Raw genomic sequence first — 436,093 nt, forward strand, 5'->3', positions numbered from 1 at the left:
CACCCCAAATCCCATCACCCACAGCACCCCAAATCCCATCACCCACAGCACCCCGAATCCCATCACCCACAGCACCATAAATCCCACGGCACCCCAAATCCCACAGCACCCCAAATCCCACAGCACCCCAAATCCCATCACCCACAGCACCCTAAATCCGATAGCACTTCAAACCCTGGATCATCCATTGCACCCCAAATCCCACAGTGCCCTAATCCCATCAATTCCAGCACCTCAAATCCCTCAGCAGCCCTGTCCCCATGATCCTGCAGCACCCCAAATCCTGCCTCTTCCATAGCACCCCAAGTCCCACAGCACCCCCAATCTCTGCAGCACCCACAGCACCCCAATCCCTTCACCTCTAGCGCCACAAACCCCCCAGCACCCCAAAACACCTCAAATCCCACAGCACTCCAAATCTGCACCCCTGTTCCCATAATCCCTCTGCAGCCACATCCCCAAATACCCACAGAGCCCCAAAGCCCCAAGATCCACAGCACCCCAAATCTGCCAATAGGCCCAGCACCCCATTCCGTGATCCCACTGAACCCCAAATCCCCCAGGATCTGCAGCACCCCAAATCCTGCAAGCACCCCTATTCCATGATCCCACTGAACCCCAAATCCCCCGGGATCTGCAGCACCCCAAATCCTGCAGCACCCACCTCTTGATGATCCCATATCCCCCAGTACCCCCAAATCTTCATTACCCCAGCACCCCAAATCGTGCAGCACCCCCATTCCATTATGCCAATGAAATTCAAATCCCCTAGGACCTGCTGCACCCCAAATTCTGCAGCATTCACCTCTTGATGATCCCATTGCACCCCACATCCCCCAGTACCCCCAAATCTTCGTTACCCCAGCACCCCAAATCGTGCAGCACCCCCATCCCCAGGATCCCAGTGCACTCCACATCTCCCAGCACCCCAAATCCTGCAAGCACCCCCATTCCATGATCCCATTGAAATTCAAATCCCCCAGGATCTGCAGCACCCCAAATCCTGCAAGCACCCCCATTCCATTATCCCAGTGAAATTCAAATCCCCTAGGACCTTCTGCACCCCAAATCCTGCAGCACTCACCTCTTGATGATCCCATATCCCCCAGTACCCCCAAATCTTCATTACCCCAGCACCCCAAATCCTCACCCCCCAAAACGGACAAGTCAGGCCACCCATGATCTTTTTCATAGAAAATCATTGATTTTAACAAAAAACCACCTTTTTACCCCACCCACCCCCCAAACCCTTCCCAAGAGGGGTTCAGGTGGGGGTGTCCCCCGTGTCCCCGGGGGTGACCCCGGCGGTCACTTGGTCGCGCCGCCAGAGCTCCTCCACCAGGGCGTCCAGGACGGGGCCGACCCGGGCCAGCCCCGCGGCGCCCCCGGCCCGCAGCACCCGCAGCCCCTGCGAGCCCTCGAAGGCCCGAACGTCCCCCTCGGTCACGGCCGTGTGCGGGGCCAGGTCGAATCTGGTGTGGGGAGGGGACACAGGGTCAAGGGAAACAGCAACGCCCCGGAAAATCCCCCGAGAAACACCTGAGGTTCAAGGGGAGTGTGGAACTCATCGGTGTAACCAGGTGGGAGTGTTCTCTGCCTGCCCAGGGACTGAGTGGTTTGGGATCTGGGGGTGCAAAGCTGACTGGGGGGGACACAGGGTCAGAAGAGACCCAGGAAATCCCCCCAAAACCCCCTGAAAATAAGTGGGGGTTGTGACCCCAACCCCTCCTCAAACCCTCTAAAAAATCAATGGGAGTTGAGGACTCATTGGTGTAATGAGAGTTGCATGTTCTCAGTGTTGAGTGAAATCAAACACTGAAATCTGGTTTGAAATCTGGGAGTGCAAACCTGACTGGGGGGACACAGGGTCAAGGAGACATCAACACCCTGAAAAATCCCCCCAAAACCACCTATAGAGAAATGGGGATTGTGAATCCATTGGTGCAATGAAGTGTTGCAGGTTCTCGGCCTGCTGAGATAACAAGTGCTGAGAAATCTGGGGTGCAAACCTGAATGGTGGGGGACACAGGGTCAGAAGAGACCCAGGAAATCCCCCCAAAACCCCCTGAAAATAAGTGGGGGTTGTGACCCAAAGAAACTCCCTAAAAAGTCAATGGGAGTTGAGGGCACATAGGTGTAATGAGAGTTGCATGTTCTCAGCCTAACAAGGTATTGAGTGGTTTGGAATCTGGGGGTGCAATCTTGACTGAGAGGGGGATATAGGGTTAAGGGAGACACTAACATCCTGAAAAATCTCCTTTAGGGTGGCAAAACCCCCTAAAAATTAGCAGGAGCCGTGAACCCATTGGTGTAACCATTCTCAGCAAGCTGAGCTACCAAATGCTGAGAAATCTGGGGGTGTGAACCCATTTTCGGGCAGGGGGGGCCAAGGAAGACCTAAAAAACCCCCAAAACCTGAAAATCAGCAAGAGTCAGGAATCCATTGGTGTGCCGTTCTCAGCCCCTGCCACGCCAAGCACTGAGAGCCCCAGGGGTGCAATCCCCCCGCCATGGGGTGACCTTTGGGGACCCCCCAAAAGGATACTTGGTGCCCACGACCACCCTGACGAGGTGACGGTCCCCGGGGCCCAGCATGCGGCCCATGAGCGCCGGCAGCTCCTCGAAGGACGCGCGATCCGTGAAGGAGAACAGGAACAGGGCGGCGTCCGCCTCCTCCTTACAGGCCTACAGGGCACGGGGACACCGCTCACCGCGGGGTCCCGGCGGTGTCCCCCGCCCCAAAACCGTCCCCAGCCCCAAAATGCATCCCCCGCTCACGGGCAGCAGGTGCTCGAACTTCCTGAGCGCTCCGTCCCCGCAGTCCCAGAGGTGCAGCTGGAACAGGACAGGGCGGCCGCTGCCGCGGGGCTTGGCCGGCCAGAACAGCGTGGTGGCTTCGATGCCTGCGGGGACAGCGGGACTGTCACCGCCGGGCCATACACAGGGTCTTGTGGTGGCCGGGGTGGCCTCGAACCCTGCGGGGACAGCGGGACTGTCAGCCCCGGGACACCCCTGGGTTATACACAGGGTCTCATGGTGGCCGGGGAGGCCTCTATGCCTGCGGGGACAGTGGGACTGTCACCCCGACTCTACCCAGGGTCTTGTGGAAGCCAGGGTGGCCTCGAACCCTGCGGGGACAGCGGGACTGTCACCTCCGGGTCCCCCCCCGGCCGTACCCAGGGTCTCGTGGTGGCCTCGATGGCTGCGGGGACAGTGGGACTGTCACCCCCGGACCCCCCCATCCGTACCTAGGGTCTCGTGGTGGCCGGGGTGGCCTCAATCCCTACGGGGACAGTGGGACTGTCACCCCCAGGACACCCCGGGCTGTACCCAGGGTCTCGTTGCGGCCTCGATGCCTGCGGGGACAGCGGGACTGTCACCCCCGGGACACCCTGGGCCGCACCCAGGGTCTCGTTGTGGCCTCGATGCCTGCGGGGACTGTCACCCCCGGACCCCCCCGCCGTACCCAGGGTCTCGTTGTGGCCTCGATGCCTGCGGGGATTGTCACCCCCGGGTCCCCCCCAGCCGTACCCAGGGTCTCGTGGTGGGTGGGGGGCACGAGGGTCCCCCCCAGCCAGGCCACCAGCGCTGTCTTGCCGACGCCGCTCCTGCCCGCCAGGAAGAGTTTGTAGGTGACCGTGGGCACCGCCAGCGCGGGCGGCAGCGCCGGGCGCTCCAGCAGACCTGGGGAGGGGCTCGGGGTCAGGCTGGGGGGGCTCAGAGCCCGGCTGGGGGGCGCAGGGGGGGCACGCACCGAACACTCTCCGCTGGTTCTTGTGCACGATGGAGTCCAGGTAGGGGCGGCCGGCGGGGGACAGGAGCCAGCCCGGCTCCAGCGCCCAGTCCTGCTCTGCCATGGGCCCCCAAACCTGGGGGACGGCGAAGAGCCCCCCTTCCCCCATGGGGTCACTGCATGTGCAGCTTTGGGGGCTCCTTCTGACCCCACCCCAAGGTCCAGGCACCCTTCCCAGGGCCCCTAAATCCTCCATCGGGCCCCTAAAACACCCCCCGTGTCCCAGCATCCTCCCCAAAACCACCCACGGGGTCCCTGACACTCCTCTGTGAGGTGCCTGCTCCCCTTCCATGGGGTCTGTGCCCTCCCTATGGAGTCCCTGACCCCTCTCTGGGGTCCTTGCACCCCCTACAGGGTCCCACCGCCTTCCCATGGCTTCCCTGCCCCTCTCCGGTTCCTGTGCCCCACTCTGGGGTCCCTGCACCCCTCAGTGTCCCACCATCCCCCCAGGGTGTCCCTCACAGCCTCACAACCCCACACAGAGTCCCTGCTTCCCTCAGTGTCCCTCCATCCTCCGAGAGTGTCCCTCACAGACCCATTCTGGGGTCCTTGTCCCCCTCAGTGTCCCTCACACCCCACACGGGGTCCCCGTCCCTCTCAGTGTCCCTCCACCCTCCCAAGGTGTCCCTCACATCCCACACGGGGTCCCTGCACTCCCCGAGGGGTTCCTGCCACCCCCGCGGGTCTGTGCTGCCCCCAGCTGATCCCGTGCCCCCACAGCATTTAGGAGGGAGGGGACCCAGCCCCTGTCCCCTCCCCGGACCCGCTGCCCCCCAAATTCCCCCCATCCTTGTCCCCCACACCAATTTTCCCGTGCGGTCCCTTTAAGACGCGGCGCCGCCGCTCACCTGAGGCAGCTTCCGCCTCGTCGTGACGTCACGAAAACAGGCGGGGCGCTACAGAGACCACGCCCAGGCACAGCTGCGCGTGCGCGGTGAGTTGGGGGCACACGTGGAGTGACCCCGGCCCTGCGGATTTTGGGGGGTCCCCATCCCCACTCACTGACACCGGAATGATTTGGGGGGTTCCCATCCCAGATTACTGACACTGCAAAGATTTGGGGCTCCCCCTCCCAAGTTACTGACACCGGAATGATTTGGGGGTCCTCATTCCAAGTTACTGACACTGCAATGATTTGGGGGTCCCCATCCCCAGTTGTCAGCACTGCTGGGATTTGGGGTTCCCAACTGCCAGGGTTTCCAGGCTTTAGATCTCTCCCTCATCCCTAATCACTGACACTTGAAGCTTTGGGTTCCAGCATCTCCCCCCACTGGCAGGACTTGGGGTCCCAATTTCCAGCCCCAGCAGGTTCTAGGATCCCCATCCCCATTTCCCATCTCCAACAGGTTGTGGGATCCCCAGTTCCCAACACTGGCAGGATTTGGGGTCCTTATCACCAATTTCCAGCCCAAACTGGCTCTGGGGTCCCATTTTCCAGAGCTGGGAGGCTTTGACATCCCTGGTTACCATCTCCAGCAGTTTTGGGATCCCCATTCCCAGTTTCCATCCCTAACAGGGTTTGGAAACTGGGAATTCCAATTCCAGTTCCCCATTCCCAGTGCGGACAGCCTTTGGGTCCCCGTCCCTAATTCCCAACCCTGGCAGGACCTGGGATCCACAATTTCCAGCACAGGCAGGACATGGGTTCCCCAGTTCCCAGCCCTGACAGGTTTTGGGGTCCCATCCTAAACTTCCATCCCAAACAAGGTTTGGGATCCCTGAATTCCCAGCTCCAACAGGCTCTGGGATCCCCAGTTTCCAACCTCAACAGGCTTTGGGGTCCCCATCCCCGATTTCTGGCTCCAAGAAACTTCCCAAATTCTCTGTGTCCCCCTTTGCCTCCCTCCACTCCTCCAACATTCCCTGTACAAATATTTCCCTTCTCCTACACAAAGACCCCAAATCCCCCCTTTCACCCCCAAACTTATGGCAGCACAGCAAGAACCCCTCCAAGTCACTCCCACCCCTCCCCAAAAGGACCAACCATCCGTTTCTTTTCCTTTTTATTTGTTAAACCACTAAAAATTCGTTGGGAAGGGGGGGAGGGACCCCCATGAACCCCCCCAAAATGTACACAAGATTTTAAATATCACCGGAATCGCTTCCCATTGCTGCTCTCGGCCCGGGAGTGATGGGGGATACACCTGAGTCGCGGTGGGTGGGGGGACACCTCGCTCACAGCACCAGCAGCTCCCGTGGGACTCGGGGACAGGGACCCAAATTTGGGGTGAATCTCTCTGAAGGGCACAGAACATGCATCTCCTGACGGGGAACCCCGGGAGGGGAACCCTGGGAGTGGGGCAGGATGGAAAGTGGGAGAGCAGCCCTGGAGGGATGCTCTGCAGGGAGAAGGACATCAAGGTGCCATCCATCCCCGGCTTTGACTCTTTTTTTTGGGGATGGATGACAAAAAACATGCAAAGGGGACGTGGGGATCGATGGCGAAGCCTCGACCGCCTTCCCCGCGGCCATCGCGTGGAGAAGGAAAATTCCAAAATTCCACAGCTCACCCGAGGTGCTCCTGAGGTCTGGGGATTTTTTGAGAGGAGGGAAAATTGTATTTCGCTTTCCCAAATCGTTCTGGGATGAATGGGAGAGGTGGGATTTGATGAGGGGTTTATTTACAGAGGTGGAAAACGCCGCGGGTGAAGCAAATCCCTCCCCGTCCCCACGCGGCTGGGATGGGATTTAAGGCTCCGACCGGCAGAAAGCTCAGTGGGGATGGAGAAGAAAAATTTTGGGAAGAAGGGACCACGTCATGGCGCTGCCGGCTTGGGGAGGGCTCCCTGGTTTGAGGGTGCTGGAGGTTGTTGACCAAAACCTGGCAGAATCCGCCCCGTTTCCCCCCCTTGGAGGGGACAGGGAAGGAGGGCTTGTCCCAGAAGGACGCACAGGTTCAATCCCTTCGGATTTGGATTTAATCTTTGCGGAAGGAGGCACGTGCAAAGATGAGGTGAAGTTACTGCATCGAGGCTGCCCTCACATTTACCAGGATCTGTCCTTTTCCCTGGAAAACCCACCCTGCTCCCGGGTTCCAAGGGGCTGCTTCGGCCTTGAACGGGTTTGGGCCGTTCAATGAAATGAAACCTTAAAGTCTAGAAGGGAATTGGCAGCCAAATATCTCTGTTTTGGGGGAATAACAGGATTTTCAGAGTATTTCTGCTGGTCAGAGGGGATCAGGGCTGATTCCCAAGCCTGATCCAGCAGGGCAGGGAGAGGAGGGATGCTAACAATCAAGATTTTTGGCATTTTGACACAAAAAAAATGTCCTTTCCTCCTTCTTTTGGTCCTGCCTGGAGGACAGAGATGAGAGTGGCAGGTGAGAGGCAAAATAAAAAGGCATCATGTTTGTGTCGAGCAAAGGTTGGCAGCACTGGGAGGTTCCCAGAGGGATATTGCTGGGATATTGTTTTCCTGACGGAGTTGAGCATGGAATTAATCAAGCTGACAGCCTCCTGCCTGCTGCAATTTAGGTTATTCCTATAAAACCACTTCTACTCACAACCCACGAGGAATTTCGGAGAGACTGAGACTCACAAACACTTAAGAGAATAAACCCAGGAAGATCCTGGCTGCAGCAGAGGAATTCCCTGGCTGCTCTCCCCGAATCCTCGGGTCCTTCCCCGCCTGTAAACACGACTGGGGTCTTACTGGGAACTGCCGGGGCAGTGCTGGAGCATTTGCTTGGACTTTTATTGATTTCCTGCTCCCTAATTCACAGTTTGAACGCCTGCGTGTCGGGAAGGGGCTGGGGAAGGAGGAGGAGCCGCAGGGATGGAAGGACGGGCGGCGGGCGGCGGCCGCATTATCTCTTTGCTCGCACAAAGTACAAGGCATTTGTTTTGGGGTAATATTTGACGTTTTGTTTCTTGTCCATCAGGCCACCGAATATGATCAGCTCCCCTCGGCCTTGCACCACCGTGTGTAAACTGGTCTCGGGCGGCCCCACCACGGAGCTGCTGTTGAACACTTTCCACTTGACTCGTCCCTGCTCCTTGGTGTCCTTAATGTCCAGCACGTACATCTGCATGGGCTTGCAGTTCATGCTCTGGTACAGCGGCTTGCCCACGTTCAGCGACTGCGGCGGGTGGTGCCCGAGGCGCCGGGCGATGGGGGGCAGCGAGTGCCCCTCGCCCTGGGTGCTGCTGGGCCGCACGGAGCCCGGCTCGGCGCCCGGTGAGCCCGGGGACGAGGCCAGGGGAGGGCTGAGCGCGGCCGAGGCCGAGGTGGCTTTGGAGGAGAGGGCTTTGACGGCCTCGAGGCTGCGGCGGAGCGCGCCGGGGGACACGGCCCCGGGCAGGGCGGCGTGGGGCGGCGTGTGGATGCCGTTGGTGTGCTCCGGGGGGTTCCGCGTGCCCGCTGTCCTGCCCTCCGCGCCGTCCAGCTGGCACAGGAGGGACGTGGGCTTCTGCTCCCAGCCCAGCTCCACGGAGGCCAGGCGCAGATCCCTCTGCTCCGGCAGCGAGCCCCGGCGCGGCGCCAGGGCCGGCCCCACCTTGAGGTCGAATCCCTCGGCGGCCGAGGGGGTGCTGGGGGACAGGGCCTGCACGGGGCTGTCCAGGGAGGCCCCGCCGGGCGGCGCCGCTCCGGGTGACACCGTGCCGCCGTTGAGCACCGGGGAACTGTCCCCTCTGGCCGGGGACAGACTGCCCTCCCGCGAGCCCGACGGCGTCTGCCTGCGGGGACGGAGGGTGCCCCAGCGGCCGTTGACGCAGGGAGCCTCGTCCGTGTTCCTGACGGGGGACTGGGAGCGGAATTCCCGCGTCTCGGGCACCAGGGCGGGCGGCGTGGCGCTGATGGGGGACGGGCGGGAGTTGAGGCTGGGGCTCAGCGGGGCTCTCCCGCTGGGAGCTTGGCTGAAGACCACGACGCACTGCCCCACCTGTGGGACAGCAGGGAACAGACATCAGGAGGAGCCTTGGTGCTGGGGAGAAGAGGTTACGGAGCATTTTGGGCAGGGAATAAAGAGGGAGGGGTGTGTGTGAGGGAGCAGGGACCCCCTGTGTTCGTACCCTGCAGGCAGGATGGCACCACAGCTCCGGGGCTCCGTGATCCTCGTTCTCCACCTTGAGCGGCTGCCACGTCCAGGGGTTGGCCTGCATGTGCAGCAACCAGGCGTCTTTGAACAGCTGGGGAGGGAAGGGTCACACATTCAGGAGTCTGGGCTGGAATTCAGGAGTCTAGGCTGAGATTCAGAAGCCCAGGCTGAGTTTTAGGAACCCAGGCTGAGTTTTAGGAACCCAGGTTGAGTTTTAGGATCCCAGGCTGAGATTCAGGATCCCAGGCTGAGATTCAGGAGCCCAGGCTGAGATTCAGAAGCCCAGGTTGAGATTCAGGAGCCCAGGTTGAGTTTTAGGATCCCACGCTGATATTTAGGAGCCCAGGCTGAGATTCAGGAGCCCAGGCTGAGCTTTAGGATCCCAGGTTGAGTTTTAGGATCCCAGGCTGATATTTAGGATCCCAGGCTGAGATTCAGGATCCCAGGTTGAGATTCAGAAGCCCAGGCTGAGATTCAGGAGCCCTGGCTGAGATTCAGAAGCCCAGGTTGAGATTCAGGAGCCCTGGCTGAGATTCAGAAGCCCTGGCTGAGTTTTAGGAGCCCAGGCTGAGTTTTAGGAGCCCAGGCTGAGTTTTAGCCCAGTTTGCTGCTGGGCTCAGCCCATCAGGGCCATGGTGGGAGTGGTGCTTTGCTGCTGCAGACAGAAGATGCTGACCTAGAGCAGGAGCTAATCACCCATGAGTGACTACACCCCGCTATGGCCATGGATAAATCCCTTCATTGCCATCTGCTATCCCAGTACAAAGTCAGGGCTCATCCTGACGAGCCTCAGTGAACCCAGGGAGCTGCTCAGAGAGCGCCTGGGGTGATTTTTATTAATTAAAGCAGCTCCAGCAACAGCTGAACAGCTTCTCTGGAAAATCTACCAGGTGGGTGCCCAGACTTGAGGAATAAAATGCCACCAACATGCAGAGTCCCCCCATCCCAAATGCAGCCCCAGGTGCCAGGGGGATGGTGATGTCCCTGCTCTCCAGGTACTCACTGCATTGGGACCCCCGCAGCCTCCCAGAATCAAAATGGTCTCGTTGTCTATCACGATCTGCAGGGGACAAAAGAGAGTTTCAGCCCGGGAAGGATTTTTGGCCAGGCCTCCAAGGGCAGACAGAGGCAGGTTCTCACTTCATGGGCGTTGCTGGGGTCTGTGTGCCCCAGGATGAGGAATGGAGCTGGTTTTGCCTGGGACAGAGCAGGATGCAGGGCTCATCCCACCCCTCGTCCCAAACCAGTTCCTCTCTCCAAGGACAGCAATCACCCTTCCCAAAGCTCCAGGGCCCCGACACCCCTGTGCAAAGGAGGGGAGGGTGGAAGGATTGTTTGGGAGGGCAGGTGTGGCAGCAGTGTCTGATCAGTGCTGCTGCTGGGTGAGGGATCCCCGTGGGCTCCATTCCCAAGGCATGGAAGGCAAATTCCAGCATGAGCCATCCGAGCCCTGCTGGGACCAGCCCCACTCTGGGGATCACTGAGCATCCCAGATGGGGACAGCTGCCTCAGGCCAGGTGACAGCCACAGCCATGAGCTCCCTGCCCCAGCAGGTGCTGCTGGAGCTGTGCTTGGAGCAGGAGCAATCCCACGATCAGGAGAGAGGAGCAATCACAAGGGCCTGGAGCCAAACTAGGCTGTGCTGCCTCTCCAGTGATCCCCATGAATGGATCCCCATGGGCTTCATTCCCAGGGCATGGAAGGCACATTCCAGCACGAGCCATCCGAGCCCTGCTGGGACCAGTCCCACTCTGGGGATCACTGAGCATCCCAGATGGGGACAGCTGCCTCAGGCCAGGTGACAGCCATGAGCTCCCTGCCCCAGCAGGTGCTGCTGGAGCTGAGCTTGGAGCAGGAGCAATCCCGAGTCAATTCCAGGACTGGAAGAGCAGAGCAGTCACAAGGGCCTGGAGCCAAACCAGGCTGTGCTGCCTCTCCACTGATCTGAGGTGCCACATAGGGGCACGAGTGGGATAGAGCAGGGATGTGTTCATTACAGCTCTGAGTCACTGGGGGAGAGGGCCTGGCGGGCAAGGGCCCCACAGATAACCAGGGAGAGAATGAATGAATGAATGAATGAATGAATGAATGAATGAATGAATGAATGAATGAATGGATGAATGAATGAATGAATGAAGCCATGGAGGGGGAACGAGGCTGTGCCTGCTTCCCTCTGGCTCAGCTCACCTGGGACTGGCCCCCGCGCGGGTGAGGGCTGGGCCCTGAGATGCTGGGCTTGGACCAAGCCCACTGCTCCAGATCCAGCACCCACACGTCGTTGCTCCTGCAGGGATGAGACAACACGGGCTGAGGATACAACCAGGGATGTGGAACTCAGGTTCAGGGTTTTATGGCAGAATTGGGATTTTTGCAGGTTGGTGCTTGGGATTTGCTGTGAGAGGTGAAGGGTGTGCTAAGGCAGCAGGCAGACCCCAAAATCCTGCAGGAAATTCCTCATGAGTGATCCCAAGACCATCTTAACCCCCTCATGGCTCACATGGGTTACTGTCAGCCACCCTGCCCCCAAACTTACATCTGTCGGGATCCAAGGGAGCCCCCAAAAACGATCATTTTGTCCTCGATGACACAGGAGGAGTGTCCTGCCATGGGAGGGGGGCCGTGGGTCGTCATGATGCAGTTCCACCTGGGAACAGAGGCAAGAACACATGCCCCAGTGAAGGAAAATGTTGGATGAAAGGCCAAACAAAAAATCCCAAAGGCCTGCAAAGTCCTCAAGAACATGTAATGGAGGAAAACCACAGGGAAAACCTCCAAATATCCAAATAGCAACTCAACTAATTAGAAATCCCAATGTGCTAAACATTTTTAAGGCATGACCAAGTCTCATGGCCAACTTGGGAACATCTCCCCTTCCAATTAAGTTTGCCTCAAATTCTTTCCAAGAGAATTGGAAATCTTAATTACAGAGTTGTAATGACACTGCCCAAAGTGCTCTGGATAATTGATACTTTGGAGGATGAAAAGTTCTCAGCACAAGAGGAGCAGGAACCTTCTCTTTGATACAGCATTTCCCTTCTCACACACACCATCAGTGAGAAAGCTGAGTCTAAAATCAGCCAAATGATGTTTAAAGGGAAAAGGAAAATTCCTGCCAGCTCCATGGACACTGCTGGATGCTCCAGTCCCGGAGCTGTAAAGGCAGAGGTTGAAATGATGCAGAAATCTGATTTATCACATCTCCCCGAGGGAGCTGAGTTTTGGATCATCACTGAAAACAAGACCTCCAGCACTTCAGGCTTATCTCAGAAACACCTCAGTGCTCCCAGCCAAAGTGATAAGGCACTTAAAACACCCAGGCTTCCCACCTGGATGGGGATGCTCAGGAAGCCTGGAATATTTAGGTACAAGTCCAGAACCATATGGAAGCAACAGCACCCACGAGCTGCTTGGCAGCACCCTGTCCTCAGCTCTGCTGTGCTTGTGTGGCTTTTTTTTGTTTCAAAAGAGCATTAGAGACACACCTGGGAAACCAGGACCACGCACAGCTTCCCAGGCATTCCTCCAGCTGCATTCCAGAGCCATTTCTCCAGGATCAAAGCCTGCTCTTACCAGTTTTTGGAGGGGGAGTACGTGTGGATCTCATCGAAGAACCTCTCAGGCTGGTGCAGGGGGTAAGGGCTCGGCCTGGTCCACCCCCCAAAAAGCACCAACAAGTCCTTGTAGACCACCAGCGTGGCCCCAGCCTTGGGAGAGGGGTAGGAACCTGGCAGGGAGGGAGGAGAAGTTAGGAAAACCATGTTTGAACACAAGCCCCTAACTCTGCATCATTTCTTCAGTGCCACAACGTGGAGACTCCACCTTTCTGAAAAAATGAAAATAACAGAAAAGAAAAAAAAAGAAAGAAAAAAAGGCAAAATTAGAGCTGGGAGCCTGGGAAGAAAACTCCTGCCAATTTGTGTCATGGTAATTAGTAGGAGCCTGAAAGCACATCTCAAACACAGCAAAACATCTGTCACTCACTGGCAGGAAATTGCCGGTTTTCCAGCGATCCCTCCAAATTATTGCTTTAGCACCGAATAAAAGCAATAATTACCTCCAAATACCTCCTAAGTCTCTCCCTGAGGAGGGAGGGAGAAGGGAGACAATTCCAAGGCACCCCGAGTGGCTTGTGCAGATGTGTGGGGTGCACACAAGTGGCAGAACCCCAGATTTGAGAGGAAGCCCTGAACTGTGAATGAAGTCATTCCTAAAGTCTGCAGGATGCAGTGCTGCTCTAAAAATCGTGGAAAACCTTTTTGTGCTGCCTGTTTGAGGTTCAAAGGGCTCTGCAGGGACCAGGGGCCCCCTGAGCAGGACCTGCACAAGGACAAGGTGACCTCTTGGGCTTGGTGCTGTTGGGATTTGCTGTGCTCAGATGGTTCCATGGATCCTGAGGGCTTTCCTGAGCTCACCTCTCACCTACTGCTGCTCCTGTGGCCCCTGGCCACCACATCCCTGAGAAGCTGTGCCTGCTCAATCCCTGGAAGTGTCCAAGGCCAGGCTGGATGGGACTTGGAGCAACCTGGTCCACTAGAAAGTGTCCCTGTCCATGGCAGAGGGTGGAATGGGATGAGCTTTAAGGTCCCTTCCAACCCAAACCATTCTGGGATTCTGTGATTCCTGTGGAAGATGTCCCTGTCCATGGAAGGAGGGTGGAATGAGATGAGCTTTAAGCTCCTCCCAACCCAAACCACTCTGGGATTTTATGGTTCTTAACCCGCTCAGAGCAGGAGCAGCTTCAGTGCAAGAAACCTGTTGGCAAGAGCAACTATCAAAGGATTCGATTCCTTTGAATTTATGTTGGGAAATCAGAAACTGCAAAAGCCCAGTCCCTGCCTGGCCCTGGAGCCAGAGCTGCTGTGTCTGTGTCAGCAGCCTGCTGATGTGTGAGGTGCTGAGCTGCTTCCCAGAACAGCTAAAGCCTCTGCAGGGCCTGACTCTGAGCATCCTCCTTCCCATGGTGGTCACCAGCACCTGGCACATTGCTCCAGCTCCACAGCCACCCTGGCAGTTCATCCCCAGCCTAGAACATTGCTCCAGCTCCACAGCCAGCCCTGGCAGTTCATCCCCAGCCTAGAACATTGCTCCAGCTCCACAGCCAGCCCTGGCAGTTCATCCCCAGCCCAGCACTGCCCCAGCTCCACAGCCACCCTGGCAGTCCATCCTGGCATCCCCAGCCCAGCCCCACAGCTCCAAGCCCATGAGCAGAGCAGCTCAAGGGCACGGCTCACACGTGGCCACCTCTCTGAACCAGCCCATGCTCCCACCTGGCCCCCGTCCCCTCCCCTGTCCCAGCAGGACTCAGAGACACAATTTTAGCAGGGAATGACACCCAGAACAGACTATTTTTAAAAGAAACCAGAGCAGCTATTTTAGGATGTTGCAGCTGAGGGAAGCAATTCTGTTGCGATGGGTTCCAGGTGCTGCGAGGGAAGAGCAGAAAGCAGCCCCTGGTCTGATGCAGAGATGGCCACGGTGTCCCTGAGCCCTTCCCTAGGGACAGAGAGTTCTGCTGCCCTCAGCCTCATGGAGATGAGGGAAAAATGGGAATAAAGCTCTGCAGAAGCATTTAATGCAAGGTAATGCGTGGCCAGAGCTGTAGCAAGGTCTCTGTGAGGACGAGATGCCAGTGAGGGTCACATTTGGTTACTCCTTGTTTTCCTGGCTCATTCCATGTGTGCAATTCATTAACCCACACCAGCAGGTTTCCAGCCTAAATAATTCCCTGGCAGTGCAGAAAGTTTTTCTCCTAAGCCTGGCACCACAATAAAACATTTGTACCAGAACTTGTGAATCCCAGCCGGGTGATATCGCCAGGGATGCCACAAGGTGTTGGGGTTAAATTGGGCTATTTTTAAACCAAAAGGGGCAGCTGGAGTCATTCCAGGATGGAAAATCATTGGCACCTTGCTCAGAAAGGTCTGGGATGGAGCAGTGAGGAAAGTCACCCTCCCACTGCTGTAACCTGAAGGTCAACCCCGGCCTGAGCCAAGGAGACAATTCCCAAGTGAGTCAGTGCCGTGCAAACAGCCCAGGGCAGAGGCCAGCCCCGGTTTTTCAGGAAGCTTTGCTGTTATTGGACATTGTACGGATGTAAATGAGCTGAGTTTCATTCTGCAATGCAGGAAAACTCTGCATTTTACAAGCCAAAGAAGTGCTGGCCTCTCAAAGCCTCTTCCAACAGCAAAACTGGGGTATCTGTGGATGCTCTCCACAAATGAGATGCACCACAAGCATCTCCAGGATCTTGTGCTGGAGCAGGAATGTGTGGAAATCTGGAGAATGAATGCTGTTTATCCCTAAAGCAGGGGAGAGCTGCTGGGTCCTCAGGAAGGGCAGGAACATCCCGAGGGAGCTGCTGGAAGGGGAAGGCAGCGGCGCTCTGTGAGCTCAGGCCTCAGGCATGCGGAGCAGCCCCGGCCAGAGGGACATCAAAGGGACCGAGGACCTGCTCAAAGTCCAGCCCTCTGAGGATGTGGGAGGTGGGAGTGGCCCTTCAAAGACTCCAAGGAACACAGGGGATTCTCTGGGATAGCACACGGGCTGAGGAGCCATCAGAACTTCATTAATGAACTGCACTGGGACCCACCAGTCACAGTGGGGAACTGCTGTGATCCTGAGCTCCCCTCCCCAGGAACACCACCCAGGCCAAAATACAGGTTATCCCTCCATAACACCATCCAGGTTAGTCCTCTATAACATCATCCAGGTTATTCCTCCATAACACCATCCAGCCCAACATCCAGGTTATCCTTCCCTAACACCACCCAGCCCAAAATACAGGTTTTCCTTCCATAGCACCATCCAGGTTATCCCTCCACAACACCATTCAGCCCAACAATCAGGTTATCCTTCCATACCATCACCCAGCCCAAACATCCAGGTTATCCCTCTACAACACCACCCAGGTTATCCCTCCATAACACCATCCAGCCCAAAATCCAGGCTATTCCTCCATAACATCATCCAGGTTATTCCTCCATAACACCATCCAGGTTATCATTCCACAACATTACCCAGCCCAACATCCAGGTTATTCCTCCATAACATCATCCAGGTTATCCCTGCATGACACCATCCAGCCCTCCCAACATCCAGGTTATCCCTCCATAACACCATGCAGGTCTATCCTTCCATAACATCATCCAGGTTATCCCTCCATAACACCATGCAGGTCTATCCTTCCATAACATCATCCAGGTTATCCCTCCATAACACCATCCAGCCCAAACATCCAGGTTATCCCTCCATAACACCATCCAGCCCATCAACCAGGTTATCCCTCCATAACACCACCCAGCCCAAACATCCAGGTTATCCCTCCATAACACCACCCAGCCCAAACATCCAGGTTATTCCTCCATAACACCATCCAGGTTATCAGCCCCTAACACCATCCAGGTTATTCTTCCATAACATCATCCAGGTTATCCCTCCATAACACCATCCAGCACAATATTCAGGTTATCCCTCCACATCACCATCTAGGTTGTCCCTCCATAACACCATCCAGATTACCCCTCCATAACACCATCCAGATTACCCCTCCATAACACCAGCCAGCCCAAAATCCAGGCTATCCCTCCATAACACCAGCCCAAGATCCAGGTTATCCTTGCTGGGGATAAAGGCTGGAGCAGGCTGAGGGTGCAGCACAGCTCACTCCTAAGCACAGCAGGCTCCATCCCTGCACAGCTGACGCTGTTCTTTCAGCTGGGATGAGGAGCTAAAAGCTGGGCTGAGCTATTTTTTTCCCAGCTGATGGATTTTCCTGGCTCGCAAAGCCAAAAAACCAACCAACCAAAGATCTCTGGCTTCCAGAGATGTTTGGAAAAGAAATGCCAGCCTCTGATTGCTCCCGACACGAGCTCTGGGTGTTTTATCTGTGTTGGATCTGTCCTTATAAGCAGTTTTTCAAGCCCAGTTATCCAGCCCTCTAAAGCCACCGGAGCCGCACACGCGGAGATTAACGGGAACAAAGGAAAAGCCTGGCTTGAAGGGCACGTGGGACACAGAGTGCCAGACCAGCCCTTTACCTCTGGAAGGACAGCCCTGAGAGACTCCAAAAACCAGCTGGAGTGGGGAACAGCAATGCTCACCCCGTGGTTATCTGCTGGGATTGCCCAGGTGGAAGGACGGGCTCAGGTCCATCGATGGGGTTTGGGGAACGTTCCACAGGAGGGGCTGGAGCAGGTCTGCACTGACCCAGGGGGCAGAGAACACATGAAAGAGTTGTGCCAAGGGGATTGGTACTGAGGAGCTTTAATTCTGGAGAAGGATGGGATGGGAGCTGCAGCCAGGAGCTGTTTTTGCTGGATCTGGTGAATCCTACAAGGAGCTGACGTTGTGGCTGATCAGGTTTCCATGGAACACCTGGATAACCAAAGCCATGTGTCCCATGTCAAAGCTGGGAAATTAAAGGGAGCTGCTCCAGCACCCTGTGGATTTCAAGGTGCAAAGGAATTCAAGCTCCCAGGTTCAAAAGCCACCTGCAATCTGCACTCCAGAGGTACAGGGAACCATCCCTGGGAAGGGCTTGGTGCTGTCCTTTTTACAGGAATCCTGGAATGGTTTGGGTTGGAAGGGACCTTAAAGCTCATCCCATGGGCAGGGACACTTTCCACTATTCCAGGGTGCTCCCAGCCCTGTCCAGCCTGGCCTTGGACACTTCTTCCCAAGGCAGGATGGTGGTGCCTGTTTTGCACTCTGAGTTGTCCCAAACTAGATCCAGCCCTGCCCACCATGAGTTTTGTGTCTCCATGCTCAGGCAGCAGCAGAGCCACATCCAGAGGCTGGTTTTTAGTCTGGCCAGACCTGGATTTTCAAATCCCAGTTTCCAGCCTGGAACTCTCATCCACCCCACCTGAGGGATGGCCCTGACTACATCCCATCCCACAGAGTTCCATCCCAAACCTGTACGATAGTGTGAAATCCCCAAAGCTTTCCCCTTCAACCGGAAGCAAAACCAGAGAAGGAAAAAACAATAAATCCCTCTGCTTCCCAGGCCAGCAGGGATTTTTCCACAGCAGTCAGCAGATTCCCTGCCAGGTTTCCCAAAGGGAAGAGGAAAAGCTGGTGAGCAGCAGTCCAGAGGCCAGAAGAGAATGAGCATCCCAGCAATCCCAGCACTAGCACTGGATTTGGGAGATGCCAGAGGAGCACTCCCATGGGAAGAGCAGACATCCCTGCTGCACACCCACTCATTCCCAAAGTCAAACCCAACACTGAGCACTCAGCTCAGCTGCCTCTGATCCAGCATTTGACATTCACCTGTTTTTAATTCCAAAACAGAGCACTGGGATTATGAACATGTTCTAGACTAGTTCTGACCAGGCCTGCCTAAACCGTAGAGCCTCTAAAAGCCACAGAAGTATCATCTTCTCTTACCAAAACCACAGGCAATTTAGTGTTCCCTTCCAGAAAAACCCCAAATTCCATGCTGGGAAGCAGACAGGAATTCAGCCTTGCAGGAGTCTTAAGGAAAAACCAAACAAATCTCTGCTGATTTGCCTCCTCAGCAGAGAGACAAAACCTCTGCAGACACAAATAACCTCTTGGGAAGGAACTGAGGGAATATCCTGAGTTTATCTGCAACCTCTTGGGAAGGAACTGGGGGAATATCCTGAGTTTATCTGCAATTTTGAGGGGCAGATCAGCGACCCCCTGATGCTGACATGCAGACAGAATTCTCAGTGTGGGATTTCCACCCTGCAGAGACTCAGGACTGTGGTACAAGCCCAGTCAAACCCCGGCATGGAAGCCAAGTTTGGTTTTTTTGCAATCTCTGGGAGGTGCAGGCAGAGGCCCCGGGGAGGATCAGTCACCTCCACGCTGTTGCAAGGTGCCTGTGGGTATTTTTTTAACCCCGGCACTCCGAGGTGCTGCCGCTCTGATAAATCCACGAACAAGGAGAGGCAGTGCCCTCTGAACCCCGTGCAACTGGATTTACTGAGTCACTCTGTGCTAATGCCTGGCAAAAATGTCCTCATGCAGCATTGAGCAAACAATGGCGAGATAACCGCGCCAGAACGCCGCGGGCTCGGCCTCTTATCTCCCAACAGCCCCGGACGGGATCGCCGCAATTCCTGCCGCAATTCCTGCAGCTGCACTGCGGGAGAGGCTTTACTGGGATACACCCTGCCCCTCTCCCAGGCAGCAGTGCCCCGAGGTGCTGGGAGCTCTGAGGAGTGAGGTCACCCTCAGCAACCATCCCTTGGGAAAGGCAGATTTGGGAAAGGCAGCCATCCTTTGGGAAAGGCAACTGTCCTTTGGGAAAGGCAGATTTGGGAAAGGCAGCCATCCTTTGGGAAAGGCAGCAGTCCTTTGGGAGAGGCAGATTTGAGAAAGGCAGATTTGGGAAAGGCAACTGTCCTTTGGGAAAGGCAACTGTCCTTTGGGAAAGGAGGATTTGGGAAAGGTGGATTTGGGAAAGGTGGATTTGGGAAAGGCAGCCATCCTTTGGGAGAGGAGGATTTGGGAAAGGAAACCTTCCTTTGGGAAAGGCAGATTTGGGAAAGGCCTTTGTCCTTTGAGAAAAGTGGATTTGGGAAAGGCAGCTGTCCTTTGGAAAAGGAGGATTTGGGAAAGGCAGCCATCCTTTGGGAAAGGCAGATTTGGGAAAGGCAGCCATCCTTTGGGAAAGGCAGATTTGGCCGCGCACGGGAGCTGCTCTTGCAAAAGCCTCTGTTCCCTCTCCCCGTGGGTGGAATCCCCAGCATCCACCTCGCCCTGCTTCCACGCTGGTGGTTTTGTTCCCCCTGAAGTGAGGCTGCCCCGCAGACTCCTCCGGTGATTTCACAGCCTGACACCTCCCCAGATCAGCCCCTGTGCAACTGAAGAGCTCAGCACTCCCAGAAAGGGCTGAGCAGCTCCTGCAGCTCATGTTCCTGGAGCTGGGGCTCCCCAGCCCCAGGAGGGGGTTCCTGCAGGGCAGGGGGAGGTCGGGGTGGGACATGGGGCCGTGTCCAGCCCTGCTGAGCTCCGCACTTTCCGCTCCCGGCTCGTTTCCCGCAGCGCGAGGGAGGCGCCCCAGCCTCGGAGAATCCCAAAATGACTGGTGTTCCAGGAAATGGCTGCTGTGTAATTTGGTGAGGTTACAGCTACCACGGGGCTCCAAACCTCAACTATCCTCTAAAGAGCACCCTGTAGGCACAGCCAGAGGATTACAGGATGATTTGGGATGGAAGGGAGCTTAAAGCTCGTCCCATTCCACCCCCTGCCATAGGCAGGGACACCTTCCACTGGACCAGGTTGCTCTAAGCCCTGTCCAGCCTGGCCTTGGACATTTTTTGGGACTGGGAATCCACAACCCTTTTGGATGCAGTCAGAGGCAGGAAGTGCAAAAAGCCTGGGAAGAGCCAGGGCTTTGCTGCTCCCAGTATTTGCTATAAGGACAACAGTTATTCACTGAAACCCCAGCATCTTCCCAGCACAGCAAAGGAAATTCAGTGCACCTCTTTGCACTCCCCTCCTCCCTTGCTGTCTCCCCCTTCACTCCCGTTTTCAACCCATTGGTTCCTAAACTTTGCTCCCTCCATGCCAGGGAAGCATTTTTCTCCTTCATTCCAGTAATTCCAGCCCTGAACACCAAACTCCCTGAATATTTCATGGCAGGAACCAAAATCCACCTTTGGACAGCAGTCAAGCAGGAATGAGGTCTCTGCTGTTCCAGGTGCCTGCCCCATTCTCCGTGAGTTTTACAGCAGATGCTTTGGGGAAAGATTAAAATCAGACACAGAGCACCGGGATGCCGAGAGACTTGGAGAAGTGTGGATTACACTGCCCCGGGAATGCTGCCTGCCCAATCCCGAGGATTACACACCTAATCCTGGTGGACTGAGTCCTCAAGGCAAAGGCTGGGCTGCCTCGGAAGGAGCTCTTGCCGATAGATGTCAGCACAGCCTGCCCGAATTTCCCGGCAGGATCCTTCCCTCCCAGCTGACAGCACAGCCGTGGGATAGCGGGGTTTATCCCGCTGACCCCACAAGGGACAGGGAGGGACCTGCCCCGGAGGCAAGGCCTGTCAGAGACCCAGGAAAGCGGAATAACTGGGTGTGAAACCATCAGGGAATTTGTGTCCAGGGAAACCGTCACCCCTGGGTGCCTCCCACGCCTCGGGAAGGAGGGATCGGCTCCCTCTGAGGTGCAACACATTCATGAGATGTGAGACATCACCAGTGTCAACAACCCCGTGTGTGGCTCCGGGGTTTTGAGCCTTTTTCCTGAAAAGGAAATAAACTGGAGATGCTTTGTCTGAGCCACAGTTTGCAAATTCCTCGTCTCTAACCAAACTCGGACAAGCGAGAAATTAAATTCTCTGCAGGGCTGGCAAATCAAACGTCAGGAAAAAGGGGAAAAAATGCTGATAGAAAAATAAACTCTTGGAAAATCCAGCCTAACTTCTGCCTAGGTTAAAGGGATGACAGTCCTGCACTTTGGGATCATTAAAACACAAATTGTTCTCCTAGTGCTGGCTTTCCAAGGTGGAGGAGGGAGTACCAGGTACTAGTAGTAGTAGTAGTAGGAGGAGGAGGAGGAGTAGTACCTGGTACTACTACTAGGAGGGATTCCTGCTCAATCCTGGAAATGTCCAAGGCCAGGCTGGACAAGGCTTGAAGCACCCTGGGATAGCAGAAGGTGTCCTTGACAGTAGAACGAGGTGAGAGCCCAAATTTGTACTGAAGGAAAAGAGAAGCCATAGGAACTGAGGGAAGAGGGAATCCAGATCCCCACTCCAGCACCCCCTTCCCTTCGAGCTGCTCCTCTCGGAGCCTGCTCAGCCCTTCCCTCTGCTCCCTCCCCACAGGACTCTGCCACGTCAGGCTGAGCTGTCCGGGCAGGGCAGGAGGGCATCCTCGGGCTGAGGGATCATTCCCTGAGGGAGAGCCACAGCCAGACGCTGCCTCCCTGCCCTGCTGACCCGACAGCCCAGCCCTGCTCTGAGGAGCCCATTTCCCACAGCAGGGAAAGCTTTCCCCCACGGATAAAACCCGGCTGAACTTCCAAGTCCTGCGGTGCATGGAGAGCAGGGAACGGGAGAAGTGCTTTGGGCTGCTGGGGTAAAACCCCTGTGCCAGCCCCGACTGAGCCAGCCCTGCTCCTGGGCACATTCCCACCTCCATGAGGACGTTCCCACCTCCCTGGGCACATTCCCGCCTCCCTGGGCACATTCCCACCTCCATGAGGACATTCCCACCTCCCTGGGCACATTCCCGCCTCCCTGGGCACATTCCCACCTCCCTGGGCACATTCCCGCCTCCATGAGGACATTCCCACCTCCCTGGGCACACTCCCGCCTCCCTGGGCCGGTAATCCATGGCTCCTTCACAGCCATTCCCGGCTGCCTCGGGCACCGCATTCCTGGAGGCCCAGGCTCACCTCAGTGGAATTGCTGAGCTGCCTCTGCCCCCTCCCCGTGCCTCGGTGACCTTGGCGGATACCGGGAGCGCTGGAAAAGCCGTGGGAACGCGGCATTGATAAGGATAAGGCGCTGCCAGCTGGAGGGAGGGGCAGGATGCAGCCAGGTAGGGTCGGGGGAAGGGAGGGAGGAATGTGAGAATCCCACATTTCAGATGTGGGATTTGGGAGCGGGAGGCACAGTGATGTTTTTCTCTGGTGGTGATGGGTGATCCTCACCCATTCCTCATCCCACTGACCGGGTGCTGCACACAACTTTTACGGAAAATCTTTTCTTTAGGATTTTTCTTCCTGAGAAGCTGAGAGGCCTCAAGAACAAAATATAAACGTTGATTATCTGCTGCTGTGGAATGCAACAAGTGGATCTGTGACTGGTCTCACAGAGTTGTTTCTAGTTAATGGCCAATCACAGTAGGCTGGCTCAGACTCTCTGTCCGAGACAGAAGCCTTTGTTTTCATTCTTTTCTATTCTTAGCCAGCCTTCTAATGAAACCTTTTCTTCTATTCTTTTAGCATAGTTTTAATGTAATATATATAGTAAAACAATAAATCAAGCCTTCTGAAACATGGAGTCAACATTCTCATCTCTTCCCTCATCCAAGAACCCCTGTGAACACCATCACAGCCGGGCTCTCCAAGCCTTGGTTTGCAGGGAGCAGATCCCAGACAGGGAGGGATCCCAGGCAGGGATCTTTTGGCTTTTCCTGCCTGGTTCAGGGATGGCCCCTGTGGGATCAATCCCTGCAAACAGCTCACCACAAGCTCAGTTTGCAGCTGTGGGATCAATCCCTGCTCACCACTCGCTCAGTTTGCCCGTGGGTTTTGTACCTGCGGTCCCTGGGACTGCTCCGTGCCAGGCACGGCAGGGTGGCCATCCAAGGATGGATGCCACTGGAATGTGGTTTGCATCCAGACAACAAAAATCTTGCAGAGGTTAAACACAGCCAGCAATGGCACGAGCTGGAGGAGGACAGAGCCTGGCAAATCAAGGGTGGGGAGGTGTGTGCTGTAAACCTAAACCATGGATTAATCTCCTGGAAACCCAAATAGGTGGCAGCTGACACAGAAAAAAAAAAACCACCAACAAAACCCTTCACTTGATTTGGGTTGATTTTTCATCTCTTGCCTTTGAGATATTTCATATTGAACGCCACAAATTCCATTAGAGACATTCTGCAAAACCAGCCAGGCAAAGAGAGGAGCAAATGAACATCAGATGGATCCAGGGGCTGGGAACAGCCCTGCTCCCACCCCAGAGCTGCCAGTCCACCCTCTGCAAGGGCAGGAATGAAGCCCAAACTCTACATTCAGGGATGCTGCTGGAGAGTTTGTTTGTCAAAGGCTTGGCAGGAGTGGTCACTCACCTCCTTGTAAAAGTGGGAGTCCAAAAAAGCAGGAAAACAATCAATATGTTTAAACTGGAGAAAGCAATTCCAAGCAATCTGTGCTGGGACAGCCTCTGCCCCAAAGGGCAGGGGACAGAGCTTGGAAAGTCCTGGTTCTGCTCCAGAAGGGCAGAAATGAGGGGTGGGATGAGGAAGAAATGAGGGGTGGGATGAGGAAGAAATGAGGGGTGTGATCAGGAGGAAGCTGGGTGTATGAAAAGGAAGAAATCAGGGGCAGAATAAGGAAGCTGCAGGCTCACAGGATTAAAGCTGAGCTTCCAAAAGTGCCAAATCACTCTGAGTTTGAGGTCTCCAAGAGCCTTTGGGGGGTGGTGGGAAAGCCATGGATTTTTGGAGGATAACACAAAATGTTTCAGCTCTGCAGAGGCAGGAATGGGCCCTACTGCCACCAAACCCAAAGGGCAATGAGGAGAAAACCACCCAGATGAGGAAAAGAGCTGGAAAAAGCTTTTCTCTCTTCCAGGCTCACCCAGACTGCTCAGAGCGCGAGGGATTTCCATCCAGCCCATTAACCTGCTCCACTTTGGAGGCTCAGGCACTCAGCCATAATTAGAGAGGTTGTTCCTGCCAGGAATCAGCTCCTGGATGCCCCAGGCTCCTGGGAGGCCAACAGGGACACATGGCTGGGGGGGCTCAAGGTGATCCTGAGCCTTTTATAAAACTGAGCTTTGCCCTCAGTCACACGGGGAGTTCAGAGGCCGGGGGGACACCAAGGGTGCTCTGCAGACAGAGCAGGTCAGGTGAGGATTTTGGGGGTTTTAATGCCCAAAGCAAGGCAGGGATCCCCTGTGAGGGAAGTGACTGCAAGGGGAACAGAGCTGCAGTTTGGGGTGAGGGCAGAGCACCTCAGTCACTGCTCTGCAGGAAAAGGAATCCCAGAATCCTTGAGGTTGGAAAAGCCCCCAGGACCATCGAGTCCAACCTGTGCCCAATGCTCTCCTTGTCCCCAGCCCAGTGAGTGCCACCTCCAGGACTTCTTTGGACACATCCAGGGATGGGCACTCCAACCCTCCCTGGGCAGTTCCAAGGCCTGAGCACCATTTCCATGCAGAAATTCCTCCTGGTGTCCACCCTGAGCTCCCCTGGCCCAGCCTGAGGCCATTCCCTCTGCTGCTGTCCCTGTTCCCTGGAGCACAGCCCGACCCCCTCAGCCGTCCCCTCCTGTCAGGAGCTGTGCAGAGCCACAAGGGCTCCCCTGAGCCTCCCTTTCTCCAGGATGAGCCCCTTTTCTGCTCCCTCAGCTGCCCCTGGGGCTCCAGCCCCTTTTCCAGCTATGTTCCCCTCCCTGGACATGCTCCAGCCCTTCCAGAACTGAGGGGTCCAGGACTGGACACAGCTGATGACCCTGAACTGAACGAGCTGCACAATCTGCACTCACAGAGGGTTTAAATCCACACATGAGGAGCTCCCTGCTATTCCCACACCTCTGATTATTCCTCACATTCCCCCAAGCCCTTGGTCAGCCCTGCTCCTGTCCCAGTGGGATTCATTCCTCGAGTGCCAGTGTGGCTCTGGTTTGTGGCTGTGCCCAGCTGGAACCTGTGAGATCCTGTGGGATCCTGTGAGATCCTATGGGATCCTGTGGGACCCTGTGGGATCCAGCACCACCCCCCTCCTCGGGAAGCCCACTCAGTCCTTCCCTGCATCTCCTTCAGCTCCACAAAGCTCCCAGAGCTGAGGAGATCCCAGCTGAGGAATTCAGCACCGTGAAACTCCAGCGACTGTTTGGGAAATTGTTTTGAAAACTCGCTGCTGTTTTCTAGAAGGGGCAGATGAAAACAAGGCTGGGCTTCTTAGCTCGGGGCAAGGGTTTTGAACAGCTTTGTCAAGGCCAAACCTCTCTGCTCCGGGAGCGACGGGGAGGTTTCTCCACCAGGACCACATCTGACACCAGGAGTCTCTGCCGAGCCTCTCCTGCCTCCTTCGGGCTGTTGCTTTTGTTGACACAACACCATCAAAGGCACCTTCCCCTCAGTCACAAAGGGAAACTGATCCTCCCACTCCCGGCACGGCATGCAGGGGGCTGGGGCAGAGCTGAGCCGCTGGCAGAGGGGTTTTTTTGGGTTTTACTGCGTCCTGCTAAGGCCACCCAGGAGGTTTAGGCACAAACTCCAGGCTGGAGCAGGAGGGAGATCAGCCATGGACTGACACTGAGGGCAGAGGGGATCAAAGCCTCAAGGAGGAGCTCTGCCTCCAAGCCTGGTTTGATCCCCAAATCCTCAGGAAGATGAGAAACTTTCCAATCTCCCCAGGGACAGGAAGAGCAGGAGAGAGGGAGAGAGGTCCTGGGGAGGTGCCCGTGCTGGGGCAGGGTGGCCCAGGGCAGCAGCAGGAGCAGGAGCAGGAGCAGGAGCAGGAGCAGGAGCAGGAGCAGCAGCAGCAGCAGCAGCAGCAGCAGCAGGAGCCTCCTCCCAGAACCTCGGGGCTCCTGAACCCCTGTGGGATCAGAGAGGGATATCCCGGCCTGGCTGAGGGAAACACACAGGGACAGGAGGTACAGGGCCCTCCAGCCCTCCTGCCTGCCCAGGTGGCAGCATTGGGGGATGATAAAACACACCCCAGAGGAGGATGTGCATGTCCTACAGCAATGCCTCTCCTTGCAAAGCCCTGATCATTCCAGCACCATTTCTGGCTTTGTAAACACAACAGGCTCAGTTTTAAAGGGAAAAGCTTCTCCCCTCTGTGCCACGAGCCCCTGGGAGAGCAGAGCTCCTGGCCTTTCCTCCCTAATCCAAAAAGGCTTTTTCTGGTGTGGTTCTGAGGACTCTGAGGAACTGGAACCAAGGAGCCCAGGAGGGACAAAGCCTCCTCAGGTCAGGATTTTGGGGGTTTTAATGCCCAAAGCAAGGCAGGGATCCCCTGTGAGGGAAGTGACTGCGAGAGGAACAGAGCTGCAGTTTGGGGTGAGGGCAGAGCACCTCAGTCACTGCTCTGCAGGAAAAGGAATCCAAGAATTCCTTGAGGTGGGAAAAGCCCCCAGGACCATTGAGTGGACACAGCCTGGAGCAGCCCAGCAGGAGCTGCCTGGGGACACATTCCCCATTCTGCCTGTGAGGTGTCCCTGCAGGATGTGGACAGGAGGCTCAGGTGGTGCCAAAGCACCTGGGGCCCTCTGGGAGCCTCCAGCAGCTTCTCCTGCACAGGGAGGGTGGGAGCTCACCAGACCTGCATGGGAGCAGCACAAACCCTCCCTGCCAGCAGGGCAGCAGATCCAGGGATGGATCCAGGCATCAGCAAAGGCCTCAGCACAACCCCCTGCAGCTGCCATTGCATGAAGCTGTGGACTCATGGAATGCTCTGGGTTGGAAGGGCCCTTAAGCCCATCCAGTACCAGCCCCACCATGGGCAGGGACACCTCCCACTGTCCCAGAGTGCTCCAAGCCCTGCCCAGCCTGGCCTTGGACACTTCCAATCCGTGCCAGGGCCTCATCCCCCTCACAGGGAACAATTCCTTCCCAATGTCCCATCTGACCCTGCCCTCTGGCATTCCAGGCCCTTGTCCAAAGTCCATCTCCAGCATTCTTGGAGCCCCTCCAGGTACTGAATGTCCTGCAACTCTCAGTTTCAAATGGGGTTTGGTTTCTTTCCTGGCTGTTCAGCCCATTTTTGGGGAGCACCAGGGACTCTCAGCACTGAAACCAGCGTGCTCCACCAGCTGGACTCTCAGGAGTGGAGCTGGATAAACAGATTCCAGCATAAACCACCCCCAGCCCTCCACCAGGATGCCCTGAGCACAGATGGACCCAAATTCCAACAACTGCCCAGGCTAACTGTGCAAGTGAGGGCAAGAAAAGCACCCCCAACATGGGAAAAGCCCCTGTCTGCCAGGGACCACCTACCCTGGGACAGCACTGCAGCACATCCCACACGTGGGGCTGCAAATTATCCTGCTCCAACAGATCCTGCGTGGGATGGGAAGGGTGGGAGCAGCTCCACAATGGCCAGGAGAGCTCCAGGGAGAAGAGCTGGGAGGCACCTTCCCAAAACAGAGATCCTGCTGCCTGCCACCCTCCCTTCCAGAGCTTCCAAGCCCACCAAAAGCTCTCCACAAGAGCCAGGCACCAACTCTCTTGTGCTGCTCCAGCCCCATCCGTCACACGTCAAAGCCATTGTTTCGGATCTAAGCAAAAAAATACTTTGAAACCTCAAAAATTAGGGTTTTTTGAAGTAATTATCTCCCTCCTCCGTCTCTGAGACGAAAGAAACCCAAGCCAATTATTTCTTTGAAGGCTAAATATTTACTCCCAGATGAAGCAGCTTGGGCTGGAGGGGAATTATCCAGCTCTGATGTCATCTCATGCCTGGGAGCCAGAAAACCCGGATGAAAACAGGTAGGAACAAACAGCAACAACAACAACAACAACAAAAGGGTGTCTTCTCCTGGAAAAGCCTCTCAGGAAGGGATGGAGGTGTGCCCAAGACATTGTGCTCCCATTCCCTGCCCAGGGCTCCTTAGAGGAGATGCTGAATGAGGGCACACGTGGAGTGTGAGGGAACCTCTCTGAGCAAGCCCTGGCCTTGGGGAAGAGCCAGAGTCTCATCCCAGAGCTCTGGAGTCTGTGGGGCAGGTGTGGGAACTCCTCCACAGCAATTAGCCTGCACACACAATGAGTGGTGATCAATCAATGTCAACTCTTCGGTTTTTCTTTTAAAAAGCCCTCTCCTGCCTTATTTACATCGCAGCATTTCAAAGCTCTGCCCCCTCCAGGCTCTCCTTTCCCAGGCAGGCAGTGCCACCCCCAGCTGGGGGCACCCAAAGGAAGAGTTGGAGCTGTGGGATCCCACCGGGGCTGACTCATCCCTTTGGAAAAGCAGGAACCAGAGCGCTCCCCGAGCCCGGCCTCCAGTTTCAGCTGATCCCATCTCAGCCATGACAGCGTGCAGGAACAGCTCCTCGGGGGATCTTCCCTTCCCTTCCCTTCCCGTGGGACCTGGCCCCGCCACGCATTCCCACAGAGCCACAACATTCCCACAGAGCCACAGAGCCACAGAACCACAGAGCCACAGAGCCACAACATTCACACAGAGCCACAGAACCACAGAGCCACAGAGCCACAGAGCCACAACATTCCCACAGAGCCGCAACATTCCCACAGAGCCACACAGCCACGCACTCCCACAGAGCCACAACATTCCCACAGAGCCACAACATTCCCACAGAGCCACAGAGCCACAACATTCCCACAGAGCCGCTCTTGGGGAGCACCACCACAGGCTCAGGGCTCTGGGATGGGCTCTGTGGGGCACTGGGGACAGGACAGGGCAGGGTGTCGCAAACATCTTTTCATTAAAAATCCTCTCCTTAAGGTTTTTTCCTCCTGAGAAGCTGAGAGGCTTCAGGAATAAAATGTAAATAATGATTATCTGCTGCTGTGGAATGCAACAGGTGCATCTGTGATTGGTCTCATGTGGTTGTTTCTAATTAATGGCCAATCACAGTCAGCTGGCTTGGACAGAGAGTGAGGCAGCTGCCTTTGTTATCATTCATTCCTTTCTATTCTTAGCTTAGCCAGCCTTCTGAGATGAACCTTTCCCTTCTATTATTTTTAGTATAGTTATAATGTAATATATATAATAAAATAATAAATCAAGCCTTCTGAACATGGAGTCAACATTCTCGTCTCTTCCCTCACCTGAAAACCCCTGTGAACACTGTCACAGAATGGATGGGCTCCATGGGGCACAGGGGACAGGGCAGGGATGGCTCTGTGGGCACTGGGGACAGGGCAGAGCTCCCCGGGCTGCAGGAATCCACAGCCTGGGGCAAAGAGCTCAGCAGAGCCCAGGAGCTGTGTGTGCATCCTCCCCTCTGCAGCCCCAGCAGGCCAGGAGCTCCTTTGGAGGACTGGGGTTTGTTTTCTCCTCTTTTAAATCCACAACACCCCAATTCTCCCCTGTGGGAATCCCACAGGGGCTGTGGGACACAAAACCAGAACTCCAAGGAAGTGTGGGTGGATGTCCAAGCACCAAGGGAGGTGTTCACAGCTGGAAATTCCCAGGTGACACCAGCACTTGGGATGTGTCCCCAGTCCCTCTCCAGCTCTCCTGGAGCCCCTCAGGCACTGCAAGGGGCTCTGAGGTCACCTTGGATCCTTCTCTTCTGCAGGTGAACGCCCCCAGCTTTCCCATCTCTCTATATCCATCTCCACCTCTTGTCTCCTTATCCCCTGCATTTTGGAGGACTTCAAGTGCTCCAGACTTTAAACAATATCTGAGCAGCCCACAATACTTGGGGCACATGAATTCTGTGCCCAACAAGGAATGCTGCTGGATGCTGAGCTCCTTTTCTCTTTCCTCCTGCCAAAACAGCTGCTCCAACACTGATTTCTTTCCCTGCCCCAAGAGCTTCCCCCAATTCTTCTGCTTTCCTCAAAGTTATTTTAGTGGAATTCAGAAATTAAAAGGGAAAAAAACCCAAACTGTTGTGGGTGACATTTCCAGCACAAAAAAAAAAAAAAAACAGTGTGGGAAATAATCTGTGGTGTTTTCCTGCCCTCTGAGGGTGCCTGGACAGCAGGAAGGAACCTGCTTTCCCACGCTCTCCCACCTGCACGGGCTTGTCTGCTCCACCCCCCAAAATACCTGCAGTGGGAGCCACTGCAATGAGCAAAGAAAATCTCAGCTCTGGGACAGTGATCTCAGCTTTGGGACAGTGACTCTCACCATGGAATCACGGAATGGGACCTCAAACACACCCAGTGCCATGGGCAGGGACACCTTTGCTATCTCAGGGTGCTCCAGCCTGGTCTTGGACTCTCCCAGGGATCCAGGGGCAGCCACAGCTGCTCTGGGCACCTGTGCCAGGGCTGCCCACCCTCACAGGAACAATTCCTAATTCCCAATATCCCATCTGACCCTGCCCTCTGGCAGTGGGAGCCATTCCCTGTGTCCCTTGTCCCCAGTCCCTCTCCAGCTCTCCTGGAGCCCCTTCAGGCCCTGCAAGGGCTCTGAGCTCTCTCTGGAGCTGCTCCTCTCCAGGCTGAACAATCCCAATTTCTCAGATTCCTCCAGGCTGAACAATCATCACATCACATCACATCACATCACATCACATCACATCACATCACATCACATCACATCCTTCTCAGCCTACTGCAGCATGAACAATCCCAACTCAGCCTTCCCTAAATGAACAATAAATGAACAATCCCAACTCAGCCTTCTCCAAATGAACAATTTCAACTCTCTCAGCCCTCCTCAGGCTGAACAATCCCAACTCAGCCTTCCCCAGGCTGAACAATCTTGATTTTCTCAGCCTCATCACCTCAGGCTCTGGTGGCTGCAGGGAACATCCCTCACCCTGCATGACAGAGACCAGCTGCTCCCCTGAAACCCCCCAAGGCGGTGCTGAGGACTCAGACTGTGCCCCAAACCCCACATTTCTCCAGGATGCAGCCCAAACCCGGTGGGATGAGGCTCAGACACGCCCAGAACCATGGAACCCGAGCCCTGGGAGGAGGGAGGGGGGAGCTGCAGGGCTCACCTGAGGCCAGGGGCCGGATCCACTCCTTGCTGTTGAGGTCCAGTCTCCAGAGGTCGTTGAAGGCGGCGTTGCAGCTGCTCTGGGTGCAGCCCCCGAACACGTACATGGACTGGTTGGGGTCGTAGTAACACGCACCTGCAATGGAGCACAGCCCTGTCACTGCTGATCTGTGTGCCCCACAGCCCTGGCACTGCTGATCTGTGTGCCCCACAGCCCTGGCACTGCTGTCCCCACAGCCCTGGCACTGCCCTGTGCCCCACAGCCCTGGCACTGCTCATCTGTGTGACCCACAGCCCTGGCACTGCTGTGTCACCCACAGCTCTGGCAGTGCTGTCCCCACAGCCCTGGTACTGCTGTCCCCATAGCCCCTGTCCCTGCCCTGTGTCCCACAGCCCTGTCACTGCTGTCCCCACAGCCCTGTCACTGCTGATCTGTGTGACCCACAGCCCTGTCACTGCCCTGTGCCCCACAGTCCTGTCACTGCTGTCCTCACAGCCCTGTCATTGCCCTGTGTCCCACAGCCCCATCACTGCTGTCCCCACAGCCCTGTCACTGCTGATCTGTGTGACCAAAGATCCTGTCACTGCCCTGTGCCCCACAGCACTGCCACTGCTATCCCCACAGCTGTTATCACTGCTGTCCCCACAGCTCTGGCACTGCCCTGTGTCCCACAGCCCTGTCATTGCTGTGTTACCCACAGCCCTGGCACTGCCCTGTGCCCCACAGCACTGCCACTGCTATCCCCACAGCTGTTATCACTGCTGTCCCCACAGCTCTGGCACTGCCCTGTGTCCCACAGCCCTGTCCCTGCCCCGTGTCCCCCCCCAGCTCAGGCCTTTCCTCCCTGCAGAACAGCAGCCAGCCTGCCCCAGCTCCCCAGAACCACAGGGCATCCCCGAGCAGGGTGAAGCTCCAGCAAGAACCTTCCCAAGAGGATTATCCCTCGGGCAGAGCTGCTCCTCAAAGTGAAGAGAAAACTGCCTTAGAGGCCTGGAATTAATGAGCTTAGCTGTGATTAAAGCACTGAGCTCACTGACCTGCCCTGAGCTGGATCACAGAGCTCACAGACCCCTCTGCACCCAGCCCTGGGCTCTGTTCTCTTGTCAGGATTTCACCCCATCTCATTTAGAGCCCCACTAAAACCCAGGATCATCCAGGGGCATTCCCTCTTTAGTTTTAGGGTTTCTTTGGGTGGAAAACACTGAATGGATTTAGTTGGGTTTTTTTTATGTCCCAACAAAATTCAGAGTTTCAGCACTGCAGAAGTGGCTTATCTTTGGAAAGGAATCAGTGATTCTGGTGTTTGAAGGCACTGATGCTCAGGGAGAGCAGAGTTCTGGCTCTGAGCCCCCTGTGGGAAAGGATGAGGCAGCCAGATGGGGAACAGGGAGGGAACACCACGTTTGACATCCCCTCAGAGACACCCAAGAGCTCTTGGCCCCAAAACAAATCCCGTGGAAGTGTCTGTAGCACCCAGGTACCTCTGGCCAGAGGGAACTGAAACACGGATTAGGGAGGGTTTGCTCAGCTTGTCTGCCTTGGAGGCTGGGCAGAATTCTGGGTTTCCCATAAAATTCCATGTGGGATAACCCCCCCACAGCAAAATCGCTGAGATTGTGCTGTCCTACTTCTTTTTAGAGTCACTTTAGGCAGCTGAAGGTAAGGAAGGCTGAGCAGCTTGAGGGGAAAAAATAGGGAAAATCAGGAAAAAGCAAGCACAGTGAAAAGCTGAAGTTTATTCCAGCCTGTGAGAATTCCACATGAGATTGTTGGGGCTGCTCTGGACTCTGATGATTCTTGTGGATCCAGCTCAGGATATTAGATATAAACTATCTATAAACATATAATGGAATACATGATATGTTTATACATAGTTTATATCAGGTGTAGAATAAATCAGAGAGAAATTGTGCATGCCCCTGATGGTTTTAGGGTTTTTTTTTGGGTGGAAAACACAGAATGGATTTAGTTGGGGTTTTTTTATGTCCCAGCAAAATTCAGTGACTCCTGGAGATTCAGCACTGCAGAACTGGCTTATCTTTGGAAAGGAATCAGTGATTCTGATGTTTGAAGACACTGATGCTCAGGGAGAGCAGAGCTCTGGCTCTGAGCACACTCCTGACTGCCCTGCCCTGAGCAATGAACCAAAGGAGATTTCCAACAGGAGTGGCTGATAGCCAGAGCAGAGCTGACTGGGGAGGGAAACCAGATGGAAAGCACATTCCCTTCACCATCATCGAAGAACATTGACTTCTGAACCTCAGAGAACATGAAATAAATTCACCCATCCCAGTTCAAGGGTTGTATTTCCCACTGGAGAGACTGGAAGGAGCTGGCTGGGCTGTAAATCCTATTCCCACATGGTTCTTGGGTTGGAGGGTGACAGCCCTTGGTGTCGGACACCGTCAGGGACCCAGGGGCAGCCAGAGCTTACAGGGAACAATTCCTGCCCAGTATCCCATCCATCCCTGCCCTCTGGCAGTAGGAGCCATTCCCTGTGTCCTGTCCCTCCATCCCTTGTCCCCAGTCCCTCTCCAGCTCTCCTGGATCCCCTTCAGGCCTTGGAAAGGGCTCTGAGCTCTTCCTGGAGCCTTCTCCAGGTGAACACCCCCAGCTTTCCCATCTCCTCCTATCTCCATCTCCACCTCTATCACCTCCCTCCCTCAAATGCCATTGTCCTGCCCCTTGCAGCGCAGAGCCTGAGCAGCCAAAAACCCGGGGCTATTGAGCAAGGCTGGGTACTGGGAGGAGCTGCAGCCCTGCTCCAGGAGCAGCCCATCCTGTAAAACAAACATTCCAGCTCTCACCGCTCCCGTGGGTTCGTCAAACCCACAAATTGCTGTAATTACTCATCCCCGTGGTGCCACCAACCCCAGGCTCCTTGGAAACAAAAACAATAAATCAATGCTTAAAATTAGTCACTCCTCCAGCAGAGGATCGATATCCCTGGCACAAGGCTCGGCATTCCTCTGCTGCTTTTCCGTTTCTGCATTCCTGAGCCTTCTGACATCTCTTTCCGACTGCGGGCAGTGATTTCACCCCGTGACTCATCGCCCTGCTATGACCTCGCAGGTTCATACATAAAACAGCTCGGTGACTCCTGTGAACATCACCCAAAAATCCCCAAACACGGAGGATTCCTGACCCTGAACACTCAGCATTATTGATGTTTCACATCCTGCAGTTCTGGAAAGGTGACAGCCCGTCCACAGTTTGTTCTCAGCGGTGTGATCCCCGCCAGGCTGAGCCTTCCATTCATTATTCCTTATCAAGCACTTCTGCCATTCCTCCCTTCAGGACTCAGAGCAGACAGGTTGACCTCCAGCTGCTTAGAATTCTCCTCCTTGTCCGTTTGTGCTCCCTTTGAGAACTTCTGGGACAGTTCTAACAATTCCTGGAAGCGACAGCGAGCCCCAGCCAGGGCTTTGATGGCAGCACTGACTCGTGCCTGGGCGGTGACGTCTTCCCACAAAAACCAGCAAACCACTCATCCCTCTAGAAGGGCTCTGTGACTCCTGCCTGCTCCCTCCTCACTTCCCAAACTCCTGTTCCCTCCACCTCAGCTCACTGTCATCCCGTGAGATTTTAGGTGACAGTTCATGGTTTGCCTTTAGGAACTGACGATTTGTAGCTCGGCTTTAAGGCTGGGCAGCGAACGCTGCTGCAGGGAAAGCAGAGGCTGCAGATCTGGGCAGCTGCTCACAAACCAATCCGTTTAAGTCAGCAAACAAGTTAATCCAGATTAGCTTTGTGCCCACAAAGTGCATTACTAACGCTGCCGTGGCCACCGGGGCCGGGCAGAGCCGGGGCACTGTCACCGAGCGAGGCTAATACGGATTACACGCTCCGAGGGCAGGGGATTTAGGGAGACAACTCACTTTGCAGCCAGGAAGCCCGTGGCAGGCAGCAGGATAAAGCAAAGAGCACACAGCGCTCTTTGGGGCAGCTCTGAGCCTTTTCCGGGCAATTTCTAGCTGGCCTGAGCACTCAGCAGCGGCAAAACCGCTGCTAAAATTGAAGGGAAATACACGCAAGTGTGAAGTCGTTAATAAGCACTTCAGTAAGGTTGCTAAAAATGAGCTGTGAACTGCGGAGCCTTTTCATCTTCCAGGAAGGCCAGGGTATCTGGGCAGAGCACAATGACTTCACCAGAGCTCCCCGCAGCGTCTCCCGGACTTGTCTTGGCAGGAGGCAGCACAGCGGCTGCCTCATCAATTATTGCTTGGGAAGATGAAAATGTGCTGCCTGCTGCTCTTGGAATGGCAGGGCTTGCACCGTGTTTATCTTGCCTCAGAAAAATGCAATTTGCTTCCTGGAAGAGCTGTCCCCCAGAGGGCTCAGACTCTGTGCTGAAGTCACAGGATGGAATTTTTGTTGTGTTTTTTTTTTTTTTTTGCTGGAGCTGAGGCAGCTCAATGCTGCTGCACTCCAAAGAACAGGGATTATTTCAGTATCTTCCCCTCTGTGGCATTGTGTTTAGGGATCTTTTCTCTTCCTGTTCTCTTCCAGAATCTTGGAAGCAGGGGAAGAATTCACCCAAACATTGAGTGGTGCTGTTGACTGAATTGCTCCCTTTTGTCAGCAAATCCACCTGCAGCTCTGCTCAGTTTGAGCCCAGCACATTGAGAATTCCCAGTTTTCCTCACAGACGTAGAGGACCTGTACCAGCAGCTGCTGCACATCCCTGAGTGCTGCTCTTCCCAAAACCCACTGGCTTTGATGGCAATGACTCCAGCCCAGGGGCTGAGGAGGACACAAAGGTCAGGCCCAGATCCTGGGGACAGCTCCGGGTCCTCAGCACAAGGACCCTGAGGGGCTGGAGTGTGTACAGAGATGGGAATAGAGCTGGGGAAGGGGCTGGAGCACCAGGAGAGGCTGAGGGAGTTGGGAAGGGGCTCAGCCTGGAGGCTCAGGGGGGCCCTTGTGGCTCTGCACAGCTCCTGACAGGGGGGGACAGCCCAGAGGTCGGGCTGTGCTCCAGGGAACAGGGACAGGACAAGGGCAGCAGCCCTTGCTGTGCCAGGGGAGATTTAGGTTGGATATTGTGAAAATCCCTTCATGGAAAGGGGGTCAGGCACTGGCACAGACTGCCCAGGGCAGTGCTGGAGTCACCATCCCTGGGTGTGGCACTTGGGGACACATTTCAGTCAAGGGCTGACCCTGTGATCTGGGAGAGTTTTCCAGCCTGGGGAGCTGCAGAATGATCCCTGCACAACCAGAAAGCCACAGTCCCATCCCCCTTCCACTCCATCAACACCTCCCAGGATCAATGAGCCTGCCAGGACCAGCAGCTCCCAAATCCCTGCTCTTGTGGTGAGCACTGGCACAACCATGGGCTGAACACTGCGGAGATGGGCACGTGTGGCACTGCCAGCCCCCAGGGAGGCAGCTCCCGTCGAGATTCCAGGGGATGGCACTGCCAGCCTCTGAGAGAAGCAGTTCCCAGGGGGACTCCAGGGGATGGCACTGCCAGGTCCCAAGGGAGGCGGCTCTAATGGGGACTCCAGGACATGGTACTGCCCATTGGGATTCCAGAGGATGGCACTGCCAGCCTCTGAGAGAAGCAGCCCCCATTGGGATTCCAGGGCATGGCACTGCCCATGGGGACCCCAGGGGGTGGCATTGCCAGGTCCCAACGGAGGCAGCTCCTATAGGGATTCCAGGGGATGGCATTGCTCATTGGGATTTCAGAGGATGGCACTGCCAGTCCCTGATGGGAGCAGAATTGCAGGGGATGACACTGCCAGGTCCCAACGGAGGAAGCTCCCAGTGGGACTCCAGGGGATGGCACTGCCTGTGGGGACTCCAGAGATGGCACTGCCTGTGGGGACTCCAGAGATGGCACTGCCAGCCCTCAGGGAAGCAGTCCCATGCAGGGAGGCACTGCCAGGGCACTGCAGGATACTCACTGTGTGAGAAGCGCTGGGTGATGGGGGTGCCAGGGTAGGGGTAAGTGCGGCTCTCCCACTGGATGTTCCCTTCCTGCACTGCCTTGATAAAGCCGTGGTAGCACTGATGGGCCACACCTGGGGAGAGAACAACACTGTCAGCAAAGCTGGGAACTGCTGGGGGAGATGGAACAGGAAAGCCTTATAAATATGATTGCCTGGCAGAAGATTTTGAGAACATAGAAACTATAAGTGAGATTGAAATGAAAGCAAGCTTTGAGCTACCTCAGTTACTGAACAACAGGAAAATAATGGTGTGGCCAGCTGAAGGTGATCCCCTTTTGATGGAACAACACCCTCTGCTTGCAGACAGTTCCAAGGGTCAGAGCAGACCCTACAGCTTGGCAGAAGGGGCCCAAAGAGGAGTTTTTAGGGTTTAAAATGCAACACAGTATGGCAATGTAATGATTCTTATAGGCTGTATGTAAATGCTATAGGATTTGTATGTTGTACTAGATTGGTTCGTGAGAATCAGAATATTCAACACAGAAGAAGATTTATTGTATTGTAACGGGAACCTCGCTCTCTTACCCTCTTACTCTCTCACCCTCTCATCCTCTCTCCCCCTCTCTCCTCTCCTGCTCCAGTTGTGCCTGGCAGCTCCCAGCAGATCCCTGCACTTGGCCCTTTGCAATAAACCCCAAGTTCCACAACCTGGCTGCAGAGATCTCTCATGTCCATCTGTCCCGACCATCCTCCTCCCGATGCTCCTACAGGGAACAAACTGTGCCTGCATGGTGACAGCAGCTGCAAAGCCCCGTGTTTGGGTTAGAACCACGCTGGGAATGTGGGGATTAAAGGAATAAAGACAAGGGAACTCTGCAAATGTGGAAGTCAGCAGCGTGCACCGGCCGGGTCACGACATCCCGGCAGCTCCAGTCGGGAAGCAGAGCCCTTGGAAAGGAAGGAAGCACTGGGGTGCTGTGGGGAGCTTGTGCTCAGCCCTCTGTGCTGCACCCTGTTCCCTCAGCACACCCCAAGGGGCAGCTCCCTTCTCTTGAGGAGCCTCAGTGCAATAATCAACTTGTGAGAGTGTGAATGCAGCTACTGGCCAGGGATCTGAAAGGAACTGGAGTGATAAAAATCAGCAGGGATGCTCCAAGGCTGCCACTAATTCTGGAATGGGCCAGAGGCTGCTCCATGAGGAGACAAAAGGGTCTGGAGAAGGTTTCTGGCAGCAGCAGCAGCTCAGCAGACACTTGGTGGCACCTGCACTGAGGATGCCACAACCTGCCAAGAGTTTTTCCCCAAGCCCTGTGCCAGGAACACCCCCAGCAAGAAATCCCACTCCGGGATACAAAGCAGGAAGGGGTTTTTAAGATAAAATATAAAGCCTGGGGTCCTTGAGGAGCTGATCCCTGAGAGTCACATGGGAAAGGCAATGTGAGCTCCAGGAGTGCACAGCAGATGTATCCTGGCAAACAGGAAAAATGAACCAGGAGAACATGAATCAATTGTTTACCTCAAGTGACCTCCCTGGGCACAGCTCACAGGTGGTGGCTCCAGAGCTTTCCTTGGCTGGAACTGCCCCAGAAGGGCCCAGCTGCCCTGCACCACCCGTCCCTGAGAGGTGACACAGCCCAAAGCCAGGCTGTGCTCACCCCTGGGCTCCAGGGATGTTTCCCACATCCCTCTGGGGTGACTCCCAGCTGTTTGTCCATCCCAGCTGCATCCCTTGCAGGCCATCCAGGAAACAGCCAAGCAGCCACTGGGAGCTGCAGCACTTGGGAAAGGCCCTTCCCCAGGGCTGGAGGCAGCTGCTGCCTCAAAAGGATGCACAAAAAAAGGGGATTTTGGGCCATGGGCCCTGCTGGGGTAGCTGTGGTTTTTAACCTCCGGCCTGTTCAGCTCTGGGCAGAGTGGGAAATGCCTGGGATCTTTCAGATGAGGAGAAATCCATAAATGAGCCATCACCTCACAATCTGCTAAGGGCATTCCTCACCTGACACCCACTCCTGTTTTCCAGAAGGAGCATGTTCCCCTTGTGCAGCAACCTGTTCCATTTCCTAGGACTGAACTGCTCTCCTCTGAAACTCCTTGCTTTTAAATGAAGCTCATGATTAAAGTGTGCACCCAAACACAATGGTACCAGAAATCACCCAGTGTATTAAAATAAAATGAAGCAGAAGGTTCTGCTTGTACCTTGTCCAAATTTTTCCTCCTTATTTGCTGTATCATACTTTTCCAGCATTAAAATACCCCCCAAGGCTCTGGAATGAGTGTGCAGAGGCAAAGGAAGGATCTGTGTCTCTGGGCTACTCTTCCAGGAAGCTGGAACATGCACATCTCTACTCATGCAGATTTTATGCTGCACTTATCTCCAGCAGAGCTGTAAGAAGCAGAGCCAGGGCTGTTGGAAGCAGCAGCTTTGGGAATGTTAATTACTGAGCAAGAGGCAAATGAAGTGCAATTAAAACCCCATCAGCCATGGGACACTGGCAGGGGCTCTGGGGAGGAGGCTGCAATCCAAGATCACCAGTGCAGCACTGGGAGCACTCAAAGGCAGCAGAGGAGCTGCTCTGTCCTGGGGCTTGGGCTTTGGTTTAGTTTGGGCTGGAAGGGACCTCAAAGCTAATCCAGCTCCAACCCCTGCTAAGGTGGGACCTTCCACTATAGCAGGGCACTCCAAGCCATGTCCAGTCTGGCCTTGGACACTTCCAGGATGGGAATTCATGGCCTTTCTGGGTTTTCTACACTGAGGGGCTCAATTCTGCACAGCTCCAGACCCGCTTTGAGCAAAGCCAGGGACCCCATGGCTGCTAGGGCTTCTCTGGGGTTTCACAGAAGTCAGATTTCAGAGTTTGAGGATAAAACAAAAGGAAAAGGTAAAAGAGAGCTGGGTTCCAAACCCCACAATCAGAGAAACTGCTGCCATCACTTGTACCTTTGATCAGTCGATACCACTGTTTGCAGACAAGGGCGGCGGTTTTGTGCTCCTGGTAGGGAGAGAGGAAGGACAGGATGTATTCCAAAACCTCTTCTGGCAGCTCCAGCATCGATCTGGAGCTGGGCCTGGGCTCCTCCACCTCCAGCTCGGCGTGGGGCTCTTCCTCCTGCTCCATCGTCCCTTCCACGGCGGCCTCCTCTGCATCCACGGCCATGAACCCGTCATCGTCACTGTCCGAGGAGCTGGCCATGGCATCCCACGTCACAGCTGCCAAAAGGGACAACAGGGAGGTCACAGGGAGCACCAGGAACAGTCATGGTCACTGTCCGAGGAGCTGGCCATGGCATCCCACGTCACAGCTGCCAAAAGGGACAACAGGGAGGTCACACGTGTCAGAACTCAGTCCATCCCTCCAGGTGTCCAGAGTTTCCAAGGACCCCGTCAGGGGGCTCAGAGACCCTCATGCTGCCCAGAACACCTGGAGATTTGATTGTGACCCCTGGAGCAAGTTGCCAGCTTTGTATGAGGACCTGAAAGTCACAGAGGTTCAAATAGTATAACAATAAAACGATCACAGGGTGAAAATGTAGATTTTAGGATTTTTGGTATGGGGGTTATGGGGACAAGATGGAGGAATCTGGGCATGTCCAGCCTTTCTTCTTCTCTTGCTCTCCATTTTCTGCAGTGATGTTGGCACTTTGGGATTGGTTTAGAGTAGAAGTGCACTGTCTAACATAGGTGATGGGTATTGGGAATTAAGTAAATATGTTATATGTAGGTTGTAGTATAAAAGGACAACACAGCAGATCTCAGCTGGGCAGAAAGAAAATTTTATAGATAAGAATTAATAAACAACCTCAAGACCGAAAAGTGAAGAGTCCAGACTCGTTCTTCTATTGCATGGGTTGAAACAGAGACAGAAACAGAGACACCCTGCACATCTGGGGGCAGCAATTAACAATCAAAACCTGAGAACACAGAGCACCAGGAGCACACTGAGAGCTGTGTGCCACACCAGAGGGCTGTGCCACAGCAGTCATCGAGTGCAGGACGTGGTTTTGCAGTTTTGCAGCAGCTGAGGGTTTAGGAGGGGCTTTCCCAGGTCACTCCATCCCTCCCCACCCTGCTGCTGCCTGTAGTGGGGAGCAGAGAGCCACAGCCAAACCCTGGAGCTGCTGCTCCCTCGTTGGGCAGGAGGAGACATCGAGGAGACGTCGCCCTGCCCTGCCCTGCCCTGCCCTGCCCAGCTGGGATGGGGAAAGGATCCCTGGGGAACCTCACCCGAGCTGAGACAGGATCACAGGACATTTACAGTCCCTGTGGAACCTGTTCTGCCAGCCAGGCTGTTTTACCCCAAACAACATCTTGGGGGGGGGGGGGGGGGGGGAAATGCCCTGCCTCCTTTTCAGCACCCTTTTCCCTTTATTTGTGAAATACCTGCACACAGCCCTGGCTGGCAGGAGGTGAGGAAAGCAAATCCCCCCAGGATTTATTGCTGATGGAAGGCTGGGAGAGCAGAGTTGTATCTCCAGCTATTCCCAACATCCCCAGCGTAAGGTGACACCTCGATGACAGAAAAGTATCATGAAATAAATCCACCTTAACGAGTGGCTGTGTCCAGTTTGGGCAGCTGGCCCTGTGTGAGGTTAAATCCATGCAAATCCAGACAAACAGCCTGTCCTGAGCACAGCAGCAGCACTTTTCCCTTCCAAGGTGGCTGAGTGGAGACCAAGGGAGCAGCAGCTCCCTCATTGCTCCTGGATCCTTAACCCAAACCACAGTAACAGCTCCTGGGGATGATATGGGGCTTTCTTTTCCAGAAATTCCCTTTTTATCCTTTCCTAGCACAAGGGAAGGACCCAAACCAGGGCAAGCTCCCCATTCTTTGGGTTCCTCCCAAGTCCACAAGGCAGAGGCTGCCCAGTCTTCCCCCAGCCCTGGACTGACCAGGATTATTGGAGACAAATCCACACAGTCCATAGGAGAAACCCAACCTGCAGCAGGCCAGGAAGCAAACCAAGACAGCTTTTCCCTAACATCCTCCAATATAAGAATATTATAATTTTTTTTTCCAAATCCTAACTATCCCAGAAAATCTGGCTGGAAGGAATTGAAGTTATTGATGTCAGGGTTTAACTTGGGTTACCTAGCAGGATAAATACCCTGATACAGAAACACCCTGATACAGAAATACCCTGGTAACAAACCCCATGTTACACCACATCACCTTGGGACATTGACTGATTTATAAACGAGGTTTATTTCTCAGGAATAACCTGAGCTGCTGTTATAATCCAGGGTTTTCCCATGCCGTGGGAATGGCAGGTGGTGGAGACACAGAGTGGGAAAGCTTTCCATGGCAACCAATTCATGCCATGAAATTCATGTCATGAAAGTGACAGGCGACAGCACCAGTCCCCAGCACTGTCAGGTTCCCCGAGGAAGCAGCTTTGGGAAATGCACAGGGCTGTCAATCTGTGGGAGGAACCACAGCAGAACCCAGCACGTTTCCCATGTCAGAAATCCCTGCTGGAGTCACTGTTGTGTAGGGGAGGCTTGTGCTGGTGTTCACAGGGGTTCTTGGATTGGGGAAGGGATGAGGATCTGACTCCACGTTTCAGAAGGCTTGATTTATTGTTTTATTATATATATTACATTAAAATTATACTAAAAGAATAGAAGACAGGATTTCATCAGAAGGCTGGCTAAGAATAGAATAGGAAAGAATGATAACAAAGGCTTGTGGCTCGGACAGAGAGCCCGAGCTAGCTGACAGTGATTGGCCATTAATTACAAACAAACTAACACGAGCCAATCCCAGATGCACCTGTTGCATTCCACAGCAGCAGATAACCATTGTTTACATTTTGTTCCTGAGGCCTCTCAGCTTCTCAGGAGAAAAAATCCTAAGGAAAGGATTTTTCATAAAAGTTGTCTGTGACAGAGGCTGGAACCCAAAATCTGTGACAGGGGCGCTGCTGCTGCTGCTGCTAGGAGCCTGCCTCACACAGAACAGGCACGAGCTCCCAGGGACTGAGGGAAAGGAAAAGTGGAGTTGTGCTAAAAAATATGAAAGAATGGAGGGTTGGGCCTTTTCCAAGCAAAGGCATCTGTAGCTGGGAAGTGCCTGTGCTGGTTTCCATCCTGACACAGCATGCCAGTGCTCCAGGCTGGAATGGGATTGTGCTCCTGCCCAGGATGGGGCTGTGCCCAGGATGGGGCTGTGCCCCTGCCCAGGATGGGGCTGTGCTCCTTCCCAGGATGGGGATGTGCTCCTTTCCAGGATGGGGCTGTGCTCCTGCCCAGGATGGGGCTGTGCTCCTTTCCAGGATGGGGCTGTGCCCCTGCCCAGGATGGGGCTGTGCTCCTGCTCAGGATGGGGCTGTGCCCCTGCCCAGGATGGGGCTGTGCCCCTGCCCAGGATGGGGCTGTGCTCCTGCTCAGGATGGGGCTGTGCCCCTGCCCAGGATGGGGCTGTGCCCAGGATGGGGCTGTGCCCCTGCCCAGGATGGGGCTGTGCCCAGGATGGGGCTGTGCCCCTGCCCAGGATGGGGCTGTGCTCCAGGCTGGGATTGAGCCATGCTCCATGCTTCAGGCTGGAATGGGGCTGTGCTCCTGCCCAGGATACAGAAGGACAGGAGGGTCTGTCCCTCCCTCCCAGCCTGGGATCACAGAGCAGCTCCCCAGGAGTCAGAGGTTTCACATCCTCAAGCCCTGCCAGAACCCTGAGCAGGAGTTTTTACTTCTGGCCCGGGGACAGTGGTGATGGACCAGGGGGCTGTCAGGACCTTGTGTGATCCCAACAACTTCTATTTGTGCTCTAAATAATGTCCAAATGCTGCTGGAGAGGGTAATGGGAAATGCAGGAATGCACACCCACCAGAAAGAGGTGTTTTCCAGCTAGTAAATCCCAATTTGGATCCTCTGGAGCAGGCTCAGGAATAACCCAACACAGCAGGCTGATCCCAGGCACAAAACACCAAAAATCATCTTTAGAACAGTAGGAGGAGCCCCAAATAGCATATCTGAGGATGGAGAAGCTCCACTGAGTTTTGTCTGCTCTTCCCTAGCCACTTGATAATATTATAAATATTCCAAAGCATCTCCTTTGGTAAATCCTTGTTTCCTAAATGTTTGAACAGAAGGAATAACCATCCTCAGAGTTTTCACACCCACGCCGTGTTCTTTTTTTGGAAGAAAACAAGGCCAGCAATAAACCCAGCTCCCAAAAGGCAGCTCACTGTCAAAATAACCCTCCAAGCTTGACCTCCCATGGATGTGGATTTTGTTTGCAAGGGCGGGCTGGGAATAACCAACCCTGGAATGTAAAGCAAAGCCCTGTCCTAAAACCCTGCTCCAATACAGAAAAAGGAAAAAGAACCCAGGCAGTTGGCAAGAATGAGCTAAAGCATCCCAGCAGCTCCTGCTGCCAGTTATTCAGCAGATCCATGAGGGAAAGTCCCACACCTGGAGTTTTACTGGTTATTCCAGAAGCAGAACTGAGTGTTCCTGCATTTTTGGGTGATGCAAGAGGAGCTCTCTCCCTCATCCTCCCTCTCCAGGTGCTCTCTGCTTGCACCACAATGGCTCCACTTTGTACCTGGGCTAAAATGAATCTCTGAGCACTCAAAAAGCTGCAACCAAGAGATTTAAGCAGTTGTGTCTCATCCCAAAGTGGCTGCAACCCAATTAACTCCAGGATCGGATTGAGCCCTGAAAACACTGACACACCCCCTAAACACTCCATGATATTCTGCACCCCAGAGCCCTGCTGGTCCCACAGAAATGCCTGTCTATCCCAGCACTGGGAAGGATTTTGGGGTGCTCAGGGATCAGCCTGGACTGGAGCAAGGAGGAGTGGCAGCTGCTCCAGGAAGCGCTGGAAGGGCAGCGGGAGCGCGGCGCCGATGGAATCTCCCTGCCCTTTCCTGAGAGCTGCCAAAACATTCCATAATCCTTTTCCTCCTTCCAGAGCACTTCCATTTCCCCTCTCTCCCCTCCTGAAATTAGTTAAGAACCTGCTGTTTATTCCTGAAGTAATTATCTGGAACAAACAGCTGAGGAATATTCAAATAAATATATATTAATTATATAAAAAATAACCCCACGGGGTTGAAGCACTGCTCCAAAGCTGCTCCTGCAAATCCCCTCCTGCTCCAAGGAGCTTTTCCTACCTGCAGGGCCCTCTCCTGGTCCCAAAGCTCAGGCCTGGGTGGCACTGGTGGCTCTCTCCTGAGCTGCCTCCTCCTCTCCACAACTGCTTCAGGAAGTGCTTGAACCTGCAGGGTTTTTGACCTGCCCTTTTCCCTCCTCTTTTTATGGATTTGATGGAAAAAAAGCCTCCAAGGGCAAGCTGTTGAATGGCAATGAGAGGCTGAGCACTGATCCTGACTCACTGCAGACACTGGGAATGCTCATTTTCACCAGGAACACAGGGAATGCTCCCTCCAAGGAGGAGCTGCTGCTCCCACCAGGAAGAAAAGGAAAAAGGGAAGGGAAGAAAAAAGGGAAAAGAAGGGGAAAAGGGAAGGGAAAGGGGAAAAGGGAAAAGGAAAGGAAAGGAAAGGAAAGGAAAGGAAAGGAAAGGAAAGGAAAGGAAAGGAAAGGAAAGGAAAGGAAAGGAAAGGAAAGGAAAGGAAAGGGGAAAGGAAAGGGGAAAGGAAAGGGGAAAGGAAAGGGGAAAGGAAAGGGGAAAGGAAAGGGGAAAGGAAAGGGGAAAGGAAAGGGGAAAGGAAAGGGGAAAGGAAAGGGGAAAGGAAAGGGGAAAGGAAAGGGGAAAGGAAAGGGGAAAGGAAAGGGGAAAGGAAAGGGGAAAGGAAAGGGGAAAGGAAAGGGGAAAGGAAAGGGGAAAGGAAAGGGGAAAGGAAAGGGAAAGGAAAGGGGAAAGGAAAGGGGAAAGGAAAGGGGAAAGGAAAGGGGAAAGGAAAGGGGAAAGGAAAGGGGAAAGGAAAGGGGAAAGGAAAGGGGAAAGGAAAGGGGAAAGGAAAGGGGAAAGGAAAGGGGAAAGGAAAGGGGAAAGGAAAGGGGAAAGGAAAGGGGAAAGGAAAGGGGAAAGGAAAAAGGAAAGGAAAAAGGAAAAAGGAAAGGATTGGATTCCAGGTGTGTGAGAGGACCCAGTCCAGCTGGCCCAGGGCTGGGGCTGCCAGGAGAGAGGGATTTCATTATTTCATTATTTCATTATTTCATTGTACCTGGCAATCAGGAGCCCTGGTGGTAATTTGGGGGTGGAAGGCAGCAGCTGTCTCCAACCTGCTCCAGACTCTTCCTCATACTTTGGAATGGCTTTTTCTGTGTGCCAGCATCTCCAGGGGACACTCTGGGGACAGCCACACTTCTGGCTGATTGTCTGCCCCAGTTCAAATAAAAATCCTCTTCCAGCAGACAGAAATGGTTCATTTTTCCTTTTAAAAAAAAATCTTGTATCTATGGGAAGGATTCTTTCCACATTTTCAGTATTTTTGTGTTTGTCTCCCCAGCTGTGCCATCAAGGACTTCACTGCAGCTTTCCCTGATCCTGGTTTTGCTCTAAAATAAGCCCTGAGAGCTTTTCTGGGGTGAAAAGAGGAAAATCCAGCATTATTTCCAAGGAGAAGAATGATGTTTTATAAGAGCAGCAGCACAGGGAGTGACAGGTCTGTGGGAACCACGGGATTCAGGACTGGGATAAATACCATGAAATAAAACATTTCCAGTCCTCCCCAACCTGCAGCAGCTGCAACTGATCCTTTTGGAAATCAACTGCTGGGCAAGCTCAACAATGAGGGAAAAAGGCAGATTTTAGTCCAAAAAAAAAGAAAATACAGCCTCTGGGAAGCTGTGGGATGAGCAACATCCTGTGTGTGCAGAGTGAGACCTCGGGAACACTGGCACCATGGATGTTCCTTATCCCTGCAAAACAGGCAGCTCCAAGGGCTCTTTTCCCTTTTTTTTCCCAACACAAAATTGTTTTTCTTTCACACAAGTCACCCAGGAAAAGAAAGGATTCCTAAATTCCATCCTGCAAGGTTGAAAATTCCACCATTTCCTCCCTGTGATGGTTTTGCCTGTTAGAACTGGGGGTTCAGGGACTTCAGGAAAAAAATCCAAATTAAATCATTTTTACTGCTGCCCATTGTCCTGCACCTGCGCCACTGCAGGTGAATTTTGGTTGGTATTTCTGTAATAAAAAGGCACCAAGATCTCAGGAATTCCTCCCAGCTGATCCTTGGCTATTCCAGATTCCTGCTTGTTTTATTCCCAGGTTTCAGTTCAAAAATAAGCAGCAGTGTGACATTACACAGCAGGATTTATTGCACAAACAGCACAGCAACCTACAAACAAATCCTGCTGAATCTGTTTTCCCACAAAATGAACGCACTGAAACCCAGAATGAAAATGTGGGGTGGTTATCCTGGATTTATTGGAGGAATACAAACCTGGGAGCTGAGGTTTGAGGGACTTTTTGGTGTGGGGTTCACAGGAAAAGGGGAAGCAGAGTTTAATGACACCACACTTGAGGTGTATATAGGGAAATAATAATAATAATAATAATAATAATAATAATAATAATAATAATAATAATAATAATAATAATAATAATAATAATAATAATAATAGGCTCCAAAGTGTAATAAAATCTTAATATGAAATATGAAGTAATATGCAGGAAATTTATAATGAAAGCACAAGGAAAACACTTCAACTGACCCAAAATCCAGCCTGGTTTTGCTCACATGAAAAACAAGTCTGAAAACAATTCCTAGGAGTTCTGTATTTGCCTTTCCACACCAAAAAAAAAGACAATCCTTAAATATCCCTGCAGAAAGCCATGAAAAATCCAAAATCTCCACCATGCACCAACCCTTCCACTTGTTATGGATGCATGGATTCGGATAATTTCCATGTTTTTGGACAATATTATTACCCTTGAAAGGGTTGGATTTGTTTCAAACCTGCCAAAATCTCCCTGGCATCACAAGAGGAGCTGCTCGGGTGCAATAACCGGCTGCTCCCTTTTCCTGAAATCCCCTAAACTGAGCAGGAAATGAGGAGGATTTGGGGCTCACACACTCCCTCTGCCGGCCCCCGCCAAGCCCTAAATTCCAATTATCACCTCAGCTTTTCCAGCAAACAAATCCTGCTCCATCTGCAAACTGAACTCCCTGCAAGCCCCAAAACCCGGGATAACCCCTCAGCAAGCAAACAGAAACATTTGAGGCTGGAAAATTGAGATTTTTCCACGGAAAAGGGCAGCTGCTCCTCCTGGTGCAATATGTGCTGTAGGAGGATGAACTTTACAGGATAAAAACATTTATTTAAAACTGCTCAGGATGATTTACTGGCAAGAATTCCTGATCAGGAATGCTGAGCAAAGCCACACTGGGAGATCCTGGGAATTGTTGTCACAGGAGCTCTTGGGAAGCTGTGGAGAATTGTCTGAGGACAGCCTGTGACAATGTCACAGCATTCCCTGAGTCCTACAAGCCCTGACACCTCCCAAAGTCACCAAAACTGGTTCATCTGCACAAATGAAGGGAATTTAGAATGGAACCACGAGGAAAACTCAGCCACTGACCTAAATCCAGCCCAATTCTGCTCACCTGAAAAAAAAAAAACCTCCTGCAAGTTCTGGGTTTCCATCCAGGAAATGCCCAGTTCCAGCTGCCCAGGCAGAATAACCAAATGAAAAACGTGGGGATATCTCAGGAAAGGGTTTGCTAACAAAACACCCAAACATCCTGGATGCCTTCATTCTTCATTCCTGATTTTCTGACTGGCTGCTTCAGGGGTTTGTGGGATTATTTTATTCAAGTCCATTCTCTGCAGAGCAGCAGTGGGGGATGCCCATGGAAGGCATTGTCCCCATTGTCCTGCAGGAAAGGTGAGTGCTGGAGCTCCCTTGGCTGGGAGAGCCCTGGAGTTCATCCACCTGCAGCTCCTGGAGCCCCCAGGCAGCTGGGGAACAGGAAAATGGCATTTCCTACCCTGCCCTGCTCAGGATGGGGGTGTCAGGCCTCCTCCTCCTCTGTCTCTGGGGTTTGGAGCTCTCCTGCCTTTGCTGAGGATGCTCCCAGTCCCTTTCCAGTCTCAGGGAACTTGGGGGCACTGAGGATTGTGGAATCATGGAATGGTTTGGGTTGGGAGGGACCTTAAAGCTCATCCACCTTCCACTGTGCCAGGCTGCTCCAAGCCCTGCCCAGCCTGGCCTTGGGCACTGCCAGGGATCCAGGGGCAGCCAGAGCTGCTCTGGGCACCTGTGCCAGGGCTGCCCACCCTCACAGGGAAGGATTTATCCCAATATCCCACCTGAACCTACTGGATCCCAGAGCAGGATCCTTGAGGCCTTCCTGCTCCTGCTGAGGCAGGCAGAGGGGGCAGCAGGATCAGGAATCAGTGAGAGGGAAAGCAAAGTCAGCTTTGATTCCAAAAATCCAACGAGGGCTGGACACAAAACCTCCTTCAGAAACCACCAGCACTTCCAGAAGCTGGGAACAACCAGGATTCACCTCAGTGCTGTGCACAGAACCCAGGAAATCTCTGGTGGGACAACCAGGCAGGGTTGTGGGGTCCAACACATCAGGTTGGATGTTTTGTGGTGGGAACGAAGGATGGAGTTTCAGGAAAATGAAGCCAAGCACAGCCAGGGCAAGGGCAGGGCTCTCTCCTGCCGTGGGTGCTCATGCTCCAGCCTCTGGCTCTCCATCATGACATGGTCATGGCAGCACTCACACACCCACCACAGAACCATGGAATTGGTAAGGCTGGAAAAACCCTACAGGATCACTGAGTCCATGGTTCCCCCAGCACTACCATGTCCACACTAAACAATGTCCCCACTAAACCCTGTCCCCAAGTGCCACATCCTGGGACCAGCCAGGGGCCATTGCCCTCTTGCCCACCTGGGCACACCTGGCTCCTGCCCAGCCCCGGGCAGTGGCAAAGGAGGAGTTGAGGGGTGTAACAATTTTATTTTTGCAATAAACCAAGTTATTCTTCAGCCCAGATTCACCAAACACAACCTTCCTCTCCCTACAGAACACACAAGTCACGAACAGCCCTCAGACCCAAAGCAAAGCTGAGCTCAAGGCTGCTGACTTTCAAGCCATAAAAAGAGAAAGATACACTGTAAAAAAAAACCCATTTTATTGCAGCCTGGCTGGCCAAGGTTTGATTGGCATCGATGCCCAGGGCTTTCAGACACACTGCTGACTGGGCAGTGGGGCTGATGCAATGTTCCTGTTAGCAAGCAGGACACCAGGACACCACCACCACCTCCACATGGGCATCACCAGGGATGAGCACCCCAAACTGCCCTCTTGGGACACAGCAGTGTCACACACCCCCAAATGCTGCTTTTGGGGTGCCCCCTGGCTGTGTCTCACACCAAAGCTGTCTGTGCTTCCCTTCATGCCCAGCCCTGCCATTCCCCTTTGATGGAGGCTTCCAAGCAGGGATGAACCATCCTGAGCAGTGCCCAGGAGCAGGGCTGGATCACACCAGGGCTTTAAAGGAGGTTTAAAGGCAGATCTGTTTGCTAAACACTCAAAACAATAACGAAGGTATTTGGTATTTTCCCTCTCTCAGGTGGAACAAAAGGAGTTTCCAGCACAGACAGACACCAGGTCTGACCACAGAGACACAACCTGAAACGATGCCTCCAACATTCCAGCCGTCCACATTCCACAGCTAACCCAAAATTGCAGGTAAAGAACAAAAGCCACAAGAGGTTGGGGTTAACAGAGCCTCTGCAGCAGGGGATTGAGGGAGCAGAGGTTTGCAGAGCTCAGAGGGCTGTGCAGGCAGCTGGGAACAGAGGGAGCTGCCAGAAACACGGGAAGGGACTTTTAACCAGGACAAGGGGAATGGCTTCCACTGAGAGAGAGGAGGTTCACATGGGATATGGGATAAATCCTTCCCAGGCCCTGGCACAGGTGCCCAGAGCAGCTGTGGCTGCCCCTGGATCCCTGGCAGTGCCCAAGGCCAGGCTGGGCAGGGCTGGGAGCAGCCTGGGACAGGGAAGGTGTCCCTGCCATGGCAGGGGTGGCACTGGGTGGGCTTTAAGGTCCCTCCCACCCAAACCATTCCAGGATTCTTTGCTGCCCTAATCAAACCCTAAAAAGGTGATGGGAAGTGTGATATCCCTGAAAAGCAAACATCATGGAGGTGCTGGAATTCATTCAAACATCATGGTGTGCAGTCCAAAGGTGCTGGAATTCATGACTGGGCTGTTTTAGCAGAAATGTGAATTAGGGAGGGCAGACACCCACCAGGCTCTGCAATTGCAGCCTATGGAGCCCTCACTGTGCTGTGCAATGGGGATGGAGAGAAGAACCTCCAAGCCTAAAGGGCCATGGTGAGATGTTGGTGTAGGCAAAGAGCAGTGCTGGGAAAAAAAAAAAGGCTGGGGAATAGGAAACACGACAGGACTGACCTTGAGGCATCCCAGGGAGCCAGGGTGAGCCTGGTGCTCTGCAGCATCCCTGGGATTCCCTGGCACTGGAGCTGGGACTGCTCTCCTGGAGCTCCCCTCCTGCCAGACTGCACAGAGCCAGGGAATGTCCTGAGCTGGAAGGGGCTCACAGGGACCAAACCCAACCCCTGGCCCTGCACAGACACCCCAACAATCCCAGCCTGTCCTGGAGCTCTGGCAGGGCTGGGACCATTCCCTGGGCAGCCTGGGCAGTGCCAGCACCCTCTGGGGAAGAGCCTTTGCTGATCTCCAACCCAAACCCCCCTGGGCCAGCCCCAGCCCTTCCCTGGGTGCTGTCCCTGCTCACAGAGCTGTGCCTCCACATCTCCCCCCAAACCAGCACCTCAGAGGGGAAAATCCCAACCAGCTCCCAGCAAACAGCAGGCAATGAGCAACAGAGATTGCCTGAAACCTCTGAGGGGTGAAGCAGATGGGAAGGGATGGATCTGAGGTGCAGAGCAGCCCCAGGGTGGTGGCAGTGCCACCCTGTTATTACAGAAATGGAAGGATTGCTCTGCATGCCCTTGGAGCCCTGGCTTGCAAGGAGGGAGAAATGGGATTAAATGCAGAGGGAACCTCAGCACAGAGAGGTGTGAGGGGCTGGGAACTGCACCGGCCAAGCACAGCTGAGCCAGGACTAGAAAATACAACCCAGGGATTGCATTTGGAACAGACTCCATGAGTCTGAACCACCCAATGGGCTGGAGGAGGATTTGCTGCACTTTCCACAGATTTGAGCAGAATAAATAAGAACATTTGTTCTTGTTTTGAACAGGATTTTCTTATTGCTCAGCTAATGGGAAAGGCAATGCATGGGGAAGCAGAAGCACTGGATATTGAGGAAAGCAGGAGCCATCCTCCCACCCTTTGTGCCACGCCTCAAGCCTGGCTGTTTAGGGAGGCTTAAACATCAAATACTAAGAAAGAGACAACAAAAAATGCAGTCAGATCCACATTATGTTAATCAGCAAACAAAAATTCAGCGAAATTGTGCAAATTTCAAGTTCACTGCTACCATTCAACGACAAAATGAACTCCCCAAGGTGTCACTTTGTCACCACAACAATCACCATTAACCAGCACCACGGGGCAAATCCCTGATCATCACATAGTGTGGAACCCTGGGATCTCAAAGCATCACAGCATCCCCTGTGCCCCTCCTGAGACCCAAGGTGTCTGCAAAAACCCCAAATGTGGGAGCTTTCAGGAATTCCCAGCAGCTGCTGGGACTGGGAGAGGAAACACCCGGCCCAAGAGCAGCTCTGGGAAGAGCAGCACGGATTAAAGGTGGCAGGAATTCCACAGGGCTGCTGCTTCAGAGGGAGCTGCACCTGAAGGGCTCTCACATCTGGAAGGGCTCTCACATCTGGAAGGGCTCTCTCCTTCCAGGTGTTTTGGGCAGCTGGAAAAGGTTCTGGTGTGCATTCAGCCCCAAGGACAATAAAAGGCAGCGATTCCCAGGGCCAGCCCCTTCCCTGGCAGCTCAGCGTGAGGATAACGGCACCCAAAGGGTCCATGAGTCTCTTTTAAAGCACAAATAAATCACACTGCAGCCCCTCCAGAGAGACACAAACCCAGCTGGAATGATTAATGCGTGTCCCAGATTCCCTGATCTGAGAAGTCTGGGGATGGACAGCTCTTCCCACAGCCACCCTGACTTCACAGAGAGATCCTGACATTTCTGAGCTGCTTTTCATGCAGAAAACCCCAAATCACTCCTGAAATCAGAGATCTTTCTACCCAGAAAATCCTAAATCACTCCTCAAATCAGAGATCTTTTTACCCAGAAAACCTCAAACCAAGGATCTTTTTACCCAGAAAAACCCAAATCACTCCTCAAACCCGAGATCTTTTTACCCAGAAACCCTCAAATCACTCCTCAAACCAGAGATGATCTTCTGCCCACTGAAACCTGATGGGAGTCAAAATCAGGGAATGGTTCAGGTTAGAAAGGACCTTAAAGCTCATCCCATTCCAGGGACACCTTCTAGATTTGCTCCAAGCCCCATCCAACCTGGCCTGGAAAGGGAAGCTCCAAATAAATAAAAGCAGCTCTGCCTACTTACCTTAAGCCTCCAAACCCCCAAATGATGATAAAACTGGCACAGGTACAAGACAAAATGAGGCAGGGAAATGCTTCCAAAGGAGTCTGGAACCCAGGAGAGATGCAGTGCATTGGAATTGCCAATTGCTGGTGCCTCCACGTTTCCCATGGGGGGGAAAATGAGGATTCTCACTCACGGATGTTGCAGTGGGAGTTCAGCAAGCAAAGATAAATATTTAAAGATTGCCATAGAAATGGGGGAGAGAACACAGTCCAGAGCAGCTCCTGAAACAGCAAATTCCTGCCAGGAAGAGCCCTGATTGCTGCAGGTTGCTCGACACGAGCCACGTTTTTCACGTGGATGTGTCACCCCTGCTTTGCTTTGATCCAGCCAGGCAGGCGAGTTCAAAAGGAATTCTGACCTGGATTTCCCAACCCCATCACAAGCTGAGCTGGCTGTTCCTGGCAGCACAGCCTGGATGCTGCTGGGGACAGCCCAGAAATGTTCTCAGGAGGGAGCCCCTACCTGGAGAAACAGCCCTAGAGCACACCAGCACTTCCCAGAGGCCTCTTCCCAGCTTTTCTCTGGATTTGGGCCAAACCCGAGCCTGCCTCCAGCTCCAACACCTTTCCTAAGCCCTCACAGCCGTCTCCCGGTGATGCTGCCTTTCCCGAGTCAGAGCCTGAAGCTTTCCCACCTCCAGCCTTAGGAAAATCCTGACTGGATGTTTTCCAACCAAGCTGCCCTGTCGGAACACACAGGGAAGAATCACTTCCCTTGGAGGCGCAGCTCTGTTTACACAGAGAGTGGGAAGCCTTTTCCAGCAGCCCTCGCTCACATCCTGTGGAAGGGGCTGGGATGGAAGCGGGCTGTGCCCAAAGCCAGCACCTCCTGCAGCCCTGGGAACAGAACTCCATGGAGCTGGGAATGCACTGCCAGAGCTGGGAATGCATGGTCAGAGCATCACCAAACTGGGAATGCACTGCCAGAGCTGGGAATGCATGGTCAGAGCATCACCAAACTGGGAATGCACTGCCAGAGCTGGGAATGCATGGTCAGAGCATCACCGAACTGGGAATGCACTGCCAGAGCATCCCTGAACTGGGAATCCACAGCCAGAGCAGCCCTGAACTGGGAATGCACAGCCAGAGCTGGGAATGCATAGTCAGAGCATCACCAAATTGGAAATCCACAGCCACACCATCCCCAAACTGGAAATCCACAGCTAGACCATCTCCAAACTGGAAATCCACAGCCATACCATCCCCAAACTGGGAATGCACAGCCAGAGCATCCCCTAACTGGAAATGCACAGCCAGACCATCCCCAAAGTGGGAATCCACAGCCACACCATCCCCAAACTGGAAATCCACAGCCACACCATCCCTGAACTGGGAATCCACAGCCACACCATCCCTGAAGTGGGAATCCACAGCCACACCATCCCTGAGCTCCCACTCCAAACCTGGCACTCCTGGCAGATGTGCAGACTCCACACACTCCATTTCCTGGGATTAAGGACAGGACCAGGAGCACATCCCAGCCCTCCTGGGCAGCAAACAGCTCTGCAGAAGGTGCCTGATGCAGTGGCTGCAATCCCCAGTCCCAGGTCACCCCGTTCAGCAGTGGGAACAAACCAACCCCACCTTCATTCCAAGCCCAGGCAGGGCAGGAGCACGTGTCCTGCAGGTGAGCTTCCCTCAGGGCTGCTCCCACAAACACATGCAGGAAAAACGGAGTCCAGGGAATAAAGGCTGGAGTAAACTCCAATTAAAATTAAAAATTGTACACTCTGCCTGTAAAAACCCACGAGAGAAAATGGTCAAACTGTCTGGAGTCTTTCTGAACCCAACAGCGTCACCTGCCAACCTGGAAAAGCAATGCTGGAGCTGCCTGGGTGGAGTCACCTGCCAGGGAACACTCTGGGGAGCACAGCAGGAAAAAACCCACACACACAAACATCCCTGCCATGCCAAAACAACCACGGGATGTGGCTGTGCCACGGCCCCACACACAGCTCTGGGACAGCAGCATGGAACAACAGCAGACAGGCACCACAGAACAGCATGGAACAGCACAGGGCAGGCACCACGGAACAGTAGGGAACAGCACAGGGCAGGCACCACAGAACAGCATGGAACAGCACAGGACAGGCACCACAGAACAGCATGGAACAACACAGGGCAGGCACCACGGAACAGTAGGGAACAACAGCAGACAGGCACCACAGAACAGCATGGAACAGCACAGGGCAGGCACCACAGAACAGCATGGAACAACACAGGGCAGGCACCTCCCTGCCCTACACAGCTTCAGGAGAGCAGTACCCAGTCCAACCCCATGGAACAACACAACACAGTCACCACCCTGCCCTGGAAAAGCATCCAGGCTGGATAAGGCTTGGAGACACCTGGCAGAGGGGAAGGTGCCCCTGCCTTAGCAGGGATGGTCTGCAAGGCCCTTCCAACCCAAACCCTTCTAGGTTCCATGAACAGCAGGAATTCTGCCCAAGGTTTTGCTCTCTTCTCTGCTTGTGACACCAAGGGAACACCAAGCCCAGGGGGGACAAAACCTAAGGTGAAAATCCTCATTTTCAGCCTTTCTCTGGCATCAGCACGAGGAAAAGGAAGGAGAGACGGTGGTGGGAACACGCAGGGCTGTGGGAATGAAGAAAGCTCCCAGTCTGGCATTGCTCTCCAGACAGACTGCGAGGTTATGTCGCGATATAAAGCACTTTGTCAGGACACCGCGGCACCGCCCCGGGAGGCTCCGCTCCCCAAGGACAGGTGGGGAAAGGCCCCTTCCCACCCCGCAATTGCCCGCAATTGCCGTCCCTCCCAGCCGCGGGGAACAGCTCCAGCTGCTGACCCCAGCCGGCTCCCAGGCGTGATTAAAGCCAGCCGAGCACAAACGACATTCCCGGGGTTATCTCCCATCCCCGACCCCCCTTTTTTGTTCCTCTCCGAGCACTCCCCGGAGTTCGGGTCATTGACAGCGAGACACCCCGGCCTCAGTGAGAGGGAAAGGCGGCTGGAGCAGCCGGGAGAGGCTGGGCACGATGAGATAATGCATCGCTCCTGCCGAGCCCTGCAGCGCTGCCCAGCCCAGCCCAGCCCCGCCGCGACAACAACACCAACCCCAATCAATCCCAGCCACGCTCCCAAAGCCCCGAGCGGAGACCACGGGGAGAGACACCCCAAAGGACACCCAAAGCGCCGGGCTGGGCACCTCGGCTGCCCCCACACCGCGATCCCGATCCCAAACCGGGGCACCGACACACGGCGAGGGGAGAGGCGGCTCCGCGCCCAGAGCGAGCGGGGACCGAGCCCCACCTTTGTTTTCACACCGACCCAAGGCGAGCCGAGGTTTTGGGGACACCCCCAGCCGTGTCTGCCCTTAAAGAGCTGCTGATCCCCCCCTAAAAACCATACTTGCCCCCCAAAAAAGCTGTTTCCTTCCAGAGCCATGTTCTCCCCCTAAAAACTGTATTTACCCTAAAAAATGCCATTTCCCCCCATCGCCAGCACTGCCAGCCTGTGCCTTGGCACTGCCCAGTGCCAGCACTGAATTTTGGGGAAACAGGGATTTTAGGGGCAAAAAAGGGGCTTGTCTTCTCTTTTATTTTCTTCTTTTTTTTTTGGGGGGGGGTGGGAGTATGGCTTTTCTGGGGGAAGGATGGAGATTGGGGGGCAAACATGGCTTTAAGGAGGCAAACATGGCATTGAAAGGAAGACATGGCTTTTCGGGAGGAAAATAAAGATCTTAGGAGAGAAACCTGTCTTTTTGGGGAAAACACGAGGTTTTCTAGGGAATCGTGGCTTTTAGGGAGAACATATAGCTTTCCTGGGGAAACGCGAGGTTTTTGGGGGAGTGTCTTTTTTGGGGGAAGCATGTATTTTAGGGGAGGAAACATATGGCATATTGGGGAACAAACACTGCTTTCGGGGGGGGAAGCTTGGCTTTTTGGGAAGGAAACACGGCTTTCAGGGGCAACACGGCTTTTTCAGGGGGCAACACTCGTTTTTTAGGGGCAACACGGCTTTTTTAGGGGAAGCTTTGCTCTCTCCCCGGCCGGAGGGAGTCCCCAGGGCCGCCTTCCCCTCGCACCCCGGAGCTGGGAAGGGGCTTCCCCCTCCCAGAAGGGGCTACACCCACCCCGTGGGCTCTGCCCTCCGCAGCGACCCACAAAACGCTGTGAGGGGCTGCCACAGGGGCTCCCCTCACCCTCCACCCTCCAATGTGGCCCCCTCCACACCAGGCCTGTCCCGCCCCGAGGGGCCCGTCCCGCCGGCCCTCTCCCCAGGGAAGGGTCCCGCCCGGGGAAGCCGCACCGCGGGGCCGCTCTCACCTGCCGCCGGGCCGGGCCGAGCCGGGCCGGGCCCTCAGGGCTGTGAGCGGCGGGGCCGCTGCGTCGCCCCGGTGACGGCTCCGACCGGCGCCGCCATCTTCCCTCCCCGCCCTCCCGCCGCTGCCCCGGCCGCGCCGGCCGCGCACTGCGCAGGCGCGGGACCGCCTCACTGTGATCACGTGATGATGGGGCGGGCATGGGGGTGGTGTCATGGGGCCGCCATGATGGGAAGGTCAAGTCTTCTCTTCGCGGCGCAGCGCGGGGGCCGCCATGTTTGGATGGTCCCGCCGCCATGTTGGGCCGGTCCCAGCGCCATGTTAGGCGAGGCGGGCGGGCGAGGCCGCCATGTTGGGGAGGTCGGCGCTAAGGCGGAGGTGCCAGGGAGGGTCCCGTTCCTTGTCCCCCTCGCTCCCGGTTTCCCTCCCTCATGCACAGCCCCGGGAGGCGCAGCCGGGGCATGGGACCCCGCTCTGCCCGCAGGGGCGGCCCTGAGCGCCTGCTGCAGCCCCGCCATGTCCCGGTGTACCCCTCAGGGACCCGGAGCGTCTGAGGGCTCGGCAGGGAGGCGGGATGTGAGCTGTGCCCGCAGGGCTGTGGTGCCCCTGTTCCCATGGAGGTGAGGAAGGGAGGGAGCGGAGCCCATTCCATGGGGGATCAGCCCTGTGTGGAGCTGTTTCACCATCAGATCCCGCTGGCTGTTGTGTGGGGACATTATTCTCTGGGGAAAAGGTGATCACTGCCACGATCACAGACTGCCAGGCTGTCTGTCCCACAGAGCCGCATCCCGCACGGAGGAGCCGGCTCAGCATCCCGGGTCCACACCGTGCCAGAGAGCGGGCTCCAGGAGCCTCATGGAGAGCCAGGATCCACGGCCAGGAGCCCTGGGATGGTCCCGGGCTGGGATAATCCGGGAGGAGCCATGAAATGTCCCAAGTGCCTCATGCAGAGCAGGGATAACACAGGATGAGCCGTGTCCCAGATGCTCTGTGGGATAACCCGGGAGGAGCCATGGGATGTCCCAGGTGCCATGTGCAGGGCTGGGACGACCCGGGACGAACCATGGAATGTCCCAGCAGCCATGTGAGGGGCTGGGATAGCCTGGAAGGAGCCATGGGATGTCCCAAGTGCTCTGTGCAGGGCTGGGATAACCCAGGAGGAGCTGTGGGATGTGTCCCAGGTGCTCTGTGGGATTACCCGAGAGGGGCCCTGGGATGTCCCAGGTCTTCTGTGCCAGGCTGGGATAACCTGGGAGAAGCCATGGAATGTCCCAGGGCTGGGATAGCCCAGGATGAGCCATAGGATGTGTCCCAGCTGCTCTGTGCAGGACTAGGATAGCCCAGGATGAGCCATAGGATGTGTCCCAGCTGCTCTGTGCAGGACTAGGATAGCCCAGGATGAGCCATAGGATGTGTCCCATGTGGCCTGTGCAGGGCTGGGATAACCCAGGATGAGCCATGGAATGTCCCAGGGCTGGGATAACCCAGGAGCAGCCATGGGATGTGTCCCAGGTGCCCTCTGCAGGACTGGGATAACCCAGGGACACACCTGGGGTTTGTCCCCCAGCAGGTGAGCTCCCCTGGGTGTCACACCACCATCACTGCCTCATTCCCAACGGATCCCGCCCGGTTTTTTGGGATGCTCGGGGTCAGACATGGCTGGGACGGGGATTTTTTACAGCAGGGTGGGAGGAAACGTCTCAGGGAACGCTGCTGGAATGCTGGAAAGGATGGAGCCAACCATGCCAGGCTCTGGCTGCTGGAAAAATCAGCTCCTGCTGCTTCTGGAAAAGTCCCAGAAGATGGGCAGGAACAGCCCCAGGCTGCTGCAGCTTCTCCAGGGGAAACACCAAATCCCACCCTAAGGAGCTGAAATCCAAGGATTTAATGCCCATGGAGCACTGCACAACCCCCAGACCCCCTCCAGCAGTTCCACCTTGGATAAACAGCCCCCCAAAATCCACCTGCGGGGCGGTCCGGAGGTTTCCTGCCCAAATTTTGGGCTTGGCAGAGAAGAGGGAGGCTCAGACTCAAGGACAGACCACAAGGATTGGGATTTGGTTTAGCTGGAGGATTATTGGGATGTTTTTAGGAGTCCCGTCGCCATCTGCCGGCAAAATCTGGCTCTTGGGTGGGAATCTGGGGAAAAGTTCAGGATTTAAGGGCAGGTTCTCCAACTCCCTGTGTGAAAATCGTGGGGTTTTTTTTAGGGTGCTGAAAGGCCAGTTAATTTTTGAGCGAGGAAAAGGAAACGCAAATCCCACCCCAAAAACCTTTGTGTGGCTCAGAGCTCAAAGGAGAAGGTTGGAGTGGGGAATATTTTGGATATAAATGAGAAATGTTTAAGAAATTATGGGGACTTGGGGGAATTTTGGATGTTTCTGAAGGCTGGAGCTGATCCTTGTGCTCCATAAGAGCAGATTTAGGCTTAAATGAAGAGGCACGAATTGGATGGAAGGACACACGGACACCTGGATGTCTGCAGGAGGGACCAGAGGCTGGATTGGTAGCTGAAATAGCCTAAATTTGGGGAGAGATTTATCCAAAATCCCAAAATTAGAGGAAAACGCCTCAAAATTAAGAAAAACCGCCCTAAAACTAAGAGAAGAGACTCAAAAATTTAAGGGAAAACAAAACTATAGAAAAACAAACAAACAAACAAAAAAAAAAAGCCCTGAAATTAAGAGAAAGCACACCAAAATCAAGGAAAAACACCTCAAAAATTAAGGGAAAACCCCTCAAAATTGTGGGAAGCACACCAAAATCAAGGAAAAAACACCTCAAAATTAAGGGAAAACTCCTCAAAATTGTGGGAAAACACACCAAAATTGAGGGAAAGCTTCTCAAAATTAAGGGAAAACTCCTAAAATTGTGGACAGCACACCAAAATCAAGGAAAAACACCTCAAAATTAAGGGCAAACGCTTCAAAATTGTGGACAGCACACCAAAATCAAGGAAAAAACACCTCAAAATTAAGGGAAAACTCCTCAAAGTTGTGGGAAAACACACCAAAATTGAGGGAAAGCTTCTCAAAATTAAGGGAAAACTCCTAAAATTGTGGACAGCACACCAAAATCAAGGAAAAACACCTCAAAATTAAGAGAAAACTCCTCAAAGTTGTGGGAAAACACACCAAAATTGAGGGAAAGCTTCTCAAAATTAAGGGAAAACTCCTAAAATTGAGGAAAGCACACCAAAATCAGAGAAAAACACCTCAAAATTGTGGGAAAGCACATCAAAATCAAGGAAAAACACCTCAAAATTAAGGGAAAACCCCTCAAAATTGTAGGAAAGCACACCAAAATCAAATAAAACCACCTCAAAATTAAGGGAAAATTCCACAAAATTGTGGAATGCACACCCAAAATCAAGGAAAAATACCTCAAAATTATGATAAACCCCTCAAAATTGTGGGAAGCACACCAAAAGCAAGGAAAAACACCTCAAAATTAGGAAAAATTCAAAATTGTGGGAAAACACACCAAAATTGAGGGAAATCTTCTCAAAATTAAGGGGAAACTCAAAATTGTGGGAAAGCACAGCAAAATCGAGGAAAAACACCTCAAAATTAAGGGAAAACTCCTCAAAATTGTCGGAAAACACACTAAAATTAAGCGAAAATGTCTCACAGGGAAAGCACGCCCAAAGTGAGGGAAAACACCTCAAAATTGTGAGAAAACACACCAAAATTAAGGGAAAATATTTCAAAGGGAAAGCACGCCCAAACTAAGAGAAAACTCCTCAAAATTTAAGGAAAACACAAAAAGAAACACCTCAAAATTAAAGGAAATCGCCTCACACCCTCGCCCTGGGCCGGGTCCTCCCGGCCGCCAGGGGGCGCTGTGGTGCCGCTCCCCGCAGCCGCTTCCCGCCCTTTCCGCGCGCTGCGTGTGCGTTGCCGGGCGCGGGCCGGCGGGCGGCGCGCGCATGCGCGGGCGCGCGGGCCCGGCGGCGGACGGGAATTAAAATGGAAGATGAGGAGGTCGCGGAGAGCTGGGAGGAGGCGGCCGACAGCGGGGTGAGGGCGGCGGCGCGGGCCGGCGCGGCGGGCCCGGGGCGCCGGGGGAGCGCGGGCGGGCGGCGCGGCGTTGCTTGAGGAAGCGGCGGGACGCGTCCGGCGGCGCGGCGGCCCCGCGGCGCTGCTAGGCCTCTTAAAGAGACCGCGGCCTCGCTCGGCGCGGGGGGCTGCGGGTCGCCCCCAGCCCCGCTGCTCGCCGGTTCTTCAGTCCCGCTTCAGGCCCCTCCTCGGAGCGGCTCCCTGCCTGTCCTCCGGCCCCCCGTGTGCTCCTCGCTGTCCCAACCCCCTGGGCGCGGCGGGGCTGCGGCCGCGGGGGCTCGGCGGGATCGCGGCCCAGCCCCGCGGGAGCTCCGCTGGCCGGGGAGGGGGAGCAGGAGGGGCCAAAATGTGCGAGCCCTGCATGGCCGTGACCCTGGCGGGCTCTGCGGGCAGCGAAGGCCTTTTCCTCTGATCGGAACGTGCTCCGTCACTCGGGCAGAACGGGGAGAGTCCCCGCCCGGCCCCTGGGGCTCGGCCCCGCTTCAGCGGCGGCTCCGGGGCTGGATGGGCACGGTGTGTGTGTGTGTCACGCCCGGGGACCCCGAGCGCTGTGAGGGCTGTGCCTGCAGATCGGCGCTGCCTCAGCAGCCGTGTGGGCGGGCGCGCTGCGGGTGCTCGCAGCGAGGGGAAACTCCGCAGGGCAAACTCTGCTTGTGGCGGATCAGAGGGCAGAGAAACCTCCGGACGGGGCTCGGCGAGCAGCCTGGACGCCACTGTGGGCAAGGGATTGGGTTACACCTGGCCGGAGCCAGGGGAGCAAAATAGAGCCTGTAATTGAATGCCCGAGAGGGGCCGGTGCCAGGCTGGCAGCGCTGCTCGCCCACCCCTCGTGCCCGGCTCGGAGATAATTCCAGCGCTCCATGAAGGGACACGGCTGCAGCCTCGGGAGCCCATGACTGTGGCCTTGAGTAATGGTTTAAAATGGTCCTGATGCTCCAGTCCTGCCGTGGAGCGTCCTCCCAGTTTGTCCTTCCTGCTGGTACCTCCCAGGTGCTTTTCCTTCGAAGGAGAAATCCCGGTCACTTGTCCTTTCTCACACCCATTTCCAGTCCACACTGCTGGGAATTTATGCTCGTAACCTCAGGGGTGCTTGTGCTGGTGAGCAGGGAGAGCAGGGAGGTTCCCTGGGGAATCACACAATCCTTGGGGTAGGAAAAGCTCTCCAGGACCATCGAGTCCTCCATGTGCCCAGTCCCCACCTTGTCCCCAGTCCAGAGCTCTGAGTGCCACCTCCAGGCTTTCCTTAGATACCTCCAGGAATGGGAGCCCCAAACCTCCCTGGGCAGCCCCTGCCAAGGCCTGAGCACCATTTCCATGCAGAAATTCCTCCTGGTGTCCACCCTGAGCCTCCCCTGGCCCAGCCTGAGGCCATTCCCTCTGCTGCTGTCCCTGTTCCCTGGTGCACAGCCCGACCCCTGGTCTGTCCCCTCCTGTCAGGAGCTGTGCAGAGCCACAAGGGCCCCCCTGAGCCTCCTTTGCTCCAGGCTCAGCCCCTTTCCAGCTCCCTCAGCTGCTCCTGTAGGGCTGGCAGGAGGAGCAGCTGCTGTTGCAGTTGTTGATGCCTGTGGAGCAGTTGGAGGGGGGTGGGATGTGAGCTGCCTGTGCAGGCTGGTAATGGGGCAGGAGCTGCCCTGGGGGTCAGGAAGGGGATCTCACTCTGTGCCTGGCAGGAAGGAGCCCTGGAGCTGCTGGTGGTGCCTGCAGGAAGTGGATGCTGACAGGATGGAGCACAGGAGAGCCCAACCTCCCCTTGTCCCGTGGTTCTTGTGGTGCTGATGGATGCTGCTGCAGCTGGGGACGTTCAGGTGTCCCAAAGTCACAGGCACAGGTGGGCACAGAGCAGCCAGGGCAGGAGCAGGCTCTGCTGTGGCACCAGCAGCAACTGCAGCTCCTCCTGAGGGGCAGCTCTGATCCCTGCCTGTGAGCAGGGACAGAACCAGGGAAGGGCTGGAGCTGGGCCAGGGGGGTTTGGGTTTTTGGGTTGGAGATCAGCAAAGGCTCTTCCCCAGAGGGTGCTGGCACTGCCCAGGCTGCCCAGGGAATGGTCCCAGCCCTGCCAGAGCTCCAGGACAGGCTGGGATTGTTGGGGTGTCTGTGCAGGGCCAAGGGTTGGATTTGATCCCTGTGGGTCCCTTCCAGCTCAGGACACTCCATGGTTCTGTGATTTTCTTCCATCCAAGGCAATCCCAGCATACAGGAGCAGGGCTTGGCAGTGCTGTTGGTGCTCAGGAGGCTGCAGCAGAGCAGAGACACCAGGGAGCAGCTCAAACACATCCTGCTGTGACAGCGCCAGGACACAGGGAAAGGGCAGGGTTAGCTGGGATACTGGGAATTAGGAATTGTCCCCTGGCAGGGTGGACAGCCCTGGCACAGGTGCCCAGAGCAGCTGTGGATCCCTGGCAGTGCCCAAGGCCAGGCTGGACATTGGGGACAGTGGGAGGTGTCCCTGCCATGGCAGGGCTGCCACTGCAGCAGCTTTAAGGTCCCTCCCAACCCAAACCATTCTGGGATTCTGTGATGCTGGCACTTCCCACTGTTGGGAGCCTGAGTTATTTAATTTTTTAGACCCTTCAAGACATGAGGGAACAGTAGAGATACACCAGGAGATGCATGGTGGGTTTTATCGATGCATTATCTGTGTCCTAGCATGTAATTTTTTAATATTCCACACACAGGGTGTTCCTTGGGAAAGCAAATACATCACATTTTCAGTTCTGGGGGTGTTTGTTTGTAGCTTTTGGTGAGGCTGAGAACTTCTGCTCAAGGCCTTGAGGAAGGTTTGTCAGCAAGAGGCAGTTCTGGGCTGAGCAGAGATCCCAGGGTCTCCTAATTAAAATTCACCTCATTTCTCTCTTGCAGCTCCCCCCAAATCAGGCACCAGGAAAATCTCATTAGGTTGAATAAAACCCCTAAAAATCCAACCCAGCTTGGTTTGGTCGCTCAGGGAGCTGTGAAACAAATCCTGGTGGTTGGTTGTGTGTTCAAGGTGGCCTCTCTTGCTCTTGTGCCATCAGAGCTGCCCCAGACACGGAGCAGCTCCTTGGGAATGTGCCACCCCCGAGTGACCATGACAGTGTCCCCTGTCCCAGGGCCACAGGGTGCAGCAGAGCTCCGTGGGGCCTCTGGGTCATTGTCACCTCCCTGTGTCCAATTAGAGCCCTGGAATGTCTGTGGAATGGGGAGTTACAGCTGGAAACCAGGCTGTGAGTAACCTCTGAGTTAGGAGTGAGGCTGGGAAGGGTTTCAAAGGGCCAGTCTGGGTCAGAAAACACTAATGAGCCTTAATTCCTGGTTTGTTTTTGTGTGGTGTTGTGTGGCCTGGCTGGCAAACACAAATGAGAGGTCAGTTGGTGACACTCAGGCCTGTTTACCTGGCTAAAGCAATAATTAAATGTTAGGTGGAAGCTGGGCTCCAGAACATGGTCATGGGTGATCCTCAGCTTGGAACTGGTGCTTGGCAGAGAGATTCATTGGTTATTTCTTTACCAGGTAGAATTGGAGTGTGTCAGAGTCTTAATCATTGATTCCAGGTCAGGATCTCTTTCAGCTTCATCCCGAGGGAGGGGACAGCTCTGTGAGCAGGGACAGCACCCAGGGAAGGGCTGGGGCTGGCCCAGGGGGGTTTGGGTTGGAGATCAGCAAAGGCTCTTCCCCAGAGGGTGCTGGCACTGCCCAGGCTGCCCAGGGAATGGTCCCAGCCCTGCCAGAGCTCCAGGACAGGCTGGGATTGTTGGGGTGTCTGTGCAGGGCCAAGGGCTGGATTTGATCCCTGTGTGTCCCTTCCAGCTCAGGACATTCCCTGGTTCCCTGCAGGTCAAACATTCCTCTGGCAATCCAAAACAGGTTAAAATCCCATGGAATTACTCTCCTTGTGTGCCTTTTTCCCCTGGAGTTTGCAGACTGAGCTCCAGCTGCTCCCTTCAGCCCCTGCAGTGTCCCCACTGCTCCCAGCCGTGTCCCCAAGAGAGGAGAACCTGCCCCATGTCCTGTGATCGGCCATTCCAGGAGGATGGAGCAGACAGAGGCTGGGAATGCACTTTGGCCTGGCCTGGGACTGTCCCCAGCTGGTGTCACAGCACTCAGGGAGGACAGGGCACCCGAGGTGGCAGAATGTCTCCTGTCTGTCACACGTGAGGGTGGCATTGGTGCCACCTGCCAGGCTCTGGGTCACTGGATCTGGAGGTGTCAGCTGCTGTCACTTGGAGGTGCTCAATGGGGTTGGAGTCCAGCAGAGGCAGAAGGGAGACACTCTGGAGTGTGACACTGTGACCTCCCTCTGCTAATGAGTGCTGTGGGCAGGGCCACACTAACGAGGCTGGGGTGTGCAGGGCTGTGGCCGTGAGGAAAACTGGGTTTTGGGGTCAGGGCTGTGAGGGAATCCCAGAAACCCTTAAAGCTCATCCCATTCCATGTCCTGCCATGGCAGGGACACCTTCCACTGCCCCAGGGTGCTCCAAGCCCCAATGTCCAGCCTGGCTTTGGGCACTGCCAGGGATCCAGAGCTGCTCTGGGCACCCTGTGCCAGGGCCTGCCCACCCTCACAGGGGGCAATTCCTAATTCCCAATATCCCATCCAGCCCTGCCCTGAGGCAGTGGAAGCCATTCCCTGTGTCCTGTCCCTCCATCCTTGTCCCCAGTCCCTCTGCAGCTCTCCTGGAGCCCCTTCAGGCCCTGCAAAGGCTCTGAGCTCTGCCTGGAGCTTCTCCTCTCCAGCTGAGCATTCCCAGCTCTCCCAGCAGAGCTGCTCCACCCCCCTGATCCCCCTGGAGCCTCCAGCAGCTCCAGCTCCTCCCTGTGCTGGGGCAGCTCTGCAGGTGCTGAGGGTCTCACCTGAGGGGCAGAGGGGCAGAATCTCCCCTCCCCTGCTGCCATGAACCCTGGATGGATTTGGACTTCCCACACCAAAAAGATGTGGGGCAAAGTTTCACCAAATGTTTGCTTTAGGTGCTGTAACAGATCCAAAAAGTCTTGAAACTGGGAATGGAAATTTCTGTTTCTGCTGCTGGGTGTTGCTTGGGCAGGTGGAGGTTTTTGGTAAGAAATGGGAGGTTTGGAGGTTGGGAATGATCAGGGGGAAGTGAGGTTGGTTTGGGGATACTGCAGCAAGGGAGAAGGAGCTGCTGCCCCACTGAGTTCTTCCCCCAGCCCTAAAAATCCGTGCTGGGAATGTCAGACTTGTTCCCAAAAATGCTCCATGTCCCCAGTGCCTGGTGCTGAGGAGCAGGATCTGCCATGGAGACACAAACACCTGGGGCTGAGCCTGGCAGGGTGACTGGGAGGAATAATTAATGCAGCAGCTGATCCCCAGTAGCCTCAGGAGCTGGAGTGTTGCAGTAATTATTAGATTAATTTCTCTTTGGAGCAGAGAAATAGGTGGGTAAGGAGGAGATCAGGGGCTGCCCAGCTCTGCTCTTTCCTGAGGGTGTTTTGTTCCAGGTTTGGGTCTCCATCAACAGCTCTGGTGACCTCAGATCTTAAAACTTGCTTTTATTTCCTAAAGAAAGGAACATCAGCCAGGCTTTGGAGTTTGTCAGGAATTGCCAGAGCATGCAGTGGTGCTGTGAGGAGCAGACCCAGCTGTGGTTTTGGGAGGATCCAGCTCCAGCTGAAATTCACTTGTTCTTGGGTCTGACATTCCACATTATTGGGGTGAGAGGGGTAGAAGGTTGTGCTGGGAGTAGATACAGCAGAGAATGTGGTTAATGGTTTTCCAGAGCTTTGGAAAATGTTACCAGAGATCCAGGAGAGCAGCAGGACCGCTGCCCTGTGCTCTGGTAGGGATCTCCCCAGGGTTTCTGCAGAGGAGTTTTGGATGAAGAGGGGGAAATACCACCTGGTGTAAGTGATTTACACCAAGTCTCTGCTTTCCTCACACCTTCAGTGGAGCTCACTCACTCACCTTGGGGTGAAAGGCAGCCAGGGGTTATCCTGTAATTCCTGCCTGGATCAGCCAGGCTGGGAGCTGCTGTTTGCTGTGTTTGGAGAGTCCCTGCTGGCAGGGATGGGGACAATGCCCTGTGTGTGCCCAGGGCCCTGCAGTTATTCCCAAATGTGTATTCCCAAAAGGTTTCTTGCCAGCAGAGTGGCTGGCTTGGCTTCCCAATATTCTGGATTTGCCTGGGAATGTGCCTCCATCCCCTGCAGAATGCATTCCTGGGGTGCTGAGGGTCCCCAGCTCACCAGCAGCACCCCCAAGGTGTCAGCTTAATGCCTGGGTGGCTCTTTGGCATGCCAGGCCATAGGAATGTGGGATCTGAGCAGCAGATTCATGTCCTGGGGTCCATGTCTGCATTCCAAGGGGGGTTATGGATCCTCTTGGCTGTTTTCCTCAGGGTGGGGGTAGGAAGGGTGCCTGTGGTGGGGCTCAGCTCAGCTTCCATGACGTCCTTGTCCACAAATGCAGCCTAAATGTCAGAGAACAGGATCTTCTTTGGGCTGTTTGTTTGGGTCCTGTTTGGCATCCACAAATAATAGCCCTAAAAATAGGCTGCTGAGATTCCTGGCTAATCTTTGGGGAGGGGGTTTTGCACGGGGATGTGAGGCAGGCTGGGAATGTCCTGTGGTTTTTGGTGATGCAGAGAAGTTTGTGTGGGAAGGGGGAGCTGGAGGAGCCCCTCAGGTGAAGGACACCTGGGGTTTGTCCCCAGTGACCTGTGCAGGTCCTCAGATGCCACATCCAGCTGCCTCTGCAGACAGCTCATGCCTGTGGTGCTTGTAGTGCCTCTGGCACTTGCCCTCAGAGTCAGCTCCTAATTTTATCTCCTTCCCCACATGGTGACAGCCAGCGTGACACAGCAGAGCAGAGGGGGTGACATCAGCACACGGATGGATCCGTGCAGAGCAGCAGCAGGGATTTGATTTTAATTAAAAATGAGCAGTGCCAAGGTGATTCTGCTTTTAAAGTGGTGCAGTGATCCCAGTCACAAGCTGTGAGGCTGCTCAGGGCTGGGGCTGTGTCTGCACGTGGTGTTCAAACACTCCATTCCTCCAATTCCAAACATCCCAGCAATGAGCACTGAGCTGCCTGGAAAATGCAGAGTCAGTGCCTGTGTTTAGAAGAAAACACAATTTGTGACACACCAAGAGGTATGTGAGGTGGGGAGGGAGTGCTCCTCACTCACCTCACTGCAGCTGAGGTGGGGAGCTGCTTTTGCCCATCTATTTAAACACAAAAGGAGATTTTTCCTACCAAAATTTCAGTGGGGGCAGCTGGAATCCCCTCAGCAGTGCCAGGAATTCTGTGGATCCTGCAGAGGTTGGGGTGGCAGGGAGGGGTTTGTGTGTGATTGGTGTCAAGGGTTGGTTTTTGTTATTCTGCCAAGGTCCCTACGTGTGGAGGGAGCCTCGTGTTCTGCAGGGAGCACAGTGCTCCCATCAGCTGCTGAGGCTGGAATTTAGGGGATTTATTTGATATTTTACTGCTCCTGGCTTTGCTCCTTGTGCCAGCCTGGTGTGGGCACAGGCCCAGGGCAGGGCCAGGCCCCTGTGCTGTGCCCTCGTGGAAAGAAGGACCTGGAGGGGCTGGAGCATGTCCAGGGAAGGGAATGGAGCCTCAGGAGAGGCTGAGGGAGCTGGGAAGGGGCTCAGCCTGGAGCAAAGGAGGCTCAGGGGGCCCTTGTGGCTCTGCACAGCTCCTGACAGGAGGGGACAGCCCAGGGGTCGGGCTGTGCTCCAGGGAACAGGGACAGGAGGAGAGAGAACGGCCTCAGGCTGGGCCAGGGGAGCTCAGGGTGGGCATCAGGAGGAATTTCTGCATGGAGAGGGTGCTCAGGCCTTGGAACTGCCCAGGGAGGGTTGGAGTGCCCATCCCTGGAGGTGGCACTTGCCAGGCTGGGGACAGGGTGGGCTCAGTGATCCAAGGTCTTTCCCAGCCTCCCTGACCCCGTGTGATCCCTGGTGAGGAGCTCCCCAAGCACAGAGCTCTGGTTTATGGTCCAGCACCACGAGCTTGCTCCCTGACCACTGGTGGGTTTGGGGATTTGGAGACAAAGGCACCAAGAATTTTGCTGGAAGTGACCTGCTCCAGAGTGGGAAAAGCGAAACAGGCTGTGAAGGAGTTGGGATGGTTTTGAAGGATTCGTTGGGTAAGTTTTGGTGTCGAGCAGAGCAAAGAGCTTCATTTTCCTGTGCCAGGGGAGGCTGCAGGCTGTGGCTGGATGTGGGGCTGTCTGGCAGCGCTGGGGCTCGGTGACAGTGCCATGAATCACCTGTTCTCAGTGCTGAGGTGGAGGTGACACCCTGCAATTGCAGCATCTCCCAGTCAGACCATGGCTGCAGCCCTGGGGCTCAGCTCAGAGCCCCCAGCAGTGCAGGAACAGCCCCAGGAGAGCAGAGGTGTAGGAACAGCCCCAGGGCTCAACTCAGAGCCCCCAGTGCTTCAGGAGCAGCCCCAGGAGCAGCAGCAGTGCAGGAACAGGCTCAGAGCTCAGCTCAGAGCCAGCAGAAGTGCAGGAACAGCCCCAGGGCTCAGCTCAGAGCCTCCAGTGCTTCAGGAACAGCCCTGAGCTCAGCTCAGAGCCCCCAGCAATGCAGCAATGTGACTTTTGCCAGGCCACCTCTCCTCTGCTAGAAAGGAGGTGGTTCAGAGCAGAACAGAGCATTCCCCAGGGCTGCCATGTGGCTTGTGTCACCTCTGTGCCCACAGTCCCAGTCAGCTGAGGGCTCAGCAGCCTTGTTTCTACTCAGTGTGGAATGGTTTGAGAAGCTCCTGAAGTGTGTTTCCCCCCTTTCCACCCTGTTTTCCTGTTGTCTCTCTCCCGTGTGCTGAAGTATTTAATGGGGATATTCCAGGAGGGCCTGGAGGCTGAAAATCTGGTTTTAAGACCACAATGTCATCACCTGGGCTGGCTGAGTGAGGAGCCAACCCCTTCCCCTCATTTGGCTTCTGCTGTTTGCCACCAGCTGCCCCACAGCATCTCCATCCTCAGCAGGATATGCACTGCTCTCAGAGGGCAGGAGGCAGCTCTCACACATTCCCTCCCTCCTGTGCAGCAAAAAATGGGATTTTCCTCCCTCCCAGTCCCCTTGAAGAGGAAGGAAGCTGCCTGCAGGTGTTGGCCCTCCCCAGGAGGCTCTGCCTTGTGAAGCTCTGCCTGGTTTTGTTACCTCCCAGGACAGGCTTGGGTGAGGAAACTCAACCTCCCACCCACCTTTTATCTTCCTGAAATGATTTATTCCATTCTAGGTGGAGGTGTATGACCAACAGCCAACTCTGTGGATTGGCATCTTGTAGTGACTTGTGCTCCTTCCCTGCTCACAGGGGCAGGGAATTTCAGTCCAAACCCATTCCCTTCCCGAGCTGTGCCCGCTGTGGTTCCTGCAGGCAGCAGGGGGAAGCAGCCAGGCCTCAAAGCAGAGCAGCTGCCTCCTGCCACAAATTTGGAATTTCCTTCTGTAGTGCCAGATATCAGCTGGCTAAACTGGGACACTCTCAGGTAGTTTCTCTCCTTATTTGATGATCAAATCAAACACAAAAAGCTGTTTCAGAGCCTCTTTTAACGGAGCTGTCATGAGGACCTAAAAATTGCGAGGATCTAAAAATACCGGTGGGGTTGGGGCAGGTCACCTGCAGGGGGGTTGAAACCTGGCTTCCTTCTCCTCCTCAGCCGAGTTTTCTCTGTAATTGCTCTGGTTGCAACACCTGGGCAGCCTGGCAGGGGTGGCTGCCAGCCTGGGCAGGGCTGACGCGCTCAGACCCGGCTCTGTGGGTGATGAACACGTCTCTGTGCCCATGGGTGACTCGGTGGTGACTGCAGCCCAGGGAGGTGTGGGGCAGGGCAGGGCCTTCTCCTGGCAGGAACGTGGCCCTGCTGGCCAGCCCTGCCCCTGGCCTGGGCTCGGGGCTCAGCTTCCCGGGATCGCCCTGTGTCACACACATCTTTGCATGAAAATCATTTCCTTAGGATTTTTCCTCCTGAGAAGCTGAGAGGCCTCAGGAACAAAACGTATACAATGGTTATCTGCTGCTGTGGAATGCAACAGGTGCATCTGTGATTGGTCTCATGTGCTTGTTTCTAATTAATGGCCAATCACAGTCAGCTGGCTCGGACTCTCTGTCCCAGCCAAAAACCTTTGTTATCATTCCTTTCTATTATTAGCTTAGCCAGCCTTATGAGATGAAATTTTTCCTTCTATTCTTTTAGTATAGTTTTAATATAATATATATAATAAAATAATAAATCAAGCCTTCTGAAACATGGAGTCAGATCCTCGTCTCTTCCCTCATCCTCAGACCCCTGTGAACACCACCACAGCCCTGGCTGTGGCCACTGCTGCTCCAATGCCCAGCAGGTTTGGCCTGATCCCTGCCTGGATCCAGGAGTACCTTGCTGTGGAATTGCTGTGGAATCCGTGGGGTTTTACCCTCACAGGTGGTTTTTTGCCAGCTGAGGTGGTTAAAATGAGTGATGAGCACTCGGCACCTGTCGCTGACATCTTTATATGAAAATCCTCTCCTTAGGATTTTTCCTCCTGAGAAGCTGAGACGCCTCAGGAACAAAATGTAAACAATGATTATCTGCTGCTGTGGAATGCAACAGGTGCATCTGGGATTGGTCTCATGTGCTTGTTTCTAATTAATGGCCAATCACAGTCAGCTGGCTTGGACTCTCTGAGCCACAAACCTTTGTTATCATTCTTTTCTATTCTTAGCCAGCCTTCTGATGAGAACTTTTTCTTCTATTCTTTTAGTATAGTTTTAATGTAATATATATATCATAAAATAATAAATCAAGCCTTCTGAAATATGGAGTCAGATCTTTGTCTCTTCCCTCACCTGAACACCCCTGTGAACACGGTCACAGACGCCAGATCCATGGCCTGCTGTGGGTGTGCTGCTGGCTACAGCAAAATACTCCTGGTGGTTTTGCTTTTCTCATGGCTTATCCATGATGGCTTTACTTTTCTCTGCCTCTTGATTCCCAAATCATCCTTAGATGGAGCCACACACTCCCTCCCCCCTTTAGAGATCGGTGTTTGGAACACTGTAATTACATGTGTGCCCAAACAGGCTCAAACTCTGACCTCCAAACTGAGATTGGTCTTCATTTTATTAAAAACTTTGTGGTTTTACTTTTCTCTCCTTCTTTTCTAGGAAATAGACAGACGGTTGGAAAAGAAGCTGAAGATCACACAGAAGGAAAGGTAAAATCCTGATTTCCCTGAGGTGTTGTTGGACAGCTGAGGGCCTGCGGGGTGGGGAAACAGCTTCAGACTGAGCAGGGAGCGCTGGGATGGGGTTGAGAATCAGTGAGTCCCTGTCTCTGTGCCACTAGGTGGCCCTTGGGAGCCGCGGGAGAAAGCTGAGAGTGCTCTGATTTCAGAGCTTTCAGAGCCGGCTCCTCCAGACTGGATGAAGCTCCAGCTTGGGGGAAGCCAAGTGAGAAAGAGGGGAAGAAATGGCTGAGTCGGGTAATGCCGGCTCCTGGCTCTGGACTGACTCACTGTGTCTTGCATCAGGCACAATTTCTTTTCCTGCTTCCTTTGGGCCTGGGCAGGGCTGTGTTATTTTCTCCTACCAGAAACTTTTTTAATCGTTGCTGACAAGTCCTTTGTTGTTGGGTTTTTTCCCCTTTGATTATTAGAGAGTCATGGGATTTATCTTCTGGGAGTTCCATGCAGAAAAGGGACTGTGAAACATTCAGATGGTGAGCTGGGGCTGAGGCTGGCTCTGAGGAGTGAAATGGCAGGGTTGGAGTGACCGGCTGGGTGTCCTGGTGAGAGGGGCCCTAGAAATCCTTGCAGGGAGTGAAATCAAGGTGCTTACACCAATGTCTTCAACTAGAAATAGTGAAGTGTCGCAGACATCTTTTATGAAAAATCCTTTCCTTAGGATTTTTCTTCCTGAGAAGCTGAGAGGCCTCAGGAACAAAATGTTGGTTACATTTGTGATAACAAAACAATGGTTATCTGCTGCTGTGGAATGCAACAGGTGCATCTGTGATTGGCCCATGTTGGTTATTTCTAATTAATGGCCAATCACAGTCAGCTGGCTCAGACAGCAAGTCCAAGCCACAAACCTTTGTTATCATTCCTTTCTATTCTTAGCCAGCCTTCTGAGGAAATCCTTTAATCTATTCTTTTAGTATAGTTTTAATATAATATATATAATAAAATAATAAATCAAGCCTTCTGAAACATGGAGTCAGATCCTCGTCTCTTCCCTCATCCTCAGACCCCTGTGACCACTGTCACAGTAAAGCTCTGCTGAGGGAACAGTCTCTGTTCCCGTTCCTTCAGCACAGTTTAATTGTGACGGTGTCACAGGGGTTTGCAGGTGAGGGAAGAGACGAGAATGTTGACTCCATGTTTCAGAAGGCTTGATTTATTATTTTATGATATATATTACAATAAAACTATACTAAAAATAATAGAAGGAAAAGTTTAATCTCAGAAGGCTGGCTAAGCAAAGAATAGAAAGGAATCTTTGTGGCTCGGACAGAGAGTCCAAGCTAACTGGGCTGTGATTGGCCATTAATTAGAAACAACCACACGAGACCAATCACAGATGCACCTGTTGCATTCCACAGCAGCAGATAACCATTATTTACATTTTGTTCCTGAGGCGTCTCAGCTTCTCAGGAAGAAAAATCCTAAGAAAGGATTTTTAATGAAAAGACACTGCGACATTTAATGGTGTCACACACAGCAGAGACTGATTTTCCATCTCTTTCCGAGCTATCCACTGCTCCTCTTTAGAGTTACTACTATAACGAGGCCTTTAATTATTGCAGGCTGCTCTTAATCACAGGAAGGCCATTCAGACACGAGGAATTCACACACTGAGCTGTCACTCTGTTTTTTTAAGATTTTTTAAGCTTTTTAATGTTGACATTTTTGTAGTGAACTTTCTCTGTAAATAACTCATTGTTTTGCGTTCTTTTATAGAAGAAGAGAAAGTTGATAAACTGTTGGTTTGACCGGTGTCATTGGAGAGGTGGCACTGTCACCCTCCAGTCCACTGTCGCTCTTAGAAAACTATAAATGTTAGAGTCAGAAAATAAAGTCTCTAGAGCAGCGGTGTGCGCTTGTGTTTTTTCATGTCCTATAGCAACACCAGGCAGCAAACCCCCGTGGCAAACACTCACCAACCCCTTGTTTTCCTTCCCAAACAGCAGAAAGTCCAAATCTCCTCCCAAAGTGCCGATCGTGATCCAGGACGACAGCCTTCCCGCGGGGCCGCCGCCGCAGATCCGCATCCTGAAGCGGCCCACGAGCAACGGCGTGCTGAGCAGCGCGCACCCCGCCAGCCGCCCCGCCTTCCCCGTCAAATCGCTGGCACAGCGCGAGGCCGAGTACGCCGAGGCCAGGAAACGCATCCTGGGCAGCGCCAGCCCCGAGGAGGAGCAGGAGAAACCCATCCTGGACAGGTGGGAGCAGCTCTGTGTGGCTGGGGAGTTGCTGCCTGGTGTTAGTGGGGGTGCAGCCAGGCTGGCACAGAGAGGGGAGGGCTCTGCTAGAGCCTCAGCTAGGTGGCAGTGAGGGAAGGGCCTGGTAAGGTCATAAACCATGGAATTATTGAGGTTGGAAGAGCCTTCCAGGATCAGAGTCCAGCCATTGACTGGCACTGCTGTGTTCCCCATTAAACATGTCCCTGTGCCACGTCCATTTGCCTTCAGAACACTTCCAGGGATCCAGGGGCAGCCACACCTGTGCCAGGGAGGAATTCTTCCCAATATCCAATCCATCCCTGCCCTCTGGCAGTGGGAATCTGTTCCCCCAGGCTCTCATCCAGAGTCCCTCCATCTTTGCTGTTGGCCCCTTCAGGCACTGGAAGGCCACAGTCAGGTCACCCCAGAGGTTCTCTGTTCTAGGCTGAGCAATCCCAATTCCCCCAGCCTTTCCTCACAGCAGAGCTGCTCCATCCCTCTGATCACCTTGGCAGGCTCCTTTGGGCTTGTTCCACGTCCTTCCTGTCCTGGGGACCCCAGAGCCCCTGACAGCGTCCGGTGGTGCAGGGGTTTCCCCGAGGCACTCAGAATTCCACACCTCATTCAGAATTCCACACCTCCTTTGGATGTCCCTGCCCCGGTGTCCCTGCAGGACCCAGCGGTGTCTCCACAGGCTCAGTTGTGTCCCCACAGGCTCAGCTCTGTTCTCTCTGTCCCTGCAGGCTCAGCTGTCCCCCTCTGTCTCCGCAGGCTCGGTTCTGTCCCTGCAGGCCCCAGCTGTGTCTCTGCAAGCTCAGCTCTGTTCCCTCTGTCCCCACAGGCTCAGTTATGTCCCTGCAGACCCCAGCGGTGTCCCTGCAGGCTCAGCTGTCCCCCTCTGTCCCCACAGGCTCAGTTGTGTCCCCATAGGCTCAGCTCTGTCTCCCTCTGTCCCCACAGGCTCAGCTCTGTTCCCCCTGTCCCCGCAGACCCCAGCAGTGTTCCTGCAGGTTCAGCTGTGTTCCTTCTGTCCCTGCAGGCTCAGTTGTGTCCCCATGGGCTCAGCTCTGTTCCCTCTGTCCCCGCAGGCTCAGTTGTGTCCCTGCAGGCCCAGCTGTCCCCCTGTGATCCCGCAGGCTCAGTTGTGTCCCCCTCTGTTCCCGCAGGCTCAGTTGTGTCCCCACAGGCCCAGCTGTCCCCTCTGTCCCTGCAGGCCCCAGCAGTGCCCCAGAGGCTCAGTTGTGTCCCACAGGCTCAGCTGTCCCCTCTGTCCCCACAGACTCAGTTGTGTCCCCCTCTGTCCCTGCAGGCTCTAGCAGTACCCCACAGGCTTAGCTGTCCCCTCTGTGTCCGAAGGCTCAGTTGTGTCCCCACAGGCTCAGTTGTGTCCCCACAGGCTCAGTTGTGTCCCCACAGGCTCAGTTGTGTTCCCTCTGTCCCTGCAGGCCCCAGCTATGTCCCCACAGGCTCAGTTGTGTTCCCTCTGTCCCTGCAGGCCCCAGCTATGTCCCCACAGGCTCAGTTGTGTTCCCTCTGTCCCTGCAGGCCCCAGCTATGTCCCCACAGGCTCAGTTGTGTCCCCTCTGTCCCTGCAGGCCGCCGCGGATCTCGCAGCCCGAGGACAGCCGGCAGCCCAACAATGTGATCCGGCAGCCGCTGGGCCCCGATGGCTCGCAGGGCTTCAAGCAGCGCAGATAGAGGCGGAGGCGCCGTTCCGCCGGCACGGACACACGGACCCGGGCCTGGGGACCTCCCGGGGTGATTTGCACTGTGACCCTTTTGCTCTGCCCACTGTGACCTTCAGCCCCACGCACTGTGACCTCCCCTCTCCACCCACTGTGAGCGGCCGTGGCGGCAGGGCTGTCCCCCCGTGCGGCCGGGGGACACGAGGGGCCGTGCCGCGCTCGGCCGGGCGCAGGGAGTCGTGCGTGTCCCACTCGGGTCGGAGCGAGCGCCAGCAATAACGTTTGTTGTACTCCAAACCTGGCATTTAAGGAAAAGAAAAAAAAAAAAACAAAAACAAAACAAAAAAAAAGATGGGAAGCCTCCCCAGCCGCGCATGTTGTCCTCATCACTTCCAGAACGAGTTCTGTTTCCGAGGATTTTAGGTTCTTTTATTTGGTTTTCTGTTTGTTTTCTGTATCTTGGATCGGCGGAGTGTGTGGGAAGGGTTTGAGCCGTTTGTTTGAGTCCAGAGAGGTAGCTGAGTGTTCCAAAGGGAATTCCAATGGATTTCCATGAATGTGATGGCTTGGGGATGACAAGCTCATGTTTCTCCTTCTCCATTTCCACTGCCATGGAAGCGAACTCCTGGATACCCCCAGGTACCTCGGAGTCGGACCCAGTTCACATCCTGCTCCTGTTAAAGCTTGGCTCCGATTCCCTGCTGGCTTTGAGGAGAAGCTTAAAACACCTCCTTTATGGGTTCTTTTGTGTTTGGGGAGAAGGGAATGCAGAGTGACCCCGTGCAAATGCCTGCTGTCCGGCCATGGAGGGCCGGGCAGTGAAGAATTAGGGAGATGTGAGGAGGAGGAGGAGAGGCTCCGGCGCCGCTGTGGCTCTGACGTCGGGCAGTGGGATATCCCGGCAGCGCAGGGACGGTACGAGCTCTCCTGGAATGGCAGACCTGGGAACCAGACCAGCCTTGGGGAAAGCCTGGATGATCCCCACATCTCCCTGGAGGCCGCAAAGCTTCAGGGAAGGGATCGTCCTGCTCCGGCTCCCGGGAAGAGGATGGGGAGGCTGCTGCTCCCCAGGAACGGAGATGTTCCCCCGTGGGTGAAGCTGAGGATCACTCGATATCAAGGGATTGGATGAACACTAAATGCTCTTCCTGGAGGGCCAGGACCTGGAGACCTGGGTGGTTCCTGATGGATCCTGCATCCAGGTGCTGCCTTCAGCAGGTTCGAGGGGGAACGAGCCAATCTTGACGTGCACGAAAAGCCCTGTGTGGAAATGAGGCTGAAATCCCACAGAAACGGGAAAATAGAAACTACCTGTGTATCCAACCCCCGGAACCTCCTCACAGCTGGTTCCGGGTGGGGCGGGATTCCCCCGGGATTCCCCCTGGGATCCTGGGGACTTTTGGGGGATCTCACTCATCCCCTGAGCCTGGGGGCCGGGATGAGCTCCGGGAGGGAGCGGGAGGGAGAAGGCCGTCAGCAATAACTGTAGTCACTGCGCCTTTCCTTAATTATTCCTAAAAATAGCATAGAATAGCCAAAAACCTCCCAAATCCGCCGGATTTCTGGTGCCTCATCGCTGCCTCCTTCGTGGCCGGCACCGAGATCCCAGCTCCGGCACCGAAATCCCCTTTTCCAGCACTGAAATCTCCTTGTCCGGCGCCAGGACTCGGTGCCCAGGACACGTCCCGCCCGCGGGCAGGGCTCGGCGGCGTTCCTGTGGGAAGCGCCTTCATCCCCAGGAGGGGGAGGATGGACGCGGTACCCGCGTGTTTCTGCTCCCCCCAGAAAACAAAAAACAAAAAAACGTGCGCCGGAAAGAAAACGTTTTATAAATTGTATTTTAAATAAATGTCTTTAAACTTTTCACGGCTTTATGGCTCCCTCCTTTTGTCCTCGTGTCTGCCAGGGGCAGCTTTTAGGTGGCAGGTGTGTAAAAATCCACCAGGAAGGTGAAATCTGGGAGCCTTTGCCCATAATTTCCACCCAAAACCAGAGGATTTTACCCCGTTTTTAGGATGGTTGGGAGGAGTGGTCCAAGGAGGGTGGAAAGGGAAGATGTGAATCCCAAGTGTGGATGTGAGTGCTGTCTCTCCCTGGAGGAGAAAAGCAAATCAGTTAATTCAACTCATTTAATCGAATGTGATTATTTTGTTGCTCTGTGCTGGGTTCCCCCTGGGTGTTGTGCTCCATAATGTCCAGAGAAGGTGCTGGAACTTCCTGGGGTGAGGAATCCGGGAGCCCTGGCAGCTCCCACAGCCCTCGGCTCCCTTGGAATTCTGATGATTTTTATCTACTTACAATAGAAATAATGCAAACATATAATATTAATATAATATTAACATTTTAATAGACTATAGAAATATTAATAAATTAATTAATATAGAAGAAACATAATTATATGTAATATACAACCCAGTATCTAATACATATATTTAACATCGTATCTATCTTAGAGAACCTACAATGCTATAATACATAGTATATAACGCTGTAATATAAATCAATGGAAATAGTAGACTCCACTATCTGATTTATAAGATTTATAAAATGACCTGATTTATAAAAGCAGTGAAACCTGTGGGTTTCGTGGCTCGGGGCCCAGAGCCAGTACCAGTTTCCGCAGCGAACTGGGACCAGTTTCCGCAACGCCCCGCACCGGGTCCTCCCGCCCGCTAGGGGGCGCCGCGGGTGCGGAAGCGCCTCTCTCCGCCGGGCCCCGCCCCGTCCTGGGCGGCCTGAGGCACCCCCGGGGTACTACCGAGGTACCATCGAGGCGGCGGGGCCGCAATGGCGGCCGAGGCAGAGGAGGAGTACGAGTCGGTGCTGTGCGTGAAGCCGGCGGTGCTCGTGTACCGGGTGCCGCCGCGGGCGTCCAACCGCGGCTACAGGTGGGGCCCGCGCCCGCCCGCGGGGTGTCAGCGCTTCCTGGCGTGGGGGGGCTCCCCCTCTCCCCGCGGGTTTTGTGGGGTCCCCTCCTCGTGAGGTGTGCGGGGCTTGTGGCTCCCAGAGGTGTTCGGGGTCTCTCCCTCCCTGTGGGGCAGCAATAACTGCTCCTCATGGGGTATCTCAGCCCTTCGGTGAGAAAGCTCAGCCCCCGTGGGTTCCCTCAGGTGGTGTCTGTGCCCTCATCCCACCCCGTGGGCTGTCTCCATCCCCCCCGTGTGTTTTGGGGTTCCCACCCCATCAGTGACCCCCAGCCCAAGGCCGTCCTGCCACAGCCGCCTGTCCCTAACAAAACTTCGGCTCTGGAAACTCCGCGGAAAGGGAACCGAAACCTCCCGCGCAGCTCTTGCCTGCTCCCCGCCCAAACGCAGCAGCTGTTTTGGGGTGAAACGAGCCATTTTGTGACAAACTGTCCCCACCCTGGCCCTGTCAGCAGGCAGAGGAGCTCCGTGGGTGCCCCGGGGCAGCACAGGGACTGTGGGTGACACGGAGGCTGTGGCAGGCGCGGGGGCTGTGGGTGGCACGGGGGCTGTGGGTGGCACAGGGGCTATGGCGGCACAGAGGCTGTGTGCAAGCATGGGGGCTGTGGGGTACAGGGGCTGTGGGAGCACGGGGGCTGTGGGCTATACAGGGGCTGTGGTCAGGCACGGGGGCTGTGGGTGGCACAGGAGCGGCACAGAGGCTGTGTGCAAGCATGGGGGCTGTGGGCGGCACGGGGGCTGTGGGCTATACAGGGGCTGTGGTCAGGTACAGGGGCCGTGGGCGGCACTGGGGCTGTGGGTGGCACAGGGGCAGCACGGGGGCTGTGTGCAAGCATGGGGGCTGTGGGGGCACAGGGGCTGTGGGCTATACAGGGGCTGTGGTCAGGCACTGGGGCTGTGGGTGGCACAGGGGCAGCACGGTGGCTGTGGGCGGTACGGGGGCTGTGAGTGATACAGGGGATGTGGGTGGCACGGGGGCTGTGGGTGGCACAGGGACTGTGGGTGGCACGGGGGATGTGAATGGCACGGGGGCTGTGGGTGGCACAGGGACTGTGGGCGGCACAGGGGCTGTGGGTGGCACGGGGGATGTGGGTGGCACGGGGGCTGTGGGTGGCACGGGGGATGTGGGTGGCACGGGGGCTGTGGGTGGCACAGGGGCTATGGTGGCACGGGGGCTGTGGGCAGCACCGGGCTCAGGCTCCCTCCTGCTCCCCAGGGCCGCCGAGTGGCAGCTGGACCAGCCCGCCTGGAGCGGCCGCCTGCGGATCACGGCCAAGGGCAGCACGGCCTTCATCAAGCTGGAGGACAAGAGCTCGGGTGAGGGGGATCGCGGGGCTCCGGGCGAGCGGCGCTGCGGGCTGGGCCCGGCGTTACCCGGCCCCTTGCTGTGTTCCAGGAGAGCTCTTTGCCCAGGCTCCTGTGGAGCAGTTCCCCGGCATCGCTGTGGAGGGCGTGACGGACTCCAGCCGATACTTTGTCATCCGCATTGAAGATGGGAACGGTGCGTCCCGCACAGCCGCGGACCCCGCAGAGCCCTCGCTGCTGCTGTTCGGGAGGGATTCCTGCTTCCCATGGCCGAGTGTTCCCTGCACGGGAGCAGAGGGAGGAGCTGCCTCCCTGCCACGGCTCTGACCTTGGCCCGGAACAAAAACTCTTGGGTTTGGCTGCTCAGCGTTGGCAGGAGGATGCAGGAACACCCCCCTGCTGCCAGTTAATTAAAAAGCTGTTTGTACTGTGCAGCCAACGAGGTCAAACACCTGGAGAAGGGAGGGCTCTGGGCTGACCTAATTGTGGCCTTCCAGTCCCTAAAGGGGCTCCAGGAGAGCTGGAGAGGGAGTAGGGACAAGGGGTGGAGGGACAGGACACAGGTAATGGCTCCCACTGCCAGAGGGCAGGGCTGGATGGGGTGTTGGGAATTAGGAATTGTTCCTGTGAGGGTGGGCAGGCCCTGGCACAGGGTGCCCAGAGCAGCTGTGGCTCCCTGGTGTAGAAAACGGATTTTTTTACCCTGGCAGTGTCCAGGGTTAGAAGGGGCTTGGAGCTACCTGGGATAGTGGAAGGTGTCCCTGGCCGTGGAATGGAATGGGATTTACTGTCCTTCCAACCCAAACCATTCTGGGATTCTGTGATCCCCAGTCCCGTGGCTCAGTCTCCAGTGTCCCAGCTCCCTCTGGAGGCAGCGCCAGGCACGGGGCTGTGCAGGATGGGGTATCCCATCCATCCCCATTTCCATTCCCATCCCATCCCATCCCATCCCATCCCATCCCATCCCATCCCATCCCATCCATCCCCATTCCCATCCCATCCCATCCCATCCCCATTTCCATTCCCATCCCCATTTCCATTCCCATCCCCATTTCCATTCCCATCCCATCCCATCCCCATTTCCATCCCCATTTCCATCCCCATTTCCATCCCCATTTCCATTCCCATCCCATCCCATCCCATCCCATCCCATCCCATCCCATCCCATCCCATCCCATCCCATCCCATCCCATCCCATCCCAATCTCCTCTCCCTGCCCAGGCCGCCGGGCGTTCATCGGGGTTGGCTTTGTGGACCGAGGGGATGCCTTTGACTTCAACGTGGCTCTCCAGGACCACTTCAAGTGAGTTTGTGCCTCTCCCTGTGTCCTCTCAGCTCTGTTTTTGGCAGGTCTCCTCCAGGAGAGGTGGAGAAGTGGGAGCTGGGCTGGGCAGCTGTGGTGGGAAGAGGAGGGAGCTCACAGCTCTTCCTCTCTCCAGGATTTCCCAGCTTGTATCAGCAGCCTCCCAAACTGGGCATCCAAATTCCCACTCCAGCTTCCCCAATTTAATTCTTCTGCTTCCTATATCAGCTGTAAGGGGCTGCCCTGAGGGGCTGCTCCAGCTGCTGGGGATGGTGGAATTTGGAATTTTGGGGTTTTGGGGTTTTGGGGTTTTGGGGAGGGATGGATGGATGTGGTGCTGTCTGAGGGATCCGTGGGGCTCTGGCAGGTGCTGCTGGGAATCATCCCCTGGGTGCTCCCTCAGGTGAGGTCCCAGCTCACACCTTTGCAGAGCTGCTGCCCCAGAGGGATGGTCCTGAGCAGGATTTATTTGTCTGGGGGAGCCTGGGGCAGGCTGTGTCTCCTTTTCCATGGATTTAATTCCCACAGGTGGGTGAGGCAGCAGAGCGAGCTGGCCCGGCAGGCCCAGGACCTGGAGCAGGGACCCAAACTGGATCTGGGCTTCAAGGAGGGACAAACCATCAAGCTCAACATTGCTGTGAGGGCCTTTCTTTCCCAGCTGATTCCAGCTTTTCCTTTGGGTGCCACGAGGAAGCAGCAGCTCCTCCCTGAAAACCCCAGGCATGGGCTGAGGGCAGAACCCATGGGGATAACATTGCCTGCAGGGGTTGTGGTGCAATCAATTCCTGCTGCCAAAACCAGGCCTGGGGGATCTGGAGAGAAATCCACCCCTGCTGTGACCCTTTGGATGCACCAGCTGTGGGACATCGCAGCAGTGCAGGATTTTATTCCCAAATTAAAACAATTTGGCTTCCAGGGTTTTCACGCTCTGGCTCTGGATTTAAAGGCAATCCCACCCAAACTTCCTGCTCTCCTTTCAGAACATGAAGAAAAAAGAAGGAGGGACAGGGAGCACCAGGCCACGTCCTGCAGTGCCTGGGAGTCTGAGCTTGCTCCCACCACCCCCTGGAGGAAAATCCAGCTCTGGGGAGCGCCCAGCCCCGCTCCCCACGCCTGCCCAGCTCCCAGGAACCCCCATCACAGGTCTGTGCTCACCCTGAGCTCCTCAGGGGCTGCTGCGTCCATCAAAGGGGGGAGGCTGGCAGTGAGAGTGGGAAATCACTCCTGCTGTTGTTTCCTCTCTTCCTGACTTCCTGACAGACTCCCTGTTGTCCTGGCCTCAGCCCACTGCTGCTCCTGCTGCTGATGTCTGGGGAGACTTTGCCAAAGCTTCAGGGTGAGCAGGAGAGGGATTTGGGGGGGATGTGGATGCCTGAAAACCGCCTGGTTTTGCTGGAAAACCCCACTGGGGTGGGGGCACTGCTCCATCCAGTCCCAGCTTTGGGATTCAGAGGTGGCTCTGCCTCTGTGCTGCCAATTCCCTGAGTTTGGGTCCATCGACACTTCTTGCTCTGCTGCTCCAGGAGAGTTTTGGGGTGCTCCTGGATGACCCATTTGCAGCTCAGTTTCCTCCCTGGATGCCTTTACCCTCTCTAAACACCATTTTCCCCCTGTTTTTCCCTCTCTATAGGTCAGCTTCCAGCCAGGCTCAGGGGAACACTGGCTGGGTTCAGTTCTGATCCCACCTTGACCCACCTTTCCCCATGTGGGTGCTGGGATCCTCAGGATTCTATGGGACCAAAGAAGCAGCCTCAGGACACCTCACTCCTGCCCTTACACCCACCCAGTGCCAGAATGCTGCAATAAGTGCTGGGAAGAAACAGCCACGTGCCTTAAACACTCCACACCAGGATCCTGGGAGACTTTGGAGGCTTCTCCTGTGGGAAAAACCATTAGGTCCCTCCCTCTCCTTGATAAGGAGGGAGAGCTCAGGGATTCCTCTGCCTTTTGCTCGTGCTTTTGGGCTGGATCAATCCTTCCCTGGGCAAGGAGCATCCTCCTGGATCCACTGAAACCTTTCCCTGCCAGGATGCCAAGCACCACCTGGATTTTTTTCTGAGCACTTAACTGGGATGTGGGGAGCCTGATCCTGGTGTTTCCAAGCTGAAATTCCTAATTTCTTACTCTGGGAAGTTTGTTTTTATCCTCCTCTATTTTGAAGACACGATTTTTTACTCATTTCCATGGACATTTTATTAAGGACAGAATGGAGCCAAGCTCTTGGACAGAGCTGGGGCTGAGATCCCTCTTGAAACAAATAAATATTTTCTTACCTATTTATATTAAGGCTTTTCTGAGTACGAAATCCCACTTATTTTTATCCAACTCTTTGGATTCTCTTTTCCATTTCCAACTGGATAAAGGGCATTCTGCTTTCAGAGCTTTCCCCTGGGCCTGGCAGCGACCCCAGGTGAGAATGTAACGCTTCTGAGTGAACAATAAAACGGTTTTGATGCCAGACTGGAACTTTTTTCTTCCCCTGGGCGGGCTCGGAGCAGCCAGGATGAGCTTTTGTGATTCCCATTCCTTGCCGGTGCCGAGGGAATGGGATTGGACACGGAGCACAACAGAACCTGTTGCTTAGCAGTGGTTTCTGTTGGGAAGGACACCGGCAGGGGAAGGTAAGAGAGGAAATGAGGGGAAAAGGAGGGGTTTTGGGACACAACTGCTGGGGGGTGCAACTGGAGGCAGCTCCCGCCGGGCTGGAGGCATCCGAGACGCGGTAAATCCTCAATCCCATCGGCCTGCTCCCCGTCCCGGGTAATCTCCGGCTCTCCGGGGCACAAAGGGCACTTTCCCTGCCGGGGGGCGAGCGAGCCCCTCCTGCCCGGAGCGTGCTTTGGGACCGCATCCATCCCTTGCTTCAGGGGCGGGGACGCCTCCAGCCCCCGTGCTGGGGGATTTGGGGGATTTATGCCCACTTTTCCCTACCAGGGTGGGAACAGAAAGCCTTTAATTACGCGGGGGATAATTAAAGCTCCGGCGGGCGGGATGATCCGGGGTCCCGGCGCCATCCCCGCATCCCGGGGGTGTTAAAGCCGCTTCACCCCTTGGCAACCCCGGCTCGCTCCACCCCGGAGCTTTTCCTGCCGGAGCCAACTGCGGGCTTAAGGAGCTTAAGGAGCGCGGGGCTCAAGGCCGGGAGAGCGGCTCGGTCCCGGTAAGGACCGCCCCACGGCCCGGGCACGGCCTCGCCGGGGGCTGGCACTGGGCTCTGTCCCCTTCCTTTTCCTCCTCCTGCTCCGCCCGGAGCCTCGGGGTGCGTTTGCCGGCAGAGCCGCGGGGTTGCTGGGGGAGGATGGGGCCGAGCCGCTGCCGGGACCTCCAGGAAGAGGAGGGTCCCCGCTCCCGCCGTCACACGGGGAGGGGACGCGGATTTCGGGCTGATCCCGACCCCGCATCCGCTTCCCGCGGGCGGGCACCGAGCCCGAACCGCCCCAAATCCCGGGAAAAGGGGCCGGGGGACGAGGAGGCCGCGGCCAGGGGGTGCCCGGGGCTCGGGAGATGCTCCCGGGGCTGAGGTGGGGCCAGCGGGTCCTCCTCGGTGCGGGGAGAGTGGGATGGGGACCGGGAATGGGATGGGGAATGTCGGGAATGGGATTGGGATCGGGGTCGGGAATGGGACCGGGAATGGGATCGGGAGCGGGATCGGGGTCGGGAATGGGATGGGGAATGTCCGGAACGGGATTGGGATCGGGAATGGGATAGGGACCGGGAAGGGGATCGGGATCGGGGTCGGGAATGGGATGGGGAATGGGTTTGGGATCGGGAATAGGAATGGGACCGGGAAGGGGATCGGGGTCGGGAATGGGATGGGGACCGGGAATGGGAATGGGATCGGGGTCGGAATGGGGTCGGGAATGGCGCTGGGGCAGCGGGTTTGCGAGGGGAAAGGGGTTTTTGATGGGAAAATCGCGGATCGGGGCTGCTCCGTGATCCCAGCAGAGAATCAGGGGCGGGTCTGTGGCCGCGAATGGGAAAGTGCCGCGGTTTGGGATCTTAAATGAGAATTTACGGTGGTTTGGGGATGGCGAATGCGATTTTATGGCGGTTTGGGGATCACAAATGTGAATTTACAGCGGTTCGGGGATCACAGCTGTGAATCTGCAGCAGGGTTTGGGATCACAAACACAAATTTTTAGTGATTTTTGTGGTTGCAACTGTAAATCTGCAGCAGTTTTGTTGTTGTAACTGTAAATCTGCAGCAGTTTTGGGATCACAAATAGGAATTCACAATAGTTTTGGGATCACAAATGCAAGTTTGTGCCAGTTTTATTGTTGCAGCTATCAATCGGCGGCTGTTTTGGGATCACAAACATGAATTTGCAGAGGTTTTGGCATTAGAAATCCAAATTTTGTGTCAGTTTTGTGATTGCAGTTACAAATCTGCAGCATTTTTATGATTGTAATTGGAAATCTGCAGCAGTTCTGGAATCAAAATTTAATTTACAGCAGTTTTGGGATGACAAACATGAATTTACAGCAGTTTTGGGATCATAGACATGAATTTACAGCAGTTTTGGAATCAAAATGCAAATTTGTGGCAGTTTTATGACTGCAGCTGTAAATCTGCAGGGGTTTTGTGATCACAAACACAGATTTGCAGCAGTTTGGGGATCATAGCTGCAAATCTGCAGCAGTTTTGCTCTTGCATCTATAAACCTGCCATGATTTTGTGATCCCAAACACACATTTACAGAGGTTTTATGTCCCAGCTGCAAAATGAGGTGGGTTTGGATCACAGCTGTTGATCTGCAGCACTTTGTGATCCCAAACTCCAGATTTTGGCCATTTTGTGGTTGCAGCTGCAAATCTCTGGCAGTTTTGTGATTGTGAATGTGGATCTGAACATCCTTGCAGTCACAACTGCAAACTTCCCGTGGGCTTTTGACCACAACTGTGCATTTCCAGCAGCTCTTCCCTCACAAACAGCATTCCTTGGAAGGTCTGAGTGTGGGAGGTGGCATTTCCAGCCAGGCCGGGGGGCAGAACCCTCCCCATGGGCTGGAGATTCACATTGAGGGTGGTGGGATTTTGGTGGAAATCCCCCTGTTTGTGCCTGGTTATTAAAACCAAAGCAAATATCAGGGAAGGATCCCAAGGCAGGTTGTTGTTCCTATCCCTGAGGGTCCTTTATCCAAATGCTGCAGCTCGTGGTGGCAAAGGATGCCCTGGCTGTGTCCTGGGCTAGATCCCATCCCAGATCACATCCCGGATCCCAGATCCCATCCTGGATCCCAGATCCCATCCTGCCTCTCTCCATCCCATCCCACAGGGGCCATGGCCTCGCTGCTGTCCCTGCAGGAGGAGAACAGGATCCTGCAGCAGGAGCTGTCCCGTGTTGAGGACCTGCTGGCCCAGAGCCGGGCTGAGCGTGATGAGCTGGCCATCAAATACAACGCCCTCAGTGAGCGGGTGAGCCCCCAAAATCCCCCTTTTTAACCCCAAAATCGAGAGCTGGCCATCAAGTACAATGCCCTCAGTGAGCGGGTGAGCTCCCAAAATTCCCCTTTTTAACCCCAAAATCCAGAGCTGGTTATAAAATACAACACCCTCAGCCAGCCCCCCCAAGTCGCCCTTTTTAACCCCCAAAATGCAGAACTGGTTATAAAATACAATGCCCTGAGCCAGCCCCCACAAATCCCCCTTTTCAGCCTCAAAAAATCCAGAGCTGGCCATCAAGTACAATGCCCTCAACAAGTGGGTGAGCCCCCCCAAATCCCCCTTTTTAACCCCAAAATCGAGAGCTGGCCATAAAATACAATGCCCTCAGACAGCTCTCCCAAATCTCTCTTTTTAACCCCAAAACTCAGCTGGCCATCAAGTACACCACCCTCAGTGAGCGGGTGAGCCCCCAAAATTCCCCTTTTTAACCCCAAAATCCAGAGCTGGTTATAAAATACAGCACCCTCAGCCAGCCCCCCCAAATCCCCCTTTTTAACCCCAAAATTCAGAGCTGGCCATGAAGTACAACACCCTCAGCCAGCCCCCACAAATCCCCAATTTTAACCCCAAAACTCAGCTGGCCATAAAGTACAGCACCCTCAGTAAGCGGGTGAGCTCCCCCAAATCTCTCTTTTTAACCCCAAAATCCACAGTTTGCCATCAAGTACAATGCCCTCAGTGAGTGGGTGAGCCCCCCAAATCCCCTTTTTTTTTTTTAACCCCAAAATCCACAGCTGGCCATCAAGTACAATGCCCTCAGTGAGAAGGTGAGCCCCCCAAATCCCCCTTTTTAACCCCAAAACTCAGAGCTGGCCATCAAGTGCAACACTCTCAGCCAGCCCTCCCAAATCCCCCTTTTTAGCCCCAAAATCCACAGCTGGCCATCAAGTACAGCACCCTCCCAAATCCCCTCTTCAGCCCCAAACTCTGGGCAGTGCCAGCTCCAGCTCTGGCATTCCCTGTGTGGGGCAGGGGAGCTGTGGTGTCCCCGTGGTGGGAATTGCCCAGACCAGTCCTGGCTTGCCAGGGCTTGTCCATCCCTGTTTTGTTTGTCCTGCTGGATTTTGGGAAGGAACTCCCCCTTCTCTGTGGGGATCCTTCAGTTTTCCAGCACTTTCCCCTGGCAACCAGGAATTCCAAAGGGTTTTGGCCCTCACAGTGCTGAGTGTGCCCCAAACTGGTGGATACTGGAGGAATCCCTCAGTTTGTGCCTCAATATTCAAAATAAAAGCAAAATTCAGGAAAATACCCCTGGGCAAGTTTCCACTCCTGTACCCAAGGATGTTTTATCCACTCTGTGCCAAGTGGGAAGGGGCTTTGCTGACCCCATAGTCTGGGGTTTGAATTATCCTTAAAAACACCCCCAAAATTTCCCATTCATCCCCTCCCTGTGCATGGAGAAATGGGAAAATGTGGGAATTGGGGCCCCTGGGTGGCTGGGATTTGCCATGGAACCCCTGGGGGATGCCCAGGGGTGTGGAGGTGCCAGCCTGGGCTGAGGGATGCTCAGGGGTGTGAGGATGCCAGCCTGGGCCAGAGAATGCCCAGGGGTGTGGTTGGGGGTGCCAGTTTGGGCTGGGGGATGCTCAGAGGTGTGGGGGTGCCAGCGGATGCCCAGGCATGCGAGTGGATGCCCAGGGGTGTGAGGATGCCAGCCTGGGCCAGAGAATGCCCCGGGTTGTGGTTGGGGGTGCCAGCCTGGGCTGGGGGATGCCCAGGGGTGTGGGGATGCCAGGCTGGGATAGAGGATGCCCAGGAGTGTAGGTGGAGGTGCCAGTCTGGGCTGGGAGATGCTCAGGGGTGTGGAGGTGCCAGCTTGGGATGCCCAGGGATGTGGAGGTGCCAGCCTGGGCTGGAGGATGTCCAGGGCTGTGGATGGGGGTGCCAGCCTGCCCTGGGAGATGCTCAATGGTGTGGAGGTGCCAGCCTGGGATGCCAGGGATGTGGAGGTGCCAGCCTGGGCTGGAGGATGCCCAGGGCTGTGGATGGGGGTGCCAGCCTGGGCTGGGGAGGTGCTCAGGGCTGTGGATGGAGGTGCCACTGGATGCTCAGGGGTGTGAATGGGGGTGCCAGCCTGGGCTGGGGGATGCCCAGGGCTGTGGGTGGAGGTGCCAGCCAGGACTGGGGGATGCTCAGAGATGTGGGGATGCCAGTGGATGCCCAGGGGTGTGAAGGTGCCAGCCTGGGCCAGGGAATGCCCAGGGGTGTAGATGGGGGTGCCAGTGGATACTCAGGGGTGTGAGGGTGCCAGCCTGGGCTGGGGGATGCCCAGGGATGCCAGCCTGGTCTCCCCTGGTCCCAGCTGGAGCAGAGCCTGCGGCTGGAGCCCGAGGACGTGGCCGAGAGCCGGAGCCTGGCCCAGCACAACATCGAGCTGCGCCGGCTGCTGGAGGAGGAGCAGGCTGCCTACAAGAGGAAGCTCCAGGCCTACCAGGAGGGCCAGCAGCGCCAGGCCCAGCTGGTGCAGAAGCTCCAAGCCAAGGTAAATCCATCCCCAAGGGGGTACTGGGATAATTTGGGGACAGCCCACCATGGGTGTCACCCCCTGTCCCTCCTGCAGGTGTTGCAGTACAAGAAGAAATGCGGGGAAGTGGAGCAGCAGCTGCTGGAGAAGGCGACGGAGCTGGAGCAGGAGAGGATGACGGTGAGGGAGGCTTTGGGGGTGCCCTGCCCCAAATGCCAAATCGGGGTGATGGCCAGCGGGGGGGTGTTCCCACAGATCCAGCTGGATGCCAGCGGCTCCCAGCCCGAGGAGGAGAGCAGCAACGAGCTGGAGAACGCCCTGATCCGGCTGGAGGAGGAGCAGCAGAGGTGGGTGGGATCCTGGGGGATGTGAGGATTCCTGGGGGATGCTGAGCTCGGTGATTCTCTGGGATCCCAGGAGCAGCAGAGGTGGGTGGGAATGTTGGGATTCCCAGGGGATTCTGGCCCTGGTGATTCCTTGGGATTCCAGGAGCACCAGAGGTGGGCAGGATCCCAGGGAATTTAGGGATTCTCAGGGGATTCTGATCCCGGTGATCCCCGATCCCAGGAGCACCAGAGGTGGGCAGGATCCCAAGGGGAATGTGAGGGTTCCCAGGGGATTCTGACCTCCATGATCCCCAATTCTAGGAGCAGCAGAGGTGGGTGGGAGTGTGAGGATTCCCAGGGGGTTCTGACCCTGGTGATTCCTTGAGATCCCAGGAGCAGCAGAGGTGGGCGAGACCTGGGGAATTGTGATGTTTCCCAGGGGATGCTGAGCTCGGTGACCCCTGATCCAGGAGCAGCAGGGGTTGGTGGGAATGTGAGGATTCCCAGGGGGTTCTGACCCTGGTAATCCCTTGGGATCCCAGGAGCAGCACAGGTGGGTGGGATCCTGGGGGGAAAGTGAGGGTTCCCAGGGGATTCTGACACCGGTGATCCCCAACCCCAGGAGCAGCAGAGGTGGGTGGGAATGTGGGGATTTCTGGGGAATGCTGAGCTCGGTGATCCCCTGGGATCCAAGGAACAGCAGAGGTGGGTGGGAGTGTGAGGATTCCCAGGGGATTCTGACACTGGTGATCCCCAATCCCAGGAGCAGCAGGGATGGGTGGGATCCCAAGGGGAATGTGAGGATTCCTGGGGGATGCTGACCCCGATGAACCCCGATCCAGGAGCAGCAGCCTGGTGCAGGTGAACTCGATGCTGCGGGAGCAGCTGGAACAGGCCAACGTGGCCAACGCGGCGCTGAGCGAGGACATCAGGAAGCTCACGGCGGACTGGGCACGGGCCAGGGACGAGCTGGAGCAGCGGGAGGCGGAGTGGAGGCGGGAGGAGGAGGTGAGAGACACCCGGGAGGGGATACGGGACACCAGGGAGCAGCAGCAGGGGATGAGAGGTGTGAGGCAGGGGGATGAGGGGATGTGGGATCATGGAGAGGGGATGTGGGGTCGTGGGGGATGCTGCAAAGAGCAGAGTTTGGGGAGTATGGGGGGGACGTGATGGGAAGAGGATGCAGGGCAGAGGGATGTGTTGGAGCATCAGGGGGTAGCATGGTTGGGATGAACGGAGATGGGAGATCTCTGCAGCCAGGTCTGGAACTTGGGGTTTATTGCAAAGGGCCAAGTGCAGGGCCCTGCTGGGAGCTGCCAGACACAGCTGGAGCAGGCTGAGAGAAGAGAGGGGGAGAGAGGATGAGAGGGTGAGAGAGTAAAAAGGGTAAGAGAGTGATGTTCCCATTACAATACAATAAATCTTCTTCTGTGTTGAATATTCTAATTCTCACTAACCAATCTAGTACAACATACAAATCCTACAGCATTTACATACGGCCTATAAGAATCATTGCATTACCACACTGTGTTACATTTTAAACCCTAAAAACTCCTCTTTGGGCCCCTTCTGCCAAGCTGCAGGGTCTGCTCTGACCCTTGGGCCTGTCTGCAGGCAGAGGGTGTTGTTCCATCAAAAGGGGATCACCTTCAGCTGGCCACACCATTGTTTTCCTGTTGTTCAGTAACTAAGGGATCTCAAAGCTTGCTTTCATTTCAATCTCACTTATAGTTTCCATATTCTCAAAATCTTTTGCCAGACAATCATATTTATAAGGCTTTCCTGTTTCATCTTCCCCAACAGGATGTGGGGTCACTGAGGAGGGATGCAGGGCCAGGGAGATGTTCTGTGGGGAAGGATTGGGATGGGAAATGGAGATGAGGCGGGTGGATGTGTCAGGGACAATGTGAGGGATGTGGGGCCATGGGTGATGTTCCATGGGGAAGGATTTGGGATGGGAATGGAGATGAGGCAGGTGGGTGTGTCAGGGACAATGTGGGGCCATGGGGGATGTCCCATGGGGAAGGATTTGGGGATGTGACACGGATGGGAAAGGGAGATGAGGCAGGGGGATGCAGGGACAGTTACACAGGACCCTGGCAGGAATGTGGGGCCGTGGGGGATGTTGCATGGAGAAGAATTTGGGGGTTTGGGGGATGTGATAGGAAGGGGATGTGAGGCAGGGACGTGTCACCCCCCACACCCCTGTCCATGCCCACAAGAATTGGGGTGGCGCTGTGGAGGACTGTGGGGCTGATTGGTGTGGCCAGGAGGGATATTTGTGAATTTGGTGACCGTGGTGGATCCCCGATCTCGCTCCACCTCCCCCAGTCCTTCAACACCTACTTCAGCAACGAGCACAGCCGGCTCCTGACGCTCTGGCGGCAGCTGGTGGCCTTCAGGCGCCACTTCGGGGACATGAAAGCCACCACCGAGAGGTCAGCGGGGCCCGGGGCGGGATCCCTCCCTCCGGGGGTCCCTGGGGGTCCCACCCTGCGCCTCGTGCCCGCACAGGGACCTGTCGGAGCTGGGCCACGAGGTGTCGCGGACGGGCCGTGCCGCCCACGCCGCCTGCCTGCACCTGGCCGCCAACCTGCGGCTGGCCGAGAGCCAGGCGGGCGCCGCCCGGGAGCGGCAGGAGCTGCGCCTGGAGCAGCTGCAGGAGCAGCTGGAGGCGCGGGCACGGGACGCGGAGCTGGAGAAAAACACCCTGGCAGCCAGGTATGGGGATGGGGGCACTGGCTGGGTGAGGGGAGGGGTGGAAGTGTAGGGGATGTGGTACGGGATGGAGAGAGAGTGAGTCAGAGGGATGGGAGGCAGAAGGACCAGGAGGGATGCAGGAGCATCGGGAGGGGTGCAGGGGCACCAGGAGGAGTGCAGGAGGATCAAGAGGGGGTGCAGGGGCACCAGGAGGGGATGCAGGAGCACCAGGAGGGGTGCAGGACTGCCAGGAGGGGCGCAGGAGGGACGCAGGAGGACCAGAAAGGATGCAGGAGGACCAGGAGGGGTGCAGGAACACCAGGAGGGGATGCAGGACTACCAGGAGGGATGCAGGACTGCCAGGAGGAGTGCAGGGGCACTAGGAGGGGTGAAGAAGCACAGGAGGATGTTCCATAGGGAAGATTTTGGGGATGTGGCATGGGACGGGAAGGGAATATGGGTCAGAGGGATGGGATGCAGGAGCACCAGAGGGTGCAGGAGCATCAGGAGGGGTATGGGGGCACCAGGGGATGCAGGAGCACCAGGATGGGGAGGATTCACCCCCATGGGGCCATAGGGGATGTTTCGTGGGGAAGGTTTTGAGGCTGAGGCAGGGATGTTGGATGCTGGATGTTGGATGCTGGATGCTGGATGCTGGATGTTGGATGTTGGATGTTGGATGATGGAAGTTGCATGCTGGATGCTGGATGCTGGATGTTGGATGCTGGATGTTGGATGTTGGATGTTGGATGTTGGATGTTGGATGCTGGATGCTGGATGTTGGATGCTGGATGTTGGATGCTGGATGTTGGATGCTGGATGCTGGATGTTGGATGTTGGATGCTGGATGCTGGATGCTGGATGCTGGATGTTGGATGCTGGAAGTTGCATGCTGGATGCTGGATGCTGGCTGTGTCCTGGCCAGGCTGGCGGAGCTGACAGCGGCCCTGGAGCGGTGCCGGAGCGAGGATGAGGAGAAGGAGAGGGCAGTGGAAGCGCTGACCCTGCAGCTGCGGGAGCTGGTGGGTGCAGGTGTGGGGTTTGGGGATGCAGATCCGTCATTCCCGGCCTGATCCCACCCCGGGGCTCACAGGAGGCCGCGCGCGCCCGGGAGCCGACGCCGGAGCAGGTGCAGGCTCTGCGCTCTGAGCTGGAGCTGCTGCGCCGGACGCTGCACGAGATCACCCAGGTGCTGGGACACCCCGGGCCACCCGCAGCCTGGAGGGGCCTCTCCCTGCCTCAGTGTCCCCTGCCTTCCTCAGTATCCTTTCCCTGCCTTCCTCAGTGTCCCCTCCCTGCCTTCGTGTCCCCTCCTTGCATCAGTGTCCCCTCCTTGTGTCAGTGTCCCCTCTCTGTCTCAGTGTCCCCTTCCTTGATTCATTTTTGTGTTTCCTTATTCAGTTTCCCCTCTCCCTGATTCAGTTTTCCCCTCCCTGCCTTAGTTTCTCTTTCCCCCTTATTTGATTTCCCATTTCTCACCTCAGTTTTTCCTTCCCTGGACTCCATCTCCCCTTCCCCCTTCACTGACTTAATTCCCTTCCCTGCCTCACTTTCCCCTGGATTTTCCCGGGAGCAGGCGGTGCTGGCAGATGACCCCGAGTCCCCCGTGCCTGCCGTGTCCCTCCCGTGTCCCCCCGTGTCCCCTCCGTGTCCCGCCGTGTCCCCTCTCCGCAGCCTCTCTGCCAGCGCTGCTGCTGCTGCCGTCCACGCGGCCCTGAGCCGGCGCCAGCTCCAGCTGCAGGTGAGCTGGGAGGAGGAGGAGGATGGGATGGGATGGGATGGGATGGGATGGGATGGGATGGGATGGGATGGGATGGGATGGGATGGGATGGGATGGGGATGGGGATGGGGATGGGGATGGGAAGGACGGGGACAAGGATGGGATGTGATCAAGGCTGGCCCCCAGGAGGCCCGGAGCCAGGCGGAGGCGGGCCGGGAGGCGGCCGGGAGCCTGCGGCGGGAGCTGGGGGTGCTGGAGCAGCGGCTGGAGCAGCTGGGAGCCGAGGCCGGGAGCTGCCGGCGGGCGCAGGAGGAGGCGCAGCGAGAGGGGCTTCAGCTGCGGGCCCAGGCCGAGGGGCTGCGCAGGTACCGCCCCTCTGTCCTGTGTGTGTGGCTGTGTGTCCATGTGTGTCCGTGTGTCCATCCCTGAATGTCCATCTGTCCCTGTGCATCCATGTGTCCCTGTGCCCGTGTGCCTGTGTGCCTGTGTCCGTGCGCCCATGTGTCCATGCGTCCATGTACCCTTGTGCCCATATGTCCATGTGTCTGTGTGTCCATGTGTCCGTGTGTCCATGTCTGTGTGTCCGCAGGGAGCTGTGCCCATGCGTCCATGTCTGTGTGTCCGTGTCCGTGTGTCCGCAGGGAGCTGTGCCCGTGTGTCCATGTGCCCGTATGTCCATGTCCGTGTGTCCATGTCCGTGTGTCCGTGTCTGTGTGTCCGCAGGGAGCTGTGCCCGTGTGTCCATGTGCCCGTATGTCCATGTCCGTGTGTCCGTGTGTCCGCAGGGAGCTGTGCCCGTGTGTCCATGTGCCCGTATGTCCATGTCCGTGTGTCCATGTCCGTGTGTCCGTGTGTCCGCAGGGAGCTGTGCCGCGCGGAGGCGGCGCTGGCGGAGGAGCAGCAGCGTGCGGGGGCCCTGCAGCAGGAGCGGGAGCAGCTGCGGCGCCGCAGCGAGAGCCTGCAGGACGGCCGGGACCAGGCTGCCCGCGACGCCCAGGCTGCCCACGAGCAGCTGCAGCACAGGTGGGCACGGGTGGGTGGGCACAGGTGGGCACGGGTGGGCACGGGGCATGGGTGGGCGCAGGTGGGCACAGGAGGGATCAGGTGGGGACTGAGGTGTGTGCGGGGCCAGGGTGGGTACAGGATTTGCGGGGGCTACAAGAGGGTTCAGATGAGCACAGGTGGCTCTGGGGGCACACAAGGGCACGGGGCACAGGTGGGCACAGGTGGGCATGGGGCACAGGATGGCACAGGAAGCACAGGTGGGCATGGGCAGGTGCAGGTGGGGACCCAGGTGGGTGTGGGGTCTGGGTAGGTAGAGGGTATATGGGGGGTACAAGAGGGTTCAGATGAGCACAGTCGGTTGTAGGTGGGCACAGGTGGCTGTAGGTGGGCACAGGTGGGTGTAGGTGGGCTCAGGTGCATACAGGTGCACATAGGCAGGTGCTGGGGGGTATAGCACCCTCAAGACCTACCTATGGTGGATGCAGGTGGGTACAGGTGGGCACAGATGAGTGTACAGGGATCACAGGTGGGTGCACACGGGACACTGGCAGGCACAGTTGGGCACAGGTGGGCACAGGTAGGTGTACAGGGGACACGGGTGGGTGTGCAGGGGGGTACAGGAGGGTTCAGGGGAGCACAGGTGGGTGCACAGGGGACACAGGCGGGCAGAGGTGGGTGCACAGGCGGGCACAGGTGGGCACAGGCAGTGTGTGCTGTCCCCGCACAGCCAGCAGCAGGTGCAGGAGCTGGAGGCGCAGCGGGCGCGGGCGCAGCGGGAGCTGCTGGAGGCGCGGGAGGAGCTGAGCCGGGCGCTGCTGGAGGCGGAGCTGGCCCGGGGCGAGCAGGAGGCGCTGGAGGAGGCCCTGGGCAAGGTGGGCACCAGGACCCGCCCCACAGCGGGGCCGGGCATGGGTACAGGTGCATCCCATGGGTACAGGTGCACTCCCCCAAGAGTGCCAGGCCTGCCCTGGGTGCAGCCCCGTGCCCCAGCTGCCCCCATGGCCTGGTTCCACAGGTGTCCCCACATACCCCAGGTGTCCCCAAGTGCCCCCTATGCCCCAGGTGCTCCCCAAGCTCCGGGTGCCCTCCATGTTCCCCATGCCCCAGGTGCTCCCCAAGCTAGATGAGCCCCAGATGTGCCCCCATGCCCCAGGTACTCCGAAGCCCCAGGTGCCCCCCCGTGCTCCCAGGTACTCCCCAAGCCCCAGGGTGCCCCTCATGCCCCCCCTGCCCCAGGTACTCCCCGAGCCCCAGGTGTCCCCCATGCCCCAGGTGCTACCCAAGCCCCAGGTGCCCCCCATGTACCCAGGTGCTCCCCTAGCCCCAGGTGCCACCCCTGTCCCCTGTGCTCCCCCTGCCCCCTGTCCCCATCCGGCCGTGCCCCCGGTGCCAGCCGGTGCCCGCTCGCAGGCTCAGGGCAGCTGCGGGGAGCTGGCGGAGGCCCGGCGGGCGGCGGAGGCCGAGGAGTCGCGGCTGCGGGACGCGCTGGCCAAGACCAGCGAGCTGGCGGCCGGGCTGGCCCGGGACAAGGCGGAGCTGGGCCGGCGGCTGGAGCGGCTGGAGCAGGAGCGGGAGCGGGGCCGGCTGCGCAGCCGGGAGCTGTGCCGGGAGCTGGCGCTGCTGCGGGCGCGGCTGGAGAGCGGCCCCCGGCCCGGCAGCGAGCGGCGCGACCCGGAGCGGCCACTGCGGGACCCCCGGGACGACGGGCGGGGGCTGCGGGAGGAGCTGCGGGAGCTGCGCGGGCTCCACGAGCGGCTGCGCCACAGCCTGGGCCAGGTGGGCACGGCGAGGGCAACTGGGAGGGTGGGAAGGGTGCCAAGGGTGGGTGCTGGGGCAACCGGGAGCGGTGGGGAGGGTGCCAAGGGTAACTGGGAGGGGTGGGAAGGCGGCATGGGAGCGCTGAGAGGGTGTCAGGGGTAAATGGGAGAGTGCCAGGGACAACTGGAAGAGGCGGGGAGAGTGTCTGGGGTAACTGGGAGCGATGGGGAGGGTGTCATGGGTAACTGGGAGGGGTGGGAAAGGGGCATGGGGCTACTGGGAACATGTCAGGGGTGAATGGGAGAGTGCCAGGGACAACTGGGACAGGTGGGGAGAGTGTCTGGGGTAACTGGGAGGGGTGGGGAGGTGCCAAGGGTGGGTGCTGGAGCAACTGGAAGCAGTGGGGAGGGTGCCACGGGTAACTGGGAGGGGGATGCGATGACTGGTGTCCCTGAGGTGTCCCCGGTGTGCCGCAGGCGGTGCAGGAGCAGAGCGCGGCGGGCGAGGCTCTGGCGCGGGCGCGGGCGGAGCAGGAGCGGCTCCGGGCGGAGCAGGAGCGGCTGGGCCGGACGCAGGCGGCGCTGGCCCAGGACGGGGCCGGGCTGGCCGTGCAGATCGCGGCTGCCCAGCGCCAGGAGCGGCACCGCCACCGCGAGGCCGCCGGGCTCAGGTGGGGCTGGCTCGGGGGGTGCCGGGCTCAGGGGGTGCTGGGGCGGGTCCAGCCCCGTGCCCAGCCCCGTGCCCAGCCCCGTGCCCGGTGTCCCGCAGGTCAGAGAAGGAGGGGCTGGAGAACGCCGTGTTCCAGCTGCAGCAGGAGCTGGCCCAGCTCCAGGCCCGCAATCAGCAGCTGGAGGCCCAAGGCCGGACACTGGCCCAGGCCAAGGAGGCGCTGGAGGGTGAGGGGTCCCGGCCACCCGTGTGTCCCATCGGCCTGGCCATGGCCAGCTCCCACCCATCCATCCCCGTCTTCATCCTCATGCCATCCATCCCCATTTTCATCTTCAACCCATCCATCCCCATCTTCACCATCCATACCCATCCACAGTATCTGTTATACACATCTTCATCCTTGTCCATCTCCATCTTCACCGTCCATCTCCATCCATCATCCCCATCCTCATCCCTGTCCATCCCCATCCTCATCCTCAGCTCCATCCCCTTTTCCCCATTGACAGGGGGTGTCTCCATGACTTGGGAGTGTCCCCACTGATGGGGGGGATGTCCTCATGATAGGGTATCCTCATGACAGGGTGTCCCCACTGACTGGGGTTGTCTCCAGTGACTGGTGGGTCCCCATTAGCTCTGGGGTGTCCCATGACTGGGGGTGTCCCCATAACTTGGGGTGTCCCATGGTGCGGTGTCCCCATGACTGGGATGTGCCCATGACTGAGGCTGTCCCCATCACTGAGGGGTGTCCCTGTGACTGAGGCTGTCCCCATGACTGGGGCTGTCCCCATCACTGAGGGCTGTCCCTGTGACCGAGGCTGTCCCCATGGCTGTGCTGTCCCCATGACTCCGCTGTCCCCATCACTGTCCCCATGACTGAGACTGTCCCCATCGCTAAAGGGTGTCCCTGTGACCAAGGCTGTCCCCGTGACTGCACTGTCCCCATCACTGAGTGGTGTCCCCATTACTGAGGGTGTCCCCATCACTGAGGGGTGTCCCCATGACCGCGCTGTCCCCGTGTCCCCCAGCGGAGCTGGGCGTGGCGCGGCGGGAGCGGGCGCAGGAGCTGCGGGAGCGGCGCCAGGCGGTGGCGGTGGCCGAGGCGGCCGCGGTGGCAGCGGCGCTGCAGAGTGCCCGCGATGCCCACCGGGAGCAGCTGGAGCAGCTCCAGCGGGAGAAGGTGCGCACGGGGCGGGGGGACACGAGGGTTTGGGCTGCGGGAGGGATTGGGGGCACGGCGCTGGGATTTTGGGGTGTTGTGGTGGAGAGTTTTAAGGTGTGATGGAGTTTTTTTGGGTGTGATGGTGATTTTGGGGGTTTTAAGGGTGATTGTTGGGCAACGATGTTGGTCATTGGGGTGAAATGTTGGGTTTTGGGATAAAATGTGTTTTGGGGTGCAGAGCTGATTTTTGATGCACGTGCTGACTGTCGAGGGCCCAGTGGTTATTTTTGGGGTGAAATGTTGTGTTTTGGGGCTCAATGGTGATTATGGGGTGAAATACAGATTTTTGGGGGTCTGAGCTGATTTTTGATGCATGTGCTGATTGTTGAGGGCACAATGGTGATTTCTGGGGGACAACCTTGATTTCTGACATTCCCACTGATTGTTGGGGCATGACGCTCAGGGTGCAGGATTGTTTGGGTTTGCTGGTGATTTTTAGGGTCCGCTGGTGATTCTTGGGGCTCACTGGTGATTTTTGGGGCTCACTGATGATTTTGGGGCTGGCAGGAGGAGCTGGAGGCCGAGCGGGGCCGGCTGGTGCAGGAGCACGAGGAGCTGGTGGCCGATCTGGCGGCGGCGCGGCAGCAGCGCCAGAGCGAAAAGCAGCAGGTGGTGGCCCGGATGTCCCCCTGTCCCTGTGCCACCCCGATGTCCCCCAGCCCTGTGTCACTTCCCTGATGTCCCCAGGCTCTGGCGCTGCAGGAGGAGGAGCGGGTGGCCCTGGCAGGGACGTTGGCAGGGCTCCAGCAGAGCCTGGATGAGGCCACGGCCGAGCTGGAGCAGCGGCGGCGAGAGGTCACAGGCCACCAGGAGAAGGAGCAGGTGGGTTTGGGGGGCTCCCAGAATGCCCCCAGGGTGGCACAGAGCCCTCACTTCCACCCCCATGCCCAGGTGTCTCCCCTCTTTGTGACCCCTATTGCCCAAAGTGTCCCCTGCTCTTGCAGCCATCCGTGCCTGGGTGTCCCCTTGTCACCCCGCAATTCCTGGGCATCCCCCACTGCAGCCCCTCCTGTCTGAATATCCCCTGTGGCCTCCCCATTGCATCCCCCCATTCCTGGGTACCCCCCCATTGCACCCCCCAGCTTGAGGCTCACCCCCACATTGCAAAACCCCCCACAGTGTCCCCTTTTCTTGCAGCCCCCCAGCTTCACCCCCCATCTCCTGCAGGAATGGGGCTCAGCTGTGGTACCTGAGCCCCCTCACCCCATCCCTGCACTATCCCTACTGCCCCCCTCTCTCTGGGACCCCATCCCCACTGTCCCCCCTTTTCCAGCACCTATTCCATTGCCCTCCCTCTTTCTGGGGCCCATCCCCATTGCACCCCTTCTCTCTGGGACCCCATCCCCACTGTCCCCCCCTTTCCAGGACCCATTCCATTGCCCTCCCCCTTCCCTGGGACCCCATCCTCATTGTTTCCCTCTCTTTCTGGGACCCATCCCCATTACCTCACCTCTCTCCGGGACTCCAACCTCACTGTTCCTCCTCTCTCTGTGCCCCATCCCCATTACCTCCCTGAGCCTGGGACCCCATCCCCATTGTTGCCCCCTCTCTGGGAGCCCATCCCCACTGCCCCACTCTCTCCACGACCCCATCCCAACTGTCTTGTCTCCAGGACCCCAACTCCACTGTTCCTTCTCTTTCTGCAGCCCAACCCCATTACCCCCCCGTGTCCAGGACCCCATCCCCATTGCCCCCCCTCTCTGGGACCCCATCCCCACTGTTCCCCCCCCACCCCTTTCCAGAACCCATTCCATTGTCCTCCCCCCTCCCTGGGACCCCATCCTCATTGTCCCTCCCTCTTTCTGGGACCCCATCCCCACTGTCCCTCCTCTCTCTGCGCCCCATCCCCATTCCCCCCTCCCTGTCCAGGACCCCATCCCCATTGTCCCCTCTCTCCGGGACCCCCGAAAGGAGGGAGGGGGGTATCAGGATGCCCCCGTTCCCCCCAGGCCTTGGCAGCGGAGCTGCGCTCGCTGCGGTTGCGGGCGGAGGAGGCGGCGCTGAGCCACGAGCGGGAGGCGAGGGCGCTCCGGGACCAGGCGGCAGCGGCGGCCAAGCAGCGGGACAGCGCCCTGCGGGAGGTGAGCCGCACCCCAAAACCCTTTCCTGCTCCCCTGAAATCTCCCTGGAGTTCCCTGCCCTCCAAAAACCCTTCCTGCTCCCCTGAAACCTCCAAATCCAGGAGTTCCCCGCCCCCCAAAAACCCTTCCTGCCCCCCTGAAACCCCCAAATCCAGGAGTTCCCTGCCCCCCAAAAACCCTTCCTGCTCCCCTGAAACCCCCAAATCCTGGAGTTCCCCGCACCCCAAAAACCCTTCCTGCCCCCCTGAAACCCCCAAATCCAGGAGTTCCCTGCCCCCCAGAAACCCTTCCTGCCTCCCTGAAACCCCCAAATCCTGGAGTTCCCAGCCCCCCAAAAACCCCTCCTGCACTCCTGAACCCCCCAAATCCCTGGAGTTCCCCGATCCCAAAAACCTCTTCCTGCCCCCCTGGAACCCCCAAATCCCTGGAGTTCCCCGATCCCAAAAACCCTTCCTGCCCCGCTGAAAACCCCAAATCCCTGGAGTTCCCCAACCCCCAAAAACCCCTTCCCACCCTCTGAAACTCCCAAATCCTGGAGTTCCCCAACCCCCAAAACCCTTTCCCGCCCCCCTGAAAACCCCAAATCCCTGGAGTTCCCCAACCCCCAAAACCCTTTCCCGCCCCCCTGAAAACTCCAAATCCCTGGAGTTCCCCGATCCCAAAAACCCCTTCCCGCCCCCATGAAAACCCCAAATCCCTGGAGTTCCCCGATCCCAAAAACCTCTTCCTGCCCCCCTGGAACCCCCAAATCCCTAGATTCCCCTGCCCCCCAAAAACCCCTTCCCACCCTCTGAAACTCCCAAATCCTGGAGTTCCCCAACCCCCAAAACCCTTTCCCGCCCCCCTGAAAACCCCAAATCCCTGGAGTTCCCCAACCCCCAAAACCCTTTCCCGCCCCCCTGAAAACCCCAAATCCCAGGAGTTCCCCGATCCCAAAAACCCCTTCCCACCCCCTGGAACCCCCAAATCCCTGGAGTTCCCCGATCCCAAAAACCTCTTCCTGCCCCCCTGGAACCCCCAAATCCCTAGATTCCCCTGCCCCCCAAAAACCCCTTCCCACCCTCTGAAACTCCCAAATCCTGGAGTTCCCCAACCCCCAAAACCCTTTCCCGCCCCCCTGAAAACCCCAAATCCCTGGAGTTCCCCAACCCCCAAAACCCTTTCCCGCCCCCTGAAAACCCCAAATCCCTGGAGTTCCCCGATCCCAAAAACCCTTTCCCGCCCCCCTGAAAACTCCAAATCCCTGGAGTTCCCCGATCCCAAAAACCCCTTCCCGCCCCCATGAAAACCCCAAATCCCTGGAGTTCCCCGATCCCAAAAACCTCTTCCTGCCCCCCTGGAACCCCCAAATCCCTAGATTCCCCTGCCCCCCAAAAACCCCTTCCCACCCTCTGAAACTCCCAAATCCTGGAGTTCCCCAACCCCCAAAACCCTTTCCCGCCCCCCTGAAAACCCCAAATCCCTGGAGTTCCCCAACCCCCAAAACCCTTTCCCGCCCCCCTGAAAACCCCAAATCCCAGGAGTTCCCCGATCCCAAAAACCCTTTCCCGCCCCCCTGAAAACCCCAAATCCCAGGAGTTCCCCAATCCCAAAAACCCCTTCCCACCCCCTGGAACCCCCAAATCCCTGGAGTTCCCCGATCCCAAAAACCTCTTCCTGCCCCCCTGGAACCCCCAAATCCCTAGATTCCCCTGCCCCCCAAAAACCCCTTCCCACCCTCTGAAACTCCCAAATCCTGGAGTTCCCCAATCCCCAAAACCCCTTCCCGCCCCCATGAAATCCCCAAATCCTGGAGTTCCCCACCCCCCAAAACCCCCTCCTGCACTCCTGGAACCCCCAAATCCCTAGATTCCCCTGCCCCCCAAAAACCCCTTCCCGCCCCCCTGAACCCCCAAATCCTGGATTCCCGCTCGGGGCAGGCGGAGGAGGCGCGGGCGCAGCTGCGGGCCGGGGCCGAGGCGCGGGCGGCGGCGCGGCGGGAGCTGCTGGAGGCGCAGCGAGAGGCCCGGGACAGCCGCGAGGGCCGCGACACCGAGCGGCGGCGGGCGCAGGAGGCGCGGCGGGCGCTGGGCGATGCCGCCCGGGAGAAGGAGGCGCTGCAGCGCTCCAACGAGGAGCTGCGGGCGGCCCTGCGGCGCGCCGAGGGAGAGCGCATCAGGTGGGGAACCGGGGTGGCCTCGCCGGGGGGTGCAGGGCTTTGGAGGGGCTGACTGGGGCTGGGGGATGCTCAGGGTAAGGGAATGTCCAAGCTGGGAGATGCAGGGGTTGGAGCGACGGGTGGGACAAGGAGCTGCTCGAACTGGGAGATGCAGGAGTTGGGAGATGCTTGGGATTAGGGAAGCACAAGTTGGGTGATGCTCAGGATGAGGGGAAGCACAGATTGGAAGATGCAGGAGTCGGAATGATGGGTGGGACAAGGGGCTGCGCAAATTGGGAGATGCAGGAGTTGGGAGATGCTCGGGATGAGGAAAAGCACGAGTGGGGAGATGCAGGAGTTGGGAGATGCTTGGGATGAGGGAAGCACAGATTGGGAGATGCAGGAGTTGGTGGATGCTCATGATGAGGGAAAGCAGGAGTTGGAAGATGCTTGGGATGAGGAAAAGCAGGAGTTGGGAGATGCAGGAGTTGGGAGATGATTGGCATGAAGGAAAACAGGAGTTGAGTGATGCTCAGGATGAGGGGAAGCACAGATTTGGAAATGCAAGAGTTGGGAGATGCAGGAGTCGGGAGATGCTTAGGATGAGGAAAAGCAGGAGTGGGGAGATGCAGAAGTTGGGAGATGCTTGGGATGAGGGAAAACAGGAGTTGGGAGATGCCCGGGATGAGGGGAAGCACAGATTGGAGATGCAGGAGTTGGGAGATGCAGGAGTTGAGTGATGCTCAGGATGAGCACAGATTGGGAGATGTGGGATGCAGGAGTTGGGTGATGCAGGAGTTGGGACATGCTGGGGGTGAGGAAAAGCAGGAATTGGAAGTTACAGGGCTGATCCCCACCGTGGAGGGCGATGCCTGGGGTAGGGGCAGTGTTGGGACGCTCAGGTTGGGATGGGGCGGTGCTCCAGCTCAGGAGGACGCTCAGGACAAGATGATGGCAATTTGGGGCTGGGGGACACCCGGGATGGGCACAGCTGGGGCACAGCTGGTGCTGGGGCCGTGCTGCCCCCCCGGGCACTGCCAGCCCCCGCTGCCCGCAGCCTGAAGCGCTCCGGGGAGGACAAGGAGCAGCGCGTGGCGCTGCTGGAGGCGGCGCGGGCGGCGGCCGAGCGGGAGGTGTCGGAGCTGCGGGCGGCGCTGCGGGGGCTGGAGCACGCCCGCCTGGAGAGCCGCCGGGAGCTGCAGGAGCTGCGCCGCCAGGTCAGGGACGGCGACACGGACACGGGGGGTGGCACTGAGCCCCGGGGTGTCCCCGAACCGCTGGTGGCCTCGCGGGCAGGTGAAGGAGCTGGACAGCGAGAACAGCCGGCGGGGCCGGGAGCTGGGGGAGCTGCAGGCGCGGGTGGCGCTGGAGGAGCAGCGGGAGCAGCGCAGCCGCCGCGAGGCCTCGGGGCTCCGGCAGAAGGTGGCCGAGAGCGAGGCCGGCACCGAGGCTGCCAGGAAGGAGGTGAGGCCGCCCCGAAGGTCCTCAAGAACCCGCTGTGGGTGTCCCACATCCCTGAGTGTGCCTGTGCCCCCGTAGCTGGCTGTCCTGTGGGTCTGGAGGTGTCCCTGTCGCCTCAGGCCATAGCTGGGTGCCTGTTGTCCCCAATCATTGCCATCACTGTGGTATCCTATGTCCCTGGAGTTCCCATTGCCCCACTGCTCCATCCCCTGCATCCCTGGGTGTTCCCTGTGACCCCATTGCTCCATTCCCTGCATCCCTGGGTGTCCCCATCACCCCACTGCTCCATGCCCTGCATCCTTGGAGTTCCCATTGCCCCATTGCTCCATCCCTTGGATCCCTGGGTGTCCCCATCACCCCATTGCTCCATCCCCTGCATCCTTGGGGTTCCCCTGTGACCCCATTGCTCCATCCCCTGGATCCCTGGTGTTCCCATTGCTCCATTCCCTTCAACCCTGGGTGTTCCCATTGCCCCATTGCTCCATCCCCTGCATCCCTGGGGTTCCCTGTGACCCTACTCCTCCATCCCCTGCATCCCTGGGTGTCCCCATCACCCCACTGCTCCATGCCCTGCATTCTTGGAGTTCCCATTGCCCCACTGCTCCATCCCCTGCATCCCTGGGATTCCCATTGCCCTATTGCTATATCCCCCTGCATCTCTGGGGTTCCTCACCACCCCACTGCTCCATCCCCTGCATTCTTGGAGTTCCCATTGCCCCACTGCTCCATCCCCTGCATCCCTGGATGTTGCCATTGCCCCATTGCTCCATGCCCTGCATCCCTGGGTGTTCCCATTGCTCCATCCCCTGCATCCCTGGGATTCCCCATCACCCCGCTGCTCCATCCCCTGCATTCTTGGAGTTCCCATTGCTCCATCCCTCGTCTCTCTGGGGTCCCCCACTGCTCCATCCCCCATTCCCATCCCTCCCACCCACCGTCCCCCTGTCCGCTGTCCCCCCTCAGCTGCAGCAGCTGCAGCAGCGCCTGGCGGCGGCGGAGCGGGAGTTCCGGCGGCGGGAGCAGGAGCTGTCGCGCAGCCTGGAGGAGGCGCGGGGCAATGAGAAGAAGCTGCTGGCGGACGCTCGGAACCTGCAGCTCAAGGTGGAGGCGGCGCGGGCCGAGGTGGCGGAGCTGGGGCTGCGGCTGAGCGCGGCGCAGGGCCGGGCGCAGGGGCTGGAGGCGGAGCTGGCCCGCGGCGAGGAGCAGCGCAGGAACACCGAGTCCCGCCTGGGAGGGCTCCAGGCCACCCTGCGCCGCACCGTGGCCGCGGCCAGGGCCAAGGGTGAGCGGGCCGGGGGCTGAGGGGAAGGGAAGTGGCACCCCTTGATCCAGCCCTGGGGGTCTTCAACACAGCGGTGCTCCTGCCCTGCATCCCGGGGCTCTGCCAAACCCCGTTATTCCATCCCTGCATCCCAGGGATCTCCCAAACCCCGTTATTCCATCCCTGCATCCCAGGGATCTCCCAAACCCTGTTATTCCATCCCCTTCACCCCTGGATCCCCTCAAACCCCGTTATTCCACCCTCTGCATCCCTGGATTCTCCCAAACCCCATTATTCCATCCCTGCATCCCCCCAAACCCCATTATTCCATTCCTGCATCCCTGGATTCTCCCAAACCCCATTATTCCATCCCTGCATGCCCCCAAACCCCATTATTCCATTCCTGCATCCTGTGGATCTCCCAGACCCCATTATTCCATCCCTGCATCCCAGGGGTCTCCCAAAACTCCATTATCCCATCCATGTTTCCCCTGATTCTCCCAAACCTCATTATTCCATCCCTGCATCCTGGGGCTCTCCCATTGCTTGATCCCTTTCATCTTGGGGGTCTCCCAAACCCCATTATTCTATCCCTGCATCCCTGGATTCTCCCAAATCCCGTTATTCCATCTTCTGCATCCTGGGGATCCCCCAAACCCCATTATTCCACCCCCTGCACCCCTGGATCTTCCCAAACCCCATTATTCCACTCCTCTCCACCCCAGGGTCCCCTTGACTCCATCCCCTGCCTTCCAAGGGTCTCCCAAACCCCATTATTCCATCTCCTGTACCCCTAGATCCCCCCAAACCCCATTATTCCATCTCCTGCACCCCTGGATCTTCCCAAACCCCATTATTCCATCCCTGCATCCTGGGGATCTCCCAAGCCCTGTTATTCTATCCCTGCATCCCTGGATCCTCCAAAACCCCGTTATTCCATCCCTTCATCCCTGGATTCTCCCAAACACTGTTATTCCACCCCCTGCACCCCAGGGTTCCCTTCACTTCATCCCCTGCATCCCAAGGGTCTCCCAAAACCCATAATTCCATCCCTGCATCCTCCCAAACCCTGTTATTCCACCCTGTGCATCCCTGGATCCTCCCAAACCCCATTATTTCATCCCTGCATCCCAGGGTCCCCTTCACTCCATCCTCTGCATCACAGGGGTCTCCCAAAACCTGTCATTCCTCCCATCCCTGCATCCTCCCATACCGTGTTATTCCATCCCCTGCACCCCTGGATCCTCCCAAACCCCATTATTCCATCTCCTACACCCCTGGATCTTTCCAAACCCTGTTATTCCACACCCCGCTTCCTGGGGGTCTCCCATTACTCCATCCCCTGCATCTTGGAGGTCTACTAAACCCCATTATTCCATCCCTGTATCCTGGGCATCTCCCAAACCCCGTTATTCCACCCCCTGCACCCTGGGGTCCCCTTCACTCCATTCCCTGCATCCCAGGGGTCTCCCAAAACCCACCATTCCATCCCTGCATCCTCCCAAACCCTGTTATTCCACCCTCTGCATCCCTGGATCCTCCCAAACCCCATTATTCCATCTCCTACCCCCCTGGATCTTCCCAAACCCTGTTATTCCACCCCCAGCTTCCTGGGGGTCTCCCAACCCCCATTATTCCATCTCTGCATCCCAGGGGTCTCCCATTGCTCCATCCCCCGCATCCTGGTGGTCTCCCAAACCCCATTATTCCATCCCTGCATCCCTGGATCCCCCCACACCCCGTTATTCCACCCCCTGCACCCCGGGTTCCCCTTCACTCCATCCCCTGCATCCCCACATTTTTCCATCCCCTGCCTCCCTGGTGTCCCCTGCTGCTCCGTCCCCTCCTCCCCAGGCTGGTGTCCCCCTGTGACCCCTGTTGTCCCCCTGTTACCCCTGTTGTCCCCGTGCCACCCCTGTTGTCCCCCAGGCGGGGTCCCGGAGGGTCCGGGCAGCCCCGGCTCCGTCCCGGATCCCGATGCCGATCCCGATGCGCTGCGGGCGGCGCTGCGGGAATTCCTGCGGGAGCTGCAGGACGCGCAGCGCGAGAGGGTGCGTGTCCCTGTCCCTGCTGTCCCCATTGTCCCCAGAGGGCCCTTCCCGGCCCGATCCCAGCCCCCGTTCCCGGCAGGAGGAGCTCCGGGGCCAGGTGAGCAGCCTTGGACGGCGCCTGGCGGAGGCGGAGGCGGAGCGGGACAGCGCCGGGGCCCGGGCACAGCGGCTGCAGAAACTGCTGGACGAGAGCGAGCAAGGTGGTGGGGAATTTTGGGATTCGGGGTGGTCTGGTGGCTGCTGGAGCCGCCACAGCCAGTGGGAGCTCAGAGGGAAACTGAGGCACAGGGAGGGGGACGGTGCTCAGAGCGGAGGATGCTCCTTGGGATTTCCTCCAAAATCCTGGTGGGAAAGCTCAGAAATCCCAGTAAAACTGGGAACTGAGGGATTCGGGGTGGTCTGGTGGCTGCTGGAGCCGCCACAGCCAGCGGGAGCTCGGAGGGAAACTGAGGCAGAGGGAGGAGGGTGAAGCTGCTTGGAGCAGAGGATGCTCCTCGGGATTTCCTTCAAAATCCTGGTGGGAAACCTCATAAATCCCAGTAAAACTGGGAACTGAGGGATTTGGGGTGGTCTGGTGGCTGCTGGAGCCTCCACAGCGAACGGGAGCTCGGAGGGAAACTGAGGCACGGGGAGGGAGGTGAAGATGCCCAGGGTGGAGGATGCTCCTCGGGATTTCCTCCAAAATCCTGATGGGAAAGCTCAGAAATCCCAGTAAACCCCAGTAAAACCCTTCTGTGCCTCCTTTAAACACCAGTACAAAGTGGTAAAAAATTCCATATATCCTTCTAACCCCAATAAAATGGGTAAAAACCCTCATGGATGCCAGTACACCAGTACAAAGTGGTAAATAATTCCATATATCCTTCTAACCCCAATAAAATGGGTTTTATACCCTTTACCCTAGTATAACCTCTCTGCATTACCCCCCACATCCCTAAAACTGGTAAAACCCCCATGGATGCCCATAAATCCCACTGGTACTGCTTAATTCCCCTGTGGATCCCATGTAAATACCAGTTAAACTGGTGAACTCCACAAAACCCAGTAAAACTGGTAAAACCCCTCTGTGCAAACTCCATAAATCCCAGTAAAGTGGGGCAGAACCTGTCTGCACCCCAGGTAAATCCCAGTAAAATTGGTAAATCCCCCAGGTATTTCCTGTAAACCCCAATGAAACAGCTGAAAAAACCCTGTGCAAACGGCAGAAATCCCAATAAAATGAAATTAAAGATCCCAAAACATTAAAAAATAGCAATAAAAAAAGAAACCATTAAAAAATTCCCCATAAACTGCAGTAAAACTGGTGAGCTCCCTGTGCAGTCTCCATAAATGCCAGCAAAGGGTTAAAATCCCTGTGCATCCCTCTTAAACCCCAGTGAACCCAGAAACCCCTCCCAGTTTGTCCCCATAAATTCCAGTAAAACCCCAATAAAATCCCAATAAAACCCCCATAAAATCCCAATAAAACCCTAATAAAACCCCAATAAAGCCCCAATAAAACTGGTAACACCTCCCTGCATCCCATGGCCACCCAAAGAAAACTGGGAAATGCCCTGAGCAGATGCCATAAATCCCAATAAATGGGTAAAACCCCCCCTGAATCTCCCAGAAACCCCAGTAAAATTGGGAACCTCCCATGCCTCCCATGTAATTCCCAGTAAAACTGGGAACCCCCTGGGAAAACTCTTTAAATCCCAATAAAATGGGTAAAACCCCATAAACCCCAGTAAAACCCCCCTGTATCCCCCATTAATCCAAATTAACCACTCTGCACCCCCAGTAAACACCCATAAATCCCAGTAACCCCCAGCATACCCCATAAATCCCTCTGCAATTCCCATAAATCCCAATAAAACCCTCCTGCATCCCCCATAAACCCCAATAAGCCCCAGTTACCCCAAGCATCCCCTATAAACTCTGATAAACCCCTCTGCAATTCCCACAAACCAAATAAACCCCAGTAAAACCCCATTGCAACACCATAATCCCCGGTAAAACCACACTGCACCCCACAAACCCCAGTAACACCCCACAAACTCCAGTAACATCCCCTTCCATCCCCATAAACCCCAATAAAATCCCTCTGCACCCCCACAAACCCCAGTAACACCTCCTTCCATCCCCATAAACCCCATGAAAAGTCCCTTGTACCCCCACAAACCCCAGTAACACCCCCTTCCATCCCCATAAACCCCAGCAAAACCCCTCTGCACCCCCACAAACCTCAGTAAAACCCCTTTGCACCCCCACAAACCCCATTAAAATCCCCATTCCATCCTCACAAACCCCAGTAAAACCCCCTTCCATCTCCATAAATCCCAGTAAAACCCCTTTGCTCTCCCACAAACCCCAGTTAAACCCCCTTCCATCCCTATAAACCCCAGTAAAACCCCAGAAAAACCCCGTTCCATCCCCATAAACCCCATGAAAACCCCTTTGCACCCCCACAAACCCCAATAAAACCCTTCTGCATCCCCACAAACCCCAGTAAAACCCCTTTGCACCCCCACAAATTCCATTAAAATCCCCTTGCACCCCCACTAACACCCCAGTAACACCCCTCAAACCCCAGTAAAAGCCCAGTAAAACCCCACTGCACCCCCACAAACACCAGTAACACCCCAGTAAAACCCCCACAAATCCCATTAAAACCCCCTTGCACCCCCACAAACCCCAGTAAAACCCCAGTAACACCCCCTTCCATCCCCATAAACCCCAGCAAAGCCCCTCTACACCCCGACAAACCTCAGTAAAACCCCTTTGCACCCCCACAAACCCCATTAAAATCCCCATTCCATCCTCACAAACCCCAGTAAAACCCTTCTGCACCCCCACAAACCCCAGTAAAACTCCAGTAAAACCGCCTTCCATGCCTATAAATCCCAGTAAAACCCCAGAAAAACCCCCTTCCATCCCCACAAACCCCATTAAAACCCCCTTGCACCCCCACAAACCCCAGTAAAACCCCTTTGCACCCCCAAAAACCCCAGAAAAACTCCCATCCCCACAAATCCCATGAAAACCCCCTTGCACCCCCACAAACACCAATAAAACCCTTCTGCACCCCCACAAACCCCAGTAAAACCCCTTTGCTCTCCCACAAACCCCATTAAAACCCCCTTTCACCCCCACAAACCCCAATAAAATCCCTCTGCACCCCCACAAACCCCAGTAACACCTCCTTCAATCCCCATAAACCCCAGCAAAGCCCCTCTGCACCCCCACAAACCTCAGTAAAACCCCTTTGTGCCCCCACAAACCCCATTAAAATCCCCATTCCATCCTCACAAACCCCAGTAAAAGCCCAGTAAAACCCCCTTCCATCCCTATAAACCCCAGTAAAACCCCAGAAAAACCCCGTTCCATCCCCATAAACCCCTGAAAACCCCCTTGCACCCCCACAAACCCCAGTAAAACCCCTTTGCTCTCCCACAAACCCCATTAAAACCCCCTTTTACCCCCACAAACCCCAGTAACACCCCTCTGCACCCCCACAAACACCAGCAACACCCCAGTGCACTCCCACAAACCCCAATAACATCCCCACAAACCCCATTAAAACCCCCTTGCACCCCACAAACCCCAATAAAACCCCTCTGCACCCCCACAAACCCCATTAAAACTCCCTTGCACCCCCACAAACCCCAGGAAAACCCCAGGAAAACCCCAGGAAAACCCACTGCAGCCCCACAAACCTCTGTGAAACCCCTCTGCACCCCTGCAAACCCCAGCAAAACCCCAGTGCTCCCCTGCAAACCCCAGTGCGACTCCCTTCCATCCCCACAAACCCCATTAAAATCCCCTTGCACCCCCACAAACCCCATTGCACCCCTGCAAACCCCGGTAAAACCCCATTGCAGACCCACAAACCCCAGTAACACCCAAGTGAAACCCCCTACCATCACCATAAGCCCCACTAAAACCCCCCTGCACCCGCACAAACCCAAATAAAACCCATCTGCACCCCCACAAATCCCAGTAACACCCCAGTGCACCCCTACAAATCCCATTAAAACCCCTCTGCACCCCCACTAACACCCCACAAACCCCAGTAACACCCCCTTCCATCCCCACAAACCCCAGTAAAACCCCTTTGCTCTCCCACAAACCCCATTAAAACCCCCTTTTACCACCCCAAACCCCGCAGGGCGGCGGGAGCTGAGCGGGGCCCGCGCGTCGCTGCTGCTGCAGGACGAGACCCTGCGGCGCTCGCAGCGGGAATGCCGCGGGCTGCGGGAGCGCCTGAGCGCCCTGGAGAGCGGCATGAGGGCGGCCGAGAGGGAGCGGCGGGCGGGACAGGTGCGAGCGGAGCGGGAACGGGAGCGGGAATGGGGAATGGGAACAGGAATGGGAGCGGGAACGGGAACAGAACGGGAATGGGGAATGGGAACGGGAACGGGGACGGAACGGGAGCGCCTGAGCGCCCTGGAGAGCGGGATGAGGGCGGCCGAGAGGGAGCGGCGGGCGGGACAGGTGCGAGCGGAGCGGGAACGGGAGCGGGAACGGGGAACGGGAGCGGGAACGGGGAATAGGAACGGGAATGGGAGCGGGAACGGGAACAGAACGGGAATGGGGAATGGGAACGGAAACGGGGACGGAACGGGAGCGTGAATGGGAACTGGAGCGAGAACGAGAGCGCCTGAGTGTCCTGGAGAGCGGCATGAGAGTGGTCGAGAGGGAGCGACGGGCGGGACAGGTGCGAGGGGAGCGGGAACGGGAGCGGGAATGGGAATGGGGAATGGGAACGGGAATGGAACGGGAGCGGGAATGGGAACGGGAATGGGAACGGGAGCGAGAACGAGAGCGCCTGAGTGTCCTGGAGAGCGGCATGAGGGCGGCCGAGAGGGAGCGGCGGGCGGGACAGGTGCGAGGGGAGCGGGAACGGGAGCGGGAATGGGGAATGGGAACAGGAATGGGAGCGGGAACGGGAACAGAACGGGAATGGGGAATGGGAACGGGAACGGGGACGGAACGGGAGCGCCTGAGCGCCCTGGAGAGCGGGATGAGGGCGGCCGAGAGGGAGCGGCGGGCGGGACAGGTGCGAGCGGAGCGGGAACGGGAGCGGGAACGGGGAACGGGAGTGGGAATGGGGAATAGGAACGGGAATGGGAGCGGGAACGGGAACAGAACGGGAATGGGGAATGGGAACGGGAACGGGGACGGAACGGGAGCGGGAACGGGAATGGGAACGGGAGCGAGAACGGGAGCGCCTGAGCGCCCTGGAGAGCGGGATGAGGGCGGCCGAGAGGGAGCAGCGGGAGGGACAGGTGCGAGCGGGGAATGGGAACGGGAACGGGAATGGGAATGGGGAATGGGAGCGGGAACGGGGCAGGGAACGGGAATGAGGAATGGGAACGGGAGCACCTGAGCGCTCTGGAGAGCGGCATGAGGGCGACCGAGAGGGAGCGGCGGGCGGGACAGGTGCGAGCGGAGCAGGAACGGGAGCGGGAACGGGAACGGGAGCAGGAATGGGAATGGGGAATGGGAACGGGAACGGGGACGGAACGGGAGCGGGAATGGGAACGGGAATGGGAACGGGAGCGAGAACGAGAGCGCCTGAGTGTCCTGGAGAGCGGCATGAGAGTGGTCGAGAGGGAGCGGCGGGTGGGACAGGTGCGAGCGGGGCGGGAGCGGGAACGGGAATGGGGAATGGGAACGGGAACGGGGACGGAACGGGAGCGGGAACGGGAATGGGAACGGGAGCGAGAACGGGAGCGCCTGAGCGCCCTGGAGAGCGGCATGAGGGCGGCCGAGAGGGAGCGGCGGGCGGGACAGGCGCGAACGGAAACGGGAATGGGAGCGGGAACAGCAATGGGGATGGGAACGGGAACGTGGAATGGGAACGGGAGCGGGAACGGGAATGGGAGCGGGAACAGGAGTGGGAGCGCCTGAGCGCCCTGGAGAGTGGGATGCGAGCGGCCGAGAGGGAGCAGCGGGCGGGACAGGCGCGAACGGGCGGGAACGGGAACAGGAACGGGGCAGGGAACGGGGACGGGGCAGGGAACGGAACGGGAATGGGAGCGCCTGAGCGCCCTGGAGAGCGGGATGAGGGCGGCCGAGAGAGAGCGGCGGGCGGGACAGGTGCGAACAGAGCGGGAATGGGAGCGGGAACGGGAATGGGGAATGGGAATGGGGATGGGAGCGGGAACGGGAACGGGAGAGCCTGAGCACCCTGGAGAGCGGCATGAGAGCGGCCGAGAGGGAGCGGTGGGTGGGACAGGTGCAAACGGAGCGGGAACGGGAATGGGGAATGGGAACGGGGACGAGGACGGAAACAGAAGAGCGGGAATGGGAATGGGAACGGGAGCGGGAATGGGAACGGAGACGGGAATGGGGAACGGGAACGGGAACCGAGGAGTGGGAATTGGAACGGGAATGGGACGGGAACGGGGAATGGGAACAGGAACGGGAGTGGGAACGGAACGGGAACGGGGGAACGGGGCCGGGTGAACTGGGGGGTCAGGGGAGAATGGGGCCGGGGGGAACGAGGGAGTTGGGTGGAAATGGGGGAGTCCAGCTGGAAATTGGGGGGCAGTGCAGGCAGGAATGCCATGCAATCCAGGTGGGAATGGAGGCAGTCAGGTGGGAATGTGGGATAATTCAGGTAGGAATGTAGGATAATCTAGGTGGGAATGGGGGGCAGTCCAGGGATAATCCAGGTGGGAATGTGGGATAATCCAGGTGGGAATACCAAGCAGTCCAGGCAGAAATGTTGAGCAGTCCAGGTGGGAATGCGGGATAATCCAGGTGGGAATGCCCCGTGGGGAGTGTCAGCAGTCCGGGTGGGAGCGCGGGGCAGTCCGGGTGGGCACATCCCCCAGCTCCACGCCCGCATTCCGGCGGCTGCAGGAGAAGCTGGGCGAGCTGGAGGAGGCCCGGCAGCGGCTGGAGCTGTGCGAGAGCCGCAGCGCCCGGCTGGAGCTGCAGCGGCGGGCGCTGGAGGCGGAGCTGGGCCGGGCCCGGCGGGCGCTCGCCGAGCGGGACGCGGAGGCGCGGGAGGCGCGGGAGCGAGCGGAGCAGCTCCGCACGCAGGTACCGGGATCCCGCCGGGCTCCGGGGCTCAGCTGCCTTTCCATGGATCCAGTCCCACGGTTCCCCGCTGAGCAGCCTCCCAGCGCCTCCTGAAGCACTTTCCAGTCCCACAGCTCCCACTGAACCCACTCCAGTTCCCCCAGCTCCCACTGACACCACTCCAGTCCCCACAGTCCCCCAGCTCCCACTGAACCCACTCCAGTCCCCACAGTCCCCCCAGTTTCCCCTGAGCCCTGTCCCAGTCTCACAGTTCCTGTTGAACCCACTCCCAGTTCCCCCGAGTTCCCCCTGGATCCCATCCCAGTTGTCCCCAGTTCCACCAAAACCCCTCTCAGTCCCCCAGTTTCCCCCAAAATCCCTTCCCTATTCCTCTGAGTTCCTCCTAAACACCCTCCCAGTCTCCCCAGTTCCCCCTGAATCCTCTCCCAGCCCCCCCAGTTCCCCCAGTATCCCTTCCCAGTCCCCCTCAGTTCCCCCTGAGCCCTCTCCCAGTCTCCCCAGTTCCCCCGGTATCCCCTCCCAGTACTCCCAGTTCCCCCAGTATCCGCTCCCAGTGCCCCCAGTCCCCCCAGTATCCGCTCCCAGTTCCCGACTCTCCGTTCCCGTTCCGTTCCCAGCTGGCTCACGCCGAGTCCCGCTCGGGGCCGCTGTTCCCGGTGCCGCCGGGGAGCGGCTCCAAGGGGGAGGCTCCGGCCGGCTCCGCGCTCCACGAGCGGCTCCTGCAGCTCCAGAACGCGCTGGCCGCGGGCGAGACGGACCGGAGGCTGCTCCAGGTGGGACCGGAACCGCTCCCAGTGCCCCCAGCTCCTGCCGAGCCCCTTCCCAGTCCCCTCATTCTCTGTGAGCCCCCTCCCAGCCCTCCAAGTTCTCTCTAAACCCCCTCCCACTACTCCCAGTTCCCTCTGAACCCTCCCAGTGCTCCCATTTGCCCGGTCCCTGCTGTCCCCGGATGTCCCGGGGCTGTCCTGGGGATGTCCCCGGTTGTCACGGGGCTGTCCCGCTGTCCCCCCCGGTGTCGCAGGAGGGGCTGGAGGAGGCGCGGCGGGCGCTGGCGGAGGCGCGGCGGGAGAAGGGAATGCTGCGGGAGCAGCTGCGGGAGCAGCGGGAGCTGGGGATGCTGCGGGAGCCGGGAGTGCCACGGGATCTGGGAGTGCTCCGGGATCTGGGAATGCTCCGGGATCTGGGAATGCTCCGGGAGCCGGGAACGCCCTCAGAACAGGGAATGCCGCCGGAGCCCTCCCAGGACCGGCAGCAGGAGGTGAGTGGGGCTGCAGCCCAAATTCGCTGATCTTTGACCCCAGAGTCCCACACCCTTATGGGCTAATTAATTATCTAATTATCATCTCATACCTGTATCATCATATCTAATTACCTGATACTATATTAGATAATTGCCATATTAGATCTATTGCCTGTATTAGATCTATTGCCATATATATATAACTCTAATATATATTAAGGTTTATCGGTATTTTTCTATCTATTGCACTTACTTTAATAAATGTTTATCTGTGTTTGGGCAGGAGCGGGACCCTCCCGGCCCCGCACAGCTCCCGGCAGGGCCGGATCTCCGGGCGGGGCCGGATCCCCCCGCGGGCTCGGCCGAGCGGGAGCTGGAGGAGGCTCGGAAACGCATCCAGGTGCTGCGGGTGGGTCCCGGGGCCGGGGCTGAGCCCAGTCCGGGGGATGGAGCAAGGGCTGATCGATGGGATGGGGCTGATCCCAATCCATGGGATGGGGCTGATCCCAATCCATGGGATGGAGCTGATCTCGATCCATGGGATGGGGCTGATCCCGATACATGGGATGGGGCTGATCCCAATCCATGGGATGGGGCTGATCTTGATCCATGGGATGGGGCTGATCCCAATCCATGGGATGGGGCTGATCTCGATCCATGGGATGGAGCTGATCCCAATCCATGGGATGGGGCTGATCTCGATCCATGGGATGGGGCTGATCCCAATCCATGGGATGGGGCTGATCCCGATCCATGGGATGGGGCTGATCTCGATCCATGGGATGGGGCTGATCTCGATCCATGGGTTGGGGCTGCTCCTTCAGGAGCTCATCCTGCTGGGAACGAGTGTGGTGCTGGTGCTGGGATTGGGCCAGGCTCATCCCAATGGGAATGGTCCTGGTACTGGGAAGGGGCTGGGCTGGTTCCAGGGGCAGGGAGGTGTTGGCACTGGCCACACCAGGAAGGTGGTGTTGGTGCTGGTGTTGGTGCTGGTGTTGGTGCTGGTGTTGCTGTTGGTGTTGGTGTTGCTGTTGATGCTGGTGTTGGTGCTGGTGCTGCTCCTCCAGCACCAGCACCATGGAGGTGTTGGTGTTGATGTTGGTGTTGCTGTTGGTGCTCGTGCTGGCTCCAGGCCGTTCTGGGGTGCCCGTGCAGGTAGTGCCCATCCCGGTGTGCCCGTGCCCATCCCAGGGTGCCCGTGCCCATCCCAGGGTGCCCGTGCAGGCAGTGCCCATCCCGGTGTGCCCGTGCCCATCCCAGGGTGCTGTGCCCATCCTGGGGTGCCTGTGCCCATCCTGGTGTGCCCATGCAGGCAGTGCCCATCCCGGGGTGCCCGTGCCCATCCCTGGTACCGGGCTCCGCTCCCCACAGGCTCAGGTGTCGGCGCTGGAGCTCCGGGCCCGACCGCTCCCCGAGGATCCCACGGAGCTGCAGCGGGAGCTGGAGCGGCTCCGGCTCGGCCGCGGCGGCCTGGAGGAGCAGGTGAGGGGACACGGGGACAGCCTGGGGGACACGGGGACACAGCGAGGGGGACACAGCCCTCATGGACATGGGGACACAGCCTGGGGAGACACAGGGACAGCCCTGGGGGACACGGGACAGCCCCAGGGGACACAGCGTGGGGGGACACAGGGACACAGCCCATGAGACGCTGCCCGGAGGACATGGGGACAGCCCCGGGGGACACGGGGACATAGCCTGGGGACACGGCCTGGGGACACAGGGACAGCCTGGGGGACATGGGGACATGGTCCGGGGGGACACAGGGACAGCCTGGGGGACACAGGGACAGCCTGGGGGACACGGCCTGGCCCCACAGCCTCCCCTCCATCCCTTCCTCCTGCAGATCGCGCTGCTCAAGGAGCAGGAGCTGCAGCGACATCCCACCGGAACTTAGGGAATTCCAGGAATTCCGGGACATCCGCAGGGACCAGCACAGCTCCGGGATGGGGGGATCCATCCTCATCCTCATCCCCGACCCCAAAATCCACAGCAGGGACCAGCACAGCTCCGGGATGGGGGGATCCATCCTCATCCTCATCCCCATCCCTGATCCCAAAATCCGCAGCAGCTCCGCTCAGGGGTGAGGAGGATCCAGCCCCATCCCTGTGCTCCAATCCCACAGGGGTTTTTTGTCCCCTGATTCCCTTTTCTCCAGGAAAAAGCTGCACTTTTCCCACCAGCCGACCAAATTTGTCTATTTTTGATACAATCTGGGACCTCATGGATGGTTTATTCATTTTCCCGTTGCAGTTTTTAATGGAAAAATGGGGAATATTCCTTTGTTTTAGCCCCAGAAGACCCAATTGATTTATTCCCCTCCAGCCTAACATGCTCTGCCCTCACCCCATCCTAATTTCCCCCCTTTTTCTAACAAAAAAATCCCTGGATTTGTGTTTTTGAAGGATTTTTTTTAGGAACTAGCAGGGTTTTTATATGGAATTTTTAGGAGTGGGGGTTTTTACTGGTGCTCCCAAGGGTGGGAAAGCCGTGGGAAGGGAGGTGGTGGCTCTGACCATCCCCAGTCCCAGCCGGAATAAACATGGAAAATCCAAACTGGGAGTGCTGAGGGATTTTTTGGGGGAATTTGGCATTTTAAGAATGCCCAAATTTGGGTTGGGTTGAATGAGGTCCCTAAATAATAATGAATAATAAGAATAAATAGAAATAAGCAATAATTAAAACCCAATAATGACAATTAATAATGAAGGGTGAAGGAGAAGAAATCGTAATAAACAGCAAATAACGATGAGGATAAAGCTGCACCCTATAGATGAGAGAGAAGCTTTGGGGGAAAATTCACCCAATAGAGAGGAAATGCACCCTATAGAGGGGAGATTCACCCTGTAGATGAAAATTTCACCCTATAGAGGGGAAATTCAACCTACAGATGAGAAATTCATCCTATAAAGGGGAAATTCACTGTGATGCCCCACCCACCACCCTTCTGTAGGGGCACAGGGCAACACCCCAAAACCAGCCCCAAACCCTCCCCAAACTCCTTTATTGTCTGTAAGTGACCCAGACCTCACCCCAAACATTTCCACACAGCTCGTCTTCCTATAGGAACTGCCCCAAACTGAGCCCCCACATCCCCCAACCACCACCCCAAAATTGACCATTTTACTCCCAAAGCGCCCTAAACGCCCCAAATCATCCTACACCCTTTGTGCAGCTCTGGGAATTGTTCAAATTGTCAGAAACCTCCCCAAAATTTGGAATAACCCCAAAGGAAGGAGCCGGGAGCCCAGAATTGGGAATAATCCCAAAGGAAGGAGTTGGGAACCCAAAACTTGGGAATAACCCCAAAGGAATGAGCTGGGAACCCAGAAATTGGGAATAATCAGGAATAACCCCAAAGGAGGGAGCCAGGAGTCCAGAATTGGGATAACTCCAAAGGAAGGAGCTGGGAGCCCAGAAATCAGCAATAACCCCAAAGGAAGGAGAAGGGAACCCAGAAATTGGGAATAATCCCAAAGAAAGGAGAAGGGAACCCAGAAATATGGAATAATCCCAAAAGAAGGAGCCAGGAGCCCAAAAATCAGGGATTAATACCAAAGGAAGGAGCTGGGAGCCCAAAAATCAGGAATAACCCCAAAGGAAGGAGAAGGGAACCCAGAAATTGGGAATAACCCCAAAGAGAGGACCCGGGAGCCCAAAAATTGGGAATAACCCCAAGGGAAGAAGCCAGGAGCCCAAAAATTTGGAATAACCTCAAAGGAAGGAGCTGGGAGTCCAAAAATCGGGAATAACCCCAAAGGAAGGAGCCAGGAGCCCAGAAATTGGGAATAATCCCAAAGAGAGGAGATGGGAACCCAGAAACGGGGAATAATACCAAAGGAAGGAGCCAGAAGCCCAGAAATTGGGAATAACACCAAAGGAAGGAGCCAGGCGTCCAGAAATTTGGAATAACCCCAAAGGAAGGAGCTGGGAGCCCAAATATCAGGAATAAACCCCAAAGGAAGGAGCCGGGAGCCGCAGGACCCCTCTGCTCTCTTCGGGACCCTCCCTTTCTCCCCCTTCCGTGGAACAGAGGAAGGCGCAGCAATAACAAACCCCCCGATTTAATTATTATGTGCACAAAGACAAGGGGAGTCCCGGCGTTGCGGGGAGCTGCTCGGTCATGCACGGGGGCTGCGGCGGCGCGGGGCGGGTCCGGAGCGGGGCCGGGGCTCAGCAGCCGCCGCAGCTGCGGGCGCACGACGCGCCCACGGTCTGGCACAGGCCGCTCGTGGCCATCACCCCGCACTTGGAGAACTTGTCCCGGCACAGGTCGGCTGAGGAGAGCGAGGGGTTATCGCGGGATAATCGGGGAAAATCCGGGAGAGCAGCGAGGGAAGCCCCCCAGCCCCACCCCACATCACGACCCTGCTGTGCTCCAGGGGTCTCGGGAGCTTTGGGAGCAGCGAGGGACCCCCGCCCCACTGGGGACAGGAGATAGGAGATAAGGGGGAGAGTGGATGGAATTTCAGGATGGGGAAGAAGCATCTCCATTCCCTGGAGGGAAAATCCGGTGAGCGAGAAACCGGGAGCGACCCCATCCTACATCCTGGCCCCATCCCAAAATCTCGCAGGACCAAAGCTCCCGAGACCCCCAGAGCAGGGAGAGACCCCCGCCCCATCGAGGCACACCCCGAGCCCATCCCACATCCCGACCCCACTCTACTCTGGGGATCTCGGGAGCTTTGGTCCTGCGGGATTTTCCCTCCCCGAATTACAGGGAAAATCGTGATTGGGATGGGGACGGACCCCATTTCTCGCTCGCTGGATTTTCTCACTCACCGGATTTTCCCTCCCCGGAATTTGGGGGAAAAACGGGATTGGGACAGGGACGGTCCCTGTTTCTCGCTTACCGGATTTTCCCTCCCCGGAATTTGGGGGAAAAACGGGATTGGGACAGGGACGGTCCCTGTTTCTCGCTTACCGGATTTTCCCTCCCCGGAATTTGGGGGAAAAACGGGATTGGGACAGGGACGGTCCCGGTTTCTCGCTTACCGGATTTTCCCTCCCCGGAATTTGGGGGAAAAACGGGATTGGGACAGGGACGGTCCCTGTTTCTCGCTTACCGGATTTTCCCTCCCCGGAATTTGGGGGAAAAACGGGATTGGGACGGGGACGGTGCCGGTTTCTCGCTCACCTCGCAGCAGCTCCTCGTGGGCGCACACGGTGCGGACGCAGATCTCCTTGTTGATGACATAAACCCGGCGGAGGCTGGAATGGTTTGGGATAGAAAGGATGGGGATGTGAAGCGGTTCCCAAAGCCCCAATCAAAAGGATCGGGGATGTTTCCCGCCCCTCACGCACCTGTAGAAGCAGATCTCGTTCAGGCACTGCTTGCAGGGCTTGTGCACGGAGTAGAGCCGGGTGCAGGGGTACTGCTCCTCCCGGCAGTCTGCGGCAGGGAACGGGCAATTCCCGGGAATTCCTCCTCACCCTGCCCCGATTGTCGCCTCCCCCCGCCCCGGCTGTTCCCCCGCGGTGGCACAGCCCCGCTCCCGGGGAGAACGGTGGGACCCAGGCCCAGGGAATGGGAACGGGAATGGGATCGGCACTCACCGAGCGGTCCCGGCTCCGTGGGCTCCGTCTCGGGCACCGCAGCTGAGGGGGACAGAGGGACAGAGGGACAGGGGACACGAGATAGGGGGACAGGGAACAGGGGACAGGGGAGAGGAGGACACGGGACACGGGACGGGGACAGGGAATGGGACAGGTGACAGGAGGACAGGGGACAGGGCACGGGGAGAGTGGGGCAGGGGAACAGGGAATGAAACAGGGGAACAGGGGACGGGGAAAAGGGGACAGGGGGACACGGGGACAGGAGACAGAGAGACAGAGGGACAGGGGGACAGGGGAGAGAGGAACAAGGGGACAGGGAACAGGGGACAGGGGACAGGGGGACAGGGAATGGGACAGCGGAGAGGGGACAGGGGGACAAGGGGACAGGAGATAAGGGGGACAGGGGATGAAATTTCAGGATGAGGCAGAAGCATCTCCCTGCCCCTTCCCTGGATTTTAGGTCTGGAGCACCCTTGGCACCCACCGGCTGCTCTGGGGGGCTGTGACCCACGCTGGGGGCTGTCACCCACTTTAGGGGCTGTCACCTGTCCTGGAGGGGCTGTCACCCACCTTGGGGGCTGTCACCCACCTGGGGTCGGGGCTGGCACCGTTTCCTGCTGGGATTGCTGCTGGGATTGGTACCGGAACTGCTCCTCCGGGGCTCGGGGGGTGACATCTGCAGGGAGAGACCCCGTGCAGGGACACCCCCAAATCCCCAAGTCCCCAAATCTCCAAATCCTGATCCCCCCCTCCCCTGCATCCCAGAGGGAAACACTCACCGTGGTAGTCGTAGTAATCCTGAATTTCTGGGGATAAAACAGAAACAGGCTGAGGGAGGGTTTGGGGAGAGAGCTCATCCCGTGGGGACTGGGGGTGGGAAATGAGACCCCTGGAATTCCCTGGTGGGTCGGGAAAACTCCATCCAACCCCCCCAGGGATGAGCCTGGGCCACTTCCCACAGCTGGGGACTGGGGATGGATGAAGGTTCAAAAAATAATTGGATGAAGTTCTAATAAATAGTTGGATAAAGGTTTAATAAAGAATTGGATAAAGGGAAATAAAGAATTGGTTAGATGTTTGATAAAGTTTTGGATAAAGGGTTAATAAGGAATTGGATAAAGGGTTAATGAAGGATAAAAGTTTAAAAAGGAATTGGATAAAGGATTAATAAGAAGGAATTGATAAAGGTTTAATAAAGAATTGGATAAAGGGTTAATAAAGTATTAGATAAAGGGTTAATAAAGTATTAGATAAAGGACTAATAAAGAATTGGATAAAGGGAAATAAAGAATTGGACAGATGTTTAATAAAGATTTGGATAAAGGGTTAATAAGGAATTGGATAAAGGGATAAGAAATAAATATTAGATAAAGGGTTTATAAAGAATTGGATAAAGGGAAATAAAGAATTGGATAGATGTTTAATAAAGTATTTGATAAAGGTTTAATAAGGAATTGGATAAAGGTTAATAAAGAATTGGATAAAGGTTTAACAAGGAATTGGATAAATGTTTAATAAAGTATTCAGTAAAGGTTTAAAAAAGGTTTTGGATAAAAGGTTAATAAGGAATTGATAAAGGGTTAATAAAGAATTGGATAAAGGGTTAATAAAGAATTGGATAAATGTTTAATAAAGTATTTGATAAAAGTTTAATAAGAATTGAAAAAGATTTAATAAAGAATTGCCAGTGAGAGCAGAGGGAGGAGCTGGGAAGGCTGGGAATTCCAGGGGCGGAGGAAAAGAACGGAGCACAAGAGGGATGATCAGAGGGATGGGTGTCTGTCTGTCTGGATCAGAGATATGAGTGTCTGTCTGTCCGGATCAGGTTCAGAGGGATGTGTGTCTGTCTGTCTGGATCAGAGGGGTGGGTGTCCGTCTGTCCGGATCAGGTTCAGAGAGATGTGTGTCTGGTGTCTGCCTGTCTGGATCAGAGGGATGGGTGTCTGTCTGTCCAGATCAAGATCAGAGGGGTGTCTGTCTGTCTGTCTGTGTGTCTGTCTGTCCGGGAGAGGGACGGACGGGGCGGGGCGGTGCCGGCGCGGGCTCTCACCTGCCTGCTGGTCGTACTGGGAGTACTGCACTGGCTCGGGGTAGGTGATGCCCTCGAAGCGGCTGAACTGTCCCTGCACCAGGAGCGCTGCGGGACAGGGCCGGGGTCAGCGGGGCACAGCACCCCAAAAACGGGACCTGGGATTCCATGGACACCCCAAACCGGGATCTGGGATTCCCATGGACACCCCAAAAATGGGATCTGGTATTCCCATGGACACCCCAAACTGGGATCTGGGATTCCCATGGACACCCCAAACTGGGATCTAGGATTCCCATGGACACCCCAAAAACAGGATTTGGGATTCTCACAGACCCCAAACCAGGATTCCCATGGACACACCAAACTGGGTCTGGGATTCCCATGGAAACACGAAACAGGGGTCTGGGATTCCCTCAGATACCCCAAACCAGGATTTGGGATCCCCATAGATACCCCAAACTGGGATCTGGGATTCCCATGGACACCCCAAACTGGGATCTGGGATTCCCATGGACACCCCAAACTGGGATCTGGGATTCCAATGAACACCCCAAAAATGGGATCTGGTATTCCCATGGACAACCCAAACTGGGATTTGGGATTCCCATGGACACCCCAAACCGGGATCTGGGATTCCCATGGACACCCCAAAAACAGGATCTGGGATTCTCACAGATAGCCCAAACCAGGATTCCCATGGACACCCCAAACCAGGATTTGGGTTCTCATGGACACCCCAACTGGGATCTGGGATTCCAACAGACACCCCTGCCCAGGATTTGGGGTTCCCACGGACACCCCCAGCCTGATCCCTGCTCCCACCATCCCCAATCCCCCCCTCTGTCCTTAGGGCCCCGCCGCCCCCGGAGAGCGGGAGAAGGGTTTGGGATGCTCAGGGATGCAGGATCAGCCCTGCCCGGGGTCCCTGGCTGACCCCAGAGGATCCCGGCAGCCACGGCCCCGCTGATCCCGGGATGCTCCAAACCCCTCCGTCCCCTGGGAGCTCATCCTGCCACGGATCCGGGGGGAAACAGCTCCAAATCCAGCGTGGAAGGGTCGGGGGGACCGGAATTCCCAGGGAGGGATTGGAATCCTGGGAGGGGATGGGAATTCCTGGGAAGGGACCAGAATCCTCGGGAAAGGATTGGAATCCATGGGAAGGGATTGGAATTCCTGGGAAAGGACCAGAATCCCCAGGAAGGGGCCGGAATCCAGGGAAGGGATTGGAATCCTGGGAGGGATGGGAATTCCTGGGAAAGGATTGGAATACCCAGAAAGGGATTGGAATCCTCAGGAAGGGTTTGGAATCCCAGGAAAGGGATGGGAATCTCCAGGAAGAGATTGGAATCCTGGGAAGGGATCAGAATCCCCAGGAAGGGATGGGAATCCCTGGGGAGGGATTTGAATCCAGGAAGGGATTGGAATCCCCAGGAAGGGACTGGAATTCTTGGGAAGGGATTAGGATCTGAGAAGGGACTGGAATCCCCAGGAAAGGATGAGAATTTCCAGGAAGGGATTGGAATCCTCAGGAAGGGATTGGAATCCCTGGGAAGGGACCAGAATCATGGGAAAGGATTGGAATCCCCAGGAAGGGATCAGAATTCTCAGGAAGGGATTGGAATCCCTGGGAAGGGATTGGAATCCTCGAGAAGGGACCAGAATCCCCCAGGGAAAGGATTGGAATCCCTGAGAAAGGATTGGAAACCCCGGGAAGGGATTGGAATCCCAGGAAGGGATTGGAATCCCCAGGAAAGGATGAGAATCCCCGGGGAGGGATCAGAATCCCCAGGAAGTGTTTGGAATCCCAGGAAGGGATCAGAATCCTGGGAAGGGATTGAAATCCAGGAAAGGGATTGGAATTCTTGGGAAGGGATGAGAATCTCCAGGAAGGGATTTGAATTCCTGGGAAGGGACTGAAATCCCTGGAAAGGGATTGGAATTCCTGGAAAGGACCAGAATCCCTGGGAAGGGATTGGAATCCTCAGGAAGGGATCAGAATTCTCAGGAAGGGTTTGGAATCCCCAGGAATGGATTGGAATCACTGGGAAGGGATGGGAATTTCTGGGAAGGGATTGGAATCCCGGGGAAGGGATCAGAATTCTCGGGAAGGGACTGGAATCCTCAGGAAGGGTTTGGAATCCCTGGGAAAGGATTGGAAACCCCGGGAAGGGTTGGGAATCCCAGGACGGGATGGGAATATCCAGGAAGACATAAGAATCTCTGGGGAGGGACTGGAATCCCAGGAAGGGACTGGAATCATTGGGAAGGGATGGGAATCCCCAGGAAAGAACCAGAATCCTCAGGAAGGGATCGGAATCCCTGGGAAGAGATTGGAATCCCAGGAAGGGACTGGAATCCCTGGGAAGGGATCAGAATCCCCAGGAAGGAGCCAGAATCCTGGGAAGGGATTGGAATACGGGAAAGGATTGGAATCCCCAGGAAAGGATTGGAATCCATGGGAAGAGATGGGAATCTCTGGGAAGGGATTGGAATCCCAGGAAAGGACCAGAATCTCTGGGAAGGGATCAGAATCCCTGGGAAGGGATCAGAATGCCCAGGAAGGGGCCGGAATCCCGGGAAGGGATTGGAATCACTGGGAAGGGACGGGAATCTCTGGGAAGGGATGAGAATCTCCGGGAAGGGATTGGCATCCTGGGAGAGGACTGGAATCCCCAGGAAGGGATCAGAATTCCCAGGAAGGGACCAGAATCCTTGGGAAAGGATTGGAATCCCCAGGAAGGGATTGGAATCACTGGGAAAGGATTGGAATCCCCGGGAATGGGGCTCAGCTCACCCCACTCTCTCTCCCTCTGCTCCATCCCTCCATGTCCCGTTCAGGATCACCCTGGGCTGGGAATGCTCTCGGGACAGGGTTTGGGTCTCCAGCCCCTTCCCTCACCCCGGGATGTTTCCCTGTGTCCCCCCTTTGTGTGCAGCCCCTTCCACCCAAACCTCCCAAACCTCTCCTGGCTCCATCCCCATCCCCTCCTGCTCGCTGCCGTCCCCTCTGCCATCCCCAGGGCTATAAACCCCATTTCCCTGGAATTTGCCCCATTTTGTGCCACCTCCACGTCCCAACTCACTTGGAGCCGGCTCAGAGCCATTGCCAGCCCTAAAAATGAGCCCAAAGTGGGATTTGGGGGAATTTTGGGGAGTAAGAGTGATGGAGCAGCCACCCAAAAACCACTGGGAGTTGTGGCCACTTCAAATGATGCCTTACTTCCAAAAATTAACACTTTGCACCCTAAAAATGCATTTTTGGAGGATTCGATCCCCACAATGAGGTTCTGGAAGGTAAAAATGAGGCTTTGGACCAAAGCATTGAGTATTTGGGTCTATAAACAAAACTTTGGCCCTAAATCAGAGGCTTTAGGCTTTCAAAACCGTACTTTGGTCCTTAAAAATGAGATTTTGGGCATTAAGATGAACTTTTAGACCTCAGAAAGAGCACTTGGGACTTGAAAATGAGGGTTTGCACCATAAAAAATGAGGTTTTCAACCACAGAATCAGAGCTTTGGGCTCCAAAAGTGAAGATTTGGGATGTAAAACTGAGGTTTAGGGATGTTAAAATGAAGGTTTTGGGACACAAAAATGAGGGTTTGGGACCTAAAAATTAGGATTTGGAGCATAAAAATGAGGTTTTGGGATGCAAAAATGAGGCTTTGGACCAAAGCATTGAGTATTTGCGTCCAGAAACAAAACTTTGGCCTCTAAATCAGAAGCTTTGGACTTTCAAAACCGAACTTTGGGCATTAAGATTAACTTTAAGACCTCAGAAAGGGCACTTGGGACTTGAAAATGAGGGTTTTCACCATAAAAAAATGAGGTTTTCAACCACAGAACCAGAGCTTTGGGCTCCAAAAGCGAAGATTTGGGATGTAAAACTGAGGTTTAGGGATGTTAATATGAGGTTTTGGGATGCAAAAATGAGGGTTTGGGACACAAAAATGAGGGTTTGGGGCACAAAAATGAGGGTTTGGGATCTAAAAATGAGGGTTTGGGGCACAAAAATGAGGATTTGGAACACAAAAATGAAGTTTTGGGATGCAAAAATGAGGCTTGGGGGCACAAAAAAATTAGGTTTTTGTCCCTAGATATGGGGTTTAGATGCTGAAAATGAGCGTTTGGACCCTCCAGTTGTGTCCTGGGGTTTAAAAATGAGGAAAACGGGTAAAAGTGGATATTGAAAATGTGGATTGGGATGACCCAGACGGTGCTGGGGGCTCGGGGGTGGCACAGGGACAGGCAGGGACACTGACCTGGCAGACACAGCACCAGGAGCTCCGCCGCTCTCATCCTGCTGGAATGCCGGGACAGGGCGGGAGCGCGGCCGGGATGCAGCCGGAGGAGTCTGGGGGCAACAGAGGGAATTCAGAGGGAGGGGACACGCAGGGACACACAGGGACAGGCAGGGACAGACGGACACACAGGGACAGGCAGGGACACACAGGGACAGGCAGGGACGCACAGGGACACACAGGGACACATAGGGACAGGCAACGACATGCAGAGACACTCAGGGATGCACAGGGACACTCAGGCACATGCAGGGACACACAGTGACATGCAGGGACATGTGGGGACACTCAGGGACACACGGGGACACGCAGGGACACGCAGGGACACGCAGGGACATGTGGGGACACTCAGGGACACGCAGGGACACACGGGGACATGCAGGGACACGCAGGGACATGTAGGGACAGACGGACACGCAGGGACACAAAGGGACACAAAGGGATGCACAGGGACATGCAGAGACAGGCAGGGACACACAGGGACATTCAGGGACACAAAGGGACACTCAGGGACAGGCAGGGACACAGGCACATGCAGGGACACACAGGGACATGCAACGACATGCAGGGACACACAGGGACATGAAGGGACACACAGGGACACTCAGGGACAGGCAGGGACACACAGGGACATGTAGGGACAGACAGACACACAGGGACACTCAGGGACACGCAGGGATGCAGAGGGACACACGGGGACACACAGGGACACTCAGGGACAGACAGGGACATGCAGGGACATTCAGGGACACACAGGGACATGCAGGGACACATGAGGACATGCAGGGACACACAGGGACATGAAGGGACATGTAGGGACACTCAGGGACAGGCAAGGACATGTAGGGACAGACAGGGACATGTAGGGACAGACGGACACTCAGGGACACGCAGGGACACACAGGCACACTGAAGGACACGCAGGGACACTCAAGGACACACAGGGACATAAAGGGACACACAGGGATGCACAGGGACATGTAGGGACACGCAGGGACAGACAGGGACACCCAGTACACGCAGGGACACTCAGGGACACGCAGGGAGGCACAGAGACACGCAGGGACACACAGGGACACGCAGGGACACACAGGGACACTGCCCCATCCCGGGTGTCCCCCGGAGCTGGCTCTAAAAACATCCTCCTCCCAGTCCTCAGAGATGAAGAAATTTCCCCAAAAATGCCTCCCGCCCATTCCCAGGGGATTTGCAAGGACCAAACCCTGGAATGTCCCTCGGGCAGAGCAGGGAGGAGAAATCCCAGTGGGATGTGGGATCACCCCCGGGATCATTCCTGGGATGCCGGGATCCCTCCTGGGGAGTGGGGATCGCTGCCAGGATCTGGGATAATTCCCGGGATGTCGGAATGATCACTGCCAGGATCATTCCCAAGATGTTGGGATTGCTTCCAGGATCACTCCCAGGATGTCGAGATCATTCCTGGGATGTTGGGATCACTCCTGGGATCACTCCCAGGATGTTGGGATCATTCCCAGCATCACTTCAGGATGTGGGAGGAGAGGGCCAGACCCCCCTGAGTGGAAATTTTGAGCTCCTTTCCCGAGGTTTCCAATTCCTTGCGTGAGGATTTGTTTCGGGGGTTGCTGCATTTAGGGCGTCCCCTAAATCCAAAGGAATGTGGGGATTTGAGGAGAAAATCCCAGATTTTAGAGGAATCCCGTGGGCTTTGGGAGCTCAGGGAGCTCGGGAGCTTCCCGGCGTTTTCCAAGCCTGCTGCTCCCGGCGGGACGAGGGGCCAAGGCCGGGATTGCCAGGAATGCCGCAGCCCTTCCCCCATCCCCAGCCAGCTCCAGGGGGAAAACCGAGGGAAAAAGAGAAATTCTCCCCCAAAACTCCTCTGAAATCCGGGGGAAGGGGTTTGAGGATGAATCCCACCGGCATTCCCAGCGCTCGGGTGGGGGGATCCTCCCCAGGCTCTCCCGGCTCTGCTGCTGGAGGGGGAAACTGAGGCACGGGGGAGAGGAGCCCTTTGAATCTCATCCCTGCGGTGCAGGAACATCAACCCCCCGTGCTGGGAGAGCTTCCTGGAGAGATCCTGGGGGAATGGGGCTCCAGCCCCACAACAGCCGGGAAGGGTCAGTGGGACCGGGCAGAGCGGCTCTGGAGGGTGGGATCTTCCAGGGATCATCCTGCACCTTCCTGGGATCCCATCCTGCTCCAATGTGGGATCCTCCAGAGATCCCATCCTGCACCTTCCAGGGATCCCATCCTGCTCCAATGTGGGATCCTCCAGAGATCCCATCCTGCACCTTCCTGGGATCCCATCCTGCTCCAATGTGGGATCCTCCAGAGATCCCATCCTGAACCTTCCAGGGATCCCATCCTGCTCCGATGTGGGATCCTCCAGAGATCCCATCCTGCACCTTCCAGGGATCCCATCCTGCTCCGATGTGGGATCCTCCAGGGATCCCATCCTGAACCTTCCAGGGATCCCATCCTGCTCCAATGTGGGATCCTCCAGGGATCCCATTCTGCACCAGCTCCAGAGTGGGATCCTCCAGGGATCACATCCCAAACCTTCCAGGGATCCCATTCTGCACCAGTTCCAGAGTGTGGGACCCTCTAAGGATCCCATCCCACACCAGCCCAAGTGTGGGATCCTCCAGGGACCACATCCTGCATCAGATCCAGAGTGTGAGATCATCCAGGAAGCCTATCCTGAACCTTCCAGGGATCCCATCCCACACCAAATCCAGAGACTGGGATCCTCCAGGGATCCCATTCTGTATCTTCCAAGGACCCCATCCTGCTCCAATGTGGGATCCTCCAGGGATCCCATCCTGAACCTTTCAGGGATCCCATTCTACACTAGATTCAGAGTGTGGGATCTTCCAGGGATCCCATCCTGCTCCAATGTGGGATCCTCCAGAGATCCCATCCTGCACCTTCCAGGGATCACATCCTGCACCTTCCAGGGACCCCATCCTGCTCCAGTGTGGGATCCTCCAGGGATCCCATCCCGCTCCATCCCCAAGTCCCGTTTCCCTGCCATCCCAGTGACTGAAGGCGCCTTCCAGGGCCCTTGTCCTGCACCAAGCTCAGCCTGTGGCACTCTCTGGGCCCTAGGTCCTCTCCAGCACCATCAGGGCACCCTCAGGACCCGTTCTGCAGCCCCTTCCCCACAGCTCATCCCATGGGAACCTCCTCCTCCTCCTCCTCCCCAGGGCTGGAGCTGCAGGAGGTGCTGACTACAGACCCTTCCCAGCTTTGGGAATCCATGGAGCCGGTCCCAGCTGGGCTGGATCAGAGCCCTCAGCCCTGGCTGTGGTGGGACAGGCCGTGTCTGCTCCCCACCACGGCCCAGGAGCTGTCCTGGAACGTCTGTGATTAAAGGGACTGGGATGAACTGGACCAGCGATGCCTCTGGAGGCTTTGCCAGGCTGGCAGAGCTGGGGTCCTGGACAGCACCGGATGGATGGATGGATGGATGGATGGATGGATGGATGGATGATGGATGGATGGATGGATGGATGGATGGATGGATGGATGGATGGATGATGGACGGATGGATGGATGGATGGATGGATGGATGGATGGATGGATGATGGACGGATGGATGGATGGATGGATGGATGGATGGATGGATGGATGGATGGATGACGGATGGATGGATGGATGGATGGATGAATGAATGGATCGAATCCATGGATGGATGGATGGATGGATGGATGCATGGACAGACAGACGGATGGAGGGACAGACACCACCTCTGGATGGAGGGACAGACACCTCCTCTGGATACAGGGACAGACACCCCCTCTGGAGCCATCCCCTCCATCCTCCCACCCTCCCAAGCACACCGCTCCGCAGTGCCCTCCCTGCCAGCCCCGTTTCCAGCCTGCACAGCTTCTCCCGAGCTCCAATTCCCTGAATTCCCCCCAATCTTGGCTGGAGCTCGCAGGGTTTGGCCGCGGGATGGGGACAGTCGGGTCACGTCTGCCCCGACGGCGACGCCAGCGGCTGCTCCCGACGGAGACCCCGGAGCGACGCCGACATGCCCACGACATGCCCACGACATGCCCACGACATGCCCACGACATGCCCACACATCCTCCGTTCCCCAAGGCACCGAGGAGGGGCTGAAGCCGCCCCCAGGCCCGTCCCCCCCGTCCCCGCCGGGAGGGCCCCGCTGTTCCCCCTTCCCTTCCCCAGCTCCGCTCCCTCCGTGCGGGGGTCCGGCGGCTCCGACCGCGCCAGATGTTTTTGCAACTGCACATCTGGGAACAATCAACCCCGGAGAAAGAACACCACAATCCCTTTCATTCTGCTAAACCCCACCTTCCCCCAGCATTTCCCCCCTCCCTCAGCTTTTCTTTTTTTCCCCCTATTTTCCTTTCTTTTCTTTTTCTTTTTTCCCCTTTCTTTCTTTTTCTTTTTTTTTCTTTTTTTTTCTTTTTTTTTTTTTTTTTTGAGCTCTCCCGTTGCCAGAGAGTGGGAGAACAAAGGGAATATTAAAAGACTCCAATTTTTAAATTTTTTTGGCCCCCGACCAGAGGTAAGGAACTTAGTGCCCCCCATCCCCGTTTTCACACATCACCTTTTCCTCGGGGACCCGTCCCCCCCCAAATAAATTGGAATAAAAGATCCATTTTCTACAATCTCTTTCCAGGATGGAAAAGAAAAAAAAAAAAAAAACCACAAAAAATCAACAAACCCACGGCTTCCTCCAGACTTTAGGATATTTTTAGACTTTTTGGAAGTGGTTAAAAATCTCCAGTAATTGTCAGGCCTCACAGAAGGGCCCCTTCCCCCCACCCGGCCGCCGCTCCTTCAGCCCCCCAAAAATCGAGGGGGGTTTGGCTTTGTGAGGTTAAAAAGCCGAAAACAACTTTTCCAAGCTCTTAACCGATGGAGTTTTAAAGGTGATTTCACAAAGTCCCCAAAATGGGGGTTCAGCCCCGTTTGCTGATGTGGGGGGGTCCCCGGAATTCCTGGGAATTTCTGGGGGGTTTCCCTCGCCTGGTCCTTACCAGTGAGTGCCGGCTCTGCCCTCGCCTCGCTCTCCTCTCTCTGCTTCCCCAAAACTCTTGAAATGAGAGACAGAAAAAACAAAAAAAAACCCAAAAACCCAAAAAAACCCTCCTACCTCCAGCACGGGGGATCCGCTGGGTCCTAAAGCCGCACCTGAGCCGGCCCCTTTCTCCTCCCGCGCTGCCTGGGAGGGGGAAAGCCGGGAAAACTCCCAAAATAACCCCAAAAACCACCCGTGAGAACGCCCCGCTGCCAGGGGCGCTGGGGACGGGGTGTATTGTTGGTTTTGGGTTTTTTTCCCCGGCGGGATGAGCTTTAAATCCATGGAAAAGCGAGGAGGGGGAGGATCCGGGGTTTGCGGGGCTGCAGGGAGGGAGGGAGGGATGGAAGGAGCAGCTCCGGGATTTTTTTCTGCCACCTCGTCAGCTCTTGGGGAAAAAAAAAAATCACTGCACCCCCAAAATTGGGATGCTGGGATCACGGGATCCAGGGGAGGATCCCGATTCCCCCCCAGCGGCGAGGATGCTGCGACCCCGAGGGGGATTTGTCCCGGGACGGGGCGGGAAAAGGACCCAGATCACCCAAATCCCGCTTTCCACACCCGGGGCGGGAAAAGGTCCCAGATCATCCAAATCTCCCTTTCCACACCAGACGGGGCAGGAAAAGGACCCAAATCACCCAAATCCCGCTTTCCACATCAGACGGGGCAGGAAAAGGTCTCAGATCACCCAAATCCCACTCTCCCCATCCGGGACGGGGCTGGAAAAGGTCCCAAATCATCCAAATCCCACTTTCCCCACCAGAGGGGTTGGGAAAAGATCCCAAATCACCCAAATCCCGCTTTCCCCACTCGGGACGGGGATGGAAAAGGTCCCAAATCACCCAAATCCCGCTTTCCCCGCCCGGGACGGGAAAAGGACCCAAATCACCCAAATCCCACTTTCCCCACAAGATGGGGCTTGAAAAAGTCCCAGATCACCCAAATCCCGTTTTCCCCACCAGACAGGTCGGGAAAAGGTCCCAGATAACCCAAATCCCACTCTCCCCATCTGGGACAGGTCAAGAAAAGGTCCCAAATCACCCAAATCCCACTTTCCTCACCCGGGATGGGGCTGGAAAAGGACCCAGATCACCCAAATCCCGCTCTGCAGCCCCCGGGCCCCCTTTCCCCGCTCCTGCAGGAGGATCCCGGTGGGATCAGGATGATCCCAAACCCCCTGAGCTCGGCAGGGACACAGAGCCAGAGCTGGGGGTGAATGCTGCGGGTTTGGGGTGAAAAATTCAGGAAAGGAGCAAAGGGAGGGCACTGGGGTGGAGAGAGGAGGTGTCTGGAGATGGGGTGGGGTGGGCAGAGGAGATTTTCTCCCGTGGGATTGGATTCCCAGCAGCCCACGCTGGGTTGTGCCGAGGGCTGAGCACCGGGACAGGCTCGGAGAGGTGCAAAATGGAAGAAAGAAGGGATTTTCAGAGCAGGATGAGAGGTAGATGGGGCTGGAAGGTGCTTCCATCTCCTCTCCTCTGGTTTTCCAGGATGAAGGATGGGTAAAACCCACCTAAAGGACCCCAAAAGCACACAAAGGATCCCCAAACCACCAAAAGGATCCCTAAAACCACCCAAAGGATCCCAAAACCACCTCAATTTCCAGGATGAAGGATGGGTAAAACTACACAAAGGACCCCAAAACATCTCGATGAAGGAGGGGTAAAACCACCCTCAGGGCCCCAAAACCTCAGTTTCCAGGCTAAAGGATGGGTAAAAATCACCCAAAGGACCCCAAAATCACCCAAAGGACCCCAAACCACTCCAGCTGCCAGGATAAAACACTTCGATGATGAATGAGTAAAACCACATAAAGGACCCCAAAATACCTCAGTTTCCAGGCTGAGGAATGGGTAAAACCACCCAAAGGACCCCAAAACCACCCAAAGGATCCCCCAAACCACCCAAAGGACCCCAAAACGCCTCAATTTCCAGGCTGAATGATGGATAAAACTACTCAAAGGATCCCCAAAACACCCCAGTTGCCAGGCTGAGGAATGGGTAAAATCACCCAAAGGACCCCAAAACCACACAAAGGATCCCTAAAACCACCCAAAGGAGCCCAAAACCACCACAATTTCCAGGCTAAAGGACAGGTAAAACCACCCAAAGGACCACAAAACACCTCAATTTCCAGGCTGAGGGATGGGTAAAACCACACAAAGGATCCCAAAATCACTCCAGCTGCCAGGCTGAGGAAATGGTAAAACCACACAATGGATCCCTAAAACCACACAAAGGATTCCCAAAACCACCTCAGTTTCCAGGATGAAGGATGGGTAAAACCACCCTCAGGACCCCAAAACCACCTCATCCTACAAAGTGAAGGATGGGTACCCAAAGGACCCCAAAACACTTAGATGAAGGATGAGTAAAACCACCCTCAGGACCCCAAAACACCTCAGTTTCCAGGCTAAAGGATGGATAAGACCACACAAAGGATCCCTAAAACCACCCAAAGGACCCCAAAACCACCTCAGCTGCTCCCACCGAGCTTCTGCCAGCTCCCAAGTGCAGCCCTATCCCCATCCCAGCTCCATCGGGGGGGCAGGAGCCGCCTGTCCATAATTAAATGAACTTTCCCACCCCCAGGCCGGGAACACCCTCCCATTCCATCCAAGCCAAACACCCCGGAGCGCTCGGAAATTCCAACGGGAAGCGGCTCCGGGTGCCTCTGCCTTGGCTGCTGCCAGGAAAGGGCAGAACTCCCGAGGGCTCGGAGCTGGGAAGGTTTTTCCAGGCTCGGGAAAGCGGTGTTAACAACCGCAGCCTTGGCTGGGCCCTCAGGAAATCAGGAAACCTCTTACCTCTGCTTGTGCCTCATTTCCTGACCTAATCCCAGCTCCCCAGGGCAGGGAGGCGCCGCCGGAGCTCGGAGGGGGTTCAGATTTTCCATGGAAGAGAATTCCTGCAGGAAGCAGCCCTGGAAAAGCCCAGGAGGGGCTGGAGCAGCACAAACCCTCGGGGAGCTGCTCCATCCCTGTGGGATGCGGCGTTTCTGCCTCCCTCGGCTTTTCCTCGGTGGAAGGAGAGAGGTTTTGGAGTCTCAGCCAGGACACCTGGGCTTTTCCAGCGGTTATTGTTATTTTCTAGGAAATTCCAGCTGGAGAGAGGTTGTCCAGGCCAGTTTGGGCTGCAGGAATCCCAGTGGTGTCATCCCCTGGCTCCAGGCCCTGCTTTCGAGCATCGAGCCGAGTGTTTCCCAGCCTGCCTGGGAATGAGGTGACCCCGAAACCTCCTCCAGCTCCTCTGAGTATCCATCCAAGGGATACTCACCCATGCCACCCCAAACCCATCCCCAGTGGGCAGCACGGACGAGCAGCCATGAAAATAAGTGTTAATTTATTGGACAAGACCCGTGACAGCCCCGTCCGGAACCCGCGAGCGGCGCCGTCGCCTTCCCGGAGGGGAAGGAGTTAAAAAATAGAGAATTTGTGGGGTCTGTAATGCTACAGAGGTCCCATCCCCAAGCAGAGGGGCTCTGCCCGAGCACCCCGAGCGGAGAAGGGGCCCAGGCGCTGGGGATGGAGCAGCAGCCTCGGCAAGCTGGGAACGGGGACTGTAAACTCCCTACACATCTAGAGGGGACTGGGGCTTCACAGTGACACAGCTGGGAGTGCTGGGGACATCAAGGACCCCCTTCCTGGCTGGGGACATCAGGGACCCCTTTCCTGGCAGCCTGGGGACATCAGGGACCCCTTTCCTGGCGGCCTGGGGACATCAGGGACACCCTTCCTGGTGGCCTGGGGACATCAGGGACTCCTTTCCTGGCGGCCTAGGGACATCAGGGACACCTTTCCTGGCGGCCTGGGGACATCAGGGACACCTTTCCTGGCAGCCTGGGGACATCAGGGACCCCCTTCCTGGCAGCCTGGGCAGGCCACGAGAGGTCCAAGTGTCCCCGGTGGCCAGCGTGGGAGTGGGGGCAGTCCTGCAGGAAGAGCCACGCTGGATCCTCCTCCACCTCCTCCTCCTCTGGGCTGTGGCCATGGGATCAGCGTAGCCAGGGATTCAGTGTGGCCATGGGATCAGTGTGGGCACAGGATCAGTGTGGCCATGGCATTAGAGTGGCTGTGGGATCAGTGTGGCCACGGGATCAGTGTGGCCATGGGATCAATGGGGCTGAGGGATCAGAGATCAGTGTGGCCACAGGATAAGGGTGGCCATGGGATAAGGGTGGCCACGGGATCAGGGGGGCTGTGGGATAAGGGTGGCCATGGGATCAGCGTGGCCACAGGATCAGCGTGGCCATGGGATCAGTGTGGCCATGTGACCATAATGGGATCAGGGTGGCCATGGGATCAAGGTGGCCAGGGATTCAGTGTGGCCACAGGATCAGCATGGCCATGTGACCATAATGGGATCAGCATGGCCACGGGATCAGTGTGGCCACAGGATCAAGGTGGCCAGGGATTCAGTGTGGCCACAGGATCAGTGTGGCCATGTGACCATAATGGGATCAGGGTGGCCATGGGATCAGCATGGCCACAGGATCAGTGTGGCCACGGGATCAAGGTGGCCAGGGATTCAGTGTGGCCACAGGATCAGCATGGCTGTGGGATCAGTGTGGTCATGGGATCAGCATAACCATGGCATTAGAGTGGCTGTGGGCTCAGGTGTGGCTGTGGGCTCAGAGTGGCCATGGGATCACCGTGCCCATGGGATCACTGTGCCCATGGGATTCCCATCCGCGGTGCTGAGGGATCCCGCCTGCCGCATCCCTGCTTTTTCCAGGATCAATAAATTAAGGAAGCGTCCGAGGGCTGGGGCAGAGGCACAGCTGGCACTGCTATCTCACGGCCAGGGACATCCTGGGTGTGGCAAACAGGGGCTGGTCCAGGGGTGGCCAGGCCGGCTGCTGCTGGCTCAGCTCCTTCTCCAGCCTCTTGAAAAGCTTCTTGGAGGCTTTTTTCCGGCGCAGCCTTCGGAAGCAGCCGAGCAAGCCGTGATCCAGGGCGGTCTGGGGCCAGAGCAGGAGGGAAATGGGGTTGGGGGGGACAGGAGAGCCCCATGCCCACCTGGGGAAGCTCCAGGGGGATGCCCTCTCCCAAAGCCCCCCTGACCCACCTCCAGCACGAAGGCAGCGAAGAAGTTGAGGGCAGCAATGCCCAAGAGGAGCAGCTTGAAATTGAAATCCTCGATGGGCTGGAGCTTCAGCAGGGATTTGGGGAAGCCCAGCGGGTACAGGGTCAGCCAGATCATCAGGCCGAAGAGCAGGATGAGGACAAGGAGGAAGAGCACTGGGCGAGAGAGGGGGCAGGGTGAGGGGTAGGGGAGAGAGGGCTGGTGGCTCTTGGTGTCCCCATGGGTGTCCCCGTGGGTGTCTCTGTGTGTCCCCCTGGCTGAGACTCCAAAATCTCATTCCTGTCCCCATGGGTATCCCTGTGGGTGCCCCGTGGGTGTCCTGTGGATGTCTCCATGGGTGCCCTGAGTGTCCCCATGGGTGTCCCCGTGGGTGTCTCTGTGTGTCCCCCTGACTGAGACTCCGAAACCTCATTCCTGTCCCCATGGGTGCCCTGTGGGTGTCCCATGGATATCCCTGTGGGTGTCCCTGTGGGTGCCCCTTAGGTGTCCCTGTGGGTACCCCTGGGTGTCCCCCTGGATGCCTTGTGGGTGTCCCCATGGGTGTCCCCTTGGGTCCCCCTGGGTGACCCCATGAGTGCCCCTTGGGTGTCCCCATGGATGTCCCATGGGTGTCCTTGTGGGTGCCCCCCGGGCATCCCCATGGTGTCCCCCTGGGTGTCCCCATGGGTGTCCCTGTGTGTCCCCCTGGGTGTCCCCTGTGGGTGCCCATGGGTGTCCCCCTCGGTGCCCTGTGGGTGTCCCTGTGTGTTCCCATTGGTGTGCTGTGAGTGCCCTCCTGGGTGTCCCATTGGTGTCCCCATGGTGTCCCCGTGTCCTCACCGTTGGTGTAGAGTGGCTCCCGGAAGGGGTAGCCCTTGGACATGGCCACGGCCAGGATGAGGTACTGGAAGCCGGTGACACAGAACAGGACGGTGTTCTCGTAGTTGGGCAGGTTCTGGGGCGCTGTCACCGTGCTGTTCAGGGGGATGTACCTGGCACAGGGACAGGGGACAGGGTCAGCAGAGAGGCCAAGGGGGGCTGGGCACCACCTCTCGTTCTCCATCAGTTACAGCTTTGGGAAGAGCAGGGGCAGCTCCAACCTCTGCTCTGGGACCAGGGATGGATCCCTTGGGAATGGGAGCTGGCCCAGAGGGGTTTGAGTTGGAGATCAGCAAAGGCTCTTCCCCAGAGGGTGCTGGCACTGCCCAGGCTCCCCAGGGAATGGTCCCAGCCCTGCCAGAGCTCCAGGACAGGCTGGAATTGTTGAGATGTCTGTGCAGGGCCAGGGGTTGGACTGGATGATCCCTTCCAACTAAAGACATTCCATGCTTCCCTGTCTGCTGCCAAATCCCAAATCCCAGGACACACCCTGGGCTCTGCCACAACCTCAGTGCCATCCCCATCACCAAACCCTCAGGACCAGGGCAGGTTCAGGTGGGATATTGGGAAAGACTTCCTCATGGCAAGGGATGCATGCACTGGAACAGCGTGTCCAGGGGAGGATGGAATCACCACCCTGGAAGTGTCCAAAATCCCCGTGGACCTGGCACTTGGGGCTTAGTGGCAAACAGGGCCTGGCAGTTGAACTCAATGCCCTTTTCCAACCCTGAATCCCACGATTCCCGGATGTGGGGCCCTCACCAGCTCTGTGAGATGGTGATGAAGTAGCTGAGGACCTGCACGGTGATGAGCAGGGCTGTCTGCAGCAGGAGGCTGCCCAGCACCAGCGCGCTGATCAGGGCTCCCTGCGGCCGCCGCACGCCCAGCGCCGGCGCCGGCCCCGTGCGCCCCATCAGCACCGCCACCGTGGTGGTGATCACCAGGTCGAAGAACAGGAACTGGAAATCACTCAGGTTGGTGTTGATCTGGGCAGGAGGGAAGGGACAGGCTCAGAACCACTGGGGATGATGCCTCACAGTTTTAGTTTTTATATTTTTCATGTATTTGTGACCCTGCAGTTCTTTAGTGTGTGACTCCAAACCCCACACGCAGTGCCAGCTGCTGTTCTCCCGGTTGGGGCACACACAGCAATTCCTCTCCATTTCCTCAAGGACACCTCACTGCCTCAGGATTTCATATATTCATTTAATATATTTTTTATTATTTGTAATATTTTCAGTTTGTAATTTGTACTATAACCCTACAGTTCTTTAGTGTGTGACTCCAAACCCCACACGCAGTGCCAGCTGCTGTTCTCCCGTTTGGGGCAGACACAGCAATTCCTCTCCAGGCATGGCACTCAAGGACACCTCACTGCCTCAGGCCCCCAGAGATTCAACAAAAGGGAGCTGAGGGGAGCAAACTTGGGGTGAATGACTTAATCAGCTGAAGATGTAATTGGAGGATTAACCCCCAATATGCAAATGGACCAAAGTTATAAAAGTGTGAAAATCTCCAACCCATGGTCCATTTTTGGGTGCAGCCCTGGGGAGGTTCTGTCTGCCCAAGATGTACCTGAGGGCCCTTCAATAAATACACCTGCTTTTTAATCCATTAATTTTGTCTGGCTCTGTTTTTAGGCAGCCCCAAAAGGCATCGGTGCCCCAGGAATTCTGAGAAAAGCGGGGATTAGGGTGGCACTCACAGTGTAGAGCAGGAGCACGGACACAAACTGCACCAGGCTGTACAAGGCCATGTACTTGAAGACCCCAAAGGAGGTGACCAAGGAGCACCGGCCCTCCCTGGGGGGGGGGGGGAATGGCGTCACCAAAAACGGCATCACCAAATGGGCACCCAATAGTCAGCAATGGGCACCCTAAACCAGTAATGAAAAGCCCCGAACCAGTATAAACCAGTAACCCCAAATCCCCTCCCAGCCCCCCCAAGTCCCTCCCAGTCCCCCCAATCCCGCCCATTTTGTCCCAGTCCCCTCCCAGTCCCTCCCAGGTCCCTCCCAGTTTATCCCAGTCCCCTCCCAGTCCCTCCCAGGTCACTCCCAATCCCCTCTGAGTCCCAGTCCCTCCCAGTCCATCCCAGTCCCTCCCAGTCGCCTCCCAGTTTATCCCAGTCCTCTCCCAGTTTATCCCAGTCCATCCCAGTCCCCTCCCAGTTCCCTCCCAGTCCATCCCAGTCTATCCCAGTCCCTCCCAGTTTATCCCAGTCCCCTCCCAGTTTATCCCAGTCCCCTCCCAGTCCCTCCCACGTCCCTTCCACTCTATCCCAGTTGCCTCCCAGGTCCCTCCCAGTCCATCCCAGTCCCTCCCAGTCTATCCCTGTCCCTCCCAGGTCCCTCCCAGTTTATCCCAGTCTCTCCCAGGTCCCTTCCAGTCCCTCCAAGTCCTCTCTGAGTCCCAGTCCCTCCCAGTTTATCCCAGTCCCTTCCAGTCTCCTCCCAGGTCCCTTCCAGATCCCTCCCAGTCTATCCCAGTCCCTCCCAGTTTATCCCGGTCCCTCCCAGTCCCTCCCACTCCCCTCTGAGTCCCAGTCCATCCCAGTTCCTCCCAGTAGGGATCGGCGGCACTCCCGGGATTCCCCCCGCAGCACTCCCGGGATTTCCCCGCAGCATTCCCGGGATTCCCCCGCTCACCGGATGACCCTGGGCACGCACTCGATGGTGGCCACGCGGGAGGTGAAGGGCGAGGCCACGGACGCCTCGGCCTCGGACAGGGAGATGCCCACGTCGGCCGCCCGCAGCGCCCCGCAGTCGTTGGCACCGTCCCCGCACATCCCCACGCAGTAACTGCGGGAAAGGGAGCCCGAAATCCTCAGGGAGTGGGGAAGGGAGCCCGAAATCCTCAGGGAATGGGAAAGGGAGCCCACGTTCCTCAGGGAATGGGGCAGGGAGCCCAAACTCCTCAGGGAATGGGAAAGGGAGCCCACGTTCCTCAGGGAATGGGGAAAGGAGCCCAAATTCCTCAGGGAAAGGGACCCCAAATTCCTCAGGAAAGGAGAAGGGAGCCCTCGTTTCTCAGGGAATGGGAAAGGGATCCTACATTCCACAGGGAATGCAGGAAAGGAACCCCACATTCCCTCAGGGAATGGGAAAGGGAGCCCTCATTCTTCAGGGAATGGGAAAGGGACCCCAAATTCCTTCAGGGAATGGGAAAGGGAGCCCACGTTCCTTAGGGAATACAGGAAAGGAAGCCCACATTCCTCAGGGAATGCAGGAAAGGGACCCCACGTTCTTCAGGGAATGGGAAAGGGACCCCATATTCCTCAGGGAATGGGAAAGGGAGCCCCAATTCCTCAAGGAACACAGGAAAGGAACCCCACATTCCTCAGGGTATGAGAAAGGGATCCCACATTCCTCAGGGAATGGCGAAAATCCCTGGCTCAGCTCAGAGATGTGGATGCTCCATTTCAGGTTGGATCTGGTGCAGTGTCCCTGCCCACAGCATGGATGCCACCAGCTGATGTTTGAGGCATCACCCAACACCACCCACCCTGTAATTCCAGGATCCATTCCCTGGGATCCAGCCCCTGGGATCCAGCCCCTGGGCCTTACTTGAGCTCCTGCAGGCTGCACACCAGCTGCGTCTTCTGCTCGGGCAGCATGCGGGCAAACACGGTGGCCCGGAGCAGGATCTGCCAACGGGGAGGATCTGTCAGCATTCCCAGGGGACAGGGAACTGGGATTGTCCAGCTGGGCACTGGGATTGTCCAGTAAGGAACTGGGAATGTCCAGCAGGGAACTGGGAATGTGCAGCTGGGAACTGGGATTGTCCAGTAAGGAACTGGGAATGTCCAGCTGGGCACTGGGAATGTCCAGTAGGGCATTGGAATTGTCCAGCAGGGAACTGGGAATGTCCAGTAAGGAATTGGGAATGTCCAGTAGGGAACTGGGATTGTCCAGTAAGGAATTGGGAATGTCCAGCAGGGCATGGGAATGTCCAGTAGGAAACTGGGATTGTCCAGTAGGGCATGGGAATGTCCAGTAAGGCACTGGGAATGTCCAGTTAGGAACTGGGAATGTCCAGCTGGGCACTGGGAATGTCTGGCAGAGAACTGGGATTGTCCAGCAGGGAACTGGGAATGTCCAGCAGGGAACTGGGATTGTCCAGTAGGAAACTGGGAATGTCCAACTGGACACTGGGAATGTCCAGTAGGGAACTGGGGATGTGCAGCTGGGCAGGGAACTGGGAATGTCCAGCAGGGAACAAGATTCCCAGTGGCACTGGAGGGCTCCCAGCAGCACTGGAAGGTTCCCAGTGGCACTGGAGAGTTCCCCAAGGCACTGGAAGGTTCCTAGTGGCACTGGAAGGTTCCCCAAGGCCCCTGGGGGCTCCCTGCCCACTCACCCTGGGCAGCAGCTCGGAGAAGTGCTCGCAGACCACCTGGAAGGATTTCCCGTTGAGGGCGAAGTGGCAGTGCCGGGGTGGGAGGGAGGAGCCGTCCCGCTGCTGCAGGCCCTGCCAGGAAACAGCTCCAGCTCCAGCCCCAAGCCCAACCCCTGCAGGGCCCCAAGGCCAAGCCAGAACCCGCCTGGAGCAGCAGGAATGGCTCCCCAAATCCCAATTCCCAGTGGGGCTGTTTGGGGTGCAGGGCTGGGCTGACCCAGCCTGGAGCAGCAGGAATGGCTCCCCAAAATCCCAATTCCCAGTGGGGCTCTTTGAGGTACAAGGCTGGGCTGATGCAGCTTGGAGCAGTGGGAATGGCTCCCCAAAATCCCAATTCCCAGTGGGGCTGTTTGGGGTACAAGGCTGGGCTGACCCAGCCATCCAAGCCCAGCCTGGAGCAGCAGGAATGGCTCCCCAGAATCCTAATTCCCAGTGGGGCTGTTTGGGGTCTCCATGCCAGACCCAGAGCAGTGGCAAAGGCTCCCCAAAACCCCAATTCCAGGCACACCAAAGGGGCTGTTTGGGGTGCAGCCCAGCCCTCCACGCCCAGCTGGGAGCAGGATCTGGCAGCATCCATGGGGAGGTGTTTGTAGCTGCCATTCAAGCCTGGATCCCTGATGTGCTCCAGGGAAAGGCAGGAGCAGCTGAACCTCTCCTGAAGGATGGGTTTATGAGAAGCAGGATCACAGCCTTAATTGCCTCCAAGGATGATGATGGAAAACCCCTTCCCACCCCTGGGAGGGCTCAGGGCCAGGCTGGAGCACCCTGGGGGAGTGAAGGTGTCCCTGATCATGGAACGGGACAAGCTTTGATGTCCCTTCCAACCCAATCCAACCCAACCCAACCCGTTCTGGGATTTTGGGATTCCCAGGACTGCGGAGACAGCCGGATTTGAGGGACTCCATTTCTTAGATCTTGGGAAGAAATTCCTCCCTGTGAGGGTGGGCAGGCCCTGGCACAGGGTGCCCAGAGCAGCTGTGGCTGCCCCTGCATCCCTGGAGGTGTCCAAGGCCAGGTTGGAGCACCTTGGCATGGTGGAAATTGTCCCTGCCCATGGGATAGGATGAGCTCTAAAGTCCCTCCAACCCAAATCACGCTGAAATTCTGTGATTCCACAAAAAACCAAGCCCTGCAGGGTGCCTGGGCAGTTTGGGCTCCCAAAAGGTGTCCTGGGCTCTCACCTCGGGCTGCTCCTCTCCTTGGGAATGCTCGGCCAGAACGAACTTGAGGGCGGCGGGTTTGTCGTGGCCGGGCGGCGAGGCCGTGACGAAGATCACGCCCTCCCTGGGCTCCACCATGCGGCACCCCCGTGCCACGTTCATGGCTGTCAGCATGTTGTCCCCTGCCAGGGACACGTGGGCCATCAGCAAGGAGGTTTTGGGATGCCCAGGCCAAGAGGAGCAGCTCCAAGCTGCTGTGTCCCCTCTCCCGGCCACCGCAGCCATGTGGTGGCTTCGCTTCCCTCTTCTTTCCTCCAAAACCTCCTGCCTGCCCTGCCCCAGAGAAATGTAGGTTCAAGCCCTGTTCTCCTGCCTGGAAAACACCCAGAGGTGACCCTACACTCCCTGCATAAGGCAGGGAATTTGGGATTTCAAACACAGCAATATTTAGGGGATGGACAGCAGAACAATGAGTTCTTCCACCCAAAATACATCCATGCCCTGAGCCCCACAGTGGATCGTGGATCCTGAGGGCAGGGACGCACAGAGCCAGGACCAGGAGTGCTCCTGGTGCCCCCACAGCTGCTCCAGGCACAGATTCCTGCTGGGGGTCATAATGGGGTTCCTGGTGAGATTCCTGGTGGGATTCTTGGTAGGGTTCCTGAGGTGGGGTTCCTGCTGGGGTTCCTGGTGGGGTTCCAGAGGTGGGATTCCTACTGGCATCCCTGGTGGGATTCCTGGTGGAGTTCCTGGGGTGGGATTTCTGGGGTGGGATTCCTGTTGGGATCCATGTTGGGGTTCCTGGGGTGGAATTCCTGGGGTAGGGTTCCTGGTGGGATTCCTGGGGTGGAATTCCTGGTGGGGTTCCTGGTGGGATCCCTGGGGTAGGGCTCCTGTTGGGACCCCTGTTGGGATTCCTGGTGGGATCCCTGGGGTAGGGCTCCTGTTGGGACCCCTGTTGGGATTCCTGTTGGGATTCCTGGTGCGTTCCTAGGGTGGATACCTGGTGGGGTTCCTGGGGTGGCGTTCCTGGAGTGGAGTTCCCAGTGGGGTTCCCGGTGGGAAAGCCCTTTCCCCCTGCACACTGCCCAGGACTGTCTGTGTGCCGTCCCTCCCCGAGCCCCATGTGCTGGTGCCTCCAGGGTCACCTGTCACCATGACGGGACGGATGTTGGCGCTCCTCAGCAGCTGGATCACCGGCGCAGACTCCGGCTTCAGAACGTTCTTCATGACCAGGAACCCCAGGAAGTTCAGGCCGCTCTCCACGGAGTCCCTGGTGGGAGACAAGGAGCCTTTCATCACCTCCAAACCAGCACAGAGGATCAAGGGGTGTGAGCAGCTAAAATCCATCTGGGAGCCAGCCAGGGATTCCCTCCATATGGATTAGGGATGAATTCCCTGCAGGGCATCCCAGGAAATGCCGGGAGAGAGTGAGGAGATGGAGAGAGGGAGTGCTGGCACCGACCTGGGCAGCTGCAGGGCCTCCTCAAAGGTGGCCACCGTGCCCAGGGCTTTGCAGGCCAGAGCCAGGACCCGGAACCCGTCGGTGGTGTAGTGCCGGAGCATCTGGGAGAAATCCGGGGGCACTGGAAAAGCGAGGCCAGAACAGCTCCTGAGGGAGCCTGGAGATCCCGTCCTGGGCTGGGGGAAGTTCTCCCCAGCCCATGGAGCCTGGAGATGCCATACTGGACTGAGGGAAGCCCCCAACCCCATGGAGCCTGGAGATGCCATACTGGACTGAGGGAAGCCCCCAACCCCATGGAGCCTGGAGATGCCATACTGGACTGAGGGAAGCCCCCAACCCCATGGAGCCTGGAGATGCCATACTGGGCTGGGGGAAGCTCTCCCCACCCCAAGGAGCCTGGAGATCCCAGCATGGGATGGAGGAAGCCCCCAATCCCATTCCCCATCTTCTGGCTCCTGTTTCCTTTCCCTCCTGTGGCTGGGGCCACCCCAAAGCCTTTGGGAGCTGCCCCACAGAGTTCCTGAGGATAATTCCCTGGGGGGAGATGAGCCTCAGGGATGCAGCCAGCGGGACGGGGGGTGAGCCGACCTCCCAGTACCAACCAGTTTCCTTCCTGCACAGACTGGCCACCATCTCAGGGGCGCCCTTGACGTAGGCGTGGGCCGAGGCCTCCCCGGGCAGCTTGACCAGGACGCTCATCCTCTGGAGAGAGGAGGAGAACGGGAAACGCCGCAGGATCCCCAGCGGGGCCTGGTGCCTCTGTGGAGAGTGGGTGGGATCAGGGCCCGGCAGGAACTCCTCCAGGAGGCAGGAACTCCTCCAAGGAGGCAGGAACTCCTCCAAGGAGGCAGGAGGGTGAGGAGCTGTTCCATGGGTTACCCTGTCCCGAGGTTGCTCCTCCTCTGGTGGAGGTTTCACCACAGCCAAGACCTTCATCTCAAACTGCTGCAACGCCGGGAGCTCGCCTTCCTCTTCCTCCTCCTCCATCATCTCCAGGCGCTGAAATCGAGAGGGCAAAACCCTGATGAGCTTACCCACCCACAGAGGGTCCAGAACCGCCGAGATTCCCAACGCCTCCCTCTCCAGCCCTGCAGCCCCCATTGTGGAAATCTACAAAACCAGAGGGTTTTGGGAAAGCTGCAAAAGGCAGGCTTTAGAGGCAGTAGAACTATGATTAGAGCTAAGCAGTAGCCATGAGATAGGTCAGCATAAAAATTAAATTTAAACTGTAGAAAAGCAAGGGCAAATAGAACAGTGATCTGTGGATTAACGCTTGTCTAGAATAACTCTCTAAGCTACAGAAAGTTTATCTAGCAAGATATTAGGAAGGTTGAAGCTTAATAATGGAGCTCTGTGCATTGTGTTTTAAGGCTTACAAGCAGGTTTTGTATTCGAAATAAGCAAGCATGGTTTTAACCAAAGGTACATGTGCTTATAGTGATTGGATAGAACTACTGTCAATGTGCTTTTGCTTTGTGTGATTGGTCAAAAAACTTATAAAATAAGGTGTAACATTAAGTTCTGTGTCTGCTGCTTGGGATGTGAGCTGCTGGCATCTTCCCATTGTCATAAGCATGTAATGAGACTGATGCTGGAAAATAAAACAGCTCAAGGCACGTTCCACAGCAGCCCCGTCCCGTTGGTGATTTGTACACAGCCACACCCGCCTCACCCAGCCGGTGGATTCCAGCATTTTGATGTCCACGGGGTCCCCGACGAGCTGTCCCCGCAGCGGTGACACGGCGTGGCAGGTGGCCAGGGCGTAGAGCAGGGCGCCGGCGGGCAGGCAGCGGGGCTCGTGCACGATGGGCAGGAAGCGCTGCTGCTCCAGGGGCACCACGCCCCACACGTCCAGCCCCTCCTGGGTCAGCGTCCCCGTCTGTGGGCACAGCATGGTGGGTCTGGGCAGCCCCGGTGCCCACCCTGCCCGCCCCACCCCTGTGGCAGACCCCACAGAGCTTGGGAAAGCTCCATGGAGGATTGAGACTCAACAGTAGGTGTCACAGACATCTTTTCACTAAAAGTCCTTTCTTGCGGTTTTTTGCCTTCTGAGAAGGTGAGGCCTCAAGAACAAAATGTAAACAGTGGTTATCTGCTGCTGTGGAATGCATCAGGTGGATTTTTGATTGGCCCATCTTGGATGTTTATAATTAATGGCCAATCAAGGCCGAGCTATCTTGGATAGAGTCCGAGAGAGCTGCCTTTTGTTATCATTCCTTTCTATTCTATTCTTAGCTAGCCTTCTGAGAGGAAACTTTTCCTTCTATTTCTTTTGAGTTAGTTATAATGTAATATATAGATCATAAAATAATAAATCAAGCCTTCTGAACGTGGAGTCAACATTCTCGTCTCTTCCCTCACCTGAAGACCCCTGTGACCACTGTCACAAGCAGGAACTGCTGAGTCATATGGACAGCAAAATAAGCTCCTGTCTCTGACCCCCCCCGCCCCTTAGCCTTATCTTTGTAACCTCATAGGCCACTGTACCTAACCCTTGCTGTTGGACAAGTTTGGATTCCCCTACACCCTATAAAAAGGGGCTGTTTTAGCCCATTCAACATAAGAAGAGCTGTTGCTGGACCCTTCACAGTCTCCCCAATAAACCATCGCTGTGGAACACCAGGATTTCTCCTCTCTCACATCTGCTGGAGTCTCAGCCAGGGGCCCCCTACCTAGCAAGCAAGAGCTGAGATCCTAAGAGAGCTTGCAATCACTATAGAGCTGATAATCACCAAGCTTGCTAGAGGGTGGCCCCGCAGGATCGACCTGGAGCTAGCCTAGCTTTGGGCACCCTGTCCCCCTGGGGACTGGGCTCCTGGGGGATCTTGCATTGCTTGATAATACGACCAGAATAGAGGCTTTATTATGAGACAGCAAAATAAGCTCCTGTCTCTGACCCCCCGCCCCTTAGCCTTATCTTTGTAACCTCATAGGCCACTGTACCTAACCTTTACTACTGGACAAGTTTGGATCCCCCTACACTCTATAAAAAGGAGCTGTTTTAGCCCATTTGACAGAAGAAGAGCTGTCACTGGAACCCTTCAGTCTCCCCAATAAACCATCGCTGTGGAACACCAGGACTTCTCCTTCTCCTCTCTCGTGTCTGCTGCAGCCTCAGCCCGGGGGCACCTCAGCCCAGCAGCACCCTAGCGAGCAAGTGAAGAGCTGAGATCCTAAGAGAGCTGATAATCACTATAGAGCTGATAATCACCAAGCTTGCTAAAGGGTAGCCTGTGGTGACAGCCACGAGCTACCTGGGCATTCGGGCACTCTGTCTCCCAGAGGGACTGGGCTCCCGGACCATCCTTGCACCGCTCGATAATCAGGCCAAGATGGAGGCCTTGTTATACACCCCACCTTGTCGAAGCACACCAGGCGGATCTTCCCGCACAGGTTGATCCGGGGGGGGCTGATGCAGAAGATTCCCTGCTTTTTCAGCCGGTTCTGGGCATAGATGGTGCCCACGGTCATGGCGGCCGGCAGCGCTGGCGGCACGATGACGGTGACCAGGTCCAGGGCGCGGATGATGATTTGTCCCACTGGGACCTGGGAGGGGAGCAGGAGGAACAGGATCCATCCCTCCCCTGATGGATCCCTGTGGGTTCTCCCGCTTGCTCCACCAGCCCTACCTTGTTCCTAACGAGGATGAGGATGCTGTACAAGGTGCCGATGAGAGCTGTGCAGAGGGAGAAGGGGCTCGGTTACAAAGCAGGGCACAGCGGGGAGCTGGAATGGAATTCCATTCCAAGGAATCTGGCTGCTCCAGGACGAGCCTCCACACCCAGACCTACCCAGGATGGCGAGGAACAGCACAAACTTCACAGCGTCCTTGTAGAACTTGAAGCTCACGGGTTTGGGGTAGAGGATGGAGCTGATGAGGTCTCCCTTGGCCGTGCAGAACCCTGCGAGACAGGCAGGAGGTCACCATAGCACCGCTCCCAGGGGCACGGATTTAACCCGGGATTCATCCTGGGTCATCCCCCACGCACTCACCTGTGCGGGTGACCACGGCCAGCACCTCCCTGCCCACGTAGGCCTTGGCCTGGATGATCTGTGTGCCGCAGAACAGCGTGTGCCGCCGGTGCTCCTCGGGGCAGTACGCGGCTCCGCCCGCCGGCAGCGGCGTCTTCATCACCGGCACGCTCTCCCCTGCCCAGAACAGTCCAGGGGGGATTGTCACCCCAGGGGGGTCAGGGGGCAGACAGGGACACTGCTGGGGACAGGGACACTGCTGGGGGCAGAGACACTGCTGGGGGCAGAGACACTGCTGGGGACATTGCTGGGACAGGGACACTGCTGGGACATGGACACTGCAGGGGACATTGCTGGGACACGGACACTGCAGGGGACAGGGACACTGCTGGGACAACACAAACACCACTGGGGACACTGCTGGGGACTCGCACACTGCTGGGGACACTGATACTGCTGGGGATATGGACACTGCTGGGGACATTGCTGAGACAGGGACACTGCTGGGACATGGACACTGCAGGGGACATTGCTGGGGACAGGGACACTGCTGGGACACGGACACTGCTGGGACAACACAAACACCACTGGGGACACTGCTGGGGACTCACATGCACGCTGCTGGGGACCCTGATACTGCTGGGGATATGGACACTGCTGGGGACACACACCCTACTGGCACCAGTCCCACAGTGACACCCACCCAGGGTGATGACATTGATGCCTGAGGATTTTACACTCTGCATTTTTGAGATCCTGTGCTGCATTAGTGCCTAACTCTAAACTCCACAATGCCAGCTGCTGCTCTCCCGTTCTGGTCAGACACAACAATCCCTCTGGGCCTGAAACTCCAGGACACCCTCCAGCTTTAGTGCACAAAAAGTATAAACAAAATGAGCTGGGGGGCAGCAAACTTGGGGTAAATACTTCGTCACCTGATGCTGTAATTGGAGCATTAACCCCTGATATGTAAATGGGGTTAAAAATTTAAAATTGTCTGAAAAACTCATGACCATTGTCCATTTTGGGTGTAGCCTCAGAGGTTTCTGACTGCCTGTCGGAACGCAGTGCATTCCTCTGTGTGTCCAGAGCTGCTGAGGACCCCGTTGAGGGGCTCAGAGACCCTGGCATGCTGCCCAGAACACCTGGGGATTTGATTGTGACCCTTGGAGCAAGTTGCCAACTTTGTATGAGGACATGAAAGGTTTGAATAGTGTAATAACAAAATGATCACAGAGTGAAAATGTAGATTTTAGGATTTTTGGTATGGGGGTTATGGGGACAAGATGGAGGAACTTGGACATGTCTAGCCTTCCTCCTTCTTCTTCTTGTTCTCCATTTTCTGCAGTGATGTTGGCACTTTGGGATTGGTTTAGAGTAGAAGTGCACTGTCTAACACAGGTGATGGGTATTGGGAATTCAGTGTAAATATGTTATACATAGTTTGTAGTATAAAAGGACAACACAGAGTGCCTGTGGCTGCCTGGCTGAGCAGATCTCTGCTGGGCAGAAAGAAAATTTTATAGATAAGAATTAATAAACAACCTCAAGACTGAAAAGTGAGGAGTCCAGACTCACGTTTCAGTTGCATGGGCCGAAGCAGAGACATCCTGCACATCTCGGGGCAGCAATTCTCAACAGCAACCCGAGAACTGCCCAAGGTGTATCCATGGAAGGCCTTCGATAAATCCCCACTTTAACCCTGTGTGTCCCCTGCTCAGGCAGCCACCCCGGGTGCAGGGAGGGCTCTCACCGGTCAGCAGGCTCTCGTTGACCATGCACTCCCCGCTCAGCAGCGCCGCGTCGCACGGCAGCACCGCCCCGGCCGCCGGCAGCCGGATGCAGTCCCCGGGCACCAGCTCTGCTGAGCTGACCACCAGCTCCTCTGGGAAACAACGCTGATCAGGGTGTGGGGAATGGAGTCACTCATCTCCAGACACCTGGAGAACCCACTCAGGGATTGGGGAACAGGGCACTCATCTCCAGGCACTTGGAGAAGCTTCTTACAGCATGGGGAACAGGGGCACTCATCTCCAGAAACCTGGAGAATCCCCTCAGGGATTGGGGAATGGGGAAACTCATCTCCAGACACCTGGAGAACCCACTCAGGGATTGGGGAACAGGGCATTCATGTCCAGGCACCTGGAGAACCCACTCAGGGCCTGGGGAATGGAGTCACTCATCGCCAGAAAACTGGAGAACCTCCTCAGGGATTGGGGAACAGGGCATTCATCTCCAGGCACTTGGAGAAGCTTCTTACAGCATGGGGAACAGGGGCACTCATCTCCAGAAACCTGGAGAATCCCCTCAGGGATTGGGGAATGGGGAAACTCATCTCCAGACACCTGGAGAACCCACTCAGGGATTGGGGAACAGGGCATTCATGTCCAGGCACCTGGAGAACCCACTCAGGGCCTGGGGAATGGAGTCACTCATCGCCAGAAAACTGGAGAACCTCCTCAGGGATTGGGGAATGGAGTCACTCATCTCCAGATATCTGGAGAACCCACTCAGGGACTGGGGAACAGGGCATTCATGTCCAGGCATCTGGAGAACCTGCTCAGGGTGTGAGGAATGGGGCACTCATCTCCAGACACCTGGAGACCACCCTCAGGAATTGGGGAATGGGACACTCATCTCCAGAAACCTGGAGAACCTGCTCAGGGCCTGGGGAACGGGGCATTCATCTCCAGGCATCTGGAGAACCCACTCAGGGCCTGGGGAATGGGGCACTCATCTCCAGACACCAGGGAAGGAATCCCCACAGGATAAGGCAGCAAACAGGAAGGGGTTAATTCCCTGGAGGTGAGAAATTGAGATCCAGGCCTGGGGAGAGCTGATCCAGACCAGAATTCCCAGCCACCCCAAGCACTGGGAATGGCACAAACACCTGTGCACAGCCAGGGTTTGGGCTGTGTGACAAATGGAACCACCAGAGGAACCCCAGGGATTCCCAGCACTGGGAAGAGCAGGAGGAAAAGGGCTGCTGGGACAGGGCAACGATTCATGGGAGGACTATCCTTTCCCTGAAATCCCCTGTTAAATTAAATCCATATGGGCTTTGGAATATGGTCTTGTCTGCACCTTCACTTGGACAGAGGCATCTTTTACTAAATGGACCCCAAAACTATTCCAGTGTCTCATAAGATTATTCCTGTGTATCCCAGCATTATTCCCATGTATAATAACGTTATTCCCATTTATCATATTGTTAATTCCCATGTATCCCAACATCACTCCTGTCTTATAACACTATTCCCATATATTGTATCATTATTCCCATGTATCCCAACATTATTCCCCTATATCATAATATTAATCCCATATATCATAAGGTTATTCCCATATATCACAACGTTATTCCCATGTATCCCAACATCATTCCTGTGTATCCCAACATTATTCTCATGTATAATAGCATTATTCCCATATATCATAACATTGTTCCTGTCTATCCCAACGTATTCCCACATATCCAAACATTACTCTGGTGTCTCATAACATTATTCCTATGTATAATAACATTATTCCCATATATCATAACATTATTCCCATATATCACAACATTATTCCCATATATCACAACACTATTCCCACATATCCCAACACTATTCCCATGCATCCCAACATTACTCTGGTATTTCATAACATTATTCCCATGTATAATAACATTATTCCCATATATCAGAACATTATTCCCATGCATCCCAACACTATTCCCACACATCCCAACATCACTCTGCTGTCATAACATTATTCCCATGTACAATAACGTTATTCTGGTGAATCCCAACATCATTCCCACCTATCCCAACACCACTTTGGTGCAGAAGCAGGATCCCAAAGGACACATCATCCCAACCACCATCCCAAAAATCCTCCCTCTCACCTCCTCCAGGCCGCCGCACCCGGACCTCCACGGACATCCTGGCCATGTTCCGCAGCGTGGTGCTTTGCTGGGAGGGAGGCAGTGATCAGAATCCACCCAAAACACAGGGAAACATCCCTAAAAACAGCCTGGGGGGCTCGGAAGCAGGGAGGGAGGGCAGGGAGAGCTGGGAGAGGGCTGTCCCCACCCACCTTGCGCGTCTCGTAGAGGGACAGCCCCAGCGAGAAGGTGGAGATGAGGAAGATGCAGGCGGCGTAGTAGTAATAGGCATCACACACCCACAGCACCATGCTGAGCACTTGGAACAGGTAGAAGGGGTTGAGCACCTGCAACAAGGAGAAAAAACAGCTCTGGGAGCTCACTGGGAGACCTCCTTGGGGTGGGAGAACCTCCTCCAGCCCATCATGGGATTTCCAGGATACTGGAAATGGGGGAGAGCTTCCCCCAGCCCATCATGGGATTTCCAGGTTCCTCAGGGTAGGAGAACCTCTCCCAGCCCATTATGGGATTTCCAGGCTCCTTGGGGTGGGACAACCTCCCCCAGCCCATCACAGGATTTCCATGATCCTGGAAATGGGGGAGAGTTTCCCCTAGCCCACCGTAGGATTTTCAGGTTCCTCAGGGTGGGACAACCTCCCCCAGCCCATCATGGGATTTCTAGGTTCCTCAGGGTGGGAGAACCTCCTCCAGCCCATCATGGGATTTCCAGGATCCTGGAAATGGGGGAGAGCTTCCCCCAGCCCAGTATGGAATCTCCAGACTCCTGGAAATGGGGAGAGCTTCCTCCATCCCATCATGGATTTCCAGGCTCCAGCAAATGGGCAGAGCTTCTTCCATCCCCTTATGGGATTTCCAGGCTCTGGCAAATAGGCAGAGCTTCCTCCATCCCATCATGAGATTTTCCAGGCTCCTGGAAGTGGGAAAAACTTCCCCCAGCCCAGTATGGGATTTCCAGGTGGGAGAAATTTCTCCAGGCTCCTTGGAGGAAGAAAAGCTTCCTCCAGCCCACTGTGAGCCTTCCAGGCTCCTGGATGCAGAGGAGAACCCAGCCCTTCCCTGGGGCTGGCAGCCCCCAAACCCTCCATCCCCCTGGAATTCCCTATGGATGCTGCTCCCAAGGATGCTCAGCCACCTCCACAACCCCTGGGGGCTGCTCCTGAATGCATACAGAGGGTCAGGAAGGGTCCCCTCATGGCTCTGCCTTCTCCCCAAATCCTCTCCTCCCTTCCCAAAGGCCAGGAAGTGCTTCCAGAGAGGGACAGGGAGCAGGGGAGGGATCTGTCCTGGGGAAATCCACTTGGGAAGCCCAGCCCAGAACCCACCTCCTCCACCAAGAGTCTGGCGTAGGACTTGACGGGCACCTCGATGAGGTTGGGGCCGTAGATCTTCCTCCTGAGGGGGGGAAGAACAGAGAGGGAATGTTATCCTTGGCAAAGAGAGGGAAGGAGTTCTATCCTTGGGCAAAGAGAGGGAAGGAGTTTGATGGAAAGGAAAGGAAAGGAAAGGAAAGGAAAGGAAAGGAAAGGAAAGGAAAGGAAAGGAAAGGAAAGGAAAGGAAAGGAAAGGAAAGGAAAGGAAAGAAAGGAAAGGAAAGGAAAGGAAAGGAAAGGAAAGGAAAGGAAAGGAAAGGAAAGGAAAGGAAAAGGAAAGGAAAGGAAAGGAAAGGAAAGGAAAGGAAAGGAAAGGAAAGGAAAGGAAAGGAAAGGAAAGGAAAGGAGTTCTATCCTTGGGAAAAGAAAGGGAAGGAATTTCATCCTTGGGAAAAGAGGGAAGGAATTTCACTCTTGGGAAAAGAAAGGGAAGGTATTTTATCCTTGGGAAAAGAGGGAAGGAGTTTGATCCTTGGGAAAAGAGAAGGAAGGAGTTCTATCCTTGGGAAAAGAAATGGAAGGAATTTCATCCTTGGGAAAGGAAAGGGAAGGAATTTCTCCCCTGGGAAAAGAGGGAAGGAATTTGATCCTTGGGAAAAGAGGGAAGGAGTTTTACCCTTGGGAAAAGAGAGGGAAGGAGTTTGATCCTTGGGAAAAGAGGGAAGGAATTTCACCCTTGGGAAAAGAGGGAAGGAGTTTCACCCTTGGGAAAAGCTGCATTTCCAGCCCAAAGGCCCCTTGTGCTGCCCAGACCCCCACGAGGAGCTGGGTTATGTGGAGAAGCCAATCCCAGTAATTCCATCCCACCTGGCACTTTGGGGTCTGAGGCTCTGGGATTCCCTGCTCCCTGGAAAAGCCCCAGGAAGCTGCCAGCCCCCACCTGGCACCGTGCTCCTGCTGGTCCAGCCCGGCCTGGCACAGGTGCAGCTCAGCGCAGCTCCAGCCCTCGTCCAGGACGCTGGGCAGCAAAGGAAAACAGGGAGAGAGTCAGACCCAGCAGGGAGGGCAGAACAAACAGCACGGCCAAAGGCTCGGGACAAACCCACCCCTTTGGAAAGGGAGAGTGCCCTGTTCCTTGGCCTCTCTGCAGCCCACGGCTGCCAAGGGAAGGCAACAAAAGGGGCACAGTCCGAGAGCAAGCCGGGAGCCTCCGGCCCTGCCAAACTGCCCCGGCCGGTTCCCTGTGCCCGGGAGCACCCTGAGGGCACCAGAGATTGTTCCAGAGGCCTGGGAGTGCTCAGGGTGATGCTTCAGGGTTTGAACCTTTATATTTTCCATGTATTTGTGACCCTGCAGTTCTTTAGTGTGTAACTCCAAACCCCACATGCAGTGCCAGCTGCTATTCTCCTGTTTGGGGCAGACACAGCAATTCCTCTCCAGGCCTGGCAGTCAAGGACACCTCACTGTCTCAGGCCCCCAGAGATTCAACAAAAGAGAGCTGGGGGAGCAAACTTGGGGTAAATTACTTCATTAGCTGAAGCTGTAATTGGAAGGTTAACCCCCAATATGCAAATGGACCAAAGTTATAAAAGTGTGAAAACCTGTGAGCCATGGTCCATTTTTGGGAGTAGCTCCTGGGGGGCTTTGTCTGCCTGAGGTGCCTTGACTGGGCACCTCAGGCAGACAAAAAACACAAAAGGCCCTCAAAAAACACAAAAGTGATTTTATTCCCTTAATTTGGCCTGGCCTCTGTTTTTAGGTAGCCCCAAAAAGGGCACCAAGGGGACAGGAGATACAGGAGATACAGGGGATGCTGGGGGCAGGAGGATCCTGAGGGAGCTGGGAATGCCAGGATCCAGGAGGATCCTGAGGGAGCTGGGAATGCCGGGATCCAGGAGGGTCCTGAGGGAGCTCAGGGATCTGGGAATGCCAGGATCCAGGAGGATCCTGAGGGAGTTGAGAAGGCCAGGGATGCTGAGACCCAGGAGGGTCCTGAGGGAGCTGTGAATGCCAAGATCCAGGAGGATTCTGAGGGAGCTGAGGGAGCAGGAATGCTGAGATCCAGGAGGGTCCTGAGGGAGCTCAGGGAGCTGGGAATGCCAGGATCCAGGAGGATCCAGGAGGATCCTGAGGGAGCTGGGAATGCCAGGATCCAGGAGGATCCTGAGGGAGCTGGGAATGCCGGGATCCAGGGGGATCCTGAGGGAGCTGAGGGAGTTCAGGAATGTCAGGAATGCCGGGATCCAGGAGGATCCAGGAGGATCCTGAGGGAGCAGGAACGCCGGTCTCTGGCAGTACCTGACCCTGCAGAAGGCCTGCCGCCGCTCCAGCCACACGTAGCGCATTCCCTGGAACAGGTAATACCTCAGGAGATTCTTCTGCTGGAAAGGGATAGGAAAACAACACATGAGTGGGGTGTGCAGGGACAGGGCCTGGGGGTGGGGAAGGTGCCAGTGCCACCTCATCCTTGTCGTGCAGCCGCACGGTGTCCCGGCTCTCGTCCTCGTCCGGCACCACCACGGCCACGCTGCTCCTGCGCTCCGGCTGGGCCCCGGGGTGCTGCTCCAGGCTGGGGGGAAACTGCGCTCAGCCATGGCCTGTCATCCTCCATCAGGGACATCAGGGCTCAGCCATGGCCTGTCATCCATCCTCCATCAGGGACATCCGGGCTCGGCCACCCTCCCTCAGGGGATACTGGGGCTCACCCACCTTCCCTCAGGGACATTAGGGCTCAGCCTGGCCTGCCACCCTCCCTCAGGGACATTAGGGCTCAGCCTGGCCTGCCACCCTCCCTCAGGGACACCTGGGCTCAGCCATGGCTTGCCATCCTCCATCAGGGATACCCGGGCTCAGCCCAGCCTGTAACCCTCCCTCAGGGACATCAGGGCTCAGCCACCTTCCCTCGGGGACACCCAGGCTCAGCCTGGCCTGTCAGCTCCGGCCTGTCACCCTCCCTCAGGGACACCTGGGCTCAGTCACCCTCCCTCAGGGACACTGGGGCTCAGTCACCCTCCCTCAGGGATACCCAGGCTCAGTCACCCTCCCTTGAGGACATTGGGGCGCAGTCACCCTCCCTTGGGGACACTGGGGCGCAGCCAACCTCCCCATGGCCAGGAGTGGCCCTGGACCCCTCAGGGACAGACCCCGGCTCACCTGGCCTCGCCCAGCGGCTCTGTGAGCACCTTGGTGGTGAAGCACTGCCCAAAACGGTCCTGAAACACAGGGATGGGGGACTGGGAATGCCTGGAGTGTTCCCAGCTCCTTCCAGAACCTGGGAAGGCCCTGGACATCCATCCCAGGTGAGGAATGAGGTTTGGGGACAAGGAAGAGAAGTTCCAAGCTGGGCAGGCTGGGGTGGAAGGGGGAAACATGGAGTTATTTTGGGAATAATAATGATTCCTGGAATGGGACAATTATAGGAATTATAATGATAATAAATTCCTGGAATAATCCGGTGCTTGAGGAAAGGAGATGGCAGACACAGGCAGGAGGACAAGGAGAGGGAACATTCACAGGGTCCTGTTGGGAACCTGGGGCAGAGCCCAACCCTGGATCCACAAAATCCGACCTCAGATCCACAGAGCCCAACTCCCATTTCACAGAATCCACCCCCTGATCCACAGAATCCAACCCCAGAATCCAACCCTGGATCTACAGAATCCAACCCCAAGCCCACAGAATCCAATCCCAGACCCACAGAGACCAACCCCAGATCAACAGAATCCAACTCTCAATCTACAGAGCCCAATCCTGGATCCACAGAGTGCAACCCTGGATCCACAGAATCCAACCCCAGACCCAAGAGAATCCAACCCCAGATTCACAGAATCCAATTCCTAATCCACAGAATCCAACCCCAGACCAACAGAATACAACCCCGGATCCACAGAGCCCAACTCCCAGTCCACAGAATCCAACCATGGACATACAGAATCCAACCCCAGACCCATGGAATTTAACCCCAGACCCACAGAATCCAACCCCACACCCACAAAATTCAACCTCAGATCCACAGAATCTAACCCCAGACCCACGGCATCCAAACCCACAGAATCCAACTCCCAGTCCACAGAATCCAACCCTGGACCTACAGAATCAAGCTGGGATCTGCAGAATCCAGTCCCAGACCCACAGAATCCAATTCCCAATCCACAGAATCCAGCCCCAGCCCCACCGAATCCAACCCCAGACCCACAGAATCCAACCCCAGACTCAAAGAATTCAACCCTGGATCCACAGAGCCCAAATCCAGACCCACAAAACCAAACCATGTATCCACAGAGCCCAAGCCTGGATGCACAGAATCAAACTCCCAATCTACAGAATCCAGCCCTGGATCCACAGAGCCCAACGCCAGATCCACAGAATCCAACCTCAGATCCACAGTATCCAACCCCAGATCTACAGAATCCAATTCCCAGTCCACAGAACCCCATCCCAGACCCACAGAATCCAATCCAGACTCCCAGAACCCCACCCCAGACCCACAGAACCCCAGACCCACAGAACCCAATCCAGACTCCCAGAACCCCACCCCAGACCCACAGAACCCCAGACCCACAGAACCCAATCCAGACTCCCAGAACCCCACCCCAGACCCACAGAACCCCATCCCAGACCCACAGAACCCAATCCAGACTCCCAGAACCCCACCCCAGACCCACAGAACCCCATCCCAGACCCACAGAACCCCATCCAGACTCCCAGAACCCCAGCCCAGACTCCCAGGCTGGGAACCTCGTCCGGGATCCCGTGGCACTCACCCTGATGATGAGCCAGTCGGCCTGGCCCAGGGCGCAGGGCTGGCACTTGGCCTGCACCTCCAGGCTGGGCTTCCAGTGGAAGAGCAGCAGGAGCAGCCCCGCGCTCAGCACGGAGCCCGCGTGGCACAGCAGCACCCGCCACGGCCGGCGCTGGTAACCCGTCACCTCCTGGGGACAGGGAACACAGGGATCACTGGGGATGGATCACTGGGGATGGATCACTGGGGATGGATCACTGGGGATGGATCACTGGTGACCACTGAGAAACACTGGGGACCACTGGGAATTGATCACTGGGGACTGGTCACTGGGAATCACTGGGAATTGATCACTGGGGATTACTGGGAATGAATCCCTGCGAATCGATCACTGGGAATCGATTACTGGGGATTAATCACTGGGAATCGATCACTGGGCATCGATCACTGGGAATCACTGAGAATGAATCACTGGGAATCAGTGGGAATTAATCACTGGGGACTGGTCACTGGGAATCACTGGGAATTGATCACTGGGGATTCCTGGGAATGAATCCCTGCGAATCGATCACTGGGAATCGATTACTGGGGATCAATCACTGCGAATCGATCACTGTGAATCGATCACTGGGGATCGATCACTGGGGATCGATCACTGGGGATCAGTGGGATCAATCACTGGGGATCAATGAGGATCAATCACTGGAGATCACCGGGAATCAATGACTGGGGATCAACCACTGGGAATCACTGGGAATCAATCACTGGGAATCACTGGGAATCACCAGGAATCAATCACTGGGGATCAATCACTGGGAATAACTGGGAATCAGTCACTGGGAATCAATCACCTACACCTGGCTGCTCAGACATAAAATCAGCTAAAATCCATTACCAACCACTAAACCCTGAACTCCCAAAATCCCAGCGTGACCGAGCCCCAGGCAGGGAAATCCAAGGGGCTGGGAAAGCAGCACCTGGGGGTGTGGGGAGCCCCGGGATGGGTGTGGGAGACCCCCCAGGCCAGACCTACCATGTGGGCCGGGTCGGAGTCTGGCTGCAGCGTCCCGTAGCCCGGGCGCCGGGCCCCCAGCAGCCGGCTGCTGTCTGCAAATCCACCAGAAACAGGAGCAGGGTCAGCAGAGGGGCTGCTCAGCCCTGGGGCTGTGCTCCCCAGGACGAGGGGGTGGCTCCTGGCCCATCCAGCCGGGATCGCTGCCCCCTCATCCTCCTGGGCACGTGACGGTCACGGGGATGATGCCCGAGCAGCCCCGGGATTTCTGGCGTTATCCCAGAAGCTCAGCGGGCACGGGAAGGGAGCAGGGCTGGGCCAGAGCCAGGCCAGCTCTCCCTGCCACTTTTCCAGCTCGTTTGCTCCTTGTTTGCTCCCTGGGTTTGCTCCTGGCTGCCAAAAAATTGGCATTTCCCAGTTTTAACCATGCTCTAATTCCTGTTGGGCTCGGCTGCACCCCAAAACCCAGCCTTGTAAATTGGGATCAGGAATCATCCCTGAGATCCTCCCAGGTGGGATCTCAACCAGAATCCTCCACACCTGAAACTGAACCTGGTCATTCTCTAAATTCAGGATGGATCAGAAATCACTGAGCCTGCTCATTCCCTAAATCCAGGATGGATCACAAGTCACTGGACCTGCTCATTCCCTAAATCCAGGATGGATCATGAGTCACTGAGCCAGCTCATTCCCTAAATCCAGGATGGATCAGAAATCACTGAGCCAGCTCATTCCCTAAATCCAGGATGGATCAGAAGTCACTGGACCTGGTCATTCCCTGAATCCAGGATGGATCAGAAGTCACTGGACCTGCTCATTCCCTAAATCCAGGATGGATCACAAGTCACTGGACCTGCTCATTCCCCAAATCCAGGACGGATTATGATCACAGCATTCCCAAAGCTGGGATCTCACAGCAGCAGTGGGGAGGCAACACGTGGCACAAGCACGGAGCTGGGAGCTGTTCCCACTCCTGGAACACGTGGATATTTCCTGCCTGAGCCAGGGCTGGGTTTCCAGGAGGGCACAGAGACCAGCTCAAGGATTTACACTGGAAAAACCGCCCCAGCTGCATTCCTGCTGCTCCCTGTCCACCACAAAGCTCCTCTGCAGGGGAGAGAAGCCATTCATTAAAACCATTCCCTGGTTTTGGCGATCCCGGTGGGGGAGGGATCCATCTCCAGCTCCCACAGCTGGTGTTGCCACACAGGACAAATTTGGAGGGAGTAATTGGGGGATGAGCCCGAGGGATGGTTCAGTAAAACAAAAGCTGGACAAGGAGCCAAGAAAAGGAAGGGACGGGTCAGCTGTCCCCAGTGCCACCCTCAAATTCTGCAAAAAGCAGGAATTCTGCAAAAAGCAGGAATTCCAGCCGCAGGGATACCGGGAGTGCTGCCCTTCCCAAAGGCAGGACAAAGGACAGGGCTGGGGGAGGGCCATGCACAAGGGTTTTCCCAGAATCTGCAGGAGTGGGGGAAAGCATCCAAACAACCTGAAACCAGCCCGGTTCCCTTCCCAGAGCCCCTGGGCAATGGGACGCCCGGCCTGAATGAAACTATCCCGGCTTTTTTTGATCCTGCAGCAACAAATCATTGGCAGGAACCAAGCGGCTCCGCACAGCCCCGTTCCGTGGGATTCCAACCCTGTTCCGTGAGATTCCCGTCCCGTTCCGGGGGTTTCCAGCCCCGTCCCCGCTGAATTCCTCCCCTCCTGCTCCTATCCTGGTTGTTCCCAAAGCTCGGCAGGTGAGGAAAGCCCCGGCACAGACTCACCCCGCCTCATCCTGCCGGGAGCGCCCGCGGAGCCACTCCCGACAGGGGTGGGATCGGCCGGGATGGGATCGGTCAGGATGGGGTCGGGAAGGGTGGGATCGGATGGGATGGGATCGGTCAGGATGGGATCGGGCGGGATGGGATCGGTCAGGATGGGATCGGGAAGGGTGGGATCGGGAAGGGTGGGATCGGATGGGATAGGATCGGGAAGGGTGGGATCGGGCGGGATGGGATCGGCTTGGCTGGGATAGGTCAGGATGGGGTCGGGAAGGGTGAGATCGGTCAGGACGGAATTGGTGGGGATGGAACCAGTCGGGCTGGGACCGGCAGCGCCGCCATCCCCGGTGTCCCCGTGGCCGTGGCCGGGCAGATCCCGGGCGGAGCGGCCGTGCTGCCGCCGCAATCCCGGCCCCGAGGCCACTCCTCGTGGGCAAACACAGGGCGGGGGCTCCTGGATGTCCCTTCCCCGCCTCAGGATCCCGGGAATTCCCCCGGAGCCCTGCACAGAGCTCTGCTCTCTGCTCCCCTCTCCGCCGCTAAATCAGGGATCAGGAGGAGGAAAAGAGCCAGGAGAGGCTGGAATCCCGGAGAGGGGTCAGGATGCACCGGCCCGGCTGGTCTGGAAGCCAAGATCCCGCACTGCTGATGGATGAGCACGGCCAAAACCCCACCTGGAGCTCCCTGCAGCTGCCTGGCTCCGAGTCCAGGCCCTGCCCTGTCCTCTCGGTGGAAATTTGGGAAGAGGCTGCTCTTGATGCTCCCACAGCCACTGCACATCCTGGCAGGGGGGTGAACCCTCAGACTCTACAGCACAGAGCCAAAAGCCAGGATGGGATTGAGATCCAAGACTTGGCTGGGGATCAGCTGGGAATGCCAGGTCCTTGTCCCAGGATTTGGATTTGAGTCCCAGCCCCCTCCCCAGCGGAGTGCACATGGAAAACAGACGGATGCTGCTCCTGGAAACTTCTCCATCAGCTTCCCTGGGCAGCCCTGGCCCTTCCCGAGCCCCTTTCAGGAAGCAAACAAACCCCAAGGGGGCCTGGAGACCTCCTGCTACTCCCATGGTTCCTGCTGGATGGTCCTTGGGCAGCACCATCCATCCATCCATCCATCCATCCATCCATCCATCCATCCATCCATCCATCCATCCATCCATCCATCCATCCATCCATCCAGGAAGCTGCACACAGTATCAGGAAGCTCTGTCCAAGGAAGTTTCCGTTCCAACCACTGAGGTTGATGGGATGGGGTTGGCAAGGCCAACTTGGGGAGATGGGGACGGAAAATCAGGAAAAGGCAAAATTTGGGAAAGAGAGACCCCATAAGGAAGTGTTTGGGTCGTGGAGGTTGAACTGAACCCAGGAGGATCTTCCAGAGCCTTTGGAAGAGAGCAGAGCCAGAGGGCAGAGTTGGGCTGAGATCCTGGTGATTCTCCTGCCCTTCCCATGGATCCCACAGAACTGATCCCAGCCAGCCAGGGATGTGCTGCCCTTCCCATGGATCCCACACACCAAACCCATCTGACCAGGCCGTCAGGTCCTCCCAGAAAAACAGCCCAAGGCTGGAGGAACAAAGGCTGAGATGGGTCTGATGCAAGGTGGGGACGTGGAAAACCAGGATTGGGACTCCCCAGTGCTGGGAAATCCATGCTCAGGCATCAAACCCCTGAGACAGCTGAGGAACAAATTCCTGGGAATTCCCAGCAGCCCCGTCCGCCTGCACCGGTTGTGGTTTGAGATTTTGGAGAGCTCCTCTGTGAGGAGCGGGGCTGTGCCCTGTGCCAGGGAGATCCTGGCATTCCAACCCTTCTGGCACAGGGGGATCCTCCCTGGCACCCAAAGCCAGTCCGGAGGGAAGTGCCAGGAACATCCCAGCTTGGGAAACACCACAGTGCGAGCGGGAAAACAGCGGGTTCACACCCCAACCCCACAATTCCCCCAATTCCGGGTAAATGAGGGCTCCTCCTCCCTCAGGAAGAGGGGCTGCACTCCCAACATTCCCGATGGGAAGTGAGGAACTGGGGGGGAACCTCTCCAGCAACCCTTAAATCAGGAACTCAGGGAAAAAAGGGGGAGCTTGGACCCCTGAGTGCTGCTCGGCTGCGGATTGGGATTGGGGTGGGTGAGGGGGATCCCAGGGGATCTGAGCGGGATCACACAGGGATGGAACTCCCAGAGCACCCAGGGATGTCCCCCCTGCCCTGCCCTTCCCTGCCTGGAGGAAACATCCCAGCAGGAAAAGGGCAGGAAAGGGGCGAAGGTCGCTCGGCAGTGCCGCTCCCGCGTTCCCGGGAATGGGAATCCCAGACGGGAGTCCTGGAAGGATCCGGAACCCCGGGTGCCCTTTTCCCACCCTGCACCTCATTCTGTCGTTCATCCATGAAAAAAATCCCTGGGATTGCTCCGGGATGGGATCTGAGAGGTGATGGGTCCTTCCAACCCCAAATCCCAGCCCGTTCTCCATGATCCCCACGGAGAGGGATGGGAGTATTCCCGAATTCTGGGTGGGATCCACCAAGGGAAACGGCTCTGGGAGGGCCAAGGGGATCTGGGGTGGGGTTTGGGGCCTGGGGGAATTGGGGTTTGGAGAGTTTGGAGGGGCTTGGGGTTTGAGGGGTTTGAGGGGTTTGGAGGGTTTTGGGGTTTGGAGGATCTGGATGGTTTGGGGGGGTTTGGAGTGTTTGGACAGTTTGGGGTTTAGAAGGTTTCGGGAGTTTGGGGTTTGAAGGATTTGGATGATTTGGGGTTTGAGGGGTTTGGGATTTGGACAGCTTGAGGGTTTTGGAGAGTTTGGGGTTAGAAGGATTCAGGTGATTTGGGGTTTGGAAGATTTTGGGGGGTTAGGAGGGGTTGAGGGTTTTGGGGTTTCAGGAGTTTGGGGTTTGGAGGACTTTGGGGGGTTAGGAGGGGTTGGGGAGTTTGGGGTTTGGACAGTTTAGGGTTTGAGGGGTTTGGGATTTGGAGAGTCTGGGGGTTTTGGGAGTTTGGGCTTTGGAGAGGTTGGGGTTTGGAGGGTTTGAGGATTTTGGGGTTTTGGGAGTTTGCGGGTGGGGTTTGGGGTTTGAAGGATTTGGATGGTTTGGGGTTTGAGGGGTTTGGAGGATCTGGATAGTTTGGGGTTTGGAGGGTTTTGGGGGGTAAGGAGGGGTTGGGGGTTTTGGGGTTTGGATGGTTTGGGGTTTGGAGGCTTTGGAGGCTTTGGGGGTTTTGGGGTTTGGAGGTTCTGGGGTTTGGACAGTTTGGGGTTTGAGAGGTTTGCGATTTAGAGGGTTTGAGGGTTTTGGAGTTCAGAGGGTTTCAGGAATTTGGGGTTTGGAGAGTTTGGGAGTTTGAAGGATTTAGATGATTTGGGGTTTGGAAGATTTTGGAGGGTTAGGAGGGGTTGAGGAGTTTGGGGTTTGGATGGTTTAGGGTTTGAGGGGTTTGGGATTTGGAGAGTTTGAGGGTTTGGGGAGTTTGGGGGGTTTGAAGGATTTGGATGATTTGGGGGTTTGGAGGATTTTGGGGACTTAGGAAGGGTGGGAGGTTTTAGGGTTTGGATGGTTTGGAAGATTTTGGGGGATTAGGAGGGGTTTGGGATTTGGAGGATTTGAGGGTTTTGGGGAGTTTGGGGTTTGGAGCACCCCACAGCCCTGCCCACATTTTCTTCCCCTCGGATCCTGGGCCAGAACTCCAAAGGAATGTGGAGCCAGGAGGTCCCAGGATGGGAGAGGGGCCGGGAAAGAAATGGGACAAAAATGGGAAAAAAAGCGAAATAAAATACGGAAATAAAGCCAAATAAAAAGGGAAGTGAAGCAAAACTAAAAAGGGAAGTGGAGCTCAATAAAGCGAAATAAAAGAGAAACGGAACAAAATTAAAAAGCAAAATAAAGTGATATAAAAGAGAAATGGAATTTAAAAAGTGAAATAAAGCAAAAGATAAAAAGGAAAATGAATTGGAGTAAAAAAAGGAGAAAAATTAAGATGAAAAAACAAAATAAAGGAAAATAATAAAGAAAAGTGAAGTGAAAAAACAAACAAAGCAAAGGAAAAAGCAAAATAAAGCACAGTTAAAAAGCAGAAAAACAAAGTCAGGAAACAAAACTACAGCAAAATAATGATGCCAAATATAAAAATAAAAAGTGAAAGTAAAAAAACAAGACACAAAAGAAAGCAAAGCAAGGAAGCAAGAAAGCAAAATAAAATTAAGTAAAATAAAGTGGAATAATAAAAAGAATTAAAACAAAATAAAACTGCAGAATTAAAAAAAAGGGTAACAAAATAAAGCAAAATTTAAAAAATAAATAAAGCATAATGAGGAAAATTTAAAAAGCAAAATTTCAGAATAAAGGCAAAATAATAAAGCAAAAAAAAGGGAATAAGTGGGAATACTTGGGAATAAATAGGAATAAACGGGAATAAATGGGAACACATGGGCATACATGGGAATAAATGGGGATGAAGGGGAATAAATGGAAATAAATGGGAATAAACGGGAAATAAATGGGAATAAATGGGAAATAAATGGGAACACATGGGAATAAAAGGGGAATAAATGGGAACACATGGGAATAAATGGGAATAAACGGCAGTGGAGCTGCGAGGGTCCCGCCCCCCGGGCTGGGCTGGAGCGGCCCCGGGAGCCCCCGGCGGCGCTTTGGGGTCCGGGGGGCTCCGGGCACTCGGGGGGTTCCGGTCCCTGACCCCGACCCCTCATCCCATTCCCGACCCCGATCCCCTTCCCGGATCCCATTCCCGGATCCCGGTCCCGGTGCCGGTTCCTGACCTGAGCTCATGGTGCAGCCCCGCGGCACCGCGCGCCGCCGGAAGGGGCGGGGCCGGAACGGCAAAGGATGCTGGGAATTGGAGTCCGAACCCCAAAACAGGTGTGACACCCCAGGGGATGCCGGGAATTGGAGTCCACACCCTAAAACAGGTGTGACACCCAGATGATGCTGGGAAATGGAGTCCGCACCCCAAAACCAGGTGTGGCACCCCGAGGGATGCTAGGAACTGCACTCTGCACCCCCTAAAACAGGTGTGGCACCCAGGGGATGCTGGGAATTGGAGTCCATACCCCAAAAATGGGGTGTGACACTCAGGGGATGATGGGAATTGTAGTTCACACCCCTAAAACAGATGTGGCACCCCAGGGGATGCTGGGAATTGGAGTCCAGACCACAAAAAAAACAGGTGCGGCACCCGGGGGATGCTGGGAATTGGAGTCCGCAAGCCCAAAACAGGTGCGGCACCCGGGGGATGCCGGGAATTGGAGTCCAGACCACAAAAATGGGGTGTGGCATTCCAGGGGGATGCTGGGAATTGGAGTCCACACAGCAAAACCAGGTGTGAGACCCCAGGGGATGCTGGGAATTGTAGTTCACATCCCAAAACCAGGTGTGGCACCCAGGCGATGCTGGGAATTGTAACTCACACCCCAAACCCGGGGTGTGACACCCCAGTAGCGTCACATCCCTGTGACCTCGCAGGAGCAGCACCCCATTTCTGGGCAGTTTGAGTGATTCAGACCCAAATCATGAATTCACCAGCAAAGCTGGAGCTGCTCCTTTCCCTCAGCCTCAGGAGCTGCTCCGAACATCCCAACTGGAGAAAGCTGCAGGTAAAAATAGCAGGGAAAAAAGGAAGATCCACCTCTAAAAAATCCCATTTTCCTGGGATTTGGAGAAGAACTCAGGAATACAAACCAGGGTCTCATGGGGTGGGAATAGAACACCTTGCTCCTGGTGGAACTGGGATCTGGAGGTAAAAATATCATTGAGAAGAAAAGGATTCATCCCTAAAAAAATCCCATTTTCCTGGAGGAGAAATCAGGAAAACAAACCAGACTTGCCCCTGGTGGATCTGTCCCCATGCTGCCTCCTGGGAGCTCCAAACGCTCAGTTTTGGGATTTCAGGCTCAGGATCCCTCGCCCATTCCCTGTTCCCAGCCAAGCCCAGGATTCCCAGAGCCTCCCAGCTGCTCCCAGGGCTGGCAAAACACTCCATGAAGAGAATTAATAAATGAATAATAAATGAATAATAAATGAATAATAAATGAATAATAAAGGATGGAGCCTGAGCTGTTCTTTACAGCCTTTATTGGAGGTGCACAGGTAACCCTGGCACAGGTGTGAGGGTCACTCTGGGGTCACTCTGGGTCACTCCAGGGTCACTCGGCCCTCAGGCAGTCGCTGCCTTCTGCTTGTAGGTTGCCATCATCTTCTTGATCTCAGCGATGGCTTTGCCAGGGTTCAGCCCCTGTGGGAGGGGCTGGTCAGAGCCTGGGGGGGCTGCAGCACCTTCCCTTCCCTTCCCTTCCCTTCCCTTCCCTTCCCTTCCCTTCCCTTCCCTTCCCTTCCCTTCCCTTCCCTTCCCTTCCCTTCCCTTCCCTTCCCTTCCCTTCCCTTCCCTTCCCTTCCCTTCCCTTCCCTTCCCTTCCCTTCCCTTCCCTTCCCTTCCCTTCCCAAACCTTCCCAAACCTTCCCAAACCTTCCCTTCCCTTCCCAAACCTTCCCTTCCCAAACCTTCCCTTCCCAAACCTTCCCTTCCCTTCCCTTCCCTTCCCTTCCCTTCCCTTCCCTTCCCTTCCCAAACCTTCCCTTCCCTTCCCAAACCTTCCCTTCCCTTCCCAAACCTTCCCTTCCCTTCCCAAACCTTCCCAAACCTTCCCTTCCCTTCCCAAACCTTCCCTTCCCTTCCCAAACCTTCCCTTCCCTTCCCAAACCTTCCCTTCCTTCTCATCCCCTACTGAACTCTGCTGCTGCTGCTGTTCCACCTTTTTCCCCTAAAACCTGGAACTCTCCTTCCTTTCAAACCCCAGCAGGTCACAGGATGGGTTGCAGTTGTGATAAACTCCCAAATCTGCTGCTATTCCACATTTTTCCCCCCAAAAAAAATCTGGAATTCAGCTGGTTCTGCCCTTCCTATAAACCCTGGGAGGTCACAGGATGGATCCAAACCACAATAAAATCACAAATGAGTTGCTACTCATAGAAATAGTTGGTACAGGAGGTGCTCAGCACCAATTTTTTTCCCAAAAAAAACTGGAATTCAGGCAGATATTCTGCTTCCTTCCAAACACTGGGAGGTCAAAGGCTGGATCCAAGTGACAGCAAACTCCCAAATCTGCTGCTACTCCACCGTTTTTCCCCCTAAAACCTGGAATTCAGCTGATATTGTCCTTCCTCTCTGCACTGAGCAGGTGCTCAGCATCCCTTTTCTCCCTAAAACCTGGAACTGAGCTGGTTCTGTCATTCCTATAAACCCTGGGAGGTCACAGGATGGATCCAAGTGACAGCAAATTCACACATCTGCTGCTATTCCACCTCTTTTCCCCCTAAAATCTGGAACTGAGCTGGTTTTGTCCTTCCTATAAACCCTGGGAGGTCACAGGTGGGATCCAAAGCACAATAAAATCACAAGTGAGTTGCTACTCATAGAAATACTTGTTACAGGAGGTGCTCAGCACCCTTTTTCCCCAAAAAAATCATGGAGTTCAGCCAGTTTTCTCCTTCTCAGCCAGATATTTTCCTTCCTTTCAAACCCTGGGAGGTCACAGGATGGATCCAAGCCACAGCAAACTCCCAAATCTGCTGCTACCCCACTTTTTTATCCCCTAAAAGCTGCAATTTGGCTGATATTGTCCTTCCTTTCTGTGCAGGACAGATTTAAATTGTAGCAAATTCACAAATGTGCTGCTACTCATTAAAATATTTGTTAGAGGAGCTGCTCAAAACCTCTTTTTTTTTCCTAAAAATCCCAGTCCTGCCTGACTTGAACCCTCCTTTTCAGCCCAGGGAGGCTCAGGACAGCTGGGCCAGCTCTGGCTCCAGCCAGGATGGGAATTCCAGGGGTTCCAATGCAGCCCTGCCCCATTCCAGCCTCACTTTTGGGGGCAAACTGGGAATTCCAGAGGGTCCAGACCCATCCCAACCTCACTTTTGGAGGCAAATTGGGAATTTCAGGGGGTCCAGACCCATCCCAGCCTCACTTTGGGGGCAGACTGAGAATTCCAAAGGCTCCAGGTCCATCCCAGCCTCAGTTTTGGGGGCAGACTGGGAATTCCAGAGGGTCCAGACCCATTCCAGCTTCACTTTGGAGGCAAACTGGGAATTCCAGGGGCTCCATCTCAGGCTGTGGACACTGCCCCAGTGACTCGTGTGCCCTCCATGCCAGGCTGTGCCCCATGTCCCGTGTTCCCCCATGCCAGGCTATGCCCCGTGCCCTGTGTCCCCTCCATGCCAGTCCATGCCCCACGTCCCGTGCTCCCCCATGCCAGGCTGTGCCCCATGTCCCTCCATGCCAAGCCATGTCCCCATGTCCCCCCGTGCCAGCCCACACCCTGTGTCCCCTGTGTCTCTCCATGTCCCGTGTCCCCTCCATGCCAGGCTGTGCCCCATGTCCCTCCATGCCAGGCTGTGTCCCCCCATGCCAGCCCATGTCTCCCCATGTCCCCTGTGCCCCATGTCCCCCCATGTTCCCCCATGTCCCGTGTCTCTCCATGTCCCCCCATGTCCCCCGTGTGTCCAGTGTCCCCCATGTCCCCCTGTGTCCCGCGTCCCCCCCTGCCTGCCTGTGTCCCCCCTGTCCCCTGTGTGCCCAGTGTCCCCCATGTGCTCTGTGTCCCCCATGTCCCCCCCGTGTCCCGCGTCCCCCCCTGCCAGCCTGTGTCCCCCACGTCCCCCCCGTGCCCCGTGTCCCCGCCATGTCCCGTGTCCCTCCATGTCCCCCCCTTGTCCCCCGTGTGCCCAGTGTCCCCATGTCCCCTGTGTGCCCAGTGTCCCCATGTCCCCCGTGTGCCCAGTGTCCCCATGTCCCCTGTGTGCCCAGTGTCCCCATGTCCCCCGTGTGCCCAGTGTTCCCCCTGTGTCCCCGTGTCCCGGTACCTTGGGGCAGGTGCGGGTGCAGTTCATGATGGTGTGGCAGCGGTACAGCGAGAACGGGTCCTGCAGCTGTGCCAGGCGCTCCTCAGTGAAATCATCCCGGGAATCGATCATCCAGCGGTACGCCTGGGGACAGGGACACTGCTGGGACACTGCTGGGGACACTGCTGGGACAGGGACACTGACACTGCTGGGGACAGGGACACAGACTGTGGGGACAGCGACACTGCTGGGACACTGCTGGGGACATTGCTGGGACAGGGACACTGCTGGGGACAGGGACACTGCTGGGACACTGCAGGGGACAGGGACACTGCTGGGACACTGCTGGGACACTGCTGGGACAGGGACACTGCTGGGACACTGCTGGGGACATTGCTGGGACAGGGACACTGCTGGGACACTGCTGGGACAGGGACACTGCAGGGGACAGGGACACTGCTGGGGACATTGCTGGGGACACTGCTGGGGACAGGGACACTGACACTGCTGGGACATGGACAGCGCTCCTCAGTGAAATCATCCCGGCAATCGATCATCCAGCGGTACGCCTGGGGACAGGGACACTGCTGGGACACTGCTGGGACAGGGACACTGCTGGGACAGGGACACTGCTGGGACAGGGACACTGACACTGCTGGGACAGGGACACTGAGACTGCAGGGACAGCAACACTGCTGGGACACTGCTGGGGACATTGCTGGGACAGGGATACTGCTGGGGACAGGGACACTTCTGGGGACAGGGACACTTCTGGGGACAGGGACACTGCTGGGACATTGCTGGGGACATTGCTGGGACACCGCTGGGGACAGGGACACTGCTGGGACAGGGACACAGCTGGGGACAGGGACATTGCTGGGACACCGCTGGGGACAGGGTCACTGCTGGGGACATTGCTGGGACACCACAAACACCGCTGGGGACACTACGGGGGACTCACATGCACACTGCTAGGGACACCACAAACACTGCTGGGGACATGGACACTGCTGGGGACACCACAAACACCACTGGGGACACCGCTGGGGACTCGCACACTGCTGGAGACACAGATACTGCTGGCACCAGCTGGGGACCCCACAGTGACACCCACCCAGCAGTGCCAGGCCAGGCTGGTGACACTGCTGCCTGAGGATTTTATATTCTGCATTTCTGAGATCCTGTGCTGCATTAGTGCCTAACTCTAAACTCCACAGTGCCAGCTGCTGCTCTCCCACTCTGCTCAGACACAAAAATTCCTCTGGGCCTGAAACTCAAGGACACCCTCCAGCTTAGGACCCAAAAATATAAACAAAATGAGTTGGGGGGCAGCAAACTTGGGGTAAATAGTTCATCACCTGAAGGAGGATTAACCCATGATATGTAAATGGGGCTAAAAATTTATAATTGTCTGAAAAACTCGTGCCCATTGTCCATTCTGGGTGTGGCCTCAGAGGTTTCTGAGTGCCCAAGGTGTGCCCACTGAAGCCTTTAATAAACACTTCATCCTCTTAACCCTGTCTGGCCTCTCTAGGCAGCCACTCCAAGGCACCAACACCGGCCAGGTGACACTGACACTGGCAGGTGACACTGGCAGGTGCCACTGGCAGGTGACACTGACACTGGCAGGTGACACTGACACTGGCAGGTGACACTGGCAGGTGACACTGACACTGGCAGGTGACACAGTGTCTGTCCTCACCTGCATGAGCACGGCGGGGCCCAGGTACTTGTCCCCGTTCCACCAGTAGCTGGGACAGCTGGTGCTGCAGCAGGCACACAGGATGCACTCGTAGAGCCCGTCCTGCCAGGGAGGGGACACAGCACGCTGTCACCACGGGGCTGGTGACACAGGGGATCCACCCCTGTCCCCACGGAGCAGCTCCTGTGTGAGGCAGCAATTCCTGAGGGGAACAATCCCAACCCTCCCAGACCGGGGCCAGGAGCTGCCCATCATGGTCCTTGTGGTCCCCTCCATTGTCCTTGTGACCCCTGCCATGGTCCTTGTGGCCACCCATGGTCCTTGTGGCCCCCCCAGGGTCCTTGTCTCCTCCCATGGTCCTTGTGGTCCCCCCAGGATCCTCATGATCCCCCCAGGGTCCTCATGGCTTCCCCCAGGGTCCTCCATGGCCCCTCCATGGCCCTCGTGGTCCCCAAGGGTCCTCGTGGCCACCCCCAGGTTTTTGTGATCCCCCCCATTGTCCTTGTGGTCCCTCTCATGGTTCTTGTGGTCCCCACAAGGTCCTCGTGGCCACCCCCAGGTTTTTGTGGTCCCCCCCATTGTCCTTGTGGTCCCCCCATGGTTCTTGTGCCCTCCCAGGGTCCTCGTGGGCCCCTCAGGGTCCTTGTGACCCCCTATGGCCCTTGTGGTCCCCAAAATGTCCTTGTGGCCCCTCCATGGTCCTTGTGGCCCCCCTCCAGCTCAGGGTATTCATTCCATGGTTCCAGGAGCCACACAATGAACCAGGGTCTGGGGCATCAGGGGAAGGGCAGGGCCTGGAGAGGAAAGGGGGAGCTGCTGGGTTCTCGTGCACCCCTGCCTTGGGCTCCTGCACTCCCACCTCAGGTTCCTGCACCATCTTGGGTTCCTGCACTCCCACCTTGGTTCTCCTACACTCCCACCTTGGGCTCTCCCACCTTGGGCTCCTGCACTCCCATTCTGGGCTCTCCTGCATTTCCAGCTCAGGTTCCTGCACTCCCACCTTGTGTCACACACATCTTTTATGAAAAATCCTCTCCTTAGGATTTTTCCTCCTGAGAAGCTGAGAGGCCTCAGGAACAAAATGTAAACATTGATTATCTGCTGCTGTGGAATGCAACAGGTGCATCTGTGATTGGTCTCATGGGGTTGTTTCTAATTAATGGCCAATCACAGAGAGTCTGAGCCACAAGCCTTTGTTATCATTCTTTCCTATTCTATTCTTAGCCAGCCTTCTGAGGAAATCCTTTCTTCTATTCTTTTAGTACAGTTTTAATATAATATGTATCATAAAATAATAAATCAGCCTTCTGAAACACGGAATCAGATCCTCACCTCCTCCCTCATCCTCCATGTGAGCACCATCACAGCTCTGCCCAGCCTCCCTTCCTGCTGTTCACATCCACCTCTCCCTCCCAAAATGGGACTTGGTGCCTCCCCAGTGGAGCAGGGCCAGGCTGAGCTCGGAATCCTGCAGTGATGGATCCATCCTGGCAGCTCAGAGGAAAAACCCCTAATCCCTGTGGCAGCCATTAAATCCACCCCAAACCTTGGCCACACCTTGTAAGGAGCTGTTCCTCATCCACCCTCACAAAACTCCCCTCAAATCCCCCCTGCTCAACACAGACACCCCAAATCTTGCACTTGAGCTTTTCCCAGGAGCTTTCCAGGCTGCAAAACAACAGTGAGGTGTGAACACAGCCAGACACCCTCTGCCCACTGGAGCCTGCAGAGAGCTCCCAGCAGCAGGAATTCCACAGGGGAATGGGATGGGATGGGATGGGATGGGATGGGATGGGATGGGATGGGATGGGATGGGATGGGATGGGATGGGATGGGATGGGATGGGATGGGATGGGGAGCAATGGGGTCAGAGCCCCCCTGGCAAGCCCAGCTCCCTGTGCTGAGCTGTGGGGCTGTGTCCCACACTGTGGGACTGGGAGGGGGCTGAAGGCTCAGCTGTGACCCTGGGCTGCTCTGGGAGGGTTTCAGCACTGAAGCTGAAGCTCTGACCAGTTTCTGGCGATCCTCTATGGACTGCAGGTACTGCTGCTTGCCCTCCTTGGACTCGTCCTTCTTCTTCAGGTAGGGCTCGATGGATTTGTACTGGGCATAGAAGTTACTCAGGTCCTGGGGCAGGAAAAGCACAGGGATCTGGTTATGGGGCTGAGGAGAATCAGGGAACATCCCCATCCCCAAATCCCATCCCTGCTGTCCTGGGGCAAGAAAAGCACAGGGATCTGGTTATGGGGCTGAGGAGAATCAGGGAACATCTCCATCCTCAAATCCCACCCCAAATCCCAGCCCTGCTGTCCTGGGGCAGGAAAAGCACAGGGACCTGGTTATGGGGCTGAGAAGAATCAGGGAACATCTCCATCCTCAAATCTCACCCAGCTGGATACACCCCAAATCCCATCCCTGCTGTCCACCTCAAATCCCACCCCTGTGTCCTGGGGGCAGGAAAAGCACAGGGATCTGGTTATGGGGCTGAGGAGAATCAGGGAACATCCCCAGCTGGATACACCCCAAATCCCACCCCTGCTGTCTACCCCAAATCCTATTCCTGCTATCCTGGGGACAGGAACAGCACAGGGACCTGGTTATGTGGCTGAGGAGAATCAGGGAACATCTCCATCCTCAAATCCCACCCCAAATCCCACCCTGCTGTTCTGGGGCAGGAGAAGCACAGGGACCTGGTTATGGGGCTGAGGAGAATTAGGGAACATCCCCATCCCCAAATCCCAGCCCTGCTGTCCACGCTGTGGGGCCCTGACCCTTCCCTTCAGCCCCACCCCTGGGGGCACAGCCTCTTCCCAAAATCCCCAAATCCCACCTAAATCCCTTCCTGGCACAGCCTCACCCCAAATTCACACCTGAGCACCTGAGCAGGAGGTGCCATTCCCTCCCCAGAGCTGCCACATTCCAGGCCAGCACACCTTGACTCACCGGGACCCACCCAAGTGACACCTGGCCCTGGTGGCAGCTGCCACTCCCTGTCCCAGCCCTGGCTGTCCCCTGGCCCTGCACTCACCGGGACCAGGTCCTTCACCACGTACATGTGGGGCAGGGGGTAGATTTTGGTGACTTTGCTGAGGTCACTGTCGATTTTTTTGATGCAGGCCAGGGTGTTGCCCCCGGCGATGTTCATGGCGCAGGAGCCGCAGATCCCTGAGGGGGAAAAGCAGAGCCAAGGGTGGGATTGTCACTGCTGGCCCCAAAAATCCACCTGGGTTGTGCTGGGGAATCTCTGCTTGGCCCTTCCAAACCCACCAGGACCCAAAAAACTCTTCCCAACCTGAAGGGTTTTGGGAAACCACTTTGAACCCACCAGGGTCTTCACCTGTCCCAGAAAACCTCCTGGAAAGGCTCTTCTGGGATCCTCACTTGCTCCAAAAAATCTCTTCTCACCACACCAAGGTCCTCACCCATTCCAGAAAACCTCCTGGAAAGGCTCTTCCCAACCTTCTGGGATCCACAATAACCCCAAGAAATCTCTTCTCACCATACCAGGTGAGTCTGATATGTTTCCTGTCCCAGAAAACCTCCTGGAAAGGCTTTTCCCAACCTTCTGGGATCCTCACTTACCCCCAAAAATCTCTTCTCAGTACACCAGGGTCCTCAACCATCCTAGAAAACCTCCTGGAAAGGCTCTTCTGGGATCCTCACTTGCTCCAAAAAATCTCTTCTCACCACACCAAGGTCCTCACCCATTCCAGAAAACCTCCTGGGAAGGCTCTTCCCAACCTTTTGGGATCCTCACTCACCCCAAAAAAATCTCTTCTCACCATACCAGGGTCTTCACTTGTCCCAAAAAGCCTTGTCACAGGTTCTGGAAAAGCCTCTTGCCAATCCCCTAGAGGCCTCACCCATCCCCAAAAAACCCTTTGTGTTCTATCAGTGTCCTCACCTGTCCCAGAAAACCTCCTGGAAAGGCTCTTCCCAACTGCTGGGATCCACATAAACCCCAAAAAAATCTTCTCATTACACCAAGGTCCTCACCCATCCCAAAAAAACTGGTCACAGGTTCTGGATAAGGCTCCTGTCGTTCCTCAGAGGCCTCACCCATCCCCAAAACCCCTTTCTTGTTCTATCAGTGTCCTCACCTGTCCTGCAAAACCTCTTCCCAACCTGCCAGGGTCCCAAAAAACCAAAAAAAAACCCAAAAAACCTCTTCCCAATCCCCCAGATTCCCAAAACACTCCTCCCACTCCACCAGGGTCTTCATCCATCCCACAAACGCCCCAAAAGACAGGAAGGTCAGAATTCCCCACTGGGGCTGAAAGATTTTTAACTTCAGCAGGGATCAAACACAGCAGCTGCTTCCATCAGCAGCAAAACCCCTTTTCCATGGGGCAGCTCCTTCCCCAGCAGCAAATGAGGGGGTTTGGGTGAGATGTGGGGAGGGGACAACATCCAGCTCTGCTCTCAGGTTTGGGACATGAGGTGGGGGATGAGAGAGGAATAAAATAAATAATAAAAAACACAATAAAAATGGCATTAAAATGTGGGGAGAAAGAACCCCAGGGCTGGCAGGGATGGAAGGGACCTCTGGGAACCATCCAAACCCAGAGAAGGTGGCACTGGAATGTGTCCAGGGGGGTTTGGGACCTCCCTGGGCTCTGCCCAACCTTTTTTACCCCTAAAATCCCCAACTGAGCCTGGTTTTGTCCCTCCTTTCTGTGCTGGGAGGTCACAGGATGGACCCAAACAACAGCAAATTCACAAACCTCACTTGACCCTTTTTCCCTCTAAAGCTGGAGCTGAATTCCACTCCAGGAAAAGAACTTTTTTTTTTTTTTTTTTTTTTTTTTTTTTTTTTCCCAAAGGTTCAGCAGGAATTTTGGTGTTTTAATGGAATTTTTATGTTTTAATGGAATTTTTGTGCTTTAATTTCTGGCTGCTGCTCCTTGTCCTGTCTCTGGGGATCACTGGGAAGGGTCTGGCACCACCCCCTGGAAATATTTATAGGGATTGATGGGATCCCCTCTCAGCCTCCCCATCTCTGGAACAAGCAGGGAATAAAATGCCCCAAATCATCCCTGAAATTCAGGATTGTAATTCAGGAGCAGCCTCCTCCCCTCGTGTCCATTCCCAGGGCACAAACTGCCCTCCCAAAGGTGACAGAGGGACAAAAATAGCCCCACAAAGGGATGAAATGACCCCTGTGAGGTTCCTCCCACTGCAGAAAGGCTCCCAGGCATTTTGCAGGCAGCTGGGAGGGGAGCAGGGCCTGCAGCAGGAATGTGGGACTGGGGGAGCCTCAGAGGGGCAGGATGGAAGCAGCCCGGCCTGAAAACCCATCCTGAGCAGGGAAAATATTCAGGGCAGGAGTTGTGGCTGTCTGGGAGCCCCAGTCTGTGTGGAATTATTGCAGATTCCAGGGGAAAAGGTGCCTCAGGAGTGCTGCTTTCCATTCCCACCCAGACAAAACATCCACAGGCACTGCCTGCCCTGAGACTGCCCTGCCTGAAGACCCAGCTGGTAATGCAGAGTCACTGCAGACAGGAATGCACTCACACAGCTCAGCACAGCCTGAGATCCAGAGTCACTGCAGCCTGGAATGCAACCCCACTGCTCAGCAGCTCGGCAGGACCCTAAATGCAGAGTCATTGCAGCCAGGAATGCACTCACATAGGTCAGCACAGCCTGAAATCCAGAGTCACTGCAGCCTGGAATGCACTCCTACAGCTCAGCAGGACCCTAAATCCAGAGTCCTTCCAGCCTGGAATTCACTCACACAGCCCAGCAGGACCCTAAATCCAGAGTCACTCCAGCCTGGAATGTACTCCTACACCTCAGCAGGACCCAAATCCAGAGCCATTCCAGCCTGGAATGCACTCACACAGCCCAGAAGCCTAGCACAACCCTAAATCCAGAGCCATTCCAGCCTGGAATGCACTCACACAGCTCAGCAGGACCCCAGATTCAGTCACTGCAGCCAGGAATGCAACCCCACAGCTCAGTACAACCCGAAATCCAGAGCCATTCCAGCCTAGAATGCAAACCCACAGTCCAGTGTGACCCTAAATCCAGAGGGCCATTCCAGCCTGGAATGCACTCCCACAACTCAGCAGGACCCTAATCCAGAGTCACTCCTACCAGGAATGCACTCACACAGCTCAGCACAACCCAAAATCCAGAGGGCCATTCCAGCCTGGAATGCAACCCCACAGCCCAGGAGCCCAGCAGGACCCCAAAGCCAGAGTCACTCCAGGCAGGAATGCAACCCCACAGCCCAGTAAGCCCCCTAAATCCAGAGAGCCATTCCAGCCTGGAATGCAACCCCACAACTCAGCAGCTCAGCACGACCCCAAATCCAGAGTCATTCCAGCCTGGAATGTACTCCTACACCTCAGCAGGACCCTAAATGCAGAGTCATTCCAGCCTGGAATGCACTCCCACAGCCCAGCACGACCCTAAATCCAGTTACTCCAGCCTGGAATGCACTCCTACACCTCAGCAGGACCCTAAATGCAGAGGGCCATTCCAGCCAGGAATGCACCCCCACAGCCCAGCCTGACCTGTGACTCAGGAGTTTTTCCCAGGGGAAGTCTGGGAGCAGCCCCAAAGCAGATCTGGGAGCAGCCACAACCCCAACCCAGCAGTGCCACAACCCCAAACCAGCAGTGCCCTTTTCCCCAACCCAGCAGTGCCCTTTTCCCCACTCCAGCCCTGCCCTCGGCCCAAGGGCCAAGGAGGAGATTCCTGGAGCTGTTCCTCGAAGTCCTGAGTGCTCTCTCCCAGCTCACCCGGGGTGATTCCCACAGCAGCACTGGCACAGCCCCCGCTGCTCCCACCCCAGCCCCACTGCTGGAATCCTGATCTCCCCACACACTGGGAGGAGGTAGAGGAACCAGACTGGGAGAGAAACTGGAACAACTGGGAGCTGTGGAAGGAATTACTGGAGCTGGCAGCTCACAACTGTGTCATTACACCCTGGGAGCACCAACTCCTGCTTTACTCCCTTGTTCATTTGGGTGTTTTATCCCCATGGGTGGAGGAGAGTTTTACTCTTTGGGTCACTCAGGTGTTTCATCCCCAGAGATGGGAGGAGAAGGGTTCTGAGGAGTTTTACTCCTTGGGTCACTCGGATGTTTTATCCCCACAAGTGAGAGGAGGGGTTCTGAGCAGTTTTATCCTTGGTATTTTATCCCCAGAAGTGAAAGGAGAGGGGTTCTGAGCAGTTTAACTCCTTGGGTCACTTGGGTGTTTTATCCCACAGTGGGAGAAGAAAGATTCTGAGCAGTTTTACTCCCTGGTTCATTTGGGTGTTTTATCCCCAGAAGTGAGAGGAGAGGGGTTCTGGGCAGTTTTACTCCCTGGTTCATTTGGGTGTTTCATCCCCAAAAATGAGAGGAGAGGGGTTCTGAGCAGTTTTAGTCCTTAGTTCACTTGGTTTTATCCCCATGGGTGGAGGAGAGTTTTACTCCTTGGGTCACTCAGGTGTTTTATCACCATGGGTGGAAGGAGAGGGGTTCTAAGCAGTTTTACTCCTTAGTTCACTTGGTTTTATCCCCATGGGTGGAGAAGACTTTTACTCTTTTGTTCACTCGGGTGTTTTATCCCCACAGATAGAGGAGAGGGGTTCTGAGGAGTTTCATTCCCTGGGTCATTTGGGTGTTTTATCCCCAGGCATGTGAGAGGAGGGATTCTGAGCAGTTTTACTGCTTGGTGTTTTATCCTCAGAGATGGGAGGAAAGAGTTCTGAGTAGTTTTACTCCATGGTTCATTTGGGTGTTTTATCCCCAAAAATGAGAGTAAAGGGGTTCTGAGCAGTTTTACTCCTCAGTTCACTTGGTTTTATCCCCATGGGTGCAGGAGAGTTTTACTCCTTGGTTCACTTGGGTGTTTTATCCCCAGGGGTGGGAGAGGAGAGGTTCTGAGGAGTATTACTCCTTGGTATTTTATCCCCAGAAGTGAAAGGAGAGAATTCTGAGCAGTTTCACTCCCTGGTGAACTTGGGTGTTTTATCCCCACGGGTGGGAGGAGAGGGGCTCTGAGTAGTTTCACTCCCTGGTTTATTTGAGTGTTTTATCCCCAGATGTGGGAGGAGAGGGGTTCTGAGGAGGTTTACTCCCTGGTTCATTTGGGTGTTTTATCCCTAGAGATGTGAGAGGAGAGGTTCTGAGGAGTTTTACTCCTCCGTTCACTTGGGTGTTTCATTCCCACGAGTAGGAGGAGAGGGGTTCTGAGCAGTTTTACTTCCTGGTTCATTTGGGTGTTTTATGCCCAGTGATGTGAGAGGAGAGGTTCTGAGGAGTTTTACTCTTTGGTGTTTTATCCCCAGAGATGAGAGGAAAGGGGTTCTGAGCAGTTTTACTCCTTGGGTCACTCAGGTGTTTTATCCCCAGGGATGTGAGAGGAGAGGGGTTCTGGGGAGTTTTACTCCCTGGTTCATTTGGGTGTTTTATCCTCAAAAGTGAGAGGAGAGGGGTTCTGAGCAGTTTTACTCCTTAGTTCACTTGGTTTTATCCCCATGGGTGGAGGAGACTTTTACTCCTTCTTTCAACTTGGGTGTTTTATCCCCAGGGATGTGAGAGGAGGGGTTCTGAGGAGTGTTACTCCTTGGTGTTTTATCCCCATGGGTGGAGGAGTTCTGAGCAGTTTTACTCCTTGGGTCACTTGGGTGTTTCATCCCCAGGTATGTGAGAGGAGGGGCTCTGAGCAGTTTTACTCCTTGGTGTTTTATCCCCATGGGTGGGAGGAGAGGGGTTCTGAGCAGTTTTACTCCTTAGTTCACTTAAAACACTCATGTTTTATCTCCATGAGTGGAGGAGAGTTTTACTCCTTGAGTCACTCAGGTGTTTTATCCCCATGGGTGGGAGGAGAGGGGTTCTGAGCACTTTCACTCCCTGGCTCACTCGGGTGTTTTATCCCCAGGGATGTGAGAGGGGGGTTCTGAGCTCCCTGGGGCTCCCACAGCCAGCACACACAGCATTCCAGGGCCATTCCAGGTGGGAATGTGCTGTCCCTAAGCACACACAGCATTCCAGGGCTACTCCAGGTGGGAATGTGCTGTCCCTAAGCACACACAGCATTCCAGGGCTATTCCAGGTGGGAATGTGCTGTCCCTAAGCACACACAGCACTCCAGGGCCATTCCAGGTGGGAATGTGCTGTCCCTAAGCACACACAGCACTCCAGGTGGGACTGTTCTGTCCTTACCCTCCCTGCAGGACCTGCGGAAGGTCAGCGTGGAGTCCATCTCGTTCTTGATCTTGATCAGGGCATCGAGCACCATGGGCCCACACCTGCGGCACAAATCCCAAATCAGAGCCCCCACGTGCAGGGTGCGACCCCTGCACCCACCCTCAGCAGCACCTAAAGGGGTTTTTAACAATTCCCATGAATTCTGTGGGAATCCCAGGGATCCCACAGGGATCTCTGAGCAGCAGGGCAGCCCTGGGGCAGGGTGGGTCAGACTCCTGTGACCACTGAGGGCTTGGCCAAGCCAAACCCCAGTGAGCTGTGCTGGCCCCTTTTCCCCTTTTGGGGTCAGGCTGTGACAGCCCTGCTTGGCCCTGTGAGTCACAAGGGACACGGGACAAACACTCAGGGACAATTTCTGTCATTTTACACCCAGGGCACCACCCAGGGATTGTTCACTGGGGCAAAGCTACCCCAAAACCGGAGCTGTGGCTCCTGTGGGGTTTGAGTAAGGCTGGGTGGGAGTGGGAGCTCCTTGAAGGGTTTGGGGTGGATCCCTCTGGAAGGGTTTGGGGTGGGTTCCACTGGAGGAGCTACTGGGAAGGGTCGGGGGTGGATCCCTTGAGAAGGGTTTGGGGTGGATCCCTTGAGAAGGGTTTGGGGTGGATCCCTCTGGAGGAGCTCTTGGAAAGATTTGGGGTGGATTCCACTGGAGGAGCCCTTGGAAAGAGCTTGGGATGGATCCCTCTGGAGGAGCTCTTGGGAAGGGTTTGGGATGGATCCCTTGGGACAGGTTTGGGATGGATTCCTCTGGAAGAGCCCTTGGGAAGGTTTTGGGGTGGATTCCTCTGGAGGAGCTACTGGGAAGGTTTTGGGGTGGATCCCTTGGGAAGGGTTTGGGGTGGATTCCACTGGAGGAGCTACTTGGAAGGATTTGGGGTGGATCCCTCCGGAGGAGCCCTTGGGAAGGGTTTGGGATGGATCCCTTGGGAAGGGTTTGGGATGGATTCCTCTGGAGAAGCTCCTGGGAAGGGTTTGGGATGGGTTCCTCAGAATGAGCTGTGCCCACAACGAGCTGCTCTGTGCCAGAGGTGAGCAGCCCCTTTCCAGCCACTCCTTGGAGCTGGGATTGCCCCCCAGCCCCATTCCCAAGGGACACCCACTTGTTCAGGTCCACCTCGTAGGTCTGCATGCGGGGTTTGTCCCCGGCCTTGTCGGGGTCCCATCTGTAGATGGCGAATTTCTTCAGGCGCGGAGCCGCCGCCGCCGTCTGCGCCTGCCGGAGCACCTGGAGCCAGGAAAAACAGCCTCAGATCTGGGGAAAAACAGCCTCAGATCCAGGGAAAAACAGCCTCAGATCACATCCCAGATCCAGGGAAAAACAGCCTCAGATCCGGGGAAAAACAGCCTCAGATCCGGGGAAAAACAGCCTCAGATCCTGGGAAAAAACAGCCTCAGATCCGGGGAAAAACAGCCTCAGATCCGGGGAAAAACAGCCTCAGATCCTGGGAAAAACAGCCTCAGATCCCAGGGAAAAAAACCCTCAGATCCAGGGAAAAAACAGCCTCAGATCCGGGGAAAAACAGCCTCAGATCCAGGGAAAAAAACCCTCAGATCCAGGGAAAAAAACCCTCAGATCCAGGGAAAAAACAGCCTCAGATCCGGGGAAAAACAGCCTCAGATCACATCCCAGATCCAGGGAAAAACAGCCTCAGATCCGGGGAAAACCAGCCTCAGATCCGGGGAAAAACAGCCTCAGATCCGGGGAAAAACAGCCTCAGATCCAGGGAAAAACAGCCTCAGATCCGGGGAAAAAACAGCCTCAGATCCCGGGGAAAAAACCCCTCAGATCCAGGGAAAAAACAGCCTCAGATCCAGGGAAAAAACAGCCTCAGATCTGGTGAAAAACAGCCTCAGATCCCGGGGAAAAACAGCCTCAGATCCCAGGGAAAAAACCCCTCAGATCCAGGGAAAAAACAGCCTCAGATCTGGGGAAAAACAGCCTCAGATCCAGGGGAAAAACAGCCTCAGATCCCAGGGAAAAAAACCTCAGATCCAGGGAAAAAACAGCCTCAGATCCCATCCTAGATCCAGGGAAAAACAGCCTCAGATCCAGGGAAAAACAGCCTCAGATCCGGGGAAAAAACAGCCTCATATCCGGGGAAAAACAGCCTCAGATCCGGGGAAAAACAGCCTCAGATCCGGGGAAAAACAGCCTCAGACCGGGGAAAAAACAGCCTCAGATCCGGGGAAAAAACAGCCTCAGATCCGGGGAAAAACAGCCTCAGATCCGGGGAAAAACAGCCTCAGATCCGGGGAAAAACAGCCTCAGATCCGGGGAAAAACAGCCTCAGATCCAGGGAAAAAACAGCCTCAGATCCGGGGAAAAAACAGCCTCAGATCCGGGGAAAAACAGCCTCAGATCCGGGAAAAAACAGCCTCAGATCCGGGGAAAAAACAGCCTCAGATCCCATCCTAGATCCAGGGAAAAACAGCCTCAGATCCCAGGGAAAACCAGCCTCAGATCCAGGGTAACAGCCTCAGATCCCACCAGGAGGGATCCAGGAGGAGATACAGAGATGGATATGTGTGTATATATTACAAAAAAATTAAATATACATATACACCTATATAAAAAAGTTTAAAAAAGATAACAACTACGTATATATTTACACACACCTATATATATATAAAAATGATGTATATGTTTGGAATTACATGTGAATATATATGTGTACACTGTATGCTGCATGTATTCACGTTACTATTATTATATTGTATTTATATATTATATATTGCATTGCATAGATTACATTACACATTGTATAAAATATATTTATATATATGTATAGATAAATATACAGGCACAAACATGCATATATGTATATATAAATGTATATATAAATATACAGGCACAAACATACATGCACACACATATGCACATTGTTTATGGAGTATTTTATTTGTAAATTATATGTATGTGTTTATAAATTATATGTATGCATTTGTATATTCTACTGACTGTCACTATAATGACATAATTACATGTTTACTTTATTTATATATTGTGTTTAAAATTATAGTCTATGTATTTTTATATTCTATATATAAATATATATTCTATTATATTTAAACAGTGTATAATAAACATTATATTTATATATTTTATATATAAATATATATATTCTATTCATACAGTGTATATTACACATTATATAGAATACATCATATTTGTATTTATATATATACCTATACACATATATATGTACATATAAGTATACAATGCATTTTATATGGAACAAATTAATATATTCTATGTATGTCTATAAATTACACATATTTATAGATGTGTTTGTAAATTGCATTGGTATATTGTGTGTGTCGTATGTGTAATTACAATAATATAAATATATTTTACATCTATTAATCTTTACACACATGTTTTATATACATTACTTATATATAAGTATTTTGTATATAATGTCTGTAGATAAATGTATATACACACATTAATATATCTATATTTATAGATAAATATAAAATCATAAAAATTACTTCTGGATCCATCAAATCCCAGAGGCTCTCCCTGCCCAGTTATCCCAGAATTCCCAAGCACATCCTGCTCTTGCTGGGATCACCCTTGGCCCTGTTCTCCCTGCTCTTCCCAACCTTTTCCTGGAATGCTCCAAATGCTCTTCTCAACTTTCTCCAGGAATGTTCCTCCTGCTCTTTTTCCAGCCTTTTCCTGGAATATTCCCACTTCTTTTCCCAACCTTTTCCTGGAGTGTTCCCACTGCTCTTCCCAGCCTTTTCCAGGGCTCCACTTCCCTCCCCTGCTCCCCTCTCCCAGGATCACTCCACACTCCTGTTCCCACTGCTCTTCCCAACCTTTTCCCGAACCACTCTCCAAATTTCCTGCTGTCCTTTATCTCCCCCAAACCCTTCCCATTCCAGCCGCCCTCTGCCCTCAGCCCCTCCCTTTTCCCCGCCATTCTTCCCCTATTTCACTTCCTCCTGGATCTCTGCTGTCCCCTCCCTCCATCCCCTTCTCCTCCCCTCTCCCAAATCCCACAGACCCCTTCCAACCCCTCTGCCACTGACCCTATTCCTTCCCAAATCCCAAAGATTTCTCCAGCCCTTCTCCCACTGACCCTATTCCTTTCCAAATCCCACAGACCCCTTCCAGCCCCTCTGCCACTGACCCTATTCCTTCCCAAATCCCATAGATTTCTCCAGCCCTTCTCCCACTGATCCTATTCCTTCCCAAAGCCCCCATCCCCTCTGCCACTGACCTTATTCCCAAATCCCACAAACCCCATTCCCTCGCACCCCACCCCATTTTCCCATCCACTCTTCCCAGATTTTACCGCATCCCAGTCCTCCTCCAGCCCCCCAAGCCCCTCTGAAACTGTTCCCCCTGCACACCCCAATTCCTGCACAGCCCCTTCCAGACCCCACAGACCCTCTCTCTCACCCTTTCCCTCATGTCCATCCCCAATTCCCCCTTCCAGACCCCACAGACCCTCTCTCCCACCCTGTCCCTCCCCAATTCCCCCTTCCAGACCCCACAGGCCTTCTCTCCCGCCCTTTCCCTCAATTCCCCCTTCCAGACCCCACAGACCCTCTCTCCCACCCTGTCCCTCCCCAATTCCCCCTTCCAAACCCCACAGACCCTCTCTCCCACCATTTCCCTCCTCAATTCCCCCTTCCAGACCCCACAGACCCTCTCTCCCACCATTTCCCTCCCCAATTCCCCCTTCCAGACCCCACAGACCCTCTCTCCCACCCTGTCCCTCCCCAATTCCCCCTTCCAAACCCCACAGACCCTCTCTCCCACCCTGTCCCTCCCCAATTCCCCCTTCCAAACCCCACAGACCCTCTCTCCCACCCTGTCCCTCCCCAATTCCCCCTTCCAAACCCCACAGACCCTCTCTCCCACCCTGTCCCTCCCCAATTCCCTCTTCCAGACCCCACAGACCCTCTCCAGCCCCCTCCCCACAACTCCTTCCCCCCTTTTAATTCACCTCCTCCGGCCCCCAGCCCCTTACCAAGCCCTGCCATCCCTAATTCCCTCACAATCCCCCTCCAGACCCCTCACTCCAATTCCGGACCCCACACTCCAATTCCAGCTCCCTCTCCACAGCTCCCTCACCCCCTCAGCCCACCGCCCTTCTCTTCCACCGCCATCCCGGACCCCTGCAGCCCCCGGCCGCCTCTGCCCCGCCTCTCCCCGCTCCATTGCCAGCCCCTGCGGCCTCCCCGGTCCCTCACCGTCCGCGGCCCGGCCCGCAAGAGTCGTGCGGGGACTCCGCTCCTCAAGGAGACTCCGACCGCGGCCGCCGCCATCTTGGCGATGAGCAGTTCCGACCGCCCCGGAAGCGCTCGCGCCGCCGCCATCTTGCTGCGCTGACGGGAAGGGGCGCCCGCCATTTTGAGTGTGGCGGCGCCCTCAGGAGAGGCGCCATGTTGGGTGTGGCGCGCCCTGTGGGAGGGGAGCAGGACGCCCAAAATCCCCTTTTTCTTTCCCAAATTTCCCTTTTTCTTTCCTAAATCTCCCTTGTTTTCTCTCCGTTAATTCCCAGCATCATTGTTTTGCATGGAGGTACCTGTGCTGCTACCCCCCCGCCTCAAGGGGACTTGCCCCAACACCAATGGGGCAAATGGTGGGTGCTGGGGAGCAAAGAGTGCCAGAGATATTAAGGTAGAAAAAGCTCTCCAAGGTCCCTCCAGGATTTTCAAGTCCAAGCTGGGGCTGATCCCCACCTTGTCCCCAGAGCACTGAGTACCATGTTCAGGCTTTCCTTGGACACCTCCAGGGATGGACACTCCAAACCTCCCTGGGCAGCCCATGACAAAAAAATGCCCCTGTTGGAAATAATGTAACTTTCTTAATTAGTTTTAATTAATTGTTATAATTACTTGTAACCAGTGCCCACTTTTAGCCGGCACAATTTAAAACTTCTTCACAGGCTCATACTTCTGTTTTGATCAGTAATTACTGAAACCTTGAGTTTGTTAAAGGTAACTCTGACAAACTTCAATAAAGCCAAAGGGATTTGAAGATTGGACATCTGGGATCTCAAATTTATGGACCTTTAAGGACACTGGAGCATGAAGAAGACACAGAGGAGATTGAATCCTGAAAAGCTGGGGATTGCCAATTGAAAAAGACAAGAAAAGGATGATTAAAGAACTGAAGAATGTGGCCCAGCTTATCATGAAGAGTGAGAAATCAGTAACCAATAGTGGACAGAATGAAGAGTGTTATTAGAACCCATGACCACTGATTTCTTTGTTAAAGATGTGTAGATAAATGAAAGCATTTTGTATTGATGTGGAGGCTGGAGCTCAACGTGGAGCCACGCACAAACCCTGGCTGAGTTTAAATAAAGTGATGCCTGACTCACCAATACCACAAAAACGGTGGTAGAGACAATTTTGGAGGATTTTAGTAACTCCCCCACCCCTCTGAGTGCTCCCTCTTTCCCTCCCAGTTATTCCCAACAGAATTATTAATTAAGAATTAATTATTAATTATTTGGTTATTTAATTCCCCAACTTTTTCCTCACAGCAAAATCATTTATTAAGGGAATTTCAAACAACACACGCTGGGTGCAAAGGTGGAGGGAGAAGGAAGAGGATGAAGAGGATGAAGAGGATGAAGAAGAGGCCTGGCTACGGCGTGAAGTGCCACCACTGGAAGGCGAAGGGCCGGCGCTGGACGTTGGTGCCGCAGCGCACCTCGCCCAGGCTGCCGTGGTACGAGGACACGTCCTCCAGGAAGCGGCAGCACAGCCCCAGCGGCTCCAGCAGCGCGCGGATCCGCCGCTCCAGGCAGCACTCGCCGCCCGCCACCGGCCCAAACGGCTTGGGGATGCCCAGGTCCCTGGCCAGCACGATCATGGTGACCTGCGGGGTGACACCAGGGGACATTGGCATCAGAATGGGTGACACTGAAGGGCTTGGCGATGCCCGGGTCCCTGGCCAGTACGATCATGGTGACCTGCGGGGTGACACCAGGGGACAGTGGTGTCAGAATGGATGATGCCCAAGGGCTAGGGGATGCCCAGATCTCTGGCCAGGACAGTCATGGTGACCTGCAGGTGACACCAATGGCACATCAGTATCAGAATGGGTGACACTGAAGGGCTTGGCAATGCCCAGGTCCCTCGCCAGCACGATCATGGTGACCTGCGGGGTGACACTAAGGGCACATCAGTATCAGAATGGGTGACACTGAAGAGCTTAGGGATGCCCAGGTCCCTGGCCAGGACAATCATGGTGTCCTGTGGGGTAACACCAGGGGACAGTGGCATCAGAATGGGTGATGCCAAAGGGCTTGGAGATGCCCAGGTTGATCATGGTGACCTGTGGGTGACACCAGAGGATATTGGCATCAGAACGGGTGATGCCCAAGGGCTTGGGGGTGCCCAGATCCCTGGCCAGGATGATCATGGTGACCTGAAGGCTGACACCAGCAGTGTCGGGAGGGATGAAGCCAAAGGAAAGATGCTGATCACCCTCCTCCACCCTCCTCAGCACCATTTTTGCAGCTGCCCTTCCTCAGGACTCCAAATCCAACAGAATTGCCCCTTTTTTATCATTAAAACATGCCTCACCACTTGCAATTTCACCACTTTTTAAAAAATCCCCACTGCAAGCGCCACAAAGCCACCAAGCTGTGTTAGACCTATGTTTATCCATGCCCGCCTGGATATATTTCCTTTTGCTAGACAGCTGGGGTTTTTTGGGGGAAAACTTTGGGGAAAACGTGCCTCTCACCTTGCAATTTCACTGCTTTGAAAGGGTTTTTGCCTCAAAACCCCAAAACCACCAAGCTGTGTTAGACCTGTATTTATCCTGGAGATATTTCCCTTTTCTAGACAGCTGATTTTTCTTTTTTAGGAAAACTTTGGGGACCCATCCTGGCTGGCGGAGCTGTTTTTTGGGGAGGAGCCAAGGGTGGGAACCCCCCTTACCGTGTTGGGGAAGTAGGGAACAGCTTTTCCCTGCTTGTCCAGCTTGAAGAGGGCCGGCAGGTCGATGATGTCCTCCTCCAGCAAGCCCAGCTCCTTCTTGAGGATATCCCTGTTCCAGTCAATGCAGCGCTGCAGGGGACGGAGCAGAGCAGAGAGGGGCCCAAATTCCACCACTCCCTGCGGGGTTTGTGCCACACCAGGGCGGTCCCTGCCAGAAATGGGGGCTGTGACCTGGAGTGTGGGGATTACCTGCACGTACTGGTTCTGCTGTGCCAGGACGTCGTTGGACAGCACCTTGTTGATGGTCATGCGCTTGGTGTCTGTCCCTGAGTACCCTAAACACGCAAAACGCCCTCAAAATGAAGCAGTGATGGCAGGAGCCTCGCTTGAGGTGACGTATAGAGATGGAGGAAGCCCAAAAAGCCCCCCAAAAAGCCCCAAAAGCCCCAAATCCCAATTTCCTGAGACTGGGGTGAAAGCTTGGGAAGCTGACAGAAGGAAATCTCTGCCTGTTGGAAAGAACATTGGAAAAGTCCTGTCATGCATCCTCCTGCCCAGGGGAATCTGCTGGATTTCTTCAGTATCCCCTTCCACGGGGTCACCCCTGGTCTGGGGACAGCTGGGCTCCCACCAGAGGAACCCCTGGAGATGTGGAGACCTTCTCCCAGCCCTGTCAGTGATCAAAACCACAATGAAAGTGAAAAAACCTGGATCTAATCAAGGGCAACATGAGAGCTGCCCGTTGTTCTGCTCCATGCTGGACCTCCATATCCTTGGAGATATGGAGACCTTCTCCCAACCCCATCAGAGATCATAATCACGATGAAATGGAAAAAATCCATTTCTAATTTGGACAGGGGAGCTGCCAGTTGTCCTGCTCATGCTGGAGCTCCATATCCTTGGAGATACAGAGACCTTCTCCCATCCCTGTCATCACAATGCTGCTAATCTGGGGGCACACAAGAGCTGCCAGTTGTCCTGCTCCGTGCTGGAGCTCCGCTGGCATTTCCAGAGGCTCCATCCCTGGCAGCAAACATCCCCTCTATGCGGAGGCCCTTATCCTTCTCATCCCACTCGCTTTCCCGAAATAGGGCCGGAGGAGGCTGGGGGCGGCGGGCAGGCATCCTGCTGAAGGACACCCAGCGGGGAAATGTCCCCGCATGGCCCTGGCTGTGCCACCGAGCGCTGTCCCCTTGCCTTTGAACATGGTGGCTTCTCCCTGTCCCTCCTTCTGCTTCTCACGGAAGAGCCGGTAGCAGGCGGCCGGGCTGGCCAGCAGCATCCGGAATCTCTGCAGGAACACAGCAGGGTCAGCCCTGCAGCACCCCAGGACTCGCTTCTGCAAAAACCCGAGCTGAAACTCTTAAAATCGAGAGTCTTTGCTGTTATCTAGTGCCTCATTTAACCCATGGAGTGTTTATGTGCTTAAATATTCCTTTTTTGAACCATTCAGGTCAAGGCTTGGTTTCCCTGAGGTAAAAATTTATGTGAGAAGCAGCCAAAGCCATGATAGAGTGAAGAGAAATGATCTGAGGACATGTGGGCATAAATATTCCTCTTTTTTTTGAGCCATCCTGGTCAAGGCTTGATTTCCCTGAGGGAAAAATTTATGGGAGAAGCAAGGAAAACCATGATAGAGGGAAGAGAAGTGTTCTGAAAACATGTGGGCATAAATATTCCTTTTGGTTTTTGGAACCATCCTGGTCAAGGCTCGGTTTCCCTGAGGGAAAAATCCATGTCAGAGGCAGGAAAAGCCACAAGAGTGGGAAGACAAATGTTCTGAAAACCTTTGGAAGACGCTGAGCTGCTGCAAACCCCCGGGAATCTTAAGGCTGGAATTTCTTGGATACCTTTGCAGGCATCTTTTCCCTTCTATTTGCATTCATTAATAGCCCAGCAAATCACTCTTTTTTTGTGCTCAGATCCCTCATTTTGGGGTGGGGAATGAAACCCAAGCAAACACTGGCTGGGGGTGCCAAAGGAAGGAGCTCTGGGGTTTTCCCAGTGGGATTGGTGTCCTGGAGGAGGAACCCTGGGGCAGTCTGGGGGTACCTTTTTGTCAGAGCTGGGGACAAAGTTGACAAACTCGTTGACATTGCCTACGGCCAGCCAGTCGGAGTAGAGCTCCACGGGGGCCTGGACGCGCTGGGCGTAGAGGAAATCCCGCACCAGCCTGGTCATCCTGCGGCCCGCGGATCTGGGGGAGAATTCCCATCAACATCTGCTTGGATCATTGGACTGGGGGAGAAGTCCCATCAACATCTGCCTGGACGCTCAGATTGGGGGCTATTCCCATCAACATCTGCTTGGACACTTGGACTGGGGGGTATTCCCATCAACATCTGTCTGGACACTCAGATTGAGGGGATATTTCCATCAACATCTGCCTGGACACTCAGATTGAGGGGATATTTCCATCAACATCTACCTGGAAACTTGGACTGGAGGGACAGTCCCATCAACATCTGCCTGGATATAAATTGCCTCTGAGGTGTCCCCACCCTGCTCAGGCAGTGTCTGATTGACCCAATTACGCTGATTTTGGTGGTATTTCAGGGCTCTTGTTGAGGCTCTGCTCCCAAACCCGTGTTTTTCCCAAATCTGCGTTTCCCGCTCTCTTACGCGGGGAAGCTGCTGCCGATGAGGATCCTTCCCAAGGGATACTCCTTGCCAGCCACGGACACAGGCGGGCTGACCTCCACATTCCCAAAGGAGTCCAGGCTGGCCGTGGCCTCGAAGAGGGGCTCCTTGTGCACGTAGCCAAAATCGGGGCCCTGGGAGAAAGGAAATGCCCTGAGTCCCCGCTGCTCCCATCGTGTTATCCTCCTCTGGGGAGGGTGAGGACAGCGACGGCGAGGGGACAGCAAAGGGGACAGGAAAGGGGACAGGAAAAAGGTCTCGGGATCATGGAGCTGCAGGAATAATTGGGACAATTATTGGAACAACTGGGAGCAGAGCCCAGGCCTGGAGCCAGGGCCAGATCTCCTCTCATCCCACAGCCAAGGTTTAAATGTCCACATTAAGCAGGACCAGATCTCCTCTGTTCTCCCCAGCCAAGTTTTAAGTGTGTACATTAAGCCAGGCCAGATCTCCTCTGTTCTCTTTTGCCAAGGTTTGACTGTCCACATTAAGCCAAGGTTTAAATGTCCACATTAAGCCAAGATTTAATTGTCCACATTGAGCAGGACCAGATCTCCTCTGTTCTCTCACAGCCAAGGTTCAATTGTCCACATTAAGCGGGACCAGATCTCCTCTGTTCTCCCCAGCCAAGTTTTAAGTGTCTACATTAAGCCAGGCTAGATCTCCTCTGTTCTGTCTAGCCCAGGTTTAAATGTTCACACTAAGCCAAGGTTTAAGTGTCCACATTAAGCTAATTAAGCAGCCCTGAGCCAAGTTCCTGGCTGGCTCTGGAGGGAGGTGAACTCCAGCCCCTGAGGGTGACTCTTCCCTGGGCTAAGAGCTGCCCCAAGGGCTGCAGGCACTTAAATCCCACTTAAGGTTGATTTCCAGGATTTACCCTATCTGGGGTTGGTGGAGCTGTGCTTGCAGGGGTAATTAGCGCTGGGCTCTGTGTGCCAAAGCCTGAGGGAGCGTTAAAAACAGGGCAAAACCTGCAGGGATGGGACCAAATCCCACTTTGCCCGCTTGACGCGGGCCTGGAGTGCATGGCAACTCCTGGGACGAGATCAGGTGTCCGTGAGGTTTGAGTTAAACCCCAGTCACTTATCAGGGCTGGGTTTCCATGGGGATAACCCAAATACACAGCTCAGGAAAAGTGAGCAGGGAGAGCTGGGGGTGCTTCCCCTTAGAAATTCCCTTTTTAAACCCAGGGTGTTTGCAGACGCTGGGGTAGAGGGAGCACAACTTTCCTTGAGCCTCCCTGTGTGGTTTTGGGGTGCATTTTTGGGGGATGGCCGGGATCAGATCCCCTTTTCTCTGGGTTCTGAGGGAGAGCCTGAGCACCAACCACCTGCTCCTGACTAATTTCAGTTTAATAAAACCACGGAGCCCGCCTGGTTTCAACTGTCAGGGCTCTGGTTCATCCCAGGTTTGCGGGTCACATCCAAGTCCTATCAGTTCCACGCTGATTTTGAGGGGATAATTCCCTCTCGTCTCCTTTTTCCCTGGCATGGGCTTCCAGGGGCTCAGGGCTTGACCCGTGCCCATAGTGTTGGGCTAAGTATTCCTAGCTGGAAAATGAGATTGGAAAGGTCGGGCTGGGGATTAGGGCAGGCTTCAAAGCAGAAATTGGAGGATAACGTGTTAGCAGCTCCCAAGGCTGAAATTGCTGCCCTAAATATGAGGCAGAGCAATTCCTAAAGAGGGCAGATCACCGCGGCCGCCCGGCGGATTCGCTGGATGAATCTGGGACTGGATGTTCCCATGCCAGGCATGAGAAACGATGGATTTCAGTGCTCCCCAAAGCCCCCAGCCTTCTCCAAAGGGACAAAAGCTGGGATTTGTCCTTGTCTCCTTCTCCTGCCAGGGCTGAGGCTGCTCCAGCACCCGGCTGGGAGTTGGGGACAGCGACTCTGTGGCTGCCTGGGGTGTCCTGCCCTTTCCCCATGGGATATCTCCAAGGGATCGCCCAATCCAGCTTTTTTCCATGCTGGGCTCTCCCAAAACGCCCCATCCCAGACTTGCTCTGGCCCTTTTCCTCAGCCAAGGGGCCCACAGGGATGTTCCTGGTGCTGGCTGCATCCCCTTGTCCTCCGAGGAAGTAAACTGACCCTCTCCTGCTCAGAAGGTGCCGGATATTCCCAGGCACGGAGGAGGAAAGGAAAGAGCAGCCTGTCCTGGGACGCTCGAGGGGCAGAAATCCCATCTCAGAGCTTGGCTGGAGCCTTTCACTCCCAGAGGCACCTCCTCCTCCTTTCCCCCTGGATCAGAGGTTTCCCAGAGGGCTGGGATTGGATGAGGCCGGGGGAGGGATGAGGGGGTGAGGCTGGAGCTGGGTGGGAGGGAATCTCCATGTGGAGCTGCTCTGCTCTCATTTTTCAGGCAATTCCATGCACGGAGCCAAGGGCAAGGAAAATGGGAACGTGGGCTGGGCATGATCCTGGGAGCTGCTCCATAGGGAACGCCAGGAACAGAGGGAACCTTCTCTCACCAGCAGCTCCTTGACAGGGAGTTGTTCCATCCCTCTCTCCCGAGGGGAGTCCAGCACCACTGGGAAGCTCTTGTGGGGAGCCTGGGTGTAGCCGAGCTCGATCTCATCCTGAGGAAAGAAGGAAGGAATTCCCACCTGGGGCACCGGCAGGGAAGGGTTTTTCCAGTTTTTGGAGCCCCCCTACCTGCATCCAGCGGTCCCCGCGGTTGATGTAGCCGAAGCAAACCTTCAGCTTGCAGCCGGCCTTGGCCACCAGGCTCTGGATCTCCTTGGTGAACAGGTAGTTGTCCTTCATGCTGGAGGAAAAGAAGGAAAGGATGGAAGGATGGAAAAGATGGAAAGGATGGAAAGGATGGAAAGGATGGAATGGATGGAATAAATGGAAATTCCCTGTTCCCAGCCCGGCCCCAGCGCTGGTGGGGCTGGGGAAGCACCGTCTGTACCTGAACACCAAGAGGTTCACCGGGGCCAGGGTATTGGGGGTCATGATCCACGGTGCCACCCGGAACACCACGGTGTCCGTGAAGATCGGCGAGTGGGGGATGCCCTGAGGGAGCCAAGCAGAAATCAGGGACAGTCCCCACACCATTCCCCCCAAACACCCTCGCCCGAGGCCATTTTTGGGATCGGTTAATGGGATCACCCTCCGTTCTGGCACCATCCCAATCCGCTGGGTGCAGCCTCCTGTCTGCCCCATTCCCAGGAGTTCCCAGCGTTCCCAACCTCAGTCAGTGGCTCCAGGAGGCTGACGTGGATGGACACCAGCCCGGAGAAGGTCTCATCGGGGAAGCGCAGCCCCTCCACGAAGAAGTGGAGCTCGGCGGCCCCGCCGGGGTAGGGCACGGCGTGGAACAGCTTCCTGCGGCCCAGCACCTGCACGTAGCGCTGCCCAAAGAACGGATCTGAGGGAAAACGGGAAAGCCACGGGTTTATCGGGATTTCCACCTATTTCCTCAGGATTCCTGCCTGTTTGTTTCCTCAGGATTCCTCCCTCTTTCCTTGGGATTCAAGCCTCTTTCCTTGGGATTCCCATGTGTTTGTTTCCTAGAACTTCCTGCCTGTTTCCTCAGGATTCTTGCCTGTTTTCTCAGGATTCCTGTCTCTTTCTTTGGGATTCCAAGCCTCGTTCCTCAGGATTCCTCTCTCTTTCCTCGGAATTCCCGCCTGTTTTTTTCCTCCGGATTCCAGCTTACTTCCTTGGGATTCCTGCCTCTTTCCTCAGGATTCCCATGTGTTTGTTTCCTGGGGATTCCTGCCTGTTTCCTTGGGATTCAAGACTCTTTCCTTGGGATTCCTGTCTCTTTCCTCGGGATTCCTGCCTCTTTCCTGAGGATTCCTGCCTCTTTCCTGAGGATTCCTGCCTCTTTCCTGAGGATTCCTGCCTCTTTCCTTGGGATTCAAGCCTCTTTCCTTGGGATTCCCGCCTGTTTGTTTCCTCCGTATTTCAGTTTATTTCCTCGGGACTCCTGCCTCTTTCCTTGGGATTCCCGCCTCTTTCCTCGGGATTCCTGCCTGTTTGTTTCCTCAGGATTCCTGCCTGTTTCCTCAGAATTCCTGTCTCTTTCTTTGGGATTCAAGCCTCTTTCCTCAGGATTCCCGCCTGTTTGTTTCCTCTGGGTTCCAGTTTATTCCCTTGGCTGGAGCTGCCTGGGCAGGGACTGCCTCACATCCCTTGGCTCTCTTGGGAGCCGGGAGATGGAGCTGAATTCACTCAGTGGGAGGAAAATGAGCCAAAAGCGGCTTCTCTTTCACCATTTTCACTTCCCAACTCCTGCAGCTGAGGATTTCGGTTTTCAGAGAGGCAAACAAATGTTATTTATATTTAAATCCTCCTTTTCTGAAAACCACATTGGGCTGCTTGCTGCCACCCCTTTGCTGCATGGCTTTGTGTCCCCCTCCCTCTACTTGTCCATCTCCAGAGTTTTCCACAGGATGGAAAAGAGGGGAAATAGGGGGAAAATGTGGGGAAAATGGGGAAGGGGCGCTGGGGGCATGGTCTGAGGAGCGTGGAGAGGACAAGGTCACAGATGGGAAGGGAAGGGCTTGTGGGGACCTCAAAATCATCAGGGAGGAGGAGGAAAGGGAAGACAAAGCAGGGGAAAAGGAGGAAAAGGAAGAGGAGGAAAGGAAGGAAGAGGAAGGGGAAGAGGGGAGGAGGAAGAAGGGGAAAGGAGAAGAGGAGAAAAGGAGAAAAAAAGGAGGAAAAAAAGGAGAAAAAAAAAGGAGAAAAAAAGGAGTAAAAAAGGAGTAAAAAAGGAGAAAAGGAAGATAGGGTAGAGGAGGAAGGGGCAGAAAAGGAAGGAGGAGAGAAAGAAGGGGAAGAGGAGAAAGAGGAAGAGGAAGAAGAGAGAAAGGAGAAAGGGGAATGGGAAGAAGGCGGAGAGGAAGGGGCAGAGCAGGAGGTGAGGAAGGCCTTACTCTGCACATGGAAGACCCCAACTTTGTCGGCGTCACTGACAGAAATGGAGAGGACGATTTCATAGCCCCGGGGCAGGCGCTGGGGCCCCTCTGTCCTCAGCACCATCTGAGCCATGTCCAGCAAATCTGGGGGAAAACGAAGAAAATCGGGCGGGGCTCTCCATGTTCCCTCCTGGGGTTTGGATCTCCTTCCCGAGACACCTGCTCTTCCCCCGCCACCAGCCCGGGCACGCTGGCAAACCAGAGCTGGTGCCCTGTGGGCCGTGACCCGAATGCCCTTTTCCCATCCCTTGTCCCTGCCCTCCCTGGCACAGCTGGGCCGTGACCTCGGAGCGCCACCGGGCCTGGCTCCGCGTGGGTTGGGTTTTCCAGGAACGGGTGGGTGGATTCCTGGCTGCCGGCCCCGTGCCTCACCCCGCGCTCCTCTCACCTGTGCGGAGCATCCCCGGCCCGCGCCGTGCCAGCCCTGCAACCTCAGCCCTTTCCCGGGCCGGCCGCCGTGCCCTGCCCAGCTCCAGTGTGTTGGCGTGGCATTAATTCCACAGAAATTCCCACGTGGGAAGCTTGCTCAGCAGCTGGTGGGGAGCAGCTGGGTCCTGGGCTGGGTTCCTCTCAGGAAAGGTCACAGAGAGGAGACAATGGGGATTTTGGGGACAGGGTGTTTGGGGAGCCGTTACCTTCCCTGTTGAACACCTGCTCGCTGTCGCAGTCGGAGGGCGGGATGAAGGGGAACTCCTTGTCACAGCTGACCAGCAGGATGGCCCCGTGTCCCTCTGGTCCCCAGGCCCAGCTCGCCTAAAGCACCCCTGGGGCTCAGCGGGCTCGGGACCCACCAAGCCCATGGATTTTCCGTGGGTGCGGGAGGCTGGGTACCTTGTTCGGGCTGTTCTTTTCTACCACTCCATCCCGATCTGCATCTACATCCAGGGAGATCCCTGTGGGGATAGAGCAGCCTCATCCCTGGGCAACAGAGCCAGCAGACCCCTAGAGCCAGGAGACCTGGGTTTGCCAGGAGACCTCCTCCAGGCATGAGGGGACAGGGATGGATTAATGGAGTTCCAGACTCACCAACACCAGTGAGGAACACCCCGGCTTGGTTGATGGGCTTCCCTCCCTCTGCGTAAAAGCTGACGGTGACCTGCAAACCCCAAACCCCACATTGGGGGGGATGTTCTCTCTCCATGGAGATCCCACTCCTAGGATCCCACTCCTCACCTTGTTGTCGTTGACCTCGGAGCTGGCCCGGCTCATGCTGAACCTCAGAACTGTCCCCTCCTCCAGCGGCCACCGCGCTCCGGTGCTGGGCACGGCCTCGGGCTCGGCACGGCCACGGAACAGCACGTCCACGCTGACCCCCTCCGTGTGCTTCACGCCAAAGGCCACGGCCCCGGCGGGGGCCGCCCTGCCAGAAACACCCGTAATTCTCAGGGGTGTGCAGGGCCAGCGCGGCGTTCCCACCAGGATTCATTCCACTGCCCCGAGCGCGGCCAAGACCAGGCACGCCGGCGTCTCTACGCTCACCGCTGGCACCTTCCTGCCCTGCTCCTGCCTGGGAACTGGAATTTATCCGGGTTTAGGCCTGGCTTAGCCCCGTGAGGGTTTGCAGCCATTGCTGCAGATAAGGATCTCTAATAATCCCGACCAACCTGGGCTCTCGCTTCCATGGAGAAATCCCGGTTCATTTTCCAGCATGGTGTTTAACAGCTCCTCAAAACACAGCGGCCATCCCCTGAGAGGCTTTTCCATGGGAAACTCTCATTTTGGGGGATTTTATCCAGTCCCAAAGCTGCCAGTGCTGCCTGCTCCCAGTCCGATGTGCCCTTGCTCTTCCCCTCTCCTTTTCCTGAATTTCCCTGCCTTTCCAGGTCATTATTTCTGGGCTCTTTGCCCCGACACCCGAGCCCTGGCGTTGATCAGGTTTCTCGGATGCTGCCAGTCCCACCAAACCCGCACCCTTGGTGAGGGGGGAGGAAATCCGAGCGCTCCTTTGCTCCCGCCTGGGTGTTCCTTAAATCCTTCAATTGCTTTTAATTACACATGGAAAAACTGGTTTGGTTTCCTGGTTTCGTGGATCTAGAGATCCCACTGGGAAGGGATTTGGCCTGGAGAGGTGCCAGGGGAGCTGGAGCTGCACTGCTTGGCTTGAATATGGAGGCTGGGATTTGCAAAAGCAGCAGAGACCAGAATTGAGCCTGGAATGAGATTTTCACCCTCTTTTTCCCTTGTGGGGAACAATTACCCCAAAGTTCAGTGCTGTGTTTGTTTTAGGGAAGCAGGGTTGGTGCTGTGGGGATTTCCCGCTTTCCCAAGGTTTTGGTCAAGAGGTTTTGTGTTCTTCCCTTACTTTGCAGTCCCTCCCCGGGCTCCTGCTCATCTCTCTGCTCTCCTCACCTCCCTGAGGTGCCCCTGGATCTGCTGAGCCCAGTGGGTCACACCCGCCCTGGGCTGGGGTAAATACAGGGGTGCTCAAAGCTTTCCAGGGATTCGTGCAGCTCTGCAAAGCCCAGGGAGGGTTTTGCCCACAAATTGCATCAAAACGGTGTCTGGGCTGCGGGGTTTGGGAAAGCAGGAGGAAAAACGAAGAGCAGGGATTCCCAGAGGGATAAACAGGAGGGAAAGGCGAGGAGGAAGGTGAGGGTGGAGGAGGAGAGGAAGTTTTGGGGGTCCCACTCATCTATGGACATCGCTGAGGCTGCTCAGCAGCTGTGGGGTTTGGGAAAACAGGAGGAAAAAGAAGGAGCAGGGATTTGTAGATGGGAAAATGAGGAGCAGGGATTTGCAGAAGGAAAAACGGGGAGCCCCTTCAGCGAGGGATTCCCAGAGGGATAAACAGGAAAAGGAAGGAGAAAGGTGGAGGAGGAAAAGAAATTTTGGGGATAACCTCTCATCTATGGACATCGGCATGGATGTGGCTGCCCAGCAGCTGTGGGGTTTGGGGAAGCAGGAGGAAAAAGGAGGAGCAGGGATTTGTAGGAGGGAAGATGAGGAGCAGGGATTCTCAGAAGGGAAAATGAGGAGCAGGGATTTGCAGAAGGAAAAACAGGGAGCAGGGATTCCCAGAGGAAAAAAACAGGGGAAAAGCAAGGAGAAAGGTGGAGGAGGAGATGAAGTTTTGGGGGTCCTACTCAACTATGGACATCAGTGTGGCTGCTCAGCAGCTGTGGGGTTTGGGAAAACAGGAGGAAAAAGAAGGAGCAGGGATTTGTAGGAGGGAAAATGAGGAGCAGGGATTCCAAGAGGGAAAAACAGGGTTGAAAGGTGAGCAGAAAGGTGGAGGAGGAAAGGAGGTTTTATGGGGGTCCCTCTCACAATGGATATCGGTGTGGACGTGGCCACCCAGCAGCTCTGGGGCTTGGGAAAGAAGAGGAGAAATGAGGAGCAGGGAATTTTAGGAGGGAAAATGAGGAGCAGGGATTTGCAGAAGGAAAAACGGGGAGCAGGGATTCCCAGAGGAAAAAACAGGGTTGAAAGGTGAGCAGAAAGGCGAAGGAGAAAGGTGGAGGAAAGGAGGTTTTATGGGGTCCCTCTCACCATGGACATCGATGTGGGGGTGGCCACCCAGCAGTTCTGGGGCTTGGGAAAACAGGAGGAGAAACGAGGAGCAGGGAATTTTAGGAGGGAAAACCAGGAGCAGGGATTCCCAGAGAGAAAAACAGGGTTGAAAGGTGAGCAGAAAGGTGGAGAAGGAGGAAAGGAGGTTTTGTGGGGGTCCCTCTCGCCATGGACATCGGGGCAGCTCTGGGGCATGGGAAAGAGGAGGAGAAACAAGGAGCAGGGAATTTTAGGAGGGAAAATGAGGATCAGGGATTTGCAGAAGGAAAAGCAGGGGGGAAGGTGGAGCAGGAGGGAAGGGAAGTTTTGGGGTCCCTCTCACCCGAAGACGTCGGCGCGGACGTGGCCGCCCAGCACGCACAGGGCCTCGATGCGGTTCCCGTGCTGCAGCCGCAGCGTGCGGGGCTCCCCCGGCATCTCCCCGGCCATGGGCACCGGCACCGGCCCCGGAGCTGCCCCACAGAGCCCTGGCGGCCGCTGCTGCTGCTCCTTCCCCCGGCCCGGCCGCCCTCCTCCTCCTCCTCCTCCTGGCTGGGCTGGGATGGCAATGGGAGCGAGGGGGCGGCTGGGCTGGACCTGTGAGACCTCTGAAAGTGATCCGGGGGAGGGAGGGACAGGGGTGGACAGGGAGGGAGGGCAGGGATGGACAGAGATGGACAGAGATGGACAGGGAGGGAGGGATGGACAGGGCGGGAGGGCAGGGATGGACAGAGATGGACAGCGAGGGATGGACAGCATTGGAGGGAGGGCAGCTGTCCCCAGCCCTGAGCAAGGAGCTCCCCCAGCTGTGCCCAGCTCCCGCTCCCTCCTCACCTCCCTGACCCCAGCCTGGCATCCCCAGCGCGGATTTGCGGCGTTTTGGGACCTGGCCGCATCCCTGGGGTGCGCTTCACCCTCTCCTGCTGCTCTCTAGGGAAAATCCCTGCGTGCTCCCGCTTTCCCAGCCCCGAGGCAAGAGCAGAACTCTCCTTTTTTTTTTTTTTTTTTTTTTTTTTTCCCTGCTCATTTTCAAAGGGAAGCTGGGGAGCAGTGGCTGCTAAGGGAGCTCGGAGCTGGTTTTGTCCCCCCGGGCCGCTCGGAGCGCGTCAGGAGCGGTTCCCGCCCACGCGGGGTTTGCATCGTTTATGAACACCCAGCTAAATATTCATTTTCCAGCCCAAACTGCTGCCCCAGATTCTGGAAGCCACAAGCAATTAGCGAGCAGCAGCAGAGCTCGGGAGGGTGTTGCTTCTTTCCATCCCTCTCGGGCTTCCCTTTTCCAGCCCTGGCTTCCCTCAGTGGGGATGGAGTCCCTGGGATTTAGAGGGATCGTCTCCATGCTGCCATTCCCCCATGGAAAGAGAGGGAATGGGGTGGGATTTAAAGCCCTTCCAATAATTAATAATAAATGATTCTGGGATTTTGCTGGGGAATATCCTGGATGGGATATTCAGGCCAGGAGCTGGGACATTCAGGGCTAGCTCCACGTGGGAATCTGATCTAAATTGGGATAACTTCCATTGGAATTGGGATAATTTCCACTGGAATTGGGATCGTTTCCTTTTGAATTGAGGGGTGGGAAGGGCTGGGGGATAGATATTCCTGGATTTTTTAGTGATCATCCTCCCCCTGGAACCCCCCCATGGAAAAAGGGGGAATGGGATGGGATTTAAAACTCTTCCAGCCCAAATCATTCCGGGATTGTGCTGAGGAATATCCTGGATGGATATCCAGGCCAGGAGCTGGGACGTTCAGGGCTAGTTCCATGTGGGAATCTGATCTAAATTGGGATCATTTCCACTGGAATTGGGATAATTTCATTGGAATTGGGATCATTTCCATTGGAATTGAGAGATGGGAAGGGCTGGGGGGTGGATATTCCTGGATTTCTTAGGGATCATCCTCCCCCTAGAATCCTCGCATGGAAAGAGGGGGAATGGGGTGGGATTTAAAGCCCTGCCAATAATAAATAATTCCAGGATTTTGCTGGGGAATATCCTGGATGGATATTCAGGCCAGGAGCTGGGACCTTCAAGGCTAGATCCATGCGGGAATCTGATCTAAATTGAGATAATTATCACTGGAATTGGGATCATTTCCACAGGAATTGAGGGGTGGGAAGGGCTGAGGGGTGGATATTCCTGGACTTTTTAGGGATCATCCTCCCCCTGGCATCCCCCCACGGAATGAGGGGGAATGGGGTGGGATTTAAAGCCCTTCCAGCCCAAATATTTCCAGGCTTGTGCTACAGAATATCCCGGATGAGCATCCGGGAAGTTCGGGGCTGGGAAAACAAGGAATCTGAGTTAATCGGAACCATTTCCACTGGATTTGGGATCATTTCAATGGAATTCGGTTTTTCCATGGATCTGTCCCGCGGCTGCGCCGGGACCCGGAGGAATCCCGGTTTATCCCTGGATCTGTCTCGCGGTTTCCCGGTGAATCCGAACCGCTCCGACCATTCCCGACCATTCCCAGACCGGACGGGAGCTTCTCTGCCCGAACCTCCCTCTGCCCGCCCGAATTCCCAAGCCTGGAGCTTGGGAGCAGCCCCCGCGCTCCATTCCCGAGGTTTTCCCGGATCTCGGGGGTTTGCTCTCCCCGGGTGCCCGCTCGGGGCTCCGGGGGTCGTTCGGGCTCCGCGCTGCAGGCTCGGAATCCCGGGGGCGGGAGGGGAATGTTCCCCCGAGGGCTCCGGGCTGACCTTTCGCCGTCGGGAGGTGCCAACAGGTGCCCGTGCCCGGCCGGGATTCGGGAATTCGGGATGGAGGCGCTGGGGCAGAGCCGGGGCAGAACGGGAGATCTGGGGGGCAGAGCTGGGGCCCGGTTCCAGCCGCAGGAAAATCGCTGTTCTGCGTTTCCTGGACTCTTCCCTCTGGGATCAGCGGCTCTGGAGCCTCCCTGCGGGCAGCCGCCTTTCTTTGGGGCAGAGAGAGGGTCGGAGCGGTTTTGGGGTGCTTGGGCAGTCCAGGTGTTTTCCACGCTCCACACCAACCCAAATTCTGGTTTTTCTCAGAATTTTTTCCCACCCCGAACCTGCCTGCTGCTCTTTTTCCCTGGATCCCAAGTGGGATGGGGGATGCGAGTCTTCCCTGCCTGCCTGGGATGCTTCAGCCAAAAAAAATCCCTAAAGAAATCTAAAGAAAACCTAAAGAAACCCTAAAAAATAATAAAAAAAAAACTTTTAAAAATCTAAAAAAATCTAAAGAAAACCGAAAGAAACCCTTCAGGAGCCCCAAGTCCTGCCGAGCCCGGCGGGGTTTGATAACTGGTTCGATGTCTCGCCCTGCTCGGGTAATTAGGCTGACACGGCTCGTAAAGGTTCCTTCCTGCCTGCAATTCTGCATGCGGGGTAATTAACCAGCTGTAATTAACAAGCTGTAATTATCGGCTTAGGGAGATTATCGAACTTTCCTCGGCAGAGTGGTGCTGCAGGATGGGCGAGGAGCAACGCCCCGGAGGGATCCGGCTGTTCCTGGGGTTCCCGGGGGTGTTTGGGGGGTTTGGGATGGATTGGGATTGGGGAAAAGGGGATTGGGGAAAAGGGTCTGGGATTGGGGAAAAGGAGATTGGAGAAAAGGGGCTGGGATTGGGGAAAAGGGGCTGGGATTGGGGAAAAGGGGATTGGGGAAAAGAGGCTGGGATTGGGGGAAAATTGGAATTGGGGAAAGAAAGAGTCTGGGATTGGGGAAGGGAAGAGGCTGGGATTGGGGAAAAGGGGCTGGGTTTGGGGAAAAGGGGATTGGGGGAAAGGGGATTGGGGAAAAGGGGCTGAGATTGGGGAAGGAAAGAGGTTGGGATTGGGGAAAACTGAAATTGGGGCAAGAAAGAGTCTGGGATTGGGGAAGGGAAGAGGCTGGGATTGGGGAAAGGGGCTGGGATTGGGGAAAAGGTGATTGGGGAAAAGGGGCTGGGATTGGGGAAGGAAAAAGGTTGGGACTGGGGAAAAGGGGCTGGGATTGGTGGAAAATGGAATTGGGGCAAGAGAGAGTCTGGGATTGGGGAAAATAGTCTGGGATTGGAGAAAAGGCATTTGGGGAAAAGGGGCTGGGATTTGGGGGAAAATTGGAACTGGGGAAAGAAAGAGCCTGGGATTGGGGAAAAGTGGCTGGGATTGGGGAAGGAAAGAATCTGGAACTGGGGGAAAGCCAAAGGCACCCCCAGAGCAGGCTGCCCAAGCTCCCTCATGTGATAGACAGGCAGAATCTGTCTGTCATGTGTCACTTTCCCAGGACAGGCTGTAATTAGGGAGAAGTGCTGAGCTCCGGCTGGGCTGAGTGACTCCAAACCCTCCTGTCCCCGTCAGAGCCGGTGGCAGCTGCAGGAGGAAGAGGAGGGAGCGCAGGTTCGGCCCAAACCCTGCCGGTGCTTGGGGCTGGGTGAGATCCGCAGCGGCTCAGAACGGGCTGGGACTGAGCTGCAAAACCCACCCGGCCCTGGAAGGTTTGGGCTCTCCGTGCCCAGGGGTGGATTTTGGGGAGCACTGAGGCCCCAGCTCCTGCTGAGCTCCTTTCCCTGGAGATCACAGAGCGCCCCAATCCCACTGTCCCAGCCCCAGGTGTGCTCCTGTCCCAGCCCCAGGTGTGTTTTTGTCCATCCCTCGGCCCAAACCAGCCAAGCAGGCTCAGAGCACGGCCCCAGCCCCTGCCCAGTACAAACCAGTGCAACCAGCATCCTCCAGTGGGGAGCCCGGCCCTCTGGGGCCACTCCACCACTCCAGCTCCCAGCCCAGGGATCCACCAGGGTTTGTGCTTCCAGGAAGGCCTGGAGAGCCAACGCCATTCCCAGCAGGAGTTTGGGTGGTGCTGGGCTGTGGAAGATGGGTTCTTATCCAAAATCTCCAGCGAGGGAGGCCTGACAGAGCCTGGAAACGCCACCAGCATTCCCTGCTGGAGCCTCCTGGCTGGTCCTCTGGGCTCCTTTAATTCCTGAACCTTTTCTGGGGTACGAGACACAGAGCTGGGGGTGGTTGCTCCAATCAAAGTGGGAGGGAGCCCTTTCCCAGAGCCCTTTCCTGGAGCCCTTTCCAGATCCCTTTCCCAGAGCCCTTTCCTGGAGAATCGTCCTGGAGCCCAGCTGGGCTCATCCCAGCAGTTTGATCCCACAGGGAATTCCCTGCTCTGGCAGCTGAGGACGTCCAGCTTGGTGCAGTGCTGGCTCTGGTTCCTCTGAGCCCTGCCCGGCTCCCCTGGGCCCTTTCCTGCTGCTCCCTACAGGGGTTTGGCCCTTCCCAGCCCTCTCCTTTCCATTCCCTGTCCCAAACACATCCAATCCTTCTCATTCCCTGTCCCAAACACATCCTGCCCTTCCCATTCCCTGTTCCCAGTACAGCCCATCCTTCCCATTCCCTGTCCCAAACACATCCCACCGCATTCCCTGAGGATGAGCCGTTGGAATTCTAGATGCTGAGAACTTTAAACTTTTGTACTGCAACCTCTAACTCAAGAAAACACTGCATTCAACCTTAAGGCATAAAGAAAGCTTCCAAAGTTTATTAATAACACTAAGATTGCGAGTGTGTAGTTAATTAAAAGTGAATAATAACACGGAGTAGGAAACGTAAAATTTAAAGTTTTAAAATATAGTAATAGATATAAAATAAAATAAAATAAAATAAAATAAAATAAAATAAAATAAAATAAAATAAAATAAAATAGACCCTGTGGAGCTGCTCCCTCCATCCCCACAGGCAGGGCTCCCTCCCTCCCGCTCCAGCCAGGTTTCTCTGCTCCCAGGCAGGCAAATCCTCCAGGATGGGATGGCCTGGAGAGCGATGGATATCTGCAGTACAGCTTCCAGCAAAGGCGATCCTTCCCGTGGGATCTCAGCCTGGAAACCTCCATTCCCCTGGAGCTCGGGGTCCAAGTGAGACCCAGAGGAGGCTGAGTTTCCTGGGGAAGCCTCTGCTTGTTGGCTGTTGGTGTTTTCCCCTTCCCCGCCTGCCCCATAACCAGTTCTCCCTGCCTGTCCCTCCCGTCCTTGGGATGGTTGGGACGGGAAGGACCGGCCTGAGCAAACATTTTCTTTTGTTCAGCTGTACTCAGGCATGGCCCTGCTGCTGCAGCTGGGGCTGTGACTCACCTGGCCCAGAGAGGCTGGCTGGAAAATTTGGGGTGTTTTAAAGAAAATGCCCGGTTTTAATGACAGCACTGTAATAACCCCAAACAACCACCCTCTGCTGCTGGGGGACTGGGCATGTTTAATGCATGAGCTGCAGGGCTTGAGATGGAGCTGGGGAGGAACAAAAAGAGGGGAATAAACCCAAACCCCCGCTGAGGAGCATCCAGCAGGCCTGGCTGTCACCTACTGTTCCCCCTGGAGCCGCCCCCGGGCTGCCCTATCAGCTCCATCTCGGGATGGAGGTGGATCCAGGGTCTCCCGGCCGAACCCCGTCATCCAGGGAAGGAGGAGTTTCCTTCCCGAGCCTTTTAATCCAGTCCTGCTGGTTTCTCGGCACAGCCGGCGGAGCTCCCTGCCCATGCGGCCGTGCCCGGCTCGCCATGGCCCCGCGTCACGTCGTGCCCATGTCCACCAGCCATGCCGCCCGCGGTGTCTGCGTGCTGGGCACCGAGGTCTTCCTGGACACGCGCCGGTAGGGCCGGGCACGGGGCAGCCTGGCGTGATCCATGGAGCTGCTGGGATCTGGGATGGATTTGGGCTGGGATTTGGGATGGGTTTGATGGGGTTTGGGGCATCCCAGGCTGGGATTTGGGATGGGTTTGATGGGGTTTGGGGCATCCCAGGCTGGGATTTGGAATGGGTTTGATGGGATTTGGGGCATCCTGGGCTGGGATTTGGGATGGGTTTGATGGGGTTTGGGGCATCCTGGGCTGGGGTTTTGGGATGGGTTTGATCAGGATTGGATCATCTTGGGCTGGGATTTGGGATGGGTTTGGTCAACATGGGGCAGTCCAGCTAGGGGTTTGGGATGGGTTTGATGGGGATTGGAGCATCTTGGGCTGGGATTTGGGATGGGTTTGATGGGGATTGGGGTATTCTTGGCCAGGGATTTGGGATGGGTTTGATCAGGATTGGGGTATTCCAGCCAGTTTTGGAAGGGTTTGATGAGGATTGGGGTATTCCGGGCCAGGGATTTGGGATGGGTTTGATGGGGACTGGAGCATCCAGGGCATGGATTTGGGATGGGTTTGATGAGGATTGGGGCATCCCAGCCAGGGATTTGGGATGGATTTGATCAGGACTGGAGCATCCAGGGCTAAGGACTTGGGATGGGTTTGCTCCAAACTGGGGCAGTCCGGGCTGGCATTTGGGATGGGTTTGATGGGGATTGGGGCATCCTGGGCTAAGGATTTGTGATGGGTTTGATCAGGATGGGGGCATCCCAGGCCAGGGATTTGGGATGGGTTTGATCAGGACTGGAGCATCCCAGCCAGGGATTTGGGATGGGTTTGCCCAGCATCACAGCATCCTGACATGTTCCATGGAGCTGCAGGGCTTTGAGATGGGTTTGGAGGAGGAACGGGTGGTGAGGGACTCAGAGCTCATCAGGAGTTCACCCAAGGGTTTGGAGGGACAGGTCCCTCCAGAGCTGGGTGTGCTTTGGGGGATGATGTCCATGGGGAGCTCATCCAAGGGTGTGATGTCCCATAGGGACCCCACCCAAAACTCTGGTTTTGTGGATGATGTCCCACAGGGAGTTCATTTTTGGGTACAATATCCCACAGGGAGCTCATCCAAAGCTGGAATGTTGGCTCAGGGCATTGCAGCGGAGCTGGGCCAGGATGGTTTGGAGGCAAAGCCCAATCACACCCCGGCTAAGCCCGGGTCTATTTCTGGCTCTAAGAACATTGGGCAAGAGCAATTTAAGATGTGCAACTTGGAGCTAAAACGGGAGGAGGAATAAAATGTGTGGCTCAGGCAGAAAAAATTTAGCAGCGGCTGTGCACGGGCAGCGTCAGGAAAAGGGATTTTTGCAGAATTAAATATGGGGTGGCTTTATTGGGCAGATAGACAGCTGTCCCTGCCCTGCTGCCACAGTGTCATTATTTAATAAATCACATTTATAATGACAGAGAACGCAGACCCGGCCGGTCAGCATCGCATCCGGGCAATTATTGGGATGGAGCGCTGGAGCCAGGCCAGGATGTGCCACCGTCCCCTCAGAGAGCTCTGGCTGCCCTAAAACAGCCTCGTTTCCCCCTCTCATGCAGACGGGAATGTAGAAAACCCATTATCTGCAATTTTTTGTCCTGCTTTTGGACTCGGAGCTCTCTCAGTCCTATTTAAACCTGTGGAGCCCAAATGGGGTAATTTGGCTTCTTGATAACAAATTTGAGCCGTGGTCCCAAACAGCAGATGGTGGAAGCTCTTCCAGCTGAAAAATGGGATAATTTTATCCATGGGGAGCACTGGCTGGGGGGGAATTTAGGGATGGATGCATCAATTTGGGTTTCTTGGGGCAGAACGTGGAGCTCGTTGGGAATTGGGTGGTGCTGCTGAGGTGGGAGGGCCACAAATCCACGGCAAAGAGTCCCAAATCTGTGGATCCATGGCTTTGCGGGGTGTTGGGATGGGATCCAGCATTCCCCAGATCCATGGCTTCACGGGGTGTTCTGGATGGGATCCAACATCCCTCTGGATCCACAACTTTGTGGAGTGTTGGGATGGGATCCAGCATTTCCTGGATCCATATCTTCATGGGGTGTTCCAGACGGGGATGCCAAGCCCATGGAATGCCTTAATCTCCTCACAATCTGCTGGAGGCACCGGGGACGCCGCGCCAAGAACAACACCGGGGATAAATCCCTGCCGTGGCGCGCGGGGTTTTGATGTTGTGGTTTTTATGTTCTCGCTGCCCAAGTTTCCACCCGGCTCCCCCTGGGCCGCAGCCAGGGGAGTGGGAGCAGGTCAGGGCTGCCGGGATGGAGCGGCCGGGGCTGTAATGAGCAGGGAGCAGCACTTCAAAGGCTCCCCAGGATGTCACGGAGCTGCGTGCCCGGATCCAGGCTCTGCTCCAGCCCCAGCATCCCTCAGGTCACGGGATGGTCCCACAACACCCAGCTCCATGTGTGGTTGGCATGAAAATCATCCTGGCTCTTCCCCGGCTGGGGTTTTGTCACAGGACACTGAAATTCAGGGAATTTCTCATGGTTGCAGAGGGAGGTTGGATGTGGGATAAACCATGGCCGGACGTGCCGGAGCTGCAGTGGGAGCTGGGCTTGCCCAACGCCGCCACAGAGGTCCCACGTGTGGAACTCCAGGGACCATTTCATCACCCAGGGATGGTCTCGGGGCCCCTCCCGCCCACTCATGGCTGTGTTTAATTCCAGGTTCGGGGACTTGGCTCCCGTGGTCTCTGATCCGAGGTTGCTCCATTCCAGGTCCACCCCGAGAGGCGCCGTGTCCTTTGACGTGCACGCCACACCGGCAGTGACGGTGCACATGATCCACAGCCCCACCACAAAGCCCAGCTTGGACGCCCGGTGGCCCCTGGATCCCGACATCGAGGTAGTGGTGACCATCGATGTCACCAGCAGGACCGTCGATGACAACCAGGTCAGGTTGTCCTACGTGCTGTTCATGTGGCCAAACTGGGGGAAATAAGTGACATTTCCTAGGAAAACTCAAGGATTTATGAGTAACGCTGACACCAGGGTGGTTTGTCGTGGTGAAAGCTCGAGAAGAGTTGTGTAATTGGCACTGACAAGAAATGAAACCCAGAAGGAGAAGGTCCCACTTGGTGCCCCAACAATGACATCACAGGGGTTGCAAAAGTCGGTGCCAGGCAGCAAAAAAATACACCAAGTCTGATGTTTTCTGTGCCCGATTTTGTGCTGAAGATGGCACGGAGGGTTCCAATGAATTGTGATTAATGAAGAATGGTTGGGATGGACCTCCCAGGGCCTGGATGTGTGGGCAGGCAGGAGTTGGAGTGGTGATCCTTGTGGGGCCCTTCCCAGCTCATTCCATGGTCCTGGGAGGGCAGAGATCCCACCAGCCTGGTGGGATGTGGGTCACAGTGTGAGAATGGAGATCTTGCTAGCTTGGCAGGGTGTCGGGATGGAGATCCCACCAGCACAGTGGGATGTGGGTCACGATGTGGAGATGGAGATCCCGCTGGCCTAGCAGGGTATAGGTCACAGTGTGGAGATGGAGATCCCACCAGCCAGAAGGGGTGTGGGTCACGGTGTGGGGACAGAGATCTTGCCAGCCTGCTGGGGTGTGGAGATGGAGATCCCACCAGCACAGTGGGATGTGGGTCACGGTGTGGGGATGGAGATCCCACCAGCCTGGTGGGGTGTGGGTCATGGTGTGGAGATGGAAATCCTGCCAGCCCGGTGGGATGTGGGTCACAATGTGGGGACAGAGATCTTTCCAGCCCAATGGGGTGTGCGGATGGAGATCCCACCAGCCTGGTGAGATGTGGGTCACAGTGTGGGGATGGAGATCCCACCAGCCTGGTGGGATGTGGGTCACGGTGTGGGGATGGAGATCCTGCTGGCCCAGCGGGGTGTGGGGTCATGGTGTGGGGATGGAGATCCCATGAGCCTGGTGGGATGTGTGTCACAGTGTGGGGATGGAGATCCCACCAGCCTGGTGAGATGTGGGTCATGGTGTGGAGGTCCCACCAACCCAGTGGGATGTGGGTCACAGTGTGGGGATGGAGATCCCATGAGCCTAATGAGATGTGGGTCACGGTGTGGGGATGGAGATCCCACCAGCCTCGTGGGGTGTGGGTCACAGTGTTGGGATGGAGATCCCACCAACCCAGTGGGATGTGGGTCACGGTGTGGGGATGGAGATCCCACCAACCCAGTGGGATGTGGGTCACGGTGTGGGGATGGAGATCCTGCTGGCCCAGCGGGGTGTGGGGTCATGGTGTGGGGATGGAGATCCCATGAGCCTGGTGGGATGTGGGTCACGGTGTGGGGATGTCTTGGCAGGTGAAGATCTCCTACTACGACCGCGAGGGCCGCGAGCTGGCGGTGGCCTGGCTGTACCTCACCTGTGTCGGTAGGTGCCCACCAAGGCTCAGGGAATTCCTGGTCTCTTGGGATCTGGCTGGATCCATGAGGCCGGAATTCCTTGGGGGCCACAGGCAATAAAGGTTTGGGTGTTCACCGATGCTGACGAGCAAGAGGGAAATAATTAAACCATGATTAATAAAACACTGCCTTATATGGTGTGGGAGAGATGGAGGCTGGGCCGTGTCCCCACCCAGGAGCATCCTCCTGTGCTGAGGTGGTTCCTCAGGAGAAGAGGATCCATGGGAGATCTCCTCACCCAGCTCCAGCCAGCACCAGGGGAGAGGGATCGGCACCGAAGCGGTGCCTGACCTATTTCAGGAGTTTAGGATGAGGTGAATCATCCCCTCCAAATGCCTGCTCTCCCCTGCTGACTACAAAGGGAGTCTAGACAACCAGTCTGGGTGCAGAAGTCTCCACTTGGATGGATTAATTACCCTAAATTTGGGATTTTCTGAAGCGTTCACATGACAGTCTGACCCGTGTCCTCAAATCATGCCTACGCCTCCCAAAATTGCCCCTGGAGAGTCTGAAGGTTTCCCATGTCCCATGGCCCTCACTGGAGCCAACTGGGGCCACCACTGGCCACAGGGATTTTGCCTTCCAAATGTTCTTCTCTTGCTTGGATTTAGAGTTTCCCTCCTGGCTTTTCCATGTCGTCCTCCGTGCCCCAAGGAGAACAATGTCTGACTCAATCCCTGTGTTTTCCACACTTTGTGTGTCCCATCTGGAGGAGTTTTTGAGTTAGGATTGCTATGGGGTTTGGATGAAGTCACCAAATCTCTGCAGCAGAGGCAGAAATTTGGGACAAGAAGAGCCCTATGAGGAAATTGTCAGGTTTCCTAGAAATTATTTGGGTGTTTGCTCAACCACAGTGAAAACACATTTTTGTGCCTCCACCGTGTTTTGGCTTCGTGGAAAACAGGACAGTCAATAGGAAATGGGTGAAAACGTAAAAAAATGCCATCGAAACATAAAATCTGCCATGAAAACATAAAATCTGCCATGAACACATTGAAAAATGGCAGTAAAACAAAGTCTGTCATGAAAAAATGCTTTGAAAACGTAAAATCTGCCATGAAAACATAAAATCTGCCATGAAAACATAAAAAATGCTGTGAAAAAATAAAATCTGCCATGAAGTGGGGATGTGTCTGCTGGGGGGAACCAAAATGAGAGGACATGAAAGAGGGAAAGCCATGGCAAAGCTGTTGGGTTGGATTTTCTTGTGCTGTTCTGTTGGGTCTGGAGCAGCTTCGGGGGGATGAGGTGGGGTTGGTGTGGAGGTCATGGTGCCAAGGAGATCCCAAAATGTCCCCAAGATCTTGTCCCCTGCCCATGGCTTCCTTCCCTCTTGCTGTTCCAGAGGTGTCCCTGGATGTGGACTGGAGCCGGAGCGGCCGAGTGAGGAGCAAGGGCAAGGACAAGGACAAGGACAAGGTGAGTGAGGAGAGCGTCCTGGGAGGGCGGATCCATCACCGGCCTCTTCCTGGAAAATCTCCAGGGGGCACAGGGACCTGGGTGGTGTCTCTGTGAGGGCAAACAGCCCGGCAGATCCTCAGCCTACTAATTGAGCAGGAAAAGGATTGATTTTCCTATTCCACGCCAGAACCACCTGCAGCTACAGCCTGGCCCTGAGGATCCTGTAGGAGAAAACTCTCGGCTTCTTCCTCCCTTTTTCCTCCCTTCTTTCCCCCTTCTTTCTCCATTTTTTCTCCCTTTTTCCTCCATTTCTCTTCCCTTTTTCTTCCCTTTCTCTTCCACCTCCGTTCTCTTTTTCTTTACCTTTTTGGGCCCCAAATCTGCCGTTGAATGAGTTGAGCAAACAGCAGGAGATTTCCCCCTTTGGCCACACATCTCCCTCTGCCCAGGCCCTCAAGCCGGGCTAATTAACCACAGATCAGCCGGGCTGATTAACCACAGCCTGATCAGCGGTGTAAATTGGTATCAAGATGGGCTCAGCTTCCAGAAGTGCTTCAGCCATGTCCAGGCAAGGCTGGAGGTACTTCCAGCCTGGCTGGGAGATAAAATCTTGGAGCAGTCGGTGCAGGCCCTGCTGGAGCTGCCGTTGGGATGGGGCCGTTTGAGCGGCGCTGATGTTTCCTCAAAGTGTGGTTGGGTTCTCCTCCAAGCCTGCGGCTTTCCTTGGCCCAGGATGGGGGAAATCCTGCTCCTGGGTGCTTTCCTCAGCCCAGGATGGTGGAAATCCTGCTCCTGTCCCCTCTCGGTGCTTCTCCTCCAGGCCAAGTGGACGTGGGGCCCGGACGGACAAGGGGCCGTGCTGTTGGTCAACTGTGACCGCGACAGCCCCGGCGCGGGGGGCACGGACAGCGGCCAGGCGGACATACGGACACCGGCAGGTGGGCTGTGACCCTGAGGGGCTCCCTGGGGGTTTCCCTGCTGCCATCCTCTCCCTCGGTGTCCCCTGTGTCCCCCAGACCTGCAGGACATGTCGGTGATGCTGCTGCGGACCGAGGGCCCCAGCGCCATCTTCGCCGAATACCCGGTGGTGCTGCACGTCCCCGAGAGCGACGCGGACAAAGTGCGTGTGTTCCACGCCGTCCGTGAGTGCCTCTGCCTCCCCCAGCAGCCCTGTGGGACCCCAAAGCCAGCCAGCCCCACAGGTTTTTCTCATTGGGGTGCCCCTATTTGCTGTAGTCACACTTTTACCCCAAAGCGCTTCTGCTGTCGCGCACAGTGGTCTATATAGGAAAAACCAAGGGGGAGAAGGCTCCAAAGAGGCTTTTCCCAACGAGGGCTGGAATTTTGACATTCCCATGGTGCGGGAAGCCTCACGTGGCTCCCAGCACTGTTTTGGCTCGGGCAGGGAGCCAAGCAGCCAAGCAGCCCGTCCTGTTGGGCAGCGCCCTTCGCCTTTGAACGGTTGGATCCCCAGCAGCTCCGCGCCGAAAATCAGGTCCGGGGAGCCAAGGGTGTCATTAGAGATCCTCAGCCAGAGCCACGCTCCTTGAAAGGGCTGGACCTGAGGGGACGGAGCCCTCTTTGTCCCGGGAAGATCAAGTGTGTTCCCCAGGGAGGAGGAGGAGGAGGAAGAGGAGGAAGAAGCCCTTCTGCCACCCTTGGGCACCAGCCTCCTCCTCCTCCTGCTGGCATGTCCCCCTGTGGGCAGGCTCTGGGAATTTGGGGTTCTCCAGGCTGAGTTCAGGGTGGGAATTTGGGGCTCTCCAGGCAGCTGAGTTTGGGGCGGGAATCTGAGATTCTCCAAGCTGAGTTTGGGGTGGGAATCCAGGGTTCTCCAGGCTGAGTTTGGGGTGGGAATCTGGGGTTCTCCAAGCTAAGCTTGGGGTGGGAATCCAGGGTTCTCCAGACAGAGTTTGGGGTGGGAATCCCAGGTTCTCCAAGCTGCTGAACTCAGGGTGGGAATTTGGGGTTGTCCAGACTGAGTTCAGGGTGGGAATCCAGGGTTCTCCAGGCTGCTGAACTCGGGGTGGGAATTTGGGGTTGTCCAAGCTGCTGAATTCAGGGTGGGAATCCAGGGTTCTCCAAGCTGAGTTTGGCGTAGGAATCCAGGATTCTCCAGGCTGCTGAGTTTGGGGTGGGAATCCAGGGTTCTCCAGCTGCTGAACTTGGGGTGAGGATCCAGGTTTTTCCAGGCTGCTGAACTCGGAGTGGGAATTCAGGGTTCTCCAGGCTGCTGAGTTTGGGGTGGGAATCTGGGGTTCTCCAGGCTGCTGGGTTTGGGGTTCTCCAGGCTGCTGGGTTTGGGGTTCCCCAGGTGGTGATGCCTACCCGCTCTACAAGCCTGTGCTGGGCCCGGACAAGCTCTCCTACGTGCTGGAGCACGCTGGCCACGGGGACAGCACTTTCTACGTGGAGGGGCTGGAGTTCCCTGACCGGGGCTTCAGTGGCCTCGTGTCCTTCAGCGCCAGCCTGCTGGAGGTGCCCCATAAGGTACAGGGGGGATCAGCCCCACCCCTCCCCCAGCAAACCCCTCGTGGTTGGAGGTCCCAGACTCTGTTTTGGCTCCACCAGGACTCGCCGGGCACGCCGATCTTCACGGACACCGTGGTGTTCCGCGTGGCGCCCTGGATCATGACACCCAACACGCAGCAGCCCCTGGAGGTGTTTGTCTGCAGGTAGGAGGGGTGTCCCCGCTGTGGACAGGGGTGTCCCCTGCCTAGGGGCACTCGCCAGGAAGGAGCTCCCAACCCTTCCTGGCTGTGTGTGAGCCAGGCTTAGGCATTCCTGACTGGGAATGGTTGGGAAGGGAGCCAGCTGCTGCCGTGGGAGTCATTTCCATCCCAAGGAGAAGGGCTGGAGTTCCCTCTCCAGGTCCATTCCCATGCAGGAATGTTGCCCAGGGCATTTAAATCTCAAGGAGAAATTCGGAAAGAACACCTCCAGGTCCAATTCCATGCAGGAATGCTGCCTGGGGTGTTTAAATTCCAGGGAGAAAGGCTGGAGTTCCCTCTCCAGAACCAATGCTACAAAGTCTGGAGTTCCCTCTCCAGAACCAATCCCACAAAGGCTGCAGTTCCCTCTCCAGAACCAATCCCACAAAGGCTGCAGTTCCCTCTCCAAAACCAATCCCACAAAGGCTCGGATTCTCTCTCCAGAACCAATCCCACAAAGGCTGGAGTTCCCTTTCCAGTTCCAATCCCACAAAGGCTGAGGACCCTCTCCACATCCAAGCCCATAAAGGCTGGAATTTCTTCTCCAGCTCCAATCCCACAAAGGCTGGAGTTCCCTCTCTACTCCAAACCCACAAAGGTGGGAGTTCCTTCTCCAGCTCCATTCCCACATGGAAATGCTGCCTGGGGTGCTCAGGATTGAGGAACGAGCTGTGGGGTCGGGATTTTGGGGGTTCCCCATGATCTCCCTCACAGCCCTGGTCCCTCAATGTCCCCCCAGCATCAAGCAGGGCTCGGATTCCAACGAGGCCTTCCTGGAGGGGCTGCGGGAGCTGCTGCGCAAAGCCAACTGCAAACTGACCGTGTGCTCGGAGCTGGACTCGCGCAGCGACCGCTGGATCCAGGTCAGCTCACCCGGGAACAGGAGAGCCCCGCTGTGGCTTGGGCAGACCCTGGAATGCCAGGGGATGGACACTGAGGCACAGGGAAGGCTGCCAGGGTGGCACAGACGGGGACAATGGCCTGGGAGCCCTGGCTGGCACCAGGGACACAGAGGGGCACCGGGACAGGGACCCAGTGGGCTGTGCAGGAGGGGCCCGACTGCAGTGGGGACCCTGTGGGGACATTGCAAAGGTGACCCCATGGGACATTGCAAAAGGGACCCTATTGCAAAAGGGACGCCATGGAGCTTTTGAAGGTGACCCCATTGCAAAAAGGACCCCATGGGACATTGCAAAGGGGACCCCATTGTAAGAAGGACCTCATGGGACATCACAGGGGGTCGCTGCTGCAAAAGGGACCCTGTGGGACATTGCAAAGGGGTCCCTTTTGCACAAGTGTCCCTGTGGTGCTTTGGAAGAGGAACCCAAGGGACACCTCCAGAGTGACCTCATTGTACAAGGGCACCCCATTGCAAGTGTCACCCTGTGGGGCTGTGCAGGAGGGTCCCAGTGCCAGAGGGACCCCAAGAGGACACCGTGGTTGCGGTGTCACCCCGTGGGGTTGTGCAGGAGTGTCCCAGTGCCAGGGGACCCCAGCAGGACACTGTGGCTGTGGTGTCACCCCAGGAGGGCTGGGCAGGATCTTCCCAATGTTTTAGGCTGGGCTCTGCCAGGCTCACCCCAATTCCTGCCCCACCCTCCCCACATCCCTGCTGGAGATTCCTATCACCCCCGGGAGCCTTCCTCCTCCTCCTCTTCCTTGTCTCCTTCCCACAGGATGAGCTGGAGTTTGGCTACGTGGAGGCTCCACACAAAACCTTCCCCGTGGTCTTCGATTCTCCCAGGAACAGAGGCCTGAAGGATTTCGCTTTTAAGAAGATCCTGGTGTGTCCTTGCATTGAAATCCCCCTTTTTCCACCCAAAATCCACACAACTGGAGATCCTTGGCACCTCTTCCCTCTTTCCCAGGGCCCGGATTTTGGCTACGTGACCCGGGAGCCTCCTGGGAAGAGCGTGACCAGCCTGGATTCCTTCGGGAACCTGGACGTGAGCCCGCCGGTGACGGTGCGGGGCAAGGAGTACCCGCTGGGGCGGATCCTCATCGGCAGCCCCCTGCCCTGGTGAGCACCTGCCCTCCTCAGGACACCCCAAAACCCTCCCTGGGACCTCACAAAACCCTCCCTGGGACCTCACAAAACCCTCACTCAGGAGATTCCAAAACTCTCCCTCGGGAACCTCTTGGAGAAAAGACCTGGTCCTGATGCCCATAAAATGCCAGATTTTACAGGCAAGCACCACGGCTGCTCCTCTGATCCTCACAAAACCCGGCCGCCTTTTTCCCGTTTTCCCCTTTTCCCTTTCCCATTTCCCCTTTCCCCCTTTAACCCTTTTCCCATTTTTTCCCCATTTTCACCCCTTTTTCCCCAACCCCACACACCCAGACTGGGTTTGTTCTTTGGAAGAGGAGCAGGGGAGCCCAGGACAGGGTGAAATCCCGAATAACCAGGGGTTGTTGTGCCCATGAAATCCCGAATAACCAGGGGTTGTTGTGCCCATGAAATCCCGAATAACTGGGGATTGTTGTTCCCATGGAATCCCAAATAACCGGGGGTTGTTGTGCCCATAAAATCCCGAATAACCAGGATTGTTGTTCCCCTGAAATCCCAAATAACTGGGGATTGTGGTTCCCATGGAATTCCAAATAACCGAGGGTTGTTGTGACCATAAAATTCCGAACAACCGGGGGTTGTTGTTCCCCTGAAATCCCGAATAACTGGGGATTGTTGTGCCCATCAAATCCCGAATAACCAGGGGTAGTTGAGCCCATGAAATCCCGGACAACTGGGGATTGATGTTCCCATAAAATCCCGAATAACCAGGGTTGTTGTGCCCAGGCCAGGCAGTGCTCGGCAGTGAACAAAGCTCCCTGCCAAGCCTCCACAAAGGAGGGCATTTTCTGGGAAAAACAACATCCGCTCCTGATCCCATCCCAAAAAACCCACGGGACGCTCCTGTCCCAGCCCGGGGCTTGCGGCGCTTCCAGAGGAAAGAAAATGCAGGGAAATGGGATTTTCCCAGCCCCACTGAGGCCCCAATTGTCCTTCATTACCGGAAATTTAATTAACATCTTCCCAGCCCGTTCTATTAAAGAAAACTTGGCCCTCACACCAAAGTGAGGTGGGATTTGGGAATTTCAGGGATGGGAAAAACTCATCCCAGAGGTGCCCGAGCAGAACTGGGCATGGAATGATTTCATCTGTATGGATAGATCCAGCCTGGAGATGTGTTTATGGAAAATGTGGGGATATATCCATGTATTTATCCAAGATACAGGCAGACACACTCATATATTTATGGAATATTAGGGATCTAGTCATATATATTTGTACTGATATATTTATATCAGTAAATATATAAAAATATATATATTTAGCAATATATATTTATATAACATATGCATTTACACACTTTATAGGGATATATCGATGTATTTATCCAAAATACAGGGAGATATGCCGATATATTTATGTAATATTAGGGATCTAGTAATATATAAGATAGGGATTTAGTAATATATATTTATATATTATAGGAATTTAGCAATATATATATTTAAATAATATAGGGATTTAGCAGTGTATATTTATATAACATATTATTAACACTATATATAATATAGGAATATATTGACGTATTTATCTAAAACACAGAAAGTTATGTTGATATATTTATATAAGATAGGGATCTAGTAATATATATTTATATTGATATGTTTATACAATATGGTGATTTTAGCAACATACATTTATATAACATTTATTATTACCTCACTTTATAAATAACACAGGATTATATTAATATATAACAGATATAATTATACATAATTGGGCCATCAGGCAGATAAATCTGTATTAAAGCAGAACAATCTATAATTTATTTTATTACATGTATTTAAATACGTGGATGTCTGTAATGTAGCTTGGGCCATTTTCCCTGAAAAACAGGATAAAATTGAGCCCTGGGGTGATCGGGGGGAGGTTTGGGGAGGGGGTTTTGGGGCAGGGAATGGGTTTTGGGGTGGGGAGGGGATTTTGGGGAGCAGGTTTTAGGGAGAGGAGTGAGTTTTGGGGGTGGAGGGTAGGTTTTGGGGCAGGGAGGAGATTTTGGGGACTGAGTTTTGGGGAGAAGAGCAGGTTTTGGGGTGCGGAGGGGTTTTGGAGCAGGAGTTTTGGGGCAGGGAGTGGGTTTTGGAGTGGGGGTTTGGGGGCTGGGGGGGATTTTGGGAAGGGGGTTTTGAGATGGGGAATAGGTTTTGGGGAGCGGGTTTTGGGGGGCAGCGAGCTGGTTTTGTGGCAGGGAGTGGGTTTTGGGGAGGGGAGCAGGTTTTGGGGCTGGGGTTTTGGGGTGGGGTGCAGGTTTTGTAGTGGGGATTTTGGGGTGGGGAGCGCATTTTGGGGAGTGGATTTTGGTGAGGGAGCAGGTTTTGGGATGGGGTTTTGGGGAGGGGATTTTGGGGCAGTGATTTTGGTGGGGGAACAGGTTTTGGGGCGGGGCGCAGGTTTTGGGAAGGGAGCGGGATTTGGGGAGGGAGCAGGTTTTGGGGAGAGAGCAGGTTTTGGGGAGAGAGCAGGTTTTGGGGCAGGGGTTTTGATGAGGGAGCAGGTTTTGTGGTGGGGTTTTGGGGCGGGGGTTTTGGTGAGGGAGCAGGTTTGGGGCAGGGTTTTGGGGCAGGGTTTTGGGGCAGGAATGGTGCCCACCCCAGCTGTCCCGCAGGATGGCTGGGCGCAGGATGTGCCGCGCCGTGCGGGATTTCCTCTTCGCGCAGAAGGTGCAGGCGCCGCTCGAGGTCTACTCGGAGTGGCTCAGCGTGGGCCACGTGGATGAGTTCCTCACCTTCGTCCCTGCCCTGGACAGGAAGGTGCCGACCCCAGAGCCTGCCCAGGGCTCCTCACAGCACCCCAAAAATCCCCTTTGCCCGCTGTTTGTCCTTCCGGGGGCTCTGGGGGATGGAGCCCCTTTGGGGTTACCCAGGGGGATGGGTTTGGGGTTGGCATGAGGATCTCATGGCCCAGGGGTGGATTTGGGATTGGCACGAGCATCTCATAGTCCCAGGGATGGGTTTGGGATAGGCATGAGCATCTCATGGCCCAGGGATGGATTTGGGATTACTGTGGGCATCCCATGTCCTGGGGATGGGTTTGGGATTGGCATGGGCATCTCATAGTCCCAGGGATGGGTTTGGGATCTCCATGGGCACCTCATGGCCCAGGGATGGATTTGGGATTGGCATGGGCATCTCATAGCCCCAGGGATGGGTTTGGGATCTCCATGAGCATCTCATAACCCCAGGGATGGATATGGGATCTCCAAGGCCATCCCGTGGCCCCAGGGCTGGGTTTGGGAATCTCCATGAGCATCTTATAGCCCTGGGGATGGGTTTGGGATCTCTGTGGCCATCCCATGGCCCCAGGACTGGGTTTGGGATGGCTGTGGTGCCTCCCAGCCGGACTCTGGGGTGTTTTGTCCCCCACACCAGGGGTGACCCCCGGGCTCTGTCCCGCAGGGATTCCGGCTGCTCCTGGCCAGTCCCAACGCCTGCTACAAACTCTTCAAGGAGAAGCAGCAGCAGGGCCACGGGGAGGCCACGCAGTTCATCGGTGAGGGCTGAGGCCATCCCTAGGGAACGGCATTCCTGCTGTCCCTTCTTGCTGTCCCTTCCAAGTATCCATCCCTCTGTCCATTCCCAATGTCCATCCTGCTGTCCATTCCCAGTGTCCATTCCCAGTGTCCATCCCAGTGTCCATCCTGCTGTCCATCCCACTGTTCGTCCTGCTGTTTATCCCACTGCCCATTCCCAATGTCCATCCCTCTGTCTACAGTATCCATCCCTCTGTCTATCCCGCTTTCCACCCCACTTTTTATCCCTCTGTCCATCCCACTGTCCATCCCTCTATCCATCCCTGCTGTCCTTCCCTGTGTCCATCCTGCTGTCCATCCCTCTGCCCATTCCCAGTGTCCATCCCTCTGTCCATCCCGCCGTCCATCCCCCTGTCCATCCCAGTGTCCATCCCTCTGTCCGTCCCTCTGTCCCTGAGCACTCCCTCGCCCCAGGGCTGAAGGGCACTGAGAAGAAGAGCATCGATGAGATCCTGGCGGACGAGTCCCTGCGCAGCGACAACCGCCACGTGCAGGTGGGACCTGGGGGGTTCCTCCTCCTCATTCCAGGGGGGTTCCAGGGTGCAGGGATGGGATTTGGGGTCCTGGGGAAGGGCCGGAGGGGCTGGAGAGGGTGAGGAGAGGGAGATGAGCCGAGGGACATGGAGAGGATGGGATGGGATGGGATGGGGATGGGGATGGGGATGGGGATGGGGATGGGGATGGGGATGGGGATGGGGATGGGGATGGGATGGGATGAGACAGGATGGGGATACGATGGGGATGGGATGGTGGGATGAGATGGGGATGGGGATGGAGATGAGATAGGATGGGCTGGGCTGGGGAAGGGATGGGGATGGGATGTGGATGGGGTGGGAGGTTTTGCACAGGGATGGGGTAGGGTCCAGCGGGGTCCGTGGGTGGGATGTGGAGGGCTGGGATGGCAGTTCCGGATCCTTCCCGCAGCGCTGCATCGACTGGAACCGCGACCTGCTGAAGCAGGAGCTGGGGCTGAGCGAGCAGGACATCGTGGACATCCCGCAGCTCTTCATCCTGACCAACTCCCGCGCCGACGCGCTCTTCCCGGACATGGTGAGACCCCGACCCCACAACCCTGCCCCGATCCCAATCCCCCAGATCCAATCCCTGCTGTACTCCCCTCTCTGCTCCAGGTGAACATGCTGGTGCTGGGCCGGCACCTGGGCATCCCCAAACCCTTCGGGCCCGTGGTGGGCGGGCGCTGCTGCCTGGAGCAGCGCGTGCGGGAGCTGCTGGAGCCGCTGGGCCTCTCCTGCACCTTCATCGACGACTTCTTCTCCTACCACGTCCTGTCAGGGGATGTTCACTGCGGCACCAACGTGCGCCGCAAGCCCTTCGCCTTCAAGTGGTGGCAGGTGGTGCCCTGAGCCCCCTGGGCCGGGTCCTGCAGGGAAAAGTGCATTTCCTGCAGCCCAGGGAAGATGTGCATCTCCTGCAGCCCAGGGGGAAGGTGCATTTCCTGTGCTGGAAAAGCACCGACAGCTCGGGTTTGGCCAATAAAACTTCACGGACACTGAGGGGGCAGCATTTCCCCGTTTCTTTTCCTTCCTTTCTCTGCTCCCGGTGTGAAGATGTCGTTTGGAGCCTGTTTTTGGGCACGGGGGTTTGGTTTGGGGCTGGTGGGGACAGCGGGGGTGGGGAGGCTGCTCTGGGGGCTGCGGGCCCCATCCCACGTCCGCGGGGTCACGGAGTCCCCGCCCGCCGCTTTGCAGCTGATGGCGCCCCCAAAATTCCCTGTTTTGGCCAAAAAATCGCTTCCTGCTGAGAAACCTGGTTCTCAGGTGCAGGAACCCCTCCTGCCCTCCTCGGGACCTTTTCACGCCTTTCCAAGAGGGAATTTCCTCCGCTCTTCGTCTCCACCGGAGCGCGGCACTTCCCCGTGCCTGCCTGGCACCGCCTGGCACCGCCCCGGGAACCGAAACCCGCCCAGTGCCCCGGGCACGGCTCGGCCCTGCACAGCCCCGCTGCCGTTCTGGGGCCGGACACGCTGATTTTGGGCAATTCGCTCTCCTGGCAGCGTTTCTGAGGCGCGGCTGCACCTGCGGCTCGAAGAGAACCCGCAAGGGGATGCTCCCACATATCCCCCTCCCCCTCCCTTTTTGCCCCAAAAGCGAGTTTCTAACCCCATTTCTGACCCCATTCCCACCCCCATTCCACGGGGCTGTGTCCCGGCCGATATTCCCGAGCCCCGAGGAGCGACATTAAACCCGGGCCGCGCGTGATGGCGGGGAGGGGGTTTGGGAACAGCTGCGGGACAAAGCGCTCCGGGCTCCCACGCGCAGCCGGGGCTTTAATTAAAACAAAGGTGATTAACGCCGCCGGGGGTCCGCTGTCCCCAGCGCTGTCCCCATCCCGCGGAGCCCGCAGAGCGCCCTGCCCGCCCCGAGGGAGAATTCCAGCGCTTTGTCCCGGCCGAACAAACGCAGCCTTTCAGCACAAGGAGAAATCAAACCCGGCCGTGCCCGGCGCTGGCGCGGGCCCAGCCCGGCTCGGGTGTCGCGGTGAATATTTCACGGCGTGGGCAGGACGGGGAGCGCTCCCCCCGCGTCCCTCGGGGCTGGCCGGAGCCCGGACCGCCCCCCGGACCCCCCGAACATCCCGTGGGCGTCCCGGGCCGCTTCCCCCCGCTCGGACCCGCGCACACCCAGCCCGGGGGTGGGATTAGGCCGGGCTTTGGCTGATCCCCTCCCCGCAGCCCGGCTTTATAAATCCCCCGCGGCGGCGGGCGCGGCACCCGCGGGTGCGATGGCGCAGCAGCGCCGTGTCCCGCTGTCCACGCAGCGCCCCGGCAGCGCCGTGTGCGTGCTGGGCACCGAGCTGGCCCTGGACGTGTGCGGGTGAGCGCGGGGCACAAATCCGCTTTTCCCCCTTGATCCCATTAAGCAAAGCCCGAAAATAGCGCGCGGTGGGGCGGGGGCGGCGCTGCTGCTGCTGCGGGGGCTTTTCCCAGGGGATGCTGTCCCGGGACGGGGCAGGGGTGAGGGGTGGGGTCCCGGTGCCCCTTCCCAGTGTCTATTCCCATTGTCCCTTCCCGCTGTCCATCCCTACTGTCCCTTGCCAGGGTCCTTTCCCAGGGTCCATCCCTACTGTCCATTCCCTCTGTCCATCCCAGTGTCCACCCCTCTGTCTATCCCACAGTCCATCCCTCTGTCCGTCCCCGTTGTCCATCCCTCTGTCCATTCCTCTGTCCATCCCTGTATCCATCCGTGTCCATCCCCGTTATCCATCCCAGTGTCCACCCCTCTGTCCCTCCCACAGTCCATCCCTCTGTCCGTCCCCGTTGTCCATCCCTACTGTCCATCCCTCTATCCATTTGCTCATCCCTCTGTCTATCCCTCTGTCCATTCTGCTGTCCATCCCTCTGTCCATCTCCCTTGTCCATCCCTCTGTCCATTCCTCTGTCCATCTGTCCATTCCTCTGTCCATCCCCGTTGTCCATCACTGTGTCCATCCCTCTGTCTGTCCCACAGTCCATCCCTCTGTCCATCCCCGTTGTCCATCACTGTGTCCATCCCTCTGTCTGTCCCACCGTCCATCCCTCTGTCCATCCCTCTGTCCCTCACAGACACTCCGAACATCCCCTCAACAGCGGGACCGCAACATTCCCATCGGGATTTTCCCACTTTTGGGGTGCCCCAAGCCCTTTTTGGGGTTTTAACCCGGCGGGATGAGATAAGAAACATTTCCCGTTTCCGGGGACAGGCAGAGAGCGAACCCCCGGCCCAGCCCTGGCTCTCGCTCCGGGGTTTTTCTCCCCTCTCCCCTCTCCGGCCGGGGCTCGCTGCCCGTCCCGTTCCCTGCGCTGCCCCGGGCTGGGATTTTCCCATTCCCGGGCACCGAGCCGCGTTTCCTTCTCCCGGATCCGCTCCGGGCCCGGCGCCCGCGGCCTCCCGAGCGGGGCGGGGCGGGACGGGCTCCGGCCTGTCCGGCAGCGCTGGAAACGCCGATGCGGGGAGATCCGTGCCCCGATGGGAAATGCGGATTTTGGGGAGATCCGTGCCCCGATCCGATTTTGGGGGGACCCGTGCCCCGATGGGAAATGCCGATTTTGAGGAGATCCGTGCCCCGATCAGAAATGCCGATTTTGGGGAGATCCGTGCCCCAATCTGATTTTGGGGAGATCCGTGCCTCAATCCGATTTTGGGGAGATCCGTGCCCCGATGGGAAATGCCGATTTTGGGGGGATCCGTGCCCGAACCACCCCGGGCAGCGCCGGCATCGATGGCATCGCGGCCCGGTCCCGTCCCCGCTGCCCTCGGGATGTTTGCGGGTTTTATTCCAGGATTTTGGGCGTTTCGGAGCGATTCCTGGGGTTATTTTTGTGGGATTTATTCTCGTTTATTCCCGTTTCCCATGGCGAGACGGGGCGCGCTTTGCACCGGGGATATCCCCGGATTTGGGGTTTTTCAGGGATTCCTGCGGTTCTTTCCATGGGATTCATTCCTTCCTATTCCCGTTTATTCCCAGGCGCGCTTTGCACCCGGGATATCCCCGGATTTGGGTTTTTTAGGGATTCCTGCCGTTCTTTCCCTGGGGCTCATTCCCACCTATTCCCGTTTATTCCCAGGCACGCGTTGCATCCTAAATACCCCCGGATTTAGGGCTTTTTTAAGGATTCCTGAGGTTCTTTTTGCGGACTTCATTCCCACCTAGTCCCCTTTATTCCCAGGCGCGCTTTGCACCCGGAATATCCCCGGATTTGGTTTTCTTTTAGGGATTCCCGTGGTTCTTTCCCTGGGGCTCATTCCATCCTCTTCCCGTTTATTCCCAGGCACGCTTTGCACCCGGAATATCCCCGGATTTGGGTTTTTTTAGGGATTCCTACCGTGAGGTTGGCGCCGCCGCCTTGCCCCGGGTTCGCACCCTCGGGCGGGATTTGCTTTAATCGCCTTTGGGGATTTGCGGGAATCGCCTCTTCCAGGAGCCGCTGCCCTCACGTTCTGGGGGATTTGCGCCTATCCAGGGAATCCACGCAATCCCAGGCTAAAGGATTTGTTCATATCCAGGGAATTGATGCAATTCCAGGTTTCAGGATTTGTTCATGTCCAGGGAATCCATGCAATTCCAGGATTTGTGCACATCCAGGGAATCGATGCAATCCCAGGTTGCAGGATGTGTGCATATCCAGGGAATCCATGCAATTCCAGGATTTGTGCAAATTTAGGGAATTTATACAATTTCAGGTTGCAGGATTTGTGCATATCCAGGGAATCCATGCAATTCCAGGTTGCAGGATTTGCTCATATCTCGGGAATCCATGCAATTCCAGGATTTGTGCCTATTCAGGGAATTGATGCAATTCCAGGTTTCAAGATTTGTTCATGTCCAGGGAATCGATGCAATTCCAGGATTTGTGCATATCCAGGGAATCCATGCAATTCCAGGATTTGTGCCTATTCAGGGAATCCATGCAATTCCAGGTTGCAGGATTTGTGCATATCCAGGGAATCCATGCAATTCCAGGATTTGTGCACATTTAGGGAATTTATACAATTTCAGGTTGCAGGATTTCTGCACATCCAGGGAATCCATGCAATTCCAGGTTGCAGGATTTGTGCATATCCAGGGAATCCATGCAATTCCAGGATTTGTGCCTATTCAGGGAATTGATGCAATTCCAGGTTTCAAGATTTGTTCATGTCCAGGGAATCGATGCAATTCCAGGATTTGTGCATATCCAGGGAATCCATGCAATTCCAGGATTTGTGCCTATTCAGGGAATCCATGCAATTCCAGGTTGCAGGATTTGTGCATATCCAGGGAATCCATGCAATTCCAGGATTTGTGCACATTTAGGGAATTTATACAATTTCAGGTTGCAGGATTTCTGCACATCCAGGGAATCCATGCAATTCCAGGTTGCAGGATTTGTGCATATCCAGGGAATCCATGCAATTCCAGGATTTGTGCCTATTCAGGGAATTGATGCAATTCCAGGTTTCAAGATTTGTTCATGTCCAGGGAATCGATGCAATTCCAGGATTTGTGCATATCCAGGGAATCCATGCAATTCCAGGATTTGTGCCTATTCAGGGAATCCATGCAATTCCAGGTTGCAGGATTTGTGCATATCCAGGGAATCCATGCAATTCCAGGATTTGTGCAAATTTAGGGAATTTATACAATTTCAGGTTGCAGGATTTCTGCACATCCAGGGAATCGATGCAATTCCAGGTTGCAGGATTTGTGCATATCCAGGGAATCCATGCAATTCCAGGATTTGTGCAAATTTAGGGAATTTATACAATTTCAGGTTGCAGGATTTCTGCATATCCAGGGAATCGATGCAATCCCAGGATTTGTGCACATTTAAGGAATCACTGCAATCCCAGGCTGCAGATTTGTTCATATCCAGGGAATTGATGCAATTCCAGTATTTATGCGCATCCAGGGAATCGATGCAATTCCACTTTGCAGGATTTGCTATGGGATTTGTTCCACTCTGAATTATTTATCCCCATTCCATCTTGCAACCCTCGCTGCAGTTGCATTTTTCGGGATTAATTCCATTTTTTCAGGACCTGTTGCTGTTCTGAATTTCAGGGTTTGTTTTATTAAAGGATTTCTCAGGGATTCACATCTCAGCGCTTGTTACCTTCACGTTTTCCAGGATTATTCACATTTTCAGTGATTGTTGCTGTTATAAATTGCAGGATTTCTTTTCCCCATTGAAGGATTTACCCCAATTTCATATCTCAGCACTTGCTGAAATCACATTTTCCAGGAATATATGAATTTTCCATGACACGTTGATATTCCAAATCCCAGGAAATTTTCCCTTGGGAAGGTTTTACCCCAAATCCACATCCCAGTCCTTGCTGAGGTCGCATTTTCCAGGAATATTTGAATTTTCCAAGAATATTTGAATTTCCCATGACTTGCTGATATTCCAAACCCTGGGATTTGTTCCCTTTGGAAGTTTTCACACCAATTCCACATCCCAGCCCTTGCTGAAATTGCATTTCCCTGGAATATTTGAATTTTCCATGACTCATTGATCCTGATCCCAGGATCATTGATATTCCAAACCCCGGGATTTGTTCCTTTTGGAAGGTTTCACCCCAATTCCACATCCCAGCCCTGGTATTTCCCGGGAATGTTTGAGTTTTATTCCTCATCCCAGCCCTTGCTGAGGTGGTGTTTTCTGGGACTATTTGAATTTTCCAGGAATATTTGAATTTGCCATGACTCTGATATTTCAAACCCTGGGATTTGTTGCCTTTGGAATTGTTCCCTTGGGAAGGTTTCACCCCAATTCCACATCCCAGCCCTTGCTGAGGTCGCGTTTCCTGGGAATACTTGAATTTCCCATGACTCATTGATATTCCAAAACCTGGGATTCGTTCCCTTTGAAAGGTTTTACCCCAGTTTCACATCCCAGCCCTTGCTGAGGTCGCGTTTCCTGGGAATGTTTGAGTTTCATTCCTCATCCCAGCCCTCACTGAGGTGGCATTTCCCAGGAATGTTTGAGTTTTATTCCCCATCCCAGCCCTTGCTGAGGTTGCATTTCCTGGGAATGTTTGAGCCCAGCCCCGCTCCTGCCATCATTCCCATGTTCCTGACCGTGCTCCCATTCCAGCCCAGCCCATTCCTGCCATCATTCCCGTTGTTCTGACCCCACTCCCATTCCAGCACAGCATCATTCCCGTGTTCCTGACCCCGCTCCCTTTCCAACCCAGCCCCATTCCCGCCATCATTCCCGTGTTCCTGACCGTGTTCCCGTTGCAGCTCGGCCCTACTCCTGGCATCATTCCCTCTCCCGACCCTGCTCCCGTTCCAGCCCAGCCCCGTTCCTGCCATCATTCCCGTATTCCTGACCCCACTCCCGTTCCAGCCCGGCCCATTCCTGCCCTGATTCCCGTGTTCCTGACCCTGTTCCAGCCCAGCCCATTCCTGCCATCATTCCCGTGCTCCTGACCCTGTTCCAGCCCGGCCCATTCCTGCCATCATTCCCATTGTCCTGACCCCACTCTTGTTCTAGCCCAGCCCATTCCTGCCATCATTCCCGTGTTCCTGACCCCACTCCCATTCCAGCCCGGCCCATTCCTGCCATCATTCCCATTGTCCTGACCCCGCTCCCGTTCCAGCCCGGCCCATTCCTGCCATCATTCCCATTGTCCTGACCCCACTCCTGTTCCAGCCCAGCCCACTCCTGCCCTCATTCCCGTGTTCCTGACCCCGCTCCCGTTCCAGCCCGGCCCATTCCTCCCTTCATTCCCGTGTTCCTGACCCCACTCCCGTTCCAGCCCGGCCCATTCCTGCCCTCATTCCCGTGTTCCTGACCCCACTCCTGCTCCCGTTGCAGCTCGGCCCCGCTTGGCGCCGCCTCGTTCCAGGCGCAGGGCTCCCAGGGCGTGAAGCTGTGGGTGCTGCACGACACCCAGAGCGTGAAGCTGCCCTCGAGCGTCTGCCGATGGCCCCTGAGTGCCCGGCCCGAGCTGCTGCTGGCCATGGAGCGCCCCAGCAAGGAGCCGGGGGACGAGAAGGTGAGAGGGGATCCCGATGGGATCATGCTGGGTGACGGGATGGGTAACGGGACTCCCGCTGGATCCTGGGATCATGTTGGGTGATGGGATTCCCGCTGGATCCTGGGATCATGTTGGGTGATGGGATTCTCGCTGGATCCCAGGATTCCTGATGGGTGTTGCAATTCCTGCTGGATGCTGGGATTCCCTGCTGGATTCCAGGATTTCTGATGGGTGTTGGGATTCTCGCTGGATCCTGGAATTCCTGCTGGGTGTTGGGATTCCTGCTGGATCCCAGGATTCCCAATGGGTGTTGGGATTCCCACTGGATCCTGTTGGATGTTGGGATTCCTGCTGGATCCTGCTGGGTGTTGGGATTCCCACTGGATCCCAAGATTTCTGCTGGGCTTTGGGATTCCTGCTGGGTCCTGGGATTCCTGATGGGTGTTGGAATTCCTGCTGGATCCCAAGATTCCTGCTGGGTGTTGGGATTCCTGCGGGATCCTGTTGGGTGTTGGGATTCTTGCTGGATCCTGGGATTCCCACTGGGTGCTGGGATTCCTACTGGGTGTTGGGATCTCCTTGGGGTCCCTGGATCCCACTTGATCCTGCATTGGGTGCTGGGATTTTCAGTGGCTGCTGGGATGGGTGACAGGATTCCCACTGGATCTGGGATTCTCACTGTGTGTTGGGATGGGTGATGGGATTCCCACTGGATCCCAGGATTTCCGCTGGGTTTTGGGAGTCCTGAGGATCCCAGGATTCCTGATGGATCTCAGGATTCCCACTGGATCCTGGGATGGGTGCCAGGATCCTCACTGGGCTCCAGGATTCCTACTGGATCCTGGGATTCCTGCTGAATACTGGGATACTCACTGGATGCTGGGATGGGTGCTGGAATTCCCAGTGGATCCCAGGATCCCTCCCAGCTGTCTCATTGCCCCACTCCTGTTGCAGGTCAGGGTTTCCTATTTCCGTGAGGACGGCGGGGTTCCCGTGGGCCGGGCCGTGCTCTACCTCACCTGCGTGGGTAAGGGGGGTCAGCCCCAACCCCCATTCCCCAGACCCCATTCCCAAACCCCCATTCCCAAACCCCCATTCCCCAACTCCCATTCCCCAGACCCCCATTCCCCAACTCCCATTCCTGAATCTCCTTCCCCAACTCCTTTCCTGAACCTCCATTCCCAAACTCCCATTCCCATACCCCCATTCCCAAATCCTCATTCCCCAACTCCCATTCCTGAACCCCCATTCCTGAATCTCCTTCCCGAACTCCCATTCCCCAAACCCCATTCCCGAATCCCCATTCCCCAAACCCCATTCCCGAATCCCCATTCCCCAAACCCCCATTCCCGAATCCCCATTCCCCAAACCCCCATTCCCAGGATTTCCCCTTCCCAAACCCCCATTCCCAGGATTTCCCCTTTTCCCACCTCATCCCTGTCCCACAGAGGTGTCTCTGGACGCTGATGTCACCCGCAGCGGGGCCGTGAGCCGGACACTGCTGGACAAGGTATGCAGAGGGGCCGGGAACAGCACGGGATTGGGAATTCCTGACTGAACTCTGGATCCCAATGGGACTGGGAATTCCTGGATGAGCCTCCAGGCCTCAATGGGATTGGGAGCTCCCAGCTGAGCCCCAGATCCCAGTGGGATTGGGAATTCCTGGATGAGCCCTAGATCCCAATGGGATTGGGAATTCTTGGCTGAACCCCAGACTCCAATGGGATTGGGAATTCCTGGATGACCCCCAGACCCTGATGGGATTGGGGATTCCCAGCTGAACCCAAGATCCCAATGGGATTGGGAATTCCGAGCTGAACGCCAGACCCCAATGGGATTGGGAATTCCTGGCTGAAGCTCAGATCCCCATGGGATTGGGGATCCCCAGCTGACTCCCAGATCCCGATGGGATTGGGAATTCCTGGATGAGCCCCCAGGCCTCAATGGGATTGGGAACTCCCAGCTGAGCCCCAGATCCCGATGGGTTTGGGAATTCCCAGCTGACCCCCAGACACCAATGGGATTGGGAATTCCCAGCTGACCCGGCCCCGCTCCATGTCCCCCAGGCCAGCTGGACGTGGGGCCCCGATGGCCACGGGGCCGTGCTCCTCGTCAACTGCGACCGCGACGACACCGGCACCAAGGGCCTGGACAACGAGGACAGCGTCGTGCGCTCCTACGAAGGTCCCGACAGCCCCGAGACCCCGGCTCCTGCTCTTCCCTCCCTTTTCCCACTTTTCCCTGAGTTTTCCCTCCCTTTTCCCTGAATTTTCCCACTTTCCCCTCAATTTTCCATTCCTACTGCAGCCCAGAGCCCAAATTTTCCCACTTCCCCCTCAATTTCCCTTTTCTTCCACAGCCCAGAACCTGCTGTTTTCCCACTTTCCCCTCAATTTTCCCTCTCTAACACAGCCCAGGACCCCCATTCTTCCACTTTTCCCTCAATTTTCTCCCACTTCTCCCTCAGTTTCTCTCCCTACCCCAGCCCAGAGCCTGCCGTTTTCCCACTTCTCCCCTAGTTTTCCCCCTTTTCCCTCAAAAAAAAAAATTCCCTCAGTTTTCCCCTTTCCCTCTAGTTTTCCCTTTTCTCTCAGTTTTCCCCTTTTCCCTGGGTTTCCCCTTTCCCCCTTTTCCCCAGGTTTTCCCCTTTTCCCCCAATTTTCCTCTTTCCCCCCAGTTTTCCCTTCTCCCACAGTTTTCTCCTGGTTTCCCCCTTTTCCCTGGATTTCCCATTTTCCCCCAATTTTCCCCTTTCCCCCCAGTTTTCCCTTTTCCCTCAGTTTCTCTCTTTTTCTTCAGTTTTCCTCTTTTCCTTTGGTTTTCCCCTTCTCCCTCAGTGTTCCACTTTTCCCTGGGTTTCCCCCTTTTCCTCCGGGTTTCCCCCTTTATCCCTCAGTTTTACCCTGGTTTCCCCCTTTTCCCTGGGTTTCCCCTTTTCCTGGATTTTCCCATTTTCCCCCAATTTTCCCCTTTACCCCTTAGTTTTCCCCTTCTCCCTCAGTTTTCCACTTTTCCCTGAGTTTGCCCTTTTCTTTGGGTTTCCCCATTTTCCCCTGGTTTTCCCCTTTCCCTTCGGTTTCCCCGTTCTCCCTCAGCTTTCCCCTGGTTTCCCCCTTTTTTCTGGTTTCCCCCTTTTCCCTCAGTTTTCCCTTTTTCCCTCAGTTTTCCCCTTTTCCCTCAGTTTCCCCCTTTCCCCCCAATTTTCCTTTCCCCCCTCAGTTTCCACATTTCCCCCCAATTTTCCTTTTTCCCTCAGTTTCTCCCTTTTCCTTCAGTTTTCCCTTTTTCTCTCGGTTTTCCCCTTCTCCCTCAGTTTTCCATTTCTCCCTGGGTTTCCCCCTTTCCCCTGGTTTTCCCCTTTTCCCCCAAATTTTCCCTTTTCCCCCATTTTTGCCCCAATTTTCCCTCATCCGTGCCGGTTTCCCAGACCTGCAGGACATGGCGCAGCTGGTGCTGAGGACGCGCGGGCCCCGCGCCACCTTTGCCGGGCACCGCCTGCTGCTGCACCTCGACTTCGCCGACGCCGACAAGATCAGGGTGTTCTACGGGGGCAGTGAGTGCTCAAATTTGGGGAGATTTAGGAGGATTTGGGAGGATTTGGGGGGCACGGACCCCTCTGCTCACCTGGATTAACCCCAAATCCTTGCGCTGCTTCTCCAACGCCCCAGGCGCGGTTGAGCGGATCCAGGCGGGATTGAGCTGATCCAGGTGGGATTTGGGAGGATTTGGGGGGATTTTGTGGGCACGGACCCCTCTGCTCACCGGGATCAAGCCCAAATCCTTGCGGTGCTTCTCCAACGCCCTGGGTGCGGCTGAGCTGATCCAGGCGGGATTGAGAGGATCCAGGTGGGATTGAGCTGATCCAGGTGGGATTTGGGGGAGATCCAGGTGGAATTTGGGAAGATTTGGGGGGATTTTGTGGGCACGGACCCCTCTGCTCACCGGGATCAACCCCAAATCCTTGTGGTGCTTCTCCAACGCCCCGGGTGCGTCTGAGCTGATCCAGGCAGGATTTGGGGTGGATCCAGGCGGAATTTAGGGTGGATTTAGGGACCAAGGGGGAACGCTGTGGGAAGGGGGCTGGGGTTTGGGTTTGAGGTGTCCGTGTCCCGCAGACAATGTGGAGCTGGAGAGGTTCAAGCCCGTCCTGGGGGACTCCGAGCTGTCCTACACCGTGCGGCCCAGCCGGCACCAGCACGAGAGCGTCTTCTACGTGGAGGGCCTGGCCTTCCCCGACGTGGACTTCTCGGGGCTCGTGTCCCTGCACGTCACCCTGCTCGAGAGCGCTGAAAAGGTCTGGCCAGGGGGCACTGGGGGTGGGACAGCCTGGACAGATCCCAAACTCCATCCCCGCCATCCCAGCAGGGGCTGGAACAGATCCTAAACTCCATCCCCACCATCCCAGGGTGGGCTGGGACAGTGGGGACTGATCCCAAACTCTGTCCCTGCCATCCCAGAGGGGTTTGGACAGCCGGAACAGATCCCAAACTCCATCCTTACCATCCCAGGGTGGGACAGCACGGACAGATCCCAAACTCAATCCCTGCCATCCCAGAACCCCCATTCCCCCACTTTTCCCTCCAGTTTTCCTCCCCAGGAGGGAATGGTACAACAGGGACAGATCCCAAACACCATCCCCGTCATCCCAAGGAGGGGCTTGGACAGCAGGGACAGATCCCAAACTCCATCCCTGCCATGCCAGAAGGGGTGGGATAATGGGGACACATCCCAGACTCCATCCCAGCCATCCCAGAACCCAAATTTTCCCATTTTTCCCCCACTTTCCCCTCAATTTTTCCTCCCCTGGGGTGGCTGGGAGAGCAGGGACAGATCCCAAACTCCATCGCCAACATCCCAGGGTGGGCTGGGACAGATCCCAAACTCTATCTCCACCACCCCAGGGCACCCCGGAGTCTCCGATCTTCACGGACACCGTGGTGTTCCGCGTGGCTCCCTGGATCATGACGCCCAACACGGCGCCGCCGCTCGAGGTCTTTGTCTGCAGGTGGGTTCTGCTGGGTTCTCCCACCCTTCCCGCCGCCGGATCCGCTCCCAAATCCCGATTTTCCCATTTTCCCCCCAGCGTGCAAGGGAACGAGGAGTTTGTGGCGGCCGTGGGTGCGCTGGCGGAGCGGGTGCAGGTGCCGCTGACCGTGGTCCCGGCGCCGCAGAACAAGCAGGACCGCTGGATCCAGGTGGGAACAGGAGCCACCCGGCCCCTCCTCGCTGCGGCAGCGCTGGGGGGGATCCCAAAATTCTCCATCCCTCCTGCAGGATGAGATAGAGTTCGGCTACATCCAGGCCCCCCACAAGACCCTCCCTGTGGTCTTCGACTCGCCCCGGGATGGCGGCCTGAAGGATTTTCCCGTCAGGAGCATCCTGGTATCCAGCCCCTTCCCCCTAAAAACTGGGATAAATCCTTCCAAAAGCTGGGATAAATCCCTTTAAAAACAGGGATAAAATCCCCTAAAAACTGGGATAGATCCCTTTAAATACTGGGATAAATCCCTTTAAAAACTGGGATAAATTTCTTCAAATACTGGAATAAATCCCCTAAAAACTGGGATAAATCCCCTAAAAACTGAGATAAATCCCATCAAAAAATGGGATAAATCCCCTATAAACTGGGATAAATCCCCTAAAAACTAGGATAAATCCATTTAAATACTGGGATAAATCCCTTCAAAAACTGGGATAATTCCCCTAAAAACTAGGATGAATCCCTTTAAATACTGGGATAAATCCCTTCAAAAACTAGGATAAATTCCTTCAAATACTGGAATAAATCCCTTCAAAAACTGGGATCCGTAAAAACTGGGATAATTCCCCTAAAAAATAGGATAAATCCCTCCAAAAACTGGGATAAATCCCTTTAAAAAATGGGATAAATCCCTCCAAAAACTGGGATAAATCCCTTCAAAAACTGGAATAAATCCCTTTAAAAACCGGGATAAATCCCCTAAAAACCGGGATAAATCCCTTCAAAAACTGGGATAAATCCCCTAAAAACTGGGACAAATCCCTCCAAAAATTGGGATAAATCCCTTTAAAACTGGGATAAATCCCTTTATCTCCTGCATTTTTGGGATGGGATGCTCCAGCACAGAGGATTTGGTGTTGACAGCCGCATTTTTTTTACCACTTTGTCCCATTTTCCCACCGCTCAGGGCGCCGATTTTGGCTACGTGGCCCGGCAGGCTCCAAAGGGCTGGGTTTCCAGCCTGGATTCCTTCGGGAATTTGGAGGTGAGCCCGCCCGTGACGGTGCAGGGCAAGGAGTATCCCTTGGGGCGCATCCTGATCGGCAGCAGCTTCCCCAGGTGAGCCGAAAAACCCCAAACCCCAGAATTTCCCAGCCCCGTTTGGGGTCGGTTCTGAGCAGAGCAGGAATAACCCCAAACCCAGAATTTCCCAGCCCCATTTGGAGTTGGTTCCAAGCATAGGAGGAAAACCCCAAATCCAGGATTTCCCAGCCCCATTTGGGGTCGGCTCCAAGCGGAGCAGGGAAAACCCCAAACCCAGGATTTCCCGGCCCCATTTGGGGTCATGAAAAACCCCAAATCCAGGTTTTCCCGGCCCCATTTGGGGTCATGAAAAACCCCAAACCCAGGATTTCCCAGCTCCATTTGGGGTCGGCTCCCAGAGAAGCAGGAAAAACCCCAAACCAGGATTTCCTGGCCCCGTTTGGTGTCATGAAAAACCCCAAATCCAGGATTTCCTGGCCCCGTTTGGGATCGGCTCTGAGCAGAGCAGGGAAACCCCAAATCCAGGATTTCCTGGCCCCGTTTGGTGTCATGAAAAACCCCAAACCCAGGATTTCCCGGCCCCATTTGGGGTCATGAAAAACCCCAAACCCAGGATTTCCCAGCTCCATTTGGGGTCAGCTCCCAGAGAAGCAGGAAAAACCCCAAACCAGGATATCCTGGCCCCGTTTGGTGTCATGAAAAACCCCAAACCCAGGATTTCCCGGCCTTGTTTGGGGTCAGCTCCCAGCGGAGCCTCCCCAAAACCCGCGGTGCTCCCCCAGGGTGGGCGGCCGCAGGATGGCCAAGGCCGTGCGGGATTTCCTGGTGGCCCAGAAGGTGCAGGCGCCCGTGGAGCTCTTCTCGGACTGGCTCTACGTCGGGCACGTGGATGAGTTCCTGACCTTCGTCCCTGCTCCCGACCGGAAGGTAATGAATCCCGGGAGTGGGAAAAAGTGGGATGAGACCCTCAGAGCCTTCCCCGACCTCCTCCTCCTCCTCTTCCTCCTGCACAGGGATTCCGGCTGCTCCTGGCCAGCCCCAGTGCCTGCTACCAGCTGCTGAAGGAGAAGCAGGAGGAGGGGTTCGGCGAGGCTGCGATGTTCCAGGGTAGGGCAGGATGGGCAATGGGGATCCCTGTGTTTGTTTCCCCTTTTTCCTGCAAAATGTGATGGGGGAGGTGGATGGACTCTGAAATCTGGCTGGGAAGTGGAGGCAGCATGGAGCAGAATTGATTAATTAATTAATTAATAAAAGCTGCAGGGGTTGGATTGCTGGGTTGGGATGGAACTCCGGGGCAGAGCTGGAGTCTGAGCCCGGCAGAGCTGGGGCAGAATTCCAGCCTGGCTCCCCCTTGGCAGGGCTGGACAGGGTGTCCAAGCCAACCATAAATGAGATCCTGGCTGACGAGGAGCTCCGCAAGTTCAATGACTACGCCCAGGTGGGGATGGGGAGCAGGAGGCTCCAAACCATCGCTCCCTCCATGCCCTTTTGTCTCTCATCCCTCTTTCCTCCCTTCCATCCCTCCACCCATCCTCCATCACCACCCTCCTCTCCATCCATCTCCCCATTGCTCTCTCCCTCCTTCCATCCATTCCTCCATCTGTCCAACCTTCTGTCCATCCCTCCCTCCATGGATCCACCCCTCCATGGATCCATCCCTCCATGGATCCATCCCTCCATCCATCCATCCATCCATCCATGGATCCATCCATCCATGGATCCATCCATGGATCCATCCATGGATCCATCCATGGATCCATCCATGGATCCATCCATCCATCCATCCATCCATCCATCCATCCATCCATCCATCCATCCACCTCTGTGCCTACCCTTCTGTCCATCCCTCCCTCCAGCCGCCTGGCCGTCCTGATGTCCATCCCTCTGTCCCTCTTTCTTTCCCTTTGTCCCTCCATCTCCCCATCCCTCCTCCCCATGCCCTCATTTCTCCATCTCCCCATCCCATTGTCCATCTCCTTGTCCCTCCATCCCATTGTCCATCTCCTTATCCTTCCGTCCCTTTTCCCCCACTTTGTCCCTCCATTTCTCCACCCTTTTGTCCCTCCATCTCCCCATCCCGCTGTCCCTCTCCTGTCCCTCTCCCCTGACCGTCCCTCCCTGGTGGCTCCCAGAGCTGCATCAGCTGGAACCGGGACATCCTGAAGCGCTCGCTGGGCCTGGCCGAGCCCGACATCCTGGACATCCCGCAGCTCTTCCAGAGCCACAGAAAGGCGGGGGCCGAGGCCGAGGCCTTCTTCCCGGACATGGTAGCGGCACCCCTGAGCTCCCTGGGGCGGGATTGGGATATTCCCTGATGGGATTGGGGCCAGGGTTGGGGCCAGGATGTTCCCTGATGGGATCAGGGCTAGGATGTCCCCAGGCCAGGATTGAGGCTGGGATGTTCCCTGGTGGGATCAGGGATTCCCTGGGCCAGGATGGAGCTGGGATGCTCCCTAGGGTGGGATTGGGGTCAGGATTGAGGCTGGCATGTTTCCTAATGGGATCAGGGTCAGGGTCAGTTTGGGATGTCCCTGAGCCAGGATTGGGGCCGGAATGTTCCCTGATGGGATTGAGCTGGGATGCTCCCAGGGGTGGGATCAGGGCTGGGATCTCCCCAGGGTGGGATCGGGGTCAGGATGTCCCCTGATGGGATCGGGGATTCCCTGGGCCGGGATGGGGCTGGAATGCTCCCTGGTGGGATCAGGGTTGGGGTCAGGTCGGGATATCCCCGAGCCAGGATTGGGGCCAGGATGCTCCCTGATGGCATTGAGCCAGGATGCTCCCTGGGGTGGGATCAGGGTCAGGATTGGGGCTGAGATGTTCCCTGATGGAATCAGGGTCAGGATCAGGTTGGGATATCCCCGAGCCAGGATTGGGGTCAGGATGCTCCCTGATGGGATCGGGGCTGGGTTGTTTCCTGAGGGATTGAGCCAGGATGTTCCCTGGGGTGGAATCAGGCTGGGATCTCCGCAGGGCAGGATGTCCCCTGATGGGATCGGGGTTTCCCCAGGATGGGATTGGGGCTGGGATGCCCCCTGATGGGATTGAAGCTGGGATGTCCCTGGGGTGGGATCGGGGCTGGGATGATCCCTGGGGCAGGATGTCTCCTGTTGGAATCAGCATTGGGATATTCCCTGGGCTGGGATGTCGCAGGGGTGGGATGGGGGCCAGGATGTCCCTGGGCTGGGATGTTTCCTGATTGGATGGGAGCTGCGATGTCCCAGGGCCAGGATGTGCCTGGATGGGAACAGGGCTGGGATGTCCCCAGGCCAGGATGAGGCCGGGATGCTCCCTGGGCCGGGATGTCCCCTGATGGGATCAGGATATGCCCAAACGGGATTGGGGCCAGAATGTCCCCTGATGGATTGGAGCTGGGATGTGCCCTGATGGGATCGGGGCTGGGATGTCCCCAGAATGAGGGACTTCATCCAGGATTGGGGCTGGGATGTGTCCTGATGGGATCGGTGTTGGGATGTGCCCTGATGGGATCGGTGTTGGGATGTGCCCTGATGGGATCGGGGCTGGGATGTGTCCTGATGGGATCAGGATGGGCCTGGATGGAATTGGGGCCAGAATGTGACTTGATGGGATTGGGGCCGGGATGTGCCCTGACAGGCTGGGGCCATCTCTTGGTGGGATTGGGACATCCCTGGGTTGGGATGTCCCTGATGGGATTGGGGCCGTCCCCAGCCACTCCCTGCTGTACTCCCCGCTCTGCTCCAGGTGAACATGCTGGTGCTGGGCCGGCACCTGGGCATCCCCAAACCCTTCGGGCCCGTGGTGGGCGGGCGCTGCTGCCTGGAGCAGCGCGTGCGGGAGCTGCTGGAGCCGCTGGGCCTCTCCTGCACCTTCATCGACGACTTCTTCACCTACCACATCGGGCTGGGCGAGGTGCACTGCGGCACCAACGTGCGCCGCAAGCCCTTCGCCTTCAAGTGGTGGCACATGGTGCCCTGAGGTGGCTCCGTGTCCCCTGCGTGTCCCCTCCTGTCCCAGTCCCCGCCCTGTCCCAGCCAAGTGCCTTCGGTGGCGGAAATAAATCCAAATCTGGGCTGTGGGGGCTCTGTGGGGCTCTCCTGGCACTGGGAGAACGCTGGAGTGGTTAAACTGGTGGGGAATGGGGTGGGGCTCTGGAACTGCTGTCCCGGTGAAAAAATCCACGTGGGATCAGGGAATTATGGAATCATGGAATTAGGGAAACATGGAATTATGGCATCTTGGGACCTTCAAGCTCATCCATTCCCGGGGGCAGGGACACCTCCCACTGTCCCAGGTGGCTCCAAGCTCCAGTGTCCAGCCTGACCTTGGGCACCTCTAGGGATCCAGGGGCAGCCACAGCTGCTCTGGGAATTCCATCCCAGCCCCTTCCCACCCTCCCAGGGAAGGATTTATCCCAAATATCACAATCCAAATTATCCCTCTTTAGTCTGAAGCCATTCCCTGTGTCCTGTCCCTCCATCCTTGTCCCCAGTCCCTCTGCAGCTCTCCTGGAGCCCCTTCAGGCCCTGCAAGGGCTCTGAGCTCTCCCTGGAGCTTCTCCAGGTGAGCATTCCCAGCTCTCCCAGCAGAGCTGCTCCATCCCCCTGATCCCCTTGGAGCCTCCCCCAGCCCCTCCTGGAGCCTTCCCGAGCTGGGAATTCCTCAGGAATGGCCCCATGGGAATGCGGGAATGACCCTCAGGAATGTGGGAATGGCACCCCCGGATCCTTCCTGAACATGGGAATGCCTTGGGAATGGGGGAACAGCCCCATGGGAACGGCACCCCTGGATCCTGCCCCAGCTGGGAATTCCTTGGGAATGTAGGAATGGCCCCATGGGAATGTGGGAACAGCACCCCTGGATCCTTCTCGAACCTGGGAATTCCCCGGGAATGACCCCTTGGGAATGACCCCCGAGGATCTTTCCTGAGGTGAGAATTCCCCAGGAATGCAGGAATGAGCTTCCTGGACCCTTCCCGAATCTGGGAATTCCTTGGGAATGGCGCCATGGGAATGCAGGAATGACCATCCTGGATCCTTCCCAAATCTGGGAATTCCCTGGGAATGCGGGAATGGCCCCATGAGAATGTGGGAACAGCACCCCCGGATCCTTCCTGAACCCTGGGAATTCCCCAGGAACGACCCCTTGAGCTGAGAATTCCCCGGGAATGCAGGAATGAGCCTCCTGGATCCTTCCCGAATCTGGGAATTCCTCAGGAATGCAGGAATGGCCTGTCTGGAATGTGGGAATGACCCCCCCACCCCCGCAGCTTTTGGGGCTCCAAGCGGGGTTTTGGTGATTTCCATCCTAAACACTGCTAGAAAAGTGTGATTTGGAATTTTCCCCCCAGCCGGGATCTCCCCTCTCCATACCCCCTGGAAAATGACCCCCGATCCCAAAAATTGACCAAAACCCATTTTTTTTTACTGCAAACTCCCCGAGTGCCGCCCCGGGGGAGATGGGAAGGAGCAAAAAATCCATGGAAAAATCCAGGAGAATCCCTAAAAACGGCCCGAAGGGAGCGGGAATGGCGCGGGGCAGAGCCGGGCTCTGCTCCTGAAGGCACCTCGAGATTCCAGCACAGTGACCTGGCACGGAGGGAACTGGGAATGTGGGAATTCCGGCTGATCCCGGGCCAAACCATCCGCCAGAAGGAAAAAAAACCCCGAATTCCCAGGAAAAAAATTCCTTTGGGACTCCCCTCGTGATCCCTGAGATGTCCCCGGGGTGGGCGAGGGTGGGGAGCCCGGGAATGCTGCTGGGATGGGATCCGGGATCCCTGCGGATGCTGGAGGGCTGGGAGGGGGGAAATCCCAAAAACTGTAGCACCCAGAGTAGGGAAAACCAGCAAAAAATGGGAATATTGGGAGGAAAAATGGGAATATTGGGGGGAAAAAAATGGGAATATTGGGGGGAAAAACCAGGTGTTGGCAGCTGCTCTTTAGGGATCCCAGATCCCTAAAGGGATCCCAAGCCGGGATCAGATCCCCAGAGCGATCCCGAGCCAGCAGCCGGGGAGATTCGGGGCTGGAAAAACAGGAAACAATAAAAAAAAGCTGCGGAAAAATACAAATAAAATAAAAAATAATTCAAGGCCAGGCCCTACAAAACCCGGGGCGGGACGTGCCGGGAGGCCCGGCCGCGGTGGGGAATTCCAAAAGCCGGGAATGGGGGTGGGAGTGACCCTGCCGAGGGCTGGGAGTGCGGGAGCGGGGAGGGAGCATGGCGGCCGGGATGGAGAAGCGGGATTGGGATCGGGATCGGGGCCCCTCAGAGGGTGCGGGGGTTGTACTCCGGCAGCTTCCGCAGCTTCTCCTGCTCCGCCTCCGACTCGTCCCGGGCGATCACCAGAGAGTGGGAATAGCCCATGGCCACCTGGAATGGGAATGGGTCAGTTGGGAATGGGAATAGCCCATGGCCACCTGGAATGGGAATGGGTCAGTTGGGAATGGGAATAGCCCATGGCCACCTGGAACGGGAATGGGAACAGGAATGGGAATAGCCATGGCCACCTGGAATGGGAATGGAAACAGGAATGGGAATGGGAATACCCATGGGCACCTGGAACAGGAATGGGAACAGGAATGGGAATGGGAATAGCCCATGGGCACCTGGAACGGGAATGGGAACAGGAATGGGAATGGGAATAGCCCATGGCCACCTGGAACGGGAATGGGAACAGGAATGGGAATAGCCCATGGCCACCTGGAATGGGAACAGGAATGGGAATGGGAATAGCCCATGGCCTCCTGGAATGGGAATGGGTCAGCTGGGAGTGGGAATAGCCCATGGGCATCTGGAACGGGAATGGGAACAAGAATGGGAATGGGAATAGCCCATGGGCACCTGGAACGGGAATGGGTCAGTTGGGAATGGGAATGACCCATGGCTGCCTGGAATGGGAATGGGTCAGGTGGGAGTGGGAATAGCCCATGGGGACTTGGAATGGGAAAGGGAACAGGAATGGGAATGGGTCAGGAAATTGAATGGGAGTGTGAATAGCCCATGATCACTAGGAATGAGAATGGGTCAGCTGGAATACCCACGGAATTGGGAAAGGGTCAGCTGGGAGTGGGAATGCCTATGCAACTGGGAAGGGTCACCTAGGAGTGGACACTGCCCATGGAAAAGGGAAAGGGGGAGCAGAGGGGATCTGGAGCCTTCCCGGGGATCCCTCCTGCCTGCTGGGATCCAGGCTGGGCTGGAGCATCCCAAGGGAGTTTTAGGGAAGGGCCCTGCACCCCCTGCAGGGCACCCATGGGTGTCACAGGCTGGGCACGGCCTCAGCCGCAGGACCTGTCCTCCCACATTCCCACGGGTGCCACAGGCTGGGCACGGCCCCAGTGTCCCTGGTTATTTTAGGGATTGGACCCCAATGTGATGGATGGGCTGGGAATGACCTCAGTGTCCCAGTTTATTTTAGGGAATGGATCCCACTGTCACAGGCTGGGCACAGCCTCAGGGTCCCTGTTTATTTTAGGGAATGGATCCCACTGTCACAGGCTGGGCACAGCCTCAGTGTCCCTGTTTATTTAGGGATTGGATCCTGGTGTCACAGGCTGGGCACAGCCTCAGTGTCCCTGTTTATTTAGGGATTGGATCCTGGTGTCACAGGCTGGGCACAGCCTCAGTGTCCCTGTTTATTTTAGGGAATGGATCCTGGTGTCACAGGCTGGGCACAGCCTCAGTGTCCCAGTTTATTTTAGGGAATGGATCCCACTGTCACAGGCTGGGCACAGCCTCAGGGTCCCTGTTTATTTTAGGGAATGGATCCCACTGTCACAGGCTGGGCACAGCCTCAGTGTCCCTGTTTATTTAGGGATTGGATCCTGGTGTCACAGGCTGGGCACAGCCTCAGTGTCCCTGTTTATTTTAGGGAATGGATCCTGGTGTCACAGGCTGGGCACAGCCTCAGTGTCCCTGTTTATTTTAGGGAATGGATCCTGGTGTCACAGGCTGGGCACAGCCTCAGTGTCCCTGTTTATTTAGGGAATGGATCCTGGTGTCACAGGCTGCGTATGGCCTCAGCCCTGGGTTTATTTAAAGGGGATTTACACACATCACCCATGGGTGTCACGGCCTCAGTTTCCCTGTTTTTTTTAGGGGAGGGCCCCCTGGATGTGATGAGCTGTGCACAGCCTCAGTTTATTCCCCGTTTATTTTAGGGAACAGCTCCTGGTGCCCTCCCTGCATCACCCACAGGTGTGATGAGCTGTGCACGGCCTCACTGCCCTGTTTGCTTTAGGGGAGGGCCCCATGGGTGTCACGAGCTGGGCACGGCCTCAATTTCCCTGTTTATTTTAGGGAATAGCCCCATGTGCCCTCTCCATGACCCCATGGAAGTGATGAGTTGTGTATGGCCCCAGTTTCCCTGCTTAATTTAGGGAATGGCCTCAGTTTCCCTGTTTATTTTAGGGAATAGCCCCATGTGCCCTCTCCATGACCCCATGGATGTGATGGGCACAGCCTCAATTTCCCTGTTTAATTTAGGGAATGGCCTCCCTGTTTAATTTAGGGAACGGCCTCAGTTTCCCTGTTTAATTTAGGGACCAGCCCTCCTGTGCCCTCTCTCCATCACCCCATGGGTGTCACGAGCTGGGCAAGGCCTCACCCCTGGGTTTATCCATGGGGAGGGTCCCCCCTGTCCTCCCTCCCTCACCCCAGGGGTGTGACGAGCTGTGTGGAGTCTCAGCCACCCCAAATTATTTTAGGGCATAGCCAGGTGTGATGAGCTGGGCACTGCCTTGGTGTCCCCGTTCATTTTAGGGGGATCCAGGTGCTCCCTCCCTCACCCCACAGGTGGGATGAGCTGTGTGAAGTCTCATCCACCCCAAATTATTTTAGGGAATGGCCCCTTGTATTCTCTCTCCATCACCCCATGGGTGCCATGAGCCCCCCTCCATTTATTTTAGGGGGATTCAGGTGCTCCTGCCTCACCCCACAGGTGTGATGAGTTATGGCCTCAGTGTCCCTATTTATTCCATGGGATGGGCCCATATCCCTGACAGGGCCTCCCATTCCTGTTCATTTTAGGGAAAGGGCCTCCCTGCATCACCCCACAGGTGGGATGGGTTGTGTAGGGTCTCAGTGTCCCCCATTTATTTTAGGGGGATCCAGGTGCTCCCTTCCTCACCCCACAGGTGTGATGAGCTTGGCACAGCCTCAGCCACCCCAAATTATTTAAGGAGAATGCAGGTGCCCCTCTCCAGCATCCCATGGATGTGCTTAACTCACACAGCCTCAGCCACCCCATATGAGTCCCCATATGTCCCCCCATCACCCCACAGGTGGGATGAGGTCACACAACCTCAGCCACCCCAAATGAGTCCCTGTATGTCCCCCCTCCCACAGATGGGATGAGCCCCCCGTGCATCCCTCACCCCAAACCCTGTGGGGTGCCCTCACCTGCTCGGTGTAGATCCCATCCAGGGTTTTCACCTCCTGTGCCGCCGTGGACGATTTGGGTTTGTGGTCCCCATATCCCTGTGGGAACATTCCATGGACAGGGAATGCTCAGTGGGGCCCTGGGGTTTGGGGGATTTGGGGTGTCCCTTTGGGGGGATTTGAGTTTGTCATCCCCATATCCCTGTGGGAACATTCCATGGACAGGGAATGGTCAGTGGGATTTGGGGTTTTGGGGTGTCCCTTTGGGGGATTTGGGGTTTTGTGGTCCCTATATCCCTGTGGGAACATCCCACGGACAGGAATGCTCAGTAAGGCCCCAGGGTTTGGGGGAATTGGAGTTTTGGGGTGTCCCTTTGGGGGATTTGGGGTTTTGTGGTCCCCATATCCCTGTGGGAACATTCTATGGACAGGGAATGGTCAGTGGGGTTTGGGGGATTTGGGGTTTTGGGGTGTCCCTTTGGGGCATTTGGGGTTTTGTGGTCCCCACATCCCTGTGGGAACATTCCATGGACAGGGAATGGTCAGTGGGGTTTGGGGGATTTGGGGTGACCCTTTGGGGGATTTGGGGTTTTGTGGTCCCCACATCCCTGTGGGAACATTCCATGGACAGGGAATGGTCAGTGGGGTTTGGGGGATTTGGGGTGTCCCTTTGGGGGATTTGGGTTTGTGGTCCCCATATCCCTGTGGGAACACCCCGTGGACAGGGAATGCCCAGTGGGGCCAGAGGGGCTGGGCCCCAGGGTTTGGGGGATTTGGGACGTCTGTCTGGGGTTCCCAGGGGTATCTGAGGTGACTGTTTGGGGGATTTAGGGTGTCATTTGGGGTTTTTTTGGGGGTGTCATTAAGTACCAGCTCCCCAAAGGTGGTCGAGGGCCTCCAGCTGATGGTGGGTTTGGCGTGTCAGTTCATGGTGTCATTTGGGGTTTTTGGGGTGTCTTTTGGGGCTTTATTTGGGGTTTTATTCAATACCAGCTCACCAAAGGTGGGTGAGGGTCTCCAGCTGATGATGGGTTTGGGGTGCCAGTTTGGGGTTCCTTGGAGTATTAAGGGTGTCACTTTGGGGGATTTGGGATTTTACTTGGGGTTTTTTGGGTGTTGGTACCAGCTCCCTAAAGGTGGGTGAGGGCCCCCAGCTGACGGTGGGTTTGGGGTGTCAGTTTGGGGGATTTGGGGTGTTATTTGGGGTTTTATTTGGGTTTTTTTTGGGGTATCATTCAGTATCAGTTCCTGAAGGGGGCTGAGGGTCCCCAGCTGATAGTGGGTTTGGGGATGTCAGAGGTTGGGGGATTTGTGGTGTCAGTTTGGGGGATTTGGGGTGTAATTTGGGGTTTTTGGGTTTTTTTGGGGTGTCATTCATTACCAGCTCCCCGAAGGTGGGCGAGGGCCCCAGCTGATGGTGGGTTTGGCGTGTCAGTTTGGGGTTTTTGTGGTGTCAGTTTGGGGTTTATTTGGGGTTTTTTTGGGGTGTCACTCATTACCAGCTCCCCGAAGGTGGGCAAGGGCCCCCAGCTGACGGTGGATTTGGGGATGTCACTTTGGGGGACTTGGGGTGTCACTTTGGAGGATTTGGGGTTTTGTTTGGGGTTTATTTGGAGTTTATTTGAAGTTTTGGGGGTTTATTTGGGGTTTTTGGGGTGTAATTCATTACCAGCTCCCCGAAGGTGGGCGAGGGCCCCCAGCTGATGGTGCTCTCGTCGGCCGCCACGATGACGGAGCTCTTCCTGCAAGGGAGGTGATCCCTGATCCCTGAGTGCCCCAGGGCCCAGATCCCGGGATTTGGGGTCGGGAATTCCCATATCCACACTCACCCGCAGGCCAGGCTGCGGATCTTCCACCCGCACAGGTCCTGCACGGCCTTGGGGTACATGGTGGACTCCCGGGAGGTGTTGGTGGCGCCCCAGAAGAACAACCCACCTGCAAGGGAGCCTGTCAGGGCACCGAGCCCGGAATTCCCAAATCCTGGGAAATCCACCTGTCAAGGATCCCTGGGATCCCACCTGTTAGGGCCTGCCTCCCCCAGAATTCCCAAATCACAGCATTCCCAGGAATCTCACCTGTCAGGGATCTCTGGGATCCCACCTATCAGGCCATGGCTCCCTGGAGTTCCCAAATCCCTGGGAATCCCACATGTCAGTCCACCTTTCTCCCAGCATTCCCAAATCCTGGGATCCTGGCATTCCCACCTGTCCCATTGCCAGCCCCCCTTCAGCACTCCCAAATCCCAAATTCACACCTGTTTCACTGACAGCCCCCCAGCATTCCCAGATCCCAAATTCCCATCTGTCCCACTGCCATTTCCCCCAGCATTCCCAAATTCCAGATTCTGTATTCCCATCCATCTTCTGCCATCACCCTCAGCATTCCCAAATCCTGTATCCCACCTGTCTCGCTGCCATCCCCCAGCATTCCCAAATCCTGTATCCCACACGTGTCACTGCCATCCCCCCGGCATTCCCATATCCCACTCATCTCACTGCCATCCCCCTGGCATTCCCAAATCCTGAATGTTGAATCCCCACCCATCTCACTGCGATCCCCCCCAGAATTCCCAAATCCCGATCTTGTATCCTACCCGTCTCGCTGCCATCCCCTGGCATTCCCGAATCCCAAATCCCACCTGTCTCACTGCCATCCCCCCCAGCATTCCCAAATCCCGTATCCCACCCATCTCGCTGCCACAGCCCCTGGCATTCCCAAATCCCGATCTCATATCCCACCTGTCTCGCTGGCATTCCCCCCCCAGCATTCCCAAATCCCATATCCCAAACCCCACCCACCTTGCTGCCATCACCCCCAGCATTCCCATATAATTTATCCTGTATCACAAATCCCACTCATCTCACTGCCATCCCCTCAGCATTCCTGGCATTCCCAAATCCCACCCATCTCACTGCCATACCCCCCAGCATTCCCAAATCCCATATCCCACCCATCTTGCTGCCATCCCTCCTGGCATTCCTGAGTCCCGGATCCTGAATCCCCACCCATCTCGTGGCATTCCCCCCAGCATTCCCAAATCCTCTATCACAAATCCCACCCATCTCACTGCCATCCCCCTGGCATTCCTAGCATCCCCAAATCCCACCCATCTTGCTGCCATCCTCCTGGCATTCCCGAATCCCAAATCCCACCTGTCTCACTGCTATCCCCCCCAGCATTCCCAAATCCCAGATCCCCACCCATCTCACTGCCATCCCCCCGGCATTCCTGAACCCCAATCCCGTACCCCACCCATGTCACTGCCATCCCCCCAGCATTCCCAAATCCCAATCCTGTATCCTACCCGTCTCATTGCCATCCCCCTAGCATTCCCAAATCCCAAATCCCAGATCCCCACACATCTCACTGCCATCCCCTGCAGCATTCCCATATCCCGTATCCCAAACCCCACCCATCTTGCTACCATCCCCCCCCAGCATTCCCAAACCCCAGATCCCCACCCATCTCACTGCCACCCCCCCATCATTCCTGGCATTCCCAAATCCTGAATCCCACCCATCTTGCTGCCATCCCCACTGCCATTCCTGAATCTCGAATTCCACCCGTCTCACTGCCATCCCCCGGGCATTTCCAGATTCGGAATCCTGAATCCCCACCGCTCTTGCTGCCATCCCCCCAAGCATTCCCAAATCCTGAATCCCACCTGTCTCACTGCCATCCTCCCCAGCCAAATCCCGGATCCCAAATTCCACCCATCTTGCTGCCATCCCCCCGGCATTCCCAAATCCCAAATCCCGAATTCGCACCGGTCTCGCTGACGGCGAAGGAGCAGGTGTATCCCGCGTAGATCTGGGCGGCGCCGCGCCCCGGGAAGTCGAAGAGCTTCACCAGCCTGGGAACCATCTCGTCCTTCTGCTCCGCGTGGCCCAGGCGCCCGTAGCCACCAAAGCCCCAGGAGAACACGCGCTTCTGGGAGTCCAGCACCAGCTGGGAAACAGGGAAAACAGCCTCAGATCCCAAATCCCAGGAGAACATGTGCTTCTGGGAATCCAGCACCAGCTGGGAAACACGGGAAACAGCCTCAGAAATCCCAAATCCCAGGAGAACATGCGCTTCTGGGAATCCAGCACCAGCTGGGATGGGGACAGGAAACTCAGAGATCCCAAAACCCAACCCCAAACCCCCAGGAAAACACGCGCTTCTGGGAGTCCAGCACCAGCTGGAAAAGGGAAAACAGCCTCAAATCCCAAATCCCAAACCCCAAATCCCAAATCCCAGGAGAACACGCACTTCTGGGAGTCCAGCACCAGCTGGGAAACAGGGAAAACAGCCTCAGATCCCAAATCCCAAATCCCAGATCCCAGGAGAACATGCGCTTCTGGGAACCCAGCACCAGCTGGGAAACACTGAAAACAGCCTCAGAGATCCCAAAACCCAAATCCTAGGAGAACACGCGCTTCTGGGAATCCAGCACCAGCTGGGATGGGGACAGGAAACTCAGAGATCCCAAATCCCAACCCCAAACCCCCAGGAAAACACGCGCTTCTGGGAGTCCAGCACCAGCTGGAAAAGGGAAAACAGCCTCAGATCCCAAATCCCAAACCCCAAATCCCAAATCCCAAAACCTAAATCCCAGGAGAACACGCACTTCTGGGAGTCCAGCACCAGCTGGGAAACAGGGAAAACAGCCTCAGAAATCCCAAATCCCAAGAGAACACGCGCTTCTGGGAATCCAGCACCAGCTGGGATGGGGACAGGAAACTCAGAGATCCCAAATCCCAAACCCCAAATCCCAAACCCCCAGGAGAACACGCGCTTCTGGGAGTCCAGCACCAGCTGGGAAACAGGGAAAACAGCCTCAGATCCCAGATCCCAAAGCCCCAGAGAACACGCGCTTCTGGGAATCCAGCACCAGCTGGGAAATAGGTAAAACAGCCTCAGAAATCCCAAATCCCAAATCCCAGATGCCAAATCCCAGGAGAACACGTGCTTCTGGGATCCAGCACCAGCTGGGATGGAGGGAGGGAGCAGGGGTTCAGAGATACCAAATCCCAGGAAAGTACATTCCTGGGAATGCAGCCCCAGCTGGGAAGGGGGGAGCAATGGCTGAGAGCTGCCCTCTCCCATTCCTGTCCATTCTCCCTCTCCCATTCCCATTCCTGCACCCATTCCCATTATCCCATTCCCACAATCCTGATCCCATATTCCTGTACGGTGTGGTTGGCCCCGCAGGCCATGTCCCTGACCTATTCCCGTTATCCCAATCCCATTATCCTGATCTCACATTCCCGTACTGTGTGGTTGGCCCCAAAGGCCACGTCCCTGACCCATTCCCATATTCCCAATCCCATTATCCCATTCCCACCTTCCCATACTGTGTGGCTGGCCCAGCAGGCTATGTCTCTGACCCATTCCCATTATCCTGATCCCATTATACCATTCCCTTATTCCAGTACCCTGTGGCTGGTCCCACATGCCTGACCCATTCCCATATTCCCATTATCCCAATCCCATATTCCCTATTCCCATACTGTATGGTTGGCCCCGCAGGCCACGTCCCTGACCCATTCCCATTATCCCAATCCCATATTCCCATGTTCCCGTACCATGTGGTTGGCCCCGCAGGCCACGTCCCTGAACCCTTCCCGTAATCCCAATCCCATTATCCCATTATCCCACATGCCCATACTATGTAGTTGGCCCCGCAGGCCGCGTCCCTGACCCATTCTCATTATCCCAATCCCACATTCCCACATTCCCGTACCGTGTGGTTGGCCCCGCAGGCCATGTCCCTGACCCATTCCCGTTATCCCGGTCCCATTATCCCATATTCCCAATCCCACATTCCCGTACCGTGTGGTTGGCCCCGCAGGCCACGTCCCTGACCCATTCCCGTTATCCCAGTCCCATTATCCCATATTCCCAATCCCACATTCCCGTACCGTGTGGTTGGCCCCGCAGGCCACGTCCCTGACCACGACGTTGGGCACGGGCAGCACCTGCCCGTCCTTGGTGCGCTCCACGAAGAGCGCCACGCGCCGCGGCAGCAGCTCGCAGTCGTACTCGATGCGCTGCGCCCGCGCGATGAACTTCCCGTCGGAATTGTGCCCTGGAATGCGAACGGGGCACAGCCGGCCTGAGCGTCCTGTGGGGTCATCCCAAACTGCCCCGATCCTATGGGGTGATCTCGAACTGCCCCGATCCTGTGGGGTCATCCCGAACTGCCCCAGTCCCACAGGGTCATCCCGAACCTCCTCGGTCCTGCAAAGTCATCCCAAACTGCCCCGATCCCATGGCATGATCTTGAACGGCCCCAATCCCACAGAGTGATCCTGAACTGCCCCATCCTGTGGGGTCATCCTGAACCACCCCATCCCATGGAATCACTCTGAACCACCCCGATCCTGTGGGGTCATCCTGAACCTGGCCCCATCCCATGGGGTGATCCCGAACCATCCTGATCCCATGGGGTGATCCTGAACTGCCCCATCCTGTGGGGTCATCCTGAACCACTCCAATCCCATGGGGTGATCCCGAACCATCCTGATCCCACAGGGTCATCCCGAACTGCCCCATTCTGCGGGGTCATCCCAAACCACCCCATCCCAAGGGGTCATCCCAAAGTGCCCTGACTCCACAGGGGGATCCTGAACTGCCCCCATCCCACAGGGTCATCCCAAACCACCCCAATCCTATGGGATCACCCTGAACCACCCCGATCCCATGGGATCATCCCAAACTGCCCCCACTCCACGGGTTGATACCAAACCAGCCCTAATCCCACTGGATGATCCCATGGGATGATCCCAAATTCCACTGGATGATCCCATGGGATAAACCCAAATCCCATACCCAGCTGGCCATACTCCGGACACCCAAAGGAACACAGGTTCCCATGGGGTGATCCCATGGGTGATCCCATTCTCATGGGATGATCCCAAATCCCGTTCCCATGGGATGGTCCCAAATCCTGTACCCAGCTGGCCGTACTCGGGGCACCCAAAGGAATACAGGTTCCCATGGGGTGATCCCAAATCCCATTCCCATGGGATGATTTCAAATCCCATTGCCATGGGGTGATCCCAAATCCCGTACCCAGCTGGCCGTACTCCTGACACCCAAAGGAATAGAGGTTCCCATGGGGTGATCCCATTCCCATGGGATGAACCCAAATCCCGTGCCCAGCTGCCCGTACTCGGGGCACCCAAAGGAATACAGGTTCCCATGGGGTGATCCCAAATCCCATTGCCATGAGATAATCCCAAATCCCATTCCTGTGGGATGATCCCAAATCCCATTCCCACAGGGTGATCCCATTCCATAGATCCCAAATCCCGTACCCAGCTGGCCGTACTCCTGACACCCAAAGGAATACAGGTTCCCATGGGGTGATCCCAAATCCCATTGCCATGAGATAATCCCAAATCCCATTCCCGTGGGATGATCCCAAATCCCATTCCCATGGGATGATCCCATTCCATAGATCCCAAATCCCATACCCAGCTGGCCGTACTCGGGGCACCCGAAGGAATACAGGTTCCCATGGGATGATCCCAAATCCCATTGCCATGGGATGATCCCAAATCCCATTCCCATGGGGTGATCCCAAATCCTGTACCCAGCTGGCCGTACTCGGGGCACCCGAAGGAATACAGGTTCCCATGGGGTGATCCCAAATCCCATTCCCATAGGGTGACCCCATGGTGTGATCCCATAGATCCCAAATCCCGTACCCAGCTGGCCGTACTCGGGGCACCCAAAGGAATACAGGTTGCCCTTGCAGTCCATGACCATGCTGAACTCGGCCCCGCAGCCCAGCTTGGAGATCGGCTGCCCATTGTACAGGATCTGGGAAAAAACGGGAATGGGGTCAGGAAATCCAGGAAAATGGGAAAGGGGGATCAGAAAATCCGGGAAAATGGGAAAGGGCATCAGAAAAACTGGGAAAATGGGATCAGAAATATGGGAGAAGAGCAAAAATGGGGATCACAAACACAGGAAAGGGTGGAAAATGGGATCAGAAAAACCTGGAAAAGGGGGAAAATGGGGATCAGAAACACAGGAAAAGCTGGAAAAATGGGATCAGAAAAACCTGGGGAAATGGGGATGAGAAATTTGGGAAAATCCAGAAAAATGAGATCAGAAAAACCTGGGAAAATGAGGATGAGAAATTTGGGAAAATCCATAAAAATGGGATCAGACAAACTGAGAAAAATCGGGATCAGAAATGTGGGAAAAGCTGGAAAAATGTGATCAGAAAGGCCAGGAAAAAAGGGTAAAATGGGGAATTTCCATGGGAAATCCCTGATTGGCAGGGAAAATGGGATCAAGGACATGGGAAGAGCAGGTAAAAAGGGATCAGAAAAACACAGGAAAAGCAGGAAAAACAGGATCAGACAAATGTGGGAAAAGAGGAGAATTTCCATGGGAAATCCTTGATCCGTGGGAAAAGCTGGAAAAACTGGATCAGAAAACACAGGAAGAAGGAAAAAAGGGGAATTTTCCATGGGAAATCCTTGATCCGCGGGAAAAGCAGGAAAAACTGGATCAAAAATTTGGGAAATGGGAAAACCAAAGGAACTTCCATCAGAAAATCCCTAAAATCCTCAAAAATTAATTTCCAAATCTTGGCTTTTCCTCTCCCCACCACAGCTGGAAATGGCTCCTGGCTGGGAGGGAATTGTGCACCCCGAGGGGTTTTTAGGGAATTTGTCACTAAAAGCCCCAAAATCCCTGGGATTTCCCCCAAATTGGGGTTTGGGGTCCGTACCTGGGTGGGGCTGGGCACGGCGTCCGTCTGGTTCCCCAGCCCCAGCTGGCCCAGCTTGTTCTCCCCGAAGGCGAACACGGAGCCGCTCTCTGCGGGGAAAACGGGAATTTTGGGGGAAAAACCGGGATTTTGGGACTGTTGTCCCAGAATTTAGGGGTAAAAGGGGCAGATTTGGGGGGAAAAGGGGTGGATTTTGAAGGAAAAGGGGTGGATTTTGAAGGAAAAGGGGTGGATTTTGGGGCAGTTTTCCCAGAATTTGGGGGCAAAAGGGGCAGATTTAAGGGCAGTTTTCCTGGATTTTTGGGAAAAAGGGGTGGATTTGAGACAAAAAGGGTGGATTTTTGGCGGTGAAAGGGGTGGATTTGGGGCAGTATTCCTGGGAAAGGAGCGGATTTGGGGCAGCTTTCCCAGGATCAGGGGAGTTTCCCAGGATTGGGCAGTTTCCTGGGATGGAGCTGTTTCCCAGGATTGGGCCATTTCCTGCGATTCAGTGCAGTTTCCTGGAATCTGCCAGGGTTTCCCAGGATCCAGCCCCTTTCCTTGGGATCCAGCCCCATCTCCCAGGATCCAGCCCCATTTTCTGGGATCCAGCCCCATTTTCTGGGATCCAGCCCTGCTTCCCAGGATCCAAGACCATTTCCCAGGATCCAGCCCCATGTCCCAGGATCCAGTTCTGCTTCCTGGGATCCAGGGCTATTTCCCAGGATCCAGCCCCGTGTCCCAGGATCCAGGGCCCCGTTTCCCCAGGGCCCATATCTCAGAATCCAGCCCCACATCCGGGATCTGGGGCCATTTCCCAGGATCCAGCCCCATTTTCCAGGATCCAGCCCCGTGTCCCGGGATCCAGCTCCATGTCCCAGGATCCAGCCCCATGTCCCAGGATCCAGCTCTGTGTCCTGGGGTCTGGCCCCATTTCCCAGGATCCAGTCCTGTTTCCCCAGGATCCAGGGCCATTTCCCCAGGATCCAGCCCTGTGTCCCAGGATCCAGGGCAATTTCACGAGATCTAGTCCCATTTCCCAGGATCTGGGGCCATTTCCCAGGATCCAGCCCCATGCCCCAGGATCCAGGGCCATCTCCCAGCATCCAGGGCCATTTCCCAGCATCCAGCCCCGTGTCCTGTGATCCAGACCCGTTTCCCGAGATCCAGCCCCATGTCCTGGGATCCAGCCCCATGTCCTGGGATCCAGCCCCATGTCCCCAGGATCCAGGGCCATTTCTCAGGATCCAGCCCCGTGTCCCCGGGATCCCACCCCATTTCTCAGGACCCAGCCCCGTTTCCCAGGATCCAGCCCCGTGTCCGTGGGTACCGGTCAGTGCCAGGGTGTGGTTCCTGCCGCAGGCGGCCGCCACGATGGCCTCGCTGCCCAGGGCCTCGATCGGCCGCGGCGCCTCCACGCGCTTCGTGTCCCCGTGGCCCAGCTGCCCCTTCTCGTTCCGCCCTGCGGATCCCAAAATTCCCGCAGTCACAGGGGTGCCCGCTGATCCCGGAATCCCAGAGGAGTCCCTGCTGATCCTGCTATCCCAGGGGTTTCCTCTGATCCCGTTATCCCAGGGGTTCACAGCTGATCCCTCTGATCTTGCTATCCCAGGGGTTCCCTCTGATCTTGCTATCCCAGAGGTTCCTGCTGATCCCATTATCCCAGGAATATTCCTATTGATCCTGGAATCCCAGGGGTTTCCCCTGATCCCATTATCCCACGGGTTCCCAATGACCCCGCTCTCCCAGGGGGGTTGCCAAGATGGATCCTGCTATCCCAGGGGGGTTCCCAGTACAGATCCCACTATCCCAGCCTGGTTCCTGGGATGGATCCCATTATCCCAGCTCAGTCCCAGCATGGATTCTGCTCTCCCAGGGGGGTCCCCGGAATGGATCCCATTATCCCAGCTGGGTTCCCAGGATGGATCCCGCTCTCACAGTTTGGTTCCCAGGCTGATCCTGCTATCCCAAGAGGGTTCCCAGGACAGATCCCACTATCCCAGCCTGGCTCCTGGCATGGATCCCATCATCCCAGCTCAGTCCCAGCATGGATTCTGCTCTCCCAGGGGGGCTCCTGGGATGGATCCCATTATCCCAGTGAGGGTTCCTCAGATGGATCCCGCTCTCCCAGTTTGGTTCCCAGGCTAATCCTGCTATCCCAAGAGGGTTCCCAGGACAGATCCCATTATCCCAGCCTGGTTCCTGGGATGGATCCCATTATCCCAGCTCAGTCCCAGCATGGATTCTGCTCCCCCAGGGCAGCTCCTGGGATGGATCCCATTATCCCAGTGAGGGTTCCCCAGATGGATCCCGCTCTCACAGTTTGGTTCCCATGCTGATCCTGCTATCCCAAGAGGGTTCCCAGGACAGATCCCACTATCCCAGCCCATTCCTGGGATGGATCCTGCTCTCCCAGAGGGTTTCCCAGGACAGATCCTGCTATCCTGCGGGGGGGGTTCCCAGGCTGATCCCGCTCTCTCAGGGGTGTTCCTGGGATGGATCCCGCTATCCCAGTGAGGGTTCCCTGGATGGATCACGCTCTCCCAGCCTGGTTAAAAAGACAGATCCTGCTCTCCCAGGGAGGTTCCCCAGCTGACCCCATTATCCCAGGGGGAGTTCCCGGGATGGCTCCTGCTCTCCTGGGGGGGTTCCCAGGATGGATCCCCCTCACCCAGTCTGGTTCCCAGGATGGATCCTGCTTTCCGGGGGGTTTCCTGGATGGATCCCACTATCCCAACCGGGTTCCTGGGATGGATCCCAGTAGCCCAGCCTGGTTCCCAGGATGGATCCCACTATCCCAGTGAAGGTTCCCCAGATGGATCCCACTCTCGGAGGGGGGAGTTCCCAGGATGGATCCTGCTCTCCCAGTTTGGTTCCCAGGCTGGTCCTGCTATCCCAAGGAGGTTCCCCAGATGACCCCATTATCTCGGGGGGGTTCCTCGTTCCCCGGATGGATCCCACTCTCCCAGTTTGCTTCCCAGGCTGATCTCACTATCCCAGGGGGGTTCCCTGGCTGACCCCATTATCCCATGGGGAGTTCCCAGGATGGATCCTGCTCCCCCAGCCTGGTTCCCAGGATGGCTCCTGCTCTCTGGGGGGGGCTTCCCTGGATGCATCCCATTATCCCAGCCTGGTTCCCGTGATGGATCCTGCTCTCCTGGGAGGTTCCTCAGCTGACCCCATTATCCCAGCCTGGTCCCCAGGATGGCTCCTGCTCTCCTGGAGGGTTCCCTGGATGGATCCCACTCTCCCAGCCGGGTTCCCAGGATGGATCCCATTATCCCAGGGGGGTTCCCTGGATGGATCCCATTATCCCAGGGGGGTTCCCTGGATGGATCTCGCTCTCCCAGCCTGGTTCCTTGGATGGATCCCGCTCTCCCAGCTGGGTTCCCTGGATGGATCCCACTATCCCAGCCAAGTTCCCAGGATGGATCCCACCCTCCCAGCTGGGTTCCCAGGATGGATCCCACTCTCCCAGCCTGGTTCCCTGGATGGATCCCACTCTCCCAGCCTGGTTCCCAGGATGGATCCCACTATCCCAGCTGGGTTCCCAGGATGGATCCCACTCTCCCAGCCTGGTTCCCTGGATGGATCCCACTCTCCCAGCTGGGTTCCCAGGATGGCTCCAGCTCACCCCATCCTGGTTCCCTGGATGGATCCCACTCTCCCAGCCAAGTTCCCTGGATGGATCCCATTATCCCAGCCTGGTTCCCTGGATGGATCCCACTCTCCCAGCCTGGTTCCCTGGATGGATCCCATTATCCCAGCCTGGTTCCCTGGATGGATCCCATTCTCCCAGCCTGGTTCCCAGGACGGCTCCAGCTCACCCCAGCTCCAGAGCTTGCCCTCGGCCGTGATCAGCAGGCTGTGGGCGGCGCAGGGCCCCGACACCACCGAGCGCACGCGCAGCCCCCCCAGGCTCCCGTAGCGGTGAGGCCCCCACAGGTTCTGGCCCAGGTTCCGGTACGCCGCTGGAAAACACCGGGAATGACAGCGGGATCAGGAAAATCATCTGGGAAAATCAGCCAGGAAAATCATCTGGGAATACCAGGAAAATCATCTGAGAAAATCCAGGAAAATCATCTAGGAATACTGGGAAAATAATCGGGGAAAATCCAGAAAAATTCTGGAAAATCATCTTGGGAAAATTCAGGAAAATTGTCCAGGGAAATGCAGGAAAATTATCCAGGAAAATAATACAGGAAAATCCAGGGAAAAAATACAGGAAAATCTGGGAAAATTATCCTGGAAAATCCAGGAAAATAATCTGGAAAAATCTGGGAAAATTAGCCATAAAAATAATCTGGGAATCCCAGGAAAACAATCTGGGAAAATCCAGGAAAATCATCTGGGAAAATTCAGGAAAATCGTCTGGGAAAATTCAGGAAAATCCAGGAATACAATACAGGAAAATCTAGGAAAATTATCCTGGAAAATCCAGAAAAATAATCTGGAAAAATCTGGGAAAATCAGCCAGGAAAATCATCTGGGAAAATTCAGGAAAATCGTCTGGGAAAAGGCAGGAAAATCCAGGAATACAATACAGGAAAATCTGGGAAAATTATCCTGGAATATCCAGAAAAATAATACAGGAAAATCTGGGAAAATCAGCCAGGAAAATCATCTGGGAATACTGGGAAAATAATCCAGGAAAATCATCTGGGAAAATCCAGGAAAATAATACAGAAACATCTGGGAAAACCAGCCAGGAAAATCAGCTGGGAAAATATCCAGAAAAATAATACAGGAAAATCTGGGAAAATTATCCTGGAAAAGTCAGGAAAATAATATGGGATAATCATCCTGGGAAACCTGGGAAAATGATCTGGGAAAATCCAGGACAATCATCCAGGAAAGTAATCCAGGAAAATCCAGGAAATTCTGGGAAAATCATCAGGAAAATCATCTGGGAGCATTGGGAAAATCCAGGAAAATTATCCAGGAAAATGTGGGAAAATCAACTGGGAAAATCATCTGGGAACACTGGGAAAATAATTCTGGAATATCCTGGAAAATCCAGGAAAATCATCTGGGAAATCTGGGAATACCGGGAAAATCACCCAGAAAAACAATCCAGGAAAATAATTTTGGGCCCCAAATTCTGGCCCAAATTAAAACCTAAAACTGTGACTCCTCCCCCAGCTCGTTAATTTTAAATATTAATCAATTTAAATGCTAACTTTTAATATTAATTAAATATATCCCCTAAATAGAAGGAGATAATTAATGAACTGAAAATGAAACAGAGGCTTAATTAGGCAGAGCTGGTGCCCCCTCAAACCTGCCCCAATTAAGGGGTGAAATTGTGGCTCCTCCCCGGTAATTAATGAAAATAATTAATTAGAAATAGATAAAAATAATCAGGAAAAGGAATGGACTACAAAAGATTCCAATTTGTTTTGCTTTGCCATAGATCTGGTGCACCCCAAATTATTGTATCAAACTGTGGCTCCTCCCTAATTAACCAGCTTTAAAGTGAATTAGATATTAATATTAATTAAATATAAATACATGAAAAGGAGGAGATCAATTGATGAACTATAAATGGATCTAAAATAAGCAAAGTCTTAATTTGGACTCAAACCTGCTCCAATTAAGGGGTGAAACTGAGGCTCCTCCCCCAGTTAATTGATTAATTAATTAGAACGACATAAACACAATCAGTAAAATTAACGAACTATAAATGCATCAGAAATAAACAAAGCCTTAATTTGGCTCTGCTGGAGAGATAAAGCTGTGACTCCCTCCTCAGTTAATTAATTAATTGATTAATTTACTAAATAGAAGCAATTAACATAAACAGGAAAATTAATGAACTATAAATCCATTGGCTCTGCTGGACACCCAGGGCACCCCAAATTCTGGCCCAAAGTAGGAGATGCTACTTGAATTCATTAATTACAAATTAGCACCAATTAATCACACCGCCAATAATGAGGGCCCTACTCTGCCCTAATACATAATTAATAGCAATAATCACCCCTTAATGAGGCCTTACCCTGCTCCAAAACATTCATTAATTACTAATTAATACCAATTGATCACAGCCATTAGTGAGCCCCTATCCTGTCCCAAAATGTTCATTGATTACCAATTAATAACGAATCAGCCATTAACGAGCCCCTATCCTGTCCCAAAACATTCATTAATTGCTACTTAATACCAATTAATCATAGCCATTAGTGAGCTCCTAATTTGCTCCAAACCCTTCACTGACTACTAATTGATACCAATTAATTAATCATCTATCAAGGACCTCTACCCTGCCCCAAAACATTTATTGATTACTAATTAACCTCAAATCAATACCAATTAATCCCAGCCATTAATGGGGCCCTATCCTGCCCCAAACTGTTCACTGATTACTAATTAATACCAATTAATTAATGACCGATTAATGAGCCCCTACCCTGCCCCAAGCCCTTCATTGATAATAATAAATAAATTATAAGTTAATTAATTAATAATTAATACCAATTAATTAATCAACTATTAAGGACATCTACCTTGCCCAAAAACATTTATTAATTACTAATTAACCTCAAATCAATACCAATTAATCCCAGCCATTAAGGTGGCCCTACCCTGCCCCAAACTGTTCATTGATTACTAATTAATACAAATTAATCACAGCTATTAGTGAGCCCCTACTCTGCCCCAAACCCTGCATTGGTAATAACTAATAATTAATAAATTATTAGTTAATTAATTAATTAATAGTCAATACCAATTAATTAACCAGCTATTAAGGATCTCTACCTTACCCCAAAACATTTATTAATTACTAATTAACCTCGAATCAATACCAATTAATCCCAGCCATAAATGTGGCCCTACCCTGCCCCAAATCATTCATTGATTACTAATTAACCCAAAGTAATCAGCTATTAATGAGCCCCTACCCTGCCCCAAACCATTCATTGATTACTAATTAATACCAATTAATTAATGAACCAATAATGAGCCCCTACCCTGCCCCAAACCATTCATTAATTACTAATTAACAGCAGGTAATTAACCAGAGTTGCCTGCCCCACACCACTCATTAATGACTAATTAACCAGTTAATAAGCAGCCCTTCCCTGCCCCCCAGGGTTCATTAATGACTAATTAAGCAGGTAATTAGTTAATTAGCCACCCTACCCTGCTGCTTGGGCACCTCCTTGCGGCCAATCAGGTCCCAGTTGGTGGCACCGAAGATCAGGAGCTGCCCCCGGCTCTTGGAGCCCTCGAGCTTCTGTGGGGACACGGCGACATCAGGGGACATCAGGGGACATCGGGGACATGGGGGGCATTGGGGACATCAGGGGACATTGGGGACATGGGGGGCATTGGGGACATCAGGGGACATTGGGGACACCAGGGGACATTGGGAACATTGGGGACATCAGGGACATGGGGGGCATTGGGGACATCAGGGGACATTGGGGACATCAGGGACATGGCGGGCATTGGGGACATTGGGGACATCAGGGGACATCAGGGACATTGAGGACATGGAGGACATCAGGGGATGGGGGACATCAGGGGACATGGGCATTGGGGACATCAACATCAGGGACATCAAGGACATTGGGGGACATCAGGAACACTGGGGACATTGGGGACATGGGGACATCAAGGACAGAGAGACACGGGGATATCAGAGACACAGGGACATCAGGGACATGGGCATCAGGGACATGGGGACATTAGGGACACAGGGGCATCAGGGACATCAAGGACATGGGGGACATTGGGACATCAGGGACATGGGGACATCAGGAACACGGGAGGACGTGGAGGACTTTAGGGGTGAGGGGGATGCTGGGGACATTGGGAACATCAGGGCTGTGGGGGACATTGTGGGGGATACTGGGGACATTGTGGGGGATATTGGGGACATCAGGAGACGTCGGGAACATCAGGGACACGGGGACAGGGAGACACAGGGACATCAGGAACAGGAGGACATGGAAGACTTTGGGGGTGAGTGGGATGCTGGGGACATTGGGGACATCAGGGCTGTGGGGGACACAGGGGACATTGTGGGACATCAGGGATGTGGGGGGACATGGGGGATACTGGGGACATTGTGGGGGATATTGAGGACATCAAGGATGTGAGGGACACGGGACACTGTGGGACATCAGGGATTGGGGACCTGGGGACATCAAGAACATCAGGGACATGGGGACATCAGGAACATGAGAGGACATGGAGGACTTTGAGGGTGAGTGGGAGGCTGGGGACATGGGGCATATTGGGGACATCAGGGATGTAGGGACATGGAACATTGTGGGACATCAGGGATGTGGGGGACATGGGGACATTGTGGGACACGGGATGGGAGGGACACAGGACATTGGGGATATTGAGGGTGGGACACAGGACATTGGGGACACTGGGGACACTGGGGATGGGAGGGACATGGGACATCGGGGACATCAGGAAGGGGGGAAGATGTGGGGAATGTGAGGGACCTTGGGGTCATCTGGAACAGGAATGTGGGGACAGAAGGAGCAGCGGGGATGGGGAGGACACAGGGGACATTGGGGATGTAGGGGACACATGGGACATGGCATCGTGGGGGATGTGGGGGACATTTGGGGTGTGGGGTACACAGGGGACATTGGGGGTGCAGAGGGGATGTGGGGGACACTGGGGACAGAGCCAGCAGGGACATGGGGACAGCAGGGACATGGGGGCAATGATGGGGTGCTGGAAGGGCTGCAGTGGGGTGGGACGGAGGTCAGGGGGTGCAGTGGGGTGGAATTTGGGGTGCAGTGGGGTGGGATGGGGGGCATCAGGGGCTGCAGGGGTTTTGGGGTGTATTAGGGGTGGAACAGTAGGTACAAGGGGGCACGGCGGGGGTGTATAAAGGGGCACAATAGGGGCACAGTGGGGGTGTGTAATGGGGCACAATGAGGGCACACTGGGGGTGTCTCATGGGGCACAATGGGGGCACAGTAGGGGGGTGTAATGAGGCACAGTGGGGGTGTCTCATGGGGCACAATGGGGGCACACTGGGGGTGTCTCATGGGGCGCAATGGGGCACGGGGGGGATGTGCAATGTGGCACAATGGGGGCACACTGGGGGCACAATGGTGGCACAGTGGGGATCTCTCATGGGGCACAACGGGGCACGGGGGGTACCCCAGGGTCCCGGGGCTGCTGCCGCCCTCCCCCCCGAGCTCACGATGCGCTCCTTGCTGTGCTCGGGCTCGCAGATCACCATGCTCTGCCCGCGGGCCCCGGGGCCTCCGGGCCCCGCCGCCGCCGCTGCCGCCGCCCCGCCGGGCCTGCCGGGCCTGCGGGCCCCGGGGCTGCCGTCCCGCGGCCGCCGCTCCCGGGGCGCCTCCTCCTCGCTGCTGCCGCCGCTGCTGCCGCCGCTGGGCCGGGGCCGCCGCCGCCCGCCGCCCTGAGGACCCGGCCGCCGCCGCCCGCCGCCCTGAGGGCCCGGGCCCGCAGCGTCCCAGGGCGGCCCCGCCGCCTTCCTGCGGGGCATGGCTGCGGGAACGCGTCAGCCGCCGCACCGACAGCGACACACGGACACACAGACAGCGACACACAGACAGGCAGGCAGGGACACACAGACACCCAGAGACACCCAGAGACAGACACCCACAGACGCCGGGACACGTGGTGAGGGGAGATGGGGACACCTCGTGAGGAGGAACAGTGAGGGGAAATGGGGGAAGTGGGGTGAGGGGACACAGTGAGGGGAAAGGGGGACGGAGAGGGAGTCGCTGTGGGGGGGGCACTAGGGAATGAGAGGGGACACGGGGTGAGGGGAGATGGGGGGACAGGGGGTGAAGAGAGAGGGGAGATTTCAGGGACGGGGTGAGGGCGGGGACATGGGGTGAGGAGAGATGAGAGATTTGGGGTCAGGGGGTGAGGGAAGATGGGAGATCTGGGGAACATGGGATGAGGAGAGTTGGGCGAGATATGAGGGGAGACGGGATGGGAGCAGAAAGGGGAGACCCCCGTGAGTGGGACATGGAGGGGATGCAGGGGGACAAGGGCTGAGGGGAGATGGGGGACAGGGTGTGGGGACATAAGGGACCCCAGCTGGAGGGGAGAAGGGGGATACGGGGTGAGGGGAAAAGGGGGACCCACCGTGGTGGCCATGAGGGGATAAGAGGTGGAACCCCTAATGAGGGGACAGAGCGGGGACGTGGGGGAGAAAGGGGGGACCCCCTGTGGGGGTGATATGAGGGGATCCTGAATGGGGGCAGATGGGGGGACTGGGGGGATGTGGGAGACATGGGGACATCAAGGGGGTTTGGGGGGATGTGTGGACACAGGTGACCCCCAGCCAGGGGACATGGGGAGACTTGGGGGACATGGGATGGGACAAATGCGATTTGGGGACATGGGGAGGGGAAAATGGGGGATTTGGGGGACATGGAATGAGGGGGGCACGGGGAGAGGGAAGGGGAGCTAGAAAAGGGGGACTGGAAAGGGGGTCTGGAAAAGGGATTTGGAAAGGGGGTCAGGAAGAGAGGGAGCTGGAAAAGGGGGTCGGGAAAAGGGGGAGCTGGAAAGTGCAAAGGGGACACACGGGGGGTCGCGGGGAGATTTGGGGGTGCACAGGAGGGTCCCGGGGGGTTCCCACAGGGGATCCGGGGCAGGAAAAGGGCCCGGAGACAAAGCGGATCGCGGGGCAAGGGGAGCACCGGGGGGAATTTGGGATCCCCACCCCAAACCGCCCGGAACCCCCAAACCCCCAAAGCCCCGGCGCTCTCGGGGCGCTGCCGCCGGATTTCGGGGTGGGGGCGATTTAGTGGATTGGGGAAGGGGCAGAGCCCCCCCGGGGGTCTCCCCCGTGTCCATCCCGCCGCCCCCCCGCGCTCCCATTCCCAGATTTCCCTGGAACAATGGGATCTCTGTCTGCCCCCCTCGCACCACGTGGATCCGCCTTTTATTTTTTCCCCCTTTTTTTTTTTTTTAAAACCATTTTTCCGCCCCCCCCCGTCCCTCCCCAAACCCCTCTCCCCAAACCCCCCAAACCCCACTTTTTAACCCCCCAATTCCAAACCTGATTTTAGGGCGAGAGGTGCAGCATAAAGAAAGCGGCGGCGCGGGGCCTTTGCACTATTTTTGGTGGCGGTTCCTGTTGCAGGAAAAGAAGAAAAAAAAAAAAAAAAGGTAATTTTGGGTGAGTTTTTTTTTTTTTTCTTTTTTTTTTTTCCCCTCCTCCTCCTCGTTGGTTGTTTTTTTTTTTTTTTTTTGGTTTTTTTTTTTTTTTTTCTCTTTTTTCCTGCTCAAATCCCACCCACCGAATGCCCTGGAAGCGGGAGTGCGGGCGAGGAGCGGGACAATACAAAACAGAAGCACATGGATGGATGGATGGGCAGGAAAAGGGGGAAAGGGAGAAAGAAGAGCCCGGATCCCGGGCGGCCGCGAGGGAGCGGCCCCGAGCCCCGCAGCTCCGGCGGCTCCAGCAGCTCCATCTTTAGGGCTGGAAGACTCCGAATATCCCCCGGTCCTGCCCCTCCTCCGCATCCCGTTTTTTGCGAAATCGGATCTGAGGATTTGGGGGTTTGAGGAAGGGGGAATGGGATTTTTGTGTTTTTTTTTTTTTTTTTTTTTTCACACCCCCTTCCCCCCCCATCCCAGAGGAAAGGTGGGTGTAGGGTGGTGGTGGTAGGGGGCTTAATGCAAGGATTTTGTGGGGTTTGTTCCCCACACAAAAAAAAAAAAAAAAAAATCATAAATGTATGGATGCCGCGGGGTTTCTACGCCAAAATATTATAAATAATAAATGCACGGATTCCATAAGGTTTGTTCGCCCCTCCTCAAAATAATACGGAATGTAAAGATTGGAATGTAAGGATTCCAAGGGGTTTTTTTTTTTCCCCAAAAAATCATAAATGTAAGGATTCGGTGGGGTTTGTCCCCCAAAAAAATCATAATTGCGGGGATTCCATAGAGTTTGTTCCCCAAAAAATCATAATGTAAGGATTCCAGAGGGTTTGTTACCCCCCCCCCCAAAAAAAAAAACCCCACAGGTTCCATGGGGTTTGTTTCCCAAAACATCATAAATGCAGGCATTCCATAGGGTTTGTTCCCAAAAAATAAATGTACAGATTCCATAGAGTTTGTTCCCCCCAAAAAATCATAAATGTAAGGATTCTGTGGAGTTTGTTCCCCAAAAAATTATAAATGCAGGGATTTCATGTGCATTTTTGGGGTTTGTTCCCAAAAAAATCATAAACCCACTTGTTCCATGGGGTTTCTACCCTAAAAAAATCATAAATAATACATGCACGGATTCCATAAGGTTTGTTTCCCCCCGAAAAATAAATGTAAGGATTCCGTGGCGTTTGTTTCAAAAAAAAAAAAAAATGCACAGATTCCATAGGGTTTCCTCCCAAAAAATCATTAATGATAAATGCGCTGATTCCATGAGGTTTGTTCCCAAAAAATCATAAATGAAGGGATTCCATAAGGTTTGTTCCCAAAAAATGAATAAATGCACAGATGCCATAGGATTTGTTCCCCAAAAAAATCATAAATGCACTCGTTCCATGGGGTTTCTACCTCAAAAAATCATACATAATAAATGCACGAATTCCATGGTGTTTGTTCCCCCAAAATTAATAACTGTAAGGATTCTGTGGGGTTTCTACCCCCCCCAAAAAAAAAAGAATAAATGCACTGATTCCATAGAGTTTCTATCCCAAAAATTAATTAATATATGGATTCCATAGGGTTTGTTCCTCCCCCCCCCAAAAAAAAAAAAAAGCACAGATTCCATGGGGTTTGTTCCCCAAAAAAATCATAAATGTAAGGATTCTATGGGGCTTCTACCCTAAAAAATAATAAGTAATAAATGCACGGATTTCATAGTTTGTTCCCAAAAAATAATAAATGTATGGATTCCATAGGGTTTCTTTCCCCCCCCCAAAAAAAATAAAAAGCACAGATTCCATGGGGTTTGTTCCCCAAAAAAATAATAAGCACACAGATTCCGTGGGGTTTCTGCCCCAAAAAATCATAAATGAAGGGATTCCATAAGGTTTGTTCCCAAAAAATGAATAAATGCACAGATGCCATAGGGTTTGTTCCCCAAAAAAATCATAAATGCACTCGTTCCATGGGGTTTCTACCTCAAAAAATCATACATAATAAATGCACGAATTCCATGGTGTTTGTTCCCCCAAAATTAATAACTGTAAGGATTCTGTGGGGTTTCTACCCCCCCCAAAAAAAAAAGAATAAATGCACTGATTCCATAGAGTTTCTATCCCAAAAATTAATTAATATATGGATTCCATAGGGTTTGTTCCTCCCCCCCCCCCCAAAAAAAAAAGCACAGATTCCATGGGGTTTGTTCCCCAAAAAAATCATAAATGTAAGGATTCTATGGGGCTTCTACCCTAAAAAATAATAAGTAATAAATGCACGGATTCCATAGTTTGTTCCCAAAAAATAATAAATGTATGGATTCCATAGGGTTTCTTTCCCCCCCCCAAAAAAAATAAAAAGCACAGATTCCATGGGGTTTGTTCCCCAAAAAAATAATAAACACACAGATTCCGTGGGGCTTCTACCCCAAAAAATCATAAATAAAAAAATGCACAGATTCCATAAGGTTTCCTCCCAAAAAATCAATGATAAATGCACAGATTCCATGGAGTTTGTTCCCAAAAAAAATCAATGATAAATGCAAGGATTCCATGGGGTGTGTTCCCAGAAAATAATAAATGTACAGATTCTAAAGGGTTTGTTCCCACAAAATCATAAATGCACAGATTGTAAAGGGTTTCCTCCCCAAAAATAAATGTGTATTTAGCCAAGGATTTTTTCCTCCTCAGAATTAAATCCACTAATTCCAATAGATTCATCCCTCAAAAAAAAAAATCACTTATTACAATTGATTTTCCCCGAAAATTAAATTCACTTATTCCAAGGACTTTTTTTTTTTCCCAAAAATTAAGTCATATTTAACCAAGGAGTTTTTCCCCCCACAACAAAAGCACATCTGCAAATATTCCCAATAAATCAATTTATTGCCTTTATTCCAAAGGTTTTTCCCACTCCAAAAAGAAATGTACATGTCAAAAAATGGATTTTTTCAGTAAATAAATGGAAATATTCTCTTTATTCCAGGTGGATTTTTTTTTTTTTTTTTCACTCCTCTTATCCCATTTTTTTTTTATAACCAGAAAATTTCCTTGATAGCAAGGATGGGAATTTGGGGTGCCTTGGGAATTTGGGATAAATTTGGGATATTTGGGATAAATTTGGGATGTTTCACTGGGGTAAATTTGGAATATTTTGATGGAATAAATTTGGGATATTTGGGGTTAAATTTGGGACATTTCACTGGAATAAATTTGGAATATTTCAATGGGGTAAATTTGGGATAATTGGGACTAAATTTGGAAAATTTGGGATATTTCACTCAGATAAATGTGGGGTTAAATATGGGATAACTTGGATTAAGTTTGGGATATTTCACTGGGATAAATAAATTTGCAATATTTTGCTGTGATAAATTTGGGATATTTGGGATAAATTTGGGATATTTTGATGGAATAAATTTAGGATATTTGAACTAAATTTGGGATATTTCACTGGGGTAAATTTGGAATAATTGGGATTAAATTTGGAATATATTTGGAATATTTCACTGGGGTAAATTTGGGATAATTAGGACTAAATTTGGAAAATTTGGCATATTTCAAGGATAAATGTGGGATTAAATTTGGGATAATTGGGACTAAATTTGGAAAATTTGAGTTAAATTTGGGATATTTCACTGGGATAAATTTGGAGTAATTGGGATTAAATTTGGGATATTTAGGATAAATATGGGATTTTTCATTGGGATATATTTGGGATATTTCACTGGGATAAATTTGGGATAATTGGGATTAAATTGGGGGAATTTGGAATAAATTTGGGATGTTTCACTGGGATAAATTAGGGATTAAATTTGGAAAAAAAATGGGAAATTTGAGATAAGTTTGGGATGTTTCACTGGGATAAATTTGGGATTAAATTGGGAAAATTTTGGGATAAATTTGGGATATTTCACTGGGGTAAATTTGAGATAATTTGGGCTAAATTTTGAAAATTTGGGATATTTCAGGGATAAATGTGGGATTAAATTTGGGATAATTGGGATTAAATTTGGGACCTTTCACTGGGACAAATTTGGATTAAATTTGGGATAAATTTGGGATAAATTTGGGATGTTTCACTGGGATAAATTAGTGATTAAATTTGTAAAATTTTGGGAGAAATTTGTGATATTTCACTGGAATAAATTTAGGATATTCCTCAATTTATTGCAATTTCAGGATGGGCCCCGAGCCTGCAGAATTCCTTTGGAAAAACCCCAAAAATCCCAAAACTCCTTGGAAGGAAGGGAGGGAGAAGGTGAATTCCCTACTCACGGAATTATCCCGGGAATCTCCGAGGGCAGCGGGGCCGGCTCAGGGATTTTCCAGCCTTCCCTTGGAACGGGATCCCTAAAAAGGGGATTTGGCCCCAAAAGGCCCGGCCGGGATTTATAGGGAGCTGGGAATGTGGGGGCAGGCCGGGACAGGCCGGATGGAACCGGTTTGGCCGGGAGACGGAAAAACTGGAACGGCTGCGGCCCCGAGGGAGCGGGAACGGGAACAGGAACGGCTGACCCGGGATAACCCCGGAGCGTCGCGGGGTGGGATTTGGGGTATCTGCGGGATTGGGGTCTGTTTGGGATATCCATGGGATTGGGATCTCTGAGAAAGGGGATTTGGGATATCCATGGGATTTGGATCTCTGGGATTCAGGGATTCGGGATATCCATGGGATTGGGATCTCTGGGATTTGGGATATCCATGGGATTGGGGTCTATTTGGGATATCCATGGCATTGGGATCTCTGGGAAAGGGGATTGGGATCTCTGGGATTCAGGGATTTGGGATATCCATGGGATTGGGATCTCAATGGGATTGGGGTCTATTTGGGATACCAAGGGATTGGGATCTCCGGGATTTGGGATATCCATGGGATTGGGGTCTATTTGGGATATCCATGGGATTGGGGTCTATTTGGGATATCCATGGGATTGGGGTCTATTTGGGATATCCATGGGATTGGGATCTCTGGGATCTGGGATAGCCATGGGATTGGGGTCTATTTGGGATATCCATGGGATTGGGATCTCAATGGGAAAGGGGATTGGGATCTCTGGGATTCAGGGATTTGGGATATCAATGGGATTGGGGTCTATCTGGGATATCCATGGGATTGGGATCTCTGGGATTTGGGATATCCATGGGATTGGGATCTCTGGGAAAGGGGATTGGGATCTCTGGGATTCAGGGATTTGGGATATCAATGGGATTGGGGTCTATTTGGGATATCCATGGGATTGGGATCTCTGGGATTCAGGGATTTGGGATATCCATGGGATTGGGATCTATTTGGGATATCCATGGGATTGGGATCTCTGGGATTCAGGGATTTGGGATATCCATGGGATTGGGATTTCTGGAAAAGGGGGATTTGCAGCAGGACCCTGTGTGGAAATCTTGGGAATAGGGAAACCTTGGGAGCAGCCTGGGGATAGGGGCTGGGATTGGGATCGGGATCTGTGGGATTCAGGGATGGGATCTGTGGGATTCAGCGATGGGATCCATAGGATCTGTGGGATTCAGGGATGGGATCTGTGGGATTCAGCGATGGGATCCATAGGATCTGTGGGATTCAGGGATGGGATCCATAGGATCTGTGGGATTCAGGGATGGGATCCATTCCAGGCCCTTCCCAGGCTCCTTTTCCAGCCAGGCCACAGCTCCAGAGATTTTCCAGGAACTGCAGAGGCTCCGGGTGACACAAACAGGATTTTTCTGGGATTTAGTTTGGAATGGGATGGATCCAAGGCTGGGAATTGGTTGGGAATTTGTCAGGAGTTTGTAGGGTTTTGCTGGGAATTTGCTGGGAATTTCATAGGAAGGAGCAAGGGCTGAGCTGGAATTCTGGATCCACTCAACTTCCGAGCTGTGCCGAGGGATTTGGGGGATTTGGGGCTGGAAAAGCAGGATTAGGGATTGGGGATTTGGGATCAAGGTCAGCCCTGCCCCTCTCCTGCCCAAATCCCGGAATTCCATTCAAAACCACTCCCAAAATCCTTTGGAAAATTGGGATGGATATTCCTTGGGAAGGGTGGGAACGATGCAATTGAAGCCCCACAATTCCATGGATGGATTTCTGTGAAGATCCCGGTGTTTAACTCGAGAATAATCCCAAAACCCTCTGGAAAAGTTGGGATATTCCTGGGAAAGGGATCCAGCAGGGGAAGCCTCTGGAATGTGCTGGGAATCCCGGGAAAATCCCGGAATTTCTGGGAATGGAGATCATTCCGTGCCTCATTAACACTGGTAATTAATAGTCATGATTAGTTTTAATAAATGTGCAATGGAAAGATCTGGATGGATTGGAAGGATTAATTAAAATATTTATTTAAATGAGGAAATTTGAATATGTAAATGTATATAAACATAGAAATGTTAAAATAAATGTAAAGCTATAAACATACATTTTAAAATAGAAATAGAAATGCGAATATTAAACAGAAATAAAATATAAATATAAATATAAATATAAATATAAATATAAATATAAATATAAATATAAATATAAATATAAATATAAATATAAATGTAATACAAGTGTGAGTATAAATAAGAAAGTATAAATAGAAATATAAAGTATAGACCTGTATAGAAAGTATAAACCAGAAATACAACTAAAATATAGAAATACAAATATAAACATGAACACAAACAATAAGTATAATCTTTAAGATAAATGTAAAGTTGTAAATATAACTTTTAAGTATAAATATGAATGTGGATATGAATATAGGATTAAATGAAAAATAAAAATACAAAGATAAATTTGAATATAAACATATAAACGCAAATACAAATGTAAATATAATGGTAAGTGTAAATAGGAGCATAATATATTAATATAAGCAATAATATATATGTAAGTATAAAAATAAAATACAAAGAGGAATTTGAATATTAACACGGATAAAAGTACAAATGTAAATGTAACAATAAGTATAAATAGGAATATAAAATATAAACATAGAACATAAAACATAATAATATAAAACTATAAAACATTACATAAAATATATTTAAACCATATATATGTTTTATAGTTTATATATGGATATGTATGTACTTACGTTTATAAATATATTTATGTTTATGTTTATATATTTACATTTATATTTATATATCTATAACTATATATGATCTATCTGTATATATTAATGTTTTATAGGTTTATATACCGAACTATGAAATATAAATATAAATATCAACATAAGCGTATACATGTAAATATAAATATAAAAATACAAAGCTAAATTTGAATTTAAACATGAATACAAATAGAAATATAAATAGAATACAAATAGAAACATAAAACATGAACTATAAATATAACAGTATAAGTAGGAATAAAAACATAAATTATAAATATAAATAATAAACATAAAATGCCTACATGTACCTATAAACATTAAAATCAAAACACGTCATTAAATATAAGCATAATGTAAATATTAATATAAATATAATGGTAAGTACATATAGTGATATAGAAACGAACTTAAAAGAAAACGAAATGTTATAAATATAAATATAATATAATATAATATAATATAATATAATATAATATAATATAATATAAATATAATGTAAATATAATATAAATATAAATATATATAAAATAGAAAGAGAAATATACATATAAATAATAGATATAGATACAGATATAGATAAGGTATAGATATAGATATATAGATTAGATATAGATTAGATAGATATAGATATAGATATAGATATAGATATAGATATAGATATAGATATAGATATAGATATAGATATAGATATAGATACAGATAGATATAGATATAGATATAGATATAAGTATAGATATAGATATAGATATAGATATAGATATAGATATAGATATAGATATAGATATAGATATAGATATAGATATAGATATAGATATAGATATAGATATAGATATAGATATAGATATAGATACAGATAGATATAGATATAGATAGATATAGATATAGATAGATATAGATATAAGTATAGATATAGTATAAATCTAACATAGGCATGTAAACATGAACACAAAAATCAGAACACAAAGCTAAATTTCAGTACGAATTGAGCCCAAAAGCAGGAACGCGCTGGTCGAGCCGGGCCCAGGAGCGCAAACCCGGGCTGGGAGCACAAACCGGGCCGGGGTGAGTCCCGGGGCAGCCGGGGCGGAGCGCGGGGCCCGCCCGGTCCCGCCCGGATGTTTCCCATTCCCGGCCCCGCCCGGATCCCGCCCAGACCGGTCCGGGCGGTCCCCGCCCCTCATTTGCATGCATTTGCATACATCTCCATGGGTTGGCTCCCAGGGAGAGCGGGAGGGGCTGGGCAGGGATGGGAACCCAAAATCCCGGGAGTTCCACATCCCAACGTCCTGGGAGTTCTGGGATGCCAGCCCTGGGACCCCGTTCCCAACGTCTTGGGAATTCCTCATTCCCAACATCCCAGAAAATTCCACATCCCAACATCCAGGGGGTTCCACATTCCCAAAATCCTGGGGAACTCTGGGATCCCAGCCCTGGGACCCCATTCCCAACATCCCAGGGAGTTCTACATTCCCGACATCCCAGGAATTCCACATCCCAACATCCCTGGGAATTCCAGGATCCCAGCCCTGAGACCCTGTTCCCAGTGTCCCAGGGAATTTTATATCCCAATATCCTGGGGAATTCTGGGATCCACCGGTGGGATCCGGCTCCTAGGGCCCGATTCCCAATGGGATCCCATTCCCAGCATTCCCTGGGTCCAGGATCTGGGGGTGGGATCCAACCCCTGTGGCCCTGACCCCATTCCAAGCTCTCCATCCCCAATGTTTCCAGGCTGATCCAACCCACCCTGCTGAACTTTTTGGGAATTCTTTCCCAAGCCAGGAGCCATCAACCCCCCCTGACCTGCCTGGAAAACCCTTGGAAAAGTCACTCCTGGGGCTTTTTGGGATCATTTCATGGTTCTGCCCCATCCTGGTCATGGAGCCGCTCTGGGCAGGGATCCTATATCCAGAAATCCCAGGCTGGACAATTCCCGGTGAATTCCCCATCAGAAATCCCAGGCTGGATAATTCCCATGAATTCCTCATCAGAAATCCCAGTTTGCATAATTCCAGGTGGATTCCTCATCCTGAAATCCCAGTTTGGATCACTTCCCGGTGGATTCCCCATCCTGAAATCCGAGGCTGGATAATTCCCATGAATTCCCCATCCAGAAATCCTAGCTGGATAATTCCCATGAATTCCCACAGCCAGAAATCCCAGCTGGATAATTCCTCACCCCAAAATCCCCTCTGGACAATTCCTGATGGATTACCCATCCCAAAATCCCAGGTTGGATAATTCCCCATGCAGAAATCCTGGCTGGACAATTCCCATTAATTCCTCATCCCGAAATCCCAGTTGGACAATTCCCAGTGAATTCCCCATCAGAAATCCCATCTTGGATCAATTCCCGGTGGATTCCCCAACCCAAAATCCCAGCTCAGATCACTTCCCAGTGGATTCCCCATTAGAAATCCCAGCTGGATAATTCCCATGAATTCCCCATCCCACAATCCCAGCTCAGATCACTTCCCTGTGAATTCCCTATTCCAAAATCCCAGCTTGGATAATTCCTGGTGGATTCCTGATCAGAAATCCCAGGCCGGATAATTCCCAGTGAATTCCCCATCCCAAAATCCCAGGCTGGATAATTCCCATTAATTCCCCATACCGAATCACTTCCTGGTAAATTCCCCATCCCAAAATCCCAGATCAGGTCACTTCTCGGTGGATTCCTGATTAGAAATCCCAGCCCGGATCAATTCCTGGTGAATTCCCCATCCCAAATCCCAGCCCGGATCCCTTCCCGGCGCGGATCCCCGCTCCCTGCATGCACGGGCGATCCCCTGGAACGATCCCCTGGAATGATCCCCTAGAATGATCCCCATGAATGACCCCCTGGAACAATCCCCTGGAATGACCCCCTGGAACGATCCCCTGGAACGATCCCCTGGAACAATCCCCTGGAATGATCCCCATGAATGGTCCCCTGCAATGATGCTCTGGAAAGATCCCCTGGAATGATCCCCTGGAATGACCCCCTGGAGTGATCCCCTGGAATGATCCCCAAGAATGATCCCCATGAATGATCCCCTGGAACGATCCTCTGGAATGATCCCCTGGAATGACCCCCTGGAATCATCCCCATGAATGATCCCCTGGAATGATCTCCTGAAACGATCCCCATGAACAATCCCCTGGAACGATCCTCTGGAATGACCCCCTGGAATGATCCCCTGCAATGATCCCCCGGAATGAGCCCCTGGAACCATCCTCTGGAACAATCCTCTGGAACAATCCCCTGAAATGATCCCCTGGAATGATCCCCTGGAATCATCCCATGGAAAGACCCCCTGGAAAGATCCCCTGGAACGATCCTCTGGAATGATCCCCTGGAATGGTCCCCATGAATGATCCCCTGGAACGATCCCCTGGAATCATCCCATGGAATGATCCCCTGGAACGATCCCCTGGAAAGATCCCCTGGAACGATCTCCTGAAACGATCCCCTGGAATGACCCCCTGGAATGATCCCCTGGAACGATCCTCTGGAATGACCCGCTGGAACGATCCCCTGCAATGATCCCCCGGAATGATCCCCTGGAACCATCCTCTGGAACAATCCCCTGGAACGATCCCCTGCAATGACCCCCGGAATGATCCCTTGGAACCATCCTCTGGAACAATCCCCTGGAACGATCCCCTGGAACGATCCCCTGGAACGACCCCCTGGAATGATCCCCTGGAATCATCCCCATGAATGATCCCCTGCAATGATCTCCTGAAACGATCCCCATGAACGATCCCCTGGAACGATCCCCTGGAATTTCAGGCTCGGCTGGAGCCCGGCCCCGCTCCCGCCCGGCCCCGCCCGAGCCCGGCCCGGCCGCTCCGCTCCGCTCCGCGGGGCGATCCCGGCGCGCTCCCGCTTCTCCCGGCCCAGGTGAGCTTCTCTGCGATGGGGGCGGCTGGAAAACCGGGAATGGGTCGGGAATGCGCGCCCGGGGGGGCTCTGGAGGGGCGGGTTTGGGGTGTGCGCATTCCCGATCCCAAAAAACCCACAAGGAAATGGTTGGATCAAAAAAACACCTGTGGGAAAGGGTTGGATCTGAAAAATGAAACTGGCAGGGAAGGGTTGGATCTGCCCCAAAAAGCTGCAGGAAAGTGTTGGATTCCCCCCCCCCCCCAAAAAAAAAACACTAGGAAAGGCTTGGATTCCCAAAAAAAACCCCAAGCAATGGGAAAGGGTTGGATCTGCCCCAAAAAGCTGCAGGAATGGGTTGGATCCCTAAAAAACGCTGGGAAAGGGTTGGATCCCTCCCCAAAAAAAACATAGGAAAGGGTTGGATCCCAAAAAAATTGTGGGAAAGGGTTGGATCCCAAAAAAAACCCCAGGCAATGGGAAAGGGTTGGATCTGCCCCAAAAAGATGCAAGAAATGGTTGGATCCCAAAAGAACGCTGGGAAAGGGTTGGATCCCAAAAAAAACCCCACCAAACCTGCGGGAAATGGTGGGATCCTAAGAAAATAACTGCAGGAGAGGGCTGGATCCCAAAAATAAAACTGTGTAAATATGGGGAAAATCACTGTTAATGCCAGGAAAAATCACTGTAATTCCCAGGAAAAAAAAAATCCAGAATATTCACTTTAATTCCCAAAAAACTGCCAGAAAATCAGTGTAAATTCCAGGAAAAATAACTGTAAATCCCAGGATAAAAATCCAGAAAAATCACTTTAATTCCCAGAAAAATCACTTTAATCCTGGAGAAAACCTCCAGAAAAATAATTTTAATTTCTGGGGAAAGAAACAAAACAAAAAGATCCCCCCAAACCCCTCAAAAATTAACAACAACAACAACAACAACAAAACCACCAACAAAAGCAACCAGGAAAATTCACTTTACTTCCAGGAAAAAACCTCCAGAAAAATCACTTTAAATCCCTGGGAAAAGCTCCAGGAAAAACACTCTAATTCCTAGAAAAAAACCCCAAAAAAACCCTGGAAAATTCATTTTAATCCCAGGAAAAATCTTCAGAAAAATCACTTTAATTCTCAGTAGAAAAAAAAAATAGGAAAAGTCAGGAAAAATCACTTTAATTCCCAAAAATCTCAGGAAATTTTCCTTTAATTCATGAAGCCCCATGCTCGCTTTTGCTGCTTCCCAAAAATAATCTGGGAAAGGTTTTCCCTCCTAAAACCTGGAAAAGTGGGAAAAGCAGGACAGGAGGGAAAGTGGGAAAAGAGGGAGGAGGAAAAGGAGGAAAAGGAGGAAAAAGAGGAAAAGGAGGAAAAAGAGGAAAAGCTGGAAAGGGAAGAGAAGGAAAAAGAGGAGCAGGAAAAGCAGGAAAAGGAGGAAAAAGAGGAAGATGAAAAGTGGGAAAAGGAGGAAAAAGAGGGAAAGGAGGAAAGGGAAGAGAAGGAGGAGGAGGAGGAAAAGGAGGAAAAAGAGAAGGAAAAGCAGCAGAAGCAGGAAAAGCAGGAAAAGGAGGGAAAAGAGGAAAAGCTGGAAAGGGAAGAGAAGGAAAAAGAGGAGCAGGAAAAGCAGGAAAAGGGGGACGAGGAATAGGAGGAAAAGGAGGAAAAAGAGGAAAAGGAAAAGCAGAAGAAACACGAAAAGGAGGAGCAGGAAAAGTGGGAGCAGGAAAAGGAGGAAAAGGAGGAAAAAGAGGAAAATATGGAAAGGGAAAAAAAGGAAAAAGAGGAGCAGGAAAAGCAGGAAAAGAGGAGGAAAAGGAGGAAAAGGAAAAAAAGAGGAAAAAGAGGAAAAGGAAAAAGAGGAAAAGAAGGAAAAAGAGGAGAAGGAAAAGGAGGAAAAAGAGGAGCAGGGAAAGCAGGAAAAGGAGGAGGAGGAATAGGAGGAAAAGGAGGAAAAAGAGATAAAGGAAAAGCAGAAGAAACACGAAAAGGAGGAGCAAGAAAAGGAGGAAAAAGAGGAAAATATGGAAAGGGAAAAGAAGGAAAAAGAGGAGCAGGAAAAGCAGGAAAAGAGGAGGAAAAGAGGAGGAAAAGGAGGAAAAGGAGAAAAAGAGGAAAAAGAGAAAAAAGAGGAAAAGGAAAAAGAGGAAAAGAAGGAAAAAGAGAAGAAGGAAAAGGAGGAAAAAGAGGAGCAGGGAAAGCAGGAAAAGGAGGAGGAGGAAAAGAAGGAAAAAGAGAAGGAAAAGCAGAATAAACACGAAAAGGAGGAGCAGGAAAAGGAAGAGGAGGAGGAAAATGAGGAAAAAAGAGGAGCAGGCAAAGCAGGAGAAGCGGGAGGAGGCAGAGCAGGAAAAGCGGGAAGAGCAGGAAGGGGAAAGGCAGGAAAGGAGGAGGAGGAGGAGGAGGAGGAAGGGGAGGAGGGAAGGCGATGATTCCCAAATCCCGGCATCCCTCGCTCCGCTGGCAGCGGCTCCGGGCCGGGCCCGGCGCTCCCGGCGCGATTCGGGGATCGCGGGCCCAGCGCCGGTACCGGGAGAGCCCCGGGCGGATCCCGGCACCAGCGGATCCCGCCGGGATCGGCGCCTCCCGGCCCGCGGCCCATGCGGACACCGAGCGGCGGCCGCGGCCTGCCCAGGTCAGCCCATTCCCGGCTCCCGAACCCCGGGGTCCGCCCTCAGAGCCCCCAACTTCCAGGGGTATTCCCGGCTGCTCTCTGCCCCGGCCGGCCCCGCTTTGCCTGGCGCCCCTGCTTCCCGAAAAGCCAGCCCAAATCCATGGATCCAGCCCCAGATCCCTGGAGACAGCCCCAAATCCTTGGAGCCAGACCCAGATATACCTGGATCCTACCCCAGATCCCTGGACCCAGCCCCAGATCCCTGCATCCGTCCCCAAATTCCTGGATCCAGCCCTAAATCACAGGATCCAGGCTCAGATCCTTGGACCCAGTCCTAAATCCCTGGACCCAGCCCCAAATCCCTGGGCCCAGCCCCATATCCCTGGATCCAGCCTCAAATCCCTGGGTCCAGCCCCAAATCCCTGGGTCCAGCCCCAAAATCCCTGGATCCAGCCCCTAAATCCCCATTTCCATCCCCAAATTCCTGCATCCAGATGTTTTCCCAGCGGGAAGAGCCCGCCCGGTGCTCGCTGCTGTCACAGCCATTCCTGATTTTCCTGCTGCCCCTGCTTCCCAAAATCCCAGCCCCAAATCCTTGGGTCCAGCCCCAAATCCCTGAATCCGTCCCCGAATCCCTGGATCCAGCCCTAAATCGCAGGATCCAGGCTCAGATCCTTGGATCCAGTCCTAAATCCCTGGGTCCAGCCCCAAATCCCTGGATCCAGCCCCAAATCCTTGGATCCAGCCCCAAATCCCTGGATCCATCCCCAAATCCTTGGATCCAGCCCCAGATCCATGGATCCAGCCCCAAATCCCCATTTCCAACCCCAAATTCCCGCATCCAGAGGTTTTCCCGGTGGGCAGAGCGGTCACAGCCATTCCTGATTTTCCTGCTGTCCCTGCTTCCCAAAAACCCAGCCCCAAATCCCTGGATCCATCCCCAAAATCCCTGGATCTGTCCCCAGATCCCTGGATCCATCCCCAAATTCCTGTTTCCAGCCCTAAATCCCTGGATCCACCCCCAAATCCATGGATTCACCCCCAAATCCATGGATTCACCCAGAAATCCCCATTCCCACCCCTAAATCCCTGGATCCACCCCTAAATCCATGGATGCACTTGGAAATTCCTGGATCCACCCAGAAATCCTTGTTCCCACCCCAAATCCCCATTCCCACCCCAAATCCCGATATCCAGAGGTTTTCCCGTTGGGATGAGCCTTCCCCTCCCCACTGTCTCAGCAATTCCTGCTGTTATTCCCACTCAAAAATTCCCAGTTTTTCCCTAAGGATTGGATTTAGAACTCCCAAAAAGCCGGGAATGGGAAGGGGAATTCCCGACGGTAACAAAAATAAAGGGAATTTTGGGACAAATAAAGGGGATTTTGGGAGAAATGAAGGGAATTTTTATTTGGTAAATAAAAGGAATTTTGGGGCCTAATGAAAGGGAGTTTTGGGAAAAATTAAGGGAATTTTGGGGAAAAATAAAGGGAAATTTTTGGGGCCAAATGAAGGGGAATTTGAGGAAGGTAAAGGGGATTTTGGGGAAGATCATTATTTATTTATTCCCAGGTTTTCATTCCCAGTTATTTATTCCTGGGATTAGCAGCAGGGTGGGGCCGATTCCTGGCGAATCCCACTGGGATGGATCCTGAATTTCCTGCTGGAAGGGATCCCAGATTTCCTACGGGGTTGGATCCTGGATTTCCCACTGGGATGGATCCCAGATTCCCTGCTGGGATGGATCCTGGATTTTGCCCCCACTGTTTCCAATCCCTGATCCAATCCAAGTGGGATCAGTCCAGATCCCTGAGAGGATCCCAGGGCAGATCTGGATCCACATCCCTGGGATGATCCTGGGTTGGATCTGGATCCATGGGATGATGCCTGGGATGGATCCAGATTCTTGGATGATCCCTGGATGGATCTGGATCCATGGGATGAACCCAGGATGGATCTGGATCGCTGGGATGGTCCCTGGGTGATCCCAGGATGGATCCAGATCTGTGGAATGGTCCCTGGATGGATCTGGATCCCTGGGATGATCCCAGGATGGATCTGGTTCCATGGGATGATCCCAGGGCAGATCTGGATCCCTGGGATGATCCCAGGATGGATTCAGATCCATGGGAAGGGCTCAGGATGATCCTGAGATGGATCCGGATCTTTGGGATGATCCATGGGATGGATCCGGATCCCTGAGAGGATCCCAGGATGGATCTGGATCCCTGGGATGGATCTGTATCCATGGGATGATCCCAGGATGGATCTGGATGCATGGGATGATCCCAGGATGGATCTGGATCCATGGGATGATCTCAGGATGGATCTGGATGCATGGGATGATCCCAGGATGGATCTGGATCCATGGGATGATCTCCCAGTGTGGATCTGGATCCCTGGGATGGTCCCTGGATGATCCCAGGGTGGATCCCTCAGTGTCTCCTCCAGGCAGCAGCTCCGGTGCCAGGGATAAAAATATTCCAGGATAAAAATACCCCGGGATGGGAGAGGCCAGGCCGGGCCGGGGTTTGGATCCCGCTGCTCCCGGCGCTGGGGCCTCCTTGGGAATCTCCATTCCCATCCCAGCATCCTTGGCTTCTCCTGCATCCCCTTTTTCCTGCCCCATGGATCCCCATGGATCCCACTTCCCATTTTCCTCTCCCGCTTCCCACTTTTCCTCTCCTGATTGATTTCCATGGATCCCTCGCAGCTCCCAAACCTCCACATTCCCAGGGCTGATTCCCCATCCCCACATCCCTGGATTATCCTGAATCCCGATTTTCCTTTCCCTGTTTATTTCCATGGATTATCCTGAATCCCAATTTTCCTCTCCCAGTTTATTTCCATGGATTCCTGCTTCCCAATTTTCCTCTCCCAGTTTATTTCCATGGATCCCACTTCCCATTTTCCTCTCCCACTTCCCATTTTTCCTCTCCTAATTTATTTCCACGGATCCCTCGCAGCTCCCAAACCTCCACATTCCCAGGGATGATTCCCCATCCCCACATCCCTGGATTATCCTGAATCCCAATTTTCCTCTCCCAGTTCATTTCCATGGATTCCTGCTTCCTGATTTTCCTCTCCCACTTCATTTCCACGGATCCCCAGCAGCTCCTGGGAATCCCCATTCACATGGATTTTCCTGCTTCCCGCTCTTCCTCTCCATGTGCATTCCCACAGATCCCGTTTTTCCTCATCCCATGGGATTTGTTTTGCTCCTGGGATGTTCCTACCCCTGTCTGCATGGAACATTCTGGGAAAAATCCCTTTTTCCCTTGGATCCATCCCAATCCCAGGATTATTTTGGAGGCCTGGGATAAATCTGCAGCTCCCAAACCTCCACATTCCCAGGGCCGATTCCCCATCCCCACATCCCTGGATTGTCCTGAATCCCGATTTTCCTCTCCCAGTTTATTTCCATGGATTCCTGCTTCCTGATTTTCCTCTCCCACTTCATTTCCATGGATCCCACTTCCCATTTTCCTCTCCCACTTCCCATTTTTCCTCTCCTAATTTATTTCCACGGATCCCTCGCAGCTTCCAAACCTCCACATTCCCAGGGATGATTCCCCATCCCCACATCCCTGGATTATCCTGAATCCAAATTTTCCTCTCCCACTTCATTTCCATGGATTCCTGCTTCCCAATTTTCCTCTCCCAGTTTATTTCCATGGATTCCTGCTTCCCGGTTTTCCTTTCCCAGTTTATTTCCATGGATTATCCTGAATCCCGATTTTCCTCCCACTTCATTTCCATGGATTCCTGCATCCCAATTTTCCTCTCCCACTTCATTTCCATGGATCCCACTTCCCATTTTCCTCTCCCATTTCCCATTTTTCCTCTCCTAATTTATTTCCACGGATCCCTCGCAGCTTCCAAACCTCCACATTCCCAGGGATGATTCCCCATCCCCACATCCCTGGATTATCCTGAATCCCGATTTTCCTTTCCCTGTTTATTTCCATGGATTATCCTGAATCCCAATTTTCCTCTCCCACTTCATTTCCATGGATTCCTGCTTCCCGATTTTCCTCTCCCACTTCATTTCCATGGATTCCTGCTTCCCGATTTTCCTCTCCCACTTCATTTCCACGGATCCCCAGCAGCTCCTGAGAATCCTCATTCCCCATTCCCATGGATTTTCCCGCTTCCCACTTTTCCTCTCCCTGTGCATTCCCACAGATCCCAATTTTTCCTCATCCCATGGGATTTGTTTCGTTCCCACCCCTCACTGTGCAGAACACTCCAGGAAAAATCCCTTTTTCCCTTGGATCCATCCCAATCCCAGGATTATTTTGGAGGCCTGGGATAAATCTGGGCTGGGCTGGGCTGAGCTCAGCGCTCCAAACGGGAGTGACCTTTTCCCTGGATAAATTTGGGATTGACCACAATTCCCGCTGGGAGAGGGACCCGGAGCGGGAAGGGGCCGGATTCCAATCCCGACCCCAATCCTGGGGTTGTTTTTCCGGAGGATTCCCAATTTTGGGGCTTTTTCTGGAGCTGCAGAAATTGGGAATTCTCGGTGTCCTGGGAATTTCCGGTTCCGGAACTTCCCTGGGATTTTGGGGATTCTTCTCCTGGTTTTTCTGGATTCTTCTCCTGGGATTTTGGAAATTCTTGTCCTGGTTTTTGGGGATTTATCTCCTGTTTTTTTGTAGATTCTTGTCCTGGTTTTTGGAGATTGATCTCCTGGGATTTTGTGGATTCATCTGGTTCTTTGGGGGTTTTTCCTCACAGTTTTTGGGGATTCTTGTCCTGTTTTTTTGGGGATTCTTCTCCTGGGATTTTGGAAGTTCTTCTCCCATTTTTTTGTGGATTCGTCTGGGGTTTTTTTTTGGTGGATTTATCTTGGGTTTTTTGGGGATTTTTCTCCCTTTTTTTTTTGTGGCTTGATCTGGATTTTTTTTGTGGATTCATCTCATTTTTTGGGGATTTTTCCTCCCAGTTTTTGGGGATTCTTCTCCCATTTTTTTGTGGATTGATCTGGGTTTTTTTTGTGTATTCATCTCCTTTTTTTGGGATTTTTCTCCCAGTTTTTGGGGATTCTTCTCCTGATTTTTGGGGGATTCTTCTCCTGGGATTTTGGAAATTTTTCTCCCTTTTTTTTTTTTTTTTTGTGGATTGATCTGGGTTTTTTTTGTGGATTCATCTGTTTTTTTTGTGGATTCATCTCATTTTTTGGGGATTTTTCCTCCCAGTTTTTGGGGATTCTTCTCCCATTTTTTTGTGGATTGATCTGGGTTTTTTTTGTGTATTCATCTCCTTTTTTTGGGATTTTTCTCCCAGTTTTTGGGGATTCTTCTCCCAGTTTTTGGGGATTGATCTCCTTTTTCTCGGTGAATTCCTCTCCTGGATTTCTGGCCCGCTCGGCATCGCATCCGCAGGGAAAATTCCCAGGTGGGGTTCCCACTGCAGGAAAACAATTCCAGGAGGGAAAATCCCAACCTTTCCCGGGATCATCCCTTGGGATCATCCCAAGGCTCCGACCTTGCCGCCCTTCCCGGTGCCCTCCAGGCGCTCTCGGTTCCGGGCGGATGCTCCATCGATCCCGGCATCGATCCCGGCCGGATCCTGGAGCTTCCCGCCCTTCCCTGCGAGCAGGATCCACAATTCCCGGGATAAATCCTCCCTGAGCCCTTCCCAGCTCCCTGCCCGAGCTGGAGCCTGAGCTGGATCCGTCCCGCTGGAGCCTCCTGGTTCTTTCCAGGGCTGGGATTTGGGCTGATCCCCCTTTTCCCCCCTTTGCCCCTTTTCTAACCTTTTTTCACTCTTTTACCCCTTTTCCAATGTTTCTCCCCTTTTCCAAACCCTTTTCTCCTCTTTCCCAAGTGTTTTTCCCCCTTTCCCCCTTTCCCAACTCTTTTTTCCCCTTTCCCCCTTTTCCAACCCTTTTTCCTCCTTTCCCAACCTTTTCCAAACCCTTTTCCCCACCTTTTTTCCCCTTTTTCCAATCATCTCCCCTTTTCCAACCCTTTTTCCCCTTTTCCAACCCTTTTTCCCAACCCTTTTCCGCCTTTCCCAACCCTTTTCCAAACCCTTTCCCCTCTTTCCCAACCCTTTTCCTCCCTTTCCAACCCTTTCCCCCCTTTTCCAACCCTTTTTCCTAACCCTTTTCCCAACCCTTTTCCTGCCCTTTTTTCCCTTTTCCCAACCCTTTTGCCCCTTTTCCAACCCTTTTCCAAACCTTTTCCCCCCTTTCCCAACGCTTCCCCAACCCTTTCCCCCTTTTTCCCAACCCATTTTCCCCCTTTCCCAACCCTTTCCCAACCCTTTTTCCCCCTTTCCAACCCTTTTCCAGCCCTTTTTCCCAGCCCCTTTCCCCCCTTTCCCAACCCTTTTTCCAACCCTTTCCCCCACCCTTTCCCAACCCTTTCCCCCCTTTCCCAACCCTTTCACAATCCTTTTCCAGCCCTTTTTTCCCCCTTTCCCAACCCTTTCCCAACCCTTTCCCAACCCTTTTTCCCATTTTCCCAACCTTTTTTCCCATTTTCCCAACCCTTTTTCCCATTTTCCCAACCCTTTTTCCCTGTTTTCTGCAGGAACGCCCCTGGAGCAGCTGAGCCCCCCCCGCCATGGCCTCGTCCCCCCCGCCCGCAGTAGGTACTGTCAGCCTCGGCTTCGGGAATTTGGGATTTTGGGGATTTTGGGGGATTTTGGGAATTTTGGGATGGCCAGCCCAGGGTGGGAAGGAGGGAGCAGCACCCAGTGTATCCCAGATATCCCACCTGGAGCCTCTGGGGATTGGGAAAACACGGAAGGATCTTGGATCTGGGGGCTGCTGGTCCTGTTCTCTGTCCCTGGTTCCCTGTTCCCTATTTCCCTGCTCCCTGATTCCCTATTTCCCTATCCCTATTTCCCTGATTCCCTGTTTCCCTGTTCCCCTATTTCTGTGTCCCTATTTCCCTGCTCCCTGATTCCCCATTCCCCTATTTCTCTGTCCCTATTTCCCTGTTTCCTGATTCCCTATTTATTTCCCTGATTCCCTATTTCCCTGATTCTCTATTTCCCTAGTTCCCTTTTCCCTATTTCCCTGTCCCTATTTCCCTGATTCCCTATTTCCCTTTTCCCTATTTCCCTATTTCCCTGTCCCTATTTCCCTGATTCCCTGATTCCCTATTTCCCTAGTTCCCTTTTCCCTATTTCCCTATTTCCCTGATTCCCTGATTCCCTATTTCCCTAGTTCCCTTTTCCCTATTTCCCTGCTCCCTGATTCCCTATCTCCCTATCTCAATTTCCCTGATTCCCTCTTTCCCTACTTCCCTGTTTCCCTATTCCTTATCCCCCTATTTCCCTTTCCCTATTTCCCTGATTCCCCATTTCCCTGTCCCTATTTCTGTCGTTGCCTGATTCCCTGTTTCCCTATTTCCCTGGTCCCCTATTTCCCTGTTTCCCTGTTTCCCTGATTCCCTCCCTCCATTCCCAGTGCCCGTTCCCTTCCCATCCCTCTCCCTCCCCCTTCCCTTCCATTCTCCTGTTTTCCCTCCCCTTTCCCTCCATTCCCGTGCCCCTTTTCCCTCCTCCTCCTCCTCCATCCCCTGTGGATGTGACAGCCTGGTCAGAGAGAGGGAAAGCTGGATGAGCTTTCCCATGGATCCATCTGGGAAGTTTTAGGGAGAAGGAATTGTGAATAAATGGTAAAAAACCTGCAGGGGGTGTTTGGAGCAATGGTCTGGGAAGTTTTAGGGAGAAGGAATTGTAAATAAATGGTAAAAAACCTGCACGGGGTGTTTGGAGCAATGGTAAAAATCCTGCAGGGGGTGTTGGGAGCAAGCTGCTTTCCTCACAAGATGTTCACCCCAAAGGTGATTAATTAGCCACTCATGTGAAATGTGTTAATTTTTTAAAAAATTAAGTGACCAATCAGGTGCACTGGTAGCAGGGTATAAAAGAAGGGGTTCCAATAAACTGGGGGCTTCTGGCCTGGAGCCTGTGTCATTCCTGATGCCATGGTGCCAATCCCCCTTTCCCTTCTCCATCCCCTTTTCCATCCTCCATTTCCTTCCCCCTTCCCTGCTTTTTCCCTCCCCATTCTCCCCCTCCATCTCCTTTTTTTCTCCCTCCTCTACCTCCATCCCCCTTCTCATTTCCCACTCCCCCTCCATCCATTTTGCCCCCTCCATCTCCATCCCCTCCTTCCTTGTCTTCCTCCTCAATCTCTGCCCCCATTCCCCTCCATCTCTTCCATCCTCTTTTCCTCCCTTTTCCTCCTCCATCCCCCTTTTCCTCCCTGCTCCATCTCCATTCCCCTTTCCCTTCATTCCCCTCCTCCATCCCCCTTCCTCTTCCCTCTCCTCTGTCCCCTTTTCCATCCTCCATTTCCATCTCCCTTCCCTGGTTTTCTCCATCCCCATTCTCCTCCTCCATCCCTTTTTTTCCCCTCCTCCATCTCCCTCCTCTATCTCCTCCCTCCCCTTTTCCTTCATCCTCCTCCTCTTCCTCCACCTCCTTCTCCCTCCCACTTTGTCTCCATCCCCTTTTCCATCTCCCTTTTCCCATCTCCTTTTCCATTTCCTCCATCTCCTTTTCCATTTCCTCCATCTCCTGCATCCTCCTTCTCCCTCCTTTGTCTCCATCTCCCTTCTATCTCCCATCTCCCTCCCATTTTTTCTCCATCCTTTTTCTCTCCATCCCTTTTTTCCTCCATCCCTTTTTTCCCTCTATCCCTTTTTTCATCCATCCCTTTTTTCTCCATCCCTTTTTTTCCTCCATCCATCCCTTTTTTCCTTCCATCCATCCATTTTTTTCCATCCATCCCATTTTCCCTACATCCCTTTTTCCCTCCATCCCTTTTTTCCCCATCCATCCCTTTTTTTCCATCCATCCCTTTTTTTCTCCATCCCTTTTTTTCCCTCCATCCCTTTTCTTCCTGCATCCCTTTTTCCCTCCATCCCTTTTCCATCCCCTCCCTTTCCCCCTTTTCCATCCCTCCCCATTCCCATTTCCCGCTCTCCCGAGCCCCATTCCATGTTTTCCATGCCCGTTCCCACGCAGGATCTCCCCCAGATCCCCCCGGCCCTGCGGGGATGGAGGATCTGGGCCAGGCCTTCGACTTCGAGGACAGCGAGGAGGAGGAGGAGGAGGAGGAGGAAGGGGAGGACGAGGACTCGGATTCGGGAGCTGATCCCGGAGTTGATCCCGGAGCCGATCCCGGTGCTGACGTCGCTCTCCAGGCGCCCCCGCGCCGGCGGCGCCCGCCCAGCTCCGGTGAGGAGCATTCCTGGTATTCCCAGTGTGGAATTCCCGCTCATTCCCGGTGTGGAATTCCCAGTATCCCCTTGTGGAATTTTTGCTCATTCCCAGTGTGGAATTCCTATTCATTCCTGGTGCGGAATTCCCAGTACTCCCAGAGGAATTTCCCCTCATTCCGATTGTGGAATTCCCAGTATTCCCAGTGTGGAATTCCTCTTCATTCCCGGTATTCCCAGTGTGGAATTCCCACTCATTCCCAGTACGAAATTCCTGCTTATTCCTGGTATGGAGTTCCCAATATTCCCCTGTGAAATTCCTGGTCATTCCCGGTGCAGAATTCTCAGTGTTCCCAGTGTGGAATTCCCGCTTATTCCCAGTATGGAATTCCTATTCATTCCTGGTGCGGAATTCCCAGTACTCCCAGAGGAATTTCCCCTCATTCCGAGTGTGGAATTCCCAGTATTCCCAGTGTGGAATTCCTCTTCATTCCCAGTATTCCCAGTGTGGAATCCCCACTCATTCCCAGTACGAAACTCCTGTTTATTCCTGGCATGGAGTTCCTGGCATTCCCATGTGGAATTCCCAGTATTCCCATGTAGAATTCCTGTTCATTCCCAGTGTGGAATTCCCAGTATTGCCAGTATGGAATTCTTGCTCATTCCCAGTGTGGAATTCCTGCTTATTCCTGGTATGGAGTTCACAGTGTTCCCAGTGTGGAATTCCTGCTCATTTCCGGTGCAGAATTCCCACTCATTCCTGGTGTGGAATTCCCAGTATTCCCAGTGTGGAATTCCCAGTATTCCCTTGTGGAATTCCTGTTTATTCCCAGTGTGGAATTCCTGCTCATTCCCAGCATGGAATTTCTGCTTATTCTTGGTGTGGAATTCCTGGCATTCCCAGTACGAAATTCCTGCTTATTCGTGGTATGGAGTTCCCAGTATTTCCATGTGGAATTCCTGGTCATTCCCAGTGTGGAATTCCCAGTATTCCCCTGTGGAATTCCTGTTCATTCCTGGTGCAGAATTCCTGGTCATTCCCAGTGTGGAATTCCCACTCATTCCTGGTGTGGAATTCCCAGTGTGGAATTCCCACTCATTGCCAGTACGAAATTCCTGCTTATTCCTGGTATGGAGTTCCTGCTATTCCCTTGTGGAATTCCTGTTCATTCCCGGTGCAGAATTCTCAGTGTTCCCAGTGTGGAATTCCTGCTCATTCCCAGTATGGAATTCCTGCTTATTCCTGATATGGAGTTCCTGGTATGGAGTTCCTGGTATTCCCATGTAGAATTCCTGGTCATTCCTGGTGCAGAATTCCCGGTATTCCCAGTGTGGAATTCCTGCTCATTCCCAGTACGAAATTCCTGCTTATTCCTGGTATGGAGTTCCCGATATTCCCCTGTGAAATTCCAGGTCATTCCTGGTGTGGAATTCCCAGTATTGCCAGTATGGAATTCCTGCTCATACCTGGTGGAAAATTCCTGGTCATTCCCAGTATGGAATTTCTGCTTATTCCTGGTATGGAGTTCCCAGTATTCCCAGTGGGGAATTCCCACTGTTCCCGGTGGGGAATTCCCAGTATTCCCAGTATGGAATTCCTGTTCATTCCCAGTGCGGAATTCCTGCTCATTCCCAGTATGGAATTCCTGCTTATTCCTGGTATGGAGTTCCTGGTATGGAGTTCCTGGTATTCCCATGTAGAATTCCTGGTCATTCCTGGTGCAGAATTCCCGGTATTCCCAGTGTGGAATTCCTGCTCATTCCCAGTACGAAATTCCTGCTTATTCCTGGTATGGAGTTCCCGATATTCCCCTGTGAAATTCCTGGTCATTCCTGGTGTGGAATTCCCAGTATTGCCAGTATGGAATTCCTGCTCATACCTGGTGGAAAATTCCTGGTCATTCCCAGTATGGAATTTCTGCTTATTCCTGATATGGAGTTCCCAGTATTCCCAGTGGGGAATTCCCACTGTTCCCGGTGGGGAATTCCCAGTATTCCCAGTATGGAATTCCTGTTCATTCCCAGTGCGGAATTCCTGCTCATTCCCAGTATGGAATTCCTGCTTATTCCTGGTATGGAGTTCCTGGTATAGAGTTCCTGGTATTCCCATGTAGAATTCCTGGTCATTCCTGGTGCAGAATTCCCGGTATTCCCAGTGTGGAATTCCTGCTCATTCCCAGTACGAAATTCCTGCTTATTCCTGGTATGGAGTTCCCGATATTCCCCTGTGAAATTCCTGGTCATTCCTGGTGTGGAATTCCCAGTATTGCCAGTATGGAATTCCTGCTCATTCCTGGTGGGGAATTCCTGGTCATTCCCAGTATGGAATTCCTGCTTATTCCTGGTATGGAGTTCCAGGTATTCCCAGTGCGGAATTCCTGTTCATTCCCAGTGGGGAATTCCCAGTATTCCCAGTATGGAATTCCCAGTATTGCCAGTATGGAATTCCTGCTCATTCCTGGTGGGGAATTCCTGCTCATCCCTGATGTCCCCCTTTGGAATTCCCGCTCATTCCCGGTATTCCTGGTACATCCCGTGGTGCCAACACCGTTTCTCTTTGCTTTCCTTCCCCGCAGAAGGGCTGGAGCCGGAGACCCAGGAAGGGTGAGTGGGATTTGGAGCATTTAGTGGGATTTCCATGGAATTTTGGGGGTTCTGGTGGGATTTGGGGCATTTAGTGGAATTTCCAGGGAGTTTTGGGGTTCTGGTGGGATTTCAGTGGGATTTGGGGGAGTTTCCTGGAATTTCCAGGGAGTTTCCTGGGATTTCGGTGGGTTTCAGGAGGTTTTGGTGGGAATTCCAGGATTTCTGGCGGGATTTTGTGTCCCGTGATGGATCTTTGGGATCCGTCCCCTCCGTTTGGTGTCGCAGCTGCTGCCGTGCCTCAGTTTCCCCTCAGTTTCTCTGCATTTCAAAGAGCTCCGAGCAGGAGAACTCCGGGATTTTGGGATCTTTTCCATCATCCCTGAGCGTGTTGGCAGAACATCCCTAAAAATGTAGGATGACCTTAAATCCTGGGATCCTAAGGAGCAGATGGAAAGGGGGGGGAATTCCTTTAAAAAATTCCTTATTTTGTTCCTGTGGTGGGAATGGGGGTGACAGTGGGTGGGAACTTTGGGAGGCCCCAGTCCTGGGGGATTTGCCCTCAATCCTGAGGGATTTTTCCTGCAGGATCCCGGCACAGGTGAGCAATGGCGAAGCCGGAGGAGATTCCCAGATCCGGACCCGCACCTGGAAGAGGGAGAGCATCTGCAGAGGTGGGGAAAGGCTGGGATTAAACCCTTGGGATTAACCCTTGGGATTAAACCTTTGGGATAACCCCTGGGATTAAAGCCCTGGGATTAAACACCTGGGATTAAACCCCTGGGATTAAACCCTGGGATAACCCCCCAGGATAATCCCTGGGAATAAACCCCTGGGATAACCCCTGGGATTAAACCTTGTGATAACCCCCTGGGATAACCTCTGGGATTAAACCCCTGGGATTAACCCTTGGGATAACCCCTGGGATTAAACCCGTGGGGTAACCTCTGGGATTAACCCTTGGGATAACCCCTGGGATTAAATTTTAGGATTAAACCCCTGGGATTTAACCCCTGGAATAACCTCTGGGATAACACCCTGGGATAACCCCTGGGATTAAATTTTGGGATTAAACCCCTGGGATTCAACCCCTGGAATAACCTCTGGGATAACACCCTGGGATAACCCCTGGGATTAAACCCTGGGATAACCTCTGGGATTAACGCCTGGGATTAAACCCCTGGGATTAACCCCTGGATAACCCCCTGGGTTAACCTCTGGGATTAAACCCCTGGGATTAACCCTTGGGATAACCCGTGGGATAACCTCTGGGATTAACCCTTGGGATAACCCCTGGGATTAAACCCCTGGGATTTAACCCCTGGCATAACCCCCGGGATAACACCCTGGGATAACCCCTGGGATTAAACTTTGGGATTAAACCCCTGGGATTAACCCCTGGATAACCCCGGGATAACCCCTGGAATAACTCCTGGTGGGCTCGGGAAGGTTTCTGCACCCCGTTGGGGTCCTGGGCTGCTGATCCCAATCCCGATCCCAACCCGATCTTGGTGTTCCCAGGGGAGCGTTTCTCCTTCCCGGAGGTGGAGGACGAGGTCATCTACGACGACGTTCCCTGTGAGGGCCTGGATGTGGACCAGGACGGTATGGGAACGCTCTTCCTGCTTTTCCAGCTGGGAGCTGCCTCTTCCCGGTTTTCCAGGGGCTCCCATCCCCATTTTCTGTCAGGAAGGAGAGTCCCATCCTCCAGGAGGCTGTGGGTGGGAATAACCAGGGAAATCCTGGGATCTGGGAGGGATGGGGCTGCAGGACCCTGAGGGTTCCAGAGAATGGGAATTCTGCAGTTCTGCACTAGTATTCCCAAAATTCTCCTTCCTCTCCTTCCTTCCTCTATCCCCCTCATTTCTGTCACTCCCAGGGGATCAGTTTCCCCTGGATTCACCCATCCATCCCAGAATGCTCCCAGCTCCCTCCCAAACAGTCAAAGCCCAGAATTCCCATGGCTTGGGAGCACAGGGAAAAGCGGGAATGGAGCAAGAATAGGGCAGGAAAATGGGAATGGGAATGGAGCGGGGATGGGAATGAAGCGGGAATGGATCGGGGATGGAATGGAAATGGAGCGGGAATGGAATGGGAATGGAGCAGGGATGGAATGGGAATGGAATGGGAATGGAGCGGAGATGGAATGGGAATGGAGTGGGAGTGGAGCAGGAATAGGGATGGAGCATGAATAGGGATGGGGATGGAATGGGAATGGATTGGGGATGGGAATGGAGCAGGAATGGAATGGGAATGGGAATGGGGCAGGGATGGGAATGGAGCAGGAATGGAGCAGAGTTGGGAATGGAATGGGAATGGAGCAGGGATGGAATGGGAATGGAGTGGGAATGGCACAGGGATGGGAATGGAGTGAGAGTGGAGCAGGAATGGAGCGGTAATAGGAATGGAGCATGAATAGGGATGGAAATGGAGCAGGGAAATAGGAATGGAATAGGGAATGGGAATGGGAATGGGAATGGGAATGGGAATGGAGCAGGAATGGAATGGGGATGGGAATGGAGCAGGGATGGGAATGGGAATGGAGCAGGGATGGAATGGGAATGGAGCAGGGATGGAATGGGAATGGAGCAGGAATGGAGTGGGAATAGGGATGGAGCACGAGTGGTGATGGGAATGGAGCGGGGATGGGAATGGGGAAAGGAGTGGAGTGGGGATGGAGTGGGAATGGAGCAGGGATGGGAATGGAGTGGGAGTGGAGCAGGGATGGAGCATGAGTGGAGATGGGAATGGAGCGGGGACGGGAATGGAGTGGGAGTGGGAATGCATTGGGAATGGGGATACACCGGGAATTGCGGTCCCGGCAGGCGCGGGGCTGATCTACGCCGAGGTGCAGCGCGGGGAGGGGACGCGCCTGGGGCAGGACCTGGGCTGGAGCTCCAGCGAGTTCGAGAGCTACAGCGAGGGCGAGTCCGGAGAGGAATCCCGGCCGGAATCCCGGCGGGACGCGGAGCCGGCCAAGCTCCGCACGGCGTTCCAGCCCAAGGTACCCATCCCTATGGAACCCTCATCCATCCCTTGGAACCCTCATCCATCCCTTGGAATCTTCATCCATCCCTTTGGAACCCTCATCCATCCCTTGGAATCTTCATCCATCCCTTTGGAACCCTCATCCATCCCTTGGAATCTTCATCCATCCCTTTGGAACACTCATCCATCCCTTGGGAACCCTCATCCATCCCTTGGGAACCCTCATCCATCCCTTGGAACCCTCATCCATCCCTTGGAATCTTCATCTATCCCTTTGGAACACTCATCCATCCCTTTGGAATCCTTATCCATTCCTTTGGAACCCTCATCCATCCCTTGGAACCCTCATCCATCCCTTTGGAACCCTCATCCATCCCTTGGGAACCCTCATCCATCCCTTTGGAACCCTTATCCATCCCTTGGAACCCTCATCCATCCCTTGGAATCTTCATCCATCCCTTTGGAACCGTCATCCATCCCTTTGGAACACTCATCCATCCCTTTGGAACATTCATCCAGCCCTTGGAACACTCATCCATCATTTTTGAGCCTTTCCCTGCTGTTCCTGCATTCCCTGCTCCATCCTAGCCGGAATTCCAGGATGCTGCTGCCTGTTCTGTGCTGCTTTCCCTGCTCCTGCTGCATTCCCTGCTCCATCCCAGCTGGAATTCAGGGGCGATTTCTCCTCTTTTTGAGTCTCTCTCTGCCTTTCCCTGCTCCTGCTTCTTTCTCTGCTCCATCCCAGCCGGAATTCCGGGTCATTTCTCCTGTTTTTGAGCTTTTCCCTGCTCCTGCTGCATTCCCTGCTCTATCCCAGATGGAATTCTGGGCTCATTTCTCCTGCTTTTGAGCATCTTTCTGCCTTTCCCTGCTCCTGCTTCATTCTCTGCTCCATCCCAGCTGGAATTCTGGGGTCATTCCTCCTGTCTTTGAGCCTTTCCCTGCTTCTGCTGCATCCCTTGCTCCATCCCAGCTGGCATTTCAGGATTTTTGGGATGATTCCTCCCATTTCTGAGCCTTTCCCCACTGCTTCTGCCCTCCCTGCTTGCTCCCAGACAGGATTTTTGGGATGATTTCTTTCGTTTTTGAACCTTTCCCTGCTGTTCCTGCACTGCCTACTCCATCCCAGCTGGAATTCTGGGATCATTTCTCCTGTTTTTGAGCTTTTCCCTGCTCCTGCTGTACTCCCTGCTCCATCCCAGCTGGAATTCCAGGATGCTGCTGCCTGTTCTGTGCTGCTTTCCCTGCTCCTGCTTCATTCCCTGCTCTATCCCAGCTGGAATTCCGGGGTCATTTCTCCTGCTTTTGAGCATCTTTCTGCCTTTCCCTGCTCCTGCTTCATTCTCTGCTCCATCCCAGCTGGCATTTCAGGATTTTTGGGATGATTCCTCCCATTTCCGAGCCTTTCCCCGCTGCTCCCAGCCGGAATTCCGTGCTGCTGCCGCCTCCATTCCCTGCTCCTTTGGGATGATCTCTCCTGTTTTTTTGCATTTGCTGCTTCCTGGGATCTCTGCTCTGCCGCTCTCCCGCTTTGCTTTGGGCTCAGCTCTCTCCAGACCTCCATAAACTCAAGGAAAAATGCGCCAGGACTAAGCGGGAGCTCCTGGCTCTGAGAGTTGGGGGGAAGGAAATGCAGGAGCTGAAGCACAAATCCGATTGGAAGGTACCGACCCCGTCCCGCAGCCCGAAATTCCCCAAATTCCACGGCCTGGGGGGGATGAAATTCCCTCGTGGAATGGATCCAGGCTGGGCCCATCCCATTCCTGGCCCAGAAAATCAGCCTGGAGCTGCTGGGGCTTCCCGAGACATCAGAATTCAGGGATTCGGGAAGGGGTTCAGGAAGAAAATAATGAGTTCAGGAATTCGGGAAAGAATTCAGGAATTCAGGAATTTGGAAATGAATTCAGGAATTCAGGAATTTGGAAACGAATTCAGGAAGGAATTCAGGAAGGAATTTAGGAAGAAAACGACGAGTTCAGGAATTTGGAAAGGAATTCAGGAGTTCAGGAAGAAAATAATGAGTTCAGGAGTTCGGGAAGGAATTCAGGAAGGAATTCAGGAAGAAAATGATGAGTTCAGGAATTTGGGAAGGAGTTCAGGAAGAAATTCAGAAAGAAAATCAGGAGTCCAGGAATTCAGGAAAGAATTCAGGAATTCAGGAATTTGGAAACAAATTCAGGAAGGAATTCAGGAAGGAATTTAGGAAGAAAATTATGAGTTCAGGAGTTTGGGAAGGAATTCAGGAAGAAAATCAGGAATTCCGGAAGGAATTCAGGAAGAAATTCAGAAAGAAAATCAGGAGTTCAGGAATTTAGAAAGGAATTCAGGAATTTGGAAACTAATTCAGGAATTCAGGAAAGAATTCAGGAAGGAATTCAGGAATAAAATAATGAGTTCAGGAATTTGGGAAAGAATTCAGAAAGAAAATCATGAGTTCAGGAATTCAGGGAGAAAATCATGAGTTCAGAAGTTCGGGAAGGAATTCAGGAAGGAATTTAGGAAGAAAACGATGAGTTCAGGAGTTTGGGAAGGAATTCAGGAAGAAAATCAGGAATTCCTGAAGGAATTCAGGAAGAAATTCAGAACGAAAATCAGGAGTTCAGGAATTTGGGAAGGAATTCAGGAATTTGGAAACTAATTCAGGAATTCAGGAAAGAATTCAGGAAGGAATTCAGGAATAAAATAATGAGTTCCGGAATTTGGGAAAGAATTCAGGAATTCAGGAAGGAATTCAGGTAGAAATTCAGGAAGAAAATAATGAGTTCAGGAATTCGGGAAAGAATTCAGAAAGAAAATCAGGAGTTCAGGAATTCAGGGAGAAAATCATGAGTTCAGGAGTTCGGGAAGGAATTCAGGAAGGAATTCAGGAAGAAAATGATGAGTTCAGGAATTTGGGAAGGAGTTCAGGAAGAAATTCAGAAAGAAAATCAGGAGTTCAGGAATTCAGGAAAGAATTCAGGAATTCAGGAATTTGGAAACGAATTCAGGAAGGAATTTAGGAAGAAAATAATGAGTTCGGGAATTTGGGAAGGAGTTCAGGAAGAAAATCATGAGTTCAGGAGTTCAGGAAGGAATTCAGAAAGAAAATCAGGAATTCAGGAATTTGGGAAGGAATTCAGGTAGAAATTCAGGAAGAAAATAATGAGTTCAGGAATTCAGGAAAGAAATCAGGAATTTGGGAAGGAATTCAGGAAGGAGTTGAGGAAGAAAATGATGAGTTCAGGAATTTGGGAATTCAGGAAGAAATTCAGAATTCAGGATGAAATTCAGGAAGAAAATTATGAGTTCAGGAATTTGGGAAAGAATTCAGGAATTTGGGAAAGAATTCAGGAATTCAAGAAGAATTCAGGAAGGAATTCAGGAAGGAGAATTTAGGGAATTGTGGAACCTCAGGGCAGAGCCTTTCCCACCCCATCCCATCCCAGCTGATATTCCATGGGGTAGAACTGCTGGGATTTGGGGTAGAACTGTTAGATTTGAGGTACAACATTGGAATTTGGGGTAGAAATGCTGAGATTTGGGGTAGAACTGTCAGATTTGGGGTAGAACTGCTGGGATTTGGGGTAGAACTGTTAGATTTGAGGTACAACATTGGAATTTGGGGTAGAAATGCTGAGATTTGGGGTAGAACCGTCAGATTTGGGGTAGAACACTTGGATTCAGGGTAAAACTCTTGGATTTGGAGTAGAAATGCCGGGCTTTGGGGTAGAACTCTCAGCTTTGGGGTGGGAAGGGCCAATCCCCCTTTTCCTGCCCCACACATCCCATCCTGGCTCAGGAAGGGCCAGAGCCACCCCCGCATCCCTGCCCGGCCCCGCTTGGCTGCGCTGCACGACCCCACAGCTCCGGCTGCTGCCATCCATGGGGGGATCCCAGGGGATACTGGGGGATCTGGGGGGATCCATGGGGGATCCCGGAGCCCTGGCCCTGTGCCTGCTGCTCCTGGCTGGGAAAACAGGGAATGGCACTCCAGGGATCTTCCTGAGGAGCTGGATCCGGGAGGGATCCTGGGGTAGCCTGGAGCTTCCTCATCCCTGAGATCCCTGTGCTGATCCCTGTGATCCCGGTGATGATCCCTGAGATCCAGGTGATGATCCCTGAGATCCCTGTGCTGATCCCTGTGATCCCTGTGCTGATCCCTGTGATCCCGGTGATGATCCCTGAGATCCCTGTGCTGATCCCTGTGATCCCTGTGCTGATCCCTGTGATCCTGGTGATGATCCCTGAGATCCCTGTGCTGATCCCTGAGATCCCTGTGCTGATCCCTGTGATCCTGGTGATGATCCCTGAGATCCCTGTGCTGATCCCTGTGATCCCGGTGATGATCCCTGAGATCCTGGTGATGATCCCTGAGATCCAGGTGATGATCCCTGAGATCCTGGTGATGATCCCTGAGATCCCTGTGCTGATCCCTGAGATCCAGGTGATGATCCCTGAGATCCTGGTGATGATCCCTGAGATTCCTGTGCTGATCCCTGTGATCCCGGTGATGATCCCTGAGATCCCGGTGATGATCCCTGTGTTCCCAGTGATGATCCCTGAGATCCCAGTGATGATCCCTGTGATCCTGGTGATGATCCCTGAGATCCCTGTGCTGATCCCTGAGATCCCGGTGATGATCCCTGAGATCCCAGTGATGATCCCTGAGATCCCTGTGCTGATCCCTGAGATCCAGGTGATGATCCCTGTGATCCAGGTGATGATCCCAGTGATCCCGGTGATGATCCCTGAGATCCAGGTGATGATCCCAGTGATCCCTGTTTTCCTTGTTATGCCTCTGATCCCTGTTATTCCTGTTATCCCTGTGATCCTGGTGGTCTTATCCTATCCCTGTTATCCTGATGATCCCTGTGGTCTTTGTGATGATCCTGGTGACCCCTGTGATTCTGGTGATGATCCCTGAGATCCCAGTGATCATCCCACTGATTCCTGTGATCCCTGAGATCCCAGTGACTCCTGTGATCCTGGGGATCCCTGCAATCCCAGTGATCCCAGTGATGATTCTGCTGATCCCTGTGATCCCTGAGATCCTGGTGATCCCTGTGATCCCAGTGATGATTCTGCTGATCCCTGAGATCCCAGTGGCCCCTGTGATCCTGGGGATCCCTGCGATCCCTGCGATCCCGGTGATGATCCCTGTGATCCTGCTGATCGCTGTGATCCCAGTGATGATCCCATTGATCCTTGTGATCCCTGTGCTCCCTGAGATCCCGGTGACACCTGTAACCCCAGTGATGATCCCGGTGATCCTGTTGATCCCTGAGATCCCAGTGACCCCTGTGATCCCAGTGATCTTGGTGATCCTTGGAATCTGTGTGCTCCCTGAGATCCTGGTGATGATCCTGGTGATCCTCCTCATCCCTGTGATCCCAGTGATGACCCTGCTGATCCCTGTGATGATCCCTGAGATCCTGGTGATCCCTGTGATCCCACTGATGATCCCTGTGATCCCAGTGATCAAACCACTGATTCCTGAGATCCCAGTGGCCCCTGTGATCTTGGGGATCCCTGCAATCCCTGTGATCCCAGTGATCTTGGTGATCCTTGGAATCTGTGTGCTCCCTAAGATCCTGGTGATGATCCTGGTGATCCTCCTCATCCCTGTGATCCCAGTGATGATCCCGCTGATCCCTGTGATGATCCCTGAGATCCTGGTGACCCCTGTGATTCCAGCCATGATCCTGCTGATCCCTGAGATCCTGGGGACCTCTGTGATCCCTATGATGATCCCTGCAGTGATCCCAGTGATGATCCTGGTGTTCCCTGAGCTGATCCCTATGATGATCCCTGCAGTGATCCCTGTGATCCCTGTGACGATCCCCGTGCTGATCCCTGAGCTGATCCCCGACCCGGTTCCGTTGCAGGTGTCGCAGCTGATGCGGGCGGCGCGCAGCGGCACCAAGGACGGGCTGGAGCGCACGCGCATGGCGGTGCTGCGCAGGGTCACCTTCCTGCAGCGCCGCGACGGCACCGGTGAGCACCGGGGACACGGGGTCCCATCCCTAGGGAATTCCGTCCCCAGGGAACCCACCCATCCCCATAGAACCCCAGGGATCCCATCCTTAGGGAATTCCATCCCAGGGAACCCCAGGGATCCCATCCCCAGGGAATTCCATCCCCAGGGAACCCATCCATCCCTAGGGAACCTCCAGGATCCCATCCCCAGGAAATTCCATCCCTCTGGAACCTCTGGGACCCCGTCCCCAGGGATCCCATCCCCAGGGAACTCCATCCCCAGGGAACCCACCCATCCCTAGGGAACCCCAGGGATCCCATCCTCAGGGAATCCCATCCCTCCAGAACCAGAGGATCCCATCCCCAGGGAACCTTCAGGATCCCATCCTCAGGGAATCCCAGCCCCAAGGAACCCCGGGGATCCCATCCCCAGGGAATTCCATCCGTCCAGAACCAGAGGATACCATCCCCGGGGAACCCCAGGAACCCCATCCCCACGGAACCCCAGGGATCCCATCCCCATGGAACTGGGGATCCATCCCTACAGAACCCTGGGAATCCCATTCCTCTGGAACTGGGGATTCCAGCCCCCGGGAACCTCCAGGATCCCATCCCCAGGGAACCTCTGGGAACCCCAGCCCCATGGAACCCCAGGGATCCCATCCCCAGGGAACTGGGGATCCCAACCCTACAGAACCCCAGGAATCCCATTCCTCTGGAACCAGGGATCCCATCCCCAGGGAATCCCATCCCTCCAGAACCTCTGGGATCCCATCCCCAGAGAATCCCATCCCTCTGGAACCAGGGAATCCCATCCTTATGGACCCCAGGGATCCCATCTCTATGGAACCAGGGATCCCATTCCCATGGAACCCCTGATATCCCATCCCCACAGAACCAGGGGGTCCCATCCCTATGGAACCGGGAACCCCATCCCTCCAGAACCTCCTTCCCCTTCTTTCTCCCGCCTCTTTCCATGGATCTGGAGCTTCCCAGGATCTCTGCAGGCTCCACCTCCCTCCTTTTATCCTCAGGGATAAACCGGCAGTACCCGGCCTGTGCTTGCGTTTTTCCTTCAGGGTTTTGTCCCTCCAGGATTTCTTTCCCTGAATTCCCAATTCCCACAGGGTTTCCCATGAATTTGCTTTCAAGATTTTCCCCCTGAGTTCCCAATTCCTCAGGGATTCCTCTTTGGACTTTTCTTCAGGATTTCTTTCCCTGAATTCCTGATTCCCAGGGCCTTTCCTGTGGATTTTTCCTTAAGAATTATTTTCCTGAACTTCCAGTTCCTTGGGGCTTTTTCTTGGGTTTTTCCCTTAGGATTTTCCCCCCGAATTCCCAATTCCCAGGAGCTTTCCCGTGGATTTTTCTTTCAGCATTTTTTGCCGTGAATTCCCAATTCCCACAGGGTTTCCTGTGGATTTTTCCTTCAGGATATTTTCCCCCCTGAATTTCCACTTCCTCAGGGTTTTTTCTTGGAGTTTTCCCTCAGGATTTCTTTTGCTGAATTCCCAATTCCCAGGGCCTTTCCTGTGGATTTTTCCTTCAGGATTTTTTCCCTTCAGGAACTTTAGCCCTGAATTCCCAGTTCCCAGGAAGTTTTAATGAGATTTTTCCTTCAGGATTTTCCCCCTGAACTCCCAATTCCCAGGAGGTTTTCACTGGATTTTTCCCTCAGGATTTTTCCCCTGAACTCCCAATTCCCAGGAGGTTTTTCTGGGATTTTTCCCTCAGGATTTTTCCCCTGAATTCCCAATTCCCAGGAGATTTTCCCTCAGGATTTTTTCCCTGAACTCCCAATTCCCAGGAGGTTTTCACTGGATTTTTCCCTCAGGATTTTTTCCCTGAACTCCCAATTCCCAGGAGGTTTTCACTGGATTTTTCCCTCAGGATTTTCCCCCTGAACTCCCAATTCCCAGGAGGTTTTCACTGGATTTTTCCCTCAGGATTTTTCTCCTGAATTCCTGATTCCCAGGAGGTTTATTCTTGGGTTTTTCCCTCGGGATTTTTCTTTGGTTTTTCCCCAATTCCTTGGGGGTTTTTCTTGGATTTTTCCCTCAGGATTTTTCCTCTGAATTCCCAATTCCTTGGGGGTTTTTCTAGGATTTTTCCCTCAGGATTTTTTCCCTGAACTCCCAATTCCCAGGAGGTTTTCACTGGATTTTTCCCTCAGGATTTTCCCCCTGAACTCCCAATTCCCAGGAGGTTTTCACTGGATTTTTCCCTCAGGATTTTCCCCCTGAACTCCCAATTCCCAGGAGGTTTTTCTTGGATTTTTCCCTCAGGATTTTTCCCCTGAACTCCCAATTCCCAGGAGGTTTTTCTGGGATTTTTCCCTCAGGATTTTTTCCCTGAACTCCCAATTCCCAGGAGGTTTTCACTGGATTTTTCCCTCAGGATTTTCCCCCTGAACTCCCAATTCCCAGGAGGTTTTCACTGGATTTTTCCCTCAGGATTTTTCTCCTGAATTCCTGATTCCCAGGAGGTTTATTCTTGGGTTTTTCCCTCGGGATTTTTCTTTGGTTTTTCCCCAATTCCTTGGGGGTTTTTCTTGGATTTTTCCCTCAGGATTTTTCCTCTGAATTCCCAATTCCTTGGGGGTTTTTCTAGGATTTTTCCCTCAGGATTTTTCCCCTGAACTCCCAATTCCCAGGAGGTTTTTCTGGGATTTTTCCCTCAGGATTTTCCCCCTGAACTCCCAATTCCCAGGAGGTTTTCACTGGATTTTTCCCTCAGGATTTTTCCCCTGAACTCCCAATTCCCAGGAGGTTTTTCTGGGATTTTTCCCTCAGGATTTTTCTCCTGAACTCCCAATTCCCAGGAGTTTTTTCTGGGATTTTTCCCTCAGTATTTTTCCCCTGAATTCCCAATTCCTGAGGGGTTTTCCCTCAGGATTTTCCCCCTGAACTTCCAATTCCCAGGAGGTTTTCACTGGATTTTTCCCTCAGGATTTTCCCCCTGAACTCCCAATTCCCAGGAGGTTTTCACTGGATTTTTCCCTCAGGATTTTTCTCCTGAATTCCTGATTCCCAGGAGGTTTATTCTTGGGTTTTTCCCTCGGGATTTTTCTTTGGTTTTTCCCCAGTTCCCAGGAGGTTTTTCTGGATTTTTCCCTCGGGATTTTTCCCCTGAATTCCCAATTCCTGAGGGGTTTTCCCTCAGGATTTTTTCCCTGAACTCCCAATTCCCAGGAGGTTTTTCTTGGAATTTTCCCTCAGGATTTTCCCCCTGAACTCCCAATTCCCAGCAGGTTTTCCCTCAGGATTTTCCCCCTGAACTCCCAATTCCCAGGAGGTTTTCACTGGATTTTTCCCTCGGGATTTTTCCCCTGAACTTCCAATTCCCAGGAGGTTTTTCTGGGATTTTTCCCTCAGGATTTTTCCCCTGAACTCCCAATTCCCAGCAGGTTTTTCTGGGATTTTTCCCTCAGGATTTTTCCCCTGAACTCCCAATTCCCAGGAGGTTTTTCTGGGATTTTTCCCTCAGGATTTTTCCCCTGAACTCCCAATTCCCAGGAGGTTTTTCTGGGATTTTTCCCTCAGGATTTTTCCCCTGAACTCCCAATTCCCAGGAGGTTTTTCTGGGATTTTTCCCTCAGGATTTTTTCCCTGAACTCCCAATTCCCAGGAGGTTTTTCTGGGATTTTTCCCTCAGGATTTTTCTCCTGAACTCCCAATTCCCAGGAGTTTTTTCTGGGATTTTTCCCTCAGTATTTTTCCCCTGAATTCCCAATTCCTGAGGGGTTTTCCCTCAGGATTTTCCCCCTGAACTTCCAATTCCCAGGAGGTTTTCACTGGATTTTTCCCTCAGGATTTTCCCCCTGAACTCCCAATTCCCAGGAGGTTTTCACTGGATTTTTCCCTCAGGATTTTTCTCCTGAATTCCTGATTCCCAGGAGGTTTATTCTTGGGTTTTTCCCTCGGGATTTTTCTTTGGTTTTTCCCCAATTCCCAGGAGGTTTTTCTGGATTTTTCCCTCGGGATTTTTCCCCTGAATTCCCAATTCCTGAGGGGTTTTCCCTCAGGATTTTTTCCCTGAACTCCCAATTCCCAGGAGGTTTTTCTTGGAATTTTCCCTCAGGATTTTCCCCCTGAACTCCCAATTCCCAGCAGGTTTTCCCTCAGGATTTTCCCCCTGAACTCCCAATTCCCAGGAGGTTTTCACTGGATTTTTCCCTCGGGATTTTTCCCCTGAACTTCCAATTCCCAGGAGGTTTTTCTGGGATTTTTCCCTCAGGATTTTTCCTCTGAATTCCCAATTCCTTGGGGGTTTTTCTGGGATTTTTCCCTCAAGATTTTTCTCCTGAACTTCCAAGTCCCAGGAGGTTTTCACTGGATTTTTCCCTCAGGATTTTCCCCCTGAACTCCCAATTCCCAGCAGGTTTTCCCTCAGGATTTTCCCCCTGAACTCCCAATTCCCAGGAGGTTTTCACTGGATTTTTCCCTCGGGATTTTTCCCCTGAACTTCCAATTCCCAGGAGGTTTTTCTGGGATTTTTCCCTCAGGATTTTTCCTCTGAATTCCCAATTCCTTGGGGGTTTTTCTGGGATTTTTCCCTCAAGATTTTTCTCCTGAACTTCCAAGTCCCAGGAGGTTTTCACTGGATTTTTCCCTCAGGATTTTCCCCCTGAACTCCCAATTCCCAGCTGGTTTTCCCTCAGGATTTTCCCCCTGAACTCCCAATTCCCAGGAGGTTTTCACTGGATTTTTCCCTCGGGATTTTTCCCCTGAACTCCCAATTCCCAGGAGGTTTTTCTGGGATTTTTCCCTCAGGATTTTCCCCCTGAACTCCCAATTCCCAGGAGGTTTTCCTTGGGTTTTCCCCTCAGGATTTTTTCCCTGAATTCCCAATTCCCGGCCCTTTCCCTGTGCCGCAGGGGACGGGGAGCGCAGGAGGAGCGCGGCTGAGGCGGAGAAGCCGCCGCGCTCCCGCCGGAGCTCCCGGGTTTCCCTGGAGCAGCCCGGGGCAGGTAGGATCCAGGGGAGGTAGGATCGATCCCGCTGGATCCCAGCGCCTGGAGCTGCCCGGGGGATCGGCCGCGTGTGTTCCCGGCTTTCCCAGAGCATTCCCGTGGGAAATGTGTGTGTTCCCGGCGTTCCCATGGGATCAGCTGCATGTTCCCGGCATTCCCAGAGCATTCCTGTGGGATTGGCTGTGTGTTCCCGGCATTTCTGCAGCTTTCCATGGAATTGTCTGTGTGTTCCCTGCTTTCCCAGAGCATTCCTGTGGGATTGGCTGTGTGTGTTCCCGGCTTTCCCAGAGCATTCCCATGGGATTGGCTGTGTGTGTTCCCTGCTTTCCCAGAGCATTCCTGTGGGATTGGCTGTGTGTGTTCCGGCATTCCCATGGGATCGGCTCTGTGTGTTCCCGGCATTCCCATGGGATCAGCTCTGTGTGTTCCCGGCTTTCCCAGAGCATTCCCGTGGGATTGGCTGTGTGTGTTCCGGCATTCCCATGGGATCGGCTCTGTGTGTTCCCGGCTTTCCCAGAGCATTCCCGTGGGATTGGCCGTGTGTGTTCCCAGCTTTCCCGTGGCATTGGCTGCGGTTCCCGGCATTTCTGCAGCTTTCCATGGGATCTGCTGTGTGTTCCTGGCATTTCCAGAGCATTCCCGTGGGATTGGCTTTGTGTGTTCCCAGCATTTCCATGGGATCTGCTGTGTGTATTCCCGGCACTCCCATGGGAACCATTGTGTGTTCTTGGCATTCCCAGAGCATTCCCATGGGATCAGCTGTGTGTGTTCCCAGCATTTCTGCAGCTTTAATGGGATCTGTGGTGTGTTCCTGACTTTCCCATGGGATCAGCTGCGTGTTCCTGGCATTCCCAGAGCATTCCTGTAGGATTGGCTGTGTGTGTTCCAGCATTCCCATGGGATCGGCTCTGTGTGTTCCCAGCATTCCCATGGGATCAGCTGCGTGTTCCTGGCATTTCCAGAGCATTCCCGTGGGATTGGCTGTGTGTGTTCTGGCATTCCCATGGGATCAGCTGTGTGTTCCTGGCATTTCCAGAGCATTCCCCTGGGATCGGCTCTGTGTGTTCCCGGCATTTTTGCAGATTTCCATGGGATGAGCTCTGTGTGTTCCCGGCACTCCTATGGGATCAGCTGTGGTTCCTGGCATTCCCAGAGCATTCCCATGGGATCAGCTGTGTGTATTCGCAGCTTTCCTATGGGATCAGCTGTGGTTCCCGGCATTCCCATGGGATTGGCTCTGTGTGTTCCCAGCATTTCTGCAGCTTCCCATGGAATTGGCTGCGTGTTCCCAGCATTTCCAGAGCATTCCTGTGGGATCGGCTGCGTGTGTTCCCAGCTTTCCTGTGGGATTGGCTGCATGTTCCCGGCATTTCTGCAGCTTTCCATGGGATCTGCTGTGTGTTGCCAGCACTCCCATGGGAACCATTGTGTGTTCTTGACGTTCCCATGGGATTGGCTGCGTGTGTTCCCAGTATTTCTGTGGGATCTGCTGTGTGTATTCCCGGCTTTCCCATGGGATCAGCTGCGTGTTCCTGGCATTCCCAGAGCTTTCCCATGGGATTGGCTGTGGTTCCCAGCATTCCCAGAGCATTCCCATGGGAAATGTGTGTGTCCCGGCATTCCCATGGTATTGGCTGTGTGTGTTCCCAGCTTTCCTGCAGCTTCCCATGGGATGGGATTGGCTCTGTGTGTCCCTCCGTTCCCGCCGTTCCCATGGGATCAGTCCCGCTATTCCCGCAACTTCCCATGGGATCGTTCCCGCCGTTCCCATGGGGTCGGTCCCTCCGTTCCCGCATGGCCAGCGCGGCTTTGGGGCGCGGCAATCCCGGGAGAGCATCGCCGGGGAGGAGGAGCCGAAATTAGGGAAGGAAAAAGGTCCCCGCAGCCCTTCCCTTCCCTCCCTCCTTTCCTCCCTTCCCTTCCTCCTCCTCTCCCCGCAGCCCTTCCCGGGATTTCTGGCCCGGGATGGGGCCGCGGCCATGTGGAGGCGACGGCCGCGCTCCCTTCCCGCGTTTTCCTTGGCTCATCCCGAGCTTTCCCTGGCTCGCTCACCCTCCTCCTCCTCGGCTGCTTCGGCCTCGGGTAAGGGCTGCCCGCTCCGGCGCATCCCGCTTTTCCTGCGCTCCCCGCTCCTTCTCCCGGTTCCCGCTGTCTCGGAGCGTGGACGAGGCGCTGTTCCCGCTGCTTCCAGGCGGATTTTTGGGATGGGGACCCTCCCTGTCCCCTCCCCGTGGCACTGTCCTGGTCCCCACTCCGGCACTTCCCACTTTTTCTGGGCTCCCGGCTCCTTTTCCCGATCCCTTTTCCCGGCTCCTTTTCCCGTTTCCCGGTATTTCAGAGCGAGGATGAGACGCTCTTCCCGCCCAGATTTTTGGGATGGGGACCCTCCCTGTCCCCTCCCCTTGGCGCTGTCCTGATCCGTACTCTGGCACTTCCCACTTTTTCTGGGCTCCCGGTTCCTTTTCCTGACTCCATTTCCTGACTCCTTTTCCCGGCTTCTTTTCCCGTATCCCGATGTCTTGGAGCGAGGATGAGGCGCTGTTCCCGCTGTTCCCGGGCGGATTTTTGGAATGAGGACCCTCCCTGTCCCCTCCCTGTCCCCTCTGGGTCCCATCCCCTCTCCTGCGCGGCTCATCCCGGTGTCCGGTGACCACTCTGGGATACCGGGAATACCGGGAGAACGGGCTGTGCCTCCGGCGCCGGAAGGCTCAGTTTGGGTCAGTTTGGGTCAGTTTGGGGTTTTTTGGTGTTCCCGTGCCGCAGGGGACTCGGAGGAGGAGGACACCGGCTTCCTGGAGGTCACCGTGTCCGACATGAGGCACCCCCCGCCCGAGCTGGGCCCCGCGCCCGAGGGGCTGAGCCCGCAGCAGGTCTGGGATCGACTGGGATCGGGGCTTTTCTGGGGTCGGGGCTTTTCTGGGATCGGGGCTTTTCTGGGATCAGGGCTTTTCTGGGACTGGGGCTTTTCTGGGATTTGGGATTGGGGCTTTCCTGGGGTCGGGATCGGGGCTTTCCTGGGATTGGGGCTTGCCTGGGATTGGGATCGGGGCTTTCCTGGGATCTGGGATTGGGATTGGGGCTTTCCTGGGGTCGGGGCTTTCCTGGGATCGGGGCTTTCTTGGGATTGGGATTGCAGCTTTCCGGGATCTGGGATCAAGGCTTTCCTGGGAGTGGGGCTTTCTTGGGATTGGGGCTTTTCTGGGATCTCTTGGGATCAGGGCCTTCCTGGGATGGGATCAGGGCTTTCCTGGGATCTGGGATCGGGGCTTTCCCGGGATCGGGGCTTTCCTGGATCTCCTGGAATCAGGGCTTTCCTGGGATCTGTGATCGAGGCTTTCCTGGGATTGGGATTGGGGCTTTCCCGGGATCTGGGATCACGGCTTTCTTGGGATTGGGACTTTCTTGGGGTTGGGCTCAGGGCTTTCCTGGGATCGGGGCTTTCCTGGGATCTGGGATTGGGGTTTTACTGGGATCTGGGCTTTCTTGGGATTGGGATCATGGCTTTCCTGAAATCAGGGCTTTCCTGGTATCTGTTTTGGGGATTTCCTGGGATTGGGATCACGGCTTTCCTGGGATCGGGGCTTTCCTGGGATCTCCTGGGATTGGGGCTTTCCCGGGATTGGGACAGGGGGGCTTTCCCGGGCTCTGGGGGGGTCACAGCGTCCCCCGGGCCCCGTGATTGAGCAACAGGGAAATGCCGAGTCAGCAGGAACGGCGCTGCTGGGTCAGCGCTTCCGCAGGGCTGGGGCTGCTTCCCTTTTCCTGGGATTCGGGTTGGGGGATCACAGCTGAGCCCCACAGGCTGTGCCTGCATTTCCCTGATCCGGGGATTTGGGACTCTGGGATCAGGGCTGTTCCTGCCTTTCCTTGGTTCCAGGATTGGGGGTTTTGGGGTCAAGGCTGTTCCTCCATTTCCCATATTCCAGGATTGGGGATTTTGGGGTTATGGCTGTTCCTGCATTTCCCCAATCCCGGGATTGGGGATTTTGGGATCAGGGCTGTGCTTGTTTTTCCCTGATCCCAGAATTAAGGACTCTGGGATCAGGCCTGTGCCTGTCTTTCTTGATCCTGGGATTGGGGATTTTGTGATCAGGGCTGTGCCTGCATTTCCCCTATTCCAGGATTGGGGATTATGGCTGTTCCTGCCTTTCTCCAATCCTGGAATTGGGGATTTTGGTATCAGGGCTGTGCCTGTTTTCCCCAGTCCCATGATTGGGGATTTTGGGGTCAGGTCCTTTCCCTGGTCCCAGGATTGGGGGTTTTGGGATCAGGGCCTTTCCCTGATCCCATGGTTGTGGATTTTGGGATCAGGGCCTTTCCCTGTTCCTGGAATTGGGGATTTTGGGGTCAGGGCCTTTCCCCAGTCCCATGATTGGGGATTTTGAGATCAGGGCCTTTCCCTGGTCCGGGGATTATGGATTTTGGGATCAGGGCTGGTTCTGCATTTCCCCTATTCCGGGATTGTGGATTTTGGGATCAGGGCCTTTCCCTGGTCCCGGGATTCGGGATTTTGGGATCAGGACTGTTCCTGCATTTCCCCAGTCCCATGATTGGGAATTTTGGGATCAGGGCCTTTCCCCAGTCCCATGATTGGGGATTTTGGGATAAGGGCCTTTCCCTGGTCCCGGGATTGGGAATTTTGGGATCAGGGCCTTTCCCCGGTCCCATGATTGTGTATTTTGGGGTCAGGTCCTTTCCCTGGTCCTGGGATTGGGGATTTTGGGATCTGGGCTGTTCCTGCATTTCCCCAGTCCCATGATTGGGGATTTTGGGATCTGGGCTGTTCCTGCATTTCCCCAGTCCCATGATTGGGGATTTTGGGATCTGGGCTGTTCCTGCATTTCCCCAGTCCCATGATTGGGGATTTTGGGATCTGGGCTGTTCCTGCATTTCCCCTATTCCGGGACTGGGGATTTTGGGATCGGGGCCTTTCCCCAGCCCCACGGTTGTGGATTTTGGGATCAGGCTCCATTCCCGTGCCCTGCAGGTGCTCCGGCGGCACATCCTGGGCTCCATCGTGCAGAGCGAGCGCAGCTACGTGGACTCCCTGAAGCGCATCCTGCAGGTGGGGCCGGGCCGGGGCAGGACGGGGATCCCCCGGCGCCGATCCCGCGATCCCAGCGCCGCGATTCCCGCAGGATTACCGGAACCCGCTGCTGGAGATGGAGCCCAAGGTGCTGAGCGCCCGCAAGTGCCAGCTGGTGTTCTTCCGGCTGAAGGAGATCCTGCAGTGCCACTCCATGTTCCAGATCGCCCTGGCCTCGCGTGTGGCCGAGTGGGACTCCAACGAGAAGATCGGCGACCTCTTTGTGGCCTCGGTGCGTGCGGGGGAAACGGGAACAACGGCCCCAAATCCTGCTTGGGATCGCAGGAAAAAAGAGGAATTGCCCCAAATCATGCAGGGGTCCCAGCAAAAGCCAGGAATGGCCCCAAATCCCGCTGGGGTCCTAGCAAACACCAGGAATGGCCCTAAATCCTGCTGGAGTCACGGCAAAAACTGGGAATGGCCCCAAATCCTGCTGGGATCCCAGCAAAAATCAGGAATGGCCCCAAATCCTGCTGAGATCCCAGTAGAAACCAGGAATGGCCCCAAATCCTGTTGGGGACCTAGTAAACACTGGGAATGGCCCCAAATCCCATGGGGATCCCAGCAAAAACTGGGAACGGCTCCAGATCCCACTGGGGTCCCAGCAAAAGCCAGGAATGTCCCAGTCCCTGCTGGGGTCCTAGCAAACACCAGGAATTGCCCCAGATCCTGTTGAGGTCCCAGCAAAAACCAAGAATAGCCCCAAATCCCATGGGGATCCCAGCAAAAACTGGGAATGGCCCCAAATCCCACTGGGGTCCCAGCAAAAATCAGGAATGGCCCCAAATCCTGCTGAGATCCCAGTAGAAACCAGGAATGGCCCCAAATCCTGTTGGGGACCTAGTAAACACTGGGAATGGCCCCAAATCCCATGGGGATCCCAGCAAAAACTGGGAACGGCTCCAGATCCCACTGGGGTCCCAGCAAAAGCCAGGAATGTCCCAGTCCCTGCTGGGGTCCTAGCAAACACCAGGAATTGCCCCAGATCCTGTTGAGGTCCCAGCAAAAACCAAGAATAGCCCCAAATCCCATGGGGATCCCAGCAAAAACTGGGAATGGCCCCAAATCCCACTGGGGTCCCAGCAAAAACCAGGAATGGTCTCAAATCCTGCTGGGATCCCAGCAAACACCAGGAATGGCCCCAAATCCTGTTGGCGCCCTAGCAAAAACCAAGAATGGCCCCAGTCTCTGCTGGGGTCCTGGCAAAGACTGGGAATGGCCCCAAATCCTGCTGGGATCCCAGCAAAAACCAGGAATGGCCCCAGATCCCTCTGGGGTTCTATCAAAAACTGGGAGTTGCCCCCAAAATCCCCCTGGCATCTCATCAGTCATGAATCACCCCCAAAATCCCCTGGGATCCCACCAGAGATGAGTAGAGTGATGGAGCCCAAATTGGGATGCCCCCAGCACCCCATTTTTTGGGAATCCCCACCTCATTCCCAGTGTCCTGTCCTCTCCCAGGTCTCCAAGTCCATGGTGCTGGACTCGAGACCTCAGTAGGAAGAAAATCCAGGAATCAGCTCTAAACATGCTTTGGGATCCCACCAGGGATGGGTGGAGGATTGATGGGACACCCTCAGCACTTTGCCCACTCTGTTTTTTGGGAATCCCACCCTGTTTTTTGGGAAGCCCCATGCCATTCCCGCTCTCCCGTCCTCTCCCAGCTCTCCAAGTCCATGGTGCTGGATGTGCAACCTCAGTAGGAAGAAAAAAAACCAGGAGTCAGCCCCAAACATCTCTTGGGATCCTACCAGGGATGGGTGGAGGACTGGAGTGATGGGATACCCCCAGCACTTTGCCCACCCTGATTTTTGGGAATCCTACCCCATTTTTTGGGAATCCCACCCCGTTTTTTGGGAAGCCCCATGGCATTTCTGGGAAGCCCTACGCCATTCCCACTCTCCCGTCCTCTCCCAGTTCTCCAAGTCCATGGTGCTGGACGTCTACAGCGACTACGTCAACAACTTCACCACAGCCATGTCTCTGATCAAGAAGGCCTGTCTGACCAAACCGGCCTTCCTGGACTTCCTCAAGGTCAGCATGGCCCCTCCGCGGCTCCGCTTTTCCCAAAAATCCCCTTTTTATGGCATTTTCCCAAAAAATTCCCGTTTTTGTGGCATTTCCCCCTGGCAGAAGCGGCAGATGGCCAGCGCCGACCGCGTCACGCTCTACGGGCTGATGGTGAAGCCCATCCAGAGGTTCCCTCAGTTCATCCTCCTCCTGCAGGTGAGACGGGTGAGAGGTTCTGGAGGGCATCAGGGAGGTTCTGGAGAAGGTTTTGAGGAGCTTTTGGAGAAGGGTTTTTGGAGGTTCTGGTGAAGGTTTTGAGGAGGTTCTGGACAAAGACTGGGGAGGTTCTGGAGAAGGTTTTGAGGAGGTTCTGGAGAAGCAGCTTTTTGGGTGCTGCAGGACAGGGCCATTTTTAAAAATTTTTTTGGATTTTTTTGATTTTTAAACATTTTTGGATCTATCCCAAGATCATCTCCTAAGCTTTGAATTTGGAGGTGCCCAAAGTGCTCCCAATTCCCTCGGTTCATCCTTTTCCTGCAGGTGAGAGAAGGGAGGTTCTGGAGGACTTTTAGGAGGTTCTGGAGCAGGTCTTGGGGAACTTTTGGATATTCTTTTGGATATTCTTTTGGAGAAGATTCTGGGGAACTTTTGGAGAAGATTTTGGGGAGCTTTTGGAGAAGATTTTTTGAAAGTTCTGGAGAAGGTTTTTGGGAGGTTCTGGAGAAGGTTTTGGAGAGGTTTTGGGCAAGGTTGCAGAGATTCTGGAAAAAGTTATTTGGAGGTTCTGGAGAAGGTTTTGAGGAGGTTCTGGACAAGGACTGGGGAGGTTCTGGAGAAGGTTTTTGGGAGGTTCTGGAGAAAGTTTTGGGAGCTTTTGGAGGAGGTTTTTGAGAGGCTTTAGGCAAAGATGGGAGATTCTGGAGAAGGTTTTGTGGAGGTTCTGGAGAAGGACTGGGGAAGTTCCAGAGAAGATTTTTTGGAGGTTCTAGGGAAAGTTTTGGAGAGGTTTTGGGCAAGGTTGCAGAGATTCTGGAAAAAGTTATTTGGAGGTTCTGGAGAAGGTTTTTGGAGGTTCTGGACAAGAACTGTGGAGGCTCTGGAGAAGGTTTGAAGATGTTCTGAAGAAGGTTTTTAGGAGGTTTTGGAGAGATTTTGGGCAAGGTTGCAGAGATTCTGGAAAAAGTTATTTGGAGGTTCTGGAGAAGGTTTTGAGGAGGTTCTGGACAAGGACTGGGGAGGTTCTGGAGAAGGTTTTGTAGAGCTTCTGGAGAAGGTTTTCGGGAGCTTCTGGAGAAGCACCTTTTTGGGAGCTGCATGACAGAGACACACTTTGGAGTGGACACCCTGGTTGGATTTGTGGATCCACCCAAGGATCATCCTCCAAACCTCGGTGTGGGAGGCCCCGTCAGTTTTGCCGTGGCGGTTCCTCAGGGCCATTCCCGGTGTTTCTGTGTCCCAGGACATGCTGAAGAACACCCCGCGCGGCCACGCCGACCGCCTGTCCCTGCAGCTGGCGCTGACCGAGCTGGAGACGCTGGCCGAGAAGCTCAACGAGCAGAAGCGCTTGGCCGACCAGGTGGCCGAGATGCAGCAGCTCAGCAAGAGCATCAGCGACCGCAGCAGCTTCAACAAGGTGGGGGCTCCTTGTCACCTTCATCTTCATCCTCATCCTCCTGCTCCTCTTCATCCTCAGCCTCGTCCTCCTCATCCTCCTTGTCCTCCTCGTCCTCATCATCTTCCTCATCCTTGTCCTCATTCTCCTTGTCCTCCTTGTCTTCACCTCATTTTCTTCATCCTCCTCATCTTCCTCCTCACCCACATCCCCGTCCTCCTTGTCCTCATTCTCCTTGTCCTCCTTGTCCTCACCTCATCTTCCTCATCCTCCTTTTCTTCAGCCTCCTCATCCTCATCACCCTCATCCTCATCCTCCTCAGCCTCCTCATCTTCCACCTCCTCCTCATCCTCCTTGTCCTCCACCTCCTCCTCCTCATTCTCCACCTTCTCCTCATCCTCCTCATCCTCGTCCTCCTCCTCCTCCTCTTCCTCATCCTCATCCTCCTCATCCTCCTCATTGTCCTCATTGTCCTCATTGTCCTCATCGTCCTCATCCTCCTCCTCATCCTCCTCCTCTTCCCCCTCTTCCTCATCCTCTACCTCCTGCACCCCATCCACATCCTGATCCTCAGCGGGGTTTGGAGCTGCTGGGTGGGATTTGTGACTCCCTCCCCACATTGGGATTTTAGGGAAGCAGGATCCCTGTTTGGTCCCAGAGGGTCTTGATCCAAACCAAGCCTTGAGGGTGGAATTTGGGGATTCCTTCCCGAGGATCTGCTGGGTTTGGATTTGGAGCTCCCACTCCATGTGTGGCTTCTCCAGGTTCTGGAGAAGGTTTTTGGGAGGTTCTGAAGGAGGTTTGGGAGCTTTTGAAAAAGGTTTGGGAGCTTTTGAAGGAGGTTTGGGAGGATCTGGAGAAGGTTTTTGGGAGGCTCTGGAGAAGGGTTTTGGGAGGTTCTGAAGGAGGTTTGGGAGCTTATGGAGGAGATTTTTGGGAGGATCTGGAGATGTTCTTTGGGAGATTCTGGAGGAGATGGGGAACTTTTGGAGCAGGTTTTGGGAGGTTCTGGAGGAGGTAGGGGACCTTCTGGAGAAGTTCTGGGGAGTGGTGGGGAAGGTTTAGAGAAGTTCTTGAGAAGGTTTTTCAGAGGTTCTGGAAGTGTTTTTTGGGAGGTTGTGGAGAAGGTTTTGGGACGTTCTGCAGGACGTTTGGGACCTCTTGGAGAAGCTTTATTTTTTAACAATGCTGGGAATTGATGGTTCCGACTCTGTGGTGGGATTGGCCACTCCGGGGTGGCATCTCCAGCGTGGAGTCACCACGTGGGGGTTGTCCTGCAGCTGCTGAGCTCGGGGCAGCGGCAGCTGCTGCTGTGCGAGACGCTGACCGAGACGGTGTATGGGGACCGTGGGCAGCTGCTCAAGTCCAAGGAGAGGAAGGTGTTCCTGCTCAGCGACCTCCTGGTCTGCGCCAACGTCAACTTCAAGTACGTGCGGGGCACCTCCTGACCCCAGAACCCTCGGGAGATCTCAGCACATCCCCATCCTCTTCCTCCTCCTTGTCATCCTCACCTTCCTCCTCCTCATCCTTGTTTTCCTCCTCCTTCTCCTCGTTGTCCTTCTCCTTCTCCTCCTCCTCCTCATTCCCATCCTCCTCATCCTCATTTTTGGGGGGAATCCCATTGAGTTTGGGGTGTTTGGAGGGGGTTCCCATCAGGTTTGAGGTTTTTGGGGGGAATTCCATCAAATTTAGGGGGTTTGGGGAAATCCCATTGATTTTGGGGTTTTTAAGGGGGGACCCTATCCAGTTTGGGGTTTTTGGGGGAAATCCCATCAAGTCTAGGGTTTTTGGTGAGAATTCCTATTGAGTTTGGGTTTTTTTGGGGAGAATTCTCATTTAATTTGGTTCTTTTGGGAGAATTCCCATTGAGGTTGGGAGTTTTGGGGGGAATACCATTGAGTTTGGGGTTTTTGGGGAAATCCCATTCAGTTTGGGGTTTTTGGAGAGAATCCCATCGAGTTTGGGGTTTTTGTGGGGAATCCCATTGAGTTTGGAGTTTTTGGAGGGAATCCCATTGAGTTTGGGTTTTTTTGGGAAATCCCGTCAAGTTTGAGGTTTACCTGCCCACCTTTGACCCGTCTCCCTCCCTGCTGCTCCGGGGTCTTAGAGCTGCTGTGGGACTTGGGAATGGGGTGGAATTGGCAGGATTTGATGCCGCCAAGTGGGAAAACCTCACAAAATTCCCAAAATTCCATTGAATCCCTCCTTTTTCCCCTCTCCAGGCCAGTGCCTGCAGGGTAGGTGCCAGGTGTGCTGTGCTGTGTCGTGTGCCCCAAGTTTGGGGGTTCCTGCACGGTGTGGGGTGCTCGGGCCTGCGGGATGCCTTTTCTGGGGGAAATCCATGAATTTTGGGAAAATCCAGGGGTTTTTCTTTTGCTTGGAATTCTTGCCTTGGAAGAGGCCAGCTGGAAATCAGAGGTTCTGGAAAATCACATTCTGGGGTTCCTGCACGGTGTGAGGTGCTCGGCTTGCAGGACACGTATTTTTGGGGGGAGAAAAACCAGATGGTTTTTTTTGGGAAAATCTGTGAATTTTGGGAAAATCTGGGATTTTCTTGACCTGGAATTCTTGCCTTGGGTAGAGGCCAGTTGGAAATCAGAGGTTCTGGAAAACCACATTCTGGGGTTCCTGCATGGTGTGAGGTGCTTGGCTTGCAGGACACGTATTTTTGGGGGGGTTTCTTGGGAAAATCCATGGATTTTGGGAAAATCCATGGGATTTTCTTGACCTGGAATTCTTGCCTTGGCAGAGGCCAGCTGGAAATCAGCAGCCTGGTGCCGCTGGGCCCCAAGTACGTGCTGAAGTGGAGCACGGCCCTCCCGCAGGTGCAGGTGGTGGAGGTGGGCCAGGAGAGCGGCGCCGGGGACAAGGACAGCGCCACCGCGGCCGTGGCCAACGCCGGCCAACGCCGGCACGCGCCCGCCGGCCAGGCCGCCCACAGTGAGAGCCTGGGGGGATTTGGGGGTGTGATGGGGGCATTTCACCCCTCTGAGGGGTGGTGGAGTCACCAATGGAGTGCTCGGGGTCTCGTTCCTGGTGGGAGAACATCCCTGGGCTGGGATTTGGGGGGTTTTAGGGGATTTGGCAGTGTTTTAGGGGATTTGGATGGGTTCTAGGGGATTTGGGGGGTTTTAGGAGTTTTGGGTGTGTTTTAGGGGATTTCAAGGTTCTGAGGGGTGATGGAGTCACCAACGGAGTGCTTGGGGCCTTGTTCATAATGGGAGAACCTCCCTCAGTGGGGATTTGGGGGGTTTTAGGGGATTGGATGAATTCTAGGGGATTGGGGACATTTTAGGGGATTTTACTGCTCTGAGGGGTGGTGGAGTCATGGATGCAGCACTTGGGGCCTCGTTCCTGGTGGGAGAACCTCCCTGGGCTGGGATTGGGTGGGTTTTAGGGAATTTGGGGGGTTTTAGGGGATTTGGGGGCATTTTAGGGGATTTCACCACTCTGGGAGGTGGTGCAGTTGGAGATGTGGAGCTCCAGATGAATTCCTGGCAGGAGAACCTCCCTGGGCTGTGATTTGGGGTGTTTTAGGGAAATTGGGGGTGTTCTGGGGAATTTGATGGGTTCTAGGGGATTTCTAGGGGCGTTTTAGGGGATTTGGGGGTTTTTAGGGGATTTCACCTCTCTGAGGGGTGATGGAGTCACGGATGCAACACTTGTTCCTGGTGGGAGAACCTCCCTGGGCAGGGATTTGGTGGGTTTTAGGAGATTGGATGGGGTCTAGGGGATTTGGGGGTGTTGTAGGAGATTTGGGGGTGTTCTAGGGGATTTGGGGACGTTTTAGGGGATTTGGGTGGTTTTAGGGGATTTGACCCCTCTGAGGGATGGTGGAGTCACCAATGCAGCACTCGGGGCCTCATTTCTGGTGGAAGAACCTCCCTGGGCTGGGATTTGGGGGGTTTTAGGGGATTTCGCCATTCTGGGAGATGGTCTGGGCCTCATTCCTGGTGGGATCACCTTGGTGGGATGTGATTTGGGGGGTTTTAGGGGATTTGGGGGGTTTAGGGGATTTCACTGCTCTGGGAGGTGGTGGAGTGACAGATGTGGAGCTCCAGCCTCACTCCCGGCAGGAGAAACTCCCTGGGCTGGGATTTGGGGGATTTTAGGCAGATTTCATCACTCTGGGAGATGATGCAATCATGGATTTGGTGCTCCAGCCACATTCGTGGCAGGAGAACCTCTCTGGGCTGGGATTTGGGGGATTTCACGACTGTGGGTGGTGAAATGTTTGAGGAGCAGCATCTGTGGTGCTCGGGGCCGTCCCTGGTGGTGCTGGGTCACGGGCTGGGCTCCATCTCGGATCTTCTCCAGCCCGGTGGAGCTCCATGTGCCAGAAATCCCGTTTTTTTTCCCCAAAGACAAGGTCTACCTGGGCCCCCCGCGGCTCTTCCAGGAGCTGCAGGACCTGCAGAAGGACCTGGCGGTGGTGGAGCAGATCACGCTGCTCGTCAGCACGCTGCACGGCACATACCAGGTACGGCCGCATTCCCGGGAAATGCCGTGTTCACAGGAACTGCTGCTTTCCTGGGAACCGCCGCATTCCCGGGAACTGCTGAATTCCTGGGAAGCGCTGCATTCCCAGGAACCGCCACATTCCCAGGAACTGCCGCATTCCCAGGAACCACTACATTCCCAGGAATCACTGCATTCCCGGGTACTGCCCGTGCTCCCAGGAACCGCCCACATTCCCAAGAACCGCCACCTTCCCAGGAACCGCTGTGTTCCTGGGAACTGTCGCATTCCTGGGAACCTCCGCATTCCCGGGAACCGCAGGAACCGTCACATTCTGGGGAATCGCTACATTCCCGGGAACTGCCACATTCCTGGGAACTGCCCACATTCCTGGGAACTGCCCACATTCCTGGGAGCCGCCTCATTCTGAGATCTGCCACATTCCCAGGAACTGCTGCTTTCCCAGGAACCGCCACATTCTTGGGAACTGCCCGCATTCCTGGGAATCGCCACATTCCCAGGAATCACTGCATTCCCAGGAACCGCCATGGTCCCGGGAACTGCAATATTCCCGGGAGCCACCCGCCTTCCTGGGAACCGCTCACATTCCTGGGAACCACTGCATTCCTGGGAACTGCCGCATTCCCGGAAACCGCCCACATTCCCGGGAACTGCCACATTCCTGGGAACTGCTGCGCTCCCAGGAACCGCCGCCTTCCCAGGAACTGCCACAATCCCAGGAGCCGCCACATTCCCAGGAACTGCCCACATTCCTGGGAACTGCCGCATTCCTGGGAACCGCCCGCATTCCTGGATACTGCCCACATTCCTGGGAACTGTTGCATTCCCAGGAACTTATGCAGTCCTAGGAGCCGCTGCCTTCCCAGGAACTGCCGCATTCCTGAGAACTGCCACATTCCCGGGAACCACCGCATTCCCGGGAACAGCTGCATTCCCAGAAACTTCCGCGGTCCCGGGAACCGCCGCATTCCCAGGAACCGCCGCATTCCCAGGAACCGCCGCATTCCTGGGAACCGCCACATTCCCAGGAACCGCCGCATTCCTGGGAACCGCCGCATTCCTGGGAACTGCCGCAGCTCGCCCGGGCTGTTCCCGGCTCTGAGGGAGCGTTCCCGGTGTTCTCCAGAACCTGAACATGACGGTGGCGCAGGATTGGTGCCTGGCCCTGCAGAGGATGATGAAGGTCAAGGAGGAAGAAATCCACTCGGCCAACAAGTGCCGGCTGCGGCTGCTGCTGCCCGGGAAACCCGACAAGTGAGGCGGGAATCGGGGATGGAGGAGGAGGAGGGCGGGGATGGGGAGGATGAGGAAGAGGAGGAGCGTGAGGAAGAAGATGAGAAGGAGGAGAAGAGCAGGAGGATGAGGAGGATGATCATGAGGAAGAAGAGGATGAGGAAGATGAGGATAAGGAAGAGGAGAAAGGAGGATGAGGAGGAGGAAAAAGAGCAGGATGAAGATGAGGAGGATGATGGAGATGAGGATGAAGATGAGGAGGAGGATGATGGGGATGAGGATGATGAAGATGAGGAGGAGGATGATGGGGGTGAGGATGAAATTATGAGGATAATGATGAGGAGGAGGAGGATGAAGATGGGGAGGAGGAGGATAAGGAAGAGGAGGAGGAAGAGGAGAAAGGAGGAGGTGGAGGAGGAAAAAGAGCAGGATGAAGATGATGAGGAGAATGATGGGGATGAGGATGAAGATGATGAGGATAATGATGGTGAGGAGGAGGAGGATGAAGATTAGGAGGAGGAGGATGATGGGGATGAAGATGATGATGAGGAACACGAGGATAAGGAAGAGGAGAAAGGAGGAGGATGAGGAGGAGGAAAAAACAGGATGAAGATGATGAGGATGAGGAGAATGAAGAAGAAGAGGAGGATGACGAGGAGGAGAATGATAGGGATGAGGATGAAGATGATGAGGATAATGACAGTGAGGAGGAGGATGACAATGAGGAGGATAATGGGGATGAGGATGATGATGAGGAAGATGAGGATGAGGAAGAGGAGGAGGAAGAGGAGAAAGGAGGAGGATGAGGAAGAAGAGCAGGGTGAAGATGATGAGGAGAATGAAGAAGAGGAGGAGGATGATGAGGAGGAGAATGATGGGGATGAAGATGAAGATGATGAGAAGGAGGAGGGTGATGGGGATGAGGATGAAGATGAGGAGGATGATGGGGATAAGAATAATGATAGTGAGGAGAGAGGAGGATGATGATGAGGAGGAAGATGGGGATGAGGATGAAGATGAGGAGGGTGAAGGTGAGGAGGAGGATGACAGGAATGAGGATGAAGATGAGGAGGATGGTGGGGATGAGGATAAAGTTGATGAGGATGATGGGGATGAGGGTAACGATGATGAAGATGATGGGGATGAGGATGAAGATGAGGAGGATGATGAGGATGAGGATAACAATGATGGGGAGGATGGGAGTGAGGATGAATTTGGTGAGGATGATGGGGATCAGGGTAACAATGATGAGGATGAGGATGATGGGGAGGCGAGGAAGAGGACGAGGCTGAAGGCTGCCGTGTCCCGCAGGTCGGGGCGCCCCATCAGTGTCATGGTGGTGTTCATCACCCCCAGCCCCCTGAGCAAGATCTCCTGGGTGAACCGGCTGCACCTGGCCAAGATCGGCCTGCGTGAGTCCTGCCCTGCCCGGGGATCTGGGAAGGGAAAGGGGAAAACGGGAACCAGGGCATGGAGCAGGGTGGGAAGGGCTGGAGAAGGGTTGGGGGCTTTGGGGGAACCTTGTGGAGAAGGCTTGGGAATTTTTCTGGGAAGGTTGGGGAGGTTCTGGAGGTTTGGGGAGGTTCTGCAGAAGGTTTGGGGAATGTTGGGGAGGTTATGGAGGTTTGGGGAGGTTCTGGAGAAGATTTGGGAGGCTTTGGGGAAGCTTGTGGAGAAAGTTTGGGAATTTTCTGAGAAGGTTGGAGAGGTTTTGGGGAGGTTCTGGTGAAGGTTTGGGGAGGTTTTTGGAGAAGGTTTGGAAAAGTTTGGGGAATGTTGGTTCTGGAGGTTTTGATGAGGTTCTGGAGAAGGTTTGGGAGGCTTTGGGGAAGCTTGTGGAGGTTTTAGGGAGGTTCTGAGAAGGTTGGGGAGGTTTGGGAGGTTTTGGAGAAGCTTGGGGAATGTTGGGGAGATTCTGCAGAAGGTTTTGGGGAAGTTCTGAGAAGGCTGGAGAGGTTCTGAAGGTTTGGGGAGGTTCTGGAGAAGGTTTGGGGAATGTTGGGGAGGTTCTGGAGAAGGTCTAGGGGCTTTGGGGAAGCTTGTGGAGAAGGTTTGGGAATTTTCTGAGAAGGTTGGGGAGGTTCTGGAGAAAGTTTGGAAGGTTTTTGGAGAAGGTTTGGAAAAGTTTGGGGAATGCTGGGGAAGTTCTGGAGGTTTGGGGAGGTTCTGGAGGTTTGGGGAGGTTCTGGAGGAGGTTCTGGGGAAGGTTGGGGAGGCTTTGGGAAAGGTTTGGGGTTTTTTGCAGAAGGTTTGGAGAAGGTTTGGGAGGTCCTGGGAAAGGTTTGGGAACTTTTTGAGGAGGTTTGGGAGAAGGTTTTTGGAAGGTTTCAGAGGAGGTTTGGGAGCTTTCTGAGGTTGGATAATCCCATATCCACGAGCCAAAACCCCAACCCCATCCCAGCCTGATGTCGGGGAGGGGATGGAATTTTTACGATGGAATTTTTTTCCCATAAATTTGTTTTTTTGGGATTTTTTCCCCCTCCACACTGCAATAATTCCGAGGAGGGGATGGGGCACATCCCACATCCATGGAAAGCGGTGGATTGGGGTGGGGATGGATCCCAGAGGGGGAGTTTGGGCTGGGGTGATCCCGGCGCTCCCGGTTTTCCGCAGGGGATGAGAACCAGCCGGGCTGGCTCTGCCCCGACGAGGACAGGAAGAGCCGAGCGCCCTTCTGGTGCCCCATCCTGTCCTGCCACATTCCAGCCTTCTCCTCCAAAGCCTTGGATCTGCAGGTGAGAGCCGGAAAAAACCCGGATCCGGCTGGGAAGGACACAAATCGCACCCTGGAGGGGATGGAAAATCCTGAATCCATCTGGGAAAGGCACAAATCCCAGCCTGGAGGGGATGGAAAATCCCAGATCTGTCTGGGAAAGGCAACAAATCCCATCCTGGAGGGGATGGAAAAGGCAGGAACTGGGACAATCCAACCTGGAAAGTTGGGAATGGCAGCTGGATCCCAGATTTTGGGATCTGCACTGATATGCTGCCTGCTTGGGGTGATTTGGGTTCTCAATCCCCTTTCCCTTCATATCCATGATTTTGGGGCAGAAAAGCACAAATCCCACAAATCCCACAGTGGAGGGGCTGGAAAAGGCAGGGATTGATGGAATCTAAGGGGGAAAATTTGGAATGGCAGCTGGATCCCAAATTTTGGAGCTCTGACTGATCCCCTGCAAGTTTGGGATGGTTTGGATTCTCTAATCCCTTTCCCTTCATATCCATGATTTTGGGGCAGAAAAGCACAAATCCTACAGTGGAGTGGCTGGAAAATGAAGGAATTGATGGAATTAAAGGGGCAAAATTTGGAATGGCAGCCAGATCCTGAATTTTGGGGTTCTGACTGATCCCCTGCCTGCTTGGGATGATTTAGGTTTTCCGTCCCCTTTCCCTTCATATTCGTGATTTTGGGGTGGAAAAGCACAAATGCCATAAATCCCATAGTGGAGGGGCTGGAAAAGGCAGGAGTTGGGGCATTCTGAGGGGAAATTGGGGAATTGCAGCCGGGCTGGATCCCAATCCCAATCCCAATCCCAATCCCAATCCCAATCCCAATCCCAACGTTTTGGTTCCCCCAGCTCGGAGCTGCCGTCCACAATCCCGTCCATTCCTCGCTCCTGGGGTTCTCGGCCGTCAGCACCTCCCTGCCCCAGGGATTCCTGTGGGTGAGCAGAGCCCAGACTGCGGGGTTGGGGTGATTTGGGGTTTGGGGTGATTTGGGGTTTAGGGTTATTCGGGGTTTGGGATTTGGGGTTGTTTTGGGGTTTGGGGTTATTGGGGTTTGGGGTTATTTGGAGTTTGGGGTTATTTGGGGTTTGGGATTTGGGGTTGTTTGGGGTTACTTGGGGTTTTGGATTTGGGATTTGGGGTTGATTTGGGGTTTGGCGTTGTTTGGGGTTTGGTGTTGTTTGGGGTTGTTTGGGATTTGAGGTTATTTGGGGTTTGGGGTTTGGGATTTGGGGTTGTTTGGGGTTACTTGGGGTTTTGGATTTGGGATTTGGGGTTGATTTGGGGTTTGGCGTTGTTTGGGGTTTGGTGTTGTTTGGGGTTGTTTGGGATTTGAGGTTATTTGGGATTTGGGATTTGGGGTTGATTTGGGGTTTGGCGTTGTTTGGGGTTTGGTGTTGTTTGGGGTTGTTTGGGATTTGAGGTTATTTGGGATTTGGGATTTGGGGTTGTTTGGGGTTTGGTGTTATTTGGGGTTACTTGGGGGGTTGGGATTTGGGGTGTGGGGTTATTTGGGGTTTGGGGTTGTTTGGGGTTTGAGGTTATTTGGGGTTTGGGATTTGGGGTTGTTTGAGGTTTGGGATCTGGGATGGCTCTGGCTGGAATCCTGGGATGCTCATTCCTGGTTTTCCTGCCCCACAGGAGGGAGGGGGGCAGGAGGGGACAGGTGGGGATCTGTGGGTGAGCACAATCCCAGTGGCTCCCAAGATTTGGGATTATTTGGGGTTTTGGATCTGGGATTGGGATTTGGGATGGCTCTGTTGGAATCCCGCGGTGCTCATTCCCGCTTTTCCCACTTTCCCCCAGGTGGGAGGGGGGCAGGAGGGGGCAGGGGGGCAGGTGGAGATCTTCTCCCTGAACCGCTCCGTGCCCCGAACCGTCAAATCCTTCCCGGTGCCGGCCCCGGTGCTGTGCATGGAATTCATCCCGGAGCCGCATCCCGAGGATCCCGCGGAGCAGGGAATGGCCCCGGAGCCGACCCCCAACGCCCCCCACCCTGCAGTGTGCCTGGGGCTGCAGGACGGGAGGTGAGATCCCGAATCCTGGCTCCCATCCCGAATCCTGGCTCCCATCCCAAATCCTGGCTCCCAGCCCTGATCCCGAATCCCAGCTCCAATCCCGAATCCCAGCTCCCATCCCAAATCCTGGGTCCCATCATAAATCCTGGGTCCCATCTCAAATCCCAGCCCTGATCCCAAATCCCAGCTCCCACCCCACTCCCTTCCCACGCTCTGGGGCCGATCCTGCTCTCTCCCTGCACTCTGGGGCTGATCCCGATCCCGATCCCGTTCTCTCCCCTGCGCTCCAGAGCCAATCCTGATCCCAACCCTGCTCTCTCTCCTGGCGCTGCGGGGCCAATCCCAATACCAAATCCCAGCCCCAACCCCGCTCTCTCCCTGTGCTCCGGGACTGATCCTGATCCCTGCCCACGCTTCAGGGTTGATCCTGAATCCCAGCCCTGATCCCACGCTCCGTGGGGCCGATTCCAGTCCCATTTTCTCTCCCTGTGCTGCGGAGCTGATCCCAATCCTGATCCTGTTCTCTCCCTGTACTCTGGGGCCAATCCTGATCCCGATGATCCCGATCCCGTTCTCTCCCTGTGCTGCGGTGCCGATCCCGATTGTGATGATCCCAACCCCGCTCCCCTGCCTGTGGTCCGGGGCCGATCCCGATGATCCCAGTGATCCCAACCCCGCTGTCCCTGCCTGTGCTCTGGGGCCGATCTCGATCCTGTTCTCTCCCTGTGCTGCGCAGCTGATCCCAATCCCGATGATCCCGACCCTGCTGTCCCTGCCCGTACTCTGGGGCTGATCCCGATGATGATGCCGATGATGATGATGCCGATGCTGATGATGCCGATGCTGATGATGATGATGATGCTGATGTCCCTCTGTCCCGCAGTGTGCTGGTGTTCGGCGCGGTGGCGGCGGGGACGCCGGTGCTGCAGCGGTGCCGCGTGCCGGGCGCGGTGCCCGTGCTGTGCCTACGGAACAGCCCCGCGTTCCTGCTGGCCGGGCTGCAGGACGGTGCCGTGGCCGCCTTCCCCCGCAACCACGGTGAGCGCCCGGAAAACCCTGTGGGAATGGGGCAGGGGCTGTTGGGAAATCACATCGGGATTGGGATAAATCCCCCTTTAGGATAAATTCCCCTTTGGGATGGATCCCCCTTTAGGATAAATTCCCCTTTGGGATGGATCCCCCTTTAGGATAAATCCCCCTTTAGGATAAATTCCCCTTTAGGATAATTCCCCCTTTAGGATATCCTGTTGGGTTTGGGATCAATTCCCTTTTAGGATCAATCCCCCTTTAGGATAAATTCCCCTTTAGGATAAATCCCCCTTTAGGATATCCTGTTGGGTTTGGGATCAATTCCCTTTTAGGATCAATCCCCCTTTAGGATAAATTCCCCTTAGGATATCCTATTGGGATTGGGATAAATCCCCCTTTAGGATAAATCCCCATTTAGGAAATCCCACATGGATTGGGATGAGTCCCTGTTTAGGATACTCGATTGGGATGGATCCCCATTTAGGATATCCCATTGGGATTGGGATAAATCCCCCTTTAGGATCAATCCCCCTTTAGGATAAATCCCCCTTTAAGATATCCTATCGGGTTTGGGATGAATCCCTGTTTGGGATATCCTGTCAGGATTGGGATGGATCCCTGTTTGGGATGTCCTATTGGGATTGGGATAAATTCCCCTTTAGGATAAATCCCCCTTTAGGATATTCCACATGGATTGGGATAAATCCCCATTTAGGATATCCCGTTGGGATTGGGATGAATCCCCGTTTGGGATATCCTGTTGGCATTGGGATCAATCCCTGTTTGGGGTATCCTGTCAGGATTGGGATAAATCCCTGTTTAGGATAAATCCCCATTTAGGATATTCCATTGGGATCAATTCCTATTTAGGATCCATATTTAGGATATCCCATCAGGATAAATCCCTTTTTAGAATAAATCCCCATTTAGGAGAATATCCCATGGGGGTGAATTCATATTTAGGATCAATATTTAGGATATCCTGTTGGGATTGGGATAAATCCCCACTTAGGACATCCCATTTAGGGTAAATCCCCATTTAGGATTTCCCATTTTGGATAAATCCCCATTTTTCCTTTGTTTTCCCAATATTTTCCCCTTCCCTTGGCAGCCCCAGAGCAGGAAAATCCCATTTTCCCATGATGGATCCAAACAGACTAATTTTGGGGGAAAACCTTGGGGAAATGGTCCTGGAGAGGGGCTGCTGCAAGATCCAGGGTGGGATCACAAGGAATGGGAATTTTTGCCTTCCCAAAATTCCCAGTGTTAGGGCTGGAAATGGCATTGGTCCCCACCACCTCCCCCAGGTGGAAAATTCCCTTTATTCCCTGGATTTTGGGGTCATTTTCCTGGGATTTGGCTCAGGCTGAGGTCCCATCCTGCTGTGATCCCTATTCTGCAGGAATTCCTGGGTTGGGAAATTCCCTGTTTTCATCACTAGGGGGTTGGGGAGAGCCGGGAATCTGGCGGAATTTTTGGACACAATTCCAGATTTTCTCCAGGAAAAGCTGCACGAAGCAGCACCTGTTTGAATCCTGAGCCACCCAATCCCCCCAAACAGGGATTTTTGGGATTGTGCCCATCCCCTTTCCCAAATAATGGCAACGCTGGGAGCCAATTAAAGGGATTTAATTAATTTTATTTGATTAAACAGCAGCCACAGGGGGGAGTTCTTAACCTCATCCCGATTTTTTTGGGAAAAATGAGCTTCCCCGGAATTGCTCCTTTTCCCTGGAAATTGGGATATGCTGGGAGCAGGGCTTGGAGCATCCAAAGGCTCCAAGTTCCTGGGATGTGAGGGTTTGGATACAAAAACATTGATTGGGAATAAAAAGAGGGAAAGTGATGATGGATCGGAGCCTCTGGCTGTGGATTCATCCTGATCCAGCTGCTTCCAGATCCTCGGGATTGGGCCTGGAGTGGAGTGAATCCGTTTAAAAAAATGGAATTTGGGCTTCTGCAAGGAGCCCTCAGGGTGGAGGTGGCCGCTCCTTCCCTGCTCCAGTGCCGTGTGCAGTGGGAAAAGGGAATTTTGGGAATGTTGGGAAGTGGGAATGACCCTCCTGGTGACCCCTGGAGGGAGCTCAGCTGCACCTGGAGCTTCCCGGCTGTGCCGAGTTCCCTGTTTTCCCTTCTCCCTGTTATCCCATTCCATGTGTGCTCAGCATTCCCTGTTTTCCCTGTTATCCCATTCCATACATTCAACATTCCCTGTTTCTGTTACCCTGTTCCGTGTGTGCTGAGCATTCTGTGTTTTTCCTGTTACCCTGTTCCCTTTTATCCCAATCCCTGTTATCCCGTGCCCTGTAGTTATCCCATTGTCCGTCACCCCATTTCCTGTTATCCCGTTCCGTTATCCCATCTCATGTTATCCCATTCCCTCTTATTCTGTTGACCTTATCCTATCTCATGTTATCCCATTCCCTGTTATCCCATTCCATGTGTGCTCAGCATTCCCTGTTTTCCCTTACCCTGTTCCATGTGTGCTGAGTGTTCTGTGTTTTTCCTGTTATCCCGTTCCCTTTTATCCTCATCCCCGTTATCCTGTTCCCTGTTGTTATCCTGTTTCCCGTTCCCTGGTATCCCATTCCATTATCCCATTCCCTGTTATCCCATTCCGCATTATCCCATTCTGTTATCCCATTCCGTTATCCCATTCCACATTATCCCATTCTGCTATCCCATTCCCTTATCCCATTCCACATTATCCCATTCCCTTATCCCATTCCACATTATCCCATTCTGTTATCCCATTCCGTTATCCCATCTCACATTATCCCATTCCCTGTTATTCTGTTGATGTTATCCTGTTCCATGTTTCCCTGTTCCCTGTTATCCCATTCCCTGACCCCATTCCCGGTGATCCCATTCCCAGAGGGTTTATGGGACGTGGGCACAGTGTGGATGCTCTGGGTGGGGTCAGAGCCCATTGCTGACCCTGTTCCTGACCCCATTCCCGCTGATCCCGTTCCCAGAGGGTTTAAGGGACACAGGCTTGTTGTGGATGCTCCGGGTGGGGTCGGGGCCCATTCCTGACCCCATTCCCGCTGATCCCATTCCCAGAGGGTTTGTGGGACGCGGGCTCCATGCAGGTGCTGCAGGTGGGGCTGGGCCCATCCCTGACCCCATTCCTGACCCCATTCCTGCTGATCCCATTCCCAGGGGGTTTGTGGGACGCGGGCTCCATGCAGGTGCTGCAGGTGGGGCCGGGCCCATCCCTGACCCCGTTCCTGACCCCATTCCCGCTGATCCCGTTCCCAGAGGGTCTGTGGGACGCGGACTCGGTGCGGGTGCTCCAGGTGGGGCCGGGCCCCGTGCGGGCGCTGCTGGTGCTGGAGGAGTCGCTCTGGGCCAGCTCCCAGAACCTCGTCAGCGTCCTGGGAACACCCGAGCTGCAGAACCAGGTACGGGAACGGCGGGAATGGGAATGGGGATGGGGATGGGAGCGGGAATGGGAATGGGAATGGGAATAGGAATGGGGATGGGAATGGGAATGGGAATGGGAATGGGGATGGGAATGGGGATAGGGATAGGGATGGTAGCGGGAACAATGGGAACGGGATCGGGAATGGGGATGGGAATGGGAATGGGAATGGGAATGGGAATGGGAATGGGAATGGGGATGGGAATGGGGATAGGGATAGGGATGGTAGCCGCAACAATGGGAACGGGATCGGGAATGGGGATGGGAATGGGAGCAGGAGCAGGAACCGGATTGGGAATGGGGATAGGGATGGGAGTGGGGATGGGAACAAGAATGGAAGTGGGAATGAAAATGGGAACGGGAATGAGAACAGGAACAGGAAGAAGAATGGGAATGGGAGCGGGAATGGGAATGGGAGTGGAAACAGGAATGGGAACGGGAATGGGATCAGGAGTGGGTATGGGAATAGGAACAGGAAGAGGAAGAAGAATGGGAGTGGGAGTGAGAACAGGAATGGGAGCAGGAACAGGAATGGGAGTGGGAATAGGAATGGAAATGGGAACAGGAATGAGAAGAGGAAGAGGAAGAAGAACGGGAAGGGGTGTGGGAATGGAAATAGAAACAGGAATGGGATTGGAAATGGGTACAGGAATGGGAATGGGAGTGGGAATGGGAACGAGGATGGGATCAGGAATGGGTATGGAAATGGGAACAGGAAGAGGAAGAAGAATGGGAGTGGGAATGGGAATGGGAACAGGAACAGGGGAACAGTGGGAATGGGAAGGGGATGGGGAAGAGGAATGGGAAAAAGCCCTGGAAGGAGCTTGGAGTGGGGCTGCATTCTGGCAGGGGGGGCTGGGAGCTGAATTCCTGGTGGAGCACTGTGCTCCCAGAGCAGGAATTCTGGGAAATCTGGGAATGTCGGGAATATTGGTAATACCAGGAATGTTGGGGATCCCCCAGTACCATTTTGAGGCGCACCCCAGGCGCTCAGTGGCCATCATGCTGATGGTGCAAATGGTCAGTGGGATCTGGATGGCCTCCATCCGCCTGTTCCTGGGGATTGTGGGAATTGTAGGAATTGTGGGAATTCTGGGAATGTCAGTAATCCTGGGAATGTTGGGAACCCCCAGCACTGTTTCGAGGCGCACCCCGACCCCGCGGCGGCGGTGACACTGATGGTGCGGGCGGGCAGCGGGGTCTGGATGGCCTTTGCCGAGGGCTCCTCCATCCGCCTGTTCCACACCGAGACCCAGGAGCATCTCCAGGAGATCAACGTGGCCACCAGGACCACCCTGCTGCTGCCCGGTGAGCAATTAACCCTTAATTAGGGTCGTTAATTAATGATGCAGGGGGAATCGGGGAATGGGACCACCCTGCTGCTGCCCGGTGAGCAGTTAATGATTGATTAGGGTAATTAATTAATAGATCCATGAGGAATCAAGAAGTGGGACCTCCCTGCTGCCCAGTGAGAGCCCAGTCAGCACTAGCGAGGGGTGGGAATTAATTTATGAATCCATAGGGAATTAAGGAATGGGACCTTCCTGCTGCTCAGTGGGATACTAATTAACAGCTAATGAGGGGGATTAATTAAAAGATCCAAGGGGAATCAGGGAATGGGGCACCTTAGAGGGTCCCACCAGGATCTGCGGCTTTCCCAAGGAGCAGGGCAGGGATGGAGCTGGGCAGGAATTGTGTCCCATGATCCCATCCCTGGATCCCAACTTCATGCCCTGATCCCTTCCCTGGATCCCAAATTTGTTCCGTGATCCCACCCCTGGATCCCAACTTTGTCCAGCGATCCCATCCGTGTCCCCCGTCCCTGTCCCACTCCAGGTTATCCCAGCCTCATTCCCACTCTTGGTTATCCAGCCTCATTCCCACTCTCTCTCTGGGTTATCCAGCCTCATTCCCACTCCACAGCTCCATAATCCCTTCATTAGTTCTGAGCACCAGACTCATGTAATTCCCTGATTTTTCCCTCTTTTTCCCGGCATATCCTGGTCTCCTATCTCCCGATATCTCTCCCATCCCTGCATTCCTGGGCAGGAGTGTTGGGATTAAATCCATTTGAACTCCTGCTCCCAAACCCTCTGGAATGTGGCAGCTCCTCCATGAGCCACAGCGCTGTGGATTTATCGATTTCTCCGAATTGATCACGTTCCTTGGATTTGTCTTTCCCTGGATTTCTCTCTTTCCCTGAGTTAACCTTTCCCTGGATTTATCACTTTCCTTGGATTCATCTTTCCCTGGATTTCTCTCTTTCCCTGAATTTCTCACTTTCCCTGGATTTATCGCTTTCCCAACTCCCGCTAACTCCTTCCCATGAAATCCTCATTTCCTGTTGGAATCTTGCTTTTCTCCCACTTCTTCTTTTTCCTCTCTTGATTCCTTTCTATTCCCAGCACTCCCCTCTGGGTATGGATCTGCTGGGATCTTCCTGAGACCGATCCCTATGGAAACCTCATGGCCCGTCAGGATCTGGGGATTCTTACTGATCCCGCTTTTTCCCGGCTTTTCCTGCTGCAGGGCAGAAGCTCGTGCGTGTCACCAGCCTCCTGCTGTGCCAGGGCTCGCTCTGGGTGGGGACGGATCTGGGAATCATCGTCCTGCTGCCCGTGCCGCGCCTGGAGGGCATCCCAAAAATCACTGGTGAGCTTCCTGGGAAAGCAGCGACGTTCCTGGAGAAACAGCACCAATCCCGGAGAAATGGTGCTGTTCCCAAAAGACAACACCATTCCAAAAAAATGGCTTTATTCCCAAAAAGCATCGCCATTCCCAAAAGACAGTGCCCATTCCCAAAAAGTAGTGCCATTCCTAAAAACCAGCATTGTTCCCAAAACCTGGCGTTGTTCCCAAAAAACAGCACCATTCCCAAAAACCAGCGTTGTTCCCAAAAAATGGCTTTGTTCCCAAAAACCAGTGCTATTCCCAAAAAACAGTGCCCATTCCCAAAAACCAGCATCATTCCCGGAAAACAATGCCATTCCCTAAACACAGTGCCATTCCCAGCCTGCTCCCAGCCTATTCCCAGCCCGTTCCCAGCCCATTTCCAGCTCATTCCCAGCTTGTTCCCATCCCAATCCCATTGTTTCCATTCACAGCCCATTCCCAACCATTCCCACCTTATTCCCAGCTCATTCCCATCCCAATCTCGCCGTTCCTATTCCTAGACCATTCCTTGGCTGTTTCTGTTCCCATCCTGCTGTTTCTGTTCCCATTCCCAGTCTCATTCCCATCCCAATCCCACTGTTTCTGTTCCTGTCCTGCTGTTTCTGTTCCCAGCTCATTTCTGGCCCATTCCCAGACTCATTCCCATCTCAATCCCACTGTTTCTATTCCCATCCTTCTCTTTCCATTCCCGTTCCCATCCTGATCCCACTGTTTCTGTTCCATCCCACTGTTTCTGTTCCATCCCACTGTTTCTGTTCCCAGCCCATTTCTGGCCCATTCCCAGACTCAGTCCCATCCCGATCCCGCTGTTTCTGTTCCCATCCCACTGTTCCCCTTTCCCATCTTGATCCCGCTGTTTTCCAGGGAAGGGGATGGTGTCCCTGAACGGCCACGCCGGCCCCGTGCAGTTCCTGGCGCTGGCTCTGAGCACTTTGGCCCCCGACGCCCTCCGGGCCGAGCAGGACGAGCCCGACGAGGCCGAGGAGGAGAAATCCCCGGATCCCGAGGGGCTCCAGCCGCGGGAAATGCGGAAAAAAGGGATTTTGTTACAATACCGGCTGCGCTCCACATCCCACCTGCCCGGCCAGCTGCTCTCCGTGCGGGAAGCAGCACCAGGAACGCCGGGAACGCCGGGACACGCCGAGGAGGACGGATCCATCTACGAGCTGGCCGACGATCCCGACGTGTGGGTGCGGAGCCGGCCGTGCTCCCGGGATTCTTCCCGCAAGGAAATCTCCTCCGTGGCCATCGTCTCCGGAGGCCGCGGGTACCGGGATTTCCGTGCGGAATCCACGCGCCGCTCCGGAGCCGCCGACAGCTCCCTGCTCATCTGGCAGCTCCCGCTGGCGCTCTGAGCCCGCCCGGAATTCCCGAATTTCCTACCTCAGGAGTCCCCCGAATTCCCGGGAGCGGCGCTCGAGCCGCTGCGAGGAAAAAAACTGGGAAAAGCGCGGGATTCTCCAGCAGATCCAGCGGATCTGGAGTTGGGAGCGGCGGGGTGTTCCCGGTTTCCCTGCGTGTGTGTGTGTGTGTGTGTGTGGGTAATCCCTAGAGATAGAAATCCCTGGATTATAAATAGGATGTAAATTATTACCTGTAAAAAGAAGGAATCTGTATATATCGGGAATGCCGGGAAGAGCGGGAGCAGCTCCCGAAAAAGCGGCTTCAGCTGCAATATCCACTCCTGTTCCCAACTGGGAATTTGAGGATCTTCCGTACTGGAATCCCCTGGATTTGGGAGCCGAGCCCGCTCGGCTTCCCAAGGAAAGGAAAACAGGGGGAGCGAGGAAATAAATCCCATAGGAATGGCCGTGTTTTCCTTGGTTTGTGGATTCGGGGCTTTTCTGGGATTTGGGAGCAGCATTCCAAGGGTTCTGCTTCCCTGGGAATGCTCCAGGATAGGGCTTGGAGCAGCCTGGGAATGCAGGTTTCCAGTGCAATGGGATGAGCTTCCAGATGATTCCATCCTGGAATTCTGGGTTTCTGATGCACCGCCCTGGAGCTGCACATCCTAAAAATCAGGTAAAAATGCCCAAAATTTCCTCTTTTCCCACTGGGAATGGGGTGGGATGGAGGGAAAATCCATCCCTTGTTCCTCTACTTCTGCCCTCTCCATCAGCACCAGAAAAATCCCAGCCCAGGGAGTTGGGAACTCATCCCGGGACTGGATCCATTCCTGCCTGTACCAGGAATTCCATGGGAGCATCCCAGTGATGGGATGGATATTCCCAAGCCCTGGAATGGGAAATGCTGATGGATATTCCATCTTCATCCCAACCCCCTCAGGGATATTCCCTCCTCATCCCAACCCTCTCAGGGACATTCCCTCCTCATCCCAGCCCTCTCAGGGATTCTCCATCCTCATCCCAACCCTCTCAGGGATGTTCCCTTCATCCTCATCCCAACCATTTCAGGGATATTCCGTCTTCATCCCAACCCTCTCAGGAATATTCCCTCCAACCTCATCCCAACCCTCTCAGGGATATTCCATCCTCATCCCAGCCCTCTCAGGGATATTCCATCTTCATCCCAACCCTCTCAGGGATATTCCCCTCTCCTTGTCCCAGCCCTCACTGCATCCTTGGAATCCAGGGAGCAGCCGCTGCCCCCATGGGGCCGATCCAGCTCCAGGGGCCAAAATGATCCCAAAAAAAGTGGATTTGCTGCTCCCGCTCCCTCTGAGCCGGGCACCGAGCCGGATTGTCCGAGGCCAGCGCTGCTTTTCCCACATTTCCCATTCCAGGCTGGGAATTGGGGTCAGGGGTTGATTCCAGGGCAGGCTCCACTCCTGCCTGCCCCGGGGCTCCCGTGTCCGGCACCAGCTGCGCCGCCCGCCTTGGGGACATCAGGTGGCATCGAGTGACACTCGGAGGCTTTGGATGCCTCACCCCGGCACGGCTCAGCTGCTCCGGGCACCGGAGAGCTGGGAATACTCCGGATCCAGGGATTTCATGGTCTGATTCCTGCGCACAAACACCGCAGCGGCCCCGGCTAAAAATAATCAACGCTGGCTGCATTCGGGGCTGATTGACGAGCTCTGCAGGCGGCAGCGGCTCCTGGGAATTCCGTGGGATGAGGGCTTGGAAATGGGACTCGTGAGGGCTCATCTTGTTTGGAAAAACTTCCCAGGATTTCAATGTGGGTAGATTGAGAGCAGAGCAAATTCTAGGGGAGAAATCCAGGAATATTTCACCCCTAAGGTGGGCAGAACTTCTTGGTATTTCCTGCAAGGAGGGGTAATTCCATACTTCCCATGCATGGAGAGGTTGGAATGTCCATGACTTGTGAGCGCTCATCCCCTTCGGAAAACCTTCCCAGGATTTCCAGTATGGGTAAATAGGGAGCAGAGCCAATTCTAGGGGAGAAATCCAGGAATATTTCACCCCAAATGTGGGCAGAGCCTTCCCTGCCTTCCATGCAAGGAGGGAGTGGAATCTGCAACTCTGGGGGCTCATCCCATTTGGAAAATGTTTCCTGGATTTCCAGTGTGGATAAATAGGGAGCAGAGCCAATTCTAGGGGAAAAATCCAGGAATATTTCACCCCCAAGGTGGGCAGAGCTTCTGGGTGTTCCATGCAAGGAGGGGTAATTCCATATTTGCCATGCATGGAGGGGTTGGAGTGTCCATGACTTGTGGGGGGTCATCCCCTTTGGAAAAACTTCCCGGGATTTCCAGTGTGGCTTCACAGAAGCAAAGCCAATTTGAGAGGAGAAATCCAGAAATATTTCACCCCCAAGGTGGGCAGAGCCTTCCCTGCCTTCCGTGTAAGGAGGGGCTGGAATCTGAGACTCACGGGGGCTCATCCCGTTTGGAAAACCTTCCCTGGATTTCCAGTATGGGTAAATAGGGAGCAGAGCCAATTCTAGGGGAGAAATCCAGGAATATTTCACCCCTAAGGTGGGTTATGAAAGAGTTTGTGTAGCTTCCATACAAGGAGAGGTTGGAAACTGGAGTGTCTGAGACTCGTGGAGGCTCATCCCCTTTGGAAAACCTTCCCAGGATTTCCAGTATGAGTTCCTAGGGAGCAGAGACAGTTTCAGGGAAAAAATCCAGGAGTATTTTGCCCTCGGATAAGTCTTTCCCCTTCCTTGAGCAGGATTTGCCCTTCCCAGATTTTCCAATCCCTGCTGAGCAGATCCCTGTCCCGCTCATCCCAACTCACCCCAGTTCTCCATGCTCTCCTGGGATGCAGAGGAAATTCCAAGGATTTTCCTCCTGGCTGCTCTTCCCAAGGAAGCACTTCCATGTGAACTCCTCTCTGGCTCCATCCGTGTGCTGGTGGGAACTGGGAATAGAAAAGATGGACATGGAATATTCCAGGTGTGGTGGGAATTGGGGATGGGAAAGATGGATATGGAACATTCCGGTCTGATGGGAACTGGGAATGGAAAAGATCGACATGGATTGCTCTGGGTGTGGTGGGAACTGGGAATGGGAAAGATGGACATGGAACATTCCAGGTGTGGTGAGGACTGGGGATGGGAAAGATGGACATGGGACACTCCAGTCTGACGGGAACTGGAGATGGAAAAGATGGACATGGAACGCTCCAGGTTTTGTTCCTGGGATCTGGAGCTGCTGGGAAGAGTTTTTCAAGTTTCCGGATCCGAGGCAGCTGCCTCAATCAGGGATCATTGTTCCCTGCTCTTCCTGGGAATTGGGCTCTGCCAGCAAAGGGTGCCAAGGGGAGAAGCTGAGGGAGCTGGGAACATTCCAGATCCTGCTCCGGCTCTGGAGTCCAACCTCATCCCCTGAGCTCACTGGAAAAGCCTTTCCTGCCCCAAAATGCCTCTCCTGAAGGATCTTTTGGATGTGGAGCAGCTCCACAGGGCAGGATGTGGATCCTTGGGTGGGAGACAGACATCCCACATTCCATCGGACATCCCGCATTCTGTGGGACATCCCACATTCCATTGGCTATCCCACATTCCATTGGACATCCCACATTCCATGGGACATCCCGCATTCCGTGGGACATCCCACATTCCATTGGCTATCCCACATTCCATCCTACTCCTGCCCGCTGGCTTGGGCTTTGCAGGGAATTCAACGGAGCTGCTGCTGAGGCGTTTTTGGGTTATATTTGTCTCATTCCTTAAGGAAAAGGGAGGTGGATTAATCATCCCTGGATTTTCCTGCTCCAGGCCGGAGTCCTCCCGTCTTTATTTCCCTGTCACTCCCATCTCCCCCAAAACCAGCTTAGAGCCAGTGCCTGTCCAAGCTTAAACTCCCCCAGAGGCTTATCCCGGCCGGATTCCTGGTTTTTGACAACCCTCTCAGCGCTCCGCAGCTCCCTCTTCCCGAGATAATGGGATTAATTACAGCTGGATTTGTGTTCCCTGCGCTGGGTTTGAAGGAACCACTTGGAAACGCTGACGGCTTCGCCTTCCCCTTCCTTCTCCCTCCGGATTTGGGCTCTGGAATCGCTTCCCTTGGAACTGGTGAGTGACCAGGAGGTTGGGAGATGATGAGGAAGCAGCAAGGCCAGGAGATGTGGGATTCCAGGGATTTTGGGAAGCTGGGCTGAGGAAAAAGCGATGGCGGTGCTGGAAGGGGATGTTGGAATGGTGGCCATGGTGGAATGGTGGATGTTGGAATGATGGTCACTCTGGAAGGGGATGTTGGAATGGTGGCCATGTTGGAATGATGAATGCTGGAATGGTGGATGTTGGGATGATGGGTATTGGAATGATGGCCATGGTGGAATGGTGGCCATGTTACAATGATGGCCATGGTGGAATGGTGGCTGTGTTGGAATGATGGCCATGGTGGAATGATGGCCGTGTTGGAATAGCAGCCATGGTGGAATCGTGGCCATGTTGGAATGATGGCCATGGTGGAATGGCGGATGTTGGAATGTTGAATGTTGGTATGGTGGCCATGTTGGAATGGTGGATGTTGGGATGATGGATATTGGAATGATGGCCATGGTGGAATGGTGGCCATGTTGGAATGATGGATGTTGGAATAATGGATGCTGGAATGATGGACACAGTGGAATGGGATGTTGGAGCCATGGGTGTTGGAATGATGGCCATGGTGGAAGGGGGATGTTGAAATTACAGCCATGGTGGAAGGGGATGTTGGAATCATGGCCGTGCCACTGGCCAAAGCCAACCTATAATGATGATGGCCCCATAGCAAACCCATAGTGATGCTGATCCCAAATATCCCATTGGGATAAGGAGTCAGGTGCTGCAACAAACCCTCATCCCAATCCTTGGGAATGTTGCAGACCCCAGCCCATCATGGTGCCTGACCCCATGGCAAACCCACAGTGGAGGAAATCCTTAACAACATCAATCTCAAGCAGCCCATTGGGATCCAAACCCTCATCCCAATCCTTGGGAATGCTGGATCCATGACCAGAAACCAGCCCATCATGGTGCCTGACCCCATGGCAAACCCACAGTGGAGGAAACCCATAACTGATGTCAATCCCAAACACCCCATTGGGATCCAAACCCTCATCCCAATCCTTGGGAATGCTGGATCCATTACCAGACCCCAGCCCATCATGGTTTCTGACTCCATGGGAAACCCACAGTGGAGGAAACCCCCAACAATGTCAATCCCAACCGCCCCATTGGGATCCAAACCCTCATCCCAATCCTCGGGAATGCTGGATCGGTGACCACACCCCAGCCCATCACAGTGCCTGACTCCATGGCAAACCCACAGTGGAGGAAACCCATAATGATGTCAATCCAGACCACCCCATTGGGATCCAAACCCTCATCCCAGTCCTTGGGAATGCTGGATTGGTGACCAGACCCCTGCCCATCACGGTGCTTGACCCCATGGAAAACCCACAATGGAGGAAACCCCCAACAATGTCAATCCCAACCACCCCATTGGGATAAACTGGGGACTATGTGCTGCACCAATCCCTCCTCCCAACCCTTGGGAATGTTGGACCACAGCCCCCCAAGCCCTGGGGGTGGGACAAACCCATCCCAGGACACCCTGGACCTCCGGGATGTCCGAGCCCCTCTTCACCCCCACCCTTGAGCATTAATTGTATGCTAATTACCTTCTCATTAAGGCTCCAGGCCAGGCTCTTTCCCAGCTCCACCACGGATTTGGGCAGCTGGGAGGAGGTCGGGAGGTCCATCCCTAATTCCAGGCCCGCGTGAGCGCCCCCCATTAGAGTAATTAGCCGTGCTAACGAGGAGCTGTGATGTTTTATGCATGGCGCCTAATTTTACTCCGGCAAGCTCCCGCTAAATTTAACTCCATTAATCATTGATTCCCGAGGGGCCGGATCCCTGATTGGTGTCACATGGATTAGGGCAGGAAAGGGATTTAAAATAAACCCCCCTCGCCCTTCTCCTGCGGGAGACGGAGCCACCGGTCCTTGGATGAGTCTGGAATGTGGCTGGAAGGCGTCGCTCCTTTCCTGGCTTTCTTGGTGCTGTTTTCTGGGAAAAACCAGAGAAACAAAAGCATTGTGGGATCATTTCCCTCTCCCCATTCCCAATCCCAGTTTTCTTGGTTGTGTTTACGCAGCAGAGCCATCAGTGTTTAATTTTTTTTATTGCGGGCTCCAAGAGTTTATGGGGCAATTCCCAGATTTCCTTGATGACTTCCCAAGGGTTGGGAGCCGCTGGTTGGTCCTGCATCACTCAACCCATCTGGATGCCGGCGGATCCATCAATCCCCACCGTGGACATTGGAATTCCTCAAGGAGCTTGAGGACAAGCCTCAAGTCCCTTTGGTGTCCAGCTGCTCCCAGTTTTCTCCCATTCCCTAATGAAAAAAATCCCCCTCATTATTTCAGAATCACTGGATTTTAAGGGGTTTCTCCCCCTTCCTTAACCCCATCCCTGCAGTATTCCAAGGATTTGGACCATTCCCACCCCTCCTGCTCAGGGATGAGGATTTGGGAGCTGTCCATGAGCCTCTTCCAGCAGGTGGAGCCACCAAAATTCAGACGTTTAGGTCTGAGCATCCATGTCCTGGGATGGGGGGAAAATTGGGATTGGGGAGTCTGAGCTTCCATGTCCTGGGATGGGGGGAAAATTGGGATTTGGAGGAACATTGGGACCTGGGTGGGGGTCTGAGCATCAAAATCCCAGCCTGGGGGGAGGATCCTGGAGTCTGGATTGTCCAAAAATCCAGGTCCTGAACTGTGGGGACAGTGGGATTTAGGGGGGACACTGGGACATGGGGATCTGAGCATCCTTGTCCTGGAATGGAGTGGAACATTGGGATTGAGGGATCTGAACATCCAAGTCCTGGACTGGGGGGGGACACTGAGATTTACGGGAACATTGGGATTTGAGGGAATATTGGGATTTAGGGGAACATTGGATCAGGGGTCTCCAAGCATCAAAATCCCAGCCTGAGGGGCGATTCTGGGATGTCCAAACATCCAAACCCTGGACTGTGGGGACATTGGGATTTAGGGAGGACATTGGGACATGGGGGGCTGAGCATCCTTGTCCTGGAATTGGGGGGGAACATTGGGATTGAGGGATCTGAACGTGCAAGTCCTGGACTGGGGCGGACATTGAGATTTGAGGGAACATTGGGATTCAGGGGAACCTTGGATCAGGAGTCTCCAAGCATTGAAATCCCGGCCTGAGTGGGGGGATTCTGGGATCTGGGTTGTCCAAACATCCAAGTCCTGGATTGTGGGGACATTGGGATTTAGGGGGGACACTGTGACATGGGGGTCTGAGCATCCTTGTCCTGGAATTGGGGGGGAACATTGGGATTGAAGGATCTGAACATCCAAGTCCTGGACTGGGGGGGACACTGAGATTTGCGGGAACATTGGGATTCAAGGAAACATTGGATCAGGAGTCTACAAGCATCAAAATCCCGGCCTGAGGGGCGATTCTGGGATCTGGGTTGTCCAAAATCCAGGTCCTGAACAGTGGGGACAGTGGGATTTAAGGAGGACATTGGATCAGGGGGCTCTGAGCATCCCAATCCTGGCCTGGGGGATTACTGGCACCTGGAGTTGTCCCAGTATCCAAATCCTGGATTAAAGGACATCAGGATTTGGGGGGTCTGAGCATCCCAGTCCTGGATCAGGGGGACATCAGGACCTGAAATTGCCGAGGTTTCCTCCCAGGCAGGTGAAAAATGAAGGAGAAACAGGAAAACCGGAGCCAAGTCCGGGCTGGGATCGCGTCTTCCCGAGGCACAGATGGAGCAATTAGAGGACAAATCCTTCCCGGGGCTGATCCCACTCCAGGAATGCAAACACTTCCACAGGGGGTCCTTTCCTGGCTTTCTGAGACTGCTGGAAATCCAAATCTGTAATTCCTTGATGGAAATGGGATATTCAGGTACTTGAGATGGTTACGAAAACAACGGAAAACATGAAAAAAGAGCATTTCTCACCTGCAAAATTCCTGGGGGCCAGCAGGCTGGGAGCCAAAAATCCCGGGAAAAATGAATATCCAGGTGTGTCATTACCCAGCCCAGGTGGATTTGGGATTTGGGAAGCAGCGGGAGAATCTCAATCTGCCTCCCTTCCTCCTTTTCCATGTCCTCGGGTCACGGATTCCGGCCCTGGGGAGCAGAACCAATTTCCCAGCGTTTCCAATTAAACGCTTCCCATCCGAGCCGTTAATTAGGACGTTCCAGAGCACTTCCCAGGCACTTGGATTTCCCAAATATAATTATTAATATCCCATGAAACAATGAATTATCACCCACAATTAAAATTAATTACGTTTCTCCAAGTTAATTAAATTATTCTTCGGATAGGAAGATGAGGGAATTCCAGCATCCAAAGGAGAGGCCCTGTGAGGGACTTGGAGAAAGCAGAAAAAGGGAGGGGGCAGTGCTCCAAAATTCCAGGTTTTTCTTGGCTTCCCATATTCCCTGTCCCATTCCCCTGGGTGTAGATACAGTGGGGTCTTCCATGGGGAAAAAATTAAAATCCCTGATATCTTCAGTTCTTCAGGAAAAGGGATTTGAAATAAATGCTGATTTTTATGGAAAGTGGGAATTGGGTCTGGAGTCCCATACTCCAGATCCCTCCATCCCAGGACATGGAAGCTCAGACTCCCCAATCCCAATTTTCCCCCTATCCCAGGAACGCTCAGGGAATGCTGAGCAGGGCATCAATCCATGGGAACACATTCCCAGTGCTCCAAACCCCTCAAATTCCAGCAATTCCCCCTTCCACGGCCCAGGCTTGGTTTTTCCACCAGGCTTCTAAACAGAGGGAATAATTCCAGAGGTTTGGAATTCCCTGTGGAAGGAGCGGCTCAGGTCCAGGCCTGGCAGCTCCTCCGTGTCCTGCCAGGACCCAGGATCCAAAATCCACAATCTGGGATCCAAGATTCAAAATCCAAGATCTAAAATGTAAGATCCAAGATCCAGGACCCAAGATCCAGGAATTAAGATCCAAGATCCAGGACCCAAGATCCAATATCCAGGACCCAAAATCCAAGACCCAAGACCCAAGATCCAGAATCCAGGATCCGGGATCGTTTGCCCTTCCTTGTTCTTGTCCATAAATCACCGTTATCCCCCGAAATTGCCTGGAAATAACTCGGGGTCATGGAGCTGCTCCGGGTAATTTTCCCGCATTTATCCGCCGGGAGGGATGGGATGGAATGGCTCGAGTGGGTTTTTATTCCCATCTCCCTTTCTTAGCTGGATTAACCCTTTTGTGGGAGGAAAAAGAGAGGGAATGGTGAGATTTTCTACTCTGTGTTGTCCCTTCATTTGGGAACAGCTCCTGGGCCTTTTCCCCACATTTTCTGGGAAAATTTGGGAACCAGGACCTTACAGGGAAAGGGAGAAAAGGAAAAGATGCAAATAATGGGAAAAAGGAATATAAGAAAATAATGGCAAAAAAGGAATTTCTCTTTTTTGAAGGCTCCAAGATGGAGCTAAAATCCCAATGGATTGGGATAAAAGAAGGAATTTTGGGATGTGTTGGGTACTTGGGGGGGGGTCTCCCATCCCTAAAAATTTTGGTTTTATCCCCCTTTCCTTTATCTCCCCTTTCCCCCCTCCTATTTCCCACTGGATTTATTCCCATCCATATTTAAATCTCAATGTATAATTCAAATATTCCTGCCCTGGATTTCCTCATTCCAAGGACTTTCCTTCTCCAGGACTCCCTTGAGATCCTCCCTGGATTTCCCCCATCCTCGATGCTCCTGTTCCTCATCCAAGGATAAAAAACCCCTCCTGCAGATTCCCAAAAGCCCCACAAAAGCTAAAAATTCCCCCTGAATCCCAGCCAGAGAAGCACTCAAACATCTCCACGGTGATTAATAAGGAATAAATGCCTGGATTTGGGATGGATCTGGGATTTTGGAGCCACGTGGGGAGGAGGGAAGAGCTGAGGGAGGAAATCCCACTCCTTGTTTTACACCGCGACCGATTTGTTCCCATTTTTCTCCCATTTGCACCCAAGAGTCTGAGCCAGTCTGGGAAAAAGGGGAAAAAATTCCTTCTGAATTTGTCCAGGAAAATCCAGGCTCTGCTGAGCCCCTTCCCTTCATTCCAGGAAAATATTGCAAATTCTGCTCTGCAAGAGGAGGGAAAATGAGAAAAATCCATTTATCCCCTGGGAATTCTGTGTTTTCACGCTTTTCTTCATCCCAGAGGAATTTTTGAGATGCCAAAGTTTTCACCACGGGGAGATTTTTATAATCCAGAGGTTTTTAGGGTGCTCAGATTTGGAGTTGCCCCCAAACCCTTTCAACCCAAACCTTTTCCAAAATAATAAAGGAAAAAATTTGGCAGCAGGAGCTGGGGACAGGGAGTCAAGCTCGGCCTAGACTGGGTTTAAGCCCAATTTTGACCTCAGCAGGAGCTGCCAATCCTTCCCCGAGGAGCCAAAAAAAGAGGATTTTTCCTGCAGGAAGCAGCTGCTTTGGGCAGTTTCCATTTAAATTTTCAAGTTTTTCCTTAAATTTTGGAGCTTCCCCATTACTTTTGGAATTTCCCTTTTTTTTTTTTTCTGATTTCCCCCCCTTTTTTCCCTATTTTTTTTTTAATTTCCCCATTATTTTTGGAATTTCCCTTTATTTTTTCCCATTTCCTCCCCGTTCTCCCTATTTTTTTTTTTAAATTTTACTGGGGTTTTTTTTTGGAATTTCCCTTTATTTTCCCAATTCCCCTCCTTTTCCCTCTTATTTTTAAAAATGCTAATAGTTTTTTTTTATTTCCCTTTATATCTTTCCAATTTCCCCCCCCTTTTTTCCTTTCTTTTTTAAATTTCCCCATTATTTAAGTAATTCCCCTTTTTTTCCCTTCCCTAATTTCCCCCCCACCCCCTTTTTATTCCTATTTTTTTAAATTTCCCTATTATTTTTGGAATTTCCCTTTTTTTATTCCCAAATTCCCTCTTTTTTGAGTTTTACTGGGATTGGGATGGGATTTGTGCCATCCCAGTGACCCTAACTGGGATTGGGATGGGATTTGTGGTATCCCTGTTTTCCAGGATGGGATTGGGATGGGATTTGTGGTATCCCTGTTTTCCAGGATGGGATTGGGATGGGATTTGTGCCATCCCAAAGTCCCAAATTGGCAAATTGGGATTGGGATGAGATTTGTGCCTTCCCTGTTTTCCAGGATGGGATTGGGATGGGATTTGTGCCATCCCAGTGATCCTAACTGGGATTGGGCTGTGTTTTCTGCCCTCCCCGTCCTCCACACTGGGATTTCATCCTCTCCTTGAGCTGCTCCATAAATCCCAGCTGGCCCTGGAGCTTTTCCAAGCCTCTGGAATGGGGGACGCCTCCCTGAGGGCACCTTTGACGTCCCAACCTCCTTTTTGGGGTTGCCCCGGTGCCAGCGGCGTCCTGGATTTTGGGATCTGCTCCATTTCCTCCGTCCTCTGGCCAGGGAAGGACTTTAATTAGCAGGGCCTGGAATTAGGACATTAATTTGGGAAGCAGGAATTGCTCCGTGTCCCTTGTGCTGCATTGCACCAACAATGCTGCAAAACGCCCAGAATTTTTGGGAAAACCCCAAAAATCTGCCTTTTTACCTTCATTTTTTTCCCACTGTGCTGGAAACCCCAAAGGTGAGGGAGACCCAGCCAAGCTTTTCCTGAGGAAAGGGAACAAAAATTCAGTGGAATCTGGAATTGATTGAAATTCCAACTTGGATGGAGCAGGAAAGGAGGAAAATGTCACAGTCCGGCATGTTTGGGAATCTTTTGGGATTGGGAATTGGGAATTTCTCCCTGCTGGAGCCACCAAGCTTGAAAAAGGCCTCCAAAACCATCAAGTTTGGGAAAAGATGGGAATTTTTGTAGTGTTGTACCCCCTCTGTGGGGTTATCCTGGGGGTTTGCAGAGGGAATGAGGAATTTTGTAAAGGAAAATGGAATTTTGCTCAGGGAATAAGGAATTTTACAAGGAAAAAAAATTTGCTGAGGGAACAAGGAATTCTGCGAAGGAAAAAGGAATTTTGGAAAGGAATAAGGAAATTTGCAGAGGAAAAAAGGAATTTTACAAGGGAAAAAGGAATTTTGTGCAGGGAATAAGGAATTTTTGCGGAGGGAATAAGAAATTTTTGTTGAGGGAGTAAGGCATTCTGCAAAGGGAAAAGGAATTTTAGAAAGGAATAAGGAAATTTACAGAGGGAAAAAGGAATTTTTGTGGAGGGAATAAGGAATTCTGGAACCCCTCAGTGGGGTTTTCCTGGGGGTTTACAGAGGGAATAAAGGATTTTGTGGAGGTAATAGGGAATTCTGCAGCAGGAATAAATAATTTTGTGAAGAAATAAGGAATTTTTTAAAGGAAAAAAAAAGGAATTTTGCACAAGGAATAGGGAACAAGTCTTGGGTGGGGCTGGAAAGGAGGAAAACGCCTCATTCCCAGCACGTTCTGGGAACCTTTTAGGGGTAGAACATTCGAGGGAATCAATGAAGTTGTTCCATTTGGAACTGGGACTAAAAGCCTAATTCCAGCTTTTAATGGGCTGGGAGGAAAATGGGAAGTGACATAATGGGATGAGCTGGGAGCCGTAATGGGATGAACTTGGAGTGGAAAAGCTCCTGTGAAAAGGGAGGGAAGAGCAATTAATGGGATCGTTGGAGGGATTTGGGAGCTGGATAATGGAAGTGTTACGGCTCCATTGGGATTGGAGGGAAATCCAGCTCGTTTTTCCCCAAAAAATGACAGAGTTGGTGCATGGAACAGCAGGAGAAAGCTCCGGAGCATCGATTCCGTGTCAGCCCTTGGAAAAGCTCCGGGATGACCTTGGGTGTCTCCCTCTCCTGCTCAGCCTCGGATTTTGTTTATGGGAAGGGAAAAAAGGGAAAAAATAATTTGGAAATAAACCAAATAATGGGATTGAAGCATCGGGAGGTGGCAACTATCCAGTGGGATGCTCCTGGAAGGTGATGCAGGCCCCATCCCAACCTGAGATCGTCAATGACACTTCCTGGACAATATCCTGGGAATTTTCCTGGCTGGAATGGGTTCTGTTCCATCTGTGTCTCCCAAACTGGGATTAGGATGGGTTTTGTTCCTTTCCTGGTTGTATTTGCTGGGAAAACAGGAAAAATAAATCCTATTGAGTTTGGGAAGCTCTAGAGTAAAAGTAAAGCCTCAACTGAGGCCGTTTTCCTCCTGTTCCAAGTGGGATCTTCATGGCTTTTCCTGGATTTAGAGAGTTTTGGGGAAAGGGGAGATATGGGGTGAAATGTTGAATTTTTTTGGAATAATCCCTGGATAAGGGCTGGTCCCACCCCATCATGTGCTGGGTCACTTCTCCCTTTTTTTGTGATTTGTTGGGGGGGATTTTGTTGCACATAATGCTCATAATCCTAAAAAAACCATGGGAATTTTCCTTATGGGAAGCAAAGGCTGGAGACAAGGACATGCTGAACCACAGCAACACCAAACCCCTCGTTCTTCTCTTAATTAATTAATTTATCATTTATCACCATCGAGCCTTTCCCACCTTTCCCCTTTTTCGACGGATCTGCCGCGCGCTCCCCACCCCACTCCTCTCATTCCCCCGGGATCTGTTCCCGCGCTGTCGCTTCCGTGAATCCTTCCCACCCTCCGCGGGTGCTGCCGTGTCCCCGAGCCGTCCCTGGTTGATTTTAAGGCTCCGTGACAGGTCAGGGACTGGATCGGTGGCGTCGATCCCAGGATTGCGGCGGAGCTGCCGCCGGAGCCGCGGAAGTCACAGCGCATTAAGGGCGTGAGGAGGCCCTGTGGTGGCACCGGGAGATGATCCCGGCCTGGAGATGATCCCAGCCCATAAATGAGCCCAGCTGGGAGATTATCCCAGGCTGGAGATGATCCCAGCCCATAGATGATCCCAGCCAGCAGATGATCCCAGCTGATCCCAACCAGGAGATGATCTTGGCCCACAGATGATCCCAGTCCACAGATGATCCCAGATGGGAGATAATCCCAGCCTGCAGATGATCCCAGCCAGGAGATGATCCTGACCCACAGATGATCCCAGCCTGCAGATGATCCCAACTGGGAGATGATCCCAGCCCGCAGATGATCTCAGACAGGAAATGACCTTGGGCCACAGATGATCCTGACCCGCAGATGATCCCGGCCCACAGATGATCCCAGCCTGCAGATGATCCTAGCCCATAAATGAGCCCAGCTGGGAGATGATCCCGGCCCACAGATGATCCCAGCCAGGAGATGATCCCAGCCAGGAGATGATCCTGACCCACAGATGATCCCAGCCTGCAGATGATCCCAACTGGGAGATGATCCCAGCCCGCAGATGATCTCAGACAGGAAATGACCTTGGGCCACAGATGATCCTGACCCGCAGATGATCCCGGCCCACAGATGATCCCAGCCTGCAGATGATCCTAGCCCATAAATGAGCCCAGCTGGGAGATGATCCCGGCCCACAGATGATCCCAGCCAGGAGATGATCCCAGCCAGGAGATGATCCTGGCCCACAGATGATCCCAGCCAGGAGATGATACCTGGCAAGAGATGATCCTGGCCCACAGATGAGCTCAGCCCACAGATGATTCCAGCCCGCAGATGATCACAGCTGGGAGATGATCCCAGCCCACAGAGCCAAAGGATAATTAACAAGGTTTTGATGATCCCTGATGGCCGAATCCAGGCTATCCCTGGAGCTCCCAGGGTGGGACAAGGCAGCAGAGGGATGAGTTTTCCCAGGGTTTGGTGCCTGTGGGCATGATCCTGGTGCTGGAGCAGGTTGTGAGCATTCCCACCATGAGATCCGAGCCTTTGGGGCGCTGTTATCTCAAATCAACGTCCTCTTCCTCCCCCTTCTGTTCAAACCTCTCCCTTTCCTCCTTTGGAGCGTGACAGTCACGGATGAGTTGGGATTATCCAAACCCCACCCTGGCTGCTGAAGGTGAAGGTGAAGGTGAACGTACCTTGGGTTTCTCCTTTGCTTGGGCGCCAGCACTGCCCGGAAAGCCAATTCTTGCCTTTTTTTCCATCCTTTTCCAGCGAAATGCCTGGATCCCGCTGGCGCCTGCAGGGAGGAAGTCAACCGGAAGGGAGGAAAAGCCTGGACTTGGATCTGAAGCAGAAACCAAGTGCTGCTGGTGCCAGGCCTGGAGCTGTCTGCTCCTGTCACGGTGGGGCTTCATCTTTACGTCTTTCCCTGCCAAAACCACCCCGGGGCGGCTCCGCTTGGATCCAGCTCCTTCCTGGGAGGCTGGGATCCCATCCAGGCCCTGCCGGTCGGATTTGGGGTCTCTCGGAGCAGAGAGGGACGATGAGGTTTCGCTCCAGCCCAGCTGAGCGCCAAAGCTCTCGTTAAAATTGAACGAGCTTGGCAGAGTCTAAATCTGAAACTTGGACAGCATCGCGGTTTTCTCCCCCCCAAAGTACAATCAATTCCTTTCGTCTATAAATATCCTCTATAAATAGCGACGGGAAGAGGTTTTCATATTTCCAAAGGCTCTTCTGGGGGAAGAAAAGCTGGAAAATTAGGGCTAAACCCCCTTTTTTTTCCCCACGGTGGCTCAGCAAATGCAGCGCTGCACCCTTGAGCACCCCAGAAAAGCCTCTTAGCTCTGCTCCGAGAGCCTCAAGGAGCTCTGTTTGGAAAAAACTCGGGAATAAAGCGGGTTTTTATTCCCAGCCGGCTGTCTGGAAGAGGCCGAGTCCGTAATGGGGTCAATGACTCGGCCTCGCTTCCCCCGGGCTTGGCGAGAACCTGACAAATTGCTGAGCTGCCGCCCGGCTGCGCTGCTTTCCCGAGACCTCCGAGCGGGTCATTAGTGCCTAATTAGCGCCTAAACGCTCTCATTTGTCCTGCCCTTGTCAGCCCGGCCCGGGGAGATCCCGCTCGGCCTCCTCCTCCGCATTCCACAGGCTGGAGCGGGAAAGGGGAGGGAAGGCGAGAAAAGCCATAAACCCGAGGGGCTTTGCGTTTCTACTTCACAAAGAGATTTAACCCCAGCCCAGCACGGGCTAAAGCCCGGCACGAGCTAAAGCCTGGCTCGGCTCTTCATTCCTAGAGCCTGACTTGGCCTTTTTTATTCCTGAGCCCTGCTTGGCTCTTTCTTCCTAAGCCCGACTTGTCCTTTTTTCCCAGAGCCCAATTTGGCCTTTCCTTCCTAAAGTCCAACTTGGCTCTTTCTTCCTTTCTAAATCCCCATGTGCCTCTTCCTTTCCAGAGCCTGACTTGGCCTTCTCCTTCCTAAAGCCCAACTTGGCCTTTTCCTTCTAGAGCCCAGCTTGGCCCTTTCTTCCTAAAGCCTGTCCTGATTCCTTCCTTTCTATATTCCCGCTTGGTTCTTCCTTTCCAAAGCCCAACTTGACCTTTTCCTCCTAAAGCCCAACTTGGCCTTTTCTTTCCAGAGTCCGACTTGACCTTCTCCTTCCTACAGCCCAATTCGGCCTTTTCCTTCTAGAGCCCAGCTTGGCCCTTTCTTCCTAAAGCCTGTCTTGACTCCTTCCTTTCTAAATTCCCATTTGGTTCTTCCTTTCCAACGCCTGGCTTGGCCTTTCCTTCCCAAAGCCCCACTTGGGCTGTTTCTCCCTTTCTAAATCCCCGTTTGGCTCTTCCTTTCCACGGCCCAGCTTGGCCTTTTCTTTCCAGAACCCGATTTAGCCTTTCCTTCCTAAAGCCCGACTTGGCCATGTCTTTCTAAAGCCCCACTTGGGTCTTTCTTTCCCTAACCCAGCTCAGCTCTTTCTTTCTGAAGCCCAAATTGGCCTTTTCTTTCCTCAAGCCTCACTTGGCCTTGTCTTCCTAAAGCTCAACTTGGCCTTTTCTTTCCAGAGCCTGACTTCACCTTTTCCTTCTAGAGCACAACTTGGCCCTTTCTTCCTAAAGCCTGTCTTGACTCCTTCCTTTCTAAATTCCCCCTTGGTTTTTCCTTTCCAAAGCCCAAATTGGTTTTTCTTTCCCTCAAGCCTCACTTGTCCCTGTCTTCCTAAAGCTCAATTTGGCCTTTTCTTTCCAGAGCCTGACTTGGCCTTCTTCTTCCCAAAACCCATCTTGGCCTTTCCTTCCCAAAGCCCCCAGCAAGGCTTGGCCCACCTCCGTGCTTCCTTCTCCTTCTTTTCCCAAGGAAATGATGGAATTCCCAACCCTGGAAGCGTTCACACCCTGTGGATGTTCAGTGCTGGGTTCACAGTTGGATCCCACAACCTTGGAGATCCTTCCCAACCTCCCCAATTCCACAATCCCTCTTCCCTCTGCTGGCTCGGGTGCCGCTGTCAGCTCCTCCTGCCGAAATCGCCTCTGGTTTAGGAATAAATTCCCAGGTTTTGTATTATGGGGATGGCAAATCGAGTTTGGGGCGGGGTTGGAGCATTCTGATGGTTTTTTTCCCCTTCTTTTTCCTCCGGATTTTTTCCCATCTCACTCAGAGCCCAACTCGGCATCGCCGGGTGACAACGTGATGACAGCGGCCCCGAAAAGAGGGGGAGGTGATGGGTTCGTGCAGGGGGGGAGAAAAACAGGGAAGGGGAGGGAGGGAAGCAGGGAGGGAGGTCGGGAGGGAGCGAGGAGACGTGGAGATGCCACTTCGCTGCTCGCACTCACCGTGATTATCCCATCCCGGCTCCTCGGAGCCGGATCCGCCTCCCCCTTCCCTGGGAGATGGGGGTTGTGTCCTCCCCCGCTTCTCCTGGCTTTTCCCAGGGTTATTTTTATAGATTTTGTATTTTTTATATTTATACTTTTCCATAAATAAATCAGGAGCCATCCCAGCACTGCGTGGTGTGAGGACGTGGAAGAATACACGTGGATATGGGATTGTCCCTTCCCACGTTCCACCTGGAGCACAAAGAATGCCAGTGTGGCTCCAAAATTAAAGCAGAATGGGTCTTTTCCCTAAAATAATGTGGAGTTTTCCTCTTTTTTCCCCCAAGCTGGGGGTAAGACCTTGCAGGCTGGGTTCATTAATTTTTAATTCATGTGCACTTTGGGCTGGAACCCAGCTGTGGAAAAGGGTTTTTTGGAATGCAGATTTTTGGGATGAGGGTTTTTGGGATGAGGGCAAAGCAGGCTGGGATTCAAGGTGGGATCCAGGGGTTGTTTTCCCTATGGCTCCCTTGGGAATCGGTTGTCAGCTGTGCCTTGGCTCTAATCCCATCCCAAGCCCTTCCTTTAGATTTGGGGGATCTCCTCTCCCCAAACCCCGATCCAGAGGTGTGGCTGCATCCCAAATTCCCAGCCAGAAGGAAAATCGTTCATGTCCAGCCTCCGATCCTGTGGCACGTGGGGGTCACAGAGGCCGGAACTGCTCTCAGCCAGGTGAGAGCTGACAGACAAACCCGGACAAATCCCGATTTTTATTATTTCCTTCTTTCCTCTCGTTCTGTCTCACCTTGAGCTCCCCCCCGGCTCTTCCCGAGGCGGCGGCACCTGGCTCCGGGATTATTTTTCCCATCCCTTTTTGGCAGCACTCCCTCCTCCGGCACAAACGCAGCTCCTATAAATAACCGCGGCTCGTGCTCGCTCCCCCTCCCTCCTTCCCTCGGATCCGTCTTCCTTTCTCCTTGTCTGTCCCTTTCTCCTGCCGGGAGGAGCCGCTGGAAAATCCAGGAGTGGGGGTTGAGCTCATCCATGTCCCCCTCATCCCTGGAATCGGCTGCATCCAAAGCACGTGGGGGAATTTTTAATTGGATTTATGCAAACCTCCCCCCCCGGCTCAATTTCCTCCCCAATCCCCCCGTAATTAATTCTTGATTTTCCTTTTATCATTCCCCATGGTCCCAAATCCAGGCAGTTGCTCCCTAAAAATTCCTCCCAAGGACACCACTGGGTTTCCACCCCAAAAATATCCTGAAATCTGCGCGTTTCCCAAAGGAAAATGTTGGTGATGGTGTTTTGCAGCCTTTTTTGGGCATGATGGGTTTGGAATGGGCTGGGAGGGAATGGCTGCACGTGGATTAGGAGCAGAGTCCCTTGGTCCATGGGAATGTGGAATTCCAGAAATAATTCCAGGGTCGGTATGAGCACAAAAAGTCAAAATTATCCTGATGAAAGCACCTGAATTTTTGGGAGAAGCTAAAACTGAGCTCAACCTGGGGGATCCCGAAGGATAAATCTGGATCTGGAGAGCAGAAACTGCTCCACGTGCGGCCAAAGGTGGATTTGGGATCTCTCATCCCAGGGGATGGTGGGGACGGCAAATCCACCTTGGATGTTGGGTTTTTCCAGCAGGGAATTTGCCGGGAATGGTGGCGGCGTTGGGATAATGAGATGCTGCTCACGCTCCCTAATGAAGTGCCGAAGGAAGTCGGCGCCGGCTCCCGGCAAATTAGATCAGGATTATTGGAGCAGTGAGAATGGAAGTATCCGAGATAGTATCGGAGCGGGCGGGAAGGGCTGGAAGTGGAGGAAGGATGGAAACCCCTCCCAAAACCTGGATCAGGGCAGGAGGGGAGGGAAGGGATCGGCCTCTCCAGTGGCAATGCCGACTGGAGCGGGAATGGGATGTGGGAATGGGATGTGGGAGTGGGGTTCTCCGGGGCATCCCCAGTTTTCCATGGGCTGCCTCTCCCCAGATTTGCTTCTGATCCCATTCCTGGCTCGATCTGGCTCCCTTGCAAAAGAAGATTTTCCTCCAATTCCCAGCTGGATTTGGCTCCGTGCTCCTTTCCTTGGATGTGTGCAGCCTCCAAATGTGGCACATTTGGGAATGTGGGGGATATGGGAATGTTGGAATCCCACAAACGTGGCATTTTTGGGAATATGAGGGACATGGGAATTTTTGCATCCTCCCAAAGTGGCATTTTTGAGAATATGAGGGACATGGGAATGTTTGTATCCTCCCAAAGTGTCATTTTTTGGGAATATGAAGGATATAGGAATGTTTGCACCCTCCAAAATGGAATGTTTGGGAATATAAGGCTCAAGTTGGGATCATGGTCAAATTTCTCAGAAGAAAACACATTTCTAATGGATTTTTCCCCAATTTGGCCCTTCCCATGCTCAGCCAAGCACTGCTGGGAATGGGATGAGCAAGATCCGACTGCTGGGTCCCTCTTTTCCCTTCCAGCCCCAATTCCCAGCTGGATTTGGCTCCGTGCTCCTTTCCAAGAATTCCTTAGATGTGTTTGCATCCTCCAAACATGACAAATTTGGGAATATGAGGGATATGGGAATGTTTGAGTCCCCCAAATGTGGCATTTTTTGGGATTAGGAGGGATATGGGAACGTTTGCATCCTCCAAAATGGTGGTTTGGGAATATGAGGGAAATGAGAATGTTCTCATCCTCCAAATGTGGTATTTTTGGGAATATGAGGTTTAAGTGGGGCTCATGCTCAAATTTCCCTGCAAAAAATGAATTTCCAATGGATTTTCCCCCAATTTGGCTCTTTCCCATCCTCAGCCAAGCACTGCTGTGATCAGGATGAGCCAGATCTGGCTGCTGGGTCCCCCTTTTCCCATTCCCACAGGATCCCTCAGGAAGGAACCACCCAACAACGGAGCTCATTAAAAGCGTGGAAAACACAAATTTAATTAAAGCCAACCTTGCCTTTAACAGGAAAATAAATCCGCCCTTTTCCATGGAACAATGGATTTTTCCAGCCCTCCCCGTGCCGGGATTCCTCCCTCTTTTCATCCCTCTCCTTTATTATCCCTGGCTGGGAGCAGGCGCTGCCTGATTTCCATAAATTTGCATCAGGAATTGGGGGAGAAAGGAGGAGGGGAGAGAAAAAAGCTGGAAAAATGAGATTTTCCAGTGCTGAGGTTGCTCTGAAGCAAGGAGCCCCGGCTGGAGGAGGGAAAAGGCAGGAAGGGGTGGGAAGGATCTTGGATTTTTAAAGTTCAACCATCCCCTGTATTTTGGGTGAAAGAAAAACTTTCCCAAGCTTGGCATGGAGCCGGAATTCCCGATTTATCCAGATGCAAAACCTCTAAAATAGGATCTGCAGTGCAGCCCCTAATTCCAGGGGTTTTGTGGTTTTCCTGGGAAGGATCCAGAATTTTCTGGCTTTTCCATGCTGGAAATGTTGGCTGTGAGTTTCCAGGTGAGGGAAAGGCCTTTGGGGCCTCTGAGGCTGAGCTTGAAGGATGGGAATGGATAAAATCCAGGATTTGGAAGCTGGGTTTGCTTTGGGATTGGCTTTTCTTGGGATTTAAGGAAAGGCCAATCCATGGGAACATCATCCAGGTGGGAGAAGAGCATGGAGATCCAGATGTGGGAATTATCCATATGTGGGATAAAAGTGTCTGAATTCCCAGGTTTGGACAAGCTGGAGAGGATGAATCCCAAAGCTGCTCCATTGGGATTGTCAAAATTATTCCCAGCTGTTTCTTGGATGGGATTTTCCAGCTTTTTCATGGATAACCACAAGTTTTTGGGGTTGGAGGTTTCTGGGGATGAAAAGCAGGGATTGAGGGACCAAGGAGATGTTGGAAAGAGGCTTTTCCTCACCCCTTGGAGCCTCTCCATGGTTACCAGATCCATCCCTTTTCCCAGGGAATAAAGGGCAGGAAAAGAGGAAATGGCCTCAGGGTGCAGCAGGAGGGGTTTAAGTTGGATATTAGGAAAATTCCCTTTGGAAAAGGTGGAGAAGCCCTGAAATGAACTTCCCATCCCTGGAATTGTTAAAAAATCCCTTGGGGCACGTAATTCCTGTGGGAATGATTGGAATCCATGACCTCAATGATGGCCTTTTCCCACCTGAACAATTCCATGATCCAAAGGCCAAGGATGGGGATTGACCATGATGTTAAATCCCAAATCCCAAACACTTTTGGGAAGTTTTCCTGGCTTCTATTTGGAAATAAACCCAGCTCCGAGGGTTTTCCATTCCCAAGGAGAAAATGATCCCTCAATTCATGGCCAAAATCTGCCCTTTCTCTTCCCCTTCCATTCCCACATCACGGACGGATCCTGTGCATTCCATTATCAGGGACAGGCGCCTGGAAGTGAGGCAGAATTCCCAAGATTTCAGGGAATTATGGATGAGTTATGATAACACCAATGTAGGCTCGTGGTCCCATTTGATCCCATCCCAAAATCTGAGGGAATCATGGATGATTTATGGAATTCGGGAGGATTACAAAGGGGCGTGGTCCCAATGGGTCCCACCTTCATCATCCTGAAGTCGGAATAAATCCAGGATTTTTCCAGCCATTCCCAAGCCCTGGTTTCTGTATTCCAGCCAGTTTTGAGGATGGAGAAGGTGGGAAAGAGATGGAATAAATTCCTGGATTTGAGGACTTCTTATGGGAGTTCATCTGCTCATCCTGGAGAAGGAGAAATTCCGAGGAAGTCAATTCGTGTCACATCTGAGCTGATTTCTGGTTCAATTCCATGGAAATCCCATTTTCTTCTCTGGAACGACCTTGGGCAAATCCCAAAATTGGGGCTTTGACAATTTTGACCAAAAGATAAATCCCTGGAATTGGGGCTTTGGTCCCTGCTCAGGCCCTTCCAACTTGGATCCAACTTTGATCTCCCAGCCCTTCCCCATCCCACTTCAGCTGGATGTCCTTCGGGAATGAGGGTTGGAATATTTCCAGAGGGTTTTTTCCTGGTTTTTCTCCTCCTCCATGGCATTTTGGGGGAAACTGAAGCATTTTCCCCCCTTTCCTTTGTTTTTCCATACTGGATTTTCTGCCTTCCCCAGGAATTTTCTATTGCCTCTTGATCCAGGCTTGTGGATGGAGATTTTTCCCTTTTTCCTCTGAGCTTTTTCCCCTTTTCCCCCTTTTTCCCTTCCCCCCCCCCTTTTTTCTCTTTCCCCCCTTTCCCCCTTTTTCCATTTTTCCCTCTTTTCTCCCTTTCCCTCTTTTTTTCCTCTCAGAAAAAATTATTTTTGTTGGTAGCTCTAATGCAAAACCAGAGCACCCCCTTTCCCCCTTTTATCCATTTTCCCCATTTTTCCCCCCCTTTTTTCCTTTCCCCCCTTTTTTCTTGAGCCCCCTTTTCCCAGGAAAGCACAGCCTCGGATGCACCAGCAGCAAAAAAATTGGATTTTTAGTGAAACCTCCCTGACTTCTCCCCATGGATTTTTGGGATCGGGAAGAGTTCCTCACCTTGAGGAGCAGAGCAGCAGCTCCCCCTGATCCCCTGGAATTTCAGGAGCTGCTCCTTTCCCAGTCCAGGGGTGAGAATTCCCGGCGGGATCCTTCCAGCTGAAGGAGGAGCCTCCCGCTCTTCCCCCAGGAACGAGAGCTGTGGGTGGATTTTTCCATCACCACCTCACACTGGGAATATTTTCCACCTTTTTTTTGATGTCTAGGGATCCTACTGAGGCTGGAAAAAAAGTGCTCTGTTTTGTGGGATTACGTAATTCCAGGGTTTTTTGGGAAGGTGGGAGCAGCTTCATCCACTGGTGCCAGTGAGTCGCAGTGGGAGTGGGAAGCTCCTGGGAATGCAGGGAGCAGCTGGAATGTGTTGAGAGAGATTTGGGGGAATTTCTGCAGATTCTGTGGGGTCGGGTTGGTTTGGTTTTTTTTCGGGTCGGGTTGGTTTTCCCAATGTGGGGTGATCCCATTGGATCTGTTCCCGGACAAGCCAAAGGAAGGAGCTGCTGGAAAAGCAGGAGAGGTTTTGGTGGGAATTTGAGAATTTTTGGGGTTTTCAGGAGGAAAGAAGTGAAGTTGGGATGCTGGGATTTGGGGGAATTTCTGCCGATGTTGTGAGGTCGGGGTTGGTTTTCCCAGTGTGGGATCTGTTCCTGGACAAGCCAAAGGAAGGAGCTGCTGGAAAAGCAGGAGAGGTTTTGGTGGGAATTTGAGAATTTTTGGGGTTTTCAGGAGGAAAGAAGTGAAGTTGGGATGCTGGGATTTGGAGGAATTTCTACTGATGTTGTGGGGTCGGTGTTGGTTTTCCCAGTGTGGGATGATCCCGTTGGATCTGTTCCCAGACAAGTCAAAGGAGGGAGCTGCTGGAAAAGCAGGAGAGGTTTTGGTGGGAATTTGGGGATTTTGGGGGTTTGCAGGAGGGAAGAAGTGAAGTTGTGCTGGGATGACAACGGGATTTGTGTTCCTAGGAATTTGGGGTTTTTTTGGGATTTGCAGGATCAAAGCAACAAAATTGTGCTGGGAAGACAATGGGATTCACATTTCTGGGAATTTTGGGGGTTTTTTGGGGATTTTACAGGAGCAAAGCAACAAAGTTGTGCTGGGAGGATGATGGGATCCATGTTCCTGGGAATTGTAGGGTTTGGCTGGTGGGAAGTGGTGGGAAAATCCCGTGGGATTCCTCTGCATGGAATGCAGCTTTGGTTTTGGTGGGAATTTGGGAGTTTTTTTGGGATTTGCAGGAGAAAATCAGCAACAGTTGTGCTGGAAGGACAATGGGATTTGTGTTCCTGGGAATTTTGGGGTTTTTTGGGGGTTTGCAGGAGCAAAGCAGAAAAGTTGTGCTGAGAGGATGATGGGATTCATGTTCCTGGGAATTTTGGAGGTTTTTGGGATTTGCAGGAGCAAAGTATCAAATTTTGTGCTGGGACGACAATGGAATTCGTGTTCCTGGGAATTTTGGGGTTTTTTTAGGATTTACAGGAGCAAAGCAGTGAAGTTGTGCAGAAAGGAGGATGGGATTCATATTCCTGGGAATTGTGGAGTTTTGGGGATTTGCAGGAGCAGAGCAGGTGAAGCTGTGCTGGTATAACAATGGGATTCACATTTCTCGGAATTTTGGGGGTTTTTTTTGGATTTTGCAGGAACAAAGCAGTGAAGTTATGCTGGGATGACAATGGGATTCGTGTTCCTGGGGATTTGGGGTTGGGCTGGTGGGAAGGGGTGGGAAAATCCCATGGGATTCTCAGCCTGGGATGCAGCCAGAGGGCAGTGGGAGCATCCTTGGACCTCCACTTTTCCAGGGAATCCGGGCTGCTCCTAATGCCCCGGAATTGGCCGTGTGGGACTGGGAGTGATCCTGAGTCAGCAGTTCCAGGTGGGCTGGGACACCCGGAACGCGCGTGGGAGAGCTCCTAAATCCGGCTGGGAATGACTCAGAGCACGAGGGATCGGCTCAGCCACCCCCAGGTCCCTTCTCCTGAGTTCCCAAAGCTCTGGGGAAGAAGGGAAGCTCCGGAGGCCCCAAAGGGATGGATTTGGGATGGCTCCACTTCCAAGCCTTGGGAAGCTCCAGCTTGGCCACTCCCATTGGCATTTGGGATTTTTTTCCTTGTTATTTTAATTTATTCCTGAGGATTTCAATTTTTTATGGAGCTTCCCATAGCTGGAAAAAAAAAACCCTGGAATGTGCAATGAGCACATTCCTAATTTTCTCTCTTTTATTTTCTTTGTAATTTACCTTTTTTTCCTCTTCCTTTTTCCTGCTTCTTTTCCCTCCTTTTCTTCCCCATTTTCCCACCTTTTTTCATCTTTCTTCACTACTTTTTCCTCTTCTTTTTGTTCTTTCTTCCCTCCTTTTGTCTCCTTTTTTCCTGCTCCTTTCTTCCTCCTCCCTTTTTTCTTTTTTCCTCCTTTTCCCCCTCATTTTTTCCTCATTTTCCCTCATTTTCCCCTCATTTTTTCCTTTGCTTTTTCTCCGTGTCCAATCTGGGACAATCCCTTTGGAAAAGGCCTTCAGGTGCCTCCATCCCTCCCTTCCCAACCCCTCCCAGGGCTCTTCCTCCTCCCATCCCAGCTTTTCCAGCTCCTTCCAACCTTGGAAAACTTCTCCCTGAGGAGCAGGAGACATTCCAGGGGAGCAGATGGCTGAGGAGGAGGAGGAGGAGGAGGAGGAAAATCATGGATGCAAATTCTCTGGGATGTCTTTGCAATATTCCCAGTCAAGGTCGAGCTGCTGGGAAAAGCATCCTGCAGGATTTTCCCCCAGTCCCCCAAACTTTGGGATATTTCATGGATATTTGAGGCCTTCAAGCGAGGATTCCTCATCCATCAGCTGGGACAAACCTGGATTTTTAGGGATGTCTGGGATTCTGGGATGGTAATTCCAGGCTTGGAGCAGCTGGAATTTCCGGGTGTTTCTGATATTTACACAAAATAACCATTCCCAGATTTCCCAAGTCTGGTTTCCTTGTGGAAAAAATGGGATCTTCTGAAGATTCCCCACAAGAAACCCTTTGGGATGTGGGGATTTATTTGGATATCCAGGGGGGGAATCCATAAAAAATGGACCCAAAATTCTGTGGGTTTTCTCAAAGCTGCAGAATTTCCTGGACCCCTGGAAAACTTCCAGACTCCACCCTGGGATGAGAAAATTCCATGTTGAATTCCCCCCACGTGGATTTAGGAGGAGCAGCAGAACCGGGGGGTGGTGGAATTCAGGAGATCAAAGGAATTTGGGTCTCGTTATCTCCAAATTCCAGGGAAGCTGAGGCTGAAAGCCGGGAAATCTCCCAGCAGCCGAAAGCCGGGCAGGAGGGAGGGAGGAAAGCAGAATTCCCAAATCCCTGCTCTGCTGACGAGGTGGAAGCGCAGAGCTGAAATCGCCGCGGAGCGTTCGGAGCCACGGCGGCTCCGAGCGGGAATAATTCTGCTTGAAAGGGCTGGATTGAGGCAAAGAGGGATTTCTCCCAAAGAAGTGACAGCTCGGAGCTCGGCTGTGGCGTGGGAAGTTATTTTGGGAGGAAAAGCAGATTTCGGTGTCCTTCCAAGGAGTTTCATCTTCTGTCAGTAAACTCCATCCCTGGATTTTGTGCCGCGATTGGAGCGGCCGTAATTGGTTGTATCCCAAAGTTCTGCTTCGTCCCAAAATTTCTCCTCTATCCTTCCCTTCCCAACCCCTCCCAGGGCTCTTCCTCCTCCCATCCCAGGTTTTCCAGCTCCTTCCAACCTTGCTGGATGGGGAGGTCCCGGTACAGCTTATCCAAGGAATCTGGGGCTGCTCCATCCCTGGAGTGTCCAAGGACAGGGCTTGGAGCACTGTGGGATTGATTTTTTCCCACCTGAATAATTCAAAGATTCTGTGTGTTGGGTTAGTTGGGATAATTGGGATAAATCCTTCCCTGGGAGGGTGGCAAGGCCCTGGGATGGAATTCCAGAGCAGCCATGGCTGCCCCTGGATCCCTGGAAGTGCCCAAGGCCAGGCTGGACACTGGGACTTGGAGCAGCCTGGGATCGTGGGAAGTGGATTGGAACGGGATCAGCTTCCAGGTCCTTCCCAACCCATCCTAAAGAATTCCAGATGTGCCACAACCTGTTCCCATCTGTCCATGACCAGGTGGGAATGGAACCACTGGAGATGTCCCTGTTTCTTGTCCCTACCTGGTGCTGCTTTGTGCCACCAACATTCCCAGTTCCCAGCCACTATTCCCAGCTTCCAGCCAATATTCCCAATTCCCAGCCAATATTCCCAGTTCCCAGTCAATTTTCCCAGTTTCCAGTCAATATTCCCAGTTCCAAGACAATATTCCCAATTCTCAACCAATATTCCCAGTTCCCAGTCAATTTTCCCAGTTCCCAGTCAAGGTTTCCAGTCAATACTCCCAGTTCCAAGCCAATATTCCCAATTCTCAACCTATTTTCCCAATTCCCAGTCGATTTTCCTGGTTCCCAGAAATACTCCCAGTTCCCTGTCAATATTTCCAGTTCCCAGTCAATATTCCCAGTTCCAAGCCAATATTTCCAGCTCCCAGTAAATTTTCCCAGTTCCCAGTCAATATTCCCATTTCCCTGCAAATATTCCTGGTTCTCAGTCACTTTTCCTGATTCCCAGTCAATATTCCCAGAAATATTCCCAGTTCCCAATCCTGGATGCTCCCCACTCATTCCCAAATCCGTTTGCTTCCCAAGGACCCCCTGTGCTTCCAGGGCTGGAATTCAATTTTGCTTCCCAACCAAAAACAATCCCCCCACCTCCCCCAAATCTCCTGTGCTGGAGCGAGAATTAATTAAATTAATTAAAAATTAATTAAATTAATTAATTTAATTAAATTAATTAGTGACCATTGTGTCATTAACGCCAGACTTTAATTAAATTGTGTGGAGATAACGACTCTAGAGCTTCCCAACAGCTGAACATTCCCAGGATGGAGAAATTCCTCCTAAAACCCATCCAAGGCAAGTCCTGTCCTCCAAAGTTGGAAATTCCAGGCGATTTTCCACCCGAAAATGGAAATTTTTCCTCTTCCTCCCCTCTTTTCCATCCTTTTGGAGCTCCCAGGTGTTTCCTGGGATTGGGAAATCCAGGATCTCCTCAGCTCCTTCCCATCTTTTGGAAAAGATGATCCCATGGGATGTGGAGTGCCTGGATCCAGGAGTCACCCATGGTGATAGTGGTGGCGGCACATTCCAGGAATTCTTTGGAATGTTGGCTGCAGGAAAAGCTGGGAAAATTTTAGCTGCAGGTAAATTCCCAAGGAATTTTCCTGGCTGCCCTGCAGGGAAAACTGGGATTTATTCCACGGGGAAAATGTTCCCAAAGCTCCTTGTCCTGCAAAAACTCATCTCCAAAGGGCCACAGATGGGATTGGATTTATTGATCCAGGAGCAGAGCCTGGAGCTCAGGAATTCTGAACCTGGGAAATCTGGGATAGGGGAAAGGTGAAGAATCAGGAGGTCCTGGAGGAGGAGTCAGAAATGCTGGAAAAATCCCTGGGGGAAACTTGGTAAAAGGCTGGGATATGACCATATTTTGTGGATTTGTGATCTCTATTTTCTGGATTTGGGATTTATTTTGTTGATTTGGGATTTATTTTATGGATTTGTGGCCTATTTTCTGTATTTAGCATTTATTTTTCAGACTTGGGATATATTTTCTGGATTTTGGATCTATTTTGTAGATTTGGGATCTATTTTATGGATCTGGGATGTATTTTATGGATTTGGGGTCTATTTTCCAGATTTGGGGTCTATTTTCTGAATTTAGGATGTATTTTCTGGATTTGGGATTTATTTTGTGGATTTGGGATCTATTTTACGGACTTGGGATGCATTTTATGGATTTGGGAGCTATTTTCCAGATTTGGGATATATTTAGTGGATTTCAGGTCTGTTTTCCAGTTTTGAGATACATTTTGTAGATTTGGGATCTATTTTGTGGATTTGGCACACATTTTCTGGCTTTTGGGTGTATTTTGTGGATTAGGGATCTCTTTTCCAGATTTGGGATGTATTTTCTAGATTTTGGATCTCTTTTCAGGATTATTTCCCTTCCTCTGTGAAATGGTTCTGATTCATTTCCCAATAAAATCTTCCCTGTCACCCTCAGATCCCGTTTTTCCCGTTTTTCCCAGCCCTGCTTCCTCCATCTATTTTCCAGGTGTTTGGATGGATCCAATCCCTCATTCCCATCCCTCTCCCACCCAAGGGGCAGCCATTTCCATATTTATTAAATTTCTTCCCGAGGATCTGCAATTCCTGGTTCATCCCGCTCCCGGTGCCGGGAGGTGGAGCAGGGATTGGGAAGAGATGGAAGGAAAACCGATGGGATTCAGAATCCTGGTTTTCCTGCCTTATTCCTGCTTCCTCCTCAGCCTGGAGCAGCCCAACCATCCCAGTTCCCATGGGAGCCGCCAGAATGGGAAAATCCTGGTGGGATTTTCCAGTTCCAAGGATCCTGTGATGGGATCCAAACGTTGCTTTCCATGGAGTTCACGGAGAAGGGGGCACCAGGATTCTCTGGAGATTCTTCCCATTTTCCCATCTTCCATCTTCCCTTGTTCCCATATTTCCATCTTCCCATCACTGTGGGAAGATGGAAATATGGGAACATGGGAAGATGGGAAAATGGGAAAATGGGAAGACGGGAGATGGAAAGATGGGAAGATGCCGGGATGGGAGGATCAGGGCAGGATTTGACAGCAATTCCCAAATTCCTGAGCAGTGGAATTTCTCAAAGCTGCAGAACTTTCCTGGACCCCTGGAAAACTTCCAGACTCCACCCTGGGATGAGAAAATTCCATGTTTAATTCCCCCCACGTGGATTTAGGAGGAGCAGCAGAACCGGGGGGCTCTGCTTCCTTCCAGGAGGAATTCCCAAAGGAAGCCGAGTGATCCCTCCAGGATATGGAATTCCCAAAGGAAGTGGAACAATCTCTCCAGGATATGGAATTCCCAAAGGAAGCAGAGTGATCCTTCTGGGCTATGGATGTGTCAGGAATTCCCGAAGGAAGTGTAACAATCCCTACAGAATATATTCCATTTGAGAATTTTTGGAAATTTTTAGGAGCTGCCAATTTCTAGGGCTATGGATGTGCCAGGAATTCCCAAAGGAAGTGGAACAATCCCTCCAGGATATGGAATTCCCAAAGGAAGAGGAGGGATCCTTCTGGGCTATGGATGTGCCAGGACTTCCCAAAGGAAGCCAAGTGATCCCTCCAGGATATGGAATTCCCAAAGGAACTGGAACAATCCCTACAGAATATGGAATTCCCAAAGGCAGAGGAGCGATCCTTCTGGGCTATGGATGTGTCAGGAATTTCCAAAAGAAGCAGAACAATCCCTACAGAATATATTCCCTTTGGGAATTTTTGGGAATTTTGGGGAAGTTTTAGGAGCTGCCAATTTTTAGGGCTATGGATGTACCAGGAATTCCCAAAGGAAGTGGAGTGACTCCTCCAGGATATGGAATTCCCAAAGGAAGTGGAACAATCCCTCCAGGACATGGAATTTCCAAAGAAAGCCAAGCGATCCCTCCAGGATATGGAATTCCTAAAGAAAGCCAAGCTATCCCTCCAGGATATGGAATTCCCAAAGGAAGAGGAGTGATCCTTCTGGGCTATGGATGTGCCAGGAATTCCCAAAGAAAGTGGAGTGACTCCTCCAGGATATAGAATTCCCAAAGGAAGTGGAACAATCCCTCCAGGATATGGAATTCCCAAAGAAAGCCAAGCGATCCCTCCAGGACATGGAATTCCCAAAGGAAGCGGAGTGATCCCTCCAGGATATGGAATTCCCAAAGGAAGCCGAACAATCCCTCCAGGACATGGAATTCCCAAAGGAAGCCAAACGATCCCTCCAGGACATGGAATTCCCAAAGAAAGTGGAGTGATCCCTCCAGGATATGGAATTCCCAAAGGAAGCAGAGTGATCCCTCCAGGATATGGATGCAGCAGGAACTCCCCCAATGGGAAGCCAAACCAGGAATGCAGAATTTGGGAATCGGGGATGAGCCATGATGGAGTTGCCAGCCAGGAATGCAGGATGGATGGGAATTTGGGAATCAGGGATGAGCCAGGAGGTGCCAGCCGGGAATGTGGGATGGATGGGAATTTGGGAATCAGGGATGAGCCAGGAGGTGCCAGCCGGGAATGTGGGATGGATGGGAATTTGGAAATCAGGGATGAGTTGTGCAGGAGGTGCCAGCTGGGAATGTGGAATTGTTTTTCCAGGAGTGTCAACATCCCAGGATCCATCCCACAGCATCTCTGCTTGCACAGCCCCGGCTCTGTTTGCTCCTGAGCCTTTGGGGTGGGAAATGTTTGGAAAAGCCGCTCATCCTGGTGCCAGGTGTGGGAATCCCGCTGGATCCGCTCCTGCCACATTCCCAGACATTCCAGGGGCCTGTCCCATCCCACTGATTCCTGGCCTTGGCTCTTCCCAAGGTTTGGGGATGGAGGTGGAGCTGGAAAAGCTCCCAGTGGCATTCCCAGGTTGGGAATGTTCCAGTGCTCAGGGCAGAAATCTTTAAATTCCCAAGGAAATTCCCTAAATCAGTGATTTTCCAGGAAAAAATGAATGTATTGTCCTGTAACCTATGGAAATATCCAGGATAAACTCGGGATTGGCTCCTGGAAGCTCCAGCACTGGAAACAAAGAGGACCCAAGAGGCCTTGGGAAGGATTGGGATTGACATTCCAAAAAAAAATCCTGGAAATCTTCTGGATGAGACGGCAGTGGGGCTGGGCTTGGGGACCTCGCGTTACCTGCAGGGAAAAAAAATCCATGAAAAAACAGGAAAAACAAGCGGCAGGAAGGAGGGATCTGTGCAAAGCCAGGGATGCTCCCCAAAAATTTCTGAAATATCCTAAAATTTCCTAAAATCCCAAATTTTTTGAGGAACAGCAGGGTGGTGCAGAACTGTTGTTGCTTTTCCAAAGGGGTTTCCCTCTGTTCCTGTGCCCATCAGGATGGGAGAGCATTCCATGGCTGGGATTTGGGGCTGGAAAATGCTCTGAGGGGTTTTTCCCATTGGCTTGCAATGCAGCCAGGGTTTTTTGGGATTTGCACTGGAAAATTTCCCCATTGGAAGTGGCCCTGAGCATGGATGAGGAGATTAAGGACTTTTTGGGATATTTTGGGAAGTTTTAGGATCTGCTAAGTGCCAGCACTGCAGAACCAGGCTTAGGATCCCCTATCCTTCCCCTCTATACCAAAAAATTCCACATCCAGGCACTGATCCCATTTTATCCCTAAATATTCCCAAACCAGCACTTCCAGCCCTTCTTCCCAAAAAACCAACCCCCTGTTCCCATCTGTCTTCCTGGATCCCTCCGGGGCAAGGTTGTGCTGAAAGGGGGTGAAATTCCCATTGCAAAGCTCTGGAATTGTGGGAATTTTTAAAATTTGGGTTTATTTTTTTTTTTTTGTCCAAGGAGCTATCGGAGGTGTCAGATCTTTGGGAAGCAATTCCCAGCTTCCCAAGAATCTCCACCCGCCTTATCCAGGGTGGCTCCCATCCAAAGGAATGTTCCAGTCATGGAAACAGCCCTGGCTGAGGAAAGTGGGAGAGCAGAATGTTGGTAATGTTGCGTTTTTTCCATGGAAAAATGGACAGGAAGAGTTGTTGTCTCCCTCTGGACTTTGGGCTCCAGAAAAAGTCCTGGATTGGGTCATCCCAATGGTGGTGAAGAATTTGGGAATTTCTGACTCTTGGTGGTTCCGTTTTTCATGGAAAACTCCTCATGAGGGTGAAAATGAAGGATCTGAACTTGGGGAATCTGGGATTGGATTTGGTTTTGTCCCGGATTTCCAGACATTGAGGGATGGGTGATGCCAAAATTTTGTCCTGGTGTTTTTTCCCAATCAGAGCCCCAAAGGAGGATCCTGGGAGGGAAAACGGAGAGGTTTTCCATGGAATTGGATTTCAGGGGGATTTGGAACAGCTGGAATTCCAGCCCAACCAGTAACACAAGTCTGATCCAAACTGGTGGGACTCAATTTCCCAAAAAACCTCCCTGACAGGAATGACCAGGAGCCAAAAATGCCCCCAAATCCATCACCATGGGCTGACCCAATCCAGGATTTTCCCCTCAGTGTTGCTGGGCTGGAATTCCAGCTCTTTCCCATCCCCATCCCAGGGAAAACTTTTGTCCCGGTGTTTTTTACCCAAATTTTATCCCCAAAAGAGGATTCTGAGCAGGTTTTGGTTTTTTTTTTTCCATGGAATTGGCTTTGTCCAGCTGGAAATGAGGGAGCGTTCCCCTGGGATTTTGGGAATGGGTGGGGACGGAGGGCTGGAAGGGAAGGATTTGGGAAGACAACCTGGAAGTGGGAATAAGGGATAAAAATGTGGATTTTTGTTAGAAAAGGGATGTGGATTTCCAGCTCATCTGCTCTCAGGAAGCCCCAGGCATCCCAATCCCTCTTCCCAAGGAATCCTGGCATCTTCCTGAAGTCTGGGAGTGAAGGGAAAGCAGGAGAAGCTGTGGGGCAGGGCCCTGGAGGGATGGGATCCCAGCCAGGGTGGGATTTTGGGGAGCCTGGGATTGCTCCAGGATGGATCCGGGGGTTCGGGGAGGCAGGAATTGCTGAGGGAAGAGGGAGCAAGGGGAAAGTGCTGCTCCCAGGGGATCCCTGTGGATTCCTGTGGGTCCCTTCTCCTGGATCCTACATCCCACATCCCTGCCTCATCCTGAATCCCAACTCCATCCTGCATCCCAGCCCCTCCTGCATCCCAGCTTACTGTGTATCACACATCCCTGTCTGGATCCTGCTCACTATCCTGTATCCCACATCCCTGACAATATCCCAGTCCTGCACCCCACATCCCTGCTTGTATCCCACATCCCTGCCTGCATCCCAATCTCATCCTGGACTCCACATCCCTGCCTGTATCCTGCTCCTTATTCTGCACCCCACATCCCTGCCTGCATCCCAACCTGCATCCCAAATCTTTGCCTGCATCCCAACCCCACATCCCAACCTCATCCTGCATCCCACAGTCCTACCTGCATCCCATATCCCTGCTGCCATCCCAACCCCATCCTGCGTCCCAGCCCTTCCTGCATCCCAACCTATTGTGTATCCCACATCCCTGTCTGGATCCTGCTCCCTGTCCTGTTTCCCACATCCCTGACAATATCCCAATCCTGAGCCCCACATCCCTGCCTGTATCCCACAGTCCTGCCTGCATTCCAACCCTACATCCCAAATCTTTGCCTGCATCCCAACCCCACATCCCAACCCCATCCTCTATCCTAGGTCCCTGCCTGCATCCCAACCCTGCAGCCCAGCCCTGCATCCCAAACCTGCATCCCAAATCTGTGCCTGCATCCCGACCCTGCATTCGAATCCCATCCTACATCCGACATCCCAGCCCTGCATCCCAGATCTCAACCCTGCGTCCCGGCCCCATCCCACATCCCTGCCTGCATCCAACCCCTTCTCCATCCCTGTCCCCCCACCCCTCCGTGTCCCCCCTCCTGTCACCGCCCCTCCCCCATCCCGTCCTGTGCCCCCCCACCGACACCTCCGTGACCCCTCCCCACCTTCCAGCCTCCACAGTCCTCAGCACCCCCAAATCCATCCCTGCATCCCCCCCGCTCCCCAAATCCATCCCTGCATCCCCTGACCCCCCAAATCCATCCTTGCATCCCCCCCACTCCCCAAATCCATCCCTGCATCCTCCAGCCCCCCAAATCCATCCTTGCATCCTCTGGCCCCCTAAATCCATCCCTGCATCTCCCCCACTCCCCCAAATCCATCCCTGCATCCTCCAGCCCCCCAAATCCATCCCTGCATCCCCTCCACTCCCCAAATCCATCCCTGCATCTCCCCCACTCCCCCAAATCCATCCCCGCCATCCCTCCGTGAATCTCCCCCTGCATCCCCCCCGCAATCCATCTCCCCCCGAATTTCCCCCTCAATCCATCCCCCCCTGCATCCCCCCTCAATTCATCCCCCCCGAATTCCCCCCCGGATCCATCCCCCGATCCCTCCGTGATTCCCCCCCCGCATCCCGGCACGACCCCCCCCATCCATCCCTCGTATCCCCCCCGGATTCTCCCCCTCTTTCCCCCCCGCATCCATCCCCCACATCCCCCCCGGATCCATCCCCCCGCATCCCTCCGTGATTCCCCCCCCGCTCCATCCATCCCCCCCCCACCCCGTTCCCTCCCCGCCCCCCGCTCTCCTCCCCGCCCCCCTCAGCCCCTCCCGGGGGCCGGGCCGGGGGCGGGCTCAGCCCGGGGGGGGCCGGGGGCGGCCGCTCCAGCCCCGCTCGGCTCCGGCTGCTCCAAATCGGCTTAAGGGCGGCAGCGGCGGCGGCGGCGGAGCTGCTGCTGCACCGGGGGGGCACCGCCGAACCGAGCCGAGCCCCCTCCCGAACAGGACCGAGCCGAGCCCCATCCCCTCCCGGACCCCCCCGGACCGGGCCGAGCCCCCTCCCATCCCCTCCCGGACCGAACTGGGCCGGGTCGAGCCCCCTCCCGAACCGGATCGGGCACCCTCCCAAACCGGACCCCCCTAACCGGACCGAGCCCCTTCCCCTCCTGGACCCCCCTGGACCGGACCGAGCCCCCTCCCGGAGCGGACCGGCCCGAGCCCCTTCCTCTCCCGGACTCCCCTAACCGGGCCAAGCCCCCTCCCATCCCCTCGCGGACGCCTCCCCCTGACCGGACCGAGCCCCATCTCGGACCGGAGCGGACCGGGCCGTGCCCCTGGCGGTGCCCGGCGCGATGCCCGCCCGGCTCCCGGCGCGGGGGCCCCGCTGAGCCGCCCCCGCGGGCACCATGCGCGCCATGAGCCCCCTGCCCCTGTGGCTGCTGCTCTGGCACCTGCGGCACCTGGCGCTGGGTGAGTGTCACCCCCTCCCCTCGAGGGGACAGGGACACCCCGGGAGGGATGGAGGCAGCCCCAGGGACACCCCCGGGGCTATGGAAGGGATGGGGGGACCCCCAGGGACACCCCCGGGGCGCGGGAGGGATGGGGGGACCCCCGCACCCCTCCGGTCATAGAGCGGGTTTGGGGATCGGCGTCCCCGCCCTGGGGTTTGGGGTGGTTGGGGGGTGGAGGGGCACCCACGGAGAGGAGAACGGGTTTGGAGTGGGGAATTGGGGTTTGGTGCTGGGGGGATGAGGTCTGGAGGTGTTAGTGGGGCACCCCATAACCCGGTATTGGTGTGGGAGCTGTTAATGGGGCACTCATAGCCAGGAACTGGTGTGGGATCTGTTACTGGGGCACCCCATAACCCGGTATTGGGGTGTGAGTCATTAATGGGGCACCCCATAACCCAGTATTGGTGTGGGATCTGTAAATGGGGCACCCATAGCCGGGAATGGTGTGGGAGCTGTTAATAGGGCACCCCATAACCCGGTATTGGTGTGGAGTCTGATAACGGGTCACCCCATAACCCGGCACTGGTGTGGGATCTGTTATTGGGGCACCTCATAACCGGGAACTTGTGTGGGATCTGTAAATGGGGCACCCCATAATCGGGAACTGGTGTGGGATCTGTTATTGGGGCACACCCTACACAGGGGTTTTAATGGGGCACCCCCTAAAAATGGGGTTTTAATGGGGCACCCCCTACCCGGGCACTGCTGCTAAACCCCGAGCCGGGCACTGGGGTGGGGCCGCTCATGGGGCGCCGTTTTTGGGGTGCGGGGGACCTGGGGTCTCATCCATGGGGCCACCCCGCGTCCCCTTTCCCCGCTGCTCCCCCGCATCCCAGCCCTGCTCCAGCCACGGAGGGGTGGCTGCTCTTTGGGGACCCCCAGCAGCTCAGTTTGTGGGGGGTCGCAGCCCCTCCTGCCCCTTTGGGATGCCCAAACCCCAAACAAGGAGCAGCATCCCCCAAATCCCCGCTGTCCTGGGGGATTGCAGCTCCGGAGCTCCCAAAAACCCCGGGACTCCCACGCCAGCCCCAAACCCGGGGCTCCAGAGAGGGGAAAACACCCGGGGAAGGAAACTTTGCCCTCCTCGCACCCTCAGGGCCACCCGTGGGATTTCATTGCGTGCCCATTTGAGGCGAATTCCCTCTTTTTTTCCCCCAATTCCCGCTCGGGGGTGTCTCAGGTGGCCGCTCCTTCCCGAGCCCAGGGAAGCGGGAGCTTTTCCAGGCGCTGGGTGATGGAGGAGCGAGCGCGCAGCCTGCTCTGCATCTCCTCGGTTTTTTGGCTTTTTTGGTTTTTTTTTTTTTTTTTTTTTTTTTTTATTTTTTTTTTTATTTTTTAAATGGACTTTGTGCTCTCCGGGCGCTGCAGGGCGCGGGGCGGGGGAGCCGCGGCTCTGCGGGGCTGCGCGGGGCCAGCTCCACACAAAGGAGCCGATTCTTCCCCTCCTGCTCCCGCTCCATCCCTCGGGCACCGCGCAGCCCGAACCCAGCTCGGGAAGAGAATTCCCTGGACGCCTCATTTCCCTTGGTTCGGGTCCTGCCGGGCTGCGGCTGCTGCTCCGAGCCCCCTTTTCCAGCATCCCGAGCATCCCAGCATGGGGATGAATAAAAACCTGCTCGGGAAAAGGGGGGAACTTGTGCCAAACCCAGCCCCGGCTGCCTCCCCTCCCCTCCCCGCTCTCCTCCGCCGCCGTTTTAAGGTCATGGATAGACAATTTCCAAGGAACAACGCATCCCCCCGGCTTTCCCGGAGCTCCAGCTGTCTGTCACTGGCGCAGGGATCATTTTTCCTGCCTCTCTCTTCTCCTGCTTTTTTTTTTTTCCTCGCCGCAGATCGGGCGGCTGCTCTCGTGCTGTTGATTTCCTGCGGGGGAATCTCTGTTTGTGAGGGGGGAAAAATGGGATCGAAGTTGGTTCGTGAAGGGGTTGGAGGAGCTCGGGGAGCCCGCAGGGGTTTGGGGTTAGGAAGTGATGGATCCGGCGTCGGGAATTGTTTGGGTTTGGGCATCCACGAGCTGGGTTTGGGCTCCTAAACCCCGCTGGAACTTGGCTGCATCCCGAGGATCCGCCGTGCTCGGCATTTCCTTCCCTATGGAAGCTGCGCTCGTTTTGGGGTTCCCAACCCAAACCGCACCGCAATTCTGTGATCCCCGCCTCGGCTGTCCCAAAAATCCCATCCCGAGCTCTGTTTTTCCATCAGCCAGCCACAAATCCCGGCCAAATCCCGGGTTGGGGGCGCCTCCCTTTGCCCGGGGCAGCGCGGGCTGAGCTGCTCCTGAATTTGGGGGGTGGCAGAGCGTTGTTCGCGAATTTGGGGGTGCACAGCTCTCGCCATTCCCGAATTTCCGAGGGCAGATGGCTTTTTCCTGGCTGACGGCATCCTTGGCTGGAGCCGCCGCCGCCGTGCCCTCCCCTCCGTGCCCTCCCCATCCCGGCTGGACAGCGATCCAAGGGATGCAGACCCCGGGAAGATCCAGGTGGGCACAGCTCCACTCCCCCCTCTTCATCCCCTTTTTGTGTCCCCAAACCCCCTTTTTTTAAGGAATTTTTCCTGCTTTTATTGTCCCCTGATCCACCTCCTCATCCGCATCCCGGAGGATCCCCCAGGAATCCACAGGAATCATTTCCCACCCCACAAATCATCCCTGGGATGCTTTTTTTGAGGGGGGAATTTCCAGCCCTGCTCTGCATCCCTCCCCCGCTCAGGAAAAGCCCTTTTGTGACCCGGGATCATCCCCGAGGTGTTTTCCAGCCCTCCGGGAGCATCACCGCTGCTATTTCAGCTTTTTTCTCCCCCTTTTTGTCCCCGGCTCAACCTTTTTGCCAAAAAAAGCCGCCGGGGCCGGGGCTAAGTGGGTTAAGGAGCCGTCAGGAGGGAAAAACGAGGCCACGCGGAGGAGGCAGCGCTGGACCATGGAAAAGGAGAGGAGTGCCTGGAAAAGGGGCTGGAAAAGCTGGAAAAGCTCCGTTTTTCCCCGATCCGTGGGTTCTGGGATCAGGGCTGGCTCGTTAAGCCCCGTCTGAAATACGGCCCCATAAAGGGCTCGTCGGGGGCTGTTTTAGCGCCCTGCGAGGGATCAAAGTGTCAAATTCCTGGAGATTTTCAGCGGTTTTATCCCGGTGGGATTTGCTTCGGCTTCTGCTTCTCAATCCCAGTGGGGAAAAAATAAAAAAAAAAAAAGGAAAATTCAAGTGTTTGAAGCTCCTGGGCTTTGCAGGGAGCTGTCCTTGGGGATATTCCTGAAAATCCCAGCATGGGAACAGCACTTTGCAGCTGGGGATTTACCTGGAATTCTATCCCCTCTGCATTCCCCCCGGAGGTTTTCCTGGCAGGGGTTTTCCCAGCTGACAGGGAGCCCCTCGAGTGGATCCTTTTGCAGCCTGGAAAAGACGATTTTCCCTCGTTTATGAAGGGAAAATCCAGTGTGGGGCTTTCCCCAGGGTGGTGGGAGTCACCTGCTCGTGTTTCTTTTTAATGAGAGAAGGAATTTGGTGGGATTTGTGTCCTGAGGGAGTGAGGGAAAGGGAGGAGCAGGGGTGAAATCCTGCTTTAAATTCAACTGCACTTGCCAAAAATCCACCCCACATTCCCACCATCCCTTCCTGTTCGCGCTTTTCCCATCAAATCCTCTTTTCGGGAAGTTTTCCCTCCCATTTCCACGAATCCTGCGTTCCCACGGAGCCTCTCCAGGTAAACCCAGGCCGTGCAGCCCCTTTGGAAAATCCCCCTCGCTGTGCTAATTGCCCTTTCGCAATTAGCCCAATTTCCCTCCTCCCACCAGCTGCGTTTCAGAGCCGCCACTTCAATCCAGAGCTCAGGAAAAAGCCGCGGCTCCGGCGAGGATCTTCCCTCTCCCTGTGCCTCTCCAGGATAATCTCTGGGAAGGGGAGACATTCCCAGATTTATTTCTCCCTGGAAAAGCTGTGGCTGCTCCCAGAGCGTTTCCAAAGTCCCCCAAGCCCAAATTCCTTTGGGATTGTTGGCATCCCCCAAAACCGAATCCCGGGAATGTTGTAGGGTTTGGCTTGGGAATGTTGGTGTCTTTTGGCCTGGGATGAGGAATTCTGATCCTGGAGCTGAGCAGCCCCTGCCCTGTGCAGGCTGTCAGATATTCCCAGCTCCATCCGTGGGCTCAGCCTTGGAATCGCGGGATGTTTTGGGTGGGAATTCCACATCCAGGGACAGATCCCACTGTGCCAGGTGGCTCCAAGCCCTGTCCAGCCTGGCCTTGGACATTCCCAGGAATCCAGGAGCAGCCACAGCTGCTCTGGGAAAGCTGCGCCAGGGCCTCACCTCCCTCACAGCCAGGAATTCCTTCCCAAAAATTAATTTCAGTTTCCCCTCTGGAATTGTGGAGCCATTCCCTGTGTCCTGTCACTCCAGGCCCTTCTGGAGAGATCTTTCCCATTTTTTCTGTCGGCTCCTTCAGGTCCTGGAAGGCCAAAATTGGGTCAACCCAAAGCTTCTCTCCGAGCTGAACGTTCTCAGCTCTCCCAGCCTTTCCTTGGATCACCCTGGAGCCTCCTCTGGGCTTGCTCCAGAGGGCAGAATTCCTCATTTTCCTGCTCTGGGATCAGCCCTGGACTTGGGTGGTTTCCATGCCCTGCTCCAGGTGCTTCTCCCAGAGCTCCTTCATGTGCTCATCCTAACCTGGATCCATCCTGGGATTGTCCTGCTCCAGGTCCTTCTCCCAGCCTGGATCCATCCTGGGATTTTCTCATTCCATTTCAGGTCCTTCCCTCAGGATGCTCCATGTGCTCATCCCAGCCTGGATCCATCCTGGGATTGTCCTGCTCCATGTGCTTATCCCAGCCTGGATCCATCCTCAGATTGTCCTGCTCCAGGTCCTTCTCTCAGCCTGGATCCATCCTGGGATTGCCCCGCTCTTGTTAAACTTCAGGAGATTCCTGTGGGCCACTCCTGGACTTTTCCAGGTCTGGAAGCCTGGAGGATCCTCAGGTGCCTCCAAACACTGGACCTTGCATCCCAAATCCATGGGTGGTCCTGGAGCATCCAAATGATCCCACCAGCTTCCCCCTCCCATGGAGATGTTTCCTGTGATGGCTTTTTCCCACCAAAATGCTCTTTCCTGCTGGGATTTCCTTGTCTTGGGAATGCTTGACCAGCTCTCACCTCATGCTCCGGGATCTGCTGAGGAAAAGCTCTTGGGATAAAAGTGGGATTTTAGTGGGAATCCAGCTGAGCAGAGCCCAGGGTCTTCTCAAGGCTCTGGCAATGCTTGCTAAGGAAAAAGCTCCACAGGGAGGTGGGAATGGAGCTGGGAGTTCACCCTGGATGGCTGGGAATGAGCACAAATTCCTACCTGGAACAGGTGTGGGGGGATGAAGCAGCATCACCCCCTCTCAGCTCCCAGTGATGGGAACTTCTGGAATTTTCCCCAATTTTCCAAGACAAATCCTCGACTTTAGCCCCACCACATCCAGCTCTGTGCTCAGACCCCACAGAGAGGCAAAACAAGGGAAGGGGCCCCCAAATCTTTAATTTTGGGAGGCAGCTCCGGCCGTGCGAATTCCCGGCTGGCGGATCCCGGCGGGAGGGATGCAGCTGACGGATGGGGCTGGAATCCTTCCCGATCCAGCTGCTCTCTGTGCCCTTTTGTTTGCTCGTGCGGCGCTGCCGGGCTCGTTCCGAGCTCGTGGCTGGCGCTCCCATTCCATTCTCTGCTTCCCACTTTTCCCCTCTTTTTTTTTTCCCAAAATAACCCGTCAATCACGGGCTTGTTTTCAGCGCGCCGGGGCCCGGATCCGGCGGGAGCGCCAAGGGCGGGCGGATTCCAAAGGCACGGATAACAACCCGCGGCTGTTGTTCCATCCTTGGAATTGTTGGCTTTATCAAATTGGGGACTGGGGGCTCTCCAAAGCCTTTGGATCAGGGAAGGTGCCTCGTTTCCACTCCCAGGTGGGATTCAGCTCCAAGGAGGTTGGGGAAATGCCAGGAAACACCACAATGCCCAGCGGGGGGAGTGGAGATGGGAATGTGGTTCCATCAGGCCCTTCCAGGCCTCCGGGCCACACATTTTGGCTCCTCTGGTGCTGGGAGAGCTTCTCCATCTGGAAAATCCCACCTGGATCAGGAGAGGCAGGGAATTTGTTTGTCTCCTGCCCAAAACTCTGGAATAATTTCCCATTCTTATAATTCCTTGGTCAATATTCTCCAGGCAGAGGGGATTGAAAACCCCTCTCCATCTCCTTGTGCTCAGGGATAAATCCAGGAGCTGCTCCCATCCAGCCAGGACAGGGGAAACAGGAGCTGGGAATCTTCCTGTGGGATGCATCTCCTGCTTTTCCACCTCCTTTTCCCTCTTCTAAGGATCTGCAGTCCCAGGGAAGGGCTGGATCCAGGGAGAGGCTTCGTGAGGGGAGTTTGGGATCAGAGGGATGGGTGGGATGAAGTGTGAGGGGGGATCTGCTTCCTTGTAATCTCCAGTCCATGGAAATGTTTTGTTTTTGGGATGAATTCCATGGATAAGCCTGGATTTATGGGTAGAACGTTGTTTTGGAGGCTGCTCATTCCAGGCTGGTCCCAAGGTGGGAATTTCTCCTGGAGCTGGAACCTGGAAAAGAGGGCAGTGATGGGAAGGACATTTTTGGCCAGTGGTGGTCACCATGGGATGTCCTGGCATGGATTTTGGAATCTCCGGCTTTTCCTGGCAGGACTAGGACAGCATGAGAGGGGCACAGAGAATCCAACTCAGCAAATTCCATCAAAATCCTTGGAACTGTCCCAATTTTGGGATAAGGGGGGTGTGGATGGGCTCCCTGTGAGCCTCTTGTGGAAATGTTCCCCTTCCTCATCCCGAGTCCTTCGTGGCTGTGTCTTTCCTTTGGAAAAACCCCATGGATTGGATGGGAATTGCTTGGGAAGGGATTTTGATGGGATGGAAATTCCCAGCCCAGCTTTGCCCCTCTGGAGAGAGCATTCCAAAGCTCCGGCTCCAAGGCTTTGGAAGATTCCAAGCCCGGATTCCTGGACCAGGATTTGGGATTCTCCCCCTGCTCTGTGGAGAATCTTCCTCCTTTTTTTAGGCCAGGCCGCCCCCGTTCCCTGCGGATGGAGCCGCACAAAGTGTGGGAACGCGGGATCCACGTGGGAACACAGGATCCACGTGGGAACACGGGCTCTCTCATTCCACCCTCTGCAGCTCCAGGAGCATCCCGAGAACCGGGGGTGGAATTTGGCTGCTTTCCTGGCTTTCCTCCTAAAAATAAAGCAGGGAATGCTGGATTGCGGGAGGACCCCGTGACTGTGAGAGGGTTTGGGGGGCTGGGAAAGGCCAAGGAGCCCAAAATATTCCCAGGGAGCTGCTGGGGAGTGGGATTTTCCATCGGGGATGGATGGATGGATGGATGGATGGATGGATGGATGGATGGATGGATGGATGGATGGAAATAGATCCACTGTGTGGGATTTTCCATGTGGGGTAACAGGCTGGGTCTGCTGGTGAATGGGATTTTCCATGGGGAATGGAAATGCTGGATCTGCTGGGGAATGAGATTTTCCATATGGGATACGAGGCTGAATCTGCTGCTGGAAAAGCACCAGGCAATGGGCAGATCCCGTTCCAGAAAAGATCCAAAGGATGCAATTCCTACCAGGAACAAGGGTCCCGGAGAGCCCATCCTGCATGGAAAAGCCTGCAGCGCTCCGGCTCCACTCGGAGTCCTTCCCTTTGGAATTGGATAATGAGATGTTTTCCATTATCGCCAGCTCCTGGTGACCCTTTTGAAGTTCTGTTTGCGTCTCTCTGCGTTATTCCAGCTTCTTTTTCCGTAGGGAAGCTCTTTGTGAGGAGTGGAGATTGTTTGGATTCCTCCTGAATTTCTGATGTAATTAGCACGGGGATGGGAAGGCGAGAGGAGCTCAGGGAAGCGCTTCCCAAATTAAACCTTCCCATTCCTTGGAATTTGCAGGGTTGTTTTTATTTAGGGCAGGAAAATCTGGGAGGTTCCATGGTGGGAGAGAGAGGGTTCGGGCAATGGGATGGTCGGGATGGTCCCGCTGTTCTTGGTTTGCGTGGATCACGCTCCAGATCTGCTCCATGCTTCCTGCCAGGAGAAAAAAAAATGGATGAAAAAAATCCCAGAGTTTTTGGGCTGAAAGGATTTGATTGGAATGATTTTATCTCGGGGGGAGGGAGGGAATGGGAATGGGAATGGGAATGGGGTGCACTTCCAGCCTGGAAAATGAATTGGGAATGGAAATGGAGAGCACTTCCAGCTTGGAAAATGGAAATGGGAATGGAAATGGAAATTAAAATGGAAATGGAGAGAACTTCAGGCCTAGACAATGGGAATGGGAATGGAAATGGGAATGGGAATGGGAATGGGAATGGAGAGCACTTCCAGCTTGGAAAATGGGAATGGGAATGGGAACAGAGAGCACTTCCAGCCTGGAGAATGGAAATGAGAATGGGAATGGGAATGGAGAGCGCTTCCAGCTTGGAAAATGGGAATGGGAATGGGAACAGAGAGCACTTCCAGCCTGGGGAATGGGAATGGGAATGAGAAAGGAGAGCACTTCCAGCCTGGAGAATGGAAATGAGAATGGGAATGGGAATGGAAAGCGCTTCCAGCTTGGAGAATGAGAATGAGAATGGGAGTGGGAACAGAGAGCACTTCCTGCCTGGAGAAAGGGAATGGAGGGCACTTCCAGTGGGGGAATGGGAATGGGAATGGGAAGGGAGGGCTTTTCCAGCTGTTTAACATCCCGGGCACTCCTCTCTGCCCCGCTGAGCAGGAAAACCTCCCGCATTCCCGGCCTCTCTTCCCGCCCTCCCGGGAGCACTGAATTAAAGGAATATTGGATGATCCCACGCTTGGTTATGTTTTATTAACGCGGAGCCTCGGCCTCCCGGCACGTCCAGAGGATCTGAGGCTCTGCCGGGCATTTGTCCCTTTTCCAAGGTCTGGCTGCCGCTGTTATTCCCAATCCCAGTCCTTGGTTTGGCTGGGGGGTCAGGCTGGGGTCTTCAGGAAGAGGAGGGAAATTTGGGATGAAAAATGGGAATGTGTGGTTTGTCTGAGGATTCTCTATGTCCTGGTGGGCTTTGGGATAGGAGTTTTGCAGCAGGAATAGGGATGGATTTGGGAAAGGAGAGTCATGGACACCACATGGAGCCACGGAAAAATCTCCTCCTGATTTTCCAGCTCTGCTCCATCTCAGGGGTGGGAGAACCCCCAGAATGTCAGATTTGAGGGAAAAGATCCCCAAAAATGCCAGCATTCCACAAGCAGAGCTAAAGGAGGAATCGGGGCTGGGATTTTGCTCTGTCAGTCTTTGGAATCAGCGGGAAAAGCCAAACATAGAAAATGGGACAGCTCTGGAAGTGCTGGGAGAGGGAAAGGTGTTAAGTAGCAGTGATTTCTCAGCGGAGTGAGGATGGATCGGGATGAAGGGAAGAGCCCCAAGGAGATGGATCAGGATGAAGGGAACTGCCCCAATGAGATGGATTTGGATTAAAGGAACAGCCCCAAGGAGGTGGATTGGTATGAAGAGAACAGCACCAAGGAGATGGATCGGGATTAAAGGAACAGCCCCATGGAGATGGATCGGGATTAAGGGGAGAGCCCCGCACATCCTCTCTGTGGGAGGGAGGAAGTGTCAGGAATCAGTGCCTGGAATCAGGGCTGGAAGAGGGAGATATCCATTAATCCCATTAGGGATGCAGAATTACCAGGAGTGCAGAGGGATTATCAATCATGGAGTGTGAATCTGGAGGAGAGGGAGTGGTGATCACAATCCTGCTTTGTCCAGGGAATGGGGCTGGAGAAGATGGGAAAGATGGAGCTGGATGGGGTTGGGCCAGGGAGATCCTGGGGGATGGGATCATGGCGTTCCCAAGGTATGGGATCACGACATTCCCAAGGGATGAGGGAGTGTTTGGGATGCAGCTGCCCCTTGTCCCTGGAAAAAGCATCTCCAGGCCAGGGTCAAATTCTGGAGTTGGGAATCCTGGTGGGAATTTTGGCTGTTTCCATGGAGGGTCTGGAGGAGTCTGTCCCAAAAATCCTTCCCTTCCCTTCCCTTCCCTTCCCTTCCCTTCCCTTCCCTTCCCTTCCCTTCCCTTCCCTTCCCTTCCCTTCCCTTCCCTTCCCTTCCCAAACCTTCCCAAACCTTCCCAAACCTTCCCAAACCTTCCCAAACCTTCCCTTCCCAAACCTTCCCAAACCTTCCCAAACCTTCCCTTCCCAAACCTTCCCTTCCCAAACCTTCCCAAACCTTCCCAAACCTTCCCTTCCCAAACCTTCCCAAACCTTCCCAAACCTTCCCAAACCTTCCCTTCCCAAACCTTCCCAAACCTTCCCAAACCTTCCCTTCCCAAATCTTCCCTTCCCTTCCCCCTCCAGAACATTCCTTCAGGAATACCAAGGCTTTTCCAGCTGAGCTGGGACCCTTTGGGGCTAATCCAGGTGCCCCAGGCAGCCCTCAGGTCATTTTTTTGGGAAAAAGCCGCACATCACACCCGGAATTCCAAAAACAAAGTGGATTTTGGAGCTCTCGGGATGCCTGCATGGACTGGGTTTAATTTTGCTCTTCCTCTGCCTGAGGTTGTGCCTCCAGAGAAAGAGTTCAGAAGGAAAAAATCCCAAAATATCATTAACAATGATCCCTTCCCAGTTCCTCCGGGCAGGAATCGATGGAAGGAGCGGAGATCGCCCGGAGCCGACAGCTGGGAGGGAGGGGGGATCGATGGCTCCTCGTTTGTCACCAATCAAAAATCTGGGATAATTGGATTTCCTGCAAGTGGAGAAATAAATCAGGGAATTCATTATCCAGGTCAGGGTCAGCCCTGCTCCAGGGCCACCGGGGTTTGGGAAGACCTGCTTGGAACTGGTGGGAAACTCAGCGGGGTCATCCAAACTGAAACCTGCTGACTTTCCTGAATGGAATTAATGATTTTCCCTCTTTTTCCCATCCCAAGCCTATGGGTCTCCCGATAAAGCTGAGAAAAAGGAGTTTTAGAGAGGACTGGGGAGTTTGGGGTGGGAAAATTCTTTCCTGGGGTTATTTTTGGGAGAAGCAGCACCTCTGATAACCCCCTGCTCTTCTTCCAGGATAGGATTTTTTGGGATCTCCAATTATCCCCTTGCTGTTATTCCAGGATTTTTGGGGGATCACCAAAAACCCTTGTTGTTACTCCAGGATTTTTTTTTTGATCTTTAATAACCCCTTGCTGTTACTCTGGGATGGGATTTTCTGGGATCTCTAAAAAACCCTTTTATCTGGAATAAAATAGTCCATAATTTTTTTGCGATCTCTAATAAACCCCTGCTGTTATTCCAGCATGGGATTTTTTTGGGAACTCTGATAACACCTTGCAGTTACTCCAGGATGAGAATTTCCTGGATCTTGGATGAGCTGGAAAAGACTTTGCTTTCCCCTTCCCAAGTGGGGAAACTGAGGCACGGAAAGACCTGGAACACTGGAATGCTTTGGGTTGGGATGGACAGGGACATTTTCCACAGGTCATTGCTCCAACCTGGATTTGAGCACTTCCAGGAACAGGGAGCAGCTCCCAGCTCCTTCCTGCTCTGTTAATTATTCCTGCTGGGATTAACTCCAGCAGGGATTAACACCCCGAGCCGTGGCTTCCCAGAATTGGCTGCTGGTGCCATAATCCCCATCCCAACAGAGCTGGAACAGCAGGAAAATCCTCAGCTGCTGTTGGCAAATCCCTCCCAAACCACTGACTGAGCTCTGCCAGGGGTTTGGGAATTTTTCCCCAATTTTCCAATCCCTCAGCTCCAGTTTGAGACTCGAAAAAGGAGCACCGGGTGCAGTAATTCTCTTTTTTTTTGTTCTGGAATTGCATTACTGGGATGGATTTTGTGCGGCAACACCATCTGGGGATAAAATCCTTTATTCCAGGTGAGGTTTTCCATAATCCTGGTGCCCAGGGGTGGCATTCAGAGGGTGCAGCTTCCTGGGAAACTCCAGGAGCATCCAGCTGGCAGGAATCTCTTCCTTGTCAGGATGCAGAACTGAGCTGCTGGAAAAGGAGAGCCGGGAATTTGATCATGTGGGGAAAAATCCCATTTCCAATCTTTTTCAATGCAGGATTAGGATACAGCCTCTCCTTCTCCTGCCACACTTAATTCAGGATTAATTCCACATCTGCACATGGAGATCAGATCCTGCTGTGTTTTCCGTGGAGCTGCTTGATTAAAAACCAGGGAAAAGCAGAACAGGGGGAATTTTTAGCCTCAGGACACCTGGACATTCCAACTTGGAGCATTAATCCAGGTTAATCCAGGTGTTGAGGAGGCACCATGCTCTGATGGAAGGATTTCAGGGAATGTTGAGCCATTCCGGAGGCATTCCATTGGATTTGGTGGTCGGTGGTCGCTCCCGCTTGGCAAAGTTGGGATTGTAGGAAAAATCCCCGTCTGGTGAGCTTGGGATTTTCTGGGGATAGACGAAAATCCATGGAAATGGAAAATCCATGGGGCAGCTGGGGGGAGATGGAAAAAATGGGGGAAAAGAAGGAAAAATTGGGATTTTTTAAACAGTTCCCGAGTGTCATTGGGATCTGCTGGGAAAAGGAGCAAGGAACTCCCTCCTGGGATTTATCAGCAGGAGGGAATTCCTGCCCTGCAGCCCAGACTGGGGCCGGAAGCACTTCCAGGTGGAAAACAGGAAAATCCAGCTGATGTGGAGAAAATCCTGCAGGAACAGGGTTTGTTTATAGGGAAAAGGGAAAATCTGGGATGAGAGGTGGCACTTCCCACTTGCTGGGCCTCGTTTGCCCAAAATCCATTGGCTTCACCCCATGGAATGGCAATAAAATCGAGGAGCGACCAATTTGGGGAATTCTGCCTTAAATAACTTGGGGGGAGTTGTTTGGCAGCTAGGAATCAGGCCTGATTTGCATATTTGCATAGATGCAAATGAGGGCCATGATCTCCATTTATCAAACGAGGCGTCTCAGACCCAGCCTGGCCCTGCGGAATTTTTGGCTCCATTTTGGCTCCAACAGCTGTTCCAACATCTGGGAAGAGGCCATGAGGTGCTGGCAAAGCCGTTGCTCCAAATTAGGGATGGCGCCAGGTTTTTGAGGGAATTTGGCTCTGCTGGATTCACCTTCCCACCTTTCCTGGGATGAGGCATTGTTTTGGATTCTGAATGCACCCAAAATGATCCAAACAAAATGAAAAATCTGGAAAAATCCTTAGATAATGAGGAAAAGGGGTTAATGGAACAGGAGAAATGACAGCAGAATGATGACAAACATCCAACTCTTCCCAAAATCCCGATCCAACAACCCAGGAGCTCTTCCCAAAATCCAGACCCATTGACCCATCCCAAACTCTTCCAAAAACCCCAACCCAAAGATCCACCAGGAGCTCTTCCCATGATCCCAACTCAACAACCCATCCCGAGCTCTTCCTGAAATTCCAACCCCACAACCTCTTCCAAGCTCTTCCTGAAATCCCAAATCTCAATGACCCAACCCAAGCCACCACTTTGAGCAGCTGTGGGAGCTCCAGTGGGATGTCCAGCGTTTTATTTTATGGGAATATCAGTGGGATGAAGGTGTGGAGGTAAAATATTCCCCCCTCCAGCACCGCCAGGAGGCCGAGGGACTTTACAGAAACGTTGGAAGTGCAAAGGAGGGGAAAAGTTATAAATAAAACTTCTCAGCACTTTGGTAAATGCTCCTAAACATCCTTCCCATGCGGAGATAAATATTCCACGTGTGATTTACGGCCCTGCATTCCCAGGCTGTGCGGGCAGGGGGATAAAATCCCATAAATCACCGGGAATATCAATGCAGCCACCACATTCCTGCTGATAAGCGGCGTGGGCCGGGAAAATCCATCTTTTCTGCACCAGCTGTGCCTTGACGGAGTTGATTTAAGGAGTTTTGGGATTGGGAGGGGTTTCCCAAGCCTTGGGAGGGTCTTGGATCCTTTGTGTGTTTTCATGGAGAGGGATTCTCCTCCAGGGGGGTTCAGTTTTGGGGGTGTTGGGATTTTGTCCCAACCAAGATAATTCCCATCCATTCCAGGGAAATATTTCCCAAATCTGACAGATCCTGGCTTTCCGATGGATGTTGCTTCCCTCCAGTCCTGTTTTTCTTGTGTTCACCCCCAAATCCTCACTTTTCCAGCATCCCTTGTTTTGTTCCATCTATCCCAGGGACATACTTCCCAAATCCAACTGATCCTGATTTTCTGGTGGCTGTCGCTTCCGTCTAACTGTGATTTTCTTGTGTTCATCCTGAAATCCTCACTTTTCCAGCATCCCTGGTTTTGTAGCCTGGATTTATCTCCTGGGATGGGCGGGACGCAGCCCTTAGATCCACCATGGAATTTCATCTCTGAGCATCCAGGAAATCCCTGGATTTTTGGGATGAAGGACCCCCTTAACATCCAAAAAATTATTCCAAAGCCATTCCAGGGGTTTGTAGGAGGGCCTGGTCTCCCTCCAGCCAAAGCCATCACGGTTTTCCCTCCAAACATCCATCTTTTTCCTGGAACGCCGCATTCCCTGTGGATTTGTGCCGGAGATGTCGAACAAGCACGAAATCGATGCCGCGAGCCGAAGCCAAGCCGGGAACGGGCTCCCTCATCCCGTGCTCCAATGAGCCGGAACAGCTCCGAGGAGCTTGGGAAAAGCCGGATGAAGACGTTCGAGGATTTATTCCAGCCCATGCCCAAGCCACGGGGCTGATTCCGACGGCTCAATCCCACCCGGATTTGTTTGTCGGGAGGCGCACGGCAAAGGTGGAAAACGCTGGAGTTTACCTGGGATTTACTGGGCATGGAGAGAGCTGGACTTGAGTCGTTGTGGGAAGGAAACTGGACAGGGAAAAGTGGAAATGTGGGAAGGAGCAGATGGAAAGAGGACGGAGATTGGAATTGGAGAGATGGGACAAGGCACCACCGGGAGGCTCCCAAATCCCAAATTTGCTGTGGATTTTCCACTCCCAAAGTGCCCAAACTCTCCTCCTCCATCTGAAATCCTTTATTGTGCTGAGGTTGTGCTGATGGGGAAGAAAATCCCATGGAGCTGGAATGTTTGGAATGTTTTTAGCCCAGCAGGATCCATTTCAACCTCATTCCTCATTTTTCTGCTGCCTCTGGAGCTGCTGGAATCTTGGAGCTGATGAGAGCCAATCCCACCCCTCCAGAACATAAAAGTGACTCTGGAGGTCATCATGTGGAGAAAACCAGCCCAAAATGGATTTTTCCTGAAGATCCATCAGCATCAATCCTTGGGAACCCTCAGGTGGTGTTGGAGATGCTTCCCATGGACACAAGGACATTGGGAATCACGGCACGGAGCAAATCGGGAATTCGTCCTTTTTCTTTGGACTGGGATATTTTGGGATATCTTTTCTTTGGGATATTTTGCTCAGGAGGAATCTGGGATTTAAGGAAAAATGGGAAGCTGGACAGTGGTTAAAAATTCCATCTCAATGGGATTTAGGTGTTGAAATCCTTGGAAGCTGGGATTTGGGGGTTTGTTTTATCTGTATTTTATAAAAATAGGGAATCATGGAATGGGTTGGATTGGAGGGACCTTAAATCCCATCCAGTCCCTGCCATGGACAGGGACACCTTCCCCTATTCCAGGTTGCTCCAAGCCCAACCAGGCCTTGGACACTTCCAGGGATGGAGCAGCCTCAGCTTCTCCAGGGTAAATTGATCCATAAAATTCCATCATTCCATAATTCCCACAAGTTTTGCCCATGGGATGGACTGGAAACAGCCCCCAGAGCCCACCTTGAAGTGGTTCCCTCGCTTCATCTTCATTTGGAAGGGGTTGGGAGCCCGAAGGGGCCACGCTCAATCCATGGATTGATCCAAAGGATTGATCCAAACCATTGATTCCCATCACAAAGAGGCTCAGGGCACATCCATAGGATCCATCAGGTTCTGCATCCCAATAATTGGAGAAAAATGGACCCTAAGCATGGGCTGGACATCCCCCTGCTCATTCCATACATTTTCTCCTGATTCCTAAAAATTTAGGAGCTGGTTTGGTCCAGCAGCCCTGCCTAAGGAATAATTCCAGATCCAGCTGCGGAATCGTTCCCTCCCACTTATGGAAATGAGGGAGGGAAGCGGCGCCTAATGAGATGTTTGTGAGGGAAGAGGAATTTTAATTACTGGCTCTTAATTGTCTGCTCGGCCCGTTAATATCCCATTTTCCCGGGATTAATGCCATTCGCTCCCTGCCAGCCGGGCTCCTCCTCTCCTGGGGGTGACGCCAACTTTCCCGGGTTTATTTTAGGGAATACGCCCATTTTCCAAAAGCCAGGGTGACTTTTGGGAGGGCGGTGGAGGGGTTGGGGAGGTTTAACCCCGCTGGCACTGAGCTGGTGGATTTTTGGCAAGCAAAGCTGAATATCCAAGGAAAACTCAGCACAAGGATCCCCCAATCCATTTTCCCCACTTCCCAAAGGCCCATTTTCCTTGGAAGCACGACGTTGACTCCGGCTGTCATGTCCCATTCCCTGGCTGGTGTTAAACCCGTGCCAGACGCTTATTCCTGTTTAAACAAGAAATAAAATCCTGCCGCAGCTTTCCAGGAGGAAAAGCTCCGGATTCAGCAAAATTCCACCTCCCTGGATGGGGCCAGCTGGGAATTCTTTGCCCTTGGAGCCCTCCCGGGTTAACGAGAGGCAGCATCATATTCTGACTGTAAATTGTCCTGGAATGTCATAAATAAAGCATGGCCGGAGCCGGGAAGGGAGTAGGAAGGAATTTGCTGTGTTCCCAGGAACAACTGGAGCTGCTGAATTTTTCATGGACAAGATGTTGCAAAACGCCGCCAGTCAGGGCACGTTTGGTTCTTGAGGATCCGGGACTTCCATCCCTGGATCCGCCACGGCCGTGGACATTCTGCAGTCAGGAATTTGGAGGAGTACTCCCAGATTTTTCCAGGGGGGTTTGCATCCCTTTGGATCCCACTGAAAGGGGCGAAATGTCTCCTGCTCTCCTTAAATCCTGGGAATTTTGGGATATAGGCCGGTTAAGGGAGTGCTGGTGTCTGTTTTCTTGTTCTCTCCTGGTTTTCCCATCCCATCTCAGCCCTTGGAAAAGGGAGGTGGAGGAACAGGAGGGAATTATGGATAAGCCCCGTTAATCACTGGCTAATTAAAATGATGAAGTGTTTGTGTTGTCACTGGCTCCTCGAGGATGCTGGGGACATTCCAGAGGGGGATGGAGCTGCTGGATCCCAAGAATCCCCTCCTCTGGCTCCATCCTGAGCTCCCACTCCTCTCAGATCCGCTGCTGCTTCCTTCCCCTAAAAGGATGGGGACGGGTTGGACTCTGGGGACACGGAAAGGGGGAAAATCCATCCTCAGCTGGGGATGCCCCATCCCAGGATTTGTTCAATCTTGGACAGGGCTTGGAGCAGCCTGGGATAGTGGGAGGAGTCCCTGCCCAGGTCCCTTCCAATCCAGTTCCAGAATTCCATTGGTTTGAGATTTTTGGGAAGCACTGGGAGATGAGAAATCCAGGAATGGGAGCACTGGGTGATCTCCACAAATAAATCTTGAATTTCCATGTGGGATGGAAGGAATCAGGCACCCGGGGAGGATGTGGAAGGGGCTTCCTGTGGTGCTCCATTGCTCCATGGCCTTTCCTTGGGACATTCCTTTCCCATCCCATCCCATCCCATCCCATCCCATCCTCCCCAGGAATCTCGGAGGGATTCCAGCTGCCCTGGCCATTCCCATGGAGTGTCCAGCAGCGTTTGTGGGCAGAAATCCCCACAGAATGCTGGAAAGGGCTGGAAATGGGGTTTTTATCCAGCATCCCACACTTCCAGGGCTGGAGCAATTCCTGCCTCATCCCTGGGAGCTCTTTTGTAATTGGAAGCACCGAGCTTGTTCCGATGCTCTCCTTTATGAACACGTCACTCCCGATTTCAAAGGACATTTCCTTTATCCCTCCCTTCCCCCTCTCCTCCCCCTCCTTCCCTTTTCCCTTTTTAAAAAATCCCCCTTAAACTGGACGGTGCCAGAATTCCCAGCGATCGCCAGCAAAAATATCCTCTCCTCCCCAGGGCTGCCATCTAATCAGAGGGATGAATTTCCAGAGGGCTGAATCCGATCCGGGGGAGGCCGGGCCCAGCATTCTCTGGAAAAATCTCGGATTGAAAAGAGCAAAGGGGAAGCGGAGCGAGGCTGAGAAGGGGACGCTGATAAAGAGATGCTGATAACGAGAGGGATGACAGAAATTTCATAAATTTGGGATGGGCTCTTCTTTTCCGAAGAGTTCTTCCCACCCAGCCGTTCCCGTCACGGCCGCTTTGTTCTCCTCAGTAAATCCCAAAAAAAAAAGGGAGCTGAGAGAGGCTTTGGAGCAGCGCTGGCACCTGGCAGTTGTTCCCTGTCGGGAGGCGAAGGGAAGGGGAGGATGAGGGATGGGATTTGCACGTCAGCCGCAGCCAAGCAGCGGGGTCTGGACGGCTCCATCTGGATCCCTGCTTTATTTCCCTTTGTTTTCCCGCTTTTCCCCCTCCTCTCCACGCATCCTTGGCCGGCTCCTGTGGGGACTCGGCATCTGTTTCCCTCTCCCTCTTCTCTCCTTCTTTTCCACAACTTCTGGGTTGGTTTTGCACTGGATTTGGGCAGAATTGCTCTTGAAGTGTTTGAATTTTCCCTTTCCTGCCTTTTCCAGGCCCAGTCAGGGCTCTGGAATCAGCTCTCCATGGGATCCTGATCCCACAACACCACAGCAATAAATCCTGGAGCTCCAGAGCTTCCATGCAGGAGAAGTTTGGGAGCATCCTGTGGTTCCACCCTGGTGTTTTTAGGGACCAAATGTCTGGATTTAAGGCCCAGCCAAGCCAGAATTCCCAGGAATATGGGTGGAAGCTGCTCATAATGCCAGCTCTGAATGGTTTTCCAGCACATGGAGGAAACAGAGAGAGGAAAAATTCCAATTTGGTTTTTTTTTTTTTTTTTGGCCACCCAGAAGATGCAGGTCAGGGATAGGTTTGGAGGGGATTTCCTTGGAAAAATGCTTGGATGGGTAGATTTGTTGCATGGGAGTGGCGGGGCCATCCCAAACTTGGTTCTTTTTGATTTTAAAAATCCACCAAAAATCAGGGAAAGGTCTAAACACCACCAAAAGCCTTGGCTGGACTGGGATGGGGATGGATCCCTTTCCCATGGAAATGCACATTTCTGGAAGGGAATAATGTGGGAAAAGGGATGGAAATAATTCAGAAATGCTGAGCTGGGAACCCCTGGATCCCACAGACAGGGGGACAATCCAATCTCTGCTCTGGACTGCGATGGGGATTGTTTTGCATGGACGTGCACAGGTCTGGAAGGGAATAACGTGGGAAAAGGGATGGAAAACATCCGGAAATGCTGAGCTGGGAACTCCTGGATCCCATGGACAGGGGGAAAATCCAATCTCTGCCCTGGACTGCGATGGGGATGGTTTTGCATGGATGTGCATGGGTATGGAAGGGAATAACATGGGAAAAGGGATAGAAACCATCCAGAAATGCTGAACTGGGAACTCCTGGATCTTTGCTCCAGCTTTGCCAGTTCCTCCCCGGCTCCCTTTAATCTCCGGCTGATCCGGGGAAAGGCGGGAGCTGCGATCCCACCCGGGGGCTTCATGGAAAGCCAGAGCTCTTCCGCACGCACGGAGGCTCCATCCCCAATTCCTTGGGGCGGATCCTGCCGCGCTGCCAAGGATTTGCTCATCCCCCTCCTTCCCCGCCGCTTTCCCGTGCCTGTTGCTCATCCCGGCGTTCGGAAATGTCAAAAGCCGAGCGAGGGGAATCGGGGCAGCCGGAGAGACCCCGGCTGCCCTTCCTCCCTCCCTCCTCCTCCTCCTCCCGTTCCTGCCTTTTCCATCCGCACAGCCCCGAATCCAAGGGGCCCTCGTGCAGCCTTGGCAGTCACAGGGATTTAATCCCCGCTTTAGGAACAAAAATAAACTCTGGACAGGCAGGGAGAGGCTGGAAAGGAGCCGGCCCTGGGCGGACTGGGAATGTTGACCAGGATTTGGGTCGCTCCCAGCCGGGAAAACCAGGATTCTGGGATGCAGCCCCAAAATTCCCTCATTCCAAGCATCATTTGGGGCTGAAAAGAGATTTAACCCTCAGCCCTTCCCCCAAACAATCCCAAAAATCCATTTTTTCCCAGCATATTTCCTTGTGCAGAGCTGTTCCCGCAGCCCCCAAAAGCAGCACAAAACGGGATTTTCCGGCTTTTTCCCGGTGTTCAATATTCCAGGCCACGCTGCCCTGCTGCCGCAGCCGGCACGTGTTCCCGGAGCGTGTTCTCCCGCAGGTCGTGCCTGGGATTTATGGCACAAACACCTCCAAGTTGTTTTACAAGGAATACTGAGCCTCAGGATCACTGCCTGGGAGGCACAAAAATTCCCGGGAACTCACCTTCTGCCCTCCCAGGGCATCTTCCACAAAGGAATCTCTGATTTCCAGCCCCGTTTCCAAACCTGCTCCTGTTTCCCGGCCTTTCTCTTGGCTCTTTTCCCACCTGGTGCAAGGAGAGATTTTAAAAAAAGGAATTTGGAGTGGGTGAGGGGGTTTTTTGGGATGTCCCGGTGTCAAACAGGGAAGGATGCCTGGGATTTGCCAGGCTGTCAATCCATCAATTCCCAACAGCCTCAGGAAAGGCAGGAAAACATACCAGGAATGAAATTCCCGTCCCTGCTGCCCCCCGGCTGCTCCTGCTCCCAATTTCCCAACAAATCGAGGGGAAAGAGGGAAAAAGGAATGGATGGAGCTGCCGGGCTCTGTATTTCCCTCTGGATTTAGGATGGATCTGGAATCTGGCCGTGGGGAGATGGGGAAGGAGCTGGAAAACCCCCGGGTGGGGGTTGTACATCCTTGGGGGAAGCTGTTGGGGAATTCCCACTGGGAATGAGGAATTTGGGAAGTTTTGTGCAAGCACAGGGCAGGGAATAGGGAGAGACAATTGAGCCCAAGGCAAAGCCATAGGAAAGATGGGAATTTGCAGTGGGAATGGCAGATGGGATTTTCCCAAATTCAGGAATAATTTCCTACAATTTTGGCTTTTTTGGGATCATTGGGGTGGCCCTGTGAGTGATCAGGGCTTTCCCTGGCATCCAACAGTGCCATTAACCCATAAAATCCCTGGAAACCACCAATTCCAAACTTCCCTGGAGCTCAGCTCTCTTTCCCTGCCTTTTTTTCCCCCACTTTTCCAGGATATCTGACCGTCAGCATCGAGCCCCTGCCCCCGGTGGTGGTGGGAGACGCCGTGACCCTGAAATGCAACTTCAAAACCGACGGGAAAATGCGGGAGATCGTCTGGTACCGGGTGAGCTCCGACGCCTCGGGAATGGGAATGCGGAGCCGGCCGGGAACAGAAGGTCAGGGCTGGATGAGGCAGGAAAAGCAGACGGAGCTCGGGCTGATGGGAATATCAATTCCTGGGAGGAGGAGGAGGAGGAGGAGGAGGAGGAGGAGGAGGAGGAGGAGGAGGAGGAGGAGGAGGAGGAGGAGGAGGGAGGCAGCTGGGCTGGACGTGGGAAATGAGGCTGGGAGGCATGCAGGATGATTTTGGGATCATCAGGATTTGGAATCACCAGGATTTGGGTTCATTGGGATTTTGAATCTTCGGGATTTGGAATCATCAGGATTTGGGTTCATTGGGATTTGGGTTCATTTGGATTTGGAATCATCGGGACTTTGGATCATCGGGATTTGGGATCGGTGGGATTTGGAATCATTGGGATTTGGGGTCATCATTGGATTTGGGCTCCACATGGAGCACCCATCTTTTTTTTTTTTTTTGGAGTGGCTGCCAGGTGGGTTTAGGGATAGTTCAGGATTGAGTTGGGATTTGGAGTTGGAGTTGAGGTTGGGACTGCTCTGCCAAGAGCTTGGCAGGTGGAAAATGATGGGGAAAAGGGAGGAATGGAGAAAATTTGGGATATCGGGGGTTTGGGGTTCTTCATGTAGAGGTTTTTAAAAAACTCCAAACTTTCCCTGTTCCAAATATGTTTGGGAATTTAGAATGTTGAATGGGAGGGAAGTTCCTGGTTTTATTTGGGAAAGGGGAATTTTGAGCCTGGTTTAATTTGGGAAAGGGGGGAATTTGGAGTCTCATTTTATTTGGGAATGTGGAATTTAGAGCCTGGTTTTATTTGGGAAATGAAGGATTTGGAGCCTGGCTTTATTTGGGAAAGGGAGGAATTTGGAGCCTGGTTTTATTTGGGAAAAGGAGAAATTTGGAGCCTGGTTTTATTTGGGAAAGGGGAATTTTGAGACTGATTTATTTGGGAAACGAAGGATTTGGATGTTGTATTAATTTGGGAAAGGGAGGATTTGGAGGTTGGTTTTGTTTGGGAAAGGAAGGATTTGGATGTTGGTTTTATTTAGGAAAGGTGAATTTGGGGACCAGTTTTATTTGGAAAGAAGAATTTTGAGAGTGATTTTATTCGGGAAAGGAAGGATTTGGATATTGGTTTTCTTTGGGAAAAGGGGGATTTGGAGCCTGGTTTTCTTTGGGAAAGGAAGGATTTGGAGGCTGGAGCTGCCCCTGGATCATTCTTCCCAAGCCTTGATCCAGCCTCAGGTTCACCAATCCTGAGCTTTCTCCAGGGAAATTTGGGATAAGCTGCCAACCATAAAGGGTTTTATCCAAGAAAACCTGAAGTTTTCCAGGGAAAACTCCTGGAGAAGGCAAAGAGAGGGCGAGTGGTGCCGGTGGCATCAGATGGAGCAGCTGGGAATATTTTTCCTTGGATTTCCCATCCTGTTCCTGCTCCCTGAACAAGGACCTGCCCTTCCCTAATGCTCTCCTGCATTTCCAGGTTTATGAACAGGGAAAGGATGGGAGCAAATCCAGCTGTTGGAATGTGGTGGAATTCTCCATGGAATCTGAGATGGATTTTCCAATAATTATTTATGGATGGACCCCTAAATGCTGGACAGGCAGGGAACAGAACCCAAAACTTGCCCCGAATCCAAAATCCCAGCTTGGAATTGATTTCACTTCCCTCCTTATTTTAGGGAGAATTTTTTTTTCTGCTGGCTCCGCCGTCTCCACCAGGTTTTTCCTTCCCTTTTCCACTGGGTAATATTGGATTAACCCACTTTCCCGGGAGCTGGATTTGCATAATCCCCCCTGCGAGCAGGGATGTGGGAGCGGCTGCTGCTCCGGAGCAAACGATGCTCCGAGAAACCTCGGAGGCAAAGGGAAGGGCAGAAATATCCCAGATTTGATTTTCATCCCCACAAATCTCCCAGGGCTTTTTACCCCTCCTTCCCTCTTGCTCCTTTCCCAGGATGTTTCCCAGGTTTGGGAAGTTGGGTTTTTCATGGAGCATCATGGAGATTTGCCCAATTCCTTCCTGATTTTAAGGGCTTTTTTCCCATTTTTCTCCTTGTCTTGCCTCACTCCCAGACTTTTTCAGCTTCCCAAAGCTCCAGTGGCAGCTCCGGGGTGTTGGAGGTGATGGATGGATCTGGGAGAGCGGGGGCGGAGCCTCTGGAGCTGTGGGTTCCGTTTATTCCACCCGTAAATCACGGGAATGTGGCTCCGGAGCGCTGGATTGGGGTCACGCCCGGCTCCTCGTTCCCGTGATTTATTGGACAGGGAGCAGAGGGAGCTCCTGGAGTCTGAGGGATCCGAGCTGCTCCAGGGGCAGGAAGGGGCAGGGAAAAGGGCGAGAGAGGAGGAAAAGTCAATGGCAGCGCTTTGGTGGGGATTGGAGTTGGGAATAACCCCTGGGATGGATCCTGTGGGATAACCCCTGTAAGGGATTCGTAACCCCTGGGACAGATCCATAACCCACATGGTACATCCATAACCCCGGGGATGAATCCATAACCCCTGGGATAGATCCATAACCCATGGGATGAATCCATAACCTATGGGATGAATCCATAACTCCAACCCCTGGAATGTATTCATAACCTGTGGGATAAACCCATAACCCACATGGTACATCCATAACCCATGGGATAGATCCATGGGATGGATTCATAACCCATGGGATAGATTCATAACCCACAAGATACATCTATAACCCATGGGATGAATCCATAACCTGTGGGACAAATCCATAACACATGGGATGGATCCATAACCCACATGGTACATCCATTGTGGAGAGTCTGGTTCAAGCATGGCTTAAAGAAAGAGGCCATGAAGGTATACAGCTGAGGGAAAAGTAAAAGGTAGCTGTAAAGCAGCATTTCCCAGGCTTGATTCTGTAAATAATTAGGCTCTCAAGCACCACTTTATAAACAATAAGATTCTCAGACAGTCTTCCCATAACAGGCAAAACATTCTGTCCTTGGGCTCTCTGGGAACAGATAGCTGCTCTGGGAACAGATATGAAGGTTTTGAGAACTTTTCATATCACAGTGAGAACGCTGGTCCTGTTTTCAATAAACAAACCACAGGTATTGTAAAACAAAAGGAGGGGTTAGAGTTTTCTCTGTAACCTATCGTGAGCTCGGATTTTGCAATATGCATGAAGTTAATTAACACCATTATAAAAGATGACTGATTTAATCAATAAATCGGAGTCGATGCTCATCAATCGGATGGTCGTCTCCCTTCACTTCAATAATCCATAACCCACAGGATGGATCCATAACCGCTGGGATGAATCCATAACCCCTGGGATAGATGCATAACCTGTGGGATAAATCCTTAACACATGGGATGAAACAATAACCCATGGGATGGATCCATAACCCCTGGGATGTTTCCATAATTCATGGGATAGATCCATAACCCACAGGATGGGTCCATAACCCCTGGGATGGATCTGTAACCCCTGGCATATATCCATAACCCACAGGGTACATCCATAGCCCCTAGGATGGATCCATAACCCATGGGACAGATCCATAACCCATGGGATGGATCCGTAACCTGTGGGATAAATCCATAACACAGGGGATGGATCCGTAACCCCTGGGATGTATCTATAACCCATGGGATAGATCCATAACCCACAGGGTACATCCATAGCCCCTAGGATGGATCCATAACCCATGGGACAGATCCATAACCCATGGGATGGATCCGTAACCTGTGGGATAAATCCATAACACAGGGGATGGATCCATAACCCCTGGGATGTATCTATAACCCATGGGATAGATCCATAACCTACAGGGTACATCTATAACCCCTGGGATGGATCCATAGCTCCCGGGTGGGTGATCCCATTGGGATCTGTGCACTCCGAGACTGAGGATCCTCATCCCACTGGTGAAACCCCACAGAGAAGCCTCACACTGCAACCAGTACCCACAATTCCAGCGATTCTCCTGGATTCCCAGGGATGAGGGACAGACAGGGACAACCCTTTCCTCCCGCTGGGAAACCCCTCAGCTGCTGGAACGCCGCCAATTTCAGCATTCCCGGGACGAGCAGAGGGAATTTTTCCCAGAATAAACAGGAACACATCCCGCAGGTGGAGGGAGGTGTTAATTAACATCCAACACTCCCAACACCTCCGCAAGGTGTGATGTTCCCGGGAACAGGTGTGAACACGGATCTGCACCTGGAGAGCTCCTGAGAAAGCCTTAGCAGGAGATGGGGTGGCAGAATCCGCTCGGAATGAGGCTGGAAACACCCGGAGCTGTTCCTTGGTCCCAGTGCAGGCATCTCTGGGGTTGCACCAGATTTGTGTAGTTGGTTCCAGGATGGAAACTAGGAAAATTACTTCTTTTCCCAGTGGAGCTCAGGAAAAATAACAGGGAAGCAGGAGAGGGAGGGGAAATCCTTGGAGGCTCCAATCTGGCTCCATGCAGCAGGAAAGGAAGTGGAGCTGGGTTGGGCTGGGCTTGGAAAATGGGAATTTGGGAATTGCAAACAGGATTTGGTGGATTTGAGGTGTCAGACATCATTCCCTGGTGCTGTGTGGGATTCCTGGGATGTCCAGGAAGGGTGGGAATGGAAGGAAGCCCGCAGAGCTCTGCCTCCATTAATTAGAGTTTGGTGCTCAGGGTAATTAGTGGGAAGGGAATGAACTGGGATCACAGGGAGCAGGGCCCTGGCATTGCTCCTGGTAGTATCCCTGGAGTATGGGAATTACTCTGTGTGGTATCCCTGAAATATGGGAAAATATAAATCCAGAGTTTTCCAGCATAATGAAATTTTCCCATTGGTTGTGATTCCCAGGGAATGGGTGAGTGAGGCAGGAAAAAACCTAAACCAGGAGTTTTCCAGGATAACAAATTTTCCTGTTTGCTTCTCCAGGGATTGGCCAGGAAAATCCTAAATCTGGAGTTTTCTAGGATAGAGTTTTCTGGGTTGATTCTCCAGACAATGAGCAGGAAAAAGTGAAACAATGAATTTTCCAGGATATTGAGTTTTTTCCAGTTGATTCTCCAGGGAATGGGCAGAAAAATCCTAAATTTGGAGTTTTCCAGGATAAAGTATTTTCCTGGTTGATTCTCTAGGGTATGAGAGGGAAAAACCTAAATTCAAAGTTTTCCAGGATAATGAGTTTTCTCCAGTTGATTCTCCAGGGAATGGCCAGGAAAATCCTAAACCAGGAGTTTTCCAGGATGAGGAGTTTTCCCCAATGTTGTGATTCTCCAGGAAATGGGCAGGAAAATCCTAAATCTGGAGTTTTCCAGGATAATGAGTTTTCCTGGTTGATTCTCCAGGGTATGGGCAGGAAAATCCTAAATCTGGAGTTTTCAAGGATAAAGAGTTTTCCTGGTGTCTCTGATGTGGACACTGCACCCCCTCCCTCTTCTCCCACCAAGAGCCGGGAGTGCTGCAGCCGCTCCAGGGAATTTTCCCTCTTTCCAGAGCCATTTCCATTTGCTTGGAGAACGGGAATCCATTGATCCGTCCTCGGCACACAGAACCTGGATCAGATCCCAGTTCCAGCCCTTTCATCCCACATCCATCACTTCCCGATGATTTTGGTTCCTTTGGGCATTCTAATGGGACACTCCAGAGATCTGAATGGATTTTGGGAACAGCAAATTTTCATTTTAATGGATTTTGGGATTTGTTCGGGTCACTGTGGAGGGGAGGGAGTTTTGTCAGGAATGAGATTTTTCCTGGGATTTATGAATAATGCAGGAAGCAGCACCCGGAATGTGCTCCTGTGCCCCTTTTCCCAAAATTCCTGGATGTGAAGACATCCATTGGAATAGGAACCATGGGATTCTGCTCAATTATCCTCCTTTTTTGATTCCCAGCAGGAAGTGTTGGGCCACAAATTGCTATGGAGTTTCTCTTCCCAAAAAATCTCCCCCAGGCCCGGATAAAAGGCTGGAATTAGGGCTGATCCCTGGAGAGACAGAATTCCTGATGAGCCTTTTCCTGGAATTCCCTGGAATTCCCTCAGGATTAGAAGCGGTTCCTCCAGTTCTCAGGGATTGTGAGGATTCCTAGAGGGTGATTCCAGCTCCCTTTGGATGGGGCAGGATTTGGACCCACATCTGTTCAGATGTGCTGGGAAAATCCCAAGGCTGCAAATTCCCAATCCATGGGCACCACCTCCACCATTCCCAGCACTTCCCATCCTAAAAGAATCCCTTAAATCCCTTTGGATTTGGATCCCTTCTCCATCCTGAAGCAGCTCCCAGGTTTCTCCTCAAACCCAAAGAAAATCACAAAAAATCATTGGAAAGTTCCCTGGAAACTTCCCAAGGCCGGAGATTTACAATGCCCGTCCTTTTCCCCACTTTTCTTTATCCCACATGCGTGCTAGGGTGGAATTTCTTTCCCATAAAAGCCTCAGCCTGGGATAATAAAGTGGAAGAGTTCTTTTAGTGATGGATTTTTTTCCCTCCTTTTCCACCACTTTTTGCCATGAAAAAGTGGGGAAAAAGGAAATAGAGAATAACGGTGGAATTTTGGTGAAGTGTTGTGTGGGGATTTGGGGTTTTGTCCTTGGGAAATGTTGAATTTGAGGATTAAATCCCGAACTCTTCTTCTGTTGTTCGTGGTTTATTTTAAAAAATGGGAATTTTCACTCTCTGCTGGAAGCTGGTTTAGCCTCAAAATTCCCATTTCCTCCATATTTTTCCACTAAAACTCTTCAAAAGCAGGGAAGATAAATCCAGAGGCATTGGGAGGCACAGGGAATAGAGTCCTAAAAAAAGCAATTTTCCATTTAAAAAATTACAATTCCCAGCTGGAAAATGGAATAACGGGATGGAAAACGTGGATTTTGATTTCACCTCAGCAGGGCCATCATAAATCCATAAATTCCAAGATGAAAGATGCTGGGATTCAATGGATAAATGTGGAAATCATTACATAATAAAACAAAAACAAAACCAAAATAAAAATAAAACAAAAACGAACCTTAAAATAAACATAAAATAAAAACAAAAACAAAAAGTAAAATTCTAATGTAAGTATCAAAATGCACAACATAAAATATTAAAATCAATGTATTTACACCATTTAATACAGATTAAAATTCAAATTAATTTATCCAAATCTAAATAAATACCAAAATATTAAAAATTATTTCAAAGTGCAAATAAATCTATTAAAATCTAAATAAATACATTCAAATTTAAACAAATCTATTCAAATCAGAATCAATTTACTCAAATTCTCAGAATGAAAACCCTTTGAAATATTCCAAAAAGGGCCCAAAATTCCCAGATTTGGGACACTGGGGTTGTTTCCCGCAGGTCACTGACGGTGGCACCATCAAGCAGAAGATCTTCACCTTCGATGCCATGTTTTCCACCAACTTTTCCCAGATGGAAAACTACAGGAAGCGGGAAGACCTCGTTTACCAATCCACCGTGCGGTGAGTCCTTTGTCCCTATTAGTGCAAATTTTTAGGAATTTTTTTCCCTATTTTTGGCCCCGTTGAAAGGATTCCAGCAGAAACCACACCCCATCCAAGCGTTGTTCCCATTTTCCTGATGATTCTCAGGGAAAAGGTGGGAAAAAATGGGATTTTTAGAGGTGGGAATGGGCAGAGAAATCCAAACCTTGGGAAAATTTGGAAAAACAAATCCATGTTTATTTATAAAACAGGCATGGGAGCGCCTCCTTGCTTTTATTCCAAGTGGGAATCACTTCCAGAATTCCAGGTTTATTCCTGATTCCACACCTCCTCCATTCCCGCTGCTCTAAAACCAACTCTGGAGCTTGGAAAAAAGGTCAGGAGAGGCTTCATCCAAGGGGGGAAAAAAATGGGATGAAAATTCCCTTCCTCCCAGTTTCTTTCCAGCTTTGTTTCCTCTGGAAATGAGAATTTCCTGATTGGATTTTCCCAGCTCATTTTTCCTGGAATGGGGGGTAAGAAAACGAGGATTTCCTCCAGTCGCGGGAGGTTTTCCCGCCTGGAAATATCCGGAATGGCCTGGGCTCATCCCATAGGATGAGCTGGTGGGAAGTGGGAAATCCTTCCCAAACATTTGGGATTCATTTGGGAATTTTTGGGTGTTTTTTGCTGGTTTTCCCTGCTACGTTTGGAGTTGGTTTTTATCCTGAAGGAAAAGAGCGGCTGTGTGGGAATGAATGTGGATTTAGAGTGGGAAAAGGGTGGGGAAACGGGGCTGGGGAGGGGATATTATGGGATGGATCAGGAGGATCCTCAGGCCCTGCTCAGGAGAAGCTCAGGAGGAGTCTGGGATGCTCAGGGGGGTCAGGAGATGCTCAAGGATTACTCCGGGAATGCTCCAAGAATGCTCTGGAGAAGCTCAGGGGTCTGGACATACTCAGGGGTTACTCGAGGATTACTTGGGGAATGCTCCAGAAATGCTCTGGAGATGGTCAGGGTGCCCGAGGGCCACTCAGAGGTTACTCAGAGCATACTCAGGGGTCACTCAGAGAATACTCCAAGGTTACTCAGAGGATACTCCATGGATGTTCAGGAGAAGCTCGGGATGCTCATGGGATTCTCACACAGAGCAGGAGTTACTGCAGGATTACTCAGAGGATACTCAGGAGAGACAGGCGATACTCAGGACACCCAGAGGTTACTCAGAAGATGCTCCAGAGATGTTCAGGAGAAGCTCAGAATGCTCATGTGGATGTTCAGGTAGGTTAGGAGGTACTCCAGGGTTACTCAGAGGTGTCAGATGATGCTTGGGATACTTGAGGGTTACTCAGAGGATGCTCAGGGGATGTTCTAGAGATGCTCCAGAGTTGCTCCATCCCTGCTTTGCTTCCCTGGATTCAGAGAGCTGCTCCTCAGGATGTTGAACACATTCCTGACTCCTGTGTGGAGAAGGTTTTGGCAGCTCCAGGCAGGAATTTCACATCCCTGATGTAAATCCAGCTGTAAATCCAGCTGTAAATCCAGTGCTTCCCTTGGGATTTGGCCATCACTTGCCTCCAGATGGGAAAATCAGGGAATTAAAAATTAAAGTGGATTAAAACATTCCCTGTGTGTGGAATGAGGGATCAGGAGAATCTCTGGAGCAGGAACAAGGATCAAACATTCCATGGAATGAGGGATTGGGAGAATCACTGGAGCAGGAACAAGGATCAAACATTCCATGGAATGAGGGATTGGGAAAATCACTGGAGCAGGAACAAGGATCAAACATTCCCTGTGGAGGGAGTGAGGGCTTGGGACAATTCCTAGAGCAGAAACAAGAATCAAATATTCCACAGAATGAGGGATTGGGGAATCCCAGAGCAAGAACAAGGATCAAATATTCCCTGTTCATGGAATGAGGGTTTGGGAGAATCCCTGGAGCAGAAACAAGGATCCAACATCCATGGAATGAAGGATTGGGAGAATCCTGGAGCAGGAACAAGGATCAAACATTCCCTGTGGAGGGATTGAAGGATCAGAAGCATCCCTGCAGAAGGAGAACAAGGAATCACACATTTCCTGCTCATGGAATATTTCCCGGACCTGACAAGGAAAGGCTCCCACTTTTCCTGGCTGCAGTTCCTTGTTTTCCTCCCTTTCTCCACATGTTGTAGAACGAATGGAATTTGGGAGCAGAAAATTCCCCCACCCCAGTGCCAGGCACTTGAAAGCCTCGGGAATGTCCGGGAAATTGGGCATGGAGCTGGGAGATGTCGGCAGGAAAAGGATTTTCATGGCATGGCCTTTCTTTTCCAAGGAAAACAGGAGCCAGCCTGAGAAGATCATTCCCAGAGCTGCTTTTCCCAGTCATTGGAATTTTTTGGAAGGTCCTGCTGGATTTTGGCTCTCCCAAAGAATTGGGGCAAAGCCAGGAAAAGTTTGGGGATGGAGGAAGCATTTCCCAGTCCAGGCTTTTCCTCCTGTTCATTCTCCCTTTCTTTTTCCATCTATTTATTCTCTCTCTTTTTGGGAATCTTTGCCATGGTTCAGACACAGTTGGAGCCATCTCAAGGAGCTTTATCCCAGGAGGAGCTGTCCTTATCAGTGTTACCCTGGTCCTTATCAGCATTATGCCGGGCAGAATTATCCCGGGAGAATCCCGCCACTTCTGCATTTTCCCGGTTTCTTATCAGCGTTTTCCCACATGGAACCATCCTTATCAGCTTTTTCCCGGGTGGAGTCAGCTTTATCAGCGTTTTCCCGCTCATGATCAGGGTTATCCCAGGAGGAACCATCCCAGAGAAGTAATCCCAGGAGAAGCCAGCCACATCTGCGTTTTCCCGGTTCCTTATCAGCCTTTTCCCACTCCTTGTCAGCGTTTTCCCGAGTGGAGCCAGCCTTATCAGCCTTTTCCCGCTCCTTATCAGCGTTTTCCCGGCCTTATCAGCGCAGCCCAGGGGCTCCAGCGCCGTCTCTTTCCATCCTGGCTCTGTGCCATGAAGAGCAAAGCTGGGAGAGATCCAACCCCTCCAATCCTGTTTTTTTCCCCTTTCCCTCGATTAAAATTCCACCCTCATTAGGAATTCCCAAATCCCTTTGTCCCTGTATTTCCAACTCCAGGATGTGCCAGGGAGCGTTTGCCTTTCCAGGGCTGGTTGTTCCCTGTCTCCCATCCTTGGGAATTCCAAACTGAGCCTGCCAGGCCCCAAAATCCATGTGAAAATCCAAAGGAATCCTTCCAAAAGGGCTGGAGCGGGATCGGAGTCGCTCCAAAGTGCGGCTAATGGGAGATTCCCGATCCGTGCGTGGATAATCGGAGCCTGGAACAGATGGTGGAGGCTCCATGGGAAGCGTTGTATCCATGGAAAGGAGGGAATGTTCACTTCCAGGAGGATCTTCGGAGCGGGAAGGTGGCCAGGGGCTGGGAGAAGCGAAAAGTGGAGTTGGAATCCCCCCGGAAGGGAAAATTCCTCTGAGTGGGATTTTTAACTGGGGTGCTCCATGAGGGAATTGCTCCTGTCCACATGGGGTGGGTGAGGTGGGATGAAGCTGACAGAGAGGAAGAATCGATCTCCTGGAAAAGGGAATGCTGCCAGGTGGAGAGGAGAGATGGATTTCCTGGAAGAGGGAATGCTGCCAGCCAGAAGATGGGATGGATCTTCTGGAAGAAGGAATGCTGCCAGCCAGAAGATGGGATGGATCTTCTGGAAGAGGGAGTGCTGCCAGCCAGGGAGCAGGATGGATCTCCTGGAAGAAGGAATGCTGCCAGCCAGAAGATGGGATGGATCTCCTGGAAGAAAGAATGCTGCCATCGAGAAGGTGGGATGGATTTCTTGGAAGAGGGAATGAAGGAATGCTGCCAGGTAGAAGGTGGGATGAATCTCCTGGAAAAAGGAATTCTGCCAGCCAGAGGACAGGGATGGATCTCCTGGAAGAGGGAATGTTGCCAGCAGGAGAGGTGGGATGAATCTACTGGAAGAGGGAATGCTGCCTGGTGGAGAGGAGGAATGGATCTCCTGGAAGTGGGAATGCTGCCAGGTAGAAGGTGGGATGAATCTCTTGGAAGAGGGAATGCTGCCATCAAGAAGGTGGGGTGGGTCTCCTGGAAGAGGGAATGCTGCCAGGTAGAAGATGGGATGGATCTCCTGGAAGAAGGAATGTTGCCAGCCAGAGAGGTGGGATCGATCCCTGGAAGAGGGAATGTTGCCAGGTGGAAAGTGGGATGGTGCTGGGATGCTCTTCTCCACCACAGAGGGATGGCTGTGCCAGCTGGAAAGGTGGAATGTTGCTGGAAAAGCTGGATGAGGCTTCTGGATGGTGGGGTGGGATAATGGTCCTGACTGGAGGGCCAGGATGCTTCCAGTGGGAGAAATGGAATAATGATGACTGGAAAGGTGGGATGTTTCCAGCTGGAGAAGCAGGATGATGCTTCTGACTGGAAAGGTGGGATGTCTCCAAGCAGTGAGGTGGGATGATGCTGACTGGAGAGGTGGGATAATGCTTCCGACTGGAAAGGTGGGATGCTTCCAACCATTGAGGTGGGATGATGGTCCTGACTGGAAATGTGGGATGCTTCCACCTGGAGAAGTGGGATGATGCTTCTGACTGGAAAAGCAGGATGTTCCCAGGTGGTGAGGTGGGATGATGCCAACTGGAAAGGCGGGGTGCCACCATCCAGTGAAGTAGGATAACACTTCCAACTGGAAAGGCCGGATGTTTCCAGCCATCGCGGTGGGATGATGGTCCTGACTGAAAAGGTGGGATATTTCCTGCTGGAGAGGTGGGATAGCCCTTCTGACTGGAAATATGGGGTGTTTCCAGCTGGAGAGGTGGAATAATGCTTCCGACCGGAAAGGCCGGATGTCCCCAGGTGGTGAAGTGGGATGATGCCAACTGGAAAGGTGGGATGCTTCCTGCTGGAGAGGCAGGATGCCGCCATCCAGTGAGGTGGGATAATGCTTCCAACCGGAAAGGTGGGATGCTTCCATGCAGTGAGGTGGGATAACATGGCCAACTGGAAATGTGGGATGTTTCCAGATGGAGAAGTTGGGATGGTGCTTCCAGCCAGGGAGGTGGGAAGTCACAGACCAGCAAGGAGGGATGGGACCAGCTGGAAAGGTGGGATGATGCTGTCTGGAAATGTGGGATGCTCCCAGCTGGAGAGGCGGGATGGGATATTGGCTGGAAAGGCAGGATGCTCCCAGCTGGAGAGGCGGGATGGTGCTGCCATCTGGGAAGGTGGGATCGTTCCAGCTGGCACTGGGGGATGGTGCTGGCTGGAAAGGTGGGATGGTGCCGGCTGGTGAGGCGGGAAGGTGCTGCTGAACGGAAAAGTGGGATTCTAAGGACCAGAAAAGTGGAATGCTGAGGCCCATAAAAGTGGGATGCTAAGGACAAAAAATGGGATTCTGAGGAGCAGAAAGGGGGGATGGTGAAGTTAAGAAAGGTGGCACAGTGAGGACCGGAAAAGGGGGATTCTGGGGATCAGAACTGTGGGATGCTGAGGAGCAGAAAGAGGGGGATGGTGAGGACCAGAAAAATGGGATGCTGAGCATCAGAAAGGTGGGATACTGAGGACCACAAAGGTGGGATGGTGAGGATTAGAAATGTGGGATTCTGGGGATCAGAAAAGTGGGATGCTGAGGAGCAGAAAGGTGGGATTCTGGGGAGCAGAAAGGTGGGATGCTGCTGGCCAGGGAGCCGGGATGTTGCCCATCAGCCAAGTGGCCCCTATGCAGCCTCCCAAGCTTTCCCAGCTCCAGCAGCACGGATCCTTTGGCACAACTCCTCCTCTCCTGTTTTTCCCAAGTCTATCTAAAGCCTCCAGATAAAAGGTGGACCGATAAGCACTCAGGGTTCACTGGGAATTTGGGATTTGCTGTCCTGGAGTGGCCTCACAGGGCTGGTGTCAAGGTTTCCCATTGGCATCTGCAGGCAGACGATGCCTGTGGCCATGGATTTGTGCTCCATCCACGTCTCCTTCCAATAACACAATTCCTTCCCCTCGGAGGAGCTGTCAGTGCCAGGGAACTCCGGCTGCTAAAGCATTCCCGAGCTCCTCCCACAGCCTTTGGAGTTATTAAGAGTTTATTGATCCCTGTCCAATGCCGCTCTATCCGGGTGCCGATCGATGAATCCCACGGGAAAACGGGGTGGGGATGGAGTGGTGAGCGCTGTCCCTCCTCCGCAGCCTTCCCGAGGTCCGGATCTCGGACAACGGTCCTTACGAGTGCCATGTGGGGATCTACGACCGAGCCATGCGGGAGAAGGTGGTCCTGGCCTCCGGGAATGTGTTCCTGAATGTGATGGGTGAGTGCTGGGATTGGGATCGGGATTGAGGGAAAACCACTGTGGGGTCTCAGGGATTGGGATCGTTCTGCAATCCTTGGGGGTAGGAATAGGGGTGGGGATGGGGATGAGATGGGATGGGGACAAGGATGGGGATGGGATGGAATGAGGATGGGATGGGAATGGGGAAGGGGATGGGGAAGGGGACAAGGATGGGGACAAGGATGGGGATGGGGACACGGATGGGGATGGGGATGAGGATAGGATGGGATGGAAATGGGGACAGAATAGGGATGGGGATGGAATGGGGATGAGGACAAGGAGAGGGATGGGAACAATGACAGGGACATGGACAAGGACAGGGATAGGGAATAGGATAGTGGCAAGGACAGGGATGAAGATGAGGGTGAGGATGGTGTGGGGAGAGGGATGAGGATGCCCATGGGGATGGGAATGGATACGAAGATGGGGATGGGACACGGATAGGGACAGGGATTAGGACAGAGAATGGACTGAGGGTGGGGATGGGGATGGGAGCATGGAATGGGCATGGGAATGGGAACAAGGATGAGGATGGGGAGGTGGTAATAATGGGGATGATAATGGGGATGAAGATGAAGGATGAGGATGGGATGGGGGTTGTTGAGGACTCCACGCTGACCTCCCGGCTGTCCCCCTGCAGCTCCCCCAACGTCCATCTCGGTGCTGGCCGCAGACACCCCGGCGCCCTTCAGCCGCTACCAGGCGCAGAACTTCACCCTGGTGTGCGTGGTGTCCGGCGGGAAGCCCGCACCCCTGGTGAGCTCCCAGCGGGATCATCCCTCCCACTGGCACATGGAACAACCCACCACCTCCGCTGTAAAACCCACCAGATCCTTGTGCTCTTCCATCAGGCCAAACCCGCTCCCCAGATCCCATCTTTCTGTGGAGACAGTGGGATTTGAGAGTGGGAAAAGGACCAAACTTTCGGGATTTGGGAGCAGGGAACAAAGCAAATCTTTGGGATTGGGGAACAGGGAATGAAACAAACCTTCAGGATTTGGGAGTGGAGAATGAACCAAACTTTTGGGATTTGGGAGAGAATGAACCAAACTTTTGGGATTTGGGAGAGAATGAACCAAACCTTCAGGATTTGGGAGTGGAGAAAGGATCAAACTTTTGAGATTTGAGAGAGAATTAACCAAACCTTTGGAATTTGGGACAGAATGAACCAAACCTACAGGATTTGGAAGTGGGGAAAGGACCAAGCCTTCAGGATTTGGGAGTGGAGAAAGGACCAAACCTTTGGGATTTGGGAGAGAATTAACCAAACCTTCAGATTTGCGAGAGAATAAACCAAACCTTCGGGATTTGGGAGTGGGGAAAGGACCAAACCTTCAGGATTTGGGATAGAATGAACCAAACCTTTTGGGATTTGGGAGTGGAAAAAGGACCACAGGTTCCATCCGAAAGGATACTGAGGACACTCCCACACTCCTCGTCCCTTTTGTCCCCTCCAGGTGTACTTCAAGCGGGACGGGGAGCCCATCGAGGCCACCCCGCTGCCGGAGCCGCCGGCCGGCGCCAGCAGCTGGGCTCCCCGGAGCCTCCTGCACCGCGACCTGGACGACACCAAGATGCCGAAATCCCTGGCGGCCGACAGCGATCTGGGAATGGGGAACCCGTTTCCCACGGCAGATCCTCCACGGGGGCTGGCGGCTGAGCGGGATTCGGTGACGGAAACCATTCCCGAGACAGTTGTGAGCCGGGAATTCCCGCGCTGGGTGCACATGGCCGAGCCCATCTATTACTTCCGGCACACGCACGCGCCCGTCAGTGACGGCACCGTCGAGGCCAGGGCCACCCTCACGTGGACCCTGAACCCCCAAATCGACAACGAGGCCCTCTTCAGCTGCGAGGTCAAGCACCCGGCGCTCTCCATGCCCATGCAGTCTGAGGTCACGCTAGGTAAGCCAAGGGATTTGGGGCTTTTCCTGGGTTTTAGGCAATTTTGTCCATTTTGTGGAAATTTTTTCTTATTTTTTTGGCTTTTTTCTTTTAATTTTTGGCCTTTCTTCCAATTTTTTGGCCTTTCCCTCCAATTTTTGCCTTTTTCACCCATTTTTGGTATTTTAAATTTGTTTTCATTCTTTTTGGCCTGTTTTCCTTTTATTTCTTGCCTTTTCCTTTTTGTTTCTGACTTTCCTCTCAATTTTGGGGTTTTTCAATTTTTTTTTGCCTTTTTCTCCATTTTTTCTTTCTTTTTTTAAATTTTTGGCTTCTTTTTTTTCTTTTTTTTTTTTTTCTTTTTGGCTCCTTTTTTATTTTTGACTTCTTTTTTTTTGTTTTTTTTTGGGTTTTTTTTTTGTTTTTGGGTTTTTTTGGTTTTTTTGTTTTTTTTTTTTTGCTATTTTCCCCACATTTTTCTGGAATTTTCCACAGGATTTTGTTTTTTCTTTTATATTCCATGTGTTTTGCTCCCCTTGCACCCATTTTCTCCCTCCTTTTCTCCTTTTCCTTTTCTTTTGGGGGCCTTTAGGCATGCGTGGGGATCCCATGGGGCTGCATTGGGATAGATGTGGTGATGCCAAGGCTCCACAAAACTTGGGATGAGAGGAGAGACTCTGGGATGTCCATCAGGCAGGAGAAGGGATTTTCCAGGTGTTTATGGTCCCCCATCCATGGGCAGTGTTTAGGGTGGAATTTGCTGGGATAAAAAAGGATTTTTGGGGAATCTGTGTTGTGCTGAGCAGGAAGGGGTGTTGGAGCTGTGGATGGAGCTGTCACCTCCATCTTCAGGAGATCCAAGAACATCCCATGATCCTTATTGGTTGCCAGAAAGCTCATCCCAGTGGGAATTGCCAGGGAGGGAATTCCCGAGCTGGCTCCTGCCCATGGAGCTGTGACAGGTTGATGGGATTGACGCCAGGGAATTTGGCTCCCCCCATTCCCAGGTTCCTGGAAGAGCAGAAGCTCCTCAGGTGTCCGTGGGATCCACGGGTCCGTCACCACCCCTCACCCTGCCTGAGGCTCCCCTCCCCTCTCCTGGCTCCGGCTGGAAGAGGCTGAGCTCTCCACGGGGTTTTCCAGCCTCAGGACACTCCTCTGGAAAGGCTCTCCCAGCCTCCAGCCAGGTGGAGCAGCCTGGGCTTTGCTCCAGGCCAAGTGGAGCACTTGGCTCCTCATCATCTCCTGGAGAGCTTCTCCTTGGCTTCCTGACATCTTCACACTAAATCTCTTCCCCAGCATCCAAAATGTACGGAAATCCTGCATTTTCCCACTTCCTGGAGCTCTTCGGGTTTTGATCCAAGGTTAAAACCTTGTGGTTTTGCTGCTCTTGCCCAGGAGGTCCAAGACCTGGATTGGCAAAGCTCAGCCCGCATTGTCCTCAAATCCAGGACTCTCCTCGTCCCTGGGGGTGTCCCTGCAGCTCCTTGGGTGCCCATCCACTCCTGATTTTTGGGAACCATCCCAGCAGATCCTCTTAATCCTTTCCCTACATCCATAGCATAAATACATACTATGGGTATAAATAAAATATAGATTCCAAATAAAAGAGAAGATATTCCCAAAAAAAGCTGCATTAAACCCAACACCAATCCAAAAGCTGCCTTTTGGTCCCAGTCAGGGTATGGTGGGATCACCTTCAACGCATCCTGCCTGGTCCCACTCTAGAAGGTCACATCCCACATGGAAAGAGCAGTCCATGGTCTCAGGGTGTCCAGGCAGAGCATCCCAGGGCAGGGATGGCGATTCCAAGGGATTCCAGTGTCCTCCACCACAGCTCTCTGGTGACTCTTTGTCCCTCTGTGTCCTGCTGGGGTCACATCCAGGTCCATTTTGTCCCATCTGTGACAAAGCTTGGATGGACAAAGGTGACACATCCTTCCTCCTGCCCATTTCCCCTTCTCCTTCCATGAAAGTCCAGGAAGTTCCTGGGATGTCCCATCCCACTTCTGGCCCAGCAGGGACATCCACACAGCCCCAGGTGGAAGCTGGAGCAAATCCTGTGTGGTGTTGCTCCATCCCAGTGGAGGAGCATTCCTGGTCTTGCATGGGAAAAGGCATTCCTGTTTTTTTCCACGCTGTCCTTGGGATTTTGTGCCAACCAGGCTTTGGGGTTGTCTCCTGTGTTAACGGCACCTGGGTGAGACTCACCAAGGCCACATTTTTTGGGAATGCTCCTCCGAGGTGTCCATCTCCCTACCTTCAAACCAACCTGATCCTTCTTGGCCTTTTTTTCTGAGCGGAGAAGGGTTTGGTTGGGAAATAACTCCTTCCCATCAATCCATCCCACCCCAGCCATCCATCAGCCTCACACTTCTCCCATTCTCCTGCCTGGGGGTCCTTCCCTCCCTGTCCATCCGTCATTCCGGTGTCACTCAGCCCAGCCATCAGTCACGGAGCTGTCACCCTCTGGGCTGCCACCCCTCACTGGGATCATCCATCAAAGCCTCGTTAACCCCTCCAAGGGCAGCCCCGGCGCCGGGAATGTCACTGACGGCTCCTCCTGTCCCCTTCCTGTGCAGTTGCTCCCAAGGGTCCAAAGATCACGATGACGCCGACGAGGGCGCGCGTGGGGGACACCGTGCGGATCCTGGTGCAGGGATTCCAGGTCAGCGTTCCCACGGCCACGGAGGCCAACGGACAGCCTTGATCCAAGGATGGGGATGTGGGCTTGGCTTGGTGGCCTTGGCGGCATCATGGTGCCCATGTTGGGATGGGTTGGCCAAAGTTGTGTTTGTTCCACCCTGGAAGTGCCCAGGGACAGGGTGGGGGGTGGTTTGAGCCATCTGGGACAGTGGGAGGTGTCCCTGCCCATGGGATGGGATGGGATGGGATGGGATGGGATGGGATGGGATGGGATGGGATGGGAGGAGCTTAAAGGTACCTTCTAACCCAAACTCAAACCTAAACTCAGACTCAGACCCAGACCATACTCAATCCCAAACCCAAACCCAAACCCAAATCCAAACCCAAACTCAAACCCCGACTTAGACTCAGACCCAGACCCAAACTCAAATCCAGACCCAAACTCAAACCCAAACCCAAACTCAAACTCAAGCTCAGACCCAGACCCAAACCCAAACCCAAATCCAGACCCAAACCCAAACGCAGACCTAAACTCAAGCTCAAATCCAAAGTCAGACTCAAACCCAAACCCCGACTCAGACCCAGATCCAGACCCAAACTCAGACCCAAATCCAGACCCAGACCCAAACTCAAGCTCAGATTCAGATCTAAACTTAAACCCAAAGTCAGACTCAAACTCAAGCTCAGACTCAGATCTAAACCCAAATCCAAAGTCAGACCCAAACTCAAGCTCAGATTCAAACCTAAACCCAGTCCCAGCCCAAAACCCAACCCCAAGCCGGGTGTGATGATTTCATCTCCAGCTTTGCTCATCCAGCTCCCCTCTGCCCCCTCTCCTCTCCCTGCAGAACGAGGTGTTCCCAGAGCCGCTGTTCACGTGGACGCGCGTGGGGAGCCGTCTCCTGGATGGCAGCGCGGAGCACGACGGGAAGGAGCTGGTGCTGGAGCGGGTCCCGGCCGAGCTCAACGGCTCCATGTACCGCTGCACGGCCCAGAACCCGCTGGGCTCCACCGACACCCACACCCGCCTCATCGTCTTCGGTACGGCCCCACCACGGCCCTGCTGTGCCCTCCGCGGGTCCCCACGAGGTGCCTTGTCCCTAAAATTGTCTCTCTGCTCTTTGTTTCCCGCTAGAAAATCCAAATATTCCCAGAGGACCAGAAGACTCCAACGGTGAGCGGTGCTGGTGGCAGCGGGATCTCCATGGAGATGCTCGGGGAGGGAAGGGCTGTGTGGAGAGGGCCTTGCCTTGGCCCCAGCCCTGGGCCACCTCTCCTTGTCTCACTCCAAGCCCTCATCTCTCCTTGCCTTGTTCCAAGCTCTTGCTCATCCTTCCTTGACCCATCCCAAACACTTTCTGATCTGTCCTTGCCTCATTCCAATCCCTTGCCCATCTCTACCTCACTCCAAGTCCTTTCCCCTCTCTCCTCACCTCATTCCCAGCCCTAGTCTCATTCCCAGCCCTTTCCCATCTCTCCTCACCTCACTCCAAGACCTTTCCCATCTCTCTTCACCTCATTCCAATCCCTTGCGCATCTCTACCTCACTCAAAGTCCTTTCCCCTCTCTCCTTACCTCACTCCAAGCCCTTTCCTATCTCCTTGCCCCATCCCATGTCCTTTCCCATCTCTACTTGCCTCAATCCAAGCCCTTGTCCATCTCTCCTCACCTCATTCCAAGCCCTTTCCCATCTCTCCTGGCCTCATTCCAAGCTCTCACCCATCTCTCCCTGCCTCATCCCAAGCCCTTTCCCATTTCTCCTTGCCTCATCCCAAGCCCTTTCCCTTCTCTCCTCATTCCCACCTCTCTACTGTGTCCTCAGGAATGTCCTTGCACCAAGAGGGACCCTGCAGATGCTCCCACCCATCCCTCATCTCCACCCAACCCCCAGGCCAAATTTTGGGAGGGATCCCCTCCTAAGCAGTGGTGCCCCCATCCTGCTCTGAACCCCAGCATTGGGATGTGGCTCCGTGAATTCCTGATCCCTTTTTCCTCCTCTCCAGGTTCACTTCCCGGCCACTGTGGCTTCAGATTCGTTTTGGCGCTCACCCTGACAGTGATCCTGGAGCTCACGTGAAGCTTCACCTCCTCCTCCTCCTCTTCCTCCTCAGTGTCCGGCTCCTCCCGGCATTCCTGCCTCCAGCCATCGGGTCTCCCGCTCTTTTTTTTTTCTATACTCTTGACAGTCTCGGTCTCTTTCCGTGTCTTGGCTTCCTCAGACGATTGAATTAAAGAGAAAAAGGAAAACCTCTTCTGGGAGAAGGTCGTAATTCATGTTTTACCTGTGCTGGGATTCCCAGCTCCATCTGGGCATTCCCAGCACCATCTTGGGGTTCCCAGTTGTGTGTTGGGGTTCCCAGCTCCATCTCAGGGTTCCCAGCTCCATATTGGTGTTCCCAGCTCCGTCTTGGGGTTCCCAGTTGTGTGTCAGGTTTCCCAGTCCCATCTTGGTGTTCCCAGCTCTGTCTTGAGGTTTCCAGCTCCATGTCAAGGTTCTCAGCTCCATGTCAAGGTTCCCAGCTCTGTCTTGGAGTTCCCAGCACTATCTTGGCATTCCCAGCTCCATCTCGGGGTTCCCAGCTCCATCTCGGGGTTCCCAGCTGTGTCTAGGGGTTTTCAGCTCCATCGCGGGGTTCCCAGCATCATCTAGAGGTTCCCAACATCATCTCAGTGTTCCCAGCACCATCTCGGGCTCCCCAGCACCATCTCGGGGTTCCCAACATCATCTCGGTGTTCCCAGCTCCGTCTCGGGGTTCCCAGCTTTGTCCTGGGGGCATTGCAAGGTCTTGGAAGGGGGAGCAGGAGAATTCAAATATTCAAGGACCGAATTTTCCCTGGAAAAACCCACATGCAGCATTCCCACTGCCCCGAGATGCTCCAGGCCTTGTGTCCCCAGGGTGAGGACTCGCACACGTCCCCAGCCCTCCCGAGGCCACGGAGGCAGCGCCGGGAGCCCAAAGTCGTGGATCACTGGGTTTATGCGGCGGGATTCCGGCTGTGCCGGGAGCCAGGGCCCGTGTGTGCTGCTCGTCCCGGGCTGGTTGAGGAATGACAAGTGACAGGCGGCTCCCGACCCCAAATGTCAGCGCTCACACTTGAGCGGGCAGCGTGTCCCGTCCCCTCGTGGCCAGCTGTCCCCATGGAAACGGGCTGGATCCGGTCATTCCCACCGTGCCCCATCCCGGGATGGCGTCAATCCCGCTGCACGACGGCCCCTGGCAAAATCCAGGTGATTTTGCCCCAAAATCCTGGAGGTTTTCCAGCCTTTTCCTCGTTTTGGAGCACCTGGTTGTGGGTTGGGATGTCCTGGGGGAAAAGGATCCCGAGGATGGGGCACTCCCAAGCCTTTTCCTCCGGGAACTCGTAATCCTGGAGGATTATTTGGCAGCCGTGTGGCGCCTCATCTTCCCAAAGCCCCGCACGAGCGCTAAGCATCATTATCACTGTGATAATTAATTATTATTAAGCAGATTCCAGCCCTTCCCCGCTTCGCTGCCAACCTTGCTGCTTTCCCAGCCTCGGAGGAGCTAAATGAACCCACGGCAGCTCCAGAGCTCCTTCCCATACAAAATCCCGGAGTTTTACCCTTCGGATTGGTAGCAGTGGGATCAGGACTGGCTGGGACGTGTGGGAAGATCAGCAGTTCCACCTCCACCCCGAGGGAATGGCAACCAAACATCCCAATTCCATTGGATCTGTGCTTCCACCCCAAAGGAATGGCATCCAAACGTCCCAATCCCATTGGATCTGCTTCCACCTCGAAGGAATGGCATCCACACATCCCAATTCCATTGGATCTGCTCCTCCACCTGGAAGGAATGGCATCCAAATATCCCAATCCCATCAGATCCGCTTCCACCTCAAAGGAATGACATCCAAACATCCCAATCCCATTGGATCCACTTCCACCCCAAAGGAATGACATCCAAACATCCCAATCCCATCAGATCCACTTCCACCCCGAAGGAACGGCATCCACACATCCCAATCCCATTGGATCTGCTCTTCCACTCCATGGACGAGAAGAAAATCTTCATTTTTTTCCAGAGGAAGCATTGTTTCTTCAGGAATTCTCCCTGCCTCAGTTTCCCCCCACGGTCTGGAGGGTCCCTCCCATGGATCCTTGTGGATTTCCTCATGGTTCGGAGCCGCTCCAGCGGCCTCATCCCGCCCTAATTAAACAACCGCCAGGATTAAACAGCCATTAGGCCTCTCCGCTTGGAAAAACGAGCATTTCCAGCCGCCCGAAGCTCCATTTAAATGCAAATGTGGCGGGTTTAGCCCGGAACCGTGGAAATGAGGAGCATTCCCGTGGAAACGAGGAGCAATTCCAGCGGCGGGGCCACCACCGGCTCCGCTCGGTGCCACCCCGGGAGCGCTGGGAAAGGAACGCCGGGCTGGGTGGGGCTGCATCCCAAACCCACCCCCCAAATTCGGGATGCTCTGGGAAGAATCCCTGGGAAAACAGATGGATCTCCTGGCGTGGATAGTTCGGCCAGACGCTGGGACTTTCCGAACGCCAGCACAGACAGATGAGTGAGGGGATTTGGGAGTTTTCTCCCCATTTTGGGGCAGAGCTGCTGCCTGTTTTCATGAATTCCTGCCAAAACGAGGCGCACAAAGGGATTCCATCCCAAAATCCTCCCCAAAGGGACCCATCCACGCTGTGCTGGACCCACCTTCCCCATCCTCTCCCTGCAGGTAATCACACAGGACCCCAATTTCCCCCCCTTTTTCCCCATTCCCGATCGCGTTGTTGGAGGCGCCGGCAGTGAATAATGCAGGAGGAGGCTGAAGGGGAAAGGAGCGGCTCAGGTTGTTCCATTATTGATGAGAGCTGACAGATCCGCTCCTGACAACCTTCCGAGGAGATCTGATTAGCTCGGAAAAAAAAAACAAAAAAAAACAAAAAAAACACCCCCAAACCAACCAAAAAGCCACCGAAACCGCAGCGCCTTCGCGAGGGGCTGACGGCAGCTGAAAACCCCAAAGGAGCAGCGTTATCGACGTTCCCCAATTCCAGGGGACTTTCAAAAAAGGTTCGAGCAGATTGAGAAGAGGTAATTACGCTCAATTAGAGTCACAAGCGCCGAGACGTCAGCGCCGCTTCTCCCGCTCCCCTCGCACCGCAGGCAGGGATAAACGGGGATTATCCAGCGGAATCCGTGGATTCTTTGGGATAGCGGGAACCGGGGGGGCTCCGGCCCTGCAGGAAAGTCAGCGGGAGCTTCGCTGGGCGCCTCCGCCGCCTCCCCCCTCATTGCCGGCTGGGTTCGCATGAATAATTCATCCTCATCCTCCTCCTCCCCGGCTCTCGAGTGCCGGGATCTTTGTAGATCCAACCTGGGGATGAAAGCCCCGGCAGGAGCGGTGGAGGGCCCCGGAGGTCGCGGCTGCCAGACCCTTTCCCAATTAGCCGGGCCCTGGAACGCGTGCCCAGACTCCACACGCGGCCCTCCTCCCTCAGCTCCGGCACAGCCCGCCTTTCCAGGCAGGAGAAATTCTCCTTTTCCCAAGGTTTTGGCCAAACCGAGCCCCCCAGGGGTGGATTTGGGGCTCTGTCAGGATGGAGGAGAGGCTGGATGGTGCTGTTTTGGATGCATGACACCACCCATGCTCCAAAATCCAGCTTTTAAGTGAAATATCTCAATTCTCCCAAGCTCTCCTGTGCTGCATTTCCCCACACGAGGGGACAGCATCCCAAATATTCCCCTAAATATCCTACATTAATCCTAAATAAAATATCCTAGATATCCTCCACTGGTGGATCCATGTTCCCAGCAGGGACGAGCACAGGGATCCCAAAGTGCCAAACCAGCCCGGGGAGGGTCATTCCTGTGCTCCCTTTCCATTCTTTTCAGGGATATAAAAACATTTTTGGTGTTTAGGACGGGATCCTCCAGCTGGAGGGTTAGGGGACCCAGCCCCATCCCTTCCACCACAGGAATTTCAGCATTCCACATTGGGCAGGGGGACACCTCAGCACCCAGGGAAGCCAGGGATGGTGGAGAACCTGCCCCGAGGGGGTTCAGAGGCTCCTTTCTATCCCATAATGTTGAGAAGCAGCTGGTGGGATGATGTTTGGGAAGCTGAGGACACCGGGAATGAATTCTTGAGCTCCCACCTCCCACTGGAGACCCCTGGCAAGGCCCCCTCGCTCCGCAGCCACCCACGGGCTGGGACCAGCACACCTCCCACATCCCCCGCGTTCATCCCTGAGGAAAATCCCACCGGATTGGGATGCAGCCAGCAGGGAGCGAGTCCCTGAGTGAGAGCAGGAGCTTCCACCCACGCCCAGCTTGGCTCTTTCTTCCCTCGTTGTTTTCCGCCTCTCTCTGATGTTCCCCTGGGCCGGATCCCTTTGAGTTCCCCTCCATTGACAGCGGTGGCAGCGATGCCATTCCCCAGGCTCCCGCCTTTCCTCCCCACCGTGCCTCCACTTTTGTCGTCTTGGGGACAAAAACTCCCCAAAATCTTCAGAATTCTGGCCAGGAGCAGATCCACCGCCAGCACCTTCTCCTGCCGTGCCTCAGTTTCCCCACGGTGACTCCAATCCCTGCAGCATCCCTCAGAAATCCCATCCCTTCCCATCCCGAATTTCTCCCTGCTTTTATTCATTCCTCTCCTGGTGCCCACAGCTGAACTCCAGCCCCGATTTCCTGCCCAAACTCCCCTTCCCGACGCCCCCAGCTCCTCCTCCTTCCTCGGAGGCCTCCGTGAGACCCCCCAAGCTCCGGGGCTCTTTCCCGTCAGCCCTCGTTAGGCAGCGGGCGGCAAGCGAGGGCCGCTGAATTAATTAATCACTGAATTAATTAATCACGGAATCAGCTGCTGAATTCGTCACCCGGCCGTGCCGCGGAGCAGCTGCTCGGCATCAGCCCAAAGGGCTCCTGGCTGCTGCTCCCTCCCTTTTCCGGGAGCACCGAGGGATGAGGAGCCTTCACTGGGCACAACAACTTTTTCTCTTTTTCCTCTTTTTTCGTTGCCCGACCCTTTTTAAAGCAGCACGGAGGAGCAGCAGCTCCCCGGGGATGTTTTCCCTGCCTTTGTGCCCTTCCCCGAGCCTCTCTCTCCGTTTCCCAGGCCAACAGAGCCGGCCCTGGGCTGCACCTTTCCCTGGAGCCCAGCCCATCCCAAACATTCGCGGCTCCTCCGGAAGCCTCCTGCCAGCTCTGCCCGCTCAAAGTCACCTTGTCCCGGTCCGCCGCGCTCCGGCCTCTCCCGGCAAATCATTAATCGGCTCCTCGGCATTCCCGCATGGAAAAATGCCCCAGCGGGTGCCCCCGGCCTGGCACTCGGACATGCCGCTGCCCGGGAAGCTGCTCCTGTCGGCGGCCGCGCTGCTGCTCCTCTCCCTGGCCTTCAGGTTTTATAGGAACCGCTCGCCTCCCCCCGGGAAAATCCCACCGGGAGAGCAGCGGGAAAACCGGGATGGGGATGGGGCTCTGAGGAGGAGGAGGAGGAGGAAGGATGGGGCGGACAAGTGTGGGAATGGCCCCGGCATGCAGCACGAAGGTCTCCGGGGGGAGCAGAGCTTTCCAAGTAATGAGGAGGAGGAGGAAGGAGAAGAGGTGGGTTCGGAGCTGATTCCCAGCAAAGCCCCGCTCAGTCCGGCCGGGATGGAAAGGGAGTTGGGAAGGGAACTGGGATGGAAGTTGGGAATTAAATCAGAAAGTAAAACAGGGGTTGAGCTGGGGAGTGATCCTGGGAGCAGGACGGGAAGCGAGCAGGGAAAAGAGCTGGGAAAAGAACCGGGAAGTGAGCTGGGAAGTCAGCCAGGAAGCAAATCGGGAAGCAGGCTAGGAATCAAGCCGAGAAACACTCCAGGAAGAAAGCCAGGAAGCAAATTGATAATGAAGCCAGTTAATGAGTTGGGAAGTGAGCAGACAAACGAGCTGGGAAACAAGCTGGGAAAGAAAATGGGAATTAAGTCAGGAATCGAGCTGGGAAATGAAGCGGGAAGCAAGCTGGAAAGTGAGGCAGGAATTGAGGTGGGAAGTGAACCAGAAAGCAAGCTGGGAAGTGAGCCGGGAAGCAAGGCAGAAATTTTGCTGGGGAGTGAGCCGGGAATTTTGCTGGGAAGCGATCTTGGAAGCAAGGCAGGAGTCGAGGTGGGAAGGGAGCCGGGAATGTCGCTGGGAATGGAGCTGGGCTCTCACGACCCCGGGGCCGTGGCCGCAGCCCGGGGCAGCCCCGCAGGGAGGGACGCAGCTGCTCCGAGCTCCGGGAGTTCCCCGGGGATTCCCGACGCCCGGACAGAGGGGGATGGATGCGCCCAGAGAACGGAGCGGGATCCGGCTGGAGCAGGGAGGAGCAGGGAGGGCAGCACGGGGTCAGTCCGGACCCTCAGCGTCACCTCCAGCCTGGGGCTGCTGCTGACGGCGAGCGAGGTGGGCTCAGACACCTCCTACTCCTTCTCCTCGGTGGCCAAGATCCAGGTGGAGGAGAACTTCATCCCGGAGCGCCAGGACAAGGACAGGGACAGCCCGCCCAGGCCTGGCCTGCGGGGCAAGGTCTACGACTACTTCGTGCAGTCCACCTCCGAGTCGGTGTCCAAGCAGACGTCCCTGCCCTTTGTCCCTGTGGGGACATCCCAATGTCACAGGGACAGGGACCAGGCAGAGCCACAGAGCTCCGGAACCCAGGGGGAGAATCCAGCTTTGGAAATTCCTGATCCCGACACCACCTCAGTTCCACAGGAGGGCACGGAGAACCTTCCAGAACCACCTTCTCCCGGCTGGAAGAGCAGCACCCCCCAGCTCCCACTGCCCGGTGGGGCTCCAGCTGCGGGTCCTGAGCCATCCCAGGCGTCACTGCCCGCCCAGGTGCACCTGGGGAACTGCTCCGAGGTTCTGCGTGTGGCCAAGGCTCAGCAGCTGCGGGCCCTGCAGGACGCTGCCCTCCAGGTGATGAGCGCCAACCTCCTGCAGGTGCTGCGCTCCCCGAACATCTACGGCCGCCTCAATGCCGGCGAGCGGGAGCTGCTCCCGGCGCTCCGGAGCCGCGGGCGGCCGCGCCTGGTGGTGGCCGATGTCCCCCCGGCCGAGCCCGGCCACCGCCGCGGCCGCCTCTGCTACTACGATGAGGACGGGGACCGCTGGTGCCAGCTGTGCCAGCTGCCGGCCGGGGTGGCCGGGCGGGGCTGTGCCGCGTGCTCCATGTTCAATTACCTGTTCCTGGTGCCCGGCTGGGAGGGGACAGGCCGGGCGCGGAGCCCCTCGCGCCGCGTGCTCTGCTACGACCCTCTGAGGGACAGCTGGTGTGACATCTGTCCCCTGCGCCAGGCACGGCCACACTGCCAGCTGGTGGCCCTGGACGGGCACCTCTACGCCATCGGGGGCGAGTGCTTGGCCACCGTGGAGCGCTACGACCCCCGGCGCGACCGCTGGGCCTTCGCCGCCGCCCTGCCCAGGGACACCTTCGCCGTGGCCCACGCGGCCACCGCGTGCGACGGGGACATTTACGTCACCGGGGGCACGCTGCGCTCGCTGCTGCTGCGCTACGACGCCCGCGGGGACAGCTGGGCCACCAGCCCGGCTGTCGGCGACAAGGACAGGACGGCCGAGCTGGTGAGCGCCCACGGGTTTCTGTACCGCTTCCAGCTGCGGCGCGGCGCCGGTGGCACCGAGGTGGCCGTGTCGCGGTGCAGCGCCAGCGCCAGGCTGTGGTACCGCTGTGGCAGCCGCCCCCTGCCCGAGCCGGCCGGGCTGCGCTGTGCTGCTCTGGGCGGCCTCGTTCATTGCCTGGGTCGTGGTTTCCATCTCCGCTTCCTGGCTGACCCCGTCTCGCCGCGCTTCGGGGCCAAGGAGCTGAGGCCGTTCCCGGAACCCCACGGGAGCCTCCTGCCCGCGGTGCTGGTGCTGCCCGAGGGGGGCACGGAGACACCATGGCCCTGAGGGGTCCCCGAGGAGTGGTGGCAGCTGGAGAAGGAGCTCCTAGCCCGACGTGTGCAATCCAAGCCCTCCATGGACCCGACTTCTTCCCATACCCATGATGCAGGAAGGGATCAAACCCTTGGATCCGACCTGTTCCCACTGCCCGGGCTGGAGGAAGGGATCAGATCCTTGGATCTGACCTGTTTTCACTCTCCGGGATGCCGGAAGGGATCAGACCCCTGGATCCAGCCTCCTCCCACCCCCTGGGATGGATCAAAGAATCAGATCCTTGGATCCAGCCTCTTCCTGCTGCCCAGGATGCAGGAAGGGATCAGACCCTTGAATCCGGCCTCCTCCCAGTCCCTGAGATGCAGAAAATAATCAAACCCTTGGATCTGACCTGTTTCCGCTCTCCAGGATGCAGGAAGGGATCAGACCCTTGGATCCCACCTCTTAGCACTTCCTGGGATTGAGAAAGGGATCAGATCCTTGGATCCAGCCTCTTCCCACAGCCCAGGCTGGAAGAATGAATCAGACCCTTGGATCTGGCCTTTTGCCACTGCCCAGGATGCAGGAAGGGATCAGACCCCTGGATCTGGCCTCCTCCCACCCCCTGGGATGGAGAAAAGGGATCAGATCCTTGGATCCGGCCTCTTCCCAGTCCCTGAGATGCAGAAAGGGATGAAACCCTTGGACTCAGCCTCTTCCCACTGCCTGGGACGGAGAAAGGGATCAGATCCTTGCATCCAGCCTCTTCCCATGTCCCAGGCTTGAGGAAGGGATCAAACACTTGGATCGAGCTTTTCCCCCACTGCCCAGACTGGAGGAAGGGATCAAAATCTTGGATTGTGCCTCTTCCCACACCCCGGGCTGGAGGAAGGGATCAAACCCTCGGGCGCTGCCGGGAATCGCAGCCCAGCGGAGGCTCCGGGAAGAGCCGGGAGGAGCTGGGCGGGCTCGTTTGCTCAGGGGAGGTCAAACAGGGCCATGTTTGTTTGGGCGGCAGCAAATCCCGGATCTCCACGGGCTCCAGCTGTCCGGGCACCCTTCAAGACCAATTCAGACCTGATTTAGACCTGACTTAGGCTCCAGGTGGGGAACATTGACCCGGACACGGATGAGGAGTGGTTTAGGGTGGAGGTTGCTGAAGTTCTATCAGCATCGCTGGGACACCTCACTCACACTGGGAAGAGTTCGGGGCTGGCCTCGTTATCTCTTATCTCGTTATTTCTCTCCTCCTCCTGAGAGCGCACTTGTCTGTGTTTAATCTCTGTGTAAAGCGGCGACGGGGGTTTGGGCACAGCTGGGCCTAAATTAAAGTGAACATTCAGTGAAATGAACGCCACGCCTCATTTTAAGACGAGCCTAATTGGAGGCAAGAGCGCGTTGCATGTTCGACATCACTAATTAGGCACGGCCGGCAGCTCCGGGAGGCAAACAGGGAGCAGTGCTCCCTCATCCCCTTTTCCCAGGTTTTCCAGGACCAGCGCCCCATCACCCCCTTTTCCCAGATTTTCTGGGAGCAGTGCTCCATCATCCCCTTTTCCCAGGTTTTCCAGGAGCAGATGCTCTCTATCTCCCTTTTCCCATCATTTCCCAGCTCAGACACTCCCTCATCCCCCTTTCCCAGGTTTTCCTGGCTCAAACGCTCCCTCATCTCCTTTTCCCAGCTTTTCCCCCTACAGACATTCCCTCATCCCCTTTTCCCAGGTTTTCCAGGAGCAGATGCTCTCTCATTCCCATTTTCCTCCCAGCTTTTCCCAGGTTTTCCCAGCTCAAACACTCCTTCATCCCCTTTCCCAGCATTTCCCAGTTCAGACACTCCCTCATCCCCTTTTCCCAGCTTTTCTTGGCTCAAACGCTCCCTCATCCCCTTTCTCCAGTTTTTCCCACTTCAGACACTCCCTCATCCCTTTTCCCCATGTTTTCCCAGCTCAAACGCTCCCTCTTCCTCTTTTCCCAGTCTTTCTGGGAGCAGATGCTCTCATCCCCCTTTCCCAGTTTTTCCCAGCTCAGACGCTCCCTCATCCCTTTTTCCCAGCTTTCCCAGGAGCAGATGCTCTCTCATTCCCATTTTCCCCCCAGCTTTTCCCAGCTTTTCCTGGCACAGACACTCCCTCATCCCCTCTCCCCAGCTTTCCCAGGAAATCGCTGCTTATCCCACAATTCCAGAGGGGCGGGGGAAAGGAGCTTAAATCCCCCCCAGTTCCACCTCCCACTACCCCAGACTGCTCCAGCCTGGCCTGGGACCAGGATGGGAATTCCAGGGTTTTTTTGGGAATTTTGTGGCAGTTTAAGAGACCCTGGATTAATGTTCTCTCCCAAAGCGCTCCCAGAAGGATTCCTGGCACTGCCTGGATCCTCTGGACAGAGGGCAGGGAACCTTGGGAGGCTGCGTTAATTAATGAGCCTGGGGCCGCGGTAATTAATTAACCCGGGGCTGCGTTAATGAACAAACCTGCCCAGGCTGTTCCTGCTGGTGGGGAAGGGTGAGGGACCCCTCCCTGTCATGGGAAATGCAGGAATATGTTGGAGTATGAGGATTTTTTGGGATTCATGGAATTTCCCAGCTGAAATATCCCAAAAAAGAGACTCTGGGGTATGGGAGGTGACAATTCTAGCAGCAGGATGATCCCTCTGGAATGGCCCCGGGGCAGTGGGGGGGAAGGACTGGAATGAGGGAGGGGGAAAATAAAGGGAAAAGGACAAATTCAAACCCATGCTCAGACCTGGAAGTTTCGCTCCCTACTCCCAAATCCCGAAGGTTTGGTTCATTCTCTCCCAAATCCCGAAGGTTTGGTTCATTCTCTCCCAAATCCTGAAGGTTTGGTTCATTCTCTCCCAAATCCCGAGAGTTTGGTTCATTCTCTCCCAAATCCTGAAGGTTTGGCTCATTCTCTCCCAAATCCCGGAGGTTTGGTCCTTTCCTCACTCCCAAATCCCAAAGGTTTTGTTCATTCCATGCTCCCGAATCCCAAAGGTTTTGTTTGTTCTCAGCTCCCAAATCCCAAAAGTTTGGTTCATTCTCTCCCAAATCCTGAAGGATTGGTCCTTTCCTCTCTCCCAAATCCCAAAGGTTTGGTTCATTTTCTCCCGAATCCCAAAAGTTTGGTCCTTTCCCTGCTCCCCAGTCCCGAAGGTTTTGTTGGTTCCCAGCTCCCAAATCCCAAAGGTTTGATCCCTTGTCCAGCTCCAGCCTCCTTCTCCCACCCCGGGGCCATTCCAGAGAGATCATCCCTCCACTGGAATTCTCACCTTGCTCATCCCAGAATCTTTTTCTTTTGGGATGTTTCAACCCAGAAATTCCGTGGCTCCCAAAACCACCTTATTTTCCCCATCATTATTTAACTCCTTGCCCCTCTCGCTCGTGCTCCCCCACATTTCTGCTTTTCCCAGGGCGAATTCCCGGTGTTGGAGCTTTCCATCCCCCTTGGATGGTGCGAACCCATCCCAAATCCCGATTTTTGCCCTTTTCCCGTGACCGCTGCAGAGGAGAGTTCCCGGTAGGTGGGAACACGGCCCTGGAGCCCTTCCAGAGGACATTGGATTGTTTTCCATCGCAGGAAAGCTTTCCCAGATCCCGCCTTTCTGCCGGCGCCGTTTCGTGTTTCACCTTGCCTTTAACCCCTTCCTGCCCGTGTTCCCCAGGGAAGAGCGCCAAGGACGGGCCGCGGGCAGCGCTCCCTCCCCCGCTCCTGCACTCTCCAAGATTAATTTTGGGAAGCATTTGAGAGATTAAAAACTCCCGGGGACATCCCAGCCTTGTCCTGCCGGGAAGGACACATAGGCCGGGAAGGTGTGGGAATGACTTTGGGATGAGGGAAACGGAAAATAAAGGGAAAAGGACAAATCCAGACCCACGCTCAGACCGGGAGGTTTTGTTCCCTGCTCCCAAATCCCGAAGGTTTGGATTGATTCCTGATCCCAAATCTAGGAAGTTTGATTAGTTCCCTGCTCCTCAATCCTGAAGATTTGGTTCATTCTCCAATCCCAAATCCCGAAAGTTTGGTTCATTCCCTGCTCCCAAATCCAGGAGGTTTGGCTCCTTCTCTTCCAAATCCCAAAGGTTTGGACTGTTAGCTGATCCCAAGTCCAGGAGATTTGATTAGTTCCCTGCTCCCAAATCCCAAAGGTTTGGTTATTTCCCTACTCCCATATCCTGAAGGTTTGGTTCCTTCTCTCCCAAAAACCAAAGGTTTGGATTATTCCCTGCTCCCAAATCCAGTGCAGGGAGGAGCCTCTGGAAGTCTCCCAAATCCCAAATGTTTGGTTCGTTCCCTGCTCCCAAATCCCAAAGGTTTGGATCATTCCCTGATCCCAAATCCAGGAGGTTTGATTCGTTCCGTGCTCCCCAGTCCCAAAGATTTGGTTCACTTCCCTGCTCCCAAATCCCAAAAGTTTGGTTCATTCCCTGTTCCCAAACCCAGTGCAGGGAAGAGCTTCTGGAAGTCTCCTAAGTCCCAAAGGTTTGGTTCTTTCCCTGCTCCCAAATCCCGAAGGTTTGGATCATTCCCTGCTCCCAAATCCAGGAGGTTTGATTAGTTCCCTGCTCCCAAATCCCAAATGTTTGGTTCATTCCGTGCTCCCCAGTCCTGAAGATTTGTTTCACTCCCTGATCCCAAATCCCAAAAGTTTGGTCGATTCCCTGCTCTCAACTACCAAAGGTTTGGTTCCTTCTCTCTCAAATACCAAAGGTCTGAATTGTGACCTGCTCCCAAATCCCGAAGGTTTGGATCATTCCCTGATCCCAAATCCAGTAGGTTTGATTAATTCCCTGCTCCCAAATCCCAAAGGTTTGGTTCATTCCATGCTCCCAAATCTCAAAGATTTGGTTCCTTCTCTCTCAAACACCAAAGGTTTGAATTGTGACCTGCTCCCAAATCCTGAAGGTTTGGATCATTCCCTGATCCCAAATCCAGGAGGTTTGATTAGTTCACTGCTCCCAAATCCCAAAGTTTTGGTCCTTCCCCTGCTCCCAAATCCCAAAGGTTTTGTTCATTTCCCATTCCCAAACCACAAAGGTTTGGTCCTTTCCCTGCTCCCAGATCCCAAAGATTTGGCTCCTTCTCTTCCAAATCCCAAAGGTTTAGGATCTGTCCTGCTTTTTGAGGAGAATTTCCACAGAATTGGGATCTGTCCTGCTTTTTGAGGGGAATTTCCATGGGACTGGGGCCTGTTCTCATTTTTGGGAGCATCTCCATGGGATTTTGGGGAGCATTTCCATGGGATTGAGTTCTGTCCTCCTTTTCCCGCACTGGGATGTGACTTCCAGGGTTTTGCTTCCCTAAAGCAGTGGCGCTGGAAATCCCAATCCTGGAAAAATTCCATAAAAATCCATCCAGGCCCCCAAATTCCAGGGTTTTTTTGCACATTAGGAATTTTGGAGCTGGAGAATGAAATTCTGGGATTTTCCTTTCCTGGGGGATCCAGGTTTTCCAAACCGGCTGGAGAAGGGGATGAAGAATCCCAGGAATTTCCTGAAGATCATAGGGACCTTAAAAGAGAATTTGGGATTATCTCAACCCAGAATTTGGGGATTTCAATGGAGGATTTTCCCTAAAAAGGGAAAAATCCGGGATTGAGGAGAGGAGGAAAAATCCAGGAGCGCAGGAATCTGCAGGAGTTTTAAAATTTAGGAATTTTCAATGGAAGCTGAGCCCAACAGAGCCTCAAAATTCCCTTTCCTCAAAACACCCAAATCCTCAAAATTCCCTTTCCCCGAGCTTTTTCCGGGGCGTTGCTGCCATCTAGGGGCTCCTGGTTGAAAACATGGAAAACCGGAATTTATTCCCATTTTCCCAGCATTATTCCCAACTTTTTTTCCCTTTGACTTTTCCAGCGATTTTTGCCTGCTTTATTTTCAGCTTGGATCTTCTGGAATTTAATTCCTAGACTGCACCCAGGGTTTTTCCAAGATTTTTCATCCCAGCAAAAATCATGTTTTATCCCTGGAAAAAAATCCTGGTTAAGACTTGGATGTTCCCAGAAAAAACTTGGAAGGCACAAAACATCTTCGGGGCTCAGCTGGGATGTAAAATTCCCCAAAATGGCAGGAATGTGGGAATTCCCAGCTCCTCATTCCAGCAAATCCCACATGGACACTGAGTATGATCCTCATTCTGCCAATTTCTTGCCCCATTTCCATAGGAAAAGGCAGAAAATTCCATAATTTTGGAGGTTTTCCCCAATTTCTGCTCCTTCTCCCTCTCAGCTGCCCAAAAGCGTTTTGGGAATGAGGGAACATCCAGGGAAAAGTGGGAATTCTCCTCCTGCTCCTCCTTGGGATCCACTCAGATGCTGTTTTCCCAAAATATTTTCATTCCCAGGAATCCCAGATTCCTTTAATTCCCAGTGCTGCTCAATCTCATAGGGCAAAGCAGGCGTGGAAAAAATTCCATGACTTTGAAATCAATTGAAATCAAGGAATGGGAATTCCCAAGGAAAAGGGAACTTAGGGAGCAGCCAAAGAAATGGGAATTCAAAGAAATTCAAAGGAATTCCTGGAATTTTTAAGGAAAAATGGGATTTATTCCTGATTTCCCCAGATTTTCCTGGAGGTTTTCCATTGAATTTTCCTGGATCCATCTGGGCTCATCCTGAGGAATCCAAGCACGAGGATCCCACTGGATCCTTCTGGGAGCAGCTCCATGCCCAGGGAATGCCAAAGGGGGAGGGAAAAGCAGGAATTCCAGCAAAAAATCACCTCAGAAAGAAGCAAATTGGGATTCCTGAATTTTCCTGAGGCCACACTTGGGGAATATTGGAATTTCAGGGATTTATCCAGGCTGTGTCAGGTTTTTACTCCATGGGAAGGGTTCAGTCCAGGTTTCATCCCAAATTCCTGCAGGACAGGGAAAGGAAAGCAAGAGGGAAAAGTGGGAATTCCAGCAAATTCTGAATTTCTGGGAATTGCAGAAATTTGGGATCAGGGCAGTTTTTACAGCCTAGAGAAACCAAAGGAATCTTTTCCCATGGGATCATTTTTCCCATTTCTCCTCACCCCATGGGATTCCTTTGGGATCGATACCCAGCTCTGACCCCCTGGAAAACCCCAGAGCATGAGGGAATCCCAAATTCCCAGCCCCAGCCATTCCTTGGGATTCCAGGGGGAGGATGATCCCTAAAAAAGCCAGGACATCCATCCACAACCCTTCCCATCCCTCAATTCCAATGAAATTATCCCAATTCCCATGGAAATTATCCCAATTCCAATGAACTGGTCCCAATTCCAATTAAATTCTCCCAATTCCAGGGGAAATTTGGATAATTTCCCACTTCCAGTGGAAGTTATCCAAGTCCTGATGAAAATAATCCCAGTTTTGACAGAAATTATCCCAATTCCAATGAACTGGTCCTGATTCCAATGGAAATTATCCCAATTCAAATGAAATTATCCCAATGCCAATGGAAATTATCCAAATTCCAATGGAAAATATCCCAGCTCCAATGGAAACTATCCCAATGTCAATGGAAATTATCCAAATTCCAATGGAAAATATCCCAGCTCCAATGGAAACTATCCCAATGCCAATGGAAATTATCCAAATTCCAATGGAAAATATCCCAGCTCCAATGGAAACTATCCCAATGCCAATGGAAATTATCCCAATTCCAACAAACTGGTCCCAATTCCAATGAACTGGTCCCAGTTCCAATGGAAATTATCCCAATGCCAATGAAGTTATCCCAATTCCAATGGAAATTATCACAATTCCAATGGAATGATCCCAATTCCAATGGGAATGATCCCGATTAACTCAGATTCCGCATTTTTCCAGCCCTGAACTTCCAGATCCTGATGTAGGCAGGGATTTGGGATCATCTGGAATGAAGGAATTCTCCCAATGTCCTCCAAAGATGAATCCAGTCCCACATCCCGGTGCAGGTGGAGATTTGGGATCACCTGGAATGAAGGGATTGTCCCAGTGTCCTCTAAAGACAGCCCAACATTTCAGGGCAGGTGGAGATTTGGGATCACCTGGAATGAACACATGGGATTGTCCAGGATGAAGGCGTGGGGTTGTCCTGGTGTCCTTCAAAGATGAATCCAGTCCCACATCCTGGTACAGGTGGAGATTTGGGATCACGTGGAATGAACACATGGGATTGTCCAGGATGAAGGCACAGGGCTGTCCCAGTCTCCTCCAAGGCCAGATCCAGCCCCAGATCCTGGTTCAGAGAGGGATTTGGGATCACCTGGAATGAAGGGATTGTCCTAGTATTCTCCAAAGACGGATCCAGGTCCACATTCCAGTGCAGACAGAGGTTTGGGAACACCTGGAATGAAGGGATCTATGGAATTGTCCTGGTGTCCTCCAAAGACAGATCCAGCCCCACATTCCTATGCAGGCGGGGATTTTGGATCACCTGGAATGAACACATGGGATTGTTCAGGATGAAGGCGTGGGGTTGTCCTGGTGTCCTTCAAAGATGAATCCAGTCCCACATCCTAGTACAGGTGAGATTTGGGATCACATGGAATGAAGGTGTGGGATTGTCCTGGTGTCCTCCACAGCCAGATCCAGCCCCAGATCCCAGTGGAGGCAGAGATCCAGAGAATGAACACATGGGATTGTCCAGGATGAAGGCACAGGGCTGTCCCAGTCTCCTCCAAGGCCAGATCCAGCCCCAGATCCTGGTTCAGAGAGGGATTTGGGATCACCTGGAATGAAGGGATTGTCCCAGTGTCCTCCACAGCCAGATTCAGCCCCACATCCCAGTGGAGTCAGAGATTTGGGATCACCTGGAATGAACACATGGGACTGTCCAGGATGAAGGTGTGGGATCATCCCAGTCTCCTCCAAGGCCAGATCCAGCCCCAGATCCTGGTTCAGAGAGGGATTTGGGATCACCTGGAATGAAGGGATTGTCCCAGTGTCCTCCAAAGACGGATCCAGGTCCACATTCCAGTGCAGGCAGAGGTTTGGGAACACCTGGAATGAAGGGATCTATGGAATTGTCCTGGTGTCCTCCAAAGACAGATCCAGCCCCACATTCCTATGCAGGCGGGGATTTTGGATCACCTGGAATGAAGGCCTGGGATTGTCCAGGATGAAGGTGTGGGATTTTCCTGGTGTCCTTCAAAGATGAATCCAGTCCCACATCCTGGTACAGGTGGAGATTTGGGATCGCATGGAATGAAGGTGTGGGATTGTCCTGGTGTCCTCCACAGCCAGATCCAGCCCCAGATCCCAGCACAGATTCCCATGGACTCCAGGATCTCCAACATCTTTCCCCAAGGCATCTCCATGGCTCTTTGGTGGGAACTGGGGATCAAACACTGGGAAGGCCGAGGGAGCTCATCCCACAGTTCCTCCCCATCCTGGCCCTGCGGACCTTGGGTCCTTCCCTGTCCCAGGACAATTCCTTCCTTGGCAGGTCCTTCCCAATCCCAGCTTCCCCTGCTCCAGGCTCCTTGGGCCCTTCTGGATGCTCAAGGTCCCACTTGGAGCTCCCTGGAATTCCCCATCCTTGACATCCAGGATTTTTATCCTCACCAGGAGCTGGGAGGAGCTGGGGGCTCATCCAAATCCCCAGATGGACCTGGTGGAAGGGCTCAGGATTCCATGGAATTCTCCCTGTCTGATCCAAGGCTCAGGCAAGGAGGATCCGAGGTCCCAACGCTGTTCGTTCCATCCAGCCCAGCATTCCCAAGTGTCCAGGGCCGCTGGAACCTCCTCAGGGGAGTTTTGGAGGTGTCATTTTAATAGAAAATATAGTTTTATAGAAAATATAATTTAAAGAGAATAACCTTTTATAGAGAAAATATGATTTTATATAAAACCATCCATGGATCACCCTCCGTTATCCTGGAGAGGGAAGGAGGGAGGGAGGGAGGGAATCCATGGATGGATTGATAGACGGATGGATGGATGGATGGATGGATGGATGGATGGATGGATGGATGGAATCCATGGATGGATGGATGGATGGATGACGGGGAAAAGCAGGGAATCTTTTCCCGAACCTTCCCGGCCGGGTCCACACGGTGGCAGCAGGGATCTGCCGATGGAACGCCGAGAGCAGCCGCTCTGCTTATCCCAAAAAAGCCCCAGGGATGCGAGCCGAGGAACCGCTCCATGGAAGGGGTTCAGAGATCCCCGGAGAGATCCCAAAGGAATTCCGATTACAGGGAGAAAGGGAAGGAAAGGTCCCTGACCTGTGTCCAAGCTGTGTCCGAGCACATCCGTCCCAGGACACGCTGATCCCTCCGGAGCTGGGGATTCCTGCAGGAACTCCGGGAATTCCCCCTTCAGGTGGCACTGTGGGACAGGGAAAAGGACCCCGGAATGGTTCAGGTTGGGTTGGCGGGACCTTCGAGCCGATCCCGTTCCATGTCCGGACACCTTCCCTGGCCCCAGGTGCCTCCAGCCCCATCCAGCCCACCCTGGGACATTCCAGGGATCCAGGGGCAGGCACAGCTTTTCAGGAGAGCTGTGCCAGGGCCTCGCCTCCTTCCTGGGCAGGAATTTCTTCCCAAATTCCACTCAAATCACTCTATCTCAGTCTGACCCATTCCTGCTCATCCTGGCACTCCTCTTCCCGAGGAACATTCCCTCTCCAGCTTCCCTGGAGCCCCTCCAGACACTGGAAGTTGCTCCAAGTTCTCCACACCCCTCCTTCCATCCATCCATCCATCCATACATCCATGGATTCCATGCATCCATGCATGCATGCATCCATCCATCCATCCATCCATCCATCCATCCATCCATCCATCCATCCATCCATCTGTGGATTCCATTCATCTCTCCATGGATTTCATCCATCCATGGATTCCATTCATCACTCATCCCCCATCCATCCATCCATCCATCCATGGATTCCATCCGTCCGTCCATCTGTTCGTCCGTCATCCCTCCACCCGTCCAAGCTGCTCCAATCCCTTTGGCATCTCCATGGCCTCCTCTGGACCTTCTCCAACAATTCCATGTTGGAGCAGAGAATTCCAGGTGGGATCCCTTCCCTTCCCTTCCCTTCCCTTCCCTTCCCTTCCCTTCCCTTCCCTTCCCTTCCCTTCCCTTCCCAAACCTTCCCAAACCTTCCCAAACCTTCCCTTCCCAAACCTTCCCAAACCTTCCCTTCCCTCATTCCTTAGGATGCACCTGGGACATGGATTTTGGGCTGGGAATGCTGGGACGAAGATGGGAGAGAGGGATGGGATCCACAAAAATCCCATAAAAATTCCTAAATTCCTATTCCTGGTCTAAAACCCTGGAATGTGTTTTTTTTTTTCCCCATGGAAAAATCCCTTTATTTTCCCGTTTAATTCTGTATGACTCCAAAGGTTCGGGGGCTTTATTCAAATATTAATAAAATACTAACAAATGCTTTCGTTGGAATATAAAATCAATAATTAATGTAAATAAATAATAAAATACTAACAAATACTTTAGTGTGAATATAAAACCAATAATTAAATTGTAAATAAATAATAATATAAATAAATAATACTAATTAAGTGTGAATATTAAAATAATTCCTGTTTAAGTCTCAGTTCTACAATTAAAGGAGTCCCAAATTTTTAAAACTAAAAATAAATTGATAAAACAATCAAAACAAAGGAAAAATAAATTTTATTTTATTTTTCCTTTGTTTTGATTGTTTTATCAATTTATTTGTGTGGTTTAGAGTTGACAATATTATTAGTAGTAATATAGTAATAATAATAATATTTTAATCAATATTTGGTGAGTTCATTATTGAGTTCATTATTAATTTCTGATTTAACCAATATTTGTGTGAGTTTATTATTGATAATCCCTGATTTAATCAATATTTGTGACAGTTTATTATGGAAAATTGATTTTCATAATTGATATTGATTTCCATCAATATTTGGTGAATTTATTATTGATAATCCCTTATTTTGATCTATATTTGGTGAGTTTATTATTGATAATTCCTGGTTTCCATCAATATTTCTTGAGTCTATTGATAATTCCTGATTTTTATCAATTTGAATGAGTTTCTTACTGATAATTTCTGATTTCCATCAATATTTGGGATCACTGAGTTGGTCCTGCTGAGTTTTTTAACCTTCGTGCTCCTCCTGCTGGAATTCCTTGGGTTTCCAGTGGGATTTAGGCCTGGCTTTACAACACCTGCTGTGACAAGTGAGGCTTTGTTAGATCCAGTATCAATAATTATCAATCATTATCAATAATTATCGCCATTAATCCTGGTCCTGCTTTTTGGGACATGCTCCCCAAAAAGCAGGACAGGCACCAATCCCATGGAATTTCTCCTCAAAAAGCAGCACAGATCCTAAAACCCTTGGAAATGCTGCCCAAAAACCCATGGAGATGGTCCCAAAAATCAGAACAGGCCCAATTCCATGGAGATGTCCCCAAAAAGCAGGACAGACCCCAGTCCTGTGGAAATTCTCCTCGAAAAGCAGGACAGATCCCAAACCCCATGGAGATGTCCCCCAGAAAATCAGGACAGATCTAAATACCATGGAAATGTTTCCCAAATTCCCATGGACATGCTCCCAAAAATCAGGACAGATCCCAAAACCCAAGGAGATGTCTCCCAGAAAAGGAGGACAGACCCCAAACCCATGGAAGTGCTCTTAAAAAGCAGAATAGGACCCAATCCCGTGGAAATTCTCCTCAAAAAGCAGGACAGATCCTAAAACACATGGAGATGTCCCCCAAAAAGCAGGACAGACCCCAATCCCATGGAATTTCTTCTCAAAAAGCAGGACAGATCCGAAACCCCATGGAGATGTCCCCCAGAAAAGGAAGACAGACCCCAATCCCATGGAAATGCTGACCAAAATCCCATGGAGATGTCTCCCAAAATTCAGGAGAGGCCCCAGTCCCATGGAAGTGCTCCCAAAACGCAGAGTAAGACCCAATCCCAAGGAAATTCTCCTCAAAAAGCAGCACAGACCCCAAACCCATGGAAATGCTGCACAAAACCCCATGGAGATGTCTCCCAAAAATCAGGACAGATCCCAAAACCCATGGAGACGCTCCCCAAAAGCAGAACAGACCCCAATCCTCTGGAATTTCTCCTCAAAAAGCAGGACAGGTCCCAATTCCATGGAAATTCTTCTCAAAAAGCAGGACAGACCCAAAAACCCATGGAGATGTCTGCCAGAAAAGGAGGACAGAACCCAATCCCATGGAAATGCTCCCCAAAATCCCATGGAGATGCTCCCAAAATTCAGGACAGGCCCAAATCCCATGGAGATATCCCCAAAGAGCTGGACAGACCCCAATCCCATGGAAGTGCACCCAAAATGCAGAATAGGACCTAATCCCGAGGAAATTCTCCTCAAAAAGCAGCACAGATCCAAATCCTATGGAAATGCTTCCCAAAAACCCATGGAGATGTCTCCCAAAATTCAGGACAGGCCTCAGTCCCATGGAGATGTCCCCAACAATGAGTACAGACCCCAATCCCATGGAATTTCTCCTCAAAAAGCGGGACAGATCCTACAACCCATGGAGATGTCCCCCCAAAAAAAGCAGGAAAGACCCCAATTCCATGGAAGTGCTCCCCAAAAGTAGGACAGATCACAATCCTATGGAAATTCACCTCAAAAAGCAGGACAGATCCTAAACTCCATGAAGATGTCCCCAAAAAGCAGGACAGACCCCAATCCCATGGAATTTCTCCTCAAAAAGCAGGATAGATCTGAAAACGCATGGAGATATCTCCCAGAAAAGGAGGACAGATCTTAAATCCCATGGAAATGCTCCCCAAAATCCCATGGAGGTGCTCCCAAGATTCAAGACAGACCCCAATTCCATGCAGATGTCCCCAAAAAGCAGAACAGACCCCAAACCCATGGAGATTCTCCCTAAAAGCAGAATCACACCCAATCCCAAGGAAATTCTCCTCAAAAATCAGGACAGATCCCAAACCCCATGGAAATTGTCCTCAAAAACCAGGACAGATCCTAAAACCCACGGAGACGTCCCCCAAGAAAAGAGGACAGACCCCTAATCCATGGAGATGCTCCTCAAAAACCCATGGAGATGCTCCCCAAAAAGCAGGAGAGGCCCCAGTCCCATGGAGATGATTGGGGTGGGAATCCCACATGGATGTGGCTGGAGCAGTTTGGGAATGATCCTGGGTGGGAATCCCACATGGATGCAACTGGAATGGTTTGGGAATGATGTGGGAATGGGATTGGGATGGGAATCCCACATGGATGCAGCTGGAACAGTTTGGGAATGATCCCAGGTGGGAACAGAGACTGGGGTGGAAATCCCACACGGATGTAACTGGAATGGGAATTTAGGGAATTGTGGATTTTTATGGATCCCATCCCATCGGGCTGGAGATCTCCAGGAGAAAACTCCCTGGAAATCCCAATCGCAATTTCCCCCATCCCGATTTTCCCCATCCCTGCCCCTTCTCCAGAGCCCTTTGGGAATCTCAGATTCCCTCGGGATCCCTCGGGGGTCACAGCCCGGGACAATTCCCTCTCCCCGCTGGATTCCAGGCGTTATTCCGGAGGCGGATCCGGGCGGAACGAGCCCCGGGAAATCCAGGAAAACCCCAGCGGCGCCCGGAGCGGGGCCGAGCCTCGGGCAAAGGGGATTTAATCCCGCTCCGGGAATCTGAGAAGGGACGGGAATTCTGTGGGATCGGGAGTGTCGGGATCCACAGCGGGAACGGGGCCGCTGCAGGCTCGCGGTTGGGATTTATCCCGTGAAAATTCCCGGCTCATCCCAGAGATGTCGGGCTTGGATCAGGGAACGGCTCCAGGCCGATTTAAACCCGGCCCAGGGCGGGGCCGCTCCGCCCTTTGAGCCCCGCCCGGGACTTGGATCCTCGGGTCTGGGCTCTGGGAAAAACAAACCGGGGACACCCCTGGGGACACCTGAGACCTCTTGGGGACACCCCTGGGGACACCCCTGGGGACACCTGAAACCTCCTGGGGACACCCTGGGGACATTGGCGGGATCTCCTGGGGACACACAGAATCTCCTGGGGACACCTGGGATCACCTGGGGACACCCGGGGTCTGCTGGGGACATTCCTGTGAAACTCAGGACAGTCATGGGGACACTGCCGGGGACACGCGGGATCTTCTAGGGACACCCTGGATCTGCTGGGGATACTCTTGGGACACTCCTGGGGACACTTCTGGAGACACTTGGGATCACCTGAGGACCCTCAGGATCTCCTGGGAACACTGCTGGGGACACTTGGGATCACCTGGGGACATTGTTGGGGACACTTAGAATCTCCTGGACATGCTTGGGATCACCTGGAGACACTCAGGATCAGCTGGGGACATTGCCAGGATCTCCTGGGGACACTTGGGATCTCCTGGGGACACTGCTAGGGATAACCAGGATCTGATGGGGACACCCAGAATCCCCTGGGGACACTCGGGATCACATGGGGACATTGCCAGGATCTCCTGGGGACACTCATGGGATACTCCTGGGGACAGCCCCGGGGACATCCAGAATCTGCTGGGACACTCCTGGGGACACCTGGGATCTCCTGGGGACACTCCTGGGAACACCCAGAACCCACTGGGGACACTTGGGATCACCTGGGGCAACTCTGGTGACACTCAAGATCAGCTGGGGACATTCCTAGGGACACCTGGGATCTCTTGGGGACGCTGTTGGGGATAACCAGGATCTGATGGGGACACTCCTGGGAACACTCAGAATCCCCTGGGGACACTCGGGATCACCCGGGTATGCTTGGGATCAGCTGGGGACATTGCTGGGATCTCCTGGGGACACCCTCAGGGACACCCAGGATCTGCTGGGACGCTCTGGAGGACACCTGGGATCTCCTGGAGACGCTGTTGGGGACACTGCTGGGGATAACCAGGATCTGATGGGGGCGCTCCTGGGGACACTCAGAATCCCCTGGGGACAATTGGGATCACCTGGGGACACCCTGGATTCGAAGGGGACATTGCCAGGATCTCCTGAGGACACCCAGAATCTCCTGGGGACACCCAGGATCAGCTGAGACACTCCTGGGGACACTGTTGGGGACACTGCTGGGGATAATCAGGATCTGATGGGGACATTCCTGAGGACACTCAGAATTCCCTGGGGACACTGTTGGGGACATTGCCAGGATCTCCTGAAGACACTCCTGCGGACACCCCCGGGATCTGCTGGGTCACTCCCGAGGACACCTGAGATCTCCTGGGGACACTGTTGGGGGTAACAAGGATCTGATGGGGACACTCCTAGGGACACTCAGAATTTCCTGGGGACACTTGGGATCACCTAGGGACATTGCCAGGATCTCCTAGGGTCATTCCTGGGGACACCCCCAGGATCTGCTGGGACACTACTGGGGACACTCCTGGGATCACCTGGGGACACCCTGGATCTGCTGGGGACATTGTCAGGATCTCCTGGAGACCTTCCTGGGGACACCCAGAGTCTCCTGGGGACACTTGGCATCATCCTGGGATCTGCTGGGGACATTCCTGGGACACTCCTGAGGACACTTCTGGGATCATCTGGGGACACCCTGGATTCGAAGGGGACATTGCCAGGATCTCCTGGGGACACCCAGAGTCTCCTGGAGACACTTGGGATCATCCTGGGGGTCTGCTGGGGACACTGCTGGGACCCTCCTGAGGACATTCCTGGGACACTCCTGGGACCCTCCTGAGGACATTCCTGGATTCCCTCCTCCTGGAAAAGGAGAATTCATTGAATTAATTACTTCATTAATCTATTAATTGCTCTTTCCACACCTCCCAGCCCCTTTTCCACCACTTTCCCCGCCGCTCCCTCGCTCCTTCCCCGGCCCCGCTCCCATCCCGGCTTCTCCCGGCACTAAAAAACTCTGGAAAAACGCGGAAATCCCACAGAAATATTTTCCTTTCAATCCCCGTTTTTCCAAGGTGGATTTCTCTCCCTTTA

General features: G+C 54.1%; 14 protein-coding genes across 16 annotated transcripts; 7 read left to right on the forward strand and 7 right to left on the reverse strand.

Annotated features, from left to right (window-relative positions):
• Positions 1-1,225: 1,225 nt before the first annotated feature.
• On the reverse strand, positions 1,226-3,888 carry CPLANE2 (ciliogenesis and planar polarity effector complex subunit 2). Its single transcript, XM_059487628.1, has 5 exons — positions 3,755-3,888; positions 3,532-3,684; positions 2,779-2,903; positions 2,546-2,685; positions 1,226-1,472 (listed from the first exon to the last, which is right to left on the reverse strand). The coding sequence occupies exons 1-5, from the start codon at positions 3,855-3,857 to the stop codon at positions 1,265-1,267; spliced, it is 729 nt and encodes a 242-aa protein (XP_059343611.1). The 5' UTR covers positions 3,858-3,888; the 3' UTR covers positions 1,226-1,264.
• Positions 3,889-5,779: 1,891 nt separating this feature from the next.
• FBXO42 (F-box protein 42) lies at positions 5,780-57,929 on the reverse strand. The gene is made up of 10 exons (XM_059487632.1): positions 57,814-57,929; positions 39,969-40,238; positions 37,046-37,162; positions 31,137-31,271; positions 12,402-12,555; positions 11,365-11,475; positions 11,019-11,115; positions 9,835-9,891; positions 8,806-8,922; positions 5,780-8,675 (listed from the first exon to the last, which is right to left on the reverse strand). The coding sequence occupies exons 2-10, from the start codon at positions 40,219-40,221 to the stop codon at positions 7,599-7,601; spliced, it is 2,118 nt and encodes a 705-aa protein (XP_059343615.1). The 5' UTR covers positions 40,222-40,238; positions 57,814-57,929; the 3' UTR covers positions 5,780-7,598.
• Positions 57,930-79,619: 21,690 nt separating this feature from the next.
• Positions 79,620-84,909, forward strand: NECAP2 (NECAP endocytosis associated 2). Its single transcript, XM_059487401.1, has 8 exons — positions 79,620-79,807; positions 81,060-81,160; positions 81,240-81,344; positions 82,370-82,451; positions 82,980-83,088; positions 83,432-83,594; positions 83,712-83,787; positions 84,082-84,909. The coding sequence occupies exons 1-8, from the start codon at positions 79,707-79,709 to the stop codon at positions 84,128-84,130; spliced, it is 786 nt and encodes a 261-aa protein (XP_059343384.1). The 5' UTR covers positions 79,620-79,706; the 3' UTR covers positions 84,131-84,909.
• An 840-nt stretch (positions 84,910-85,749) lies between these two features.
• CROCC (ciliary rootlet coiled-coil, rootletin) lies at positions 85,750-119,521 on the forward strand. The gene is given in 34 exon segments (XM_059487261.1): positions 85,750-85,995; positions 87,756-87,866; positions 90,199-90,378; positions 90,457-90,540; positions 90,616-90,707; positions 91,529-91,694; positions 93,018-93,124; positions 93,201-93,407; positions 94,312-94,408; positions 94,480-94,575; positions 94,963-95,127; positions 95,293-95,471; positions 95,968-96,129; positions 96,839-96,983; positions 97,522-97,887; positions 98,346-98,539; positions 98,638-98,765; positions 99,564-99,715; positions 100,265-100,366; positions 100,445-100,579; positions 101,707-101,838; positions 103,758-103,996; positions 105,033-105,192; positions 105,272-105,439; positions 106,400-106,718; positions 108,627-108,748; positions 108,828-108,948; positions 112,896-113,047; positions 115,598-115,780; positions 116,398-116,553; positions 116,802-117,038; positions 117,307-117,429; positions 118,392-118,502; positions 118,867-119,521. Coding segments are annotated over 34 exon segments (5,388 nt in total). The 3' UTR covers positions 118,918-119,521.
• A 1,579-nt stretch (positions 119,522-121,100) lies between these two features.
• Positions 121,101-134,146, reverse strand: MFAP2 (microfibril associated protein 2). Of its 2 annotated transcripts, none has more exons than XM_059487324.1 (9): positions 134,015-134,146; positions 128,869-128,960; positions 124,627-124,713; positions 123,356-123,382; positions 123,166-123,252; positions 122,577-122,618; positions 122,325-122,412; positions 122,158-122,231; positions 121,101-121,297 (listed from the first exon to the last, which is right to left on the reverse strand). In XM_059487324.1, the coding sequence occupies exons 2-9, from the start codon at positions 128,903-128,905 to the stop codon at positions 121,194-121,196; spliced, it is 546 nt and encodes a 181-aa protein (XP_059343307.1). In that variant the 5' UTR covers positions 128,906-128,960; positions 134,015-134,146; the 3' UTR covers positions 121,101-121,193. The 2 variants fall into 2 exon arrangements, with proteins under 2 accessions (XP_059343307.1, XP_059343306.1); XM_059487323.1 differs by lacking the exon at positions 134,015-134,146 and adding an exon at positions 133,899-133,961.
• A 3,176-nt stretch (positions 134,147-137,322) lies between these two features.
• ATP13A2 (ATPase cation transporting 13A2) lies at positions 137,323-163,610 on the reverse strand. The gene is made up of 29 exons (XM_059487262.1): positions 163,601-163,610; positions 161,850-161,923; positions 160,839-161,006; positions 159,229-159,287; positions 158,536-158,644; positions 158,374-158,450; positions 157,016-157,093; positions 156,088-156,157; positions 154,957-155,091; positions 154,766-154,832; positions 152,630-152,761; positions 150,898-151,053; positions 150,696-150,806; positions 150,534-150,580; positions 150,262-150,450; positions 148,577-148,783; positions 147,784-147,903; positions 147,507-147,663; positions 146,905-147,025; positions 146,588-146,712; positions 145,461-145,621; positions 144,241-144,351; positions 143,448-143,527; positions 142,530-142,682; positions 141,588-141,684; positions 140,645-140,868; positions 139,844-139,995; positions 139,007-139,179; positions 137,323-138,899 (listed from the first exon to the last, which is right to left on the reverse strand). The coding sequence occupies exons 1-29, from the start codon at positions 163,608-163,610 to the stop codon at positions 138,729-138,731; spliced, it is 3,534 nt and encodes a 1,177-aa protein (XP_059343245.1). The 3' UTR covers positions 137,323-138,728.
• Positions 163,611-169,646: 6,036 nt separating this feature from the next.
• On the reverse strand, positions 169,647-188,651 carry SDHB (succinate dehydrogenase complex iron sulfur subunit B). The gene is made up of 8 exons (XM_059487420.1): positions 188,559-188,651; positions 184,451-184,575; positions 183,306-183,391; positions 177,173-177,309; positions 176,155-176,271; positions 174,145-174,246; positions 172,464-172,586; positions 169,647-169,836 (listed from the first exon to the last, which is right to left on the reverse strand). Exons 1-8 carry the CDS (start codon positions 188,631-188,633, stop codon positions 169,759-169,761), a joined length of 843 nt encoding a protein of 280 aa, XP_059343403.1. The 5' UTR covers positions 188,634-188,651; the 3' UTR covers positions 169,647-169,758.
• A 1,312-nt stretch (positions 188,652-189,963) lies between these two features.
• Positions 189,964-202,776, reverse strand: LOC132082945 (protein-arginine deiminase type-2-like). The gene is made up of 16 exons (XM_059487419.1): positions 202,670-202,776; positions 200,011-200,197; positions 199,864-199,933; positions 199,669-199,730; positions 199,473-199,590; positions 198,796-198,921; positions 197,101-197,279; positions 196,821-196,924; positions 196,562-196,673; positions 196,378-196,485; positions 193,890-194,041; positions 193,320-193,464; positions 192,465-192,558; positions 191,517-191,602; positions 191,268-191,396; positions 189,964-190,197 (listed from the first exon to the last, which is right to left on the reverse strand). The coding sequence occupies exons 1-16, from the start codon at positions 202,774-202,776 to the stop codon at positions 189,964-189,966; spliced, it is 2,013 nt and encodes a 670-aa protein (XP_059343402.1).
• Positions 202,777-208,826: 6,050 nt separating this feature from the next.
• LOC132083049 (protein-arginine deiminase type-1-like) lies at positions 208,827-224,405 on the forward strand. The gene is made up of 16 exons (XM_059487565.1): positions 208,827-208,918; positions 211,668-211,842; positions 213,231-213,300; positions 214,678-214,751; positions 215,554-215,671; positions 215,750-215,875; positions 217,048-217,223; positions 217,305-217,408; positions 218,184-218,307; positions 219,121-219,228; positions 219,313-219,464; positions 222,118-222,262; positions 222,908-223,001; positions 223,456-223,535; positions 223,966-224,091; positions 224,172-224,405. The coding sequence occupies exons 1-16, from the start codon at positions 208,827-208,829 to the stop codon at positions 224,403-224,405; spliced, it is 1,998 nt and encodes a 665-aa protein (XP_059343548.1).
• Positions 224,406-225,783: 1,378 nt separating this feature from the next.
• LOC132083021 (protein-arginine deiminase type-3-like) lies at positions 225,784-241,741 on the forward strand. Its single transcript, XM_059487529.1, has 16 exons — positions 225,784-225,875; positions 231,344-231,524; positions 232,461-232,533; positions 232,955-233,016; positions 233,573-233,690; positions 234,934-235,059; positions 235,622-235,800; positions 236,408-236,511; positions 236,590-236,701; positions 236,781-236,888; positions 237,674-237,825; positions 238,533-238,677; positions 238,764-238,857; positions 239,109-239,188; positions 239,883-240,017; positions 241,474-241,741. Exons 1-16 carry the CDS (start codon positions 225,784-225,786, stop codon positions 241,705-241,707), a joined length of 1,995 nt encoding a protein of 664 aa, XP_059343512.1. The 3' UTR covers positions 241,708-241,741.
• Positions 241,742-243,760: 2,019 nt separating this feature from the next.
• On the reverse strand, positions 243,761-267,142 carry RCC2 (regulator of chromosome condensation 2). Its single transcript, XM_059487436.1, has 14 exons — positions 267,085-267,142; positions 266,844-266,918; positions 265,002-265,312; positions 262,967-263,060; positions 259,651-259,794; positions 257,154-257,285; positions 255,845-255,933; positions 254,808-254,922; positions 253,017-253,183; positions 250,881-251,061; positions 248,943-249,048; positions 248,783-248,855; positions 247,135-247,212; positions 243,761-244,104 (listed from the first exon to the last, which is right to left on the reverse strand). Exons 3-14 carry the CDS (start codon positions 265,308-265,310, stop codon positions 244,000-244,002), a joined length of 1,593 nt encoding a protein of 530 aa, XP_059343419.1. The 5' UTR covers positions 265,311-265,312; positions 266,844-266,918; positions 267,085-267,142; the 3' UTR covers positions 243,761-243,999.
• A 13,204-nt stretch (positions 267,143-280,346) lies between these two features.
• Positions 280,347-334,283, forward strand: ARHGEF10L (Rho guanine nucleotide exchange factor 10 like). Its single transcript, XM_059487365.1, has 27 exons — positions 280,347-280,518; positions 287,039-287,099; positions 289,491-289,703; positions 292,261-292,288; positions 292,856-292,941; positions 293,789-293,872; positions 295,093-295,271; positions 301,120-301,228; positions 308,946-309,052; positions 311,170-311,247; positions 311,321-311,500; positions 313,186-313,302; positions 313,402-313,494; positions 314,738-314,911; positions 316,171-316,316; positions 317,640-317,830; positions 319,255-319,370; positions 320,496-320,623; positions 321,914-322,014; positions 323,216-323,337; positions 324,181-324,267; positions 325,136-325,356; positions 326,231-326,385; positions 329,638-329,780; positions 330,934-331,108; positions 332,330-332,452; positions 333,338-334,283. Exons 2-27 carry the CDS (start codon positions 287,072-287,074, stop codon positions 333,826-333,828), a joined length of 3,675 nt encoding a protein of 1,224 aa, XP_059343348.1. The 5' UTR covers positions 280,347-280,518; positions 287,039-287,071; the 3' UTR covers positions 333,829-334,283.
• A 34,945-nt stretch (positions 334,284-369,228) lies between these two features.
• On the forward strand, positions 369,229-411,555 carry IGSF21 (immunoglobin superfamily member 21). 2 transcript variants are annotated; one of them, XM_059487556.1, is made up of 10 exons: positions 369,229-369,731; positions 390,967-391,079; positions 398,399-398,520; positions 404,675-404,793; positions 405,455-405,570; positions 406,272-406,719; positions 409,281-409,366; positions 410,193-410,385; positions 410,480-410,518; positions 411,348-411,555. In XM_059487556.1, the coding sequence occupies exons 1-10, from the start codon at positions 369,668-369,670 to the stop codon at positions 411,419-411,421; spliced, it is 1,374 nt and encodes a 457-aa protein (XP_059343539.1). In that variant the 5' UTR covers positions 369,229-369,667; the 3' UTR covers positions 411,422-411,555. The 2 variants fall into 2 exon arrangements, with proteins under 2 accessions (XP_059343539.1, XP_059343540.1); XM_059487557.1 differs by lacking the exon at positions 369,229-369,731 and having other exon boundaries at positions 391,010-391,131; positions 411,348-411,542.
• A 5,054-nt stretch (positions 411,556-416,609) lies between these two features.
• Positions 416,610-420,338, forward strand: KLHDC7A (kelch domain containing 7A). The gene is made up of 2 exons (XM_059487589.1): positions 416,610-417,299; positions 417,408-420,338. The coding sequence occupies exons 1-2, from the start codon at positions 416,610-416,612 to the stop codon at positions 419,238-419,240; spliced, it is 2,523 nt and encodes an 840-aa protein (XP_059343572.1). The 3' UTR covers positions 419,241-420,338.
• The last annotated feature ends 15,755 nt before the right edge of the window (positions 420,339-436,093 follow it).

The sequence above is a fragment of the Ammospiza nelsoni genome, chromosome 22, assembly GCF_027579445.1.
Source record: "Ammospiza nelsoni isolate bAmmNel1 chromosome 22, bAmmNel1.pri, whole genome shotgun sequence".
NCBI classification, from domain to species: Eukaryota; Metazoa; Chordata; class Aves; order Passeriformes; family Passerellidae; genus Ammospiza; species Ammospiza nelsoni.

Coding starts and splice junctions, on each gene's coding strand:
- MFAP2 (XM_059487324.1), bottom strand. CDS start 128,905: ATGAGAGCGGCGGAGCTCCTGGTGCTGTGTCTGCCAG. Junction 124,714..128,868: donor CCTGGTGCTGTGTCTGCCAG/GTCAGTGTCCCT, acceptor CCTGTCCCGCAG/CGCTCCTGGTGCAGGGACAG. Junction 122,232..122,324: donor AACGAGATCTGCTTCTACAG/GTGCGTGAGGGG, acceptor AAACCATTCCAG/CCTCCGCCGGGTTTATGTCA.
- FBXO42 (XM_059487632.1), bottom strand. CDS start 40,221: ATGGCCAGCTCCTCGGACAGTGACGATGACGGGTTCATGGCCGTGGAT. Junction 11,116..11,364: donor TCCCTTGGATCCCGACAGAT/GTAAGTTTGGGG, acceptor TCATCCCTGCAG/GAGCAACGACGTGTGGGTGC. Junction 8,923..9,834: donor GCTGCGGGGGTCCCAATGCA/GTGAGTACCTGG, acceptor TTCCCTCCCCAG/CTGTTCAAAGACGCCTGGTT.
- IGSF21 (XM_059487556.1), top strand. CDS start 369,668: ATGCGCGCCATGAGCCCCCTGCCCCTGTGGCTGCTGCTCTGGCACCTG. Junction 369,732..390,966: donor CCTGCGGCACCTGGCGCTGG/GTGAGTGTCACC, acceptor CCACTTTTCCAG/GATATCTGACCGTCAGCATC. Junction 398,521..404,674: donor GTTTACCAATCCACCGTGCG/GTGAGTCCTTTG, acceptor CCTCCTCCGCAG/CCTTCCCGAGGTCCGGATCT.
- NECAP2 (XM_059487401.1), top strand. CDS start 79,707: ATGGCGGCCGAGGCAGAGGAGGAGTACGAGTCGGTGCTGTGCGTGAAG. Junction 79,808..81,059: donor GCGTCCAACCGCGGCTACAG/GTGGGGCCCGCG, acceptor CCTGCTCCCCAG/GGCCGCCGAGTGGCAGCTGG. Junction 83,595..83,711: donor CCCAGGAACCCCCATCACAG/GTCTGTGCTCAC, acceptor ACTTCCTGACAG/ACTCCCTGTTGTCCTGGCCT.
- SDHB (XM_059487420.1), bottom strand. CDS start 188,633: ATGGCGGCGGCCGCGGTCGGAGTCTCCTTGAGGAGCGGAGTCCCCGCA. Junction 183,392..184,450: donor TACGAGGTGGACCTGAACAA/GTGGGTGTCCCT, acceptor TTTGTGCCGCAG/GTGTGGGCCCATGGTGCTCG. Junction 172,587..174,144: donor GCCCCGCCGTGCTCATGCAG/GTGAGGACAGAC, acceptor CCCTGTCCCCAG/GCGTACCGCTGGATGATCGA.
- LOC132083021 (XM_059487529.1), top strand. CDS start 225,784: ATGGCGCAGCAGCGCCGTGTCCCGCTGTCCACGCAGCGCCCCGGCAGC. Junction 236,889..237,673: donor TTCCCGTCAGGAGCATCCTG/GTATCCAGCCCC, acceptor CCCACCGCTCAG/GGCGCCGATTTTGGCTACGT. Junction 238,678..238,763: donor TCCCTGCTCCCGACCGGAAG/GTAATGAATCCC, acceptor CCTCCTGCACAG/GGATTCCGGCTGCTCCTGGC.
- LOC132083049 (XM_059487565.1), top strand. CDS start 208,827: ATGGCCCCGCGTCACGTCGTGCCCATGTCCACCAGCCATGCCGCCCGC. Junction 211,843..213,230: donor GGACCGTCGATGACAACCAG/GTCAGGTTGTCC, acceptor ATGTCTTGGCAG/GTGAAGATCTCCTACTACGA. Junction 217,409..218,183: donor CTGGAGGTGTTTGTCTGCAG/GTAGGAGGGGTG, acceptor ATGTCCCCCCAG/CATCAAGCAGGGCTCGGATT.
- KLHDC7A (XM_059487589.1), top strand. CDS start 416,610: ATGCCCCAGCGGGTGCCCCCGGCCTGGCACTCGGACATGCCGCTGCCC. Junction 417,300..417,407: donor GAATCGAGCTGGGAAATGAA/GCGGGAAGCAAG, acceptor CTGGGGAGTGAG/CCGGGAATTTTGCTGGGAAG.
- ARHGEF10L (XM_059487365.1), top strand. CDS start 287,072: ATGGCCTCGTCCCCCCCGCCCGCAGTAG. Junction 322,015..323,215: donor CCTGGCCAAGATCGGCCTGC/GTGAGTCCTGCC, acceptor GGTTTTCCGCAG/GGGATGAGAACCAGCCGGGC. Junction 332,453..333,337: donor GGGCATCCCAAAAATCACTG/GTGAGCTTCCTG, acceptor GCTGTTTTCCAG/GGAAGGGGATGGTGTCCCTG.
- CPLANE2 (XM_059487628.1), bottom strand. CDS start 3,857: ATGGCAGAGCAGGACTGGGCGCTGGAGCCGGGCTGGCTCCTGTCCCCC. Junction 3,685..3,754: donor GAACCAGCGGAGAGTGTTCG/GTGCGTGCCCCC, acceptor GCCCCTCCCCAG/GTCTGCTGGAGCGCCCGGCG. Junction 2,904..3,531: donor CACCCACCACGAGACCCTGG/GTACGGCTGGGG, acceptor CTGTCCCCGCAG/GCATCGAAGCCACCACGCTG.
- LOC132082945 (XM_059487419.1), bottom strand. CDS start 202,776: ATGGCCGGGGAGATGCCGGGGGAGCCCCGCACGCTGCGGCTGCAGCAC. Junction 197,280..198,795: donor TGGGGTCTTCCATGTGCAGA/GTAAGGCCTTCC, acceptor GTTTTCCCTCAG/ATCCGTTCTTTGGGCAGCGC. Junction 196,486..196,561: donor GCGGGGACCGCTGGATGCAG/GTAGGGGGGCTC, acceptor TTCTTTCCTCAG/GATGAGATCGAGCTCGGCTA.
- ATP13A2 (XM_059487262.1), bottom strand. Junction 158,645..159,228: donor GAGCCGCTGGGCGAGGCCAG/GTGAGCCGGGGT, acceptor GTTTCCCCCCAG/CCTGGAGCAGCACCCCGGGG. Junction 145,622..146,587: donor CCGTCCCGTCATGGTGACAG/GTGACCCTGGAG, acceptor TGTCCCTGGCAG/GGGACAACATGCTGACAGCC.
- RCC2 (XM_059487436.1), bottom strand. CDS start 265,310: ATGCCCCGCAGGAAGGCGGCGGGGCCGCCCTGGGACGCTGCGGGCCCG. Junction 249,049..250,880: donor CTTCGCCGTCAGCGAGACCG/GTGCGAATTCGG, acceptor GCTCCCTTGCAG/GTGGGTTGTTCTTCTGGGGC. Junction 247,213..248,782: donor CGCCCACCTTCGGGGAGCTG/GTAATGAATTAC, acceptor ATGTTCCCACAG/GGATATGGGGACCACAAACC.